The sequence below is a fragment of the Eleutherodactylus coqui genome, chromosome 7 (genome assembly GCF_035609145.1).
Source record: "Eleutherodactylus coqui strain aEleCoq1 chromosome 7, aEleCoq1.hap1, whole genome shotgun sequence".
In the NCBI taxonomy this organism is placed as follows: Eukaryota; Metazoa; Chordata; class Amphibia; order Anura; family Eleutherodactylidae; genus Eleutherodactylus; species Eleutherodactylus coqui.
The window spans coordinates 209,781,732-210,358,447 of NC_089843.1; the positions used below are offsets into that span (position 1 = coordinate 209,781,732).

Genomic DNA, 576,716 nt, shown 5'->3' on the forward strand with positions numbered 1-576,716 from the left:
GCACATGATTAAAAACAATGAGTACCTCTACACGGATCTCAGCATCATATGTGTGGCAAATAACTATATTCTACAATAAGACCCTAGGCGTTATGGTGTCTAATGTATTGATCCATCTCAATTCTTTCCGTTTAAGCAATAATGCCCTATCACCTCCTCTGTACAACTCCAGCACATGGTCAATGACCCTGTATCGCTGTTGATTCACAGCATGATTGAATTCCATAAAATGTCTAGGAACCGATTTTCTGCCTCCCCTGAGAAGGGTATCTCAATTGTGCTGTTGGTGTAACTTTCTGTTCCACTGGAATTGGCCCATAGCAAATGTGGGGCCAATATTCAAAGAGGAATCAAAAAGTGAACCCGGAAACTACAGGCCGGTAAGCCTGACTACTGTTGTGGGTAAAATTTTTAAAGGGTTTCTAAACGATGCTATCCTGGAGTACCTGAATGATAATAGCTCCATATGAACATGGGTTAATGAGGGGTCGCTCCTGTGAAACCAATCTGATCAGCTTTTACGAGTACATGGAGTTATATTCTAGACTTGGCTGGAGAAAGTCATTGGATCTCATATACCTTGATTTTTCAAAGCATTTGATATTGTGCCACATAAAAGGTTGGTAAATAAAATGAGAATGCTTGGTCTGGGTGAAAATGTACAAAAGTGCATAAGTAACTGGCTCAGTGACAGAGAATGGTTATTGATAGCACATACTCTGATTGGGTCACTATTAATAGTGTGGGTACCACAGAGGGCAGTATTGAGCTCTATTCTTTATAATATATTTATTAATGACCTGGTAGAATATTGCACAATAAAGTATCAACATTTACAGATGATACAAAACCATGTTAAAGGGGTTGTCTCGCGGAAGCAGTGAAATGTTTTTTTGCACAGTCCCCCTTATTAAGCATACATTACTAAGCCCCCCTGTAAATGACTTTTCTAGCTGGTTTGTACTTACAGTTCCAGCGTTTCAGCAACTTATAAAAAGTTTCCCCAAGATGGCCGCCGGCTCTTTTCCCGTCGCTTGCTGTAGCCCAGCGTGCGCGCTCCCGAGACGCTACCAGCTGTGTCTCCCTGACAACCAGACGCCCCGCTGACGCCCACCGGACACCAGGATTGAACGCGGCCGACCAGTCACCCACCGCCAGGCAGCAGGTAACCGGCGCTAGGCCCCGGCTTCCCCGCGCTAGCCCCGGCTTCCCCGCGCGTTTTCCCCCGGCTCCCCAGCGGTAGGCCTCGGCTCCCAGCGCTACGCCCCGGCTCCCCCGCGCTAGGCCCCGGCTCCCCCGCGCTAGTCCCGGCTTCCCCGCGCTATGCCCTGGCTCCCCAGCGGTAGGCCCCGGCTCCCCAGCGGTAGGCTCCGGGGCCACAGCGGTAGGCTCCGGGGCCCAGTGGTAGGCTCCAGGGCCCAGCGGTTAGGCTCCGGGCCACAGCGGTAGGTCCCGGGGCCCAGCGGTAGGCTCCGGGGCCACAGCGGTAGGCTCCGGGGCCACAGCGGCAGTCCGTCACGCGTCACCCCCGTCAGTCCGTCACCCATCACTTACCTGGGCGGCTGGGCAGGGCTGGGCTGGGCGGCTCTGCACCTTCCTCTAAGAGAGGATGCTAGCAGAATGGCCGCTCCAGCGCGCTCCCGAGAAGATACAGCTCTTCTGCGCATGCGCGTCTAAAGCTGCTGAAGCAGCTCGTGCTGAGAGCAGAAGACCGGACTGCGCAAGCGCGTCTAAGAAAGCAAGCCGCCAGCGAATTTAGACGGAACTATGGAGATGAGGACGCTAGCAACGGAGCAGGTAAGTGAATAACTTCTGTATGGCTCATATTTAATGCACGATGTAAATTACAAAGTGCATTAATATGGCCATACAGAAGTGTATGACCCCACTTGCTGCCGCGAGACAACCCCTTTAAGTAATTAACACAAGAGATTTTAATGTACAACTGCAAATAGATCTGGATATGCTGGAGGTTTGGGTAAAAATTAAGTTTACCATTGATAAATGTTATGTTATGTACATGGCAAGTGAAAATATATGTCCCTAAATGGGAACCCACTGGGTAAAACTGACATGGAAAAGGACTTAGGAATTTAGTTAACAGTAAACTTAACTGGAGCAACCAGTGTCAGGCAGCTGCTGCCAAGGCTAATAGGATCATGGGGTGCATCAAAATAGGTCATGGGGCACATGATGAGAACATTGTTCTTCCTCTTAACAAGTCACTGGTCAGACCACACAGTGAATATTGTGTACAGTTTTGGACACTGGTACTCAAGAAAGTCACATAGAATGGGTGAAATACAATACCCAGAGGGGTTATCAAAATTGGGATTATTTCATTTAGAGAAATAACTGTTACGTCTGCTGGGCACACCTCGCCGCAGCACGGATGCGGAAGTGATAACGCATTCCACAGAATGCAATAGCTGGAACACCAAAAGGACAGTGAACTGTATACTGGACTCATGGACAGACATAGCATAGGACAAACGAACAACACACTCATCAAACATCCCCGCACGCATAAGCAGATGGAATTGCTGTAATAAATATGATGAATCAGTTCGTGCATTGGCCAATGAACTTAAGCTGCGAGCCCAGCTTCAAGGGTCCTTGTGTCTCACGGCCCCTACTCTAACAAGACAACATGAACCAGAACCCTGCCTGCAGTTCGCACTCTAACCCACTAGGGCTTGCATGAAAGACAAAACAATCACAGAACAGGACTGTCCACACCTGATGTTGGCCACCTGCACAAACACTGGACAAGACACTGCTCACACACATATCAATATACAGGCATGCAGGACTAAGAAGCCCTAGAGTGAAGGGATACCAGCTTCCCCTTGCAGAGAGGCTGGTGTATATATATGCAGCAGATCTGTGGGGATTGGCTGACAGGAGGAACTCCACACCCAGCCAACTCAAGTATCCCTTACCTGTGAAAGTGTGCTCCTGGACCCCTGTAGAACAACAGATCCCAGCAGCACAACCTGAGAATAACTATGTATTATATATATATATATATATATATATATATATATATATATATATATATATATATATATATATATATTATATAAATATATCTGTGGGCAATACTTAGATCTCTCCTATCATCTCATCTATTTATACCCAAAACTGTGACAGTAACAAGAGAGCATCCTCTACACCTAGAGGAACGAAAGTTTCATCACCAACACAGAAGAGGGTTCTTTACTGTAAGAGCAGTGCGACTTTGGAACTCTCTGCCTGAAGATGTGGTGATGGTAAATTTGATAAAAAGTTTTTAAGAGGAGCCTAGAGGTCTTTCTTGAGTGTAACAATACTACATGTTATAGTCGCTGGTTACTCAGAAGGGTCGGCGATTCAGGGATTATTCTGATTACCAGATTCGAGGAAGGAATATTCCCCTAAAATGAGGGTAATTGGCTTCTACTTCATTGGTGTTCTTTGCCTTCCTCTTGATCAACCTTGGGGGGGTAATAGGCTAAACTGGATGGACTTGTGTTTTTTTTCAGCCTTACATACTATGTTACTCTGTTGCAAATGCTGGGAATAATGGTGTGCCTACAATATAGGCAGACCATGCAGTTACTACGGGGCCTATGATGCATGGCCCCACCTCCCCAATGATTTCTCTCACACAACATACCTTGCGGCAGCTCATCACAGTGTGGTGTATAGCCTGTTTCTTGTTTCATGTGCTGTACTAAGAGGGAGTGGGGCAGAATGGGCTGTGCACACCACGCTAAGCCTGTGATAAACCTGCAGCCTCTGACGTTTTTCCTGAAGCCATGATGGCCAGAGTTATCAAGGTGGGATTGTGGGGAAAAAGCCAGGGATGTGGAGCACAGGAAAAAAGTAATAGCAAAATAGTGATATTTGGGAGGCGATGGTGGTGGACATGTTTTAATTCTTGCTATGGAGTCCCATGATTTCTATGTACGCCCCTGGCCAGAAAGAAATGGACCCCTTGTCATACAGAGACCAAATTGGTCTCCGTTTGACTAATGAAAGCCAGAGTTCTAATTCCAAGTCGGGCCTTTGATCCAAGCCATATACAACACAGAAATTCTGTGTATACCCAGTCTAACGTTTAAGCATCAGGGTGGCTTCACACGAGCGTGTGTTTGTGTGTACATAGGTGCATACATATGTGCGCACCCCCGTACGCGCAAAAACACGCATGTATGCAGGTGCGCATTGCCTTCAATGGAGCCATGGCTGCTGCTGGCGGCTCCATTGAAGGCAATGGTCTGCCGGTATCCCATAATTGTTTTTCAGAGAAGAGCTTTAAATATAAGCCCTTCCCTGAAAAACAAGGCAAACTAGTGTAAAAAATAAAAAAAAACACATACTTACCTATCTTCAGCTGCAGCAGGCTCAGTCGCGTCCTCTCTGTGCTATCTCCAGCTCTGCAATGCAGTTCTTTAAGCAGGCAGGGAATTAAAATCCCCAGCTACTGAAAGAGCTGCTTCAGATTGGCTGAGGTGCTCAGCCAATCACAGGCAGCTCTAGCCTGTCATTCATTCAGCAAGAGCTGCCTGTGATTGGCTGAGCCCTTCCCTGAAAAACAATTACAGGATGCCAGCAGCTTGATCCGCTACCGCAGCTGTCATCTGTGACAGCTGCAGTAGGGAATTCTTTATTCCATGCAGTGATGAAGAATTCCTTTGCCGCATCTGTCACATCTGTGACAGGTGCAGCAGGGAATTCTTTATTCCCTGCGGGGCTGAAGAAAACATCTGCCGCATGTGGCAGATGTGTTCTTCATCCCTGCGGGGGGACACGGCAGCGGCGGACAGGTACGGTAAGTATATACTTTTTTTTTTTTTTTTTTTTAAACTAAAATGGTTGTTTTTCAGGGAAAGGCTTATATTTAAAGCTCTTTCCTGAAAAACAATTAAGGGGTGCCGGCAGACCATTGTCCTCAATAGAGCCGCCAGCAGCAGCTGCGGCTCCATTGAAGGTAATGCATGCATTCCGTATGGTGCACGCATGTCCTATCTTTACAGGCGCACGCCTGTAAAATACGGACATGTGCACACACCATAGGGAATGCATTGGTTATAATAGACGCATTTTTTTGTGCATGCATAAAAACACGCTCGTGTAAAGCCACCCTCAGGTAGATGTTCCTCTGCCTCATGAAAGATGCAATTTCAAAAACAAAATCTCATGTTTCATTTCTAAAAAAGTTTTCAATGCGCCATTCCTGACTGTGGCCAATGGTGCTGGGGGCCACTTACCCCCTATTGTACTTGTATAAGTATTTAGAAGCACAGTTCAATGTAAGATAGAGAAAGGGAATAGGATTAAACATGTTTTTCCGGCAGCTAAGAGGACAAGAGTCGTTATTCTTTGCAGTACAAGTGGATCTTTTTTTGAATGCGTTTTACCAAGTTATGTATTACATATGAAATAAATCTCTCTCTGGGGTGTGATAAGGGCCGTGATTTATTTCATAACTTGCATTGGCCACTTCTATTCCTTCTGCTAACATCTTGCTGCCTATGAATACATAACCTATATTATCCTTTCTATTATGCTATGAAGAACACATTATGAAATGTTATGTTATCTAAGCTGGAGCAACATTCCTATATACATATGCTGTATGAGAGGAGCCAGGATACGCAGAAGAAGAGGAAGGCGAATTCAATATATTCTTGCTTTATTATGATGACCTCTATGGGCAGAGGTAATACAATATATTTGTCATGTTTCAAATTAGCTGTAAATCTTGGAAGAGAATTTAACCCCTTTATAATAGCTCCGGCTCTTGGTCTAGTGGGACTAGATAGTCAATGTATGGCAATGGCCATTCAGCTGAAAGGTTTGGCTGCTCGCAGTATCCCTCCATAATAGCAGCTGATCACTGAGGTTTTTTGATAAGCCCGTCAAGCCAAGATGGCTTCATTCTGAAGAGTTGTTTACTTTAGAGAAAGAAAAGCCTTAATACATTGCCGTGTGCACCGCGCAGAATTAGTATGTACCATGGCATGGACACCCGTCGTGGGCAAAGCACGGGGTGAGAGAGGGGTCCACGTATGGACTTGAGCATAGATGCAGTGTTTACGCGCAGTGGCGCACATGTTAGGAGGTATGGCTAAGTTTTTTTTAAAAAGCAGACGCATTGGAATTACATAATCCGCTATCGCCGTCCGCACAGGTGGTCTGCGGTAATATGCAGGCATTGAGAGGCATGTAGTTTCGAAGTTCCCCTCACACCTGTGGGTATGAAGAAAAATCGCAGCATGCTCTATTCTACCGCGAATTCTGCATGGATGGGCTCCATTGATGTCTATGCATGCGTGCGACTCGCAGTTCATACGTAATTAACATTGCGTATGAGCGTGGAATCGCGTGCACGTTGTTGGGAGACAAGATAGGAAAGATGGAATTCTCAGCTGGGGAAGAGAGAGAGATATCATCTGGGTGGTCCACTGTGCGATGTTCTGATGTGATGCCGTGCTCGCGAGCTTTCTTCCTCATTTACGATACGCTGTCCATACAGGTACATATGTGCAGAAAACCGCATGCATAGGCGACCATTCGCAATTTGTTTCTGTCATCACTTGCAGGTCTTCCGCTGTGGATATCCGCAAGCAGAATCTGACCCGTTCGTGTGAGCCCAGCTTTACGTTTACCTACACTGATACATTGTAGCAAACTATCAGGGCAAGAGAAAGATTTAGGCCTCATGTCCACGGGCTTAAAATCCGCAGCGTTTCTCCCGCACGCGGATCCGCCCCCATAGGGATGCATTGGACACCCACCGGTAGTTAAATACCTGCGGATGTCATTTTTCCCATCAGGCGCGGATCCGCGTGCGGGAAAAAAAATGGACATGCTCTATTTTAGTGCGGGTTTCCCGCGGGGACGGCTCCCGCAGGCTTCTATTGAAGCCTATGGAAGCTGTCCGGATCCGCGGGAGGCCCGTACCAGAATTAAACTCACCTGCTCCAGACGAAGCGGTTCTTCCCTTCTTCACGGCCGGATCTTTTTTCTTCAGCCCCGCGGATGTGCCCGGCGCATGCGCGCGGCACGTCGAGCACATCCGCCGGACCGAAGAAAGAAGATCTGGCCGCGAAGGAAGGAAGATCCGCATCGTCCTGAGCAGGTGAGTTTATTCTGATTTTTAGGCCTCATGTCCGTGGGGCAGGAGGGACCCGCTACGGATTCTACATGAAGAATCCGCGGCGGGCCTGATTTTCCCCGTGGACATGAGGCCTTATAGTCCATCATAAAATGATGGCATAACCTAACAATATTCTGACAGTTAAACCTCCTACCAACATCTGCTGTAGAGGTACGACAGATGCCAGGTGTCAATGGACAGATGGGGTTTGGAAGCCAAGCCCACTATATACGGGCAACTCTTTGACAGCTGACACCCAGTCACAACAGCCGATATTGGAGAGCTCGAATCCAAGCCTTTAACCTTTTAGATACCATTGTCAATCGTGAAGTGCTGTTTGGTTTCCATGGCAGCATGTGGCCTTGTGAAGACCCCCAAGCCTGCCATGAATTTCCTCTATTAAGCCATTCCTTAAATGATGTCTAGAAAAGTATAATATACTGCAATACTTAAGTATTGCAATATACTGTATATGCAATCAGACAGTCGTTAGTTTAAATTCACTATGGAGGCTACAGAAAAAAAAAATAATGTTTTCTTTCAATTATTAGTAATTTTAAAAATATTAATGATTTAGGGGGTAGAGGGCAGGAGAGGAGGCACGGGGGAGCACAAAACAGTACGAAAATGACATATGGTATTTCATTATTAGGAAACAGATGATGAGGGGGTACAGAGGCAGAAGATGTATATGATAGGGGAAATGGAAGGTGAGGAGAGCCATAGGGCGGGTCCGGGGGCATGTTGGGGTGGGCAATTAGAACAGGAGATTTGGTATACATCCCTGAAGAGGTGCATTTTTAAGGCATGTCTGAAGTTTCGTGCATCAGGGATTGTCCGGATGTTTCGGGGTAGTGCATTCCAGAAGACCAGTGCTGCTCAAGGGAGGTCCTGGAGGTGAGCATGTGAGGAGCGAATTAGAAGGGCATTTAATCTCAATATGCTGGCTGATCGGAATGTGCGGGCTGGGTGGTGTATGGACAGGAGGGAGGCTTTGTGGGTGAGGGTAATGACTTTCAATTTAGTTCTGTAATGGATGGGTCGCCAGTGCAGTGACTGGCATAGTTTGGAGGCGTCTGAGAAGTGACTGGATAGGAAAATTAGTATGTGTAAGAATTTATATGTACATACAAAAAATTGTATGTACCCCAAAATAGTACCAGTAAAAACTAAAAGTCACTGCAAAAAATGAGCCCTGGCACAGCTCCATCATTGAAAAAATAATAAATTATGGTGATCAGAAGATGACAACAGAAAAAATATAAACTTGGTATCAGCATAACCATACTGACCTATAGAAAAAAGATAACATCATTGTGCTCCACACATGTTCAAAATGCGCGTGACCAAAGCTCCATGCTAATTGCTTTGAATAGGGTTGGCGCTACTGCCGCCCCATCGAAAGCAATGGGATGCAGGCAACCCCACAGTTATTTATGGGCAGCACTCAGCCATTCATTGAATTCAATGAATGGCTGAGTGCTCCCTCTGATTGGCTGAGCGCTGTAATCAATCACAGGCAGCGCTCAGCTGTTATTCAATGAATGGCTAAGCTCTGCCTGTAATTAGTGGAGCCAATCAGACCCGGCACTCTTAGGAGGCAGGGATTATTAAATGCCAGGAGAAAATGCTTCAGAACAGTCCTGGGGAGTGCACATTGGTGGCGCAAAAAAACACTTGTCTGACTTCGCCCTCAATGAAAAATATGTCAATATGAAAAAATGGAGCTATATATTTTTTTTAATGATGATCACACTCTGTTCTCAATGTGCTGCTGCTGGTGGTGGTGATACTGCTGCTGCTGCTCTACTTCTCCTGCTTCCGCTATGTTTCCTCCTCCTTCTTCTCCTCATTCTTCCAAAACGCTAATTTTGTAATGGACAAGAAACATCTGTAGCTCTCTTACTTTTCCTTGGAGAAGGCCCACGATTGAGTGTTTTGTTCATCTGGTAGAATTTGTCCTTTGCAAAATTTTTGACATTGCTTTTATAACAAGCACCAAGTCTGCTGTCTCCTTTGACATAATTTTTGGCAGCTCTACTTCTTTTTCTTGGAGAAGGAGTAGGAGGCTCATGCTTGGGTGTTCTGATCGGTACTGGTGTATCTTGTCTACACCGGATGTCAAGGTTTGGCAGTCATCAGTCAAAGGCAACGCCCCCAGCAGGTGACTGGCTGTCACAGACGTGCCCTCCTAAGCTCTGCAATGCCTCCAGCAGGTGATTGGCTGCTGCAGACGTGGCCTCCTGAGCTCTGCCTGCTGCCTCATACTCCCGGCACTAAAGCTGCGGCCTCAAATTCAGTGGGGCACCGAGGTCCACGATCTCCATTGGCTGACAGCCTGCTGTTTTGAGTGTTGCTTCGGCATTTCATATCCACGGCCCACCCCGCTGTCAGTGTGTCCTCAGTGGCCCCGGTGTCAGTGTAATAGTTGCTAATTGGGCCGCTGTCACAGTTCCCTGCCCCACTGAGATCTCCGCTCCCTGCCCCTTGTGTTTGCACTCTGGTCCCCGACCGCCCTAGAATGCATGGGACGGCACTAGCAGACAATGGGAAGAGTGGAGAAGAAGGACCCATGACAGTGGCGACCCGTTGATAAGCAAACAGCGTTTATCTTACAAAAACGTCGCTGAGCACAGCGGCCGGCACAAAAGCACAATCCCTAGACTGGGGCAAGGAAGCAGCAGAACACGACTCGTATATGTACTGAAACCCCAGGGATCCCAGGCAAAATCACTCAATCCACTGCTGGGGGCATAAGCAGGGCATTCCCTGTCACTGATCCTGGCCAACCCATGTCTCCATCCATACTTTCAGTGGAGACAAGATACACCAGTACCGTTCTGATCACCTTGTAGAGTTTGTCTTTTGCAAAATTTAGGACATTGCTTTTAAAACAAGCACCGTACTCGCTGTCTTCCTTGGCGTTAATTTTGGTAGGTCTACAGCTGTTCTTTGTGGAAGGTCTGTGCTGTTGTATTCAACTAGTAGAATTTCTCCTTTGCCAAATTGATGACATTGCTTTTAAGACAAGCAGGGCATCTGCTGTGTTACTTAGCCTAATTTTTCGTAGCTCTACAGCTGTTTCTTGGAGAAGGCTCGTGCTCGGCAGTGCTGTTCACCTGGTAGACGTTTTCCTTTAAAAATTTATGACATTCATTTCAAAAGAAGCACCACAGCTTCTGTCTTTCTTGGTGTAATTTTTGATCTAGGGGCCTTCTTTTGCTTTTATTGACACCCCTATGCTACGATTGACCCCCATACCACTGTACACTATTTTTAAAATTTTTTGGAAAGAACAGAGTGTTTCCCAAATGTATAGCTGTATTCCCATACACTTTGGTTTTACTAAATTGGGGAGCTTCTGGAGGGCAAGTTAGTGAACTTAATTTTTAATCACATCAACTTTAATGGGAGTCAGAATCAGCCGTCCCGATTCAAAAAGATTTTGGTGAAATTGGTCCGATCCCAATAAAAAATGATTATTCTACTAATCGCTCATCACTAGTAGGGAATGCTAACAGCTACTTGTGCGGCAACGCAAAGCAACATTTCAAGGGACATGCCACCCTCCTCATGCAATATGCTATCATTCTAATATTTTATAATGTAGAAATATCCTTTTAAGGATGTGTTAAAGGCCAAAGGCACATGGTCATGTGCAAGGTGTGCCCAAGAAACTCGAGTGCAGCTCACATTAGACAGCCCAAGGACGCATGTCTGTGTACTGTTCAATCTACACAGACACTGCACAATTCATGTCCTATTATCATCTGTGAAAACAGGCAAGAAAAAGACCCTCTACAATTTTTTGCACACAGACCACTGATCTGTGTGAAATTTCATGCATGTAATTAGCCTCATAGGTTATAATGGGACCGCACATAGCCCAAAAATATGGCTGTGTACCTTTTGGCCTAATGTATCTATTAGATCAAATGTATCTATTATGCCTAATTTTGATAATACTCCTATTTCAGGTACAGCTCTCTCTCCCTGCTATGGGTTAATCCCATATAGCCTGGCTCTCTCTCTGCTTGCTCTGGGGATCCCTGAGATATCCCCATAGCATAGAGAGAGGGAGCCAGGCTGTAGAGCTTCTTACAAAGATTCCCCATAGCAATGATGGCGCGGGCAAAGATTCCCCACAGCAATGATGGTGCGGGCCTAGAGGGTGGAGCAAGAGGGTGGATCCTTCTAGCCACACCCTCTCTTCCCACACTCTCAGGAAAGCCCTGTAACCCTACCCCTCTCTCTCTACCCACTAAAGGAAAATCCCTTGGGAAGAGAGATGGAGGGAGTCCCCTACCGCCCCCACTGCTCGGGAATTACCCAGCAGAGGGGCTAGAGGATTTCCCAGCTGCTTACAGTGGGACATTCAAAACATGCTGCCCAGAAGCACATTTTAAATGTCCCACTGTAAATTCCTGTTAGTCCCCGCGGGGATTAAGGGAACCCCCGGGGCTTCCCCTCACCCCCGATGGGACTAACAGGAGTTTACAGTGGGACATTTAAAATGTGCTTCAGGGTGTAGCAACACCACTGCAGTTGGGAATTGTCTCGGTCAGCAGAAATCCTCCTAAAATGACTTGTAATCTTCTTTTCTTGTGCAGGAGTTTCCATAGACTCCTGCTCTCATAAACTCCTGCACATCACGCACCAAAGATAGGTCCGGTCCTATCTTTTCACGCAGCACAGACCTTAGATGCGTGCATTGTAGCGATGCGAGTCCTATCTTTTGAAGATGTGATTTTTTGCGTGTCTAAAATTCCGGCAGTTGCCTTCTGTCTTCTGGTGGCTGGGAATTTAAAAATCCCGGCCCCCAGAAAGCGCTGGTCTCATTGGCTGAGCACTCAGACAATCGCAGGCAGCACTCAGCCATTAAATGACAGCTGAGCGCTGCCTGTGATTGGTCACAGCGCTTAGCTAATCACAGGCAGTGCTCAGCCATTCATCGAAGGAAACAGTAGGGGTTGCCTGCAACCATTCATTGCATGACTGAGCGCTGCCTTTGATTGGCTGAGTGCTCAGCCAATGAGACCAGCGCTTTCTGGGGGCAAAAGATGACTGCCGGGGCCGGAGAGAAGAGCTAGATGGTTCTTCTAGATGAGTATAATTTTTTTTTAAATTTTTTTACAGCTAGGGATGATTTTCAGTGAAGAGCTTATATTTCAAGCCCTTCCCCGAAAATCATTTCTGTGGGGGTTGCCTGCAACCCACTGTTTTCAATGGGGACGCAGCAGCTCTGACCCTATTGAAAGCAATGGGATAGCATCCGCGACATACTCCCTATATTTTCAATGGGGCTGGCGCTGCTGCTGCCAGCCCCATTGAAAGCATTTAGCGATATCACTCGCTCTCGCAGCGCAAGAAAAAAAATCGCTAGTGGGTAAGCACCCTTACTGGAAAAAAAAATGATATGGATCTTAGGGCTTATTCATATAAGCGTATACCGACCGGCATTTTCACGGCAAGCTGATATACGCTACCATGTGATGCACGGGCTCGGCGTATATGCCGTTGGGTGGGTAAAGACAGCTTAGCTCTGCTGAGCTGTCTCCCCCTTCCCTCCTACTCGCCGTATCACCTCCTCTCTCCTCCCCTCAGGCTGTTTGCAATGGGAGGGGGCAGAGCTAAGCTCCCACCTCTTGTCCATGGCTAGCCCTTTCCATTGCAAACAGCCAGAGGGGAGGAGAGAGGAGGAGAGAAGGGGGAGGGAGTTTAGCAGTCACGCTGCTAAACTCCCTCCCTCCTCCCTTCTCCAGCTGCTGTCATTGGCTCCCATAGAAGTCTATGGCAGTGGCTTGGCGCTTTTACACCGCGGGAATACTCCTGTGTGATTTGATGCATTGGAACCCAATGCATCAGATGGTAGCATATATATCGGCAGGCCATGAAAACGCCGGCCGATATACGCTTGTGTGAATAAGCCCTTAGAATGTGACGATGCAGATTCAAATGTTATTCTTCAAAAACATGTTTTTATCATGCAAAAGAAGTAAAAATTATATATATATATATATATATATATATATATATATATATATATATATATATAAACTTGGTATCACAGTGATCATGCTCATTAGAAGAAAAAAAATAAGCTATTATTTTTACTGAACACTACAAAAACAAAGCCCAAAAACAATTTTGGAATTTCTGGAGGTTCTCTTCTAACCCCCACCCCATAAAAGAAAAATTTAATAATAAGTCATGCAATCTATTATATGTACCCCAGAGTAGTGCTATTAAAACATGCAACTCCTCCCCCCCCCCCCCCCCCCCTATGGTATGTCAACCCTCTTGCAATGCTACAATAAAGATCGCTTGGTCTTTAAAGGCACAGAATAGGCTCGTCACTAAGGGGTTAAACAAAGCAGTATTCCTACCATATTTTAATACAGGAGAATCCTGACCCCCTGCCACTACAAGTTAATATTGAATTGCACCAGTACATTTGCAGGGATGATACACTGATGAGTGCTCAGCATCACATAGCAGCAGCTCAGAAGGAACTCTTGATATTCCATTAAGGTTGACAACACAAGAGATATAAAGCAGATCCTTTCCTCCTTTAGTGGTATTGTTGGTGTCAGGCTGAGCAATGCATTGTAGTGCATATTGTAGATCCTGTAGGCAATAGTAGAAGCGTGTGTCTAGCAGAGAGCACAGTGTTTGCATCTCTTGCTCAGCAGCAGGAGCTGTGTGTACCCTGCTGGCAGCAGACACCCTGGCATCAGAGGCAGCATGGCATTCTCCTCCATCCTGTGATGCTGCTGTGGACAGAGCTTGCCTCCCAACTTCACACTGACTCCATCCCTTCCTCCCTACAAAGCAGGATGTCTACACAGTGTCCCTGGCAGCAGAACTGAGGGCAATGTAGAGAGTCCTGGCACTGAGCTATCTGCTGGATGTTTCCTTCTTGCCATCCATTCCTCCTCTCCCTGCACATCTAGCTATTTCTCACACAAGTCTGCCCTCTACCACCTCAATGCTTGTCAGGATCTCCCTGCCTTATACTCCCTATCTGCCAGCCTTTAATGTGGACATCATTGCTAGTTGCAATCCCCCAGCCTTGTAAGATCTGCTTATCCCCCTCCCATTCACCTCACCTCCTCTTTTTCCTTCCCATCCTGACTTTTTGGTGAGGAAAAGAAAAGTGTGTGTGGGGGCTGCTCTTGTCACATCCCCCATCATCCTGCTCTTGTGAGCCTTCATCATCATCATCATCATCATCATCACACACGCGTCCACATCAAAGTGGAGAAGAGGAGGAGAGAAGAAGGAGGCACATCAGGGTTATTTGTAGGAGAGGAGGAAGGAGAGAAAGCCTTACACCTGATCACATCCCGAGAAGAGGGGAAGGGACAAGTTCTTCATCAGCTCCTGGATCTCCTGGATCTAGAAGGGCATCTAGGGAAGAGGTCTTCTGCTCCAGGATTGCCACTGGTGGGAGAAGATGCTTCGTGCCAGGTCTGCTGCTGGACTGTCCTGCTCTATCACTGGATGTTCCTGGGCTGTGGATTCTGGATTTGGCTCCCATTTAACTCTTTGGATATGGCTTATTACCTGCTGCTGCATCTCCAGGACCTTCTCCAGCCCAAGTAATGAAGGTAAATAAAGCGAACCTTATATTGCAGTCCAAGCAAACTGTGCGACATCCCGACATTAGTTACAGGGATGCTAGAGCAGAGGCATGTAAGACACAGGAGCTGACTATCACCATTAAAATACAGTGTACTGAATATATACAGCGCAGTATACAAGGATCACTGATTATATGAGCTCCACACTGAGATTCAGGGTTTGGTGTTTTATGCTGTAGTGATGGAGAAGACATTCAATGTTACTATGTATCAGGTGCAGCAGAAAATAACCAACTTTGATGTCTAATTTGCTTTAGCTTGATACATAGTATAGACAATAAGAATAAATATAGTAACATTATATTAAAACTGAATTACTAAGGCTGCTATGTTTACCTTTGAATGTGCTGTATATACTCGGTAGCTTCTTTATAGAAGCACCTCCTTCCTCAAAGAAGGGAAATGTCTTAAAGTCTAAGGAATGTATCCATCCAGGGTTTACCAACTTTTTTTTATTACCTTGTTTCAGTTTACCAGTAATACAGTTATATTGGTTAAGACATGGATTGCTTTTGCTATATATCAAGTAGCCCTCCAAGATCCTTTTTCTCTGCAACTGGAAATACTGTAGATATATTGCTACACAATCATGAAGACATGAATGTATACATGCATAAAGTCTATTTCATTATGTAATTGTGCATGTCTAGGATCCCCGAGGCTGCAAGTACTGATCTCATTCACCTATTATTATTACCTATCATCACTTATTTTGTGAATGAATATATATATATATATATATATATATATATATATATATATATATATATATATATATATATACATATATGTTTATTTATTTATTTATTTTTGAGGGAAATGATCATGATCTGAAAAGAAACAAGCCCTGCATGTCTAGCTTTGCTTGTACAGCCACTGTCCATGGTCAAGAACACCAAAGTAATCTCATGCTGTGCAGTCCTGATAATATTGTGGCGGAGATGAGGATGGAGTTGACTCTTGGGTCACAGCAGTGCTGCAGGGTTTATGCTGATGTCTTGTTAGGAAGTTGCTTCTTGAGCCTTGGAAATGAGTCAAGAGCTATCGAGGTCCCTGACTTTATTAGATTAGTATTTCTAGGGTGCTGTACATGGCATTACATTCATTTTCCTTTGACCATGCGCATCACAGTTGTGAGAAAAATGTGATGAAAGTTGAATTTTGGTTAGTAAAGATTAATAAATGAACTGCATTTTATAATGTATATCCTACTCACATTTGCATATATACTATTATCACTTCGCTGTTCTGTGCTTTACTGTATCAGTCTGTTCAGTATTCATCATCTGTAGGCCTAAAGCTTACGTGTCATTAAACATGGTTCCGATTGTCACAATGGTTACCATGAAATGTATTATATGACTTCTCTATTTCCAAGTCATATGGTGAAATCATGATATACAGTTACCTAACATTTACCCGCCTGGAGAACTCACATTAAAGCATGAGAGGGACTAAGAATATATACTGGCTATTGTGTTGTAACCAAAATATGGATGAGGTTCCACATAAAAGCCATTATGATGCTATTATATTGTTGTGTTTGGTATATTGGTGCTATATTATCATATCATATATTCTGTCCTTTTCACTGCTTTCCTTTTACTATTGCCTGATAGCATCAGACAATCCCTTTAAAGTTTATTCTAGCCCAATACGAAATGCCGTATATGTGAACTTTCCAATTTTCGATAGCAAAGAATACAACTTGATGTAAATGCGATATGAAGAATAAAAGCAAATGCTCTGAAGTTTTTAATAATCTGTTTTTCTGCACTTTTTGTAGGCCAAATCCATACAGGACATCAAAATTCATAAAATATTTGATTTTACTAATATATTTTATAAATACTATTCAGAATATTACAGTTCTAATCAACAATTATGTTGATGGAAACATTGGTCTTTGTAGGGAGCATCAGAGTTCATTGGAAACCAATGGGTATCAGAAATATAGTAGTTCATGGTGTATAATAATTTACGGCCTATAAGGATTTTTTCTCTTATGCACTGTAGAATGAACGGCCTTTCAGACCTGTTTAGTTGACTATACTAGGAAGTACTGTGGCTCTTAACACAGTGGGATAGATAGATAGATAGATAGATAGATAGATAGATAGATAGATATGAGATAGATAGATAGATAGATAGATAGATAGATATGAGATAGATAGGAGATAGATAGATATGAGATAGATAGATAGATAGATAGATAGATAGATAGATAGATAGATAGATAGATAGATAGATAGATAGGAGATAGATGTGGGCTATAATAATATACATATTGTACTGGCTAAGATTGATAATCTTCATACTTTGTAATTATCATCCGAAACTGGCAACTTGAAACACATTTTTATTAAAAAAAACATAGATTGTTGAAAAAAACCCAGTCTTCTATTCCGTCTAATATTATAATATCACGTTCGCATCTTCAGATAAATTCACAGTATATCTATATCTAATTTGGAAATTTGTCATCTATTGCTATAGCGGTTGAAAATAAGGACATGATTGCTGTGGTGTGACTTGTATGGAGAGACAATTTGTCATCCCAGACAACTAAAATAAATGTCTTCTGTTCCATTCTGAAGCAAGTAATTGTCTTCATAGAAAAGTTTCCTTGCTCGTGTAACTATGGGATTGACTTAATAGCAATGTCTTCAGGTTTGCAAAATACTTTTTTTTTGGCTGTATTTGGTTATTTTGAAAAAAGTATCATCTCAGGTAGTACCTCCGCCGTCAATGTCAGACCATTACTGTATGTTGTAAGTACTATAAAGACTTGGGAGAACCTTTAGAACTTGGGTTGTCTCACTATATAATTGCTTCACCAATAGTCGTAGAGTCATTGGATTGCATGGCATTTTGGTTGATGTCGAAGGACGGATATTACTAGTAGCTTAGAATAGAGGCATATGTTGGTAGAATTTATTACTCATATTTGCTATAGCTATCTATCTATCTCCTATCTATCTATCTATCTATCTATCTATCTATCTATCTCATATCTATCTATCTATCTATCTATCTATCTCATATCTATCTATCTATCTTCTATCTATCCATCTTATATCTGTATCTATCTATCCATCTAATATCTATCTATCTTCTATCTATCCATCTTATATCTATATCTATCTATCTATCCATCTAATATCTATCTATCTTCTATCTATCCATCTTATATCTATCTATCTCATATCTATTTATCTATCTATCTCATATCTATTTATCTATCTATCTCATATCTATTTATCTATCTATCTATCTATCTTATATCTATTTATCTATCTATCTATCTCATATCTATTTATCTATCTATCTATCTTCTATCTATTCATCTTATATCTATATCTATCTATCCATCTAATATCTATCTATCTTCTATCTATCCATCGTATATCTATCTATCTATCTATCTATCTATCTATCTATCTATCTATCTATCAATCTTATATCTATCTATCTCTATCTATCTATCTATCTATCTATCTCCTATCTATCTATCTATCTATCTATCTATCTATCTATCTATCTATCTATCTATCCATCTAATATCTATCTATCTCACTTAATGTTATAAATAGTCATATTTAGCATATGACATTTTTGTTGTTCATCACATTGCTGTATATTTGTAAATACTTTAGGCCTAGACAAGATATGCATCTGCGAGTCTTACCAGTTCTTGATTACTAACAAACATTAAACATAGCACTACTCTACATAGTGTGTATCTAAAAAAGGCAAAAACTTGGATTTGCAAGCCATAGATCCAAGGAGCAGATTTCCATTCATTGTACTAATTTCCTTGAGCTGGGACACAGGCTCCTTCACAACATACCCTGAAAAGAACTGTATACAGGTGCTTGTGTTCATTCATGTCCGCTCTTTGGCTTTTTTTTTAGAACAGGAAGATAACTGAAAAGTAACAATGGTAGACTGGAGTAAGTTTACCTCTGTATCAAACCACCTAACAATAGGAACTCTTACACTGGGTGAAAAGCAATTATTATCCTTTATACTTTTGGAAAACTAGAAGTGACCTACAAAGTCTCGGTTTGTGAAGACAGCTTGTTGAAACTCTTCAGGAAACGCATGTTTATTCATTATAGAAAACGGACATGTTTTAGTGTGAAGGTATTGTCCGTGTCGTTTTGTCATGTCGTTTCCTAAGAATTGCCCTGACACATGTCCACTTAGTTTAAAATGCTAATAGAGAATGAGTGAAAACGGGAACCATTCTTTGTAGTCTTTTATTTAATAACCACGCTGAGAAAAAAAATATATAATAATAATATTATATTATATATATTATATAATAAAATTTCCATGTAGATACATTCAATTGACAATAAAATCCTCACTATTTGTCAATATGCTGTAGATCAACTATATATCAAAGTAAATTGAAGGATTGAGTAGACTGTTGAACAGGGAGTAGTTTTGAAGAGGTTTGTGTGAATGTATAATAATTGCCATTCAACTACGAATGCCTTATAGGAAGTGCTCTAATATATAAAAATGAGATATATAAGTTGTTGACACTATTAAGGTCTTACATTAAACATGAAAACAGTACTGACCAATCATATGGTTAATATAGACATGCAATACTCCCTGTATTAGATAGATAATAACTTGTAAACTTTTTTTTATAGACAGATGGCAAAGATACATTCTGCAGGCTACATTAAAGTATTAATACTGCACTAAACGGTTAGTCCTGGTTTTAGCAGCATGACTTTGACGAGTTACTTTAGAATACTGTTTGACAAGTTTCAGACATACAAACAATGGGATGATAGACTAGAAGTCATAACATATGTGCGAGTTGGAGAAGAAGGCAGAAGTATAGAATTACTGGGTGGAACTGCATTTCGGGTTTCTCCATCCATCAAGATTTCAATGAGTATAGCTAAAGCGCACATAAATAAACATCCAGAAATGGTTTCCTGATACACAGCCAGTTATTTTGTAATATTAACCAATACTTACTATGGAGAGAATTGTCACTGTATTGGGGCCCATCTGGAACTAATGAGGTTAAGTAAAATCCCTATGTTACAAAACTCCCCTCTAAGCCTATTCTTTCTTCCCTAAACCACATAACACAAAGGCTGTCCTTTTTACTGCCAACGTCTCTGCCCTCCCTGACCCTTTCCTGCTAAAACCAGGAGAACATCACAAAGAGAAGAGGGTAGGCACATGAGGCCAGAAATTTCAGATATTGTTCGAGGTTTTTCAGCTGTTTTCAGAAATAAGTATGTGAAAGCTTTGTTATGGTAAATAGTTCATACATACTAATGAAAGAAATAGGCCTGCTATCATTTGACGACTTCCTCTGCGATGAAGGCAGTTGTAATAAAAGGCTTGGATTTCCTTCTTGATGTAGGACGTATTGTCAGCAGCATTGGACTTACAGATGTAAGTGTGTGTGTGGTTTGGAAGCTCCATAAAGACAACTATATAAAAACTAAGACGTTTCCTCTTTGAAAGTATATATTTTTACACAAATGCCGGACAGCAACATTTTCTGTATTCTTAGAGATTCCTGAGGCTATGTCCACAGTAGTGTTTTATCGATGGTGCAAATTTATTAAAAATAGAAAAGAAATGGAAAGTATCTGTAAGATTTCCACTCACATCTGGTTTTAGCGTTAAAAGAGGTTTTGACACTCGAAAAAAAATTCTATACTTACCTATTCCTCCCCAGGCAGCCTTCTTATCCGATCTTCTTCTCCCCGGTCTTCTCCTGCCTCCTCTAGTCCCCCGGGTCACCCCACCTCCAGATGGTCGGATCCTCTTCTTCCTGTTATGCAGCGTACATTCTCTGCATTATGTCACTAGCAGGGAATGCCGAATCCTACGCTGGGCTATCCCCGAGACTGCGCATGCGCAACGTTTCATGGCAATAGTATATGAACACTCCCAGCGAGACAGCGCGCACGCACAGTCTCGGCAATGGCCCGGCATAGGATTCAGCATTCCCTGCTAGGCAGTGAATGCTATGTCACTAGTGACTGGGTACACTGACCTGCAGGAAGCAGAATGCCATGAATTTACGTAACGTCATAGAAAGACCGGCCAGTTGGGGGTGACGTGACTCGGGGTACTGGAGGAGCCAGGAGAAGATCGGGGAGGAGAAGATCTAGTAAGAAGACTGATGGAGGAATAGGTAAGTATTGATTGTTTTTCTAATGACAGAACCCCTTTAAGTGCCGGTGGCTCAGTGGTTAGCACAGTTGCCTTGCATTGCGGGGGTTCTAGGTTCTATATCTCAACAAGGGCAACATTAACTTTGAAAAACTGCATACAGCAATCATCTGTGCTCAGATTTGAACCTACCACACCAACAATTCTAAGGAATGAACCACCAGGCTTGTTGCTTCTTCTCTGGAGGAGAACGGGAAACACAAAAAAGAAAAGGCAAAGTTTTGCAGATGTTACCTTTGGTGAAATTTGAACCTAGGAACCCAGCACAGCAAGGTAATAACTAAGCCAACATCTGACCAACGGTGATGTCTGTATTGGCTTTTATGTTCATTTTGTGGTTATTTTCCTTGCTCTTCTAGTTCTCTGACGTGGGGTGGCTCAGTCATTAGCACTACTACCTTGCAGTGTTGGAATTATAGGTTCAAATATGACCAAGAATGATGCCTGCATTGGGTTTTATGTTCTCTTTGTGTTAATTTTTGCTCTTCTAGTTCTCTGAAAATGAAAACACAAGTATGGTGGCTCAGTTATTAACGCTGCTGCCTTGCAGTACTGCAATTGTATCTTCAAGCCTGACTAAGGCCTCATGTCCACGGGCAGGTTGGATCCTGCATGCAGAAGCCTGTAGCAGAATCCAACCTTGCCTGCGGCTAAAGTCCCTGCGTTCCTGTCCGGGTCTTCTTTTTTTTGCAGATTTGTGTGGAAGTGCTGGCGTAATACAGTTTTTTTTTTTAACTTCTGCTGTTCCGCGGAATCCATGGGCCGCGGATCGTGCAGCTTCCATTGACTTCATAGGTGATGTCTGCCTGTGATCGGCTTTTTATGTGTCCTTTGTGTTTATTATGGTCGTATGGAATTTTTCAAAGTTGATGTCGCCCTTGATGATATTTGAACCAAGGATCCCAATATTGCAAGGCAATGGTGCTAACCACTGAGCCACATTCATTGAAGGTGCACCACCACCACCCCAGACTGAAAACTAAAAATGAGAAACGGATTGTCTTCAAGTTCCATCTGCCCCCCATTGAGTACAATGCAATAAGGAAAGGATCCATCTGTATTCTGTTTCCATAACTGGAAACCATAGCAGTCTGTGCCTTTTATCCAGTGTAGGAAACAGAATGGAGAATACAAATACAGAGATGGATTGAAGCTGAGGACCCTCTGCTTCAGTACATTTCTATGGGCTTGAAAACGGACACATTTCCTTCTCGTTTCGCTAATCCCATGATGGAACAGCAGAACGGAAATGAAAACATTAGTATGAATGAGCTTTAAAATAGCCATTATTAATGAGGTACAGGTAAAAAAATAAATACACATTTTTTTCCTTATAAGGCAATTGAATACTGGCTTGCAGCTTAATTAGATAGATATGAGATAGATAGATAGATAGATAGATAGATAGATAGATAGATAGATAGATAGATAGATAGATAGATAGATAGATAGATAGATAGATATGAGATAGAAATGAGATAGATAGATAGATATGAGATAGATAGATAGATAGATAGATAGATAGATAGATATGAGATAGATAGGAGATAGATAGATAATAGATGGATAGATAGATAGATAGATAGATAGATAGATAGATATGAGATAGATAGATAGATAGATAGATAGATATGAGATAGATAGATAGATAATAGATGGATAGATAGATAGATAGATAGATAGATAGATAGATAGATAGATAGATAGATAGATAGATATGAGATAGATATGAGATAGATAGATATGAGATAGATAGATAGATATGAGATAGATAGATAGATAGATAGATATGAGATAGATAGATAGATAGATAGATAAATAGATATGACAGAGATATATAGTAAGATAGATATATATGAGATAGACAGATATGAGATAGATAGATAGATAGATAGATAGATAGATAGATAGATAGATAGATAAATAGATATGACAGAGATATATGGTAAGATAGATATATATGAGATAGACAGATATGAGATAGATAGATAGATAGATAGATGAGATGCATAGATAGATAGATTGATATGAGATAGATAGATAGATATGAGATAGATAGATATGAGATAGATAGATAGATAGATAGATAGATAGATAGATAGATAGATAGATAGATAGATAGATGAGATGCATAGATAGATAGATAGATAGATGAGATGCATAGATAGATAGATTGATATGAGATAGATAGATATGAGATAGATAGATAGATATGAGATAGATCGATAGATAGATAGATAGATAGATAGATAGATGGAAGATAGATAGATAGATAGATATGAGATAGATAGATAGATAGATAGATAGATCGATAGATATAAGATAGATAAACAGATATGAGATGGATAGATATGAGACAGATAGATAGACGGATGTGAGATAGATAGATAGATAGATAGATAGATAGATAGATAGATAGATAGATAGATAGATAGATAGATAGATAGATATGAAATATATAGATAGAAAGATAGATATGAGAGAGAGATAGATGTGAGATAGATAGATATTACATAGATAGATAGATAGATAGATAGATAGATAGATATGAGATAGATAGATAGATAGATAGGAGATAGATATGAGATAGATAGATAGATAGATAGATATGAGATAGATAGATAGATAGATAGATAGATAGATAGATAGATAGATAGATAGATAGATAGATATATGTGGGATAGATAGATATTACATAGACAGATAGATAGATATGATATAGATAGATAGTAGATAGATAGATAGATAGATAGATAGATAGATAGATAGATAGATGTGGGATAGATAGATATGACATAGATAGATGGATAAGAACAAACAAATGAATGCAGCTCATGCACTTTATTAAACATGTACATTAGCTCCTATTGAAATAACTATTAACCCTTTCTTTATGTGACCCCCTCAATCAGCAGTGAGTTAAAATGATTGAACATAGGAGCGCATTTTTCATAACATACAGAGTTTGTAGTGCTTTCATTTCCCCGAGCCGTATGCAGTCGCAGTGGATTTTCTCAGTGGAGAACACCTATATTTCTCTGAAATTGTATTATAACAGCAGATAACACCAATTAAACAGTATGACATGTCTAGTAGATAAAATACAGCAATTACCTTCTCTGCTGCTTCATATATTAACAAAAAGTTTGGGGGAACTGCTGTCTGTAGATCATCACATGACTTTGGAATCAACAATCTATCTGTTTGGTTCTTCACTTCTGGTGTGACCCTCCGAGTACAAGATGCAACATTAGAGCTATATATTGTAGGTTTTGTTAGTTATTTCTTTTTATTAGTATCTGATATTTTTGCCACAAAAGTGCTAATTGCTAATTAATATGATTGCCACTCTACAACAACAAGCAGAGCTACTATTGATACAACGGGAGCTAACCCTATGACCAGCACTTCAGCATATATCTAGTCTTCTTCTTGATATTAGTACTACTACTACCGTGTTTCCCCGAAAATAAGACAGTGTCTTATAAATTTTTGTTCAAAAAGGTTTAACTTTTTTACATGTATAGCTGCCTGAACACTATTTAAATTGACTTTTTTAATTAACTGTTAGCAGGGCTTAATTTTGGAGTAGGGCTTATATTTCAAGCATCCTCAAAAAGCCTGAAAAATCATTTTGCATCCTCAAAAATTCTGGAAAAATCATGATATGTCTTATTTTCAGGGGATGTCTTATTTTCAGGGAAACAGGGTAATATAACAGTTTCAACAGACGGATTATTAGACGGGTTAGAAAAACTTTCTACAATGGCAGAGAACATTCAAGGACGAAATCCAACATAAACTGTTAATACAAGATTTGTTTATGTCGTCTTACATTTGGATCTCTCTGCATTATACTGCAGCTTATTGTTAAAGAGAAGAGACTGATTATAGACTTTCAATTCGCTACAACAAAGACTTCTGCTAATATAAAACCAGCCACAACTTGTAATATCAGATACATCCATTATTACTATTTCTACAAATACAGGTTACTGTAATATCACAAGGCTAATGCATACACTACATGATTATTGCTATTAGTCCTTCTAGCACAACAAAGACTGCAATTAAAGGGGTTGTCCCGCGAAAGCAAGTGGGGTTCAGCACTTCTGTATGGCCATATTAATGCACTTTGTAATGTACATTGTGCATTAAATATGAGCCATACAGAAGTTATTCACTTACCTGCTCCGTTGCTGGCGTCCCCGTCGCCATGGATCCGTCTAAATTCGCTGTCTTCTGGCGTTTTTAGACGCGCTTGCGCAGTCCGGTCTTCTCCCTGGTGAATGGGGCCGCTCGTGCCGGAGAGCTGGTCCTCGTAGCTCCGCCCCGTCACGTGTGCCGATTTCAGCCAATTAGGAGGCAGGAATCGGCAATGGACCGCACAGAGCCCACGGTGCACCATGGGAGAAGACCGGTGGTGCATCGTGGGTGAAGATCCCGGCGGCCATCTTGGTAAAGGAAGAAAGAAGTCGCCGCAGCGCGGGGATTCGGGTAAGTAATAAACTTTTTTTTTTTTAACCCATCCCTTGGGTTTGTCTCGTGCCGAACGGGGGGCCTATTGGATAAAAAAAAAAAACGTTTCGGCGTGAGACAACCCCTTTAACTCAGAACCACTACTAATGCTAAAATCGAAACTGATCAGCCGTAACGTAAAACCACCTGCCTGATATTATGTGGGATCCCTAGTGCCGCCATGACATATAATCCATTGAGGCATGAACTCCACCAGAACTCTGAAGCTGTCCTGTGGTACCTGGCACCAAGATGCTAACAGTAAGTCCTGTAAGTTGTGATATGGGGCTGCCATATCAGACTTGTTTGTACACCACGTACCACAAATGATTGTGATCTCAGGAACTTGGAGGCCAGGTCAACACCTTGAACTCTTTGTTATGTTCCTCAAACTATTCCTGAACACATTTTGCAATGTGATAGGGTGCCTCATTCTGCTGAAAGAGACCACTTCGGATTAGGGAATACCATTGTCATGAAGGGATATACTTGGTTTGCAACAATGGTTAGATAGGTGGAATGTGTCAAAGTAATATCCAAGACCCAAGATTTCCTAACCAAATATTGCCCAGAGCATCACATTGCCTCCACTGGCTTGCCTTCTTCCTGGTGCCATCTTTTTCCCAGGTAACCAACATGCACATGTCCTCCAAATTCATCAGAGCAGGCCACCTTCTTCCATTGTTCAGTGCTCCAGTTCTGATGCTCACTTGCCGATTGTAGGGACTTTTAGTTGTGGATCGGAGTCAGCATGGGCAATCTGACCTGTCTGTGGCTACCCATCCCCATATATAGTAAACTGTGATGCTTTATGTGTTTTGACATCTTTCTACCATAGCCAGCTTTAGCTTTTTCAGCAATTTGTGCTACAGTAGCCTTTCTGTGGGATTCATAACACATAGATTAGCCTTTGCTCCCCGGTGCATCAATGAGCCTTGGGTACTCATGACCCTGTCACTGATTCACCTGTTATTTTTTGGACCATTTTGATAAGTACTAAGCACTGCCCACTGAGTGCACACCAAAAAAACTGGTATTTTGTTGATGCTCTGTTGATGCAAGTCGTCTAGCATACGCAATTTGTCTCTTGTCAAAGATGTCCAGATACTTATGCATACCTGTTTTTCCTGGTTCTAATACATCAAATTCAACAACTGATTGTTCACTTGCTTCCCAACCTAACTCAGCCTTTGACAGGGGCTATTACTCATGTTGACACCTGTCCATCACCGGAAATGCCTACGATGGGCACATGGGCTTCTGAACTGAACCATGGAGCAATGGAAGAAAGTGGCATGCTCTTTTTGTTTTACATTATGTGGATAGCTGAGTGTAAGTGTGTTACTTATCTGGGGAAGAGGTGGCACGAAGCATGTAGTCAAACCAGGAGGCACAGTGTGATACTCTGGTAAACGTTCTGCTAAGAAAACTTGGGTCTTAGCATTCATGTTGGTGTGACTTTGAGACACATAACTTACTTAATGGGGTTATCCAACCTTACAAAAAAAAAAATTGATGGCCTGTCCTCAGGATAGACCATCAATATCTGATCAGTGGGGGTCCGCTGCTCTGGATCCTCACTGATCAGCCAATTGAAGGGGCCATGGCACTCGTAGGAGCACCACATCCTCTTCAATGTTTACATTACATCTGAGTGTGATTGTGCTTGCATTACAGAACAATGTTAAGTATGGCTAAGATCTGGAAAAACAAAGACATAAGCATCGCAAAAAATGGATAGATGGTCATTGCAATTGTCTTCCCAATCATAACTTGCTGTGCAAGTTGAACACTGAAGAAAACAGACGGGAGGAAGATTGATGGCTTTGAACTTTGGTGCTTGAAGAAGCTCCTGCGAATTCCTTGGACCGCCAAGATCACAAATACAACAGTCCTAGACCGCATCAAACCTGTTTTCATTGGAGGGCAATACCATGAAACAGAGACTCTCATACTTCGGACTCATAACGCAAGCTAATTCATTAGAAACATCGATAATGCTTGGAGTGGTCAGCGACAAAAGAAGACCTGGCCACCAAAATATGCGCTGGATTGATACGATCAAAGCCGACACCAATATGAAAATGATCGAACTGAAAGACGCCATACAAAACAGAAACGAGTGGAGAGGGCGAATCCATAAAGTGTCCGAGAGTCGGCCCCAACTAAACGGATAAAGATAGAATGATATTGCCTGAGCCATGCTCAATCAGGTTCTCCTATGGTATAATCACACATGGCAGTAATTGAATATTAGTTCCATTCATGTAATTTGGGTTGTTTTGGAGGCGAGTACATCAATTTCCGCAAGGCCTATTCAGATGAATGGGACAGTTGTAGAAATTTCTTCAACAAACCTACATCGTGTAAATATACCTCTATACTGAGAACCAGGGTACCTTATGTGCCTTATCTTTGTGATACTTTGAGATTCAGGCTCTGAATGTAGATATTAATGTCACATACTGAACATTCAATATATCTTTCATATTTATTAACTACACATAGCAAAAAAAAAGTGTTTGGGCCCATCTGGTGACCTCGCGTACCTGTCCACAGTCGCCTCCTCCATATTGAGGACGTGCCGGCCGGTGCGCCAGCGCACATGTGGAGTACAGAAAATGTTGTGCCATGATTGGGTGATGACGTGGAATCTGCCACCCTTTCGCAGTGTCATTGCAGAAGGGCCGCAGATCAGACAGCTTCCATTGACTTCAATGGAAGCCGCCTGCGCGGAATCCACACTGGAATAGTACATGCTGCGATATTCCCTCTGTGAATGGTAAATCGCAATTGGTTTCCGCTCGTGGACATGGAAAAGCAATTTTCCATAGGATGTCTATGAGCAGTGCTTGCTGCGGAATCCGGTGGCGGACGCCCACTCCGGATTCCGCACTGCAAATACACCCATGTGCATTGGGCCCTAATCTAAACTGGCATTGTTTAACTAAATGGATTCCTAGCAGTTTGAATCAGTTGTTTTTGTGCATTTTTTGCATTGTCCAAAGATGTGGAATAGCTATAACTCAATTTATAAGTCTTTTGCTAAGAAAAATAGATCTGTCAGTAGATTATATTAATCTATATTGGATTTAACCACCATGCAAAAGGCAGACACATGTGTACCCAGGGTATAGTAGCACAGTGGAACCCTATGACTCCATGCTACAGAGCTTCAAGAGCTAAGTAGCAAAAAATATTTTACTTAAGGAGATGAGATGGGATGTGTGGCCTATTAAGCAAGATGCATTTGAAGGTGCTTTGCCTATTAAATAATGGCACACAAAGCCAGTTTACCGACAAATTTGATCTTCCCAAGAAAGATTGGTTAGTGTGAACCATGTCTCAAAGAAAAAAAAGAACTTTCAGAAGATGTGTCAGAGGGTGCATAAAGATGGAAAGGGCTACAGAATCTTGCTAAAAACCAAAGATTATATCAATCCACAGGTAAAAAAATTATTTACAGGTAGAAAAAAATTTGGACTGTTGCTACTCTCCGTAGAATAGGTCTCCAAGAGCATAATAGGCAGTCCTGAAAGAGGTGAGAAAAAACTGAAGGGTAACAGCAAAAGACCAGCAGAAGACTCTACAGACTGCGAAAAACCTAAGTTCGTATGTCGACTAGTAGGAAAACACTGAATAAGTATGGTATTCATGAAAGGACGCCACAAAGGAAGTCACTGCTGTCAAAAAAAACTAAATGTGGTCTCTCTCAAGGTAACTCAAGACCACCTGGATGCACCACAATGCTTCTGGGAAACTATACTATGGAAAGATGAGACAACATAGGGCTTTTTAGCACAAATGGAAAACGTTTGGAGGAAAAAGAACACTGTAGACCAGACTTCATTCGAGCTGTGAATCAGGGTGGAGGGAGTATCATGGTTAGAGACTGCTTTGCTTCCCCAGGGCATGGCCACCATGCAGTTATTGAGGAAATAATGAATTCTGTGGTATATCAAAACATTTTACAGGAGAATGTAAGGCAGCAGTCCATGACCTCAAGATGAAGAGAAGTTGTGTGATGCAACAAGACTATATCCCGAAAGCAAACAATTACATAGATCTACTGGAGAATAGTTGAAAAAGATGATCTGTGCTTTGGAATGGCCAAGTCAGAGTAGCCGAAACGTATTTACATGGACCAATGGTCCAAAATTTCCCCTGTGAAAATCTAGAAGAAATGTAGGGTGGAAGTCTTTGTTGCTAGAGGGTGATCTACAATTTGAGAGGAACCGTAGATATGGAGGAGGGCTTCAACCCTTAAAAATAATAACTTTATTAATTAAAACGCATACATCGAACAGGTAGATGTATGTGTTTTAATCAATAAGGTTATTATTTTTAATGGTTGAAGACCTCCTCCATATCTACGGTTCCTCTCATGAAGTTTAGCCGATTGCCAACGGCCATCTGAGGATGGAGCTCCTGCTGGGAAACAGGTATTGTTTTTTCCCCTATACCGGAGGCACTGCTGGTGAGGTGAGCCCCTATTCATTTTGTTTCTGATCCACAGTTTATTCAATTCAAGGGTTCACTTACTTTTTCTTCTAACACTGTGGATTTTTACTAAACGTGCTAAGTGAAATACATGACGGATACAAATGTTTGTGTTATTAGTTTGGTAACAAATGTTTTTGTTTCTAATTGTGGCTTAGACCAGTGTTCCCCAACTCCAGTCCTCAGGGACCGCCAACAGGTCATGTTTGCAGGATTTCCTCCATGTTGCACAGGTGATGTAATTATTGTTGGTCCTCAGACATTGCCACAGGTGTTGTTACCATAGGATATCCTGAAAACATGACCTCTTGGTGGTCCCTGAGGACTGGAGTTGGGGACCCCTGGCTTAGATAATAGAGATGAGCGAGCATACTCAGTAAGGCGATATACTCGAGAGAGCATCGCCTTTTTCGAGTACCTGCTGGCTCGTCCCTGAAGATTCGGGGGGGCCGCGGGGCGAGCGGGGGGTTGCAGAGGGGATCGGGAGTGAGTGAGAGAGAGAGGGATCTCTCTCACTCTCCTCCCCGCTCCCCCTCGCTGCCCCTGCGCCGTCCCTAATCCCGGCGCCCCCCCCGAATCTTCAGGGACGAGCCAGCAGGTACTCGAAAAAGGCGATGCTCATCTCTATTAGATAACAATAAGATCAATTTCTTTTTGATAATCAATGAAAAAATTCAGGTAATTCCCAAAAATTCACTTAGTTTTTCTTGCAAATGTATCTTCTTTCAAACTACACAGGTTGCCAATGGAAATAGACAACAGCTAGCCTCCACTCTAATGTCAGACATGTGGCTTAACAGCTCGGATATACTGTTCTCTGGTAATAGTTCTAGTAAGATTAGTGACATCAGTAAAGTATTTCAAAAGCCAAAGAGTTTTCTTTCAAATAATGAATAAAAAAGGCTGTTAAAGAAATGGTATAATATTAAGCTGGCATGATCCAAGTAATATAAATGCTTGTCAAAAGAGGGTCAATTGATACTCTTTGTCAAAAAAATCAAGGACTTAGAAGGAGTTTTCTCTTTGCTGCGAAACTTGGAGTGCAGTTACATCTCAGGCACATATGCAAATTGGAGTTGTCCTGTGATTAGATGAATGGTACTATAAAAGTGGCTCTCTTATGGCTCCTTGTGTGTAGTGGACCTCTGTTTCTTCTTGTTAAGAGAGTTTGAAAGCGGGCGGATTATTGGAATATGAGCTTGATGGTCATATCTATGAATTGCTTACCACCTGGGCCAATCTGACCAGACTGTTGGAGGTATTGGAACCAGGGGTTGTGTGTGGGCATACACACAAAGATGGCCTCAACAGACCACCTGTAGAGAGGATCGTCTGATCACACAACAAGCACAAGCAGCTCCAACTGTTTCATTGTCCACCATCCAGAGACAAGTGGCGCCATTGTTGTAGGCCTCTGTGTTTGTGTTAATCATTTCCAAACGCTTGGCTTTTAAGAAATTGTGTTCATGTCTGGAAACCTAGGGGTGAGCACCTGAATCCTAACTTTGCTGTCGAGTGGTACAATGGCTTCACTGCTGGTGCGATGGTCTGGGGGGCCATCGCAGAGGACATTTGGTTACCCTTAGTAATGGTATAAGGGGCAATAACAGCTTAGCAATATGCTCAGGACATCCTGTAGCCAAATGTATGGCAGAGCTTCCAAGAGGCATTTTTCAGGAGGATAATGCTCTGCCGCACACTGCAAGGGTGACAAAGGCATGCCTCCACAACATTGCCACACTTCTGTATTGTGGCCAACACAACATGTATGGGACCATCTGGATTGCCAATTTCAACAGCCTATGAGTTTGCACAATCTAGAGGCTCATTTACAAAAAATGTGGAGCGATATGCCACAGGATACCACATAGAACCTGTTTGCTTCATGGCCGCCTGTATCACATCTTACATCCAAGCTAGAGGCAGTACAACAGGGTCCTAGAGCCTCCCTTCATGGGGTCAGTTTTCCACTATAAATTATCCTTTTGCTCTGATATTGTAATCACTTACTTATATTAATGGAAAAATTCAGGTATTTCCAAAAAGTTCACTACGTTTTTCTTCCAACTGTATTTTCTTTTCAATCACACATATAAAGTTTCATGTGATTCCAACAATTCCTTCTAGTTACTTGAATTTTTTTAATTAGAATATTAAAGATATTAGTTAGGCCTCTACACATCTGAGTTGAAGGCTCCATTCAGAGCCTCTGGCGTCGACTACATAGATTGACCAGGAAAAATAGTGCTACATGCTGTGCTAATCTTTCCTATCAAAACACCATGCCCAATAAGTGTGGTCCATCATGCTGTTGCCCGTTGTACAATGGATCCCCCATACTGTTGTGACTTCCATCGTCATAAACAGGAGGCAATATGTGGAATGTGAATACAGCCTTATTGATAGCAACTAAAACCACTAAACAGAAAAAAATGTGAACAAAGCCACTAGTGAAAGTTTAGCTCTACAGTCCTTGTAATTGATCTTAAGTTGGGCCCTTTTTGGGTATACCATTACCCTTTCCATTTTTTTCTGCCAGTCAGAAAGTATATTCAACTGTATGTAAGAACATGGAAGTTTATGGCAACCGACCTTAGGTGATCTATATAGTAAACTGCAAATGTATATGTAAGGTACACCATAACTGAAGGAGCAGGTGCATAGCAACTACCCTAACCGCAAGGTATAAAGCAGGACACAACAATGTCATAGCCCAGAAATGTCAGGTAAATGAAGCCGGTGATTGGCTTCTGCTTTTTGGTGGCATTTTATGCTATAAAAGACCACCATTGGGGATTGCTTTTTTTTGTAAAGTTTGTTATTGATAATGCCAATATAGTGTGAATCTTAGAAAACAAAGTTAAACCAACATTTTTATAACGTTGACAATCCCAATACAGGTCAGTGATTTGTACCTCTGGATCTCTTCTCTTATTGTAAAGTGTAAATGACCAACCTGCCGGGGTTTGTGAGTAAGCGCAACGTGGATGTTGTTGACATTGCTCTTCTGCATGCTACATGAAAAAAAGTTCTGAATCTCTAGATTACCCCTATCAGATGTGGGAGGTCATTGTAACAGGTACACGTTATTACTGAATGACATATTCTCTACAAACCCTTGAATGATTGGTGGGCTCTCATAGAGAATGGGTTAGTGAATTCCATAACAGTTGGAGGCCGCATCCTTTCTTTTAGAGGCATAATCCCATGAGTACACTGGTGTAGAGGGTAATGCAATTTATTTTATTTCCAAGGTTCATATCTGGTGATATCATTTTGAATAGTTAGTGGTCCGTGCTACCTGCATTAATTTTGTGTTTGGCATAAGCGGGGAGTATATGGGAGTATATACATCTCTTGCGGATCCTTTCTTTTAGTTTTGACGGAGGTTTTCCTGTTACTTTGTCACATATCTGGGCAGATTTCTACCCTTGGAGATGTAGGCATGATTGGCCTTTGTTTTGACCTATCATCTCTGGTTGCTGAGTGGAAAGTTTAGTTGCCATCTGGCAACAGTGGATCATTGGGTCCTGCATAGGACCCATGTGACCAGCACTGTGGATAAATGTGAGGCTTCAGGGGTGGATGGGGTGAGAATAGGGCTGATCTCTCTGCACGGTGACAGCCCTTTAGATATTTGTAGACAGCTATTAAGTCTCCTCTCAGCCTTCCTTTTTGCAAGCTAAACATTCCCAGATCCTTTAACCATTCCTCATAGGACATGATTTACAGACCGCTCCCCATCCTGGTAACCCTTCTCTGAACTTGCTTCAATTTGTCGGTCTTTTTTAAATTGGGGTGCCCAGAACTGGACACAGTATTCCATGTGATCTAGACTCTATGCTTCTCTTAATACATCCAAGAAATGTGTTTTTCTTTTTTGCTGCTGCATCACACTGTTGACTCATGTTCAGTCTGTGATCTATTAGTATACACAAGCCTTTTTTTACATGTGCTGTTGTTTGGTTCAGTTCCTCTAATTAAGTAAACTTTTTTTATTTTTCTTGCCCAGATGTAGGAATTTGTATTTCTCCTTGCTAAACACGATTCTGTTAGTTGCCACCCACTCTTCAAGCTGGTCTAGATCCTTTTAAATGTGCTCTGTTTTTCTAGTGTTGACTATACTTCCTAGCTTTGCGTTATCTGCAAATTTGATCAGTTTCTCCTCAATTCCCTCCTCCAGATCATTTATAAAAATATTGACCAACACTGGGCCTAGGACAGAGGCTTGTGGTACCCCACTTGAGACAATCTTGCAGTTGCGTGTGCAACCATTTATGACCACTCTTGGAGTACGATCACTCAGCCAGTTGTGAATCCGCCTATCTAAAAGTTATGGTGTTGAAATTTTGATTAACAGGTTGAGTTGGTCATTGTTAAACTCTGCTTGAATAAAGAAGGCTATGGCCGATTATCTTATCCACCACTCTTGGCTCCAGTGTCATTTATTCCTTTACGTATTAAGTCGTTAAAGTGTGTATGGTATGTACTATACTCCCATGAAAGCAGTATATGTTGGGAAAGCTTTGGAAACCTCATTGTAGACGTGTGTATTACCTCACATGTCACAAAGAGCTGGTGTGGGCTGCAAAGTGGCAACTCATGTAATCCTTGGCTATAACCCATTATGGTTTAAGCTACAACTGTTTAAAGGGACCGTGCCTCTTAAATACCAGCCTATTCACCAGGGAACCCAGCTGCTGATATATGCATGCCATGTATGGCTTAAATTGGGATGCATTGTTGAGTTAATGTCTTATTCAATTGCTCTCGATTCACTTATATTTTATGACTGTTATTCCAAAATCTGCAACACTTTTCCACGTTGAATCTATTCTTTGATTTATGCAGCAGAATTGTGACACCTTTTGCAGTTGCCTACCCTTTTGCCCCCTAAAAAATGATTGCCTTTGTATCCTTTATAGGTGAAAAATAAAACCTGTCAACTCAATGCCATGACATCTGCAGATGGTGATCCATTTCTGTTTTTACTAATTCTGCCTATGAATCATTGCTTCTGGGAAATAAAACTTCAGAGCAGCTGAGAGTGTATTGAGATACTGAATGTGTAGCGCCAATACTATTGGGAATGCATTGACATTCATGTGCAGTGAGATCTCATATTGGCTGCAGGTAAAAGATAAGTTTGATACAATGGATGGGGAGCGGGTTGCCTTGGTAACATACCATATCTAGGTAATAGGGAATGTTTTTAAGCATTTGGAAGGGAATGATTGGCCTGACTGTGAAATAATTAAAACAACCTACAGAGGGCAAGTGTAAATTTTCTTCCTTTTTTAAATACCGAAAAAGTTTTTTTGTAGTACTACCGTAGTAAGTAGCTGATTTAGAATATTAAAATACAAAATACACTGTGCTGTACAAGTCGTGGGGTAGAAGAGTTGTAACTTGATGTTCCTCAGCCTCAATGCAAAATACCTGTACATACGACCCTCATCCACTATGTAGCATTTATAATATTGGTATCTTCTAATCTGGCAGAAAGGTCTTTAGACTCCCCTGAGGGACCAATGCCTGGGGAAGAGGCTGATACTTTAAACCCCGCCTCTAGCTTTGCCCCCAATTAGCATTTTCCTAAACCATACAGAATGTTCTTCAAGGAGCAGATTGTGTAGCAATTAATTTCCTCTTTCTGGACTCTTTTTCCGCAACATTCATTTATGGACTACCCCTCCACGCATTAGTATATGTTCGAATGGCTCGAATTCTTAGCAAAATCTGCACCAAATTGTGTGGATTTGGCACATTTGTTGTGGATTCCATCCTTTGTAATACAGTGAAATGGCAGCAAACCATTGACATGCTGAATATTTTAAAATCCCCAGCAAATGCAATGTGGATGAGATTTGTTACAATCTCATCCACATATCTTGTACTTCAAAAGCTGTGAACAGTATGCAGCATTTGCTCTACTTGTGAACATATCTTGAAAGTGACCTTATGTTTTTGGGACAAAATTCGAGTCCAGGACCAAAGGGGGTGTGTATGGCCTGCAATTCTTCTTTGCCGTATCTCCAATCCACCAATTCAGGGTTTTATTTTCAACCATCCAAGATGGCCAACACAGTCTTCAAAATACTTAATCCCCGCCGTGCATTTTTAGACTACCAATACACTATATCGGCTCACTGATTGGCCAGAGCTGCTCATGTGATCCGCATTGGCCAATCAAAGAGGAATGTATACTGTTCATTAAGTTATTAGAAAATTCCTACAGCCATCTTGGACAGCCAAACATGGGGCACAGAAGTGCTAGATTGGAGGGGAAGCAGAGAAGAGCGGCTGCAGATAATGTTGCCACAGGACAGGACTTTGTCCCAAAACCAGGATGTCGCTTTAAATGTATTATTCTTTCACATGTGAGGTTGGTTTTCCTACAATGTATGAGCAATGGTTGCAATAGTAATTAAAATGTAATAGCATTTTCTGAAAAACATTGACATGTCATATGGACATGCCGAAAGTTTTGATCATTGGTGGTCTGGCTGTTGAGACCCGCACTAATCACTAGGGCAAGCTAGCTCAAGCCCTCATTTGAGGACTGTCACTGCTTGCTAGCTGAATATGCTTCCTGTGCTGTAAAATCTTGCACATTTTCTGCAATCAATTCGACTCAAATCAATTCCGCTCAATCAAATCTGCAGCCTTTCTGTGAAAAAAAAGTTACTTTGAAAACGGCTCATAAAACTGTAAAGTCATAAAAAAGACATACTCACCTCAACCAATTCCCCTCCACTCCAGTTCTGTAGGTGCCAACTGCAGCCAATCACCTGCTACAGCAGGAATTAGAAAGTGGCGGGAGGATCGGGCATCACATGAACAAAAGTGACTGGGGTGGATCACTTTTTTTTTTATACATCATTCTCTGCCTTTTTCAAAATATGTTTTTTCCCCATTGGTTAACCCCTTTAAATTATCATAGCATTCCATGATGATCCATATTCGATTCAGTAGAACCGTGATAGTTGCAAGTGGTACAGTTCTCATACAGATGATACAATGTGGCTGGGATGGGACCAAAAAGGGCTGGGACATTTTCCTCCAGAAACCCCATATGAGCCACATGGACTTAATATATGCCCCATATACCCGTGTACATCATAAACTGTACTTGGGATGTTTAACTGAATATAGCTATACCAGGCATTAACCAAAACAAGCAGAGCAAACCCTGTAAATCATAAGGCTTTGTAAATATATTGCACATACAAGCCTTAAATGGTTCTAGATTGATATGGCACAACTTATTATTTTGAAGCCAAGTATAATGTAATCGAGTCCGCGTTATTCAAGTCGATCTTTTTGTAAAATTCGAGAACTCTACTCAAGTAACGAACCCCATTGACTACAATGGGAGACTTGAGCATTTTTGGATGTGGGACGCCGGGTGACGGGCTTTTTTTTTCCCCCCTAGGTTCATTCTCTCTCTCTTTCTTTCTTTCTCTCTCTCTCTCGCCAGCCAGCCAGCCGAAAAATTTGCCAATGACGCACGCTGCGGCGGGGAGGGGCCAAAACAGGCACATCACAGGAGCCAAAAGCTGGGGCGGGGTCGAACACAGCTTGATGCTCATTCGAGTAACGAGCACCATCGAGTACGCTAATACTCGAACGAGCATCAAGCTCGGCAGAGTATGTTCAATCAACTCTAATTCATATCAAAGATAAGGCTCTGCACCTAGGACGTATGCCCAAAGCAAATACTGAGGAAGGTGCACTGGCGCCCCGAAACGTGTTTATATGCTGGATCACTACTATTAAAATGGAGAAGTTGAGCCAATATGCTATACAAGTTTGTGCTATTCTGCTAACTTGCTTAGTCTCAATAAACCCCTCCCATACATGCACACTTTGCAGGAAAAGGATTTTTTCCCTAAAATGGATCTACGAACCGTCCCTGAAGGTTGCGCCACTCCTTCCTCTTGTTTCTACTACTCTCTTAGTTTATCATAGATTGTAACTTTATTACCTTGAATATAATATATTGGTGATTATTGGAATTATTTACCATTTCTTTGTGTTTTATTTGGCTGACCATAGCATTCTGTTGTGTGCAGTTAGGCAACTCTCTTTTTAGTTAGTAAGACCTACTAGATGAAGACGTAGCAATACAATGGACATTAGCCCAAGGCAGCCTTCTGGGCCAGTAGTCAGGAATAGAAAGAGTTAGTATACAGTGCATTGTGCCCTTTGTACTACGGCTGTAACAAGTCTATTACAGCCAGTAGACTGAGAATTCACTGCTTAAGATCACAAGCTCCCCTTTATTAGAAGGTATCCAGGCAAAATCTCAACAAAGACATGGTTATGGCGGTTGATATTCTTTACAGAATACATATCATTGCAGGTTAATAGCTAAATATTTGTAACATTAACAGGAACGGTAATCACCGTACAGATCAGTGGATCCACCAAATATATCCATCAAGCTCAACCAGGGGAGGGGGGGGGGGGGGGAGATAAAGGGAAGAAAAGGCTTAATCTTAAAAATCTGCTTATTCTTTAGAGGTAGGCAAAAAAAAAAGCCATGAGCCAATCTGCTTTAAAAGAGCTAGACTGGTTCATGTCCTCACTTCACTATACAGGCTGAGAAAGAAAATGGACAAACTTGCATTGTAATGCGATTTCAAAATAAAATTAAGTTGTTGTGTAACAATTTTGTTGGGTTTTTCACATTTGCTTCTACTCTAAAGGATCGGATATAGAGTAATTGACTTTTTTTGGATCATTGCATTTATTCATTTGCTTAATAGAAATCTGTTGTCGCTGGATAAAAAAAAAAAACATAGTGGTTTGGGATATTAAAAAGGTTGATTTGTTTAGCTATTGTGGAATTAAAGCCATTCCTTATAATGCTGCATATATTTTCGCACCGAAATGGTATTCATTTGATCCAGCTAATTGACCGTGTCAGTGAAGAGACCTTCCTGGATGGAACTTAATATGGAAATATAGTAGCAGTTAACAAATAACTTTATGTGAATCCGTTAACACTCCCATCTTTCCTTTTTATATGGGGCTGCCCCTTTTGATCACATATTCTTTAAGTGTTTTGAATTCATTACTAGAACACATTGGTGGGGTCCAACTGCAGGGACCCCCACTGATTTTACTAATGAAGCGAGTCTTTGCAGTTGTTAAATTATCAGGACCCCTTTGCCACTGCTTACATTCCTCTGAGTACTGCTAGACACAGTGTCTACCACTAATTAACCGCATTCATTTACTGACAGAAACAAGTTCTGTTTCAGCAACTTAAAACAAAGCTTATATTCACCATTTTAAAGTTAACGTCTTTAAAGAATTAGAATTAAATTAGTTTTCTACCAAAATTTATATTTTGTTTTTGATGCTAAGGATCTGTGAGTGAGTCCAGAGATGCTCGTTCTATCCTGTTTTCATGCATCTTACATTTTATTTCTCACTCCCCCTTCCTTATTTTCCTCATGAGTGCCTGTCCCCCCTTTTTTTCTTCTTTTCCATTATGCTATGCTTTTTGCTTTTTATTATCAGCCTTACTGTTATACTGTTCTAATGGAGGCGGTCCTGTTGGACTACTTGTTCTTGTTTTGTTTGTTGACAGAGTGCAGGACTCTTCAATGACCTATGTTCTGACCTTGCACTCACTTTTCTATCCCGTATGTATTCAAAAATGCAAAAACAAAATTTATATATATATATATCTATATATCTATATATATATAGTAACAGGGTGAGAGGTTAGAGGTGAGAGGTTATTAGCCTCTGTGATGTAGACCGGCCCCCTTTTACTTGAGGCCAGATCTTACAACTTAACCAGCATGCTATTTAAGGAGACAGTTGGAAGTGAGAGGCAGGTGTGTGTGTCTGGGAGATCCAGACTCAGTTGAAACGTGACCTCTCTTGTGAGCAGAGAGGTGCTATGGACAAGGCGCTGCGTGATTCTGTCACGCTGGCTATGTAACCTGAAAACACTACACTACTGCACACCAAACAGTACAAAACTATAAAGACAACCGCATAAAGGAAACAAACTCTCCCTTATAAACTAAAACAGGGAAGGGACCTGCCCAACCCACAGATTACCTGTCCTGACAAGGACAAACCTGACCTTGTATCTTTGGCAATAGTTAAATCTTTGAAGGATAGAGGAATAATGCAGAAAACAAGAAATAAATATAAACTACTGTAGTCAGCATTGCATAGTCACAGGTAACAGAGGAAGCAGCTCCAAGCTTCTGGCTTCCTCCACAGCCAGCAGATGACTGAAAATAAACGGCACCCAAGCCAAGCCCCAGGTCTGCCTAAATAGCCCTGACAAAATACCCACAGGCGAGATCAAGCATGACTTACTTAATACCACTCCCACCAGAATCAGAAGACAGAAACACACACAAAATTAGTATCAGACTATCTAGCAGAGAAGCGATCCTAGAACCACTGCAACAATATAGTTATGAGACAGAGGTATGTTTTAAGTCTCAGTCAGCTGCTTTGCCCCTATATGCCCTCAGTTCAGTGCCCATTTACCTTTTCATAAAAAACTGAATAATGTGAGCTAAAATGATTGTTAGGAATGTCCTGCCGGACAAGCCCAGTAAAAGACTATGCTTGATAAAACTGGAGAATGCAACTTCTGGTGCCTAAGATGTCAGAACATTTTTTGGATATTTATGCATCGCAGATTCTGAAAATGGCATGTATTTTTGCCCAGTAGGTCTCCTTTTAGAAAACAAACTACAAACAAACGTTTCTTCATTGGGACACATAACTGAACCCTCGTTTCTGTGATTTCCTACAATGCAATGCTCCTGGACATTCGCAATGGATGCTCCAATAGTATTCTGCCATCATATGTGTAACCCATCATCCACGGTACCGTCCTTCCATGATCCTTATTTCTTGGTGAAATAGTTTGCCCTGTTTGTCGTTGTCATCAATGGAAATTGATCCAAATGACTGTACAGATAGTGCAACTTGCTACTCATGTTGCAACCATATGGAGTGAGCCCATTCTCCATGAGTGGGCTGTAGTTAGCGGCCCTGTTGTTTCCAAGAAAATTCTTTACAACCATAGACAACAATGACCATGCACGCGCCTCAATGTTGTTCATAGAATCTTGGTCTTTCATGAGTTCCCTCATTTGCGGTCCATCAAATTTACCTGCTTTTAGTTTCTCCATGTCCAGCCCAGGAAATTTTCTACATTTGTAGTCAAAACAGTGTCTGCTTCATTAAACCAAGTTTCTCTGTCTACCAAAGGTTCTGTGATGATATTTTGATCTCCAGGAACCATGTTTTTCTCAAAGGCTATTGTCTTCTCACCCAGTGTACTTCCATTGGTGTAAGGACTCGAACCCAGGAGTTCCTGTGCCCCAAGCAGCAGCTCTCCCTGCTGAGCTATCCAGCCTTCTGAACAATGCCATTGCTAGACCTTAGCCTGGTTCTCAAACCCCTAATTCAGTTCCCTGTTTTTGCTGTGCCCTGCTCCTGATTGGACATCCTATATAAGCCTAGCCCTTGCACTGCACCATTGCAAGATTATTGTGCCTCACAGCTCATATTCAAGTTCCACCACCTGCCTGCTCCTCTGAAACTGAACTGATACTAACTGTGTACCAACCTTGGGCTTCCCCTGACTACGCTACTTGCCTGCTCCTCTGTACTGCAATGTATACTAACCATGATCCAACCTCTGGCTTCTGCTGACCGTGCTTTTCCGCATAGGTTACAATACAAGGGGCTCCAACCCAGAACCATACTGTTACAACTGGTGGTTACAATACACTATCTTCTGTAGGACTGTGGTTATTGTTGCCTGATCTTCCCGCATACGGAGTGACCTGAATCTGTTTCCATTATGTAGAAGCATACATTTTAGCCTACGCTTGGTGTGTATTTGCTCACATTCAGTGTCATGAGTAACCCTTGCCCTTTGTTGCAGAAAACAAAATCTTTTGTGAAGAGTGGCAGAAACTCTTCTTTTCTGTTGCGGTATACTGTGATTTTAGTTCCCGGTGGCAGTAAACTTTTTTCTGCTAGCTGGAAAACTAGCAACTCAGACGCTTTCATTGGAAGGTCTGTTATGAGGTCGTTCAATTCTATTTGATTAAAACCTGATACAACTGATGAAGGTCCTTCGAAATCACTGTCATGTCCCACAGCATATCTTCTTTTCTCGCTAGCCGGTTCATCTGTTTCTTCGAAGAGCTCTGGGAGGTTACATGTTGCGGACAGGTATATCTTCTGAATGTGGTACAGGACATTTAGCTTTTCTCTATTTTGGGCTGCAGTACCCATTTAGATATAACACTCCTTTGAAGAGATTATGTCATGAAGACAACCCCTGTTCTTATGTCCCAGTTGATATTCCACTCGGAAACCACATCCTCTATGAGAAAAAAACTCACCGAGCCAAAGTGCCCCGTTTATGACCTAGAATTCTTCTGAATGGCCATCGTGTAATACTATATTTTACACCAGGTGTAAGGTCAGAAGAAGCATGGAATCATGAAGAATCGCTATTGCCTTCTTTTTGCACATGTTCTGCCAAGTAACTCGTCTGTTTAATTACATACACATTTTTTCTTCATCCCAATGAGTGTTGCGTTCTTCACAGCTATTTTTGCTCTATTTGTTACATTTTTGTACACCGCTGAGCATTTTAGAACACTCTTCCCTATTTTGTCCTTATGAAAGTGGATACTTGTTGTAACAGTGCCAACTGTTTTATAACTACATGAAAAAGTCTTTACAAAGTTACTTAACTTCTTAGGCCGGCTTCACACGTTTTTGGCAGAAAAACTCACGTGTGTGGGGAAATGGCACATTGGCAAGTTCGATATCGGGCTGTATTCCACGGACCGATATCACACTCGCCTGTGTGAAGTTCGCCTTATATAGATTTTTAAATAGATATTTAACCCCATAGTGACCAGCTTTATGTGTTTTTACAGTGGTCCCTAAGGGGCCTTGGAAAATACACTGCTGCAAAGTCTAAGTAAAAACTACAGCTTGGCTGTTTACTGACAACCATTCTTATGGCCTGGATTGGAAAAACATCCAAGGCAAGCTATTTAACCTCTTATATGCCGCAGTCAATAGGGATCACTGCATATAAGTGGTTCAGAGGAGAAGAGGAATCCACCGATCTGCCATACCAGCCAGTTTAATAGGATCACTGTCAAAAGCATACTACACTGCACTACATAACTGATTCAGTGTAGTATGTGAGTAATCTAATGATCGTACTTTATCTTCAAGTCCCCTTGACATAAGCATGATATTGGGCTGAGTTTCTTGGCCTGATATCATGGCCATCTGTATAAAGGTAGCCTTAGTCAATCTGCTGAAGGCATACCTTTAACAGGAAGGTTTTACCATTTCCCATGCTGCATGTAAATGCCCAGTGAGCAGGCCAATGAGCGGGCTGGACCGCCACCTCCTTAACATCGCCCCACTCTTATATACATTTGCTGGGAGCTTCGGATTTAGCACATACACAGTTGAATCTACTGAATCTGCACACAAAATGCAGCATGTCCTTTATTACACGCATTATAAGCTACGGGGGTTTAAAATACACTGCAAATATGCATGTGACATGCGTATTTAACAGTGTATCACAATCATAAAAAAAATGCGCATTTAAGGCCTCCTTCACACGGATGACACGGCATCGCATCGGGAAAATTGCAGTGATCTTGCATCACTGGTCAGTGCAATATCGTTGCGATTTCTCGCAGTGATACCACAATTTTGTAGCGCTACATGCGAGCATTTTTTTTGGGGGGGGGGGGGGGACTTGAAATATAAGCCCTACCCTGAAAATATGTCATAGCTGCAGAAAAAAAAGTTTACATCACCTTGAAGCGCAGTTCTGGGTTCCGCCGCAGCTTCTTCACGGTCCCCGTCAGTCTTCATTTTCATTTCTTCTGGCCTGGGAACTGAAAAATCCCCACCTCCTGGAAGCGGTGGCTGTGATTGGCTGACGCTTAACCAATCACAGTCAGTGCTCAATGAATGGCTGTGATTGGTTCATCGAGCACTGGCTGTGATTGGCTAAGCGTCAGCCAATCACAGCCAGCGCTTCCAGGAGGTGGGGAATTTTCAATCCCTGGCCAGAAGAGATGAAGAGAAACAGTGCCAGGGACCAAAAGGAAGCTGCAGCAGCATCAGACATCGCTTCTAAGGTGATGTATGTTTTGTTTTTTTTTTGTTTTTTTCCTGCAGCCAGGGCTTAGTTTTGGCTTTGACAGTAGGATTTGCTACTGTCATAGTTGCATCGCACTGCATGAAACTAATGTTTTCCTGCGATGCGATACAACAGAGAGGAAGGCTCCATGCGGAAACATGGGCTGCAAAACCTCACGAGCCAGCATATCGCCAGAACCGCAATATTTTTGTTCCGGGATGTCGCATGCTACAAAACATTGCATGTGTGAATTAACCCATAAGAAAGCATGGACTTCACATACATGCGGTTTGTAGCATTGTAGCAACATGACAAAATCACTCAACTTTGTCGCCCTTGTGAAAAAGGCCTAAGAGCGGCCTCATACGGGCGATAGTGAATGTATATGCGCTATGCAGTGATCACGATCGCGGGCTATTGCACCCAGAACGGTGCATTTTATTGTACATTATTGCACTGCTAGGTCCCAGCAGCGACATGTTTGAGTAGGTGGCTCAGCTGACTTGGTACCCGGGTTAACTGACCTAGTAGACCCAGGTGGCATCGTTTAACCCCGAAGTTCTGTGCCCAATTTTGTGCAGATGGGGACCTTCGGTGTGCACCCAAAAATAGAGCATGTCACATTTTTCTCCTTGCGTTTTAAATGCGCAGGTTAAAAAATATATATGAAGGGACACATTGAAGTCGCTAGCCCCATTGAAAAGATATGGAGAATATCGCGGACTTCTGCCACAGCTGTGACAGCTGTGGCAGAAGTGCAGCATGCTATCGGTCCCAATGAAAGCAGTGGTTTGTAGCAAACCCTGCAGTATGATTTTCGGGGAAGGGCTTGAAATATAAGCCCTTCCCTGAAAAGCATCAGTAAGTGGTAAGAAAATAATTTTAAAAAATTACTCACTAGAGATGAGCGGACTTACTCGTTTAGGGCGTTTTTGCACTCGAGCACCTCTTTTTCCGAGTAACCGACTACTCGGGCGAAAAGATTCGGGGGGGGGGCGCCGGGGGTGAGCGGGGGGCTGCAGAGGGGAGTGGGGGGGGGAGAGAGAGCTCCCCTCTGTTACCCCCCGCTCCACCATGCCCTCCGCCCCCCGGCGCCCCCAAATCTTTTTGTCCGAGTAGTCAGTTACTGTGCTGGAGTGCAAAAACGCCCTAAACGAGTAAGTTCGCTCATCTCTATTACTCACCTCTCCACCGCTCAGACACGTCCTCCGGCTGGCTCACTGACACTGCTGTCCAGCACTTTCAGCAGGCGGGGATTTAAAAATACTGTATTGTAAAACTTTTATTCACTTTTTTTGAAGGGCCGGAGAGAAAACACATCAAGTCTGCGTTTTTTTTTACAACGATACCAAAATTTTTTTTTTTTTTGCATGTTTTCCACTTTTGCACAATAATCCTCTCTTTTTTGGAAATTATTATTTCTGTACATCGTTGGAATGAAAGCCCTATAACTTTTTTATTTCTCCATGGACGGAGCTCTGTGAGGATTTGTTTTTTGTGTGACGAGCTGTAATTTTTTTTCTACTATTTTCGGGCTTTTTTGATCACTTTTATTGTGTTTTTTTTCAGGGCAAAAGGAACAAAATAAGCATTTTACCTCCATATTTTAGGATTTTGTTTACAGCTTTGGCCGTGCAGGATGCATAGTGTGTTCAGTTTATTATACAGGTCGTTACAGATATGATGATACCGAATATGTGAGGTTTTTTTTCATTTTTTCTTTCCTTTTTTTAAAACAGGAAAGTGCTCATAAAAGGGAGTTTTTTATTTTTTTAAAATGTGTTTTTTCACACTATTTTCATTTTTTCTTACATTTTTTTATGTCCTTGTAGGGGACTTGAACCATAAAAGCTTTGATTGCTATAATATAGCATTGTAGTGCTTCTGTGCTCCCTCTCTGAACCCTTTAAAATGCTGCAATGTACATTGATCGTGGCATGTAAGGGGTTAAGAGTGAGGCTCTATGTTCTCATGGATACCGCTGCTACAGTGGGAGGATGGCGCCGGCTCACTTCTGCGTACCATGTGCCCAGGATGTAAACTTGTATCCTGGGGTGTTAAGGGGTTAAAAATAACTATAGCATAACAGTCAATTATATATTCTCATTCTTCTAGCGCAACCGCAGAAAATGTAAAATGCCCTGCTGGCCTAGAATGCACCCTTGGTTAAAGGAAATAATCCTAATAGTACTACCGGTTTTCACTGATAATAAGACCTACCCAGATAACAAGCCCTACCCCGGTTTTCGGGGGAGGCTTATAATATAAGCCCTCCCCCAAAAATAAGCTCTCGCTAACCTACATTAAAAAAACCATCAATACTCCCCTGGTCTGCAGCATCCCGGTGGTTTGTGATGGCCTCCGGCAGTGCTGCGGCCAGCTGTAGTGTCCTCCGTGCTGACATATCAGCTTCTTTCTGGTAAACGGGGCTTTGAATACTCTGCCTCCAGCAAAGCAAGTGCTGTGATTGGATCGAGTGCCAGCCAATTACAGCCAGCTCTCGATCATTCACAGCCATTCAGTGAATGACATCACTGAATGGCTGTGATTGGCTCATCAAGCACCGGCTGTGATTGGCTGGTGCTTGATCCAATCACAGATGAGTATAAGCCCCCCACTCCCACCCAAAAAAAAGACACTGTGCCTCTTTTGGGGCAAAAATTAATATAAGACAGGGTCTTATTTTCAGGGAAACACAAAATATTTGGAGATTGTTTCTCCCAAGCAGTACACCATATTACACTAGTCACACCTTTCATCAATGTCATCAAAACACAAGAAAATGTCTTTTTAGTTTTCTTAGGGGGTCTCACACGAGCGGATTCTAATTGAGAAATCCACAATTGACTCCCTCTTGACGGATCCCTGGCAAACCGCAGGCATTGAAAGCCATGCAGTTTTGATTTTACCTTCACACTCACAGATACGAATTGCATATTCCGCGAGTTGAAGAAAAATCGCAGCATGCTCTATTTCGCCTGGACTTCGCTCGGACGGCCTCAATTGAAGTCAGTGGAAGCATCTGACCTGCAGCCCATCCGCAATTAACATTGTGTATGGGTTGCGGGTATGGTGTCCTCGCTAAGCAATGGCGCAGAAAATACAGACAAAGAGAAAGAAAACTGTACTGTGCATGACTGCTGGTTAACCCTCTGAGGTCATCTGTAATACAGTTCAAGCAGATACACAACGTCACAGTCGGAATCCACCGCAAGACTCCCACATATGGAATCCAACCCATTCGTCTGAGCCTGGCCTTAGTTTATGAATCAGACGGCACCATAATTGCAAAAATAAATGTTAAATATCCACTGGCACTGCAATACAAAAGAGCGACCAACAGAACAAGTGCAAGAGCTAAAAAGTAGCAAAGACAAAAATAATAAGGAGAACAGTAAAACACATACCCTTTAATTACATTCCCTTGAGGAGTCTGAAAGATATGATTTTATTTTTAATGCTAGGCTGCAATATAGATCAATACACATTGTGTATCCATTATAACCTACAAGAAAAATATACTGCTCCGCAGCACTTAATTACTGTAATTGCCACTCGGAGAATTCTGGGTGTGAATGCCACCTCCTTGCCAAGAATGTCTATATTACAACATGCAGTCAATGAAATGTGTCAAATTCTGAAAGTATGTGTGTATTTGGAGATATTTTAGGCAGTTTTCATGTTCTTTCTGAAAATTATCCCAGCTTCTGATACAAAGGGGGAAAAAAGCTACTGGGCATGACTTGTGTAAAGGAGAAGGGAGGTTGTGAAAGTACTGGGGCTTCTTATACCAGTCCAAAAATCACTTTGACCTTTTCTGAAATTGGGAGAAGACAAAGGAGGGCAGGGAAACACATGAGGGGAGGGTTAGGAGGTGGAGGGGAGGGGCTGAGCAATACTTTATATATGACCCCCATTCTTTTGAAAGGAGTCATACACATGATTGATGTGTTCCCGCATGGCACCGTGATGCGGGATGTAGATTGCGGCATGTTCTATCTCCCTGCATGCTCTCACATTGCAGTGGTCATTGTTGTCAATGGGGCCAGCGGCAGCATCGAACTGGGAGAATATGTGCTGTGTCTTACGAGGAGCCCCAGGATTGAAGAGGCTGAGTGATTACCTTGTGTGTGCCCTGGGCCCAATTAACCCAGGCCTTCCTGCTATTAACCTGGAGGACTAAGAGGGTGAAAGGAACCGCCATGCAGCGCTGAGTGCCCTTCCCTTAAATGCGAATTTTGACCAATAGAGAGCTGGAGAGAATGAAGGAGAGTGGCCCGGGAACAGAACCCTTCAGATAACTTGGACTGTGGACTCGTCTGTCATCCTGTGATTCCTCCCTGTCACATCATTAATTTTCCTGCACCAGTGTCCTGATGGCTTGTGTAAATTGTTTAGACTGTTAACCGTTGGTACAAGTCAATAAGCTTAACCCACCGTTCCCGGTGACAACAAAGACTAAAGGTAAACCTCATCTTGGGTTACCCTGTGAAACTCCCTCAGTAGTATTTTGGACGAGTCCCATGCTACCTCCAGGGGAGGAGATGGTAGAGCCCAGTGACAAGGCCTCAATCTATTTCCTGACTTTTTTCCCATTTTCTGTTTTAATGAGGATAAAAACCGAAAAAAATGATTTAAAAAAAAAATCATAGTTGTTTATTTTTAAAATCAGTATATTTACGCTAAAATAAAGTACAGAGTTGGGTTCCTCATTTTGTATTGAATGTTTTGATATATAATTTGTATAATTTTGGATTACAGGGAGCATATGATGATGGTCATTTTCTTTTTTATGTACCATAAATATTTTTATTTTATTATCTAAACTTTTTAATTTATTTTTGTGACTATTTTTTTTACATCAATGCCCTCATGATGTCATATAAGACCTCTGGGGGTCATTCATTTTGTCTTTTTTTTTTTACTTCACACTTTTTCACTGCAGCTGGGGCATCTATAGGAGCAGCATCCATAGGAGTCCCAGTTGCATTCGAAAACATCCCCCTAGTGAGACAATAGTCACTGGCTGAGCTGATCAAGGTCTGCTAGAACCCTGCAGTTTTACTGTGACAGGGAGTCACCCAATGGAAGTAACACTTCCACTTTCTCTCTGCACTACATAGCGCTCATAGAGCGCTATATACCCGGGAAAGGAGAAGGCAGAAATGATTAAAAACTGCTTCTGCCTTCTCCTTCAGGTCCTAAGCTGTGATTAATATCCGAGAACCAACCTGCCAAGGCCTTGTGTATAAAGTACAGTTCAGCATATTGGCCCTCAGGTCTTCACTGTTTTACTTTAGTCCTCCTCCTCTTTTAGACCCTTTTTGGTTGCCTCTATCTATTGCTATACTTTTTTGCTCTGTTTTCTTCTTTCTTCTTCCCTTTTCTTCCCTCTTTGTATTTTATCATTCGTTTCCACAGTAAATGTCTATTTAACATTAAACATCTTAAAGGGGTTGTCCCGCGCCGAAACGGGTTTTTTTTTTTTTTTAAACCCCCCCCCCCGTTCGGCGCGAGACAACCCCGATGCAGGGGTTAAAAAAACCACCCGCACAGCGCTTACCTGAATCCCGGCGGTCCGGCGTCTTCATACTCACCTGCTGAAGATGGCCGCCGGGATCCTCTGTCTTCATGGACCGCAGGGCTTCTGTGCGGTCCATTGCCGATTCCAGCCTCCTGATTGGCTGGAATCGGCACGTGACGGGGCGGAGCTACACGGAGCTACACGGAGCCCCATTCAGAAAAGAAGAAGACCCGGACTGCGCAAGCGCGGCTAATTTGGCCATCGGAGGGCGAAAATTAGTCGGCACCATGGAGACGAGGACGCCAGCAACGGAGCAGGTAAGTATAAAACTTTTTATAACTTCTGCATGGCTCATAATTAATGCACAATGTACATTACAAAGTGCATTATTATGGCCATGCAGAAGTGTATAGACCCACTTGCTGCCTCGGGACAACCCCTTTAAGGTCCTTTTCGGGGATTGGTTGTTTGCAGCATGTTTCCAAATCTGCAGGTTCAGAACTGCAGTTTATCGTCTCTATTCTCATCATTTGCGTTCTGTTTGGACAAATATATAATAGCCGTGTGACATTGTGTTTGCTTGGGGGCGTGGATATGTGTGAATAAAGCTGTAAGTATGTAGCACTTTTTACCACGCCCACAAAGTGCTCTACTATTGGCTATTACGCCATAATAGCGGCATTAAAGCCTTGAAGAGTCATTCGCTATTTCGATCACATGGGCAGTGCCGCTGATGCCTGTGAGATGGTTCTTTTTCTACTTCGATAGATACTTGACCTCTGCACAGCAGAACTTAGAGACAGGGCAGTTTGCGGAGACTGACTACCTGCCAAACGCCTAACCTCCGCTCATACATGACATTTTACTGCTCACTGTCTACTGTCATAGTTTAATTTAGTGGGTCAACCGCTGCCTTTTTATGTAACGGTTATCGCTATTGGCTATTTGCAATTCATTTTACTGATGTTTTCTTTAAAATCTACTACTATGATTTGTACCAGTTTAGCATATGATGTACACCAAATTGACTGCACACTTCCAAGCTTAGTTCATTCATTTCTCTTTTCTACATGGAATGACATACTAAAAGGACTGGAATTAAGATATCTCCAGCAAATCATTTTGGTGAATGGAATGGATATTTTCCAGATAAAAAAAAAAAACAAATCATCCAAAATATTGTTTATTGGTGTTAAAATTGATCAGTCATACTTAAAGTGCACCTGAGCTTTCATCAAGGTTTCTACAATACTCCAGGTTCTCCTTCACCATTCATTTCCTGCTGTTTTAATCCTGTTTCATGTCTGTAGGTTTTGCAGTTCTGTTGTTTGCAATCCACTTTCAGGGAGGGGGCATCTAGCAGCTTAGCATTCTGCCAGTAGTACACTGTCCTGTACTTCCACACTCTGACTTCCCATGCTGCATTGCACAGTCTGGGGTCCAATCAGCAGGGAGGCATTATCTGAATTTCCCACTATGATTCAGGCATTCAAAGTTATTCTTGCCATATGGTTAGTAAACCCCCTATAATGTGTATGTAACGTGCACACAGACACACATCCACATACTGTAACAGCAGGAAAGGCAGAGACTGTGGAGATTGTTATCACAGTGTCTGCAGATCTGTCAGCCTGCAGCCTCTGAGTGCATGGGAGTTGCCTGTAAAGATAGCCCCTCCCCTTGTTGTTATGGAAACATCCATGTGCCCTTGCTACTAAGAAAGCTATGTACCTAACAACAGAGTGGATTGTAGAGAAGCTGGAAGGGAGAACCCTTGTGGCAGCCGCTTGAAACATGATTTACAGTATTAAAGGAACAACATTTTTAATGCAAGTTTATTACGGAAATGATGAGCCTAAGACAAGCTAGTAGATGAGCCGAAGTTGTCTGAAGAATTAGTCCCCCTTTAAAAGGTTAAACAAGCTATCATCCAACAACTGGAATTTTTTCTTCCACTAGTTTGGTATAAAATGAAGCAGAATAGTGTCAATACCTGAAGGCCTCGCTAATCGCTATTTTGTATCAATAGTCCATGCTGTTAGCAACAATTTCAGTTCCTCTTATCGCATAACTAGTTTAAGTGCAGGATCATCATTGTGGCTGTTGGCAACTTGAGTGACAGCTAATGGTTGCACTTGTGATGGATCATGGTTGATTTCACAGAAGTACTTCTCGCCAGCTAGAAAATAATTATTGTTTTGCTATTGTTTTATGTTGGTAAGAGATACAGTCATAGTTGTGCCTTACTTCTTTCATAAAACCTCTTATTTTTTAAGTGTTTTTTTTAAATAAAATGTAAACATTACTTTATACCCAAAGCTTAAATTTAATGGCCTAAAAGGTACTTTAAATGCCACTTAAAAAGTTATTAAATGGCTTACATAGAGGCTTTAAAGTGAATATCCATACTTGAATACCGTATTCACAAATACACACAAGGTCATGGCTGGCATAGATTTTACGGCCAAAGATGTACCAAATTTAATAAGAAATGTGCGCCTCTTAACAGCTTAAGGACCAAGCACGGAAAATATACGGCACTCAGTCCTGGGCTTTAATCGCCGCTGATAGCAAAAATACAGTCAGGGATTCAAGGCTCTGCTCCTGCAATTAAGCTGTGACCAACAGCTGAGGACCCGGAGGAGAAGGGAAAAGCCGTTCTCCTCTCCCGGGTACATAGTTGCCACTTAAAAGTTATGAAATGGCTTACATAGAGGCTTTAAAGTGAATATCCATATTTGAATATCGTATTCACAAATACACACAAGCTCATGGCTGGCATAGATTTTATGGCCAAAGATGTACCAAATTTATTAAGCAGGAGCAGGTTGGGTCCTCAGCTGTTGGTCACAGCTGAGAACCCGGAGGAGAAGGGAGAAGCAGTTCTCCTCTCCTGGGTACATGGATGAGTGCTATGTACTAAGAAGTGAAAATGGAAGCATTTCATCCACTACACAACCCGGCAATAAAATGACTGCGAGGTTCCACTGTTACAGCAGAGCTGCAGGGTTGTAGCAGACCCTGATCAGCTCTATTAGGGACTATTGTCACTGAAGGCGGATGTTTTCACCTGTAATTGGGGCTTCTATGGATTCCCCAGCTACAGTGGAAAAGTGTGAAATAAAAAAAAAGACAATGTGAATAACTCCCAGAGTCTTATATAATGTCATGAAGGACAGAGTTGTTAAAAAAATTAGTTACAAAAATGAGTAAAAAAAATTACAGACTAAGGCCTTAGTCAGACGGGCGTTTTTTCGCGCGATTTGCGGATCGCATGACGGATGCGCATCCGCAAATCGCGTGACCGGTGCGCGCAAGTCGCCCGCAAATCTGCTCCTAGCCGCGTTTCATTAGAAACGGGCTGGAGCTGTACAGCGCATTGCATTCAATGGAGACGGCAATACAGCCGTCTCCATTGACAGCAATGCGCTGCGGGCGAGCCCGGGATGAATTGTCGGTAAGGGCTTAAATATATAAGCCCTTCCCTGCAATCCATCCTAAAATGTGTAAAAATAAAAAAAAATTGTATACTCACCTTCTGCCGGCAGCCGGAGCTCCGTGCGGCCGTCCTGCAGTGGGTGTGAAGGGGGTGTGAGTCAGACCTGCCCCCTGATTGGCTCAGCGCTGAGCCAATCAGAGGCATGCCTCACTCACACCCATTCATGAATTCATGAATGGATGTGAGTCAGACCTGCCCCTGATTGGCTCAGCGCCGAGAGGCAGCAGTCACTCACCCATTCATGAATTCATGAATGGGTGTGTGAGTGTTTTCAGCCTCTGATTGGTCAGGGCTGTGACCAATCAGAGGCAGATCATTCAGCAGGCGGGGATTTTAAAGCCCCGCCGGCTAAATAGTGCCAAGAAGCAGTTCAGGAGAACTGACAGCGGCCGCGGCTGGACTCCGGCTGCAGCGGAAAGGTGAGTATACAAATTTTTTTTATTTTAACACATTTTAGGATGAATTGCCGGGAAGGGCTTATATATTTAACCCCTTTCCGACAATTCACCCCGCGCACGCCGGCAGCCCATTGCTTTCAATGGAGCGGCTGTATTGCCGCTCCATTGAATTCAATGGGCAAACATCGTTCTTCTCTGCCACAGCTGTTACAGCTGTGGCAGAGAAGAATGATTTGTCTTCTATATGTTCTCAATGGGGTCGGCGCTGCTGCCGCCGGCCCCATTGAGCGCATATAGAGAAGAGAACAGGAATCGCAGATCGCAGATAGGTGCGATCTGCGATTTTTTGTTCTATAATTTATCGGACGAGCGCATAAAAAGCGCTCATGTGTCCGATACCATTGCAAAGCAATGGTTTTATAAAATCGCCGGACGCATGCGCAAATCGCGGCTAAAAACGCCCGTCTGACTAAGGCCTCAAATAAAAATATATACATAAAAAAGAAAATGGTCCAAACCCGATGCCAACCAAAATGGTCACCGTTTGCACCCTGTATTCCAAAACCATACATATTCTATATCAAAACGTCCAAAACAAAATGGGGAACCCGTTCCAATGCTTTATATTAGCATAAATATACTAATTTAAAAAAACAACTATAAATGTAAAAAAAAAAATTGCCTTTTTAACCCCTGGAAAAAAATATAGGACAATAAAACCACCCCATGGGTAAAATCCCTAAAAAGTGTCTGGTCCTTAAGGGGTTAATAAATTGATCACAACCTCCGCCAACTGCACTGCACTAAGACCAGCATATGAAACGCTAGCCATAGATAAGAACGCTGCTCTGACCACATATAGATATTCTAAGAAATAAATCAGTAAAGGATGCCGGACCAAAAACTGATATAAAAGATGCGGATTCACTCTTCTTACGCCCTATAGGGCAGACATGGATGATTTGCGTTTTAGGGTAATTTTTATATTAATGAGTTAAATATAGTGCTGGGTCAGAGAGACGGAAATGGTGAAATAGTTTGTGCAGTAATATTGCGTTCATTGACCCCTTCACTCCCTGGAGGCCACTTAGCAGACCGGTCAAGGAACATCCAGACTTTTATCTATTTGTGATTAATCCCTGATCTCATGTTTCCGTGGGTCTAAAATAAAGGACTGTAATCAATTAGTAGATTTCTTTTCTGACATATATAAAATCCAGGGTTTAATACCGAGCACAATTATCGTTCTCCGTAAAGCTACAGTTTGGGGCTATTTCAACATCAGCAACTATTTTTGCAGTATCAGCAATTTTTTTCTCTAATTGTGAAATCATTGTGTACTGTATTGTCTTTGACATCTTACTATGTCTATCTCCAAATGTACATGGACCTCAAGTAACATTAGGGATTATTATTGGTTTTATGTTATCTATTGGAAAGTTAACTGAACCCCCAACATATAATGGGATCAAATTCACAGGAAAAGAATAATTATTAATTAACCCTTTCCAATCCAATTTGTATCCTGGTTTTCCTAGGGGGCTTACTCTTTTTCTCCCGTCATACAACGGCACTATCTGCTGGCTAAAGCCAGTACTGAATGAGGTGACACGTTGGATAGGCTACGACAGCAGAGAGGCTGGCAATATGCAGTAAGAGAACCCCGACGGACGTCTTCCAACATTGGAGCTGTACAGCCTTAAATCATAATGTCTTCAGACATCAGACAGTGGATAGGAAAGGGTTAAATAATGTTAAAATATATAGACAGACTAAACATATAAAGAGACTGGCTGTAAGGGTGGATGGCTGGCTGATAAATATACACCCGTCAAATTCCACCCTACCAATGAAGAAATATTCAGAATAGGACTGCACTAATGCTGCCTTAAAGGGGTTGTCTCACGAAAGCCAGTGGGGGTATACACTTCTGTATGGCCATATTAATGCACTTTGTAATATACATCGTGCATTAAATATGAGCCATACAGAAGTTATTCACTTACCTGCTCCGTTGCTAGCGTCCCCGTCGCCATGGATCCGTCTAATTTCGCTTTCTTCTGGCGTTTTTAGACTGCTGTCCGGTCTTCTTCCTGGTGAATGGGGCCGCTCGTGCCGGAGAGCTGGTCATCGTAGCTCCGCCCCGTCACATGTGCCGATTCCAGCCAATCAGGAGGCTGGAATCGGCAATGGACCGCACAGAGCCCACGGTGCACCATGGGAAAGGACCCGCGGTACATCGTGGGTGAAGATCCCGGCGGCCATCTTGGTGAAGGAAGAAGTAGGAAGAAGGAAGACGTCGCAGAGCGGGGATTCGGGTAAGTAATATTTTTTTTTTTTAACACATCCATTGGGGTTGTCCTGCGCCGAACGGGGGGCCTATGGAAAAAAAAAAAAAAACGTTTCGGCGCGAGACAACCCCTTTAAGGGCTTGCAGGATACACAGGTTGGGTGACCAATATAAAGAGCCCTCCCACACTCTCCTGCTAAATCTGTATAACCTCCTTGCACATCCAAAAGAATGGACGTGCCGTCAATACAATGGCAAGGCAAGCCTCCATCCAATTAAGGGCCCTTCAATGTTTTCTGAGGCTTCCAAGGAAAGTGGCTTTCAAATATGTCCCTCTATAGATTCACTGCGGATAACGTGAAGAAGTACAATATATCCCAAGTTAGGAGTGTATATCCCTAAACCACTGCGCATATTAGTTACTGTGCTTGCCAGTAATGATACTACTTCTGGCTCCTGCCTCTCATGTGGAGCACGCTGAGTGAAAGCTGCGCTGATAGATAGCGATCCTGTTCCAAGGCCCTACCCTCCGCACAACATAACACTCAGGACTAAGATTCGATTTTACTAGACCTGCGTAATGCCAATATTATTGTACTATTGCCAATAGTATTGTGGGTGCAACAGATAGGCAACAGTACCTCCTCTGACATCAACACTGAATGGAACAGTGCTCTCGGTCATGGTCATTCTAGATCGGCGCTACGAACCCTCGTCGTCCAAGTGAGATAACATAACCCTCCGCATGGAGACATACAATGAGAGTAACTCGTCCAGACCAGTGATGTGCCGTATCGTGTGTGTGATATCGCCCCTTAATGTCTACAGTCTCTCACCAAGCGCTCACTCACACAATAAGCCTCCGTACACCCGACAGCTACAGTGAGGAAATCACTGAATGCAAGCTAATACTCTGTGACAAGCCCTAGCCGACATATCTATAACGATGAGAACGTTCTGCCTAGCTGCTGTGGCCACGTTGCAGACGCCCAGTGGATGGTACTGGACGCCCCACTACCTGACTAAGCTGTATGGTAAATTCAGAGACTAACTGTCTAGATGAGCATGTTGTACATCAACGCGTTTCTACTGTCGGACACTTAGTCTGGCCACTTCATCAGGATGTTGGAACTCTCAAGAGTAGCCCTGATAGTCGGCTGCTCTGTTAATGCAATATGCCACGTGCGCCAAAACAAATGGCTCATATATATTCATAGCTCCTCCTTTCCTGGAAAAAGGGCTCGTCCTCTCTCCACCAATGATATACCTGGTGGGTCACGATTGGGCAATCCCTTGCAACATCTCAAGATCCTGGTCCTCATATTGATATGATTCAATCATGGCCTGTTAGGGGGTTGGGTGTCAGGAGGAATGGAGTTTGGGAAACACTGCATTAAATGGCTACTACATTAGACACCTTCTGGTTTATGATTGTAGCTTACAGTTACATCATGGGGGTTCAGGATTTGTTTTGAGCAGGATCAGGAGCTGTATTTGATAGCTGGTGCCCGCCCACAACAGCCGTGATCAGAGTGAACGTTGATGGTGGCTGTTAACCATTTAGATGTTACTGTCATTTCTGACAGCAGCATTTAAATCCCCCGATTGGTATTCCAGGGTCCCAAATGGCCTCCCCGTGGTGAGAACATGAGGTGCTGTTTGGTAACCATGGCAGCCTGAGGCTTTCTAAAGGTCCCCAGGGCTGCCATGGCTGATTGCCTATTAAGCCATGCCTGTGGCATAGCTTAACAGACTGCCTGTCAAACCACAGTATAATGCAATACTATGGTATTACATTATACTCAATGAGCTATCAAACGATCGCAGGCTCAAGTTCCCTGTGGAGATGAAAATAAAATCTAAAAATCTGTTTAAAAAAGTTTTATTAATTAATAGAAAAAAATAAAAGTTATTGTAGTAAATAGAAAAAGTAAAAAACTTTTCATATGTATATTATAAAAAAAATCAAAGAAATAACACATTTGGTATCTCTGTGTCTATAAAAGTCTGATCTATCAAGGTAATGCATTATTTACCCCGCATGCAGGAAAAAAAAAAAACAATGTCAGAATTGTGCTTTTTGGGGTCAACCCGGCTCCAAAAAAGATTTAGTAAAAAGCAATTAAAATGTTGCATGTATTCCAAACAGTACTAATATAAACTGCAGCAAATCTTGCAAAAAATGAGCCCTCGCACAGCTTCGTTGACGAAAAGATAAAAAAAAAGGTATGGCGGAAGAAAATGGCATCCAGAAAATAGTTTTATTTTTTCCAAAGATATTTTATTTTTTAAATGTAATACAACAAAAAAATATATAAACTTTGTGTCATCATAATTAGAGATGAGCGAACCTACTCAGCCACGCCCCTTTTTCGCCTGAGCGCCGCGATTTTCGAGTACTTCCGTACTAGGGTGAAAAGATTCGGGGGGTGCCGTGGGTGAGTGGGGGGTTGCAGTGGGGAGTGGGGGGGAGAGAGAGAGAGAGTGTTCCCCCCTGTTCCCTGCTGCTACCCCCGCTCCGCCATACCTCCCCCCGCCCCCGAATCTTTTCACCCGAGTACAGAAGTACTCGAAAATCGCGGTGCTCGATCGAGTATTTGCTTGAAACGAGTACGTTCGCTCATCTCTAATCATACTCTCCCTTAAAATAAAGTTATCATGTCATTTTTGCCGCAGTGTGTACACCATAAAAACAAAACCACCACCCCCCAAAGATGATGGAATTTCGAGTGTCGCAGAAAAGATTTCAACTTTTGTTTCGGCCTGTTAATTATGCATACATTTACTGTTGAGCAGTGATGGGATTCTGAAAAGACAAAGCAAATGTAGCTGGGGAAGGAACTTAATGAAGTTAGTAAAATCAAATGAGTCATCTTGGAAGATGCCAGGATGTGATGCTGAGGCCAGATCCTGGACCCATGAGGGAAGCTGATCATCTTCCTGATATTGTAATTGGAGAACAATATCTTCTGCCTTGAGGAAAGTTGATGGACACTGGGTCAATGTGTTGTATTGAGGCATTCCCCTGTGAGTTAGTGGAATCAAGTGAGTCATCTTGGAAGATGCCAGGATATGATGCTGAGGCTAGATCCTGGACCCATGAGGGAAGCTGATGGACATCTGATCTGGAAACTGTGTTAAGGCCGTCTTTCTGATATTGTAACTGGAGAACGAGATCTTCTGCCTTGAGGAATGTTGATGGACACTGGGTCAATGTGTTGTATTGAGGCATTCCCCGGGAGTTAGTGGAATCAAGTGAGTCATCTTGGAAGATGCCAGGATATGATGCTAAGGTTAGATCCTGGACCCATGAGGGAGGCTGATGGACATCTGATTGGGAAACTATGTTGAGGCCATCTTCCTGATATTGTAAGCGGAGAACCAGAACTTCTGCCTTGAGGAACGTTGATGGACACAAGGTCAATGTGTTGTATTGAGGTATCACCTGTAAAATTGCTATGATTTTGGATTACAAATAAAAGAGGTGAGCGCCACCTGGATTGACTAGCTGCTGTAGGAAGGAACCCTCAAATAGGGCCCTATCATATCTATAACAGTACATGACCAGTTCCAGCTTCATAGTTGTCTGAGATAAACAGAAAGGCAATACTCCAGTGGGCAAAAGAGCAGAAAAACTGGATTGCTGAGAAATGGAAAAACATCTCCTGGTCAGATGAATGCAGACTTCTTTTGCACCGTGCCGATGGGGGGGGGGGGGGTCAGAATTTGGCACAAGCTGCATTAATTGATAAAAAATTCCTGTCAGGTGTCCAGAGCATGTCAGTATCTCCATTTAATTTGCACCATTGCAAGAAGCTATTCTGTCCACATGGGCCAGTACGTTTTTTTAACACCTAGTGAGATTCCAAAACAAGTTTCTGTGGTTCTGATGGCCAAAGGAGGTCCAATGCACTACTGAGTGGGTACACTGGTGTAACTATAGGGGGTGCAGTTGAACCCAGGCCCAGGCGCCTTAAAGGGGCCCATAAGACCTCTGTTCTCTATATAGGGTGCCCAGTACTACAAATAAAGCATTATAGTTGGGGCCCTGCAGTGACCGAGACACAAGGCCCACGCTGAGGAGCTAGTGGGGTAGAGATGGCACTTCTCACGTTGGCTATACCAAATTCCACCTCAGAGGGATGCGTGCAACCTCAGCCAAGACACCGCTAGGCCTCTTCCAGGCAACACTGGGACAGAGGTTACCTGTATATGTGTAATGGACTGAAGAAGTTGTCACTCGTGACGCCACCGTTCCTTCACACTGTTGATTCTCCGGCAGTAGAAATAATAGAGTCCACACACAGTTAACTTTGGAAACTCAATCACTGGGAATGGAAAGTGACTGAAAAACTTAACTTCTCGCTTATAGAAAACAGTTTTACATGCCAGTACAGAAAAGACAGTTTTAACAGACGGTCAAGGAGGAAGACACAGGATGAAACTGGGCCTACCGTTGCTCTCCGTATGACTCCACTCCTGGACACACACACTCCGGGATGCAGGATGATACCGGAGGGGGACACAACAATCCACAGAACCTCACGCTGCACCTAATTGCTGCACGGCGGACTCCTTCTCTTCTCTCCCTCCTCAAAGGGGGTTCCTGGAATTGAGAACGTCTGAATGCCTCTCCCCGGCTTCCATCCCTTCACCACATGAGGGTTGAAAGTACCCCCATGTGGCCGGCACACTCACTCCACTCTCAACCATTGAAGAAGATGCATCAACAGAGAACTCTCTCTATCACTCATATTTATCTCTTACAAGCATCACGTGACTAGACAAACTTGTTACATTTTCCAGACATATCCCAGTCACTTTCAGACATTAACCTCTTGCATGCTGCAGCTGTGCAATACACATAACAACAGACAAGACACTTTGCACAGTGCATCCACACTGAAACTGGAGATGTATGACAATTATGGAGGGGCCAGATAGCCAGATATAAGGATTTCGGGCCACTATAGCCCCGTTACAGGTTTTGCATTGGGGCCCAGGAGCTTCAAGTTAGGCCTCTGAGTGATTGTCTGTAATAAATTTAACATATACTAATTTCCCATTCATTAAATCAATAGTATATATTAGTTCAGCACAGAGAACTGCCCAAGACCTATGAGAAACAAATAGTTTTTGTTGTGTAACATACTGTACGTCTATCTGCTTATTTTCCCTTATGCAGTGGTACGCAGCTTTCTGGTCTAGTTCCGAGCGCGTGCCCCTCATTTGATGTCCTTATACCCTAATAGGGCTTATTGACAGGGGCTGTCCTGATCTACGCATTAAATAGTAGCAGTGCATTTTCAACTATTCCTTGCCATTCTGTTGTAAATGCTCATTTGTCTACATTCTATTTGTACGCTTTGTTCACATTAGACTTTTGGGTTCTCTTTCCATGCTTCATTATGAGAGTAGGAAAGCAGCACTTACAGGCAGAATGGATGTATACAGTACAGCTACATACAGCATTAGTGATATTAGTGAAGCAGTCTCCGAATGGAATAAGCCCTAAAATGCAGCCATAGGGCTCAGTCACACGGGCGTTTTGACGCACAAATTTTTGAACGCATAACTGATGCGTTCAAAAATTTGCGTGACCTAAGTGGGTGTCACGGCAGATAAAACGCTGCTAGCAATGTTTCTCCGCTCAAAAGTACTCGGTTACACTGGCGCTTCCCGCTTACTCCTGTTGTGGCTGTGACAGCTGTGGCAGAGGATTTCTTCATCTCCGCGGGGAGACCCATTGTCACTGTACACTGTGACAGCATTGTCACAGTGTCCAGTGACAATGGAACTCCCTGTGGAGATGAAGCAAACCTCTGAAACAGCTGTCACAGCTGTGGCAGAGGAGCGCGAACATATACTGAAGATCGCTCTCCTCTGCCACAGCTGTGACAGCATGATGTTCTCCCATTGAATTCAATGGAGCCAGCAATACAGCCGGCTCCTTTGAAAGCAATGGGCTGCCGGCAAGCGCTGCAGTGATTTTTGGGGAAGGGCTTTAAATATAAGCCCTTCCCTGAAAATCAATCCAAAAATGTGTAAAAAAAAATGAATTCATGAATGGGTGAGTGCTACCTCTGATTGGCTGAGCGCAGGGACCAATCATAGGCAACTCTCAGCTGCCATTCAATAGCTGAGAGCTGCCTCTGATTGGTCACAGTGCTCCGTCAATCAGAGGCAGCCCATTCAGCAGGCGGGGATTTTAAATCCCGGCCTCTGAATACTACTCAGAGCAGTGCAGAGTTACACATTTTTGGATTGATTTTCAGGGAAGGGCTTATATTTGAAACCCTTCCCCGAAAATCACTGCAGCGCTTGCCGGCAGCCCATTGCTTTCATTGTAGCCGGCTGTATTGCCGGCTCCATTAAATTTAATGGGAGAACATCATGCTGTCACAGCTGTGGCAGAGGAGAGCGATCTTCACTATATGTTCTCAATGGGGTTGGCGTTGCTGCCACCGGCCCCATTAACTGCAAGGGCAAACTGCGTTCTGCGAACCGGTGTCCTATAATTTTAGCCGCAGGCGTTTTTTCACATGTAAAATTTGACATGTGACCGCTGCTATTGAAAAGCATTGGTTCTATCTAGTGCAATTTTTTTTGACGTGTGGAAAACCGCCCGTGTGACTGGGCCCATTAATGGATTATCCTGATAACTGAGGGGTAGAATTCTGATCAAATTTCAGTTAAATTTCCTCCATTTTCGAGAACAATGTGGCATCACACTGGAAGTCATAGAGATGGCAAATATATCTCATTCTTGGCAACTGTGAAAGCTCAAGTTACACTTTGTCAAAAAAAAAATCAAGCAACTAGAAGGCCATGCAGTTACAACTCAGGCAAATATGAAAATTATTAGAGTTATGGCGTGACTAAGTGAACATCCTTGGCCTATAAGAGGCTCTCAGAGGCTCCTTGTGTGTAGTGACCTCTTCTTCCACTTGTAGAGCTTGTTGACCACTAGACGCCTCTATGACGCAGAGAAGAGATTTCACCCCGCTACCAGAACCTGAGAGGGGCGCATTATTGGGATGTGAGAAGCTGGATAGTCGTATCAATGAATTGCCGTCACCTGGGACCACACTGTTAAGAGGTGCTGGGACCAATGGATGTGTGAGGGCACACAAGGTGAGCGGGTTCAGGACATCCCTAACAGACCACCATTAAAGAAGATCATCCAACAAGCACAAGTAGCTCCTACTGTTTCGTTGTCCGTTATCTACAGACAGGTGGCGCCATCGTTACAGACACCTGTGTCTGTCAGAACCATTTCAAGGTGCTTGACTGAAGGACATTTGGTCTCACGACACCCATTACATGTACGGCCTTTTACACTCACTGTCATCATCTCCATTTACAGTGGTATCATGAATGATGAATTTGGACAGCTACAGACAATCGGTCCCCCCTAGCAGTGGTACAAGGAACAATGAGAGCTCAGCAATATGTTCAGGACATCCTGCAGCCACATGTGTTCCTCTGATGGTGGCTTCCAAGAGGCATTATCCAGCAGAAAAATGCTTGGCTACCCACACAAGGGGTTCACAGGAGCCACCACAACATTGCCACACTTTTTTGGCCTGCCCGGTTGCCAGATTTATTGTCAGTAGAACATGTATGAGACCTTCTTGGATTCCAACTGTGACAGCCCACAAGTTTACACAATCTAAAGGATCAGTTACAGCAAATGTCGAGCAATGTGCCGCAGGATACCATATGGAAACTGTATGCCTCCATGCCTACTCATATTATCCAAGCTAGAAGTGGTACAACAGGGTGCTAGAGCCTCCATGCCCCCCCCCCATCACATCTTGTATCCAAGCTAGAGGTGATACAACAGGGTACTAGAACCTCATTGCCCTCCATATCACATCTTGTATCCAAGCTAGAGGCAGTACAGCAGGGTACTAGAGCCGCCATGCCCTCCCTGTAACATCTTGTATCCAAGCTAGAGGTGGTACAACAGGATACCAGAGCATCCCTTCAAGGGGTCAGTTTTCCACAATGAATTCTCCTTTCCCTCTGATATATCACTTAGTTGTATCAGCGTTGCCATCACACAGAGAAAATTTCATCCCATTCCGACAACTTCTTCTAGGATTGGGATTCTTTTTGACAATAAGGCTGAGGTCACACGGGTCTTATTCCCGGCAGAAATCTCATGGTTTTGCTACAGCGGAAAACCGCAAGATTTCTGCCAGGAAAGCGCAGCTTCAAAACCCAAGGCACTTATCCGCGGGGTTCGGAGCAGCTTGGCCGCATGCTTTTCCGTTGCGGCCAGCGCTTCCATAGAGAGGAGCGAGGCCGTAGCAGAAAACAAGAAAAATAGACATGCTGTGGCCGGGGAATCGGCGTCACAGCGCCAGCTTCTGTCAGCTTTGCCGCGACGGATTGGCCATCCCATGTGGATGAGTTTTTTGACAAATCTCATCCATGTGGCTGACTAATCCCGGCCATTCCTTACAGAATTTCCGCAGCAAGTGCGCCCTGTGTGAACCCAGCCTTAAAGTATTTGTGACAATCTCAAGAATATCACAGTTGGCCTTTTTTGCTTACATAGAACGTGGCGTTATTTAAAGGGGTTGTCCCGCGCCGAAACGTTTTTTTTTTTCAACCCCCCCCCCCCCCCGTTCGCCGCGAGACAACCCCGATGCAGGGGTTAAAAAAGAACACAGGAGAGCGCTTACCTGAATCCCCGCGCTCCGGTGACTTCTTACTTACCTGATGAAGATGGCCGCGGGGATCTTCTCACTCTGTGGACCGCAGGGCTTCTGTGCGGTCCATTGCCGATTCCAGCCTCCGGATTGGCTGGAATCGGCACGTGACGGGGCGGAGCTACACGGAGCCGGCATCCAGCACGAGCGGCCCCATTCAGAAAAGAAGAAGACCGGGACTGTGCAAGCGCGGCTAATTTGGCCATTAGACGGCGAAAATTAGTCGGCTCCATGGAAACGAGGACGCTAGCAACGGAACAGGTAAGTGAAAAACTTCTTATAACTTCTGTATGGCTCATAATTAATGCACAATGTACATTACAAAGTGCATTAATATGGCCATACAGAAGTGTATAGACCCACTTGCTGCTGCGGGACAACCCCTTTAAGTCCTATTTTTCTCAGATGTGATGAAAGTAAACATTCCTTTCGTTCCGGTGACATGCAGGTCTTATCTTTTATTTCTAATACAATATATGCCATATGTCAAATATTATAAACCACAAGCATTTCTCTATCAGCTCATGAGCAATGTACGACTTCTATACATATTCTGATTGTGTTTTTAACAAGTTATGGGATACGACCATGGAAAACAATTGTAGTGAGTCACTTAGGGAAACTACTGGAAATATGACCCAAAGGGCGAAGTTATGATATAACCCTGATTGAGCTTTACAGTGTAAAATTAGACAAGCATCCCAGAAAATAGGTTGCAAACATGGCTATTCATGACTGAGTGCTGGGGAAGACTATTTTAGCAGTTATTTTCGAATATGTGTTTACTAAAATTGAACAAAACTAGTCTAATCTTCCATGTGAAAAGTAAAAAGAAAGCATATACCTCGTAGGCGTTCGATTGTGTTAAGCAGCAGAAATGCAGTCCTAAGCTCTCGCTCACGACCTGAAGGTTGTGAGTTCAATTCCCACAAGGTTCAGGTAGCCACCTCAAGGTTGACTCCTCCTTCTGATATTGGTACCTCGAAAGCTACCCTGTTTGGTGGGGGGGTAATAAATAAATTACCCCAAAGCGGTGCAGAATAAGTTGGCGCTATACAGATAATAAGATTTTTTATTTTTAATTAAGAATTTGGAAGGTAGACATTGGAGCACATGGAGGTCAACTGAATATTTGAAAAGTCTTTTGCCCGGAAGATCTAAAGTTATAGTGATTAGACTTATGTCTAGAGGGCCGGGCTGAGCTGAACGTCTTAGATATTAGGGAAGTCGAGTGGTGATAACTGTCGACCAGATTCTCTACTACTCTATCCTAAGGTTAGGGCCCTTTTACACAAAACAATTAACGTTCATTTAATCGTTGGACAGTGTGAAACCGGATGATAATCATTCAGTGTAAATATGGCCTACAAACAAACGATCATTCATTTCATACAGGCAGAAAAACCTGAAGACAATTGGCCCTTGTAAATCAACGCGAGCTGTGCCTGCAGTTACAAGTGCCGGCCACTACACTGAGGTTGGCGCGAAGACATCTGCTGCCTCAGCTCCGACCTCTGTGTATTTGCGGCGCTGACAGCATGCGCCCGCTCAGCTGATTAGTCGGGGTCCCGAGTGACCGACCCCAGCCGATCAACTATTGGATGACCTATTCTGAGGAGAGGTAATCAGTAGTATTCTCCCTGGAAAACCCCTTTGAAGGGGTTGTCTCGCGAAATCAAGTGGGGTTATACACTTCTGTATGGCCATATTAATGCACTTAGTAATATACATTGTGCATTAATTATGAGCCATACAGAAGTTATTCACTTACCTGTTCCGTTGCTGGCGTCCCCGTCTCCATGGTTCTGTCTAAATTCGCTGGCAGCTTGCTTTTTTAGACGCGCTTGCGCAGTCCGGTCTTCTGCTCTGAGCACGAGCCGCTTCAGCCTGCTAGCCGCTACAGCTCCTCTGCACATGCGCAGACGAGCTGTCACTTCTCGGGAGCGCGCTGGAGCGGCCATTCTGTACCATCCTCTCTTAGAGGAAGGTGCAGAGCCGCCCAGCTGTCCCGAGAAGCCGCCCAGCTGTCCCGCCGTCCTGCCGCCCAGGTAAGTGATGGGCCGGGGGGGCTGCCGCTGGGCCGGGGGGGCTGCCGCTGGGCCGGGGGGGGGGGGGGGGCTGCCGCTGGGCCGGGGGGGCTGCCGCTGGGCCGGGGGGGGGGGGCCTTCGTCTGTTGTCAGGGGTCTAGCGCCGGTTACCTGCTGCCTGGCGGTGGGTGACTGTGTGCCGTGGTTGGCCGCGTTCAATCCAGGGGTCCGGTCGGCAGCTGCGGGGCGTCTGGTTATCAGGGAGACACAGCTGGTAGCGTCGCGGGAGCGCGCACGTCGGGCTACAGCAAGCGACGGGAAAAAAGCCGGCGGCCATCTTGGGAAAATTTTTATAAGTTGCTGAAACGCTGGAACTGTAAGTACAAACCAGCTAGAAAAGTCATTTACAGGGGGGCTTAGTAATGTTTGCTTAATTAGGGGGACTGGGAAAAAAAAAATTCACTGCTTCCTCGAGACATCTCCTTTAAGTGCCTGACAGTCATCCCGTGTAAGACACACCTAAGTTGTGTGGAAACATCTGATATTGTATACAATTACCCCAGGCAAGCAGAAGCCTATATCAATGAAATTAAGCTGCATGTTCAGCTGTAAGGCTAGGTTGTAACATTGCATTCAGTTGTGCATATTATAGTTTTGGTGAACATTATTAGATGTTCGTGCTAGAATATCTATATAGTGTTTTTAATGCTCCAGTGATTCTTCCTTCTACTTCAGTCCTTTCTGACTTCCAGGTTGTGTGGTCAGGTCATACATGATCGCTGTGTCCAATTAGCCACAGCGTTCACATACCACATGACTGCAAGTCAAGCAGGACTGGACCAGGGGTAGAGGCGTAACTTGAAGCTCCTAGGCCCCAAATGCAAAACCTGGAACGGGGCCCCCAACTATAATGCTTTCTTCATAGTACTGGGCTTCCTATATGGAGAAGAGAGGCCTTATGGGCCCCCCAAGGCTCCTGGGCCCCGGGTGCAACCGCATCCCCTGCATCCTCTATAGTTACGCCCCTGACCAGGGGGAAAACTAAGGAGATGAGTATACTGTCTTTTTCTTTTTTTTTAATTTACAGCCTCACCTGGCCACCTTGTAAACTAAAGCTTAGTGGGATGCCTATAGCAGTCGTAACTGCACAGTAGTAATGGGCGGCCCAGGAGGTGAACGGCCCACTGGGATTTTTCCTGGTGGACTGAATAGCCAGTCCACTTCTGGTATTGCGGCACCCCTGGACAGGCTCTAACAGCACCCCAGTTGGGAATCACTGACCTAGCATCCGGTAAGGTTGTTTTCCGATTTCAGTTATTAAGTGAACAGCCCTTGGATAACTGATTGACGTTCATTAACATTCTAAATCTAAAAATTAAATAAATACCTAAACAATGTCTTATTTTTTCTATGTTTTTTTTTTTCAGTGAACTTACTAGATTCCCGGTCTGTCATGGGTGACCTCGGATGGATCGCATACCCAAAAAATGGGGTAAGGCATTTTATAATGTTCTCATGAAAAGTCAATTCCAAAAAATACCTGTATTTACCGTATTGGCCGTATGCTGGAGCATTTTACTTGGATTTTCTATGATGTGATTCCCATAATCTGCTGCGTTTATGTTGTACATGATGTATCTGTCAACGAGTGTCAGGCGCTTTTTCTTCTCCTTTTTTCTATGTTCTGAGACAAATTACTGGTTTGTTTCCTTGGAAGGAAAAATCAGCTTATGCTGCATTTGTTCCATGATGGAATTAACTTCTTGCTGTGAGGCAGAAAACAATATTAGACAAAGAGCGCACATTACATTTCTGTCCGCTGTAGAATTTGGGAAATGTGGCCACGGTTTAGGCCTACAATAGATGCTGATTATGGCAATAACCTTAAAGGGGTTTTCAAATGACTTAAAATTGCCTCACGACCACTTTGCACATTCTAGTGGCTGCTGACCAGGACATGTGACTGCTGCAGCCAATCATTAGCTAAAGAAGGTTACTGCTGTGGCCAGTGATTGGCTGCAGCAGTCACATGTGCTGGTCAGCAGCAACAAGGATGGACAGAGGGGTTGTGGAGCAATTTTAAGTAGTCGCAAAACCCCTTTAAAATATAGTTGAAGTGTATCTATAATGATTTGTGTATACCGCCGCCCCATTGAAAGCAATGAGATGAAGGCAACCTCTGCAGCAATGATTTTCTTGGGGTGGCTTGAAATATAAGCCCTATCCTGAAAATCAGCCCTAGCTGTTAAAAAAAATATATATATATATATATATATATATATATATATATATATATATATATATATATATATTTAAATTTAACTCACCTAGAAGCTCTGTCCAACTTTTCTCCATGTCCAGTCTTCATCTGTATTCTGGTGGCCGGAGATTGAAAAATCTCCGCCTCCAGAAAGCGCTACCTCTGATTGGCTGAGCACTATGACCAATCAGAGGCAGCAGTCAACCATTCATTGAATGACAGCTGAGAGCTGCGTCTGATTGGTCACAGCGCTCAGCCAATCACAGGCATTGCTTCAATACCCGGCCAGCAGAATACAGAAGAAGACTGCTGGGGACAGGGAGAAGAGCTGGACAGCATTTCTAGGTGAGTTAATTTTCTTTTCTTTTTTTAACAGCTAGGGATGATTTTCAGGGTAGCGCTTATATTTCATGCCCCCCCCTGAAAATCATCGCTGCAGGGGTTGCATTCACCCCATTGCTTTCAATGGGGTGGCAGCAGCACCGGCCCCATTGAAGCAATTGTATAGCATTGCGGTCCTCTGCCACAGCTGTGATAGCTCTGGCAGGGGATTCTTTAATGCCTGCGGGGAGTCCCATTATCACTGAACACTGTGACAGTGCTGCTCCAGCGAATGGTTGAAGACCTGCACACACTATTTTGAGCACATTTTAAAAAAGCACAGAGCTTCGGTCACCGGCATTTTGCACATCCGTGGAGCACTTTTTTTTTTTTGCACACGGCGGGCAAAAATTGCTTATCTTACCGAACCCTAAATCAAAGGGTTGACAAATGAAGGCTTCATTCATGTCTGCTTTGTTATTTCCATTGTTATAGTCCATCAGAGAAGAAGAGCAGTATGGAATTGCCAGAACCCTGATATGACAAACACCAACGACATCCAATGGCCTCTACTTACTATAATGGAGTCTATCTAGTTCCCACCTTGACATTGGACATCTTACCAGAAAAAAAGAGCTCAGCATGCTGTAATATTTTTTTTATACCATTTTTAACAGAATATTTGATGAAGGCCACTAATGGAGCCTCCAATACAGATATGAAACAAGCCTTATATCCAGGGGTTGATTGGATAAAGAATTATTCATCTTCCTACTCATTTAGTAGAATGAAGCCCCCCTCTAAATGTTACAATAAGAGCACATATTCTCTGTGATTGGTTGGGAGTGGGGGTGATGACATGTACAAAAGTTCCTGTATCGCCCCTCTGGTGACTGTGATCTTTCTTCTTAAAGTCATTTCCAGCTTCCCCTATACTGTCTTTTCCAGAGAAGCACAGAACCAGGGAGTAAAACTTTTCCTGGTGCTCCCTAATATCAATTGAATGTGATGCGCCAAATATGGCACCTAGAATCTTGGGTCTGGGATTCGAAAGCTAAGATTTTGCTCTTTGATGTAAAAGTCTGAGATAAGAGCCCTTATAAGCTACTCATAGAAAGTCATGAAATTTATGACATATTGCATATGCCCTTGGCAATGAGAGGTTTAGAGCGTAACTCCACCCCAAAAAATCCTAGTTTATCAAATTAACCCCTTAGTCACTGGTCTATTTTGTGTCTTAAATGGGTTGTTTGAATTAAGGGAAACCCCTTTCCCCAGGTCCTCCATGCATCAAAATATCACATGAGCAATTACTCACTTCTCTCCACATCCCCGTTCATCTTCCACTACCGGCTCCGACATCACTTGGCAGGCGGAGCCCGTCTACAAACAAGCTGCAGCAGCCAATGAGAGCAGCTGTCAGTGATCATTGGCTGCTACAGAAGGTTTATGGGTCATCACAACTACCTGTAAACATACAGCGAACCCCAGAGCCCGCGGTGGAGGGTGAACGGAGGAGTGGTTAGTTAGTAGCTACTGATTTGTTATTTTGTATCATCGGGGACCTGTTGACAGGGGTTCCCTTAACTCCGACAAACCTTTTAATGACCAAGCAATTTTTTCATTTTTACATCATCACGTTTAGAGATGAGCGAACGTACTCGGATAGGCACTACTCGTCCGAGTAATGTGCCTTATCCGAGTACCGCTGTGCTCGTGCTCAAAGATTCGGGGCGCTCCGCTGCTGACAGGTGAGTCGGAGCGGAGAGTGGGGCAGAGCGGCCGGGAGAGAAGGAGAGAAAGATCTCCCCTCCGTTCCTCCCCGCTCTCCCCTGCAGCTCCCCGCTCCGCAGCGCGTCCCGAATCTTTGAGCACGAGCACAGCGGTACTCGGATAAGGCACATTACTCGGACGAGTAGTGCCTATCCGAGTACGTTCGCTCATCTCTAATCACGTTCCAAGAACCATAATATTGGTATTTTTTCATAACCACATAGGGCCTTGTTTTTCAGTTTTTCTGGGCCAAGTAGTATTTTTTAATGGCACAACTTTGGGATACCTATAATGCATTGTTTAGCTTTTATTTAATACATTTTTTGGGGGTGGGAAAGAAAAAACAATCCGAAATTCCTTCATGTCTTCTTAGCTTTTCTATCCTTACTGGGCTCACTGTACGATATAAATGAAACATTAGCTTTATTCTGTGGTTGATTATGATCACCACGATACCACATTTATTTATCCATTTATTGCATATTTTAAACAAAAATATGACTATACTGGCATTGGTTTTTTTTCCTAGGGCAAGGAACATAATATTTTTTGGTATGGGTTATTACAAATGTGGCGATACCTAATATGCTTTTTTTACATAATAAAACAGTTTTGTTGGAAAAAATGTTGTTTTTTTATTAAACTTGTACTTTTTTCATATTTTATTTGGTCCTTCAAGAAGACTTGAAGATGTGATCCTTTGATTATACTTATGCAGTGTAGTAGTGTATACTTTTGACAGCCCACCTATCAGACCCTGCCGTGATTAGGTATATGATGACTGCATTAGAGACGCTGATGGTCAGCAGGTGAAGCCCCTCCCCCTGTCAACTGCTCAGTTGGAACAAATGCTATTGATCAAAACAAATAAAGGGTCAAGATTAGAGATGAGCGAACGTACTCGGATAAGCACTACTCGTCCGAGTAATGTGCTTTATCCGAGTACCTCCCCGCTCGTCCTGAAAGATTCGGGACGCGCTGCGGAGCGGGGAGCTGCAGGGGAGAGCGGGGAGGAACGGAGGGGAGATCTTTCTCTCCTTCTCTCCCGCCCGCTCTCAGCAGCGGAGCGCCCCGAATCTTTCAGGACGAGCGGCGAGATACTCGGATAAAGCAAATTACTCGGACAAGTAGTGCTTATCCGAGTACGTTCGCTCATCTCTAGTCAAGATCAGAGGTTTCTCCACATTAGAGAAGGAGCTCGGCTGTCAGTAGACAGCTGTGCTCAGGCTCTTTTCAGCATGGATTCCCATGTGGGACCTAGACTTGGCCGACATGTTTTTATGACCACCTAGCCTAAGTCCCCTCAATGACAGCTGTAAAAATATTCATGTTGGTCTCTAAGATGCTAACGAGCTTGTACCTCTATGTAGATTGCCTATTTTTTTTCTACTTAACTGTCCTAGTTAAAGCCACATTTGTCCAAATTATCCATGGACTGGAAGCTATCTCCCATAACTGTCTGCACTTGATGGTTGGAATCTACCTGTTCTATTCTTTCAGTCCACTGTTTGAATTATTGTCTATGACCGTGACGGAGGGGTCTGTTAGAAGATGAGAATCCGTGGTGACTGAGACACAGAGATGTCATTGGATTGATAGATGTAGATGAGATTATCTCACAGGATAATGACTGCACTCGTGTTACATGGCATGTTTTATCTGTCACATAAGTCAGATGTTGGTTTGTCACTGAACCTAAGTGTAAAAAGGGGTTGTCCAGGTATGCTACAGAAACTCATCCCAAGACTGGAAATTGCATGTGCAGACTGAAGAGGAAAGTGGTCAGGGGCGTGGGTGGGTGGGGAGTGTAGCCTTGTTCGGTACGCTGTAGTTTTAGCTTCCACCTCCTTTCCCCTCCGATCTGTACATGCATTCTCCCAACCTAGGACAGACTTCCATAGGTTGCATGGGTAGTAACTATTTTGTGGCATAGTTATCCAAACCCTTTCAACATAGTAACAGCCTACTTACATTCCTAGCAACAGTCTACCTTAAACTTTTCCGGTTTTCATCCCAAGTGGGAATTGGCTTTGAGGTAGTAGAAGGGACAAGGATTTTTGACTATACTTTTTTCTGTTTGTCTTTGCCATGTTCATAAGCTTTCTTTTAGAATACGTTTGGGTGAAGAAAGTACCGTAAATCAATACATTATGTGGGAACAGTCACTTCTTCATAGCAGCGTCGATAGATGATATACAATAGATAGATACTCCAAAGCCACGCGGCACATCCAAGTATAGCCAAATTAGTGTATGTATTCGCCCATAAATGCAATGTTTCAGCACTGTCACTGGGGGCTTATTCAGGAATATACTGGGATGTGCCACGTGGGTTTGAAGTATTTAAAGGACCTGGAACGTGGTTGTGATGATAGTGGTCCTTTAACTTGCTGCCTTTGTTTGCTGTAGATTAGCTGGATAGATATGAGATAGAAGGATCCATACTAGAGATGAGCGAGCGTACTCGGTTCGGGTGTTTTTGCACTCGAGCACCGCTTTTTCCGAGTAACTGACTATTCGGACAAAAAGATTCGGGGGGCGCCAGGGGTGAGCGGGGGGTTGCAGAGGGGAGTGGGGGGGAGAGAGAGCTCCCCCCCTGTTCCGCACTGCTACCCCCCGCTCCACGCGCCCCCCCCCCCCCCCCCCGGCGCCCCCCGAATCTTTTCGTCCGAGTAGTCAGTTACTCGGAAAAAGCGGTGCTCGAGTGCAAAATCACCCAAACCGAGTACGCTCGCTCATCTCTAATCCATACCAGTATTATAAATGTTAAAATAACTGTCTGTCTGTCTGTTACCTTTTCACTGCTAAACCCCTGAAGCTATTTTGATGACATTTGGCAGGGAGATGGCTTCTATATTGGGGAAGGAGATAGGCTAAGCTTTATCCCGCAAATGTATAGAGTTCTCTAGGGAGTGCACCAAGACAGATTAGTTTGGTGATGCTCAGGAGAACATTTGCTTTGCGGCCACGCTATGTGGGAAGGCGAAGGGGAAGGGGATGCACATCATAAGCTATGCCTACACAAATAGGCAGGCAGATGAGGGCAGACATAGATATGCAGCGTCCGAGGAGCAGGCCCACAGCCAAGGAGATAGCGGGGTAGATAAAGACCTCGTCACGGGGCTCCACCATTTCCTCCCCTGGGGGTAGCTCAGGACCCGACTAAGTTACTGCTGGGGGAGGTCACAGAGGAAAAGTAACTGGAGGTTACCTGCAGTCTCTTTGTCAAACGTGATGCCACCATTCCGTCCTCTGATGAGGAAATAAATTACTCCACACACAGGGAAAACGTTCTGGACAAACTGAGAATGGTAATGTCCGTTTACTGTAACTTGATAACTTCCAATTGCATCAACAGTCTGGCATGGATATAATAAGATAAGATAACGTGGTGCAACAGGGAGGATTCTTGGGGTAATCTGGACGATCCACAGTCCAAGTTATCTGTGTGATCCTGTTCCCGGCGATTCTCATTCTCTCACTCTCTACCGGTCCACACTCACATTACTTGTGCTTTCCTCTAGCCATGCTGCTGGCATTCTCTCTCACTCAGTGCTTAGTGGTAGCATCAGTATATCCTGGGCAGCTGGTCCCAGGCCAAGCAGAAGGGAATCGCTCAGCTTCCTCCATTCTCTCCACACACAGACCGATCAGTCTCTCCACACACAGGCTCTCTCACCGATTTCTCGCTCACTTGCCGACTAACTGTCTCTTGCAAGAAGAACCAGAAACAGACTACTCCTCTCTCTACACCTTGAAAACACATATATATATATATAAAACATAGTCACATGATTCACAACACAATACATTTTCCAAACATGACCAAGACATTAACTCATTCTATCTTGCAGAGGTGCAATACACATAACTCAAATGCACTCCACAAATACGACGCTGACAAGACAATGGCACGAGACAGACATATAACATCATGGAGGGGCCCCACTAACAGTGGGCAACGATAGATAGATAGATAGATAGATAGATAGATAGATAGATAGATAGATAGATAGATAGATAGATCTATATGAGATAGATAGATAGATAGATAGATAGATAGATAGATAGATAGATCGATCGATATGAGATAGATAGATATGAAATAAAAAGATAGAGAGAGAAATAGATATAAGATAGATAGATATGAGATAGATTGATTGATATGAGATAGATAGATATGAAATAAAAAGATAGAGAGAGATAGATATGAGATAGATAGATAGATAGAGAGATATGAGATAGATAGATAAATAGATAGATAGATATGGGATAGATAGATGGATAGATAGATATGAGATAGATAGATATGAGATAGATAGATAGATAGATATGAGATAGATAGATAGATAGATAGATAGATAGATAGATAGATAGATAGATAGATATGGGATAGATAGATATGAGATAGATAGATATGAGATAGATAGATAGATAGATAGATAGATAGATAGATAGATAGATAGATATGAGATAGATAGATATGAAATAAAAAGATAGAGAGAGAAATAGATATAAGATAGATAGATATGAGATAGATTGATTGATATGAGATAGATAGATAGATAGATATGAAATAAAAAGATAGAGAGAGATAGATATGAGATAGATGGATAGATAGATAGATAGATAGATAGATAGATATGAGATAGATAGATAGATATGAGATAGATAGATAAATAGATAGATAGATATGAGATAGATTGATAGATATGGCATAGATATGAGAGAGATAGATAGATAGATAGATATGAGATAGATAGATAGATAGATAGATATGAAATAAAAAGAACAATAGATATGAGATAGATAGATTGATAGATACATAGATCAAAATGAGATAGATAAATAGATAGATCGATATGAGATAGATAGATAGATATGAGATAGCTAGATAGATATGAGATAGATAGATAGATAGATAGATAGATAGATATGAGATAGATAGATCGATATGAGATAGATAGATATGAAATAAAAAGATAGAGCAACAGATATGAGATAGATAGATATGAGATAGATAGATATGAGATATATAGATAGATAGATAGATAGATAGATAGATAGATAGATGATAATACATATTTGATATCCACCATCATAGTATAATATCAATGCTGTATTGAGTAATAAAAAATTAGGTCTTAATGAAAGACATTTATATAAACATAAATTATTCATTTGCGTACTTCGAACACACGGACTTCAGTGGTATCGCAGTCTCCAATGCATAATTTACTTTATGAACTGCCAATAGCTGTTGTGTGGTACAACTTTTAATTAAGTCATCTGTAATAATGGAGCTATCAAGCAGTTTCCTTCTTTCTAAATCTCTCGGATGCTGCAGAGGGTGCAGACCGTTACGCCCATGTGCATAGACTGATTTAATCACTCTACAGCGAGCTCCCACCCTTATGACCCATTTACTGCGCTTTTCATGCTGATTTTATTTTCCACTATTTACATTTTCTGGAGTACAATTGCTTTCTTTAGGAAAATACACATCTGCTTACTGTAGGCAGTCAGACTCTTTAGAAGGATTCTGGGAGTTGTCTGCACAGTATGGAAGAAAACCCTCTTTAGTCTGCGGAGAACATAGAGTATGTGGTATGGCTGGCTGCACAACATGTTCCGCTTCTGTCTACTCAAACAACATGATAGGCATTCCTTTCAACAGCGGTGAGGGTGCGTTCACATAGGCGAGCGCGATACCGGCCCGAGAAACATGTTCCGATGTCACGCTTGTAAAATCATGATTCTGAAAGTGAGCGCGGTGCGGTTATGTACTCACGACTTTCATAAGTGCTTCCAATAGTTTTCAATGGCAAAAATCCCAATTGCATGGCATGTGAGCGCAGTGCGATTTTTTTTTTTCTAAAGATCTCATAGGAAATAATACATTAACCCTTTCCAATCCCCTATCTGACCTCTGAAGACATTATGATTTAAGGCTGTACAGCTCCGATGTTGGAAGACGTCCGTTGGGGTTCTCTTACTGTATATTGCCAGCCTCTCTGCTATCCAACGTGTCACCTCATGCAGTACTGGCTTTAGCCAGCAGATAGCGCCCCTGTATAACAGCAGAAAAAAAGTAAGCCCTTTAGGAAAACTAGGATTTGATTGGAAAGGGTTAATCCTTATGACATGGCTGGAAATTAAAGCTATAATAGGGAAAGTTCCTGGCAACCATTCATCCTCCGTAACCCTGTCAGGACCAGTAATGTATCACCGCCATTGTCCAAATGATGTGCTGCAAAAATAGCGTGGTACCGATTGTAGAAAATACTCCCTTCTTGATTTACATTCTGTGGGTTGCACTGAGCCAAGTTCTTCTATCTAGGGTTGAGAATCAGTTGGACCAGCTTCACATGAGCGTATGCGTATTTGCGCATGCATGAGTGTAGTGTTTTGCGGAATGTACTATGCTGTTTTGCACCCACATCGGCCTGTCTTACTGCACTCTCGGCACGTGCAAAGTACACGGCAAACAAGGAGGCACCAATTGAAATGACTGATTAGTCTTAATTCCAGATGCGTTCTTATGCAGTGTTTCACTCATCTCCTTGCGTACTGCATGCACATTTACGCACCCACATTAACTTCTATGGGGACCTTTGGTGCGCAAATACACAGAAAAATAAAACTTTTTATTTTTTTTTGTGCAACCCAAATGCGCGCGCAAAATACAGAAATGTGAATGGACCCATTGAAGTCGCATTATTTGCTTATGGCGCACACAAATTTTCATGTCCAGATACACCTGTGTAAAGTTGGTCTCAGGGTATGTTCACACGGGGCAGAAATGCTGCAGAATTCTGCAGCATTTCCACATCCAAAACAGCCTATAGCAAACCTCTCCGCGACCTCCATCGAGCACAGCGCCACTGGTCAGGTGATCCCACTTCCCCTGACCAGCAGCGGTGCCCTTGCTAGAGGCACCCAGCTGCCAGCTGATAGTGTGAAGAATTGGGAGGTGAGTGGTACTCTGTATCTGCTGAAAGCAGCCGCGGATACGCAGCTAATTTTGAGTCAAAATCCGCACCAATGGTACAGACTAGAGATGAGCGAGTATACTCGCTAAGGCACATTACTCGAGCAAGTAGTGCCTTAGCCGAGTATCTCCCCGCTCGTCTCTAAAGATTCGGGGGCCGGCGGGGAGCAGGGGAGAGCAGGGGGGGGGGGGGGGAAGCAGGGGAGAGTGGGGGGGGAGAGAGGGATCTCCCCTCCGTTCCTCCCCGCTCTCCCCGCCCCCCGACGGCCCCCGACGGAAGTTTGGTTATCCATTTGAAGAAATTGATGGTCTACCTTTGAGCATGTCAGTCATGTTATTTACTATAAGGGGCTAGTATTTATTGGGGATTGGGGAACATAACCATAAAAAGAACTTACTAAAACCAGTTCTAGAGACAGCAAAGAAGCAGCATAGGCAGCTGTAGTGACTGGCTGTATTTAGAGATGAGCGAGTATACTGGCTATGCCACATTACTCGAGCGAGTAGTGCCTTAGCCGAATATCTCCCCGCTCGTCTCTAAAGATTCGGGGGCCGGCGGGGGGGCGGAGCGGCGGGGAAGAGCGGGGAAGAACGGAGGGGAGATCTCCCTCTCTCCCGCCCGCTCCCCGCCGCAACTCACCTGTCACCCGCGCCGGCCCCCGAATCTTTAGAGACGAGCGGGGAGATACTCGGCTAAGGCACTACTCGCTCGAGTAATGTGCCTTAGCGAGTATACTCGCTCATCTCTAGTACAGACCTTGACTCGATTGCAGCCTTTTGGTCACGGAATGGTCTTTTTTGTTATCTTATCTGGTATGTTTCTTCATAGGTTAAATTGGGTACAGTTTGGTTTAGTCAGCATGCTTCCTGAGCACATCAGTGTTTGTGTGTTGGGCTCCCTTCAGCTAGCGATTGAGGACAATTGGCATAACCACTCAGCCAACGCAGTGTGGACTTTATGGAGTATGGGACCCTAGGGAGACAGGAACAAATGAAAAAAAAAAAAGAGGACTTTTTGGCACCCTGAAGTCATGTCACATTGCTGTCTCGGTAACTGGCATATCCAGGGCACCAGTGGTAAGAATGTGTGCCAACCAGCTTATAGCATTTAGATGTGAAATATCAAACGTGGTCGTTTCTGTATTGCAGACTACATATATTATGTACCAATTCTTAGTGAAACAAAAAATATCGAAGCTGGGCAAATATGGCATTTTTGTTAAAAACAGAAACAGTATAGTTTATGGCTGAGGGCATATATGATCTGCTGCTGCATATTGCTCTTTATTTTAATAGCGAATACAACTTGGAGTAATGTACTTAGAATTATACAGAAGCCAGAGGTGTAACTAGGTTTCCCTGCACCAGGGGCAGACTCAGATCGGTGCCCCACCCACCTCATCTGAAGGTTATGGTTAAGACCACATAGTCCGCCTGACCACATCCGGCCAAGCCACATCTACCTGTTACCAGCAAAATTGTGTGAGCATTAGCCTCTGCAAGCGGGCACAACTTGGCCGCATGCAACCAGCCGGACCATGTGGCCTTAGCCTAAGTCCATTTGTTGCACCCCTCACTTCACCAATCAATATGTTATTAAAGGCACAACTCCATTAATATCCCCGCCCCCCCCCCCCCCATCTAAAATCAGAGGTACAGCATTATATTTAACAGCTGGATGATTCCCTGGTTATAATAGCTATGTGGCAAACTTTTTTTATACTTTATTTTTCATATCAGTGTGCGGTCCGGTGGTTCGACCAGAGTTTTTGAAATTCCTGAACAGTATTAAATCAGTTATCAAAAAATTAACGGTTGTCTTCCTTCCGCACGATTGGAGATAAATGTCTGAGCAGTGGGGTTCTTGAACCCTACTGATCTGGAGAACGGGGTTACCATTTCTCTCAGTCCTCCTCACTGAGGGCTCACTGAATCCCCCTCACACAAATGGGGAGCTTTAATGGAGCAGAGCCAAACATGTGTAGTGCTGCTCAGGGGCGTAGCTATAGGGGGTGCAGAAGTATCAGTCGCTATCGGGCCCTGGAGCCTTAGAGGGTCCAAAGGTCCCTCCTTCACATAAGAAAACACAAGTATTCTAAGTGACACATGGTAGGGGTCCTGTTACAGATTTTGCCTTGGGGCTCAAGAGCCTTTAGTCAACCCTAGTTATATCCTATAGTTTAGTAAAATGAGAACATTCCTTTATACTATTAGCGACACATGCTATATACTGTATATACACATACACACATTACAAGTACACATTGCATACAATTATGTACACCATACTACCTATCTATACTCACAGAGAGTGCATGGAGGAAGCAAAGGAAAAAGCTCCTCTGCAGGCAGCTGAGATGTCCACCTCACCTCATGGTGAGTGCATCCTCATGTCATCTCCAGACTTACACTTTGTAGCAGCTGATACCTTCTCCTCCTGACCTAAAGCTACATGGGACGGCCATGCTGCGCTGCCCCTGTCCTCCGACACACACTAAAACTAGTGTTCTTGACAGGTGACAAGTAGCAGCCACTTAAAGCCCAACACAGCGCCTCCCTCTGTCACAGAAATAAACAGCTGAGTGATTGCTGCTGTCAAAGGCTTTGTGTTTTGTCATCAGCAATTATCTGTTTACTTCAGTGACTAAGAGAGGTGCTGTGTTGGGCTCTGGGTGTTGATGCTTGGAACACTGAGCTACTGATTTCTGTGTATGCAGAAGGATGGAGGTGGCACAGTACAACTCTCCTGTGTCATGTTTATGCCAGGCTCTGAGGCTACAGGTCAAGAAAGAGGCGGCTGCTGAGCAGAGGCAGTACATTAACTTTGTTTCTTTTCCCGGCTGTCGCCCTCCCTGCCTTCACTCGTTGTTGCACCCAGGGCACATGCCTCACCCGCCCCCCAACTACACCCATGCAGTATCTACTACCTAAGAGATTTGATGTTTGCGTTCCTTACCTGTACACTGTTAGGCTGGGTTAACATGGGGCGGATTTGCTTTCTGCACGGAAATTCCACCTGCAATCTTAAGCCTGAGTTTAAGCAGCAAGGTGGACGAGATTTGCAAAAAAAACTGTCCATCGCCTTTTCCACCGCCGTCTTTCACCTCCCTATGGGGAGAGATGGCCACAGGGGAACAAGCCGCTTTCAAAGCCAGTGGCAAAAACCATGGGACTTCAGTTGCAGAAATCTCACGGTATTTCCGCGCGGTCCCGCTGCGGATATTTGAATGGGTTTACACCCTATGTGAACCCAGCCTTGGAGTTTTCAGCTTCCTGAATTCATTGTTATTTATGATGTCTGCATTGTAGCATTATATGTTTCTTTTCTGCATGGAATATATTTTCCTGACAAATATATATGAAGTTCCAATCTTTCTTTTTGTGTCTGCACTGACTGGGAGAGCTCTAGAGAAGAAGATGTCAATGCCAAGTGCGTTTGCAAAGCCTACCTAGTGGTAAAATCATAGACAATCTAAACAAAATGGGATTCAAAAACTACATGTCTCAATAAATACCCCTTATTGTACATGTTATATTACACTATATGTCCACATTGGTGTGAAATAGTGCAGTAATTGGTAGGGCGCATTCACACAATATTTGTATGATGCGATGCACACAAAACTCGCGCAAATATGATATCCATTCTTCTGAATGGAATCATTCACACAAGCGAGTTTTTTCCGTGCAGCATGTTCTAGCTTTAGCCACTCCCATGGAACGACTCAAAGATATTGCATGGCACTCGCATGACGTCTGATGATCATGTGAGTCTGATGTGATGTTTCTGATTGAAGTCGATGGGAAACAGTTGTGATCCTTTTCTACGTGTTTCATGCATGTGTGGATTGCAATTTCACAGAAGTGATGTGAAAACCCGTTCATCGCTGTGAAAATGACACGTTGTCAAGCACAATATCAGCTGAGTTTATCGCACTCACCCGTGAGAAGTAGCCGTATACCGATTGACAGCATAAGGTGTGTACATATAAGGCCTCTTTTACACAGGCGACAGAATCGCAGCGATATCGTATCAGTGTTCTGTGTGACATTGCTGCATTTTCTCGTAACGATATTGCGATTTTGTATTGCCACACCAGGCCGCTACAATTACTGCAGTGACACATTTCCTTTCGTTAATATAGTTTCGCCATCCGTAAGGCTAGGAAGAGACATGGAATGCCTATATGTGGCTCTTCGAAGCCCACTGACCACGAGTGGTCACATAAGCCTCAGCCGTCCTGTGATGCTACATATGTCATTTTCAGTACATTAGACCTGGCTACATCTGTAGCTCTTTATAAGACGCATGGAATATACGATACAGAATGAAAAAAGGATGAGAGTCAAGTAGTGCCGGCTGTCCAGTGACTTAAAAGTAATTGTACAATTCTCTGTGGTCTGCACTATCTATGATATATTTTGAAGTGAGCGTTCAACTTGCTTATTCCCTTCTGTGAGAAAAATGGCAGAGCCGGATAAGTGTCCTTTGATGAAAGATTTCTCAAGTGTTTTCTGTCAAAATAGCTGACAACAAATGGACTCCGCACAGAATGGGAGATTTATTTTATGTGTATTGAGTGTGCATGGGGATCTTTAGCGCATACGTGTATATAGGTCTGTAGAAGAATGACATCATGTTGTCCCTACAGACATAAGAGTAAGTCTTATTGCAGGCCAGTCTGGTAAGGAAGAACCAGAAATACACAATGGAGACATACGCCATCCATTAACCCCTTAACGCTATGGGAGGTATGTTTACATTCGGGCTGGGGGGTACTTAATGCAACAGAACGTATACTTACACCCTGTGAATGGCGTGGGGGGTCAGAAGTGAACCCATGCCATCACACAGAGGGAGTCTTCTTGTTGTTATTTGTATAGCACCAACCCATTCCACAGCACTTACAGGTAATTATTATTTATTACCCCCCACCAAGATGGGTTCTCATTTTTCCAACCTCAGAAGGATGAGTCAACCTTGAATCATGGAGGGATTAAACTTGTAACCTTCAGGTCGTAGGCGAGAGCTTACACTCTGCACCATACAAGGCTCATGAGTCATTAGCTGACCTCCTGCTGCAACAGCAGGGATCGATAAGAACAGCGATCTCCACTGTTAACCCCCTACATGCCACATCTATGTACATAGTTCACAGAGGAAGCATGCTCTACATCACAGAGGGCCAATTGGTTGCAGTGGCAGTTGGAAGCCACACACTGGTGTTCGGGCCAGCCATGGCCTATGATCAGTATTGTAGGTGATATGGAACTGCAGTGCAGAAGTACTGAAAAACATTATCATAGCAATCAGAGCTTTTATGGTTTGAGTCCCCTACAGGGACATAAAAAAATGTGAGGAAAAAATAGTGTAAAAAAGCAATATGCCAAAAAAATGTTTGCACACGTTCCATTGTTTGCATGACAAAAAGTAAAAAATCACACATATTTGGTATTATCATATCCGTAGCGACTAGAGATGAGCGAGCATACTCGTCCGAGCTTGATACTCGTTTGAGTATTAGGGTGTTCGAGATGCTCGTTACTCGTAACGAGTACCACGCGGAGTTCGGGTTACTTTCATTTTCTTCCCTGAGAAATATGCGCGCTTTTCTGGCCAATAGAAAGACAGGGAAGGCATTACAACTTCCCCCTGCGACGTTCAAGCCCTATTACACCCCCCTGCAGTGAGTGGCTGGCGAGATTAGGTGTCACCCGAGTATTAAAATCTGCCCGCCCGCGGCTCGCCACAGATGCATTCTGACATTAGTTCAGGGAAAGTGGTATCTTGGTGGAGCTGCTATAGGGAGAGTGTTAGGAGTATTTTAGGTTTGAAGAACCCCAACGGTCCTTCTTAAGGCCATAAATCTTCTCTATATGCGCTCAATGGGGCCGGCGGCAGCAGCGCCGACCCCATTGAGAACATATAGAAGACAAATCCTTCTTCTCTGCCACAGCTGTAACAGCTGTGGCAGAGAAGAACGATGTTTGCCCATTGAATTCAATGGAGCCAGCAATACAGCAGGTTCCACTGAAAGCAATGGGCTGCCGGCGAGCGCAGGATGAATTGTCGGGAAGGGGTTAAATATATAAGCCCTTCCCTGCAATTCATCCAGAAATGTGTTACAATAATAATAATATATACCGGCGTATAAGGTGACGGGGCGTATAAGACGACCCCCCAACTGTCACCTTATACGCCGGCAATACAGTGGAGCAAAGAATTTTTATTGTAACACATTTCTGGATGAATTGCAGGGAAGGGATTATATATTTAACCCCTTCCCGACAATTCATCCTGCGATCGCCGGCAGCCCATTGCTTTCAGTGGAACCTGCTGTATTGCTGGCTCCATTGAATTCAATGGGCTAACATCATTCTTCTCTGCCACAGCTGTTACAGCTATGGCAGAGGAGAACGATCTTTACGCTGACAGTGCGGGAGGGGGGGCACTCTTGCCGCTATTGTGGCTTAATAGTGGGACCTGGGAACTTGAGATGCAGCCCAACATGTAGCTCCTCGCCTGCCGTATCCGTTGCTGTGTCGTTCCCATTACTTTCTTGAATTGCCCAGATTTTCACACAAGGAAACCTTAGCGAGCATCGGCGATATACAAAAATGCTCGGGTCGCCCATTGACTTCAATGGGGTTCGTTACTCGAAACGAACCCTCGAGCATTGCGAAAATTTCGTCCCGAGTAACGAGCACCCGAGCATTTTGGTGCTCACTCATCTCTAGTAGCGACCTATACAATAAATTGGAGACACTATTTATCCTGCATAGCAAAAAACATTTTTAAAAACCCTAAAAACAGAGGCAAAATACTTATTTTGTTCATTTTGCCTTCCATAAAATGCAATAAAAGTGATCAAAAGAATCCTACGTACCCCAAGATGGTGCCAATAAACAACAGCTCATCACACAAATAACAATCCCTCACAGAGCTGTTTAATGGAAAAATAAAAAAAGTTATGAGACTTCGAATGCAACGATGGTAAAGGAAAAATCCCCCAAAAAGCTTTTATTGTGGAAAAGTCGAGAAACCTAACAAAAAATTTGGTGTTGTCGTAATCATGCTGACTTGCAGAAAAAAAAGTATCATGTCATTTATGATGCATGATTAAGGGCTTATTTAGACGACCATATGTCGGCTCGGTTTTCACGCCCAGCCGATATACAGTGTCCTTGTCTGCAGGGGGGGGGGAGGATGGAAGAGTCAGGAGCAGGAACTGAGCTCCCGCCCCCTCCCCGCCACCTGCCACTATTTGCAATTGGAGGGGGCGAGACGGGGGTGGAGCTAAGTCCGGACGCTTAGCTAAATAAGCCCTTATGCTGTAAAAACTATGACTAGATTGATATGTTTTCTCTCCCTGCCCTAAAGAAAAAAAAATAATACAAGTTTTACAATACATAATAGGTTCCAAGAAAAACTACAGTTTGCCAAACAAAAAACAAGCCTCGTATGCCCATGTTGATGGAAAAATGAAAAAATGATGGCTTTTGAAAAGTGGAGATGAAAATAAAAAAAAAAAAGATTTGCATCCTTTGGGACAAAATAACCCGCATCCTTAAGGGGTTAAAGAGTAAATATGTTCATTATTACAATGTGTATAAGAATAATAAAAAAAAAAAAAAATCCAAATAAATTACAAAACGACACATATGCATATACAAACCCCAGGTCACCAATGAGTCGATAAAATTGATGCTTAATTACACACTAGTACATAGCTATCATAAGGGTGCGGGCAGACGAGCGTAGGCGTATTTACGTTCGCACGAGCGCAACGTATAATCGCCCGAGCGATCGTTTTTCACCGATCACGACCAGAGCTAGAAAGCGTATTTTCGTTTGTTCCTACTTTGCAAACGGTCTTTTCGGCGATCGAATATGCGTTGGCGCGTATTTCGGTCGAATATGTTCCGTTTTTTTTCGAATTGCCGTTTTTACGCGCCGTAAAATCGCCCATGTGAACGAATACATTCGAAACCATTGCCTCAGATGGTCACGTATATACGTTTGGTCGCAAAAACGCGCCGTTTATGCGCTCGTCTGCCCGCACCCTAAATGTGTCTATTGCATATAAGAGGCATCACTGTGTATCCCAAAAATTTGTTAGAAATGTTGAAGTAATCACTTAATTTAGGTGACAATCGGGGTTCAAAGCCGCACCATTCAGTGAAGCCAAATTATGGGTGGTGCCCCGGAGAAGTCAACACGGAAACAACACTTGTGTGTTTCTAGTAATTCAGTTTTTTTGCTCTAATGCAAGAGGTTATATAGTGTGACACCCACCACAAGGTTAACAATTCAGAGTCTACAGCATGTGTGATACTTCTCTCTAAGTAGTCGTTACAAAGGTTAATTATGACAAAGCTGCATAATAGCTTGTTAGTAAAACTTCACTATAATGCGTGTCTTTTGCACACATACTTCTTGCTATGCACTCGGCACAAATATTATGCATGCAACACTGCTGCAAAGAACAAGAAGCATGCATTTAGTGAACTGGTTCATATCCTGTAGTGCTATCTTCTTTATTCCGTACATTTTTTTGTTGTTGTTCTGCAGGGTTAATTGAACTAGCTGTGGGCTCTTTCACACATTTTCTCAGCTGCGTCGTAAAATTACATGAACGGATGTTTTTTTTGCACTCATGGCCAGCGTTTTCTCACCCATTCACACGACTGGGAGCAATGTTTTTAGCGAAAAAATATGTTGCACCCTGGAAAATCCTCGCTCTGCAAAAATCCTTACGATGCCTTCCAATGCCTATATAGAGACATCTATAACCTTTTCACAGCTTTGGACGCTGCTAAAATGCCTCCTTCTCCCTTTCTTTTCCCAGCTCCCATAGGAATCTATGGGAGCTGCCATCATATGTGGGGCAAAAGAACCATCTTTTTATCCACGGTATATACGCCAGTGAATTTCAGTCACTTATGTTCGATTTTTTTTACAGTCCAACGGTTTTACGCGCCATATATTCACCCGTGTGAACTGATGCATTGGAAACTAATGCCTCAGATTCTTGCGTATATTGGTCGGCCGTAAAAACGCACTGTTTAGACGCTCATGTGAATGCAGTCTGTATCTGTTGATGTGGTTGTATCCTTATAAGGGCAATGTGTTATAATGCCTCTACATAGTATGTAGATTATTGGGTTAATCGCCGCTACCCTGTTTCCCTAAAAATGAGACCTACCCCGAAAATAAGCCCTAGCATGATTTTTCAGAAGTTTTAAGGATGCTTAAAATATAAGCCCTACTCCAAAATTGAGCCCTAGTTACAGTTAATAAAAAAAAACTATGTAAATAGTGTTCAGGCAGCTGTATATGTAAAAAGGTAAAATATCTTGAAGCAAAAATTAATATAAGACCCTGTCTTATTTTTGGAGAAACAGTAGCAGACGGCACACATATGCAATGTGAGGTTTACTTGGATCTGATTGTTGGCATGCACTTATAGTCACCACTGCAGTGTACTAATCTATATTATATACACTTTGCCATGAGGTGAAAAGATAGAGGATATAAATCCTTTTGAGCTGTTTTGCTGGAGTGCATGCTGTGCCTCTACTTGCATGTGACAAGCATATTTATCATAGCTTTTTACTAATATCTAATGCTGCTAGCTTACCTGCATGCGGTGAGATCCATTCATGTGGGCAAGCTATGTGTATGTGTATACGGCTCGCATGGATCTGTCTGTGGGCATGCATATTCCGTGCTCTAGTGCAGTGATATATAATTATATCTTATACAATAGTGTCATGTGCATAATATTTGCACTGTGTGCATACTAAGACGTACATGTGAAAAAGACACGCATTGTAGTGACGTTTTACTAACAAGATATGACGCCTTAAGCATGCAGCTATGTCATAGACGGTAGATTTGGAAGGGACCTCCAGGGTCTTCTGGTCCAACCTCCTGCTCAGTGCAGGATTTACTAAATCATCCCAGACAGATGTCTGCAACCTAAACATTCCCACAGCCTTTAACTGTTCCTCATAGGACATGATTTGCAGACTGCTCACCATCTCATACCTTTTCTTCAAACATGCTCCAGTTTTTCGATGTCTTTTTAAAATCAGGGTGCCCAGAACTGGACACCGTATTCCAGATGAGGTCTGACCAAGAAAGTAGAGTAGAGGGGAATAATTACCTATAATTACTCTATGTTTCTCTTAATACGTCCCAGAATTGTGTTTGCCTTTTTTGCTGCTGCATCACACCGGTGACTCATGTTCAGTCTATGATCTATTAGTATACCCAAGTCTTTTTCACATGTGCTGCTGCTTAGCCCAATTCCTCCCATTCTGTATGTGCTTTTTTTTACTTTTCTTGCCCAGGTGTAGTGCTTTGCATTTCTCCTTGTTAAATACCATTCTGTTAGTCGCTGCCCACTGTTCATGTTTGTCTAGAGCTTTTTGAATCCCCTCCCTCTCTTCCCTAGTGTAAACTATCCCTCCTAGCTTTGTGTCGTTAGCAAATGTAATCAGTTCCCCTCAATTATTTCCTCCAGATCATTTATAAAAATGTTGAAAAACACTGGCCTAGGACAGAGCCTTGTGGTACCGCACTTTTCACATTCTTCTACTTGGACGTGCACCCATTTATGATTGACCACACTATGAGTAGATCACTCAGCCAGTTGTGAATCCACCTAACAGTTGCCTTGTCAATCCCAGATTTAGTTATTTTTTTCAATAAGTATGGTATGAGATACTTTGCCAAGTGCTTTACTAAAGTCAAGATATAGTATACTTACCGCATTTCCCTGATCAACCCAGTCGGTGATTCTGTCATAGAAGGAAATTAAATTCGTCTACAATAACTTGTTTGTTACAAACCCATGCTGGCTCTGGTTAATGACTTTATTTTTATCCAAGTACTTGCATACATGCTGTTTAATAATTTGTTCAAAGATCTTTCCCGGTATAGAAGTCAGGCTCACAGGCCTGTAGTTTCCTGCATCCACTTTCTTCCCTTTTTTTAAAATAGGGACAACATTTGCCATTTTCCTTTCTTCTGGGACTTATGTTCTCCAGGAATTTTAAAAGATTCTGGCAAGTAGTTCAGCAATTACCTCTGCTGCTTCCTTTAGTATCCTAGGATGTAATTTATCTGGACCTTAAGACTTGAATTCATTTAAGTTAACTAAGTGTTCCCTCACCATCTCTCTGCTTATAAATAGCCTGCATTCTTTTATTCCCTCAATAGCACAGGGAAGATCAGTTGATGTTCCATCTACTTTCTGAGAGAAAACAGATAGAAAATAGGAATTTAAAAGTTCATCCTTCTCAACATCATTTTTAACAAATTCACCATTTTCATCCTGTAAACATCCTACAGCATCCTTCACTTTTCTTTTGCTTTAGATATACCCCCAAATCTTTTTTTTATTGCTTTTGGCCTGTGTTGCAAGCCTCAATTCATTATCAGCTTTAGCTCTTCTGACACTTGCCTGACAGTTTCAGTAGACCACATTATATTCTTCTTTAGATATTTCCCCCTTTTTCCACTTGATAAACATATTTTTCTTCCTTTTTAACATGTGTGCAAGTTCTGTGTTCATCCATCCTGGTCTCTTTAAATGCTTTCCATTCTTCCTTCTTTTAGGGATTGTTAACGATTGTGCTTTGAGAATCTCATTTTGCAATATTTCCCAACCTTCTTAGACATTTCTGTCCTTAAGAACATCCAGCCATTGGATTCTTCCTACCCTCTTTCTGAGTTCAATAAAATCTGCCTTTCTGAAATCCAACCTTGAGGTCTGCGTTTCTCAGGTCTTCCTCCCCTTTTTATCCAAAATTCAATGATAACATGATCACTGCCTCCTAAGGACCCAGCCACCCTTACTTCCTGAACCATTCCCTCCCTGTTGGTAAGAGTTAGGTCCAAGATAGCAGATCCTCATGTTTTCTCTTCTACCTTTTGGAAGATAAATTTGTCAGCGGATAAGAATTTGTTGGATCCATTACTTTTACCTGAGAGATCCCAACAAATGTCTGGATAGGTAAAATCTCCCATGATCACAATGGCGTACTTTTTTCAGCTGGCGCCCCGTGAGCAGGAGCTGGCAGACGAATCTCCGCAGTCAGCCTATCTGACAAAAAAAAAGGCTGACCGGGGAGAATCGCGACAATTCGCAGCATGCTGCGAATTGCCGGCCGCGAGCATAGAACCGCAATGATTCTCTGCTCGTGGACACAGGGCCGGCGCATTCCATAGCAATGCTATGGAAAGCTTCAGACAGCGTGATTCGCCAGCGATTTACTGCCGGCGAAATCACTCCCGTAGACAGGGGGCCGTACAATCTCATGTTTTTGAGTCTGTTGGTAATAGTTTGGTAATGTGATTGTCCCTTGCATCTACTGATCACTTGCAAGCAGTGCCTTTTGCTTGTGTTTTTCGTATTTTTTAAAGGGCACTTCTGGTAGTACACATCAGAAGAATGCCCATCTGTTCTATAGCTGGCCCTCCTAACTGCCCACATAAAAATGCACATTAATTAACTGGTGTTAGAAGAACAAGTGGCTGCCAGGCATCTCTGGAAACAGCAGATCTCCTGGGGAGCAAAGGATGGAGCATATTGAAATCTGTACATACAGTTTGTCCTATTAGTTTTTCCCAGTAGTTTTCACTCTATGCCCAATATTATTGAACGTGTGGCCAGTTTGAACGATTATAGGGCCACTATGAACTAAAATCTGCATGGCTGCATCTATAGAATGATCATTCACCACACAAACGTTCATTCCACAGTTGTTCAACCATCCATAAAATTCTGTCTGACATATATGGCCCCCTTTACAAATAGCTGATCGTTTCTTTTCAGTCTGATTTTTATGGATATCTATCTATCTATCTATCTATCTATCTATCTATCTATCTATCTATCTATCTATTTATCCATCTCATATCTATCTATCTATCTATCTATCTATCTATCTATCTAATATCTATGTATCCATCTCATATCTATCTATCTATCTATCTATCTATCTATCTATCTATCTATCTATCTATCTATCTAATATCTATGTATCCATCTCATATCTATCTATCTATCTATCTCATATCTATCTATCTAATATCTATCTATCTAATATCTATGTATCCATCTCATATCTATCTATCTAATATCTATCTATCTAATATCTCATATCTATCTATCTTCTATCTTTGTATCTATTTATCTCATATTTTTCATCTATCTATCTATCTAATGTCTATCTAACTCATATCTATCTATCTATCTATCTATCTATCTATCTATCCAATGTCTATCTGTCTATCTTCTATCTTTGCATCTATCTATCTTTGTATCTATTTATCTATCTATCTCATATCTATCTATTTATCTATCTCTCATATCTATCTATCTCATATCTATCTATCTATCTATCTATCTATCTATCTATCTATCTATCTATCTATCTATCTATCTATCTCATATCTATCTATTTATCTATCTCTCATATCCATCTATCTATCTATCTATCTATCTATCTCATATCTATCTATCTATCTATCTATCTCATATCTATCTACCTAATATCTATCTTTTTATCTATCTATCTCATATCTATCTATCTATCTATCTATCTATCTATCTATCTATCTATCTATCTATCTATCTATCTATCTATCTATCTATCTATCTATCTATCTAATGTCTATCTCTTTTGATCCCTGCTATACTTTCCATCAGTCAGTTTATTTGTTTATGTGTAAAGAATATTTAGCTGACTAATAAGTCAATGTTAATAATGAGGCGTCATTGAAGCTCCCTGAGAGAATCTCCTACCTGTTTATGGTTTGACACGCTCGGTCCTTTTTGCCTATTCCATTATTGATTGAGATATTGACCTTTGAATAGTGTATCTTCTGCATTATTATAATAGTGCTGCCTCAGTGCTGTAGGAGTGCTGGAATAAATACAAATAACGCTTACTGCTTCCTCCAAACCTGCGCGGCCCGTACTTGCCAAAAACCAGGTTTTATCATCGTACTGATAGATCTACCTGAAGTTGTGCCTGCAATGTCTTATTACTGTCATCGTCACTGGTTCTATTATTTAGTGAACACAAGACCTGTCACCTGATGCCGTCACTTCCAAAAGCTTTCGTGTTTTCTGATTCCTCCTTTGTTTTACTGGATAACTTGATTTGTGATGCTTTTTTTGTTAATCTTTCATTTTTTGGACCTGAACTCTAAAGTCCAGATGACTTCACCAGGATAATACGGTAATGGATTCCCACGGCTCAGCTTGTAGCATCTGCGACTTTACTATGGGGGGGGAAATTAAATTAGTTGGAGAATTAAATAGGATGACCCCCCCAAAACTTCTATAAAATGTTAATTAGGAATGCCAAGCCAGATCCACAAACCTCGGAGCGAGATGGCCTCAGTCCTGGTCGTCAATGGAGGGATAGCCGTGCATTCCTGATCATGTGATAAATACGAGCACGGCACACAGGAACATCTGCTAATGTGAGCCCAGCCTCAGGCCTTATTCACACGACCGTATATACGCAGCTTTTTAGCTGCGTCCAAAAATCAGGCAAACACCGCGACAATCTGAAGCATTGGATTCCAATGTATTCATTCACATGAATGATTTTTGTAATTTAGAAAAAATTGCGCAGTCAAAATAGTGAATTTTTAAACTCCATCCAAAAATAGGTCTTACTCTTTCTTTTGCCGAGATACCCTGAAAGCTCCATTGACTTCTATGGGAGTTAATAAAACTGGGAGGGAGTTTTTCCTTTGTACAACGCTGGGAAAAGAAGACAGCTGCCTCTTTTTAAGTATTATTAGTCATTTGGAGGATTTCTGGATTAATAGATTTCCACGATGGAGCGTATTTTTTGGAGCAGCCACTCATGTGAATGGCATGAAATACGCTAATAAAGATTGGGACTTGATTGCGTCAATTCATCATTCATGCGAAAAATTGCTGGGTATGGCTGAACGTAAAAACACATACAGTTGTGGGAAAAAGGCCTAAAGCTGACTTCACACAGGCGTAAGCGCAACTTTTTTGCTCTATGAACGAGGTTTTATTGCGAGCATATTGGCATATTTTATCATACCTTTTCCATTATTCATGTGTGCGCGCCAAACAAATGCACCAATTGAAATGGCTAACAAGCTACAGATATGTTCTTTTACCGTCAGAATTAGGGCTTATTCAGAGGGTTTTCACGCCCGGCCGATATACACTGTCCCTCTCTGCAGGGGGAGGAGGCGGGATGGGCCGGACGCAGTGCTCTGAGCTCCTGCCCCCTCTCCGGCTCCTCTCTGGCCCTCGCCACTGTTTGCAATGAGAGGAACGGGCAGGGGACTAAGTTCCGCCCCTTTCCTATTGCAAACAGTGGCGGCGGCGGAGAGGAGGCGAAGAGGGGGCGGGAGCTCAGAGCACTGCTCCCGGCCTGCCTCCTTCCCTTGCAGAGAGGGACAGCGTATATCGCCCGGGCGTGAAAACCCGGCCGATATACATACGTCTAAATAAGCCTTTAGGGTGGACTCACACATACGTCTGCGCAAAAAGCACTATACGTTTTGTGCTTGCAGGCCATTTCACATAAGCGCGGGACATACCGGTGCCTTGATTTAAAAGGTTATTTAGCCTACTTAGTTCCAGATGTGCTCTTTTGCCCGGGTATTGAGTGCATGTTTGTGCACCTCCCATAGACTTCTATAAGCCCTTTGGTGCGCAAATGTGCACAAAATTAAAGCGTGCTGCGGTTTTTTTTTCCACGCGTGCAAAAACGAGTCACGACAATAAACCCATAGAAGTCAATGCATTCTATCCTCTGCGTATCGCGCTCACAAATACATGTGCAAATACGTCCGTCTGAAGGAGCCCATAATTGTGACAGTTGGTTTGGAAAATAGCATTTTGTATCGAAAACCGTGAAGGACAAGCAGCCCGTACTGCGGCAGAACCGCCCTTCACCGTCATCCCCCTCCCGGCATATCACATATGCAGTTACGAAAAATATATAAAACTCCAAAGAATCATCCAAAAACTTGTTAAATCTTAAAGCGGGATTGACGATGATGCCGAGCGATGCGCCCTTCACATCCCATCATTCAAAAACTGTAAGCAATTATCAAAAAGTGGCAGATCCATTAAAATAATGATAACGACCCAGTAATGATTGTTCCTTATAAGTGATAAATTCCCTATAAGAATCTCCGCACTTCAGCACAGGTGGCTCAATCAGCAGCACATTCATCTTCCATGACATACATGCTCAATCAGGGATATCCTGAACACCTGGCCTATTAGGGCATGTGACTGGCACTGATGTAGCATAGAAGAGGAGCGATTGGCATGAATAGTGATCCATACTTCTACAATGAAGGGCATGACTCGATGTGCTGAGAACCGGACTCGGGATTCTTAATGAGCTTCATTGGTTATATAGTGCAGGATTCAATTTAACGAGCAAATATCCTTTTAGGCCAGCTCGCCGCTCCTTTTGATGGCGCGATAATAGGATATTAACATTTTGTATCACAGATCCTTCTAGATGACACAATTAAAGTCATAACCACACAAAATAATCTTCTAAGTTGGAACGGGTTGATTGTACAGTGCGAGCTCCTTCTGGTGTGCTCTCAGCTTTATGCCCATGCCAAGCGAACAACTGGCACTCCTTGTGTGATTAACTTCATCGGTGTTGTGTCTGCTCTGTGCCTCCTGGCTGATTTGAGAGTACATTTTACTCTCTCAAAACATAACATTTGGGAAGAAGCTTCCCAAACAGAAGCCAATCAAATCACCATTAAAGTCATGTAGTCAGATTGGGGATTCTCTCTGCCAAGTTACATTTTATATCCAAATTATGGTATATTAGTTCTGTCAGTTAGATGAATTTACCTGAATGGCATGTAATGAAAACACACAATTCAGGGATGAAAGTTAAATCTGGGGAATTACACTGCATAATTCTCACACCGGGGCTTTAATGTGTCATTAGCATTATGGAGAGCGAGAGGAATAATAATGGATCAAATATATTGAATAAATAATAGGGCTGTAGCAGGCCCAGACTTATTGCATATCGCACAAGTGGAAATAAAGCTAGACTATTCTGTTTATTAGGCATTAAAGGGGTTTTGTCGTTGCAAACAAAATATCAATACCTACCTATTCCTCCCCAGGGAGTCTTTTGACTGTATGCCCCCCCTAACCGATGTTCTCCTGGCTCCTCCAGTCCCCCGGGTCACCTCACCTCCAGCCGGCTGGATCCTCTTCCTCCTGTTTTGGAGAGTCTATCAGCTGCAGTTCACTTCTTGCAGGGCAGTGAATGCTACAAGTGACATAGAGTTCACTGCCTAGCAGGGAATGCCGAATCCTCGGCAGCCGGCTTTAGCACGACTGCGTATGCGTGATATCTCACTGCTAGTATTTCATATAGTATATGAAACATTAGCGGCGAGACATCATGCATGCACAGTCATGCTAAAGCCGGCTGCTGAGAATTCGGCATTCCCTGCGAGGCAGTAAATGGTACGTCATTAGGGATGTACTGTAACTGCCCTGCAGGAAGCAGAATGCTGGCAACATATGCTTCTTCACAGGAAGAAGAAGATCTGGCCGTCTGGAGGTGACGTGAGGAGCCAGGAGAAGATAGGTGAGGTGAAGATCTAGTAAGAAGGCTGCCTGGGGAGGAATAGGTAAGTATAGAATTTATTTTTTTCTAATGATAAAAACCCCTTTAAAGCAAATCTCCGTTCCCCAGCTAAGGACTGCCTAAATTAAAAAAGGAGGGAATACTCACTTCTCTTGCGGCCCTGGGATGCAGCTGAGAGTTGGTGAGTAGACTGCAAAACTACTGGCAGCCAGGATATGAGCGCTGTTGCCAGGAGTGTCTACAGTGACACCGCACCCTCTGATTGGCCACAGTGGTCACAAGTAGAGATGAGTGAGCATGCTCGTTTAAGGCTGCTACTCGATCAAGTAGCAGTCTTATCGAGTAACTGTGCACTCGCCGAGCAGCATGCGGGGGTGGGGGGGGGGAAGAGAGAGATGTCTCTCAATCTCCCTCCACTCCCTCTTGCTCCCCCCCCCCCCCGCCCCTCCGCATGCTGCTACTCGATCGAGTAGCAGCCTTAAACGAGCTCATCTCTAGTCACAAGCTTTCCTTGGCCCATCTACCTGTAAGTCACTGTCGATGCCGGTGCCCGTTGTCAGCTGCGGCCCCAGGAGAGGTGAGTATACCCTCGTTTGTTATTTTAGGCAGGACCCAGCTGGGGGCTGAGGTTTTGTTATAATGATACAGCCCCTTAAAGGCTGGCTTCACACCTGCGAATTTGCGCAAGAAATATGCAGTGAATAGAACCTATTAATTTTAATGGCTTTGTTCACACGTGAGTATTTGGCGTGCACATTTTTGGCCACACAACAATAGATAGAACATGTTCTTTCTTTCTGCACATTTGCGCACCAAAGGTCCCCATAGAAGTCAATGGAAGGGGGGGGGGGGCACAGATGCATATGAAGTACACAAGGTGATGCGGAAACACTGAGTCATTGAGCTGGGAAAAGAACACATCTGCTAATTAGCCATTTCAACCAGTCTGCTTGATGCGTGCAAATGAACATGCCATGCCATGTCTGAATGCTAAGAATACGATAGTTAGGCCGGATGCACATTATTTCTCCCATTTGCCTGTTTTTTAACTCTTTTTTGATTTGGTGAAAAAACGGTGGATTTTCATACGTTTTTATGCCCTCTAAGCTCAATGGCTCACAGAATTGACAGCCCATGGACAAATCCCAGCCTCCCAATGGATTTGTTACTTGAGGTTAAAGGGCGAGATTGCTCCTAATTTCTAAGGCTCCGTTCACGCCTTCTTTCGGAGGTTCCGTCTGGTAGTTCTATCATGAATGTCGGAAAAAGTAGCGCAGAGTACAGTTATAACTTTTTGCAGTAAAATGACGGATATAACGATGGAAATCGGATGGAACCCATTATAGTCAGTCTGGCTCATAGGGCACCGTTGGCGGGGGTCATACAACGGATTCAGCACTTGGGTATTTTCTCCATTAATTTGTGCCCCAAAGGCAACCTTCTACATACTCAAACATTAAAGGGTATTTGAAGATACATTCTTATTATTTTTAGCTGCTCGTGTTAAAAAATAATACAAGAGCCTATACTCAGCCTTCCCACAGTTTCAGCCCCCCACCACCTCTCTGCGTACCCTGCCGACTCTGTTTGTGCAGAGTCTTGTGAACAGAATGTTAGAGGCTGCTGCAGCCAATCACAGCCCTCAGTGGTTAGCTGCTATGATGTATGATTGGCTGCAGCAGCCTGTGATGTCCCACCTGTAGTCTCTAAGCACAGCTTCGGCGAGAAGACGGAAGACGCAGTACTGGAGCTGTGAAGATCCAGGACAGGTGAGTTAAGGACCTGGTGTTATTTTTTCCATGGGCAGCTTTAAAAAAAATACATAAAAACTCTGTAAGAACCTATAAATACAGATAGGGCTCTGCATTACAGGCACTATAGAATTTTATGGGTCCATACTGTACCCCCATATACAGTACAAAACTTCAGTGAAAATTATAGAGAACAGAAATTGTAGCATATTCCATGACAGGAGGTATTACTTCAACAGAAGCCATTATATGATGGCACATACGAGTGCAGTAGGGACTATATTTGCTGCCATAGAGGGTCCATGCATGTGGCATTACTGTGAAAGGTGTTAAATGCCCATGTATACAGTATAGCTATGAATATTATTACTGCTAGTTATTTATGTTCTTGCCAGGACCTTCAGAGAGGTCACATGACTGTTTTTTTTTTACTGGCTGTTGTGAACTTACAGGACCTAAGGTGTCTGCTAATTGGCTGATGGGCAAGGTATACAATACAACACAGGCACTGCTGGTGACTCAGCAGTTTTTGCAGAGAGCCTTGTGAGGAGTGAGCTGCCTCAGTACTGCTGGAGAGCTGGGTTTTCCTGTAGAGTGCAACTCAGATTCCTGGAATGGCACTACCTAACTGTTGTAAAACAATGCCAGAGGGAGTAGCGATGTTACAAGTAGCTTGTTTGGTTATGAATTCGGTTTTGACAAGTAGATACATCGTTGGCTCATTCAAATGAAAATGGTTCAGGCTTGTTCAGTCTTTCACATTCACTCTATAAGAGAACAAGAGGGACCGAATGAGCTCTGCTTCAGCCTTATGCCTGCAGATAATGAACTACGAATGAAAAGTGAACAATTCATTCATTTGTTGGCTGCATTTAGACCGAATGATTATCATTCACTTTCACCAGTTTGAAAGTTTTTTGTTAGTAGTTTCAGAGGACACTCCTATTTTTAAACTGCATCTATGGAGCCATGTATCCCTGGCTAGGGTATACCATTCTTCGACTGTGCACAATATTAACGACACCTCATTCCCAGAGGGCAGACCAATTAGGGCCTCTTTACACAACCGTACTTGTGCATGTTTTTGCCAAATATATAAACACAAACCACAGAGAATAGAACCCATTGATTTTAATGGGTTTGTTCTCAATTATTATTTTTTCCCCCATTAATATGTTTTGCAATAGGACCTACTCTACTTTCCTGCATTTTGTAAAATTCCCATAGAAGTCTATGAGAGGTGCGTAAGGAGAAGCATGAAATACTACGCAAAATGCAGGGAAGAGAACACATCTGAACCTCATTAGGCTAATTAGTCTTTTACTCCATGGAAAGGGTGTATCCCGCACCCATGTGACCTGACTGCACATGCGCAAAAAGTACAGTAATAAGCGCAGACACGCACATAACTCTACCTGTACAAACCTTGTTCATGCGCGAGCATACGCGGTCGTGTCAAGCTGCCTTCATAGCATTAATTGAATGTTAGTAAACGGTTTCCATTGTATCCAAATAATACCGTTGAGTGTTATCGCCATATTATTCTTTCTCGAACATTCGGTATTGTTTGTTTAACTGAAGCCTCTCCATCACCGGCAATATATTCTGCACCTGCAACCCGCCCCAATTGTGTCTGTAAGCTCTAAGGGCTTTATGTACCGAGGACCTGGCTTGGAAGTTACAATATTGCAAGATATGAAACAACTTATTATACAAGGGCTTTCATGACCAACAGCAGCTTAGACCTCTTCCAAGACTAACTTCCAGTTAAAGAATATCTATTGCATGGGTAAAAAAATGAACGATAATATCATTTTCAACAGAATTGCAGTGAAAGCAAAGTTGGGATGACACTATTACCCTGTTTCCCTGAAAATAAGACATATCACGGTTTTCCAGAATTTTTGAGGATGCTAAATGATTTTTCAGGCTTTTTGAGGATGCTTGAAATATAAGCCCTACTCCAAAATTAAGCCCTGCTAACAGTTAATTTTAAAAGTCAATTTAAACAGTGTCCAGGCAGCTATACATGTAAAAAAGTTAAACCTTTTTGAACAAAAATTAATATAAGACACTGTGTTATTTTTGGGGGAAACACGGTAGTACAGGACGTCAGTGTATCTATTCCTATAGCGTTAGTTACATTATGAAAGCAGGTCACCGTGACATAACTGAAGACCAGATTTAAAAGTATAACTAAATCCCCATCACTAAATGGTTTATAGAGGTGCCAGTGGAAGACTAAATCCATCTCTGACCTGGAATATAGGAACTCAGTCATATAGGCTACTTCAATGAGTTTTTTTTAGTACTTTAGCATCCTTAACCCTTTACCACCCTCTGGCCATGTTAGATTGCATTTAACGAGACTCCAAAAAATGCACCATATGGCTAAATGCACATATTTTCTGCACGTCTAACGCTGCTATTTCATAGTCGCTGATGTGAAGGCTCAACGCATTTTACCCCTTCTGCACTTTCCAAGCCGATACATTGCAGACTATGATCATGCCTATCAAGGCAGAGCTTTCCAGATGCGATAACAGAATTTCCCATTTTGCCGTTTCCTCTGTGGCAGCTTATTGTTACATTTCGTATGACATTTCTTAGTACGTTTTAGTTCTTTTCGTGCCTAATAATTTAGGGATGAGCGCACGCATTATTAGAGAGCGTAACGCATTGTACGCCGCGCCGGCAATTATTCATTCTTTGAGTGACAGTTCTTCATGCACCCGATCCTTCGTCTTTTTAGAATGCAAATTAATTAAAATGAATTATTATGAATAGGAAGCAGTTTACGCTAATGATGTATTTTTCTCGGGGATAATTATGGGATATTGTTCAGAACGAGCTCTAAATATGTAGTATTTTTAATTGTGTTAACGGATTCCAGATAAAGTGGCTTTTATTTTGGAGCATCATTCACGTTTCGGTTTCAATCATTGCGGGTAATGCAACAACAATCCGGCCATAATTAATAAGAGGGGTTGATTTTAACATGAAGGCTTGTATCGCAGAAACGTATTTGCGCTGCATTTTGCGAGCGCAAAATTTGCGCGTGCAATAGGCAGTGAATGGAATATGTTGATTTCAATGGGTTCGATCACATGCAGGAATTCTCAGCGTTCTCTATTTTCGGTCTCATTCACATCAGCGTATTTACGCGGCTATTTAGCCGCATAAAACGTCATCCGAAAATTGCGACCATGTAAAGCATTGGGTTCCAATGCAGTCATTCGCATGAGCCATTTTCTAGGCACGTGAAAAAAATCGCACCATCTAAAGGTCAAATCGCCAACCATTTTCGGTCACCGATTTTTCACGCTGCGTCATAAGGGCTTATTTAGACGACCGTATATTGGCTGGGTATTCACGCCCGACCAATATACGGCTTCCCTCTCTGCAGGGGAAGGAGGCTGGAAGAGCCGGGAGCAGTGCACTGAGCTCCCGCCCCCCCCTTAGCACTATTTGCAATGGGAGGGGCGGGATGGGGCGGATCTAAGTCCCGTAACTTAGCTCCTCCCCCACCCCCTCTCATTCCAAATAGGGCAGAGGGGCAGAGAGGAGGCAGAGAGGGGGCAGGAGCTCAGTGCACTGCTCCCAGCTCTTTCAGCCTCCTCCCCCTGCAGAGAGGGACGCCGTATATCGTCCTGGCGTGAATACCCGGCGGATATACGGTCGTCTCAATAAGCCCTAAGATAGGTCTTGACCTATCTTTCGAAAAAAAATGCTGGATGATCCATAGACTTGTATGGGAGCTGAAAAAAAGGGAGGAGGAGGGAGGTTACCTGCGCTCGGGAAAGCAGACAGCTGCCGCTATTTAAGCTATTAGAATTTCGGCAATTCCGCGTATTTTTCCTGCAATACGCTCGTGTGAATGGACGAGAAAATGCTAATTAAGCTCAGGACTCGATCACGGCTGTTCTTCATTGATGCGATTTTACAGGGCATGTGGGCAGCCATAAAAATGCATACGCTTGTGTGAATGAGGCCTTAGGCTGGATTCACACGACCGTATATCGGGCGCCGCTTATACTATATACGCTACCATCTGATGCATTGGATTCCAATGCATCAGATCACACAGGCGTACTCCCATGGCATAAAAGCGCCTGGCCGACCAATATAGTGCCGGGCACTTTTACGCCGGGCAGCAATGATAGTCCTGGAACTATCTTTCCCAGCTGGAATACGGCGGCTGCCATAGACTCCTATAGGAGCCAATGACAGCCGCCAGAGATGGGAGGTGGGAGGGAGTTTAGCAGCATTACTGCTAAACTCCCTCCCCCTTCTCTCCTCCTCTCCACCCCTGCCGGCTGTTTGCAAGGAAGGTGGTGCGATGGGGGGTTGTAGCTAGTTGCTAAGCTCCCGCCCCATCCCGCCCTCTCCCATTGCTGGCTGCTGACAACGGGCAAGAGAGGGGGCAGGAGCTTGGCACACTAGCTCCCACCCCATCCCGCCTCCTGGAAAGGGGAAGACAGCTTAGCAGAGCTAAACGGTCTCCCCCCACCCGTTGGCAATGCCGGCTCGGCGTATGTGGCGGTACCATCTGAACGGATGCACAAACATTAGATTTGTGCGCCCGTTCACACATTTCTATGGCGTCGGCGGGCGCACGTAAAAACGCCTACTGCCGTGTGAATGAGCCTTTAGGTTTTGGAAGTCACTCTTTATGTTGATGCTTTGCTGTCCATCTAATGAGAGCTAAATTAGTAATTACTGGAGCAGCTTAGAAATAATTGAATATTTGACCTCCCTTGATTAAACCTCTTGTAAGCGGCCACCATAGTTCATTAACAGTGCCTGACACCACAATATGTATTCTGCATCCCCTTCCAACGCTATTTGCTTAGTTGCCTTATATTACTAATCCCCAGAGCACGAGGTTTTCAATGCTTACTTCTTGATATTTTTTTGTAGCTCTGAATTGATCCCCGTTTCCCGGACAATAATCAGTCGCAGTGGATTTCGGTCTCACAATCCATTCATGTTGAGCTTTTAATCCCTGTCCATTATAATAAATTAAAGAGGTATTCCAATCATCCCTAGCTATGGCCAAAGGATATACTGTAACTTGCTGATCATTCAGGGTCTCACCATCAGTTGTATGCAATCCCTTCCTACAGCTGGAATACCATCTTAAAGGGGTTGTCCCGCGAAAGCAAGTGGGGGTATACACTTCTGTATGGCCATATTAATGCACTTTGTAATGTACATTGTGCATTAATTATGAGCCATACAGAAGTTATTCACTTACCTGTTCCGTTGCTGGCGTCCTCGTCTCCATGGTGCCGTCTAATTTCAGCGTCTAATCGCCCGATTAGACACGCTTGCGCAGTCCGGTCTTCTCCCTTCTGAATGGGGCCGCTCGTGCTGGAGAGCTGCTCCTCGTAGCTCCGCCCCGTCACGTGTGCCGATTCCAGCCAATCAGGAGGCTAGAATCGGCAATGGAACGCACAGAGCCCACGGTGCACCGAGGGTGAAGATCCCGGCGGCCATCTTCGCAAGGTAAGTAAGAAGTCACCGGAGCGCGGGGATTCGGGTAAGTACTATCCGGTTTTTTTTTAAAGCCCTGCATCGGGTTTGTCTCGCGCCGAACGGGGGGGCTATTGAAAAAAAAAAAAACCCGTTTCGGCACGGGACAACCTCTTTAACTCCTTAAGGACCAGGGTGTTTCAATTCCAAAAAGACCAGACACTTTTTAGGGATTTTACCCATGCGGTGGCTTTACTGGCCTATTTTATTTTTCTTCATCTACCAAAATTCTTTTTGCAGAATTTTTTTTCCTTCCTGTGACGTATAGGGCTATTTTTAAATATATTTTTGCACTGATTTTTTTTTCCATTTTTATGAAAATTCAAACTAATAGGCTAAAAAAAACATTTTTTTTAAATTTAGGGTTGTTTATTTTTAAAATGAGTATATTTACGCTAAAATATAATACAAGAACGGGTTCCACATTTTGTTTCGGACGTTTTGATATATAATTTGTATAGTCTCGGATTACAGGGCTCATAGGGCGACGGTTTTGGTGGACATCAACAATAGGTCGTTTTCATTTATATATATATTATTATTTTTTTTATTTTTTTTTATTTTATTCTCAATTTTTTAAACTTATTTTGGTAACTATTTGTTTTACCATCTATGTCCTCTCCCATCACATCATATAAGACCTCTGGGGGTCATTCACATTTTTTTTAATTTCACACTTTTCCACTGTAACTGGGGGATCCATAGGAGCCCCAGTTATAGATTACTAATAGAGTTGAGCGAACATACTCTGCCGAACTTGATGCTCGTTCGAGTATTAGCGTATCAAGCCATGTTCGTCCCCGCCCCAGTTTTTGGCTCCTCCCCGCTGTGACGTGCCTGTTTTGGCCCCTCCCCGCCGTGACGCAGTGCTCGTCATTGGCAAATTTTTGGGCTGCCTGGCTGGCTGGCTGGAGAGAGAGAGAGAGAGAGAGAGAGAGAGAGAGAGAGAGAGAGAGAACGAACCTAGGAAAAAAAAAAAAAAGCTCGGCACCTGGCGTTCCACATACAAAAATGCTCGAGTCTCCCATTGTAGTCAATGGGGTTCGTTACTCGAGTAGAGCTCTTGAATTTTACGAAAAGCTCGACCTAAATAACGCGGACCCGAGCATTTGGGTGCTCGCTCATCTCTAATTACTAAACGCATACGTAAAATGAGTATGCAATGAATTTAAATATAACTTTAATAAAGTTATTCCAACTACAGCTATTCATGGCACATCCAAAGCCTATGCATTAAAGGGGTTGTCCCGCGAAAGCAAGTGGGGGTATACACTTCTGTATGGTCATATAAATGCACTTTGTAATGTACATTGTGCATTAATTATGAGCCATACAGAAGTTATTCACTTACCTGTTCCGTTGCTGGCGTCCCCGTCGCCATGGTGCCGTCTAATTTCAGCATCTAATCGCCCGATTAGACGCGCTTGCGCAGTCCGGTCTTCTCCCTGGTGAATTGGGCCGCTCGTGCCGGAAAGCGGCTCCTCGTAGCTCCGCCCCGTCACGTGTGCCGATTCCAGCCAATCAGGAGGCTGGAATTGGCAATGGACCGCACAGAGCCCACGGTGCACCATAGGAGAAGACCCGCGGTGCATCGTGGGTGAAGATCCCGGCGGCCATCTTAGTAAGGTAAGGAAGAAGTTGCCGCAGCGCGGGGATTCGGGTAAGTACTAAACGTTTTTTTTTTTTAACACATGCATTGGGTTTGTCTCGCGCCGAACGGGGGGCCTATTGAATAAAAAAAAAAACGTTTCGGCGCGGGACAACCCCTTTAAATCTCTCACAGGTGGGGATCCCACAATGCTTACTTGGCTCTTTCCATGAATCTGATAGTCAGTACTGGAAGACACAATGGCTACTGCCACCCGGATTCTAATAAAAATGGGTCATAGGGTCCCTGTTCTCTTGATAGCTGTGGACCCTTGCTGTCAGACCTTTATGGCATATCCTATATAAACGTCTGTGATCTTAATAACTTTTTAATCATTGTAACTAGAGATGAGCAAGCGTACTCGCTAAGGCAAACTACTCGAGCGAGTAGTGCCTTATGCGAGTACCTGCCCGCTTGTCTCTAAAGATTCGGGGGCCGGCGGGGGGCGGGGAGCGGGGGGGGGGGGGAGAGTGAGAGAGAGATCTCCCCCCATTCCTACCCGCTCTCCCCCGCCGCTCCCCGCCTCCCGCCGGCACCCGAATCTTTAGAGACGAGCGGGCAGGTACTCGCATAAGGCACTACTCTCTCTAATTGTAACACTATGTGGTCATACTTTGTATGAAATGACGGTCTTAGTCACTCCGCCAGCAATGGATAAAGCGTTCAGTATCTGGCATTTCTCAAGGATCCATTGAAGAGAGCAGATGACATCTGTTACGTAGTGAGAACAAGGCTGGTTTGTAAGTAGAGTAGCCTGGCTGCACGGCTCTGTACCAGCTGCAGACAGCATGGCATTATCTCCGCACACCTTGGCTGCAGAACATTGGTTGGCATTTGTGCGCGGTGTGTGCGGTGCTAATGAATACACAAATGCACTTTCCAATGATAGATAAATATTGTAATGGATCTTCTTGCCAGTCGAAAAAAAATAAATAAAAAAGTTGCATGCCGCACTAATAAAAACTGGAGTCTAAATTAATAATGCGACAGGAGGTAAATTTGCATATCCTTAGCAGAAGAATATTGGGACGTAGAAATATCTACTGTGCTATGATAGCGTCTGGGGATGAGAAGTGAAGGAGGTGCAATGATATAGTTCAGTAGAGCGAAGGGTTGCTCTGCTTGGGAACACAACAAATAATCTCGCCCTATGGCTCCTCCTGAAGCAGCTTCAACTCCTTTATGTTCTTAAAGGGGTTGTCCCGCGCCGAAATGGTTTTTTTTTTTTTCAATAGGCCCCCCGTTCGGTGCGAGACAAACCCAATGCATGGGTTAAAAAAAAAAAACGTTTAGTACTTACCCGAATCCCCGCGCTGCGGCGACTTCTTACTTACCTTACCAAGATGGCCGCTGGTATCTTCACCCACGATGCACCGCGGGTCTTCTCCCATGGTGCACCGTGGGCTCTGTGCGCTCCATTGCCGATTCCAGCCTCCTGATTGGCTGGAATCGGCACACGTGACGGGGCGGAGCTACGAGGACCAGCTCTCCGGCACGAGCGGCCCCATTCACCAGGGAGAAGACCGGACTGCGCAAGCGCATCTAATCGGGCGATTAGACGCTGAAATTAGACGGCACCATGGAGACGAGGACGCTAGCAACGGAGCAGGTAAGTGAATAACTTCTGTATGGCTCATAATTAATGCACGATGTACATTACAAAGTGCATTAATATGGCCATACAGAAGTGTATAACCCCACTTGCTTTCACGGGACAACCCCTTTAAGATCATTCTTTTGGGTATCTTCTTAATAAGTAGTAATGCCGAAAGTTCATCTTTTTTGCGGATGTTGGCATGTAGAGGTAGCAAGAATAGTGATCCTCAACTTATTTCTTGACCGGAAAACAAAAACAATTGGTGGGAGGGTTGAGCAATCTTTATAATATGAAAACAAATTGGCCTGATCATACTCATGCTACATCTTGGCCCCAAAAGACTGGCACACGGTGAGGAGGTGCCCATTTAAAAAAAATCTTAAGTCAACTGGAAGTAGAGGTCGGCCATTTACAGTATAGTCTGATGTTTTACTGCAATTGATTGGGATGAGAATCTTTCAAGATTGGCAAAAGATTAGGTAATGTTGGGGCCAGGGGCGTAACTATAGGGGATGCAGGGATTGCAGTTGCACCCAGGCCCAGGAGCCTTAGGGGGCCCATAAGGCCTCTCTTCTCCACATAGGGAGCCCAGTATTATGAGTAAAGCATTATAATTGGGTGACCTGTTACAGGTTTTGCATTGGGGCCCAGAAGCTTCAAGTTACGCCTCTGGTTGGGGCCCTCAGCATGCTTGGATAAAAATGGTCACAACCTGTCAAGACATAGAATACATTAAAATTAGTCCGACAGGCATCGGCAGAGCCAGCGGCACAAGCCTAGTAGTCAGCAGAAGTGGCAGTCTCAGAACTAGACTTTACCAACATAGAGGTCAAAACTTAGGAGGGTGCAGTAGGCAGGAGGCCCACTGTGACTCTGTTGTCCAAGGGTCCATTGAAATTGAAGAATACCCTGTAAACACACCTTGTATGGAGGATGATTGAGCACCATTGCCTCAACAAGTTCTGTATATAGTTAAAAGAATTGTCCGAGTTAAGGAAAGAGCTATCACTGGGTCCCCCATGCGGTAAAATAACAAATCCGTGGTTACTAACATCTCCTGCTCTGCCACTTGTCCCCCAGCAGTGGCTCCAGGTCTCCTGTAACGTCCATTTATAGGCTGCAGTAAGCCTGAGCCCATCTACAAACAAGCTGCAGCAGCCAATGACACTCAGCGATCATAACTGAGCGCTGTCATTGGCTGCTACAGCAGGTTTACAGGATGTGGAGAGAGGTGAGCAATCCCTGATATGTTATTTGAGTGCATAGGGAACCCGGTGACAAGGGTTTCCCTAACCTGGAAAACCCATTTAAGCCTGAAAAGCTCAAAGGTCTTCTACTCTTTGGGGCAAATTCCACCTGACAACACCTAGATAGCATAAATTCAGCTCGGATTATAACCTGACGTTTGCAAAGACTAGCAATACACTTAGGCTAACGTCACACGGGCAAGCACGATATCAGGCGGTGAATCATGGCCCGTTTTTGCGCTGCCATCATGTGAATCCCCCCATGGATGTGAGGATCGTGGAGTTTCTTCAATTGTTTTCAATGAAAGTCGCATTGACAATCGCGTTAAGAAACACAATGATATCGCAGCGTTAAAAGGACGCAAGTGTGGGGAAGCCCTTAGGCTTACTTCACATAGATTTTGGGGGGCTTTTTTTGTAGCTTGCATTATATGCATTTTTATCAGCTCCTTTTGCAACTTTTTGTGCAGACATTTTTGTCTTGCACTTTTTTTCGGCTATTGGAAAAAGTCTGAAAAAAAAAATCGGCATCTAGAACATTCTGCTTTTTGGAAAAAAAAATGCTGTGAACCCATAAAACGAACCAAAGGTGCCGAAAACTGGTGCATAGACGCTCTATGTGATGGGACATTTCATAACTCTCTGCTGACCTACAGCTGACATCTAGTCTGTGTTTATATGTACTTCATATACTTTACGGAAATGTCTCCTTTCTCATATTGTGTTTGGCCTGATATTGGAAAGTGGGCTGATCATTACTTTACCGAGTATTGAACGTGACCCCGAGGTCTACAACAGAATAACCACAATGTGGCTGTTCTGAAGAAAAAAGAGACACCCTCAACAGACTTCACCCCTCATTCACATGGCGGCATTGAGTTATGATGACTTACATTTAGTAGTCCGAGCTCCTGAGGGAACTTTCACACTGGACGAAGTTGTCCGCAGGATATAGTGCAGAAGCAGATTTTGTTAACTATTATGGAATTTGTTGCTTTTTGTAGAATTTCTTGCATTTTTGTATACAGACTTTAATTGCGGAATTACATCTGCTGCATGTTAGAAATCCGCAGTAACAATTCCGCAAGACGTCTTTAATTCCGCAGCAGAAAACGTTTCGCTGCAGAATTTAATCTCGCGGTTTGGAAATAAAAACACACTGATTGGTGCAAAGTTCAAGCAACATGGGCATCTAACTTTATAATGGGCGGTCTACTTAGCAGTGCCGCTCAATGCATTGAGCGTCAGCTTCCAGTGCTGGCATCGAGGGAACAACAGGGTAGGTAAGTATAAAACCCACATCCCGGACTCAACGGGTCGCCTACTTTTAGTCCATAAGCTTAGCGCATAGGAGTAAAAGTAGGTGACAGAGTCTTTTTAACTCCTTCCCACAGACAGTTATGTCCTGCAGCAGCGGGGCGATCTCTCTTCATACATCGTGGGCGCCAGCAGTTTCTTACAGCCGACACCTGGCTGCAACAGCTCCGATCATCCGATGAGATCGCAGGGGGCTGTGCGGGTGTCGTGGCAGCTGGGGCCTTCTGAAAGGGGTGGCTTGATAGACTGCCTGTCCAATCGCAGTATAATGTAATGCTATGGCATTACATCATACTGCAGGAGCGATCAAAGCATCGCAAGTTGCTGTCCCCTAGGGGGACTAAAAAAAGAAATGAAAAGAAGATCAATAAAGTTTTACTAATTCAAAAAAAAAAGTAATAAAAGTAAAAGAAAGAACCTTTTGCCATATTTATAATAAAAGAATCAAAATCCTAAAACAAAAATACATATTTGGTATCGCTGTGTCCGTAAAAGTCTGATCTATCAAAGTAATGCATTATTTAGCCCACATCATAAACTAGTTGATTATGTTCCTTCCATCATAAGGGGTTACTACGGACCTGGGTATCCATCGCCGTATCTGTTCTCTATGGTTTCTGCGGAATCCTCCGGTTTAGTTTTGCTCCATATATTATAAATATTCATCTTGAACTTTGTGTAATTGTAAAATAACCTTTTCACACCTGTTAGTTTAGGGCTGAGGATTTCAGCTCCGCATAGCCAATACTAGTAAATGCTACTGCCGGCAAGTCTAAAATGTCTGCTATTGTCAGGGGCGCACACGGCGGGCGCAGGCTGATCAGTAAAGCAAAGCTTCCTGAAGGTCACTGGCAGCCACGTTCTTCATGTATTGTATTTACGCTTTGCGCTTCATGAGCTCGCAATTCCTGGCCTTATTTGTGCTAATTAACACCTATCACAATGCTCAATAAGCACCAGGATAAGCAATGACCTTAAGGGGCCGGCAGTCATGTCACGTCCTGACAAAGATATCTCATTACGGAATTAATAGTCTTTCCAGGGGTATTGCTCCAATGGTGGCCGGGAACACACGGATTTCAAAGTATGGTCGTAAAAGCACGTAATTACCGCGAGCGTAATTTGTAATCACAGGGCTCCTAGTACTGGACGTGTTGGATGAGGACACAGAAATATATATATATATACACATGAACACACAGGCACAAACACAGCATACACATACAAGCTGATACGTGAACACTCAGGGCTCCCGGACGCGCCCGCATTTACGCGGGCACAACATCTGTACGGAATACGCAGCGAATAGAACCCATTGATTTAAGGGGGTCCTTCACACTATGCTGAGACAAAAACACAACTTGCTCTATTTTTGTGGACAGTGGCGCAACGAAGGTCTGCATGAAATCGAGCACTGAAATGCGCGATTTCATGCAAAAAGTCGAAAACATCTGGGACTAAGTCTGCTGGCCCTCATACTAAGTCATGTGGCTCGCCTACTCAAACATGGCACTGCCAGGACTGTGCCGATGTGAGCGTCATGCTATCACAAGCGTATATGCACTTACACCCGTGTGCGGCCACCCTTCAGACGTGCATATATGCAGATATACTTGCCTCAGCACAATGTATTTGCCCAGTGTATGAGGTTGATTTACATGCGTATCGACGCATAGTATTGTACTTGCTGCACACACAAGCCCTCCACACAAACACGCTCTACCACTGTGATTTAACCACTTAATGACGCGGTCCCCTTTTTTTCCCCATTTCCGTTTTTTCCTACTCCCTTTTGAAAAAATCGTAAGTCCTTTATTTATCCATTGCCGTCGCTGTATGAGGGCTTGTTTTTTGCGGGACGAGTTGTGTTTTTCAATGGTGCTATTTAAAGTACCAAATAATGTACTGAAAAACTTTTACACAATTTTAAGTGGAGTAAAATGAAAAAAAAAAACGACATTCCACCATCTTTCAGTGCGTCTTGTTTCTACGGCGCACAAACTGGAACAATAATGACATGATAACTTTATTCTATGGGTCAGTACGATTGCTACGATACCAAACTTGTAGAGTTTTTTAATTTTATTCAATTATTTTCTGCGGTCATCTTGTGAGCGCAATAACTTTTTTATTTTTCCATCGACGTGGTTGATTGAGGGCTCATTTTTTGCGGGATTTCCTGTAGTTTTCGTTTGTACTAATTTGGATTACATATGGCTTTTTGATCGCTTTTTTATTGCGTTTTTCCTGGGAGACAGGGTGAACTGAAACAGTGCATTTCTGGTGTTCTTTATTTCTTTTTTTCGGACGACGTTCACCGTGCGGGGAAATTAATGCACTACTTTGATAGATCGGACTTTTACGGACGCGGCAATAGCAAATAGGCATTTTTTTATGATTTAGATTTTTTAATTATAGATATGGCAAAAGGGGGTGATTTAAACTTTTATAACTTTTTTTTTTTTTTACAATTAAAAAAACTTTATTGATTTTTTTTTTTTTATTCTACTTCAAAGTCCCCCTGGGGGACTTTAACATGTGATGCTATGATCGCTCCCACAGTATGATCTAATGCTACAGCATTACGTCATACTGCAATTTGACAGGCAGCCTATCCCACGGGGATGGCTTGATAGGCAATCTCCTAAGGCAGCCCTGGGAGAAAGGCCCCCGGCTGCCATGACAACTGCACGGCTCCCTCGATCTCACTGCGGGGGGGGCTGTACGGACCCCCGAACATGGTTTGGGGGATTTAAATGCCGCTGTCAGAATTTACAGTGGCATTTTAAGGGTTAATAGTCGCGGTCAGCAACACGAGTAAACAGCTGACGCCCACGCTGGGGCGACCTCTCTTCATACATACCCCGACGTTTCAGAACGTAAATGTACGTCCTGGAGCGGGAAGGGGTTAAAAGGCTATTTAAGAGGTCCAGATGTGTACTTCTTCACTGAAACATTTGTGCACTTCCCACAGACTTCTATGGGACATTTACTGTGAATATGCAGAAAGATAGAGCAGGTCCTATCTTTTTGCACGCGCACGAAATGCAAACGCGTTCTATTCTCTACGTATTGTGCGTATATATTTTACGCGTGCAAAAATGCCCACCAATACGACTGTCCGAAGAAGCCCTTACAAATGGGATGAAGAAAAACAATTAAATACAAGCACTTCCACGTGCATCCTGTTTACCAGGGACCCATGGTAAATATTGGAGTCAAACACATACTAATGAATGTCTTTGAAGTTCAGCATGAGAGTTGTTAGATGGACTATCATTCATTCTTGGAATCTACCCCCCCCCCCCCCCCCACAGTCCCTAATAACAATCCATGACCACATTTCCCATTGTATATGTGTAAGGGGGGCTTCACACAAGCGTGTTTTTGTGCGTGCATACGCGCACACAAAAACATGCTTCTATTAGAACCAGTGCATTCCCTATGGTGTGTGCACATGTCCGTGTTTTCCAGGTAGATGCCTGTAAAGATAGGACATTCGTGCACCACAGGGAATGCACACATTGTCTCCAATGGAGCCGCGGCTGCTGCTGGTGGCTCTATTGAAGACAATGGTCTGCCCGCACCCCTGAATTGTTTTTTTAGGGAAGGGCTTTTAAATATAAGCTGTTCCCTGAAGAACAAGATTTTTAGTGTAAAAAAAACAAAACTTACCTGTCGGCCGCCGCGATGTCCCTGCGGGGATGAATAACACATCTGCCGCATGCGGCAGATGTTTACTTCATTCCCGCGAGGAAAAATAATTCCTGCTGCATCTGCCACATCTGTGATAGATGCAGCAAAGGAATTCTTCATACCTGCGGGACAGCTGCGGTAGAGGAACCAGCTGCCAGCCTCCTGTAATTGTTTTTCAGGGAAGGGCTTTAAATATAAGCCCTTCCCTGAAAAACAACAAAAAATGATGATTAAGAAAAATAAATAAAAATACTCACCTTTCTTCAGCTGCCGGGGCTCAGACATGTCCAACCGGCTCTTCTCCTGCATGGCACTGAGGAGCATTCAGCAGGCGGATATTTAAACTCCCCGCCTGCTGAATGGGCTGCCTCTGATTGGCTGAGCACTGTGACCGATCAGAGGCAGCTCTAAGCTATTGAATGACAGCTGAGAGCTGCCTCTCATTGGTCCCTGCGCTCAGCCAATCAGAGGCAGCACTCACCTATTCATGAATTCAGATGTGTTTTTCATCCCCGCGGGGACACGGCAGCGGCAGACAGGTAAGTTTTTATATTTTTTTTTACACTAAAATTCTTGTTTTTCAGAGAAAGGCTTATATGTAAAGCCCTTCCCTGAAAAACAATTCAGGGGTGTCGGCAGACCATTGTCTTCAATGGAGCCACCAGCAGCAGTGTGTTTTTGTGCGTACATATGCACCTATGTACGCACAAAAACACGCTCGTGTGAAGCCACCCTTAGCTGGCCACTGCACTGTCTGTTATAGCTGACCACTGCACAATCTGTTATAGCTGTCCACTGCACAGTCTGTTATAGCTGGCCACTGCACGGTCTGTTATAGCTGGCCACTGCACGGTCTGTTATAGCTAGCCACTGCACTGTCTGTTATAGCTGTCCACTGCACTGTCTGTTATAGCTGACCACTGCACAATCTGTTATAGCTGGCCACTGTACGGTCTGTTATAGCTAGCCACTGCACGGTCTGTTATAGCTGGCCACTGCACTGTCTGTTATAGCTGGCCACTGCACGGTCTGTTATAGCTGGCCACTGTACGGTCTGTTATAGCTAGCCACTGCACGGTCTGTTATAGCTGGCCACTGCACGGTCTGTTATAGCTGGCCACTGCACGGTCTGTTATAGCTGGCCACTGCACAATCTGTTATAGCTGTTCACTGCACAGTCTGTTATAGCTGGCCACTGTACGGTCTGTTATAGCTGGCCACTGCACGGTCTGTTATAGCTAGCCACTGCACGGTCTGTTATAGCTGGCCACTGCACGGTCTGTTATAGCTGGCCACTGCATGATTGTGTCATCCTGGAATGGTGCTTAAATTGTTTACCTGTTTTCTATTTATGTGTCATTAAAGTTTGTGACTAAAAGCATACACATTGGCTCCTGGACCCTATGTAAGCTATCCCCAGAAACTCTGTGCTACCAACACCATCCGCAATCACTCAGGGAACCCCAAGCCAGATCCCCGATTCTCTTCAAATATGTGTACTTCTCAGTGTAGGCCCAGCTGACCACCTCACCAGGTATCTACTGTAGGTTCCAACAGCTGCTATAGCTTTTCTGCCAGCCCCATCCCTCCCTTCTCTGGTTTATTATATATACCCTACCACCTGACACTCATTCTCTAAAGTCCAGTAAATTGGTAATAGGGGGAATCTCTCACACAACTAAATACTATTCCTACATTACTGGCAGTATATCCCCATCAATACACTAGGCAGATGCTCTCACCATTACCTGGGGCCACCTGTATACACAGGTATGATGGTGACTAGGTCGTTCCTGGCTCTCCAAGTAACTGAAGACAGGAGGCCTTACTCTTATAGCCAATATTTCATTGGTAGAGAAGCTACTTTGCTACTATGTCAGACCTCGGCCTCGACTCGATGAGTAGGTCTGAGTGACCATGCTGAGGGAGACATTACAATGCTATGTTCTTGCCCGTGGCTATAGGAGCAGAGCAGCTTACATAGAAATCAATGTGCAGAGCTCCATCCTCGTAGCCAATAGATTGGATGCTGCAACGTGCAATTCCAATGAACAGTCATTGCTCCCATCATCTGCCGCCCCAGCAGAAGGATGACATTGATGTGGTTGATGCTATGTAATGTCAGAACTACCTGTGCCAACTGTATAGCTCACTTTTTTGTATTATTGTAACACGCTTTCCTATAGGGAGCCTCAGGGCTCCTTCGGACGAGCGTATTATAGCGCAAATGTGTGCGTGAAAAAAATCCTGCTTGCAAAACGTGGAGAACAGAACTCATTCATTTCAATGGGTTCACTCTCAGTTCTTTTTTTTTTGCACATGCGGGCGCAAAAAAATAGGACCTGCTCTGTTTTGTGCACATTTGCGCACCAAAGAGCCACATAGAGATCTATGGGGAGATGCACAAATGTGCACCTATGCACGTGTGGGTATGCATTAAGCATAGCGCAAACCCATGCATACCAGACCCTTGATTGGCATGATAACCATTTAAATCAGGGTGGGGCGATTCCCCTCTCATGTGAATGCGCGGTATCCGTGTAAATACGCACAATATCTGCACAGGCATGAGCGCAAAATACACTTATTCTCAGCAGAAAAAAGTTGCACAGGAGCGTACGTATTTTGGAATACGCTTGTCTGAAGCTGCCCTTAGAGCAGGGACAGGTAAGCGTTTGCACGAATACGTTCACCGCAGCGTATTTGCGCATGAATGAGATTTGTAACACAACGTAATCAGTGTTTTGCCCGCATGTCTACACATGTCACTGTCATGAGGCCAGTTCAGACCCGTGTTTTGCGCAGTCTTTCACTCTTCCTCTTGCATATTTGCGCACCTTACATAGACTACTATGGCGGTTTTACTGTGCAAGTTGCAGTGTATTGGCGCAGTGAACGAAGTTGATATGTGTGCATGCCTGCATAGAACTGTACTTTTTGCGCACACAGGGCATGTTCACACTCAACACAGTCCGCCTCGATTTAAAAGGCCTAATGACGTCCAGATGGGTTCTGCTCCCCGGGGTTTGGTGCATGTTCTTGCAAGACATCTTTGGGGACTATTGGAGGCAAATTTGCAGGAAAATAGAGCAGGTCCTATTTTTTTCCGTGTGCAAGAAATGCTTGTGCTTGCAATTTTCGTGTGTGCAAATATGTCCGTCTGAAGGAGAAGACGTATTCGCGGGCAGAATACGCATGCAATACGCAGAGACTAGAACCTATTGATGTCAATGGGTTCTTTTACATGAAGGGTTTTTTTTTTTTGCACGCACTTCGGTTACAAGTTAAAAAAATTGAACCTGCTGTATTTCCCTGCATATTTGCCCACCAAGGTCCCCATAGAAGTCAATGGGATGTGCAGAATTGCGTGCATAACACGCAAGGGGATACGTGAAACACTGTACAGAACTACGAGGAGAAGAACACCGGCCCTGCGTGTGTAAATCAACCTCGCTCACTGCGCAAATAAATTGCGCTAAGGTGAGCATATTTGTACATACACTCATCTGACGCAGCCCTTACAAGCTCGCAGCAGTTCCCGGAGAGTAATGCTAAGCTATCAGATGCCAGACTAATGCTGCTCTCGCACATAGCCGCACAAAAAAACACACAGTTCGAATGAACGGAAAATGTGTGAACGGGCAAAAGTTTCATATGTGCTTGGAGAAGAGCAGCTGTGCTTGGAGAAGAGGTCCACGAAGGTCCCCTCAGCACTGAACACTGTGACAGTGCTGCCACAGTGTTCAGTGATGATGGGACTCCCCATAGGGATGAAAGAATTCCCTGCCATAGCTGTCACAGCTATCATTTAATGAATGGCTGATCGCTGCCTCTGATTGGTCGGGGTTGCCTTCATCCCATTGCTTTCAAAAGGGTGGCCCCATTGAAAGCAATGGGATAACATTGCGATCCTCTGCCACAGCTGTTGTAGTGGCCCAGTACAAGCTTTCTGGCCCCCTCCATAATGTCATACATGTATGTCTTATGTTGATGCACTGTGCAAAACTGTCTTGTCATTCTGTAATGTGTATTGCACAGCTGCAGCGTGTGATGGGTTAAGTGTCTGCAAAGCATGGAGACTGTCTGGTAAATGTAACAATTTAGGACCTGTCATGTGGTAGGAGAGAGGTTGTAAAAGTGAGTGCTTGAGAGTGGGAAAGGAGTTCTTGCATCTTCTGGAGTTGCGAGAGAAAAGCACAGAGGCACAAGGGGGCACCTTCAGCCCTCATGTGCTGAAGATGGAAGAGGAGGAGAGATTTCCCGGAGTGCTTGTCTTTCTGATGGAGATGGAGTGAGCCCCCTAAGAGAGAGAGTGAGCGAATTAGTGAGTAAAGCTTTCTCAAGGCCCAGTGCAGTGGTACTCTTTCTTCTTCTTCAACTGTTCACATCCGAGAATCCTGAGTGGAGGTACGCATTTACAGTTGTCACACATGCAGGCGGCCTGAAGTCTGGGCTCACAGTGTGCAGGTACTCATCGTCCAAGCTCTCTGTATATATCTTTCCCTGTGCCTGCACTTGGAATACTGCTGATTTTTGCCTTGTATTGATTGAAGTTATCACTCAGTAAAGTTATTCCGGGCCCTGACAGTTCCCAGGGACCTGAGGTATTATAACCTTGTCTGTGGCTCAGTTATTTCCCCGCCGATGTCCATGCTGGTGGGTGCCGGAATGGTGGCGTCACCCGTGACAACCCTTATACCTGTCCTAATGTTTATTATTGGGCATCCCCATGTCGGGGTGTCCGGAAGAGGCCCAGCACTGCCCTGGCCTTTGCTGCGTGCGTCCCTTCGGGAGGGAGTGTGGTAAGTGCCTCTGTGACAAGCCAGCATCTTACCCTCCCGACTCCTCAGCGTATGCCATGTGTCTGGGGTCACCCTATGGGATGCTGCACTGTCACAGCTGTTGCAGGGGATTCTTTCATCCCTGCTGCAGTCCACTCATCACTGAACACTGTAATAGTGCTGTCACCGTGTTCAGTGATGAGAGGACTCCCCGTGGGGATTAAAGGAACTCTCCGGGAGTCCCTTCATCCCCGCGCAGACTAAGGGGTTAACAGCTGGACATTTAAAAGGTGCTTCTGGCCAGAAGCAATGACTTGCTGTAAGCAGCGGGGGAGCTATTCCCTGCACAGGAGTTTCCATTAACTCCTGCTCCCATAGGAGTCAATGGGAACTCCTGCAGACCGCTCACTTGTGTCCCATCATTTTTGGGTGCACACCATTTCGCTCTTCTAATTCCGCGCATATGAGCGTTTCTATAGGAACCCATTGGTTTTTTTTTAGACGTGTGCATTATGCATGCGCAAAACCCACTCGTCTGAATGGGGCCTTAAGGAGAGCACCTGGATGCTGAGTGAGGAAATTTAAAAGGCCATTCATGCTCCTCTGGGTAATATGCAAATAAGGGAGATGGAACAATACCTCTACAGCGCCACCTATGGGAAGGCAGCATTCCTGCAAGTCAATGTCAGATTCTTTATACAAGCCTTGTAATATACTCAGTCAAAAAACGCAATCAAACACTGTAACATGCGTTCAAAAACGCTGCACGAAATCCCGGTAAAATGGCGCACGTGTGAGAGCGGCCTAAAGGAATTTTATTGGACATAGTAATTTTATACGCAGTTCACAATATTGATTTGTAAAACTTGTAAGGCTCCGCTGCATTGCCAACCGATGCTGGCACTTACTCAGGGCAAACTTCCAAGAAGAGTTACAAAGTAATTGGAGCCGGGCACAAGAATAATAAATACGACCAAACTTTAAAGGGTTTCCCTTCCAGAATGGTCTGACCCTTCTGCTTTGTGACTGGTGAGCACCAGTGATGGCTGGAGCTGGCAGAACAGTCATCCCATTCACCCTCGCTGCCACCAAGTGCAAACAATGCTGACTTTGCTCGCCCCCCGTTCCCGGATCACATTAATGCAGCTCACGGCATCCAGGCTGAAAAGGCTTCACTGTTTATTAGGGGAATATAATCGTTTAAGCCTGAATAAGCTTCAGAGGCCTAATGTGGCAGTTTGGTCAACAGAAATGAGATGTAAATTTGCAGTGAATAGCCCCTGATTGCAGAAAAATGATTAATGCAAGATTCTAAATTGATTTATGGGTGCAGTTGTCAAGGCGTAATTCCGGATGGTAATGTTATCTTCAGGAAATACTTTGGACAGATTACAGCCGAGGGAGCAGGAATGATGGCAGGCTCCGCTATATCGCATCCATTTACCATCTTGACCGGGTTATAGCTTGATTATTCGGTTCTTATATTTACTCTATTAGAAAAATAGTGATTGCAGAGCGATATATGTGCAAGACAGCGAAATAAGATGCCCGCAAATTGTTACCCAAACAGATGTTATACAGGACATCGGGGCGGCTATGTCAGGTTCAATGGGTTGGCTTCTTTTTGACGCTATCTTGAACGCAGGTTGAACCCCAAGTGAGCTTCACAGTTGTATATAATTTACAGAATTACCTGTTTTTAATTCTGCTGCACTGCCTCCACAGGGGAAATGAAGTATTACACAGTGCCCAACAAAATACTTTATTAGGGCTCAGTCAGGCGGGCGTTTATTTGCGCGTAAAAAAGAGACGTGTGACCACCTCCATTGCCACCCATATGTTGTATCTTTGTAGGTGCGAATTTTATGTGCATGTAAAATTCTGGCGTGTGACCGCCGCCATTCAAAAGCATTGGTTCTATATAGATGTGGATCGCAAACACACAAAACATGCGCACATAAATACGCCCGTCTGATTTTGTTTTGCTTTTAATACTCAGTGTGACTCAATGCTATCTATTGCATTTGAAAGAGGCTCCTAACCTACAAATGGTTGTGGTTCTACTGATTCTGAAGCAATATACTATCTATCTATCTATCTATCTATCTATCTATCTATCTATCTATCTATCTATCTATCTAACTACGGAATCTATCTGTCTATCTATCTAACTACGGAGTCTATCTATCTCATATCCATCTATCTATCTATCTATCTATCTATCTATCTATCTATCTATCTATCTATCTATCTATCTATCTATCTATCTATCTATCTATGTATTTATCTATCTATCTATCTATCTAACTACGGAATCTATCTGTCTATCTATCTAACTACGGAGTCTATCTATCTCATATCCATCTATCTATCTATCTATCTATCTATGTATTTATCTATCTATCTCATATTTATCTATCTATTTCATATCTATCTCCTATCTATCTATCTCATATTTATCTAGCATATCTATCTATCCATCTCCTATCTATCTATCTATCTATCTATCTATCTATCTATCTATCTATCTCATATCTATCTATCTCCTATCTATCTATCTATCTATCTATCTATCTATCTATCTCCTATCTATCTTCTATCTATCATCTATCTATCTCATATCTTATATCTATCTATCTATTCATCTCATATCTATTATCTATCTATCCCATATCTTATATCTATCTATCTCATATATATCTCTTTATGAAGCACTACAGATTCTGTATGTTATTCATAAGATATGAAAAATCTATCTATCTCATATCTCTCTGCATCTATATATCTATCTATCTCATATCTATCTCCTATCTATCTATCTATCTATCTATCTCCTATCTATCTATCTATCTATCTATCTATCTATCTATCTATCTATCTATCTATCTATCTATCTCCTATCTATCTTCTATCTATCATCTATCTATCTCATATCTTATATCTATCTATCTATTCATCTCATATCTATTATCTATCTATCCCATATCTTATATCTATCTATCTCATATATATCTCTTTATGAAGCACTACAGATTCTGTATGTTATTCATAAGATATGAAAAATCTATCTATCTCATATCTCTCTGCATCTATATATCTATCTATCTCATATCTATCTCCTATCTATCTATCTATCTATCTATCTATCTACCTCTATCTATCTATCTATCTATCTATCTATCTATCTATCTATCTACCTCTATCTATCTATCTATCTATCTATCTATCTATCTATCTATCTACCTCTATCTATCTATCTATCTATCTATCTATCTCCTATCTATCTATCTATCTATCTATCTATCTATCTATACCATATCTATCTATCTCCGATCTATCTATCTATCTATCTATCTATCTATCTATCTATCTCTGATCTATCTATCTCCTATCTCTCTGCATCTATCTATCTATCCATCTATCTCTCTGCATCTATACCATATCTATCTATCTATCTATCTATCTATCTATCTATCTATCTATCTATCTATCTATCTATCTATCTATACCATATCTATCTATCTATCTATCTCTGATCTATCTATCTCCTATCTCTCTGCATCTATCTATCTATCCATCTATCTCTCTGCATCTATACCATATCTATCTATCTATCTATCTATCTATCTCATATCTATCTATCTATCTATACCATATCTATCTATCTATCAATCTATACCATATTTATCAATCTCCGATCTATCTATCTTCCTATCTCTCTGCATCTATCTATCTATCTATCTACTACAGATTATGTATGCTATTCATAAGCTATGGTAAATTTGCACCCAAGTACAATCCTTTTGATTCACTTTTGATCGAGGAGGTCACATAAAATAGGTCTAATAGTCATTTCAATAGGAGTTAATGTGCATATTTAATAAAGTGCATAATTCATTCATTGTCAATATATTTGTCTATCTGTATATACCGATTGCTTTTATATATATATATATGTAGTATATATGTAGGAGTAAAAAAGGTTGTTTTTTTTTTTTGTGGATCTATATCTAGACCAAATTCCTTGCCTAATATTTGACTATGGGATTCAATCATTACGCACAGTAAATAGTACAAATAACTACTCAAGAGCAAAAAGTATCAGTTTTTTGTTGAACTTATTATCAAATATGCTGGAAAACTATTTTAGCAGATAGGAGACTCCATTGGTTTTCTATTTAAGTAATGGTTATTTAATACTTTTCCTACAGAGAGTAAAAAAAGTGAACTCTGTATTTAATGGCATAAATATGACGACCTCTAACATTCATGAATGTAACAAAAGGTGGTGCGGAGGTCTGAGTAACACTCTGGCCCTGGTGTCTGAGGGAGTCAAAGGCTCCCCTCCCACAGAACAACACACTTGTACTAGAACTGGCACATATTAGATGACTTTCGCATGACATTTTATCTCCAGCGCCGGTTCCACCACAGGTTTCTATCTCCTATGAATAGAACTGCATAGGGACAGAACTATAGTGTTTAATGTGTGAAATGGAGACCCCTTTGGTCTCCATTTCACATAGTTTCCATCCCTATCAGTCTATTTAGATAGAAAAGTGCCATATTCAGCATAGAAGATTGAAACCTGAGATGGAAGTCGCACTGGAGGTAAAAACATTATACCTCTGCTATGAAATATCTTCACTCCACTATCCAATAACCCAAAAAGTGTGATAATTTGGCTCCTGAATAGAGATGAGCGAGCATACTCACTAAGAACAATTACTCGATCGAGCATTGCCCTTAGCGAGTACCTGCCCGCTCGGAAGAAAAGGTTCGGCTGCCGTCATGGGTGAGATGTGAGTTGTGGCAGTGAGCGGGGGGGGGGGGGGGGGAGGAAGAGAGATCTCCCCTCCGTTCCTCCCCGCTCTCCCCCGCCGCTCCCCGCCCCCCGCCGTCAGCTGAACCTTTTCTTCCAAGCAGGCAGGTACTCGCTAAGAGCAATGCTCGCTCGAGTAATTGCCCTTAGCGAGTATGCTCGCTCATCTCTACTCCTGAATTAAGCACAGAACCGCAATTTAACTTTGAACTGCACAAAACTAGAAACAGAAGATTGGGCTGCGCTCATAAATTTGATAATTGTTCAGTTCCAGTTCCAAATATGGGGCTAATATTGTATTTTGTGCGCTTTTCCTGTACTTTATGATCCAGAATATCTGATCATTTGGCACATATACATCTTTGTATGGTTAATTTAGCTTCTTTTTACGGTTAATTTAACTTTCTTTCTATGTAGATGTGATTCATGACAAATCCTAAACTTGTGCAATAGATTATACGGTATGTATCGGGGACTTGGTAGATTCGTGTTAGCGTGTAGAATTCCTAGCAGCTTGCTACATTGTAATCATTGAATAATATCACTAAAAGGGTTACTTTTATATAACTAGCGTTAACTAAGATGTTACTCCCAATATTTTAATTACCGTCTGCATGCCGAAAACTTGGAACAACAATAAAACTGGGACCCTTCGCTTCTGAACCGCCTGGAGATGCTCTGGATTATTGTTGGACTTAATGAACCATGTAATCCACTTAGTTAAGAATGGTGATCGCTCGGAGTCTACTCTAATATTTTCATATCAACTGTGCAAATATAATAACTATGTAGCCAATGAATCCACGGGCAGCCACTTGATCCGCTAACTACATAATGAGTTCCCTTTACTCAGAGTCAATGACAACAATTCATAAGAGATGCCCTATAGGGTTGTCTGAAACCAAAACTTAGAGTGTATGCCCGCCTTTTGACACCATGTTACTTTTGGTTCCACCATTCTCTTCATAGTGATCATCAGTCCATATAAATAATCCCTTAAAGCTTACATAATAAAAAATAGATCAAGATAATAAAAAACAAGTGGCGCAACCCCAGCAAAATAGAAAAAGAATTCTTTTTGAAGAATACTAAACTGAAGTTTTTGAATCAAGGGAAAAATCCCTGTGTACAGTAGGTGGTGCCAACCTGAATGGGTAGATGTATATACCACAAATGCCAACATTTTTTGGCTTCATCTCATATCCATCTCATGCAATTATATACGTCTATAGTTCGGGCCTTATACCCAAAAAAGTTTTCTAACTATTTTGGTATTTGTCACGCATGAACATAAAAACACTTATCGCAGCTCCCATAAAAACATGGAAAGTTCTGTATAAGAGCTCATTCACATGGGCATAAATATTCCGCATATTACGCCCATAATACGCAGTAAATAGAACTGATTGGCCTATTCATTTATATGTGCGTATTTTCGACGCGACTGAAAAAAATACACGGCATGTCCTTCTTTGGTTTGTATTACTCACAGAAATGAGCCATAGAACTGAATGGGCCAGTGCAAATATGCATTGAATACGCAGGAAACCTGTTCATATTTGCACCTCAGAACAGTGGGCCCTTTTGCATATTTAAAAAACTTATATAAAGTATGTCAAAGTCTGCCATGCAATATAATAAATCTGTTTTTGGTCCAAAAGTGCGATACAAAGAGAGAAGAAAGTATGCATGTACTTACTGTGCAACGGCAGGGAGAGGCGTCTAATCCAAACAAAGTGCGTGATATTCCGTAAAGAACTATATACACTTTGTATGGGATACATATCACAGTATCGTAATGGAAGTAGTGGCTAAGTATAATACCTGTGTCTTCGTCAATGGGTCATGTCAGGCTGTCAATCAAGCCATTGAGACTGAACAGTGAGGACTGTCCACTTGACACATTGACAGCGCCGAGAATCGAACCTAGGAAGAACGGTCATAAAAAAAGCACTAATTAATCACAGCCCTGTTACAGCTGCCATTGACGTTGGCCCTATGTTCTTTACTCTCTTTGCTCATTGCAAACGCAACATTTTTTTAGTCCGATCACTTCCCTGCTAAATACCTCACATTCCCCCCCATCCCCCACCCCGAGTCTCACTAGATAATATTGACTTAAGGTTGTATTTGCTGCAAATGAAACACAAAGTTAACAAACAATTATGGGATTGAGGTTTTGGATGGAAGCCTCCCACGAGAGATGACTCAACCAAAGTGATGCATACTTTAGTGAAAAATTAAAAGAAAAGTCTATTCTCATTCTATACTTGTTATCCGCCAAAAGTATGTGTCAAGACAGATCTAGAGAAAACACTAGTGCTAAAACATTGCATGCAGAGATACAGTCTATATTCCCAGGTTACTTTGTGCCAATGGTGAGAAATGGTCTTCATGAATCGGGAAAGCTGTGGAGGGGCACACAAAGTCCCAACCGTTTCCTACTATAGAGTCATAGGTCGTTTGTATGCTTCTGTATGGGGCCTGCAAGGGCCAATGAAATAACATCAGTTCGAAAATTAATAGCATCAGTTGAGTCAGACATTGAAATATGAACCCGGTCTAATTATGGACTGATTATCATTCCTTTCTGAGGCGTCTCATTACCTCGTAGTTCTGAAATGTTGGCATTTAATTTCAAATTTTACATAAATTTTCAGATCAGCAAAAGTACTAAATCGCGTTACATACTTTCAGCTAAAGTCTAGTATGGACGACCTGGGCACCCGCACTGATCATATGGAGAATAACAGGAAGGAATATGCTTCAGACCAGAAGGAGCAAGTAGATAACTCCTTGGAAGATGAAGCGGCTTAAGGTCAAATTATTAGGTTAAGAGGACGGATCAAGAAGAAACACCCTCAAGCTTCGAGGCGTACCTGAAAATATTTCTCCCTCTGAGCTTAATAACTAGATCCGAGCAATGTTTACATTTTTAATCCCAACCCTGATGTCTTTGGATCTAACCATTGATAGAGCTCATAGGTTCCCTAAAGGTAAAATGGCTCTTGAATGGGCTGTTTTCATTAGGGTCTATTTTTAAGGCCTCACGTCCACGGGAAATATATGGCCTGCACTGATTTCTGTTGTGGATTTCCGCAGTGGATGCACTTTTAGGCCTTAGTCAGACGGGCGTTTTTAGCCGCGATTTGTGCATGCGTCCGGCGATTTTATAAAACCATTGCTTTGCAATGGTATCGGACACATGAGCGCTTTTTATGCGCTTGTCCGATAAATTATAGAACAAAAAATCGCAGATCGCACCTATCTGAGATCTGCGATTCCTGTTCTCTTATCTATATGCGCTCAATGGGGCCGGCGGCAGCAGCGCCGACCCCATTGAGAACATATAGAAGACAAATCATTCTTCTCTGCCACAGCTGTAACAGCTGTGACAGAGAAGAACGATGTTTGCCCATTGAATTCAATGGAGCCGGCAATACAGCCGCTCCATTGAAAGCAATGGGCTGCCGGCGTGCGCGGGGTTAATTGTCGGGAAGGGCTTAAATATATAAGCCCTTCCCTGCAATTCATCCTAAAATGTGTTAAAATTAAAAAAAATTGTATACTCACCTTTCCGCTGCAGCCGGAGTCCAGCCGCGGCCGCTGTCAGTTCTCCTGAACTGCTTCTCTGCACTATCAGCCGGCGGGGCTTTAAAATCCCCGCCTGCTGAATGATCTGCTTCTGATTGGTCACAGCCCTGACCAATCAGAGGCAGGTTTCACTCACACACCCATTCATGAATTCATGAATGGGTGAGTGACTGCTGCCTCTCAGCGCTGAGCCAATCAGGGGCAGGTCTGACTCACATACATTCATGAATTCATGAATGGGTGTGAGTGAGGCATGCCTCTGATTGGCTCAGCGCTGAGCCAATCAGGGGGCAGGTCTGACTCACACCCCCTTCACACCCACTGCAGGACGGCCGCGCGGAGCTCCGACTGCCGGGAGAAGGTGAGTATACAATTCTTTTTTATTTTAACACATTTTAGGATGAATTGCAGGGAAGGGCTTATATATTTAAGCCCTTACCGACAATTCATCCCGGGCTCGCCCGCAGCGCATTGCTTTAAATGGAGTCGGCTCTATTGCCGTCTCCATTGAATGCAATGCGCTGGACAGCTCCGGCCCGTTTCTAATGAAACGCGGCTAGGAGCAAATTTTCGGGCGATTTGCGGGCGACTTGCGCGCACCGGTCACGCGATTTGCGGATGCGCATCCGTCATGCGATCCGCAAATCGCGCGAAAAAACGCCCGTCTGACTAAGGCCTTAATTGTCTTTTCTTTGCATGCAGGAGATCAATTGAGATAGAGGACAATTGAGCCCGTCCAAGCGTGATCCGCGGTAAAATGGAGCATGCGTTTTTATTCCCACTTGCAAATCGCTTAAAAATACAATCCACGGCTATTTAATTAACCGCGGTTGGTCAATAATATCCTATGGGCAATTTTATATGCGGATTATGCATGCGGGAGACCTGCGCAGATTTAAAAAAAATCTATATTCCCCGTGGACATTGGGCCTCAAGATTTGATCTTCTTAGATTTCTGGATCCATCTCTTCATATCCAGGCCTCTGTGCCTCTACTCTTCAACTCCACAGACAGTTTCAACCTATCACTTCTATTCTCAGAGAGCGGCAGATTAAGTAAATGGGGCTTCCCAGTAAAAATTATTGTCGCTAAGGATGGCATCCACCGTATGATAGAAATACATTACTCCAAAAGTGGAATTTGATAACCCAGTCCCCTCAATCTCACTCTCCAGTCAAGAATAGGAAGAACGTAGATTCAGACTGGTCTGTAGCCGAAGGTAATACCTAATTTTCGTATTCTTTTTTACCAAACTTTTAATGCCAACTGTTACGCACTTTTGATATGCCTTATATCCCCCTGAAACGAGTTACAGCACATATCACTCACCATGATAGTTTTTCTTATTTCTTTGTTGTTACTTTACTGTTGTAACTATTGCAGTTACCTTCTTTACTAGAGATGAGCGAGCATACTCGTCCGAGCTTGATGCTCGTTCGAGTATTAGGGTGCTCGAGATGCTCGTTACTCAAGACGGGCACCACGCGGTACTCTTCTCGATTAAACGAGCACTGACCATTGAATTCAATGGAGCCAGCAATACAGCTGGCTCCATTGAAAGCAATGGGCTGCCGGCGATCTCAGGATGAATTTCCGGGAAGGGCTTAAAAATATAAGCCCTTACCTGAAAATCATCCTAAAATGTGTAAAAAATAAATAAATAAAAATATGTCAGCATAAAGATCGTTCTCCTCTGCCACAGCTGTAACAGCTGTGGCAGAGAAGAACGATCTTAGCCCATTGAATTCAATGGAGCCTGCAATACAGCCGGCTCCATTGAAAGCAATGGGCTGCCGGCGAGCGCGGGATGAATTTTCTGGAAGGGCTTAAAAATATAAGCCCTTACCTGAAAATCATCCTAAAATGTGTAAAAAAAAAAAAAAAAAATGTATACTCAATGGGTGTGATTGGTCAGGCTGTGAACAATCAGAGGCAGCTCATTCAGCAGGCGGGGATTTTAAATTCCCGGCTGCTGAATACTACAGAGAGCAGTTCAGAGAACTGCCGCCGGCCGCGGCTGAACTCCGTCTGCCGGGACGGGGTGAGTATATATATATTTTTTATTTTTACACATTTTAGGATGATTTTCAGGTAAGAGTTTATATATTTAAGCCCTTCCCGAAAATTCATCCCGCGATCGCCGGCAGCCCATTGCTTTCAGTGGAACCTGCTGTATTGCCGGCTCCATTGAATTCAATGGGCTAACATCGTTCTTCTCTGCCACAGCTGTTACAGCTGTGGCAGAAGAGAACGATCTTTATGCTGACAGTGCGGGGGGGCCCACTCTTGCCACTATTGTGGCTTAATAGTGGGACCTGGGAACTTGAGATGCAGCCCAACATGTAGCCCCTCGCCTGCCCTATCCGTTGCTGTGTCGTTCCCATCACTTTCGTGAATTTCCCAGATTTTCACAAATGAAAACCTTAGCGAGCATCGGCGATATACAAAAATGCTCGGGTCGCCCATTGACTTCAATGGGGTTCGTTACTCGAAACGAACCCTCGAGCATCGCGGGAAGTTCGACTCGAGTAACGAGCACCCGAGCATTTTGGTGCTCGCTCATCTCTATTCTTTACCTATGTTACTACCTGCTTTGTATCGTGTACACCTGGGTATTGATCATGCTCTGTTTTGGTTCTCACCCTGTGGAGACCTCCAGGCATTGTCTTGCTTTCTCATTATGCTACTTAATATAACCTCCATTAATTTAAGAGGGCTGGACAGCCCCTTTAAAAAAAACCATCTTTTAGGAAGAGGCTGTGCCCCTTAAACTCTAAATCCCCTATTTTAAAATTTGGCACAGCACCCTCTAAGTGCAAAGAAGTTCTTATTGCAATGCGTAACACCTTAGCTTTATTCCAGTTTGACCTTGAGGTGGACCCTCACAGTAGATATTTAATTATAGACTGCAAAATCAACAACCCTGGCTTCTCCAAGATAATGTTTATCTTCCCAATTCTCACCAACAAAGACTATTAAATGGAATACTGCATAAAGTTCAGAAAATCGCTAAGGGACTCCTTCTAATAGGTGTGGATTTTAATGATGTACTTCATACCGACATTGACATCTCCGATTCCTCTAGATCTCATTCATCCATAAACTCTTTAATCCATAATTGGGAGCTGCATGATGCCTGGCGTTGTCAGCATGGAACAAGCATGACTATACATACTCTTGAAACATAAGGTTTATTCTTGGTTTGGCTTCTTCCTGCTTATTCACGAAGCTTTGGGGTATCTCATAGAATCAAAAATCGGCACCATTACATGGTCAGACCATGCACCTATTTCTACCCCCTTATCTGACCACTGTGAAGTTCATTTATTCACTAATTGGAGACTTAACGATTCTATCCTGTATACTACTCCATATAGTGACCAAATCACCTCTCATTTAGAAACCTACATCGAAGTCAACTCTGCTTCAATTGCGAAAGCTTTGTCGATTGCTCATAATAAGGCATACATGAGGCTACTATGCATACAGGCCGCATCTCACCTACAATATTCTAGAGAGAAGGCTATTAAAGACTTGATGACTAGAGATGAGCGAGCACCCAAATGCTCGGGTCCGCATTATTCGAGTCGAGCTTTTCGTAAAATTTGAGAGCTCTACTCAAGTAACGAACCCCATTGACTACAATGGGAGACTCAAGCATTTTTGTACGTGGGATGCCGGGTGCCGAGCTTTTTTTTCTTTCTAGGTTCGTCCCTCTCTCTCTCTCTCTCCCCAGACAAAAAATTTGCAAAGGACAATTTGGCCCCTCCCGTCGTGGTGGGGAGGGGCCAAAACAGGCACGTCACAGCGGTAAGGAGCCAAAAACTGGGGCAGGGTCGAACACGACTTGATGCTCGCTCCAGTAACGAGCACCATCGAGTACGCTAAGACATCTATTTTCCTATGAATTTTCACATTCATAGTAATATATAAGGGGGTATACTTGATAAATAACTAATGAGCAGCCAAACAAGTCGTTGGCCAGTGAATCCCAATTCTCTTTTTCTGTTGTTCCCTTCCTTTCCAGGACTTTATGTTGTTGTGTTATCTGGACAGGATGAGCATTCTCATTCAAACTAGGCTACCTACCATCTAGCCTCTTATGCTCATCCTCTATATTTGTCCTATTCTTGTTCTTTTAGTATACCTAAAAAAACGAGTGATTCTTCTCATATTTCTGGAATGAGATGATGGTAGCAATTGAGACGATGAATGTGCTATACTATATGCTGTATATATAAGCTTTATTCTATAATACTCTTTAAAAACAGCCTTGGACAAGTGGAAAAAGTACTTGACCATGGAGGTAGACCAGTTGTATGAGCTCACCATATCAAAGCACATGGGCTAATTCAGTTCAATCAAAATGTGTGCTAAGTAACTGAAGTTTATAAGTGTAGTACAAATATAGGAGAATTCCAATTACAAATAACAAAAAAGAGGAAATAGTAATGGTAGGTCAGCTACAGTACAATAAAGCAGAGATGTAGCTTGGTGGAGATACCGGCAAGTCTTGGGCAAGGTATTTAGGCAAAGGGCTTGGATAGCAAACCAAATCGTTTGCACTTGGTGAAATTGAATGCCTACATACGGCTCTACAATGTTGTGAAATTCTTATTCTATATCACATGATAATCTAGGGTTAGAAATAATGCGCCTTTACAATTTAAAGGGGTTGTCCCGCGAAACACAGTTGGGGTATACACTTCTGTATGGCCATATTAATGCACTTTGTAATGTACATCGTGCATTAATTATGAGCCATACAGAAGTTATTCACTTACCTGTTCCGTTGCTGGCGTCCCCGTCTCCATGGTGCCGTCTAATTTTCAGCGTCTAATCGCCCGATTAGACGCGCTTGCGCAGTCCGGTCTTCTCCGTGTTGAATGGGGCTGCTCGTGCTGGAGAGCTGCTCCTCGTAGCTCCGCCCCGTCACGTGTGCCGATTCCAGCCAATCAGGAGGCTGGAATCGGCAATGGACCGCACAGAAGACCTGCGGTCCACCGAGGGTGAAGATCCCGGCGGCCATCTTCGCAAGGTAGGTAAGAAGTCACCGGAGCGCGGGGATTCGGGTAAGTACTATCCGTTTTTTTTTTTCAACACATGCATCGGGTTTGTCTCGCGCCGAACGGGGGGGCTATTGAAAAAAAAAAAAGCCGTTTCGGCACGGGACAACCCCTTTAATTTGCTGGCAACTTTGTTCGATGAGATTTTCCTGGACGAGCGGAATAATGTAGCATATCTATGGCCCGGTGAGTCTAAATACAGAAGCTTATTCTTCTCACGGAGCGTTTTGCCACACAAGGCTAACACAGCTATTATTAATATCTTCATTCTACTTCTACATGGCGTTACAGTTTTGCTTTAGTGGAAATGCACTGGCTTAAAAATAATGCTTCATAAATGATTGAGTACCACAAAGTCGAATCACATTTGTGTTTTGCTTGGTGTGGCTAACAGAAGCTCAGAGGAATTTTTAGCTCACACAATAAATGCAGAACAGCAAATTCCAGGGTAGCATTAGACTTGAAATATAGCACAAATTTCCATCGGAGGCCCGGCAAAATGGAGAAATATATGGCGCTGAAGGATTGTTTTCGCTAGATACTGTATTACTCTAATTGTTTTATATTTGTTATCTTAGCAGAGCGTTATTTTTCATGCCGCGCTGTTCTTTATTATTACTTGCTTATTAGCTTGAAAAAACTGTAGTTTGTCGTGGAGTATGCACCGCTGCCTGTACAGACCGGCCCAAATGGGACACAAAATAAGGAAAAGAGAGAGAAATGGATTAATAAACAGATAGGAGATAAACAGACAGATGGATAGATAGATATTAGATAAGATGTGAGATAAATAGATATGAGATAGATAGATAAATAGATCGATAGATAGTATGAGATAGATGGATAGATATGATATAGATAGCTAGATAGATAGGAAATAAATATGACATAGATAGATATGAGATAAGATGTGAGATAAATAGATATGAGATAGATAGATACATAGATAGATATGAGATAGATAGAAAGATAGATATGAAATAGATAGATAGATGGATAGATAATAGATGGATAGATAGATAGATGATAGATAGATAGATAGATAGATAGATAGATAATAGATGGATAGATAGATAGATAGATATTACATAAGATGTGAGAGAGAAAAATAAATATGAGATACATAGATAAATATGAGATATATATGAGATAGCTAGTTATGAGATAGATAGATATATAGATAGATAGATATTAGATAAGATGTGAGATAATTACATATGATATAGGCAGATAGATATGAGATATATAGATATCAGATAGATAGATATTACATAAGATGTGAGATAAATAGATATGAGATACAAAGATAGATAAGATGAGATCCGTATTATATACCGTAGATAGCTAGATACATAAACAGATTTGAGATAGATAGCTAGATAAATAGATATGAGATAGATATGAGATAGACAGATAAATAGATAATAACATAGATAAGAGATAGATAGATAGATAGTAGATAAGATGTGAGATAAATAGATATGAGATAGATATGAGAGACAGATAGATGATATAGATAGATATGAGAGATAGATAGATAGATGATATAGATAGATATGAGAGATAGATAGATAGATAGATAGATAGATAGATAGATAGATAGATAGATAGATAGATATGAGAGATAGATAGATATGAGATAGATAGATAGATAGATAGATAGATAGATAGATAGATAGATAGATAGATAGATAGATAGATAGATAGATGCTATAGATATGGTAAATTCCTTTTCATGCAGCGCTGTTCTTTATTATTACTTGCTTTTTAGCTTGGTAAAGCTGTTGTTTTCATGCAGGATTATTATTGTCTGTAATGTATATATCAAATGTGGTAAACATTTAGATCTCGCCTACATTTTGCAGCACTTATCTCACTTATCATCCGTGTGCACACCTAGAGGCTCACACCCCTATACTCCTGCCTGCTTCATCACCCCAGCCTGCACACAGCTGCAGCCGTCATACCAGGCGATGCACTGATTGATGATGAAGATTATGGCTGGCATACAGAGGATGAAGGGCATTGACAGGTCACAGCTGAAGTGGTGTGGGGTACGAGGGCATGGAGGTTATGTAATGGCACTAACAGCTTCTTTCCAGTGCCAACTGTACTGTATCCAGACACCAGGCTGTCACCCAGTTTAAGGCTTAATCTGGGCTGGTACAGGGTCTAAAGTGCATTGTGGAAGGGGCAGTGGAATAGCAGGGGCTGGCAGAGGTCCCAACTGCTAAAACGTTTTTTTTTGTTGAGGAGATGGTGCTAGCCAGCAGTGATTGAGTATATAGTTCTCTCACATTATCTGCACTACATTTTAGTCTTTTCCCATTATTGCCATTATTACATAGCCATATAGGTATAGTAGCCAAATCTGGACATCTTTAAAAGTCAGAGTCAAATATATTAGTGAAAGTTTGAGATAAATATCTCTCTTGGACACCTGACAACTGGCTTTCTTCACTGGTCAACATGAGTAACTCTTTAGTAACCTACCTACACTGTAAAAAGTAGCTAATTAAGTTGCAAACTCAAACGATGTCTGACTTTCCACCTATCTACTATCCGAGCCACATGTCAAAGTCAGATGTCAGCAGTGAAGACCATGGAACTCTCCGAAGAGGTGGTGATGGAGAAGACACTAAAATAATTTACGAGGGGCCTGGATGCCTTTCCTGAGCGTTACAATATTACATGTTATAGTCACTAACTACTTCAGAAGGGTCGGTGATTCGGAAGATTATTCCGCTTGTCAGATTGGAGTCAGGAAGGAACTTTTTTTCTTAAATGGGGGACATAGGATTCTACCTCTTTGGCTTTTTTGTCATCCTCTGGATCAACATGGGGGGTAATAGGCTGAGCTAGATGGACATGTCTGTTTCCAGCTTATGCTACTATGTGAATGTGTATGAAATCGATGTCAATGCTCAGATGGAAGCATCTATAGATGCTTACAAGAATACATTTATTTCTTTTTCCTTTCTCCTTCTTTATGGAGGAGGGGTAATCGCAGAAAATAATCTTTTTTCAATTCTTTTTTCTTTGTATCGTGCTTATTAGTTCAATATAGCATTGCAAAAATGTAATTTTAAAAAAAAGGAAAAAAGGTGTGATTTTTCTTTCCGTTTTTTGGTCAGCAAAAATGGCACAATTTTTATGTGATGTATTCCAAAGGATGCAGAAATCTGGCACAGCTCAGCTACAAATCACACTCCGAATATAGAAAGGATACCAAAATGTCAGCCTATATATATATATGGCACATAGTAAAACTAAAGAGAAATAATAGCTAAAAACCAAATTGCGCTCTAGCGTCAGACAATCACTCTTCTCACTCTCCGAATAACCAAATACCCCGTTTCCCTGAAAATAAGACATCCCCTGAAAATAAGACATAGCATGATTTTCCAGAATTTTTAAGGATGCAAAATGATTTTTCAGGCTTTTTGAGGATGCTTGAAATATAAGCCCTACTCCAAAATTAAGCCCTGCTAACAGTTAATTAACCCCTTAAGGACACGGCCTATTTTGACGTTGAGGACCAAGCGATTTTTTGGTATTTTTCCATCTCCATTTTTCAAAAGCCATAACTTTTTTATTTTTCCGTGGACGCGGCCGTATAAGGGCTTGTTTTTTGCGTGGCGATCTGTAGTTTTTATCGGTGCCACTTTTGGGTACATAGACAATATCGTAAATTTTTTTTTTTTTATGATAGCAGGGAGAGAAAACGCATCAATTCTGCCATAGATTTCTTTTTCTTTTTTTTACAGCGTTAATCATGCAGCATAAATGACACACAAAATTTTTTCTGCGGGTCGGTACGGTAACAACGATACCAAAATTGTTATTTTTTTTTAGGTTTTTACACTTTTTTGCAATAAAACCCCCTTTTTTTTGGAAATCTTTTATTTTTCTCTATAGCTGCATTCAAAGTCCTGTAACTTTTTAATTTTTCTATGTACGGAGCTCTATGAGGGCTTATTTTTTGCGAGACGAGCTGTAGTTTTTATTGGTACCATTTTGGCGAATGTACGGCTTTTTTGATCACTTTTATTGCATTTTTTGTGAGGCAAAATGCTAAAAATTAGCATTTTGCCTCTGTTTTTTAGTGGTTTTTTTAACGCTTTTTGTCGTACAAAATAAAAAGCATGTTTACCTTTTTGGACACGTCGTTACGGACGCGTCAATACCCAATATGTGGGGTTTTAATTTTTTTTCCCTTTTTTTATGCTAATATTAGAAAAAGCATAAAAAAGGGTTTTTTTACATTTTTTTTTTTACATTTTTCTTTTTTTTACACTTTTCTTTTCTTTTTTTACACTATTTGAGTCCCTCTGAGGGACTTGCAGCACTGTGCCTATGATCGCTGTCATAAGGCATGGCAGAGCTACTGCTCTGCCATGCCTTATCGCTTGTACAGCGATTATAGGCATAGGCAATACAGGACGCCAGTGTCTGGCGTCCTGTTACCATGGTGACAGGCTGGGCTCTCGCGATAACATCGCGAGAGCCGGCCGGAGACACAGAGGGAGCGCGATCCCTCTGTGAACTCTTTCCCTGCCACGATCTACTTAGATCGCGGTAGGGAAGGGGTTAACAGCGGGGGGCGCATCTCCGATCTTATGTGATCCCGCGCTATCTCCAGGACGTACCGGTACGTCCTGTTGCGGCAAGTACCAGGCTCCCAGGACGTACCGCTACGTCCTGTGGCGGGAAGGGGTTAAAAAAGTCAATTTAAATAGTGTCCAGGCATCTATACATATAAAATGGTTAAACCTTTTTGAGCAAAAATTAATATAAGACACTGTCTTATTTTCGGGGAAACACGGTAGTACACCTAGATAAATGCTTCTATATTTTTTTTTACAGTTTCCAATGGCGCTTTATGTTCTTTCCCGCATGTCCTGTTTATATGTGTGTGTGATGATTCTGTTTATCGTTAAATGAACAAATGAGTCTTGGCCCGTGGATAAAAGAACCCTCGAGAATTAAAGTAACCTCCAGGGTCTTCCAAGTCGGTTTGTGTTAATCACAAAATAAATAAGAGGTTGTTCTACAATTTCTGATACAGATCACAAAGATAAGATTAGGAGGCAGGACAGAGGTTTGTACAGAACGCACTAAGCATGTGCCAAGATATGATTGTCCTGTCCTTCCCTCGCGAATTTCCAGAGATAAGCAGCCTTAGCAAATGACTATTTAGCACATCTTTTTCTCCTGCTCTTTCAGCGCCTGCATTAATTTTAATGAAAGTATCTCATGATTTGTATTGGATTAGCCGGCTACTTTTCTTCTTCTTTTGTTTGCTTCTTCCATTGTGAAGAACGGCTGGAGCGTGATGGCATAATTTCATCACAAATAAGTATTGATACACAGAGTCCATTACATCAGAAATAGAAGCGAAGCGTAATAATGGCGAGGTCGCATTCTGGGCGACGCATAAATCAGTACAATGTTTTTTAGCTCCTTGTTGTCGGCACATCAAGTGTTGCCTTTTATTACCGGGGTTTTATTGTAAATAAAGGATGAGCGCGTCAAGTGGTCCTTCTCAATATTCGGCATCATTTCTAGATGCGTGCTTGGATGCTAGGATTTGATATGCCATCTGATTCATTCCTATCAGATCTACTCCAATTCGCTCTTTGGAAGTCATTGTCGTTGATGATAATTACTATAATTGGTATTGAAATTAAAGAGGACATCTTAGTTCTCCTGATTTGCCTGTTTTTAGTACTTCTATTCGCCATCAAATAATGCAGAACATAATCCATTTGGCAGAACGTTACCTTATATGCCTCCTTATTCCCCCTTTATTCCGATCCTATGAATAAATTGATAAGTATTTACTAATACGGCCTAAAAGTTACACAGGGAAAACTTAAAATGCACCAGATTTATCATAGTGGGGTTTTTTCAATGGTAAATCTGTCAAATTTGAAGACTATGAAAAGTTTAGACCACTTATTAGTTAGCTTTAGAGATCAGCGAATATACTCGCTAAGGCACAGAAGTACCTTAGCCGAGTATCTCCCCGCTTGTCTCTAAAGATTCGGGGGGCGGCGCGGGTGACAGGTGAGTTGCGGCGGGGAGCGGGGAGGGGGGGAGGGAGAGAGAGATCTCCCCTCCGTTCCTCCCCGCTCTCCCCCGCCACCCCCCGCCGGCCCCCGAATTTTTAGAGACGAGCGGGGAGATACTCGGCTAAGGCACTACTCACTCATCTCTAGTTGGCTTCGTTTATATCAGAAATTGCACCAAGATTTGGGAACAATTTGTAGCAATTTAGCACAATTTTTTGAGAAATTTAGACCATACCCAAGTTGGAAAAACTGTCCAAAATTGTAAAAAAAAAAAAAATGTCCAAAAGTGTAAAAAAACCCACAAAGTAATTGGAAAGCATGCAAAGTGATTTTCTGGCATAATTTGCTCCATACTTGTATCTTGAATAGTAAATTTGTGTTAATACTCCCTTTGGGAATAGGATATGTCCCTAACAGTCTGACATTGCAGGTTCTGATTGAACCTTGTCACAGTGTTTTTGGGACACACCCTGCTTAGAAGGGGACTGCGAGTACCTAATTTTTCAAATATTTCAAAGCGGAATAAATGGCCCAATGCAATGTTCTGTCCACCCCACTACTTTCATGGAGAATAATGGTATTTACCGAAAAAGACATGGTGGCTCCTCTTTCACCTGCTTTTAAGGCCTTAGTCTCTTCTCTATATACGCTCAATGGGGCCGGCGGCAGCAGCTCCGACCCCATTGAGAACATATAGAAGACAAATCATTCTTCTCTGCCACAGCTGTAACAACTGTGACAGAGAAGAACGATGTTTGCCCATTGAATTCAATGGAGCGGCAATACAGCCGCTCCATTGAAAGCAATGGGCTGCCGGCGTGCGCGGGGTGAATTGTCGGGAAGGGGTTAAATATATAACCCCTTCCCTGCAATTCATCCTAAAATGTGTTAAAATAAAAAAAAATTGTATACTCACCTTTCCGTTGCAGCCGGAGTCCAGCCGCGGCCGCTGTCAGTTCTCCTGAACTGCTTCTTGGCACTATTCAGCCGGCGGGGCTTTAAAATCCCCGCCTGCTGAATGATCTGCCTCTGATTGATCACAGCCCTGACCAATCAGAGGCTGAAAACACTCACACACCCATTCATGAATTCATGAATGGGTGAGTGACTGCTGCCTCTCAGCGCTGAGCCAATCAGGGGCAGGTCTGACTCAAATCCATTCATGAATTCATGAATGGGTGTGAGTGAGGCATGCCTCTGATTGGCTCAGCACTGAGCCAATCAGGGGGCAGGTCTGACTCACACCCCCTTCACACCCACTGCAGGACGGCCGCTCGGAGCTCCGGCTGCCGGCAGGTGAGTATACAATCTTTTTTAATTTTTACACATTTTAGGATGGATTGCAGGGAAGGGCTTATATATTTAAGCCCTTACCGACAATTCATCCCGGGCTCGCCCGCAGCGCATTGCTTTCAATGGAGACGGCTGTATTGCCGTCTCCATTGAATGCAATGCGCTGGACAGCTCCGGCCCGTTTCTAATGAAACGCGGCTAGGAGCAGATTTGCGGGCGATTTGCGGGCGACTTGCGCGCACCGGTCACGCGATTTGCGGATGCGCATCCGTCATGCGATCCGCAAATCGCGCGAAAAAACGCCCGTCTGACTGAGCCCTCACAGTCTGACATTGCAGCTTCTGATTGAACCTTGTCACAGTGTTTTTGGGACACACCCTGCTTAGAAGGGGACTGCGAGTACCTAATTTTTCAAATATTTCAAAGCGGAATAAATGGCACAATGCAATGTTCTGTCCACCCCACTACTTTCATGGAGAATAATGGTATTTACCGAAAAAGACATGGTGGCTCCTCTTTCACCTCCTTTTAAAAGAGCATTCTCGAGATTTGGATATTTCCCTAAAAGTGAGGAAACATTTCCATAATACTTACTATTAAAATTCTCCTGCTCTCCAGTGCGACTTCTCACCGCCAGTCGCTAATGATCTTGTGTACAAAGCAAATTTGTTGCTAGCTTGAAACCATGAACCAGCAACTATCTGAATTCTGTCAGTAGCACAAAGGAGATGTCCTAAATGTGTGTCAGATATCAGATATAATGTAGATAAAAATGGTCATGCTTACAGCATATGAACATGTAATATAACTACGGTACTTCTATCAACTTTTTCCGTCCACTTTAGACATGGACAAGACTATAATATTTGGACTATTATCCAGACTAATATTCAGGGGGTGACAGGATCAGTTTCTAAATTGTTGGATTATATGGTGCATAATGGATGTCAGTAAATGGAACTTCATCTTCAGATATAGACTACAATATATATATATAATGACTTCTTCTAGAGAGTCCAATAGTTACTTTAAGCCTTATGAGCTCCGCTTATGGGCTCAAAGAAAGTGAACCACTGAGACTGTGGGTGTAAGTTTTATACTTAGCTTCCCCATTAGAGTTGAGCGAACATACTCTGCTGAGCTTGATGCTCGTTCGAGGATTAGCGTACTCGATGGTGCTCGTTACTCAAACAAGCATCAACTCATGTTCGACCCTGCCCCAGTTTTTGGCTCCTCCCTGCTTTGACGTGCCTGTTTTTGCCCCTCCCCGCCACGACGCAGAGCGGGTCATTGGCAAATTATTTGTCTGGTAGGGGGAGAGAGAGAGAGAGCACGAGCCAAGAAGAAAAAAAAAGCTCGGGACCCTGCGTTCCACATACAAAAATGCTCAAGTCTCCCATTGTAGTCAATGGGGTTCGTTACTAGAGTAGAGCTCTCGAATTTTAGGAAAAGCTCGACTCGAATAACGCGGACCTGAGCATTTGGGTGCTCGCTCATCTCTATTTCCCATCATTCCCCCGATGTAAGCACTAAGTAGTCCTCTCATTCTAAACTTAATTTGGGAATACAACTCAACGCACCACTCAATGCACCTCAACAGCTGGTCTAAGTGCTGACTCCAGGTTAACAGGGAGGTAGGTATAAAACTTACATCCCCAGACTCAGCTACTTTGTGCCCATAAGCTTAGCTTATAGGGCTCAAAGTAGCAGACAGATTCCCTTTAAGGACTCCTGTACAAGGTCATAATACAACTCCCTTTTTGTTACAGAGCCATAAGAGAACTTCCATAGAAGTTCACAAGTCCTCTAATGACCTCCATATATCTCTGAATTCCTAGAGACAGCCTGTATGGCAGTGCACTGGGATCGCTGTGTTAATGACGTCCTACTACGCCAAAAATTGTAATTCTATACAAAATAGACAAACAATACATATTTTAATGACAAATAGATACCATGGGCTATGGGAAGTCTCTGTGAAGTATTTACATAGGTTGTTTCTCAAAGACTTTCCTACTGTTTTAATGTCCCCCAGTACAGCAATTTTCTCACAAAGTGAGTATATAATTTAATGAGTGCAAATAAAAGAGTCCTGTAATTACCCTTCCCCATAAAAGGTATATTGTTGGTTTCGAAATGATAATTGGCTTATTGTAGAAGGACCAATGGGGATTGATTACAAATGAGTGATGGCATCTGCGTTACTACACATCATTTTCCATTTTGCTACTTTTAACATTCCCAAGTGAAGTGAAATTACTTCTGTTTTTTGTGGCACCTTTTCAAGAATTTTCGGGTCCCACGGAGAAGATTAATTGCTCTATAAACAGACTTTCTATAGAGCCCACCTGTCCAGTACTGTTTGGGGGCTTTACAAGCTGACATATGAGTTTGCTTCTCACCAAAAATGGAGGTGCCATTCATGCATCACTGGAACCACAAAATTACCATTTCATGTTTATTTAACTTACAAGGTTTCTTTCAAGATTTCTAAGAATGTTTTTCATCCATTTTCTTTTCATTCTGTATATATAAGTAAAATTATAATGTGTCAGAACTGACATTGCCATTCCTGTTACTTGTAAGATCTCTCCAAGGTACTCACAAATCATGGATCCCGATCTGCTTCCATACCTCACTAATAATTGTTTAAGACCTAATATTGAAAAATCAGCTAAACATGACATCAGTCCCGATATAACAAAAATAATCTGTAATTCACAGTAACCATTTAGAAGACACTGGGGCAGAATTACTATTCAACATATGACCATTTTCTGGCACAAACTGTACTAAATTATGTCAAAGTGTACCAAAATTTTGGCACAATTTTTGGTCTAAACCAAGCCAACTAATAGGTGGTATAAACTTAGACTAAACAGACTTAACATTCCACAGATTTAGTATCCAGCTGTGATGAAACTGGTGTATTTTTAAGACTGTCTGTCTTAGTTTGTGCTGTCTAACTTTCAGACAGTATTAGTAAATGTGGCCCATTATCTTTGATTTGAACATTCTTTAGTTGGGTGGAAATAGGTGAAGATCTTATGTATACAGAAGCATCCAAACTCTCTCCTGAAAGCAGATGTCAAGGGAAATAAAGGTATTGGATGCCAACATGCCTGCTTACTTATTGCTGTGGGAGATAAGCTTCAGCCAGAGAGGTATTGCAATGGTTGAAATAAACATGCATGCTGGACCGAGTGTCCATGTTTATGGTTGAGTCATAAAAAATAACTCAGTATTGCCTTGGGTATGGCTGGTTTAATCGATCGTCCATGTTTATGTTGAAGTAGAATGAAATGAATGTTAGATGAAGAAGCATTGTCTCGTGTATATGCGATTTAAGTAGGTGTTGCTCATAGCATTTTAGCTGGTATATAATAACTGCAGCACCTGGTCAGTTCTACTGAAGTACTGGTAGAGCACAGTAATTCACTTCAGTAGAACCATGGTAGGTCCAGGTACTACGTTGGAGCAGCATGGTTGCCCAGGGGTTAGCCCTGCTACCTTGCAGTGCTGGGGTCCAATGTTCAAATTTCACCAGGGTCAACATCTGCATAAGGTTTGTACATTTTGCCCATATTTGTGTGGGTCTCCTCCCACACTCCAAAAAAATACAGGTAGGTAAATATAGATTGTGAGCACCAATGGGAACAGAAACCAATATCAAGCGATGTAAAGTGCTGTATTAATAAAGTTGGTTATTAAATGGCCTTTTTATGAATTGAAGGAGATATCATAGCTTTGTATTTGGCTGTGTGTAGTAATGTCTGTTATGTTTTTCCCGCAGTGGGAAGAAATTGGGGAGGTTGATGAGAACTACGCTCCGATACATACATATCAAGTATGCAAAGTGATGGAACAGAATCAGAACAATTGGCTTTTGACAAGTTGGATCTCAAATGAAGGGGCATCAAGAATCTTCATTGAGCTCAAATTTACTCTACGGGATTGCAACAGTCTTCCAGGAGGACTCGGAACTTGTAAAGAAACTTTCAATGTACATTATTTCGAATCCAATGAAGAAGATGGCAGGAATATAAGGGAAAATCAGTATATCAAAATTGATACTATTGCAGCTGATGAAAGCTTCACAGAGCTGGACTTGGGAGATAGAGTTATGAAGCTAAACACAGAGGTGAGAGATGTTGGGCCATTGACCAAGAAAGGTTTCTACCTTGCTTTTCAAGACGTGGGAGCATGTATTGCCCTAGTCTCTGTCCGTGTGTACTACAAGAAATGCCCCTCAGTGGTTCGTAACTTAGCCCTTTTCCAAGATACCATAACTGGAGCAGATTCATCGCAGCTTTTGGAAGTACCTGGAGTGTGTGTCAACAATTCCGTGACAGAAGAAGCTCCGAAAATGCATTGCAGTGCCGAAGGGGAATGGCTTGTTCCAATTGGAAAATGCATGTGTAAGGAAGGCTATGAGGAAAAGAACAATACCTGTCAAGGTAAGAGTTTAGCCTAAAGTGAAATAATGATACCACCAAAATCTGGAATACAGTCAGATGATGACCCAACAATTGCAAATCCAACAACCTACTAAAAGGGCGGTCCTTCCATTGTAAGAGCAGATATACTATACATAGGATCATAGGATTGAAATCTGTCACTCAGTATGTAGTGGAGATGTTTCACTATGATGGAAGGACCATTATTGTTGAAAATGTATATGCCTCTTTAAGAATGTATATATTAAAAAATGCATGAGGAAGTAATTTATATCTTGAGGTTGAATCGGCAATGACAATACGTAAAATGAGTTACAGTAAGTCACATTCTAAACAGAAACAGACTGTCCAAGTATATACCAAATACCGTATGAGTAGATCTCCATTTATTTGTGCATTTTGCTGCAACATCACATTTTGATGGAATTATAAAGCTTATTACATTTGCTTCCAGATCAGTGATTCTCGCCTTCACTCTTCATTGTTTGTAAACAGGTCAGATTTTAATTATGTCTGCTCCGGCAGAAGTCACTTAATCACCACGGCTGATCTCGCTATCCATTTGTTGAGCTTGAATTTATTTTGATTTAGTTTTGCTAATAAAATAAATCCCGCTCGCTAACACAGTGTAACAGAACTTAGCCAAACGATCGCCGTGTTTAACCTCTTTCCTGTTGACTTCATCATTCTGTTGATGAAACTGCTAATGAATATTCGCTCTTGGATTCTCTCACTACTAAAGCTAATGCAAAAAGAGGACGTAAAATTATGACTTGTCTATAGCAACACGTCTTTTAGTATTTCACAGTCTACTGTTACCAGGGGCGTAACTAGAGGCTCAGGGGCCCTGATGCAAAAGGTGAGCTGGGGCCCCCCTCTATCTGTATCTGTACCCGTACCCATACCTAAACCATGCTGCACAGAGGCGTAACTTGAAGCTTCTGGACCCCAATGCAAAACCTGTAACAGGGCCCCTAACTATAATGCTTTATTCATAGTACTGGGCTCCCTATATGGAGAAGAGAGGCCTTATGGGCCCCCTAAGGTTCCTCGGCCCAGGTGCAACCGCATCCCCTGCACCCTCTATAGTTACGCCCCTGACTGTTACTGTATGTGTGATATGTTAACTTACCACCAGGGTACTACAGGTGTGCAAAAACTTGTGGCAGCTCTGGGCTTAGAAGGAATTACCATCAGACTTCGGCCGCCTGTGCCTGGGGTAATAGAGTTGCAAATGTTGGTATAAAAATTGAGGACTACTTTTGTATTTCCACTATGGTGGTTAGTTTTTCAAAAGTCGTTCGGGCTTTCCGGCAGCTCCACGGCTCGATAGATATGTTTTCAATTAAGCCACAGATTATGGTGCAAATCTATCTCATTGCATGGACTGCCAAGAGATGTAGCAAGTTTATTAGGAGTCATGCATCTTATTCCAGTACACATTATAAGTAGACAGGCATAGGAAATACCTTTCTTATTAAAGGGGTTGTCTAGCCTTTAAAAATGGATAGCCAATAAGTGTGCCATCACAATCAGGGCTCAGTCACACTGGCTCATTGGCACCCGTACACCGGCGCCGATGCGCCCGTGTGACTGACAGTTAGAAGACGGGCGTACCTGAAAATGGCCGTCTCTCTCCAGCGCTGATGAAAGAACACATGACCGGCAATGAAGCTGGTCACATGTTCTTCCTCCCGGCGCTGCAGAGAGACGTCCGTCTTCAGGTACGGCCATCTGCTGGCTGTAGTAACACGGGCGCCGATGCGCGCATGTGACTGAGCCCTCAGAGTGGATCCTTCAATATCCTTTCCAGTGGCAGACAAGGTCCATTACATACCTTAGCATTCATATACTTAAATCAGATTGCAAACTTTACAAGATCAACATCAAACCCTATAATACACCATTGGAGCAAACCCTATGAAAGTAGAGAAAGCTTCCACTGTCCTACATAGGCAGGGGGTCATCTGATTACAATGGTGGAATTCCATTAATGGCATAAGGGAGGATTAATTAATACTAAATGCTTACTGAATGAAAACACCCATGAGATGCTATCTCTTTCAGACCTACAAAATAAATACCCCCAAGCTCTTATAACCTTTCCCCCTTATCTACAAGTAAAAAGCTATACAGATGGGGCCTTGTCCAACATGTCCTCACATGAAGGCTCTTCAAATAGTTGATCAGCAGGGATCTTGAGTAGCAAACCCACATTGTTCAGATGTTAATGCCCTGTCCTGAGGACAGGTCATCAATTTTAAGGCCCATTTAGACCCAACGATTCTGGCTGATAAATCGCTCAAAGGCGTCTTTTAAGTGAGAATAGTTGGGTCTAACTGCATGGACATCATGCAGTTTTCGTTAACGAGTTGCTCATTGTTGACTTTCAGCTAGCTGAAAGAGAATGATGAGCCTTATCAGTGCTGTTTGTTGAGTTCTCAGCGGGATACCGCTGATACCATTGTTTCAGCTGATATCCCGCTCAGAGAACACAGCTGGAGTAGGAAGAAGACAGTGCTCCAGCTGTGTTCTGCATACCCCGCTCATAGCGCTCAACTGTATACCAGCTGTGCACTCCGTGAACACAGCACTTGTATACAGAAGACAAGCGGTCCCGCTTGTCTTCTGTATACCCCGCTAAAAGCGCTCAGCTGTATACCAGCTGTACCCTCCAAGAACACAGAAGCTGAATACAGAAGACAAGCGGCCCAGCTTGTCTTCTGCATGCCCCGCTCGGAGTGCTCAGCTAAGTATACCAGCTAAGCGCTCCGAGAATACAACAGCTGTATGCAGAAGATGGCAGTCCCGCTTGTCTTCTGCATATAGCGTGAGCCTTCCTTTACACACTTATGCAAAGTGAATGCTCAAAACTGTCACTCGAACTGACGTTTGAGCGAGTTTTGAACGATCATCTTTCCGTGTAAATGTATACAACGATTATCTCTCAAAAGATGTCTTTTGAGCGAGAATCATTGTGTCTAAATGGGCCTTAAAGGGGTTCTGTCAGGAAAAAAAACAATCATACTCACCTGTGCCTTACGGGGCTGGTCACCGGAAAACCTGCTGGTCTTTTCCTCTCCCTCCAGCAGCCATCCGATCGCAGGGCAGAAGCTGGCAAAGTTCCTGCTTCCACCACTGCTCCGACCACTGCCGGACAGCAAGTCCTGCCGCTTGGGTCAGTGGTCGACACGTCACAAGTGACACATCGATCAATGATTGGCCTGGCTGCGTCTAACCTCTGCCGTCCTCGGAAAGTCGACGGCGAGTGCGCATGCGTACCCCTTCCCGGTGCGCTTGCCGTCAACTCTGCGTGGACGGCAGAGATTAGACACGGCCAGGTCGGTGGGAGTGGGCATGCGCACTCAGGAGCTGACCCCTCACGCGCCAGGTAAATAACGGAGGGACCAAGTACAACGGGATTAGGTGAGTTTTCTTTGTTTATTTAACTCTTCTTTTTCCACAGGTTAGACTGTAAAGGGATGCAGGGCAGGATGAAGGTGAGTATAATTTTTTTATTTTGCTGACAGAACCCCTTTAAGGCTACACCACATTTTCACCAAAAAACACCTTTTGACTTTTTCTATAGTTTGCTCCCATTCCGAACAGTGATGTCAGTAAGAATTTGAAAAAAAAAAAATCTGAATGATTAATTGCTGTTGTCCAAACAAATACATACATAATAAGTAATTAAAGGGGTTGTCCCGCGCCGAAACGGGTTTTTTTTTTTTTTAACCCCCCCCCCCCCTGTTCGGCGCGAGACAACCCCGATGCAGGGGTTAAAACAACAAACCGGAGAGTGCTTACCTGAATCCCGGCGGTCCGGCGTCTTCATACTCACCTGCTGAAGATGGCCGCCAGGGTCTGCTCCCTCCGTGGACCGCAGCTCTTCTGTGCGGTCCATTGCCGATTCCAGCCTCCTGATTGGCTGGAATCGGCACGTGACGGGGCGGAGCTACACGGAGCCGGCATTCTGCACGAGCGGCCCCATTGAAGACAGCAGAAGACCCGGACTGCGCAAGCGTGGCTAATTTGGCCATCGGAGGCCGAAAATTAGTCGGCACCATGGGAACGAGGACGCTAGCAACGGAGCAGGTAAGTATAAAACTTTTTATAACTTCTGTATGGCTCATATTTAATGCACGATGTACATTACAAAGTGCATTAATATGGCCATACAGAAGTGTATAGACCCACTTGCTGCCGCGGGACAACCCCTTTAACAACAGAAAATGACTTCCATTATAATTACAAGGCTCTATTATTCTTTGACATTGCCCTAGGTTTTGTGTGTGAATCAGTATTTGTGACCAGGTCATGTCTATGCTCCACTGCCCTCCACTATCTTATGATGCAAATTATTAGTAAGGCTAGTTACAAAAAGAATGCTACAAATATATTAAAAGTACGGTTTACTTTGATGGACCATGTCTTTGCTTCCTAAAATGTCTATGATATGTTTGTCTTGTATATACACGAGTGGTCCCTGAGAATTATTCACAATTGGATAATTTTGAAGTGACCGAACTTTTTGGCCGATACCTCTCCCTATGCCTTATTAGGATCCATGGAACCAGGGCTAGGTTCATACTGCATCTCAGTGGGCTCATGGTGGTGCCACTCCAGAGTTCTATCGGAATCACCCAAAATGGCTTTCAGAAGGAACATTGGACTGAACTAAAGGATTTCATTAGTCAAAAGAAGATCAAAGGTCCATGTTCTGGCCTACTTTTGAGCAGTTTCTACTGCTTTCCAACATTTTTGCCAAGCAGAATTCTGTAGTCAACTACTCTCTTCTGTCTGGCAAAAATCTCAGGAATCCTAGAGATTTGGTCTCCTTTTGACTAATAAAAGCCTATAGTTTCATCCAAGGTTCCATCTGTATGCTGTTTTCAACATTTCAGATGAAACCCTGGGATGGAAAGGCTGGGCGCCCATTAAGATGCCATGTAAACCCAGTCTAATAGAGGTGTTTATCTGACTGGGACCTAATCTATTAGCCAAAGTAAAGAGTTGCTTCTACAAGTGGCTCATGCACTCCACATAGTTTAAAGCTCTTCGCCATTAACACTTCTACCATGTTTCTTTTCTATTCCTAGCTGGGATAGAAAAAACTAGTGGACATAGACCAATCATGCAACTTTTTGCATTATGCTTTACAGACATCTGGGAACTAAGCCAGTAAACCACAGTGGAGATGTAGAAAGAATTTGGATTTATTAATGAAGCTATATTAACAATTAACTATAAACAAAAAGCACAAAAAAGGGGGTAACAGTTGTGGGGGTACAATGCATTTTGGAAGAAACTCTGCCTCCTTTTGCAATCTCATATTAAAATAATCAGCAGAGGGCCTTATAAATAGTTTTCAGGGGGTGGGGGAGTGTTGTAACTACCTACCATTACGTACATTTTTGCACACTGGATAGCCGCGACACATTAGGTCTGTAAAGTATTTCTATAGACCAGTCCTGATACGCCTAAGTAGCCACATTATAGCTGAAATAAATATGCTCAAACATTCCAAATAAACACACAGATTTCATACATATAAAGCTATCGAATCATGTAACTGAATGAAAAACAGGTACATGTCAACTGCATAATCAAATCATTACTAGAGATGAGCGAGCCTACTCGGCCACGCCCCTTTTTTGCCCGAGCACCGCGATTTCCGAGTACTTCCGTACTCGGACGAAAAGATTCGGGGGGCGCCGTGGGTGAGTGGGGAGTTGCAGCGGGGAGTGGGGGGGGGGGGGATGGAGAGAGGGCTCCCTCCTGTTCCCCGCCCCCAGGCGCCCCCCGAATCTTTTCACCCGAGTACTGAAGTACTCGAAAATCGCGGTGCTCGATCGAGTCAATACTGGAAACGAGCAGATTCACTCATCTCTAATCATTACTATGACGGGATGATTATTATTTCGACTCATTAGACAACATAAATCCGTATATACACTAGAAGAAGCCATTGGTGAAACTCTTGTGGTGAACTATCTTTAACTTGGTGTCATTTACACAGTGTAGCATTGTATTCATCTTTTACATAGTAACCTAGCATGTAAGGCTGGAAAAATACAAGTCCATCCAGTTCAGACTATTACCCCCCAATGTTGATCCAGAAGAAGGCAAACCCCCCAGTGAGGTAGAAGCCAATTTTCCCGAATTTAATGGAAAAAAATCCTTTCCGACTCCAATCCGGTAATCAGAATTATCCCCAGATCACCGACCCTTCTGAGTAATCAGTGATATAACATGTAATATTGTAACTAGAGATGCGCGAGCATACTCGCTAAGGACAATTACTCGATCGAGCGTTGTCCTTAGCGAGTACCTGCCCGCTCGGGAGCAAAGATTCAGCTGCCGGCGCAGGTGAGAGGTGAGTTGCTCTCCCCCGCCGCTCCCCGCCCACCGCCGGCACCCGAATCTTTTCTTCCGAGCGGGCAGGTACTCGCTAAGGACAATGCTCGATTGAGCAATTGCCCTTAGCGAGTATGCTCGCTCATCTCTAATTGTAACACTCAAGAAAGGCGTCCATTTTTATATATGCTCCTCCTTCTTTGAATGGTTCACCCATATTCTAAGTATAGAATATATCACAGGCTTGGAAATATATTCTTTATGTAGATTGTATTGATTCGGATTTAAAAATGTGTTGAGATTATGTGTTTAAATATAGGCTGAAGATATTTCATGATTGTCTACCTCAAGTACAACTGAAGTGTAAAGTTCTAAGCGTAGTTATACAGTATTAGCAAAAGGCAGGTGAGGGGGTGAAATAAAAAATAACACTAAAGGTTATCTCCACTCTCAGAGTCTGAGGATATTCTTGAAAAAAAATGAACTCAATGAAATTTTAAAAAAAATGTTGAATTTTCTACATTTTTTACACAAGTGCCCTTTTCTTTTATTCATTTAGAGTGTGGTAATGACCCTCATTTAAAAGACAGGTCTGTTATAGTAACTCCATTTATCAGATGATAATAGAAAGAATTTAGAGATTGGAAATGACCTGTCAGGATTATAAAAGTGTTTTATTAGGGTTCGGAAAATAAAGTCTAAGGCTTCTTTTACACGAGCGCATATTGGATAGCGTTTTCACGACTGGCCAATATACGCTTCCATCTGGAGCATAGAAGCTCGTGAACGGGCACACAAATCTAATGTGTGTGCGCCCGTTCACACGGCATAGGGCCTGGTGCATATGCCCCGAGCTCACCATGCCGTCGCCCATTTCCCCTCCCTCCCCATCGCAGGCTCACCTCTCGTCTTCTCCCGCTCGTTTTTTGCAATGGGAGGTGGTGCGGTGGGGTGGAGCTAAGTGGCAGCCCACACCGCCTCCTCCCATTGATGGCTATGGACAAGGGGCAGGAGAGGGCGGTAGCTTAGCTCTGCCCACGTCCCGACCCTTGTTTATAACCATCAATGGGAGGAGGCGGGACGAGTCAGCGCTTAGCTCCGCCCCCACCCCTTCCATTGTACAGAATAAGCGGGGAGGAGACGAGAAGTGAGCCTGCATGGGGGCAGATGGGAGCAGAGGGAGGGAGTTTAGCAGCCACGCTGCTAAACTCCCTCCCACCTACGGCTACTGCTGACGTATTTCGGCCCAAAAGATAGTTCCAGGACTATCTTTTGGGCCCGACATAAAAACGCCCTGCGCTATATTGGCCGGCCTGGGCGCTTTTACGTCTCAGTAATACGCCCATGTGATATGATCCAATGGAATCCAATGCATCAGATCACAAAACGCCAACCAATATGTGCTCGTGTGAAAGAAGCCTAAGTTTTAGATCAACCCAAACATATACTGTACAACATTTACCCTTAGGGCGGCCGCATACAGGCGTAAATGCATATATGCTCCCTATTGCGAGGTGTATATGCACTATGCAGGGCGCATGATCGCGGGTTGTTGTGACCGGATTGATGCATTTGCTATGTGAAATTCCGTAGCAAAAAGAACACATCTGGAACTCATTGCCTTTAAAATCACGGTGGGGGTATGTCCTCCCCCCTTGTGAACTGGCCAAAATGCAGCAAAAATTCATCGTGCATAGCGCAAATGCATTGCGCTTGCGCAAGACGTTTTGTGCATACGCTCGTGTGAAGGGGCCCTAAGACTCTACATGCTGCTTTGATTGGCAGATGCTGATCATGTGAACAGTACTGGCCAGTCAGAGCAGCATGTGCATCAGAGAAGTGGTGCGACAAACTTTGTCCAAGACTGGAGGATTGCTTTGGGTTATCATAACATGTTTAATGTCAGGTTAACATTTGCTACATTTGTATGATGTATGATGGATTGACATTCTCTTGAGTGGATATCTACATCAGATGAGGATTAGAGATGAGCGAGCACCAAAATGCTCGGGTGCTCGTTACTCGGGACGAAATTATCGCGATGCTCGAGGGTTCGTTTCGAGTAACGAACCCCATTGAAGTCAATGGGCGACCAGAGCATTTTTGTATATCGCCGATGCTCGCTAAGGTTTTCATTTGTGAAAATCTGGGAAATTCAAGAAAGTGATGGGAACGACACAGCAACAGATAGGGCAGGCAAAGGGCTACATGTTGGGCTGCATCTCAAGTTCACAGGTCCCACTATTAAGCCACAATACCGGCAAGAGTGGGCCCCCCCCCCCTCCCAACAACTTTTACTTCTGAAAAGCCCTCATTAGCATGGCATACCTTAGCTAAGCACCACACTACCTCCAACAAAGCACAATCACTGCCTGCATGACACTCCGCTGCCACTTCTCCTGGGTTAGATGCTTATAGCCGGTTCCACTGAAAGCAATGGGCTGCCAGCGTGCACGGGATGAATTGTTGGGAAGGGCTTCAATATAGAAGCCCTTCCCTGCAATTCATCCAGAAATGTGTAAAAATAAAAAAAATATATATACTTACCTTGTCCCGGCAGACGGAGTTCAGCGCGGCCTACAGTGGGTGTGAAGGGGGTGGGAGTCAGACCTGCCCCCTGATTGGCTCAGCCTGAGCCAATCAGAGGCAGGTCTGACTCACACCCCCTTCACACCCACTGCCGGTCGCACTGAACTCCGTCTGCCGGGACAAGGTGAGTATATATATTTTTTTTATTTTAACACATTTCTGGATGAATTGCAGGGAAGGGCTTCTATATTTAAGCCCTTCCCGACAATTCATCCCGTGCACGCTGGCAGCCCATTGCTTTCAGTGGAACCTGCTGTATTGCCGACTCCATTGAATTCAATGGGCAAACATCGTTCTTCTCTGCCACAGCTGTAACAGCTGTGGCAGAGAAGAATGATTTGTCTTCTGTATGTTCTCAATGGGGTTGGCGCTGCTGCTGCCGGCCCCATTGAGCGCATATAGAGAAGAGAACAGGAATCGCAGATCGCAGATAGGTGCGATCTGCGATTTCTGACTATGGCCTAAGAAGGACCGTTGGGGTTCTTGAAGCCTAAAATAACTCCTAACGCTCTCCCTATAGCAGCTCCGGCATCAGCAGCACTGTCCCTGATCTCTGTCAGAATGCATCTGTGGCGATCCGCGGGCGGGCAGATTTTAATACTCGGGTGACACCTGATCATCCCAGCCACTCACTGCAGGGGGGTGGTATAGGGCTGGAACATCACAGGAGGAAGTTGTAATGCCTTCCCTGTCTTTCTATTGTCCAGAAAAGCGCGCAAATTTCTCAGGGAAGAAAATGAAAGTGACTCGAACATCGCGTGGTACTCGTTAAGAGTAACGAGCATCTCGAACACCCTAATACTCGAACGAGTATCAAGCTCGGACGAGTACGCTAGCTCATCTCTAATGAGGATCCTTCTTCTACTTTTTGGGGTGCATACACAAAGCTTTCCAGGTGTTTAGGTGTCCACATTGTGGGGCGCTCCTACCACACCTAAGTGAGACTGCTCCTTTTTTCACCCTTCTTCAGGAGCGCTATCACATTTTTGGCACGTCTCACCGTGTAGGCTACAAAAAGATGATGACAGATTCTCTCTAACTATTACTCTAGGATTTGGATTGATGTTATTCCCCCCCTTCAGAGCATCAGGGATAAAAGCAAAAATTGTCCATGTCCTCTCTATTGTATGGGGAAAGGGCGAACATGGCTGTTGCATGATAGAATAGCATCTCTGCCAGCGTAGACCTGTGAAATAGGACACAACACGCAACGCTATGTCAGATGCATCAGGACTCCCAATCAGGTAGCATTTGGAGGACTAGGGGGTATAACACGCTGAGGAATATGTTTTAGTTTTCCAGCCATTATTAATACATGCGCTCTAAAGTGATTTCACCAGCGTCCCAATTCTCGAATGTCTCCTTTGAAAATATTCTCTGCAGCAAAACAGAGTTCAGAGCAGCCACTCTTTCTGTATGGCGGAATGCGATTCTCCGAGACAGCACTATTTTTGTCAGCTCGGATTTCCCACTTCACTTACTAGCTCATAAAGTCGAATTGCTCCATTAGAGTCAAATTTACCAGTGAGGTCTATTACCTAGGACACTAGCGTGCCCGCGCGGCTGTGCCATGGCAATATTCCATTCTGGAAGGTCTACCGGTGAATTACGGCATTATTTGTCAATAAGGGCCTTCCTCAAATTGATGAATGCGCTATATTTCACGGATATTATATTTTACCTGAATCTCACCCCAACGCAGCCTTTACGGAGATGTTTACGAAATAGCGCGGCTATCTGAAAAGGGAAGATGGAAGAACCTTCAGTAATAGTAATAAAAAGACATAAATAAGAAACTTTAGAGACTGCACTGGGGCTGACACTATAAACCACAGCTGCTGTACTACTTCTAAGGGCATCTTAAGGCGTCAATTACGCGAGCGTGCGCGATTTCACGCTGGACGCACACGGCAATAGAGGAGAATAGCCGTGATTTAATTGCGGTATTAGGGCGCCTACCCACTTGCGTTGCCAATTTTCGCGCGTGAAAAATGCGGCATTTTCGCGCGTTTTTTGCGCATTTTTCGCGGCGTTTTTTGCAGCCCTCCATTGACAATCATGGGTGCATTAAGAGAAAAATAAGGACACATATGCAACTGACAGTTCCTATGTGAAAAAAACCCACGAAACGGAAAAAAAACCCCAGATGGGCAAGAACACATTCTATACTAATTGCTCTTGAGAAAAAACGCAAAACATCGCAGGAAAAAAAATCGCAAGTGGGTAGGCACCCACCACGAAAAACGTCGCGGAAATGGCACGGAAAACGCACAAAAAACGCACGAAAACGCCGCGTTTCTCACGCGTGAAAATCGGCAACGCAAGCGGTTTTTTTACTGCGAAATTCGCAGGGTTTTTTTTTCCTGCAGGGGTCTTTGGGCTATGGGACATGTAAAGCTAAAATCGCGGTAAACCGCGATTTTGCGCGATCGCGATTTTAACATTTCAAGTCCCATAGACCCCTGCAGTAAAAAAAAATGCTGCGATTTTCGCAGTGAAAAAAAACGCTAGTGGGTAGGCACCCTTAATTAGCATTTTCTCGTCTATTCACATGAGCGTATTTCATGAAAAAAACGCTACAGATACGGAATTCCATTGGTCAGCAGAATGACTTCTCTTAGCTTAAATAGCTTAGTAGCGGCAGCTGTCTTTTTACCCGAGCGCCGGACTCATGTAAACTCCCTCCCTTTTTTTTAGCTCCCATAGAAGTCTATGAGAGCCTCCAGGATTTTTTTGTCAAAAGATAGGGCAAGCCTTATCTTTTGACGCAGTGAGGGAAATCGGCGACCAAAAGTGGTTGACAATTATACGGCGCATGAAAATCACCCATGTGAATGAATGCAGTGGAATCCAATGCTTTACATGGCATTGATTTTCGGCCAACGCTGCATAAAAACACTTCTGTGAATGAGGCCTAAGATGACCCTATGCGCAAATATGCAGGCCTTAGTGCAATGTATTTGCGCAGTGGCCAAAGTTGATTTGATTTGTGTGCGTCTTGGCGCACGTAGGCTTTTTTTTTTTTTATCACATGCACGTGAAAAAAGTGAGCAAAACACCCCCGCCCTGATGAGGTCCAGATGTGTTCTTTTTTTGCACATTTGCGCACCTCCTATAGACCTCTATGAGGGCCTTTGCTGTGCAATACGCAGAAAGATAAAGCAGCTCCTATTTTTTCGCGCGAGCACGATGGAGAATGAACCCATTGATATCAGTGGGTCCTATTCCCTGCGCATATATTTTACATGCAAAGACGCAAGCAAATATGGTCGTCTGAAGAAGGCGTTAACCCTTTCCAATCCACTGTCTGACGTCTAAAGACATTATGATTTAAGGCTGTACAGCTCCGATGTTGGAAGACGTCCATCGGGGTTCTCTTACTGTATATTGCCAGCCCCTCGGCTGTCGGAGCCTATCCAACGTGTCACCTCATGCAGTACTGGCTTTAGCCAGCAGATAGCGCTGTTGTATAATGGCAGAAAAAGAGTAAGCCCTCTAGGAAAACCAGTATACAAATTGGATTGGAAAGGGTTAATAATACTAAAAAAAGTAAAAAGTAATTTTGTAAATATTTTTTCTTCATTGGAGTAAACTGGGATGAAAGTATTAAAAATGTATGGATTAAAAAAAAAAAAAAAGCTATAGAAAAAAAAAATGAAAATATATACAATTCTTCAAACAAGCCTGTATGCTCTCCGTATTCATATATCATCTTCATGTTGCCCAACCTTAGAAAAGCTTTCATTTAAAATATCATGCTGATTCAATTACTGCTCTTTTCACATGAGGTTACGGGCTCGGAGTTTAGGTCGCTTTGTGGTGTCCATACCGTTCCTCGGGGACGAAGACTTTGACAAGTTTCTCAAAAAAAACCCATCAAGTAATAATAACGCTTTCTTCCCTGAGCTGAAGTACATTTAGAGGAATGATTAAAAGGTCACTTACTATTTAAGAAGTCAGTCTATTGAGCCCACACAGGCCTCCGTCTAGTATTTCAAGGGCCTGCACATTTTATTTTTCGCTTTCTATTCTGATTTACTGATTTGTTTTACCCTTTCAACCTGCTATGTTCATAGTGAAAATAACCTAGCCATATGCTTTTCATAAAGAGATCAGAGATCACCGAAATTAACTTGATGAGTCCTACAAAGCCGGGTTCTTCGAATAGAATGTGGGAACACTTTCTATGGTAATCAGATGGAAATGTGCAATTAGTGGTGTATAATTATGGTTTCACTTCTGACAGATGATTCCATTTTTGGCTAGGTCACAAAAAGTCAGATAGATTTTAATAATAGCAATCAAGGCGAGGCGTGTGATACAACATGGAACTCACACACATATGACTATATAATGGCATTGTACATAATATTGTCCCATTACACCTCAGCCCCTATGCTCAGTGGGACCACAGTCTCATTGGCCTGTCGAAGAGCAGGAAAGGGTGGAGCAATTATTAGGGATGTGAGCCAAATAGTAAACTAGTTTTTTGAGTTAGTAGGGCGCTGCCAGTCCAATTACCGCCACCGTGGGTAAGGGGGAGTGAAAAGTGCTAATCACGAAAGAAAGAAAATAGTGGACCGTAGGCGCAATCCTTATAATTTATTACGACAGCAATTAAATGTGCAAACAGGTGAAAGAAGCAAGTAGTAATCAACAGTAAAACTGCTAGTCCACAACTTAGAGGAATATAATAACATTCGTAGTATGTAAGGCCGAAAAACGACACATGTCCATCCAGTTCAGTAGATTACCCCCCAATGTTCATTCAGAGGAAGGCAAAAAAAAACCCAATGAGGTAGAAGCCAATTTTCTCCATTTAAGGGGAAAAAAAATTCTTCTCGACTCCAATCTGGCAATCAGAATAATTCCCAGATCACCGACCCTTCTGAAGTTATTAGTGATTATGTAATATGGTATGTTACATGTACGTAATATTAACATGTAATATGTATCACGCAAGGAAGGCATCCACGCCCCTCTTGTATTCTCTTATTAGGTTCACCATCCCCACGTCCTCAGGCAAAGAGTTCCATAGTCTCACTGCTCTTACCATAAAGAACCCCCTTCCAACTCTACCATTCTATGGTGCTATGTTGGTGTAGAAACCTAGATGTAGAGGATCCCCCTTGTTACAGTCACAGTCCTGGGTACAAATAGATAATGGGAGAGATCTCTGTACTAACCCATGAGATATTATACCTAGTTATTAGGTAGCCCCTCAGTCATCTTTTTTCTAAACTAAATAACCCCAATTCTGATAACCTCTCTTCAATAGGCATAAGCATCAATTATAATGATGCCAAGGTAGCGTAAATGCACAAAATGGTGCCCCAAGCTGGTAAAATACTAATAAAAGCAGTTAGAATAGTGCTAAAGAGGAGAGGTAAGATTCAAAGCAATAGTATCAATATGTATTATGTCACCACCGGTGATGAAGTGAAACCATGTGTGTTCATACGTGCGAGGGTGACTAGTGCCAGGTAAAAGTCTCCCATTATAAGGATAGATAGAAAGGCTATAGAAGTCAGCAGGAAAAATATAGTGAGAGGCGCTCTGGTGGATAGCGCCTAACTTACGTGTCTGCCTAACCCACGTGACGTCACACAGTAGCTACAGAAGCCACTGAAGCCCAAAACCCAACGTGTTTCAAAACAAACGTGTTTCTTCCTCAGGGATAGGCAACATGTGGCAACATTTATTGTTAATTACTTAACAGCCAGCACATATGATGTTCTTCGTGGACGGAGACCCTTCCTCAGAAATAGTTGGGTAGAGTACAGTAATATACCATACTGAGACAGAAAGAAGTGGCAGGTTGATCCTCTGCAGAAACAATCCTGGAAGAATCGGGGTTAATCCCTTTGTCTAAATGTGCCTTATGTTATAGGTGTTGCGACTATGGCCCATTATTATCTTTCTTCCATGATCAGCACTAATTTGCCTGCCTGGCACACACTAAGGCCACTTTTATAGGAAGCCATGTATCAGTAGGGGAGTGGGCTGGATAACATGATGACACCCATGCAAACTCCATGGAGATTCAGATTATATATTTGTTTTCTACACTGTGACAGTTACTGTACATCTTAGCAACGGGCCAAGTCCTATTGTTTCCTGCTTATAACAGCCATATTGGCTAATAATTTAGGATTTAGTCATATTTACTTTGGAGCTTTCTGCAAAAGATGAGGCTTATAGATCGTCTTCTGCACGGCAGAAATGTATGGAGGCCTAGATAGAGAGAAGTAGCTGCCCCAGGGTATCCTAAACCATTGATGGATAATGAGGCAATTTACATGGGTTAAAATAGTCAGGGGGGCACAGAAAGGACAAGAGAGGAAGCCGAACAGAATCAGCTGCCTGACTGGCTGCCCTGTACTTACAAGAAAAAGTAGGGGAACCATTTGGAATTACCTGGATTTTTACATTAATTGCTATTAAATTGTGTTTTGATTGTTATCTAAGTCCCAATTATGGACCAAGACAATCTAACTAAACTAGTAACACACAAACAGTTGTATCGTTCATGTATTTTATTGGGTCAGGAAGGGTATCATTCTCCTTAGGGAGAGCACCGAGAAGGTATGAGGAAACTTATAAGGCCATCCATACTCCTTTGGGAAATATGCAAATGAGGAGATGAAACAATACCTCTACAGTGCCACCTATTGGAATTGGAATTTTATCAGATTTTTTAACAAGCCTTGTAAGAATGACTGGGAAATATGAGCCAAAGCCAGAATCTTCTCCAGAAGGAAAATATAGCTATGCACAGACAGCTGTTTCAGGGTGATTGCCCCTCATCACCGACTATGTGTGGATTGGGTGCGTAAATGTGCATAAAAAAGTGCCCATGGGAAGAAGCCTTAAGTCAGTTTCCTCTTGCCTTGAATTCTCATATAGATCACAGGAGTATTAATTGGAATTCTCCATTTCCATGATCTTCCTTGTGTCTGGAGCCTCCCATCCCTGCATAGTATTTGGGCAGGAATGGGAATATCAAGGCCCCGTGAAACGTCATGAACGCAGGTGGAGCACATTGTGATCTCTGTCCCACTAGGCCTTCTTTAGTTGTCTGGAGCTGAATTTGTCATTTGAGCCCTAAAGACTGTATTATCTGTGTATTATAATAACCGTAGTTCTGTCAATAACACAAGTGAAAGTGACAATGTGTTAATTATAAAACACTTCTGTGCATTCGATGCTTAATAGATGAGAAGCAGATTAAACTTTGATATAACATATTATGACTTATAGTAAACAAAGTAGCAAAAGAGACAGATATTATAAAACGGAGTAAAGAGTGTAACCCAATAATTTAATATAAAAACACAGAATAGCTCCTAGCACTTACAATAATGGGTATTATGGAAAGCATACAATAAACACTAGAATGCAATAAGTTAATATATGGATGACACAAGCAGTAGTAAACACATAGTAACACATAGCAAATAAAGGAAATATAAAATATAATATAGATGATAAGCTTTCACATGTGCTCCAAAACCTAATCAAAGGTAACAAAACCCTATATTGGGTCCCCTATAAAATAACTTTTATTGAAAACTAATAACTTTTCACACTAACTATATGAACAGTTAAAGGGGTTGTCCCGCGCCAAAATGTTTTTTTTTTTTTTCAATAGCCCCCCCGTTCGGCGCGAGACAAACCCGATGCAGGGGTTTAAAAAAAACCCCACATAGTACTTACCCGAATCCCCGCGCTCCGGTGACTTCTTACTTACCTTGCGAAGATGGCCGCCGGGATCTTCACCCACGGTGGACCGCAGGTCTTCTCCCATGGTGCACCGTGGGCTCTGTGCGTTCCATTGCCGATTCCAGCCTCCTGATTGGCTGGAATCGGCACACGTGACGGGGCGGAGCTACGAGGAGCAGATCTCCAGCACGAGCGGCCCCATTCAGAAGGGAGAAGACCGGACTGCGCAAGCGCGTCTAATCGGGAGATTAGACGCTGAAATTAGACGGAGCCATGGAGACGAGGACGCCAGCAACGGAACAGGTAAGTGAATAACTTCTGTATGGCTCATATTTAATGCACAATGTACATTACAAAGTGCATTAATATGGCCATACGGAAGTGTATAACCCCACTTGCTTTCGAGGGACAACCCCTTTAAATGCCTCGGTATATAACACAGTATAGGCGAACAATGTCTTGTAGAACTGAACTCCCATAGATATATATAACTGTAGGGGAGATAGTGTTCCCTCCACTACAGCTATACCCTCTGACACCATAGGGTTAAACCATGGACAACCAAACAGGGCAGAAACACAGTACGGGGATCTAATTTAAAATATATAACAATCAGCCCTCATGACATCTTTCACCAGGTATCTGGGGAAAATGGGGCTATAGACAGTTCTTGGTAATGTCACTGTTGTGCCAAATGTAACCCACTTCTGGATGCCCATCTTCACTGTGTCCCATGGTACATGCAATGTCTTGGAGATGTTTTGGTCTCCTTCTTCTGACTGTTACCTTCCAACAATCAGATCCTTTTGATGCGCTGTTAGATCTTTATGGAGCAACTATGAAAATGTCAATTTTCCTGGTTCGTTCGGGGAGAATGAAAGGGGCCGAGCAGAAAGAATCTCATGGCCGAACAGATCTGTGTTATGACGGAACTCAACGGCACCAAACGGACCACATTGACTATAATGTGGTCCGTACTGTTTCCACCCAGCTGCCTGGAAGCGAAAGTGCTGCATGCAGCACAACGTCTTCCAGGATTTCGTGACAGATCTGCGACCAATCCTCCAAACTAACGTACCAATGCAGATGTGAAGGCAGCCTAAGGCCGCCTGCGCACGTACAGGTCTGCTTCCGGCTGCGAGATCCCACAGTGGAATCCAATCTTGTTCCCTGGCATTGACCCTTGCGTACCTGTCCGATGTGTTCGTGTACAGGCGGGTTCTGTACTGTGGATGTGCTGGCCATTGCACCAGTGCACATGTGCAGTACAGATTGTGCCGTGCCGTCGCTAGGCGAGGATGCGGATCCCTCGACCCTTCTGCAATGCTCATTGTGGAGGCCCGCACTAAAACAGAACATGCTGCGATTTTCCCCCCACAAGTGGAAAATTCCAGTTGGTTTCCGCTCATGCATAGCGAAAAACGATTTTCAATAGCATATCTATGAGCAGTATTTGGATCCAGAGGTGAATGCCCGCTCCAGATTCCACCGTGCAAATGTGCCCATGTACATTCGGCCTTAACCCCTTCCAATCCACTGTCTGACGTCTGAAGACATTCTGATTGAAGGCTGTACAGCTCTGATGTCGGAAGACATCCGACAGGGTATTCTTACTGTATATTACTGTCCGTTCTGTTGTTAGGGGCCTCTCCAGCATGTCCCATACAGCAGCACTGGCTCTAGCCAGCAGATAGCGCCATTGTATAATGGCAAAAAGGGAAAGCCCCCTAGGAAACCCTTAATCCAAAATTGAATTGCAAAGGGTTAACCCCTTGAGTGGCACGCCCGGAAATTTTCCGGGACGAGCTCCACTGCTCATAGCGATACTGCCCGGAAGATTTCCGGGCTATGTATCACTATGGGAGCTGCAGAGCACAATGCCACAAGCTGTGACATTGTGCTCTGCCTGCACAGTCCCACAGAGAGCAGTGCAAGGGCTTTGAAAAACCAGCAGAAGGTATTGCCGACATGTCGGCAATGTCCTGCTTTGTTTACAAGTTGCCATAGAGACCATCGGCTTGTCAGAAGCAAGCCGATGGTCTCTGTGGCAGGGAGAGCTGGTTGTTAGCTGTCAGAGGACAGCTAGGTACCTGCTCTTACAGCAGAGATCAGAGAAAACCTCCGATCTCTGCTGTGTTAACCCTTTACATGCTGCAGTCTATGTGACTGCAGCATGTAAAAGGGCTGTCACTGCAGCATGTAAAGGGCTGTCACCATCGGACCCCCGGAATGTGATCAGGGGTCCTGATGGGTCCCTGTGGAAGTCCCCTAAAGGGACAAAAAAAAATTTTTTTTTTAAAATTAAAAAAAAAAAAAGGAAAAAAATTATTAAAAAAATAAAAAAAACACTTGTCTCCCTTTACTTTGTAAAAAAATCAAAAATACAATCACACATGTGGTATCCGTGCGTCGTAATGACCCAGAGAAGGAAGTTAATACATTATTTAACCCCTTAATGACGGCCCCTTTTTTTCTTTTTTCCCCATTTCTTTTTTTCCTCCCCCCTGTTTAAAAAATCACAACTTGTCCCGCAAAAAACAAGCCCTCATATGGCCATGTCAATGGAAAAATGAAAAAGTTATGGCTCTTGAGACGCAACTGCAAAATTAGTTGAAATTCAATGATTAGACCATTTTTAAAAACCTGCCCTGGTGGGCACGACAGGGTGGTAGGAAACCTGCCACTCAAGGGGTTAAAACATAAAAACATTGTTATTCATTTACTTACCATATAACATAGGTATAGAGTAAATACATAGTAATACAAAGTAAGCATCATAAAGTATGTATATGATAAAAAATGATACATAATAAACACTACTGCACTATAACATAAAATATATGAAAGCACAATACCGCATAGTAAACCTTATAATACACAGCAACAGTTACTGCGCTATACACCAGAATAAAAGGCCATCCATGTGAGACAATACAAGATAACACAACAGTTCTGGAACTATGTCTACACTTCTCAGTAAATGAAACACGCAATGTCATATTTTAATAAAAATCTGAATATTCTATCCCATCATGAATATTCTACGAGGCGGTGGATACAACCTACACATGCGTTATATGTTCCCCAAACTGAAGCTTTCGCTACGCGCCATGAGCGGCTTTCTATAGAGCGCATTATTTATTTATTTTGCTGGTCTTCCTGAGTTGTCTCTACATTATTTTTGCTCTCAGAGTTCAAGCATGATTTAATATGTCACAACTCGTTTGCCTAACTGGGTTTGATTGTCTGACATACTTCCACTAAAACAGGGCAGCCGTCCTTTCAAGCATGCTGCTGCCCAGACAAATGAAGTGTCACAACAGTTAGAACTTGTTCTTGTATTGTGACAGCAGTAGCTTCCTCTGACAAAGCCAGCAGCAGGGAATTTAGACAGTAGTAATACCAACAGACACATCGCAGGTCATTGTAGTCTAAGGCCACACACACACAGCCTCGCTGACAAACCCAAGCATGAAAGAACTCATTGATCATTCATGTGAAAATTATCGTCAGTTTGGGAAAGGGTATTAGTGAAATGGGAAAAGTCCCTCCAGTTCGCTGCAGCGCAATACTTGCAATTAAGAAAACTTCTGACAGTTCTATAGCGCAGCACGGAGAAAGGTAGTTCCGAGAGGGCAACGCAGAATGGTCATATCTGATGAGATAGATACTAGGTACATTGACAATGCCTTCTGTATGAGATTGGTTCACTAAGCTAAGAGCTATCCACAAATATGAATCAAGAGGTAATGACTAGAGCTGTCCATATTCTATGGAGAGTTGTCAGACGGAAGATGTGTTGGCTTGAAATTGTCACCCTAATGTGCATTTTAGCCTTGAACCAGTCTTTCTGTAAATCCTACATATAGGCTATAATTGTACCTGCCAGTATAGAATCATAACCCCCTGTGTGAATTCCATTTGCTACCTTGTAAGAATGGTGATTGTATTCTGCGGATGTCATAAAAAAATTCCTTCATTCGTAAATTTGACACTCAAGGAACTCTGAAGTGTGACACTTATTCCTAAAGGCAAACATAAGTCTCGGTGGTGCAGGGGTTAAGGGCCCTAATCCCCCTTTTATTTTATTTTCGGTATCCCTTTTATATACTACTAGTAAAAAAAATGGTTCTCTACCCAATCAATGTGGACCGGACTCTTAAGAGATGGTGTCAACAATATGGCGTTTCTGGAGCAGGCTGTCACACCTAAATCCAAGGTAGCCCAACAAATCAATCAGCCAGATGAGTCAAATAGACCCTTCACCATTCAGGACATCCAACGCGTGAGAGCGTCAGCGGGACATCCGAAAAGGCATATATGTCGGTCACGTGTTGGCAAAGGGAAAAATAAGTCGTGGCACTGCAGGGGGTTAAAGGCACTAAAGAATAATGTTTAAAATAAATACACTTACTTTACAGGTCCCCAAGCAAGGGGTGCTCTTGCTTGGGGACCTGTAAAGTAAGTGCATTTATTTTGAGACACCTTGGATAAAAATCCCAAGTAATAGTTCTGTATTCACAAACTAATCCTGATGCTTCTCTGCCCTTACAAGTAGGTTGTTTGTACACCTATGTATTGGTTTGAATGCAGAGTAAACTTTAAGGTTTCCTTTAAACTAGATCAGGGGTGTAACAATACAGAGTGCAGAGGTAGCAGTTGAACCCAAACCTAAAGTCTGAGTAGGTCCAGTGGACCTTCCACCATATGGGAAGGCCCCGGTGTTATAAATGGTAGCTGTGGGCGCTTGTTACAGATTTTCCATATTTTGCATATGGAAATAGAAGCTGTCATCAATCTTGTATCATTTTGAAGTTAAATATTTTGTCACACATTTTCCTAAATTCTTCCCATTTTTCGTAGACGGTTGTCAAAAACACAAGGATGAGCACTTAGCATCTTCATAGAAACCTGACAGTTTAGTGTCAAACTGCTTTTATACCCTAGCAGCCAGAAGATTACAGTGGATGAGTGAATGGCAGAACCTGCACATCTCTCTATGTTTGACTCATGGCTTTTAAAATGTTTATAAAAATAGTAAAAAGTCTTCATACTTTGAGATTTGACAAAGCAAGTTACAAAGAAATGGCCAACCATTTACTCGTGGTTTTTATTTTCATGCTTGGAATAATGCGGTTCCTCCGAAGAGGCAGTGATGTAAAATACTTGAAAAGCTACGGAAAAAAAAAACACATTAATGACAAAGATCATGAAAAAGGACTAAGCTCTTCATACGGGCGTCGTTTTCACGCAGAATAGGCGCATCAAAAAATTGTGTCTATTAGAACCAATGGTTTCCTATAGAAACGTTCAGCTGAAGGAATTTTCGAGGCACAAAAAACTTGCACCTTTAAAAGATAGAACATGCGCTGTCCCCGGGTCTGTGGTCCTGTTCTTTGAGCAGGCGGGGATTTAAAATCCCCACCTGCTAAAAGAGCTGCCTGTGATTGGCTAAGCGCCTACTCAAAGAACAGGACCACAGAGCCGGGGACAGTGCAGAGAAGACGCGGCTGAGCCCCAGCAGCTGAGGGAAGGGGAGTATCTATTTTTTTTTATTTTTTACACAACTTATGTTTAAAGCCCTTTCCTGAAAAACAATGACGGGGTGCCGGCAGCAGGATCCTCTACAAAAGCTGACATGTGTGACAGCTGCGGTAGGGAGTTGAAGAATTTCTCTGCTGCATCTGTCACAGATGTGGCAGGTGCAGCAGCAGGGAATTCTTTTTACTTACTTTTTACATCAAAGTTTTTATGTTTAGTTTTTTTTTTTTTTACACTAAAATTATTGTTTTTCACGGAAGGGCTTATATGTAAAGCCCTTCCATGAAAAACAATTCAGGGGTGCCGGTAGACCATTGTCTTCAATGGAGCCGCTGGCAGCAGCCGCAGCTCTGTTGAAGACATGTGGGGAGGAGAGGGTGAAATTTTCGTGCTCGCTCGAGTAACGAGTAGTCTCGAGTATGCTAATGCTCAAACGAGCATGCTCGCTCATCTCTAGTTTTTAACATTAGAAAGTCCTATTGACAATCTCGTTAAAAAACGCAGCGATATTGCAGCGTTAAAGAAACGCAAGTGGGTAGGAGCCTTTACTATTAACGGGCGAGAATGCCGCTAATGATAACAAAACCATTGAAATCAATGGTTTCATTTTGTCCCGTTATGCAGCTGTGATTACTATGGCGGCATGATGGGATTGCATCACGCCCATCTGAAGAGGCCCTTACACTGCCTTCTATCTGCCCCTTGCATCTCTTCATTCCCCTTTTCAATCCAAATTATGGGATTGGTTTCAGATGACCTCTCTGACATGTATGAGGCATGGTGAACCCTGTCCTGGATGCATATATCTATATTACTCCCCAAATGTACACCATTCGCAACCTGATTGGTTGTTTGGATTTACTCATTCCCGGTGATTGGTTATTTGGGTTGGCTGATTCCCGGTGATTGGTTATTTGGTTTGGCTGGTTCACGGTGATTGCCTGTTTAGGGTGCCTCATGTAGAAGTATGGAGTAAGAGGCTAATATGCCTCCTGGATAGGTCATCAATAGTTTTTACTTGGAAAACCCATTAAATTGGGACATCAGATGTGGCTAATGTGATTTTTTTTGTAGATGTAATCTGAAAATAAAAATGTTAAAAATTGGAAGTGTTTCTTCTATGGTTGGACAAGGTATTAGTTGCAAATGAGACTTTGTACTCTGTCATCTTTTTTCATATGTGGCTACTTTTATATAGGCAACACTATGCATTGTCTGTATAGGAGGTTTAAGTAATAGCAGAAGGTAATAGGGTTGCTGTTAATTAGCATATTATGTATAGACTCACTAAATCTGAACTTAGGTTTTAGGTCTTATTTACACTGTACTGTTTTTAGCTAAAGCCAGAACTACTGTAGATCCAAAAAAGACCTTGTCATCATGCTTCCCCTATCTCCCAAATCCCAAAATTTACCAAAATTTTCTTATATTAACCTAGGGGATGAATGTGCTGCAGAATGTCCACTGCGGACATTCCACTGTAGATCCACAGCAGTAAATGTTGGCAAGGATTTTAACATGGATTTGGGTGCGGAATTCATACCCCTCATCGGACCATAACATGTTCTCCCACATGCTTTTGGCAGACGATGTAGGTTTTGGCAAAACACAGCTGAGCTTAGATGTTTTTCTTTATTAAAAAAGGCTTCTGTCTTGCCCCCTCCTCCCAGAGCCCAGACATATGAAGAATAAGGTAGATGGTTGTCGCATTCACTACACAACCAGTACTTGCTAGAAACTCCTGCAGCTCCTTTAATGTTACTGCTGGCCTCTTGGAGCCTCCTCCAGCATCAATCTTCTTCTGGTCTTTTCATCAATTTTCTTCATAACGTCACTGTTGTGCCAAATGTAATCCACTTTTTGATGATGCCTTCACTGTGTCCCATGGTATATGTAATGTCTTGGAGATGTTTTGGTCCTCTTCACCTGAATACCTTTCATTATTTTTAGTGGTGTAACTATAGAGAATGCGGTTGCACCCGGGCCCAAGAGCCTCGTGGGTCCATAAGGCCTCTCTATTCCATATAGGGAGCCCAGTACTATGAATAAAGCATTATAGTTGGGGGCCCTGTTACAGATTTTGCATTGGAGCCCAGAAGCTTCAAGTTATACCTCTGGGTATGGGTACAGGTAAAAATGATGGGGGGGAGGGGGGCGTGCTGAACTTTTGCACCAGGGCCCCTGAGCCTTTAATTACACCCCTTACTTAGAGCCCTTTGATGTGCTTTAAGCTATTTTCGGCTTTTGCTGAAAAATACAACTAAGAAAAAGTAAGGAAACCCTATTAGAAGAGCTGAACTGTATATGGGCGACCATTATTTATCATGAGTTTAAATGTGAGATTCTGAATAGAGATGAGCGAACCTACTCGGCCACGCCCCTTTTTCGCCCGAGCGCCGCGATTTTCGAGTACTTCCGTACTCGGGCGAAAAGATTCGGGGGGGGGCGCCGTGGGTGAGTGGAGGGGTTGCAGCGGGAAGTGGGGGGGGGGGGGGGAGAGAGAGGGCTCCCCCCTGTTCCCCGCTGCTACCCCCCCGCTCCGCCACACCTCCCCCCGCCCCCCCGGCTCCCCCCGAATCTTTTCACCCGAGTACGGAAGTACTCGAAAATCGCGGTGCTCGATCGAGTAATTACTCGAAACGGGTACATTCGCTCATCTCTAATTCTGAACACAACCACATCCCCAAATTTTAGAGGGTGTGCATACTTATGCAAACTCCTTATTTTAGTTTTGTTATTTTTTCCTTTTCACACTCTACACGATTTCAGTTTGTTTTTCAGTGGAATGGTACAGATAACGGGTCACATTGAAGGTGGATATAAATCGGAAATGATTCATCTTTGTCGGATTTTTTAACATAACAAAAACATGGCATTTTAACAGCGGTGTGTAGACTTTTTTTTTTTATATCCACTGTCGCCTAAGCCTTTTTAGTCCGGTCCTCATATACCTTGATTTTTTAACCAGTCTGATAGCATGCTGCTATTTGTCAAGAGCTAATATTAATTTCCTGGGCTTCTGGCAGTAACTGTCCTTGAATGTAATAGCAATTTAACAGTGGGAATTAGCTGATGATCCACATCGGAGCTTGATGAATAGATCTGTTCGTTTTGTTCTGGATGGTTGAGGAAGGCTGGGCTATGGTATGTTATTTGTATACTGGTGGCTTCACGCCTCACTCGGGTCATTAACGGGATATTTCTCGGGTTGAAACATGACAGACCTTCATTTATCTCGATGCTCTTCTTCATGGGGCCCATCCTTTCGTCTTTCTTGCATATGTTGCCCATTTGTACTGAACATATAGGATAAGACGTGGCTACAATGTACACCGTTATAGAATACGAGACCCACCAGAGATACTTGACTATATTCTATGACATTAATATTGTAGACATCAGATGCGAAGAAAGATGTAGAGTGGTTTTAGTCGAATAGTTTTTGTTTTATGAGATTCCAAACCTTTGTGAGTTTTGGTGCCTTGCACAGATGCTTATCAGGCTGCGGAACATGCTGGCAAAAGATTATACCAGTATTGTTTTAATCTCCATTTGCAGGCACATAGAACCACAGGAGATGGATTCTGGAAGCTGAGAACTTCAGCAAACAGATGATCCTGACATTTGTTGATAAATTTAACTCTCGGTTATTATGGAGATAATGCATTCAAGCACTGATGCTTTATAAAGTGCTCATTTATAAATTCTCCACCTTGGGATATCTTCTCATTATGAGTGGCCTCCACCCCATATGGCTGTCTGTGACTCCCACTGTTATCTTAAATGGACACCTTCTTCATGAATTCAAAACTTTGTTTGAACAGTGTTTCCTGTATATGGAAATGCACAAAGGCGAATGGTGGTGATTTATCACAACCAGGGAGAGTGAAAAGTGCAGATTCCAGCTGTCATCTTTTATTTTTCTAAGTGCCATTGGAAAATTGAAATTGTAATCTGATTGAGCCTTCCGGGCAGGCAATCGCTCCATTTTTTAATTTGCCCAGATATGTATATTAAGGCAAAGTATATATATATTGCCCTAATACACACACACACACACACACATATATATATATACCAGGTTTCACCAAAACTAAGATCTACCCCGAAAATAAGCCCTAGCATGATTTTTTCAGGATTTTCAGGAGGCTTGAAATATAAGCCATAGTTGCAATTCATATAAAAAAGCCAATAGGGATGCATTAGATGCATGAAAAGGGTCATGAAAATACAATTGCTACATTTTTACAGCGTTATTCCCACAGGTCAGCCCCGTTTCAGCCAATTCATGAATCAATCCTCCACAAAGCCACGGCTGTGATTGGTTCTTTGAGCTCTGCTCAGCCAATCAATGCAGCAATTGAAGAACCAATCACACTCATCGCTTCATGGAGATGGGATTTATGAATCGCATAACCAGCAAGTGATGCTTACCCTGTTTCCCTGAAAATAAGACATAGCATGATTTTCCTGAATTTTTGAGGATGCAAAATGATTTTTCAGGCTTTTTGAGGATGCTTGAAGTATAAGCCCTACTCCAAAAATTAAGCCCTGCTAACAGTCAATTAAATAAGTCAATTTGAATAGTGTCCAAGCAGCTATACATGTAAAAAAGTTAAACCTTTTTGAACAAAAATTAATATAAGACACTGTCTAATTTTCGGGGAAACACGGTAGTTGCTGGCTGAGGACTGTGGGAACTGCGCCAGGGCTCTGGAGAGCAGCTGGAGGGACCTGGCCCAAGCCTGCTGGATAAATGACTTGGCTGAACTGTGTCAAAATAAGACATCCCCTGAGTATAAGCCCTAACACATCTTTTGTGGCAAAAATTAATATCGGACCAAAAAATCTAAAAGATTGGTTAAAGGGAACAAACATATTGACATCAATGGCTTTTATTCTTTGCATATTGAGGGCTCAGTCAGACGAAAGTTTATTATGCATGCCTATGTGCACGGAAAAAAAATGCGCTCCACAGATGTGCAAAAGGAGCGTGACCCAAGCTTTTCTTTTACAAAATAGTGTGCACAGGCCTTCAACGGGGCAAAGTTTCAGATGCCCGCTCACTGGAGCAGCAGTGCTTGTAGAAGCACTGTTGGTCCACGAAGGTCCCCTTATTGCTGAACACTGGGACAGCACTGTCACAGTGATCAGTGATGATGGAACTCTCCACGGGCACGAAAAAATGCCCTGCCACAGTAGTCACAATTGTGGCAGAAGACTGAAATGCCATCCCATTACTTGCAATGGGGCAATTGCTCCTGCCACCCCATTGACAGCAATGGGATGAAGGCAACCCCTGCAGCGATCATTTTCAGGGGGTGGCTTGAAATATAAGCTAACTGTTAAAAAAATTAATTAATTTTTCTCACCTAGAAGCGCTGTCCGGCTCTTCTCCCTGGTCCTGTCAGTCTTCATCTGTATTCTGGTGGCTGGGGATTGTGCCACTGTCATTCAATGGCTGACATTCAATGGCTGGTCACAGCGCTCAGCCAATCAGAGGCAGTGCTTTCTGGAGGTGGGGATTTTTCAATCCTCAGCCACCAGAATACAGATGAAGACTGACGGGGACAGAGAGAAGAGCCGGACAGCGCTTCTAGGTGAGTTAAGTTTTGCCTTTTTTTCTCTACAGCTAGGGATCTTTTTCAGGGTGGGGCTTATATTTCAAGCCCCCCACGCCACCCATGCACAGCAGCGCTGGCCCCATTGGAAGCAATGGGATAGCATCGTGGTCCTCTGTGACAGTTGTGACAGGGGATTATTTCATCCCCACTGCAGACCCCCCCCATCACTGAACACTGTGAGAGTGCTGTCACAGTGTTCAGTGATCAGGGGACTCCCTCTGGGGATTAACGGACATGACATGAGAGTGTTAATTAGGCGTTCTCAATGCACGACACAAATATGTTTGTGTGAACCTGCTTTTAAAAAACTAATTACAAGTGTTTACTTTATGGGGGCTTCACATGGACTTATTTGCGTGTATATTTGCATGTTCGGTACGCAAAAAAAGAACCTATTGATTTCAATAGGTTTGCACACTTTTCTGTATTTTGCGTATTTCAGCCACTCAAAAAAAAAGTACAAATTTTCTGCGTATTTGCATGCCAAAGGCAGTCAATGGTGGATGTGCAATATGCAAGGAGATGCATGAAACACTGTAATTCCGCTGCAAAAAGAACACATCTGGACTCATTAGACGACATAGCCATTTTAATCTATGCGTCTCTGTGTACCGCGCCAAAAATGAACATGTCCTGCGAGCAGAAAAAGTACAGAAACATATGACGATATGCACTCAAAAAAGGCCTCATTCAGCGTACATTGTTCTTTGACACTGTAAGGCCTCCCTCACACAGGCACTGGAAAGTGGCGCGATTGAGCGGCTGTCTGAGAGGCTCCATTAAAAACACAATGGGAGTGTTAGGCCTTAGTCAGACGGGCGTTTTTTCGCGCAATTTGCGGATCGCATGACCGATGCGCATCCGCAAATCGTGTGACCGGTGCGCGCAAGTCGCCCGCAAATCGCCCGAAAATCTGCTCCTAGCCGCGTTTCATTAGAAACGGGCCGGAGCTGTCCAGCGCATTGCATTCAATGGAGACGGCAATAGAGCCGGCTCCATTGAAAGCAATGCGCTGCGGGCGAGCCCGGGATGAATTGTCGGGAAGGGCTTAAATATATAAGCCCTTCCCAGCAATTCATCCTAAAATGTGTAAAAATGAAAAATATATATGTACTCAGCTTCTCCCGGCAGCCGGAGCTCCGCGCGGCCGTCCTGCAGTGGGTGTGAAGGGGGTATGAGTCAGACCTGCCCCCTGATTGGCTCAGCGCTGAGCCAATCAGAGGCATGTCTCACTCACACCCATTCATGAATTCATGAATGGATGTGAGTCAGACCTGCCCCTGATTGGCTCAGCGCTGAGAGGCAGCAGTCACTCACCCATTCATGAATTCATGAATGGGTGTGTGAGTGTTTTCAGCCTCTGATTGGTCAGGGCTGTGACCAATCAGAGGCAGATCATTCAGCAGGCGGGGATTTTAAAGCCCCGCCGGCTGAATAGTGCCGAGAAGCAGTTCAGGAGAACTGACAGCGGCCGCGGCTGGACTCCGGCTGCAGCGGAAAGGTGAGTATACAATTTTTTTTTATTTTAACACATTTCTGGATGAATTGCAGGGAAGGGCTTATATATTTAACCCCTTCCTGACAATTCACCCCGCGCACGCCGGCAGCCCATTGCTTTCAATGGAGCGGCTGTATTGCCGGCTCCATCGAATTCAATGGGCAAACATCGTTCTTCTCTGTCACAGCTGTTACAGCTGTGGCAGAGAAGAATGATTTGTCTTCTATATGTTCTCAATGGGGTCGGCGCTGCTGCCGCTGGCCCCATTGAGCGCATACAGAGAAGAGAACAGGAATCGCAGATCGCAGATAGGTGCGATCTGCGATTTTTTGTTCTATAATTTATCGGACGAGCGCATAAAAAGCGCTCATCTGTCCGATACCATTGCAAAGCAATGGTTTTAAAAAATCGCCGGACGCATGCGCATGCGCAAATCGCGGCTAAAAACGCCCGTCTGACTAACGCCTTATACTGCAACCTCTGTGATGTAATCCCCAATCATAGTCGCCATTACTGTCTGATGGCAGTGTATATAGTGTAAGTAATGTGCGTTCTTCACGCTGGCAGTGTCATCCAATGCGCTCGGTGAACTTGTCTGCAAATACACTCAACAATAATTACAGATACTGATGACAGACCTGAAGACGGGATACGGATATATGAACACTATGAGTGACGTTGAGGACATCACGCCCATCAATGTATGCAAATACAAAGAAGAATGACCCAAGTAGAACAGTAGCTGTTGTGTTTGATATTATAATTTGGATTAACCCGTTTTCTCCATACTTTGTCAGTTTTCTAATATGTGAGTCATATAGATGGCGACAAGAACAAAACTCCCCACTAAGGCGCCATACTGACCAACAGTATAACAAAGTCAGGAGGCACACAAACAATGCAAAAAAATAACAGTGGGGGACTTACCTGGACCCAACCCCAATGGCCCCAACACCCACAGTCCTTGCATGTCTCCTAGGTGTTGCAGGTGGATACTCCACCCAATAGACATCCACTAAGGGAGAGCATGATGGGGAAGGTTCAAGAAACACCGCTGGAGTTTCGGAAGAAGAAATATACACAAAGGTAGTGAAGAAAAAACATTCTCCCGCACTCCAAGACTCCAAGACTATTACATCATGTTATTGTGAGCCTATATATGCAGACTCTCGTCTGCAGGAGCCCTTAGTTTAATATATGCAATGTTCGTGCCACTGATCTGTCCAAGCATTATAGATTTTTTTCTAGCGACTCTGCTTGCATTACATGGCCAAAATCTGTGAGTCTATGGAAAAGGGGTGGGATGTGGGCGAAGCTAAGTGCCCACCCTCTCCCCGCCCCTTGTCCATAGCCATCAATAGGAGGAGGCAGGGCAGGCCGGCGCTTAGCTTCACCCCCGCACCGCCCCCTCCCATTGCACAGAACGAGTGGGGGAGGAACGACAGGTGAGCCTGCGATGGGGAGGGGAAATGGGTGATGGCCAGGTGAGCTCGGAGCATTTGTGCCGGCCTCACCAGGTCATATGAACGGGTGCACAAATGTTTGATTAGTGCTTCCGTTCACCAGATTTTTCTTTCCCAACGTAGCGTATATCGGCCGGCCGTGAAATCGCTCGTGTGAAAGAAGCCTTATACAGCGAATATGAACAGCCAAATGATTTCTTGCATGACTGAGCCAACGATATATCTGCTGTATAAACAGACTGCCCGGGTGACTCTGACATCGTTGGCTCGTTGAAACGATAAGTCATTTGCTGTAAACGGACTCTTAACCCTTTCCAATCCACTGTCTGACCTCTGAAGACATTATGATTTAAGGCTGTACAGCTCCGATGTTGGAAGACATCCGTCGGGGTTCTCTTACTGTATATTGCCAGCCTCTCTGCTGTCGGAGCCTATCCAACGTGTCACCTCATGCAGTACTGGCTTTAGCCAGCAGATAGCGTCGTTGTATAACGGCAGAAAAAGAGTAAGCCCCCTAGGAAAACCAGGATACAAATTGGATTGGAAAGGGTTAAAGAAGAATTTTTTTTAACACATTCTTTGCATAGGAAATTGTAAAATTGGTAACATGGGTAGCGCCATGTTCCATCGCATTACTAGTGCTGAAGTAAGGTCTAAGATTAAAGGAAGATGATCTAAACAGGACCTGATGGATATGTCTTCCCTGACAGTTGAGTGGTTATCAGATAATATGTAATCAGACAACGGGGTTCGGATGTCAAGTAGTTGGAAACACTCTGGGATCTTCTGATCATCCTTGAAGCAATGACATGGTAGCAGCCTCTCGCACGAGGTGTTGTCTTCCTGAAGCCCTCGGTGAAGTGTTTGTCAATTTACAACGTCTGGATTTTGGTTTCCGAGCTGAAAAGGAATCCAAATATGTGTGGAGGAGCTCCTCGTGCCTAATAATTAGCGCTCTGTCACAGTGACTGCCCCCTGTTGAACGCATCTTTCATGTGCGCTACTAAGAGTCCAATGTTCACACAACTGACAGGACTTGGCATTACTAACTGGCAGATGTTTCCAGCCACTGAAGTGCTGCAGGGTTACGGACACCCAGCTTCACCGCTGTGAAGTAAATTGGCGTAGTGCTGAGCCGTCTCGAGGGATTTCACTCAAAGACAATTTTAACACCGAGTGAAGAACAGTTCAGCAATAGCCGACTCATCCACTCATTCTGGGCTTTGTAATGTCTTTCTAATTGTCTCCAAAATAACACCCAAAACCCAATTCTGTGAATTCTAAGGATTCGCCTGCATGCCTCGTTTTATATGTGGGAAATATATTGTTACATCTCAACTGTTTCCACCCAGTATCATCGAAAATCTGTAGCATTAACAGCAAAAATCATAACAAAATGGTTTAAAAATTAACATATTTATTATAGATTTAATGGAATTAATTATTGCATAATAAACCCAGGGAGATCTGAACCGAGCGCGGAGTGTGCGGACCTTATATTACAAATCGGTGCTGAGATGAGGTTTGGTGGGATTACGAATACAGATAGTCCCCTACTTGCGAACATTCGACTTACGAATTTCGTAAGATACGAACAATCTGTTCTGCACAGTATGATGTCATGCTATGGCATGACATCATACTGTGCAGGGACCGGGCAGGCTTCTATCAAGCCTGATAGAAGCCTGTCCGGTCAGATCGCGAGATGCTGTGCAGTTGCTAGGCAGCCGGGGGCCTTCTGAAAGGCCCTAGGGCTGTCTATGCTGAGCACCAATAGGCCGTGCGCTTGATAGGCGCTCTGCATAGGCAGCCCTGGGGCCTTTCAGAAGGCCCCCGGCTGCCTAGCAACTGCACAGCATCCCGCGATCTCATCGTGGGACACTCTACGGGCCCCCTGAACGTCGGGTGCAGGCTGTTTCTTACAGCGGGCACCCGGCGGCAGCAGTTCCGACGAGCCGCAACGCTTGTCAGAACTGTTAACACTTTAAATAACTGTTAACTACTTAAAGGGGTTGTCCCGCGCTGAAACAGCTTTTTTTTTTTCTTCAATAGGCCCCCCGTTCGGCGCGAGACAAACACAAGGGATGGGTTAAAAAAAAAAAAAGTTTAGTACTTACCCGAATCCCCGCTCTGCGGCGACTTCTTACTTACCTTACCAAGATGGCCGCCGGGATCTTCACCCACGATGCACCGCGGGTCTTCTCCCATGGTGCACCGTGGGCTCTGTGCGGTCCATTCCCGATTCCAGCCTCCTGATTGGCTGGAATCGGCACACGTGACGGGGCGGAGCTACGCAATGACGAGTAGAATGGGGCGGAGCCAGAACGCCACTTGTGCCAAGACCCAAGAGAAGGGAGAAGACCCTTCTGCGCAAGCGCGTCTAGACGCTGAAATTAGACGGCACCATGGAGACGGGTATGCTAGCAACGGAGCAGGTAAGTGAATAACTTCTGTATGGCTCATAATTAATGCACGATGTATATTACAAAGTGCATTAATATGGCCATACAGAAGTGTATAACCCCACTTGCTTTCTCAGGACAACCCCTTTAAATACCATGATTAATCGCGGTAAAATACAGATGTGTGGGAGTGGCCTTATACTGCCCAGATTTACGATATATCGTGTAAAGACATTGTACACTATGAGGAGAGTCTTATCAAACAGGACATTCACTTAGATGTCAAGCCTAATTGGGAATTGGGGTTGTTGCCTGATATATCAATGATGTTGCAATGGGCACACCTATCAAAGACAATGAAAACTAGGGTGTGATTAGTTGCCCTACTGGCTGTGGTCGTGACTCATAGAAAGAAAAACAGAATTTTATTTTGTTGCTCATTATTTGTAATTATTATTGAAATAATGAGAACAATTTTGTGCAATTAGGAAAACATATCTCATACTGTTACCTTCCCGTGCTGAAATTATATAACAAATAGCTGTGTAATTCTGGCAATTGGCTACATATTCCTGAAAGTTGTGTATGCAAATTATATATATGCACGGTCCATTGTGTCTTTACATAGCACCTTGTCAGTAGGTAATGAATATCACGGAACAGCAATTTAATTGTAGCATGGAACGTGCAAACCAAGACAATATATAGTGAACCAAATGCAATTATCACTTGTAGCATAATTATAAAACAATTATACAGTCGCAGAGTAATTATGGATCCATCCTTTAAAAGAGAGAGCTTTATGTTTTCTTTGAAATACTTGGAATGGTTTTGACTTGTGTTATACAGATGTTATCACAATCTATATATATAAAATTGAATGTATGTCTGTCTGCGTGCGTGCGTGTTTGTCCTTTATGTGCTACTACACCATTCATCCGATCGCCATGAAACTTTGGGAAGTTGTTGAGTACACTCCTGGGAAGATTATAGGCATAGTACAAATATCCTACGATAAATGGCGCGCGCGCGAGCGTCGAAAGTTACGCCCCCCCCCCCACGTAGATCGAATAAGTAAGCCACCTGCTATTGTGATGTCATCACTGATGTCATCAACATCGGACGCCCTTGAACATGCCCCAACATGTTCTATAAAGCTGCATTGTGAGACCTCCTGCTCATATATTAATATATTAAACAGACGACCTCCTCCTCATATACTAATATATTACACAGACGACCGCACCGCCTCCTCATATACTAATATATTACACAAGACGACCTCCTCCTCATATACTAATTCTATGCACAAAAGAATTAGCGTCCAAATTTTACGTACGGAACCGAATTCTCTCGCTTCGCGATGTAATAGAAACTTGAAATTTGGCACGAGCATTGAATATGTCATAAATAGGAAAAGCTAATCAGTCCCAACTCGATTATTCAATTCTAGGTGCAAAAGAATTGGCGTCCAAATTTTACGTACGGAATGTAATTTTCTCACATAGAAACTTGAAATTTGGCACGAGCATTGAATATGTCATAAATAGGAAACGCTAATGGGTCCCAACTCGATTATTCGAGATTCTATGCGCAAAAGAATTAGCCTCCAAATTTTACGTACGGAATGTAATTTTCTCACATAGAAACTTGAAATTTGGCACGGGCATTGATTATGTCATAAATAGGAAACGCTAATGGGTCCCAACTCGATTATTCAATTCTATGCGCAAAAGAATTAGCGTCCAACATGTTCTATAAAGCTGCATTGTGATGTCATTAAGGCTCTATTATGACACGTACAGCTTGGAACCACTAGAGCACGCCAGCCAATTACCATTGGAGTTGGAAGTGGGTAAACAAGTACTAGGATATCTTCCTAAGAAGCCACAGCAGCCGGATAAATTGTATGTTCCACCCAACGGCTATTTTATTCAGCCCGCAAGGGGGAAGCAGCGGCCTACAAAATCTAATTCTCTCATTTCCTGATGTCATAGATAGATAGATAGACTGTATGCAATAACCCTGATAGATAGATAGATAGATAGATAGATAGATAGATAGATAGATAGATAGATAGATAGATAGATAGACTGTATGCAATGACACGTACAGCTTGAAACCATAAATACTAGAGCACGCCAGCCATTTACAGTCAGTCTCCATTGGAGTTGGAAGTGGGCAAACAAGTACTAGGCTATCTTCCCAAGAAGCCACAGCAGCCGGATAAATTGGATGTTCCACACAACGGCTATTTTATTCAGCCTGCAAGGGGGAAGCAGCGGCCTACAAAATCTCAGTGGTCGCTGCTGCCGTCATCTAGATATATAAAAACGAAGTATGTATGTATGTCTGTCTTCGCAGCAACGCGCGACGGGTACGCTAGTATCTATATATAAAATCATGGAAAGAGCGCTCCAAAAATGCTCCGAAATGTTTTAGATAAGTTATAAACTCCAGAAGACGCGTGAAATCCTTCCCCTCCCCTCCCCCGATACCCTAGTCCGCCTTATAATAATGTTCCTCTGTTTTTCTCCACGATTATCATTAAAAAAAACTTTCAAACAAGTGAAAGTGAGCAACAATAGTTTGGCCCACAACAAATGAGAATCATTCACTTTTCATTCATCGTTCATTTTCTGCAGGCATAAAAATTATCGTTGGCCCATTCACTTATTGTTGAGTTTAAACAGCGCTTGTTCATTCCCTCTCATTCAATTATGCAGAGAATGCGAAAGACTGAACCATTCTGAATGATTCTTTTTTGAATGAGCCAACGATGTATCTGCTTGTCTAAAGAGGCTGCATAAGAGGCAAACGAGTTAGTGATGACGGAGATCATTGATGACTCATTGGATCGCCTAAAAGGACTCTTAGAAGGAATGATTATTTTTCAAAAACTTATTTAAATGAGCGAAAATGAACGATAATCATTCAGTGTAAACACAGGCAACGTTTGAATGCTAATTCGTTCACGTGAAAATCACTATTGGCTCATTTGCTAATCGTTCAGTTTAGGCTGCATTCCCACGAACGTATATCGGCTCGGTTTTCACGCCGAGCCGATATACGTCGTCCTCATCTGCAGGGGGGGGGGGGGGGGGGGGAAGAGCCAGGAGCAGGAACTGAGCTCCCGCCCCCTCTCCGCCTCCTCTCCGCTCCTCTGCACTATTTGCAATGAGAGGAGGCGGGACAGGGGCGGGGCTAAGTGCCGTGAATTAGCCCCGCCCCCGTTCCACCTCTCCCCATTGCAAATAGTGCAGAGGGGCAGAGAGGAGGCAGAGGGGGGGCGGGAGCTCAGTTCCTGCTCCTGGGCTCTTCCAGCCTCCCCCCCCCTGCATACGAGGACAACGTACATCGGCTCGGCGTGAAAACCGAGCCGAAATACGTTAGTGTGAATGCACCCTTAGTCATTCTCATTCACTAATACAGTTACCTGAGCGACTGATTGCTGTCAAAAAAATAAATCAACGACTTGTAGAGATGAGCGAGCGTACTCGCTAAGACAAACTACTCGAGCGAGTAGTGCCTTATGCGAGTACCTGCCCGCTCGTCTCTAAAGACTCAGGTGCCGGCGGGGGAGAGCGTTGAGTTGCGGGAGTGAGCAGGGTGGAGAGAGTGAGAGAGAGATCCCCCCCCCCCCCCGTTCCTCCCTGCTCTCCCCCGCATCTTTAGAGACGAGCGGGCAGGTACTCGCATAAGGCACTACTCGCTCGAGTAATTTGCCTTAGCGAGTACGCTCGCTCATCTCTAACGACTTGTCTTTTGTAAAAGAACACAAACAACATTTCCCATAATGGCGTGTCTAAACATTATATAAAGGAGTGTACCCGGATCACATCTATTGGGAAACTGTAGTTAGACCATTTGAGATTGTGAGCAGGATCCAAATCGGCCAATTTTTGAAGGACAAGACAGTTTCAAATGTGGTTGGGGCCTCCTGCCTTTTGCCCAACAGGTGATGTTGGGGGACAGAATTTTCCCCCAAATAGGCTTATTGGCTTCTGCCTCTTGGGATTTTTGCCTTCTTCTGGATCCACTAGAGGGTGGAAATAGGCTGAACTAGATGGACATTGTCTTCATTCAGCCTATCATACTATGTTACTATGACCACCAGAGATGTCTCCTCACTTCTTTCTCCACTGACTGGTTGACTGGTTGCCACCTGTACGAATAAGGATGGACAAGGAGAGCACTTAGCAGGCTCTGACCATTCTAATTTGAAGCACTGTCACTATGTAAAGTAAATGACTACTTGTTTACTTGTTCATGGGAGTTAGGGAGAAATAGTTGTGAACAGTTATTGAAGGACTATGGGCATCCAACGGCACAGGAAAATCGGCAGACTGTATTCTACATAGCAGTATGTTGTAAGCAAGGTGCAAATGTTGGCAAGGATGGGCGGAGAAGGGATGAAGGCAAAGGGACTTGTTATTAGTATAGCGCCAACTTATACCACGGTGCTTTCAGGTAGCTAGGTTCTCATTTTACCGACCTCGGCAGGATGGAGTGTTGGAAGGTAGCCAACTCAGTCAACCTTGAGCTGGCTACCTGAACCTTGCAGAGATTGAACTCACAACCTTCATATCATGTGCGAGAGCTTCGGACTGGATTCTGCTGCCATAACACTCTACGCCACAAGAGGCCCAATGACTGGTTGCCACTTGTACGACTAATGATGGACAAGGAGAGCACTCAGGAGACTCTGACCATCCTAATTTAGAGCAGATGTTTAAATAGTGATACATTGTAGACGTCAGATTCGGTGAATCGTACGGGCTTTAGATTGAAGTGCTACAAATATGGATATGGCAAGTGTCTTCATATTAAATACACGAACCAATGCATGCGTCATCTAACACCAAATGGACATTTCCTTGATAGAGGTCCTTTTTCTCATTTCCTTCCTGTGATTGTTATGCAACGTTCTAGATCAGATTTCGCAGAATCGGTATTAAGAGTTTTGTTCCTTCATAATTAAGAAAAAAAAGGTTTTCCTATTGAGAAAATTGCGTCGGGCCAGAATCTGTGATAAAAGTAAAATGCGACATTGATATTTGTGTTTCCATTCACATTTCTAAGATTCGCCTGAGGCAACTAGTTTCAAGGTTAGATATGTTCTAGCTGTGATTCAACATCCTGGGTGTCAGATTGAGAAGGGAAATTGTCAGCAGTTAGAAAATTGGTTCATAATTAGTATTTTGTAGCTGCGAGGTACGAATAAATTGAGATTAGAGCCAACTGAATCTACTCGGTGTTGGGTGTTTTGTATATATGAAGGTATATGATTTATTTCTCTTGTAGACGTAAAAGATACACAGTGAGGGGAAGGAATAACACAATGAGGCATAAGGGATGGGTGTTATTAGCCATCATTAATCTGATCACGTTTTCATAAATACTGACTATACTTGCTGGGAAACCTCTCAAGTTTACTGCTCTATTAACAATTATTTATTAGGTCATTTATGTAATAGAAGTGTTATTGTATCAATGGAAGTAGTATAGTTTATAATGAATGCATCTAATAACAAAGGTTTATTCTACACGTTTCCTTATGCACAGAACTCAGTTAGATGGTTGTCAAAAGTCTACATCCCACTGCTAGACCCGGGATACTTCACAAATGGATATACTTTCAAACATACAGGGGTGGACAAAAATATGGAAACACAATAGGAAATGCGTGCCTTAGGTTACATGGGATTCTAAATCATATTACAATAAGACATGTATAGAGTTGTAATATGATACAGATGCTGCCAGCCAGAAATAAACATCTGCGCGAGAATCAAGGTTCCATTAGTCGTGGGTTTGAGCCACTCAGCTGCTGTGACCAGCTGGCTCCCAAAAACAACCAGAGCAGGGCAAGAGGTGAAGTAAACATAAATTTGGTGGGAAGGCTCTCAGCCAAGCAGGAGTCAAAAAAGCAGCTCAGTGCTAATGAATAAAGTCCTGTGCATTTTGTACGGTGTTTTCATATTTTTGTCCACCCTCTGTAATGCAAACAATTCTAACATTAACTAAATCCACATCTCAGTGCTTGGAGTCAGTCGTAGTTTTACTCTTTTCAGGTCTGGAAGAGCCGAATGTCAATGGCCACCCTCTCCAATAAGATGATTATTGCATCTCCTCAGGAACATCAAAGGGGTTGCCCAACATAAATTTCTATTGTATAAACAGGTCCCCCCATGCTGGAAAATAGCAAATGAGTTAATACTCACCTCTCCGGGGACCCCGCACATCTCTTGTCAATAACTCTGGGTTTCTGCTGTAACATATTTTTTACAGGCTGCAGCAGTCTGTATGTGAAATGTTACAGACTGCTGCAGCCAATCATAGAGCTCAGAGCATCATAGTGACAGCAAGCAGCCCCAGATCATCCAGACCTACAGGACATACTGTAACTCAGTGGCCTTAGTGCTCAGCTTAGCTGCTCCTTTGAAAGTGACTATATGAACATGGCCTCATCTGATCTGTGACTTCATCTTTGGTGTGGTGTGAGAAGTGTAGCATCTTTGTGCTAGTGTAGCACAGATTGCCCAAGGAGTTGGGTAGGAGGGAGGCAGAACTGTCAGCTGCACAGTTCTATCAGGTTCTGGCAGATGGCTTTATGAACACTCCGTCAGATGACTAAGAAAGCGATCAGGGAAGTCTGGTGCTGCCAGACCTCTATGGATTGGGACTCAAACATGCAAGGACTTTTTATCAAGCTTTTTTTCCTGATAAAAAGTATGTCCTATAGCCTATAACATGCAGATATACATGTCTCGTAGACCTCCATGGGGCTCTTTGGTACGCAAATACAAAATAAAGCAGGCCCTATCTTTTTTGCACCCATAGGGGCAGAAGAAAGAAGTGAGAATGAACCCATTGAAATCAATGGGTTCTATTCTCCACGTTCTAACATGAAGGAGCCCTAAGAACTGTGAAACTGTGGCAATAAGGCACATTCACAGGAATGTATTGTTTACACAGGTAATAGTGGCAACTAGAATCCATTGTTTTCAAATGGGTTCATTCACAGCAGCATATTTTTCACATTTTTGGTTTTGTGAAAAAAAAACACAGTATGTCCTATTTTGGTGCGTATTATGTACCGAAATACCCCATTGAAACCAATAGGCTTGCTCACAGCAGTTCCTTTCATCGACATCTTTTTCCATCTTGATGCACTTGTCTTTTTACAACCATTTTAAAGGGGTTGTCCCGCGAAACAAAGTTGGGGTATACACTTCTGTATGGCCATATTAATGCACTTTGTAATATACATCGTGCATTAATTATGAGCCATACAGAAGTTATTCACTTACCTGTTCCGTTGCTGGCGTCCCCGTCTCCATGGTGCCGTCTAATTTTCAGCGTCTAATCGCCCGATTAGACGCGCTTGCGCAGTCCGGTCTTCTTCTTTTCTGAATGGGGCTGCTCGTGCTGGAGAGCTGCTCCTCGTAGCTCCGCCGCGTCACGTGTGCCGATTCCAGCCAATCAGGAGGCTGGAATCGGCAATGGACCGCACAGAAGACCTGCGGTCCACTGAGGGTGAAGATCCCGGCGGCCATCTTCGCAAGGTAAGTAAGAAGTCACCGGAGCGCGGGGATTCGGGTAAGTACTATCCGTTTTTTTTTTCAACACATGCATCGGGTTTGTCTCGCGCCGAACGGGGGGGCTATTGAAAAAAAAAAAAAAACGTTTCGGTGCGGGACAACCCCTTTAACTTTATAAATCCATGACTGTAAGAGCGCTATAAAGCTCTATATCTGTAAAGAACGTTACAATAAAGCACAATTTTATAAAGTACACTGGAATAATTTCAGCTACAATCTGATTCTAGGTGTGCTGCTGGGATCTGTTGTTCTATATGGGTTTCCAGCAATGCAGCCCCACAGGTGATGGTTGATTGAGCTGGCTGGTTGTGGACTTCCTCTGATAGAGACTGCTGGATTTTCCTCTGTTTGTTCAGTGTGAACAGTGTCATGTTCTTACATGTCTGTGCATGTGTCAGACATGTCGTGAGAACTGTCCTGTTCAGGGTGCTTGGGGTTCGGTGTCGTATGCAAATCTCTGGTATGTTGGTGTGAGTGGTGTTCAGTCTTGCTATGTTTTATTTGTCATCTAAGTCTAGATAGGTCCCTAGGTTCCAGCATGTGGGGCTGTCCCTGTTGGGACGATCGCCCCGCATGCAGGTTTCATGTGGAAGTTGTCTCATTAGAGTAGGGACCCACGAGACAACAAGGACCCTTGAAGTGGGCTTGCGGGCTTAAGTATCTTGGGCAAAATAAGAACCATTACCTTGCATCATATCTATCTACATTTGTTTATGCGTGTGGGTATGCTTGGTAGTATTTTGGGCATTTGTCAGTCAGTATGTTATGTCTGTCCATGAGTTATATCTGCTGTTTTCAAGTTCTGTTGGAGTTTCGCCAGTGTGTGAGTGTAAATGATGTAACACTGATCCTGAGAATTTCCACACATTGTGCAGATGATGCATGTAGCTTATTTTATGTTTGGTCTTTAAAGTAACTCTGTCACCTACTTTTAGCCATATAAGCTAAATATGTGGGCTAAAAGTAGGTGAGCTGCTGAGTCCAGGGATATGTTATACTTACCTACCCCGTCGTTCCCCCGGTGTCAGCACTGAAACTCGCTGCTGAATGAATTGAGCAGTGCTGCTAAGTAGTCCACCCATTATAAGGTTATAACGGGAGGACTGTTTAGCAGCACTGCAGGAACGATGGGGGGAGGTACATATAAGATTTACATCCACAGACTCAAAGGGTCACCTACTTTTAGCCCAAAAGCTTTGGACTTAGTGTTACAATTCCTGTGAGTTTCACACTGCATATTTCAATGTTAGTCATGGTATTTTGCAGAAATAAATGGGCCTGTATGACACCAATGAATTTTGATATTAGAGACGAGAGTCATTATATTATTAAGAAATTAAAGCAATTAAAGCAAAATATGGAACTTTACAATTGTAGCTGGATACAACTATAATGTAATTTAATGAGCGCTTCACTGTCCAGAATATTGAACATGAATGTCAGCAGTGTCACAGAAGGCAGATGGTCTCAATCACCAGAGAGTTCTTGGCACATGACACAATAGGTGCAGATTACTAAGGATTCACTTGCATATTAATCACATTTCAGGCAATCATCCTCTATTCAGAAATGAGCTAAAACCCATCATTATATGAACGGCAACTTATGTGAAAAGTACAATTTGTTAAACATCATCTTATCTGTGCTTATGAATAGAGAAATGGTCTCAAGAATCTGCCATGTAAAAGTACCTATCAGACCGAATGGAATGTTCTCTTATTGTAGCACATGGTACTTTATTGGGTTTTGTTCGAACAATGGGAAGATACATGGTCTAAAAAGGACATGTTCTGCGAACAAGTCTTAATTACATATATAGAAGATGAAGATTACCTTGGGGCGCATGTAAATACGTTGTGGTAGAAGCTTGTGTAATACTGTGTAAATATATTTGGTCACAACTAAAGGATTGTACATAGGTTAGCTGGATATTATGAAAAAAAGGTGGTCATAAATGGCTGCACATCCAAGTGGAAGAATGTATCAAGTGGGGTACGACAAGGCTCTGTCCTGGGCCCAGTGGTGGTCAACATTTTTATAAATTACCTAGATGAGGGAATTGAGGGGAAACTGATCAGATTTGCCGACAACACAAAGCCAGGAGGGATAGCTAACACGAGGGAAGAGAGAGAGAGTATTCAAAAAGGTCTAGAAAAGCTTGAATAGCGTGTGTCGACTAACAGAATGGTATTTAACAAGGAGAAACGCAAAGTCCTACATCTGGGTGAGAAAAATGAAGAAAGCACATACAGAATGAGGAATTGGGCTAAGCAGCAGAACATGTGAAAAAGACTTGGGTATACTAATAGATCATAGACTGAACATGAGTCAACAGTGTGATGCAGCAGCCAAAAAGGCAAACACAATTCTGGGATGTATTAAGAGAAGCATAGAGTCTAGAGGTAATTATTCCCCTCTACTCTTCCTTAGGCGCGAAAAAAGAAAATCGCACATCACGTGTAGAAAAAAATTGCATGACCGGGTACATTTGCACTCACATGTTCTATCTTTTGCAGGTAAAAAGTTTAAGTGCTTCTAAAAAACGGACATGTGACCACTTTCACTGGAAAGCTTTGGTTCTAATAGATCCGTTTTTTAAACACGCCTATACATGTGTGAAAAATTTGCTCGTCTGACTGAGCCCTTACACCTCATCTGGAATACTGTGTCCAGTTCTGGGCACCCCAATTTAAAAAAGACAAACAAACAGGAGCAAGTTCAGAGAAGAGTTACCAAGATGGTGAGCGGTCTGCAAATCATGTCCTATGAGGAACGGTTAAAGGATCTGGGAATGTTTAGCTTGCAAAAAAGAAGGCTGAGAGGAGAATTAATAGCTGTCTACAAATATCTGAAGGGCTGTCACAGTGCAGAGGGATCAGCCTTATTCTCATCTGCACAAGGAAAGACTAGAAGCAATGGGATGAAACTGAAAGGGAGGAGATACAGATTAGATATTAGACAGTGAGGGGGATCCATGAGTGGAACAGGTTGCCACGGGAGGTGGTGAGTTCTCCTTCAGTGGAAGTCTTCAAACAGATGCTGGATAAATATTTGTCTGAGATGATTTAGTGATCCTGCACTGAGCAGGGGGTTGGACCCGATGACCCCGGAGGTCCCTTCCAACTTTACCATTCTAGGATTCTATGAAAACAAGGGTTAATCAATGACAAATAAACATTACAAAATTAATTTTGCAGGACTATAGGGTTCAAAAATGATTGTAGTTGTTCATTTGTAAACTATTGATGGCCTGTCCATAGGTTAGTTGTAGGTTAGTAGGGGTCTGCTACTGGGCATCCCTGTTGATCACCCGTTTGTCAAGGTGGTGCACGTGTGCATTAACCCTTTCCAATCCACTGTCTGACGTCTGAAGACATTCTGATTAAAGGCTATACAGCTCCAATGTCAGAAGATGTCCGGCAGGGTATTCTTACTGCATATTACTGGCCGCTCTGTTGTCGGGGGCCTCACCAGCATGTCCCATACCGCAGTACTGGCTCTAGCCAGCAGATGGCACAATTGTAAAATTGTAAAACTGCCTCTGATTGGTCAGGCTGTGACCAATCAGAGGCAGCTCATTCAGCAGGCGGGGATTTTAAATCCCCGGCTGCTGAATACTACAGAGAGCAGTTCAGAGAACTGCCGCCGGCCGCCGCTGAACTCCGTCGGCCGGGACCGGGTGAGTATATATATATATTTTATTGTTACACATTTCAGGATGAATTGCAGGGAAGGGCTTATATATTTAAGCCCTTCCCAACAATTCATCCCGCGATCGCCCGCAGCGCATTGCTTTCAATGGAGCCGGCTGTATTGCCGGCTCCATTGAATTCAATGGGCTAACATTGTTCTTCTCTGCCACAGCTGTTACAGCTATGGTAGAGGAGAACGATCTTTATGCTGACATATTTTTATTTATTTTTTTTTTACACATTTTAGGATGATTTTCAGGTAAGGGCTTATATTTTTAAGCCCTTCCCGAAAATTCATCCTGAGATCGCTGGCAGCCCATTGCTTTCAATGGAGCCGGCTGTATTGCCGGCTCCATTGAATTCAATGGTCAGTGCTTGTTTAATCGAGACGAGTACCGCGTGGTGCTCGTCTCGAGTAACGTGCATCTCGAGCACCCTAATACTCGAACCAGCATCAAGCTCGGACGAGTATGCTCGCTCATCTCTACTTATTAATTGTTGCCTGGTATTTAGAAAAATACTCTGCCTAACCTGTCCAATCCGAGTTCAGTAGTAGATTCACTGCACCTAAGTGGTCCATTGAAGGAGTTATAATTTTTGAACAATATCTTTTTGTAAATAGGGCTCTTGATGATAAGAGGATCAGAGCTTGCCCCTTTGCCGAAATCCCAGTAATTAGCTATAAGCTATGGGGAGACCTGGCTGCAACTGTCCAAAAGTATTGCACTCCTGCAGGGGAAATTAAAGCGACCCTCTGGGCCTGGAGAAGCAAAGATGGCCACACCAGCCTCTCTGACTGCCTGATGCATACTGTGCATTAGTATGCATCATTAGTCTAAGACGCTACATCTGCTTTGATTGACCACTGTTGCCCATAAGAGCAACAAAGACCAGTCAGATCAGCATGTAGGGTCTTAGACTAACGATGCATACTAATACTCAGTGTGCATCTGGTAGACAGAGAAGCGGTGCAGCCCGGAGGGCTGCTTTAAGCAGTCCCCATTGAACCAAATGTACAGCCTGTATAATGGAAAGATATTATGAGTCCTTTAAGATGAGAAACCCTTTTTTCAGCCATTCCCCATTCTGGGTGATAGATGTAGGCTATAATATGATACTCAACTAGAGCGCATGGGTAATTTTGTGATGAGGTTTTCACACTAAAGAGCCATTTCAGTCTGTGGATGAGGAACGTACATGGCGTGAGCACGGGAATCACAGGTAAATCCAATCCCGTGACCAACAAATAGAGTTCTGCAGCAGCAATAAGTCAACTCAAAGGAGACACTTTTCTTGTTATTCGGGAAAATTAATTTACTGGAAAGCCCCTTGTTCCACGCCACAAACTGCAATGTGACGACCCGACCAAACGGCACCACCTCTGCCATCTTCCTAGATCTTCCTAGTGTGCTACGCGGTATAGGAAATTGGGGTTCACCACAGTCACACCAGAACATGATGTCATACATCTGCTGAATTTTGGCATAGATTGTTATTCAAAACATTTAATCTTATGTATTGGTATTAACTATCCTTAAAGGGGTTGTCCCGCGGCAGCAAGTGGGGTTATATACTTCTGTATGGCCATATTAATGCACTTTGTAATGTACATTGTGCATTAATTATGAGCCATACAGAAGTTATTCACTTACCTGTTCCGTTGCTGGCGTCCCCGTCTCCATGGTGCCGTCTAATTTTCAGCGTCTAATCGCCCGATTAGACGCGCTTGCGCAGTCCGGTCTTCTCCCTGGTGAATGGGGCCGCTCGTGCCGGAGAGCTGGTCCTCATAGCTCCGCCCCATCACGTGTGCCGATTCCAGCCAATCAGGAGGCTGGAATCAGCAATGGACCGCACAGAGCCCACGGTGCACCATGGGAGAAGACCCGCAGTGCATCGTGGGTGAAGATCCCGGCGGCCATCTTAGTATGGTAAGGAAGAAGTCGCCGCAGCGCGGGGATTCGGGTAAGTACTAAACTGTTTTTTTTTTTAACACATGCATTGGGTTTGTCTCGCGCCAAACGGGGGGCCTATTGAATAAAAAAAAAAAACGTTTGGCGTGGGACAACCCCTTTAATACATAAAGCTTTCTGATAAGTGTGTTTTAGGTCCCTATTTCGTCCGTTTTTGTGGACCATAATAAAGAGCTAATATAAATCTGTGTTTGTTCAAATTGCCGTATTTTTCACGGTCATTTAAAAAAAAAAAAAAAAAGCAGCATGGCATATTTTTCCCGTATTTGCCTCTGTATTGCTACAATTGTCTGTTGGGTAAATGGTAGGAAAAGGTAAAGTGCCCTGGTGCAAGCACCGAGACAGGATGGACCACTAGGGTGACGTCACATCGGCAGACTGCTTTTGTGGTGTGGTTTGCCATTGCCTTCCCCAGTCATCTTTTACCCCCACCCCCCCAGCAAGCTGGGTACTCATTTTACCAACCTCGAAGGCCGAGTCAACCTTGAGCCGGCTACCTGACCCAAGCAGGTCCAGTCAAAAAATAAAATATACAAAGGCCAATCCTGAATAAATTCTAACGGCATCGGATTGTAATGTCATCTATAACACATCCGTAGTACGGATCCGAATTATGGACGTGTTTCCATACACTAGTCTGAACCCGTCCCAATAAGGACCTTCAATCTGTATGGACTTTAAGTTGTTTTGATTTCTTTATTTCCCTATTGTATTTCCTTTTAACTCCTTGGTCCTTACAAGAAGGAGATTTTTCTGGGCAAAGGAATGATTAAGGAATAACAAAAACCCCAAGGTAACAAATGAGATATTTTATACGGTGTGGCATTTTGAAGGGAAGCCGTCCCATTTTATGGTAAGTATTGGTGGTATTATGTACTCTCTCAGGCAGTATCACTTATCACAGAGTGATTTATTCTGCAGAATTAGACGTAGACCTTGGTGCCAGAGCCGTATCATTTACCCTTCGTTATAAGTAAAAAGGCTAAAATCCAGGTCAGAGGGTCAAAAGGTAAAAAAGAAGTACTATGTTTTCTTTTTCTTATACTAATATTATGATTCCCGTGTAACACTTACGCTACAATAATATTGTATTAATATCCTGTGGATTGGCGTTGAGTTCAGTAAGACGATTTTCACCAAGCACCTGCAGATCCTTGACTAATGCTGCACGGGGAGACGAGAGCGAATCTTATAGTCAGAATACACGTTTTCATTACCTAAAGGGGTTGTCCCGCGCCAAAACGGGTTTTTTTTTCTTTCAATAGCCCCCCTGTTCGGCGCGAGGCAAACCCGATGCAGGGATAAAAAAAAAAAAACAGATAGTACTTACCCGAATCCCCGCGGTCCGGCGTCTTCATGCTTACCTTGTGAAGATGGCCACCAGGATCTTCACCCTCGGTGGACCGCAGGGCTTCTGTGCGGTCCATTGCCGATTCCAGCCTCCTGATTGGCTGGAATCGGCACACGTGACGGGGCGGAGCTACGAGGAGCCGCTCTCCGGCACAAGCGGCCCCATTCAGCAAAGGAGAAGACCGGACTGCGCAAGCGCGTCTAATCGGGCGATTAGACGCTGAAGATTAGACGGCACCATGGAGACGGGGACGCCAGCAACGGAGCAGGTAAGTGAATAACTTCTGTATGGCTCATAATTAATGCACAATGTACATTACAAAGTGCATTAATATGGCCATACAGAAGTGTATGACCCCACTTGCTTTCGCGGGACAACCCCTTTAAGGCTCCTTCACATATTTGCACGTGTTTTGGCGTGCGTAAAATTTACGCTTACAATACGCCTAGAATGAGATTCATTTTTTTAAAGATAATAGTTCCATCTAAAAACATCTTGACATTGGCTTTGTCAGATATGGGCTATCTGACATTATAGGTGTCAGGATGCTGGGGTCTGGGTAACTGGAAGTCCCTAGTCCTACCCACAACCCCTGTCCCTATCTACTTGCCCCCCTAGGCTAGGCCCTAGGGGGACAACTGGGTGACAGTCCCTAGGCTCGCTAGGGATGAGGGGCAGGAGTCAGACTCACAGACAAATACAGGTAAACACAAAGCCTGGTCAGGCAATCTGGGTCGGCAACAGGAGAGAACGAGGTACCAGGGGTCAGGCGAAGGCAAAGTCAGGTCCGAAGCAAGTGAGTCAAAATAGGAGTCAAACACAGGTAACGCGGATGTAGCTGGAGACCAAACATACACTGGCAAAGGTCAGGAGGAAACGGAGCAGTTTAAAGGCTGTTAGAACTCCCGACCCAGCAGCTGATTGGGGCGGGGAGCCTGACAGCAGCAGGACTCAACCACAGGATGCCAGGAGTGAGCAGCCCCGGCGCCTGCTAAAAACAGGCAGCGACAGAAGGAACGCGCCTGGGTGTCATGGCAATGGGGACGCAGCCCGGGGAGGTAATCTGCCGCGTCCCCGGCTACCCGGCTAACTAGGCGCACACTTCCTGCACACGGAAGCGCGCTCAGAGTCGTCATACCAGATCACGGGAGGTCACCAAAACCGGGGCTCCTCTGCGCCGCCTGGAGACCCCCAGAGCCGCCAGACATAACAATAGGATCTATGATATCCACAATTGTATCTGTTGTATCCATAATTGTAAAAAGAGTAGTAGGCGATATCCATTTCTGAAATTAGTCAACCCAATGGATATCATCTTGCCATAGGAAGCATGTTTAGACCGATTATCTCCTATGACTTACCACCACAATTGGTTTCATTGGTCAGTGTTGCTTGCTATTCCTATCTGTCCAAAGTCATAGCTGCCTATAATTCCCCATAGATCCCATAAGTCACAGTCATTCAGATGGGTCCAGTTGACCTTTACTGTAATTTAGTTCAGGTCTTTCATTTTTCATTAAACACATTTAATTCAATACTGTGACATGCCACCAAAACCCTTGGCAGGCAAAAGTCCTCATCCCAATCACATCACCACATGGACTCACATAGTATAAAAATCTCATGACAGAGTATCGGAAAATCAGGTTTTTCTCACGTTTTCTCAGGTTTTGGCCACGATCAACCATCAGCTCCCATAAAACCCCAAGGGGAGGGACTTTAGCAGAGTCTCACACTGCTAAACTCCCTTCCCCTCCCTCCTCTCCCTTTGCCAGCAGCTCCCATAGGCTTCTATGGGAGCTTCTATTGCCACAATCAGCCATCAAAGGTAGAGGGAGAGAGGCGGAGAGAGTTTGGCATCGCTAAACTCTTTTTTCCTAGCCAACAGAATTCCAGGTTGCGGCATATATATGCCACACCTGACCACCTAAATAGGAAATCTGAGATTTAGCCGCGACTTGGGTGCGGATTTCTCTCATTTGTGCGATTTTCGCCCGCAATGCGGGTGGACGAGGATCGCAACGCCCATGTGAAAGAGGCTTGGGATGTATATAGAATCCTTTGTATACTTTGTACGTATACTTTATTGCTATACTCCAACCACTGAGGCACTGAAGAATTATTCCATAAAGAAACACTGTCACTGGGAAAGTCCAAAAACTTAACTTTTGTTAATTATCATTAAAAAAAAGTGATATCACCATACTTCTAATGGCAATTTATACCCAAAAGGAATTTGATGTAATGTGACTGCAACCAGCAATAGTCACTCCGCTAAAAGTATATTCTTGGAGAAGAGGAGGTCTGTGTTAATAGAGGTGCTACCTACCAGCCAGGGAATCCCCCACCTGTGAGGTGTGAACTCCCTCACTACCATCAAGGCTACCATTTATCTATTATCTTTCTATACATCTGCTGATTGTAACTCCTGATGGTCCCTCTCACGGAAAAGACTCCGAAAACGCAGCCCTTATTACTTATAGATTAAACTCAAACCAAGTTTCAATTCTCCACAATCATTAAAACAAAGGATGTCTGTGATATCATCACATTCGTATTCACACCCTGCCCTACCAATTATTGGATAACAGATTGCCTAATTCCAAACACTACGGGAGCAGACCATTCAAATTACTCCCACTGTTCCGAAAGATTAAGCCCCCCCCCCCCAAAAAAAAAAAAAATAAATAAATAGGACTATCTACATAGTTTAATGCTAAGGACTGTCAAGATAATATGAAAAAGTTCCCTCTGCTTTTATGTATGGAGGGGGGTAACTCAGGATTCCGAGGACCAATGAGAGCCCAGGAAATAGTAAAGGAAGTGAATAGCTCAAAGTCTCCCAGGACTAAATTGTTTTAGCACAGTAGTCAGGGGCGTAACTATAGAGGGTGCAGGGAATGCGGTTGCACCCGGGCCTAGGACCCTTAGGGGCCCATAAGGCCTCTCTTCTCTATATAGGGAGCCCAGTACTATGAATAAAGCATTATAGTTGGGGGCCCTGTTACAGGTTTTGCATTGGGGCCCAGAAGCTTCAAGTTATGCCTCTGTGCAGCATGGTTTAGGTATGGGTACGGGTACAGATACAGATAGAGGGGGGGGGGGCAGCTCACCTTTTGCATCAGGGCCCCTGAGCCTTTATTTATGCCCCTGACAGTTGTAATAGATCACTCAGTTCTACAATTAGCATGCACAACAAGCACTCCACCAGGGAATTTAACCAGTTTGAGTCTGGAAAGTTAGTTTATAAGCCTTGGGCTATTTCTAGGCATTAGTAGCTATTTATTTGTATTCAGTGGCTCTTCTATGGGGCTCTGAGTTTATGGTGGAGTGTTTGATGTGGATGCTCATTGTAGAATTCAGATAGCAGGAACCAGTGCTATATGAGTCTATGTACCGTATATACTGGCGTATAAGACGACTTTTGAACCCCGAAAAATCTGCTCGTCTTATGCGCCGGTAATACAAAAAAAAAAAGTGTAAAAAAAAAAAATCATTACTCACCTCCCCCGGCGTTCTGTCGCGCTCCGGCAGGATGTCGCTCGCTCCTCGTCCCCGGCGCAGCATTGCTTTCTGAATGCGGGGCTTGAAATCCCCGCTTCCAGAAAGCTAATACACACGCCGTCAGCCAGTTACAGCCATTCAATGACAGCATTGAATGGCTGTGATTGGCTGAAGGCGCACGTGTGTTAGCAATCACACCCATTCAATGATGTCATTGAATAGTGTGATTGGCTGAAGCCACGTGTGTTTTAGCCAATCACAGCCATTCAATGATGTCATTGAATGGATGTAACTGGCTGACGGCGTGTGTATTAGCTTTCTGGAGGCGGGGATTTCAAGCCCCGCATTCAGAAAGCAATGCTGCGCTGGGGACGAGGAGCGAGCGACATCCTGCCGGAGCGCGACAGAACGACGGGGGAGGTGAGTAATGATTTTTTTTTTCTCCACTGTAATACCGGCGTATAAGGTGACAGTTGGGGGGTCGTCTTATACGCCCCGTCGCCTTATACGCCGGTATATACGGTAGTTAGTCCTATTTTGGGGGGAAGATGATCTTTCGAAATAATGGATGTAATTTGAACGATTCGCTCCCATAGAGCTTGGAATTAGGCAATCTGTTATCCATTAGTTGGGTAGGGTAGAATCAATGGCGTAACTTTAGGGGTTGCAGGCTCAGGAGCCTAAGGGGGTCCATAAGGTGTCTCTTCTCCATATAGGGGGCCCAGCACTATGAATAAAGCATTATAGTTGGGGGCCCTTTTATAGGTTTTGCATTGGGGCCCGGGAGCTTCAATTACTCCTCTGAGTATAGCGTTTTGCGGAATGAACAATGCTATTTTGCGAGCCCATTGGCCTACCCTACTGCAGTTCCACATGTGTTCTTTTGGCAGTGGAATTATGCAGTGTTCCATGGATATATATTTCAATGGAGGAGGTTCCATTTTTTTTTGCGTGACCCAAATACGTATATGTGAATGAACCCATCGAAATCGAGTGCTTCTGTTCTCTGCATATAGCGCACGCAAATTAGGCATGCCCAAATATGCCCATGTGAAGCCGGCCTCTACCTTTGCTTAGTCTGATTATGTAAGGGAGGGGATTGGCCAACGTACCGCAGGCCTTCTATATATTTGAGGTGCTAGATGCCATAAACAGAAGAGTGAGTAATATATCAGCTAGATGCCAAAAGTTAAAACGTATTAAAAGTCTTATTTTAACCGAATTAAATGGCCAGACCATTCTAAATGATTGAGTTATATTGTCTATCATGGCCCGGTTCTTTATCAGTTGTGACACAAATTCCAAAATTTCTAAAACCTACCCAACCATTGCATGGCTTGATCCGATGAATAAACTAAAAATAGCTGGCTTTTGTTGAATTCCAGAGTGGACTATATGTCATTGTTTCCCATGTCGTGCTTGACATTAGTATAATGAGCATGTGGATCAGAGAAAGCTGTGTTTGCAAGGGCAGATTCCCTTTACTCAAGCATAAAATGAGATCTGGCTATTGGCTTCTGGGGAAGTGGCTGATGCAGTGCGCCGGATCAGATGGACATCTCTGACTCGGGTTTATTCTTCTCTATTGCCCTTTCCCAATGACCTGTTAAGGTGAACTTTATAATTGCCAACTAAGCAGATGTCTTTTGGTTCTGGAACAAAGAGGCTTAAAAGACAATGATATTCAAAACGTAAACTTTATTTTATTTATGCTATATATGTAAAATATGGCGCGGCCGTACGCGAAAGACGCTTTCGTTAATATAATATAACTCATGCTGATCTTTAGAATTGGCTGAGTTGTGTTTTTTCGCTTGACACATTGCGGTAGGATATTACTACGGCTCATCGGTGGCTTTTTTCCATTGAATATACTTTGCCATAATAGCTACTGTATGTTCTGTTTGGTAGCGTGCTTCTTCAATTTAATCTTGGCGTGTTCCCAGTAACTTTTTATGCAAATAGCAGGAGGGACGGATCCCATTCAACATTTATTCCCTTAATTGAAACCAAATTATCACCTCTACTGTTGTGTGGGAAGCGGGATAAAGTAATAAAGTAAACAAAATAAATCCCCGGTTGATATGATATGAAATCAAGATAACTGTGAGCCGCTATGGCAGTTTAATGCAACAGAACAAGGCTTTATGGAAGCTTCTCTTATAAATTTCTTCATATAACTATAACTGTTGGAAGTGAGCATTGGTAGGATGATTTAGCTATGAATACGGGATGCTTCAAGGTACACCCATTGGACTAACACATAATAGGAATGATGGGCTGTAGCAAACTGAAGCTCGACATTTCAGTAACGTTGAGGAATCTCTTGCAGAATACTTAGCCCCGAAATCCGAGCTGCTAACTTGCCGATTTTGGTGAAAATAGTAAAAATTCTGCCAGTAACCAAATCCACATGTGGCAGAAGCATGGGGAGAGGCATGTAGAGCGTGAATGGCAGCAATGGTTGATGGCAGCCCATTAACAAGTGGTGTAAATGCGTAAAGATGTGAAGAATGTCAAAGCACTAATAATTCACACGTTTCAAAGTTGAAATTACAAAAACAGTCTAGAATTTTATTTTATTTCCTTTTTTTTTATTATTTACACGACCGAGGTATACTTTTTCCATTGCTGCTCTCCCTGTGTATGAAGGCATACTCAGTAGAGATGAGCGAGCGTACTCGCTAAGGCACATTACTCGAGCGAGTAGTGCCTTATTCGAGTAGCTTCGTTTCTAAAGATTCGGCTGTCGGCGCGGGTGAGAGGTGAGTTGCAGGGGTGAGCAGGGGGTAGCAGGGGGGGGGGAGAGTGGGAGAGAGAGATCTCCCCTCCATTCCTCCCCGCTCTCCCCCGCCCCCCGCCGGCAGCCGAATCTTTAGAGATGAGCGGGCAGGTACTCGAATAAGGCACTACTCGCTCGAGCTTGCCTTATCGAGTATGCTCGCTCATGTCTAATACTCAGGGATTTGGTGATCGGATAACCAACTTCACTTAAGGCCAACTTGGACAAGCGTTGTGGAAGCCTGTCACCCGATGGGGGGTATTCCACACTAGGTGAGTCCTCTTCTATATGCTTTGCCTTAGACTAATTCTTGGCTTGGAGCACCATCCACACATTTATTTCTACAGTTAGCAGTACTGATTTTGGGGCGGAAGTTGGGGGCGGTATATTGCACAATGCTGTTGCCGAATATTTTGTTCCATGTGAAAGGCACCTTAATGATTGAAGCTGAGCTATAATAGATAGGATAACCATGGACAACAAGGGAGTTTTTTTCTGGAAGATATTGATATACCTCTAGATAATTTAGTAACTATTTGCTGTCTCACGATTAATGCCAAAATCTATTTCATTAAATCTACTATGGTTTAATGTTTTTGCAGAAAAAATGGGAAACATGAGACATGATGGACACAACTCCAGATAGAGATAAGGAAGCAAGATTGAATTCAATTGGAGCTGCTCTGCAGTAACAACCAAGGCCGCTGCGCAGTGGTCAGCTCTTTCTGCTTCCTCCACTGTCCATAGTGATAGTTGCACCATGAATCAGCTGATTGGTGAGGATCCAAGTGGCAGATAATCTTTTGCTGATTTGTCAGTCATTAATAGCAAAAGTTAAAAATTAGAGATGAGCGAGCATACTCGCTAAGGGCAATAACTCGATCGAGCATTGCCCTTAGCGAGTACCTGCCCGCTCGGAAGAAAAGATTCGGCTGCCGCCGGGAGCTGCGGGGGAGAGCGGGGAGGAACGGAGGGGAGATCTCTCTCTCCCCCCAGCTCCCCCCGCTCACCGCCGCAACTCACCTGTCACCCGCACTGGCAGCCGAACCTTTTCTTCCGAGTGGGGAGATACTCGCTAAGGGCAATGTTCAATCGAGTAATTGTCCTTAGCGAGTATGCTCGCTCATCTCTATTAAAAATATAAAAGTGTCCCGGAATACCTCTCTGAGCATGTAATATACATTACATCCACCAACAAGCAAGCCATCTAAAAGATAGAAGTCTTCTATGGGGACTAAAGAAAAAGTAAATAAGTTTGATAAAGTTTTTTTTAGTTGTTAACCCTTTCCAATCCACTGTCTGACCTGTGAAGACATTATGATTTAAGGCTGTACAGCTCCGATGTTGGAAGACGTCTGTCAGGGTTCTCTTACTGTATATTGCCAGCCTCTCTGCTGTTGGAGCCTATCCAACGTGTCACCTCATGCAGTACTGGCTTTAGCCAGCAGATAGCGCCGTAGTATAATGGCACAAAAAGCGTAAGCCCCCCTAGGAAAACTAGGATACAAATTGGATTGGAAAGGGTTAAAAATGTAAAATGTAAAAAGTTCTAAAAACTTTCCCTCATTTTCTGGTTTCCATCTAAAAAAATTAACATAATAAAAAAAAAATTAATATACCTGTTACCGGCAAGTCCAATCAAAATATTGCATTATTTATTTATTGTGCAGTGAATATTGTCAGAAAAAATGCAATGTAAGTTTTTTTAGTCACCTTATTAAAGGAAATGAATAAAAAGGGATCAAAAAGTCATATTCACACCAAAATGATACCAATATAAACTACAGCTCACCACAAAGACAATCCCTGAATCGATAAAAAAATAAAAAAGTTATGGGTCTCGGAAAATGGCGACAAAATGTATTCAAACTAACCAACATTTAATTTTTATTTTTTAAAGTAGTACATCAAAAAAAAAACTGTACAAATTTGTTTTTGCTCTAACAATACTATACCATAAATTAAAGTCAGTGATCTCATTTTACCAAACCATGAACACAGTCAAAACAAAACTTTCCCAAAAATGGTGCAATCTAGAGGTGAGCGAGTAGTGCCTTAGCCGAGTATCTCCTCGCTCGTCTCTAAAGATTCGGGGGCCGGCAGGGGGGCGGGGAGCGGAGGGGGAGAGCGGGGAGGAACGGAGGGGAGATCTCTCTCTTCCTCTCTCTCCCCCCCTGCTTCCCACTGCTTACCGCCACAACTCACCTGTCACCCACCGAATCTTTATAGACAAGCGGGCAGGTACTTGACTAAGGCACTACTCACTCAAGTAGTTAGCCTTAGCGTGTATGCTCGCTCATCTCTAGTGCAATCACATTTTTTTTCACTTCACATAGAAATTTTTTGAACACTGGTGCATTACATAGTACTGTTAAAAAATACAACTAATCGTGCAAAAGTCATGTGGCTGAATGGATGGAAAAATAAAGGGGTTTAATTTTTCGAAATCAGGGAGGAAGAAATAAAAAAAACAACAAAAGAAAAATTCCGGTCTGAAAGCGTTAAATTACCAGACTAGAGTTTTCTTTGAATCTCTCTTCGATGTCTTACGGATACCACAAGTTGTGATCTTGCAATGCTGGCTTTTATTAAATACAGTAATAAAATTGAGATGTGACAGAATCTAGTGCATGTGTCAACATTTATATACAAGGCCTTAAACTTTGAATAGTTTCCTACGGCCCGGATCCTGACCTTTAGAAATGTACTTCGGTAAATAAAAGACCAGCGAGAAAAGGTTTCTTAGCTTGGTGCCTCCTTGAGGTGGCGGCATTGTTGGCTCTCCTATTGTCTGATGTAGTGGTTGGTTGTCAGCGTGATCGTTACACTATCTGTTCGGGCTTGGGGAAGAGGAAAGAGGAATGAATGAAGCAAGAAACAATTCTCCAGTTTCCCAGCATGGGGACTTCTCCTCTGTAGTGTTTCTCTTGTTCTATGATATACAGAGATTAAGAGCTCAGTCCTATAAGCTTTTCATTTGAAATCTTTCAACCATTATTTTTTTTTATGCAACAGAAATTGTAAAATGATTGTAACAACTTTTTTCTTTCGCGGCAAGACCATCTTGGCAATCTGAGATTCTGGCTGAGCGGCACTGTAAAGTTAATGATGAAAAGACTTTGTGATGGTTGGAGGATTAGAGATATTAATATCCTGGATTGGACAAAACCCTGATTGAAGAACTTTCTGGTTTTCATTTCCTTGCATCTATAATCTCCGAGATTTGTTTTTATTAGTTGTGATACTCACTCTCTCTCTCTCCTTCAATTTGATTGTTCTGTTATACAAATGATCCATAAAACAATAATAGGAAAGGATTCATGTGTTATCGCCGGTAAACAAAAATGGGGACAATGCCAGGACTCAATGTTTTTAAAAAAAAGATAAGGCGTAACGCTAGAATGATAATCGTATGTGATTATCTGATATGATGACAGCCAACAGTCTTGGTAAACACAGAAGTAGTCAGTCGTTTTAGGCTATCTTCAAACTAGTGACATGGCTTTCCTTCAGGCTGCTTTGAGATGAGGATGTTTTTGCTCCTTTTTGGGTTTGTATCGAAAGGACTGTAAGAAAGATCCCATGGAAATCTGTAGGGTTAATCCTTTCCAATCCAATTTGTATCCTGGTTTTCCTAGGGGGCTTACTCTTTTTCTGCTGTTATACAATGGCGCTATCTGCTGGCTAAAGCCAGTACTGCATGAGGTGACACGTTGGATAGGCTCCGACAGCAGAGAGGCTGGCAATATACAGTAAGAGAACCCCGACGGATGTCTTCCAACATCGGAGCTGTACAGCCTTAAATCATAATGTCTTCAGAGGTCAGACAGTGGATTGGAAAGGGTTAATCACATGACAATATTTTGTATGACCAATTTTCGAAAACATAGCATGATCTATTTTTTGAGTACTTCCCTTTGTATTTGTTTTCTTTACTATTGGGCATGTATGGATCAGGATTTGCCCAACAGAACATATGGAGGTCAATACGGATGAAAAATCGTTGACATACAGATGGAATGTCTTTTGAGACATGTCTGTAATATGAAGTTATGATTCCAGCCGTGATAGGGCTTCCGGCCATGTAATGGAATCCATGATTGTACGGGACTTATACATGGGGTGAATATTCTGTAACGGTGTTGCAGAATATCCGTTCCTGTGAAATATTCAGCACCAAAATCTTCACTGTTAACCCTTTCCAATCCACTGTCTGACCTCTAAAGACAATATGATTTAAGGCTTTGCAGCTCCGATGTTGGAAGACATCCATCGGGGTTCTCTTACTGTATATTGCCAGCCTCTCTGCTGTCGGAGCCTATCCAACGTGTCACCTCATGCAGTACTGGCTCTAGCCAGCAGATAGCACCGTTGTATAACGACAGAAAAAGAGTAAGCCCCCCTAGGAAAACCAGGATACAAATTGGATTAGAAAGGGTAATCAAAATCTGCAGTTAGCCACAGAGATTTAGATGCAGAATTCCGGGATGGCATATACCACAACGGTGTTGCGGACTATTCTGTCCCATGGGAACGGTGCCTCAGACAGATCTACCAAGGTATTTAAGTGAACATGTCATTGTGAATTGCTTGAGAAAAGCTCTTATACTTTGGTGCCTTGATTTACACATGACTCTCACTAGGCCATGTTGATGCTAGTCACTAGCCAAAAGAAACTACTCCTTGTTAGCTGGATTAATAATGGTGCCATTGGAGTACTGGCTCCAGGCCACATGTCTCCATATGTTCAGTGGGGTCCCCAGCTCTCTGCCCCTCAGCAGACTGTATCAGCCCCATAGAGTGATTCTCACCGGTTCGGCAGATCCATGAGAACATGTACGATTTGTAGCCGCGCAAAATACTCGCATCTGCAAAAGATAGGACATACGTGGCTACAAGGCACACATCTATGGTGTGTGCTGCGAGAAGAGATAGGATTAGCTCCTATGGGAGCTGGATTAACACGCAGCACGCCCCCACGGATCATGTGAACGAGCAAATTATGCGCAAATGTAGATCACGCCTTTTACTTGGTTCATGCGATTTTTCTACATGCGAGTGGCAATCTTTTTGAATCTGAACGAGGCCTCAACGGCAAGAATTTCGCTATTGGAAATTCCGCAACATTTACTAACCATGTGAAAGCAGCCTTAGCAGATGCCGATTAGTTAAGCACATAAGTATTAATAAACCCTTTTTTGACCCCAAAAATATCAGTGTGGGTGGAGCCTGATGTAAAAAGGTTCTAGATACTCTGTATATACTTAAAGCTGCTGGCCACAAGTGCTCACACAACATTGCGAGTTCTCATTTCGCTTTCTTGCCCTTCCAGGGTCGCCATAAATTGCTTAGTGTTCCAGACGGTATCCGCCCCATGATCTACCAAGTAATGCCTCGATAATACAATGCCAGGCACTATGCTGTAAGGCACTTTGATAACATTGCCAGCAAGTAACTAAATTAAACTGTTCTAATAGGCTAGGAAATGTAATTCTGTCCTGCGAGCTTTTAAATATATTTGGGCTCCAAGTCTGGGATTGAGTGTCCAAGGTCCAAATACCCAGACCATTAGCGCTAGTGGTGCCCCTTCACTCATGATAAGTAGAGATGAGCGAGCACCAAAATGCTCGGGTGCTCGTTACTCGAGTCGAACTTTCCGCGATGTTCGAGGGTTCGTTTCGAGTAACGAAGCCCATTGAAGTCAATGGGCGACCCGAGCATTTTTGTATGGGAACTATGCTCCGCTAAGGTTTTCATTTGTGAAAATCTGGGAAATTCAAGAAAGTGATGGGAACGACAGAGAAACGGATAGGGCAGGCGAGGGGCTACATGTTGGGCTGCATCTCAAGTACCCAGGTCCCACTATTAAGCCACAATACCGGCAAGAGTGGGGCCCCCCCCTCCCAACAACTTTTACTTCTGAAAAACCCTCATTAGCAATGCATACCTTAGCTAAGCACCACACTACCTCCAACAAAGCACAATCACTGCCTGCATGACACTCCGCTGCCACTTCTCCTGGGTTACATGCTGCCCAACCCCCCCGCACGACCCAGTGTCCACAGCGCACACCAAAGTGTCCCTGCGCAGCCTTCAGCTGCACTCATGCCACGCCACACTCATGTCTATTTATAAGTGCGTCTGCCATGAGGAGGAACCGCAGGCACACACTGCAGAGGGTTGGCAGGCACAGTGCAACCAGGAAAAATTATGCAAAGGCTGGGTATTAATGAGCGACTACTACCCCCAGCAGACACGCAGTAAACTAAAGACGGTCACAGGCAGCCCAAATACAGTATTTTTTTTTTCCAAATTTTTTTGAAAAAGCCCACTGCCTATATAGCCAGTATACCACTGTCCCTGCCTCACCAGTACTGCCCCTATACTCAGTAAAATGACTGCAGACTGAGGACGCTATGGTCTGCATGCCCGATATACAAAAATTTTTTTTTACAAGACTGCTAAAAGCAGCCTCAACAGTACTGCACACGGTCAGATGTGGCCCTAAGAAGGACCGTTGGGGTTCTTGAAGACGAAGATAACAGCCTAACACTCTCCCTATAGCAGCTACAGCAGGACGGCACTTTCCCTAATGTCTCTCAGCGTGCATCTGTGGCGAGCCGCTGGCGGGGCAGATTTAAATACTCGGGTGTCACCTGATCTCTCCAGCCACTCACTGCAGGGGGGTGGGATAGGGCTGAACTTCACAGGAGTTGTAATGCCTTTCCTGTCTTTCTATTGGCCAGAAAACGGCGCAAAATTTTCTGGGAAGAAAATGAAAGTGACTCGAACACCGCGTGGTACTCGTCTCGAGTAACGAGCATCTCGAGTACCCTAATACTCGAACGAGCATCAAGCTCGGACGAGTACGCTCGCTCATCTCTACTGATAAGTATTACGCCTAGTGCGACTGCACAGATCATACACCTCTGAAGCCAGCCATGTTCTTCCATCTTACTGTACCTCACTAAATGTTATAAAGCCTAATTAAACTGTTTGTCCTACTTACCTAGAACAGTACACCATACTTGCAAACACATTCATTTAAAGACTAACCCTGTTTACTCTTTAAAGGGGTTGTACCACTTCTAGCTGCTTTGCTGGAGGAAGCAGACAGCTCTGTACATTATGCAGTGGCCAGCTTTGGTATTGCAGGCCCATTTACTTCAATAGAACTCAGCCTGCAGTACCGAATTGAGCCACTATGCAATTTATGGAGCTGTCTGCTTCCTAGAGCAAAACATCTATAAGTGGGACAACCCCTTTAATCATATGCAAGCCAGCACTTGTTAAACAAGTTTTGTAGGCATTTTGTTATTCTGCTTTAAAAATTCAATACATGTGTTCTCCAAACACGCATCGAGAAAAATGCAGCAAATGTCTCTAGATTGCTTTGGATTTCTTACATCCCTCGGTTAGAAATTTTGTCATGAGGCCTTTATGTTGCTAAGGTAACAGCACGTTAGCAGAATAGATCAACAGTGAAAAATATGAAACTGACATTGTCTCCTTATTTAAGGCTCAAGGAGCTACTCAAAATACATTGTTCAATGGCAAAACCGAAAGTATAGAAGGATCACATGTAAGTGCCGTGGAACTGGCTGGTGAGATTCCGAAATGTATCCTGCATACTGGAGCTCAGTTTTAGGAAAGTCTTTCTATCATACATTTATATTGTTTTTGAGTCTCACTATCTGGCTGCCACAACCCGTGCTTCGACTAGCAGTCGTATAATTGCACAACTTGTTCTCATTACTAGAGATGAGCGAGCATACTCGCTAAGGACAATTGCTGGTGCGGGTGAGCGGTGAGTTGCGGGAGTGAGCAGGGCGGTGCGGGGGGGGGAGAGAGGGAGAGAGAGATCTCCCGTCCATTCCCCCCGCTCTCCCCCGTCGCTCCCTGCCCCCCGCCGGCACCCCAATCTTTTCTTCCGAGCGGGCAGGTACTCGCTAAGGACAATGCTGCCTTGAGTAATTGTCCTTAATGAGTATGCTCGCTCATCTCTAGTCATTACCATTTCAGGTCTGCTATTTCTTCTGCTGCCCCGGCTCTGTCGTGTCCTTACAACCTGTTTCTGATCACACTGGAGTGACACGGACCCCTTTATCTTGTGCTTGATAAAGGAGCATTTAAGCTCCGAAACGCGTTACACTGATTTCTGGAGCTCTGTTTTAATAGAGGGCTTTGTCACTATCTATCCACAAACTACATTAGTCCATACACTTATACGTGTCCGTATAGGCAGTCACACTTAGTACTACACGGGTCACCCTGAGCGCAGGAGTTATCCTCTTTCTTTCTTTACTTGGTACTACTTCTGGGGGCTACACTCCCCAGCCTTTCTCTATGCATACTCTTGTCTGATATCCCCTCCTTGGGACAGGGTCTCCCCCTACCTGTGACTACCATAATTTTTTCTGGACTTACCCACATGCTTTCCGCTGTAAACTGGAGTGACATGGACCCCATTATCTTGTGCTTGAGAAAGAAGCATTTAAGCTCCGAAACGCGTTGCACTGACTTCTGAAGCTCTGTTTTTATATAAATAAATATATATATATATATATATATATATATATATATATATATATATATATATATTTTAACACTGAGGGCTCCGTCACTATCTATTCACGGACTACATTAGTCCACACACTTATGTGTGTCCGTAGTCACACTTGGTACTACACTTGGCAGTCACACTTGGTACTACATGGGTCACCCTGAGCGCAGGAGTTATCCTCTTTCTTTCTTTACTTGGTATTGCTTCTGGAGGCTACACTCCCCAGCTTTTCTCCATGCATACTCTTGTCTGATATTGAGACCTCCTTGGGACAGAGTCTCCCCCTACCTGTGACTACCATATTTTTTTCTGGACTTGCCCACGTGCTTTCCGCTGTAAACTATCCCATACAGTTCACTGACTACCTACAAGAGGCGCTGTCCAGTTCTTCTATCCCTTTTGGCCTGTTTCTGATTAGTAAGGGTTAATTTTCCTACTAGTTTTAAGTCACTCAGCTGTTGACCTTTAACCTTTGGCCACATCCACCATATAGGTACAAAGGAGTACAGCATATGGAGTGGCCTTAGGAGCAGCACTTGCGCCATACATGTCTTTAAAAGATGATACCCGGCTGCAGTAGCCATAGTCAGAGATTCCTCAAATCGTAGCTAGTTCAAGTCCTCTTACGAACCTTTCACATTGGTGGAATTTTTCTGCATTCTGAACTGTAAACTTTGCACCAAAAACTGGATGGCTCTGTGCAAATTCTGATGAAAATGCCTTACTTCTGCCAGCAATTACGCATCAATATCTGCAATGAGATCCTGGTGCAGAATTCACAGTGGCAGATTAAGGTGTGGATTTGCGATGCAGTATGCAGAAAATTCCACCAGAGTGAAGAATTCCTTAAAGGGGTTGTCCCGCGGCAGCAAGTGGGGTTATACACTTCTGTATGGCCATATTAATGCACTTTGTAATGTACATTGTGCATTAATTATGAGCCATACAGAAGTTATTCACTTACCTGTTCCGTTGCTGGCGTCCTCGTCTCCATGGTGCCGTCTAATTTTCAGCGTCTAATCGCCCGAAAAACGCAGCGGAAAACGCGCGGAAAAAACGCGGGGAACGCGGCGAAAACGCTGCGTTTTTTTCACGCGGAAAACGCAAACGCCAGTGGGTGCTCGCCCTAAGAAGGAAAAAAAATACAAACTCCAGAAATGCACTTTTTTGGTCACCCTGTCTCCAAGAAAAAAAAGCAATCAAAAGTGGTATGTACCCCAAAATGTTACCGATAGAAACCAGAGGGCAATCCATAAGAAGCAAGACTTTACACAGCTGCATCGATGGGAAAACAAAAAAATTACGATGGTTGGAAGATGGCGACTGAAAATGTTTGTCAAAAATATTACGTTTTAAAGGTGGTACAACAAAAAGGGACCAATGAAATAAGGTTATGTAACTTTTACCACAGTGTGTACACTGTAAAAATAAGACCTCCCCTTAAAACGGTGCAATTGTGTTTTTTCCCATTTGCAGTAGACTTTAGAAATACATTTTGAAAAATTTCAGTGCATTGTATGATAAATTAAATATACCGGACAGCAACATCAATGGAAACATATAAAAGTTCTGCGGAGGAGAAAACAAAAATCAAAAATCAAAAAATGGCCATGTCCTCAAGGGATCAACTACTATCTGACTATATAACTCAGTTCCTCCAGACCTTCGCAGACGGTTAACATTGTTGCTAGTCAGTGTTCTCTGGTGTGATACCGAGCATTTTCTGATAGTCTTGTGTTTCTGACCGGCTTGTGTAGACTTTAATTTTTGACTGACTCTGAGTTACGTCTCCTGTGCTGTGTCATGTTGTTCTTCTGGTTCTGACCCACCTATGTACTTAGATTTGCCTTCTGTATATCCTTTGGCTTTGGCGTTTTTCTCTGACTTCTTGGTACAGACCTCTTGCTTGTTCTCTGACATCTGTGTCGTTTATGCTCTTCCCATCAGCTTGGTGGTCAATGGTTGCTCTGTGCATGCTACCAGGGGGATCCTTGCAGCCACATCCAACCTCCATTAAGAGGGTAAGGACAGGAACCCCAAAGAGTCTCTACAAAGCAAAATGCCTAGGCGGACCACTAAAGCCTTTTTTTGATGGACTTGCTAGGCCTTATATATTACAGATCAACTGGTCAAAGCTAAATGGACCATCTCCAACAGGAGCTACTCAATATGAACCTAATATGAATCTTCCTGATAAGTTCTCTGGTAACTGTAAGGCTACTACTTTTTGAGAAAATTGTAAACTTTACTTTAGGTTATGCAATTATTTTCTGGTTCTGAAGCTCATAAAGAAGCTCTCAGTATTTCACTTCTACAAGCCACAAGCTTGGGCCCATTCCTTTCTCCACAACTCTCAGAAGCTGACTTCAATGAATTCTTTTTTCTCTGTCCTGTGACTCCTGTATGATAGCCCTGACCATGTGGCTGTTGTAGAAAGCAATATCTTTACGTCAGGGTAAATATAAGCCAGAGGAATATTGCTCTGAATTCCAACAGTGGCCAAGGGACTTTGGTTGGAATAACCCTGCCCTCCACTGCTGGTTTCAGTTGAGATTATCTTATTCTATTAAAGGTATGATGATTCATCATCTCTGTACTTGATCAATTCTCTGGTATTTCATCTGGATCATTGTCTTCAAGAATGTAGGCAAGAACATGACCTTCTCTCTACAATTTGGAAGCCTCTAATTGTTTTTCTGAAGGAACCAATCAAGTTGGTTACCCAGTCTTGGTACTCAGAAAGGGTCAAGTGTCAGGAAAAAGGCCTTTGTATCTATTGAGGTGAATCTGGGGATTTGATCAGAACCTGTCCCAAACTTCCTCCATCTGAAAACCTCCAGTGTCTAAGTGAGGTCCTCGGTCCTCACCCAGGCACGCCGATACTTCCTACTGTATCTTTTAAGATTCTACTTCTCGTACTTCTGTCTTACCACAAAAAAATCTTCCTGGATTAAAGCCTTTGTTCACTGTGGTTCTGCTCTTAATTGTATTGACTCTATCCACTTCTGATTATTATTTATAAAACGTCTCTTTCCCAGGGTAAGATAAAATGTATCACTTGCCAAGTCTCTCTCTTAGTTGGAACTATGCATCTTGAATTGAGTAATATTAGCTCTCATGATTTTTCATTTTATATCAGCCATGTTCATACTGCACTCCAGGGACTAAGAGAGTCACCTCTTTGCCAAAACTGAGAAATGTTTATTTTGTGTGAGAGAGGTTAACTTCTTGGGTAATAACGGTTTCCATATGGATCCGTGACGGGGGAAGGGAGGAGACCTTGGCAAGGGAGGAGACTAGGAGCCCCAAGCAGGGCAAGTAGGCTGAACACCGTTGCCTATTTTTGACGGAAGAGCTGAACCTTATATGTTACACTATCTACCTCACCTATCAGTCTTCATCTGGATTGACCTCTCTAAGAAATTAAATTCACCGTTGACTCCAGCATTGGGGATACCAGTCCATGATTGAAGGCTTTTTATAATTAAAGAAAAGGCTGATCAAGCTATGCTTTCCTGTCTTGACTATTAATCAGAAACTGTTAATTAGTTTACTGTCCCGAAAAGAATTCTTGGACTAACGTAGTAAATTTACCAAAATCTTACGAGGAGAATCACTATGAGAGGTTTTGTGTTAGACCTGATTGATGAAAATACATCTATGTATTTGTATACTGTATATTATACTTACTATTGTATCTGACATACATGCTGGCTTTGAAAGCTTTTGCTTCAGGACAAGCTTTAGGCAAGTCTTCGGAGATCTGTTCTTGTTTTTGTCAAAATACGTATTACGGAAACACAGACCACACGGGTATAGAATGGCCATTAAATAGATACATAAAACAGTTAGACACTGGGGACACATTTTGGAGATGCGAATTATATCACAGCTCACTGATAACACAGGAGAAAAGAGTAACTCCTCTATTCTCTATACTTGGGCAACTACATGGTAATACAATATAAGATATTTGTGTGATTATACTGGGGAGGGCAGTTGCAACTTACGAATTTGCCTTTACATCAGACATATGAGGGCAACTAGTTGGACTCCCAATTTGTTCTATGGCAGGGACTCCTAATTTTTTTTCTACTTTGGTCTCACCATTTGTTGTTTTCCAAAACTGCAAAAAGTTTTAGAAATTACCTAAATTTATGATATTTTACAATCTTTTTTATGAACCCAGTAAACAATAAAAAACTAATGCAAATTTTAAGTTGATAATTTAGAGATATGGTGCACCCATGAATTCCTGTGTAGCATATACTCAGTTATGTCAAAACTGCCATCCCAACTTCATCTCACCACCAGCAACAGGGCTGACTCTTAGGCCGAATGCACATGGCATGTCCAGATTCTGGCTATGGAATCCAACACGGAATCCGGCCCTAACCACGGCCGATGATCTTACGTACCTGTCGTCTTCTTCGCTGGCGTCCATGTGGAGCTGTCTTATTCCTGCATCTCTGTACTGCAGATAGTCCTCACGGCTCCTGCTTCTCCCACGGAAAGCACGGCCATGCCATGGGTCGAAAGGCTTCCATTAATTTCAATAGAAGCTGTCCACACGGGAACCGCAGTACAACGGAGCATGCTATGATTTTTCATCTGCTAGTGGAAACCACAATTGGTTTCCACTCGTGGGCATGAAGAATCATTTTCCCATAGCATGCTATGGAGGGTTATTGCTGCGGAATCCGGAGGCAGATGCCCACTCACGATTCGACAGCAAAAATCTGCACGTGTGCATGAGGCCTTGGTTTGAAATGCAGTGCTCTATACTGTACATGTCCTTGGGTGTGATGTAACTTTATGGACTGTGTCCGCTCACCTTGTTGCCCGCAGGAAATACCAATAGAGATGCAAGGTGTATTTGTGTTAAAATGACTTCGCAGAATTTCAGTAATGTAGCGCTCCTCCGCCGTGGCTACAAGCAGAGTGCTTCCCATTGTTTTCAATGAGTGAACCTCGCATCACACTCGTGTGTAACTCGCCTGCTGCATGATGCTGTGCCGGCCCCATTGAAAACAATGGGTGATAGAATGCTAGGCATTCCAAGGGAATGCCCAAAGATAGAACATGATACAAAATCGCTCATGTGTATGACCCCAAAATAATGCGGTTTATGTTCATGCGAGATTTCTTTCTCAGCAGTGTGAAAACGGCCTAAAGTCACTTTTAGATGAGCGTATTGGTACCCTGTATTTAGTCCGTGTTTTGCAAACCTTAATACGGAGCTAATAGAAACCTATGTGCTTGTTTACATATCCATACTTTTCACAACGGTGTTTTAAAAACAACACATTTGCAGATTTTGATGCCATTTTTCGACCCAAAGTCAGAAGTGCATTAAAAAAGGATAACAACTCTAAACGAAGGACTTGTAATTCTTCCTGCATGGATCCACTTTTGGCTTTGGCTCTAAAGACTGCACCCAAATCTGCAAGTGTGTTTTCCAAAAAATGCTGCGTGTGAAGCCACCCTTACACATCCGAATTACAGACCAGTGACAGTTTGCTTGTCGGGAATTGGCCTTGGGGAAAATTTAATGACATACACAAAAAGTTTATCATGAGTATGAAAACATCAGTGGACTCTGCGGTAAGCAACATTGTTAGTAACGACAGAGGACATAGTAGTAAAGGGATTATCTGGGGACTAAAAAAATGTTCAAGATGGCTTAAAGTAATGAGAAAAGATGAAAGAAGCAATAGTACCCAGTCCAACACTGCTCTACATCTCCAGCTTCAGCGAACCGGCTATGGTCACTGCTATGGGACACATAAGCCAGTCATTGGCTCACTTCAGCCAGTGATTATCTGCTGCCATTGTTGGAAATTCTTTGTTCTGCAGCTGGTGAAGACCTCCAGAAGACCAGCCATGGAAAGAACACGGGAGCGGGGAAGTATGGGGAGTATGGTTTCTTTTTTTTTTTTTTCTACAGCACTCTGAGCAACTTTGACTTTTTTGTGTATCCAGATAATCCCCGTTAAAGTACCGCCGCAAAGTCTTTTATTTGTCGCAATAGTATCTCCATCTGTATATGCTGTAGACGGTCTTAATTACTGGAGATTTTTTTTCCAAAAAGTGGCTCAAAAATCTTATATTCCAAGAATAATATATTCTCCATTAAAATATAAATTGAGGCTCTTGATTATTAAAAGAAATGGCATACTGTGCAGTCCAAATGAGCGAATCTTAAAAAACACCGTAAATCATACGATGAATATTTTAGTTAATGTATGTTAATGTAATATTTAGTTGATGTATAAGTGCATGTATATTTTAGGGAAAGTTCTTTAGCATACAACATAAGTTGTATGCAAGAAGCCATTAACCCCTTTAGTGGCATGCCCGGAAAATCTCCGGGGCTTGCTGCACTGACCATGCAGTTAAACCCCGGAAGATTTCCGTGGACAGCTCTAGTGCTGAAATGCTGGCCAGGACACACAGTTATTGTGCCACTGTACACGTGTGCCACTTCAAATTACCTCAGGAAAATCTCTGCGCTGATATGGTAATAATAAACCTGCCACTGAAGGGGTTAAATGGCATCTACAACATACATTATTTTATCTGATTAATTCTAATATAGTGACAAAAAAATGGATCGCTACTCCTGTATAAGAGCGGTACTCAAAGGTCTATGGCTAAAAGGGGGTGCAGCTTCACAGGTAAATGCTGCGCTAGTAAATTTTAAGTACACAGTCTGATTAAATTCCACCCCACAAATGACAAAAAATGCCATGGTTTAACCCATCTCGTGTATTATAGTGCCAGATAGCGGTTGTTAATGAACTCAGCCATGACCACTGTTTCTCAGGGAGCCTAGACCACTCCGTCCTCCATTGATCATGCCTTGTTTAGCATATAGTCATGGCATATTTTAATGCTTTTATTTAAATTTGGTGGAAACTGATGTCACTTGTGACTCATAATTCCTTTAAAGGGGTTGTCCCGCGAAAGCAAGTGGGTCTATACACTTCTGTATGGCCATATTAATGCACTTTGCAATGTACATTGTGCATTAATTATGAGCCATACAGAAGTTATCAGAAGTTTTTCACTTACCTGCTCCGTTGCTAGCGTCCTCGTCTCCATGGTGCTGTCTAATTTTCAGCGTCTAATCGCCGGATTAGACGCGCTGGCGCAGTCCGGTCTTCTTGTTTTCTCAATGGGGCCGCTCGTGCCGGAGACCGGCTCCTGGTAGCTCCGCCCCGTCACGTGCCGATTCCAGCCAATCAGGAGGCTGGAATCGGCAATGGACCGCACAGAAGCCCTGCGGTCCACCGAGGGAGAAGATCCCGGCGGCCATCTTCAGCAGGTAAGTAAGAAGTCACCGGAGCGCGGGGATTCAGATAAGCGCTGTGCGGTGTTCTTTTTTAACCCCTGCATCGGGGTTGTCTCGCGCCGAACGGGGGGGGGGGGGGGGGGGTTGAAAAAAAAAAAACAGTTTCGGCGCGGGACAACCCCTTTAAGCTATATCATTTATTATTGCAATCGATTGCGATCCCGAGTGTGGTTCTGTTTGAAGCTAATGCAATGGAATCAAAAGGACGGCCGCAAATACAAAATCACGGCAATCCCCTTTAAGAAGGACACGTTGGCTCTCCTGACCTGCCAGATTGTACAAACTCTTGTATTCCCCGTGAAATAAAAATTTGTTAGAACTCTTTGATATGTGATTGCTCTGTTATTTCTTCTGGAACTGTAAAAAAATAAACTGACTATTGGTGGATACTATAGGTAGAGTCAGGCTGTAGGTACATACTTTTTATCAAAAGGGCGTGCATCTACAGTCTTACACTGTCAGTGCTAAGTAGACTGTGAAAGTGTATAGAGACCAGCCCCACCGACAAACGGAATCAGAGTTGCCGGCTTCTTCATGCATCTTCAGGAGGAATAACAGAGGATCTGGACAAAGAAAAAGTGTTCTCGAATTTGTTTTTGAATTGGGTTTGCAAGAATTTACTAAAACAGACATATCAGTAGAGCAGGCTGTCCAAAAACTTTGTTTCTGAGATGTTAATAGATATTTACTAGAGATGAGCAAGCATACTCGCTAAGGACAATTTCTCGATCGAGCATTGTCCTTAGCGTGTATCTCCCCGCTCGGAAGAAAAGGTTCGGCTGCCTTCGCGGGTGAGAGGTGAGTTGTGGCAGTCAGCAGGGGGGTGCGGGGGGAGAAAGGGAGGGAGAGAGCTCCCCTCCGTTCCTCCCCGCTCTTCCCCGCCGCTCCCCGACGGCAGCCGAATCTTTTCTTCCGAGCGGGCAGGTACTTGCTAAGGGCAATGCTCGATCGACAAATTTCCCTTAGCGAGTATGCTCGCTCATCTCGAATATCTACATTAAACATAGTTGTACCAGTATAGGCTCTATTTGGATGTTTCCGGCAGAAGAAGTGTGTGACTACATTTCAATCTAACAGTTTTGGAAGTAACCTGAATAGAAAAAAAGAATTAACCTTTGCCCAGTAGTTTTAGCATCACAGTAAATATTGGATTTCTTTCTTAACCCTATCTTGACATTCATGCGACAGACTGCCAGCTGAAATATGTACAAAGAAGACAATTCGTTACAAAATTGAATTTGTCCTAATCACTAAACCAGCTCCTGCATTGTTTATCAGACGTTAATTCCAGTCAATGACTGCTAGCCTATTAGTAATGTAAATCAGACCCCCCCCCCCCCCCCCATAGCAGCTCTGTTCATGCCAATGTTTGCTGTCATTGTAATGATATCTAGTCAGTGAGAATTTCCCTTGACCAAAACAATTATACAATGTTCATCAATGTCGGAATTAGAGATTCCTGATGCACTATGGTTTTCAAATCTAACCAATGTCAAAGAACGTTTAAAGGGTTTTGACAAGTCAGCATCCGTATCTTATATGCAGCTTGGTACATTATACAATGAATAGTCTAAAAATTATAATTGAAGACATACACTTTCCATTGAAAGCAGTGAAATGCTGGCAACCCCCGCAGTGATTTTTGGGGAAGGGCTTGAAATACAAGCCCTTCCCTGAAAATAAATCCTAGGTGAAAGAAAAATAAAGTGTATACATCACCTCGCGTCTTCTCTCTGTGAAACCTTACTGTACTAAAGCATTTTCTTCTGGCAGGGGATTTAAAAATCCCCGCCAGAAGAAAAGTCTGCCTCTGATTGGCTGAGTGCTGTGACCAATCAGCTGTCATTCAATGGTTGAACGCTGCCACTGATTAGTCACAGCGCTCAGCCAATCAGAGGCAGAGTTTTCTTCTGGCGGAGATTTTTAAGTCCCCTGCCAGAAGAAAATGTTTTAGTTCAGTGCTGGCTCAGATAGAAGACGCGCTGGACCCCGGACAGTGCTGCTAGGTGATGTATTAATTATTTTTTTCTTTCGCCTAGGGCATCTTTTCAGGGAAGGGCTTGTATTTCAAGCCCTTCCCCGAAAATCACTGCGTGGGTTGCCAGAATCTCACTGCTGTCAATGGAGGCAGGTGTAGTGCCGCCTTCATTGAATTCAATGGGATAGCATTGCTGTCCTCTGCCACAGCTGGTGACAGCTGTGGCAGGGGATTCTTTAAGCCCCGCGGGGAGTCCCCTGATCACTGAACACTGTGATAGCGCTGTTACAGTGTTCAGGGACCTTCCTGGAGCCGCCGTGCTTGTACAAGCACAGCCGCTCCATGGAACAGATCACATGCATGGACTTTCGGCCACGCGCATTTTGCTCATCCGTGTAGCGCAATTTTTTGCGCGCATAGGTGCATGCAAAAAAAAACCTCGTCTGGCTGAGCCCTAAAGGAAATATTGCATAGAAACCGCCACAGAAGAAAGCAAGAAATGATTTTGCCTTTGGAACTAATTTTGAGAATCTATTAAAATACTGAATTTCTAGAATCTTTACTATAAGATTTATTGCATTTCATTATTTGTTTATTTTACTAACTATATTTATTTGACTTTATTACCTCGCCGGTCCCCTGACATAAGTGTTTTATGAAAGTTTTATTCTCAGTCTCCTGACCCTTAACTTCCTGGTCATTCATATTTTATAGGAAATGTCTATTAATCATGATGGGACAAAAAGCTTATTCTACTATTATTGTTCCTTGTACAGAGCATTATTTAGAGCTCCTCTTAGCATCTGTTCTTAATAACCTGTTGTTTTCTTGCAGCAGACGGTTCATCAAAATATTAAGTACTGTTGGATGCTTTGCAGACCCTACGTTTGAGTTGACTCTGTAAATTGAGATTGTGCGTTTTATATGAGCGCAGCTGGATAACTCATCGCAGCATCTCTCTGCAAATGTTTAATGGACAATTTTGGGTTTGACGTACAAATAAAGCATTAAAACCTATTCTGAAATGAAATATCCTGAATTATCATTTTTTTCTCTTTTTTACTAGTTTCTATCCAGTGACTACAGTTTCCAATATTATGATAATATTCGTGGATCATGTACATGTTTTTCTACATTTCATTCTAATTAGTGAAAAGATTACAAAATGCAGATTTTACTCTTTCAGTCAGCTGCTATAAATTATCCATAAAATATTCTCAATAGTATCTAAAATATAATTAAAGAAGTATTTCAATCTTGGCTTTTCATAGCAATAAGGGCTTATTCACACGAGCGCATATTGGCTGTCATTTTCACGGACGGATGATATACGCTACTATTGGATTCCAATGCATCAGATCACACAGGCATATTCCGTGGCGTAAAAGCGCCCAGCCAGCAAATTTAGCGCTGGGCGCTTTTACGCTGGGCAGCAGAAATAGTTCTGGAACTATCCTTGTGCCCAAAATACATTGGCTGCTGGATAGGCTCCTGTTGGAACCAATGACAGCAGCCAGAGAAGGGAGGAGGGAGGGTGTTTATAAGCGTGACTGCTAAACTCCCTCCCCCTTCTCCCCTCTGGCTGTTTGCAATGGGAGAGGGCAGGACGGGGGTGGACATACGCTCCACCCCGCTCTGTTCCTCCCCCTATTGCTGGCTGCAGGCAAGGGGAGGGAATGGGGAATGTGCTTAGCCCCACCCCCTCCTATTGCAAACAACCGGTGGGAAGGAGAGAGGAGTTGAACCAGAGAGGAGGGGAGGGAAGAGGAGGCAACGGAATTGGGGCCTTGGCATATATGCGCCAGGCCCGTGCCATCTGAATGGGTGCACAAACGTTAGATTTGTGTGCCCATTCACAGGTTTTTACGATGCCGGCGGGTGCACAAAAAAATGCGTACGCTCGTGGAAAAGAGCCCTAACATTGATGACCCCGATAAGCTACTGCAATTGCCCTGTAGAGTTAAGTCTGGCAACTATATACATAAAATATGAATAAGATAGATATTTCTGTGCCTTATGTGCCTTGGCTGGTGGCAAATACTTGGAGATATGTGTGGAGATTAATCTGATTCCACACTGTATACATAGTGACATTACAGGGAATCTCATTATAAGGGCAGTGTCAGACAACTGTAGGCGTAACTACACTCACCGACACAGAGTGTAGTTGAGTCTGAACGAGGAAAATGTCTTCCCCTTCACCGGCTTTTCAAATTCCGTGCCTTACGGATGCAAAAAGGACAGTAAAGTACCATATATACTTGAGTATTAGCCAACCCGAGTATAAGCCGAGTCAATAAGTTTTATCACAAATAACTGGTAAAACTTATGGACTTGAGTATAAGCCGAGCTATACTCGAGTATATACTAGGTAAAGAAAAAAAGCAATACTCACCTCCCAGCTGGCATCTGTGTCCCCAGCATGATGGTCTTCTTGGCGGTGCAGCAAGCTGCTTGAGAATTCTCCCTGCTGTCATCTCCCTGCTCAGCTTTGAATTCCTCCGCCATCAGCACTGTGTAAGTAAGCGCTGTGATTGGATCAAGCGCCAGCCCTTCACAGCCAGCGCTCGATAAACCAATCACTGCCATTCAGTGATGTCATCCACTGAATGGCTGTAAAATGATTGAGCGACGGCTGTGATTGGCTGGAGCTCAGTCCAATCACAGCACTTACCTACACAGCACTGACGGCAGGGGAATTCAAAGCTGAGCACGGAGATGACAGCAGGGAGAATTCTCAAGCAAGCTTGCCACACCGCCAAGAAGACCATCGCGCCGGATACGCAGACGCAGACTGGGAGGTGAGTATTGCATTTTTTTTTTTTTTACCTGACTCGAGTATAAGCCGAGAGGGGCTTTTTCAGCATTAAAAAAGGTGCAGAAAAACTAGGATTATACGCGAGTATATATGTATGTTGATGCGCGCAAAAGAGCATTGTTCATTCAGCAAATATGCCGCACTCAGGCATGCGCAAACATGCATACGCTCATGTGAAGGGAACCTTAGGCTTTGGGCCTGTAGCCTCAAGTGACCTTGTCTAATTTGTAAATCTTTAGTTTACTCTAAAGAATCTTTAGTATATGAGAAATATTTGAGAGGTGCAGATAATTTCCTCCAGTTTCGGAATTAATTTTTATTCCGTTCGCTGTACGATGTTTTGCTGTAAACTGCACATAAATTAAAAGCGTTGTTCTAGATTAGAAAGCAAGGTCTACATTTTATCCAGAAATAGTCCACATTAGTCCACCATCTGTGCTGGTATTGCAAGTTATCGTCATTCAAGTGATGGGATGGAACTGCAATATTACGGTATATACAGCACATAGACAGTTGTGCCGCCATTACTGGAGGAAAAGGAGACCTTTTTTCCCCCTAATCCTGGATAAACTCTGTGGGGCAGGTTATATCTCCTCACTAGAGATGAGCGAGCATACTCGTCCGAGCTTGATACTCGTTCCAGTATTAGGGTGTTCGAGATGCTCGTTACTCGTGACGAGTACCACGCGATGTTCGAGTTACTTTCATTTTCTTCCCTGAGAAATTTGCGCGCTTTTCTGGCCAATAGAAAGACAGGGAAGGCATTACAACTTCCTCCTGCGACGTTCAAGCCCTATACCACCCCCCTGCAGTGAGTGGCTGGCGAGATTAGGTGTCACCCGAGTATTAAAATCTGCCCCTCCCGCGGCTCGCCACAGATGCATTCTGACATAGTTCAGGGAAAGTGCTGTTGGTGCCGGAGCTGCTATAGGGAGAGCGTTAGGAGTGATTTTAGGCTTCAAGAACCCCAACGGTCCTTCTTAGGCCATAGAAGAACATTTCTGCTCTCTTCTCTGTATGTGCTCAGTGGGGCCGGCGGCAGCAGCGCCGACCCCATTGAGAACATATAGAAGACAAATCATTCTTCTCTGCCACAGCTGCAACAAAAAATATATACCGGCGTATAAGGCGACGGGGCGTATAAGACGACCCCCCAACTGTCATCTTATACGCCGGGAATACAGCGGAGCAAAGAATAAAAATCATTACTCACTTCACCGGGCATTCTGCGGTGCTGCTGCAGGCTGTCGCTCCCTCCTGGTCCCCGGCAGAGCATTGCTTTCTGGACGCAGTGGTTGAAATCCCCGCCTCCAGAAACACACGTGCCTTCAGCCAATCACAGCCATTCAATGACATCATTGTCATTGGCTGTGATTGGCTGAAGGCACGTGCGTTTCTGGAGGCGGGGATTTAAAGCCCTTCGTAGAGAAAGCAATGCTCTGCCGGGGACCAGGAGGGAGCGACAGCCTGCAGGAGCACCGCAGAACGCCCGATGAAGTGAGTAATGATTTTTATTCTTTGCTCCGCTGTATTCCCGGCGTATAAGGTGACAGTTGGGGGGTCGTCTTATACGCCCCGTCGCCTTATACGCCGGTATATATTTTTATTGTAACACATTTCTGGATGAATTGCAGGGAAGGGCTAATATATTTAAGCCCTTCCCGACAATTCATCCCGACAATTCATCCTGGCAGCTCATTGCTTTCAGTGGAACCTGCTGTATTGCTGGCTCCATTGAATTCAATGGGCAAACATCGTTCTTCTCTGCCACAGCTGTTACAGCTATGGCAGAGGAGAACGATCTTTATGCTGACAGTGCGGGGGGGGGGGCCACTCTTGCCGCTATTGTGGCTTAATAGTGGGACCTGGGAACTTGAGATTTAGCCCAACATGTAGCCCCTCGCCTGCCCTATCTGTTGCTGTGTCGTTCCCATCACTTTCTTGAATTGCCCCGATTTTCACAAACGAAAACCTTAGCGAGCATCGGCGATATACAAAAATGCTCGGGTCGCCCATTGACTTCAATGGGGTTCGTTACTCGAAACGAACCCTCGAGCATTGCGAAAAGTTCGTCCCGAGTAACGAGCACCCGAGCATTTTGGTGCTCGCTCATCTCTACTCCTCACCTTTATATAGCAAGCTGTAGTATATTACAGATTTCGGCAAAAAGCAAGTAAGAAGAATAACTCATTTTTTTTCATTCAAGAATGGAAAGTTTGAATGATCCCTCATAGTTCTTCATCTTTAGCTTCTTGGTCTCTTCCTCAGCCTACAAGTCTTTCCTATCTTCTTTCCTCTTTCATTTTCAATGCTCTCCCAGTGTCACACCCTTTGGCTTCACATTGGATGAAGCGAGGCAAGTAGAGTTTGCATATATAAATGGAGAGACATTGGAATAGCTCAAGCTGGACAGGAATGGCCAACAAATGACCTCAAAATGCAACATTTCATCAAGAGTGATGGTCTATCCAGCGAGAATCTGAACGATTATGGTTTAGCAGCATAAATGTATGTGGTGACTTAGGGACGAACGAGAAGTTTTTATCTCATGGACATATTGTTCAGTGGAAACAGGCAGTCGTTCACATATGAACGACTGCCTACTTACTGTGAATGGAGGCGGGCAGAAGAGAACGATCCCCGGCCGCTCCACCTCCATTCATGACCAATGCTGTATAAAAGATCAGGAACGATTATCGCTTGGGTGGCCCATCGGGTATCTGTTGCCCAACAGATTGGCCCATGTAAAAGTAGCCTAAAAGACGGTGAGGAATTAGAGGACCGGAACATCTATTTGTTCTAACAGTTTCCTAATAGTCATACAAATAATGCTAAAATAGTCCCTTCATATTGGTATACCTTGTACTGTATATCATAATGTGTTGAGAGGTCAGCACAATGTCGTCTAGTAGAATCCCAATGAAGATCGTCTCTCAAGCATTGCAAAATCTAATCTCATCAACTAACAAAAAGGAGAAAACACAGCAGAAAATGATCAGATTTTCCGATTTCATGGCCAGAGATACCTTGGGAAGTTACAAAAGAAACGTTTAGGCTCTGTAGCTAAGGTGGCGGGCCAAACAAAACATTAATAACAGAGCAACTGCTTGGAAAAATATCGTTTTTACGATTTTACAGCTACAAAGTGTGAAAATTGCAGTTGAGCCGGATGGTGGAGAACACACCGCGATCAGATACAAGGAGTTTACCATTTCTTTTTATTAGATGGGAGCAAATTGTTTTGTCTCCTCAGTGTCAAGCTAATTTATCTAATCTTTATACACTATTTTAGTCCCAATAGATTTTTTTTTCCATATAGTATATCTGATAAACAGATTTCGAAAACTGGTTGTAGAGGCAATTTATTTTGTCCTGGCTAATGGTCTGATTTTTAGATTTTTTTTTTACTATGACTGGAACAATTTCCCTATTGTATTCACTTTTAGACTTTGTTCTATTAGAATGAGTTTATCTTTCCTATTATCAATTGCATGGTGCTATATAAGCTCTCAATAGGGTCATTAATCCCTTAGGGACCAAGCACAGTAAATTTATGGCGCTTGATCCCGGACTTTATTCCCGGATGATAGTAAAAATATGGCGCGGGATTAAAGCTCCTGTTCCTGCAATGTCGCAGGAGCAGGTCGGGTCCACCCGGAAGAGAAGGCAGAAGCGTTTTTTAAGCACTTCTGCCTTCTCCTTTACAGGCTACAGTGGAAGTGTTACTTCCGCTATTTGACCTGGCAATCACGTGACTACATGGTGCCCCCCTGCCACAGCAGGGCTGCAGGGTCCTAGCAGACCAAAGTCAGCTCTGTTAGTGACTACTGTCACACTAGGGGAATGAATTCCCTGTAGCTGGGGCTTCTATGCATGCTGCTGCTATAGATGCCCAAGGTAGGGTGACTACCCACTACAGTTTTTTTTCACCGTGAAATTCGCGTTTTGTTTTTTTTTGCAGGGGTCCATAAAATCGCGATTGCGCAAAATCGCGATTTCGCGGTAAATTGCGTTTTTGCGCAATTGCGATTTTAACATTACAAGTCCCATAGATCCCTGCAGAAAAAAACGCTACCAATTTTGCAGTGAAAAAAAACTGTAGTGGGTAGTCACCCTTAGGGCTCCCACCCACTAGTGATTGCGTTTTTTGTTAACGCGATTGTCAATGGGACTTTCTAATGTTAAAAACGCAACGCACCAAAAACGCGTTGCTTTTTTTTACAATAGAAAGTCCCATTGACAATCGTGTTAACAAAAAACGCAATCGCAAGTGGGTGGGAGCCCTTACAGTGAGAAAGTGTGAAATAAAAAACTAAAAACAATATAAATGACCACCAGAGGTTTGATATGATATAATGGGGGACATAGATGTTAAAAGAATAGTTATAAAAATAAGTTTAAAAAAAATTATAGAATAAAATAAAAAATATATATATATATATAAAAAAGACAATGAGCCAACCAAAACCGCCGCCATATGTGATCTGTAATTCGAGACTATACAAATGATATCTTAAAATGTTATTTTGGTGTAAATATACTAATTTTAAAAATAAACAACAATAAATTGTTTTACCCCTAATAAAACTAAAAAAAACTGAAAAAAAGGTGAGAGAGAAAAGGATATTAAAACATAGTCCTATATCATAGAATCATAGACTGGTAGAGTTGGAAGGGACCTCCAGGGCCACCGGGTCCAGCCCCCTGCTCAATGCAGGATTCACTAAATCATGCCAAACAGATGTCTGTCCAGCCTTTGTTTGAACACTTCCATTGAAGGAGAACTCCCCACCTCCTGTGGTAACCTGTTCCACTCATTGATCACCCTCACTGTCTACTATCTAATCTGTGTCTCCTCCCTTTCAGTTTCATCCCATTGCTTGTAGGCTTTTGCTTGTGCAGATGAGAATAGGGCTGATCCCTCTGCACTGTGACAGCCCTTCAGATATGTGTAGGCAGCTATTAAAAGTCTCCTCTCAGCCTTCTCTTCTGCAAGCTAAACATTCCCAGATCCTTTAACTGTTCCTCATAGGACATGATTTGCAGGCCGCTCACCATCTTAGTAACTCTTCTCTGAACTTGCTCCAGTTTGTGTATGTCTTTTTTAAAGTGTGGTGCCCAGAACTGGACACAGTATTCCAGATGAGGTCTGACTAAGGAAAAGTAGAGCGGGATAATGACCTCACGTGATCTAGACTCTATGCTTCTCTTAATACATCCCAGAATTGCCTTTGCCTTTTTGGCTGCTGCATCACACTGTTGACTCATGTTCAGTCTGTGATCTATTCGTATACCCAAGTCTTTTTCGAATGTGCTGCTGCTTAGCCCAATTCCTCCCATTCTGTATGTGCTTTTTTCATTTTTCTTTCCCAGATGCAGGACTTTGCATTTCTCCTTGTTAAATACCATTCTGTTAGTCGCTGCCCACTGTGCAAGCTTATCTAAATCTTTTTGAATACTCTCTCTCTCGTCACAGAAAAATGCAGCAAAAATAATTTTGATAAATATCTGGTCCTTTAGGCCTCATTCAGACGAGCATTTTTTTTTTTGCGCACAAATAGCCGCGCAAAAATATCGCATCTTGCATGTGGAAAAATTGCATTAATGAAGCTAAAGGCGCAATCTACATTCGCGCATAATTTACTCGTTTACACAATCCGTGGTGCAGGCTGCATGTTAACCAGCTTCCATAGGAGTTTAATGGGAACTCCTGCACAAAACGCAGGTCCTATCTTTTCTCGCATCATGCACCTTGGATGCGTGCATTGTAGCTACGCATGTCCTATCTTTTGCAAGTACAAGTTCTTGTGAACGCTTCAATAAGAAACCATTGGATCTAATAGATGCAATCTTTTTTGCGTGGCTATTTGCGCTCAAAAAAATCACTCGTCTGAACAAGGCCTTAGGATGAAAACACCCTGGTCCTTAAGGGGTTAAAAGAAGCTACACTCTATCTTGGACATATCTGAAAAACTAGGTTTAAACTTGTAAGAATGAACCTGTTTTTATTTGTATAAACTAATTTGTTCATATAGAGGAATGATTACATTTCAAATGTTGCAACGGTCGTATTAACCCTTTCCAATCCACTGTCTGACGTCTGAAGACATTCTGATTGAAGGCTGAACAGCTTCGATGTTGGAAGACGTACGGCAGGGTATTCTTACTGTATATTACTGGCCACTCCGTTGTCGAGGGGCCTCTCCAGCATGTCCCATACCGCAGTACTGGCTCTAGCCAGCAGATGGCGCCATTGTATAATGGCAAAAAGAAAGAGCCCCCTAGGAAACCCTGAATCTAAAATTGGATAGCAAAGGGTTAACTCATATAGCTGATTTGTATCAGTACATCAAGCATTCCCTACATAACCTCAATGTACTGACAGGCCAGCTTCATGATTGAAAACCTCCACTGGCCACTCATCCCTTTCCTACTATGGTCTGCAGACAGACAATTATAACAAACAGTAGTACCGGTAGCCCACTGGGATGCTGACCAGAGGCTACTATAACACTAGGCAGTCTCTAGCTGCCAAGGAAAGTCATCCATTGACATTTTTGAAATGCTGCAACTAGCTAGTTAGTAAATTACTGCGCCAAAAAGAAAAATGGTTTTATTCTGACTTCATCATGTAGGCACCATACAGTATACTCCTTATAGATTATCCTATTACATATCTTGGCTAAGCTACAATTATGCAAAGTTTGATAAGTTTGACAGAAAAATTAACCAAAGCTGTCCTACACATTCAGGCCTTAGTCACACGGGCGTTTTTTCACGCGATTTGCGGATCGCATGACGCATGCGCATCTGCAAATCGCGTGACCGGTGCGCGCAAGTCGCCCGCAAATCGCCCGAAAATCTGCTCCTAGCCGCGTTGCATTCAATGGAGACGGCAATAGAGCCGGCTCCATTTAAAGCAATGCGCTGCGGGCGAGCCCGGGATGAATTGTCGGTAAGGGCTTAAATATATAAGCGCTTCCCTGCAATTCATCCTAAAATGTGTAAAAATAAAAAATATATATATACTCACCTTCTCCCGGCAGCCGGAGCTCCGCGCGGCCGTCCTGCAGTGTGTGTGAAGGGGGTGTGAGTCAGACCTGCCCCCTGATTGGCTCAGCGCTGAGCCAATCAGAGGCATGTCTCACTCACACCCATTCATGAATTCATGAATGGATGTGAGTCAGACCTGCCCCTCATTGGCTTAGCGCTGAGAGGCAGCAGTCACTCACCCATTCATGAATTCATGAATGGGTGTGTGAGTGAAACCTGCTTCTGATTGGTCAGGGCTGTGACCAATCAGAGGCAGATCATTCAGCAGGCGGGGATTTTAAAGCCCCGCCGGCTGAATAGTGCCGAGAAGCAGTTCAGGAGAACTGACAGCGGCCGCGGCTGGACTCCGGCTGCAGCGGAAAGGTGAGTATACAATTTTTTTTAATTTTAACACATTTTAGGATGAATTGCAGGGAAGGGCTTATATATTTAAGCCCTTCCCGACAATTCACCCCGCGCACGCCGGCAGCCCATTGCTTTCAATGGAGCGGCTGTATTGCCGGCTCCATTGAATTCAATGGGCAAACATCATTCTTCGCTGCCACAGCTGTTACAGCTGTGGCAGAGAAGAATGATTTGTCTTCTATATGCGCTCAATGGGGTCGGCGCTGCTGCCGCCGGCCCGATTGAGCGCATATAGAGAAGAGAACAGGAATCGCAGATCGCAGATAGGTGCGATCTGCGATTTCTGTTCTATAATTTATCGGACGAGCGCATAAAAAGCGCTCATGTGTCCGATACCATTGCAAAGCAATGGTTTTATAAAATCGCCGGACACATGCGCAAATCGTGGCTAAAAACGCCTGTCTGACTAAGGCCTAACACTATAAGGAGAAACTGCTGCTATCTGAGGGAATGAGTTCGGTCATGTTGGATTTTCAAAGCTGATCCAAACTTCCTGTCGGAAAAAAGCTCTACCCAAGGCAGAAACCAGCTTTTCTTTCCAACTACGTAGAGATTAACGAGGTGTTAGGAGATGATAAAAAAATGGAATTATCAAAATAGCACTCCTCTTCTTGTTCATCTGGTATTAAAAAAAAGTCATCCCTATTCCCTTAATTGGGGTTGACCTGCAATACTACAAAGAGCCCATGGTTGGGAGTGATTCTAGAAAGCAACAAATTCCGATCCTCTTTCTGAACTTTACCAAACCCTTTATAGGAATTTTCTCAAATATGTTCAATGGAACATCCCATTAATAGTTGGGATATGATCATTTGAGCCTAAGTACAAGTTATACTGAAAACTCTGAAAATTAAAATGTGCTCTCAAGACCCTTTTACATTGGTCGATCATCGTTTGCCCGAATATGTACTCAATCGGTCAATGAATGGGTAAAGCCTTGTTCGTAGGCTGCTTATATTCATGCAGGCATACAACTGTTGGTTTGTTGGCAGCATAATTAGATATCAGATATGAGATATGCTGCCTATGAATGAGGATTATCTTAACGATCCTTCATTCCCATGCCAGCAATTATCAGCCACATGTGAGTGCCAAAAGACATACTATAATATTGATTACTGCTAGAGATGAGCGAGCGTACTCGCTAAGGCAAACTACGCCAGTAGTGCCTTATGCAAGTACCTCGTCTCTAAAAATTCGGGTGCCGGCGGGTGAGACTGGTGAGTTGCGGGAGTGAGCAGGGAGGAGCAGGGGGAGAGAGTGAGAGAGAGATCTCCCCCCCCCCCGTTCCTTCCCGCTCTCCTCCGCCGCTCCCCGCTCCCCGCCGGCACCCGAATCTTTAGAGACGAGCGGTCAACTACTCGCATAAAGCACTACTCGCTCGAGTAGTTTGCCTTAGCGAGTATGCTCGCTCATCTCTAATTACTGCTCATTAAAAACAGCAGAGACTCAACCCATGTAAAAGGACATTAAAGGGGTTGTCCCGCGAAACAAAGTGGGGGTATACACTTCTGTATGGCCATATTAATGCACTTTGTAATGTACATCGTGCATTAATTATGAGCCATACAGAAGTTATTCACTTACCTGCTCCGTTGCTGGCGTCCTCGTCTCCATGATGCTGTCTAATTTTCAGCGTCTAATCGCCGGATTAGATGTGCTTGCGCAGTCCGGTCTTCTTCTTTTCTGAATGGGGCCGCTCGTGCCGGAGAGCGGCTCCTCGTAGCTCCGCCCCATCACGTGCCGATTCCAGCCAATCAGGAGGCTGGAATCGGCAATGGACCGCACAGAAGACCTGCGGTCCACCGAGGGTGAAGATCCCGGCGGCCATCTTCACCAGGTAAGTAAGAAATCACCGGAGCGCGGGGATTCAGGTAAGCACTATCCGGTTTTCTTTTTTAACCCCTGCATTGGGTTTGTCTCGCGCCGAATGGGGGGGCTATTGAAAAAAAAAAAAAAACGTTTCGGCGCGGGACAACCCCTTTAACTTTACAAGTTCATCTTATTTCACTGACATACAATACGTATACAGCCTCCTTTCTATGGACAGCCGGGACCCAAAAAATTTCTCAACCTCTTCTTAGATTGAGATAAGTCATAAAACAATAGTAAGGGAAAATCCAATTTAGTATGCATAGTCTACGGCGAAGCATGTAACTAATGAGAATTCGGAAAAAATCTTTAGGGCAAAACTGGTTCAATGTGTATAAACAGCTTTGATTCAGTAAAATGTATTTGGCTCCCGGTAACGATAACAAATACATTTCTATTTGCATTGAAAAGCGAATAATGAATGATCTATAAAACACATTCGGAACAGGTAATGTTAAGCTTCTACTAAAAGAAACATAACCAAACCAAATAATCCTCCGTGGGCTGTTTGCAGTCGGTATGAGGCCGGTTCTTCAGGTTAATAAGAAGTCTACATCTTCCCTGTAAATATTCCATTTCAAAACCTGCGCAGTGGAAGAGCCTAAAAGAATGCTAAATATTTAATGCCGGTCCTACGAAGTGATAGCTATTTTTTAGCATAGTCATTAATTTTTTAAATAAAATTATTAGCTCCTTTTCTTTAATTCAGAAATATCCATGAAATTTATAGTTTCATAAAGCATTACTCATAACTTCAATTTCCAGCGCTCCTCTATTCAAGTGACCTCCATTAATCCTTGTTTCCCCAGCATTTCCTATGCGGAGGAGACTTTAATAGCAAAAAATATTGCAGTAAACGAGGAACAAATTAGTGGCAAGAAATAAAGTTTATATAATAATCCATTACATGGAAAATTCTTTTCTAAAAAGCGAAAATCTGAATAATTTATTAAATACAGATATGTAAATAAATTGCTCTCGTAGCAAATCCTCAGATACAAACTACTGAATCAGCCAATTATTCGGATTTGGAGAGCGGCTGAAGATGCTTACATTTTTATTTTTTACTAGAAATGTTTCATAGACTTAAACAATAGGAAGAGTCAGACCGGTGTTACCGATCCAGGATTTTAGCGCCACTAAATTTGGTAAACTTAAAGGGGTTGTCCCGCACCGAAACGTTTTTTTTTTTTTCAATAGCCCCCACGTTCGGCGCGAGACAAACCCGATGCATGGGTTTAAAAAAAAAAACGGATAGTACTTACCCGAATCCCCGCGCTCCGGTGACTTCTTACTTACCTTGCGAAGATGGCCGCCGGGATCTTCACCCTCGGTGGACCGCAGGTCTTCTCCCATGGTGCACCGTGGGCTCTGTGCATTCCATTGCCGATTCCAGCCTCCTGATTAGCTGGAATAGGCACACGTGGCGGGGCGGAGCTACGAGGAGCAGCTCTCCGGCACGAGCGGCCCCATTCAGAAGGGAGAAGACCGGACTGCGCAAGCGCGTCTAATCGGGAGATTAGACGCTGAAATTAGACAGCACCATGGAGACGAGGACGCCAGCAACGGAACAGGTAAGTGAATAACTTCTGTATGGCTCATAATTAATGCATGATGTACATTACAAAGTGCATTAATATGGCCATACAGAAGTGTATAACCCCACTTGCTTTCGCGGGACAACCCCTTTAATGGAAAAAATAAGAAATGTCTATAGAAGAGTTGAGCCAACATACTCTGCTGATCTTGATGCTCGTTCGAGTATTAGCGTACTCGATGGTGCTCGTTACTTGAACGAGCATCAAGCTGTGTTCGACCCCGCCCCAGTTTTTGGCTCCTCCCTGCTGTGACATGCCTGTTTTGGCCTCTTCCCACCGCGAGGCAGCGCACGTCATTGGCAAATTTTTTGTCTGGCAGGAGAGAGAGAGGGAAATGAACCTAGGATAAAAAAAATAAAAAAGCTCGACACCCGCCGTCCCACATACAAAAATGCTTGAGTCATCCATTGTAGTCAATGGGGTTCGTTACTCGAGTAGAGCTCTCGAATTTTACTCGACTCGAATAACGCGGACTCGAGCATTTGGGTGCTCGCTCATCTCTAGTCTATAGAAATGAAGAGAAAAAGTGGCTTTGTGATAATTACCTATTTATTATACATGGGACTAGAAGTGTAGGTACACCTGTGTCTTATGAGGGTATCTTACAAGTTGGAGTGATCCGATGATAAAAGAAGGGATTGTGGGGAACACATATTTTTGAACTTGGTCGTTAAATCAGTCAAAAACTAGAGGAAGTGTTGAAGAGGTTGCGTTATAAAGACTAGTGTGTTCTCGAAATTAGAAAAGGCAGTTTCCACACTTTACATTTGTGCTACATGTATTCAAATAGGAAGGATGTTATTACCTTCTAAGATACTACTAGAAGGGTTCTCCATGCTGGACAAACACTACTTCTCAGGAGGCATTTAGTAGATCACAAATTATAACCCTGTTTGGATGCCGAGCAATCATCCATAGGGAAAACCTCTGATTAAAGTACTTTGAGACTGACTGTATTCACGGCCCAATCTAATGAGCACAGATTGACACACGTCTTTATTGGCACTCATGGGGACAAACATTTGCTAATATTGTCGTTCATCCTCTTGGTCAGTTGTACACCCTTCTGATCCAGCAGATCAGCAAACATCTTTTATGTTATCGGAAACTGAATGATCAACCATTGAACAAGCTTTCAGTCATCCATTGGGTGATCATTGATTCTTTTATATGGTACGATATCGGGAAAATTTGGGCCCAATAAAAGGCCTGTGTAAAAGACTTTAAATTCAATTTGCCTGTAGCACCATCACGGGAAAAATGTTACCCAGTGCCCATTCCAATCAATAGGTTGTCTGTGTAATGCAGAATTGAGCCAGTGCAGTCACCATGTAAGAGTTAGTAGCTCTACACAGTGATAGCGTCCCCTCTCTGTGGCTGTAAAAGATAATACTATCCCCTCTGTGGCCACAGGAGGCACTAGTGCCCCCCCTTTCCCTGAATGTCCAGCCAGCAGCACAAACATTTTACTAACTTACAGCACTGACACTGGAGATGTTTCTCTCAGTCAGAGCAGAGGCTATTCCTCCTCCTTTCTTGAAGTACTACAGTGACAGGACAGGAAGGAGGGGAACGAGCTGCCTTTACCCTGTGAGTGCTGTCCCCAGAGCGAGATTGAAAGCTACTGAAATTCCTGTTTATAGTTGGACATTCCGGGTTATGGGGAGTTGGGTCAGCGGTGGGCCAGGGCTGGTAGCCTCAGAACCCCCTGTCCATGGCAGTTGTTTAGTCTGCCTACATGGGCAGCACACTACTGGAGAAAGGGCTTGCAGATGTCTACTATCAATTTGGATCACTGGATTAAAGAACACATAACCTCTGTTGTCATAATGCAAATGTTTAGCACTCCCATATGATCTGGCCACTTAATATGGAGGAAAGAGAGGAGTCAGAATAATGGCATGGCCATGTGGCTAAATCACATGGCCTATGACAATTGAAGAGTAGTAGGAATGTACTGAGGGGCTGAGAGGTGGGGCAGGGAGTGTTACAATTATGACAGGTCACATGTGTATCTTGAAACCATTGCACTAGAGTGAAGTAAAAAAAAAAACAGTCACATGACCAAATTAAAGACCACAGTGGACATTCAACATGGTAATGCGGAACCAGTGGTATAGAGCACAGTCGGGTTTGTTGCCATCGAATCTTAGAATGGGAGAATCTGTGTAATGTAAAAGAAGAAAGACCGTGGCAAGACATGGAGGCTGGCGTGATATATACAATGGCTAGAGAGAGTAAGGTAAGTAGACATTGTTTCAGTAACAGAGCAAGCTAGATAATGGTCTATGGAGAAAATATACAATACCAAATGTAGATAATGAATAATTCAGGGTGTGGGACATTGGAGAAAATGAAACATGGAAGCCTAATAGATAGGGGACCTAGATGTATCATCTAAAAGAGAAAGGAGAGAAGGCAAGTAAATATCATATGGCAACATGGGTGTGCTAAATGAAACCCTGTATTCAATATACTCAATTCATGCCTTTGGATTCCAGGACCCTCATTCTGTGACTCCAAAATGCTTCCCGTATTTTTAATTGTTTGATATGACGACCTCCTCTTCTCAAAACTGCAACCTTTTCCACTATCTGGAACCTCAATTGAGCAATACTGTGCTTGTGTTGGAGGAAATGTGCCGGTATGTGTAAGAAGATAGTGGTTTTATGATGACAGATATGGTCTTATATGTTCTGGTTAGTCTTCTCAATCTATGTAAAATCATACGACATTTAATGATATGAACAACAAAAGAGCCATCACATATAGAATAGACATATGTCATAGTTTGCCGGCCACTACATTGTCGTGACATAATGGCCAAGATGTGGAAACATACTGGCGTCACGTCAGTCCGAGCTACATGATGATGCTTTTGGGCACAGGCACCTTGTTGCTGCTGTAGGTACTTTTAGTGTTGTATGTATGAGGTCCCTCACGGTCCTCTTGTCTTTGCAGAGGGTTCCTTGGAAGTTGTATGTTGGGGATACCTTAGGTGTTTTATGTTTCCCCTGGTCAGTCAATCAACTATGATGGAAATTTATATATTTCAGACCCTTCTCTTGCAGAGTGCTAATTCATCTGATAATCTAATGTTGGTAAAGTTTGATCTGATCACATCCTCTTTGGTGCTGCCATCATGTCAGGCATTCCCTGTTTCCACCTAGGGACAATTTAGATTCGGGACTTGGAGGCACTCTTATTGGGGCAATCGCCTCACTATAGGCTGGGGGGTTTACTGTATCTAATGGATAGAGCAAGATTTCCCCTTTATTCCACCTTGGTTGTGTTTGGCGGTTATTGTGTTCTACATGTGACTTATAGTGTTTATTCATCCCATGTAGACACTGCCTTGTGTCCATTCTGAGTGTGGTGCATTAACACTTGGTGTGTACGCAACAATAGGTTTCTAAAGACAAACAATTCTTCAAAGTTAGCTAGGAACCATTTGACATTCCATATTGCACCCCGTTGTGGTCTCCTGTCTCTTTAGCTAAAGATTGGCCTAGAATATGGAAAAGCTCTCTATAAGGACCCATTCGAAGAGGTCCATGCAGAATGAAATCAAAGTGTTCAAGTTGGCAGAAGCTAGCAGTTTATGTTGAGGCTGTTTACATCAAACATTACCAACATTACATCACTTCTAATGTCACAAAACCATTAAGATACAGTATAAGGTTTGACAGGTGAAATACCTGAGACAAGGGGAGCCTTATATCTATATATATAAAGACGAAAGCCCTCACTGACTCACTGACTCACTGACTGAGTGACTCGCCAAAAGTTCTCCAACTTCCCGATGTCGTAGAAACATGAAATTTGGCGCGAGCATAGATTATCTCCAAAATAGGAAAAGAAATTGGGTCCCAACTCGATTATTCAATTCTAGCGCAAAAGAATTGGCGTCGAAATTTAACGTACATAATCTAAATCACTCACTTCCCAATGTCATAGAAACGGGAAATTTGGCACGAGCATTGATTGTGTCATAAATATGAAAAATTAATAGGTCCCAACTCGATTATTCAATTCTAAGCGCAAAAGAATTAGTGTCCAAATTTTATGTACGTGATCTAATTCTCTCACTTCCTGATGTCATTTTATATGAAGGAAACGTCGCATGGTTACCTCCACGTGGTGTTTCCTGGGTAACGCAGAGAACTATGCAAAATGGTGAACATATGTTTTTCCTCAGTATCTCTAAAGAAACCACGACTTCATAAGCTTTTCCGTGTGAACACCAGATAAACACCAGTACCAAATTAACTCGGGCGAAGCCGGGTATATCAGCTAGTTACTGTATATAATGTATGTATCATGTATTTTTCATCAGCTTGTATAACTGAGCTCCGAATGCCATGTGCCACAACCTATATATCCATGTGAGAACACACTTACATTGTAATTTGCATCATTTCATGTTTGTCGATGTAAGCATTCAGATCAAACCCATCTACCAGAAACTTTTCCAAGGTCAACTATCTTTTCCGCTTTCTTTAATTTGCTTCTGTTCGGTAAAGTATGTATCTAGTACAGCATTCACGGCGTTTCACCTTCCATGACCCGCATAGTACTTCAAAATTCCTTTTACATTTTACCTTGATATCTTACTATGACTGTGATGGTCTCATATACACCGTTCGGGGCTTTTTATTTCTGTCGACTTTTATCTAATCCTTCATTGAAACGTTTGATGCTTTCATCACTGTCTGCTTTTTTTTTTTTTTTCAGAAGAAACTTTGTACTGTCTATTATCATTTATTCTATTGTATGTCATCTTTATATATGTGTGTGCGTGTGGGTAATGTGCAGAGTTGGCGGAGCTGACTTTATCAGTTTATCTAAGTGTTCTAGAGTCAATAGGTAAATGTCCCGACCCAATGCAGGCAAGATTCTAGCTGTATGAAAACGTCTAGACACTTAGAACTGCATTTCTCATACTTCTTGGTGCAACTATAGAGTGTTCAACATGGAAAACTAGATTATCCTGTTTTAATTAAGAGTGGCAGATGCCGTAAAATGATAAAATTAATGTCTATGTGCAGTACAAGCTGAGCAAAGTAAAATGTGCTCAAAGGGTGATATAGTCTGACTCGATTGACTCTTCTGTTTACCATGGAATACTTGAAAGAAGATATTTTATGGATGGTTATAATTAGAGATGAGCAAACGTACTCGTTAAGGGCGATTTCGCAATCGAGCATCGCTATTTTCGAGTAACTGCCTACTCGGGCGAAAAGATTCAGGGGGCGAGGGGGTGAGCGAGGGGGGTTGCAGAAGGGAGTGGGGGGGGGGGGTAGAGAGAGAGAGAGCTCCCCCCTGTTCCCCACTGCTACCCCCCGCTCCACCACGCAGCCTCCCGGCGCACCCCGAATCTTTTCGCCCGAGTAGTCAGTTACTCGAGAAAAGCGATGCTCGATTGCGAAATTACCCTAAATGAGTACGTTCGCTCATCTCTAGTTATAATGTCTAGGGTAATATCACTAAGCTGCCTAGGTGCAATGTGTTTTCTTGGGGTAGGATGGCTGCTTAATGCATGGAATTCATATGCCCTCCCCATGTTAGGCTGGCTGAAAATTATGACCGTCTGAAGTATTGGTTTCCAATGCATTTGTTCAGATAAGCGATTTTCCAGTGCGTAAGATCGGCCAGATGGAAAACATCCCGGCCGGCTGCCTTTACGCTAGGGGGGGGGGGGGGGGAGATAGGTCTTGTCCTATCTTTTGCTAGAATATACTGGCCATTCCCATAGACTCCTATGGGAGCTTTCAGGAGAAGGAAGTAGGAGGGAGTTTAACAGTGGCTAGCATTGCCAAAGTCCCTTTCCTCCCCTTGCCGACACCTCCCATAGGCTAGGGAGGGAGTTTAGCACAACTAGCTCTGCTAAGCTCCCACCCCCTTGTCTTGCTGGCAGCTGGCAAGCAGCAGAGAGGGGGAGGGAGTTTAGCAGAGTCAAACTCTCTCCCCCTGGTCGATGGTATTCCAGGCTACAGAACACATACGCCACACCCAGCCATCTGAATAGGCAAGAAAACGGGCAATGCAGCCACGATTTGGTCATGACTGCCACTCGTTCATGGGATTTTTGATCGCGATTTGGGTGGCCGAAAATCGTAGCGCCTGTTTGAAAGAGCCCTTAGTGTGGAGTTCCTCTAGCTTCTATGGTTACCTCAAACAGTCCAAAACATATGTCAAGTTATGAAATCGGCATTGGTTTGTGTTTCAGAGATAGGGAAATTATATTGTGAGTCATATTGAGGGACTCATGTGAATGGTTAGAAGCTCTGTACAACATAGCAGAATATGTTGGTGCTAGATAAGCAATGGGCAAGAAAATAAGATGGGAATGCATTTATTATAATGTTATCCTAGTAAATTATCTTTCTTAATTAAACAAAAACAGTGATTTCTGCAGATATCTCACTGCTTACACACAGAGTGTAAGAATATGACTGATATGTGAATGTGAAAATGTATTAAAAATAGTTTTCTGGTTATTATTTTTTACTCTTATACATATTTTTCCTGTATCAATTATACTGATACATTGTTAATAGTGTGTTTCATCAATTAGCAGAAATGTATTGCTATATGCAGTCGGAAGTATATCTTACTTTTCAAATGGCTTTACAAAATAAGGTGCATTGTGTTTAAATGGGAAATAATACTATCACTAGTCATTATGTAAATCTAAGTTTCCATTTCCTGCATATAATTAATACAACGGAGGACAATGTGCGGCTGCAAACGGACCTGGACAAGCTGGGGGCTTGGGCAGAAAAATGGCAAATGAAGTTCAATGTTGAAAAATGTAAGACTATGCACATGGGCAGGAGAAACGGATGTCACCAATATTCACTTATTGGGGTACCACTAGGGAAAAGTGATATGGAAAAGGATCTGGGGGTATTAGTGGATAATAGACTAAACTGGAGTAATCAATGTCAGTCAGCTGCTGCAAAGGCAAATAAAGTCTTGGGGTGCATCAAAAGAGGTATAGGGGCGAAGGACGAGAACATTATCCTTCCATTATATAAGGCACTTGTCAGGCCTCACATGGAATACTGTGTACAATTCTGGACACCGGTGCTCAGGAGGGATGTTGCGGTATTGGAGGGGGTTCAAAGAAGGGCAACTGAACTAATACATTGAATGACGGGACTGGAATACCCAGAGAGGCTATCCAAATTGGGTCTATTTACTCTAGAAAAAAGAAGGTTAAGAGGGGACCAAATAACCATGTATAAGTACATGAGGGGACAACACATGGATCTCTCCCGCGATCTGTTTACACCCAGGACCATGACGGTAACAAGAGGACATCCGCTACGATTAGAGGAAAGTAGGTTTCATCACCAACATAGAAGGGGATTCTTTACTGTAAGAGCAGTGAGACTATGGAACTCTCTACCGGAGGAAGTGGTGATGGCAAAATCCACAGAGGAGTTTAAAAGGGGACTTGATGTCTTTCTGGAGAAGAAGGATATTACAGGATATAAATATTAGGTGAAGTGTCAATCCGGGTATATAGGCAGGTAGGAACTATTAGGGGTTGATCCAGGGAACAGTCTGGTTGCCATTAGGGAGTCGGGAAGGAATTTTTTCCCCAAAAGGGCTAATTGGTTTCTGGCCTTGGGTTTTTTTGCCTTCCTCTGGATCAACAAAGTAGGATAGACAGGCTGGACTAGATGGACAATGTCTTCATTCAGCCTTACATACTATGTTACTATGTATTGTCTCTGAGTTGTTGGGAGGAGTGTAGCTGTTGTGCTGTGTTCTTTACACTGTACACAGAGAAAACATCAGATTCTGCTCAATAACTGTCTATAGCACACACAAACATTTTATCACAGTTATGCAGTAGTGTAGATGTGATCTTAATAGCTGTAAATCACTTATTGTTAGCATCAGCATGTCTGTGTGAGTGTCTCTGCCTGTGTCTCCTTTCAGTAGCTCAACTGCTTCTCTCTTTTTTGCATAGTCTTCTATGGACAGCATGAGTTACCCTCCTCATTAACCTTCTGATATACATCTTGTTATCCCTGCTACTAGAGTCATGCATCACTTGATAACAAGCAGTGGGCAGCAAATTAGACGAAAGGGAGAACCCCAGTAACCAGTACTTCAGAGTGATTTTTCATCACAAAAAATGTCATTTTAGGTAAATAAAGTAAACACGTTGGCCATCAATGTACAATCAATTACAATTTAAGCCCATGATTTCATAGTTGTCATAGAATATGTAAATTATTAGGCTTTTCTTCAAGTGAGCACAAACATTCAATTCACTGTCTTGGCCTGATTCATGAATATCCAAGCTAAAGCAGAGAACCCAACATTAAGCCAATACCATACAGCCTCCCTTAGCTACCTTCTTGAAATGTTCACTTGATGCTTGTAATGTGAGGTATGCCATCTTCCCTTGTGAGGCTCCCCTCTAAAGAAAGACGGTTGCAGATAAAGTAACATACAAATAGTTCACCTCTACCGAAAACCAAAGCATTAGGGTGACTGTCACTTTAAGAGGGTCAATATGCTTAACAGTTGTAATGCTCACAAGAGGTATAGATTCTTGGCAGTCTTAGTAGGCACAAGTTGAAACAACTATTTAACACTGAAATACAACCAAACAGGTAAAACACCACACCTAGTGTACAGGTATATTATGGTACTTCACAGAGTATCACAACAGGATCCCATTATTCATTATGTATCTTGCAAATATATCTCTCACTCTCAGGCACTCCGCTTAAGGTTTCAGTCTCTTTGTCAACATCCCTGTGTCTCAAAGGCGCCATCTCTTTGTGAGAGTTCCCTGCAACTCAAGGGTTCTGTCTACCCCTTTCTTCTAAGAATGGTTGAGATCTCACTATGGACACTCAGATCAGTCTTATAGGGATATTCCAGTTATAGAAAGTTATTCCTAATCTCCAGGATATGGGACACCTATCAGATTGCGGGGGTCCCAACCAATGGGAGTCCCACCAATCATCACAACAAGGGTCCAGACTGACTGGCAATGAATATAATTGCAGTGAACAGGCTTGAACATCATGCCATGCATTTTAATGGGACAGCCAGAGATAAATACGTTCAAGTGCTCAATAATCTCTGGCAGTCTCATTGAAATGAATGGAGCAGTGGGCAAGAATGCAGGTTGCCACTCCATTCATTGCCAGTCACACAGGGGAATATGGAACCCCCATTCTGTCGATCATTGGGCGCCCCAGCAGTCAGAATTCTACCGATTAGATAATTATCCCCTATTATATGGATAGGTGATACCTTGATATTACTGGAATACCCCTTTAACCCCTTCCAATCCACTGTCTGACCTCTGAAGATATTATGATTTAAAGCTGTACACCTCCGATGTTAGAAGTCGTCCGTCGGGGTTCTCTTACTGTATATTGCCAGCCTCTCTGCTGTCGGAGCCTATCCAACGTGTCACCTCATGCAGTACTGGCTTTAGCCAGCATATAGCGCCGTTGTATAGCGGGCGAAAAAGAGCAAGCCCCCTAGGAAAACCAGAATACAAATTGGATTGGAAAGGGTTAAAGCCCACTTTAGATTCACTCACTCCAAAAGTAAGGCAATATTCTCACTTGCTCTGAGTCTCAAGGTCTCCTGCAACATCTCACTGTCTACTCTACTTACTCTTCCCTGGAAGAAACTGGTTCAAGGGAAAACTCTAGTCAGACGGCCGGCACCCCTGAATTGTTTTTCAGTGAAGGGCTTTACACATAAGTCCTTCCATGAAAAACAAGAATTTTAGTGTAAAAAAGAAAACTTACCTGTCTGCCGCTGCCATGTCCCCACAGGGATGAAGAACACATCTGCTGTATGCGGCAGATGTTTCCTTCATCCCTGTGAGGAAAAAGAATTCCCTGCTGCATCTGTCAAATCTGTGACAGATACAGCAAAGGAATTCTTCATCCCTGCGGGGAATAAAGAATTCCCTACCACAGCTGTCACAGATGACAGCTGCGGTAGAGGATCCAGCTGCCAGCATCCTGTAATTGTTTTTCAGGGAAGGGCTTATATGTAAAGCTCTTCAGGGGTGTCGGCAGACCATTGTCTTCAATGGAGCCGCTGGCAGCAGCCGCGGCTCCATTGGAGACAATGCGTGCATTCCCAATGGCGCACGCATTCCTATCTTTACCGGCACGCACCTGTACAACACGGACTTGTGCACACACCATAGGGAATGCATTGGTTTAAATAGAAGTTTGTTTTTGTGCGCACGTATGTACACGCAAAAACACGCTGATGTGAAGCCACCTTAGTTGCATAAATGCATTCCAAAATAAGCAGGTCATGTATTTTTTGCGTGCACCAAAGGGAAAGTAAGAATGAACCCATTGAAAACAATCGGTTCTGTTCTCTGCGCTCGTTTCATTAGGCCCTCAATATGTATTTTTCTTTCCGTTATCAAATTTACACTCCCTAAGGCCTCAATGAGATGAGTATTTTCTGCGCACACGAATAGGGTCCATTTACACCGCACACATGTGGAAAAATAGTTTGAATGAAGCTAAGTGTGCGATTTACTTTCGCACATAAATAGTCCGCTCACATGAACGGAGGTGCGTGCTGCGTGTTAAAAAAAACTCCATCTCCCATAGTTCAGGTCCTACCTTTATAACTCGCAGCACGGACCTCAGAGGCGCGCAGCCGTGCCACGCATGTCCTATCTTCTGCAAGTGCAAGTTTTTGGTGCATCTAAAAAACGTACATCTGAACTCTTCCATTGGTTCTAATATACGCAATCGTTTTGTGCAAAAAATGCTCGTCTGACCGAGGCCTAAGGGCTCCTTCACATGAGCATTTTTTTGCGCATGCTTCAGCGAAAAATATTTGCGCTTTGTAAGAGAATGATTGCACCTTTAACAGTATATTTTACTGAACTTTTTGTGCATGCAGCACATGCTCATTTGTGTGCGACAGACAAGCATGCCACAACTTAAATGGCTATTTACCCATATGTGTTCTTTTTTCCACAGAATTGCGCAGCATATTGTGCATCTGTGCGTGCATTGCGTGTGCAGTTGCGTCCCGCGCATAGACTTCTTTGGGGACCCAGGGTGTACAAATGGGCAAAAAAATAGAGCAGGTCCTATTTTTTTTTTTTGCACGGGTGAGAAATGCACATACAAAATTGAGAAATGAGGGGTAAAGTTTTACCTTTAAATTCTAACTGCAAGATGGCGCTCAAAACTGATGTATATTATGAGGAATGGCGCTTGCGCACAAGATTTCCAATCACACGAGCTACGGGATTAATATTAACAATTAGCTTTTGCGAAAGAACCGCTATACCTTACAACATGAAGTACTGACAACGGCCTTCACCCTGACAATCTACATGTTTCTGCTGTTCCTACAAAAATACCTCCAAATATATGAAAATAATTAGAGATGAGCGAACGTACTCGGATAAGCACTACTCGTCCGAGTAATGTGCCTTATCCGAGTACCGCTGTACTCGTGCTCAAAGATTCGGGGCGCTCCGCTGCTGACAGGTGAGTTGGAGCGGGGAGCGGGGCAGAGCGGCCGGGAGAGAAGGAGAGAAAGATCTCCCCTCCGTTCCTCCCCGCTCTCCCCTGCAGCTCCCCGCTCCGCAGCGCGTCCTGAATCTTTGAGCACGAGCACAGCGGTACTCGGATAAGGCACATTACTCGGACGAGTAGTGCTTATCCGAGTACGTTCGCTCATCTCTAAAAATAATCAAAATTAGAACCCAAATCCTTGTCAGTCGGCGCTTAAGGACCGGACAGCAGACGTCTTGGTCATCTGTGTTGGAACAGCCGTGAGATTTGCTTCCATGACTTGAAGCAACAGTTGTTTTTCTTCTTCTTCATTAGTAAAAAGTCTGCAAATTCCTGGTCTTTGAGCCCAACCTTGTCGTAGACGAAAGAACCTGAAACTGCCCCAAATAAAGGTTTGTTGAAAGGAAAGAAATAAGAGGGTGTCTTGCTTTGTAGTTGAAAGTTGAGTTTTTCGGGCCACCCTAGCAGGCAAATTCGGAGCCCCAACAATTCTTTTACCACTCAGTTTCAGTATAAATGTAGAATTTATATATATATATATATATATATATATATATATATATTTAGTTAAAGGAGATGTCCCGAGGCAGCAAGTGGGTCTATACACTTCTGTATGGCCATAATAATGCACTTTGTAATGTACATTGTGCATTAATTATGAGCCATACAGAAGTTATAAAAAGTTTTATACTTACCTGCTCCGTTGCTGGCGTCCTCGTCTCCATGGTGCCGACTAATTTTCGCCCTCCGATGGCCAAATTAGCCGCGCTTGCGCAGTCCGGGTCTTCTCCTCTTCTCTATGGGGCTCCGTGTAGCTCCATGTAGCTCCGCCCCGTCACGTGCCGATTCCAGCCAATCAGGAGGCTGGAATCGGCAATGGACCGCACAGAAGCCCTGCGGTCCATGAAGACAGAGGATCCCGGCGGCCATCTTCAGCAGGTGAGTATGAAGACGCCGGACCGCCGGGATTCAGGTAAGCGCTGTGCGGGTGGTTTTTTTAACCCCTGCATCGGGGTTGTCTCGCGCCGAACGGGGGGGGGGGTTTAAAAAAAAAAAAAACCGTTTCGGCGCGGGACATCTCCTTTAAGCACAACCAGGAAAACCATTTCTGGGAAAATCTTGATTTATTATTCCAGCGACGTTGAGTTGCATCCTACTATGACTCAGCGCTCTTGGACGATAACAGTTGGCCACTTTTTATTACTAATTCTATGGTTTTTCCACACAATATAAAAAGCAAAAAAAGGAAAAGTAAGACAATAAAACATGAAGCCATTGAAGCATATACACATGGATGGGGAGTAATGTGCTTTAGTGTGAGTGCACATCATCGGGATGAAGATATCTGGCGGCTCGGCTGACGCTGTTCACGCCGTTGTGAGGAACATATTCCAGTGTGAGATCATTCGGAGGTTTATGTCACTTGAATAGCCTTGGAAGAAAGTAAAAAATGATAAATACGTTACAGACATCCAGAACATGCAGCTATAAAACCGACGCAGCAATTCACTTCTCAATCCCATCCGTGTAACCGTTCAACATTTCTTTGGCACTTAGAAGAAAGTCCATATATCCTTCTTCCCTAAAAGTGATATTACTTTACCAGAAACTCTCCAATTACCTTTAGTCGTTTTATTTTATAATTACAAGTGGAATTTTTTGAGAAATGTTTCAAACATACAAAAAGTTGCTGTCAGAAAAAGTGCGAAATAGTAAGGAAATGTCACTTTGGTGGGTACTTTAAATAGACGGCGCTCTCTGCTATTTTTAAGTTCCGACTTCCTTTCATAGCATATTGCATGGCTTACTAAAAATGATGTACCGCCACACTGTGCAGTAAATGGTGAGATTCTTTATTAGAAAAAAAACCCTCAATCTGCTGTTAGAAGGGAGTTATTACTTTCGAAGGAAGCGTTGGAAGCAGGACTACAGGAAGATTTCGGTGGTGTTTTGAGAATATTTTTCTTCTTTCTAAAAACATTAGATCCCATTTTTGTTAAAGGTATTGTCCACTTTTTATATAGAATTGGGATATGCCAAAACATTAAAGTTAAAACATACACTTAAAAGTTGTGTTCATAAGTTGCCCCCACCACCACCACCCCCCCACCCCCCCACCACCACACATCATGCATGTAAACTATTTCAGTGCAGTAATGGTGGCAGCAATTATATGATGTATCGGGACATGTTGCACATCAGGTGAGGGAAGGAGAGCTTATGAACTCAACTTATATGTAAAAGGTTTAACTTTTAATTTCAAGCCATGCACTACTTACCGTATTTTATTTTCGGCAGGGGGGGGGGAAGGGCTTATACTCACCTGGTCCGCGGCGTCCTGATGCCTCCCGATGGTCTTCGGCAGCACTGCGATAAACTGCGTTCTGCTCGTCTTACAGCTGAGCTTCTTCCTGCTGACGGGGCTTTGAATACCCCACCTACAGCAAAGCAAGCGCTGTGATTGGCTAATCGAGCACCAGCAGCCAATCACAGCCAGCCGTCGATGAGCCATTCACAGCCATTCAGTGATGTCATTCACTGAATGGCTGTAATTGGCTCATCAAGCACCGGCTGTGATTGGCTGCTGCGCTCAATTAGCCAATCACAGCGTTCACTTTGCTGGAGGCAGGGTATTCAAAGCCCCATCACTAGCAGAAGCTGAGATAGCAGATGGGAAAGACTGTGCAGTTTGTCACCGCGCCGCCAGAGACCATAGGGATGCCGCGGACAGGTGAGGTTTTTTTTGGGGGGGGGAGGTGCATGTTACCTAGGTCCTGTTTTTGGGAGAGGCCTTATATGTCGAGCCTCCCTCAAAAGCCCAGTAGGTCTTACTATTGGGGTAGGCCCTATTTTCGGGGAAACACGGTATATTCAGAGGGTAAACAAAAAAATGTGGACAGGTTTATGAATGTGATTCAAAATAAACTTAAACAGTTGTAAAATGGTGCATAAAATCACATCAGGTTTTAGACCTATCTATAAAGCAAATGCACCAAAAAGAAAAACAACTTTGCCTTGCTCAACAAGAAAACGAGTGTTAATTTATAGGAAATGGCCATGGATTAAATGCTACAACATTGCACCAAAATTTTGGCACAAACTCAAGACCTTTTAGACAAAATGATTATCTTTCAAAAAAATCATGCAGTTTAAATGCAGCCAACGACGAATGATAAATTGTCCACTTTTCGTTCGTTGTTCATTTTATGCAAGCATAAAAATCATCATTGGCTCATTCACTAATCGTTCGGTTTAAATACAAATCATTCAGTCCCTCTCATTGATTATATAGCAAATGTGAACAATTGAACGATTCTTGTTTGAACGAGTCAACAATGTATCTGCTCGTCTAAACAGGCTGTACGAGAGCGAATGAGCTAAATCATTCCTTCATTCAAACAATACTCCTTTGGTGTAAACGGACCCTAAGCCTACCAGTAGGTGGCATAGGGTCATACATAAGTCTCCAAAGATCTACTAAATTGATTAGCCACTGTGATAAACATGGCACATTGTTAGACTTTCAGTCTAAATTCACATTAGTAGACAAGATTAGTAATTCTGCACCATTGTCTCCATAAGCCTAATATTTGCTGACCCTCCAAGCCAGGAGACTCTACAATGGTCAAAGACCATCACTGACCTCCCTTTGATATTGCTTAGGGAAGTATTTTGTCTTAGATTCTAACTGGAAGGCACATAAGTATTACACTTGGGAAAGCCAAGGGGTTTGGGGGGTGGGGGGGGGGTGGAGCTAATGCCAAATGCAGCCTGGTTACATACGTTGCTATGAATCTGATTGCTGCTTGGCTTCTCCTCTTGGGTCTCTTGTAATAGGCCACTGGGTATGTATTTGAAATCCAAGTTGTCCTTGTTTTGGGGTAAATAGTCCCCTGTGATAGTCATTGCCATTAAAGCAGTACTATAATTTTCAATAGATGACGATCAAAACTAGCGGCCTACTAAATAGGCTGTGACTTTTGTAATATACAGTACTTCAGATTACAGTTACAAAGTCTGGTCCTCTGGATTGTCATTTCCATTTACTTCCACAGAGATTGCCATCTGAATGTGACACGTTAATAGAGATCGCTGTATTGTTTGCAGGTTAATGTATTCCGATGTACCATTATTTCCTGACATCTTTTCATTCTGCTTTTACAGTCTATTATGTCATTGCGCGCCATTAAGTATTGTATTAGAATAAATATCGGCACCATTAGTGAAAACTTAGGTTTCTATAAGAATTTGCATAAAAATATCTCTCCAACTCCCTCTGGTAGTGTCATGACCTGGCGAAGAGCAATTCCCTGCTTAAAGGGGTTGTCCCGCGAAACAAAGTGGGGTTATACACTTCTGTATGGCCATATTAATGCACTTTGTAATGTACATCGTGCATTAATTATGAGCAATACAGAAGTTATTCACTTACCTGTTCTGTTGCTAGCGTCCTCGTCGCCATGGTGCCGTCTAATTTTCAGCGTCTAATCTCCCGATTAGACGCGCTTGCGCAATCCGGTCTTCTCTGTGTTGAATGGGGCGCTCGTGCTGGAGAGCTGCTCCTCGTAGCTCCGCCCCGTCACGTGTGCCGATTCCAGCCAATCAGGAGGCTGGAATCGGCAATGGACCGCACAGAAGACCTGCGGTCCACCGAGGGTGAAGATCCCGGCGGCCATCTTCACAAGGTAAGTAAGAAGTCACCGGAGCGCGGGGATTCGGGTAAGTACCGGACCGTTATTTTTTTTAACTCCTGCATCGGGTTTGTCTCGCGCCGAACGGGGGGGCTATTGAAAAAAAAAAAACCCCGTTTCGGCGTGGGACAACCCCTTTAACTTTTTATGAGTGCAAAAAACGCCCATACTTATATAAATACCAGACTGAGGTTCCGCCGCAGATCTGGCTGCATGCAGTGCTTTTTTCTGTCCAGCAGCTGCGGAGCTGAGCGGAAACCAAAGAGATCCCATTATAGTAAATGGGGTCTGTTCAACGCTGTTCAGTTCCGTCCAGAGACAGCCATTCGGCCATGGGGATTCCCCTTTCCTGCAACTCGAATGGACATTAAATCCTATGTAGATTTGAAACCACCCCAACTGGATTTTAAAGGCCACAGCAGTCAAATTCTGAACAAAATAAACAATTATACAAATTAAAAAGATGCTCCAGATATCCAAATCAGCTTGAAGTTCCTTAGTGAAGCACAGAAAGTAGTTGAGAGATCTTATGCTGGCCAAAGCTGCTGCTAAATACCATATTTCCCTGAAAATAGGACCTACCCTGATTATAAGACTTACCCCGGTTTTCAGGGGGAGGAGGGCTGTAATATGAATCCTCCCTCCAAAATAAGACCTAGCTAACCTGCATTAAAAAAAAAAAAATCTATACTCACCTGGTCCGCGGCGTCCTGATGCCTTTAGATGGTCTCCAGCGGCGCTACGGCAAACTACATCCTCCCCGTATGACAGCTGAGCTTCCTTCTGGTGATGGGGCTTTGAATACCCCACTTCCAGCAAAGCACGCGCTGTGATTGGCTCATCGAGCTCCAGCCAGCCAATTACAGCCAGCACTCGATGAACCAATCACAGCTACCCAGTGATGTCATTCACTGAGTGGCTGTTCCTCTTTTGGGGCAAAAATTAATATAAGACAGTGTCTTATTTTTGAGGAGACACGGTACCTAACAAAAAAGGGACCCTATCAGCACAATTTAACACGGAAAGTTTAATTTGACTGACAACAATTGCACAGTTCTCAAACAAACTTTTTGCAGACTTTTTTAAGCTGGTCACCACTGATTTTAGATTAGCCAACTTGTCCTGTGGCAACCTACACTAGTTGTGACTAAGTCAATTTCAATCCTAAGGAAACTTAGTACCATCAATGGACCTCTGTTCTTTCTGAGGCTAATGGCATTCTAAAAATCCAAACCACGTATTCAACCATTATCAACAACATTGGGCAAACCATTGATTAAAGGGAACCCATGCAGAATAAATCATCAAAGGAGTAAATTACTGATATTATGAAAGACATTTTCTTGACCACCCGTTCGACCAATGAGCTAAAAGTTTCAAAATAAGACCAGGAAATTAAGCAACCAATAGGCAGGCAACAATCCACAAAGTACTGCTCATCCCACATGCAGTCTAAGGGCTCATTCAGACGAGCGTGTTTATGTGCGTACATAGGTGCGCACAAAACCGCAGATCTATTTAGAACCATTGGTTTCCTATGATATGTTCATGTCCGTCTTTTACAGGTAGGCAAACGTGTGCACCTGCAAAAGATAGGACATGCATCCACCACATGCAGGTCCGTGGTGCATGTAAATATTCCCTGCAGGGAGTCTCCTTGTCACTGAACACTGTGACACCCCTGTCACGGTGTTCAGTAATGATGGCACTCCCCGCAGTGAGTAAAGAATCCCCTGCCACAGCAGAGAGACAATCCCCTGTGACAGCTGTAGCAGAGAATTGTGATGTTCTCCCATTGATTTTAATGGGGCCACTGGTGCTGCTGGCCCTGCCTACCGACATTCTGGCCAACATCGGTGATGACAAAGTGATTCTCTGCAACCTCGCTCAATGTGTATGCATAGAAATCTGCTGGAGGATTACTGCTTGTCTGCGACTCATGGCACCAAGCCCACACCCTAGGTGGCACAGCACTACCAGTAACAACTGCTCTGGTCCTTCTGCTGGTAGAACAAGGGGAGAGAGTCTGAGGCCGAAAAGCTTCCTCCCCAGGGGGCTGCATAGTAGCTGAGGGTTCCTCCTAGACGCTGAAGGTGACAGAGAGGAACAATGCCTTGATCCTCACCCTAAAAGACCCAACCTGGGGCTTCTAGAAGTGCTCTGCACCCCCTGCACCTGGTCTGGACTAAAGTTTTCCAAAGGACTTGACCTCTGAGACTGGGTATGAGTAGAGGAAACATGCTCACTGCCCTGGGCACTTGTATATGCTGCAAGGAGGTGTTCCTTTAGGAAAGCCTCCCCGTGTACCACTGCTGCTTGCCCTTCAAGGCCTTCAAGTCGGTGTGCTGTGCCATGCTGTTGATCCATCCTGCTGTATTGCCGGAAAGAGAGAGAGGGAACCTACCTGAGCCTTTTGTACTCCTGCGGATTCCTCTTACATTGACCAATCAGGTAAGACCTTCCAGGGCTATGGGTCTTTTCTTAAGAGAAACAATTGTTAAAAGGCTTTACATAAAGTAAAAAAACCCTACAAAAATGGTGTATAATGGGAATATTCATATCCTCTCTGTATTTAGCACACATACTGGGTTGCTCAACAAGTACTTAGGGAATGTAGAGGTCATATTTTATAGACTGCAAATAATGACAGATAATTAATTGCCTGCTATTAGTGAGCAAGTGTAGGATGCACAGCTTGACGGGGGATTTTTTCCCCGTCTTATTTCTAGAGCTGTAAGACCTTGGCTGAGCAATGATATTGCCACAAAATAGTCTCACAATCAAACCTCCATGAATCAATTGTTGACAGCTTTAAATCTGAATAGCACAGAGGGTGGTCAGTACAGCTGCTGCTAAACCTGCTCTAGACCTGTATCTGAGACATGTACAAGTCAAGTTTTGTGAAAATAATGTCAGGATACAAACAGTAGTCAGGTTACCAGGAATGGTGAAAGATAGAACTGGATTTTGTTTTTGTTCTTTAACGTTCACACATCTGCACTTGTTATACATAGAGCATAGGGCTCCATCAAGTTGAGAAAGACCTTTATATGAGATTCTAAAACTACTTATACAGTGTAGTGCCAACATTTTCCACAATACTGCATATAGATTATATATGCTTGTTTCCCAGTTACACACTAGGGACAATCCAGCAATCTCAGAAGAAAGTAATGCTCTATGAGGAGCTTCATGCAGATGTTCCCCCTGGTTGGATCCATAATCATGCTCAGGGGCGGGGCTCAGGAAGGCATGTTCCTCAGGGGCTGGTCCCCAAGCAAATGTTTTGGGATGCCTAGCCTGCCTTTCTGACATGCAACTGAGAGCTGTGCTGCAGAAGCCTTCCCAACTGTTAGATAGGAACCAGACAGGGAGGACTGGCTGTGAAATTTCACCAGTAGCAGCAAAGTGGATTAGAGTTTGAAAATCTCACCCCCAAGGTGGGGAAATAATCCACACAAACCATGGAAGAACACCCGTGGCAGCGTCTGAGGCGCTGATGATAATTACATGACCTGTGCAACACTGAGGAAATCTACAAAACATGACCTGTTGGGGTGCCTCGAGGACAAAAGTTGGGAAATAGAGATGAGCGAGCACGCTCGTTTAAGGCTGATGCTTGATCGAGCATTGGTCTTGTTGAATAACTGATTACTAGACCGAGCACCATCCCCCCTGCTGCCCCCCGCCGCCTCCCCAAATGGTGCTCGGTCGAGTAATCAGTTACTCGACAAGACCGATACTCGATCGAGCATCAGCCTTAAACGAGTGTGCCCGCTCATCTCTATTGGGAAACATTGTTCTAGACCCTTCATTTAGATGCATGAGAAAGACCATGCTTAAAAGTGAGTTTATATAAAATGTTGACATGTGATATGTACTGTGTATTATATGTATATATGTGTTCTTGTAATGTCCATATGCGTTTGTATGTAATGGACCTGTATGTATGTGTAAGGCCGTCTGCACACGGCAAAATCCGGATTCCACATGCGTTGAATATAAGTTCAACTCCAATTCCTTATCTCTTACATTAAAATATAAACAATAGATGATGTAATTGGTGTAATTGGTATCTTTACATCCAAAAATACTAATATAGTAATATAATATAGTGAACTAATATAGTGTTATTAATATGTCATGGTAAACATCATTGAAGAAATTCCAAAATGCCATAATTGCATGTTTTTACGTCACCTCTGATCCCCCCAAAATGGAATAAGAAACATTGTAACCATTCCACAATGATACCAATAAAACCTACAGCTCGTCCCGCCCAGCAAACACCCTGCCATAGTCCAACTGTCAATAAATGAGACACTGTTTGCATTACTTCTTCATTTATATATTTAAGATGGAATCATCAGAAGAATTATGAGCTGCATCTGATATTCATCAGAACGTCATTTCCTTGTATAGTTTATTCCAGATCTCAGCTGGAGGCAACCTAGTGGGAAAATTACATTAAGTCAGAGATTTAGAGTTGTAAGCATTGCAAATCTGTATAACGGAACATACCTCCATATATCGTGCTCATGTGAATGCACCCTTAGCATGGTTCTACATACAACCTGTAATTCTACCATCCCTCTTTTAAAGTTCAAGGGGTACTATAGTTTGAGGAAACCGATGTATAATGAAAAGATATAGCTTTCAAAGTCTCTGCTTGCCTTAATTAAGTAAGGATGTTGTTACGTCTAACATCAACTGGCAAACTCCGGTGGAACACGCTGACAGTGAACATAACTAACAGACGGGCGACCAAAACATGCACCATACATACCTACACACATAGCAAGTGGAATAGATAAAAAATGTACAAGGTATTCGTTCGTGGATTGGCCAAGTCACTTAAGCGTGCAAGCACACTTCAAGGGTACCTGTTGTCTAGCGGGTCCTTACTCTAATGAGACAACTACCTCAGGAAACCTGCCTGCAAGCAGGGTGATCGCCCTGATATAGACGGCCCTGCACTGGAACCTGAGGCCCTAACTCCCCCAGAGATGGTAAACAATCCAAGCAGCACAGGGCACAGTTCATACTAACACATACACAATGGAACAGGACTGTTCACACCACATGTCTAGCAACCAGCCCACACACACTGAACACATCGTAGCTCACACCCACAGAGCAACAAGCATGAATGCAAACCCAAGGGGGGATGAGGAACACCAGCTCCCTCAAGCCAGAGTGCTGATATTTATATGTAACAGATTGTTGATGATTGGCTGGAGAACACCACACCAAGCCAGCCCAATCATGCCCCACCTGTGTAAATGTGCTATTGGAAACCCTGAGGATACAGGTCCCAAAAGCACAAACTAACAGATGTTCAGTGTTAGTCTGAGTTAGGTCTCTTATAACAGTATTGTAATAAGTAGGACTCCTGCTGTTGGAAATTGCATATTTCAGAAATAGTCTGCAAGTGGCTAAAAGTATTTTGGGTACATTAGGAAGTGATGAGACCCCTAAAAAAGTTACTGTGACGTAGATCAAAATGTGAAAAGATCTGATCTACTCACCTGTTAAATTTTGCAGTGCTTCCATGCTACCCTTCACTAGGATTACTGCCTCCTCTTGTTGGGCAATGGCATATGGTCGGCACCAAGTGACTGGAGCAGCCAATCACTTCAACTTGAATTGATTCATCTCCCTTTCACATTTCCCTTTTACTTTCTTCATAGAAATTGTTTGACCACGATATATAAGTGAACAGATCAGGTAAAGCCATGATATACTAAGGATCTCCACTATCCACTAATGCACTGTGTGTCTCCAAATATGAGTAATCTTTAACATGCGCACATATTTTCAAGAGCATATGTGATTTATTTTCTACATGCACCCAGTTAATGATACCCTTATCTATGGCTCCTTGTTCTATACTACACATCAGCTGACTATATGTTAGTATGCTGATGAGTAAACCCTTGCAGTAAGGTACTGGCACTGCAGTAAATTATATCACAGTCAGAACATTTTTTATTCTTCTCACTTACATACATACTATAATAAACTCCAATTGTCTGGCAACAGAAAAAGATGTTAGCACTAGAGATGAGCGAACACCAAAATGTTCGGGTGTTCGTTATTCGTAACGAACTTCCCGTGATGCTCGAGGGTTCGTTTCGAACAACGAACCCCATTGAAGTCAATGGGCGACCAGAACATTTTTGTATTTCGCCGATGCTCGCTAAGGTTTTCATGTGTGAAAATCTGGGCAATTCAGGAAAGTGATGGGAATGACACAGTGACGGATAGGGCAGGCGAGGGGCTACATGGTGGGCTGCATCTCAAGTTCACAGGTCCCACTATTAAGCCACAATAGCGGCAAGAGTGCCCCCCCCCCCCCCCCCCACTGTCAGCATAAAGATCGTCCTCCTCTGGCACAGCTGTAACAGCTGTAGCAGAGAAGAACGATGTTTGCCCATTGAATTCAATGGAACCGGCAATACAGCCGACTCCACTGAATGCAATGGGCTGCCGGCGATCGCAGGATGAATGGTCGGAAAGGGGTTAAATATATAACCCCTTTCCTGCAATTCATCCAGAAATGTGTTACACTAAAAATATATACCGGCGTATAAGGCGACGGGGCGTATAAGACGACCCCCCAACTGTCACCTTATACGCCGGTAATACAGTGGAGCAAAGAATAAAAATCATTACTTACGTTTTTAGATGATCTGCGGCGCTCCTGCAGGCTGTCACTCCCTCCTAATCCACGGCAGACAAGCTTTCTCTATGAAAGACTTTAAATCCCTGCCTCCAGAAGCACACGTGCCTTCAGCCAATCACAGCCAATGACAATGATGTCATTGAATGGCTGTGATTGGCTGTGTTTCTGGAGGCGGGGATTTCAAGGCTTGAAATCCCCGCCTCCAGAAACACAGCCAATCACAGCCATTCAATGACATCATTGTCATTGGCTGTGATTGGCTGAAGGCACGTGTCTTTCTGGAGGCAGGGATTTAAAGTCTTTCGTGGAGAAAGCAATACTCTGCCGTGGACCAGGAGGGAGTGACAGCCTGCAGGAGCGCCGCAGATCATCTAAAAACGTAAGTAATGATTTTTATTCTTTGCTCCACTGTATTACCGGCGTATAAGGTGACAGTTGGGGGGTCGTCTTATACGCCCCGTCGCCTTATACGCCGGTATATATTTTTAGTGTAACACATTTCTGGATGAATTGCAGGAAAGGGGTTATATATTTAACCCCTTTCCGACCATTCATCCTGCGATCGCCGGCAGCCCATTGCATTCAGTGGAGTCGGCTGTATTGCCGGTTCCATTGAATTCAATGGGCAAACATCGTTCTTCTCTGCTACAGCTGTTACAGCTGTGCCAGAGAAGAAGGATTTGTCTTCTATATGTTCTCAATGGGGTCAGCGCTGCTGCCGCTGGCCCCATTGAGCGCATATAGAATGCATCCATAGCGAACCGCGGGAGGGGCAGACTTTCATATCAGGCGGACACCTTATCTCCCCAGCCACTCACAGCAGGGGGGTGGTATAGGGCTTAAACGTTGCAGGGGGAAGTTGTAATGCCTTCCCTGTCTTTATATTGGCCAAAAAAAAGCGCTAACGTCTCAGGGAAGAAAGTTTAATTTACCAGAACACCGCATGGTGTTCGTTACGAATAACGAACATCCCGAACACCCTAATATTCGCACGAATATCAAGCTCGGACGAACGCGTTCGCTCATCTCTAGTTAGCACATTACGCAACCACTCCTGCCACCATTAGCCAAAAAGTGCAGCTTGAAGTTTCTATGCCCTATTGCAAAAGCTACACATGGTTTATTACTCAATCATCAGTTTGGCCACTGTGGGTTTGCAATATATTTGCTAATTTTCCACTGCAGAAAGCGAATACAGAGTATATGAAGGCATCCTTAGGCCTTAGTCAGACGGGCGTTTTTTCGCGCGATTTGCGGATCACATGACGGATGCGCATCCGCAAATCGCGTGACCGATGCGCGCAAGTCGCCCGCAAATCACCCGAAAATCTGCTCCTAGCCGCGTTTCATTAGAAACGGGCCGGAGCTATCCAGCGCATTGCATTCAATGGAGACGGCAATAGAGCCGGCTCCATTTAAAGCAATGCGCTGCGGGCGAGCCCGGGATGAATTGTCGGGAAGGGCTTAAATATATAAGCCCTTCCCTGCAATTCATCCTAAAATGTGTAAAAATAAAAAATATATCTGTACTCACCTGCTCCCGGCAGCCGGAGCTTCGCGCGGCCGTCCTGCAGTGGGTGTGAAGGGGGTGTGAGTCAGACCTGCCCCCTGATTGGCTCAGCGCTGAGCCAATCAGAGGCATGTCTCACTCACACCCATTCATGAATTCATGAATGGATGTGAGTCAGACCTGCCCCTGATTGGCTCAGCGCTGAGAGGCAGAAGTCACTCACCCATTCATGAATTCATGAATGGGTGTGTGAGTGAAACCTGCCTCTGATTGGTCAGGGCTGTGACCAATCAGAGGCAGATCATTCAGCTGGCGGGGATTTTAAAGCCCCGCCGGCTGAATAGTGCCGAGAAGCAGTTCAGGAGAACTGACAGCGGCCGCGGCTGGACTCCGGCTGCAGCGGAAAGGTGAGTATACATTTTTTTTTTTTTTAACACATTTTAGGATGAATTGCAGGGAAGGGCTTATATATTTAAGCCCTTCCCGACAATTCACCCCGCGCACGCCGGCAGCCCATTGCTTTCAATGGAGCGGCTGTATTGCCGGCTCCATTGAATTCAATGGGCAAACATCGTTCTTCTCTGTCACAGCTGTTACAGCTGTGGCAGAGAAGAATGATTTGTCTTCTATATGTTCTCAATGGGGTCGGCGCTGCTGCCGCCGGCCCCATTGAGCGCATATACAGAAGAGAACAGGAATCGCAGATCGCAGATAGGTGCGATCTGCGATTTTTTGTTCTATAATTTATCGGACGAGCGCATAAAAAGCGCTCATGTGTCCGATACCATTGCAAAGCAATGGTTTTATAAAATCGCCGGACGCATGCGCATGCGCAAATCGCGGCTAAAAACGCCCGTCTGACTAAGGCCTTAAAGTACAGAATGATCTGTGGACCCCTTGGGAAGACATAAACAAGGAAAGGGTTGATGGATATTAAGGCCCATTTAGACACAACGATTATCTCTCAAAATTCACTCAAAAGTCGTCTTTTGAGCGATAATCGTGTGTAACTGCACTGACATCGTGCAGTTTTTGTTAAGCCGTCGCTCATCGTTGTCTTTTAGCGTGCTGACGATGAGCCTTATCAGGGATTCACAGTGGATACAACTGATACTATTTTTTCAGCTGTATCCCGTCCCTGATAACAGGCGGGGTATGAAGAACACAGGGGTCCAGGTGTGTTCTCCATACCCCGCAGAGAGCGCTCGGCTATATAATAGCTGGGCTCTCCGTGAAGTAAACATCTGGATGCAGAAGACAAGCGGGGACACGCTGCTTGTCTTCTGCATCCTCTCCTCCGAGCACCCTGCTTGTCTTCTGCGTCCTCTGCTCCAAGCGCTCGGCTGTATGACAGCCGGGCTCTGGAGCGGGGGAACAGCTGTATGCAGAAGACAAGCTGGGACATCCCACTTGTCTTCTGCATTCTCCGCTCCGAGCGCTCGCCTGTATGACAGCCGGGCTCTGGAGCGGGGGAACAGCTGTATGCAGAAGACAAGCGGGGACACCCTGCATGTCTTCTACATCCTCCCCTGGCAACTCAAGGTGATCACTCATCTTGGGCGATCATCTTGCGCTGTACATGACCCAACGATGATTGCTCAAAAGTCACTAGACCGACATCTTTTGAGCGATTGTATCCAAGGAAGCGGCAGCATCAACGGTGTAGAAATTGTAAAAAAAGGTTTTATTGCTCCATAAAATGGCAATGTTTTGACTTAATCTTATGGAGCAATAAAACCTTTTTTTACAATTTCTACACCATGAATGCTGCTGCCTCCTTGGACACCATTGCATTTACTTGGGGTTGGGTTCATGACCCCACAGGTGGCTTGGCATACACAGATTGGAACCTCTGCACTTAAGTGCATGTGTTAGGTGTGCTGCGGGACTTTCCTATTATCTTTTTAGCGATTATCGTTGTGTCTAAATAGGCCTTTAGGCTACAGTTTGATATAGAAGTAGTAAATTCTGAGTGTGGTTAGTATTATATGGGAGAATGTTGAGACTTCATTTTTGGGATCTCTGGATATTCCAGAAGAAGCAAGTGAAATGAGCGCTGGAGGGTGGATGCCATTTAGGTCGGTGAATATGGTCTAATATTACTATTTTCTATACCTTTAAGTCAGATGTACTGTACAAGCTTTTTTGAGTAGCACAAAAATTCGAACAACATTGAGGACTTTAGATGTAGTGGTCGACCAAAGAAATGTAGTGCAGCAGATGTCAGAAGATGTCCAGCAGTGCCTTCAGCTCAGAACTGGCAAAAACCAGTGAGACCCAGGTACACCCATCTAATGTTTGGAAAAGTTTGGCCAGAAGTGGTCTTTATGGAAGAATAGTGGCCAAAAAGCCATATCTTCCGAGTTGAAATAAGGCCAAGTGACTCAACTATACACAAAACATAGGAACTAAGGTGCAGAAAAATGGTAGCAAGTGCTCTGGACAGATGAGTCAAACTTTGAAATTCTTGACTGTAAGAAAAGGCAGTTTGCCACCGAAGGGCTTGAGAGCGGAACAATAATGAGTGTCTGGAGGCGGCAGTCAAGCATGGTGGAGGTTCTTTGCAAACTTGGGGCTGCATTTCAGCAAATGGAGATGGTGATTTGGCGAGGATTAATGGTGTCCTCAATGCTGAGAAATACAGGCAGACACTTATCCATCATGCAATACCCTCAGTGAGGTGTCTGATTGGCTCCAAATGTATTCTGTGGCAGGACAACAACCCCAAACATCCAGCCAATGTCACTAAGAACTATCTTCAGTGTAAAGAAGAACAGGGAGTCCTGGAGGTGCTGATACGGCCCCACAGAGCCTTGATCTCATCACCATCCAGTTTGTCTGGGATTACATGAAGAGACAGAAGGATTTGAGCAATCCAACATCCACAGAAGATCTGTGCTTAGTTCTCCAAGATGTACAACCTCCCTGGCATGTTCCTTTAAAAACTGTGTGTAAGTGTAGCTAGAAGAATTGATGCTCTTTTGAAGGCAAAGGTCAGTCACACCAAATATTAATTGGATACACATTTCTCTACTTTTTCATTTTTTTAGCATCCGAACTTTTACCACTTTTGTTAAAAAATAAAATTCGTCCACTTTTTGGGAAAAAAAATCCAGCCTGTAAAAGGTTAATATTTATAGATATTTAAAATTCTTCAGAGACGATACTTTTATTACATAGTTGTGATGTAGATTTATTTATATAAGTATTTATTTTGAATCGAGTATACGCCTGTTTGGTTATTTGACATTTTGGCGCCAAAATCTTTTCTTAGATGTGTAATTGCTTACAATACGGCATTCTAATAGTAAATCGGTTAGAATGGCGCGCTCCTTAAATATAGTAGCACCGTCTGCACTGCTGGTGCTTTCTGGATCTGTACTTATTTTTTCCATCATGCTTAGATGAAGACAAGAACATGAATTGCACTAATTAGTGTTATTTTCGACATCTTTACCATCCATTGGAATACATACATTGAAATCTCTAACAGTATATATGTATCTTTATGTATCTAATTTAGAGATGAGCGAACGTGCTCGGCCACGCCCCTTTTTCGCCCGAATACCGCGAATTCCGAGTACTTCCGTACTCGGGCGAAAAAATTCGGGGGCCGCCGTGGCGGCACGGGGGGTAGCAGTGGGGAGTGGGGGGGAGAGGGAGAGAGAGAGGGCTCCCCCCTGTTCCCCGCTGCTACCCCCCGCACCGCCACGCCTCTCCCCGCCCCACGAATATTTGCGCGCGAGTACTGAAGTACTCGAAAATGGCGGTACTCGGGTGCGTAAGTACTCGTAACGAGTACGTTCGCTCATCTCTAGTATCTATATATATATATATATATATATATATATATATATATATATATATATATATATATATATATATATATATATATATATATATAGGCAGATATATAGATAGATAAATAGATATGAGATAGATAGATAGATAAATACATAGATATGAGATAGATAGATAGATAGATAGATATGAGATAGATAGATAGATGTGGGATAGATAGATAGATAGATAGATATGTGATAGATAGATAGATAGATAGATAGATAGATAGATAGATAGATAGATAGATATGAGATAGACAGATAGATAGATATGAGATAGATAGATATGAGATAGATAGATATGAGATAGATAGATAAATAGATAGATAGATATGAGATAGATAGATAGATAGATAAATAGATGGATATGAGATAGATAGATAGATAGATAGATATGAAATAGATAGATAGATATGAGATAGATAGATATGAAATAGATAGATAGATAGATAGATATATGAGATAGATAGATATAAGATAGATAGATATATAGATAGATATGAGATAGATAGATAGATAGATAGATAGATAGATAGATATATAGATAGATATGAGATAGATAGATAGATAGATATGAGATAGATAGATAGATAGATAGATATGAGATAGATAGATAGATAGATATGAGATAGATAGATAGATATGAAATAGATAGATAGATATGAGATAGATAGATATATGAAATAGATAGATATAAGATAGATAGATATATAGATAGATATGAGATAGATAGATAGATAGATATGAGATAGATAGATAGATAGATAGATAGATAGATAGATGAGATAGATTGATAGATAGATGGAAGATAGATGAGATAGATAGATAGATAGATATGAGATAGATTGATATGAAATAGATAGATAGATATGAGATAGATAGATAGAAGATAGATAGATATGAAATAGATAGATAGATAGATATGTAATAGATAGATAGATAGGAGATAGATAAATAGATAGATATGAGATAGATAAATAGATAAATAGATATATATGAAATAGATAGATAGATATGATATAGATAGATAGATAGAAGATAGATAGATATGAAATAGATAGATATGAGATAGATAGATATGAAATAGATAGATAGATAGATAGATAGATATATGAGATAGATAGATATGAGATAGATAGATAGATATGAGATAGATAGATAGATAGATAGATAGATATATGAGATAGATAGATAGATAGATAGATAGATAGATATATGAGATAGATAGATAGATAGATAGATAGATAGATAGATAGATAGATAGATAGATATGAGATAGATAGATAGATATGAGATAGATAGATAGATAGATAGATAGATAGATAGATAGATAGATAGATAGATAGATAGATGATATACGAGTATGTGTGCATGCTAAATTCTCTGCATTTCTAAATGATCTTCTGAGTAATTGATGGCATTCAGTCCATCATGCCTAGTTTTTTTTAGATGTACATGACACAATCGATATCACAGGATCCATATAATTATATTTTCAAATTACATGAGGCTTTGACGGGGCTCGTCTTGTGCTTCAGTGTAAAGATTTTCTCTTTCTAGTCTTCGTAGATAGAGTTTTCAGCATATCAAATATAATCATGTTCTTTTTTCTCTCTGCTAATGGCATATCAGTGTGTTCACAAATGAATTCAATCCCCTAAATATGTAACCTAAGAGAAACGTATCACTGGTTGCACTTTTTGACATGTTAATGAATTCCCCTCTGAAATTTAATTGCTTGCAGTAAGCCGTGCTGGATGGTAAAGTTCGGGTAATTCCTGTTCCATAGTCCCATGAGGAGATAGAATGTTGGTCGCGTCAGCCTAGCACACATCTATTATAATGGTCCAAAGAGTCAAGATATTTATTGGTAGAGAACAGGATTCTTGTGTTTTTTTTCCCCTAATTTGCTTTATTTTTTTTTTTTTAAAGTCTTAACATTTTACGGAACATATTGAAGGAAACACTTTGTGTAATGCAAAAAGTATTTAGTAGCTAAAAGAAAAACTGATAAAGTGTTTTTGATAGAATGTTTTGAAGTCCTGACGAGTAGCAAATTAAATCACAATGGGGGAAAATTTAATATAAAAAATAAAATATAAAATTTAAAAAATTGGGGAAAATTTTTCATCAAGAAAAATTTTTGATGCCACTTTTTTAGCAGCTTTTTTCCTGTTCTTCATTTCAAAAGGCAAATTTATAGTAACATAGTATGTAAGGCCAAAAAAAATAAAACATGCCCATCTAGTTCAGCCTATTATCCCTTGATGTTGATCCAGAGGAAGGGAAAAAAAACAATAAGGTAGAAGCCAATTTTCTTCATTTAAGGGGAAAAAATTCCTTCCTAACTCCAATATGGTGTTCGGAATAATCCCCGGATTACTGACCCTTCCGAAGTTATTGATGATTATAACTAGTGATGAGCGAGCATACTCGCTAAGGGCAATTGCTTCGATCGAGCATTGCCCTTAGCGAGTACCTGCCCGCTCGAGAGAAAAGGTTCGGCTGCTGGCGGCGGGCGGGGAGCGGCGGGGGAGAGCGGGGAGGAACGGAGGGGAGATCTCTCTCTCCCCCCCCCCTGCTCCCCCTGCTCACTGCCGCAACTCACCTGTCACCTGCGCCGGCAGCCGAACCTTTTCTCTCGAGCGGGCAGGTACTCACTAAGGGCAATGCTCGCTCGAGCAATTGCCCTTAGTGAGTATGCTCGCTCATCTCTATTTATAACATGTGTCGCTCAAGGAAGGCGTCCCTTTTATGAAATGTTGCACAATGTTGATAAATGTGCTGCTTCATTAAACGTCTGTGGAAGTAGAGTCACTTTGTATGTCCCCCAGCTACGGATAGGACTGTGACAAATTTTGGTACTTATAAAGTTACACTTGTTAAATCTGTCTAAAATTCTCATTCCCTTCAAACCAAAATCCTATACTTAAAGGAGTCGTCCATGTTTGACAATGCTCTTTTGTTAAAATGGTAGTCAAAAGTATGTTAATCACATTATTTCCCAATGATAGGATCCTCAGTGATCAGCAAGTGTTCAGTTTCCCTGCAATGCCACCATTGGGCAAATTAACCCTTTCAGGGCACAATTTTTTTCTTCTATTTTTGCTATGGGCAGGTGTCAACTATGTCTGAATATTGTACTTGTGATTGTTCCCAGCAAGAGAAACCAAGTAATCTTGTAGATATGATACCTTTCAATGGCTAACAAAAATAGATGATGTAATTGCGAGCTTTTGAAGCTCTCAGGGTCCTTTCTCAGACATAATGAAAATTTCACTTGTCACGTATGGTGTGAGCACCGGCTTCATATAAATCTGACACATAGCCGCCGTATATATATATGGTGCATGCTGCGATTGGAAGTATGGAATGCTGCCATTGAAATCGGTGGGCCATCTGAGTAATACATAGAAGTACTAGACCCTCCAGTCAGATCGAGAGAGAGTCATTGCAGCCATACTCGACTTTGCTATTTGATGGAGGTTCTAGTTGAAGAACTCCCTTCAAATTAACCTTGAATTCCCCAATAGGGTAATTAAAATATTGGAGCAGATTTACTAATCCTGTAGTTAAATCGAGGCAGTCTAAAGAGGGTCCAAGTTATCACAGTGGCTGATGCTATATAATAAATTTGGTACATGTTTAAACACTTTTGTCCATTAGTTGGCTTACTGTGTGCCAAAACTTTGGAGTAATTCTAGAGCAAGTTCTTACATTTAAGCTATGCCCTTCACACTCAGCCATGCCTTCTTTCCCACTAATAAGTGTATAAGATAGAACAGTGCCTCTAAGTTAGAAAAAAGCAAGTGGGTGTACAGGAAGGAACTCGCCTGCTGCAGTGGGGTCAGCCCTATGCCTGGGGGAGCACCGCCTCACCTGGCAGCATGGATGGCCTTCTGTGTATAACCTTAGTAGGGGGAAGATGATCCTCGTCCAATATGGACATCGAACATTAAGAGCACCAGTCACAGCCGCCCGATCTAGTCCAATGGTTTGGTATGACAGGTAGTATGGGAGCGTAGGCCCATACGAACCTCTGTCAACTCCCTGTTTCCAGAAAGGCAGTAAACAAATGGCGTGGTTCGAAGTAAGTGGTAAAATCTTGACAACGTGTTTATTGGAGGGAACGCCTAAAAAAGACAACAAAATAATAAAATTAATAAAATAAATATAAAAGACTGCTTGCTAAAGGGAGATGGCGAAGCCCTAACCCCCTGACAAATGTTGCAGAAATACCCCTTGTTTTTGTCCATTTTTTATATTTATTTTATTAGTTTTAATATTATATTCTGCAGGATTATCCTTAAGCGGTACGTGCCTTTCTTTTTTCTTCATTCTTTCCCTCAAAGCTGTGCCTTCTTAGTGGGGAAGAATGTGGCTTCAAGGGGACTCCCTGCAGGGAGTAAAGAATCCCCTTCCACAGCTGTCACAGCTGTGGCAGAGGATCGCGAAGCTCTCCCATTGATTTGAAAGCGCTCAGACAATCACAGGCAGCGCTCTGCCATTCATTGAATTCAAGCTAGGGATGAATTTCAGGGAAGGGCTTATATCTAAAGCCGTTCCCCGAAAATCACTGCAGTGCTTGGCTGCATCCTATTGCTTTCAATGGGGCCGCCGGCAGCGGTGGCCCCATTGAAAGCAATGCTAGAACACTGCGATCCTCTGCTACAGCTGTGACAGTTGTAGCAGGAGATTCTTTACTCCCCGCAGGGAGTGCCATCATCACTGAACACTGTGACAGTGCTATCACAGTATACAGTGATGAAGGGACTCCCCGCAGGGAATATATACGCGCAGCACGAACCTTCCCAGTGCACGCACGTCCTACTTTTTGCTGGTGCACGCGTTTGCACGCCTGTAAAGCACAGACATGTGAATACCCCATAGGAAACCAATGGTTCTAATAGATGCATGGTTTTTGCATGCACATATGTACATGCAAATACACGCCCGTGCGAGTGAGGCCTTAGTAAACAAGGAACAACAAGTGTCAAAAGCACATACTACTGTAATGATACAAGGCACGTAAGCCATTTTTTGAGACAGAACTCTAAGCGCATTCATCTTAGTAAATCTCGCCCATTACTTTTTTTGTTAAGTGCTCAAACTTTTGTGCCTTAGTATTTTTGCAGAAAAAGCTAAAAAAAAGCCAAGCACAAATAGTTAAATGAAAATATTTGCCGAAAACGGAACTCTATCATCACTGATTAATAATTCTTGCTGCGTACTTTTCATATACAGACTAGTTCATGAACATTTCACAACAATTGGGAAGGTATGCAGCCTGTGAACGCATACAGAAAAGGTAGAAAAAAGTTGTTGGCAAGTTTACTGAAAAAATAAGCCTGGCTATATACAACATGGAGTTTTCTTGCCAGGACATAACATATTCTATCATTCTTAAGGATTTCCTTAAAAAATAGTTTGCAGAAAATGATATTAACACCAATAAATATGCAGTCATTTTGGGGCTGAGATGCCCTTTCTGACCGCATTTTCCCATTTGGAGCTAAGATGTCATCAGGAAACATCTGCTACTCTTGAGCTTTACCCAGCAGAGCAGTAAGTGATGCAGAACAATAAAGAATGCAATTTACACACTAGTAAAACATAAAACCTGTGCATAACGTAATTTCAGGCTTTGTGTTGCCTTTTAATATGATGCATTACAAAACGTATTGATTATGTGTTAGGTCAAGACAAGTCGTTTTTAGCGATGGCTGCATTTTCCATGACGATGATAGTTGTCTCATCCAATATTCGTTACCGTACAATACTCCCAATGGCTAATAGGACAGTTAAAGGTGTCTTGCAAACTTTGGGGAAAGTTCATGGATTGTTGAGCTGGGATATCCTCACTCTTCAAGTCTTTGCGTACGGAAGAGTAATCATAGGCTCTTACCACTGACATTCTTTCTTAAAGTCTTTCTGTAATAAAGTGATTTCCCAGTGGAACCGAAAGAACATTCCATCTCCAAGATGATTATATAGAACATTGAGGGATTTGGTGACTATATTGGCCCATAAAGTAACTTTTATAAGGTGTTAAATCTGCCCCATGTTATTAGATATAGAAAAGGCAAATGTCCATTGCATCATTATGAGTCCACAGTTCCTGACACTAAATCTGTGTTACCGCAGACTCACGTAGAACGTTTTTTTGAGCATCTGTTATTTTTTGCTCTTCCTCCGATGACCTGTGAAGAAAACATGAGATGAGACAATTAGCAGCTGTTAAATGCATTAGCCAGCTAAAATCACATGAGAGCTTTATTTAGAGGTAAATGAAAACAACCAAAAGATTTATCATCGGTGACCGAATTGTGCCGAAAACCATATATCAGACATGAATCTACGTAGCAAGGACAAGAAGATACAGCTAGGCCTGACCTCCGTATTGTGCATGCATTCCCGTAATACACTTCTATACCATATTGATGAAGGAACGGAAGATGTTGGGAGAGGCATGCTTTCAATCTTTCTTTGGGTCAAGAGCAGATACAAGTATTAGGAATGCTTCCATCTAGTAATGATACACCACATCGGACTTCAAGAGATGAAGACATCAATGCTTTATGGCTCTTTTAGACTCAACGAGAAAGGCATGATTCTCGTTTGCCCGAGCGAAGGACATGGTGACGTCATCACCAACTCATCTCAAAAGATGCTGGCGGGGGGTGAGCGGTGAGTTGCAGGAGGGAGCAGGGTGGAGCTGGCAGGTACTCGCAAAAGGCAATACTCGCTCGAGTATTTGCCCTTAGCGTGTACACTCGCTCATCTCTAACCTTAACATATGTGTACTCACATGGACTATCTGCTAGTTTTTGCTAGTCCTACGATGAATCCTAAAGTAAATATGAGACTTTTCTACAATAAATACAGGATTAGTTTTTGATTAATAGTTGATATCGGTTGATGTATTAACTAAACGAAAGGGAAGATCAAACAATATCCAGTCTATTCTGCCATCTGTATTATGAGTTGACCAGTATGATAAAGTTGAAGGAAGGCTTAGATGTGAGCCAAGAGGAGTATGGCTTCTTCTTAGAGAGAGCACCCAGAAGGTGAGAGTAGACTTATAAGGCCATGCAGGATTACCAGTCATCGTTACAAGGATTGTTAAAAGGTCTGACTTTGACTTGCAGGAATGCTGCCTTCCAGTTGGTGGTGCTGTAGAGTCATTGTTCCAGCTTCCTATTTGCATATTTCCAAGAGAAGCATGCATGGTCTTATAGGTTTATTGACACCTTCTAGGTTCTCTTTCTAAGGAGAAACCATACTCTTCTTGACTCACATCTAGGCCTTCCTTCAGCGTTACCTTCCAACCCACGTGTAGGCCTCTCACCCAGCCAAGCCAAAAAACTACTGCAGACTGATGAGGCCCCAAACCCTAAAACAGTCAGTCTATGCATGGTTAACTTTTCCTTCTGGAAAAGAGTCTGGCTTTTGCTTATATTCCCAGTCATTTTTCAAGGCCCATTAAAAGGTTTCACATTGACTTGCAGGAATGCTACCTTCCAATAGGTGGTGCTGTAGAGGCATTGTTTCCTATTCCCATTTGCCTAGTATCACACAGAGCACCAAACAGTGAATCCCTGTGCCATGCACAAGGCACACAACGGTATTGCTCATTTAACCAATATTATCACAATGCAAATCGAAAGCTATTGTCACGCTAATCTCTGTACTGCCGGATTAGTTTTTCAATGGACTTCCAGATTTTGCAGATTTTGTCTCAACAAAAGACTAAAACAAAACATACAGATAAACAAAAGATAAAGTGCAAACTATGAGAAAAATAGGAATGCCTGAAAGAAAATGGAGAAGAGGCAACATTCGAGATGAGAAATAAATGAATTTGTTAATTAATTCACAAGACCAGAAGAAATATCAGCCAAGACAAGAATATGCAAACAAAAACCAGACGCCAGCATTAATTTGTGGATAACATTGTACTCTCCATGGAGCCTGCTAAACTGCAGCTTTCAGCATCAATTTATAGGTAATTGTTTACCTGCAGCTTGGAGAAAATGCAGATGCTTCTGGCAGGAGCCTCCAGACTCAACAATCCCAAGCTATGTTTTATTATCACCGGGTAGCTGAAGCTGTGCTAACTACTAGACATTAGTATTTTATGACTCCTGGAGTCCTTCCTGCACCTCTACATTGCATGGAACGTATTTCTGTAGAGTCATAATACACATGTGGCAAATAAGTATGTGTACGCATACACAGGGCCATACGTGGGACTCATGGGGCCACATAGAAAACCTCAAAAATGGACCGTGCCATGCCTCTGCACCAATCCTGTCTCCTTTCAGTACAGAGATAAGGACACAGGGGGGAGAAATATGGCTGTCCTCTTCCCACAGCTGGAAGTAATGGGACTTATGATGATACTTCTGCTGCTGGACAAAGGGAAACCCAACAAGTCAACACTTGGATGGGGAAGCTGTGGCTCCATGAGCCAAATAGCAGCAGCTGTGTGGTTGTAGTATTGCACCACTAGTGGTATAGGTTTTACATCTGCAGAAAATTGAACACTTGAAGAGAGGCTCTAGTACCCTATTGGGCAGCTTTGATGCAAGATGTGATACAGGTGGGCACTGAGGTATACAGGTTCTGTATCGGGTGACATTTGTTGTAACTGAGCTTGTAGATCATGCAAACTCAATGGCTCTTACAGTTGGCATCCAGATGGTCCCATGCATGTTCTACTGGCAATAAATCTGGGGATCGGGCAAGCCATAGAAGTGTGACAATGTTGTCGAAGCATTCCTGTGACCCTCTTGTGTGTGCGGCCGAGCATTGTCCTGCTGGAAAATGCCTCTTGGAAGCCATCATGAGAGGAGCACATGTGGACAACAAAACAGTTGGGGATGGTCGAACTTGTCGCATGATAAAACAATCCTCTCTACTGGTGTTGTGTCAAGGTTGTCCTGAGCCCAATCATCTTGTGTGCCCTCAAGCATCCATTGGTCCCAACACCACCTAACAGTCTGGTCAGAATGGCCCAAGTCACAAGCATTTTGTCAATATGACCAACCAGCGTCTTGCATTCCTATAATACACCCTCTCTCAAACTCTTTCAACTGGCGAAATGTAAATGAATGTGTCGTAGAGGTTTCTAGTGGTCAACAAGCTCTACACAACTGGAAAGAGAGGTCCACTACACACAGGGAGCCTCTGAAAGCCTATACAGCTTTCCTGTGGCGGCACAGGTCTGCAGATCTGTCAGGTCCTATCCATGTAGACCAGTGCTAATACTTCTCCGCTCGGAATAGAGAACAAAAAAGGGATCAATCCGCATAGACTAATCATGGTTCGAGTGAGGTGTTGTAATTGTTTACAAATGCCAAGTTTGAGAAAATTTGTGGAAGATGTCAGATATATATAATTAATTGTATTGTTTGGATGGTGTAATTATATGCTTTATGTATATTATGCTCATGTACGTATAAATGTTTAGAAATTAAGGGGTAATTTAATACAAAATCTAGTTTTTATAAGAATGATCTGATTTTAAAAAATACGCCACTTGGCATGATTGAGTGACTGATTAATCTTGGAGATGGAGGAGTAACCATGATTGCTGAATTTATGCAAGTTTGTTTTCGACTTAAAGGGGTTGTCCCGCGCCGAAACGTTTTTTTTTTTTTTCAATAGGTTCCCCGTTCGGCGCGAGACAAACACAAGGGATGGGTTAAAAAAAAAAACAGTTTAGTACTTACCCGAATCCTCGCTCTGCGGCGACTTCTTTCTTACCTTAGCAAGATGGCCGCCGGGATCTTCACCCACGATGCACCGCGGGTCTTCTCCCATGGGCTCTGTGCGGTCCATTGCCGATTCCGTGGGCTCTGTGCGGTCCATTGCCGATTCCAGCCTCCTGATTGGCTGGAATCGGCACACGTGACGGGACGGAGCTACGAGGACTAGCTCTCCGGCACGAGCGGCCCCATTCACCAGGGAGAAGACCGGACTGCGCAAGCGCGTCTAATCGGGCGATTAGACGCTGAAATTAGACGGCACCATGGCGACGGGGACGCTAGCAACGGAACAGGTAAGTGAATAACTTCTGTATGGCTCATATTTAATGCACGATGTACAATACAAAGTGCATTAATATGGCCATACAGAAGTGCTGAACCCCACTTGCTTTCGCGGGACAACCCCTTTAAACCCTATGCCATTGGGCAATCTTGGATAAAGACTGGTGCGAGATTACTATAATTATGTTTATATGTATTGTGTATTATGTGTTGATTTGTGTCCAGTGGACATTTAGGGAATGGTATATGTATGTTCGCTATCTGAGTGAGGTTAAGGTCACACTTTATTGTTTCTGGATTCTCCCAATGAAGCAGCATAATTGAAGTTATGGATGTCCGCAGATTGTATTATTTACTCGTCCTGCATGTACAACTTTAACGACGTAGAGTAATAATAGTATGGTGCTTTATTAGCCAGAAAAATCTGTGATGTTAAAAGCTCTTGAATAAAAAAGACCCAAGTATAATGGAGGTGATATCTTTATGGGCCAATTAGAAAAATTTTGTTTGCACCTTTTCAAGGCTACTTAGGTCTCTTCATGAGGAACACATATATACTCAACAGAGCAGAGACATAGTGGGATTACTTTACATTAAACAAGGTAGGATAACAAATGGGAGAAAGAGGACAGCATTTAACTAATACTAAACGTGAGCCATAGAATTAAGGTTTGTGTATAAGATAAAAGAAGAAGAGGTGATGAGTTAGAAAGTTGTAGGCTGATGGGTGTGAAGTGTCCATATAATAAGACCTAAACCCAGCTGTATATTGAGCCTGTCTGTTGATTTCTGGAAGGTTCTCATCAGTTTAAACTCCCCATTTTTCTCTGCCTTTATCATTTTTGAGATGACCTTGGAGTATTAAGACTTTTAGATCCATTGATCTGGTCCATAGATATGGTTCCTCATGGGTGTATCCAGCGTCTTTATTAGGTGTCTGTGCTGATCCACCCGGACTGTAGTTCCTGTTTCCTCTGTTTTGTCCGATGTGTTTCCATCAGGGTATCTTGTATACTGACCGTATCATGGACACCACATTGGGGGAGGTACAGGAGAATATGTCAGTGAGTTTATAGTCCTGTTGGGTGTGTGGACGGTGTCCGTTGGTAGGATGTGGGGACCGGTCTCACATTCTCTGTTACAAGGGAAAGGACCGGTCTCTGATGGTGATGAGCGGGCACTACTGATGAGGAGATTCCTTAGGTTTGGTAGCTAATTATACAATAGGAGAGGTGACTGTGAATTTTTCCTAAAGTCTGTTGTCCTTGTAGAGTATAGGGTTTCCTCAAAATGTTTATTTTAACCAATTAGTTTCTGATGCAGTTACATGTGGACATTTACATGTCCTTTATAAATGGAGGTTGGGCCTACATAATCATTGACTTTGAAGGGACCATGTAATCTAATTTAACAATAAATTTTCTTTACAAGCTACATTACGGTCATTATCTTACTAGCATTATAACAGTCAGAGTATTTGTACAGTCTGCTCAACAATACCAGTGTTTAAACCCTTTGACCCTAGACCTTTGACCTAAAGGATATGTATGGAGAAGAAAGAGGATATTTTATTTTGGCACACGGTATGTTAGGGGTTTATTTTACTTATTTCTGGTTTAACAGTTATTGAGGTTTTTAACTTTCTCATCTACTTTGTATTACTTCAGTTAGAATTAGAGATGAGCGAACGTACTCGTCCGAGCTTGATGCTCGTTCGAGTATTAGCGTGTTCGAGATGCTCGTTACTCGTAACGAGTACCACGCGATGTTCGAGTTACTTTCACTTTCATCTCTGAGACTTTTGCGCGCTTTTCTGGCCAATAGAAAGACAGGGAAGGCATTACAACTTCCTCCTGTGATGTTCCAACCCTATACCACCCCCTGCAGTGAGTGGCTGGGGAGATCAGGTGTCACCCAAGTATTTAAATCTGCCCCGGCCGTGGCTCGCCACAGATGCATTCTGACAGAGATCAGGGACAGTGCTGCTTATGCTGCTGCTGCTATAGGGAGAGTGTTAGGTGTAATATTAGGCTTCAAGAACCCCAACGGTCCTTCTTAGGGCCACATCTGACCGTGTGCAGTACTGTTAAGGCTGCTGTGAGTAGTGTTACACATTTTTTTTTTTTTTTGTATATCGGGCGTGCAGAGCATTGCGTACTCAGTCTGCAGTCATTGTACATAGTATAGGGCCAGTACTGGTGAGGCAGGGACAGTGGGAAAGGTGAAAGAGATATACTGTCTATATAGGCAGTGGGCTTTTTCAAAAAAATTTGGGAAAAATACTATATTTGGGCTGCCTGTGACCGTCTTCAGTGTACTGCATGTCTGCTGGGGGTAGTAGTCCTAATTAATACGCAGCTAAGTGTTACAGCAGGCTTGCGCAAAATTGTTTCCTGGCTCTGCGTTGCCCGTTACATCACCGCTGTCATCCCGTCCAGAGGGAAACAGTATACATATACACGCTGCCTACAGTATCTGTCTGCTGTCTCAGCTCAGCCTTTAAAAAAATAGAAGCAAAACACTTAAGGCCTACTAGTGGCCTTTGAAAACTTGACTGCTTCTGCGCTGTGAATTCCACTAGCTCAGTTATACGCACCTACGTCTCACTACAGGCTTGCGCAAAATTCTTTCCTGGCTCTGCTGTGCGTTCCGTAAGCGAAGTCAGCCTCCAACCACAGGCCAATAAGCGGCACATTTAATTACAGCGTTTTGTTTCTGCACTACTGGTAATACACCATGCTGAGGGGTAGGGGTAGGCCTAGAGGACGTGGACGCGGGCGAGGACGCGGAGGCCCAAGTCAGGGTGTGGGCACAGGCCGAGCTCCTGATCCAGGTGTATCGCAGCCGACTGCTGCGGGATTAGGAGAGAGGCACGTTTCTGGCGTCCCCAGATTAATCTCACAATTAATGGGTACACGCGGTAGACCTTTATTAGAAAATGAGCAGTGTGAGCGGGTCCTGTCGTGGATGGCAGAAAGTGCATCAAGCAATCTATCGACCACCCAGAGTTCTACGCCGTCCACTGCTGCAACTCTGAATCCTCTGACTGCTGCTCCTCCTTCCTCCCAGCCTCCTCACTCCATTACAATGACACATTCTGAGGAGCAGGCAGACTCCCAGGAACTGTTCTCGGACCCCTGCCCAGAATGGGCAGCAATGGTTCCTCTCCCACCGGAGGAGTTTGTTGTGACCGATGCCCAACCTTTGGAAAGTTCCCGGGGTCCAGGGGATGAGGCTGGGTACTTCCGGCAAATGTCTCAAGGGCTTTCAGTGGGTGAGGAGGACGATGACGATGAGACACAGTTGTCTATCAGTGAGGTAGTAGTAAGGGCAGTAAGTCCGAGGGAGGAGCGCACAGAGGATTCGGAGGAAGAGCAGCAGGACGATGAGGTGACTGACCCCACCTGGTTTGCTAAGCCTACTGAGGACAGCAGCAGGGTAGGTTGAAAGAGGCAGTGCGGTGGCCGGGGGTAGAGGCAGGGCCAGACCGAATATTCCACCAACTGTTTCCCAAAGCGCCCCCTCGCGCCATGCCACCCTGCAGAGGCCGAGGTGCTCAAAGGTCTGGCAGTTTTTCACTGAGAGTGCAGACGACCGACGAACTGTGGTGTGCAACCTTTGTCGCGCCAAGATCAGCCGTGGAGCCACCACCACCAGCCTCACCACCACCAGCATGCGCAGACATATGATGGCCAAGCACCCCACAAGGTGGGATGAAGGCCGTTCACCGCCTCCGGTTTGCACCGCTGCCTCTCCCCCTGTGCCCCAACCTGCCACTGAGATCCAACCCCGCTCTCAGGACACAGGCACTACCGTCTCCTGGCCTGCACCCACACCCTCACCTCCGCTGTCCTCGGCCCCATCCAGCAATGTCTCGCAGCGCACCGTCCAGCCATCGCTAGCGCAAGTGTTTGAGCGCAAGCGCAAGTACGCAGCCACGCACCCGCACATTCAAGCGTTAAACGTGCACATAGCCAAATTGATCAGCCTGGAGATGCTGCCGTATAGGCTTGTGGAAAGGGAGGCTTTCAAAAACATGATGGCGGTGGCCCCACGCTACTCGGTTCCCAGTCGCCACTACTTTTCCCGATGTGCCGTCCCAGCCCTGCACGACCACGTCTCCCGCAACATTGTACGCGCCCTCACCAACGCGGTTACTGCCAAGGTCCACTTAACAACGGACACGTGGACAAGCACAGGCGGGAAGGGCCACTATATCTCCCTGACGGCACATTGGGTGAATTTAGTGGAGGCTGGGACAGAGTCAGTGCCTGGGACCGCTCACGTCCTACCCACCCCCAGAATTGCGGGCCCCAGCTCGGTGGTGGTATCTGCGGCGGTGTATGCTTCCTCCACTAAACCACCACCCTCCTCCTCCTATGCAACCTCTGTCTCGCAATCAAGATGTGTCAGCAGCAGCACGTCGCCAGCAGTCGGTGTCGCACGGCGTGGCAGCACAGCGGTGGGCAAGCGTCAGCAGGCCGTGCTGAAACTACTCAGCTTAGGAGAGCAGAGGCACACGGCCGACAAACTGCTGCAGGGTCTGACAAAGCAGATCGACCACTGGCTTTCGCCGCTGAGCCTCCAACCAGGCATGGTTGTGTGTGACAACGGCTGTAACCTGGTGGCGGCTCTGCAGCTCGGCAGCCTCACGCACGTGCCATGCCTGGCCCACGTCTTTAATTTGGTGGTTCAGCGCTTTCTGAAAAGCTACCCACGCTTGTCAGACCTGCTCGGAAAGGTGTGCCGGCTCTGCGCACATTTACGCAAGTCTAAGACGGACGCTGCCACGCTGCGCACCCTGCAACATTGGTTTAATCTGCCAGTGCACTGACTGCTGTGCGACGTGCCCACACAGTGGAACTCTACGCTCCACATGTTGGCCAGGCTCTATGAGCAGCATAGAGCTATAGTGGAATACCAACTCCAACATGCCGGCGTAGTGGGAGTCAGCCTCCTCAATTCTTTACAGAAGAGTGGGCCTGGTTGGCAGACATCTGCCAGGTCCTTGGGGACTTTGAGGAGTCTACCCAGATGGTGAGCGGCGATGCTGCAATCATTAGCGTCACCATTCCTCTGCTATGCCTCTTGAGAAGTTCCCTGCAAAGCATAAAGGCAGACGCTTTGTGCTCAGAAAGGGAGGCGGGGGAAGACAGTATGTCGCTGGATAGTCAGAGCACCCTCATGTCTATATCTCAGCGCGTTGAGGAGGAGGAGGAGGGGAGGAGCATGAGGAGGAGGGGGAAGAGACAGCTTCGCCCACTGCTGAGGGTACCCATGCTGCTTGCCTGTCATCCTTTCAGCATGTATGGCCTGAGGAGGAGGAGGATCCTGAAAGTGATCTTCCGAGTGAGGACAGCCATGTGTTGCGTACAGGTACCCTGGCACACATGGCTGACTTCATGTTAGGATGCCTTTCTCGTGACCCTCCCGTTCACGCATTCTGGCCACTACGGATTACTGGGTGTACACACTGCTCGACCCACGGTATAAGGAGAACCTTTCCACTCTCATACTCGAAGAGGAAAGGGGTTTGAGAGTGATGGTATACCACAGGACCCTGGCGGACAAACTGATGGTAACATTCCCATCCGACAGCGCTAGTGGCAGAAGGCGCAGTACCGAGGGCCAGGTAGCAGGGAAGGCGCGGAGATCAGGCAGCATGTACAGCACAGGCAGGGGAACACTATCCAAGGCCTTTGACAGCTTTATGGCTCCCCAGCAAGACTGTGTCACCGCTCCCCAGTCAAGGCTGAGTCGGTGGGAGCACTGTAAAAGGATGGTGAGGGAGTACATAGCCGATTGCACGACCATCCTCTGTGACGCCTCTGCCCCCTACAACTACTGGGTGTCGAAGCTGGACACGTGGCCTGAACTCGCGCTGTATGCCCTGGAGGTGCTCGCTTGTCCTGCGGCTAGCGCCTTGTCAGAGAGTGTGTTTAGTGCGGCTGGGAGAATCATCACGGATAAGCGTACCTGCCTGTCAACCGACAGTGCCGACAGGCTTACAATCATAAAGATGAACAAAGCCTGGATTTCCCCAGAGTTCTCTTCTCCACCAGTGGACAGCAGCGATACCTAAACAATACGTAGGGTGCACCCGCGATGGAAACATCGTTCTCTATCACCATAAAAAATGGGGACCTTTTAGCTTCATCAATCTGTGTATTATTTTCATCCTCCTCCTCCTGCTCCTCCTCCCGAAACCTCACGTAATTACGCCGAACGGCAATTTTTCTTAGGCCCACAAGGCTCAGTCATATAACTTTTGTAAACAATGTTTATCAATTTCAATTCTCAATTCAATAAAGAGTTGAAACTTGCATCTGAACCAATTTTTATTTTAACTGGGCTGCCTACAGGCCTAGTTACAAATTAAGCCACATTAACCAAAGCGATTAATGGGTTTCACCTGCCCTCTGACTGGGCCATGCAGTGTGGGCCAAAGCCCAACTGCATTAAACCTGACGTTACCTCAGCTGTGATGGGCAATGCAATGGGATTTATTTATGTACCTCCGGTGGGTTCCAGGGAGCCACCCATGCTGTGGGTCCACAGGGACTTCACATTAGGGATTTGTACCTGCCAGTGTCTATGTATTAAAAACCCCGGTCAGACTGGGGCATGCAGTGTGGGCCGAAGACCACCTGCATTTAATCGGACGTTACCTCAGCTGTGATGGGCAATGCAATGGGATATCTTTATGTACCGCCGGTGGCTTCCTGGGACCCACCCATGCTGTCGGTCCACACGGAGTTATAACTACATGTGTCCACTTCTAAAGAACCCCAGTCTAACTGGGGCATGCAGTGTGGGCCGAAGCCCACCTGCATTAAACCTGATGTTACCTCAGCTGTGCTGGGCACTGCAATGGGATATATTTATATACCGCCGGTGGCTTCCTGGGACCCACCCATGCTGTTGGTCCACACGGAGTTGTAACTGCATGTGTCCACTTCTAAAGAACACCAGTCTGACTGGGCCATGCAGTGTGGGCCGAAGCCCATCTTCATTAAACCTGATGTTACCTCAGCTGTGATGGGCAATGCAATGGGGTTAATTTATGTACCGCCGGTGGGTTCCAGGGAGCCACCCATGGTGTGGGTCCACAGGGACTTCACATTAGGGATTTGTACCTGCCAGTGTCTATGTATTAAAAACGCCGGTCAGGTTGGGGCATGCAGTGTGGGCCGAAGCCCACCTGCATTAAACCTGACATTACCTCAGCTGTGATGGGCAATGCAATGGGATATATTTATGTACCGCCGGTGGGTTCCAGGGAGCCACCCATGCTGTGGGTGCACACGGAATTCCCATTGCGGAGTTGTACCTGCCTGTGACTATTTATAAAAAACCCCGGTCTGACTGGGGCATGCAGACACCTTGACAGAATGAATAGTGTGTAGCACATGGGTTCCCCATTGCTATGCCCACGTGTGCAGCTCCTGATGGAGGTGGCACAGGATTGGATTTCTCATTGCTTCTGTACAGCATTATGGGCTATCGCCCCGTCCCTTTTAAAGAGGGTCGCTGCCTAGCCGTGCCAACCCTCTGCAGTGTGTGCCTGCGGTTCCTCCTCATGGCAGACGCACTTATAAATAGACATGAGGGTGGTGTGGCTATGAGGCCAGCGTGTGGCATGAGGGCAACTGAAGGCTGCGCAGGGACACTTTGGTGTGCGCTGTGGACACTGGGTCGTGCGGGGGGGGGGGGTTTGTGCAGCATGTAACCCAGGAGAAGTGGCAGCGGAGTGTCATGCAGGCAGTGATTGTGCTTTGTTGGAGGTAGTGTGGTGCTTAGCTAAGGTATGCATTGCTAATGAGGGTTTTTCAGAAGTAAAAATTGTTGGGAGGGGGGGCCACTCTTGCCGCTATTGTGGCTTAATAGTGGGACCTGGGAACTTGAGATGCAGCCCAACATGTAGCCCCTCACCTGCCCTATCCGTTTCTGTGTCGTTCCCATCACTTTCTTGAATTGCCCAGATTTTCACAAATGAAAACCTTAGCAAGTATTGGCGATATACAAAAATGCTCGAGTCGCCCATTGACTTCAATGGGGTTCGTTACTCGAAACGAATCCTCGAGCATCGCGGAAATTTCGTCTCGAGTAACGAGCACCTGAGCATTTTGGTGCTCGCTCATCTCTAGTTAGAATACACGAACAGTAGCATATTTGATAGTAGATCATTTGTATTAATATAATAAAGTTAGAATCACCCATTTATGAAGCCCTGTATGCCAGTATTCTGTTGTCCAAAATTTGGGACACACATCAAAGTTGTGACTTTTAGAACTTCTATGCCACATCTCACCATTTTCTCAAAAAGTGTGTGGAGTCTGGCTTTCAGGGGGCATGGCCACGTATGGCGTGTTACATTTACTATAATCTATGCCAAAAACTGTTTAAGATGATAGGAAAAGCATACTCTGGCTTGAGGATGGCGTAGGTTTCTACCTGTTACACGAAAGTGTCATCAAATGAAACAAAAGACTTGTGCTTCTTAATACATTTACATACATACATAGCAACATAGTTCATAAGGCCGAATGAATACAATGTCCATCTAGTCCAGCCTGTTTATCTCCTGTGTTGTTGATCCAGAGGAAGGCAAAAAAAAAACAAGAGCAGAAGCCAATTAGCCCTTTTGAGGAAAAAAATTCCTTCCCGACTCCCTAATGGCAATCAGACTGTTCCCTGGATCAACCCCTAATAGTTCCTACCTGCCTGTATACCCGGATTAACAATTAACCTTAGATTTATAACCTATATTATCCTTCCTCTCCAGAAAGACATCAAGTCCCCTTTTAAACTCCTCTATGGATTTTGCCATCACCACTTCCTCAGGCAGAACGTTCCACAGTCTCACTGCTCTTACAGTAAAGAACTCTTTTCTATGTTGGTGATGAAACCTGCTTTCCTCTAAACGTAGCGGATGCCCTCTTGTTACCGTCGTAGTCCATAGCTATGTACAGGCTTTACCTAGACCAGTATGTGATCGCCGGTCTAAGTAAATAAGCCCTGTAATGTTTGTCTGGTCTCATAAGTGCTCAAATCCTAGAATAATTACCTATAAACAAGCAGAGATTTCTAAATTAAACAATTGCCCTTGTTCAAAGAAAATATCGGAAACTCAAGAATTAATATTCGACTCTAAGCTCATTTCCTAGGATTCTGTATTCTTGGCACCTATTCCACTTTAATTCCGTTGTTCGAGGAAGTAGGTAGGAAATACAGAGTGAGGTTTAACAATCGGCCTTAAACATTGTACAGAAACACTACCATTTCCTCCGGAGTTCTTACTTCCTGTATGCAGTACATGCATGGACTTGCACGTGTTCCCTTCCACCAGTCACTAAACTAGTTGGATATTAGAAACCATTTGATACTAGCCTTGAAGTTTTATAGAAGAGTTATTACATAGCAGATGTATTTTGGCCATTCTTCACAGAGAAATCTAAGGAGGATGTTTTTATTGGTCTGAATCAATCATCCACTCGCACAAAGTGAAGGCAATCGTCCAGGTGAGCTACAAGCAGAGTATAAATAGACAACATAGAAGAAGTTACTAGTCAGTTGGCCTTAATTATAATAAATATAATAGTAATATTCATTTAGAATTTTAGTAAAATTATTATTATTTTAACCCCTTCCCAAAACAGTGTCACAGTCATTTTTTGTTGTTTTTGGGTTGTTTTTGTTTTTTTAACTTCACCTTTCAAGAGCCATTGTTTTTTTTTTTCTCAAATCAACATAGCCGTGTTAGACTTTGGGGGACAGGTTGTATTGTTCAATAGCACCATTTAATGTACAGATGTGTCCGTCCTAATGGCCCTTTTAGAAAAGCCTTTTCTCGTTAGAACGAGCGAGTGACGTCACGACTAACTCGTTCCAATCATTTACGCTCGAACAGCCTGTTTAAAAGGCAGATCATCATTGAGAATCATTCACTTCTCGTTCATTTCACATGTATGTTAAACACTGAGCGGGAAGTGTTTAAACGCAACAAGAAGTGAACAAGCCGACAATAATATGAAACTGATCCACGAATGAAAGGTGAACGAGTCTTGTTCTACAAATCGCATGTATGTGAAGCCCATGCTTTCCTATGGGTTACTTCACACATGCGATGTTTTGTAGCATGCGACATCCCAACACAAAAACCTTGTGGGTCCCACAATTTGCATGCAACCCGTGAGGTTTGGTAACCCATGTTTCCGTATGGAGCCTTCCTCTCTCTTGCATTGCATCGCACGAAAACGCGATTTTAGTGCGGTGCGATGCAACTTTGACAGTAGGAAATGTTACTGTCATAGCCATCACCTAAGCCCAAGCTGCAGGGAAAAATTTTAAAAAAGTATTTATCACCTTAGAAGCACTGTCAGCCCGGCCACATCTTCTCCCTGGCAGTATTTTCCTTCATCTCTTCTAGCCGGAGATTGAAAAATCCCCACCTCCTGAAAGCACTGCCTCTGATTGGCTGACACTTCGCTAATCACAGCCAGTGCTTGATGAACCAATCAAAGTCATTTATCGAGCACTGGCTCTGATTAACTAAGTGTCAGCCAATCACAGCCAGCACTTCCATGAGGCAGGGATTTTTCAGTCCCACGTTAGAAGAGATGAAAAATAGTGTCAGGGACCAGGGAGAAGATGCAGCGGAGCATCCAGGGGATGTATACTTATTTTTAGTTTTTTTCTGTAGTTAGGGCTTATTTTCGGTGTAGGGCTTATATTTTAAGCCCCACGCCGAAAATCTTTGCTTGTGATGCTACAAAGTCACGCAACTTTATAGCACCACATGCCACTTTGTAGCTCTACAAAATCATGTTATCACCGCGAGAAATCGCACGGAGCAGCGATGCGATATTGCTGCGATTTTCTCATGGTGATGTTGTGTTGTCTGTGTGAACGAGGCCTTAATAAGAAGTCCAGATATCACCCAGCAATTAGTAGTAATTCACATGTGGTCATAACAGATCATTCTCAGTGTCTATGGGCTCCGGGGGCGTAACTATAGAGGATGCAGGGGATGCGGTTGCACCCGGGTCCAGGAGCCTTAGGGGGCCCATAAGGCCTCTCTTCTCCATATAGGGAACCCAGTACTATAAGGAAAGCATTATAGTTGGGGGCCCTGTTACAAGTTTTGCAGAACGTCAAATGGCTTGTTGGGAAAGTCTCAAAGTTAGGCTACTTTCACACGGACGACAAAACTGTGTGATCATCTTGCAATGTGACAGTGCTACAAATCACATGTATGTGAAGCTCATGCTTTCCAGAGGGTTCCTTCTCTTTAGCGATGCTTTGTATGCTGCAAAAAAAATTAGGGCATGCTGAATATTGTCGCATTTTGTGATGTTTTGTAGCCCATGTATCCCTATGGGGCCTACCTTTGTGTTGTATCACGAAATCGCTGTTTCCGTGCAGTGTGATGCAACTTTAACAGTAGGAAGTCCTACTGTTTGACCTAAAATAAGCCCTAGCTGCATTTAAAGCAATACATTACCTAACAGGCGCTGTCCGTTATGCCGCACTTCTCGTCCTGAAGCTATGGCACACTTGTATGGAGTCTTCAGCTGCCGCTTCCTGGCTAGGGGGTTCATAAATCACGCCTCCAGGAGGCGCTGGCTCTGATTGTTTTTCGAGTGCCACGGCTCAGCCAATCAATGCAGCACTTGATGAACCAATCACAGGCATCGCATTGAGAGATGGCAATGAATTTGGATATACTTGCAACATTTGTCAACACCTATGACTTAAGTGGAATGTGAAGCAGGCCACTGGCAAAGCGATTCTGCAGCTTTGCCAAGAGTTTCCCGTATGCACTGTTAAATGTTTCCAATTGTGCAGTTACTGTCAGAGTAATTTGTTCATGAAAAAACATTTTAATCTAGATTCTCTGTTTATCGAATCTCCCGTGACTCTGGTTGGTACAAATGTAGATTTAAAATTTTCCCATAATATTAACGTCAATTTCTTAACATACGTATGTGACTTCTCATATCACAGACCCATTGGACATCTCTTACCATATGTATGTAACTTCTCATATCACTGACCCGTTGGACATCTCTTACCAAATGTATGTGACTTCTCATATCACAGACCCGTTGGACATCTCTTACCAAATGTATGTGACTTCTCATATCACAGACCCATTGGACATCTCTTACCATTTGTATGTTACTTCTCACATCACAGACCAGTTAGACATCTCTTACTATATGTATATTACTTCTCATATCACAGCCCCGTTGGACATCTCTTACCATATGTATGGTACTTCTCATATCACAGACCCGTTGGACATCTCTTACCATATGTATGTTACTTCTCATATCACAGGCCTGTTGGACATCTCTTACCATATGTATGTGACTTCTCATATCACAGACCAGTTAGACATCTCTTACTATATGTATATTACTTCTCATATCACAGCCCCGTTGGACATCTCTTACCATATGTATGGTACTTCTCATATCACAGACCCGTTGGACATCTCTTACCATATGTATGTTACTTCTCATATCACAGGCCTGTTGGACATCTCTTACCATATGTATGTGACTTCTCATATCACAGACCCGTTGGACATCTCTTACCATATGTATGTTACTTCTCATATCACAGGCCTGTTGGACATCTCTTACCATATGTGTTCTGTCCTCCCTATGAGTGGAGCATAAGTAGACAGGCAGATAACCTTCCCTGCAACACAATGACGATGGAGCAATGTCCGCTTTCAACTTTATTGCAAGGTAGAGGTAAAACTGTAGAACAAAGAAAATGATGCACTTAGCAATGTACACTAACATAGCAGTACATAGAATACATTACATACATGTGAGAAGACAGGAAGCATGTAATACAGCCATGAGGGATGATAAGTGTGCATGCGCATACACTAGGACACATGCTATGCTATCTGAATAACACACATAGGACTAGAAACTATAGAAGTGGTATAATCATGGAACTGGAAACATATATACACAGGATGCTAAGAGTAGGACATCAGGTAGAAGTTATCACATACCGACGATGCCACTGTGAGCCTGGATAATAAAGGTTTGCAGAGGGTCTCTAGAGCAGTCCAGACATGGAGGGAATGTGCCAGAAAATGGCTACTGTGGGCTGAGCTGATGACGTCACTGAGGTCATGGGTAAAAGGTACAGCATCCCTCAGAGGACAAAATACACTGAGGCTCAGTATGTGAATGCACACTAGATGGAGCCCTAACAGAAAGTCCATCTAATAATGCCAGAAATAAAGCAATATCATATACCTTATACAGTACAGACAATTTTACTGAACAGAGACTGCCAAAGGCATGACACTCCCCGTCTGGTAACCCAAGGTTACCACATTAAGACCTCTTCGTTGTGAGTAATAAAATTAGTTCTGTAACAGGTCTGAAGAAGAGTTTGGGCTCATTTTGTTTGCACAATTTGACTTCCACCTTTCTGACTTTCCCGTCTTCACTAGGAAAAACCTTGGTTATGAGTCCCATAGGCCATTCGTTTCTTTTTGACTGAGAGTCCTTGACAAGAACAACATTGCCAACTTCCATGTTGGGTTTACTGGAATGCCACTTATTCCTAGTCTGTAAAGTTGAGATGTATTGTTTCCTCCACTTTTCCCAAAACACATTTGCCAAGCTTTGTACCCGTCTCCATTGACACTTGTACAAGTCTTTAGAATCAAACTCACCAGCAGGAGCTGTAATTGCATCGAACTTTTGCGTGAGTAGAGTAGAAGGAGTTAGCAAAGGAGGGTCATCTGGATCTCTGGATATTGGCATTAATGGTCTCGCATTTATGATAGCTACTACTTCAGCCATAAGAGTTGTGAGGGTCTCATGGGTGAGTCTTGAAGTGCCCTCGTGGAGGAATATCGAATCAAGGATCCTACGTGCTATGCCGATCATACGCTCCCATGAGCCGCCCATGTGAGAAGAATGTGGAGGGTTAAATGACCATGTGCAAGCTTGGTTCGCAAGATATCTTCTTACATGGTCGCTGTCAATGTTTGAGGGAATATTCAACTCTTTACACGCTCCAATGAAATTGGTACCTCTATCAGAACGGATTTGCTTGACTGGACCTCTTATAGAAATGAAGCGTCTTAATGCATTTATGAAGCTGGATGTGTCCAAAGACTCAATAACTTCTATGTGCACTGCCCTGATGCTCATACAAGTGAATAGGACAGCCCAGCGTTTGCTGTTTGCTTCGCCTCCTCTAGTGCGCCGCGTGGTGACGGACCATGGGCCAAACACGTCGAGCCCAACATTTGTGAACGGTGGTTCAGTGCTGAGTCGGTCAGCAGGGAGGCTAGCCATTTTCTGCGACTGAAACGTACCACGGAGTTTCCGGCATGTAACACATCTGAAAATGACATTACTCACAAGTCTTTTGGCTCCAACTATCCAAAATCCAGCTGTACATAGAGCTCCCTCAGTGAACAAACGTCCCTGGTGTTTAGTCTGTTCATGGTAATGCCGCACAAGTAGAGACGCAACATGATCGTTAGGGAGTATTACAGGATGGCACTCGTTACTATCAAGCTGTGCATTTGAGACACGTCCTCCAACTCTCAACAGTCCATTAGCATCTATATATGGGTCAAGTTTCCTGAGGGAACTATCTTTAGGCACATTCTTTTGATTTTGGAGTGATTCTAGTTCTCTTGCGTAAATCTCTTGTTGCACACAATGGATGACAACGTCCTTGGCCTGTGTAAGTTCATCCACTGTATAGCCCTTTGGACAGCGGTGCCAACCTCTGCAATGACTTGATCTTGCTGGCGTGGCTCTGAAGGTTCTGGCGATATGAATTAAGCAACTTACAGCGCGGTTTAGTGACTTCCAAGTTGAGAACCTGTTAAAACGTTTAGATCCCAGCTGTTTGCTAGAAAGTGTCGTAATGAGCGTGGAAACTTGAGGGCGAACCTCTGCATCGGAATCTGGGTCTAGCAGTTCATAGGTGCTTTTCTTGTGAGTATCCAGTACTGGTTTATAAAGGAAAGTTGGCCCTGTGAGCCATGTGGTATCTTTAAGGAGTGGTGCTGGTACAGCTCTTGTAGCATGATCTGCTGGGTTGTGATCAGTCGGTACATAGCGCCACTGAGTAGGTTTTGATGACTTTCTAATCCTATGGACTCTGTTATGCACATACACATAGAATCTCCTAGACTCATTGTAAATGTAGCCCAGCACTACTTTGCTATCTGTATGAAATTCTGTGTCATCAAGTGTCATATCTATTTCTGTCACAATGAGTTCAGCTAGTTCTACTGCCAGAACGGCAGCACAAAGCTCCAGCCTCGGTATGGTAGGCTCAGGAGATGGTGCCAGTTTTGCCTTTCCAATCACAAACCCAATATGTGTCTGGCCCTTAATGTCAATCGTTTTGAGGTAGGCAACTGCAGCAATTGCTTTCACTGAGGCATCACAAAATACACACAGCTCTTTAGACTTGACCTCTGCAATAGGCACGTGTGCATACGGCCTAGGAACGTGTAGGTCGGATAATGCTACCAGGGAGTCTCTCCACTTTACCCACAATGTCTCCTTCTCTGGGGAAAGTGGGGAGTCCCAATCGCATGTATCTGCAGTCAAGTCTCTGAGCAGCATCTTACCTTGAATGGTCACGGGAGCTGCAAACCCAAGCGGGTCGTAGATGCTGTTGATCGTAGATAGGACACCGCGTCGTGTGAATGGTTTTGGCTTTTGATCCACCTGAAAGGTAAAGGTGTCGTTGGTGAGGTCCCAGTTGAGCCCTAGGCTGCGCTGCAAGGGTATTGTGGCCGTTGCCAAGTCTAGATCTTTCAGGTCATTGGCGTGATCTTGAGTGGGAAAGGCTTTCATGACAGCCTTGCTGTTTGAAGCTATCTTATGGAGTTTGAGGTTCGAACAAGCAAGCATACTTTGGGTTCTTTTGAGTAGGTCGATTGCTGCATCTGGTGATGGAAGTGATTTCAGGCCATCGTCCACATAAAAGTCTCTTTCTACAAACTGCCTGACATCTTGTCCATATTCTTCTTCACCTTCTCGGGCAGACCTTTTGAGTCCATAGATGGCGACTGCAGGAGATGGGCTGTTGCCAAAAACATGTACTTTCATTCGGTATTCCATTATGTCTTTGGTTTGGTCGTTGTCTTTAAACCAGAAGAATCTCAAGAAGTTCCTATGTTCTTCTTTCACTAGAAAACAATGAAACATCTGCTGTATGTCGGCAACAATGGAAATTAATCCTTTACGGAACCTAATGAGCACTCCTAATAGTGTGTTATTGAGGTCTGGTCCGGTCATGAGAGCATCATTGAGGGAGACTCCTTCATACTGTGAACTGGAGTCAAATACTACCCGGATCTGTCCTGGCTTCTTAGGGTGGTAGACACCAAAGATTGGCAGGTACCAGTGTTCCTCCTTTTCTCTTAGAGGTGGAGCAACTTCCGCATGACCGTTTCCAAATATCTTCCCCATGAATGTGAAGAAATGTTCACTCATATCTGGCCTTCTTAGAAGGTTGCGTCTGAGTGAGAAAAAGCGCTTCAGTGCTTGATCTCTGTTGTCGGGGAGATGGCGTCTCTGAGTTTTGAAAGGAAGTGGTGCCACCCAATTGTTTGCTTCATCTTTGAAAAAGCCTTGTTCCATTATGTCCAAGAAGGCTTCGTCTTCAATAGAGGGGGCGATTTTGTGGTCGTCCTTTGTCCTCTGGAACACTGTGCACCCTAAGTGGTCTCTGTCTTCGTCACAGAAATGGGTCCCGATTTCCGTAGAGTCAGAGTATGAAATACTGCTAGGTGTGTCTCTTATAAGGAACCTGTTAGGACAAGGCTGGAAGAAGGATGGACATCCATTTTCCAGTGTATTAGTGCAATAGGAATTTACCGTGGATGGTTTGTGGACATTTCCTAGGCAGACGTCACCTACAATGACCCATCCTAGGTCTAGTTTCTGTGCAAATGGAGAATTGTGAGGGCCATTTACCTGTTTTCTGACCTTGTGGACTCTTATGATGTCCCTTCCAAGCAGAAGCACTATTTGAGCCTTAGGATCTAAGGCAGGGATGAGATGGGCCATGGTCTTCAAGTGCTTATGTGGTAATGCTGCTTCAGGCGTTGGAATCTCCTCTCTGTTGTTTGGAATTTGATTACATTCTATCAGTTTAGGTAGAGGCAGGGATGTTTCACCATCCATGGATTCTATTTGAAAACCAGTAGCTCTTCTTCCGGCTTCTTCAGTCACACCTGTGCAAGTCTTAAGTGAATATGGAGAGCTATGTCCTTCAATGTCGAAGATGTCGAAGAAAGTAGAGCTGGCAAGGGACCTGTTGCTTTGATCGTCAAGAATGGTATACAACCTTACAGCCATTTCTTTGTGTCCAATTGGATAAACTTTAACAAGACAAATCTTAGAGCAGGATTTACCTCTGAGGCCCTCTCCACAGACTTGGGTACACTGGGGTGACACTTCAGGAAGTACTGTGACTTTCTCCTCCCCGCCATGCTCTGTAGCCTGGTCTGAAGGCGTGAGAGTCCATGGGGCGGGCTCAGGATGTAAGGCCGTGGTATGCTCCTTACTATGACATTCTGAACACTCGATGTTTGCTGTACAGTCCTTCGCCCTATGAGATGTTGAGGCACAACACTTGTAGCAAATTTGGTTTTCCTTGAGAAAGGCTTTCCGGTCCTTAAGAGGTTTTTCCCTGAATCCTCTACATTTCTGCAATGGGTGAGGCTTCTTATGTAGAGGGCAGTCTTTGCAAGGGTCTCTTGTTGAGGGATGCACAGCAGATATGCTGGTTTTGTGTACTGCAACAGGTGTAGCTTTCGGGTTACGAAGTGAAGCAGGTTTGTTAGTTCTGGTGTAAGCGGTTTCAAATGTTGAGAAGTCAAAGCTTGGGTCGTTCCTAGTCTTTGATTGTTGGCGTATGAAATCCACAAAAAAGGAGAATGGAGGGAATGAGACGTTGTGCTGTTGTTTGTACTTAGAGCCTTGAGTAATCCACTTTTCTTGTAGACTGTAAGGTAATTTCTGTACAATGGGGTTGACACCACGTGCTGTGTCTAAAAATGCGAGACCTTGCAAGTCTCCCTCACCTTTAGCAACTTCGAGTTCCATCAGCAGGTCATTTAATTCTCTCAGCTTCTGAAATCCTTTATTGGGAATCTTAGGAAAATCCTCAATCCTTTTGAAGAGTGCATTTTCTATCACTTCTGGTGAGCCATAACACTCCTCCAGTCTTTCCCATATCATTTTTAGTCCTCTGCTTGGGTAGTTAATGTTGATGTCTCTAATTCGCTTTGCATGTTCTGCTGACTCGTTGCCTAACCATTTGACTAGGAGGTCAACTTCTTCACTTACAGACAGGTCGAGATCTTTGATCATATTTCTGAATGACGAACGCCATGCTCTATAGCCTTCAGGTCTGTCATTAAACTTTGTGAGTCCTTTAGTTATTAGCTCACGTCGTGCAAAGAATTTGACGAGGTCTGTCATACCTTGATCTCTGCATGGTAGATCTGAAGGTAAGTTGCTTTGTGCAGGTCCTATTGAGTTACAGCGATTCTTTGACATGCTGCTATGATAATAGTCACAGTCTAAAGGTTCATTCTTATTGGTGGCGACCGTGGTACTCCAAACATTTGTTGGTTCAAGCTTAGGTTGTACTGAGGGCCGACTGAATATCAAACTGCTATCTAATTTGATGTTGGGCATTTGGTGTGCTGAGGTCACTTTCTGTGTTACCGGTTGCTGGCGGAGCTCTTTTTGGAGGTTTGACTCCTCTCCCGGATCTGAGCACAAGTCGTCACCCGACTTGGCATGTAGCTGAACATAGTCTGAAGTACGCTGGAGATTGTCTTGGTGACCAGAACTGCGCCTAGACATGTTGCTGAATCTCTCACTTGCGTAAATCGCTGCTTCTTCCAAAGCCTCTGCTTCGGCCACAGCAGCTGCAGCTTCTTTCTCTACTGATAGTTTTTCCAGTGCTGCTTCCATGCGTGCTTTCTCTACTTTTAATTGCCTTTCTTGCTCAGCATAATGCACTCGCATTTTGGCGGCTTCCGCTTTTGCACGAGCAATGGCTACTGTAGAGCTACTCACTGACCCTTTTGAGCTTCTGGAGCTAGCTGAGATGTGAGACCTTGTCTCATACAGTCCAGTCTCTAACGTTGACATGGTGACGCTCCGGACGAGCTTGCGTGCTTACCGCTGTAGTGGGCGTCCTGTAGCAGTATCTCTGCGTATAGCACAAAACGTGGTTTAGTATCCTGCTGTCTAGACTGCTGGTGCCCTGTGTCCAGCCTGTGAGGAGTCCCTGTTTCTCTATCCAGCCTGCGAAGGGGCCGTCGTTTTACTGTTCTGTCCTCCCTATGAGTGGAGCATAAGTAGACAGGCAGATAACCTTCCCTGCAACACAATGACGATGGAGCAATGTCCGCTTTCAACTTTATTGCAAGGTAGAGGTAAAACTGTAGAACAAAGAAAATGATGCACTTAGCAATGTACACTAACATAGCAGTACATAGAATACATTACATACATGTGAGAAGACAGGAAGCATGTAATACAGCCATGAGGGATGATAAGTGTGCATGCGCATACACTAGGACACATGCTATGCTATCTGAATAACACACATAGGACTAGAAACTATAGAAGTGGTATAATCATGGAACTGGAAACATATATACACAGGATGCTAAGAGTAGGACATCAGGTAGAAGTTATCACATACCGACGATGCCACTGTGAGCCTGGATAATAAAGGTTTGCAGAGGGTCTCTAGAGCAGTCCAGACATGGAGGGAATGTGCCAGAAAATGGCTACTGTGGGCTGAGCTGATGATGTCACTGAGGTCATGGGTAAAAGGTACAGCATCCCTCAGAGGACAAAATACACTGAGGCTCAGTATGTGAATGCACACTAGATGGAGCCCTAACAGAAAGTCCATCTAATAATGCCAGAAATAAAGCAATATCATATACCTTATACAGTACAGACAATTTTACTGAACAGAGACTGCCAAAGGCATGACAATATGTATGTGACTTCTCATATCACAGACCCGTTGGACATCTCTTACCATATGTATGGTACTTCTCATATCACAGACCCGTTGGACATCTCTTACCATATGTATGTTACTTCTCATATCACAGACCCGTTGGACATCTCTTACCATATGTATGGTACTTCTCATATCACAGACCCGTTGGACATCTCTTACCATATGTATGTGACTTCTCATATCACAGACCCGTTGGACATCTCTTACCATATGTATGGTACTTCTCATATCACAGACCCGTTGGATATCTCTTACCATCTGTATGTTACTTCTCATATCACAGACCCGTTTCACATCTCTTACCATATGTATGGTACTTCTCATATCTCAGACCCGTTGGACATCTCTTACCATATGTATGTGACTTCTCATATCACAGACCCGTCATACATCTCTTACCATTTGTATGTTACTTTTCATATCACAGGCCTGTTGGACATCTCTTACCATATGTATGTTACTTCTCATATCACAGACCCATCATACATCTCTTACTATCTGTATGTTACTTCTCATATCACAGACCCATTGGACATCTCTTACCATATGTATGTTACTTCTTATATCACAGACCCATTGGACATCTCTTACCATATGTATGTTACTTCTCATATCACAGACCTGTTGGACATCTCTTACCATCTGTATGTTACTTCTCATATCACAGACCCGTTGGACATCTCTTACCATATGTATGGTACTTCTCATATCACAGACCCGTTGGATATCTCTTACCATCTGTATGTTACTTCTCATATCACAGACCCGTTGGACATCTCTTACCATATGTATGGTACTTCTCATATCACAGACCCGTTGGATATCTCTTACCATATGTATGGTACTTCTCATATCACAGACCCGTTGGACATCTCTTACCATCTGTATGTTACTTCTCATATCACAGCCCTCTTGGACATCTTTTACCATATGTATGTTACTTCTCATATCACAGACCCGTTGGACATTTCCTACAATCTGCATGTTACTTCTCATATCACAGCCCCGTTGGACATCTCTTACCATATGTATGTCACTTCTCATATCACAGACCTGTTGGATATCTCTTACCATCTGTATGTTACTTCTCATATCACACCCGTTGGACATCTCTTACCATATGTATGTCACTTCTCATATCACAGACCAGTTGGACATCTCTTACCATATGTATGTTACTTCACATATCACAGACCCGTTGGACATCTCTTACCATATGTATGTTACTTCTCATATCACAGACCTGTTGGACATCTCTTACCATCTGTATGTTACTTCTCATATCACAGACCCGTTGGACATCTCTTACCATATGTATGTTACTTCTCATATCACAGCCCCATTGGACATCTCTTACCATATGTATGTTACTTCTCATATCACAGCCCCATTGGACATCTCTTACCATATGTATGTGACTTCTCATATCACAGACCCGTTGGACATCTCTTACCATATCTATGTTACTTCTCATATCACAGACCCGTTAGACATCTCTTACCATATGTATGTTACTTCTTATATCACAGACCAGTTGGATATCTCTTACCATATGTATGTTACTTCTCATATCACAGACCTGTTGGACATCTCCTATCATATGTATGTTACTTTTCATATCACAGACCCGTTGGACATCTCTTACTATATGTATGTTACTTCTCATATCACAGACCCGTTGGACATCTCTTACCATTAGAGATGAGCGAGCGTACTCGGAAAAGCACTACTCGCTCGAGTAATTTGCTTTATCCGAGTATCGCTGTGCTCGGGTCTGAAGATTCGGGTGCCAGCACGGAGCGGGGAGCTGCAGGGGAGAGCGGGGAGGAACGGAGGGGAGATCTTTCTCTCCCTCTCTCCCGCCCGCTCTCCCCTGCTCCCCGCTGCGACTCACCTGTCAGCCGCAGCGGCACCCGAATCTTCAGGGACGAGCACAGCGATACTCGGATAAAGCAAATTACTCGAGCGAGTAGTGCTTTTCCGAGTATGCTCGCTCATCTCTACTTACCATATGTATATTACCTGACATATCACTGACCCGTTGGACATCTCTTACCATATGTATGTGACTTCTCATATCACAGACCTGTTGGACATCTCTTACCATATGTATGTTACTTCTCATATCACAGACCCGTTGGACATCTCTTACCATGTGTATGTTACTTCTCATATCACAGACCCGTTGGACATCTCTTACCATATGTATGTTACTTCTCATATGACAGACCCGTTGGACATCTCTTACCATCTGTATGTTACTTCTCATATCACCGACCCGTTGTACATCTCTTACCATATGTATGTTACTTCTCATATCACAGACCTGTTGGACATCTCTTACCATATGTATGTTACTTCTCATATCACAGACCCGTTGTATATCTCTTACCATCTGTATGTTACTTCTCATATCACACACCCGTTGGACATCTCTTACCATATGTATGTAACTTCTCATATCACCGACCCGTTGTACATCTCTTACCATATGTATGTTACTTCTCATATCACAGGCCTGTTGGACATCTCTTACCATATGTATATTACTTCTTATATCACAGACCCGTTGGACATCTCTTACCATATATATGTTACTTCTCATATCACAGACCTGTTGGACATCTCTTACCATATGTATGTTACTTCTCATATCACCGACCCGTTGTACATCTCTTACCATATGTATGTTACTTCTCATATCACAGGCCTGTTGGACATCTCTTACCATATGTATATTACTTCTTATATCACAGACCCGTTGGACATCTCTTACCATATGTATGTTACTTCTCATATCACAGAGCCGTTGGACATCTCTTACCATATGTATGTTACTTCTCATATCACAGTCCCGTTGGACATCTCTTACCACCTGTATGTTACTTCCACTTTGTTTGGAAGATGTGGAATTTTGTTTAAAATTAAAAATAAAATAAAAAAATAAAATAGAATTTAGTGTTAAAAATGAGTGCTTTAGGGCTTAGTCAGACGAGCACATCGGCACCCGTACACGGGCGCCGATGCGGCCCCGTGTGACTGAGCCCTTACTGCAGGAGGAAGACGGCCGTACTTCAAGACTGACGACTCCCCGCAGCGCTGAAGAAAGAACACATGACTGGCAATGAAGCCGGTCACATGTTCTTTCTCCCGGTGCTGCAGAGAGACGTCCGTCTTGAAGTACGGCCGTTTTCTTCCTGCAGAAACACGGGCGCCTAAGCCCTTAAAGTGGTTTTTGTATTATGTGAAAATGTGTACAAACAAGAACAATTACCAAGCGAAAAAATATTTCAGAATTACAGCCTGTATCACCAATTTCTACTCACTAATATTTCTCTATAATGCTGACTTCTTATAGCTACAATCCGCGTGCATACAAACACCTCCATATATTTATGCGCTGATTCATTTCTTAATGTATTTAAATAGATATTGGAGCTCATATTTTCTGTTGCAGAGCTTTAAATCCCCAACAAAGACCTGTAAAAGGAACGTGCCATCAGAAAATGGCCCAATGGGTCAAGTTTTAATGTTAAAAATATTTTTAAAGATTTATGGGTGTTTTTTATTTTGAATGTCACAATGTATCTATATATATAAAGCTGAAAGCCCTCACTGACTCACTGACTCACTGACTCACTCACTCACTGACTGACTGACTCGCCAAAAGTTCTCCAACTTCCCGATGTCGTAGAAACATGAATTTTGGCACGAGCATAGATTATCTCCAAAATAGGAAAAGTAATTGGGTCCCAACTCGATTATTCAATTCTAGCGCAAAAGAATTGACGTCGAAATTTAACGTACATAATCTAAATCTCTCACTTCCCAATGTCATAGAAACTTAAAACTTGGCACGGGCATTGAATATGTCATAAATAGGAAAAGTTAATGGGTCCCAACTTGATTATTCAATTCTATGTGCAAAAGAATTAGCGTCCAAATTTTACGTGCGGAATCTAATTCTTTCACTTCCCGGTGTCATAGAAACTCGAAATTTGGCACGGGCATTGATTATGTCATAAATAGCAAAAGCTAATGGGTCCCAACTCGATTATTCAATTCTATGCGCAAAAGAATTAGCGTCCAAATTTTACGTACGGAATCCAATTTTCTCACATAGAAACTTAAAATTTGGCACGGGCATTGAATATGTCATAAATAGGAAAAGCTAATGGGTCCCAACTCGATTATTCAATTCTATGCGCAAAAGAATTAGCGTCAAAATTTTACGTACGGAATGTAATTTTCTCACTTTCCAGTGTCATAGAAACGTGAAATTTGGCACGAGCATTGATTGTGTCATAAATAGGAAAAGCTAATGGGTCCCAACTCGAATATTCAATTTTATGCGCAAAAGAATTAGCGTCAAAATTTTATGTACGGAATGTATTTTTCTCACTTTCCAGTGTCATAGAAACATGAAATTTGGCACGATCATTGATTATGTCACAAATAGGAAACACTAATGGGTCCCAACTCTATTCAATTCTATGCGCAAAGGAATTAGCGTCCAAATTTTACGTACGGAATGTAATTTTCTCACTTTCCGGTGTCATAGAAACGTGAAATTTGGCACGAGCATTGATTATGTCATAAATAGGAAAAGCTAATTGGTCCTAACTCGAATATTCAATTCTAGCGCAAAAGAATTAGCGTCCAAATTTTACGTACAGAATGTAATTTTCTCACTTTCCGGTGTCATAGAAATGTGAAATTTGGCACGAGCATTGATTATGTCATAAATAGGAAAAGCTAATGGGTCCCACCTCGATTGTTCAATTCTAAGTGCAAAAGAATTAGCGTCCACATTTTACGTATGGAATCTAATTCTCTCACTTCCTGATGTCATTTTATATAAAGGAAACGTCGCATGGTTACCTCCCGTGGTGTTTCCTGGGTAACGCAGAGAACTATGCAAAATGGGGAACATATGTTTTTCCGGTATCTCTAAAGTAACCACGACTTCATAAGATTTCCGTGTGAACACCAGATAAACACCAGTACCAAATTAACTCGGGCGAAGCCCGGTATATCAGCTAGTCTATATATAAAGACGAAAGCCCTCACTGACTGACTGACTGACTCGCCACTAATTCAATTGGTATCTTCACGTGTGTTTTTTTTGTACCCACTTTGTGTACAAAATTACTCACGGAACTGCACGATTTTGCAGGATTAAACGATGCCACCTGGGCTTACTAGGTCAGATGACCAGCCTACTCAAACATGGCGCTGCTCAGACCGCGCCGATGTAAGCAGTCCTGGCAATGCAATAAAGTACAGTAAAATGCCCCAAACTGGACACAATATCCTGCTATCATGTTTCCTGCGTAGCACATATAGGCCTCGCAATCTTTATGCGCTTACACCCATGTGTGGCCTCCCTTAAGTCTACTCTGGAGTTTGCTGCTTGAATTTCTGCAGCAAATCGGCAATGTGTAAACTCGCCCTCATACTGACACTAAGGGCGCCCACCCACTTGCGATTTTTTTTCCTTTGCGTTTTGCGTTTTTTCTGAAGAGCAATTAGGATAGAATGTGTTCTTGTCCATTTGCGTTTTTTTTTTCGGTCCGTTGCAATTTTTAACATAGGAACTGTCAGTTGCATATGTGTCCTTATTTTTCTCTTAATGCACCCATGAATGTCAATGGAAATTAACGGAAAAGGCGCGAAAAAGCCGCGAAAATCGCGCGGAAAATGCACGAAAATCGCAAACACAAGTGGGTAGGCGCCCTAAGGGTGACTTTAGATGGACGTATTTGCGCACGTTTGTGTACACAAAACAAAGAAAATGGAACCAATTGATTGGTTTTCATTTCTTTTTTGAACACACAAACAAGTAGGACCTGCTCTATTTTCATGCGTATTAGCGCACCAAGGCCCCATAGAAGTCTATGGGAGGTGCACAAATGGGAAGAACATGCCCAATACGCTGGGCAATTCTGTTAAAACGCGAACACGTCTCCGGCTCATTAGGCTAAATCGTCTTTTAAATCAGGGTGTGGCACGCATGTGAACATGCCTTGCATGCACGAAAAAGTACAATACAAGGCGCTGATACACGCGTAAATCAACCAGGGTTCACAGCGCAAGCCGTCTTAAGCTTAATAACGGTCCGGCACTCTTCAGGAGTCTCATTGCCATCACCGACAGGGTTACGGAATTACATTTTTTTAAAAATGCATGCGGTTTCTAAAAATCGTATACGGTTTTTGAAAACCACATGCATTTTTGGGATGTGTTCCTTTTTTGCAGCTCCCAAATGGAGCATCCGTCACTTTTTCTTCTCTTTTTGTTAATCAATTAGCCATTTTTCATCCGTATTTATGACAGACAGCGTTAGACTTTAGGCAGATAAGGAAAGGTTCAGATGCACATTTGCAACAAGACAATCTGCTCCTTCCAGCACAAAGAACGGCTTCCTGCTCAGGCTTACTGTGAAAAATTTACTGCATGTTTGCACAACTCTATTCCAATGTGAATATGTAATAAATTCTTCATGGCAGAGCTGTAGATATGTGTGAAACATTGAAGTTCCGCCATTCCCTAGTAGAAATGTGGATTTTTCAATTGAAGGGGGATTTTTTTATGGGAGATGTTTGGATCCACCTTCAGAATTACCGGCATTCAAAGAACAATTGGCAAGTCACCCCCTTTTATAACGGTGCCGTATGAGCTACATCTGGTAGAGGCAACTTTTTGAGTCCTCTAGGCTTCCAACGTGATTAGAGATGAGTGAGTATACTCGCTAAGGCACATTACTCGAGCGAGTAGTGCCTTAGCCGAGTATCTCCCCGCTCGTCTCTAAAGATTCGGGGGCCGGCGCGGGTGACAGGCGAGTTGCGGCGGGGAGCGGGGGGGGAGGAGAGGGAGAGAGATCTCCCCTCCGTTCCTCCCCGCTCTCCCCCGACGCTCCCCGCCCCCTGCCGGCCCCAGAATCTTTAGAGACGAGCAGGGAGATACTCATCTCTAAACGTGATGTATATTTAGGACCCCTGTCTTACCACAGGTGACATCACTGATGACTATCCATTTGTACGGTGAGATCGTTCAGTCTACTGAGGGTATGTCATTAAAGAGGACTTCTAGGAATGTTCATATTTTCTATTACATTGTAGCTTACATTTTTACAAAAGTGAGGACTTCATCCGCCTCTATATCAGTTGTCAGTTATGTAGAAGCTTCCAAAAAAATGCAAACTGTCACATTGTTATGAACAGTATATTCTAAGAAAGTGACAGTTAGGGCTCACGTGTAATCAATGGGACATGAGGTCCGTATACTAAAATATTGTTTCATGTGCTATAGTATGTGAGAGGGAGAAATACAGTATAGTTCCAAAAACTAAAAAGCGCCTTCTTTAACCCATTAATGACTAGAGATTTTAGGGTTTAAGTTCATTTGTGACTGCGGGTCAAAAAAAAAATGGCTGCCCCTCTTGTGATTTGCACAAAAGAAGAGCAGTGTGCAATGGTTCATTTTTGGGGGTCTGGGAGGCGTGTCTGGTGCTGATATTGATTTAGCAATGTGAGCCTAAGAGTAAATGGAAGAGTATGGAAAGGAACCATCCTCAATCAACAACAAAGACGAAGTTCAAACTCAACTATCAGCTGAAAATTTGATGCTTACAGTTTCCTGTGATTCTCAAGGGCCGATATTGGAACATTATCAGGAAAAAAGATCAACAATCAACAGTGCTCATTACAGTGAGTTTCTCACTAAAGCCTAAAATTCTATCAAAACACAGAGGACTGCTATCCAAGGGTGTTGTGTTGCATGACATTGCATGTCCACACAGTGCTGCCAATACTGTTGACACTCTAAAATAAAATGATTATAAGGTTTTAAAGCACCCTCCCTATAGTCCTGAGCTTGCCCCATTAGATCATCACTGTTTGGTCCCCTGAAAGAAGACCTAAGAGGATGAAAATTCATGTCTGATGAAGAGGTGAAAACATTGGTGAATTCCTGGCTCACAGCTCAACCTAAAACATTTTTTAATGAGCTTGCTAACAAACACAACAGAGAGATTAAGTCAAAAAATAACATATTTGTCTTTTTCTAAAAGTTGATTAAAATAAATTCTATAACCAGAGTGCAGATAATTTTTGATTCTCTCTCTCTTGTAGTCCAGAGAGCCATCAAGGTCAAGTTGAGGAGGCAATACCTATCAAATCCTGGTGATATTGTAGTTACGCATTGGAAACCAGCATAATAGAGGAGCAGAAAGCAAAAGGCTAATACCATTCGAGAGCTTATTTATAGGCCCTAGGACAGAGCTAATGCAAACCATTTTTTACATACAGTAAGTTATGTACTTGCGCAGCAATTCCGTAAAGGAACTCTGTCAGCACTTTCAGAGACACTAAACCATCAGCATGCCATCATAAAGCTGGGATTTAGCTTTCTAAAAATGCTCGTATGACAAATGGCTGTCATGGCATTATCTTACCAGAGAGAAGTCCAACTCTCTTCTCCAACAGCATCACATGCTGATGAAGCTAACTGGATTACACCATACTTCACCGGGCACACCAACGCCGTTGGAGGTGAGCCCTGGACTTATCCCAGGTAAGTTATAAGTATAACCCTTTTCTATATAACACTGAGATAGCCTCTCAACACAGGGGCATCTTTAGATCTTTATATTTTTAAGCCCTTCCCAAAAATTCATCCCGCGCTCGCCGGCAGCCCGTTGCTTTCAATGGAGCCTGCTGTATTGCCGGCTCCATTGAATTCAATGGGGTAACATCGTTCTTCTCTGCCACAGCTGTTACAGCTGTGGCAGAGGAGAACGATCGTTATGCTGACAGTGCAGGGGGGGGGGGGGTCTCACTTTTGCCACTATTGTGGCTTAATAGTGAGACCTCGGAGCCCGAAATGCAGCCCTGCATGTTGCTCCTCACCTGCCCTATCCATTTCTGTGTTTTTTACATGACTTTGGTGATTTGCTAAGATTTTCACAAATGAAAACCTTAGCGGAGCACCATTCATATACAAAAATGCTCGAGTCGCCCATTGACTTCAATGGGGTTCGTTACTCGAAATGAACTCTCGAGCATCACTGAAAGTTCGACTCGAGTAACGAGCACTCGAGCATTTTGGTGCTCGCTCATCTCTACAGGTCATGCAATTTTGTCCAGACTTTTAAAGATATTTGAGTTAGTGGAGAGAGGTGAGATGGTAAAGGCGAATGCCACAAGGGAACTATAAGTAAGGATTTGGTCAAGATGGAAGAAGCTAAATAATGTTGAATATGTTTTGGGTTTTCAGATCTTTACCGTGGCGCTAGTTAGACAACAAGTGTTGCTATTTAGTAATCTTGAATATCATGCAGACCTAGACCTCCTACCCATCTATAGTAAGTATGGTGTTGGTCAACCGAGGTTCATGTTGCGCCCAAACAAATTACGATGGGATTTTGTTCATGTTTGTGAAAAAAAAATTGTATTCCTTTAATTAAGGTATTTTCTCTGAGGACTTGGCTAATGGTTCTAAGGATTATATAAAGATCGGTGGGGAAAGAGGGCAACCATGTCACTGTTAGTGAAAACACGTGCCGAAGGGTTTGAATATAATATAGATATAGCTTTGAGAAAAGACAGCCAAAGATAATTTTTTTTTGTCTAGAGCTGCAAAAGCATAGGTCCAATTTGTAGGGCCAAATTCCCTTTCGGCCTCTAGAGGAAACATTGCAGATTAGGGAAAATGGTCACCCCTTAAGAGCACAAGGAAAAACAGTACTTTACTATCTCAACACTAGGAAGCGGTAATGTCATATGTATGCTTGGTGGGCGTTCCATAGGATGTGAGGGCTCACATTGAGGAATGTGTTATGAGTGAAGTAGTCCTTTAAATCTCTCTCCAAATTGTTTCTATGTTACACCTCCGATTTTAAAGAATCATTACTACGCTGGATATATGTTGGTGCTTGTCGTATTGTTTAGCTAAAGCCAATGAGATTGCAGTGTGATCGGACTGTTTCAATTATCGATTCTTGATAGAGCAGTGGTAGATTTCTATATAATCTGAATATATAAATCCTCAAGTAAGTATTATGGACATTTGAGTGGAAGTAGTAATCTTTCTCCGAGGTGTGCATTGTGCATCAAACATCGAAAAGCTCTTCCCTCTACCACATGACCTCAAAAAATTAGACCTGATTGCGTGACTTGGAGATGCTATCAATGATATCAGATATTCCATTGAAATCACCACAAATAAGTAATCTGCCTTGTTTACTTTTTGAAGGGATACGTAAAATTTTATGCCTTAAATTTCTTTGTTTTTTGTTAGGGGTATAGATTGAAGCTATTGTATATATTGTGCTATTTACAGAGCAGGCTATTATAACGTATCTGCCTTGGGGGTCTATTATCTTTTGAATAAGCTGGAATGCCTTTGAGTTTTTCTATCGTAATTAGAACACATCTTGATTTAGTAGTAAAGTGAGATTGAGAAAATGTGGGAAATCTAGGATGTTTTATGCAAAAGGCATCTTTCATGATTATGTGTGATTCCTCTGCACAAAATATATTTGGGGATTTTTTTTACATTTTTCCACATAAATGCATGTTTTTGGGGGCTATTAAGCTCCTTTATTAGGAATACCGTAATCACCATAATTAGCAATAAATAGAGGAAGCATATTTACATGGAGTCCTCTGCAGTAAAAGCAGTACAAGGATGTCAACATGGTAGCAGTTTTCATGTTCCGTGTTGGCCATTGTTTATACCTTGGGGCCTTGGGTGCACAAATGAGTTTTAACATGTTCTATTTTTTTTTTTTTTTTTGCGCAACCAAAATATGTCCGCAAAATTTCGAAAATGTGAATTAACCCATTGCAATCAATGAATAAACCCGTATGAAGCCAGCCTTACAGCACTGTTACTGATGTAGGCCTTTCAGGTCTTATACTTCATTATGAAGCACTTTAACCTTCAGAATCCATGTTCGAATCCTGTGATGAACCCATCTCTAGTCTAGGGGTGCAAGTTATTATTGCAGACAGCCATCACAAATTACTTCTCATGTGCACTTAATTAGTCCAATTAAATATACAGATACAGAGTGCATTGGAGAGGCCATCTGGATTAAAGGGGAAATCTTAATTGGGTGATGAGCAAAGATCCTATTCAAATCACAGAGAGACCTTTGTCTGGTCCAGAACAAAAGAAATCACAAGGTAGAGAGAGAGGACTTAGCCGAAATCTGTCCGAGCTATCATACGTATAAATTACAGCTGGAGGAAACATATTGAATAGAGGGCATGTCTGGTTCACAATGTACATTGAGAGAGCTGTCAGCTATCTCATACTCTCCACAGGTTCTTCTACAAAAGGCCTATGGGAAATAATAGTCACCAGTATGGCTGGAGGCTTTCAGCAGAAATTCCCATTATTAATATTGTAATTTAATGGAACATGCAGGACATGCTGAAGACTATAGCACTCTATACAGCACTCTAAGCGCTTCGTCCGTACAAGGCGTCTATAGAAGGTTTATTTAGCGGTACGTAGAATGCAAAGGTCATTAAAGACGAGGCTGCTTGTTAGCTGCGATATTGATATTCTTTATCTCTAGCTGAAGATGCACATTCGGCGCCCTATCAATATTCTTCCCATGGTTTCTGCCCTCCAGTACTTTATTAAACTACTAGAATGGTTTCTGCAAGAAGTCTCTTTTGTGCGCTTGTTTCAACTCATAAAGCTACTGATTGCTTTCTTGCAGTAATCTTTAGCACCACTGCCTTCATAATCCGGATTGAAGGTGAACTGTTAGTAAAGCCTAGGATAGTTAAACATGCTTTGCATCTACCCCTCGGCGAAGAACACACAAAGCCAAAGAAATACATTGAACAGCGCTTCGTTGTAGAAGACGAATAAATTAATTCAACGGGAGATTGTGGTAAATAAATAGAAGCTGCAGAGTCTGTGTGAATTGGATCTAACCCCTTAGAGACCGGCCTCGTCTATGCCTTAAGGACCAAGTGATTTTCATCATCGTATTGCAATAGACATAACTCGTTGACAGAGCCGTATGAGGGTTTGTGTTTAGCGAGAGGAGTATTTTTATGGCACCACTCTGGAGTGCGTATAATGTGTTCTATAAGTTTTATTACATTTTTTTGGGGGGGGGGAGGGAAGGGAGTGAAGAGGGAGGGGGGGGGGGACGTGTAGAAACTCCTCCATTGTTTCTTTCTTTTTTACAATATTCACCATTTGGTAAAAATAACAGCATGACCTTCCTATCTGGATCGGCACGATTACTGTGATACCAAGATTATAGAGATTTTTTTTTATTTTTTACTACCGTATATACCGGCGTATAAGACGACTTTTGAACCCCGAAAAATCTGCTCTGAAGTCGGGGGTCGTCTTATACGCCGGTAATACAAAAAAAAAGTGTAAAAAAAAAAAATCATTACTCACCTCCCCCGGCGTTCTGTCGCGCTCCGGCAGGATGTCGCTCGCTCCTGGTCTCCGGCAGAGCATTGCTTTCTGAATGCGGGGCTTGAAATCCCCGCCTCCAGAAAGCTAATACACACGCCGTCAGCCAGTTACAGCCATTCAATGACAGCATTGAATGGCTGTGATTGGCTGAAGGCGCATGTGTGTTAGCAATCACACCCATTCAATGATGTCATTGAATAGTGTGATTGGCTGAAGCCACGTGTGTTTTAGCCAATCACAGCCATTCAATGATGTCATTGAATCGCTGTAACTGGCTGACGGCGTGTGTATTAGCTTTCTGGAGGCGGGGATTTCAAGCCCCGCATTCAGAAAGCAATGCTGCGCCGGGGACGAGGAGCGAGCGACATCCTGCCGCAGCGCGACAGAACGCCGGGGGAGGTGAGTAATGATTTTTTTTTTTACACTGTATTACCGGCGTATAAGGTGAAAGTTGGGGGGTCGTCTTATACGCCCCGTCGCCTTATACGCCGGTATATACAGTACTTTTGCACAATAGAAACACATTTTTAAAGAAAAACACTTAATTCCACGTCGCTGCATTTTAAGACCCAGAACATTTTTATTTTTCCGGCAGCACAACTATGTGGGGATTAGTTTTTTGCAGGAGGATGCGTTGTGTTTATTGGTACCAGTTTGAGGGACATCTGACTTTTGGATTGTTTTTTTACTGTATTTTTGGAGAGGCAGAGAAAACAAAAATAATTCTGGCATAACTTTTTCAAACTATTTTTTCAACGTTCACCGTGAGAGATAAATAAAATATTGTCATTGTCTGTCGTTACGAATGCGGTAATCCTGATTGTGTTGCTTTTCACAGAAATGTTTTGGTATTTTATTATTTTAGAAAAAAAAAGGGAAATCTGTATTTTTTATGGATTTTTTTTCTATACATTTATTGATTTTTTTGGACACTATTTTTTAGTCCCGGAAGGAGCCTTGAAGATGGTCGATCGCTAGAATAGTACACTGCATCACTTAGGTAGTGCATTCTACTAGGCCCATGACAGCAGCCTATTAGACTCTGCAGGAGGCTGGGCCTAATAGGCTAAGTTACATGGCAGACATGAAGGCTTTTATCCGTCGGCCATGGGAGTCCATTAATATTTTGCGATTTCTTTGCAGGGTACCAATGGGTGACAGAGGGAGCACCCTTCCTCTGTAATCTGTTTAAATGCTGCAGTTACTCTTGATTGTAATGGGTTAAACTGCCAGGATCGGAGGCTTCTCCATTGTTTGCTGTTAGAACAGGAGCCTGGCTGTCAGTAGTCAGCTAAGCCACCATCTTAAAAATATCTATGTGCAGGTTTAAAGCCCATTAGTGAGGTGTATGGTGATCTCCAATGGGTTAATAGTTATTAGATATACATGGAGACGTGTCCGTGCCTCCGCTAACAGATGGCTGTGTGCAGCTCTTCATTGTACCTAGAGGATCTATAAATCACACAAGCTTCCAGTTCCCACGACTCTAGAGCGACGATAAAGAGGAAATGATTTTGTAGCGAAGACTCTGGAGGGTCCCGTATGTTCTCACCTTGCAGAGGAAGATTCGCTGTGCGTTTTGGCGCAGGTCAGCGCCAAAGTCCACAACGCAGGTCAATTCCCACTGCAGTGCATGGATGAGGTTTTACTGCTAGTACTATTCAGCTGGCATCACACAGGTCTAGGCGTATTTGCATGTGTATTACCGTAGCGTTTTCGTTTTTTTACGCGCACATCAACATATTACACTGTATTTTCTGCGCATTTACATCTGCACATAGCAAAAAAAACTTGCAGCGTTTGAGCTGGCTAATTAGTCTAACGAGTTGTGTTACTTTTCTTGTGTAATCACGCATCTCTTATGGGCTCGGTAAGATGAGCAATTAATAAGCGCATTGGCCGCGCTAAAAAAAAATCGCTTGTAGAAAAATTGCGTGAATGGATGAATTTGCGCTCGCATGTCCTTTTTGTAGGTGCGATTTTTTTTCAGCACTTCTACATGTGACGAGCTTTGGGTCTAATAGAGCCGCTTTTAAAGCGTGGCTGTTCAGGCGACCAATCTGTTATGTAGCCGTGGGATATCTACAGGGACTTCTGTATGTTCTGCACAGAATGGAGCAAGGAGTGCTATTGGTGGAAGCTGTGGAAGGGGTTAATATAAGAGCCTGTTATGACTATACGGTTATGCGGTAATTGTAGCACGTTGATCTATGGAACAATACACTAATATAATTTAATGTGCAGATTTTTGGCACCGTTCCTCAGCTTTCTGGCTTCAGTCCCGCGGCATTGTGGGTTATTGATGTGTTTTCTATAGTGGATATTTCCATTTACGATATACATGTTCATATGTGGAAGGGTCACCATAATATTCCGCATTTTAGAAACTACATGTGTCTATGCTTTTTAAATAGCTTATTAAATATCAGCTTCCTGGAGGACAGTCTTGGGTTGCAATATCTAGTAGAAGGGTTTTTTAACATACGTAATACTGCCAAGTTTGTACTAGAACCGATCCCGAGTTCTCCGAAAAAGAGACGTATGGAGTTTGTATATTCCTCATGTTTGCGTGGGATTCCTTCGTACTCCAATTTCTTCCCACTCTCCAAAAAACATACTGATAGGGTGTCTTTCTATGAAATTGGCCCTAGTATTTGTGTCTGAGAAAGTAGAGTGCCATCGCCATATGAGAAGTGGTCTGATGTGAATTACTACGATCTGGGTAGAGAGCCATGGAGTCTACTGTAAGCCAAATGCAATAAATAATGACATCATCCGATATGTGAAAACAACGCAATTCTTGGAGAACGCCAACAACCTGGGCAGAATCTTCAGATTTGTCTCTACCATTGGAGAACCTATCGTCGGATAGAGAAGTTTGGCAAAACTTTTGTTGTGCTTTTTTAAAGGGGTTGTCCCGCGAAAGCAAGTGGGGTTAAGCACTTCTGTATGGCCATATTAATGCACTTTGTAATATACATCGTGCATTAATTATGAGCCATACAGAAGTTATTCACTTACCTGTTCCATTGCTAGCGTCCCCGTCTCCATGGTGCCGTCTAATTTCAGCGTCTAATCGCCCGATTAGACGCGCTTGCGCAGTCCGGTCTTCTCCCTTCTGAATGGGGCCGCTCGTGCCGGAGAGCTGCTCCTCGTAGCTCCGCCCCGTCACGTGCCGATTCCAGCCAATCAGGAGGCTGGAATCGGCAATGGAACGCACAGAGCCCAAGGTGCACCATGGGAGAAGACCTGCGGTCCACCGTGGGTGAAGATCCCGGCGGCCATCTTCGCAAGGTAAGTAAGAAGTCACCGGAGTGCGGGGATTCGGGTAAGTACTATCCGTTTTTTTTTTTAAACCCCTGCATCGGGTTTGTCTCGCGCCGAACGGGGGGGCTATTGAAAAAAAAAAAAAAATGTTTCGGCGCGGGACAACCCCTTTAAGCCATAGCTGTATTTATAGATACTAAAAATTGCATAAAAAAACTCAAAAAAGTAGGTCCACTTCCCTTTTTGTACATGCATTTATTTTATAATTGCATTTTTGTATCACTGACCTAATTTGCATAAAAATGGCACCAAAACCGCCTTGTGCAGATGTTCTCAAAAATGAGTCAATTAAATATGATATATGGGCATTGGAGATGAGCGAGCACGCTCGTTTAAGGCTGATGCTCGATCGAGCATTGGTCTTGTCGAGTAACTGGTTACACGACCAAGCACCATGCAGGAGGGCGGCATGGGGGGGGGGTTAGAGAGAGATCTCTTTCACTCTTCCCCCCCCCCCCCCGCTCCTCCCCGCTGCACCCCCACATGGTGCTTGGTCAAGTAATCAGTTACTCGACAAGACCGATGCTCGATCGAGCATCATCCTTAAACGAGCAGGCTCGCTCATCTCTAATGGGCATCTTTTTGGCATCTTTCACCAGCACTGCCAAATCCAGGTCAAGGAAAATGCCTACATTTCTAAGAAATTCAATCAACGACTTTATTGATTGGTCCAGCAATGGTAAGGCGTTTCAAGGGTTACCCTTCATCTGATTGGGAGATGATGTAGGAAGGCAGAAATAATTATGAAATAGGAATAGTTAAAAGGGTGTCAAAAAGCAGATTCAAATAAAAGAGGTTGGACGGGGATGAGATTTAGTAACATCACAAATAGAATATATATACAAGTATCAGAAACATTAAAAAAAAAGCAGATATTCTAGAAAAGCTAGATAATCCATACATAACTGAAGATCTGACTTTCAAGGTGTTTTCCATGCATTTACTATTTATTACCTATCCTAAGGATACCCATCGTTGATTGGCTGGGGTCTGCTGCTTAGTATCCCTGCCAATCAGTTGATTCTCCAGTCCACTGTTAGTGCAGCAAGCCCAGATGTCCGCATTGGGGGTCAGGAAGAAGTGTAATAAACGACTTCGCACACACTGAAATCAAAGCATCAAGTCATTTCTCCCATTGGGGGCAATGCCTTCTATTACACTTCCGGCTCCGACCACAATGGAGAGCTAGAAGTGTAATAGGAAGCAACGCTCCCGTTGATATTAATGGGAGTAATGCCATCTATTACACTTCTGACTCCAATATAGACATTTGGCCCTGCTCTACTGACAGCAAGCCCAAGAATCAGCTGATCAGTTGATCATCGGGGATCCCGAGTGGTGGACTCCCGCCAATCAACTATTGTTGACCTACTTTATAGATAGATCATTAATGAAACATAACTCCTATAAGCTTGACAAAATAATACAATCAATACGTTTTGAGTAGTTCATTATAGAGAAAGGTATGCATTAGATCTATGCATGTAAAGTATAAATGTCATAACTAGAGATGAGCGAGCATACTCGCTAAGGGCAATTACTCGATCGAGCATTGCCCTTAGCGAGTACCTGTCCGCTCGGAAGAAAAGATTCGGCTGCCGGCGGCAGGGGAGAGCGGGGAGGAACCGAGGGGAGATCTCTCTCTCCCCCTCTCTCCCCCCGCTCCTCCCTGCTCAATGCCGCAACTCACCTCTCAACCGCGCCGGCAGCCGAACCTTTTCTCTCGAGCGGGAGGTACTCGCTAAGGACAATGCTCGATCGAGTAATGCATAGCAAAAATATACTAGCAAGTGGAATACAATGAACAATTTCTACAGTGTTACCAAAAATGAACCAGAAAGCCAATCTGTATAGAGACTTCACCATGTACTCAGATCTGGCCAATAAACTTTAATTAATGTGTCATCTGTTACTAAAGCTACAATTAATGGTCTATCGCACAATTTAAAATGGAATTTCCACCCATTGTTGGTTCACAACTTTTTTTGAAAAACTTTTTTGGTGAGGTATGTATTGAGGGTGGAGTCAGTGCACAACATCACACACCCTTGGGACAATTTGACTTGCTTGCCCCCCACTAACACAGGTCCCATTAAATTTCCATGGGCAGCCAATATAACACACATGCTCTGGGTTATATACTATTGTTGTTTTTCAGCAAATAACATAAGATATAGTAATATCAGCTATGTGATTATACAAACAGCAAACGTGTGTGCAACCAGAGCCAACCATAAATTAAATGCACAATTATGAAAAAGTCCAAAAATCTTTATTAGAAAACCACGTAAAGGCTAAAGCCACGACTGGTGGTGATGCTCATGGGTTTCTGCATTCACTCCACAAGAACCATGGATTACCAGCATGTATCAGTTGATTACTTTAACATATGCATCATCACCTTTGTTGGGGAATTTTGTATTGCTACTAATCTACACATTTGATTTAAAGGGGTTGTCCCGCGAAACAAAGTTGGGGTATACACTTCTGTATGGCCATATTAATGCACTTTGTAATGTACATTGTGCATTAATTATGAGCCATACAGAAGTTATTCACTTACCTGTTCCGTTGCTGGCGTCCTCGTCTCCATGGTGCCGTCTAATTTTCAGCGTCTAATCGCCCGATTAGACGCGCTTGCGCAGTCCGGTCTTCTCCGTGTTGAATGGGGCCGCTCGTGCTGGAGAGCTGCTCCTCGTAGCTCCGCCCCGTCACGTGTGCCGATTCCAGCCAATCAGGAGGCTGGAATCGGCAACGGACCGCACAGAAGACCTGCGGTCCACCGAGGGTGAAGATCCTGGCGGCCATCTTCGCAAGGTAAGTAAGAAGTCACCGGAGCGCGGGGATTCGGGTAAGTACTATCCGGTTTTTTTTTTTCAACACATGCATCGGGTTTGTCTCGCGCCGAACGGGGGGGCTATTGAAAAAAAAAAAAAACCGTTTCGGCGCGGGACAACCCCTTTAAGTCTTTTTGGGGATATGTCCCAGTGTGTATTGACAATTCTAGTTAACGCACAGTAATATTGTATTGGGAAACACATTTTAGTATATGTAAGGGTGGTTTCACACCTGTGTTGGGGCTTCCTCTTTTCCTTTCCATTCGGTAAGCTGGAAGGGGGAATTCCTGCGGCCGAATGACTCTGTCTCAGGATGGAACCGGACAGAACTGATCGGGCCCCATTGACTATAACGGAGTCCGCTTTGTTTCTGCTCAGCTGCTTGGCTTTTTCTTTTGGTATTTTGAGCCAGAACTGCGACAAAACCTTCAACCGGAGATTCCAACAGAGATGGGAAACTACTAGAGATGAGCGAACGTACTCGGTTCGGGTGTTTTTGGACCCAAGCACCGCTTTTTCCGAGTAACTGACTACTCGGACGAAAAGATTCGGGGGCGTCGGGGGTTGCAGAGGGAAGTGGGGGGGGGGGGAGAGAGAGAGCTCCCTGTTCCCTACTGCTACCCCCTGCTCCACCACACCGCCCCCTCCCCCCGAATCTTTTCGTCCGAGTAGTCAGTTACTCGGAAAAAGTGGTGCTCTGGTCCAAAAACACCCGAACCGAGTACGTTCGCTCATCTCTAGAAACTACCCTTATATTAGCGATTGCAAATGTATCTATTTGATGTGCATTCTTTTGTGCAAATATTTGTAATGCATTATATGCAACTAACATTGCTCGAGGGCTTATAGTGGATATGTGCGTTGGATCAAAGCACCAATGGTTGTTGTTATACTTTTTGGGCAGTTTTAGCCTATATGTGGTTTTCTAATAAAGATTTTTGGACTTTTATATTATTGTTCATGGTGTTCTTTATGGTTGGCTATTTTTGCACATTTTTTCCCCTTTGCATATTTTCATAGTCCAGTCTTAGTGTCCAGCCGCATAATACTATGAATAATGTAGCGCCTACCATTTCTTGCATAAATCGGATATATAATAATGTAACACTTTGTTATGTCTTGTTTTGTAGCATGTCGCCCAGGATTTTTCAAGTCTTCCCCTCAAAGTCAGACATGCAGTAAGTGCCCACCACACAGCTTTGCCCATGAGGAAGCATCAACGTCTTGTGTCTGTGAAGAACGCTACTATAGAAGAGATTCTGACCCTCATACAATGGCGTGCACAAGTAAGCATGTTCTATACATTCCTCCATTACTCTAGTCTACCGATGGTTGGTGGAAATAAAAGAATGCGTTGAATTGCTACAATTTAGGAATCTATGAATGCCATTAGGAACGTGTTAGATGATTATCTGATTGTGTGAGAATGCACATCAGGAAGTCCTATTTGTCCTACTAATACAAAGCCAAATTAGCGCTAATGCTTGTGCGTTTCAGTAAAGTGGTCTATTGTAGACTTTTTTCTAGCTCTTTTCCAGTCATTTATGGACATCGCAGATGCTCAGTTTTTCCAATTCTCTAGTAATGTGTCAATTTTATTTCTTCATTTGTCACATAGTTGAAACATAATTTACAGCTTTGTTACTAAAAAGCAAGACATCACTTTCTGAAAGAAAACATTGTGGAAATCGTAGGTCCGGCTGGCTGCACTTTTGCAAACATTTTTGTAATTGTGCCAAGAAAAAAAATTCTGTAACTTAAATAGTCTTGAAATACGTATCCTACTGTTTGTGTCAAGAACTTATTTTTAGACTTTTTGGTCTTTTAATAGCTACAGACTACAAACAAAGCTGGTGTGCTTTCAGATCCTGCAGTCATGTCCTAGGGCCCTTTTACATGGGACGACCTGTTGGGCGCAGATGGCCGACAGGTCTTCCCAGCACAGAAACAAGCATTGCTAGTGAATGGAGGCAAACTGTGGATCATCGAGCCTGTCTCCACTGCCAGTAATCAGGCAGTCATTTATAAATGAATGACTGCCTGTTTACATGGGCCGATCCATCGTTCAGTTCTAGACCTCCAGAAACTGAATGAGAAGCAAATGACTTCTCATTGGTCGTCCAGTTGGGGTGTGCATTTATACTGAACAAGCTGATATACCCGGCTTCGCCCGAATTAATTTGGTACTGGTGTTTATCTGGTGTTCACACAGAAAATCTTATGAAGTCGTGGTTAATTTAGAGATACCAAGGAAAAATACGTTCACTATTTTGCATGGTTCTTTGCATTACCCAGGAAACACCACGTGGAGGTAACCATGTGACGTTTCCTTATATAAAATGACATCGGGAAGTGAGAGAATTAGATTCCGTACGTAATATTTGGACGCTAATTCTTTTGCGCTTAGAATTGAATAATTGAGTTGAGACCCATTAGCTTTTCCTATTTAAGAAATAATCAATGCCTGAGCCAAATTTCAAGTTTCTATGACACCGGAAAGTGAGAGAATTAGATTCTGTATGTAAAATTTGGACGCTAATTCTTTTGCGCTTAGAATTAAATAATCGAGTTGGCACCCATTAGCTTTTCCTATTTATGACATAATCAATACTCATGCCAAATTTCATGTTTCTAAGACATCGGGAAGTGAGAGAATTAGATTACGTATGTAAAATTTGGACGCTAATTCTTTTGTGTTTAGAATTGAATAATCGAGTTGGGACCCCTTAACTTTTCCTATTTATGACATAAGCAATGCTTCTGCCAAATTTCAATTTTCTATGGCATCGGGAAGTGAGAGAATTAGATTCCGTATGTAAAATTTGGACGCTAGTTCTTTTGCGCTAGAATTGAATAATCGAGTTGGGACCCCATTACTTTTCCTATTTTGGACATAATTAATGCTCCTGCCAAATTTCATGTTTCTACGACATCGGGGAGTTGGAGAATTAGTGGCGAGTCAGTCAGTGAGGGAGGGCTTATATCTTTATAAATATAGATGATATACGTTCAGATTTCCGCTGGATTCATGGATCTGAACGATTTATCAGCCCATGTAAAAAGACCCTTACTCCCTTCCACGTACGCTTTCTTCTGCTGTGTATAGGTTAGCAAGAAAAGGCAACAGAGGGACTGAAAAAGCACATGGCAGTACGTTGAGACTATACATAAGGTTGTTGTGTAATACCATCGAGATGCATAGGTCTGCATAGCAGAAGTGCACACAAAAGGGTAAAAAAAATTCTTATGTTATTTGTAAAGTGCCTTCATAATGATGGCTGCAGAGCTATAGATCTCCTCTAAATGTAGCACAGCACTCTGCTCAATTTCCAACCGTGGATACCTTTTTTTAACAATAAATTGATACATTTCTTATTTTTTGTGTTGGTCTCTACTCTTTTTTTCTGCTAAAGAGCTCCAGATTCCATGTACAGATATAAATTAAAAAGACAAAATGCTGGCTACCTGTGGCTGCCACTAGGGGAGGCCAAGGAGCTTACTGCACATCGTTATCCATTGTAGTCAGAATGCAGCATGCAATAAGCCACTTGTAATGTGGGCTGAAGGGATCTGCAGCATTACCTTTTAAATAAGGGATTTGCAGCTCTGGATCATAAAAGTGGAGCTATGACCAATATAAAGAAATATTAAAAAATTAATAATGATAGAAATTTGTACCAAAAAGTGATATAATAAATAGTGGAGATTCGTTGTGTTTATGTATAGACAACATCAGACATTACATAGTAACAAACTAATAAATAACTCAAATTAGAGATGCAAAGGCCCCGGCAGCAAGAGCTCACAAGCTGCTAGGAGATACGGATAACACAAAAGGTAAAGGAGCGCTTGGCTTTGTACATACAGATGCACTAGCGAATCACCCAGTCAGTATCTTTGTGTGTGCAGACATAAAGTAATTAAGGTGCAAGGGGTGTGGGGGAAACTGTTGAGTGAAGTGGTCCAACTATGAAGAATAATGTCATAGCATGGTGTGACTAAAGGCTCAACAAGTCTGAAACTTGTAAGAATGTGTCTCTGTCTTCTGTTTGCATTTCTACTTTATCAGGATTCCGAATAAAGTCTTCAGAAGGTAGAAGTCTTCTATGTTGAATAGACACCAACACAGACTATTACTGTGGAGCTGAATAGTGTAATGACTGGAAGCTCAATAATAGATATAACACCCGTATCAACACAATAGAAACACAAAGGCAAAATGGTGGATTCACCATAAGATGATAGGAGCAGAAGGTGATGGTAACCAGATGATGAAGATAAAGATGATGATGATAGTAATGAAACTGTCAGTAGAGACTAGTGCAGATAGTATGAAACAGAAATAACAACCAGAGAAATCTTATCCTTGGTGCTAGCTCTTCCTACATCTTTCTCTAATCTCTCTCAGGTACTGACCCTAACACCAGACACCACTTCCCCTAAGTAGCCCTCAATTATCTTTACTAGCTACCCTCTCCAATATACTGTCCTTGAGAACAAGAGCGTACTAGTACATAGACAAAAAGCCAAGCAAGCAAGCTAACTAATGAACCAAGTCAAGCCAGATGCAAACAGGGAATAAGCACAGAAAAACAGTGCCTTGAAAATAAGACAGGATTAGATATAACTGTAGGAAGAAGACATTGACAAGAACAAACTAGACTAGAAGATTGTACTAGAACTTAAACAAGGAGTACTGAATTTAAATGCACATTGTTACTGCTATTACCAGCAACCACACTACAGAAGCCAAGGATAGAGATTGTTTGACTGTGAGGTCAGCTGACCCACTCCAATAGATCAAGTGTGGGAACAGTTGCATAGTAACTGTGCCAACAACAGGTTAGAAAGCAGGAGATAATGATCTAACAGCTGAACTTATGCTGACCGTAATACCCATCACTCTTCTCACCGCTTTCCTGCCGCTTAAACATAGTTTAAGCCACAACGTTTCTATCTCAACATCACTAACCTCACCCACATACTTCTATTGTCTTTCACGTATCGCCCAGGGAATATAATGATCCCATTGTCAGTGTATGGTCAGAAGTGTTTGAGTTTAGTAGTAGTCTACTTAGTCTTTTGGGTCATGAAAGTTGGGTATGATAACACTGAGCACTGTTGACATCACCCCGGATCACACAACCCAGAAATCACGGGGCTGTGACATAGAGATGGAGTCTGCAGGATACATGTCATAGAATAGTCAGAAATAGTGTTATTCCTTGTGTACATTCACCGGAAATTACAGGCACACCTTGAGTAAAATAATCTCCTTGGAAATACAAAATTACCTAGGAAGAAATGGATGATTTGGTCCTGTAACACAACTAGTTAATATCGCTATACAAGACCTGATTGCTAAGCCAAACAATAACCTATTGTGGTTCCTTGAATATCTGTGAGCTAATTAGACCTGAATTGTAGTCTGTGATTCCTCTTTTAATTTAACTATAAAGAACTTTATTGCTCAATACACATTTATTACCCTCATTCATTAGTCTTAATTTCTTCTCAGCAAGGCAATTCTTACACAAACACACTGAAGAGTAATAAGAAACCAAAACCTTTGCTTTATGAAAGATTCTATGATCATTTTAAGCACAAATATAACTGCACAGATACTATTAATAAATGCAGGGGAAACCAAAATGTGCTTTTCCTATTCATATGCTGTAAAAACCACAACTTAGAGGAAAATCCACCCAAAATTCACATTCGAACATGAGACACATATGAAGGTCTAACCAACCAATGGAGCTTAGAACACTGCTGATCACTAAAGCAACAATGTTTAAACCCATTAACATAGTAACAAAGTATGAAAGGTTAAAGAAAGACATATGTCCGCTCAGTTCAGCTCATTATTCTGCAATGTTGATCCAGAGGAAGAAAATAAAAACCCATGTAGAAGCCATTTTTCTCATTTTAGGGAAAAAAATTACCTCCTGACTCCAAATCTGGCAATCAAAATAATCCCTGGATCAACAATCCTTCTAAAGTAGCTAGCAACCATAGCATGCAATATTGTTGCACTTGCATCCAGGCCTCTCTTGAACTCCTTAGTGAGTCCTCCATCACCATGTCCTCAGGCAGAGAGTTCCATAGTATCATTGCTCTTACAGCAAAGAACCCCTTTCTAAGTTGGTGTAGAAAACTGCTTTCTGCTGCATATAGAGGATTTCCCCTTGTTACAGTCACAGTCCTGGGTACAAATAGATCATGGGTGTTATATTGTGCTGCTAGGACCTGTTGTACTATGAGGTTTCATGAGCACACCTTCTCAATTGTGGGATAATTGAGCTGGCTGGGTGTGAAATTTCTCCAGCCAGCCAATCCCCTATAGTCTGCTGCACATGAATGCCAGTTCCTCTGATTAGAGGATGCTGATCATTTTACGCATTCTGTGGTATTCCAACTCAGAGCTGAGTGTTATGCATGTTAGTCTGTAGTGTTGTAGTGTTTCTCTCACCTTCCCTGAGGACAGTCTGGACACTGTTGTCCCTGTCTACATCTTATGTGGACCCCCTTTCCCTTCCCCTTTGACAGATGTGGCCTCCAGACATTTGATAGCATGTATGGTCAGATGGGTGGCTTCTGACACTGTTCCTTTTATGTCAGCATGGTGGCTGACTTTCTTTCCCCTTAGTGTGAGGACACTTAGACTAGCAATTGTTTATTAGCTGTATGCATATGAGTTCTGAGTGGAGTTACTGTTCTATGTTGTATGCATTACGTGGTGTGTTGGTGTGAACAGCAACATGTTCTGTTGGGTCTATGCAGGTGACTGGACATGTGCTGTATGACCAGTCTTGTTCTGTGTGGTGTGCATTAACTGGTGAGTTGGTGTGAACAGTTATGTGTCCTGTGTTTGGTGCATCTCTCCGGGTTTCAAATCACTGATAGCCAGGTATGAGATGAAGATGGTGGAGCCGTCATTATTAGAGTGCCTACCCCGCTTTTAGGCAGGGGTGCCCCCCACTTCCCCTAATTAGTAAGGGACAGGTTTCCTTTTGTTTTTGCATAGATTGGTGTAATTTGCTCTTGAAAATACTATGTGAGTGTGTTTGCGGTTTTACTAGGACACCATCTTACGTCCGTGCGGAGGCGCGGTGCTTTAGTGCGCCACGTGGACATAACTATGGGAGAAATCTACGTATTGACTCATGATATATTTAAACATAGTTACTAGATCGACCCTCAACTGTCTTTTTTCTAAACTAAATAGCCCCAATTTTGATAGCCTCTCTGGGTATTATAGTCCACCCATTCCATTTATTACATTAGTTGCCCATCTTTTAACAAGCTCCGATACGTTCTTTTTAAGTACCTGTGCCCATAACTGTACACAATATTCCATGTGTGGTTTGACCAGTGATTTGTAAATTGGAAGAACAACGTTCTTATCAAGTGCCCCTGGATCTCTTTTAATGCATCCCATGATTCTATTTGCCTTGGCAGCAGCTGCCTGACACTGGTTGCTCCAGTGAAGTTTACAGTTAACTAAAATTACTAAGTTCTTTTCCATGTCAGTGTTCCCCAGTGGTTTCCCATTTAGTGTGTAATGATGACATGTATTTCCTTGCCCATGTACATAGCCTTACATTTATCAGTGTTAAACCTAATGTGCCATTTTTCTGCCCAAGCCCCCAACTTACTCAGATCCATTTTCAAATGTATATTGTCTTCTCCTGTGTTAATTACTTTACGAAGTTTTGTATTATCTGCAAATATTGATATTTTACTCTACAATCCTTCTACAAGGTCGTTAAGAAATATATTAAAAAGAATAGGGCCTAGTATTGCCCCCTGTGGTACTCCACTAGTAAAAGTGACCCAATCAGAGTATGTATCATTTATAACCACCTTCGGCTTCCTATCTCTGACCTAGTTTCTCATCCACATACACACATTCTCGCCCTACCAAGCATTCTCATTTTATGTGCAAATAAGAAAGATGGAACAATACCTCTGCAGCGCCACCTATTGCATGGCAGCATTCCTGCAAATCAATGCCAGACCCTTTATACAGATCTTTAGAACAATGATTAGGAATTAAAAACCAAGCCAGAATCCATACACAGACAACTGTTTCAGGGTTTTGCTCCTTATTAGAGTGTAGTAGGATCCTTGCTTGGCCGGTGTGAGGCCTATGATGTGAGTTGGGAAGGGTATTATTACTCCTTAAGGAGAGCACCTAGAAGGTGAGTGAGGAGACTTATAAGACCATGCATGCTCATCTGGGTAATATGCAAATAAAGAAGATGGAACAATACCTCTGCAGTGCCACCTATTGGATTATAGCATTCTTAGAAATCAATGTCCGACCCTTTATACAGGTCTTTAGAACAATGATTGAGACTTGAATACCAAGCCAGAATTCATACATAGACAACTGTTTCGGGGGTTTTGCCCCTGATCAGTGCTCAGTAGAATCCCAAAACAGCTGTCTGTGTATGGATTCTGGCTTGTTTTTCAATTCCCAATCAAAGACCTGTATAAAGGGTCGGAAATTGATTTGCAGGAATGCTGCCATCAAATAGGTGGTGCTGCAGAGTTATTGTTCCATCTTCCTTATTTGCATATTCTTTCCAGAGAAGTATGCATCACCTTATACTGTAAGGGCTTAGTCACACGGGCGCATCGGCACCCGTACATGGGCGCCGATGCGCCTGTGTGACTGAGCCCTTACTGAAGGAAGAAGACGGCCGTACTTCAGAATGGACGACTCTTCCGGTGCTGCAGAGAGATGTCCGCCCTGAAGCACAGTCGTCTCTTTCCTGCAGTAACACAGGTGCCGATGCGCCGGTGTGACTAAGCACTAAGTCTCCTCACTCACCTTCTAGTTGCTCTCCTTAAAGAGTAATGATACCCTTCCCAAACCTTTTATGTGACACACTATCAAACACTTTGGAAAAATCAAGATATATAAGATCCGATGAGTCTCCCTGGTCCAGTTTAGATCTTACCTCCTTATAGAAGCTGATAAGATAGGTGTAACATATGCTGTCCCTCATAAACCCATGCTGATACATAGTTATCTATTTTCATTGAGGCGTTTCAGGATATCATCTCTTAGAAACCATTTACTCACAATAGATGTTAGACTTACCAGCCTGTAGTTTCTGGGTTAACTTTTTGATCCCTTTTTGAACATAGGCACCACATTTGCTATGCGCTAATGCAATGTAACAGACCCCACACCGTCCATTTATATATAAGAAACAATGGTCTGCCTATCACATTACTTAAATCCCTTTAGTCATTGATGTGTTTCCTTTATAAGATTGGCAGATTTTCGTTTCCCAGTTTATATCCGGATAGTTCAAGTTCCTAATCATATTTACTAGAGATAAGCAAGCATACTCGTCCGAGCTTGATACTCGTTCGAGTATTAGGGTGTTCGAGATGCTCGTTACTCGTAACGAGTACCACGCGATGTTCGGGTTACTTTCATTTTCTTCCCTGAGAAATTTGCGCGCTTTTCTGGCCAATAGAAAGACAGGGAAGGCATTACAACTTCCCCCTGCAACTTTCAAGCCCTATACCACCCCCCTGCAGTGAGCGGCTGGCGAGATTAGGTGTCACCCAAGTATTAAAATCTGTCCTCCCGCGGCTCGCCACAGATGCCTTCTGACATAAATCAGGGAAAATGCTGCTGCTATAGGGAGACCGTTAGGAGTTATTTTAGGCTTCAAGAACCCCAACGGTCCTTCTTAGGCCATAGAAATCGCAGATCGCACCTATGTGCGATCTGCGATTCCTGTTCTCTTCTCTATATGCGCTGAATGGGGCCGGCGGCAGCAGCGCCGACCCCATTGAGAACATATAGAAGACAAATCATTCTTCTCTGCCACAGCTGTAACAGCTGTGGCAGAGAAGAACGATGTTTGCCCATTGAATTCAATGGAGCCGGCAATACAGCAGGTTCCACTGAAAGCAATGGGCTGCCGGCGATCGCGGGATGAATTGTCGGGAAGGGCTTAAATATATAAGCCCTTCCCTGCAATTCATCCAGAAATGTGTTACAATAAAAATATATACCGGCGTATAAGGCGACGGGGCGTATAAGACGACCCCCCAACTGTCACCTTATACGCCGGGAATACAGTGGAGCAAAGAATAAAAATCATTACTTACTTCTTCTGACGTTCTGCGGCGCTCCTGCAGGCTGTTGCTCCCTCCTGGTTCCCGGCAGAGCATTGATTTCTCTACGAAGGGCTTTAAATCCCCACCTCCAGAAACACACGTGCCTTCAGCCAATCACAGCCAACGACAATGATGTCATTGAATGGCTGTGATTGGCTGTGTTTCAGGTGGCCAGAAAGCAATACTCTGCCGTGGACCAGGAGGGAGCAACAGCCTGCAGGAGCGCCGCAGAACGTCAGAAGAAGTAAGTAATGATTTTTAATCTTTGCTCCACTGTATTGCCGGCGTATAAGGTGACAGTTGGGGGGTCGTCTTATACGCCCCGTCGCCTTATACGCCGGTATATATTTTTATTGTAACACATTTCTGGATGAATTGCAGGGAAGGGCTTCTATATTTAAGCCCTTCCCGACAATTCATCCTGCGATCGCCGGCAGCCCATTGCTTTCAGTGGAACCTGCTGTATTGCCGGCTCCATTGAATTCAATGGGCAAACATCGTTCTTCTCTGCCACAGCTGTTACAGCTATGGCAGAGGAGAGCGATCTTTACGCTGACAGTGCGGGGGGGGGCACTCTTGCCGCTATTGTTGCTTAATAGTGGGACCTGGGAACTCGAGATGCAGCCCAACATGTAGCCCCTCGCCTGCCCTATCCGTTGCTGTGTCGTTCCCATCACTTTGTAGAATTGCCCAGATTTTCACAAACGAAAACCTTAGCGAGCATCGGCGATATACAAAAATGCTCGGGTCGCCCATTGACTTCAATGGGGTTCGTTACTCGAAACGAACCCTCGAGCATTGCGAAAATTTCGTCCCGAGTAACGAGCACCCGAGCATTTTGGTGCTCGCTCATCTCTAGTTGTAATGTATGATTATGAGAACTATGGTAGATCCAGCTACCTGCTCCTCCTTGTAGCAGGATATTCCTATCTCTCCCTAATTTTGGTGTTTGGTCCACAAGATTTGTTGTCATGTGACTGGCTTATTAGATACTCACATTAGTGAGCAAGTACACAGGAGCAACATAAAGTGGCCATTTCATATGAAAGCTATTGTTGCTACTTCACATGTAAAGTTTGACTGAGCTGAAATTAGTCATATTTGCATTTTTTAAGTTTTACCTGTAGACTGTATATTTTTGAATAACTTTTTCCATTTTTGCTGTTATTTTACATAATAAGAGAAAATATATAATTCCCCATTTTTTATGGCTGTACTTTAATTATTAACAACATGCATTTCTCTTTCTATTCTTAGGGCCGCCATCAGCTCCACGCAATGCAATCTCCAACATCAATGAAACGAGTGTCTTCTTGGAATGGATGTTTCCAGCAGACACCGGAGGAAGGAAAGATGTCTGCTATAATATTGTATGCAAGAAATGTAACTCTATTGCTGGAGTGTGTGAGGAGTGTGGAATTCATGTTCGGTACATACCTCAGCAAAGTGGCCTCAGAAACTCAACTGTGATGGTCATAGATCTTCAGGCCCATACAAATTACACCTTCGAGATTGAGGCTGAAAATGGTGTGTCGGAGCTAAGCCTGGGATCTAGGCAATATGTCTCAGTGAATGTCACCACCAACCAGGCTGGTAAGTTGGATTTGAATCAATGTACATGGAAGTTATTATACTTTATTCCTATTATGTGCTAACTGACTTTTGAACTTATATGCACCGTAACATAATTGACAACTATAAGGTTGACAATTGTAGGGTTGAATGGAGCAGCAGTAAACTTTTTGATTGCCATATAAACTCTTTACACCAAAGTCTTACTGGTAGTGGTGAGGGAAATCCTAAATAAGGGCTAAATATTGACTGGAATACCTCTTTATATTCCTCTTTGCCTTGATGTTACATGGTGCTATCAGTGGTTTTGGTGATCCCCACTGGTCCTGAGACTGTAGGGGACACATTTCTCGATTAGTTTTTGAACCGTTTCAGAAGTTTTTCTTGGACAGTTCCTTGTATAGCCAGTTGACAAGAGTGACACTTTTCACAAAAAATCTCAGAGGTACCTAATTTTAAGATCAGTTAGGGTCTACAAGGACCACCACCAGTACTGGGCAGGATGTGGCTTCTGTGCTGTTTTAGTGCTTTGTTCTGTTCGCTGTTTTTCATTCTTAATTGCTTACTATACAGCTGGTGACCAAAAGCACTGATTAATGCTCTGAGTAGGATGGACCAGTAAAAGACCCTCCAGTCATAGCTGAAATTTTAACCATACATGGCAAATGTCTAGTCAACATAGCTAGTGTCCTCCTCAGGATCGATCCTGCCAGAGTTCATGTGTTCTTGTCCTTTATTTGCATCTTCACAAAATAGACTTCATAGTCGAAGACTTCCCTTTGCAGAGCATTCTTAGGAAGTATGAGAAGACCTCCCTTCTATTGCCCTCCGATAGACCGGCACCAATGTCATCTATGGTCTGTCCATACCTTCTGTGTCTTTCCCTGGTCATCTCCTCACAAGGATTTTGACTTCATCATCACAGACAGAACAGAGGGCAGTGGAGTTGGGTATGTCTCAGACTTCCGAAAAATTCTCTGCATTGAAAAGTCTAAAACTATCAGTCGCGCAAAAAAAAAGGAACATGTTCTATTTTTCTGCATATTTGCACACCAAACGTCCCCGTGGAAGTCAATGGGGGGTGCACAAATGTACGTGCAATATGCCGATATACATGCACAAAGGCCTCCCTCATAGCGGAAAAATGCTGTGCTAAGGCAATTGCTCACTGATCTGTTTGAAGCCAGCCTTAACCCTTTCCAATCCACTGTCTGACGTCCGAAGACATTATGATTGAAGACTGTACAGCTCTGATGTCGGAAGACGTCCAGCAGGATATTCTTACTGTAGATTACTGGCCACTCTGTTGTTGGGGGCTTTCCAGCATGTCCTATATTGCACTACTGGCTCTAGCCAGCAGATGGCGCCATTGTATAATGGGAGAAAAAGAAAGCCCCCTAGGAAACCCTGAATCCAAAATTGGATTGCAAAGGGTTAAGGTTAAAATACAATTTTATGTTGGCTTTACACCAGTGTATGCATATTTACTCACACCTGAGTGCTGCGTTTTTACGTAATGAACGATGCTTTTTGCGCCCCTATTAGCGTATATTACTATACTTTTTGTGCCTGCAAGGTATGTTCATTTGTGTGCTGCATTAGTAGTTAATGAGTTCCAGATGTGTTCTTCTTCCCATGGAATTACGCAGTATTTCACGCATCTCTTTGCATATTGTGTGCATTTGTGCATCCTCATTGACTTTTATGGGTATCTTTGGTACGCAAATGCGCGGAAAAATAGAGTATGCCCTATTTTTTTTTGCACAAGCAAAATGCGGCCGTAAAATATGGAAATGTGAACGAACCTATTGAAATCAATGACTTCTATTCTCTTCGTATTGCTCACACAAATATGTGCGCAGATACGCCCAAGTGTATCAGACAGTGATAGTATTATTGAATTGTCGTTTATTATGCTTGTCTATTAATATTACACTATTATAATTTTTTTGTATTTTGATTTATGAGGTTTCTTAATATCCACATACTTTATGGTACAGAAACAGAGACCGTCCATTTTTCATGTAAATGATTGACAGATTGTCACAGCTCCACTCATGAAATACTAGTAATTATTAGGAAATTATAGTACCAGTGCCACACTGCTGTGCTACATGATACACCCATCATGATCCCCACACATTAAACACATAGCTCTATTACATGGTACATCCATGCTGATATTCAGACATCACCAGCTCAGCAGACTCCTGGATGCAGTGATCATCCCTGGTCATGTGATCCCTGACACCACCCACACAGGTGATCACATGATGGTGACATCATCACAGGTCCTGGTGGCTGCTGTCAGCTGATCTAGTCATCAGTACTTTCTACCAAAATGCAGAATGGCTCCTCCCACAGCAGTGACATCACCGCAGGTCCTTCAGCCCACCAGATCTCTATGGTGGCAGTAGGTCAGGACCGCTGAGTTGTGTCTGAGATAATAATGGCTTAGTTGTATTCTCAATTTGTTATTTTTGTCCTCCCCTTCCAAGAGCCCTAACTTTGTTGTTCTTCTGTCGGTCAGGCTCTGTGTTTTATATATGTTGTAGGACCTGCGATGACATCACCAGGGGCAGAGCGATGATGTCACCAAGGGCGGAGCATGAGAAGCACCCACACACAAACATACACACTCACAGTCAAGTGATCGTTAGTAGTTTGCTTATCAGTTATGTTATCAGTTGCAGTTCTGTAATAAGTGGAAATTCGTGCAGGTTGAAGACCCTTGGTAGACAGCAATATGCAGGGTCAGACTGCAGCAGAGCAGCATTAATTTATTTTAGTAACTAGATAAAGTCAAATCACAAATTCAGTTCCGCTAATTCTGTATCATACATTTATCTATGTGTGTGTCGTTACATAAGTATTAACAAATTACACATTTTTTCCACCTCAGTTTTAGCAGCTTTGATGTCCCTTAGAATAGAAAAAAATCTTTACTCTTGAAGTCTAGCGCTGTGCCAAGTCTGGTTTGTTTTTGTGTTGCTACAAGACATTCTGAATGTGAGTACTGCTCTGAAGTACATTGCCAGCTCAATCCTTTGCCAGCTTTCCTGTTTTTGGATATCAAAGTTTTTGGCTTAGGTAGACGCGTTTGGACATGGGTTTTGTTCTCAAGTACATTTTTCCCATAATAATATAGTTATTCATTTTTTTTTTTCAATTTGCGGTTGAATTTAATGTTCTTAGAATTTACTTTCTTTAGACCATAAACAGCAGAAGAATTGAGTATGGGGCATTCTTGTTTTCCGGCCATGGGGTCCTTGTAGAGTTATTGAGCTTTATTACTGAAATGATCAAAAACCTGGAAGCAGAACAGCTACATCTAATTTCTTCGTAATATTAATTTTCATACAAACCTGCAGAATATTCCCCCGTATCGATGCCCACCATTTGTTAAATGCCCACTTACTCCAATGACTTGTCCTCATTCTTTATCCTCACTCTAAATGTTTCCAGAACTGTTTCTTATTAAACTAAAACATGCATACGATGTTGTACCTTGCATGTGATTTTCCATGTCAGATTTTTTTCCCATTGAGTTCAGCTGGGAAAAAAACATCAGAGCCAAACGAGCTGCGTGAATTAAAACGAGCTCAAAAGTGTATATTTAACTACTAAAAAATTTTAATACAGTTTGTAAATTCTCATTTCCTTAAAGGGGTTGTCCCGCGCCGAAACGGGTTTTTTTTTTTTTCAATAGCCCCCCCCGTTCGGCGCGAGACAAACCCGATGCAAGGGTTTAAAGAAAAAAAATGGATAGTACTTACCCGAATCCCCGCACTCCGGTAACTTCTTACTTACCTTGCGAAGATGGCCGCCGGGATCTTCACCCTCGGTGGACCGCAGGTCTTCTGTGCGGTCCATTGCCGATTCCAGCCTCCTGATTGGCTGGAATCGGCACGTGACGGGGCGGAGCTACGAGGAGCAGCTCTCTGGCACGAGCGGCCCCATTCAGAAGGGAGAAGACCGGACTGCGCAAGCGCGTCTAATCGGGCGATTAGACGCTGAAAATTAGACGGCACCATGGAGACGGGGACGCTAGCAACGGAACAGGTAAGTGAATAACTTCTGTATGGGTCATAATTAATGCACAATGTACATTACAAAGTGCATTAATATGGCCATACAGAAGTGTATACCCCAACTTTGTTTCGCGGGACAACCCCTTTAAATGAAGCCCCTGAGCAAAACTGATAGTGTAGTGCCCGAATGTAGGGCAAGAGGAGACAAAAACACCAACAAATACCAATAAAGAAATGCATCTGTCATATACTGTCACCTCAGGCTCTGTACTAGCTATTAGGGATGATTATTAGTGGAATAATCGGTTCATGTCGGGATCGGGCCAATTTCCCCCAAATCATCATGAATCGGGAAGGGACGATTCCGACTCTCATTAAAAGCCAATGGGAGTAAAAATCAGGTTCACTAATTTGCCTTCCAGATGGTCCCCAATGTAGCCAAAGCGCACCAAATTTTATACGAATACACTCACACATCTGTGCTCCACCCAGAATTGGTAAAAATAGTGTACAGTGGTATGGGGCTCACTAGTAGCACAGGGGTGTCACTGAAAACAAAAGAAGGTCCACGTAGGGTCTCCTAGATCAAAAATTATGTCAAGGGAGAGAGCAGGTATGCTGCTTGTTTTAAAAGCAGTGTCATAAATTTTCGAAGAACAAATTCTACCAGGTGAACAGAACACCCAAGCATGGGCCTTCTCCAAGGAACAGCTGTAGAGCTACCAAAAATTACACCAAGCAAGACAGTAAGTGTAAAAGTAGTTTTATAAGGACAATTTCTACCAGGTGAACAGAACACTCAAGCATGTGTCTGCTACATCTCCTCCACCAAGGAAAAGCAATAGGGTTACCCAAACTTACGCCAAGGGTGACAGCAGGTGTGGCACGTGTATTAAAAGCAATGTCATAAATTTAGGAAAGGACAAATTCTACGAGGTGAACAGAACAGCCAAGCGCGGGCCTTCTCTAAGGAGAAGCTGTAGAGCTACAGCTGTTTCTTATGCTTTAGAATTTTTGTTTTGGGAGAATATGGAGAAGGAGGATGAGAAAACATGACAGAAGCAGCAGAAGGAGAGCAGGCCTAAGACTGTTCTCTGAGTTTAATGATGGATGGTTGTTTCTGGACCTACATTACCCCTTTCAGCTTCCTATTCTTCTTCCTCCTGCTCTTCCTTCTCCATACTTTTCCCATGGGTGGTGTTGGAGAAAACACTCCCCTTTTTTGTCCAAAGCCACCCTCCTTGTGGTGTTCAGTAATGTCAGACTGACCAGACAGAAGGGAGATTGATATCCATCATCCTCCACCCTCTGTGAGAGACACACACAACATTGTCTGGCTTCAGATTGTGCAGGGTCAGACACATGTCAGTCTGGGCCTGCAGAGCATTCATGATCCTGAATGATCACACAACTCCTCAGACTGATTGATGTGGACTGCTTTGAAGTGTGTAAGGGATTCATTTTTCTTGCCCAGGTGTAGGACTTTGCATTTCTCCTTGTAAAATACCAATCTGTTAATCTCTGCCCACTGTGCAAACTTTTCTAGATCTTTTTGAATACTCTCTCTCTCTTCCATAGTATTAGCTATCCCTCATAGCTTTGTGTCGTCTGCAAATTTGATCAGTTTGCCATCAATTCCCTCCTCCACATCATTTATAAAAATGTTGAACAACACTGGGCCTAGTACAGAGCCTTTTGGTACTCCACTTGATACATTTTTTCACTTGGATGTGCAGCCATTTATGACTACTCTTTGAGTACGATCACTCAGCCGGTTGTAAATCCACCTAACAGTTGCCTTGTCAGTCCCATATTTGGTCCTTTTTTCAATAAGTATGGCATGAGATACTTTGTCAAATGCTTTACTAAGGTCAAGATAAACTATATCCACCACACTTCCCTGATCAACCAAGTCAGTGATACTGTCATAGAAGGAAATTAAGTTAGTCTGGCATGACTTGTTTGTAACAAACCCATGCTAGCTCTGGTTAATTACTCCATTTTCATCCAAGCACTTGCATACATGCTGTTTAATAATTTGTTCAAAGATCTTTCCCAGTATAGAAGTCAGGCTCACAGGCCTGTAGTTTCCTGGATCCACCTTCTTCCCTTTATTGAAGATAGGGACAACATTTGCCCTTTTCAAATCTTCTAGACTTCTCCTTCTCTCCAGGAATTTTCAAAGATTATAGCAAGTGGTTCAGCAATTACCTCTGTTGCTTCCTTTAGTATCCTATGATGTAATTCATCTGGACCTTGAGACTTGAATTCATTGAAGTTAGCTAAGTGTTCCCTTACCATCTCTCTGCTTACAGATAGCCTGCATTCTTTTATTCCCCCATTAGCACAGGGAAGATCAGCTGATGTTACATCTACTTTCTGAGAGAAAACAGATACAAAATAGGAATTTAACATTTCTGCCTTCTCAACATCAATCTTAACCAATTCACCATTTTCATCTCGTAAGCATCCAATAGCATTTTTGACTTTTCTTTTGCTTTTGACATACCCCCAAAAAATCCTTTTTATTGTTTTTGGCCTCTGTTGCAAGCCTCGATTCATTATCAGCTTTAGCTTTTCTGACACTTGCCCTACAGTTTCTGCTGACCACATATTCTTCTTTAGATATTCCCCCCTCTTTCAATTTGATAGATATATTTTTCTTTGTTTGTAACATGTGTTCTGTGTTCATCCATCCGGGTCTCTTTAAATGCTTCTCATTCTTCCTTCTTTTAGGGATTGTTAACGATTTTGCTTTGAGAATCTCATTGCGTAATATTTCCCAACCTTCTTTAACATTTCTGTCCTTAAGAACATCTAGCCATTGGATCCTTCCAACCCTCTTACTGAGTTCATTGAAATCTGCCTTTCTGAAATACAACCTTGAAGTCTGAGTTTTCTCAGATCTTCCTCCCCTTTTTATCCAAAATTCAAGGATAGCATGATCACTGCCTCCTTAGGTCCCAGCCACCCTTACTTCCTCAACCATTTCCTCCCTGTTGGTAAGAATTGGGTCCAAGATAGCAGATCCCCTTGTTTTCTCTTTGACCTTTTAGAAGATAACGTTGTCAGCAAGAGTGGATAATATTTTGTTGGATCCGGCTCTCGGCTCTGCCTCTCCCTCGGCCCTGGCTCTCCCAGAATAGGTGGTACACAGAACCAGGACAAGTACAGACAATCCAAATGCACAAACAGGAAACTGACAGATGATAAACACACTTACCACTCAACCTCGCACACTAATGCAGACGATAAAGCTGAATATAAAAATGAGGGATTAGTTTGTGCATTGGCCAAAGAATGTAAGCCGCAAGCCCAACGATCAAGGGTCCTCGTGTTTTTCGGTCCCTACTCTAGCAAGACACATAATCAGGCAGCACAGGACACAAAACACAGTGCAAGCTGCAAAGCAAGATGTCCAGACACTACACACACAGCAAGCTGCAGGGAGACATGCCACATACACAGGCAGACAAGACTGAGGAGATACAGCTTCCTCTTGCAGAGGGGCTGGAGTATATATCTACACCCACACCCAGGGGATTGGCTGACCTGAGCAACCACACCCAGCCAGCTCAATTAACCCCTCACCTGTGAAAGTGTGCACCAGGAAGCCTGTAACACAGATCCCAGATGCACAACTTAACATTTCAAAGTTTGCACAGTTCAAAAGCCTGCATCTCAGATATTGCCTATGGCATGGGCAGCATGCATTGGAAGGTATTATCAATCCTGAGCATAGAGGTGGTAGAACAAAAGCAGGCTGCTTTATAAATAATGTAAATAACTTGGAAAACCCCTTTAAGGGGTTAAATAATGGACTATGCTATTAAATATAGGATCCATATTCCCAATCATTCTGAAAAGATATCTCAGTGCTCCCTATATGTAAAGTATCTCCAATACATAACAGCATTGATAAAAAAAAATAGTTATTTGAACTGTATACATAATGATATTGGATTTAGCAAAATGTTATTTATTTGACCCAAAAATATTTAGAATGGAGAACTGATGTTAGTATTCCATTAGAAGGTATGAGCTGTGACATAACAACATATGGCCAGGTTTCTGTTGCTAAATGAGTTATGAATTAGCTGAATACTTTATAGCTTTATTTATAACTCCCCAGTTGGTAATTGCACTTAGCCGCAGTTTATTGGCCCTTGGAAATGGTTAGATTAATGAAAGGATGTAATGTATTGTGAAAACATCCTGAGAATTTTTTTGCGATGGCTATTTAGTCTATTGCTTTGATCGCACGGGCCTAGGCTTCATTTCTTTATCTATGCAAGCAAAAGCATAATAAATCAACGACATAAAAGAGATGTACATTTCGTATGTAAAAAAGAGTTTATTGTGCTGCAATGAAAGGTGATAGCAATATATTACGGAGCAGCAGATGCACACCAGCGTTAAACTGTAACAAAATAGCTTGTAAAACGCTCTAAATAATGCACAACCTCAATATCTCCAGCACTTCCTAGATTTACCGAAGGGTTGTAAAGACGCAAAGAGAGAACAAAGTGAAGAAAATGAAAATAAATTCAGTCCTTTTCTATTTATTTTTGCTTTGCTGATAAACATATTCTCGTATTCCGTTGCTTAAATGTTGAATCATTAAGTAACATAAATCGTGCAGTGAAAACTTATGCAGGTGACTGAACATAATGTGTATGAAATATAGTTTTATTCTGTAGAGAAAATCCATATATAAAGTTATTGCACCTGATTACATTCATACTTTAGAATAACTAAAATAAATATACCACTACTATTCGGAAGAAGAAAAATTGAGATTCACTATGGTTTTCCATGATATTGTAAAGGTAATCTGCAGCCGGAGTAATAATCTTGACCGCGCTCTTCCACCCTTTATGTGGAGTAACTGGAGCCTTTTACAGATGAGTTCAGCAATTTGTGTTCAGACATCTCCTGCCTTTAGTTCCTGGGCCATGAAATAACAGCTACCATTAAAGGCCATATTGGGTAACAAGGGACTGTCATGGGCCTATGTAGCAGGCACTAACAATATTGGCCTGGCATATTATGACATTAAGGCCTCTTTCACACGGGTGACAATGATATCGTCGTGATATCGCATCAATGTTATGTGCGATATAACTGCGTTTTGTTGCGTCGATATCGCGATTTTGTTGGGCGTGATAGTACGAATTTGCACGACTTTGTAGCACTCTTTTGCCAGGATTTTCAGGGGGAGGATAGGGGGGCTTGAAATTTAAGCCCTACCCAGAAAATAAGCCCTTGCTGGCTAAAGAAAAAAAACCTATCACTTAAGAGGTGCTGTTAGGCTCCACCGCACATTTCCTCAGGTCCCTGGCAGACTTGCTTATAGTTTTTCCTTAGCATTTCCCCACCTCCAGGCTGTGATTGGTTCTTGAGAGCCGCAACTCAGCCAATCAGAGCCAACGCTCAATGAACCAATCACAGCCATTCAATAAAAACTACAAGCAAGTCCGCAGAGGACCTGAGGAGACGTTCGGCAAAGCCAGACAGCACCTCTTAGGTGCTTTTTTTTTTATACAGTTAGGGCTTATTTTAAGGCTTTTACGGTAGGATTTCCTACTGTAAAAGTTGCACTGCACCGCACGAAAACCGTGCAACACATAAGAAGGCTCCATAAGGAAACATGGGCTACAAAACCTCGCAAATCGCTGCAATATTCAGCAACCTGTGATTTTTTTTCTCACAATCTAGCAGACTACAAAACATCACTAATGTGAGGGAACCCATTGAAAAGCCTGGGCTTCATATGCATGCGATTTGTAGCGCTGTCGCATCACGAGAAAATTATGCAACTATCATTTATTTAGTAGTAGAATGACCGCGTTACTTAAGGGTTAGCGTTCTGTGGCGTGCCACGTTAATTGCGCCGTGCACTGGCACAATGTTGATGCTGTTACGTTTTTACTGTTTTACTAATGTGCAAATCAGTTCTCCTCCAGAGGGAAGGAAACTGTCTCTCTACTGGGGTTTGTAAAGGTACTGGGGTGCTTATAACAGTTTAGTGCCATCTACTTGGAGGTACCTATTCTGTATGTCAATGTCCGACCCATTAGAGACCTTTGAGTCATTAACATACAGGAAGCTTTCTGCAATATAAGTGCCATTTTTTGCCTTCTAGAGAAGAACTAATTTGCATACTCCTTCCCAGGGAGCACTACCTGTAAGACTCCATGTGCTAGTCTGTGGTCTCCACAAGTGCATACTGAGACATACGTTGAGTATTTGTTGATCAAATTTCAAGAATTATGTTTTATGAAAGTATTCAGTATGTTGTAAGCAAATAAACAATTCAATAAAGCTAATTATAACAAAATAAAATCCAAATTTTGACAAAAAAAAGGTCTGCTACTACTGCAGGGAACTTAACCCCTTCCCTCCCCATGACGTAAGGGTACGTCATGGGAGCGGGGTACTTCCCGCAAAATGACATACCCTTACATCATAGGGATAGCGCGAGATCACATATGATTTCACGCTATCCCCCAGCGGGAGCCAGCTGTCAGTCACAGCCGGCCTCCAGCTGCAACAGCGGGGGTGCATCGGAGATGCGCCCCCGCTGTTAACCCCTTCCCTGCCGCGATCTATGTAGATCGCGGCATGGGAAGTGTTCACAGAGGGAACGCGCTCCCTCTGTGAAGTTGCCGGGCTCTCGTGGGATAATCGCAGAGAGCCCGGCCAATTGCCATGGCAACAGGACGCCAGACACTGGCGTCCTGTAGTGCTAGTGCCTGAGATCGCTGTGCCTTATCACAGCGATCATCAGGGCAGTGTTGTAAGTCCCTCAGAGGGACACAAGTTGTGTAAAAAAAAAAAAAAGATTTAAAAAATGAATTAAAAAAAATGTAAAAATAAGTAAAAAAAACCCCTTTCTTTATGCTTTTTCTCATATTAGCCTAAAAAATGGTTAAAAAAAATTAAACCCCCACATATTTGGTATTGTCACGTCCGTAACAATGCGTACAATAAGCTGCACATGCTTTTGACTGTGCACGGGAAAAAAAACTAAAAAACTGAGGCAAAATGCTAATTTTTAGAATTTTCCCTCCCTAAAAACGCAATAAAAGTGATCAAAAAAGCCGTATGTACCCCAAAATGGTACCAGTAAAAACTACAGCTCGTCTCACAAAAAATAAGCCCTCATAGAGCTCCGTACATAAAAAAATTAAAAACTTACAGGACTTTGAATGCAGCGATTTAGAAAAAAAAAAAAAGATTTCCAAAAAAGAGTTTTTATTGCAGAAAAGTGGAAAAACCTAAAAAAAAGTAAGAATTTTGGTATCGTTGTAATCGTACCGACTCGCAGAAAAAATGGAGTGTGTCATTTATGCTGCATGATTAGCGCTGTAAAAAAAAAAAATCTATGGCAGAATTCATGTGTTTTCTCTCCCTGGTATAATAATAATAAAAAAAAGTTTTACAATATAGTCTATGTACCCAAAAATGGCACCGATAAAAACTACAGTTCGCCACGCAAAAAAACAAGCCCTTATAAGGCCGCGTCGACGGAAAAATAAAAAAATTAAGGCTTTTGATGGATGGAGAAGAAAAAAAGCCAAAAATCGTTGCGTCCTTAAGCCCAAAATAGGCCGTGTCATTAAGGGGTTAATGATTTAGACGTTACAAACTACTGTTCACATCTTCATTCAAAGCTTTATTCAGAGCTTCCAGTTTATATCCGTTCACAAATTCTGGATGAAAATCCCGCATGCTGCACTTTTTTATCTGGGAAAATGTGGGAGAGCATAACGTAACCAAAGTGCACTCAATTATAGTCAATGAGGTCCATTCTGTGCTGTGTGGTCCCATTGTTCCTAATAGGGACTCTGTTTTCCTGCTTGCATGGCAAAACATTAAAATGGAAACCCTGAACACAGCTGTGAACAGAACCGTACTCATTTTTATTGGGGACTGCAGGAATTGATCATCAATATTCTAAAGCATTTGCAGGAATTGTGGTTTATTTAGCTGATGTTGGTATTTTGTTAATAAAAAAATTAAAAAAAAAGAAACCCAAAATGGGAAACAGCAAATACACACAGTACGTGTCAATGGCCTCAGAGGTCATTCAAATTTGCCAATCCGTCCACTATGAATTATTTGCAGGCCTTACACAGTGACATGCCACTTCTTCATGTGGAAAGCATGGAAACAATATTTACAGCGTCAAAATTGTGTATGTGAATCTTGCCCATTGACAGCTCAGTCATAGGGGCGTTTTTTTTCCGCACATCAAAAAATTTGCACTAGATAGAACCAATGCTTTTCAACAGCAGCGGTCACGTGTGAGAATTTTACATGCGGAAAAATGCCTGGGGCGCATATTATAGGACACCGGTTTGCAGAACGCATGTAACTGTGGCAAACCGGTGTTCTATATATGTGAAAGCCCTGAGTGCCTTAGCATCCAGGGGTTTCACCTTGCGCTCAGTGGGGCCGGCGGCAGCAGCGCCGACCCCATTGAGAACATATACTACAGCTGTGGCAGAAGAGCGCGGTGTCTCCCATTGAATTCAATGGAGCCGGCAATACAGCCGGCACCATTGAAAGCAATGGGATGCCGGCAAGCGCTGCAGTGATTTTCGGGGAAGGGCTTCAAATATAAGCCCTTCCCTGAAAATCAATCCAAAAATGTGTAAAAAAAGAATCTATACTCACCTCTCTAAAGCTGACAGAGCTCAGCTGTGTCCAGCTGGCTCTTCTCCTACACTGCTCTGAGTAGTATTCAGCAGGCGGGGATTTAAAATCCCCACCTGCTGAATGGACTGCCTCTGATTGGCTTAGCACTGTGATTAAGCAGAGTCAGCTCTCAGCTATTGAATGACAGCTGAGAGCTGCCTCTGATTGGTCCCTGCGCTCAGCCAATCAGAGACAACACTCACTAATTCATGAATTCATGTTTTCCTATAGGCCTTAGTCACACGGTCGTTTTTTCGCGCGATTTGCGGATCGCATGACGGATGCGCATCCGCAAATCGCGTGATCGGAGCCAAAAAGCCGCCCGAAAAATCTTCTCCTAGCCGCGTTTCATTAGAAATGGGCCGGAGCTGTCCAGCGCATTGAATTCAATGGGGCCAGCAATACAGCCGGTTCCATTAAAAGCAATGCGCTGCGGGCGAGCACGGGATGAATTGTCGGGAAGGGCTTAAATATATAAGCCCTTCCCTGCAATTCATCCAGAAATGTGTAAAAATAAAAAATATATATATACTCACCTTGTCCCGGCAGACGGAGTTCAGCGCGGCCGGCCTGCAGTGGGTGTGAAGGGGGTGTGAGTCAGACCTGCCTCTGATTGGCGCAGACGGAGTTCAGCGCGGCCGGCCTGCAGTAGGTGTGAAGGGGGTGTGAGTCAGACCTGCCCCTGATTGGCTCAGCACTGAGCCAATCAGAGGCAGGTCTGACTCACACCCCCTTCACACCCACTGCAGGCCGGCCGCGCTGAACTCCGTCTGCCGGGACAAGGTGAGTATATACTGTATATTTTTTTTATTTTTACACATTTCTGGATAAATTGCAGGGAAGGGCTTATATATTTAAGCCATTCCCGACAATTCATCCCGCGATCGCCGGCAGCCCATTGCTTTCAATGGACAAACATCGTTCTTCTCTGCCACAGCTGTAACAGCTGTGGCAGAGAAGAATGATTTGTCTTCTGTATGTTCTCAATGGGGTCGGTGCTGCTGCCGCCGGCCCCATTGAGCGCATATAGAGAAGAGAACAGGAATCGCAAATCGCAGATAGGTGCGATCTGCAATCTCTGTTCTATAATTTATCGGACGAGCGCATAAAAAGCGCTCATGTGTCCGATACCATTGCAAAGCAATGGTTTCAAAAAATCACCGGACGCATGCGCATGCGCAAATCGCGCGAAAAATCGCCCGTCTGACTAAGGCCTTAAGCTGTAGTATACTCCTCCAAGAGATTTTGTTTTAAAGAATGAATTTGGAATATTCTTGGTCAGAATTTGTTTTTTATAGATACAAATGTTTTTCATATGTATCTTCCATTTTTCTGCCATTACGTTCCATGATAATTATGCATCACTTATAATACTGTGGGAAACATGACATGGTTTGTAGGGAAAACAGAAAGGGGCTCCCATGTGTATGGTTGAGAAATTAAAAGTTGGCTTATTTCAGTAAGAAACTCATTATGCGAATTGAAATTGATAGATCATGTATAGAGATGAGCGAGCGTACTCGGATAAGCACTACTCGCTCGAGTAATTTGCTTTATCCGAGTATCGCTGTGCTCGGGTCTGAAGATTCGGGTGCCGGCACGGAGCGGGGAGCTGCAGGGGAGAGCGGGGAGGAACGGAGGTAAGATCTTTCTCTCCCTCTCTCCCGCCCGCTCTCCCCTGCTCCCCGCTGCGACTCACCTGTCAGCCGCAGCGGCACCCGAATCTTCAGGGACGAGCACAGCGATACTCGGATAAAGCAAATTACTCGAGCGAGTAGTGCTTTTCCGAGTACGCTCGCTCATCTAATCTTACCTACATCTAGCTCTAGGAGAGCTCGCCATCCTCTTATTTGCACACTAAGGTATTTTCATTATTTCTGGTGGACAAAATAACTATTTTTGAAGTGGGAAGATGGACAGAATTCCACCCCTTATATCAACAGTTATCATACATCACATTGTGTCTTAGAAGCTAGTTTGGCACTCAATGGTTACCGGTGTTCGTTGTTTGTTTTCTTGGCACCCGCTGCTTTGTTGAGTCTGGTGTCCATTGGATTGGTACCATAGCAATCTCTGGTGGGAGTCAGCTTATTGCCTTAGTCTGTGCTATTTAGTGGTTTATGTCCCTTACACTAATACCAAGTGTTTTGGTGGTGCAGTTCTTGTCTGCGTCCTCTTGCATGACTTATTTTGCTCTTTGAGTAACAGGAAATGTCTTATATTAGTTATCACCACAAGAAGGAAAGGCTAGAGTGTTATGTGACAGCCATTTCTTTGCGTTAGGTAGATGGATGTCGATGTCACTTGCTACACACTGTTTTTATTTTGGGCTATATCTGGAGGCAGCACTTGGGGAACCCTGGTTTTTACCCTTGACCCTTCCGACCAGGATTTGGTCTTCACCATGGAGTCCCCAAAATGTTACATGCAGCAATAGTCTCAGTAGTGTGTCTGGTAAAGCTATACAAGGCCAAGGCGTGGTACCTGAGGTTGTGTTAACCGGAAACAAGCTGAAATTGGAGCATACAGCATAAATTTCAACATGAGTATCAGGCATATGTCCAGGCAGGCGGCAAACAAATAGTAATGTAACTGAGGTCCAGAGATGTAACCAAGGTCAGGAGTACAGAGATCAAGATAATCAAGCATAGGTTTAAACCAGGAGAAAACACTAACTAGGGCTTTGTCACAATTAGAGCGGAACCAAATAGCTAAGTCATCCAACCTTGGGTGGATGCATAATATAGCAAGTGCTGGGAGAGGATTGGTGGAGGACAGATACTGGAGTGCCCACTAGCCCTTTAAGGCCGCCTGCACACGGGCGGAAATCCCGCGGTGGGATTTCCCGCGAGATTTCCGCCACTGAAAGTTTGCATAGGAGTGCATTACAATACGCACTCCTATGCAGACGGCCGCGGTTTGGCCGCGCGAAATCTCGCGCGGCAAACAAACCGCGACATGTCCTATTTTTATGCGGGGCACGCACTCACCCGGCCGCCGGCTCCGGTCTGCGCATGCGCCGGCTGCTCCGCAGCCGGCCCATGAAAGAGCTGGGGCCGCCAGGCGTGGGAGAGTACGCGCTCGTCCCTGCAGGCTCTCGGGTCGGGTCCCGCGGCGAGAATTCTCGCTGCCGGATCCGACCCGCTCGTGTGCAGGCGGCCTAAGTCTGGGGCTGGAGCTATGTGGGTAGAAGCTGGAAACCAGGGTGTAGGCAGGATGTGTCACGCTCTTTGGGCATGAAGACGGCGACTGACCGCAGCCTCGGCACCATGTCCAATCACATGAAGAGGGGAGTCTTATGATGAATGTTTTCCCCAAGCACCAGAAACAAGTCATCTGTGCCTACTAGAGATGAGCGAGTATACTCGCTAAGGCACATTACTTGAGCGAGTAGTGCCTTAGCCGAGTACCTCCCCGCTCGTCTCTAAAGATTCGGGGGCCGGCGCCGGTGACAGGTGAGTTGCGGCGGGGAGCGGGGGGGAGAGAGGGAGAGGGAGATCTCCCCTCCATTCCTCCCCACTCTCCCCCGCCGCTCCCCACCCCCCGCCGGCCCCCGAATCTTTAGAGGCGAGCGGGGAGATACTCGGCTAAAGCACAGTACTCGCTCAAGTAAAGTGCCTTAGCGAGTATACTCGCTCATCTCTACTGCCTACTGCCCAACTTGCCGCCACTCAATCTTAAAGCAAGCATTAGTGTTTTATTCTCTGTCCTTATCATTTGCACAATGTTCATTTTTTTATTATAAATCTATATTCTAGGAATATTTTTTCTAATGACTCCACAGTAATAATATTACCAGCTTGAACTCCCACATAATGACGTGTTAATTATAATTACTTTGAGTGCATTATAGTAATTAACTGCTAGGAAAGGATGAAAGTGACATGCTAAATTTAAAATATTAACATTTAAACAAAATCGACTTGACTGGTGCTTTAACCCTTTCATTTAGTCACTTGTTGGAAAATGTTGACTTTACTATCTTATCATTTCTTTCGACCAGTTCATTAGTCCATCTCTATCCGTCTTAGTCCATCTCAGGTTTATCTCTGTACACAGTGTACTTGGCCTGACAATGAAGAAGTAGTGATCTGGAATTACATAATGGTACCTTACAGCCCCATTAGAATAGAGTTAGTAAACGCGGAATCAATTTTAGAATTTAAAAAAAAATCTGCATCTACAGTAAATTGTTTTAAGATATAACAGACGTAAATAAATAGTGGGCGCTGCTTTATTAACTTGAACTAGAGAAAATATATGACTTCCCTTGTAGGGTAAATGTTTTTTACTCGGAGAAGTTGTTTTCCCTCATTCTCAATCAAACAGTTACAACAGCTCTGAATTCACATTTTTTTTCAACACATTATTATTTATCACATACAGTAGAGCCTCAACTAACGTCATTAATCCGTCCGGACTTTAGTAGAAATCAATGTTAGTTGAGGACATTATTTCAATAGAAATTAATGTAAATCCAATTAATTGGTTCTAGACATTCCAAATAACACACCATACCCCATTTTGGTCTTTAATACCAAAAACAATAACAATACTGAGTGACTATAAAACACAACTGTAAAGAATAAATTAACATTTAACAGCTTTTTGGACATTTAGCATACAGTGCTTTCACATAGGACTGCAGGGACATCATTATAGCAGTATGTATCACTGTGTTATCTGTGCTTTGACATTGGACTGCAGTATTTATTTGCAAACGTTTCTTTACTGTACTGTACTCATCTGCACAGTACTAACATTTTGCAGTACAGTGGGGATTCAGGAGGCAGGCAGCGTTCAGCCGGCACTTTGGGGATTCAGCTGCTGTACTGTTATCTGGATCTGTATTCACCAATAAAGGATGATATTTCAGCAATACCTTCTGTCTCTTGGCTGATCTCCCCTGGACCAGTGCTGCTTTCCAAAAACAACTTACTGTGTCAGGAGGCAGGCAGACACAGCAACGTTCAGCCGGCACTGTACACTGTGGAGAGGGGAGAGGGGGGAGTAGGCGCACGCTGATGCAGGAGAAACAGGAAGTGACCGGCATCAGCTGCTCGCCGGCTCACTGAGCGGCGCCCGGGGTCATGGAGCAGTCGGCGCCCTTATCTGAGGAATGCAACTTTATTAAGGGACCGCCGCAGCCCTGACACATCGACTTAAGTTGAAAACAGTTTTACTTAAGAGCAATGCTACTCAAGGGTTTACTGTATTACCCTTTCTGTAATGGGTGGTAAAAAAAACAAGGGTGCTGTGGCTTCTGTGAGCCCTATCTAGATGAAGAGCCCCAACATCATGGCCTTATGCCCCTTCCCCATGCATGATGAAAACCTGCAAAGAGTAACCCAAATTATTACAAGCATGGAGGTGAAATAGTCCAAGATGTATGGGGTGCTCTTCTACAATGGATGTGAAGGAGGAAGAGGCAAACCAATTTAATTCATATCATTGAACAACAATGGAAAAGGAGACTATTTGATGCTTGCTTTGAGCTATTAGGCTACCGTTACAATATCCCGATGGGCCTTTTTATGTGTGATTAATAATGTAATAATATTAGTAAGACTTAAAGGGGTTGTCCCGCCAAAGCAAGTGGGGTTATACACTTCTGTATGGCCATATTAATGCACTTTGTAGTATACATCGTGCATTAATTATGAGCCATACAGAAGTTATTCACTTACCTGTTCCGTTGCTGGCGTCCCCGTCTCCATGGTGCCGTCTAATTTCAGCGTCTAATCGCCCGATTAGACGCGCTTGCGCAGTCCGGTCTTCTCCCTTCTGAATGGGGCCGCTCGTGCTGGAGAGCTGCTCCTCGTAGCTCCGCCCCGTCACGTGTGCCGATTCCAGCCAATCAGGAGGCTGGAATCGGCAATGGAACGCACAGAGCCCACGGTGCACCATGGGAGAAGACCTGCGGTCCACCGTGGGTGAAGATCCCGGCGGCCATCTTCGCAAGGTAAGTAAGAAGTCACCGGAGCGCGGGGATTCGGGTTAGTACTATCCAGTTTTTTTTTTTTAACCCCTGCATCGGGTTTGTCTCGCGCCGAACGGGGGGGCTATTGAAAAAAAAAAAAAACGTTTCGGCGCGGGACAACCCCTTTAAATGGCAATAGTGATCGGTCGGTTCTGTATTGTTTCTATTGTTTAAACAAAAAACATTGCAATGTTTTTGAGATTTCAGATGTCGAATAGCAGAACAAAGAGGCCACAGTACTTGCTGGAACTCCTTTGGTTATGAGTCGAGATGAGCGAGCATACTCGCTAAGGGCAATTGCTCGAGCAAGCAAGGAAAGGTTCGGGTGCCGGCGTGGGGGAGCAGTCAATTGCGGCGTTTCTCCCCGCTCTCCCCCGCAGCTCCCTGCCCGCTGCCGGCAGCTGAACCTTTTCTCTCGAGCGGGCAGGTACTCGCTAAGGGCAATGCTCGCACAAGCAATTGCCCTTAGTGAATATGCTCGCTCATCACTAGTCATGAGTGTTCATTCTAACTGAATCGTGGACCCATACAAATCACATTGATGGTCTCTTCTAAACATTTTAGGCAATCGGTCTACACCCCAGATCTTTCCATATTTGGCTAGTTCTCCCATATGTCAATTGGCAGCATTATTTTTGGATAATTTGGCTCTCCATCAGCACCACCATAGTTAACTGTATACTTCTGGATTGCAGCCATTGTTTCAAAGAGTGCAATATTTCTTTTATACATGTACTGTGTGGATGTTGTAAACTAGAGATGGTACAATTCATTTGCAATGTTTGAGATTCTTATTGAATCGGAGAGATTGGCATTCTGAAGAATCAATGGAGAATAGAATTTGTTAAGATTGGCTCATCTCTGTTGTTGTCCTTGCGATCAGGCACATTATAGTAATAATGGAAGTACTGCCACTTGTTCTGTTTGTACATTATTCCTGCAATATATCCATTTCCTCCGATGTTATTATGTAGATGGATGATTTCTTTAATGGTTTACAAAGCACTTCAAATAAGTTTTATGTAGACATACATCTGCATTGTCATCTCTGATCCCTTTTTTAACATCTTTTCCATCGGGAGTGGATGGAGAGAATTTAGGCACCCTTCCCATCTGCCCCCATGGATTCCATTTCCCTATCCAACCATGGGAGCAGGAAAACAGAATCCAGGAAGGATACATTCTATGATGGAACCAAACAACATTGGGCAGACCTTATTGACATCAACGGGATCGGTACAGCTTTGGTCAGTCCCCCCAATATGCACCATATGAAATAGCACAACGTGCTATGCTATTTAGTCTGGGATTTTAGGACAGACCTGCCATTGAGGCTGCAAATGGAACCTCTGATAGAGATGTGAACAGAGCCTTAGCAGTCAACGCTTGGCTAAACAGATTGGCTACAAGCCCCATCGATATACTGTAAAGACATATGGATATCATAGAGTCATGGAGCACTGTATGTGCTGGCATGGAGAGTAAATTGTGGTTGGGTAGACATAGCATGTCCATGCTATGCCTTTTGATTCCGAAAACATTACCCAAGCTGTATACAGTACCATTGGCTGCATTGGGTTCCGTTGAATACTGGTTCGGAAGCAGGCATATTCGGTACAGAAAAGCTACAGGTACAGTAGCTTTAGGAAAACGACTGTTTATACCATTTCACATACTGGCATCAAACTTCATACTCAAGCCAAAGCAACTGTGAATATTGTATAAAGGATAAACACCATGGCAAGGTGAAAAATGTTAATGTCATCCTGACAGTGAAGCGCCACCTTGGAATAACGTGAACGAATATATTAGGAAAATGCTTAAATAGCAATCTTCTAATATAATACCATTATCAAGAATGTTCCCTGTAGCAAGGACATGGTTCTAATAATAACATGTAGGGCAATAGGTAATTTAGAATTTTCTGAGGTTTTCCTTCAGACACAGGCTCTAGTCTGAGTGGTTGCCTTTAGGGCAGCCATAAGGAAAATTTGAATTTCATTGCAGCCTTTAAGGTTGTCTGAACTTTCCTACAGTTAATGGGAAGATTTCTGGTAATATCATTTTATTAATATAAATTGGAGAAAATTCCCCAAACCTTTATTAACACTTTCAGGAATGGAAATTTTTCATTTTTTCATGATCCTTTTTTTCCTCCCTGCTTTCAAAAATATTATAATTGTCTTATTTTTCCATTGATTTAGCCATATAAGGTGGCTTTTTGTGGGGTTTTTTGCACTGATATTTTTTCATTGTACCACTAAAAGTATCATATAATATAGTGAAAAACCTTTAAAAATTTGTAAGTGGGGTGAAATGGAAAAAAAACCCCCAACAATTGCACCATTTTTAGAGGGGTGGGAATTGTTTTTTGGCATACAAGGTGTGTGGAAAGTGGCAGGCTGACTTTATTCTACGGGTGATGCCAAATGTATACAGTTTGTTTTTATTGTACTGTTTAAAAAAAAACAACTTTTTTTAAATTTTTGATAAACTGCTTTCTGCAACCATCTTCTGACCCCCGTAACGTTTAAATTTTTCCTTCAATAGGGCTGTAAGGGGGCTATTATTGTGGGGCAAACTGTAGTTTCTGATGGTGCTACTTTGCGATACGTACGACTTTTTGATCGCTTTTCATTTTTTTTTTTTTCTTGAAGATTGGCCGTCTAGTTTCACTAAACAATATAATTCTGGCATTGTGTATTTTTTTTCTGACGGCACTTACCATGCAAAACTACTAATGCATTATTTTAATATATCTGCATTTTATGGATGCGGTAATACCAAATAATTTCTTTCTTGTTTAGATTTTTTATGTTAAAAATGGGAAAAGAGAGGGTTAACCTTTCAATCTTTTTTTTTTGTTTTTTGTAATGGTTAAAGGGGTTGTCCCGCGCCGAAACGGGTTTTTTTTTTTTTTCAATAGCCCCCCCGTTCGGCGCGAGACAAACCCGATGCAGGGATAAAAAAAACAAACCGGGTAGTACTTACCCGAATCCCCACGCTCCGGTGACTTCTTACTTACCTTGTGAAGATGGCCGCCGGGATCTCCACCCTCGGTGGACCGCAGGTCTTCTGTGCGGTCCATTGCCGATTCCAGCCTCCTGATTGGCTGGAATCGGCACACGTGACGGGGCGGAGCTACGAGGAGCCGCTCTCTGGCACGAGCGGCCCCATTCAGAAGAGAGAAGACCGGACTGCGCAAGCGCGTCTAATCGGGCGATTAGACGCTGAAGATTAGACGGCACCATGGAGACGAGGACGCCAGCAACGGAACAGGTAAGTGAATAACTTCTGTATGGCTCATATTTAATGCACGATGTATATTACAAAGTGCATTAATATGGCCATACAGAAGTGTATACCCCCACTTGCTTTCGCGGGACAACCCCTTTAAATATAAATTTTAATTTATTTTTATCTTTTTCCTCTGCCCCATAGGGGACTTGAACTAGCGATTGTTTGAATGCTTATACTTTATAATGCAGTTCTTCATTATTGCACTATAATGTATTTCTGCTGGCTTTCTAGTAAGTTGTGCTTCATACACTGTTTAATAAGCAGAAATATATTGCAGTCCTTCAGTACAGTTTTTTTTTTTTCAAAACCCTGCTTTCCTGCAGAATCCTCAGCCCGTCCACAATGTCAATTATGGACGCGAATTGGACGGCTTCCATTGAGTTCAATGGAAGAGGTCTGCACAGAATCCGCACTAAAAAGGAGCATGCTGTGATTTGTTTTCCGCATCTGGAATCCAGTAAACAAATCCGCATGTGTAAATTCAAGTGCGGATGCCCATGGTAACCTATAGGTGGCTTGAACTGCGTAATTCAAGTCCGCCCGTGGACATTGGGCCTGAGGCTGGCTGCACATGACCAGATTTGCATTGCAGAATCCGGAGCGGGTGTCCGCAGCAAAAACCTTCCATAGCATGCTATGGAAAAACGCTTTTTTTGACACACAAGTAGAAATTAATTGCGATTTTCTGCCCACGGAGGAAAGATCGCAGCATGCTATATTTTTGAACGGATTCTGCGCGGACGGCTTCCATTGAAATCATTGCAGAAAGGTCATGGATTCCGCGTCAACGCTAAGCAATGACACGGGAGAAGCGGGGAGTTAAAAAAAAAAAATCTGTACTGCGCATGTCTGACGACAAGCGTGCGGGCAATCCGCAGTACAGAAGAGGTGGCCGAGATGACAGCTACAAGCGGACACTGGCCGTGCACAGTGTCGGATTTAGCTGTGGGCTCCCGCATGCGGAATCCAACCCAGTCGTGTGCACTTGGCCCTGTAGCAGCTCTCAGGGCCTAGTCAAACAAAGATGGTTGCACAGCTTCTCTGACTATCTGCTTCACGCTGTATATTAGTATGCATCAATATTCTAAGACACTACACCTGCTTTGATTGAACAGTGCTGCCCCCATGAGATGTATTGGCCAGTCAGATCAGCATAGAGTGTCTTAAACTGCCAATGCATTCTAGTATGCATCAGGTAGTCAAAGAAGCAGTGTGGCTATCTTTATTTGTTCAGGCCTGGATCACTTTAAAGGGGTTGTCCAAGATGCAAGCTTGCATTTTTTCAAATTTATATTAATTGAACAAATTTCCAATTTACTCAGTGCCCTGCTTTCTCACTCGGGACTGCAAAAATATTAAGTATTCTGTGTAATACATTTGTTATTCAAGGGGTTAATATAAATTAGTTTGATGCACGTAGAAGCAGCATTTCCTAGAAACCATATTTAGTCATTGTACCTGCATTCCTTTACTCACTAAAATCTTGTAATGATTTGCACATTCTACTGTGACTAGACCCTATACCTTTCTTTGTTCTATTTGTGATCTATAAATAAACTTAACACTGGTTTGGTCCCCTCAGAAAGAGCACAGTGGAGACTTACACAGTATGCTGAAAAAAGAAAAATGTCCATTCACTTCAGCCTGTTTCCACCACCTCTTGTTGATCCAGGTGAAGCAAAAAATACCCCAATGAGATAAGCCATTTTTTTTCACCCACCCTGGGTGAAAAAAATCCTTCCCAACTTCATAATGGGAGTTAGAATCACACAGTTGATTTCTCTCATTCTTTCTCTGATGAATGATTGTTAATCAATTTGTGAGAACTCAGATCATGGAAGCTTAATTGCCGATTCTAAATTTAAATGAGTGCTCCAACAGGTCTATGGGCACATAATGCTGCTGTGATAGCCAAGGAAGTTCTGCTTTTGCAGCTGCTGTGGGTTTTTCGTTAAAAATCAGTGTCGGATTTGTCTATGGCATATATGTGCTATGTGAACTTGGCGTAAGAAAAGTTAGGATGTACTTTGGTAAAAAATCATATTATTAAAGGGTATTTCCACAACTTTGAGGGCTCAGTCACACGGGCCTGAGCCTCTACAATGTCACATGACTGATATTAAGAACTCGGTATGCACTTTGGTGCTAAGTAAAATAAATAATGTGTATATATCATGTTGATGTACAGACCATTCCTAGTCAACCTAAAGGTGTGCGAGGTGTAAATAAATTCTATCAGTTGGCTTTTTCCACAATGTGTCAGGCTCGTCACTTGTTCTACAAATCTGAGTTTTGTACATATAAGTAATTATTTATGGTAAGTGGTTAAAATTTAGTAACATGAATCTCACATTATCTCTCCATCAAGACTGGAAAGGTGTTCTTAACAGATTTATTGGTTAATTTGGGATGGCATGCAGGTGGTTGCAATATTTATGAGACCTGTAATTACTTTTTGTAAAATGAGTTCCATAGAGAAATCAACTCACAGTGATGAAATGTGATGAGTTGCTTCTGCATATCCAAAGTCTCGCCGTCACACAAACTGAATGTCATAATGCAATATCCAGAGCTCCTTTCACCCGGCCAATACTTTTATTAGCTGAAAACACCATCTATTTACTATTGCAGCCATTCTTCGCCTTGGGCGCTGAGAGTGAATACTCCCTAAATTAGTAATTAAACACTCTGAGTTTATGTCTCATACAGCAACAACCCCTTTCTCATTATTTTAGGGCTATGAGTTGGTACTAAATCATATCCTAGCAGCATATAAAAAGTTTTCATGGAACTAGAAAGCTTGAAATAATGAGTGACCAGGTTTAATGTATTTGTAATATATGTACTAAAATATAAAAAAAAGTAAACCTGCTGCATCTTGTGTGACTTTGAGGGAAGTCTCATGGAAATCGGGATAATGCATTTTGTTACACCTTTTTCTCCCTCTTTTACTTAATCCCTGCTTGGAAAGTCCTAATACAATGTCTATTTTTTTCATTAATGAGGACATTGGTGTCCATTTAATATGTCAGCGCCTAGTCTGATAGACTGAGCTCTCACGATCACATTGCAGTGTGCCGATAGGTGACCAGGGAGCCCTCTCCCCAGAGGCGTAACTTGAGGCTTCTGGGCCCCAGTGCAAAACCTGTAACAGGGCCCCCAGCTATAATGCTGTATTCATAGTACTGGGCTCCCTATATGGAGAAGAGAGGCCTTATGGGCCCCCTAAGGCTCCTGGGCCCGGGTGCAACTGCATCCCCTGCATCCTCTATCGTTACGCCAGTGCCTCTCCCACTGACACACGCATGCATGCTGCGGTCACTATTGATTGCGTCATGGAAGATGTTAAACAGTCAGGAACGTTTTCTCTACTTTTTCCTCTGTCTGCTTAAAGAGATTTTATCATGAGTATAAAAACTTTTCCAGCTGCTTGTGCTGTTTTAAAATAAAAGAAATAGACCCTAATCGCCTCTCCTTGGATCCCAGAAGCGGAGCTGAGCGGATCATAGTGCCCTGGCGCTAGCTTTTGGGTAGATGGCTGAGCGGAAGCATGTGACCTCTACAGCCAATCAGAGGCCGCAGCATCACATCCTCAAACTACTGTCATCATGGCACCTAGGATATGAGTGCTTATGCCAGAATTGCCAACGGTGACATTGGGACCATCTACCCAGAAAACCGGCATGGGGGCAATGTGAGCTCCGTTTCGGGGGTCTGAGGAGAAGTGAATATAATCTATTTTTTTCATGTGCCCAGCTGCTAAAAAAATTTTATTCTCATGATAAAACCCCTTTAAACCTCCACCGCAGTAAAAAGGCAATTGTGTGGGTTTAAAGCCCCTTAGTGACCGCCATTAAAAGGCGTATGGGAGGTCGCTAACGGGTTGAATATGGTTCTTTTATTTTCTTTGTATTTCTTTTATTTCTTGATATCCAGTCTATGGTGTTTTTTGTACGTTTTGCTTTGTTTCAATAAAAACGATTCTGAATTTTAAAAAAAGAACCTCAAATTTATACACATAGTAAATATAACAGTAATGCAGTTCAAAATTCATATATTCAATGTTCGCATATATCTTGGCATTTGCTGTTTTACTTTATCTTAATGTAACTGCAGTCTACATTGTTTTATATTGGAACTTACAGCTCTATAATGTTCAGCAATATATCCCTGCTTACGATCCTGGAGTCATCCCATTCCTTTTTCACTATGCAAGGTTTTCCAGTGAGTAAAACATTTGAACAAACTGTAGTACCTTGTGCTTCCCCAGCTGACCAATCAGGCTTTATTTTAGTATATAAATTAAGTTCCGTCCCCTCCTCTCAGAGGGCGCTGGTTATTCCTTTTGTGGTGAGGTTCTTGTCCGGTTCATGTTCTTCGGTTACCATCCCTGTCTCACATAAGTCCCTGGTGTTTTTCTTATCATCTGGTCTGGTTCATCTGTTACTTGATGCTGTCATTATTATTGATATCTACATCTGTCAATATTTGCCCCTTTACTATCTAGGAATAGTCTAGGTAGCCCTAGCTACTGGATTTGGAGCCGCCCTCGTCAGGGCGATTGCCCCACTTTCAGGAAGGGTTTTTCCAATCTCAGCACGATAGGGTGGGATTTCCCTTTCCCCCTTTTTTTGTTACATTATATCTCATATTGTTCTCTGAGCTTTTACTATTAGACGATTATTACATCTGATCTTTAAGTGGTGTTTTGGTGTCCAGCTCAGACATAAAAGATGTGTTCACATGTAGCAGATTTGGTCCAGATTTTCTGCAACAGAAAATTATACACCAAAATAGGCATTGGGTAATAAAGGCAACAACATCCGTAAAACTGAAGGCTTTATTAGGGATCCAGATAAAACAAATGTAAACAGGAGACAGAGTCACATTCTTACATGTTTCAGTCTGCTTGAGCTCTTCGTCACAGCACGTGGATAATAAAAAAAAAAGAAAAAGGTGGAGGATCCCCGTAGTGGTTTTCCTGGTCGGCAAAGGACAAGTGATAAGTTAGTGGTAGACTTGCACATGTGGAGGTGCTGCCCGCCAGTCTAAATCTGTGGATAGCAGGTCATACAGCATAGTCGATAGTTAAAAATTTTGTGCTGGGCGCCACTTTCCAAAAAGAAGTAAGAGTAAAAGTATAACTGGTATTCTTTACCGAAAACCAGCAAGAAAACACATTTCGAGGCACAGCCTCTTCTTCAGTTGAGCTGGGGCAGAACACTATTGACTATGGACAAAATATTTGATAGTATCTATTGGCCGACATAGTTGAACGCCGCCGGTGCCGGGAGAGAGGAAGGGAAAGTCCAGAATTGCAGCCACTTGTAACTCCTTCAATTGAAGATGTGAAGCTGCTGTCGATCCATGTCAGAATGGTTCAGTTTTTTCCACTGCTGAAAATCCATACCAAATCCATTACATGTGAACAGATCCTAAATCAAGATTTGTCCCTTTTTTTTTTATGAAGAAGTCTAAAACACTGCAGTGAGATATTTGCTGAGAGTCTATTATAAATTTTAAGAAGGTTTCTAACTAGAGATGAGCGAGCGTACTCGGTTCGGGTGTTTTTGCACTCGAGCATTGCTTTTTCCGAGTAACTGACTACTCGGACGAAAAGATTCGGGGGGCGCCAGGGGTGAGCGGGGTGGTTGCAGAGGGGAGTGGGAGGGGGAAGAGAGAGGGAGCTCCCCCCTGTTCCACACTGCTACCCCGCGCTCCACCACGCCGCCCCCTGGCACCCCCCGAATCTTTTCGTCCGAGTAGTCATTTACTCGAAAAAAGTGGTGCTCGAGTGCAAAAACACCCGAACCAAGTATGCTCGCTCATCTCTATTTCTAACTCATTTTTTTTCTTTGGAAGGTCCTTGTTAGTAGTGGTTTTTTTTACATTTATTTTATATAAACATGCAGCATGCTTAAAATATTGATGCGGAATGTCATGATCAGAAAGAACCAATTAGGAAATTACTCAGATTATAAACAGTGCATTTTGTGTTAGCCTTTCAATTTTTGGGCTTCTACTTTTTCGATGTCTGTCCAGTAGGACAAAAAATTTGTCTTGCGGGAAAGCCAAACTTTCTTCAATATTTTTTGAAACTTTTTGTATGGTTCCCTAAAAAAGTTGATATGTTTTTACCTTGTTTGTTTCAAAGCAAGGCCTGGTTACAACAGATGGCGGAAGTGCTCCCCCGAGTATCCCAGAACTTTTGTCTGTAAGTCTACATATTGCCGACGATATCAGTTAATGTAACATTGATAATGGCAGCCGCCATATTGCCTCTTTGAGGGCATCCCTTATGGTTGTATACACGGCCCTTCAATAAACCCTACAAAAAGAAATCAGGTGGCATCAGGTCTGGTGGTCTTGTAACAATATTGGATAGACAGTAGCACACACACTAATCTCAGACATGAGGGAGGTTTGGACTTGACAAAGACCGCTGTTCATGTGGTTGAAACGTTGGCGCTTTTGGGCACAATAAAGACGACCTTCACTGGATGGTGTGAGTGACTCTATTTGCAAACACCCCTGGATGCTGCTTTTGCACTTTTTTTGTGGACTTTATAGGTCTGCTGGTCTTGGTGGCCACAGATATGCGCGCAATACGCAGAGAATAGAACCCATTGATTTCAGAGGGTTCATTCGCATTTTTCGAATGAGCAAAAATATACAGCATACTCTATTTTGTGTATATTAGCATACCAAAGAGTCCCATAGAAGTGACATAGTATGTAAAGACAAAAAAAGACTTATGGCCATCCAGTTCAGCCTACTAACCCCAATGTTGATCCAGAGGAAGGCAAAAAAAACCCCTCAATGAGATAGAAGCCTTCCTGACTCCAATCGGGCATTCGGAATAATTCCTGGATCACGGCCCTTCTGACGTTATTAGCGACCATAACTATAGATGAGGGGAGTATACTCGCTAAAGGCAATTGCTCGAGCGAGCATTGCCTTTAGCGAGTATCTCCCCCGCTCGAGACTGCAGGTTCGGGTGCCGGCAGCGGGCACGGAGCTGCGGGGGAGAGCAGGGCGGAACGGAGGGGAGATCTCTCTCTCCCTCTCTCCCCCCGCTCCCTCCTGCTGACAGCCGCTACTCACCGCTCCCCCGCGCCGGCACCCGAACCTTCTGTCTCGAGCGGGCAGATACTCTCTAAAGGCAATGTTCGCTCGAGCAATTGCCTTTAGCGAGTATACTCGCTCATCTCCAACCATAACATGTAATATTGTATTGCTCAAGAAAGGCATCCAGGCCCCTCTTGTACTCTTATCAAGTTCTCCATCCCCACATTCTCAGGCAGAGAGAGTTCCATAGTCTCACTGCTCTTACAGTAAAGAACCCTCTTCTATGTCAATGTAGAAACCTTCTTTCCTCTAGATGTAGATAGCGCCCCCTTGTTACATTCACAATCCTGGGTATAAATAGATCATAAGTCTATGGAGATGTGTAAATGCTCACGCAATACACAAGGGAGGCGCAAAAAACTGTGCAAAAGCATGGGTATAAGAACACATCTGAACCTCATTAAGCTAAATAGTCTTTTTTAAAAGGCTGGCCGGATAGGGGGTAGGGTGTTGTGCGCATATATGACCATGCCCTAAATGTGCAAAAAAGTACAGTACAATGCGCAGACATGAAAGCAAATCAACCTTGTTCATAGCGCAAATACGTATCGCTGAATCGTGCGCATTTGCGCCTGCGATTGTGTGAAGGAGCCCTTAATGATTACTGCCTGCACGCATTGTAATCTGTCAGGTAGCAGTGAGTATGCATGGGCCAAAACAGCAAGCAGATAACATTGTATACATTTATGTATACTACCCTGTTTCCCTGAAAATAAGACAGTGTCTTATATTAATTTTTGCTCCAATAGATTGAACTTTTTTACATGTACAGCTGCCTGGACACTATTTATATTGTCCTTTTTTATTAACTGTAAATAGGGCTCAATTTTGGAGTAGGGCTTATACTTCAAGCATTCTCAAAAATACTGAAAAATCTTTCTGCATCCTCAAAAATCCAGAAAAATCCTGCTAGGTCTTATTTTCAGAGTATGTCTTATTTTCAGGGAAACAGGGTATATGCATGTTCCCAATCCGTGTCTTCCCCATGTGCATTACTGCCGGGGTTGGAACTCTGCCTTGTTCGAAGCTTTTTTCTTTTATAACTATGGAAAGTGGAGCACATTTTAATTGATGTTTTTAATTTCTGGTAATAATGATTGCAAATGTAAAACCATCTGCATGTATTATCGAGATGGAATGACAATGTTTAAAAGAGAACTTTGGAACGCTGTCGTATCATTTATGCTATATGGAAAAAACAGCCTCTCCTCCAGCGGGATTTTATTGCATTTACAGTAATATATCAATTAAACAGTTTTCAGCATACAGAAAAGAGACTGAAACACATGATTACAATTAGAGGAGCGCCATCAGTCAGCGCAGTGTAGGGCTGAAGGCTTCACTGTGACCAAACATGACCGATGATGCCATTGAGTGCGATTCACTATGTTTTCCCACATATCCCACATCATGTCCTATGCAATGCTCCGAAAACATGTCAGCTTTAGGGCAAGAGGTTCAGACTACAGATGCAGCAATGTTTAACTTAAAGGGGCTGTCCCGCGCCGAAACGTTTTGTTTTTTTTTCAATAGCCCCCCCGTTCGGCGCGAGACAAACCTGATGCAGGGATAAAAAAAAAAAACCAGATAGTACTTACCCGAATCCCCGCGGTCCGGCGTCTTCATACTTACCTTGTGAAGATGGCCGCCGGGATCTTCACCCTCGGTGGACCGCAGGGCTTCTGTGCGGTCCATTGCCGATTCCAGCCTCCTGATTGGCTGGAATCGGCACACGTGACGGGGCGGAGCTACGAGGAGCCGCTCTCCGGCACGAGCAGCCCCATTCAGAAGGGAGAAGACCGGACTGCGCAAGCGCGTCTAATCGGGAGATTAGACGCTGAAGATTAGATGGAGCCATGGAGACGAGGACGCTAGCAACGGAGCAGGTAAGTGAATAACTTCTGTATGGCTCATATTTAATGCGCGATGTACATTACAAAGTGCATTAATATGGCCATACAGAAGTGTATAACCCCACTTTGTTTCGCGGGACAACCCCTTTAAAATGACCCTCCGATCCTGGAGAATCAAAGATGGCCGCACCGCTTCTCTGACCACCCGATGCACACTGTGTTTTAGTATGCATCATTAGTCTAAGGTACTACATGCTGCTTTAATTAGAGAGTCCTACCCACGTGAATAGGACTGGCCAGTTAGGGCCGCATGTAGTGTCTTAGACTACCAAATGGAAGATGGAACAATACCTCTGCAGCGCCACCTATTGCAAGGCAACATCCCTGCAAGTCAATGTTAGACCTTTTAACAAGTCTTGTAACAATGACTGGGAATTGTGCGCCAAAGTCAACCATGCACAGACAGCTGTTTTGGGGGGACTGCTCCTCATCAATGGGCAGTAGGCTTCTGGCTTGGCTAGTGAATGGCCTGTAGACGTGAGTTGGGAAGGATATCATTTCTCCATAGGCAGAGCACCTGGAAGGTGGTAGGAGGCATATAACACTATGCATGCTCCTCTGGGAAATATGCAAATGGAAAGATGAAACAATGCCTCTACAGCGCCACCTATTGGAAGCCTTCCTGCAAGTCAGTGTCGGACTTTTTAACAAGCCTTATAACAATGACTGGGAATGATGAGCCAAAGCCAAACATGCACAGATGGTCCTCATACCTTCTAGGTTTTCCCCCTAAGAAGAAACTATACCATTTTCGACCCACCTTAGATTACCAATGCATACTAATGCAGAACGTGTATTAGGTAATCAGAGAAGTGGTGCAGCCATCTTTCTTTGTCCATGACTCGCTGGTTCCTCTAAGGAACTGTGGCACAGAACGTTTGCCTGCCTTTTTAATAGCTTTTTAATGGTGATGGGTTGAGTTTTGCTACATATGTACATAGCTATATTGTTATGGCCGTAATACATAGATAGGCTACTGCACCCTTCCTAACCGTCTATTAACAGCTGTTCTAGAGGATGTCCTAGAAGATGTTGAAGCAAACATAGCCAGACTCATGTTACATTGAGTAGTTTAGACTACCGGGCTACACAACCAGACTGATAGGTGGTAGCCTAGACTACATAGCCAAACTATGTAGAGGTGATTTAGAGGATAGAGCCGGGATGAGGCACTCTGGTGCTGTAGGCACTAAGGAAAATTGCACCGAAACCAGAAAATCAATTTCAAATAACTATTATTGGGTCATTGGTAGAACAGATGCTAATAGAAACATCACTGGTGGTCTAGGTACATGAAAAAGTTATTGGGCCCATTTCTGAGTCAATTACGCAATGTCCAGCTGTTGACTCCAACGCTCTATGTCCATCAATCACTGGTCTACAACTTGACTGGTAAGATCTGACTATGCAGAGCCAGGTCTGAGTGGTTACATCTGGTTCCAAGAGTATGAGAAGCAGTGTGATGATGAGCATTGCCCAAAGATATTTTAACCCCTTAAGGATACACGATGTACAGTTACATCCTGTGCATTTGGAGTTTGTATGTTAAGGGACCGGGAGCCAATCCCGCTCCATACAATATAAAGGCTGGCTGTTTCTTACACCTGACACCCACCCACAACAACCACGATCAGTATGAACATTGATCACGGCTGTTAACCCATTAAATGCTGCCGTCAGTTCTGACAGCGATATTTAAATCCACCGATCAAAGTTTGGGGGTTCCGAACCACCCCTCGCAATGCAATTGCGAGCTGCCATTCAGTTTTCATGTCAGCCTGAGACCTTCTTAAGGCCCCCAGTTCTGACATGGCTGATTGACTATCAAGCCATGCCTGTGGCTTGATAGAATGCCTGTCCGATTGTAGTATTATGTAATACTATAGTACATGAGCAATCAAACGATCGCAAAATCAACTAAAAAAAATACCTTTTCCCATATTTATAATTAAAAACTTGGCATCATCGTAATTGTACTGACCCACAGAATAAAGTTATCTTTAAAAAAAGTAATTTTGCCGCAGTATGTACACTGTAAAAACAAGACCTGCCCAGAAATGGCTGAATTGCATTTTTTTTGCATTTCACTCCATTTAGAATTTTTTTTAAAAATTTTCCAGTATAGTAGCATTGAAAAAAACAACTCGTCCTGAAAAAAAACGAGCCCACAGACAGCTATGTCAATAAAAAATAAAAGTTTAGGATTTTTTTGAAATTGCAAGGAAAAAATAAAAATAAAAAATGGTCCAAGGCCTTAAAGGGGTTGTCCCGCGGCAGCAAGTGGGTCTATACACTTCTGTATGGCCATATTAATGCACTTTGTAATGTACATTGTGCATTAATTATGAGCCATACAGAAGTTATAAAAAGTTTTTCACTTACCTGCTCCGTTGCTAGCGTCCTCGTTTCCATGGAGCCGACTAATTTTCGCCGTCTAATGGCCAAATTAGCCGCGCTTGCGCAGTCCCGGTCTTCTTCTTTTTTCAATGGGGCTGCTCGTGCTGGATGCCGACTCCGTGTAGCTCCGCCCCGTCACGTGCCGATTCCAGCCAATCAGGAGGCTGGAATCGGCAATGGACCGCACAGAAGCCCTGCGGTCCACCGAGGTAAGTAAGAAGTCACCGGAGCGCGGGGATTCAGGTAAGCGCTCTCCGGTGTTCTTTTTTAACCCCTGCATCGGGGTTGTCTCGTGGCGAACGGGGGGGGGGGGGGGTTGAAAAAAAAACAACTCGTTTCGGCGCGGGACAACCCCTTTAAGGGGATAACATATCCTTGTCATTTACATGGGTCATGCCCCCAAGCAATGCTAGCCTACTACATTCCGGTAGCTAGTAGTTCATCTATTCTTCAGCACACCCTGAACCTCATAACAACCTTAGATCAAATGCCAAAATAAATAAGTACAGTCCCCCAAATGAATTGAGGCCCCAGAATAACCCCCGAATGAACCCCAAAATTTAGACCCAGACTAGGCCGCCAAAAAAATTAAATATAGACCCCAAAGCTTCTGAATGACTACAAACACAAGACCACTGTGTAAATATATACCTTAGTCCCCAATATGGACCCCCACCTGAGACAATAATAAAAGCTGATCCCAGAATAAATAGTGACGCCTAAACGAATAAAAACTACCTAAATAAATTCAAAAAAATCGAAAATGGTGCAGACAACACAGCCAAGCAGAAGTGATGGGGTCTGGTCTATACATATACAGTTAGGACTTAGAAGTTATGCTACAAATGTTTTGGGTTATTTTCTACCAGTGGTTAAAAAAATAACACAGCATTCTGGGAGTTGTAGTTTAATCACCGGATGACTTTCATAGTTGGCTTCGTCAAGCCATCCACTGTCAATCACGGCCGGTTTGGCTAATGTGCGTTGTGTGCAGGTTCGGAGAAGCGCTGGTTATTGTTAGCAGAAAATCGAACAATGCTATTCTGTCTGCTGTGGACGGAGATTAATCTGCCTCCCGAAGCCCATAGACTGGCCTGAATGATTAGTTAATCCAAGCAAAAGCATGATCACCTGATAGGAGAGGAATACAAAGGCCATAAATGTGTCTCAACTGCCGGGTGATTCATGCTTGAATCAAGAATGTTAGCGTCCACGGATCACAAGCTAGCGGTGTGCTTCTGTCGTTAGTCTGACATTGTCTCCACCGCATGGCACAATAATTACAGCTGGCAAGGCTTGAAAGAGAGCTGCTGTAGCACATCTCAGCACTTGCTTCTCTTGCTCATATTTTCACATTTCCTGTATCGTTAGATTGCTTTCTATTATGATTGCTATCATTATTAGTAGTATCAAGGGTGGATCATTGATATGTGATCGGTCGGTGCCACAAAAAGGCATTTATGATATAATGCAAGGCATTGGAAGTTCATGTTGTTTGAAAGACAACATTCAATCCAGGAAGGCAGATTTCATCCCACTTTGGGCAAAAAATAGGGACGTTTCGAGCAGAGCCCTGAACCTGAACGAATACCAAAGGCAATGTTATGTCCATCACATTTTTGCCAATCAATACTTCTATTTATAAATAGGACTACTTGGGATCGGTAGAGAAAAGTGCAACGGGAGACCATTGTGATTTCACATCCAATAGTGTTTATATGTAGTGTGTTGGTGGAAGGGGCGGTGGGGTGGGTGGTGGGGTGGTGGCATTCGAAGCTGGCTTTAGAATTTTCTGCCCAAACATACAGGAGGAGATTTATTAAGGCCGGCTTTTCATACGTTAGTCTTAATATTATCCGTGTTGATGCATGATGTACCTAATATATGAAGGGGTGCACGCCTCTTCATATATTAGGTGGATCTCAAATGCTTTGTGCGCCTACACAGAACTCTACGCCAGCTAGAAGATGGAGTAGATATCTAATATGATTTTAGATCAGTTTCTGGTGTAAATGAAACATAAATGTGTCAATCTGGGGCAGCTACACCCCCTACTGTCAAGTTATGTCTTCTCTTCACAAAGTAACGCAACTTTCAAAAAGTTCCAAAACTTTAGCACAAGCTAGTTTTGTGCCAAATTTTAATGCCAATGAAGGATGATAAATTTCCCAACGGCCCCTAAAGTTCAGCATGATAGGTCCGTGCACCAGCTGAGATTGTCCCACCCCTGATGTCAACTGTTGGTATGACCTTGGTTATACAGGCCTATTTATGCTATCACTATGATGTTGTAAATACGCTTTAAGTTAGGGCCTCAAAGAAAAGTCATGGTGAGATTACGGCAACGGACACTCAATCTCAATGTTTCCCTATAGAAAAAAAAGACCCTATGAGCCAGAATGGAGAGCTGCTGGCAAGCTGTGGCTCTTGCAGATTTGAGTTGTCCTTGTATGACCTGGCTTGGTCCTTCATCTGTAGGGAAAATGAAGAGCTGATGGCAGCTTTCCCGAGCAACATCACTTGGGGGATGCAGAAGCAGGAACTGAAGCTGATCCCTTTGACATCTTCCCTAATAAAGGGGTTTTATTTAAGGAGACAATCTCTTTAAATGCCCTTTGAAGGGAATATAAATGTGCTAACATTCTTTTGGCAGACCATAAGAGGGTGCAATGAAGTTACAAAGTATCTCAGTCCGATTGGGAAACCTCTTGTTCATGCATTGCATGTTTTACATTCCAGGCTTTATTTCGGAAGGTATAGTAAAAACATTCCCTTTTCTCTTACGTTTTGTTGGTTGTGAATGAACATGGCCTACCGGATTCCCATGGCCTACCTGGTTCCCATGCCCTACCTGATTCCCATGCCCTACCTGATTCCCATGGCTTACCTGATTCCCATGGCCTACCTGATTCCCATGGCTTACCTGATTCCCATGCCCTACCTGGTTCCCATGCCCTACCTGATTCCCATGGCTTACCTGATTCCCATGGCCTACCTGATTCCCATGCTCTACCTGATCACCATGGCCTACCTGATTCCCATGGCCTACCTGATTCCCAGGCCTTACCTGATTCCCATGGCCTACCTGATTCCAATGCCCTACCTGATTCCAATGCCCTACCTGATTCCCATGGCCTACCTGATTCCCAGGCCCTACCTGATTCCCATGGCCTACCTGATTCCCATGCCCTACCTGATTCCCATGCCCTTAGAGAATGGTAGAATGTTCAGGAACTGGATTGTACATTTTTCTTCTTCAGAATAAGCTGTTGGCTCGGATGTCACATTTGTCCCAGCATATTAGAATGGCAGATTGGATATTATGTCACAAGCTGTATGTGTTATGACTATATGTACTCAGGCAGACAGGACCAATATTTTGCAAAAAAAAATCTATGAGCTACATGTATTTTCTACCAGTATGCAGCAACAGATGTAATTACTAGATAACCTCTATCGAAAGCCTGTTACAGCTACTTTTATGATTTTCCAACAAGACCGTTATAAAGAGAAAAATGTTCTATGTTGATGACTACACAGAGCATACAAAGCAAAATCACACACGGCATAGAAACCACAATCTTGTTTCTTGGCTGGAATGTTAAAAGCAGTTTTCTTGGACTTTGATATTGAAGCTCTGTTCTTTAGAATAAGCCATCAATAAATACACAGTTTCCCTGAAAATAAGGCCTACCCTGAAAATAAGCCCTACACTGATTTTTGGGGAGACTTGAAATATAAGCCCTACCTTGAAAATAAGAGCTAGCTTTGTGGAGGCAGTATTTATGGATTGGTCAAACAATGCCGTAGCTCAGCTAATTCATAAATCCCGCCTCCACAACGCGATGGCTGTAATTGGTTCCGGTTCTGATTAAGCAGTTATTTTAACCCTATACTCATGGTTACTTTACATTGATAAATACACAGGTAACAATCTTTTATAATAGAAACACTCTGGGACATCTACTATTCCTGACCTATCCTCATGATAGGTCATCAAAAGTTGATTGGTGGTGTTCCACCAGGGATACCCAATGATCAGCTGATCGTCTGGCCCACTGTCAGTGCAGCAGGCCAAACATCATTATCGGTGGTTAGAGCAGGAAGCATAATGGATGACTTCACTCTCACTGAAATCAATGGGAGCGATGCCTCCTATTACACTTCTGGCTTCTCACTGCAATCAGAGACAAAAGTGTAATAGGAGGCATCGCTCCTATTGATTTCAATGGGAGTGAGGCGGTGTATTACACTTCTGGTCCTGACCATCGATGACAACGTATAGCTCATTGCACTGCCAGCAGACTGAATGATCAGCTGATCAGCAAGGATCCTAAGCAGCAGACCCACAAATCAACTATTGATGACCTATCCTACCCATACAGACAGTATGATCAACGGGCGGCAACGCGTTTCAGTGTTACGACAACACCTTTCTCAAGAGAACATCATTTGGCTTGAGAATACAATATAGCACAATATCACGAAGCGCAGTGACATCTTTTTCTAATAGAATACACACAGATTTATAGTCTATAAGCATGAAAAAATATAGGCCAGAGGACAGTACAGAGATCTCTCCCAGGATCTATTTGTACCCAGGACTGTGACTGTAACAAGGTGGCGCCTCCAGGTCTAGAGAAAAAAAGGTTTCTAAGCATACATAGAAGGGGGTTCTTTACTGTAAAAGCAGTGAGACTATGGAACTCTCTGCCTGAGGATGGTGATGGCCAACTGGATAAATGAGTTTATGAGGAGCCTGTATGCCTTTCTTGAGCGTTACAATTACATGTTATAGTCACTAATTAGTACAGAAGGGTTGATGATCTGGGGATTATTCCAATTGCCAGATTGGAGTTGGCGGGGGGGGGGGGGGATTTTTTCAATTAAATGGGGGAAAATAGATTCTATCTCATTGGGGTTTTTTTGCTTTCCTCTAGTTTAACATTGAGGGGGTAATAGGCTGAACTGGATGGACATATGTGTTTTTTTGGCCTAACATACTATGTTACTATACACAAATGTAGGGATAGCAACAAATATCCTTAAAGGGGTTGTCCCGCGAAACAAAGTGGGGTTATACACTTCTGTATGGCCATATTAATGCACTTTGTAATGTACATCGTGCATTAATTATGAGCCATACAGAAGTTATTCACTTACCTGTTCCGTTGCTAGCGTCCTCGTCTCCATGGTGCCATCTAATTTTCAGCGTCTAATCGCCCGATTAGACGCGCTTGCGAAGTCCGGTCTTCTTCTTTTCTGAATGGGGCCGCTCGTGCCGGAGAGCGGCTCCTCGTAGCTCCGCCCTGTCACGTGCCGATTCCAGCCAATCAGGAGGCTGGAATCGGCAATGGACCGCACAGAAGACCTGCGGTCCACCGAGGGTGAAGATCCCGGCGGCCATCTTCTCAAGGTAAGCAAGAAGTCACCGGAGCGCAGGGATTCAGGTAAGCACTATCCGTTTTTTTTTTTAACCCCTGCATCGGGTTTGTCTCGCGCCGAACGGGGGGGCTATTGAAAAAAAAAAAACCCGTTTCGGCGCGGGACAACCCCTTTAATTTTTCATTTCAGATGCATTTGAGCAATACAATAAATTTGTTAGGTATGTAATATTGTAGCTCCTTGCAAGACGCTAAAGGTGAACATCTTGTAAAATTCTCTTGTAGCAAAAGTATTTATCCATCGGCTATTGTGACATATTTTTGGGCCTTGGAATAGTGGTGCGGGGATGACAAATGACTTATTTCTTGCACTGTCCCATTACGCTGTTATCTGCTTCAACAGGCTTGAGACAGAAGCTACCAGAGGAAATAATGTTTATTTCTTTATCTGTCAGCCCTGGTAAGAATGACTTACACACATTCTGTATCAGATAACCCAGTGTGTGTAGACACATTGCACGGCTCGCCCTTTGTACCCACCTAAACTGTCTGCTAGCAGCACTACATTCAGTTTGCTTTACAACCAGAAACATCTCAAAGCGTTGTTCAAGAAATAAATCATATCAGGCAATTGGGTTTTGAACACAGAAATATGTGTTTTCACTGTTCGCTCATTATTTGCTTCCATAAGGTCCCCAGTGTGTATTCGGGAAAATTCTATTACCTATTAATTTTAAACACCGAGCCAATCTAAAAAGTAATGATTCATACTGCAGAGGTTGGAAATGTAGCTGTCACTTGAAACCACCAAAGTTATGAATTACATTTTTTTTTCAGCATTTGGCTTATAAGAAGGGGTTTGTTCACGAAGGATCTTAAAGAAATCCCTGCTAAGTTTACAGGGGCTCCTTTTTAGAAGTTTGGATGGCATTCTAGCTCCGTAGGATTATAGGCAGCGCGAACTTATATTCTGATGAGTTATGCACTTAGTGGCTCTGTAACACTGGTACATGCAGGATATATATTCAGCAACTATAACTTTTAGGCCCCCTTCACACGGGCGGATTTGTGCGCCAAAAATTAGCACGTGCAATACGAAGAGAATAGAGCCTATTGAAATGGGTTTGGATTTTCCTTTATATTTCGGTCGCGCAAAGAAAATGCAGCATGTTTTGTGCATTTGCTCACCTACAGTCCCCATAGAAGTCAATGCGGATGTGCAAATGTGCGCAGAGTACACTAGGAGATGCATAATTGCGCAGGAAAAACACATCTGGAACTCATTAGGCTAATTAGACCTTTCAATCGTATTTTTTTGCAGGTAATTCTGCACTTAGGCACGCTTAAATAGACATACACTGTGTGAATGTAATAGGGGTGACCTGAGTGGGAGACCCGCTGTGATGGGGAAGACCACGGGGAAACCAAGATGGATGTCATGAGTGGCTTTATGATCATCCTGCTAGCAGCACCAGCTTGGCCTTGCTCAGCCGCCAGCAGTGCATAAAGCTAACAGTGAGGAATGTAAATGTCACGTGACGCCAACACCCCTTCAAGGCCGCTATTCTCATAGCGTGAAATAAAGAGTCCACAGTCCAATAAGGATTTTTGCAACTGCAGGTGCATGGTTGTACTTTTTACTCATAACTGGGCTGCTTCCAACGTTCATCAAGTAGTTACTGGTGGGAAAACAACAATTTTTGGTACAGATGAATTTCTTCACTTCCACACCTTCACTGTTACACTCTTACTAGGAGACACTCTTCCCTCTGAACTCAGAATGTCTTCAGTCCCAGTTATCGGATAGACCGTCTGTGGGGCATATGCTCCTGACTTCTTAGCAGCATTCACTCAAGATTCTTGCTCTTGTTCTCAGACGTCTTGCAATGACTTTCCTTCTCTTTCCCTGGCAGAAGGACCATTACTCAATGCTCACCTTAGCGCAGGCATGTCCACCTCCTCTGGCTACATTTTCTCAACCTCTTTTTTTCCTAAACTCTGTCTCCCAGCTATTCACGTCTCTCAACTACGTCACTTACGCAGTTAAAGGGATACACATAAGAGCTCACTTACAGCAACCATCCACATATATACACACCACAGCTTCGGGCCATTACATGAAGAGGGCCTTAGGGCTCAGTCATACGTTTTGTGTTGTGCATGTTTTTTGCATTTGTGATTCGCATCTATTAGAACCAACATGTTTAATGGCAGCGGTCAAATGTCTGATTTTTACCTGTGCAAATTTTTTTTTACCGGTAACAAATAGGACAGCGAATTGCAAAACGCAACTAACTGCAGCATGAGGATTCTTTGGATGTGAAACCCTTGGATGCTGTGACATCCAAGGGTTTTACCTTGTGGTCAGCGGGCTAGCGGCAGCAGTGGCGGCCCCATTGACAACACACAGAGAAGATCGCGATCCTCTGGCACAGCTGTGACAGCTGTGGCAGAGGATTTCTTCATCTCCGCGGGAGTCCCATCGTCACTGAGCACTGTGACAGCACTGTCACAGTGTTCAGTGGCAAGAGGGACTCCCCGCATGGATGAAGAATTTCCCTGCCACAGCTGTGGCTCAGGAGCACGATGTTCTCCCATTGCTTTCAATAGGGCCAGTGCTTCTGCAGTCTAATTGAAAGCAATGGGCTGCCAGGAACCCCTGAAGTGATTTTCAGGGAAGGGCTTTAAATATAAGCCCTTCCCTGAGAATCATCCTTAGAATGTGTAAAAAAATGTAAAAAATATATACTCACCTCTCTGCCAATCACAGTCAGTGCTAAGCCATTCATTGAATGACAGCTGAGTGCTGCCTGTGATTGGTCCCTCCGCTCAGCCAATCAGAGACAGCACTCAGCCATTCGTAGAATTCAGCCATTCATTGAATTTAATGAATGGCTGAGCACTGCCTCTGATTGGCTGAGTGCAGGGACCAATCACAGCCAGTGCTCAGCTGTCATTCAATGAATGGCTGAGCGCTGCCCATGATTGGCTGAGTGCTCAGCCAATCAAAGACAGCACTTTCAGCAGGCAGGGATTTTAAATCCCCACTTGCTGAAAGAACTTCAGAGCAGTGCAGGAGGACCAAGCGGCTAGATGCGCCTGATCCCCGACAGCGGCGGAGAGGTGAGTATATATTTTTAAATTTTTTTACAAAATATAAGGATGATTTTCAGGGAAGGGCTTATATTTAAAGCCTTTCCCCGGAAATCACTGCAGTAGTTGCCGGCAGCCCATTGCTTTTAATGGGGCTGCAGACGCACCGGCCCAATTGAAAGCAATGCAAGAACATCGTGCTCCTGTGCCACAGCTGTGCCAGCTGTGGCAGGGGAATTCTTCCTCCCTGCAGGATGTGACAGAATCTAGGGATTTCACATCCGAGGAATCCCCTGCTGCAGTTGTCATAGCGGCAGCTGGGGATAGCGATGGCACCGCACTTTATGTGTGAATTTTGAACGCACCCCAGTGCGATTTTTTTTAACCATGACGCCCACTTTGGTAACGCAAATTTTTGCCACTTCCATTTTGCTTGCGTTTCACTCTAGTAAATGTGCAGCAAAAAAATCGCTCGTCTGACTGAGCCCTTAATGTCAGAACAACTTTCTCTGTAATTAGATTAGCAAATTCAGTTTGATCCTGAAATTGTCCAAAAGTGCCTAAAACACATCATACATGTGGTAAAATGTATTTAGGACAGTTTTCTAGCACAGTTTACGCCTGGAAATGTGAATTTTCAGCAGTACATCTGCCCCATTATGTCAGAGGCCGCCTTCCATACAACCAATCAAAAAGTACACATATATTAATTTCTCTACCATATATCTTCTGGGTTCATTACTGTTCGTGCTTTTCCTATAGGCTCTGTTGGCTCGTATACAGTCAGGCGTTTACTATTATAATTACGGAATATTTTCTCTGGTGGCTAGTGAAAATATACTGATGTGATAATGCTATTTTAATGGTACTGTAGCTAATTAACAATGCCCCAGATAACAAGTCTGGTGGCTAATGAACAGCATACAGTAGATGATACAACCTTTGGTTGTAGCTGTTGGTATTACATTTGGACTGCCTCCATGTAATGCACTTTTTGTTCCCAGAGTGTAACCCTTCGTTTCTGATGTCTTATGTCACAAACATTTCGAGAATAACTTTCAGTAGCTTTAAACTTTGGTTTTCTGGTTGGAAAAATGATTTATTCAAAAAATTCCTTTTTCAGTAAAGCCTATGATTTTTCCTTATTCTTGTCTGCATATCTGTAAACCTAATTCAAATCAAGTACCATTAAAGGGGTTTTTCCATTAGCTATAATTGCTTACTTCCCGTTTTTTTGCTGACGTGTTGGTCACATGTTGTAGACGAACTTGTATGTCATTGATAATAACTTGAACTGGATTCTCTGGGTAATAGGCAGCCAGTGAAGGGATTGGCAGAGGGGAGAGACAGGAGAGTAATGGGGAGAGAGGTAGATAAGCCGAGCAGCAGAGTTGAGGATGGATTAGTGGGGAGCAAGGGCATTGGAAGGAAGGACCACAGAGGACAATGCTTCCATAGTCTAGATGGGAGATGATGAGGCCATGCATTAACATTTTTTTAACTCAGGGTTGAGGAAAGATCATATCCAAGAGATGTTTTTGAGCTGAAGGTGGCAGGAGGTGTCGGGGTTCAGATATCAATCATTTTTGTACTAGCTACATATAAAGTAATTTGCACATGGGGATTTACCAATCAGTTTTCTAAATTAATGTTAAGGCTGTGTTCATATCTGCATTGGAAGGTCCATTTGCAAATATAGCATGAAATCCTTGACGAAATAGCTGTATTGCCTGGGAATTTTTTTAGCAACAGGCCGGCATCCTGAAAGACCCCATTGTAGTCAGAGACATCAGTCCAGTGCTGTCTGGGTCCAACATATCCAATTTAATTGTTCAGCTCCTAGAATGGAGTCCATAAAAGTTACATAGTAACGTAGTATGATAGGCTGAAAAAGACAAATATCCATCCAGTTCAGCCTGCCCCCTCATCACTCACCCCCCCATTGTTGATCCAGAGAAAGGCAAAAAAACCACCCAGTCCAATTTACGCTCATTTGGGTGTGAAAAATTCCTTCCCGACTCCATAATGGCAGTCAGAATAATCCCTGGATCAACATTTGAGATCAACAACCCCGCTGGTTATTTATTGTCTTTATCCTGTAATATCATAGCACTCTAGAAAGGCGTCTATTCCCCTTTTTAATTCCTCTATTGATTTTGCCATCACCACATCCTGAGGCAGAGAGTTCCACAGTCTCACTGCTCTTACAGTAAGGGACCCCCTTCTATGTTGGTGAACCAAGAAACTTTGGTTTCTCTAGACATAGAGGATGCTCTCTTGTTACCATCGCAGTCCTGGGTATAAACAGATCATGGGAGAGATTCTTGTATTGTCCCCTCATGTATTTATACATAGTTGTGTGGTCGCCCCTTAACCGTCTTTTTTCTAGGGTAAATAATCCCAATTTTGAGAGCCTCACTGGACATTCCAGTCCACTCATTCCATTTATTAATTTAGTTGCCCTTCCTTGAACCCCCTCCAGCACTGCAATGTCTTTCCTGAGTACTGGTGTCCAGAAGTGTACACACTGTTACATGTGAGGCCTGACAAGAGCCTTATGTAGAAGAAGAAGAATGTTCTCATTTCTCGTCCCTACACCTCTTTTAATGCACTCCAAAACTTCATTTGCCTTTGCAGCAGCTGACTGGCATTGATTGCTCCAGTTGAGTCGGTATTAGTGTATCTTGATGCCACCACAAGCTAGGGGTTTGACCGGGCTTCCATAGAGGAATGCCCCTGTCACACCCCTAGCTCCCGATTGGCTCAATACCGCTGCTACTGGCTGTCCTCCCCTGCGTTCCCTGCTGCTTCAGGCTGCTTTGCTGCCCTCCTTCTGCAGCAGACGCAGAATACGTCGCCATTTTCACTCTTCTGCCACTGTCTGACTGGGCGCCAGAGCTCCGGCCAGTAACTCCTCCGCTGGGCCTTGCTGTGGTGCCGTTACAGGCGCTCCCGCCGCTGTGTCTCGCTGTTGTGAGACTGAGCACCGGAGTTCAGGTCACTGACTCCTGTGCTGGGGCTTCTGGCTGTGCTGCTTCTGACAATCCTCACCGATGATCAGTGACTCCTCTTCTGGGCCTTGTGCTGGTTGGCGCTGCTGACACTCACCGGAGCTGTGTCCCACTGCTCCTGCTGTGCCACTTGCATGCCCTCAGCTGTCAGTGTGGCCGCCGCTCTGCCTTCACTCCGCCATGCTCCACCACTGTATCGTTGCTGGCCTCCAATAATGGCACAGCAAACAGTAACAACGCAGGAGCCGCCGACGGAACAATGCCGAGCGGCGGAGGGCTATTTCAGAGGAGCCAACAAAGGAGATAATGGCCACGGGAGATGATGGCCACCCATTATCCTGGGCAGCCAATCCTGGTGGTGGTGATGGCTCAGGGCATGTATCCTATCTCTACCCATTCTGTTGGTGGCATCAAGATATAGTAATACCAGTTGTGTCTACAGTCAACTAGTACCCTCAAGTCTTTTTCCATCTCAGTGTATATTGGTGACATTCTTTTCTCCTGCCCATGTGCATAACCTTACATTTATCGATGTTGAAGTTCATTTTCCCTTTTTCTACCCAAGCCCCCAATTTATCTAGGTCCATTTGCAGCTGTACATTGTCCTCCGTTGTATTAAGTATCTTATGTAATTTTGTATTCTCTGCAGTTATCGATATTTTACTGTGCAGCCCCTCTATCAGGTCGTTGATAAATATATTGAACAGAATAGCGCCCAATACTGAACCCTGTGGCACCCCACTAAAGACCATGGCCAAATCAGAGTACAAACCATTTATTACCACCCTCTGCTTTCTATCTCGAAGCCAGTTCTTTGCCCAGCTACACACATTTTCTTCCAGACTAAGCTGCCTCATTTTATATATTAACTAGAGATGAGCGAACGTGTTCGTCCGAGCTTGATATTCGTGCGAATATTAGGGTGTTCGGGATGTTCGTTATTCGTAACGAACACCATGCGGTGTTCTGGTAAATTAAACTTTCTTCCCTGAGACGTTAGCGCTTTTTTTTGGCCAATATAAAGACAGGGAAGGCATTACAACTTCCCCCTGCAACGTTTAAGCCCTATACCACCCCCCTGCTGTGAGTGGTTGGGGAGATAAGGTGTCACCCGAGTATTGAAATCTGCCCCTCCCGCTGCTCGCTATGGATGCATTCTATATGCGCTCAATGGGGCCAGCGGCAGCAGCGCTGACCCCATTGAGAACATATAGAAGACAAATCCTTCTTCTCTGGCACAGCTGTAACAGCTGTAGCAGAGAAGAACGATGTTTGCCCATTGAATTCAATGGAGCGGCAATACAGCATGTTCCACTGAATGCAATGGGCTGCCGGCGATCGCAGGATGAATGGTCGGAAAGGGGTTAAATATATAACCCCTTTCCTGCAATTCATCCAGAAATGTGTTACACTAAAAATATATACCGGCGTATAAGGCGACAGGGCGTATAAGACGACCCCCCAACTGTCACCTTATACGCCGGTAATACAGTGGAGCAAAGAATAAAAATCATTACTTACGTTTTTAGATGATCTGCGGCGCTCCTGCAGGCTGTCACTCCCTCCTGGTCCCTCCTGTCAAGGCTTGAAATCCCCACCTCCAGAAACACAGCCTATCACAGCCATTCAATGACATCATTGTCATTGGCTGTGATTGGCTGAAGGCACGTGTCTTCCTGGAGGCAGGGATTTAAAGCCTTTCATAGAGAAAGCTTGTCTGCCGTGGATTAGGAGGGAGTGACAGCCTGCAGGAGCGCCGCAGATCATCTAAAAACGTAAGTAATGATTTTTATTCTTTGCTCCACTGTATTACCGGCGTATAAGGTGACAGTTGGGGGGTCGTCTTATACGCCCGGTCGCCTTATACGCCGGTATATATTTTTAGTGTAACACATTTCTGGATGAATTGCAGGAAAGGGGTTATATATTTAACCCCTTTCCGACCATTCATCCTGCGATCGCCGGCAGCCCATTGCATTCAGTGGAACATGCTGTATTGCCGCTCCATTGAATTCAATGGGCAAACATCGTTCTTCTCTGCTACAGCTGTTACAGCTGTGCCAGAGGAGGACGATCTTTATGCTGACAGTGGGGGGGGGGGGGCACTCTTGCCGCTATTGTGGCTTAATAGTGGGACCTGTGAACTTGAGATGCAGCCCACCATGTAGCCCCTCGCCTGCCCTATCCGTCACTGTGTCATTCCCATCACTTTCCTGAATTGCCCAGATTTTCACACATGAAAACCTTAGCGAGCATCGGCGAAATACAAAAATGTTCTGGTCGCCCATTGACTTCAATGGGGTTCGTTGTTCGAAACGAACCCTCGAGCATCGCGGGAAGTTCGTTCCGAATAACGAACACCCGAACATTTTGGTGTTCGCTCATCTCTAATATTAACCTATTATGCACCACAGTGTCAGATACTTAAGAAAAATCCAGATACACAAAATCAATAGCCTCTCCCAGGTGCATCCTAGAACTTACTTCATCATAGAAGCTGATCAGATTGGTCTGACATGATCGACCCCTCATGATCCCATGCTGATGAGGAGTTATACTGTTGTTTTCTTTGAGGTATTCCAGGATGGCATCTCTCAAAAACCCCTAGAAGGTAGTTACCAGGCTCTCTTTTTGACCCCTTTTTGTTTATTGGAACCACATTGGCAATGCGATGCGCCAATCCAGTGGTACAACCCCGGTCTCAATAGAGTCCCTAAATATAAGATCAGTGTCTATCACATCACTTGCTTCCCTTAGGACCCTTGGATGTATTCCATCTGGGCCTGGTGATTTGTAGTTTTTAATATTTTGTAACCAACTTTGCACTTCTTCCTGAGTTAGGCAGGTGATATTTAGTTGGGGGTTCGTTTTATTCCCCTGCATCTCATGTGACATTTCTTATTCTCTCGTGAATATGCTTGAGAAAAAAACTATTTAATAGATTTGCCTTCCCCCCATCATCTTCTATGATTTCTCTTACATTATTTGTTAAAGGGCCAGTGCTTTCAGTGCACATCCTTTTACCGTTTACATAATTGAAGAATATTTTAGGGTTATTTTTGCTCTCTTTGGCAATCAGTCTCTCTGCCTCCTCCTGGGCAGTTTTTATCTTTTCCTTTTATATATATATATATATATATATATATATATATATATATATATATATATATATATATATACACACACACACATTTTTTCATATACAGTATTTATGTACCATTTACTTAACCTTTTTTTCTTCTGTTGCTTAACCAGTTTTTGATCGATATAGACATTGTACATTCTCCTCTGACTACTGGTCTGCTGTGAGAAACCCTTTTTTACAGAATCCATATCTGTGTTAAATTAGTTGCCCATCATCCAGACAGTCACTTATGGCCATAATTTGGATACATTTTAAAACTGATTAATTATTATAATGGATTGTGTCGGCTAGACTGTGACACAAAGCCTATCTGTTTGGCTAAATCTTTTCTTTATATCATATAGGTGAAAATAAAGACCATTCTTGAATTCGTACATTAGTGTCAAAGGAAACGTAGCCCACCCATTTTCTTTTCTAATCTCCAATTCAGTATTTTCCTTCAACAGGAACCATTGCATCCTTCCCTGGACTGCTATTAAATTCAAAGAAAAATAAGTACACCAATCACCCAGACCTGTTTGGACTGTGTGGGAAATGTCCTTTGGTGCCAAGCCTGCCAGTCTACATGATACAGCAATCAGTCTTCTTGATGAATGCCCTAATACTGCAGCCAATTTTAACATAGTAGCTGAATCATGGCCCACAGAGTAAATGGTTCTAGCTAGTTCGAAGAAAAACTGGTTCTCAAAGTAGATTTCAATATTTATGCAACAATAATCATGAAATCTAGAGAAATTACTGTTATTTTAAGAAGATTATATAGGCTGATTCAATATGTAATTTACATTTCTACAAGCTCAAAATCTATAATCTATGATGCAATGATATGACGAATATAAAGCAGGATTATTGGGAGCTGCGGACTTAGAATGATAAATGAAGTGAATTTCAGGGGTTCTATAATCATTGCTGACCGTTCTCGCATGAAAATTAGGAAAAGACGAATAAGTATTAATACAGTGTTTTCCCGAAAATAAGACAGTGTCTTATATTAATTTTTGTTCAAAAAGGTTTAACTTTTTTACATTGTGAGGGATTAGCATTTAGGATCGGTAGCAACCTGGGCATAAGCAGTCAGAGACAGTGACACATAGGATAAAGTCTTTAGTCCAGGCTTTGCCTGGGTTTATTTCCAAGCAAACAAAAGCAAAATACAGGCCTTAACATCAGGCAAACACAAAGTAAATCCTGCTCGTCTGAGCACTTACTATACAGGTAGCCTCCCTGTCTACACACTGGTAACAAATAGCTCCTGCACACAGCCAGCCAGGACTCTCAGACCTGCAAAGGTCTCAGCTCTCCTCCTGGCCCTGTAGGCCCAGGCTTTATAATGCCTGGTACCAGCCCCACCTGGTACGTGGGAGTGACCATCCCACCCTTCACTTTGGTCACTCCAGGAAAAGCCGGCCCGGATTATGCGGCTTGGAGCCACCTACTCACTACAACGTGTTAGTGGCTTAATGCCACCAACACTAAACTGCCGGCTTCCTCCACCGAGCCCAGGCCACTCGGTGGCACGCATCTGCCCAAGCGCTCCCCAACGCCTCATAGGAGAGCATCCTAGGCGAAATGTAACGGCCCTCCAGCACTTTGCCGGTCACTGTCTCACAACATGTATAGCTGCCTGGACACTATTTAAATTGACTTTTTTTAAATTAACTGTTAGCAGGGCTTAATTTTGGAGTAGGGCTTATATTTCAAGCATCCTCAAAAAGCCTGAAAAATCATTTTGCATCCTCAAAAATTCTGGAAAATCATGCTATGTCTTATTTTAAGGGTATGTCTTATTTTCAGGGAAACAGGGTAAGTACAAAATAAACTGCATAAAAAGTAAATAACGAAGTCAGGAAGCTTCTGAAAGTGCAGCATGCAGGGGTTCCACAAAGCGCAGTCATATTACATCGTACGTTATACTGGTTTATGAGCTCCGCTAACATACTAGCCTCACAGTACTTAAAGTCTACATTTCTATTTCTCATTTGCAGATGAGATCCTTACATCTAGCTACAGGAAAGTGGTAAATAAAACCTTAAAAGGTGCAATTAATTATAAACTTCCAAGGTTTGCTTTGCAATCTCATCATCAAGATGCAGATTTCTTTTTATGGCAGTCTGCATTATGTCAGTGCCTAAAATATTGTGCTAAGCAAAATAGAGGGGATCAATAGGCAGCGTGATAGTCAGGAGGCATAATTATATGTTTTCTGGGTTATATGGGTATTTAAATATGCTGTATGGGTTATAAGGATGGCCTCACACGAGCGTGTTTTTGTGTGTACATAGGTGCGTACATAAGTGCGCACCCATGTATATGCAAAAACACATGTGAATGCCGGTCCGTGCATTGTTTTCAATGGAGCCGCGGCAATGGTCTGCTGGCACCACTGCATTCTTTTTCAGGGAAGGGCTTTACATAGAAGCCCTTCCCTGAAAAAGAAAGATTTTAGTCTAAAAAAAAAAATATATATATATATATATAAACTTCTCCGCAGCTGCCATGACCCCTGTGGGGATGAAGAACACATCTGCCGCATGCGGCAGATGTTTCCTTCTCCCCCGCTAGTTAAAAGAATTCCCTGCTGCTACATCTGCCACATCTGTGACAGATGCAGCAGAGGAATTCTTCAATTCTCTACAGCAGCTGTCACATATGTCACACAGGATCCTGTTGCCGGCACCCGTCAATGGATTTCAGGGAAGGGCTTTAAATATAAGCCCTTCCCTGAAAATCAAGTAAAAGTGCTGTAAAAAACAAAAAAATACATACCTCCCTTCAGCTGCCGGAGCTCAGCCGTGTCTTCTCCGCGTCATTCATTCGGCAAGAGCTGCCTGTGATTGGTGGAGCACATCAGCCAATCACAAACAGCTCTTTCAGCAGGTGGGTATTTTAAATCCCCGGCTGCTGATAGATCAGCACTAGAGAGCCGGGGACAGCCAGGAGAAGACGTGGTTGAGCCCCGGCAGCTGAAGGGGGGTAAGTATGTATTTTTTTTTGTTTTTTGGAGCACTTTTACTTGAGTTTTAGAAAGCACTAATATTTAAAGCCCTTCTCTGAAATCAGTTGCCGGCAGCAGGATCCTCTACCGCAGCTGACATGTGTGACAGCTGCTGTAGAGAATTGAAGAATTGTGCACACACCATAGGGAATGCAATGTTGGAAATTGAAGCGTTTTTGTGTGTGCGTACGCACGCACAAACACACGCTTGTGTGGAGCCGCCCTAAATGTTTATTCATTATTTATCTAACTACCGTGTTTTGCCGAGAACAGAACCCTGTCTTATATTAATTTTCCCCCCAAAAGAGACACTAGGTCTTATTTTCAGTGGATGTCTACTTACCTAGCAGGCTCGGTCTAGGTCCCTCCCGCTGTTCTCCACAACGTGATGGCTGTGATTGGTTCATCCACTGCTGCTCAGTCAATCAGTGCAGCATTCGATGAACCAATCGCAGCCAACGCATAAGTTCATCGAGAGCCGCATTGATTTACTGAGCAGTGCTCGAGAACCACCTGGAGGTGGGATTGAGGAGTCCCGTAACCAGGAAGTGATCTTCTCTGGGCCTCTGAGGACTGCAAGAAGCACGTTGCAGCTCTAGAGAGCAGCATGAGGGACCTGGACCGAGCCTCCTAGGTAATATGTTCCTTTTTTTTCTGTAGTGAAGCTAGGTCTTATTTTCAGAGTAGAGCTTATATTTCAAGCCTCTCCAAAAATCCTGGAAAAATCAGTATAGAGCTTATTTTCAGGGAAACAGGGTATCTAGTATTTGTATTTTCATCTTTTTATCTATCTATCTATCGAACTATCTCATCATCTGTATCATATCTATCTATTGATCTATCTCTCCATCTATATCTATTAATCTATCTCATATCTATCTTTCCATCTATCTACCCCATATCTTTCTATCTATCTATCTCTTCATCTATATCATATCTACTTATCTATCTCTCCATCTATCTGATATCTCTCTATCTTCCTCATATCTATCTCATATCTATCTATCTATCTATCTATCTATCTATCTATCTATCTATCTCATATTTATCTATCAACTATCCAACTAGCTATCTATTTATCTCTCATAACTATCTATCTAATATCTATCTCTTCATCTATATCATATCATATCTATCTATCTATCTATCTATCTATCTCATATCTATCTATCTAACTATCTATGTCATATCTATCTATCTATCTATCTATTGATCTATCTCTCCATCTATATCTATTAATCTATCTATCTTATATCTATCTTTCCATCTATCTATCTCATATCTATCTATCTCATATCTTTCTATCTATCTCATATCTATCTCTTCATCTATATCATATCTATTTATCTATCTCTCCATCTATCTGATATCTCTCGATCTTTCTCATATCTATCTCATATCTATCTATCTATCTATCTATCTATCTATCTATCTATCTATCTATCTATCTATCTATCTATTTATCTATCTATCTATCTATCTATCTATCTATCTCATATTTATCTATCTACTATCCAACTAGCTATCTATTTATCTCTCATAACTATCTATCTGATATCTATCTCTTCATCTATATCATATCTATCTATCTCATATCTATCTATCTATCTATCTATCTATCTATCTATCTATCTATCTATCTATCTATCTATCTAACTCATATCTATCTATCTATAGATCTATTTCTCCATCTATATCTATTAATCTATCTATCTTATATCTATCTTTCCATCTAGCTATCTCATATCTATCTATCTCATATCTTTCTATCTATCTGATATCTATCTCTTCATCTATATCATATCTATTTATCTATCTCTCCATCTATCTGATATCTCTCGATCTTCCTCATATCTATCTATCTATCTATCTATCTATCTATCTATCTATCTATCTATCTATCTCATATTTATCTATCTACTATTCAACTAGCTATCTATTTATCTCTCACAACTATCTATCTGATATCTATCTCTTCATCTATATCTATCTATCTATCTATCTATCTCTCCATCTATATCTATTAATCTAGTTATCTTATATCTATCCATCCATCTATATATCTCATATCTATCTATCTATCTATCTATCTATCTATCTATCTATCTATCTATCTATCTATCTATCTCCTATCTATCTCCTATCTATCTATCTATCTATCTATCTATCTATCTATCTATCTATCTGTCTATCTATCCCCAACCCACAGCAACACTAAAGTGAAGCTAGGTGTAGCCTATGGTTGCAGTAAAAGCACGGTATGATTTTAGCGTCGTACTAATAACACGGCTTTCAGCCAGAATTGGACAGTTTTCGTTGTTTTGTTCTCCGCAATGTGTTAAAGCATAGTTTAGTGTGAATGTGACACGGTCCTCTGATATTCTGGGAAATCTGCCCTTGCAGAATTAGTGACCTTTAAAAACAGGTTCCTGTGCAATTGCACTCTTCCTTCTAAATCATACGGTGCCGTATCCAGTTGCCGACTCTTAAGATGGGATGATTGCAGGCTTTGTGTGGATGCTGAGATTAAATTACATTTTGTTTGAGAAAGAAAACTCCAGAATACTTCTACCTTTCTACTCCGGCGCAGCGCATTGTAACGCAGATGTGCTCCGGATACAAAGACACTATCATCGGAATACCTTGGGGATCGATTTGATATACTTAATTGGTCTTTATCGCACAGTTACACTTTAACACTTCTATTAAAGAAAGCTCAAAGGGGTAAAATTACCAGCTTTATCATTTACTTTCTGGATCGTGTTTCTTCTTTTCTTCAGTGCCTGAGCCGGTCTGCAGGAACATTGGGAAGAGGGAATGGTTCTAGTGGGTACCTAGCCATATGGTCATTCCTTGCTTAGCTTCATTATAACTATTAATGGGACGTGCCCATGCATGGTGGATTTTAATGCACTTTTAAGTTAAATATCACAGCAGCCAGATATTGACTATAACTTATGGAAAATTAGAAATGAGCTTTTTCTGCCATTTTCATTGCGGCCGTGTCTTTTTTTTTTTTTTTTTAAACTCAAAGTTTTTTTATTGAATTTTTCAGGTTAACATACGCAATATCCACATTACTCATGAAATACAAAAGTGAATTATTGGCTTTGTCTATGTAGCACAACTGTTTTAGAAAGATAAATTCCTTCCTTCCTTCCTCAGGTTCCCCCCCCCCCCCCCCTCCGATGCCGGGGGCGTAACCGAGGGAGGGAATCAACAAAAAACACTATGAAAGATCCCTTTCGGGAGCAGGATGCGGGGAGCGCAGTCCTGTGCCTGTGGCTCAAACTCGTAGAATTATGGCTATAGCAGAAAAGGGGAGGGGAGGGTAGGTCAACTGAATAAGAGGAGAAATTGGGGAAGGAGAGGATGGGTCGGGTTCAGGGGGCTGGGAAGGAGTCCATCTGACTTGCTTCAGGATCCTCTCTCTCTTACCTTCCACTCGGCGGAGCCCCATGTCTCAAGGTGCAGGTGCGTCACCGCTCAACGCCCGAGGCCAACCTCCTCGCCTCGAGATAACGTGTTGTCGCCCGTCTCCTCCGCGTCCGGCAGGCGCAGGGGTGGGGAAGTCGCCCCGTCGCCCCTGTCCAGACCCGAGGCGAGGTGATGATGTTCAGTGGCTTTCCTTCTCAGGTCTCTCCAGGGGTACCAGGTGGTAATAAAGTCCTCCTGGTTGCCCTTTGACCAACTCGTGATCTCCTCAAGGTTACATATTAGATCGGCCTTTTCTCTCCACTTGTTTACAGAGGGCGGGGTTTGCTGAAGCCAGTTTAGGGGTATTAGTGCTTTGGCTGCATCAATCAATTGTGCGATTAACTTATTTTTGCGCGGGTGAAAATGGGTCGATGGTTTCCACAGGAAAACCATATCTGGTGTTAGAGTGAGATCCGGGGACAGAGCTCTCAAGTCTCTCTCTACCTCCGTCCAGTATCCTGAGATACCTGAGCATTCCCACCAGATGGTACTCCTCCTGCACTCCTGCATAAGAACGCAGGGGGACAGGCCGTATGCCAGGCTCAGGATTAGTTTGGTGTCAGCTGCGGAGAGCGAAATCCCCAGTTCTTTCTCCCAAGTAATTAAGAAGGTGGGTTTAGCATGTAGAGGGGGCGCTATGAAGCTCTTTCTTAGGATAGAGATTTTCTTTGAGCCCGATGAATTTGTTTTCAAGGCGTTTTCAAATTGTGTCTTGGGTCTAGTTGATTTGAACTTAGCCTGGAAGTCACTAAATACTTTTTTCACGTGCGCCCTGTCTTTTTCAAAGTATACTGTTATTATTGCTTGCAAGTGCTTGATATGTGTTAAAGTTCATGCAGGCCTAGTAGGGGTTAAACTTATTATGTGTTTTTTGTCAGGGAGATACTGTATATTATTGTTTTGGGTTTGGAATTTACATAGAGTACTCTTAACCCCTTAGTGACGGCGAATACACTTTTTTTTATTGACCTTACTAATGGGCTTTAAACTTGCACATATGTCTCTTTAACCCCTTAACGACCAATGACGTACCGGGTACGTCATGGAGCGTCGGGGTATGTATGAAGAGAGGTTGCGTGGCAACCTCTCTTCATACAGCGCGGGCATCAGCTGTTTATAACAGCTGAGATCCGCGGGCAATAGCCGCGAGCGGCCGCGCGGCCGATCGCGGCTATTAACCATTTAAATGCCGCTGTCAATTCTGACAGCGGCATTTAAATCCCCCGAACGTCCCGCACGGCCCCCCCGCGGTGAGATCGGGAGAGCCATGCATGTGTCATGGCAGCCGGGGGCCTAATGAAAGGCCCCAGGGCTGCCTTAGCAGACTGCCTATCAAGCCGTCCCCGTGGGGTGGCTTCATAGGCTGCCTGTCAAAAAGCAGTATGACGTAATGCTATAGCATTACGTCATACTGCAGGAGCGATCAAAGCATCGCATCTTAAAGTCCCCCAGGGGGACTTCAAAGTAAAGTAAAAAAAAGAATCAATAAAGTTTTTTTTTATTGAAAAAAAAAAAAAAGTTGTAAAAGTTTAAATCACCCCCCTTTTGCCATATCTATTATTAAAAAATCTAAATAATAAATTAAAAATATGTATTTGGTATCACCGCGTCCATAAAAGTCCGAACTATCAAAGTACCACATAATTTTTCCCGCATGGTGAACATCGTCCGAAAAAAAAAATGAAGAACGCCAGAAATGCATTTCTTTAGTTACCCTGTCTCCCAGAAAAAACGCAATAAAAAGCGATCAAAAAGTCATATGTATTCCAAAATGATACTATCAGAAACTACAGGACATCCCGCAAAAAATGAAACCTTGCTCAACTACGTCGACGGAAAAATAAAAAAGTTATTGCGCGCACAAAATGACCGCAGAAAATAATTGAAAAAAATTTTGTCTTTAAAAAAAAAAAAGAGGAGTATAGTAAAAAAAAACCTATACAAGTTTGGCATCGTAGTAATCGTACCGACCCATAGAATATAGTTATCATGTCCTTTTTGTTGCCATTTGTGCGCCGTAGAAGCAAGACGCACTAAAAGATGGCAAAATGTCGTTTTTTTTTCATTTTACTCCACTTAGAATTTTTTAAAAGTTTTTCAGTACATTATATGGTACTTTAAATAGCACCATTGAAAAATACAACTCGTCCCGCAAAAAACAAGCCCTCATACAGCGACGTGGATGGATAAATAAAAGAGTTATGATTTTTTTAAAGGGGGGAGGAAAAAACGAAAATGGAAAAAGAAAAATGCCCGCGTCATTAAGGGGTTAAGGCCTTGTTCAGACAAGCGTTTTTGGTTTTTTTTTGCATACAAGTAGCCACGCAAAACGATTCCCGCTCGCATGTGGAAAAATCTCGTAAACAAAAATGAAGGTGCGATTTACATTGGCGCATAATTTGCTCGTTTACACGATCCGTGGTGCGTGCTGCATCATAATCCAGCACAATGCGAACTCCTACGCAACACACTTCAAAGATAGGTCAGGTCTTATCTTTTCAAGCAGCACGGACCTTAGATGCGAGCATTGTAGCCACGCATGTCCTATCTTTTTGCAGGTGCACGTATTTTGCGCGTCTAAAAATCGTTCATGCGAATGCTTCAATAGGAAACCATTGGTTCTAATAGATGCGTTCTTTTTGCACGACTATTTTTGCGCAAAAAATCGCTCGTCTGAACGAGGCCTAAAGCAGTGGCTTGGCTGACTACTGACAGCCAGGCTCCTGCTCTAACTGCCAGGAGAGGGAAAACCTCAGATCCTGGCAGTGTAACCCCTTACATGCCACAATCAGTAGCAACTGTAGATGACATGGGGAGGGGGCTCTATCTGTCACATATCAGTCCCATGGCAGCCAGAAGCCTGACAAAAACCTCAATTTCAGCCCTGAAACTCAACCTATTAAACCCTGCCTCTGGCAGAGTCTAACATGCTGCTGTCATAGGCTTAGTAGAATGCACCACATAAGTAATACAGTGTACTATCCCAGCGATCGAATGATCATATCTTCAAGTTCACTAAAAAATACTATCAAAAATGTTCAATAAAGTTTAGTTTAAAAGTGAAAAAATCTAGTTAAAAAATACATATTCACCCCCCCCCCAAAAAAAAAACATTTTAAATAGTTCAAAAAAGTTTTTTAAAAAGCAACTCCAAATAGGTATTACCACATTCATAATGACACAGACAAAAATATTTAGATATTTGTCTCATCTGAACACATAATTTTAAAAAGTAATGGCAGAATTGCTTTTTTTCTTTTGTTCACCGCCTAAAAAATGTAATAAAAAGCAATCCAGAAGTCACATGTACCTCAAAATGGTACCGATAAAAACTACAAGTCTGCTTACAAGAAATCCAGATCTCACATAGCTCCATTGCCCAAAAATAGAAATGCCATGGGTCTTAGAATGTAGTGTTGCGGGTTCAGTTGTTTGTCCTTAAACATGTTTTCACTGGATAAAAGTAATAACAAATAAAAAAAAAACATTAATAAATTTGGTATCACCGTCATTTTGCTGATCCAGATGAAAAAAAATTGTTATTTTTGCTGAATGGTGGATGGCGTAAAAACAACCCAAAAGTTCTACAACACATTATATGTATCCCAGAGTGGGGCCATTAAAATATACAACTCCTCCCCCCAAAAAATCAAGCCATAATACTCCTATGTCAATGAGTTATGGTTCTTGCAATGCAATAATGAAAATCCTTTGGTCCTTAAGACACAAGCTAGACTTATCACTAAGGGCTTAAGAATGATGTCAAGTATCTTGGCATTTAGGTTGCATTGTAATAAGGAATGTGCTTAAATGGGTGGTACTATCTCAATAAGCTCTTCCCATATGCCTTATTTATACATTTGGATTTCAAAAAATGGGGTCTCCTGCTCTGGACTCCCCTCTATAAGGCCTCCTTCCCACGAACGGATTTATGCCGCGTAATTCGCGGCGAAAATCCGCTGCGTTGCCCGCTGCTATTAGGTTCTATTGAACCTAATAGCACAATGCTCACGACGCAGAATTCCGCACCGTGAAATCTCCCGTCCTCACCCGCAGCATGCTCTATTTGCCGCGGGTGTACGCGCTGACGGCTTCCATTGCAGTCAATGGAAGCCGTCCGTTCACGCTATCTCCCGCTGTAACACAGCGGAAGATAGCGTGAAAACGCTTTCCCGCCTACCGCCACCGCGTCATATGACGCGTCCGGCGCGTCACTTGACACGGCCGGCCGCGTCATGTGACGCGGTGGGCGTGTCACATGATGCGGCGGCGGTGGGCGGGGAAGCGTCTTCTCGCTATCTTCCGCTGGTAAGTATGGGGTCCCTGGGGGGCGCCGTGACGGGCTTCGCCGCGGAATATTCCGCGGCGGAGCCCGTCACGCTCGTGTGAAGCCGGCCTAAGCCAGAGCAGAGAACCAGTACAAAAGAAAAACTCTAGCTCTGGTTGACCAGGCCAATCCATTTATTGCTTGACCAACCTTGATTTTAAATGACATAGAAAAAAGCCAAAAATACAATACCTGAAGGTCTGCAAAGCAGACACGGTCGCCATAGGCACGATCGCCATAAGGCAGGCACAATCGCCGTAGGGCAGGCACAATGGCCGTAAGCCCTGGAGATATGCAGTCAGACAGACATGTCTTTGTTTTTTTTTCCCTCACCTCTGTGGTTTTATTGATTTTAAATGACCATCATGTAATACTACAAATATATTGCCGGTGGCAGCTTCCATTGACAATAACACCTGATGGCCTTAGGTTTCTGAAGCTGGACCTTCGGCGATCAGCTGAGCACTAGACCATTTGCAACTGAATGCTGAGACATCACCTTTAAAGAAAACTGCAGAAACAATATTTACAATACTGTCATGCACAGCAGCTTATATTATGGTAGGGTTGAAAGGGACCTCTAGGGCCATCAGGTCCAACCCCCTGACCAGTGCAGGATTTAATAAATCATCCCAGACAGATATTTGTCCAGCCTTTGTTTGAACACTTCCATTGAAGGAGAACTCATCACCTCCCGTGGCAACCTGTTCCACTCATTGATCACCCTCACTTTCTAATATCTAATCTGTGTCTCCTCCCTTTCAGTTTCATCCCATTGCTTCTAGTCTTTCCTTGTGTGGATGAGAATAGGGCTGAGCCCTCTGCACTGTGACAGCCCTTCAGATATTTGTAGACAGCTATTAAGTCTCCTCTCAGACTTCTTTTTGCAAGCTAAACATTCCCAGATCCTTTAACCGTTCCTCATAGGACATGATTTGTAGATCGCTCACCATCTTAGTAACTCTTCTCTAAACTTGCTCTAGTTTGTCTCTGTCTTTTTTAAAGTGGGGTGCCCAGAACAGGACACAGTATTCTAGATGAGGTCAGACTAAGGAAGAGTAGAGGGGGATAGTAACCTCACGTGATCTAGACTCTATGCTTCTCTTAATACATCCCAGAATTGTGTTTGCCCTTTTTGCTGCTGCATCACATTGTTGATTCACGTTCAGTCTATGATCTATTAGTCTACCCAAGTCTTTTTTTACATGTGCTGCTGATTAGCCCAATTCCTCCCATTCTGTAAGTGTTATTGAAGTTTGTTGACATGGAGTCCTGTGAACTGTGTTGGAGTCCTGCTTTGGCTAAAAGAGGGATGTGGAACAGGCTTATCAAATAAAATAGCCTTTAAGTTACCTTAAACTGCCAACAGAAGGTCATGCTTATTCAATTAGTATGCAACAGGACACATAGATAGATAGAAAGATAGATAGATAGATAGATAGATATGAGATAAATAGATAGATATGAGACAGATAGGTAGATAGATAGATAGATAGATAGATAGATAGATAGATAGATAGATAGATATGAGATAGATAGATAGATATGAGAGATAGGAGATAGATAGATATGAGATAGACAGATAGATAGGAGATAGATAGATAGATAGATAATGAGATAGATAGATAGATAGATAGATAGGAGATAGATAGATAGATAGATAGATAATGAGATAGATAGATAGATAATGAGATAGATATGAGAGATAGGAGATAGATAGATATGAGATAGATAGATAGATAGATAGATAGATAGATAGGAGATAGATAGATAGATAGATAGATAGATAGATAGATAATGAGATAGATAGATAGATAGATAGGAGATAGATAGATAGATAGATAGATAGATAATGAGATAGATATGAGAGATAGGAGATAGATAGATATGAGATAGATAGATAGATAGATAGATAGATAGGAGATAGATAGATAGATATAGACAGATAGATAGATATGAGATAGATAGATATGAGATAGATATGAGATAGATAGATAAATAGATAGATAGGAGATAGATATGAGATAGATAGATAGGTAGATATGAGATAGATAGGAGATAGATAGATAGATAGATAGATAGATAGATAGATAGATAGATAGATAGATAATGTGTTTATGAAGCACTGAGCTGATGCACACTACCCTTGAAGGAAATGTTGTTGCAGCCACGATCACGCTTCACTATGAACTCTTTATACTATTTGTCATTTTGCTATAAGAAAAAGCAAGAAAGGAAAACACTATCAGCTACTAATGATTTTGTTCTTTGTCTCCGCAGCCCCGTCTCCAGTCACTCATGTGAAGAAAGGAAAAATTTCCAGAAATAGCATTTCCTTGTCTTGGCAGGAACCAGAGCAGCCCAACGGTATCATCCTGGAATATGAGATCAAATACTTTGAAAAGGTCTGACCTTCTGTAACGTACAATTATATCTTTGTGTTATTTGCTCTCACTAACTCTTCTTGGTTGGGGAGCCATCAACTACATAGGGAAATTGATCACTAATTGATTGTGTCTGCAGTAAATTACCAGGGTGACTTCTAGTGTGTGTTTTTCATTAGTGTGGCACATCAGCTTGGGAAAACACATTAAAAGTTCAGGTCGGTGATATTGGCAGACTTCGCTCATCTGAATAAAGGTCACTCCGATGAACTAATATAAAAGCTATGAAACTGTTAATGTGTATGAGAACTTTTTACGACACGTCGGTATATTGCATTGGGACGGGCCTCATACAGTCGGTGCAGGAAGGCATGCGGCATGTAAATAATTGACTTCAAATGCCGGCTGCAAGTCGTTGATTATTTTGATAAAGCTTGCAAACAAAGCGCAGGAAATGAAGGCATGTCTGAAATATTCAACTTGCTAACAGCGCGTGCGTCTGTAATTTTTCTTTCCTAGTCCTGTACTGTGCCAGAGGCAAAAGCAATTATGTGATGCGATAAGAGAGAGCCTTACTAAGAATGAAGGGATATAAACTGATACAGTGAAAGTGAGCAAAGAAAGAGAAGAAAACGCCATGGAAATGAGCAGTTTAGGGAGAGGGCTTGACAAATATACAGGGCTTTGTGGCGAGCGCCTTAAAGGGGTTGTCCCGCGCCAAAACGGTTTTTTTTTTTTTTTCAATAGCCCCCCCGTTCGGCGTGAGACAAACCCGATGCAGGGGTTAAAAAAAAAAAACGGACAGTGCTTACCTGAATCCCCGCGCTCCGGCGACTTCTTACTTACCTTGTGAAGATGGCCGCCGGGATCTTCTCCTTCGGTGGACCGCAGATCTTCTGTGCGGTCCATTGCCGATTCCAGCCTCCTGATTGGCTGGAATCGGCACGTGACGGGGCGGAGCTACGTGGAGCCGCTCTCCGGCACGAGCGGCCCCATTCAGAAAAGAAGAAGACCGGACTGCGCAAGCGCGTCTAATCGGGCGATTAGACGCTGAAAATTAGACGGCACCATGGAGACGAGGACGCTAGCAACGGAGCAGGTAAGTGAATAACTTCTGTATGGCTCATAATTAATGCACGATGTACATTACAAAGTGCATTAATATGGCCATACAGAAGTGTATAACCCCACTTTGTTTCGTGGGACAACCCCTTTGTGGTGATTTTAGGCGGAGCCATTGACGTTCAAAAAATGGTGCAAACGACAAAAAGGGAATGAGAGTTGAACGATGATTGGGAATCGTGCGCTTCCTGTTCGTTGTTCAGTTCCTGCAGGTCTAGTAATCTTTGTTGGCTCATTCACCTGTCGTTTCCTTTAAACGCTATATAGAGACATCTATAGGGTGGGTGAGGAGACTTAGAAGGCCATGCATGTTCGTCCGGGAAATGTATGCAAATAAGGAAGATGGAACAGGAGCTCTGCAGCGCCACCTATTGGATGGCAGCATTCCTGCAAATCAATGTCAGACTATTTATACAAGTCTTTATAAGAATGATTAGGAATTGACCACAAGCCAGAAATCCATACACAGACAGCTGTTTCAGGGTTTTTGCCCCTCATCAGTGTGCGGTAGGTTTCTGGTTTGGCTAGTGAGAGGCTTATGATGTGGGCCCTCAAGGTAGGGCACCTAGATTGTGTATCAAGTAGAGATATGCGAGCACCAAAATGCTCTGGTCCTCGTTATTCGAGTCGAGCTTTTAATAAAATTCGAGAGCTCTATTCGAGTAACGAACCCCATTGACTTCAATGGGAAACTCAAGCATTTTTGTATGGGACCCGCCGGTTGCCAAGCTTTTTTTTTCTTTCCTGTATTCATTCTCTCTCTCTCTTCCGCCAAGCCTGCCACAAACAACCGTTGACATGCACAGCGGGGAGGGGTCAAATCTGACACATCAGCGGCGGGGAGGGGCCAAAACTGGGGAGGGGCCAAAACTGGGGTAGAGTCAAACACGGCGTGATGCTCGCTAGAGTATCGAGCACCATCGTGTATGCTAATACTCCAATGAGCATCAAGCTCGGAAGAGTACGTTCCCTCAACTCTAGTGTCAAGGCCATGAATGATCCTCTGGGGAATATATGCAACAATACCTCTGCAGCGCCACCTATTGGATAGCAGCATTCCTGCGAATCAATGTGAGACCCTTTAAACAAGTCTTTATAACATTGGTTGGGAATTGACCACAAGCTAGAAAACCATTCATGTTTACATAGAAATGTGAAATGCTGAACGAGAAGTGACTGATTCTTAACGATGGGTCTGCCTGTCTAAACAGACTGCATGAGCGCAAACTAGCTGGTGATGACGTCATCATCTCGTGCACTCATGTAAATGAGAAATGTGCAGTTCTTGCTCTGTGTAAAAGGAGCCTTCAGAGGAGTGTATGTGGAAAAACACTCACCTACGCACAACGCATTTACACCATTAATGATGTGCTTGTGTGCGTTTTGGCACATATTTCTGTATTTTTTGCCCTTGCAGATCCAGTTCACATGAGCGCAGGACACATCCCAGCCATGATTTTAAGGGCTATTTACCTTGATGAGTGTCAGAAATTTTTTTTTCTTCCCACTGAATTGAGTGTGCATTTGCAAACTTCCCATAGACTTCTATGGAGAGCTTTGTTGCATAAATGTGCACAAAAAATAGTGCCAAGAATAAATTCACTGAAATCAATGGGTTCTATTCCCAGCATATGTCTCTTGTCTCTAAAGATTCGGGGGGCGGCGGGGGTGAGCGGTGAGTTGCGGGAGTGAGCAGGGGGGGGGCAAGAGAGAGAGATCTCCCCCCCCCCCCCCGTTCCTCCCCGCTCGGGGCAGGTACTCGCAAAAGGCAATACTCGCTCGAGTAATTTACCTTAGCGAGTACGCTCGCTCATCCCTAAGCAGGACCGATTTTCTCGCTTTTTTTTTTTTTTTTTAAACTTGCTCGCAATAGTACAGAGTTTGAATGGTCCCGAAAATAGAATTTAAAAACCCCACGGTCCATGCACAACTATGCTTTGTAGTGGTAAGTGTAGTTGAGCAAATGCCCCTGCCCTCAGTATTGTAACATACCATACTGTCTTATATTATTTTTTGCCCCAAAAGAGGTTCTGGGGCTTATTTCCTCGGAATATCTTATTTTACTAACCTATCAGGTTCGGTCTAGGTTCCTCCCCCCCTGTTCTCCAAAGCTCTGGTGTGGTTCCTGCAGTCCTCAGCCGACCACACAGGATTACTTCCTGGTTATGGGATTCATAAATCCCGCCTCCAAGAAGCGATGGCTGTGATTGGTTTTTCAAGCACTGCATTGATTGGCTGAACCATGGTGATCAAAGAACCAATCACAGCCATCACATCATGTAAGCGGGTCTTATTAATTGGCTGAGCCATAGCTCAGCTAATTAATATTTTCTGCTTCCACAATGCGATGCCTGTGATTGGTTCTTCCAGCGCTGCTCAGCCGAACAATGCAGTGCTCAATGAACCAATGTGATGGCTGTGATTGGTTCTTCGAGCGCTGCTTAACCAATCAATGCAGTGCTCGATGACCCAATCACAGCTATCACTTCGTGAAGAGTGGATTTATGAATTTGCTGAGCCAAGGCTTAGCCTCCATGACGTGTTTATCTGTTAGATAATGTGTTCCTTTTTTTCATGTAATGTAACTAGGGCTTATTTTGGGGTAGGGTTTATATTTCAAGCCTCGATGAAAATCCTGAAAAATCAGGCTAAGGGCTTATTCAGACATGCGTATATCAGCCAGGTTTTCATGCCCAGACGCAATATATGCTGTCCTTCCCACTCACCGGCTCTCTGCTTCTCTCCTCCCCTCTGAGCAGAGCTTAGCTTCGCCCCCTCCCCTTTGCAAACGAAGGAGTGGAGGAGAGAGGCAGAGAGCTGGTGAGTGGGAGGGAAGGGGGGACTGCTTGGATGGAAGTGTATATCACCCGGCCATGAAACCGTCGGCAGATATACACTTGTGGAAATAAGCCCTGAGGCTTATTTTTGGCGAAACATTGAAGTATTTTACCAATCCACGTGCACAGCTCAAGCAAAAGAATAAGCGAGAGAAAGAAAACTTCGAGGCTCAAACATTTCGTCTCATGCATGTGTAAGGTCATATTACAGACTCGTTGACAGATAACATGCTGCTACATGGTGCATCCGTGTAACAACATATTTTCCCCTAGAAGCAATGCTGCACAACATAAAACATAATACAATATAAAATCAAATAATGGCATGTAGCAGACTAATAATACTGTCATATTCCATATCTGTACATTATGGGCCCATAATACAGCCCCACACACGAGCCCTAATAGTCAGCAGTTTGCGTAGGTCACAATTTGGATTAATGCTGCTCAAAGGTAATTATCCCCATCGGTGTCCTTTACAGTCACCAAACAAAAGTAACAGTCATCGCTGTGGTTGCTCTACTCATGCCATACCATGCACTTCCTTTGCCCGTTCCACCACAATGTGACTTGTCTTGGTCCTCCTCTATCACTGTGAAGTCAGCTAAATAAGCTCTTTCCAGAAAGTCTGTAATAGTCCATCTCTGCTGATGGAATGTGTATGCCCTGCCAATGAAACATCAGGACGATGGATACATTTTCTTCTTAAAGAGGTTGTCCTGCGAAAGCAAGTGGGTCTATACACTTCTGTATGGCCATATTAATGTACTTTGTAATGTACATTGTGCATTAATTATGAGCCATACAGAAGTTATTCACTTACCTGTTCCGTTGCTGGCGTCCCCGTCTCCATGGTGCCGTCTAATTTCAGCGTCTAATCGCCCGATTAGACGCGCTTGTGCAGTCTGGTCTTCTCCCTTCTGAATGGGGCCGCTCGTGCCGGAGAGCTGCTCCTCGTAGCTCCGCCCCGTCACGTGTGCCGATTCCAGCCAATTAGGAGGCTGGAATTGGCAATGGAACGCACAGAGCCCACGGTGCACCATGGGAGAAGACCTGCGGACCACCGTGGGTGAAGATCCCGGCGGCCATCTTCGCAAGGTAAGTAAGAAGTCACCGGAGCGCGGGGATTCGGGTAAGTACTATCCGGTTTTTTTTTTAAACCCCTGCATCGGGTTTGTCTCGCGCCGAACGGGGGGGCTATTGAAAAAAAAAAAAAACCGTTTCGGCGCGGGACAACCCCTTTAATGTAGCCATATTTATCTCTGTAATGGAAACAAAACACATATGAACATCAGCAAAAACCAGGATACAACGAACAGTAAACAAAGTCTGCTGATAGTAAACAAAGTGAGAATAAGTAATAATATCAACAATATGTCAGAAACAAAGAAAATAATAGCATTCCTGGGATCGGCGGCACAAAAATACCCAGAATCAGGTTAAAAATTCCAAGGACCGGGAGGAAAATGTTTTTTTTGTTCCCCGATGTAATCAGCAATTGCCAAAACTAAACTGAGACTTGGTAGCAATTTTATTAAAGCGGACAGAAATGTCTTGTACGTTTTTTTACTTGTGGAGGGTTTTTTTTCTATAGAAGTAATAGGAAATCAGCCTGAAAATGAATGTTGGACTGATACGTTTTGTGCATTACTTCAACATTCCGGCGTCTGTTGACCAGAACATGAAAACAGATCTGTCATTTGCTTCTTCCTTGGCTGCACAGCTTGAAGTAGGTTCTGTATTGCGAAAAGAAAAAGACGTTTTCAAGCCACATTCAGATGTGGAGGATTTGATACAAACTCCACTCACACATAACAGATTTTTCCTGAGTTATTTTTTATAAAACCGCACAAAAGAGCATAAAATAATGAATTGATTCAGGCTAGTTTCATCGGTAATGGTGATCCCTTTATGGGTGCAATGACCTGGCATCGGGTAGCTCAACCGAGCTGAACTTGAATGGCCGCTAACTTTTTAAACAACTTCCGCTTAAATGACAGCCAAGGTGATAACTATTAAGGTCTCATGTCCACTCGAAAAATACAATCCGCGCAGAATCTGCCGCGGATTTCCGTGGCGGATTCCGCGCGGATTTGCTTTAAATGGTATTTTTTTTTGCCTGCAGATATCCGCACACATTACTGTCAATGTGATAGCAATGTTGCCGATCAGCGCGGCATCCACGGCAAATGGAGCAGCCTCGTTTTTTCTCCCGCGCGCGAAAAACGCAATTCCGCGGCTGCAAAAATCAATTTAATGGACCGCGGACGGCCAATGATTCCCTATGGGCAAAATCCGCTGCGGATTCCGTAATTCCATTTAGCTAGTGGACATGAGGCCTAAAGGTGCTAATTAGAGATGAGCGAGCACCAAAATGCTCAGGTGCTCGTTACTCGAGTCGAACTTTCAGTGATGCTCGAGAGTTCGTTTCGAGTAACGAACCCCATTGAAGTCAATGGGCAACCCGAGCATTTTTGTATATCGCCGATGCTCGCTAAGGTTTTCATTTGTGAAAACCTGGGAAATTCAAGAAAGTGATGGGAACGACACAGAAACGGATAGGGCAGGCGAGGGGCTACATGTTGGGCTGCATCTCAAGTTCCCAGGTCCCACTATTAAGTCACAATAGTGGCAAGAGTGAGACCCCCCCCCCCCCCACACACACACTGTCAGCATAAAGATCGTTCTGCTCTGCCACAGCTGTAACAGCTGTGGCAGAGAAGAACGATGTTAGCCCATTGAATTCAATGGAGCCGGCAATACAGCTGGCTCCATTGAAAGCAATGGGCTGCCGGCGATCGCGGGATGAATTGTCGGGAAGGGCTTAAATATATAAGCCCTTCCCTGCAATTCATCCAGAAATGTGTAAAAATGTAAAAAAAATATACTCACCTTGTCCCGGCAGAACGATGTTAGCCCATTGAATTCAATGGAGCCGGCAATACAGCTGGCTCCATTGAAAGCAATGGGCTGCCGGCGATCGCGGGATGAATTGTCGGGAAGGGGTTAAATATATAAGCCCTTCCCTGCAATTCATCCAGAAATGTGTACAAATAAAAAATATATATATACTCACCTGGTCCTGGCAGACGGAGTTCAGCGCGGCCAGCGGCAGTCCTCCTGAACTGCTCTGAACAGCTGTGAGTAGTATTCAGCAGCCGGGGATATAAAATCCCCGCCTGCTAAATGAGCTGCCTCTAATTGGTCACAGCCTGACCAATCAGAGGCAGATTCCACTCACACACCCATTCATGAATTTATGAATGGGTGAGTGACTGCTGCCTCTCATCTGTTTGGTCCCGCTGAGCCAATCAGAGGCAGCTCATTCAGCAGGCGGGGATTTTAAATCCCCAGCTGCTGAATACTACTCACAGCTGTTCAGAGCAGTTCAGGAGGACTGCCGCTGGCCGCGCTGAACTCCGTCTGCCGGGACCAGGTGAGTATGTATATATTTTTTATTTTTACACATTTCTGGATGAATTGCAGGGAAGGGCTTATATATTTAACCCCTTTCCGACAATTCATCCCGCGATCGCCAGCAGCCCATTGCTTTTAATGGAGCCGGCTGTATTGCCGGCTCCATTGAATTCAATGGGCTAACATCGTTCTGCCGGGACAAGGTGAGTATATATATTTTTTTTTTACACATTTCTGGATGAATTGCAGGGAAGGGCTTATATATTTAAGCCCTTCCCGACAATTCATCCCGCGCTCGCCGGCAGGCCATTGCTTTCAATGGAGCCAGCTGTATTGCCGGCTCCATTGAATTCAATGGTCAGTGCTCGTTTCATCGAGACGAGTACCGCGTGGTGCTCGTCTCGAGTAACGAGCATCTCGAGCACCCTAATACTCGAACGAGCATCAAGCTCGGACGAGTATGCTCGCTCATCTCTAGTGCTAATCACTTTATTTACAAATATTGTCTTTTTGTGTTTAAACAATCACGTTAAGTCCTTATGTACACGGGCAATGCGTTTTTATGTCGGCTGCATCAAGGCTGGAAATTCGCGTCAGAAGATTGGCTCTGTTTACCGGACGCTGTTATTGGCTGCTGCCTGTCCTGACCTTTTACCTGGACCTTGTTTCTGCACCTCTCCTGCCAGCCCTGACTGCAGCTAGTCTTTTGGATGTGCATCTGTTCACAGCATTATGTACTGCGCCTCGACCCAGTGCATCAGCAGCAGCCACATTACTGGGATTATTTGGAAGAGCAATGGTTTGGGGGCCCCCGCAGCAAAGACTGCATCCAGTTAGGAGAAGACAGGGGTTAAAACCAAGGTTTCCCAGGTGCTGCCTCCCCAGATAACCCAAAGTCCAATTAGTGTTGGTCACAGCAGATCAACATCCATATGCCTAACACTTGTATACTGTAGTTTTCACCAGTTTTACATATCTAATTTTCAGTTCTCTCTGAGCTGCTGGGTGGAGACTGCTGCTATGTTTTCTTCTATGTACTGCACATAGAGAAAGCAGTAGATTCTTCTCTCAGTAACAAACGCACATAAACAGCTGCATTAGAGCGGACATTGCACATAAATACCAAGCAGTCTAGATATAATTCCAGCATGTGTGGGGCAGTAAATCACCCACAATTAGTTACAGCAGTACATCTGTGTGAGTCTCTGCAGTAGCAGCTTCCTCCTCCTGCTCTCTACAAACCATTATTGGGCAGCATGAGCAATCAACTTCCCTCACTATGTGTGATCCCTTTTGTTATCTCTGTTACTAGAGAAAGACTTCACTTGAAAATAGACAGCGAGCAACAAATTAAAAGGAACTGAGAAACCTAATGGCAAGCAATTTTGAAGGGTTTTTCAGCACAAAAACAGGATGCTAGTGTATGCCGTTATCATCTCCCACCTAGATTACAGCAACATCCTTCTGGGAAACCTTCCATTTAAAGCTCATGCCTCCCCTCCAATCCATCCTCAACCCTGCTACCCAATTAATCCAACTCTTCCCCCTGTTACACCCCTGCCTTTCCCCTCTTCCAATCCCTTCACTGGCTACCTGTCACCGAGAGAATCCAATTCAAGATATTATCAATGACACACAAAGCTCTCCATAACATGTCCCCGCCATACATCTCTTACCTAATATCCTAATACCTCACGCACATAATCTCTGATACTAGCAAGATTCCTTCTCTACTCTCCCCGGTTGTGTTCCTCACATAATCATCTCCAAGATTTCTCCAATAGGGCACCTAGACTCTGGAAGCCACTACTCCAACACATCACACTCTTCATCACCTTGGAAAGCTTCAAAAAGAACCTGAAAACTCACCTCTTCAGAAAGGCCTACAACCTTCAGTATCTTCTACCCTTATCTACTGTCACCTTCCCCCTCCCGTTGTAGACGATAAGTCCTCACACACAGGGTCCTTTATCCCTCTGTATCAGTTTAAGTCATTTAAAGGCTTTTTTTTTTTTTTTAGAAAATAAGTGTTTATTTGGACGGACAAGCATGTTACAATAATCAAGCCATAGTAGCATCACATACAATGGTACAGTCGATACGTATACATACTTATTGATGCGCCCATTCTCCCACTCCACCACCTCTCCTCCGTGGAGTTTGTTTCTGGCTTGCCTCCGCCCAGTCTTTTTCTTTTAATTAACAGAAGTCAGTCCCACCTCGGGGTAGGGGACCGCGAGGTGGAACAGAACAAAACAAAGAGACATACAATGAAAGCAAAAAGTTAAACAAGGGTAAGGCTCCTAGAAGCCCATAGGGGGATTGGGGGGGGGGGGGAGGGAGATGGGGTGTGGGTGGTCCGGGTAGTGGATTATGCTCGCCTGTTGGGTACCTATTTGCGCAAGCCTTATAGTCTGGTTAGGCAACTCCATTAGTGGGTGGGCTCCGGTATCATCATATCTGAGGTCCCCTGCGCCAGAGGAAGGGCTGCATGGCCCGTTCAGCTCGCGCGGGGGGGGGGGGCCGTCAGGGCACTGGGTGTTTACGACGCATTTGTTGTCCTGGAGATCCAGTCCCCCAGGCCAGGTGACAACCTAAAGTCCAACCATGGCCTCCATGTTGCATAAAACTTCTCCACCGTAGCATCCTCCTCAGCCCTCATCTCCTCGAATCTGGCCAACATGTTCACTGCCTCGACCCAGTGGGTCTTAGTGGGGCTCGTGGTGTCCCGCCAGAGCCTTGGAATTATCTGCCTCACCGCCAGTATGAAAAATTTCAATAAACCCTTTCTCACCTGGGCTATAGATCCCCGGAACATGGACAGTAGGGCCAGCTCAGGCGAGAACACCACGCCTGCCCCAGATAAGTTATTGTATAACTCCTCTACTTCCTTCCATAATGCCGCCACCGGGGGGCAAGCCCACCAAATATGCACCATATTTCCCTGTCCGCTCAGACATCTCCAACAATGGGGGGAGGACTGGGGAAACATTTTGTGTATTCTGACCGGCGTGGTATACCAGTGGGTCAGGATCTTATAATTTAGCTCATGCAGCCTGGAATGCACCGTTGCCTTGTGCGTGAGAATGAAAGACCTCTGCCATTGTTCCGCAGAGAAGGTTTTCCCCAGTTCGCCCTCCCACGTTCCCGCAAACGTCGGGGGCTCGTCCCCCATCTCACGATCCAGCATCAACCTGTATAGTAATGAAATAAGATGCCCAGTAGATTCAGGTGACATGCATAATGCCTCAAAGGGTGTGAGGGCTTTAGATAGGTTCGAGCCGGGTGTCAGGGAGTCCAGCGAGCCCCTCAGTTGTAAGTAAACCATCCAAGCCCCCGGCGGAATCCTGGACTCCGCGAAGAACTCCGCCAACGGCTTTATCCCGCTTTGGCTTATCACATCTCTAAGACGTGGAACCTGTACTGCTGGGGTCAGCAGCAAGGTTCTATTCGTCACAAAAGCCTTGAATTGGGGGTTGGCCAGAATAGGGGTGAGGGGACCCGGGATCGAGACCAGCCCATCTCTTCCGGCAAAGCCCGACCAAGCCTCCCCCAGAAGCCTCAATAGGGGTGACACTCCCGGGTAATCTCTGATCAGGCCGCCCGGGACCCAAAATATCCCCTGGGTCAGGCCTGGATCCGAGTCGAGTTCCATTTTGACCCAAAGTTTGGACTCGCTGTGTTTGAGGAGATCGAGGACGCACCTCGCTATATTAGCCTTGTAGTATAGGGTGAAGTCCGGTAACCCCAGACCCCCCCTATCCCTGGTCCTAGCCAGCGTACTATGCTTTAGTCGGGGCCTGCGTCCTCGCCAGACAAATTTGGTAATTAGGGAGCGTAGGTGCAGCAGATATTGTCTGTGCAGTCGGATGGGGAGGGCCTGGCATAGGTAAAGGAACCTTGGAAGCGACACCATCTTAACAGAGTTGATTCTACCGCTCCAGGACAAGAACAGGGGGTTCCAGATGTTCAAGTCCTTTTCCAGGTTCTCTAGGAATGGTTTGTAGTTTAAGTTAAATGTGTGCGAGGGGTCTACTGGGAGCTGAATACCCAAGTATTTGATGGCTTTGCTTTGCCATTTGAATGGGAACTGTTTTTTCAACCTGAGCTCCTCAGCCTGGGGAATTGAAACATTCAGTATCTCTGTCTTCTGGAGGTTAATTTTAAAGTTACTTATATCACTGAATCCATCAAATTCCCTTAAAAGGACCGGGATACCAACACTTGGGCAGGAAAGGTATATCAGGAGGTCATCGGCGAACAGGGACAGTTTATATTCCTCGTGCCCGACCCTGATGCCCTTAATGGATTCGTTCCCCCTAATAGCGTTTGCCAACGACTCCATTGTTAAAATATAAAGGAAGGGTGACAGCGGGCACCCCTGCCTGGTTCCGTTGTGAATGGGGAAGGGGTCTGATAGTGCCCCGTTAACCCTTACCCTGGCCGTTGGATCCTTATACAGGGCCATTATCCTCTCTCTCATTCGGGGTCCCAGGCCCACGTGTCGCAGAGTGGCCTCTAGAAAGCTCCATCTTACTCTGTCGAAGGCCTTTTCGGCATCGACGGCCATGAGACAGAGCGGGGTCCCCGCCTCCCGGGCCCTCGACATTAGGGACGTGGATTTAATTACGTTATCTCTACCCTCCCTCCCCGGGACAAACCCCACCTGGTCTCTATGGATTAACTTCGGGATGAAGGGTTGCAGCCGAGTCGCTAACAACTTGGCAAATACTTTAATGTCGGTATTAATGAGTGAGATGGGCCTATAGTTGCTGCACACTGTCGAGTCCTTTCCCGGCTTGGGTAAGACCACAATGTGAGCTTGCAGGGCCTGGGCTGGAAAGGGACAACCCCTGTTTACCGCGTTGAAAGCTCCCAGCATCAGCGGGGAAATTTCTTCTTTAAAGATTTTGTAAAATTTAGAGGTGAACCCATCAGGGCCTGGGCTCTTGCCCGTTTTGAGTTCTTTAATTAGGCCGGAGAGTTCCGGCAACGAGAAATCCTCCTCTAGATCGTCAAACACAGCTGAGTCCGTGGCCTTTGGTGCAAAGCTGTTAAGGTATTCCCGTATATCTTCCTCCCCTGTGTTATGCGTGGTCTCGGAGCCCTGTTTCAGGTCATATAGATTATTATAGTATGACCGAAATACCTCCAAGATCTTGGAAGTGGCGTGAGCTACTCCTCCCGATGCCTGTATTTTGGGAATGTGAGTCATAGGGGGTCTCGGGTGTAGCGTCCTGGAGAGCCACCTCCCGCACTTATCGCCGAATTCGAAGGCGCTTCTGCGCATTCTATCTCTAGCTCCTAGGGATTTCTGGTCTAGAATTTGGAGGATTTGGTGCCGAATCACAGAAATTTCTGCTTTTATCACGTCCGAGGGGTGCCCCTTGTTGAGGGTTTCCTTAATGGCCAGATCACCCAGGAGTTTTTGCAACCTGGCGGATCGATCTTTCTTAAGGCGGGCGCCGTGGGAAATGAAAACCCCTCTTAGGACGCACTTAAGGGCCTCCCACTTAACCGGGAGGCTTGTTGTGTCGTTTCTGTGGTTCGCCTCAAAGTCTGATATTGTTTTCTTAATTTCCCCGACGCAAAGCGAGTCGTTAAGAAGATTCTCGTTAAGTCTCCACCTATTCGAGTGTGGCCGTCTACCCATATCTGTTAATTCCCCGTATATTGGGGCGTGATCTGACCAGAGGAAATGGCCCATTGAGCACGCCGGAGCGTAGTCAAGGAGGCTGTGCGAAATAAGGAAATAGTCAATGCGACTGTAGCTATTGTGGACCGCCGAGTGAAAGCTGTAGTCCCTGACACCCGGGTGCAAGATCCTCCACAAATCTATCAGGTGCATCCTCTCCAGCTCCCGTTTTAATGCCCTCCGTGCCATATGTGAGATGGGGGACTTACCCGCCGATGAGTCCGTCTCCGGGTCCAACACCAGATTGAGGTCTCCCCCTAGTATCACTCTGGAACCAGCGGCGAAGGCATCCAATTTTCTCAACGTGGAGATCCCGTAGGAAATCTGACCCTGGTTGGGAAGATATATGTTAGCAAATGATAGTGCAATACCCATAACCTCCAACTTTACAAATACATAGCGGCCCATTGGATCTGTCTCGTGGTCAAGGACAGTGTGTTGGAGCGATTTGTGCAACGCTACTGACACCCCTCCTGCCTTCTTCGTGGGATGAGGGCTATGGAACCACGTGGTGTAATATTTAGAGGAAAGACGCGGGACACACTCCACCTTAAAGTGTGTTTCCTGCAACATTGCTACCATGATCCCCTTCCTGTGTAGGTGGTAGAGAATTTGGTTCCTCTTTTCAGGGGTGTTGAATCCTTTTACATTGTAGGAGCACATGGAGACGTTAGCCATCTACACTGGGGATAGACAAATGCTTTTTGTGTCCCGAGACCCACACCCCATGGGGGTTATGACGGGGGGGGGGGAGAGAGGGGGGGGGGGAACATACAAAACATGAGGCTTGAAGCCTCTCAAACTAAACAAACGTAGATTATGCAATAGCATTTCAATATAGCGCTCAGGCTATAGCCCCTATGGGGGGTGCGGGGAAACCAACGGCGAGGCTAAACTCGCTAGCGGCTCTGGCCAGATGACATTAATATTGCGAGGGATTTAAGCATTACCGGCATGAAACGTGTAAACCTTGAACAGGAGAATCTTGTCGTTATGGAACCTGCAACAAAAGGTTAATAATAACTAGCAGACAGGAGAATGTTATGACTTATTAATGAGAAGCATTTGATCTCAGCGTTTGTCTTTGGCCCTGACTTTCTGCCAAGGGGAACCCAGGGCAGGAGCCAGCGCCCCTCCCTGGCGGGGCCAGTCTGGGAGGGCTAACATTGGAAGTCCGAGAGAGCCTAAGAATCCCGGCAAGTCCCCCAGTGATCTGAAGGACACCCTTTTATTTCCTTTCCGCGCCAGCAATTGAAAAGGGTACCCCCACTGGTACTGGATATCATTCTCTCTCAGAGCTATCAGCAACGGTTTCAGCGCTCTTCTGAGTTGCAGTGTCCTGCGTGATAAATCTTGGAGAAGGAGGATGGGGGAGCCCTGAAAAGTCAACTCCCCTGCCTCCCTGGCTTTGCGCATAATCATATCCTTTTCTTGGAAAAAGTGTATCCTGCACAGGACGTCGCGCGGTCTCGCTGGGTCTAGTGATCTCGGGCCCAATGTACGATGGATCCTGTCTATTTCAATGTATTTATCCGCCGGCCTCTGTAAGATATCATTGAAAAATTTCTGGGCCCACGCCTCCAGCTGCCTATTTTCCACCTTTTCGCTTAGACCTCTGATGCGCACGTTGTTCCTCCTGTGTCTGTTCTCTAGATCGTCCATGTGCGCAAAGAGCTCCTCTATCTGGGCGGCCTGGGTCTGGATAGCTTTTCTGTGGGACTCAGCGGTTTCTATTATTTTGTCTTGGAGGTCTTCTACCTCTGACAGGCGCTGGCCCACGTGCACTATGTCCTTCTGTAAAGCTGAAATGTCTCTCTTATGGGAGGCCTCCAACTTGAGCAGAGCTCCGTCCAGGTCCCCTTTAGTGGGGAGAGAACGCAGATGTGCCCTCCAGTCCCACTCCTCTCCTGCATCGCTGGAATTTGTGGGGCTGCGCTGGGAGTTGTGCCTGGGAGCATGTGGGGGTCTCATCGGGGTATCAGATGGGCTGAGGCTGGGGGACCCACTCCTACCCCCCCTCTGGCTGTCTGGAGTGTTTGCATTCTCAGCCTGGGTTGGGGCTGCTGCATATGGAGACTGGGACTGGGCTGTGTTGCCTGTGTCCTGGGGCTGGCTGCTGCTCTCTCCTCTCCCTGCTGTGTGGGGGGGGGGACAGGGGCTGACCTGCATCTCTTGTGTCCTGGGGCTGGCTGCTGCACTCTCCTCTCCATGCTGTGTGGGGGGACCTGGACTGACCTGTACCGCTCGTGCTCTGCAGCTGGCTGCTGCTCTCCCCTCTCCCTGCTGTGTGGAGCTTCAGCTGCGGTGAGTGCCTCTCGGTCTCTGCCCCCTCCGTCTCCTGGCCGGTGGATGTGTCCTCGGAGCTCCTTTCAGAGGTCGCCCCCGCCGCTCCTCTCCCTCCTGCAGCGCTGCCGCTCTTCCCGCTCTCCTCCCCGGCCGGCGCCATCTTGGATCCGGCGCTACGGCCGGTCTCCTCTCTCTGCGGCCGCAAATAATAGTCTAGGCCGCCCCTCTCGCTCCCAATCGGCTGCCCTGGCGTGCTCTGGGCTCTCCTGCGCCCCATTCTGCCTGTCTGGATCTTTTAGTGTGCCGGTATGCAGGGAAATATGGCCGTTGCCGCGGGAGCCCTCTTACAACCCGACTTGCCTCTCCATTGGCTAGCTCCGCCCCCCTCATTTAAAGGCTTTTTACATGGGTGGATAACTAGTTTTGATTTCCCGGGATCCAGCGAGAAGCTAAACAATTAGGCCAAATTCAAACGAGCATATGCACAATTGCGCGCTTCAGCCAAGCGTTTTTGCAGACCAAGTTGTGCTTTTTGTTTGCGAGTATTTTTCTGGCATGAGAGAGAGAGAGAGAAAGAGAGAGAGAGAGAGAACCTTCCCTATGCAGAGCATGGGTCATCTTGAAAAGTGCTCGAGTCTCCTATTGACTTCAATGGGGTTCGTTACTCGAACCGAGCTCTTGAGCATTACGAAAAGCTCGGCTCGAGTAACGAGCACCCGAGCATTTTGGTGCTCGCTCCTCTCTAGTGTAAATACATACCCCGACTGAATGACAAACGAGAATTTGTCCGCCTCTCGTTCGTCGTTAAGTTTCTGCATGCAGAAAACTAAACAACGGATCGGCCCGTGTAAACAGGCAGTCAATCACCTATGAAGACTGCCTGTTCCCTGTGAATGGAGGCAGGCATTCTGGAACGGTCCCTGGCCCCATCTGTCTCTGTTCACTAGCAATTATCGTTTCTCTGTAAAAGCACAGGAATGATTATCGCTTGGACAACCTCCCGGGCATCTGCGCCCAACAGGCTGCCCCATGTAAAAGCACCCTTGGTCCATAATTATAGTTCTTGTTGTTTTATGTATGCAATGTATTTAAATGCTTGTTTTATGTATGCAACACCCTGAAATTAACAACACTTAAAATAGCTGAGAGCTGTCCCTGATTGGTCCCTGCGCTGAGCCAATCAGAGGCAGCAGTCACTCACCCATTCATAAATTCATGAATGGGTGAGTGAGACCTTCCTCTGATTGGTGACGGCTGTGACAAATCAGAGGCAGCCCATTCAGCAGGCGGCGATTTAAAATCCCCGCCTGCTGAATACTACACAGAGCAGTTCAGGAGAACTGCCGGCCGGCCGCGGCTGAACCCCGGCTGCAGGAAAAAGGTGAGTATACTTTTCTTTTTAACTTTTACACATTTTAGGATGCTTTTCAGGGAAGGGCTTATATTTTAAGCCCTTCCCCGAAAATTCATACAGCGCTTGCCGGCAGCCCATTGCTTGCAATGGAGCCGGCTGTATTGCCGGCCCCTTTGACTTCAATGGTAGAACATTGTTCTCCTCTGCCACAGTTGTGGCACAGCTGTGGCAGAGGAGAACAATCTTTAGTATATGCTCTCAACGGGGTCGGCGCTGCTGCCGCCGGCCCCATTGAGCGCATATATAGAACACAACGATTCGCAGAATGCAGATAGGCACGTTCTGCGAATCGTTGTGTCCTATAATTTATCGCACATCCGCATAAAAAACGGACATGTGTCTGCTCCCAATGGGATGCATTGGGTCTATATATCTGCAGATCGGACCAAAAAACGCCCGTGTGACCGAGCCCTGAACCTGCAACCTTCAGGTCGTGAGCGAGAGCTTAGGAATAATAATAATAATGGGCTTGTGCTACAGCTGTCTGAAGCCAGTCTAAGTAATAGTAGCTTCAGTTCTATACATAAAGAAAATTGTGCCAATTATATGTATATTTGGGAAATGGTTAACAGGAGGGGGGGGGGGGGGGGAGGGCCTGCTGCTCTATTAGTCCTTTCTCTGTTTCCTTCCATCATTGTAAGAAATGTCATACTTCTGTTTTCTCTCTGCATTTAAATCAAGGACCAGGAGACTAGCTACACAATTATCAAGTCCAAGGAAACAGAAATCACAGCAGAGGGACTGAAGCCTGCGTCGTCCTACATATTCCAGATCCGAGCACGCACGGCCGCAGGCTACGGCGCCTTCAGTCGCAGATTTGAGTTTGAAACCAGCCCAGTGTGTAAGTCATTTTAATTACTGTCAGCTCATGTCCATGTAATAGTTAGCGGACAGAGTCAGCCGATCAATACCGTAACAGGGAACTGTCATTCTTACACTGCTCCAGATTTCCTCTCCCAGGCCCCATGTATTAAGTGAAAAGGCCTCATTCGTGTCATTCACTTGGATACGGTAACATGCTGTCTCATCCCGTTTCATCTGAGGGTGCGGGTATAAATGTCAGTCTCTTCTTTAAGTGGAATATTTAGAGAAAACTGCAACTTCAATGACATTGTTTGTACTTTGTTTGTTTCTGACCTTTTGTTACATTTTGAATATTGAAGTTTTTGCAACTATGTTGCCCTAAATTACAATTCCATTGGTTTACAGTTAGTTCAACCCAAAAAACCAAATGTAGGGAAGTCCTAATTGTCTCTCTAGTTTATTTTGTATGGAAATATAAAAGTGGCATCTCCTCTATTGGAGCCATATTATATATTCTAAGCCAATTCTCCTAGAACAATGTGTAATATTAACCCTTTCAAATCCAATTTGCATCATGGTTTTCCTAGGGGGCTTACTCTTTTTCTGCCGTTATACAACAGTGCTATCTGCTGGCTAAAGCCAGTACTGCATGAGGTGACACGTTGGATAGGCTCCAACAGCAGAGAGGCTGGCAATATACAGTAAGAGAACCCCGACGGACGTCTTCCAACATGGGAGCTGTACAGCCTTAAATCATAATGTCTTCAGACGTCAGAGAGTGGATTGGAATGGGTTAAAGCGTTGCAGACAAGATATCCAACCTGCATATTTGTGCTTCCCGCCCGAATAAAAGAACTTTTTGTCAGCGCACATTTACGCACAGACTTCTTCATTATAAGCAAATCTACAATTGCAATCCAAATTAGCTTTACTGTGCCGAATGCGCAGTAAATCCAATCCATTGATCTCAATGGATTCCTTCATATGTGTTATTTTTCTGCGTCAATTTCGAGCGTTCGTGCGTCCTATCTCGCGATAGTGAGTGTATATGCGCTCACACCTGTCTTTGGCCGCCATTAGCCAGTTATTTCTCACACACCATGCCAAAATCGACTGATTTTTTAGGTGGTAGTTGCTCTATTTAGAAATGGGGGTCACTTTTAGCACCCACTTGCAAGTAGAAAAAAGCTAGTTACTTCTTCCCTCAACTACAATGGCATGTGATAAAATGCCTGGAAATCTTATAGACTATATATTAACCCATTAGGGTACAGCCCTTCCTGTTTTTTATGATGGTCACTAAGGGACCTAAGCTTAGTCCATTGTAAAAATGCGACAACTTGGCTTGAGGCTGGTAGAAGACCCCCATGCTGGGAAGAGTCGGAGTTCAACTGGCTATAGACAGCCGGGTTCCTAGTCTAACGGCTCTTGTGAAAAATGCAACAGTATGGATGAAAAAGTTTCATGTACTGGAAAATGGTACGAATGGAAATTACAAATCATCCTGCCAAAAAAAAAAAAAATTTGCACAGTTCCATTAGCAAAAAACTAAAAATGTCATGGGTCTGGTAATCCAATGGTGTCAATAAAGTAGCAACACCTAAAAAAATGATATACATTTGGTATCACTGTAAAAGTAGTAATCAGACGAAGTTAATATGGCATTTATGCCATAAGATGAACCCCGTAAAAAAAAAAAATGGTGGAATTTCAGTTCCACCTCCCCCCCCCCATAATTAATAAAAGTCAAACAACACACTAAATGTCCCCCAAAGTTATACCATTACCAAATATAGCTCCTCCCACATCAAACAAGGTGTCACATGACTATGGCCAAAAAAATGGAATGCTATGGTTCTTCGGATGCAGCAAGGAAAAAAATGGAAAAAAAAATGGCCTGGTCATTAAAGCACAAAGTACGTCAATCACTAAAAGGTCAATGCTTTGGTTTAACTTTATATATAGAGCAGAATAAACGGTGCCACAGGCTTCTTGGATGGTTATGCAAGTGAAGTATTTTCTTTATTGGACAAATACGTGCCATGGTTCCAAAACGGGGAATTACCATGAAACTCAGCAAGCTTTCAGAAGTTTCACGATAATTCACTGTGCATGAAGCATGAAGAGACCCGAAGGCAGTCGAGGCCTTAAACTTACACACAGCAAATCCATTATGGGAATCAATAAGATTGGTGTAACCACTGGAGAAGTTGTTTTGGTTGAATTGACACGTGATTGACCATAGGGCTCCTGCAGCCGAGCATAAGCACATGTACGCTCGCCCCTACACAACGCATTTGCGCATATATTTGTCTGCTTTTTAAGTTCACAATAGCTGCGCTTTTACGCTTGCATAAAACCCAAAGAAGAACCAGACACAAGGCCGCGTGTACTTGGCCGTTTTCCCAGAAGCGCCATATCAAGATGTTCAACTATGCATCTGAACTTTCACTGTCTCAGGCCGGAAATCCGGACTTCCCATATATGGTTATGCTGTGAATTTTAGCCAATGAGCCCATCACCCATTTCTAGTGATGAGACCAAAGGGTATAAGATCCCATGTAATCTGTAATAAAGCGCAGCGCAGTCATGTCCCCATGTGAGGAATGATACCAGACCTCCGTGTGGTGTTTTCTTCTTTACCGCCAGCAGCGGGGCAAGTGGGGTGGGCCTGATTGGTGCTGTACTTAGAGAATTACCCTGACATTCTGATGACGAGGATCTTCTTTTGCCTTGGTAGCTGCCATGCAGATGTGGCAGGCAGGTGAGATGGCGGAATTTGTTTCAAAAAGGAGAAGGAGGAGGAAACTCGGCGATTCATTCTCTGGGGTCCCAGAGTGCCGGCCTCTGATCTATGAAATTTATCAGCAATTCCATCTCTACTCAATAGAAAAGGCTTCCAAAAGGAGACCCTACTAAGCACTCTCCAAATGTCTGCGTCCTGACAGGTGGCTGCGTAATTTAGCCATTTTTCACGCACATCTGTTCTTAGTTTGTGCGCATTTCCACATCCATATAGGCACCTATTGGGCCTTTGGTGCACAAATCCAAACAAAAATAGAGCATGTCGCGTATTTTCTGGGCACGGAGAAACGAGCAAACAGCCATTCAATGACATCATTGTCATTGGCTGTGATTGGCTGAAGGCATGTGTGTTTTCTGGAGGCGGGGATTTCAAGCTCTGCGTCCAGAAAGCAATGCTCTGCCGGGGACCAGGAGGGAGCGACAGCCTGCAGCAGCGCCGCAGAACGCCAGGGGAAGTGAGTAATGATTTTTATTCTTTGCTCCGCTGTATTCCCGGCGTATAAGGTGACAGTTGGGGGTCGTCTTATACGCCCCGTCGCCTTATACGCCGGTATATACGGTATATATTTTTATTGTAACACATTTCTGGATGAATTGCAGGGAAGGGCTTATATATTTAAGCCCTTCCCGACAATTCATCCAGCGCTGTCTGGCAGCCCATTGCTTTCAGTGGAACCTGCTGTATTGCTGGCTCCATTGAATTCAATGGGCTAACATCGTTCTTCTCTGCCACAGCTGTTACAGCTATGGCAGAGGAGAACGATCTTTATGCTGACAGTGCGGGGGGGGGGGCACTCTTGCCGCTATTGTGGCTTAATAGTGGGACCAGGGAACTTGAGATGCAGCCCAACATGTAGCCCCTCGCCTGCCCTATCCGTTGCTGTGTCGTTCCCATCACTTTCTTGAATTTCCCAGATTTTCACAAATGAAAACCTTAGCGAGCATCGGCGATATACAAAAATGCTCGGGTCGCCCATTGATTTTAATGGGGTTCGTTACTCGAAACGAACCCTCGAGCATCACGAAAAGTTCGTCCCGAGTAACGAGCACCCGAGCATTTTGGTGCTCGCTCATCTCTAGTAGGGAGTAATTAAAAGCAAGACCAGATAAAAAGAGACGAATGACCAGACTGCAAAAAAGAAGCCCCATCAGAGTTGGTTATAGTAGACGTCAATTAGTTACCTTTTGACTCGAATACCGAAAGCAGATGAGTCTGGAGGCCAAGTAGATAAGAGAAATACTTCACACACTTATTATACAGATTCCATTCATTATTAGATGGAGGGATATTTTGATCTACAGAAAGTGAGGAGAAAAGAAAAATTCTGATTTTCATTTGACCAGTTTTCTAAAAAATTGCGTGTTCGCTGTGTGTTGCTCATAACCAAAACTGTAATCTCTCTTTTCTGTCTTTCTACTTAGCATTTGCAGCAACTGGGGATCAGAGTCAGATTCCTATTATAGCCGTGTCGGTCACTGTGGGGATTATTCTTCTGGCTGGAATCGTTGGTTTTCTTCTCAGTGGAAGGTATGTGGGATTGTACTGAAGCCTCACAGATATAGCGTTTGCACTTTCTGAACCCTCCGTTCCGATATATGCTACAGCTATTGTAATGTTTGCTTCTTCATGTTTATGTTCAACAAAAGTAAAACTGGGCTGAAAGAATATCCGAGACAGATTTCATATAGAAAAGCACGAAAATCCAGAAAAGTTGGCCACTAAAAATATATAAAATGAGACAAATCAGAGAATTTCTTTAGAATATTGAACCCTTTGCAATCCAATTTTGGATTCAGGGTTTCCTAGGGGGCTTTCTCTTTCTGCCATTATACAATGGCACCATCTGCTGGCTAGAGCCAGTACTGCGGTAAGGGACATGCTGAAGAGGCTCCCCGACAACAGAGCGGCCAGTAATATACAGTAAGAATACCCTGTCGGATGTCTTCTGACATCGAAGCTGTACAGCCTTCAATCAGAATGTCTGAAAAAGTCAGACAGTGGATTGGAAAGGGTTAACCAAGAACCTATAGTGAACCTAAAGAGCCCTTGTACTCTTAGGGCCGAGTCACATGGGCGTATTTACGTAGCTTGTTATAGCTTCTTCTGATGGCGTGCTTTAGTCCAATTATGCGTCTGTGATAATCACGGCCGCATAACGGGATGAAATTAAACCATTGGTTTTGTTTTAATTAGCGGTATTCTTGTCCGTTAATAGTACGGGCGAGGATAAGACTTGCCCTATTTTCCCGCACGTAGTTAATACTACTTATGGGAAAGATAGGGCCGGACCTATTGTCCTGCTGAGGTTTTTTTTTTTTTTCAAACTTGGCGACTATGACTGCGCATAGTACTGTACTTTTTGCGCACACAAGGCCAGTTCGCACGTGACACATAGCTCATGTAAAGAAGGCCTTAATTGCTAGACACGCCCCTTCCGCGAATTTCGTGGCTATTTAAAGCCTAATCAGCTCCAGATGTCCAACCCTTCCCCTTCCGTATTTTCTTACTTCTCATGGACTTCTATGGGACTTTTGCTGTACAAAACACAGGAAAATAAAGCAGATCCTACTTTCCCCGCCCACGCAAAACGCCGTTATGAGAACGAGCCAATTAAAATCAATCAATTCTCTGTGTTTCGTTTTTGCATGCACAAATACCAGCGCAAACACGGTCATGTAAATAGGCCCTCGCTGTGAATTTGGGCATCTAAACCGTGGACCCATCTATATTTTTGTGGGCGTAAATACGCCCCAAAATAAGAAGGGAATATGCGATTTTCTGTCGCATAAATACGTTGTGAATTACGTTAACGAGATACTCAGATGCCTGTTGGAATGACCCTAAGAGTCCCCTTATTTAGTCCCTATTCCGCAGTCAATATGTGGGGCAGCTCTCATTTTTCACACTAGCGGTTTACTTGTTTAATATCAATTATTGCGCGATCCTTGGTGTAATATCAATCAGATTACATTCACTGGATTTGTGCCAGGGCACAGCTGCCAACATGAAAGTAGAAAAGCTTTAGTAAAGTATAGAGAAAAAGTAAAAAGTAGCAGCCTGAGGCTTTGATAACAGTGTGAGTCATTACCATCCGCTACACAGTGTGGTTGCCCTTATGTAGTCAAAATGCAGCCAAGCAGCCAAGACTCCAGTAAATAAAGCGCAGGTAAGCAGTAGCAAGTAGATCATTTTTAAAACTGCCCTCCTGCTTTTAACCCAATAACAAACATATGCCATAATGTACATGTGCATTGCCTGGTGGTGGGCTTTAATCTCATACTGTTGTACATGTACATCGTGGGATTAACCCATTGCAATCCAATTTTGGATTCAGGGTTTCCTAGGGGGCTTTCTCTTTCTGCCGTTATACAATGGCACCATCTGCTGGCTAAAGCCAGTACTGCGGTACGTGACATGCTGGAGAGGCCCCCAACAACAGAGCGACCAGTAATCTACAGTAAGAATACTCTGCTGCATGTCTTCCGACATCGGAGCTGTACAGCCTTCAATCAGAATGTCTTTAGACGTCAGACAGTGGATTGGAAAGGGTTAAAGCTACAATCTAGCCGCAGCAGGTTGGGTGCATGAATTCCCTAAAGAGTAGATGGAATAGTCTATAACTGCTTTTACAGTATCTTCTCATTTCCAGCATACATACTGCTCAATGTAGCGAATGTTTTGACATGGCGATCACGTGATTAACAGGCTCAGATCACCTCTGCAGCTGTTGCAATGGAAGACTACAAAAAAAGAAATAAAATATATATATATATATATAAAGAGTAGTGTTGAGCGTACTGAACAAGAAGGACCCTGCTTCAGGTCAAACATTGGCTTGGCAGGATCCCAAACTGAGCTTTTACCAAAGTTCTTCCCGAAACAGGGGTCTACTGGTTTGGATCGTTCATCACTAACCATGAACACTGATGTATATCATTGTCTAAGGGCCATAAAAGTCCTGTATAACAACTTCGGAGTGGTATACAGGGTTTTTATGGCTGTTAGACAGTGTTCTACAACAGTTTTAGAGGTTTTGGTGAACTTCTGGTTTGGTTCAAACTAAAACAAAAAAAGGTTTGGTACGGTGTTAGTCAGTAGAGCAAAGTGTGATTGAAACCAAGTAATCATGTAGATAGGATACGTTTTAATGGCTAACAAAAAAACGTGATGTTATAGTAAGCTTTTTGATCTTCTATCGTTCCTTCATCGGGCTAGAATGGAACTGGTTTGGATGGGGTACATATATAATATACAAATACAGAGAGGACACCCCTCTTGATTAAAATACAAATGTTCACACAGAATTTTGAGACAGTTTTGCGCTCAAAACTTAAAACAACAGACAAACTGAACTGAGAGATAAATACTTAATAAGTCCACTGAGCTCAGGAATGTGACAGTTTTATGATATATCACTGGAGGAGAAGATGGCCTGACTAAGGCTAATGTATTTTGTCCATGTATTGCAAGCAGAGTCGCTGGAAAAACCTATAATGCTTGAACAGATTAGTGGCAAAAGAAGACCCGGCAGCCAAAGAACACGGTGGCTGATACTGTCAGAGCTGATACTAGTATGGTTATAACACAAGTGAAAGAAGTAGTGTAAAACCAAAAAACATAGAGGGAGCTTGCCTTTAGGGTCGCCGAGGGTCGTGAACAACTAAACGGCTAACAACAACAATGTATGAACAACACTGTTATGACACTATATGTTGAGTGTATATATCTGTATATATTTGATATCTACAATGTTAACTTGGCATATTTGGTAAGCTGTTGCACTGGCTAAGATGTTTCATGGCAGGAAAAGAGCTTTGTTGGGGTGCTCTCATATCTGGAGAGCAGTACCATATTTGACGCCTAAAGCTGGGCATGAAGACTGGCAAACTTCAGAGGAGAGAACAGGCAAACAGACCTTTTTTTGCTCAAGGTGAACATCCTCATTCTAGTAAGGGGGAATACAGGACAATGGGCTGTTTAATATCTCACTGTCCACTCCTAACTCAGGGATTTGCTTAACAAACTAATAGGCAGTTCTGCAAACTGAGTCATGGACATTAAAAGATATGTGGGGCAATAGAACAGTGTTACATTTGATTAGGGGAGCTCAATAGTTGGAGTGTGCGCCATTCTTTCCACACTCAGGAACAGAGACTTTAAAAACTTTTACGTTTCAGGCATCTATAATTCTCTATTTAGTTTTCTAAATTAAAATTTAACAGAGGCAGTGAAGTCCAACTAGTTTGGAAAGAACTGACTATGTGGACCCTTGACCAAAAAATATAATAAAATATAACTTTTATTAAAGAAATAACTAAAAGGAAGAACAAACACACATAAATCTAGATCCAGGAAAACCCGTGGAACCGATAAAAATGTATTGATACCACTGTCCATAAACAGTAATGGACCGATCAGTCTGAGTATCGTTATGACTCAGCCATTTAGTGTATTCGGTCTCTATGCAGAATCTGACAGGATTATCAGAATCTATTGCATACACGTCAACCTAATCAAAGGATGAAAAAGTGACATAAGTCCGACAATTGGATGTTACAGGACGTGACCTAGACTCCAGTGATCAGGTTCAGTGATGTATACGTCGTTCACATCAGGAAAATAGTCTATGCCGGACCACTAACAATTATAAGCGTAACCCAACGCGTTTCTCCCACAACGTGGGTTCATCAGGGGTTTCAATGCGCAAAAGATGGTAGTTTACTGGTTTAATGACACCCAGTCAGAAATCGGATAGTGGTACAAAAATAAAAAATTGATGAAGCCTCAAAATGTCCAGCACTGTCAAATAAATGACACACTGGATATAGAGGGATCAATCAGAGTAGAACTGTCATTTCCACTGGTGACAATTATATTACTAGATAGATCGTTGTCACCATATAAGATAAATGAACTGACAGGACTACGGAAACCCTACTACTACAATGGTAGAAATAAGAGTAGGGTACAGGTAAGAAAAATTTCTACCCTTTAGGCGAGAAAAAATTATACTTTCTCAGGGATAATAGTCCCGAGTACAGAAAGATAGAAGAATTTTAGCCGTTAAGTCAAAGAGTATCCCGAGGGCAAAATTTTTTGCAATCGGGTCCCTGGATACTCAAATGGCATATTCACAGCAGCCCAGACTAGCCGCCTTTTGGATAGCCATCCGATAAATTTTAGCTCTAGACCTACAAGGAAAATTCCTAAGACCTATAATAGTCCCTCAATAGAGTGGTAAGAGAATCCTAAAACCTATATTAGTCCCTCAATAAGGTGGTCACTAAGTCAGAGCCTTAATAAGCAAAAACTGAAATCAAACAAATGAACAAAACGGCGGCATGTCAGCCCTAGTGGTGGACTGACATGCTGTCAGTCCACCACTAGGGCTGACATGCTGCCGTTTTGTTCATTTGTTTGATTTCAGTTTTTGCTTATTAAGGCTCTGACTTAGTGTCAGTCCACCACTAGGGCTGACATGCCGCCGTTTTGTTCATTTGTTTGATTTCAGTTTTTGCTTATTAAGGCTCTGACTTAGTGACCACCTTATTGAGGGACTAATATAGGTTTTAGGATTCTCTTACCACTCTATTGAGGGACTATTATAGGTCTTAGGAATTTTCCTTGTAGGTCTAGAGCTAAAATTTATCGGATGGCTATCCAAAAGGCGGCTAGTCTGGGCTGCTGTGAATATGCCATTTGAGTATCCAGGGACCCGATTGCAAAAAATTTTGCCCTCGGGATACTCTTTGACTTAACGGCTAAAATTCTTCTATCTTTCTGTACTCGGGACTATTATCCCTGAGAAAGTATAATTTTTTCTCGCCTAAAGGGTAGAAATTTTTCTTACCTGTACCCTACTCTTATTTCTACCATTGTAGTAGTAGGGTTTCCGTAGTCCTGTCAGTTCATTTATCTTATATGGTGACAACGATCTATCTAGTAATATAATTGTCACCAGTGGAAATGACAGTTCTACTCTGATTGATCCCTCTATATCCAGTGTGTCATTTATTTGAGTACTGGACATTTTGAGGCTTTATCAATTTTTTATTTTTGTACCACTATCCGATTTCTGACTGGGTGTCATTAAACCAGTAAACTACCATCTTTTGCGCATTGAAACCCCTGATGAACCCACGTTGTGGGAGAAACGCGTTGGGTTACGCTTATAATTGTTAGTGGTCCGGCATAGACTATTTTCCTGATGTGAACGACGTATACATCACTGAACCTGATCACTGGAGTCTAGGTCACGTCCTGTAACATCCAACTGTCGGACTTATGTCACTTTTTCATCCTTTGATTAGGTTGACGTGTATGCAATAGATTCTGATAATCCTGTCAGATTCTGCATAGAGACCGAATACACTAAATGGCTGAGTCATAACGATACTCAGACTGATCATCGGTCCATTACTGTTTATGGACAGTGGTATCAATACATTTTTATCGGTTCCATGGGTTTTCCTGGATCTAGATTTATGTGTGTTTGTTCTTCCTTTTAGTTATTTCTTTAATAAAAGTTATATTTTATTATATTTTTTGGTCAAGGGTCCACATAGTCAGTTCTATTTAGTTTTCAAAACATTGTTTGCATTTCTTATATGTCTTTATTTTATCTTCTCTTTATCTTTTTTTTTTGTAATCACTGCATTGTTTTGTATTAAAGTCTAAAAGCCCATTAAGACTCAACGATTCTCGCTCGAAATTCGCTTAAGGCCGTCTTTTGAGCGAGAATCGTTGAGTCTAAATACGTGACCATCGTGCAGCTTTTTGTTAACAATTCGCTTATTGTTGTCTCTCAGCAAGCTGAAAGACAACGATGAGCCTTATCAGTGCCTCGGGTTGAGTTCTCAGCGGAATATCGCTGATACTATTGTTTAAGCTGGTATCCCCCTCAGAGACCATAACAGAAGTATGAAGAAGACAGCACTCCAGCTGTGTTTTGCATACCCCGCTCGAGCGTTCAGCTGTATAACAGCTGAGTGCTCTATGAACACAGCATAAGTATGCAGAAGACAGCGCTCCAGCTGTGTTCTGCATACCTCACTCGGAGCGCTCAGCTGTATAGCAGCTGAGCGCTCCAAGAAGACAATTGTATGCAGAAAATAGCTGTCCCGCTTGTCTTCTGCATACAGTGTGAGCCTTCATTTACACACTTATGCAAAGTAAATGCTCAAAACCGTCACTCAAACTGCCGTTTGAGCAAATTTTGAGCAATCATCCTGCCGTGTAAATGCACTCAACAATTATTGTTCAAAAGATAACTTTTGAGCAAATTTTGAGCAATAATCGTTGTGTCTAAATGGGCCTTAAGAACTTGTGACTCTGATTCTAAGCCTTTGGAGGTGTTAACCCTTTGATTGCTGGAGATGAGTGTAGGTCCCTTGACCTTCTCCAGGGGTGGTGGCAGTAAGAGTTTATATTATACAATATTCAACAAATAGCTACAGTGGATATAATAAGTCTACACACCCCTCTTAGAATTATTGCAGCTTTATTTCCACATCCAGTGTGACCCGTTATTTGTACTATTTCATTGAAAAACCAACTGAATCTTTTTTGGAGTGCAAAAGCACTCCAAATCTGTCAGATTGCAAGGTTGCCTCATGTGTAGTGCCCTCTTTAGGTCAACCCACAGATTTTCAATAAGATTCAGGTCTGGGGTCTGACTGGGCCTTTCCAAAATTTGACCTTCTTGTGGCTAAACCATTCTTTTGTTGATAAGGAGGTCTACTTTGGGTCATTGTTGTTCTGAAAGGTGGAATTCCTCTTCATCTTTTATAGCAGAGGCCTGAAGGTTTTATGCCAAAATGGACTGATATTTGGAACTATTCATAATTCCTTACACCTTGACTAAAGCCCCAGTTCCATCAGCAGAAAAGCATGCCCAAAGCATAATGCAGCCTCCACCATCTTCATGGTGGAGGCATATTTTGGTGATGGCAGTGTTGGCTTTACACCAAACATACCTTTTGGAATTATGGCCAAAATAGTTTAACCTTGGTCTCATCAGACCAGAACACATTCTCCCACCAATTTTTTGCAGACTTGATGTAGGTTTTGGCAAAATGTAGCCATCTGGGATGATTTTCTTTACCCCCATACCCCACAACCTGGACATATGAAGAATAAGGTAGATGGTTTATCACATGCACTACAAAACCAGTACTTGTTAGAAACTCCTGCAGCTCCTTCAATGTTGCTGTCGGCCTCTTGGCCGCCTTCTGGATCAATTTCTTCTTGTCTTTTCATTAATTTTTGAGGAACGTCCAATTCTTGGTAATGCCACTGTTGTGCCAAATTTAATCCACTTCTTGATGCCCATCTTCACTGTGTCCCATGGAATATGTAATGTCTTGGAGATGTTTTGTTCCCCTCTCCTGACTGACACCTTTCAACAATCGGAACCCTTTTGATGTGCTGTAAGATCTTTACGGACCAACTAAGATAATGTCAAGAAAATCCTCCTAGAAGAGCCAAACTTTATATGGAGGAACTCAGAATCCATGTAGATAATGGCAGCGCAGTACTGACTACTATGTAACATGTGATTGGCTAATTCTGAACCCAACAGCATCCTTAAGTATAAGAGGGTGTTCTCACTTACGCAACCACATTATTTCAGTTTTGTTATTTTTATGTTTCCACCCTAGAAGATTTGTTTGTGCTTCAGTGGAAAGGTCGCATCGAAGACGGAAATACATCTGAAACTATTCCTTTTGTCTGGGGGGGGGGAGGAGGGGGGGGTTAGACGTATTATATCCACTGTGTTTACATTATACTTTCAGCAATAGTTTTTGTTTAGATCTACACATAAAACCTATACTATAATGATTTTCATGATTCCTTGCACGCCCAACTCTTATTTTAAACAGAACATAATTCCCCATCCCATCGGGATATTGTAAAGCTTGAGACTTCCAGTGAACTAAATCCCATCAGCCCAACACAAATATCCATTATTATGCTATTTTATTTTCTAAATTATTTTTATTTTCCAATCAACTCCATATTAAGTTTAGGTTTCCCATTAAATTTCAGCCACTTAGTTTTTCCACCAAAATAATAGGATTATTTATTAACCTCGTCCTTGCCAGTTTTGCCTTTAGAAGGGTCAAGTTGGCTGTATTGACAGTCATAGGTGGTTAATTTGTCTTTCCAGTGAGTCTCCAGTAAATTATCTGGATAATTGGGGCCAAAACAAGACAAAATAGAAATGTATTTGCATAAATTGTAACTATTAGGTCTTGACTTGCAGAAAATCACAGACATTAATGATTGAAATCTAATTGTATATTCACAGTTCGAAAATGAGTTTGTCTATTTCTCGGGTTCACTTCCTTCCGTAGCATTGTTTAGTTTACATTTTGTTTAGAGAGTCTGTAATTGCGGAAAATTAAATAATTTCAATTCAATTAGTAATGAGAAGCAGGAAATGCTATATATCTAAATAATTTGAATGGGGTTATTTCTATGGCAAGCTCATGTTTTTTTGCAAGTCTGTTCATAATAAGTGGGCCAATCACAGAAATGTCGGCAACCAATCTCCTGTGTGTACATTTGGCCTAATAATTGGTTGATCAAACCAATAAACAAGGCCATGCCTCCTGTTGAGGCAGTCAAGGCATTTCTATGGGGCCCTTGTCGAAGAGAGCCCAGTCAAGGTTGGCCCTGCACTTAGGTGTTTAGAACCTGTAAAAGACTTGGTTATGTTACAGATGGGGAAATGAACACATTGGTCATAAAAAGTGAATAGGGGAGGCAAGCAATATTCTGAGGGGGTCTAAGGACCTTCCATACTAGTTCCTCTTCTACTAATGTATTGCAAGCCATCATAAGGTGAAACTCTATCTACATGTGATAAATACTGTCTCACCCATACTTTCTTCTAAGGACACACATAGCACATGACTTCCAATGCTACCTGTTTTCGCACTTTCTCTCTTTCTTGATTCATCTATATTCTGTAGCCATGTTGTATTGTGCTTCTTTACGTTCCCAGTTGGTGGGGACTGAAGAAAAGTCTACGGAATATGAAGAAGTCTTCTCTTGTACAGTACTTAGAACTTAAGACTACATCATTTAGCTGAAGTTAAAATGGGAACGCCCAAACAAAACATCTGTCGGTACTAGGCACCAAAACATAGAACGTCTAAAACACACTGCTGAAAAGAAGTAGATAGATAAAGCTGATATATAAAAAATATATAGAGTAGGTCATAAGCTGGTTCTATGATCCCTTTGATATTTGCATTTACCCTGTTTCCCCCAAAATAAGACCTATCCTGAAAATAAGCCCTACCCTGATTTTTTTTCAGGTAGGCTTGAAATATAAGCCCTACTCTGAAAATAAACCCTAGCTGCTGTGCAGAACTTTGCAATATGTCCTGCAGTCCTCGTTCGCCCACAGAAGATCACTTCCTGGTAACAGGATTCATAAATTCCACCTCCAGGAAGCGATGGCTCCGATTGGTTCTCTCACACTGTTCAGCCGATCAATACAGAATTTGATAAACAAATGTGATGGCTGTAATTGATTGATTGTGCACTGCATTCATGGGCTGGACAGCAGTCAAAGAACCAATCACAGCCATCGCATTGTGGAGGTGGGACTTATGAATTGGCCAATCAATGGCATGGCTCAGTATGTCAAATCTCCGGAGAGCAGCAGGAGGGTCCCGGACCGAGCCTGCTAATAAGACATTGTAAGTGTAATAAGGCATTCTCCAAAAATAAGACCCAGTGCCTCTTTTGGGGCAAAAATTAATATAAGACAGTGTCTTATTTTCAGGGAAACACAGTAAATTGACTTTAAAACTGTCTAGCTTATACAATTAAGGTGCCTTTACATGGGGCAATTATTCCCCAAACTATCACTGGAAACAGCAAATTCCCATCTCGTATTAAGAGAAAAAAATGCCCTTATTTCACTGGTCAGGCAGAAACATCATTTGACCCTCCATTAGACTGGATTTCAGGACTAAAGCCACTGACTGTAGCTCAAACCACAGCACATCTGTTTTCCTGCAATCCAGCATTTACATGCCAGACGTTACGGGGCATAATTTGTTAAGCAAGTGACAAATTTATAGCCTGTTTATCTGATCAGTAAATTTAGTACATCTGGAAGCTCTATGGTAGATAATGTTTCATGGACAGGTTTCCTGCCATGCATTATTAGTGAAGCTGAACTATTGCTGCGATGCCAACATAAACCTGCAATAACCTCATCGTATTATGCAATGCATCATGTTGAGACATGTTTTTATGACACATTGGGGGTTTTCACGACTTCATTTGGTATGTTAATATGACATGCTGTTGTATATATTTATAGACCTCCAGAGAAATGCACAATGAAAAATAAGCTGCCTTCATTGCCTTTTTAATCTCTCTTTAGATAATATACTAGGAACCATTTAGCAGTGACAAAGCCCTTTTTATACCCTTGGCAGTGCCTGGCTTACATAAGAGTTTATGAAGTTAAAGCATACTGGGGCAGATTTACTAAGCCTGTCTAGAGAGAGTACATTTAGGGAAGGTAAATTAAAGATTCCCCCAATTTATTGAGTGGCTTATGGTGCATGATGGCCTTCATGCATCTTTAGACACTTGAGTTGGACTTTACACCACCTACCGATGGTTGACTCACTTTGTGGCAAATACTTAAAGGGGTTCTGTCACTAAAAAAGAAAAATGCTCTACTTATCTATTCCTCCCCCATCGGTCTACTTACCAGATCTTCACCTCCCCTATCTTCTCCTGTCTCCTGCAGTCCAGGGGCTCACTTCACCTCCAGCTGCCTGATTCTGCTCCTTCCTGTGAGGTTACTGTACATTAGGTTGTCAGTCTGCCAATGTACGGTATGTCACAGCTCACAGGTCAGCAGGAGGACTGCCTATCTTCTTCAGAGATTGCTCATGTGAGCTATCTCTGAAATAGATTACAATTCCTTCCTAGGCAGTGAAGCTACAGCACAGGGATGTGACCTTCACTGACCCAGCCGGAAGGAATTTGTGATAAGCAGCCCTCATAACAAGCTGGGCCCAGCCTGCAGTGAGCTGACCTGGGGCACTGGAGAAGCTCAACCAGGAGAAGATGTGATAAGGAGACAGACAGGGAAGGGATAGGTGAGTTTAGATAATTTTTCTTTTAATGACAAAACCCCTTTAACTAAAACGTTTGGGGCAATTTGGCAATTTTGCATCTTAACCCATGTCTCCTTATTGAGCGCCAGAATTCTAGCACACTTTAATTAGTAAATAATCCCCTTGTATTTTACATTATTGAAGATTGGGAGAATTTCCAGTGATTCACTCCCATATTTATATTTATTATTATTTGCCCCCTCCAAGTTTTTTCTGTTTTTTCCATATTTGTCACACTTGAATGTCTCACATCATCAAACTACTTTAAGGCCTCCTTCCCACGAACGGATTTCCGCCGCGTAATTCGCGGCGAAAATCCGCTGCGTTGCACGCAGCTATTAGGTTCTATTGAACCTAATAGCTCCATGCTCACGATGCGTAATTCCACCGCGGAATTACGCACCGCGATTTCTCCCGTCCTCACCCGCAGCATGCTCTATTTTCTGCGGGTGAGGACGGGCTGTACGCACTGACGGCTTCCATTGCAGTCAATGGAAGCCGTCCATTCACGCTATCTCCCGCTGTAACCAGCGGGAGATAGCGTGAAAAAACGCTTTCCCGCCCACCGCCGAGCGTCATATGACGCCAAATGACGCGGTCCGGCCGCGTCACGTGACACGGCTGGTGACGCGAGAGCGGTGGGCGGTGACGAGCGGTGACGAGCGGTGACGCGGCGGTGGTGGGCGGGGAAGCGATTTCACGCTATCTCCCGCAGGTAAGTATAGGGGCTCTGGGGGGCGCCGTGACGGGCTTCACAGCGGAATATTACGCTGCGGAGCCCGTCACGCTCGTGGGAAGGAGGCCTTAATATTAGCCAAAAATAACCCAAGTAAACACAAAACTCTCTTTTTAAATCATGACAATATTAACTGCCCAATTAGTTACTAAATCAACCAATTAGTCAAATCCAATTCATAATTGGGTTCAATACCGTTAGCGGCGCCCAGGCATGTTTACGGCAAGACCTGTTGAATCTAAACATCATATGTGAAGCATACTATGAGGTCTCAAAAAGCAGCATGTGCTGCTATGTTCTAAGGAGATTCAAACACAGATGGAAAACAAAGTTATTGACAAGTTCCAGTCTGGAAAGGATTATAAAGCCATTGGGAAGGCTCTGAGACTTCACAGTGAGATTCTTCATCCCCAACTGGAGGAAACTTGGAACAGTGTTGAAGCTTCCCAGGAGTGGCTGACTTACCAAAATTTCACCAAAAGCACATTGTTGACTCATACAGAAGTATGAACATCTAAAGAACTGCTGGTCTAATTAGCTTCAACTAAGATCAATCTCCACGTTTCTACAATAAGAACTACAATGGACAAAAATGGCATCCAGTGGAAAATTGGGAGGTGTAGACCAGATGTTCTGTGGGATATTGCTGTGTTTTCTAGTAGCGATATCATAGTTTTGTGGTGCTACAGAGTCACTCGTGGCACTACAAAGTCGTAACTCTCTTTTTCTAGGATTTTTTTTTTTTTGGGGGGGGGGGTTGAAATATAAACCCTACCCTGAAAATAAGCTCCAACTACATTTTCAAAAACCCCAAAACAATGCATTACCTAACAGGCGCTCTACGCTCTGTAGCACTTCTCTTCTGACACTTCCGCGGCACTTGTTTGTAGTCTTCAGCCTGGTCAGGGGGTTCAGAAATCCCGCCTCCCAGAAGTGCAGACTCTGATTGGTTCTCAAGCGCCGCGGCTCAGCCAATCACTGCAGCGCTGAATGAACCAATCACATTCATTCACTGCTATGGGAAATGTGTTTCCCAACTCCAGTCCTCAAGGAACCCGATTAGGTATGTTTTCAGGAAATCCTATAGTTGAACACCAGTTGCAATGTCTAACAATAATTACATCGCCTGTGGAAATATACTGAGGAAATCCGGAAAACACGACCTATTGGGGCGCCTTGAGAATTGGAGTTAGGGAAATACAGCTCTAGCAGAACTCGGACAGCTCCAACACATCAGACATTGGCAACCTAAAAAGAGACAAGTCAATAAAAGAGAGGATTGCTTCGGTCTACCATTATGAAGTGCAAATATTAGTTATTTTCACTATTTCCTTTCCTCCAATATGACATAATAGCAATGGAACTATCTCTCTTGTAGGAGATGTGGCTACAGCAAAGCTAAACAAGATCCAGAAGAGGAAAAGATGCATTTTCACAACGGACACAGTAAGTATCATAAGATTACTGGTTTATGATTTGAAATGTAGAATAATCCTCGACTCGCCCTCTTAACGAGCACACAGGTTTATGTGCAGTAGTAGAGATGAGCGAGCGTACTCGCTAAGACAAACTACTGGAGCGAGTAGTGCCTTATTCGAGTACCTGCCCGCTCGTCTCTAAAGATTCGGCTGCTGGTGCGGGTGAGAGGTGAGTTGCGGTGGTGAGCAGGGGGAAGCAGGCGGGAGAGATCTCCCCTCTGTTCCTCCCCGCTCTCCCCCGCTGCTCCCCGCTGGCAGCCGAATCTTTAGAGACAAGCGGGCAGGTACTCGAATAAGGCACTACTCGCTCGAGTAGTTTGCCTTAGCGAGTATGCTCTCTCATCTCTATACAGTAGTTTAAGAAAAAATGATATTCATATTCAGCAGGTTATACGAGGCTGGTGGTGTCAGAGATAAGCACCTACTTACAGTACGTCGCTGTACACATCGGTACAGTATTTTCCAGCCATATCAGTAACCCCATTACAGATTTTGCCACAGAACCTCAATGTTGGTTGTGTCCCAGCCATACCATGCTCCCTTCCTGCTTCCAGCTGTTCAGTCTACTCATATATATCTCCCCCTTTGGTACTGAGTGGCAGGATGTCATCGAAGCAAGGTACCCTTGTACAATGGAATTGATATGTGGGACACTTGTGAAATATATGTCACTCTTCATACTATACTAATAATGTAGGTGCTTACAGTTAGTTATATTGACACAAGTGTTATCTTCTATTTCATTATCTACTAATAAGAAGTTAGTCTTCTGTTCCACTACAGTTAAACTTCCAGGAATAAAGACGTACATTGACCCTCATACCTACGAGGACCCAAGCCAGGCAGTGCATGAATTTGCCAAAGAAATTGACGCTTCCTGCATAACTATTGAACGAGTCATTGGAGCCGGTATGTCATTTCAGACTCTTTAGACAATAAACTGTAATCCAGCTTAATTGTACTGACTCTAAATAAGCATTAAAGGAGTTGTCCAGCTGTAAACTATTGATGGCCTATTCACAATACAGGTTATCAATAGTAGATCAGTAGGCGCCTGCCACATGGGACCCCTGCTGATCAGCTGCTTACCAGGTATTCTTGTGCATTGAGCTTTTTTCTGTAGTAAGTAGATAACTCTGTTTCCACTGTAGTGGCCAGACTTGGTATTACAGGCAGAATTCCCATTGAAGTAAATAGGAAAGAGATGCAATACCAAGTCTGACCACTGCAGAAAGAATAGAGCTGTGTGCTTCCAGCAAAAAGCAAGTCAGTGCATGAACACACGGGTCTGGAGAAAAGCTGATCAGTGAGGATCCCATGCAGTAGATCCCTGCTGTCCTGAGGATAGGCCATTAGTAATTTCTAACTGGACCTTTAAAAGGTGTTTGACTTTTTTAATGTTTAAATAAAACACACGCTGTGTGCGGCTGGAATGATTATTTGAGAAACATCCTGCTTTATGCTGTGTATTTATAGCTTTTTTTGACTCATGATAACTTGGAGGGAAATCAATTACACCCTTTTTGCGAAAACAAATTTTGCATTATTTAACCCTTTCCAATCCAATTTGTATCCTGGTTTTCCTAGGGAGCTTACTCTTTTTCTGCCGTTATACAATGGCGCTATCTGTTGGCTAAAGCCAGTACTGCATGAAGTGACACGTCGGATAGGCTCCGACATCAGTGAGGCTGGCAATATACAGTAAGAGAACCCTGACGGCAGTACAGAGCTAAATCATAATATCTTCAGAGGTCAGACAGTGGATTGGAAAGGGTTAATCCTATTTGTTGATTTACCTAAAGTGAAACTTTGTCTATTTGTTTCGAAGCCACTTTGAGTCTCACTTCACAACATGAAGGTCCCTTTGCATGTTGCCCCATTGGCCTACGTTTGTAGACGCTGGCGGAAGTATTCAAAACCTCCATAGGCTTTTCTTTTATTCTTAGCGCATCTAATAGCATAGTTTATTAGGCTGAAGGGAGACAATTTCCATCTAGTTCAGCCTGTTTCCACCCCCCATTGTTGATCCAGAGGAAGGAAACAAAAATCTTGGTTTTTGACAGCTTTCATAAGTGTGCTGCCAGGCTACTTTTCTGTGACATACCCTGTAGATGCTATGGTGATGATGAGTGAGTGTGAGGCATAGCATGTAGTTACATAATGCATCCACACGGGGCAGAGTTGTTTTGGTAACAGTCCGCACCACATAAGGCTAATATTTATGTATAGTAGCTAGAGATGAGCGAACGCGTTCGTCCGAGCTTGATATTCGTGCGAATATTAGGGTGTTCGGGATGTTCGTTATTCGTAACGAACACCATGCGGTGTTCTGGTTACTTTCACTTCCTTCCCTGAGACGTTAGCGCGCTTTTCTGGCCAATTGAAAGACAGGGAAGGCATTACAACTTCCCCCTGCAACGTTTAAGCCCTATACCACCCCCCTGCTGTGAGTGGCTGGCGAGATCAGGTGTTCGCCTAATATAAAAGTCGGCCCCTCCCGCGGCTCGCCTCAGATGCGGTGTGAGTTAGATGAGGGACAGTGCTGTTTATACCGGAGCTGCTGTAGGGAAAGAATTGGTAGTTAGTGTAGGCTTCAAGACCCCCCAAAGGTCCTTATTAGGGCCACTGATAGCTGTGTGTTGGCTGCTGTTAGCAGTGGCATTTTTTTTTTTCTCAAAATCGCCTCTGCAGACCGTTGCACCTGGCATTAGGGACAGAAGTGCTGCATAGGCAGGGAGAGTGTTAGGAGTGAGTGTAGCCTTCAAGAACCTCAACGGTCCTTTCTAGGGCCATATTTATCCGTGTGCAGTACTGTCCAGGCTGCTGTTGGCTGTGCTGCATTTTTTTTGGGCTTCTCAAAATCGCCTCTGCAGAGCATTCCACCCTCCATTGATACTGCAGGGAAAGAATTGTATAGGCAGGGCCACAACACAGTTATTATTCATAGAATATACGCAGTGCTGCCTTTTGGTGGGAAAAAACTGAAAACAAATCTATTTGTCCAGCCTCTGTCCGTCCTAACGCCTGTGGACACGTGTGAGCTGCGTGAAAAACATTGCTAAATCATACGCACCCAGCTACGCTTTACTGCTGGCTTGGCCATTTGCTTTCCTTAATTGGGAAAAAAAATTCCTGCTCTGCCAGAGTTATAATAACTCTGCTACCCTCACGTTCTGTGACACATAAGCAGGGACACAGCACAGTTATTAAACTTCTCATGTTCATTGAATATACGCAGTGCTGCCTTTTGGTGGGAAAAAACTGAAAACAAATCTATTTGTCCAGCCTCTGTCCGTCCTTACGGGCGGTGGAGACGTGTGAGCTGCGTGAAGAACAGTGCTAAATCATACGCACCCAGCTACGCTTTACTGCTGGCTTGGCCATTTGCTTTCCTTAATTGGGAAAAAAAATTCCTGCTCTGCCAGAGTTATAATAACTCTGCTACCCTCACGTTCTGTGACACATAAGCAGGGACACAGCACAGTTATTAAACTTCTCATGTTCATTGAATATACGCAGTGCTGCCTTTTGGTGGGAAAAAACTGAAAACAAATCTATTTGTCCAGCCTCTGTCCGTCCTTACGGGCGGTGGAGACGTGTGAGCTGCGTGAAGAACAGTGCTAAATCATACGCACCCAGCTACGCTTTACTGCTGGCTTCGCCATTTGCTTTCCTTAATTGGGAAAAAAAATACCTGCTCTGCCAGAGTTATAATAACTCTGCTACCCTCACGTTCTGTGACACATAAGCAGGGACACAGCACAGTTATTAAACTTCTCATGTTCATTGAATATACGCAGTGCTGCCTTTTGGTGGGAAAAAACTGAAAACAAATCTATTTGTCCAGCCTCTGTCCGTCCTTACGGGCGGTGGAGACGTGTGAGCTGCGTGAAGAACAGTGCTAAATCATACGCACCCAGCTACGCTTTACTGCTGGCTTGGCCATTTGCTTTCCTTAATTGGGAAAAAAAATTCCTGCTCTGCCAGAGTTATAATAACTCTGCTACCCTCACGTTCTGTGACACATAAGCAGGGACACAGCACAGTTATTAAACTTCTCATGTTCATTGAATATACGCAGTGCTGCCTTTTGGTGGGAAAAAACTGAAAACAAATCTATTTGTCCAGCCTCTGTCCGTCCTTACGGGCGGTGGAGACGTGTGAGCTGCGTGAAGAACAGTGCTAAATCATACGCACCCAGCTACGCTTTACTGCTGGCTTCGCCATTTGCTTTCCTTAATTGGGAAAAAAAATACCTGCTCTGCCAGAGTTATAATAACTCTGCTACCCTCACGTTCTGTGACACATAAGCAGGGACACAGCACAGTTATTAAACTTAGATTATTCATTCACTAGAGGCAGTGGGGCCTTTCGTTTTCCAAAAAGGGCAAAAATTATATTTGGCCTGCAGTCTTGCGCCAATTTATTTCCTGCCTGTGAAATCAAATCACTGGTAATACAGCATGCTGAGGGGTAGGGGTAGGCCTAGAGGACGTGGACGCGGCCGAGGACGCGGAGGGCCAAGTCAGGGTGTGGGCACAGGCCGAGCTCCTGATCCCGGTGTGTCGCAGCCGACTGCTGCGCGATTAGGAGAGAGGCACGTTTCTGGCGTCCCCACATTCATCGCCCAATTAATGGGTCCACGCGGGAGACGGTTATTAGAAAATGAGCAGTGTGAGCAGGTCCTGTCCTGGATGGCAGAAAGTGCTTCGAGCAACCTATCGTCAACACGCAGTTCTGCGCCGTCCACTGCTGCAAATCCGAATCCTCTGTCTGCTGCTCCTCCTTCCTCCCAGCCTCCTCACTCCACTACAATGACACCTGCTCAGGAGCGGGAACACTCCCAGGAACTGTTCTCGGGCCCCTGCTCAGATTGGGCAGCAGCGGTTCCTCTCCCACCAGAGGAGTTTATAGTCACTGATGCCCAACCATTCGAAAGTTCCCGGGGTCCGGGGGATGAGGCTGGGGACTTCCGCCAACTGTCTCAACAACTTTCTGTGGGTGAGGAGGACGATGACGATCATACACAGTTGTCTTGCAGTGAGGTAGTAGTAAGGGCAGTAAGTCCGAGGGAGCAGCGCACAGAGAATTCGGAGGAAGAGCAGCAGGACGATGAGGTGACTGACCCCACCTGGTGTGCAACGCTTACTCAGGAGGACAGGTCTTCAGAGGGGGAGTCAAGGGCATCAGCAGGGCAGGTTGCAAGAGGCAGTGCGGTGGCCAGGGGTAGAGGCAGGGGTAGAGGCAGGGCCAGACCGAATAATCCACCAAGTGTTTCCCAAAGCGCCCCCTCGCGCCATGCCACCCTGCAGAGGCCGAGGTGCTCTAAGGTCTGGCAGTTTTTCACAGAGACGCCTGACGACCGACGAACAGTGGTGTGCAACCTTTGTTGCGCAAAGCTCAGCCGGGGAGCCAACACCAACAGCCTCACCACCACCACCATGCGCAGACATATGATGGCCAAGCACCCCACAAGGTGGGACGAAGGCCGTTCAGCGCCTCCGGTTTGCACCCCTGCCTCTCCCCCTGTGCCCCAACCTGCCACTGAGATGCAACCCCCCTCTCAGGACACAGGCCCTACCGCCTCATGGCCTGCACCCACACCCTCATCTCCGCTGTCCTCGGCCCCATCCAGCAGTGTAGTTCAGCGCACCGTCCAGCCGTCGCTTGCGCAAGTGTTCGAGCGCAAGCGCAAGTACGCCGCCACGCACCCGCACGCTCAAACGTTAACCGTCCGCATCGCAAAATTCATCAGCCTTGAGATGCTGCCGTATAGGGTTGTGGAAACGGAGTCCTTCAAAAGTATCATGGAGGCGGCGGCCCCGCGCTACTCAGTTCCCAGTCGCCACTACTTTTCCCGATGTGCCGTCCCAGCCCTGCACGACCACGTCTCCCGCAACATTGTGCGCGCCCTCACCAACGCGGTTACTGCCACGGTCCACTTAACTACGGACACGTGGACAAGCACAGGCGGGCAGGGCCACTACATCTCCCTGACGGCACATTGGGTGAATTTAGTGGAGGCTGGGACAGAGTCAGAGCCTGGGACCGCTCACGTCCTACCCACCCCCAGAATTGCGGGCCCCAGCTCGGTGCTGGTATCTGTGGAGGTGTATGCTTCCTCCACTAAAGCACCCTCCTCCTCCTCCTCTGTCTCGCAATCAAGATGTGTTAGCAGCAGCATGTCGCCAGCAGTCGGTGTCGCGCGGTGTGGCAGCACAGCGGTGGGCAAGCGTCAGCAGGCCGTGCTGAAACTACTCAGCTTAGGCGATAAGAGGCACACGGCCCACGAACTGCTGCAGGGTCTGACACAGCAGACCGACCGCTGGCTTGCGCCGCTGAGCCTCCAACCGGGCATGGTCGTGTGTGACAACGGCCGTAACCTGGTGGCGGCTCTGCAGCTCGGCAGCCTCACGCACGTGCCATGCCTGGCCCACGTCTTTAATTTGGTGGTTCAGCGCTTTCTGAAAAGCTACCCACGCTTGTCAGACCTGCTCGTAAAGGCGCGCCGGCTCTGCGCACATTTCCGCAAGTCCCACACGGACGCTGCCACCCTGCGCACCCTGCAACATCACTTTAAGCTGCCAGTGCACCGACTGCTGTGCGACGTGCCCACACGGTGGAACTCTACGCTCCACATGTTGGCCAGGCTCTATGAACAACGGAGAGCTATAGTCGAATACCAACTCCAACATGGGCGGCGCAGTGGGAGTCAGCCTCCTCAATTCCTTTCAGAAGAGTGGGCCTGGTTGGCAGACATCTGCCATGTCCTTGGTAATTTTGAGGAGTCTACCCAGGTGGTGAGCGGCGATGCTACAATCATTAGCGTCACCATTCCTCTGCTATGCATCTTGAGAAATTCCCTGCAAACCATAAAGGCAGCTGCTTTGCGCTCGGAAACGGGGGCGGGGGAAGACAGTATGCCGCTGGATAGTCAGGGCACCCTCCTGTCTATTTCTCAGCGCGTACAGGAGGAGGAGGAGGAGCATGAGGAGGATGAGGAGGAGGGGGAAGAGACAGCTTGGGCCGCTGCTGACGGTACACCGGCTGATTGCCTGTCATCCTTTCAGCGTGTATGGCCTGAGGAGGAGGAGGAGGAGGAGGAGGAGGAGGATCCTGAAAGTGATCTTCCTAGTGAGGACAGCCATGTGTTGCGTACAGGTACCCTGGCACACATGGCTGACTTCATGTTAGGATGCCTTTCTCGTGACCCTCGCGTTGCACGCATTCTGGCCACGACGGATTACTGGGTGTACACACTGCTCGATCCACGGTATAAGGAGAACCTGCCCACTCTGATTCCCGAAGAGGAAAGGGGTTCGAGAGTGTTGCTATACCACAGGACCCTTGCGGACAAGCTGATGGTAAAATTCCCAGCCGACAGCGCTAGTGGCAGAAGGCGCAGTACCGAGGGCAAGGTAGCAGGGGAGGTGCGTAGATCGAGCAGCATGTACATCCCAGGCAGTGCAACAGTCTTTAAGGGCCTGGGCAGCTTTATGGCTCCCCACCAAGACTGTGTCACCGCTCCCCAGTCACGGCTGAGTCGGCGGGAGCACTGTAAAAGGATGGTGAGGGAGTACGTAGCGGATCGCACGACCATCCTTGGTGACGCCTCTGCCCCCTACAACTACTGGGTGTCGAAGCTGGACACGTGGCCTGAACTCGCGCTGCATGCCCTGGAGGTGCTTGCTTGTCCTGCGGCTAGCGTCTTGTCGGAGAGGGTGTTTAGTGCGGCTGGGGGAATCATCACAGATAAGCGTAGCCGCTTGTCAACCGACAGTGCCGACAGGCTTACACTCATCAAGATGAACAAAGCCTGGATTTCCCCAGACTTCTGTTCTCCACCAGCGGACAGCAGCGATACGTAAGCAATACGTAGGCTGCACCCGCGGATGGAAGCTACGTTCTCTCTCACCATCCAAAACGGGGACATTTCTGCTTCATCAATCTGTGTCTAATATTCCTCCTCCTCCTCCTCCTGCTCCTCCTCCTGAAACCTCACGTAATCACGCTGAACGGGCAATTTTTCTTAGGGCCACAAGGCTCACTCAAATAATTTTTCAGAACAATTTTTAAAAGTTTCAATGCGCTTAAAAGCATTGGAACTTTAACTTGAACCAATTTTTCGTTACACTGGGCTGCCTCCAGGCCTAGTTACCACTTAAGCCACATTAACCAAAGCGATTAATGGGTTTCACCTGCCCTCTTGGCTGGCCATGGCCAATTTTTGGGATGTACATTAGTACTGTTGATACAGCAATTTTTGTGGGCCCTCGCCTACAGTGTAATCAAATTAATTTTTAGCCCACCTGCATTACAGCTGACGTAACCTCAGCTGTGTTGGGCAATGCAATGGGATATTTTTATGTACCGCCGGTGGGTTCCAGGGAGCCACCCATGCTGTAGGTGCACACGGAGTTTTTAATACATCTGTACACTTCTAAAGAACCCCAGTCTGACTGGGGCATGCAGTGTGGGCCGAAGCCCACCTGTATTACGCACAACATTACTACCTCAGCTGTGTTGGGCAATGCAATGGGATATTTCTATGTACCGCCGGTGGCTTCCTGGCACCCACCCAGGCAGTGGGTCCACAGGGAATTATAAATGCATCTGTTTCCACTTATAAAGAAACCCAGTCTGACTGGGGCATGCAGTGTGGGCCGAAACCCACCTGCATTAACCCTTTCCAGTCCACTGTGTGACCTGTGAAGACATTAGGGTTTAAGGCTGTACAGCTCCGTTGTTGGTAGACGTCCGTCGGGGTTCTCTTACTGTATATTGCCAGCCTCTCTGCTGTCGGAGCCTATCCTACGTGTCAGCTCATGCAGTACTGGCTTTAGCCAGCATATAGCGCCGTTGTATAACGGCAGAAAAAGAGTAAGCCCCCTAGGAAAACCATATACAAATTGGATTGGAAAGGGTTAAGCACAACATTACTACCTCAGCTGTGTTGGGCAATGCAATGGGATATTTCTATGTACCGCCGGTGGCTTCCTGGCACCCACCCATGCTGTAGGTGCACACGGAGTTTTTACTACATCTGTACACTTCTAAAGAACCCCAGTCAGACTGGGGCATGCAGTGTGGGCCGAAGCCCACCTGCATTAAGCACGACATTACTACCTCAGCTGTGTTGGGCAATGCAATGGGATATTTCTGTGTACCGCCGGTGGGTTCCAGGGAGCCACCCATGCTGTGGGTCGACAGGGACTTCACAATAGGGAGTTGTACCTGCCTGTGTCTATGAATTAAAAAGCCCGGTCTAACTGGGGCATGCAGACACCTTGACAGAATGAATAGTGTGTGGCACATAGGTTCCCCATTGCTATGCCCACGTGTGCAGCTCCTGATGGCGGTGGCACAGGATTCTATTTCTCATTGCTTCTGTACAGCATTGTGGGCTATCGCTCCGCCACTTTTAAAGAGGGTCGCTGCCTAGCCGTGCCAACCTCTGCAGTGTGTGCCTGCGGTCCCTCGTCATGGCAGACGCAATTCTAAATAGACATGAGCGTGGTGTGGCATGAGGGCAGCTGAAGGCTGCCCAGGGACACTTTGGTGTGCGCTGTGGGGGGGAGGGGGGGCGGTTGGGCAGCATGTAACCCAGGAGAAGTGTCAGTGGAGTGTCATGCAGGCAGTGATTGTGCTTTGTTGGAGGTAGTGTGGTGCTTAGTAAAGGTATGCCATGCTAATGAGGGCTTTTCAGAAGTAAAAGTTGTTGGGAGGGGGGGGGGCCCACTCTTGCCGCTATTGTGGCTTAATAGTGGGACCTGTGAACTTGAGATGCAGCCCAACATGTAGCCCCTCGCCTGCCCTATCCGTCACTGTGTCATTCCCATCACTTTCTTGAATTGCCCAGATTTTCACACATGAAAACCTTAGCGAGCATCGGCGAAATACAAAAATGTTCTGGTCGCCCATTGACTTCAATGGGGTTCGTTGTTCGAAACGAACCCTCGAGCATCACGGGAAGTTCGTTACGAATAACGAACACCCGAACATTTTGGTGTTCGCTCATCTCTAATAGTAGCCTAAAAATGGTGATTTCCTAAATTAGACAGAAATGTTCTTATGTGGTTAGCTAGTTTTCTTAAAGGAATGAAAAACAATCCATAAAACTTTGAGGGATCAGAGGACTGGAGTGGAAGTCTCTTCTCCGCCCCCCGTGTAGCTTCCGGATCTTATAATTTCAAGTACAGCTCTTACTGAAATCAGCGGCAGCTGTGCTTGTAATTACAGGCTGGGGTCCTATTGATTTCAATGAGACCCAAACTTGCAATTACAAGCACCGACCACTACACAGGAGTCGGAGCAAAGACATCCGCTCTGACTCTGGTGTACCCTGACGGGCACTGGCTGGATAGCCCGTTTAAAGAGATATTATGGGTTCACATATATGTTATACAGTCTACAAAAATACAATTTGCATTAAGCAACATATAAAGAAAAACTATATGCAAAGTTCCCTGTGAATGATTAAATGAAACAATGTAGAGCAAACTCCTGTGGTGGTGGAAGGGAAAGACCCAATGAGGGTGATTTGCTATGTATAGGCTACAGGGGGAGCAGAGTTGGGAATCCTGGATGATTGATTGGGCAACCTGAACCTAGAACATATTGCCTTAGTTCTCAACTTGCTCCTCTATTCCATTCATTGTATCCATTTGATCAAAAAGTATTCTTTCAATGTAACCTTTACAATAGGTCTGAGTAGGTGATACATTCTGCTGAATTTCATGATGACTTTTGTAACTTCGTAGATTCTTGTCTTTATTTTCCGTGCAGCTAAAAGTCACAGCAATGAAAACGTTATGTTAAGTTTAGTGGAGAACTGGGAATACCGAACCGTTCTACATGAGTCGCTAGTAATGCGTTCGCCAAATGGATTTCTACACCGCCATTAATTGTTTTGTCCAAGGCAGAATATTACTGTTGGAAGGCATTAAGTAGTAATCCTAAAGTGTAACATTACAGTTATTAGACTGCAGGCATGCTATATAGCATATTATTGTGTTTATATATAATCGTCATAAAGGTATCCGCGCCAATACATCACTTACCCTACTGCTGCAGCTGAATTATGGCTTCTACCCAGCCATTAGCATGTGAAAAACGGATTGCAACTTACAAGAATCTATTACAACAGCAATTCAGAGTGCAAAAAGGTGAAACAAGCGAGTAGTAATCAACAGTAAGGCCTTAGTCAGACGGGCATTTTTTTGCGCGATTTGCGCATGCGCATGCGTCCGGCGATTTTTTAAAACCATTGCTTTGCAATGGTATCGGACACATGAGCGCTTTTTATGCGCTCGTCCGCTAAATTATAGAACAGAAATCGCAGATCGCACCTATCTGCGATTCCTGTTCTCTTCTCTACATGCGCTCAATGGGGCCGGCGGCAGCAGCGCCGACCCCATTGAGAACATATAGAAGACAAATCATTCTTCTCTGACACAGCTGTAACAGCTGTGGCAGAGAAGAACGATGTTTGCCCATTGAATTCAATGGAGCCGGCAATACAGTGGCTCCATTGAAAGCAATGCGCTGCGGGCGAGTGTGGGATGAATTGTCGGGAAGGGGTTAAATATATAAGCCCTTCCCTGCAATTCATCCAGAAAAGTGTTAAAATAAAAAATATATATATACTCACCTGCTCCCGGCAGTCGGAGTTCCCCGCGGCCGGCCTGCAGTGGGTGTGAAGGGGGTGTGAGTCAGACCTGCCCCCTGATTGGCTCAGCGCTGAGCCAATCAGAGGTGACATACAAAGCAACAGTCTCAATATATAATATCAATCAGGGGCGTAACTAAAGGCTCAGGGGCCCTGATGCAAAACATGAGCTGGGGCCCCCCCTCTATCTGTTTCTGTACCCGTACCCATACCTAAACCATTCTGCACAGAGGCATAACTTGAAGCTTCTGGGCCCCAATGCAAAACCTGTAACAGGGCCCCAACTATAATGCTTTATTCATAGTACTGGGCTCCCTATATGGAGAAGAGAGGCCTTATGGGCCCCCTAAGGCTCCTGGGCCCGGGTGCAACCGCATCCCCTGCACCCTCTATAGTTACGTCCCTGATCTCAATATATAGTTAATAAAAGGTAGCAAAGAGATAAATATTCACACAAATTAGCAAATCTCCAGCACATCAAGAAACCCCACACTACAATACACAGCTAATACAAAAATATACAAAAAAAATCAATAAAAACACCCTTCAATCAAAAATCACTTAGAAACATGTCAAAAAACATGAGGATTCCTTAGGGCTCGGTCAGACGAGCAAATTTTAAACGCATGTATAGTTGCGTATTAAATTCGCATCTATTAGAACCAATGCTTTCCAGTCACAGTGGTCACATGTCCGTTTTTTACATGCAAATAAAAATGTAAAATAAAGGACAGCGTTTCCCAATTCGCACATCACTTTCAATGGCCAGCGCTACTGCCGTCCCATTGAAAGCAATGGGAGCGGATCACTATCCCCTGCTGTGGCTGTGACAGCTGCAGCAGGGGATTCCTTGGATGTGAAACCCCTGGATGCTGTCACACCCAGGGGTTTAACCTTGTAGTCAATGGCCCCATTAAAAACATAGGGAGTACATCGCGCTCCCCTGACACAGCTGTGACCGTTATGGCAGGGAATTCCTTCATCCCCGCGGGGACCGTGGGGATGAAGGAATCTCCTACTACAGCTGTCACTGCTGTGACAGAGGCCTGCGATGCTATCCCATTGCTTTCAATGGGGCTGGCGCTGCTGCCGCCCCATTGAAAGCAATGGGTTGCAGGCAACCCCCGCAGTGATGATTTTTGAGCAAGGCCTTGAAATATAAGCCCTTCCCTGAAAATTACCCCTAGCTGGTGAATTCATTGAATTCAATGAATGGCTGAGCACTGCCTGTGATTGGCTGAATGCTCAGCCAATCAGAACCAGCACTTTCACAGCTGTCATAGAGGATTGCATTTTAAAAAAATGCTCATCTGACCGAGCCCATAAAGGGTCATTTTTGCTATTGAGAAACTATATCCTAGCACAAGGGTTGGTGATTTTATTATGAAAATGTCACAGGCGGAATCCAAATAAATATTTTACTTGGCTATGTTGGCCCAAAAGGGTTTAAATTGGGGTATTAGATGATTTGACTTTAATAAGGGATTTTTGATTTAAAGGTATTTTTTAATTGTTGTATTTTTTTTATTGTATATTTTTTGTATTATAGTGTGTTGTTTCTCCATAGGCTGGAGATTTGTACATTTGTACGGCTATTCATCTCTTTGCTATCTTTTCTCTTGTGTTAATTCTCTGTTGGTATGGAGGGCTGCTATGGCTGGGCTTCATTAAGGGTTAAAGGGGTTGTCCCGCGCCAAAATGTTTTGTTTTTTTTCAATAGCCCCCCCGTTCGGCGCGAGACAAACCCAATGCAGGGGTTTAAAAAAAAAAAAACGGATAGTACTTACCCGAATCCCCGCGCTCCGGTGACTTCTTACTTACCTTGCGAAGATGGCCGCCAGGATCTTCACCCTCGGTGGACCGCAGGTCTTCTGTGCGGTCCATTGCCGATTCCAGCCTCCTGATTGGCTGGAATCGGCACACGTGACGGGGCGGAGCTACGTGGAGCAGCTCTCCAGCACGAGCGGCCCCATTCAGAAGGGAGAAGACCGGACTGCGCAAGCGCGTCTAATCGGGAGATTAGACGCTGAAATTAGACGGCACCATGGAGACGAGGACGCAGGCAACGGAGCAGGTAAGTGAATAACTTCTGTATGGCTCATAATTAATGCACGATGTACATTACAAAGTGCATTAATATGGCCATACAGAAGTGTATAACCCCACTTGCTTTCGCGGGACAACCCCTTTAAGGGTTAATTGCACTGATTGGAAGGGGTCTTTCTTGTGAGGGGTCTACTGCTATATGGAGAACTATTTTAGAGCCATATGTTGTCCATTCCTGAGGAAGGTCCCAGCCTCTGTATCGCGGACACATGCGTTAGACGCTACCGGCCGGAGCTCCTCCCACAATATTGTTCCTGCTGTCTTCTATTACGCAGTTCATTCTTGTAACGGTAGACTTTTAGCTGGCCCTGGCCACTCTCGCACGTATGAACACCGCATCCCTCATGGTTTTCACTTCATCACTGGTGAGATAGTATTGATACTATTGCTTTGAATGTCACCTCTACTCCTTAGTTCTGTTATAATTGCTTTTATTATTATTTTACCAGCTCCGGGCACCTTTTGTGCTTTTACGCTACTATGGAGCCGTTATAATGGATGCTTATGCATATTGGATGTGGCATTTATCATATTCTCCTAAGTTTTGGACTAGCAGTGTTACTGCTGATCACTACTTGCTTCTTTCACCTGTTTGAGCAATGAATTGCTGGTGTAATATGTTATTGTGTTTGTCTGATCTTGTTTTATGTTCGCTCATCTCTTATAGCTGTCATATAATTGCAATCTATTTACATAACATAGTCTATTTAGTAAACTAGATATGATACCTGTTTATAAATAAGCTTATACTTACAAATCGATACAGATCTCAAGGTTAACTCTTGCTTGTTCATTTGGAAAATAAGAAAGCATTAGCAAAACTGGAAGTGAATCCCTATTTTGAGTTCTCCCCTCTTTCAGATTCTTTCCTGTTTTGTTTTAAAAAGAAGAACATAGTAACATAGTATGTAAGGCCGAATGAAGACAATGTCCATCTAGTCCAGCCTGTCTATCCTACTGTGTTGATCCAGAGGAAGGCAAAAAACCCCAAGGGCAGAAGCCAATTAGCCCTTTTGGGTGAAAAATTCCTTCCCGACTCCCTAATGGCAATCAGACTGTTCCCTGGATCAACGAAAGTCCTCTTTCAGACTTCCATAATATGGCCTGTGTTGGAGATGGACTGCATTTTTTTTTTGTGGTAAGAACAGGATTGGATCCCATAAGAACAAAGTAGGGAAAAGTTGTACAAAAGTTATGTTTGGGAAAAGTTTCTCTTTATTTTCTGATGAAACTTCAATCAAAACATACATCTCCCATACAGAGGTGCGTCACAGCCTGAAACGGCACTGTGACGCAGCCTTGAAGTGGTCTTAATGAATAAGAGCCAAACAACAGATGACTAAGCGTATGGTTCATAACTTTTCCCTTCCTTTTTACTCTTGCAGGTGAATTTGGAGAAGTTTGTAGCGGCCGCATTAAACTTCCAGGGAAAAGGGAGTTTCCTGTTGCTATCAAGACACTCAAAGTTGGATACACTGACAAGCAGAGAAGAGACTTCTTGGGTGAAGCCAGTATAATGGGACAGTTTGACCATCCAAACATCATCCACTTAGAGGGTGTCGTTACAAAAAGTAGGTCCTTGTAAGGAGGAAGTCAATGAGTAAATCATGAAAAATGCTTCTCTATCATGAAGATTCAAATGCTTCATTATATAAAACTTATAAAATGTTTTGGGCATTTTCCATTTGTATACTAGATTAAAAAAAGTATTTAATCATATATGATGGGAGGTTTGTTAATCTATTGACCTTTAACCATGAATGATCCGCATGCAGATAAGGACAGCAATTGGCCATTCAAATTCCCCTCACTTTACTGTCATGGCTTCTGTTCTTTATGGAGTTATGACTGGTCTGACAAATAGCTTCCACCATATTCCTTGACTTGGAGTGAAGTCGTTCAGGTTTCTATCATGACTCTAGTGTTATAAACCTTAGGCTTCTTTCACACGAGGGCATAAACCACGACGGCGTTTTTACGTTTCCACGCCTGCTCCGTATAAGCACCTGAAAGGGCGTTTTTCTCCACGATCACGGCCAGCGTTTTCTCGTCCATTCACATGACCGTAAGTGTCGTTTTTAGCGAAACAATACGCCGCACTCCTGAAATCCCTCACTCTGCCAAAATCCTTGAGATGCCTTCCAGTGCCTATATAGAGGCACTTGTAAACCCTTCCCTGCGTTGGACGCTGCAAAAATGCCTCCCCCTCCCTTCTCTTTCCCTGCTCCCATAGAAGTCTATGGGACCAGCCAGCGTATATTGGCCAAAAGATAGTTCCAGAACTATCTTTTGGCTGAGCGTATGTGCACTGGCCACACATATGTTCTATTTTTCACACTTCCGGCGTATTTACACGCCGTATATTCGCCCCTGTGAGAACGAGTGCATTGAAAATCAATGCCTCTCATGCGTGTGTATATACGCCTGGGCGTCAGAACGCGCCGTTTATGCGCTCGTGTGAAAGAAGCTTTTAAGAACAGACCTGTAAACTGCGCTATACTTGAGAAATAAACTGGCTCCTATTCGAAAGTAAAATTAAAAAAACAGCATATTCTTATCCTTAAAATCTCCTCAATGACAGCCAACTATAGGCTGCTGTGTGATGCACAGCGTAGCTTATCGAAACTTAGAGAAAACAGACTATAGGGATATGAAATTCCCCACAGCTAGTGCTGTATGTCCAGAGATAGCTACATTTAGATGAACTGTGAAAACTTGCTGCAACAAGTTATCTTAACACAACAAAAGCCATTGGAAAGCTCTTGAAAAGGCAAATAAACTGCAGCAAAGAACTTTTTCTTAATGCACTCTTAGGGCTCAGTCAGACGGGCGTTTTTTCGCGCGATTTGCAGATCGCATGATGGATGCGCATCCGCAAATCGCGTGACCGGTGCGCGCAAGTCGCCCGCAAATCGCCCGAAAATCTGCTCCTAGCCGCGTTTCATTAGAAACGGGCCGGAGCTGTCCAGCGCATTGCATTCAATGGAGACGGCAATACAGCCGTCTCCATTGAAAGCAATGCGCTGCGGGCGAGCCCGGGATGAATTGTCGGTAAGGGCTTAAATATATAAGCCCTTCCCTGCAATTCATCCTAAAATGTGTAAAAATTAAAAAAAATTGTAGACTCACCTTCTGCCTGCAGCCGGAGCTCCGTGCGGCCATCCTGCAGTGGGTGTGAAGGGGGTGTGAGTCAGACCTGCCCTCTGATTGGCTCAGCGCTGAGCCAAGCAGAGGCATGCCTCACTCACACCCATTCATGAATTCATGAATGGATGTGAGTCAGACCTGCCCCTGATTGGCTCAGCGCTGAGAGGCAGCAGTCACTCACCCATTCATGAATGGGTGTGTGAGTGTTTTCAGCCTCTGATTGGTCAGGGCTGTGACCAATCAGAGGCAGATCATTCAGCAGGCGGGGATTTTAAAGCCCCGCCGGCTGAATAGTGCCGAGAAGCAGTTCAGAAGAACTGACAGCGGCCGCGGCTGGACTCCGGCTGCAGCGGAAAGGTGAGTAAACAATTTTTTTTAATTTTAACACATTTTAGGATGAATTGCCGGGAAGGGTTTATATATTTAACCCCTTCCCGACAATTCACCCCGCGCACGCCGGCAGCCCATTGCTTTCAATGGAGCGGCTGTATTGCCGCTCCATTGAATTCAATGGGCAAACATCGTTCTTCTCTGCCACAGCTGTTACAGCTGTGGCAGAGAAGAATGATTTGTCTTCTATATGTTCTCAATGGGGTCGGCGCTGCTGCCGCCGGCCCCATTGAGCGCATATACAGAAGAGAACAGGAATCGCAGATCGCAGATAGGTGCGATCTGCGATTTTTTGTTCTATAATTTATCGGACGAGCGCATAAAAAGCGCTCATGTGTCCGATACCAATGCAAAGCAATGGTTTTAAAAAATCGCCGGACGCATGCGCATGCGCAAATCGCGGCTAAAAACGCCCGTCTGACTAAGGCCTTAAATGTTGTTCCATCTGTACATTCTTATGTTTGCCGGTGCAAGGATGGAGTTTCATGTAAAAAAGTTTTCAGTTAAACTACAGTTGTTGAATATCTTTAATGAAAGACTAAGGCCTCATGTCCACGGGCAAAATAAGAATTAAAATCCGCAGCAGATTTTAACTCTTCTCCTGCCCGTGGATCCGCACCCCATAGGGATGCATTGACCACCCGCGGGGTAGATAAATACCCGCGGATGGTCAATAAAAGGGATTTAAAAAAAAAATGGAGCATGAAAAAATCCGGACCATGCTCCATTTTCGTGCGGGTCTCCCACGGGGACGGCTCCCGCGGGCTTCTATTGAAACCTATGGAAGCCGTCCGGATCCGCGGGAGACAAAAATCAGATTTTACTCACCCGCTCCGGTTCTTCTCTTCGCCGCGGCGTCATCTTCTCTCAGTCGCGGCCGGATCATTTTGCTTCGGGACGGCGCATGCGCGGGGCACGTCACCGACGTCATCCTGCACATCCGCCGAGCCGAAGAAAGAAGATCCGGCCGCGACGCAGAGAAGATGACGCCGCAGCGAAGGAAGTATCCGGAGCGTGCGAGAGGTGAGTTAATTCTGATTTATTCCTATTTTCAGCCCTCATGTCTGCGGGGCAGGAGGGACCCGCTGCAGATTCTCCATGGAGAATCCGGAGCGGGCCTGATTTTCCCCGTGGACATGAGGCCTAAGGCTGCCTGTCCACGGCCGTGATGGAATATCGCTGGCTAATAAACATTAAATAACTTACCTTAAACATTATAATAAAACAGAAAAAAACTAAGATAACGTGAATAAATGTACATAAATGCAAAAAAAGTCCTCTAGCATAAAACATTCTTTAAACAGTTATATACATGATTCTCTCCATGAGATTTGGTTACATATTGTATATATTTTTTTAATTTTCAATGATTTTAAAGAATATTATATTCCTTTTAGGTCTTATTCAGACGACCGTATATCGGTCGGGTTTTCATGTCCGGTTGATATACAGCGTCCCTCTCTGCAGAGGGAGGAGGCTGGAAGAGCCGGGAGCAGTGCACTGAGCTCCCGCCCCCTCTCCGCCCCTAGCCACTATTTGCAATGGCAGGGGCGGGGCCAAGTAATGGAACTTAGCTCCGCCCTGCCCTGCCCCCTCCCATTGCAAATAGTGGCGAGGGGCAGAGAGGTGGGGGGGGGGAGCTCATTGCACTTTTCCTGGCTCTTCCCGCCCCCTCCCCCTGCAAAGAAGGACATCGTATATTGGCCGGGCGTAAAAAAGAGGGCGATCATTGTGATCTTGTAAGGACAGTCACTAAGCTTCTAATGTTCCGCTGCCACCCGAGAGGCTAAAATGCAATCATTCATAATGGTAGGGGGCCTAGCTGTTATAATATAACTTGAAGAGGACTATATCACCACTTTTTTGTATTACGCAAAACTATGAAGAAAAACATTTTTCTAATCTGTTTTTATTTTCTGATTATACAACTTTTTATTCTGCTGTCTATACATGACTGAGGGGGAGGTAGGGGGGGGGGAGGGGGTCAATGGCATCTTTCCTGAACTACATTTAACAGCATTTAGAGGTATGCTTTACAGCAGCTTCATGGGCCATTCCTACAATGGACAAGACGGGACCTATGGCCTTGTATGGGAGACTGTTCTAGACATGTCATGTGACCTGTGCAGGGGTGAAGGAGAAGGAGTAGAAGGAGAAGGAGTAGAAAGTCACAGCCAATACCTCTTGTGGATGGTGGATCCTGCATTATCTACATATAGGTGTCACCTCTCAGTGTAATCCTGCCTGTGATATTAGTGAGATGACTACTGCAACGCTTTCTCTACAGATCAGGAAGTTATAGACTAATATTCAGCTCTGTGGCCAGTGTGAGAAATGCAGAATTTTAGGATTATTTTAAAATATAGATTGTGACTAAAAGTTTAAAAAAATCACCCGAAAATTCTTTGAAAATAAATCACACAACATGTGATCTATATAATGAGTCATTTTCTGGTGACTAGAGATGAGCGAACGTGTCCGTAACGGACACATCCGCACCCGGACACCGGCTTTAGCGAACACTGGAGTGTTCGCGCGTAAGTGTCCGGGTGCCGCCGGGGGGCGGGGAGATGCGCGGCGGCGCGGGCGGCAGTAGCGGGGAACAGGGGGGAGCCCTCTCTCTCTCCCTCTCCCCCCCGCTCCCCGCCGCACCCCCCCGCGCTGCCACGGCGGCCCCCGAACTTTTTCGCCCGAACACCGAGGTGTTCGCAAAGTTCGGTGTTCGGGCGAAAAAGGGGCGGGGCCGAACGTGTTCGCTCATCTCTACTGGTGACACATTCACCTTAAAGGGGTTCTGACACAAATAATGTTTTTATGCTTTAGCAGCCATTGTTCCCTGGTCTGCCTAATGGACCCAGGGAACCCATGGTTTAATGGCTGCTAAAGCATAAAAAGATAATACTTACCTGTTCTTCTGTTGTTGTTGACATCGGGGGGTCATCTCCCAGCAGGCGCTGTTCCTCCTCTTCTGTCTGCATGAGCCGCGCCACTCCGGGATCGCGCGCATGCGCAGTGGAGAGGTGCCCTCTGACAGGAGTCAGGACGGGCTGCGTCTCCACTGCGCATGCGCAGCACTCAGGAGTTCAGCAGGACGGACGGGCCGCCCACAGCAAGCACTGTGCGGTCCGTCCGTTCACCTCGGAAGTGCCTGACGGACGGACCAGAGCAGGAAGCGGTCTTTTTGACCGCTCCTGCTCTGCTTTAAAGGCACAGAAGAAGATGCCGGCTGGAGGGGACATGCCTGGCGATCGGGCCAGGCCAGGCAAGGTGAGTACAATTTTTTTTTTTTGATGTCAGAACCCCTTTAATCATTTATGAAGCACCAGTTTATTAGTACAGTATAGGATGCATTTTACTGGTTCGGTTTGCATGAAAATAGAAGGCAGCCATCAGAATATAATACATGAGTTCAGCTCAATATCATATATTAGATGTCTACATACAGTATAAAAGCCAAAATCAAGCAGTGGTGATTAACCTAGTTTATTCCATATTATCTACTGTTTATATTCAAAATATTTGATAACTGACTATAATTTTTAATCTGTTGTTTGTTGATTGTTTGTTGCAGGCAAACCTGTAATGATTGTAACAGAATACATGGAAAATGGCTCTCTAGATACCTTCCTAAAGGTGGGTCTATGCAGTGATTAAAATAGTTAAACTAACTGTTATATTTTGTAATATACAGTATTACCCAGTTGGTCCCTATGTATCCTGTACCCAAACTAAATGCTGGGTACATCATACATAGATACAATATGACGACTGATAAGTATCAGACAGGAGGCTGCACTGCATGGAAGTGTCTGCAATATGCTTAGGAGAGGGGTGTGGGCATGAAAAAAATGTGTTTTCACCAGAGTGATTATTCAATTTGTAACAATTGAGATATAATTTACAATAGTGTATACAACAAAACCTAGTGGAGACAACCAATCGGCTTTGAGGGATGATCCTCTTGAAAGGCCAATATACATAGGAAAGAGAGAATTTTAAATCCTTCACAGGAACATCTAGTCTAGTACTCCAGAAGAGGTGGCTGTTTGAGGAGTTTTCACTGTATTTTGAGGCACCTGTGACTGGTTATTCAATTCCTCAGGTTCGTATAAATGATACAGGAAAGCTTAAAGGGGTTTGTCATAAAAAAATAAAAATCAATACTTACCTATTCCTCCACATGCAGTCTACTTACCGCACCTTCTCCCCGCCGATCTCCTGGCTCCTGTAGATCCCTGGGTCACCTCACCTCCAGCTGGCTGATTCTTCATCTTCCGGTGATACAGTGTCCATTAGTTGCAGGTTTCCTCCCGCAGGTCAGTGTACCCGGTCACAAGTGACATAACGTTCACTACCCAGCAGGAAGCACCGGTTGCTATGTCAAGGTAATGCCAAGACTGCGCATGCGCGCAGTCTCATCGCGAAAGCTCCTATACTAACGCCGCGAGACAGCGCACATGCACTGTCTTGGCAATAGCCCAGTATAGCATCCTACGCTTCCTGCTAGACACTGACCTGCCGGAAGCTGTAGCATAACGAGAGAAGAGGATCCGGCCGGCTTGCGATGAGATGACCCGGGGGACTGCAGGAGCCAGGAGAAGCTCGATGAGAAGATGTGGTAAGTAGACTGCCCGGGGAGGAACAGGTAAGTATTGATTGTTTTTTTTAATAACAAAACCCCTTTAACCCCTTCCCTCCATATGACGGAAGGATACATCCTGGAAGAGGGGTACTTACCACAACTGGACGTACCCTTACGTCATGTGGATAGCGCAAGATCATAAGAGAGCAGGCTGTCACTGATAGCCGGGCTCCTGCTGAAACAGCATGGGTGCATTGGGGAATCACTCCTTCCTTGCCACGGTCTATGTAGATCGTGGTATAGGAAGGGTTTACAGAGGGAATGCGCTCCCTATGTGACATCATCTGGCTCCCACGATATAATCACAGAGAGCCCGGCAGGTTGCCATGGTAACAGGATGCCACCTATAGGCGTTCTGTGTTACCATTGCCTTTGATCGCTGTAATAAGCGATAAGGCATTGCAAGAGAGAAGTCCTGCAATGCCTTATCATAGCGATTATTAGTGGTTTGGTGTAAGTCCCCCAGAGGGACACAAATGGTGTAAAAAAAAAGATAATAAAAATGTACAAGAAATAAAAATGTAAAAAAAAAACCTTTTTGGGGTCTTTTTCTCATATCAGTATAAAAAAAATCACACATATTTGGTTTTGTTGTGTCTGTAATGACACGTACAATAAGTTGAACATGCTTTTTATCCTGCACGGCAAAAAACGTTCAAAAAATTCAAAAAAACTGAGCCAAAATGCTTAATTTTAACATTTTGCCTCCCAAAAACGCAATAAAAGTGATCAAAAAGCCTTATGTACCCCAAAAGGTACCAATAAAAACTACAGCTCGTCTCACAAAAAATAAGCCCTCACAGAGCTCCGCCCATGAAAAAATAAAAAAGTTACAGGACTTTGAATGCAGCGAATTAGAAAAAAAAAATTCCAAAAAAAAGGTTTTTATTGCAGAAAAGTGGAAAAACCTAAAAAACATATAACAATTTTGATATCGTTGTAACCGTACCGACCCGCAGAAAAAATGGATTGTGTCATTTATGCTGCATGATTAACGCTTTAAAAAAAAAAAACCTAAAATCTATGGCGGAATTGATGCGTTTTCTCTCCTTGCGATCATAAAAAAATAATAAAAGTTTTACAATATAGTCAAATGTACCCAAAAGTGGCACCGATAAAAACTACAGTTCACCACGCAAAAAAACAAGCCCTTACACGGCCGCATCGACGGAAAAATAAAAAAAATATGACTTTTGAAAAATGGAGATAAAAATCCGCCAAAAATCATTGCGTCCTTAACCCCAAAATAGGCCGTGTTGTCCTTAAGGGGTTAAGCAACTTTTAGATATTTTTGAAGATAAGGGGCAGAGCAACCAATCATTGGAAAATAAAGAGTGGACCGAAATCCAATCAGATTCCAGCTTTTATTTCTCATTGACTCGGCTTTCACTGCCCTTCCCTAATTTATCCCCGCATGCATAGGACCCACCATGTCTCTACAGTCATGTGACTCATGAGAATAATAGTGCCGAAATCCCCAATGCGCTGCATCACCTCTGATTGCAGTAAAGGGTTCTTTTCATCTCTTTTTGGATAAACAGCCGCTTGTGTTATTTCCAGGGTAATTTTGTAACATTTGATTGCAATGTACAAATCTGATGCACAGAAACAATGTCTGCGGCCCCCTTCCAGTCCACGGCTGGCAAGCATTGCTTCTGCTAGATTTATTGCTCTAGACATTGTCCCAGATTAACCTCTCCTTAAAAATCCTTAAGAGTCTCATGAAGGAAAACATGTTTTATTTAATATTCCTCTTAACCGCTGGTAACTATATGGTCTTGCTCAGCGGGAGACGGGAATTCTCTGGATAATTGAGTTTCTGCTTAGATTTCAATTAGCCTCGGCTTTCAGATAACATAGTATGAATTTTGTAGCACTTTTGTATCATCAATGGTTATCTCTTCCATTCTGTACTGTAATTCTGTAATTGCTACAATGTGGCAAGCATGAAGGGTCTGTCATGTGTCTCCCAGGAAGCCTTCATCAATGGCATCTACTAGGGCCTAGTTGGAGTTCACTGTAAATATTATTGCACTTACTTTAATGACGGCCATTATGGACTATTCTTCTGGAGCAAATGATATCCTCAGTCTTTTTAGATGTAATAGAATTTTAAAAGCAGGGCTATTTTTTTTGGGGGGGGGGGGGGGGCTGTGAGTTTATATCCAGCAAGGGATAATGCATGGAAATCCAAGATTTTTCTGCTTGAAAACTGAAATTCTAGCAATGATAATTTAGCATTTTACCATCATTACAATTGTAGTAGGACTGAAAAATGTTCAGAAATGAGTAGCGCTGTGCGGCTCTGAAGCCCCACCCCTTTTTTCAACAGAACTCGACCTGGATGGTATATTTTTAGTTGCAGCTTCGGTAGATGTGTTGAATAATAGTATACATATGCCATACATTTACAATGGCTTGGCTAAAAAAAAAAAAAAATCTCCCTCTATAGATAGATAGGCCTAGTGCATCAAACACAAAACAAAGTCTGTTACCTTTGTAGCCAGTCGGGGTGCCAGTCTAAGGGACGTCCACCCTTGTCAGACTCTTGGTTCTCCCATGTAGCAGCAGTTCTGCACCAGACCAGTGCTTGGTCGTTAATGGACATCTCTCTCTCTCTCTCTCTCTCTCTCTCTCTCTCTCTCTCTCTCTCTCTCTCTCTCTCTCTCTCTCTCCATTATTTATTTAATGAGAACACACATATAGATAGATAGATAGATAAAGAGATAGATAGATATGAGATAGATAGATAGATATGAGATAGATATTAGATAGCTAGATATGAGATAAATAGATATGAAATAAATACATATGAGATATATAGACATGAGATAGATAGATATGAGATAGATAGATAGATATGAGATAGATAGATAGACAGATAGGAGATAGATAGATAGATAGATAGATAGATAGATAGATAGATAGATAGATAGATAGATAGATATGAGATAGATGGATAGATAGATATATAGATATGAGATAGATAGATAGATATGAGATAGATAGATAGACAGATAGGAGATAGATAGAAGATATGAGATAGATAGATAGATAGATAGATAGATAGATAGATAGATAGATAGATAGATAGATATGAAATAAATAGATATGAGATAAACAGATATGAGATAGATAGATATGCGATAGATAGATATGAGTTAGATAGATATGAGATAGATAGATATGTGGCTAGACCCTTTTTATGCTGTACACTCCTTTGGAAAGTCTACTCTCAAGCGCCCCCACTGGTCACTTTTGGCGCTGCACTTCTACATTATTTATTTAATGAGAACACACATATAGATAGATATGAGATAGATAGATAGATAGATAGATAGATAGATAGATAGATAGATAGATAGATAGATAGATATGAGATAGATAGATATGAGATAGATAGATATGAGATAGATAGATAGATAGATAGATAGATAGATAGATAGATAGATAGATAGATAGATAGATATGAGATAAACAGATATGAGATAAACAGATATGAGATAGATAGATATGAGATAGATAGATAGATAGATAAATTGATATGAGATAGATAGATAGATAGATATGAGATAGATAGATAGATAGATAGATAGATAGATATGAGATAGATAGACAGATAGATAGATAGATAGATAGATAGATAGATAGATAGATATGAGATAGATAGATATTAGATAGCTAGATATGAGATAGACAGATAGATATGAGATAGATAGTAGATAGCTACATATGAGATAGACAGATAGATATGAGATAGATAGATATGATATAGACAGATAGATATATAGATAGATATGAGATAAATAGATATGAAATAAATACATATGAGATAGATAGATATGCGATAGACAGAAATGAGTTAGATAGATATGAGTTAGATAGATATGAGATAGATAGATATGCGATATATAGATATGAGATAGATAGATATGAGATAGATAGATATGAGATAGATAGATGATAGATAGATAGATAGATAGATAGATAGATAGACAGAAAGGAGGTAGATAGATATGAGATAGATAGATATGCGATAGATAGATAGATATGAGATAGATAGATATGCGATAGTTAGATATGAGATAGATAGATAGATATGATATAGATAGATAGATAGATAGGAGATAGATAGATAGATATGCGATAGGTAGATAGATATGAGATAGATAGATATGAGATAGATAGATATGAGATAGATAGATAGATAGATAGATAGATAGATAGATAGATATGAGATAAATAGATATGAGATAAACAGATATGAGATAGATAGATATGCGATAGATAGATATAAGTTAGATAGATATGAGATAGATAGATATGAGATAGATAGATCGATAGATTGGAGATAGATGGATATATATGAGAAAGATAGATATGAGAGAGATAGATAGATAGATAGATAGATAGATAGATAGATAGATAGATAGATAGATATGAGATAGATAGGAGATAGATAGATAGATAGATAGATAGATAGATAGATATGAGAGAGAGAGATGGATAGATATGAGATAGATAGATATGAGATAGATAGATAGATAGATATGAGATAGATAGATAGATAGATAGATAGATAGATAGATATGAGATAGATAGATAGATATGAAATCTCAAATAGAAAAAGGTTTTTTCCTCCCCAAAAAAGGTATTCTTGATTTATTGCATATGAGCCTATGGTAATAGAGCATAATTTTGGCATACTGTAAGTTCATTGCATAGACAATTATGGGTCTCTTCGAGGAAGCTTTGATGTATTTTTGGCAATAATTTTTTTTAAGTACCTAGAAAGAAATACAGACCTTAAAGCAATCCTCCAGTCCTTGACAAACAAGGGTGGCAGAACTGTGCATAGTATTGACCAGCAGTCTGAGACACTATACCTGCTCTGACTGCCAGCTCATGTGGGCAGCAATGGTTAATTAAAGCAGATGTGGTGAGTTAGACTAATGATGCATACTAATGCTCAATGTGTATCAAGTACTCAGAGAAGCTTGTGCAGCCATCTTTGTCAGTCCGGGACTGGAGGGTCGCTGTAATCTGCATCAGACTGAGATATTGCATATGAATATGAACTCTGTTTCCTTCTTTGTCTCTGCAGAAAAATGATGGCCAATTCACAGTCATTCAGCTAGTGGGTATGCTGAGGGGCATTGCATCTGGCATGAAGTACCTGTCAGACATGGGCTATGTACACAGAGACCTCGCAGCACGGAATATACTCATTAACAGCAATCTAGTCTGCAAGGTTTCAGACTTTGGTCTATCCCGGGTTCTTGAAGATGATCCTGAAGCGGCATATACAACAAGAGTAAGCTATCTTCTATATATCTAGCTGTAAGGGTATGTCACCATAAGGATGCAAGTCAATGTCAGACTTTTTGAACAAGCCTTAGAACAATGACTGGGAATTATAAGCCAAAGCCAGTATAACCATACACAGACAGCTGTTTCGGGGGAATGCCCCTCATTAGTGTGCAGCAGGTTTCTGGCTTGGCTAGTGAGAGGCCGATAGATGTGGGTCAAGAAGGGTATTATTTCTCCTTAAGCTTTGGCTTACAATTCTCAGTCATTGTTATAAGGCTTTTTTCGTTCAAAAGGTTTTTATTAGAACAAAATCTAATACATACAAATAATGTCTGGCTGTGTCGCAGCAGACACCAGATTATTTAAAACATGACACGTCATATCAACTACTCTCTTCTATTCTTTACGATCTCTGGCGTCCTACTGCATTGTTATGTTGCCCTGGAGTATTCCTAAACTAAACCTATTAGTCTAACCAGAGAATTAACACTAAGACTTAAGAGAAGGAAAGGGAAAGAGAATTAGAAGCTAGAAAGAGTTTAACTACAGCAGAGAATAAGTAGAGGGGGAAAGCATGGGGGAGGAGGGGGTGGGACTGTGGTGGGGGGTGGGAGTTGGGTCGACATCATGCCTCTGTGGTCCTGATTTCATTTCCGCAAGTTGAGCTTTACCAGGATTACGCTGACCTATCCAGGAGCCAATTGTGGGTTGTTTCTGGCATGTTGGTTTCTGGTGTCTCTTCTTTCCCGATCTCACGGAGTTGATTGCATAACTAAGTTAAGACCAGACCGTGTGCTATCCATTCCGCCGCCCTGGGGAATGACCTACAGTCTAGCCATGGCCTGCAAATCGCATAAAACTTCTCAGTGGTCATGTCTTCGTCGGCCCTCATTTCCTCAAACCTTGCCAGCTCGTTGACCGCCTCGACCCATTGACTTCTGGAGGGGTGAGCAGAAGACCACCAGAACCTTGGAATGACTTGCCTTACTGCCTTTACAAAAAAAAGCAAAGCAGTCCCTTTTTGGTGGTTGAGACAGATCTCGGATACATGGATAGCACCGCTATCTCTAGTGTGAGGCGCTCTTTCCTTCGGCATAGATTATTGTGCAACCCTGATACATCCTCACATAGTGCTGCTATTGGCGGACATTCCCACCAGATATGTGACATGTTACCCCTTACGTCCGGGCATCTCCAACATGTGGGTGAAGCCTGTGGGAACATTCTGTGCATTCTCTCTGGGGTGCTGTACCAGCGTGACACAATCTTGAGGTTTAATTCCTGTAATCTGGTGGAGACTGACCCTTTGTGTGCCAAAGCAAACGACTTCTCCCAAGCCTCCAGGGGGAAGCATCTGCCTAATTCCTTCTCCCAAGCCACAATGTACCCCGGCGGCGTGTCCCCCATCTCCCACGCCAGCAACATCTTATAGAGCAGTGAGATCAAGTGACCAGGAGAGCCAGTAGACATGCTTATTTTTTCAAAGGCAGTGAGATCCTTTGCTAGGTTCGATCCAGGTGTCAGGGAGTCCAGTGAGCCCCTCAGCTGGAAGTATTCCATCCAGGCCCCTGGAGGTACATGACTCTCTAAACAAAGTTCCGTCAGGGGCCTCAGCCCTGACTCCCCCAGTACGTCTCTCAGACGCGGTGTTGTATTCGCGGGGACATTCAGCAAGGATTTCCGCTGTTCAAAAGCTTTAGCTATAAGGCTTTTTTAAAGAGTCTGACATTGACTTACAGGAATGCTGCAGAGGTATTGTTCTATCTTCCCATTTACATATTTCCCAGAGGAGCATGCATAGCCTTATAAGTCTTCTCCCACCTTCTAGGTGCTCTCCTTAATGAGAAGCAATACCCTTCCTGACAAGAATCTTTTTGTTCCTGATTTCTTGGCAGAAATGCGACAGATTTGCCCCATATTTCACCCTTTGCATTGCTGAGGCTGAAATCCAGGCTGAAAATCTGCAGAAATTCAAAACTACATGTTAATTTAAACACATACTTGAGACAGATTTTTTCCATGGGATGTAGATTAAATTTGTGTAAGGGCGGCTTCACGCGAGCGTGTTTGTGCTCGCATTTGCGCACGTATAATCTGCGAACATAATGCAATGGGTTTTTTGTCACTTTTGCTCGAGCAAAAAAAAACCAAAACGCTGCACGCTATCTTTTAGTGCGCATTTCCGCACCAAAGACACTCATATGGGGGACGCAAACGTGCCCCTGCCACCCGTGTAATTGTACGAGACGCTGCACAATTTCATGGGGAATCGAAAACACCAATGACTAACTAGGCTGCTCAGCCTTTGAAATTGCAGCGCTGGTATGTCCCGCGCCGATATGAACGAGTCCTGGGAGTGCAAACCGTACAGAAAAATATGCACACGATAGCACAACAGTCACTACGCAAATAGTCACATGATTGCATGCAATTTTGCGCTTTTGCTCGTGTGAAGCCACCCTAAGACCATTTTCACACTTGCACTCAGCAAAATGCCGCAATTTTACTTTCGTTTTTGGACACGGGTTATTGCCTATGACAGCGGGTTTTAGCACACTAAATCGTTGTGATGGGTGATGAGATGCTCTAAACACAGCAGAATAGAGCAGACAACGCTCGAAAATCGTGGCACTAGAAAGCACCGTGATCGAGCGCTTGTCTGCGGGGCCCTATTGAAAGGAATAGAAGTGTTACACCGTGGTAATCACGGTAAAAATGGATGTATGAGAGCCGCCTAAGTCTCATCTGCTTCACTTCCAGTTCCATTTGTAAATCGGTAGCAGGCCTGCCATGTGGGACATACCCTAAAACTTGTTGGTCGTATCGATAGCAGGCCTGCCATGTGGGACATACCCTAAAACTTGTTGGCCGTATCGGTAGCAGGCCTGCTATGTGGGGACATACCCTAAAACTTGTTGGCCGTATTTTGTAATGCTCAGTAGAAGGTCTACAATAGTTACTGAATATTATGCGTTTAGCCTGTAAAGGAGGTAAGTTGGTATCTTGTAAGCCTTGACTTCTGTGTTCATCTACACTGAGACATATCATTGTATAATAAAGTTCTCCACTCAATGGATACAATGAATCCCCGGTGCCGACTCTCCAGCTATTGATCGTATGTAGCAGTGCATTAAACAGTCCCTGCAATGACAATAGGCATTTTGATATTGCATCAGCTGCCAAACAATTTATTGACTAGAAGATGTAATGTACATATTCATTACAGAAAACATGAAAGAGGAGGACCTGATAGCTCGTACATGATGTGACTGTTACAAGGATGACAGAGCCATTTACTATATACCAATAGTATTGTATATCCAATCGTATTCTGCTCCAAAAATGTACAAAGTTACATCTGGCCATAACCATTGATCATTTTGTAGATATATTCGTTTATTTACTGTCCCCCTCCTTTAGCCTGACTTCGTAATTCTCCTGGTTAATATTTGACATGGCCAACAAGCTTGCCATTAGCAGAGCCTTGATAAGGCATTGTTCTGTGCTGCACAGTATTCTGGGACAGTTTTTTTTTCCCTCTAGGTTACTGTATAGTAAAGACGACAATTCCGAAAATGTGGATATTAATGGGTTATTCAGATAGGATGAAGCTTCCAACTATTCTTGGGATAGGAGATAAGTAGCTGTTGGGTAAGGGTCCGACCACTGGGACCTTCATTGATCCTGAAAATGGGGTTCTTGTCGGCCTTCAAAAGAAAGGAGCGGAGATCATGTATGAGCCACACTGCTTCATTCATTTCAGTGACATTGCCGGAATTGACTAGTCCAAGCACTCAGCAATCTCAGGTGTTCTTGTCGAAATAAATGAAGCGGAGGCGCACATGCATGACCTTCACTAATGACCAGACTACCAATCTTAGGATTGGTGGGAATCCCAGTGGTCAGACCCCCACGATCAGCTAGTTATCATCTGTCTCGTGGATAACAGATAACTTCATCCTACTAGAATACCTTTTTAACACCTTCCCAATTGCATAACCTAAAATATGTCCTGTGATGATGAAGGGTGCATGGAGTGGGCTTGAGAGCCAAGTCCACTTCATACCCGACAGCTATCAACTGTTTTTGACAGCTGACAGCCGACGCCAATTGCCCCAATTAGAATTAGCTCTGATCATGGCAGTGAACTGTTTAGATGCTGCAGTCAAAGCAGATCACATATCTAAACAGTCAATGGGAAGAGGGGACCTCTTAAAGTGCCCTATTGACGCCTCCCGCAACATGATCGGTGGGTGTTGATGGGCTAGCATAGTAGTCCGGAGCCTAGTGAAGGCTCCCAGAGCTGCCATGAATAGATGCCTATCAATCATTGCCTGAGACAGTGCTTCATAGGGAACAAAGAATGTTATATATTGCAATACTGAAGTATTGCAGTACATAATATAAGCCATCAAAAGATAGCAAGTTCAAGTTCCCTATGGGGACTAAATAAAATTATTAAAAGATTTTATAAAGTTTCTTAATAGGTAAAAAGGTTAAATAATATTAAAAGTTTAAAAAAAGTAGTAGTCTCACTACTCTTACAGTAATGAACTCTCAACTATGTTGATGTAGAACCCTTCTTTCCACTAGATGTAGAAGATGACCTCTTGTTACAGCCACAGTCCTGGAAATAAATGAATGAGATCTCTGTATTTTCCCCCAGTATATAAATCCATAGTTATTAGGTCGCCCCTCTGCCATCTTTTTTCCAAACTAAATAAACCTAATTTTGATAACCTCTCTGGGTATTGTAGTCCGCCCATTCCATTTATTACTTTAGTTGCACCCTTTGTACCCGCTCAAGCTCTGATATGTCCTTCTTGAGTACCGGTGCCCCAAACTGTCCACAATATTCCATATGTGGTCTGACCAGTGACTTATAAAGAGGAAGAACAATGTCCTCATCATATGCCCCTAGACCTGATGCCCCCATGATTGTATGTGCCTTGGCAGCAGCTGCCTGACACTGGTTACTCCAGTTAAGTTTACAGTTATTAGGTACGTTATCAGTGTTAAACCTCATTTGCCACTTTTCTACCCAAGCCCCCAACTCATCCAGCTCCATTTGCACATTCCGTGCTCTTGTGTTAATTACTTTACATAGTTTTGTGTCATCTGCAAATATTCATATTTCACTGCACAATTCTTCTACTAGGTCAATACTAAATATACTAAAAAGAATAGAGCCCAGTACTGCCCCCTATAGTACCCCAGTATGTACCATTAATAACCCTCCTCTGCTTTCTATCACTGACCAGTTACCTACCCACTTACACACATTCTAACCCAGACATAGCATTCTCACTTTGACAGAATGTAACAGTGTATTTAACCCCATTGTGTTCCAATCTATATATGAAATCTTATGATTATAATATGAAGTACCGTATATACTCGAGTATTAGCCGACCCGAGTATAAGCCGAGAGAATAAGTTTCACTACAAAAAACTGGGAAAACTGCTTGGCTCTGTCAGTGCTGTGTAAGTAAGCGCTGTGATTGGATTGAGCGCCAGCCAATCACAGCTGGTGCTCGATCCAATCACAGCGCTTACTTACACAGCACTGACGGCAGGGGATTTGAAAGCCAACCAGGGAGATGACAGCGGGGAGAATTCTAAAGCAGCCTGATTGGCTGTGAATAATCGAGCAACGGCTGTGATTGGCTAACGCTCGATCCAATCACAGCTCTTACTTACACAGCACTGACGGTGGAGGATGACAGAGCCATGCAAAGAGGATGGTGGGGGATGACAGCGGAGAGAATTTAAGCAGCCTGCTGCACCGCCGCCGGAGACACAGACACCAGCTGGGAGGTGAGTATGGAGGTTTTTTTTTAAAGCTTTGCCTGACTTGAGTATAAGCCGAGGGGGGCTTTTTCAGCACAAAAAATTGTGATGAAAAACTAGGCTTATACTTGAGTATATACAGTATGTTGTTTCAACAGTTGTCTTATGTGGTCACTTTTCTTCCAACCCAAGTGCCAAGTTTAACTACTTTTCATTGCAGCAAAGGAAATGTAGCTAACCCTGTTACATCTGTAGACCAGACCTTGTGTGTTTTACTCTTTGGCTTAGCATTGAGCCAGTACACTTGACACACCGGGATTCCGGAGGTCAGATTTGATCTTCCCATGCAGGATATGTATTGTTCTTGACATTCAGGACCATAGCCTCCTTCTGCTGGTACTATTGTACCGGTTATTACTTTCATGCAGGACTGTAATAACTGTTCAGGAAGGAAGATTACAACACTGCTCTTGAATTATCTGTAAATGGAGTTCAATTCATTGTTTGGAAATACATCATGTGACTCATGACTTTTATTTTACTCCAGAGACAAAATCATTACCAGTTGTTGGAAGTGAACATTTTATTTTCGGTATTACGCTGTCTGAGCGTCGGTGATATGTGTGTTCATGGTTGTGAGGCTTGTTTCACCTTATTTGCTTCATCTCATTTATCACTTCTTGAACAGAAAGGGCATTCACATTAGCACTTAACCACCATATGATATGATGTTCACAGGGAGGAAAAATACCAATCCGATGGACTGCCCCTGAAGCCATTGCTTTCCGTAAGTTCACCTCTGCAAGTGATGTGTGGAGCTATGGGATTGTGATGTGGGAAGTCATGTCGTATGGAGAGAGACCCTACTGGGAAATGACAAACCAAGATGTAAGTACGGAAACAAGTAATACTCGGCTTTCTTGCTTTGGGGTTAATATAAAACAAGTAGTAGAATGTTTTAAAGAATAATCCTGTTTTCTAACATAGGATCATAGAATAGGCTCGTCACTGACGGGGTTAAAGGGGTTGTCCCGCGCCGAAACGGTTTGTTTTTTTCTCAATAGCCCCCCCGTTCGGCGCGAGACAAACCCGATGCATGTGTTGAAAAAAAAAAACGGATAGTACTTACCCGAATCCCCGCGCTCCGGTGACTTCTTACTTACCTTGCGAAGATGGCCGCCGGGATCTTCACCCTCGGTGGACCGCAGGTCTTCTGTGCGGTCCATTGCCGATTCCAGCCTCCTGATTGGCTGGAATCGGCACACGTGACGGGGCGGAGCTACGAGGAGCAGCTCTCTGGCACGAGCAGCCCCATTCAGAAGGGAGAAGACCGGACTGCGCAAGCGCGTCTAATCGGGCGATTAGACGCTGAAAATTAGACGGCACCATGGAGACGGGGACGCCAGCAACGGAGCAGGTAAGTGAATAACTTCTGTATGGCTCATAATTAATGCACGATGTATATTACAAAGTGCATACAGAAGTGTATACCCCAACTTTGTTTCGCGGGACAACCCCTTTAAGAATCATTTTAAGTATCTAGGAATTTACCGTATGTTGCATTGTATTGGGGAATATGCTGAAACGGGTTGTACTATCTCGATAAGCTCTTGCCATAAGCCTTACTTACTCATATGGATTTCTTAAAGGGGGTCCTCACCTTTGGACTCTATTCAACAAGCCAGAGCAGACATCCAGTACAAAACACCAGGCCTATGCATGCATTACTTGATCAACCTTGATTTTAAATGACCATCATGTAATACTACAAATATATTGCTGGGGGCAGCTTCTATTGAGAGTAACACCTAATGGCCTTGGGTTTCTGAAGCTGGAGCCATGGCAATCAGCTGAGCACTAGACCAGTTGCAATTGAATGCTGAGACATCACCTTTAAAGAAAACTGCAGAGACAATAATGTCATGCACAGCAGCTTATAGAACGGTAGAGTTGGAAGGGACCTCCAGGGTCATTGGGTCCAACCCCCTGCTCAATGCAGGATCACTAAATCATCCCAGACAGATGTCTGTCCAGCCTCTGTTTGAAGACTTCAATTGAAGGAGAACTCACCACTTTCTGTGGCAACCGGTTCCACTCATACACTAATACAATCAAGACAAAACAATGCATGATGCTCTGTTCACATATAATGACTGGATTCATTATAATGGATTCATTTTTGAAGAAACTCAATGAATCCTCATGGTTTCCATGGACTTATGGGGCTCCTATATTTTTGACAGCAAGGCTATGCCAATATTGCCCTCCATAATACTAGGACCCCTGATGGATTTACACCAGGTAAAGTTGCTCCACCAGTTTTCTAAATAGAATTCCACCATCTGTTTTTCAAACCTCCACATAATTGTACTCCCAAACCTTGAAGGGTTCTACTGATATTTTATATCATTGGTGGCAATTGGTGGGGGTGTAAAATATAAAAACACACATTCATTTCCCATCGCACTCTGTTCCCCCACTACTGCTGGCCACCACTCTGGAAACATTAATGGAAGACGAAGACCGAGTCCAGCATACTGGTCACATAGCTACCCTATTTGAGCTCACAGTTTTGGGGATTCCCCAACCCCACAAGCTTCAGCAGCATGTATATGAATTCCCTCAGCTTAGCTTAAATATAATTTTCTGTGCATGGCTAATAATGGTGACAATGACCATAGGATGAGTCATTATGTCAATCAAACCACTAACATAGCAGCATAGTATGTAGGGCGGAGAGAAGACGTGTGTCCATCCAGTTCAGCCTATTATCCTCCAATGTTTCCTGTAACAAAGACATTGTAATTATATGGTAATCTATAAAATTTAGGTACCGTTCTCTTTCTCCTTTTCGCTTCCTGGATAGGTGAATTGCTGTGGTTTTGGGGAGTAAGCTGTATTGATGTGAATAATTGGTTGTTTTGCTTTTTGTTGGTTGGTAGAGATGAACGAGTAGTGCCTTAGCCGAGTATCCTCCCGCTCGTCTGTAAAGATTCGGCTGCCGGCGCGGGTGACAGGTGGGTTGCGGCGGTGAGCAGGGGGGAGCGGGGGTAGAGAGGGAGAGAGAGATCTCCCCTCCGTTCCTCCCCGCTCTCCCCCGCCGCTCCCCGCTGGCCCCCGAATCTTCAAAGACGAGCGGGGAGATACTCGGCTAAGGCACTACTCGCTCGAGTAATGTGCCTTAGCGAGTATACTCGCTCATCTCTATTGGTTGGTTTAAAATTTCGAGTAAAGATAAAACAAAGGTTTGGGTTCTGTTCACACTTGTGTCACACTTTCTGCAATGCCTAGCTAAACCCAGTGCATGAAGGATACATCTGGCGCAAGATGGACCCTAGTGGCTTAACACTGGGATCTGCTGGGTTCCACTGCAGTATCTGACATTGTGATTGAAAAAATAGTAGTGCTTGCCAAATATAATCTAGGATGGAGCTTCCAAACCGAGACTCTGATGCAGATGTGGACATAGCCATCCTGCTAAGGGATTGTCTACAGTGATATAATTAAACATTGATATCTTTTACATGGCAGCATTAGGCTATGTTGACACCAGGGTTGAATTCTGATGGAAGCCATTGACTTATAATAGTTCCTGAATGTTTATTTATGTGTTCTGGTATATTTGATGACTAGAACAGTACTGAAGATTGGAAATACTGTAAATCGCAGGCTGGCCAGCGTGAATATAGCCTGAATTGTTATGTATCAAAATTGTAACAATTTTGTAACAATGATGCTCAGAGGTCATAAGAATGTTCCACCGTCCATAAAACAATTGTAATATCTTGCATAGTGAGGGGGGGGGGGGGGGACTTGTTATTTGTATAGCACCAACGTATTCCACAACGCTTTCAGGTAATTCGTTTATAACTCCCCCCCCCCCCCCCCCACACACACACACACACACACACCTCCACCAAGCTGGGTACTTATTTTACTGACCTCGGAAGGATGGAAGGTTGAGTCATCCTTGTGCCACTTACCTGAACCAAGCGGGGATTGAACTCACAACCTGCATTCTGCTGCCTTAAAGGGGTTGTCCCGCGAAACAAAGTGGGTCTATACACTTCTGTATGGCCATATTAATGCACTTTGTAATGTACATTGTGCATTAATTATGAGCCATACAGAAGTTATAAGAAATTTTTCACTTACCTGCTCCGTTGCTAGCGTCCTCGTTTCCATGGAGCCGCCTAATTTTCAGCGTCTAATGGCCAAATTAGACGCGCTTGCGCAGTCCGGGTCTTCTTCTTTTCTCAATGGGGCTCCGTGTAGCTCCGCCCCGTCACGTGCCGATTCCAGCCAATCAGGAGGCTGGAATCGGCAATGGACCGCACAGAAGCCCTGCGTTCCACCGAGGGAGAAGATCCCGGCGGCCATCTTCAGCAGGTAAGTAAGAAGTCACCGGAGCGCGGGGATTCAGGTAAGCGCTGTCCGGTGTTCTTGTTTAACCCCTGCATCGGGGTTGTCTCGTGCCGAACGGGGGGGCTGTTGAAAAAAAAAAAACCTGTTTCGGCGCGGGACAACCCCTTTAACACTCTGCACCACACAATAAAAAACGCACATACACATGGATCACCCCATTCGTTATAATGACTTTAAAAGTTTTGATCAGTGGAAGTCCGGTTGCTAAAATGTACGCTGATCGCTCAACTAAAAGGGGCTGCATCGCCCATCCAAGTGCTGTCCCCCTTCTGCTGTCTGTCGGCTTCTCTTGGCAGCTGAGGACAGACACATAGACTTCTTCAGGCATCTTTGCATCTGTCTAGTTTTTAAAAAGTGCCGTTGCTCTTTAAACATATGATTATGGACAATAGCTGGCTTAACGGCGGGTGCAGAACATGGCCTAATCTTATTTTATGGCAGGCTATAACATGGCACATCAATCAGGACAACACTTTATTACATGCTGTGTGATCTCAGAATGAAAAATCAAACTGCAATTAAAAATGCCGAAACATGTTCCTAGCTATAATTAGCTGATCTAGGAAAGGAACGCACCTTTATGTTTCAGTGATAGTCAAACCGATCATCTAATCAGAGGCTAAAACTGATTGCAAGTGCATTTCAGAATCAATTGAGAAAACTGTTTATGCACAGCAGAATTCCCAGAAACCACAGTGATAATGCTTTATGTTTTCCTCCCATTCTCTATGGAATGGTGTAAAATAGCTATTCATGATGTTTGGCAACGGCACAATATAAGATTTCGCAGCTGTATTGATTGTCACAAGTATAACTCCATTCACTGCCCTGTAGCAAAAGGATTATTCACGCTGACTTCTCAATGATCTCCTGGACATTGTGGTTTTCCCTAAGATCAGTTTCCACATGGAGGTAACACATGGGAAAACAGCAGTGCATCTTGTTCTAGTTAACATATGCTCTTGATTTGCATTTATATAGCCTACATGTACAGTTCTTTACTATGATACACCATAGCAGAATCCTTCATGTATCACCATAACACTGTAGTGGGCCGAGAGCACCAAGAAGGTGAGAGAGAAGACTTATAAGGCTATGCATGCTCCTCTGGGTAATATGCAAATCAGGGAGATGAATGAATATTTCTGCAGCGCCACCTAATGGATATATCAGCCTTCCTTCAAATCAATGCCTGACCCTTTAGACAGGTCTTTAGGGCTCATGTCCACGGGCAAAAGAAGAATTAAAATCCGCAGCAGATTTTAACTCTTCTCCTGCCCGCGGATCCGCACCCCATAGGGATGCATTGACCACCCGCGGGGTGGATAAATACCCGCGGATGGTCAATAAAAGTGATTTTAAAAAAAATGTAGCATGAAAAAATCTGGACCATACTCCATTTTCGTGCGGGTCTCCCGCGGGGACGGCTCCCGCGGGCTTCTATTGAAGCCTATGGAAGCCGTCCGGATCCGCGGGAGACCTAAAATAGGAATTTAAAAGAATTTACTCATCCGGAGCGGACCGGGAAGGTCTTCTCTTCCTCACGGCCGGATCTTTCTTGCTTCGGCTCGGCGGATGTGCCCGGCGCATGCGCGCGGCACGTCGGCGACGTGCCGCCGGCGTGACGAGTTCATCCGCCAGCCGAAAAAGAAGATCCGGCTGTGAGGAAGAGAAGACTTTCCCCGCCCGCTCCGGATGGGTAAATTCTTTTAAATTCCTATTTTCAGCGCCCATGTCCGCGGGGCAGGAGGGACCCGCTGCAGATTCTCCATGTAGAATCCGTAGTGGGCCTGATTTTCCCCGTGGACATGAGGCCTTAGAGCAATCATTGGGAATTGACAACCAGAATCGATACGCAGACAGCTGTTTCAGGGTTTTTGCCCCTCATCAGTGTGCAGTAGGATTCTGGCGTGGCTAGTGAGAGGCCTATGTGGGTTAGTAGGGGTAACATCACTCCTTAGGGAGAGCAGCGACAAGGTGTGTGAGGAGACTTATAGGGCCATCCATGCTCCTCTGGGTAATATGCAAATAAGAGAGATTGAAACAAATTGGTTTTCAATTCCCAATCATTGCTCTAAAGGCTCGTCCAAAGGGTCAGGCATTGATTTGAAGGAATGATGCCATCCAATAGGTGGCTCTGCAGAGGTATTGTTCCATCTCCCTTATTCTCAAAACAATATTACACTAAGTTGTGTCTGGAAATGCAACCAAGTCCTCCAACATACCTGTCCATATGCTGTCTGATACATGCACTCCCCATACATTGACATGTATTTGCATGTACTAATTTTTAGTCTGTTGGATGCCCAAGCCCCATTTTCTCTAATGTCACACACCCTTTTAATTCTTTTAGCTGAGATATTATTTGGAAATGGCCTATAAGGCCTTACACACAAGCCAGATCTGTGTGAAAAGTCAGTGAAAAAGATATTTAAAAAATAGTCCTATATGTCACGAAGAGAAAAATGCAGCAAAAATAATTTTGGTAGCTGAAGGAAAAAAAAATAGGGCAGTTAAACCATCACATGGGTAAAATCGCTAAAAAGTGTCAGGTCCTTAAAGGGGTCTTGTCATTAAAAGAAAAATGATCTAAACCTACCTATTCCTTCCTTGTCTGTCTCCTTATCACATCTTCTCCTGGTTGAGCTTCTCCAGTGCCCCAGGTCAGCTAACTGCAGGCTGGGACCAGCTTGTTATGAAGGCTGCTTATCACAAACTACTTCCTGCTGGGTCAGTGAAGGTCACATCCCTGTGCTGTAGCTTCACTGCCTAGGAAGGAATTGTAATCTATTTCAGAGATAGCTTGCATGAGCAATCTCTAAAGAAGATAGGCAGTCCTCCTGCTGGCCTGTGAGCTGTGACATAACGTAAGTTGGCAGACTGCCAACCTAATATACATAACCTCACAGAAAGGAGAAGAATCAGGCAGCTGGAGGTGAAGTGAGCCCCTGGACTGCAGGAGACAGGAGAAGATAAGGGAGGTGAAGATCTGGTAGGTAGACTGATGGGGGAGGAATAGATAAGTAGAGCATTTTTCTTCTTTAGTGACAGAACCCCTTTATGGTTCATAACAGCCTGGTCCTTAAGGGGTTAAAATGATTTTCACCCAAAAAGTTAGATTGGCCATATATCACTAAAGTTGGAGTTGAAAACAAAATGTAATAATCAGGTTTTATTATAGTAATGGGCAACAGGAAGTTTAGTCGTATACATTGTCACCTTAAAATCCGTTTTCTCGCATCTCTTCGTAAAACTGTAACTTTGTTTCTGATAGAACACAAACAAAATGATACTTTAGCTAATCTAATTCAAAAGTGACAATCAATATGGCTAGACTTCCAGTAAGTGGCCAATATCTCTGTAAGTAAATGTAACCTAATTACCAACCATTGTCTGCTGCTCTACCTTATGGTTTAATGGTGTATAGACATGTTTATTGGAAAACCTGAATTATCAATTCCTATTAATACTAGGGATGAATTGGGCTATTATGCAGGACAGCTGCAGGGAATTGGCTTTCCCTGGGGATGCCCTCCGCATGCACCAGCCTTGCTGATGACTTTCGTAGTAGATGATCTGCTATCTCCTTTCACAAAATCCAGGCACCATTAATAGTATTCTGTTAAATGCACTAGCGGGGCACTAGCGGGGGGAATTTATAATCCCTAATGTTACCACGAGCTATTACCCAAATCGTTCCCTCTCCAAAGGATGTCATTCTTTTAACAAATGCATACTTGACAATGACTCATAATGTGGTTGCCTAATAGAATGTTTCAAGTAATGCCTAATATAATGATGAAAGCCCTTAAACTGGAGCTTCCCCCCAAAAAATGGTTCTCGAATGAATATGCAAATATTTTAACAATGCGTTTTAAGTCATTTACAGTAGCTGTAAATAAACAATAGTAATCCCAAATTTGGCCGAAAGTACATATGTTATTTGAAATGTGAACAACTACAACAAATCAATTTGTCTTTGTTAGGTAATTAAAGCTGTTGAGGAAGGTTACCGGTTGCCAAGTCCCATGGATTGCCCGGCTGCTCTTTATCAGCTCATGCTGGATTGCTGGCAGAAAGACCGCAACAGCAGGCCCAAGTTTGAAGAGATTGTCAGTATGTTGGACAAGTTGATCCGTAACCCAAGCAGCTTGAAGACACTTGTTAATTCATCTAACAGGTAAACATATATTTGAAGAATTAACTCAATGGACTAAATCGCCAATATTTAGACAAGCGCTTTGGTAATTATATTAGCATTTGTAAAGGGGTCACTAGTAATATTATATGGTCCTTTATGGGATTCGTATAAAGGAGAAAACGCCAAAATGTGAAACTAGGATTGGCAACAGGAAGCCACATGTATACAACATGGTCATGTAGATTACCATAAAGTCATTGATATTATGTCTATACTAATTAACTTAATGTAATGTACTTCATGAAATGATTTACATAGCAGCTAATAAGACTGTTACATTCCTGCGCAACCATAAAGTGTTTTTTTTTTTCATTTCACTTCCTGTTACATTGAAGCCTGCAATCAAATGATTTCATATCTATCCATGCCTATCTGTCTATGCATCCACTTACTAGTTAGTAGCTTATCAAGGGAATTCTAGCACTAAATGCGGACTGTATATGCCAAAAATGTCTGATCGGCAGTAGACCAACTTATGAAATCCTCACCAATAACAAAAAAAAAAACTGTAGCTGGTCCCCTTTACTGGCTACTAACTCAACTTCTTTGGTATATCCCAGTTATTATAATAGATAGTCCATTCATGACCACCGATTCTCAGCCAACTGGGACTGGACACCACATACTCAGGATTGGTGGGAGTCCTATCAGTTGGACCCCCCAAAGTTAGTTATTTGTGGCATATACAGTTAGTATCCTACAGCTGTCCTTTCACATAGGGCAGAATATTTAGGCATTCTGCAGCTGAAAACGGATTTCCACTCCCATTACCCATATGTACACATTCAGATTTTGGTGCGGAACTTTCATTGTTTCTACCTGCGGAATGCATAAATGTTCCATTTATGTGAAAGGGCCCTAACCAGATGGGAAGAAGCTCCAGAATAAACCTTGTTCAATGTTGTTGTAATAGGGCAAATTTGGCAAAACCAATAGCTGCCATTCATTATATTAACATTAACGATCAAAATGAAAACTATAGCATGGGAGATCATTAAAAAGTGATATTAAATGTACATAATCATTATAAAGAAAACATAATAATAGTCTCAATTGTATTTTCCCTTCTCTAGTCCATAGGGTAGGTCCGTCAAGGCCTTCACGGCACGTAAGGGAGAAGTTTCCCCCATTTAGATGAGCCAGGGGATAGTATTCCGAAATAAGAGATTAATAAACATATAACTCATGGGTGAGATCCAGCAGCAATGCTCAGCAATATAAATAGGAGGACTTGATGAGCAGGGAACTGTAATAAGATAATAATGATGGCTTTGGCTGACACTCAAGGTCACATCCAGAAATTGAATTACATTAATTATGAAAAATTGCACTGCTACCTGTAAATTACTAGGGAGATACAAATATCTGCTGACTGCAACTTCAGTTATTACATGCAAATTACCACAACGGCTTTCTTTAGTGAGAATAAATAGTTGCTTTAAGCCAAAATGACTGTATAGTAAGTAAACCTCCTAAACTCTCTTCTCATGCCTTCGAAATCATGACTTATGGAAGAGATTTAGCATGAAGTTTGCGTTGGATACATGCAGTGTTTCGTAGAGGGTTAGTATAGCTTTTTTGTATGTTTTTCTACTTATTATATATATGCATTTCAGGGTATCAAATTTACTGGTTGAACAAAATACAGTTGGAAGTGCTGCATACAGATCAGTAAATGAGTGGCTAGAGGCCATAAAGATGGGAAGGTATGCTGATACGTTTGTGGAGAATGGATACACTTCAATGGATGCAGTAACCCAAATGACTTTGGAGTAAGTAACAAGGTGATTTAATGTGGAAACAATGTATTCTTAGCTAGAGTTTGCCTAACTCCACTGAAAACTTCATGCTGAATATTTTTCATCTAAAGACAGAAGGGAAGGAACTACTTTGGGCGCTGAGATGTGCCCATGGTCCTCAGGTCCAATATCACATATTCTGTATATTGTGGGACTGTACTATTTTTGTTCCACTTTCCAGAAACCTTGACTGTTGGGGAGTGTCTAGGGGCCCAACGAGCACCCAGGTCCGATTCGAACACTACAGATGATGGGGCTCAGTGGTGGATCCACCCTTGGTCCTGTAAGTGGATCGGATTGCTTTAATTAGTGATTGCTTTCGATTCTCAGCTAAGGAATCGACTGAGCATCTAATATTATGAGATATGGACCCAGTGGACTTTCATTCCAACACCAAATAAGTGGTCAATCCAGTATTTTACAGCCATCGGAAATGTGGTTCCTTGCAGTGCATTTAGCTCTGTTATCACTTATCACCAAACTATAGCAACCAATCATTCAGTTCTGTTCAGTATCTGACTAAATAGGGAAAGACTAGCTGCTGACTAGTTAGTATGGTTCATTGCATATATTAGTATAACACAGTTCATACCCCAGTCTAACATGAAAGAGTCATATTTTCCTCCAGCACCTATAAAATAGACCGCCATTTCCACATCATGCCATAGACCTTCTATCAATATCATTGCTTTTTATTTTTTTACTCACAAATTAAATTTATGGCTTAGCTAATCAAATGTAATACGGGACTGTAAACTTAGTTATGTTTGCACAATTCAAAGCAGATTTACATATTAATGAAACTGACTATTTCAATTTCATAAATCAAAGAACTATTCCGGATAGCACTCATACCTGGCTTTGCTTGTTGGTTTTCCCATCAAATACTTCTCTGGCATATTGCTTGGACATGTTCAGTAAAGTTTCATTGCTGCATCCTCACAGGTATTACAGATCTCTGGACCATGTGGGAGCGGGCGACTCAACTAATTCCAGTAGTGTGCAAGAGTTTTAGGCAGGTGTGGTAAAAATGCTGCAAAGTAAGAATTTCTTTCAAAAATAGAAGCGATAATAGTTTATTTTTTTTTTGTCGATTAACTAAATGTAAAGCGAATGAACAAAAAAAGAAATCCGAATCAATATTTGGTCTGACCACGCTTTGCCTTCAAAAATGCATCAATTCTTCTAGGTACACTTGCACACAGTAGGATTGTGCAGGATTATAGTTAGATGTAGGATTAATCAGTTACACCAAACAGCTGATAATGATCATCATTTTCATATGAAGGTTCAAATACTGTCATTACCTAAAAAAAAAAGCAGCTGTGTAGGAGGCTTAAAATCAGGTGAGGAACAGCCAAACGCTGCTAAAAAAGGTGAGGTTGTGGAAGACAGTTTCATGTCACTAGCCATACACCATGGCAAGACTGAGCACAGTAACAAGACACAAGGTAGTTATACTGAAAATGTAAGGTCTTTCCAAGGCAAAGATTTTAAAGCAAACTGGGATTTCAGGATGTGCTGTTCAACCTCTTTTGACAAAGCACAAAGAAACAGGCAATATTGAAAACTTTAGACACAGTGGTCTACCAAGGAAATTTAGTGCAGCAGATGAAAGACAAATTGTGCTTACTTCCCTTCAAAATCAGAAGAGGTCCAGCAGTGCCATCAGCTCAGAACTGGCAGAAACCAGTGCAACTCAGGTACATTCAACTGGTGTTTGAAGAAGTCTGGCCAGAAGTGGTCTCCAGGGAAGAATTCTGTCCAAAACAATCATGCCTTTGATGAAAAAACAAAGCCAAACGACTCAACTATGAACAAAGACATAGAAACTGCAGTGCAGAAAAATGGCAATATTTAGCTGTAACAGAAGGCAGTTTGTTTGCTAAAGGTCGCAAGAGTAATACAATAATGAGTGTCTGCAGGCAGCAGTGAAGCATGATGGAGAGCGGTACAATAATGAGTGTCTGCAGGCAGCAGTCAAGCATGGTAAAATGCCGTACAATATTAAGTGTCTGCAGACAACAGTAAAGCATGGTGGAGATCAGTACAATAATGAGTGTCTACAGGCAGCAGTGAAGCATGGTGGAGAGCGGTACAATTATGAGTGTCTGCACGTAACAGTGAAGCATGGTGGAGAGCAGCACAACAATGAGTGTCTGTAAGCAACAGTAAAGCACGATGGAGAGCAGTACAAAATTGAGTGTCTGCAGGCAGCAGTGAAGCCTGGTGGAGAGTGGTACAATAATGAGTGTCTGCAGGTAACAGTGAATCATGGTGGAGAGCAGGGCAATAATGAGTGTCTGCAGGCAGCAGTGAAGCGTGGTGGAGAGCGGTACAATAATGAGTGTCTGCAGACAACAGTGAAGCATGGTGGAGAGCGGTACAATAATGAGTGTCTGCAGGCAGCAGTGAAGCATGGTGGAGAGCAGTACAATAATGAGTTCCTGCAGTTGGCAGTGAAGCATGGTGGAGAGCAGTACAATAATGAGTGTCTGCAGGCAGCAGTGAAGCATGGTGGAGAGTGGTAAAATAATGAGTGTCTGCAGGCAGCAGTGAAGCATGGTGAAGAGCGGTAGAGTAATGAGTGTCTGCAGGCAGAAGTGAAACATAGTGGAAAGCGGTACAATAACGAGTATCTGCTGGCAGCAGTGAAACATGGAGGAGAGCAGTACAATAATGTCTTCAGACAACAGCAAAGCATGGTGGAGGTTCCTTGCACATTTGGAGCTGCTTTTCAGCAAGTAGGGTTGGGCATTTGGTCAAAATTAATGGTTAATCTTCAATACTTAGTCATACAGGCAGATATCCATCATGCAATACCATCAGGGAGGAATCTTATTGACTCCAAAGTTATTCGGAAGCAGAACAATTACACCAAACATACAACCAATGTCATTAAGAACTATCCTCAGCAGTACTAAAATAAGGAACCCTGGAAGTGATGTTATGGCCCCCACAGAGCCCTGATTTCAAAATCATCAAGTCTGTCTACGATTACATGAAAAGACAGAAGGATTTGAGCAAGCTTACATCCGTAGCAGATTAATCGATTAATGAGCCTTGTTATTGGCTGTAGCCCATGTGACATCCCGTAAAACGGGTGGGACTGCAGCTTTCAATAGAGACAAGAGCAGGGCACCAAGCACTGATGCGAGACACAGCAGGAGCAGGGAGAGGTGAGTATGTGACAGTTTGTTATGTTAGTGAATGGGGAAGCCATTGTCCAAAGATGATACAACTCAGACAACACCTTTAGGGCTTAGTCAGACGGGCGTTTTTTGCCGCGATTTGCGCATGCGCATGCGTCCGGCGATTTTTTAAAACCATTGCTTCGCAATGGTATCGGACACATGAGCGCTTTTTATGCGCTCGTCCGAAAAATTATAGAACAAAAAATCGCAGATCGCACCTATCTGCGATCTGCGATTCCTGTTCGCTTCTGTATATGCGCTCAATGGGGCCGGCGGCAGCAGCGCCGACCCCATTGAGAACATATAGAAGACAAATCATTCTTCTCTGCCACAGCTGTAACAGCTGTGGCAGAGAAGAACGATGTTTGCCCATTGAATTCAATGGAGCGGCAATACAGCCGCTCCATTGAAAGCAATGGGCTGCCGGCGTGCGCGGGGTTAATTGTCGGGAAGGGGTTAAATATATAAACCCTTCCCTGCAATTCATCCTAAAATGTGTTAAAATAAAAAAAAATTGTATACTCACCTTTCCACTGCAGCCGGAGTCCAGCCGCGGCCGCTGTCAGTTCTCCTGAACTGCTTCTCGGCACTATTCAGCCGGCGGGGCTTTAAAATCCCCGCCTGCTGAATGATCTGCTCTGATTGGTCACAGCCTGACCAATCAGAGGCCGGTTTCACTCACACACCCATTCATGAATTCATGAATGGGTGAGTGACTGCTGCCTCTCAGCGCTGAGCCAATCAGGGGCAGGTCTGACTCACATCCATTCATGAATTCATGAATGGGTGTGAGTGAGGCATGCCTCTGATTGGCTCAGCGCTGAGCCAATCAGGGGGCAGGTCTGACTCACACCCCCTTCACACCCACTGTAGGACGGCTGCCCGGAGCTGCAGGCAGAAGGTGAGAATGCAATTTTTTTTTATTTTAACACATTTTAGGATGGATTGCAGGTAAGGGCTTATATATTTAAGCCCTTACCGACAATTCATCCCGGGCTCGCCCGCAGCGCATTGCTTTCAATGGAGACGGCTGTATTGCCGTCTCCATTGAATGCAATGCGCTGGACAGCTCCGGCCCGTTTCTAATGAAACGCGGCTAGGAGCAGATTTTCGGGCGATTTGCGGGCGACTTGCGCGCACCGGTCACGCGATTTGCGGATGCGCATCCGTCATGCGATCCGCAAATCGCGGCAAAAAACGCCCGTCTGACTAAGGCCTTAAGGTGAATTGAGCTGGATCACCTCCGGTAGAGTCGACAGAGAAGGGATTTGTAAAATTGATTCTCTCTTTGCTTTATAAAGAGCATTTCTAAGATGCACTTTGGGGGTGCCATCCAAAGTCTGTGTGTTGTTGTTATTATAGGACCTTCTTGCCTGATATACCGTGAAAGTAGTCACAGCATGACAATGTAGTGCCCCATGGTCTACCAAGTCGGAACGTGCCATAATAATCATGCAATGCCTGCTCTTAAGGGGCACCATAAATCAGAGTATAGGGTGCAATGTAACCCTTTCCAATCCACGTCTTCCAACATTCTGATTGAAGCCTGTACAGCTCCAATGTCTGAAAACGTCCGGCAGGGTATTCTTACTATATATTACTAACCGCTCTGTTGTCAGGGGCCTCTTTGGCATGTCACATACTGCAGTACAAGCTCTAGCCAGCAGATGGCGCCATTGTAAAATGGCAGAAAGAGAAAGTTAAAATCTAACTTTTAAAATTAGGTTAAAATAAGTCAAAACAGTACTTACCCATCCTTAGCCACGGCGATTCAGTGCTGTAGCACCACAATTCTCCCAGACTTTTGACAGTGTAAGTCAGGTGACTGCTGCCTGCCAATAAGAGGCCGTAGCATCATCGTTATGAACTCCTGATATCATAGCACCCAGGATGTAGGTGGTGATGCAGGGAGAATGGTCAGTAACCCTGCAGCATCTGATTGGCAGGCAGCAGTCACCTGATTTGCACTGTCAACAGAGACCAAGAGAATGCAGGGCTAGAGCACTGGATCATCGGGGATGAGGATGTACCACATGTTTTATTGTTTTCACTCAATTGAATATGATATTAAAAGTTAGTTTTTTACTGGATAACCCCTTTAATTACAGCACCCAATGAGTCGCAGCATAACGAGGTCTGTTGGGTGACAGAGTCAATTTAAATAAAACCATCTGAATTCCCTGTTTAATCATAACTAGAGATGAGCGAGCAAACTCGCTAAAGGCAATTACTCGATCGAGCATTGCCCTTAGCGAGTACCTGCCCGCTTGAGAGAAAAGGTTCGGGTGCCGGCGGGGGAGCGGTGAGTTGCGGCAGTCAACAGGGGGAGCGGGGGGAAGAGAGGGAGAGAGAGATCTCCCCTCCGTTCCTCCCCGCTCTCCCCGCCATCTCCCCGCCCATCGCCGGCACCCGAACCTTTTCTTCCGAGCGGGCAGGTACTCGCTAAGGACAATGCTCGCTCCAGTAATTGCCCTTAGCGAGTATGCTCGCTCATCACTACTCATAACAATTGTTCTTTAGATGAGTATGCCGAATGTAATATTTCACTTACATAATTGTAGGTAAAGCTGAGACTGCGCCATATTAACTTCTGTACAGTATATTGTCTGACTGGTGGAGAATCACTTGTATTTTCTCAGCTAGTAAATGCCCTCTGTGTGTTTTCCACTTTAGAGATCTGAGAAGGTTCGGAGTGACTCTGGCGGGTCATCAGAAGAAGATAATGAATAGCATCCAAGAAATGAGAGCCCAGTTATTGAACGGAATGGTGCCGCTGTAATTGCGCCATTCCACAACCAAGCAAGTCTGCACTTTGTAACCTGCCCAGAGATTTATAGACAAAGAGAAACCTGAAATGAAAAAGGGAAGTATACTGCTATAGGAAACGGAAAAACGATAAGTGAACATACAACGGATAACTGAAAAATCAGTATTTGACTCAAACTTCCATTTATTTTTTATTCTGTTTGTGTCATCGTTCGCCATGAGTAATTGCAACATGCATGGGACCAGGAGCCGGACGTAGAGGTATAAAGCAAGGTTAGCCTGTTCTTTGGCTTCTGTAACAAAGGACTTCCCATGATGCTTTGTACATGAATTGTATATAGCATCTTGATAGTGCTTTTATTGTAGCAGCACGCTAAATACTTCCAAGGACTTACTTGAATGGATCATTTAAAACAACGTTTTTGTAGCCCTGTATGGCCTAGGAAAAAAAAAAAAAAAAAGCTGCAGTTTACTGACGTTTACTAAGTCTCCATCGTCTACAAAGGTGTATTGAAGAGCAATATGTCTAGATTTTCTCGCTAGTTATCTTTTTTTTTTGTAAATTGAAAAAAAAATGCTGTTACACAGCATTACGGTATGGAAGCGTATGTACAAAAAATTGCTTGATCAATGGCAAATACAATATATTTATTTTTTGTGTTCGGAGTTTTCCTATTAGTTTGCTCTCTAGTAAGGTTAATGCATTCAATAATGAATATGTAAATATTGTACAGTTTGCTACACTCCCAGGTACATTTTTTTGTGCTGCCACTTACGTCCGTGTGTTCGTTGTTCTTTTCCTATGACGCTCATGCTGATTTTTCGAGATTTGAAACAAATGAATTAAAAAAGATATTAAAATATCTTTTTTTCGGCAAGCATCAGCTACATACTGTCATGTCTAAGGCCATTGTGCTTTATTAAAAAAAATGTAATAATAACAACAACAGGGTATATGTATAAAGAAAAAGAATACAAGAAAAACACTTCATCATTTTTGTGGTTTTGTAATAAAAAAAATGTGAAACATTACGTATTGTCATACTAGGCCTCATGTAGCAAAATGGTCTTGGGGACAGATGAAGAATTTCTCCGTAGTAGTCAGTCGGAAGCCATAGGCTATCGTGGGCAACATGGATACTCGATTCCCCAGTTTTGATACGTGAAGCCCAAAGGAGATTACGATTTTGTAACCAATCAAGGCTTTGGATGATATTACAATAAGTATTTTTGTTTGTATTGCATATATGGTGTTACATATCTAATGGTGACGCATCAGTTAAGAGTTGCTGTAATGAGCGCCATCACCCGTGACTACAGTCTTCAAGAACAATGGGCCCATGCCTCAGATTTAATGTCAGTCTTCATCCAGTTGTGTAATGTTTGACTTGTAAACCGCCCCTTCTGTTCTTTTCTGCTGACATTTTTGATTGTAAAATAGCACTTTCACCAATGATCTTCAGAAAGAGATTTTTTTTAAATTATTATTGTTATCTCATGCATAAGGATTAACAGAGTAACATAGTATGTTAGGACGAAAACAGACCCCTGCCCATCCAATTCAGCCTATTACCCCCATCCTAATGTTGATCCAGAGGGAGAAAAAAAATCACAATGAGGTAAAAGCCAATTTAATGGTAAAAATTCCTTCCCAACTCCAATCTGGCAACCGGAGTAATCCTTGGATCAACAAGCCTTCTGAAATAATTAGTGACTAGAGATGAGCGAGTATACTCGCTAAGGCACATTACTCGAGCGAGTAGTGCCTTAGCCGAGTATCTCCCTGCTCGTCTCTAAAGATTCAGGGGCCGGTGACAGGTGAGTTGCGTCGGGGAGTGGGGGGGAGAGAGAGATCTCCCCTACGTTCCTCCCCACTCTCCCCCGCCGCTCCCCGCCCCCCGCCGGCCCCAGAATCTCTAGAGACGAGCGGGGAGATACTCGGCTAAGGCACTACTCGCTTGAGTAATGTGCCCTAGCGAGTATACTCGCTCATCTCTATTAGTGACTATAGTATGTAACGTTGTGACGCTCAAGAAAGGCATCCAAGCCCCTTAAGGCAAAGGAAAATTTGTACTTCCATAGGAACCCATAAATGATAACAATAAATGAGTGATGTGCAAAAACAGCAGGAATTGGATTGTTTTTCTCAAATTTACTTACCCTTCATTCTCCATAGATTGTTGGTAGTGTAGGGAGCCACAGGTTCCTTCACATAGCTTTACCATGTACATGAGGTCTAAGTTGCATAAATTCCATTAACTTTGGAATGAGCTGGTTCTTCAATATTCTCAATAACTCTGCAAGAATATATTCGCAAACAGTAGATTTGTTGTAAAAATTGAGTGAAAATCAATTCCATTCATCTGAGATGGGTTGTTTCTGCAGTGTAGGGATTTTTGTAATCCCTATTCATGGGATAGTCTCAGAAATGTTTGCAAAAAATCTGATGTGGTATGAAGTCACCTGTATGCAGTAGTTTGGTATGGAATCAACCTATAAAAATAACAACCCACTCTCACAACTTCTAATAAGCACTATGCAAAACTCTCTTTGCAATGTCTCTCAGCACTGCCCAACAAAATTCTTGTAAGGCTAGTAGATAAAGGTAAAGCCCCCTTGTGCAAGCACCGAGTCATGACTGACTACCATGGCAGACTGTTTTACTGGATGGTTTACCATTGCCTTCCCCAGTCATCTTTTACCCCCCCCCCCCCCCCACCAAGCTGGGTACTCATTTTACAGACCTCAGAAGGATGGAAGGCTGAGTCAAACTTGAGCCGGCTACCTGAACCATGAGGGGATTGAAAGAGAGTGAGAGCTTAGGACTGCATTTCTACTGCCCCAACACTGAGTCTCATTGTAAGAGCTAGTACCAATGGCTAAAACAATGTTAAGGACGATGTCTCAATAGTTAAAATTATAATTAGAAAATTGATTCAGATGTTCTATTCAGTCCACTTCCTTTTCCATTTAAAACCACATGCGGTGACTAAAAGTTGCCTGAACCAATAGAATTAAAGGGATTTTCATACTAATGATATCTATGCTATGTTGATAGGCTATATCAGTAACTCTCATATATTTTATGGAGAATGACCACACATACCACACATATGATCAGTGGAATTTCCATTGGTTGGACCTTCACAATCTGACATTTATGGCATATCTTACTGACGTTCTCTAAATGTCTATTTGGAAAACCCCATTAACATATATTTATGAAGTCTTCCTAAATACTAAAGTGTCTGTTACTGGCAGTTATTAGATATTTTATTATCTAATCATGCTGGCATTGTAAAGCACAAATAAAAATGTACATTACAATATCTTCCATGTTTTTGCCCTACAGATAATATATATTGGTTAGAAATTGTGTAGAATTGGGTTGAATCGAGAAGGTATGTGGTGGTGTGTTTGATTGAAGAATTTGTACCTACAAAACAGTTGTACTGAGTTTTTCTAATTGTGTAAATTAGACATTGGCCTAGGTACCTTCTCTAGAGTAGCTTTCCATATTCAGTATGTGCCGGTGTCCACCCGGTAGTCTTGCATAGAGCAGCATTCCTGGTATTGTCTCATTACAGCGATGAAGACCAGGTCAATATGTCCTTCACAACCGTCCAAGATTCCTTCAAATGACACTCAATTAACTCCGAAGAGGAGATTAGACTCATGTTGGTCTTCAAAACTAGAGTGTTAATTCACAGAGTATCCATTGGTCCACCATAATGGTCTTTATCAAGCAACGAGTCATGTCTCCTCTTCTGGATTGATTGCTAGTCCTTCCATCATAGGAATGGTACTGTAACAAAGTCCTCAACTTATCTTAGGCCTGGTGGACCCTAAAATAGTAAATGTACAGTATAAAAGAGAACATTTTGCTGTATTTTTATACTATAAAATACATATGCCAGAAGCATAGATAGAAAATGTACTTCTCTAATACTCCCCACCCCAACACTAGACGCTAGAAGCCATCTCCCCCCCCCCCCCCCAAAATGCAGTGTATATATTGACAGTATTGATCATTGGGAGTTTTATGATTCAAGTTACATAAAAGTGTAATTTAGTAATTCTGTACTAGTTAGAAAATGACCTTGGAGCAATTTAATATACAATGCATTTAACCGATAGTAATTGACTAAAAAGTAAATAAAAGAGATGGTGTATATAAGTATTGAGTTCTTCTATTACAACGGCAGTGTTTCTTTAATGTGATGTCATGATAGCCCTTTCAATAAAAACAATGCACAATGGTTGAATGTACAGTGAAAACCTAGGGAAATACTCCTTTATTGCTGATTTATACAGACTTTATCGGAATACATAAATTATTATTGCATTAGTAATACGGAGTAGAGATGAGCGAGCACGCTCAGATAAGGCAGTTACTCGAGCGAGTATCGCTCTTCTGGAGTAGCTGCATTCTCGTCCGAGCAGGCTCGGGGGAGTGGTGGGGGTGAGCGGGGGTGAGAGTGAGAGAGCTCTCCCTCCCTCCGCTACCCCCTGCCGCCCCTCGCTCCCCCCCACCGCTCCCCCGAGCCTGCTCGGACGAGAATGCAGTTACTCGAGAAGAGCGATGCTCGCTCGAATAACTGCCTTATCTGAGCGTGCTCGCTCATCTCTATACTGGAGCTTTCATGACCTATGATATATGTTTATATTCAAAGCATTCTGGAAGACCCTCATCTCATATTTATTTTTTTACAGATTTCTATTCCAGCCAGTCATGCCTTATGTTCATGCTGCAGTACAATGAAGAGTAAATGTAGCGAATATTTAGCAGTCCTTCTCTTGTTACTTTTTCAGATCTGCACTCAATATATATATAGGGTCATTATCACCAATGCACACAACCCTCTACTGTCATCGGTGTCATTTTTTAAGAGCCGCCTACATCTAGCGTATATCTTTATGGCCATTGAAAAATAAGCATGGCTAATGACAAGAATCAATATTCTGCGGTTGATCGATCTTTTATTATTTATTGCCTGTGAGTCTGCCAATGGTACCCGAACACCTAAATACCCCATGCTGCTCTGCTCATTAGTACATATATGTTCACATTAGTGCGCTGAGCTGCGAGGGGCAATAAGGGGCACCAGCTATAATTGAAATAAAAGTATGGCCAAAATATTGGCATATTGGCTTATTGACTAGAAGCAACGGGACACTTTTTTTTGCAGAGTAGAGAATCAAAGATAGTAAGGATGATAAACACAATACAGTAATGCTTTACTTTGAGAAAAGAATGGGCGTGCATAGCAGTAAAGGGAAAAAAAAAAGGTAAAAAGTTTCTGTGCACAGACTCATGTCTGATGTATTTAAAGAGACTCTGTCAACATGTTTACACTGAATACAGTGATAAATCCGTTGTGTAGATCTGTGCAGTAGTTTTGGAGAAACTTGAATTTAATTCGGCAGACACAGAAGTAGTCCTGCATATTCATAAGCTACAAGCTAGCCACACCTACCCGGCCTCCAGCCAATGATTGGCAGCTTTCTCTATGAACAGTAATAAGCAGACGGTTGTCAATCATTGGACGAAAGGCTGGGTTGGTATAGTTAGCCTGCAGCTCATGAATATCTAGGACTACTTTAAGTAGTCCTCTATGCATGTGCAGATAAAAGACAGGTTTCTCCAAAACTACTGCAAAGACTTATACACTAGACATATCACTGTAATCAGTGTGACAGGCGCTACCTTAGAGAGGGGTGGAAAAAGATGGTGATGGAGTCTCTTTAGGTCGTTTATATTTTCGATAGCTATATAAGCCCATGGATAGGTAAGGAAAGCCCTCTTTGAATAAGAAAATAAGGCCCATTTCAAATATTCTTGATACGGCTTCATTTTAGTTTTTCCATTATGGCTGCAATACTCTGATTGCGGTTCTTAGTTACCCATAGTGGATGTCTAATGATGTTCAGAGGTAAAAATCAAAGGTGTCTGGGTGTTGCACACATAATAGGATGCTGAAATGCAATGCATCTATGTGAAACCAGGCTTAAGGGTTTGAACAAGATTTGAAGAAGGTAGATTTTAGGGCTAGTTCACATGGGTGTGATTTTGTCCCATTATGCGGCTGTGATAATTACGGATGAAACGAAACCATTGATTTCAATGGTTTTGTATTCATTAGTTGTATTCTCGCCCGTTAATAGTACGGACAAAAAAAGATAGGACAGGACCTATCTTCCCGCTAAACCTGTACATGCGTAACTACGGCCATGTGTTTTTTTTTACCCATAGACAGAAGTGGTGCCACTGATGTTAAAGTATGTCCATGACTTTATCTGAATTTGCAGCTCCGCCCACCGGCATAGTGATAGGGGATGCGGTTGCTCCCAGGCCCAGGAGCCTTAAGGGGCCCATAAGGCCTCTCTTCTCCATATAGGGAGCCCAGTACTATGTATAAAGCATCATAGTTGGGGGCCCTGTAACAGGAGCTTCAAGTTACGCCTGTACGTTAAGGGGTTAAAAGAAGTTGGGGGGCCCCAAGATAAACTTTTGCACCCAAGTCCATGAGCCTTTAGCTCCGACCTATTAAAATGAACGGGGATGAGCTGCATTACTAAATACCCCCAATAGCTGGACCTTGATCACATTGGATTTTACATAACTACTACAAAAATAACATTTATTACAACATTTTCAACTTTCCATAGCCAATTTGGCTATATTTCTTTTTTTTTTCTACCCCATGATAAATGATGTAAATTGTAGTGAACAGTTCAGATCAACCACATATAAAATGACTGTGATACCTCCTTGCCGACTTTGACAGTGACCGAGGCTCGAACCACAAACACATTGGCCATTCCCATTAAAAGACTGGTATTCTTCCACGGTGTGTGGACCAAAATCAAGTAAAACCGTTTTACCATTTACTGTTACTCATTGCTATAGTAACTAAAGAAATGGCGCACTGCATCTCTTTGATTGTACTGAGTATCATGGGTAGTATCATTAGGAAATGCTCGGCATGTCAAGAATGGCTTTAACCATTTACACCATGTGTTAAAACGTAATGTGAATGAACTTCTGCTGTCATGGTGCTGAAGAATGAACCGGTTCTTATTCATTGCTGTCCAGGTACTGTGCTCTGTGGAGTTATTGGCATGCGAAAAGACAAATGTAAATACTTCGAAATGAATGGCTTCAGAATCAAACACATATAAAGAATTACACTACAACGTTCATTGACTCCGTACTGCATTGTATTTGGTATTATGAGCTTCATTCACTCCATACTACAGTGTATAGGGTATGGCGATGTTTACTCCCTCCGAGGCTTATTCAATCCACATGTGTATAGGTGGCATTAAATGGTTCATTCCATTTATGGTGACATATATACTAGAATGATGATGGTTTTATTAGGTTCATTCGCTCCATACTACAATATATATGGTATTATGAGATCCATCAACAGTTATATGGGAGTTCCCCTGAAATCATCGGTAATGCATCAGGTACTTTTCATTCTCATTCATTTGTGTGAAAATGAATTACCACTACTTCCTTGTAACTATTGCCCAGCTTCAGAATGGATATATGTTTCCGTAGGGTATTAAGGCATTTGTCCTTATGGCTGTCCAGTCAATATCCTTTAATGTTGTTCTTAGTCTCCATATTTTTGATATTCCATTGATACGTTGATTCATTTACACATCAGGTAGCTTTCTTGCGTTTTACATCGAATCTAATCTCTTGAACTGTATTGAAATCTTCAGCTATTTAGGAGACAGAATGATCAATACATTTAAAGGGGTTGTCCAATTGTAAACTATTGATGCCCTCTGTGAAGGATAGGTCATCGATAGTAGATTAGAGAGGGTCTGCCACCAGGAATCCCCATAGATCAGCTATTTTCTGGGTCGTGTGCTCATGTATTGAGCTGATTTCTACAGGAAGCCAACAACTCTGTTCCCACTGCAGTGGCTAGGCTTGGTATTGCAGATGAAATTCCCATTAAAGTGAATGGGAACTTTGCATGTAATGCCAAGCTTGCCCACTGCATTAGGAATGGAGCTGTCTATTTCCTGCAGAAATCAGCTTAGTGCATGAATGGACTGGCCTGGAAACAGCTAATTGGCAGGGGACCATGGTGACAGACTCCCAATCGATCCACTATTGATGGCCTAACCTAAGGATAGGCTATAAGTAGTTTACAACTGGACGACCCATTTAACAGTCATAATAACACAATAGGTTTAACCATCATCAATACAGGCTTCAAATGTATGATGGCCATGCTTGGCACCATGATGTATTCTATGTTATCCATTCATAACCACCATTGAACTATTTGGGAGTATAGCAGAACCAACATCTTCTCATTTGTGAACAAGGTTGTGTCTCATTAATGCCCCTAGATGAAGAGTTGACTGTCATCATCCAGCATATGTAGATTAGAATTGCAGTGATTATCCCCTCCAGTTTCCCTCAACCTCCTGTATGTGCATTTTGGTTGTGTACATTTTTTGTAGTGTAAGATACAAAATTTTATATTTTTACAAAAAATAAAAACTTTCAATAACAGACCATGTGGACGTGTTATTATTATTTATCCGATATTATGTATCATGCTTCGGTATGGTATACGTCAATGGATTGTGTCAAGTAACAACAAAGGGATCTAAATACTCCTGTATGTTTGCAGGTGCTTAGGGATGCCTACAGAAGGTCATGGTGTCTCCACTAGAACACATTAACCCCACTATATATATTGCTGTTGTTTAATATAAAACAGGAATAAATAACAACAAATGTATAAAAAAATAACAAATTCTCCCCTGGTTAACAAACCACAAGATTTCATATGTGTTACCATTACTATGAACCAGGGGCGGAGCTAATGGCTCATGCGCCTGGGTGCAAAAGTTCAGTCCCCCCCATCATTCATGGCTGCTGGATATGATAGACCAAGACCAAGCTTTCTATATACAATAACAGATGATGATAATAAAACGACTGCCAGAACTGCCAAAATGACAGAGCCCGGCAGTGCCTGATGGAGCCCTTTGAGTACGATGGGTTCTGTTTAGAGATAAGCGAATATACTCGTTTCGAGTAATTACTCGATCGAGCACCGCGATTTTCGAGTACTTCCGTACTCGGGTGAAAAGATTCGGGGGGCGCCGGGGGGCGGGGGGAGGCGTGGCAGAGCGGGGGGGGGGGAGCAGCGGGGAACAGAGGGGAGCCCTCTCTCTCTCCCTCTCCCCCCCACTCCCCGCTGTAACCCCCACTCACCCACGGTGCCCCTCGAATCTTTACCCCCGAGTACGGAAGTACTCGAAAATCACGGCACTCAGGCGAAAAAGGGGCGTGTCCGAGTAGGTTTGCTCATCTCTAGTTCTGTTCAGTTCCATCCAGGGGTTCCTTCATCTTACCTGGAGAACAAGTGCAGCATGCACTATTTGTTCCGTTGCTTATGATGGAGCCCCTGGAAGGAATAGGCTGATACTGTACAGTATGTGGAGCTGTTGTCTAGGACGGGTGAATTATAATACCCATTATTCCCCTCTGTATAACAGCATGCAGCACTGACTGTGCCCTAAGCACTTGCTACCTTCTGGGCTGCCAATCGTCTCTTTAGTTATGTCTGGGTACATGAGAAAAAAAGACTGACTGTATTTTTTACTGACATATGCCCAGCCCTTCATATAGGGGAGGTGATCACACGACTATATTCAATGTATGGGGTGACATATCACTGTATACAGTAAATAAGGACCCCCCCGTCCTTTACACTGTATGCAGTGATGTGTGTTCCCATGTACACTGTATATAGTGATATCTCTCTGTACAGTGTATATATTGATGTGTGATCCCCTCCTGTACAGTGTATATAGTGATGTGGGACCTTCCCGCAGTGCACTGTATTATACGGTGTACGTGTATATGAGTGTGAGGTCACATATTACTATATACACTGTACACACACACAGTGTACCAAGAGAGGGGGGGTGGAAGGAAATCACAGTACTCTATACAGTGTGTAAGAAAGATGCACACACATCATTATCTACAATAGGTGGGGCACACTTTCATCAGGACCCTGGTCAGTTTCTTCCATCCTGGTTTGTACCAGCTCAGTGGCTTGCTCTGTCATTCCCTTCCTCACTTCGGCTCTCCTCCCCCTTACATAATACAGGCCAAAAGAGTGAACCCATAGAGTCTAAACCCCTACAGTGATACCCCAGCATAACATGCTTCCCTGGACCCTGAGAGACTGGAGAAAGTCAAAGAAGCCCAACAGGAATCACAGCAGAGCGGTTTTATATGGATATTAACTTGGGACAGAGGTTCGGGAGCACTTGAGGGGCAGGGCAGGCAGTTGACAACAGTTACTGTGGTGAGGGGGGCCTCTGGGCCCCCCTAGCACATGGACCCGGTCACAGTTGCGACCCCTGCAACCCCTATAGCTATGTCACTGCTAAGAAAGTACGGCAATTTAAAGTACATAGCAGCTTCATATGGTAGCAACAAAGGATGCTTGTTTCCACTCTGAAGTCAGGTCCAATTACTGATCAATGAGAATGGTGGAGGGAAGACAATGATAACGGAGAGATAAAAAAAGTTGGGAAAAGAAAGACACAAGGAAATAGTGGAAAGCAAAATAATTATACACTCTCATAGGCTGAGCTAATTTGTGGTTGAAAATAAAACTCCATTCAAAGTTTTTGATACTTGTTGACCCTCTTGGCCAATACATCCATGAGTGCACACCATCAATATTCCACTCGGGCTGCTTGATCTTTTGATCTTTTCTCATCCATTGCACTTCCACATTTTGAAATATACATTTTTGGGAAAGTAGCAACTGATTATTACGTAGAGATGAGCGAACCTACTTGGCCACGCCCCTCTTTCACCCGAGCGCCACGATTTTCGAGTACTTCCGTACTGGGGTGAAAAGATTCGGGGGGCGCCGTGGGTGAGTTGGGGGTTGCAGCGGGGAGTGGGGGGGAGAGGGAGAGAGGGCTCCCCCCTGTTCCCCGCTGCTACCCCCCGCTCCACCACGCATCCCCCCACCCCCCGACACCCCCCGAATCTTTTCACCCGAGTACGGAAGTACTCGAAAATCGCAGTGCTCGATTGAGTAATTACTAGAGATGAGCGAGCACCAAAATGCTCGGGTGCTCGTTACTCGGGACGAAATTATCGCGATGCTCGAGGGTTCGTTTTGAGTAACGAACCCCATTGAAGTCAATGGGCGACCCGAGCATTTTTGTATATCACCGATGCTCGCTAAGGTTTTCATTTGTGAAAATCTGGGCAATTCAAGAAAGTGATGGGAACGACACAGCAACGGATAGGGCAGGCGAGGGGCTACATGTTGGGCTGCATCTCAAGTTCCCAGGTCCCACTATTAAGCTACAATAGCGGCAAGAGTGGGCCCCCCCCTCCCAACAACTTTTACTTCTGAAAAGCCCTCATTAGCAATGCATACCTTAGCTAAGCACCACACTACCTCCAACAAAGCACAATCACTGCCTGCATGACACTCCGCTGCCACTTCTCCTGGGTTACATGCTGCCCAACCCCCCCCCCCCCCCCCGCACAACCCAGTGTCCACAGCGCACACCAAAGTGTCCCTGCGCAGCCTTCAACTGCACTCATGCCACAGCACCCTCATGTCTATTTATAAGTGCGTCTGCCATGAGGAGGAACTGCAGGCACACACTGCAGAGGGTTGGCACGGCTAGGCAGCGACCCTCTTTAAAAGGGGCGGGGCAATAGCCCACAATGCTGTACAGAAGCAATGAGAAATATAATCCTGTGCCACCGCCATCAGGAGCTGCACACGTGGGCATAGCAATGGGGAACCTATGTGCCACACACTATTCATTCTGTCAAGGTGTCTGCATGCCCCAGTCAGACCGCGGTTTTTTATAAATAGTCACAGGCAGGTACAACTCCGCAATGGGAATTCCGTGTGCACCCACAGCATGGGTGGCTCCCTGGAACCCACCGGCTGTACATAAATGTATCCCATTGCAGTGCCCTGGACAGCAGAGCTAACGTCCGATTAAATGCAGGTGGGCTTTGGCCCACACTGCATGCTCCAGTCAGACTGGGGTTCTTTAGAAGTGGACACATGCAGTTACAACTCCCTGTGGACCCACAGCATGGGTGGGTGCCAGGAAGCCACCGGTGGTACATAAATATATCCCATTGTAATGTCAGCTTTAATGCAGGTGGGCAAAAAATTAATTGGATTACACTGTAGGTGAGAGCCCCCAAAAATTGGTGTACCAGCAGTACTAATGTACCTCAGAAAAATTGCCCATGCCCAACCAAGAGGGCGAGTGAAACCCATTAATCGCTTTGGTTAATGTGGCTTAATTGGTAACTAGGCCTGGAGGCAGCCCAGTTAAAATAAAAATTGGTTGAGGTGAAAGTTTCAACGCTTTAATGAGCATTGAAACGTATAAAAATTGTTTACAAAAATTATATGACTGAGCCTTGTGGGCCTAAGAAAAATTGCCCGTTTGGCGTGATTACGTGAGGTTTCAGGAGGAGGAGCAGGAGGATGAATAGAATACACAGATTGCTGAAGCAAAAAGGTCCCCGTTTTTGATGGTGATAGAGAACGATGCTTCCATCCGCGGGTGCAGCCTACGTATTGCTTAGGTATCGCTGCTGTCCGCTGGTGGAGAAGAGAAGTCTGGGGAAATCCAGGCTTTGTTCATCTTGATGAGTGTTAGCCTCTCGGCACTGTCAGTTGACAGGCGGGTACGCTTATCTGTGATGATTCCCCCAGCCGCACTAAACACCCTCTCTGACAAGACGCTAGCCGCAGGACAAGCAAGCACCTCCAGGGCATACAGCGCGAGTTCAGGCCACATGTCCAGCTTCGACACCCAGTAGTTGTAGGTGGCAGAGGCGTCACCGAGGACGGTCGTGCGATCGGCTACGTACTCCCTCACCATCCTTTTACAGTGCTCCCGCCAACTCAGCCTTGACTGGGGAGCGGTGACACAGTCTTGCTGGGGAGCCATAAAGCTGGCAAAGGCCTTGGAGAATATTCCCCTGTCTGCACTGTACATGCTGCCTGATCTCTGCGCCTCCCCTGCTACCTGGCCCTCGGAACTGCACCTTCTGCCACTAGCGCTGTCGGATGGGAATGTTACCATCAGTTTGTCCGCCAGGGTCCTGTGGTATAGCATCATTCTCGAACCCCTTTCCTCTTCGGGTATGAGAGTGGAAAGGTTCTCCTTATACCGTGGGTCGAGCAGTGTGTACACCCAGTAATCCGTAGTGGCCAGAATGTGTGTAACGCGAGGGTCTCGAAAAAGGCATCCTAACATGAAGTCAGCCATGTGTGCCAGGGTACCTGTACGCAACACATGGCTGTCCTCACTAGGAAGATCACTTTCAGGATCCTCCTCCTCCTCCGCCCATACACGCTGAAAGGATGACAGGCAAGCAGCATGGGTACCCTCAGCAGTGGGCCAAGCTGTCTCTTCCCCCTCCTCCTCATGCTCCTCCCCCTCCTCCTCAACGCGCTGAGATATAGACATGAGGGTACACTGACTATCCAGCGACATACTGTCTTCCCCCGCCTCCGTTTCCAAGCGCAAATCATCTGCCTTTATGCTTTGCAGGGAACTTCTCAAGAGGCATAGCAGAGGAATGGTGACGCTAATGATTGCAGCATCCCCGCTCACCATCTGGGAAGACTCCTCAAAGTTTCCAAGGACCTGGCAGATGTCTGCCAACCAGGCCCACTCTTCTGTAAAGAATTGAGGAGGCTGACTCCCACTACACCGCCCATGTTGGAGTTGGTATTCCACTATAGCTCTACGCTGCTCATAGAGTCTGGCCAACATGTGGAGCGTAGAGTTCCACCGTGTGGGCACGTCGCACAGCAGTCGGTGTACTGGCAGATTAAACCGATGTTGCAGGGTGCACAGGATGGCAGCGTCCATTTTGGACTTGCGGAAATGTGCGCTGACCCGACGCACCTTTCCGAGCAGGTATGACAAGTGTGGGTAGCTTTTCAGAAAGCGCCGAACCACCAAATTAAAGACATGGGCCAGGCATGGCACGTGCGTGAGGCTGTCGAGCTGCAGAGCCGCCACCAGGTTACGGCCGTTGTCACACACGACCATGCCCGGTTGGAGGCTCAGCGCCGAAAGCCAGCGATTGATCTGCTCTGTCAGACCCTGCAGCAGTTCGTGGGCCATGTGCCTCTTCTCTCCTAAGCTGAGTAGTTTCAGCATGGCCTGCTGACGCTTGCCCACCGCTGTGCTGCCACGCCGTGGACACCGACTGCTGGCGACGTGTTGCTGCTGCTGACACATCTTGATTGCGAGACAGAGGTTGCGTTGGAGGAGGGTGGTTTAGTGGAGGAAGCATACACTGCCGCAGATACCAGCACCGAGCTGGGGCCCGCAATTCTGGGCGTGGGTAGGACATGAGCGGTCCCAGGCTCTGACTCTGTCCCAGCCTCCACTAAATTCACCCAATGTGCCGTCAGGGAGATATAGTGGCCCTGCCCGCCTGTGCTTGTCCACGTGTCCGTTGTTAAGTGGACCTTGGCAGTAACCGCGTTGGTGAGGGCGCGTACAATGTTGCGGGAGACGTGGTCGTGCAGGGCTGGGACGGCACATCGGGAAAAGTAGTGGCGACTGGGAACCGAGTAGCGCGGGGCTGCCGCCGCCATCATGCTTTTGAAAGCCTCCGTTTCCACAAGCCTATACAGCAGCATCTCCAGGCTTATCAATTTGGCTATGTGCATGTTTAACGCTTGAGCGTGCGGGTGCGTGGCGGCGTACTTGCGCTTGCGCTCAAACAGTTGCGCTAGCGACGTCTGGACGCTGCGCTGAGAGACATTGCTGGATGGGGCCGAGGACAGCGGAGGTGAGGGTGTGGGTGCAGGCCGGTAGGCACTCGTGCCTGTGTCCTCAGAGGGGGGTTGGATCTCAGTGGCAGGTTGGGGCACAGGGGGAGAGGCAGCGGTGCAAACCGGAGGCGGTGAACGGCCTTCGTCCCACCTTGTGGGGTGCTTGGCCATCATGTGCCTGCGCATGCTGGTGGTGGTGCCTCCCCAGCTGATCTTGGCGCGACAAAGGTTGCACACCACTGTTCGTTGGTCATCAGGCGTCTCTGTGAAAACTGCCACACCGTAGAGCACCTTGGCCTCTGCAGGGTGGCATGGCACGAGGGGGCGCTTTGGGAAACAGTTGGTGGATTATTCGGTCTGGCCCTGCCTCTACCCCTGGCCACCACACTGGCTCGGACTGTGCCCACACCCTGACTTGGGCCTCCGCATTCTCGCCCGCATCCACGTCCTCTAGGCCTACCCCTACCCCTCAGCATGCTGTATTACCAGTAGTGCAGAAACAGAACGCTGTAATTAAATGTTGCGCTTATTGGCCTGTGGTTGGAGGCTGACTTCGCTTACGGAACGCACAGCAGAGGCTGGAAAGAATTTTGCGCAGGCCTGCTGTAACACTTAGCTGGCTGCGTATGAATTACGACAACTACCACCAGCAGAGACCCAGTACACTTGTGGACAGGAATACAGCGGTGATGTAAGAGGCAACACAGAGGCAGGAAAGAATTTTACGCAAGCCTGCTGTAACACTTAGCTGGCTGCGTATGAATTAGGACAACTACCCCCAGCAGAGACCCAGTACACTTGTGGACAGGAATACAGCGGTGATGTAAGAGGCAACACAGAGGCCGGAAAGAATTTTGCGCAAGCCTGCTGTAACACTTAGCTGGCTGCGTATGAATTAGGACAACTACCCCCAGCAGAGACCCAGTGCACTTGTGGACAGGAGTACAGCGGTGATGTAAGAGGCAACACAGAGGCTGGAAAGAATTTTGCGCAAGCCTGCTGTAACACTTAGCTGGCTGCGTATGAATTAGGACAACTACCCCCAGCAGAGACCCAGTACACTTGTGGACAGGAATACAGCGGTGATGTAAGAGGCAACACAGAGGCCGGAAAGAATTTTGCGCAAGCCTGCTGTAACACTTAGCTGGCTGCGTATGAATTAGGACAACTACCCCCAGCAGAGACCCAGTACACGGTCACAGGCAGCCCAAATTGGTTTTTTTATTCCCAAATGTTTTTGGAAAGGCCCACTGCCTATATACACTAAATATGTCTTCTGTCCCTGCCTCACCACTACTGGCCCTGGACAATGTAAAATTACTGCAGGACGCAATGCTCTGCACGGCCGATATACAAAAAAAAAAAAAATGTGCAACACTGCAAAAAGCAGCCTCCACACTACTGCACACGGTTAGTTGTGGCCCTAAGAAGGACCGTTGGGGTTCTTGAAGCCTAAAAGAACACCTAACACTCTCCCTATAGCAGCAGCAGCATCAGCAGCACTGTCCCTGATCTCTGTCAGAATGCATCTGTGGCGAGCCGCGGGAGGGGCCGATTTATATACTCGGGTGACACCTGATCTCGCCAGCCACTCACTGCAGGGGGGTGGTATAGGGCTTGAACGTCGCAGGGGGAAGGTGTAATGCCTTCCCTGTCTTTCTATTGGCCAGAAAAGCGCGCTAACGTCTCAGAGATGAAAGTGAAAGTAACTCGAACATCGCGTGGTACTCGTCTCGAGTAACGAGCATCTCGAACACGCTAATACTTGAACGAGTATCAAGCTCAAACGAGTAGGTTCGCTCATCTCTATTATTACGTCATCCCCAGCAAACTGTAGACAAAGATATAAAAAGAGGCAAGAAGTAGACGAGGTCTGAGTCTGCTGAATTATTTCCCAGGCCTAGAGATGGCATAATATTGATGTACAAATAATTCTCCGGCTTGTGTAAAATGATTTGGAACATGTGTTCGTCCCACTTTATAGTCATCTGTATTTTTATTCCGGTAATAAGTCTTTCATTTCTTTCATTGCTTCACACACTGTTTTATGAATGTTTTATACGCCATTATCATTAAAATCAGACAAAACATTTTGATTAAGCTATATTCCTGATTGAGATAATCACTTTGGAACAAACTGTTTCAGCATGATAACTACTTTATATGCGCTATTATTTATGAATCCAAACTCGGTCTGGTAGGCTCAGGTATGCGCTTCCTGTTGTGTATCATCATTTTTCCTTTACAAGACTGATCATTAAAAAAAAATACCAGTACCAGTCTTCTTGTTTTGGAGCTTAACACTGCTAAACAATTCTCAGAAAACGCGTTTATCCTATTATATAGCATTATCTTCGTTATCTACCATTTACAGCAAATGGGAAGAATTAAATCCCTAAAACATTTTCCCTAAAATAAGGAAAATTGGCCTTCACCTTGCAGGTCTTTTTGCCTTCTTCTGGATCAACATTGCAGGATATTAGACTGAGCTGATGGACATATATCTTTTTTCAGCCTAACATGGAATATTGTGGACAGTTTTGGGCTGTGGTTCTCAAGAAGGACATATCAGAGCTTGAGTGGGTTCAACGGCAGGCAACTAGAGTAATAAATGGAATGGGCGGACTACAATACCCTGAGAGGTTACATAAATTAGTGGTATTTACTTTAGAAAAAATACAGCTGACGGGGTGGGCTAATAACTATGTATAAATATATCAGGGGACAATACGGAGCTCTCTCCCATCATCTACTTATACCCAGGACTTGAAGAAGGCCATTTTGGCCGAAACGTTGTTTCTGTGGTGATGGGGCAATAAAGTTTTCACTAGATCAGTTACTTTTCTATTGGAGGACTTGTACCCAGGACTGTGACTGTAACAAGGGAGCGCCCTCTAAATCTAGAGGAAAGAAGGTTTCTACACCGGCATAGAAGGAGGTTCTTTACAGTAAGAGCAGTGAAACTGTGGAACTCTTTGCCTGAGGACGTGGTGATGGTGAACTCGATAATAGAGTTTAAGAGGAGCCTGGATGCCTTTTATTGAGCGATACAATATTACATGTCATAGTCATTGATTACTTCAGAAGAGTTAGTGATACAGGAATTACTCAGATTGCCAGACTGGAGTTGGGAAGCAATTTTTTCCCTTAACCCCTTGAGTGGCAGGTTTCCTACCACCCTGTCGTGCCCACCAGAGTAGGTTTTTTAAAATGGTCTAATCATTGAATTTCAACTAATTTTGCAGTTGCGTCTCAAGAGCCATAACTTTTTCATTTTTCCATTGACATGGCCATATGAGGGCTTGTTTTTTGCGGGACAAGTTGTGATTTTTTAAACAGGGGGGAGGAAAAAAAGTAATGGGGAAAAAAGAAAAAAAGGGGCCATGTCATTAAGGGGTTAAATAATGTATTAACTTCCTTCTCTGGGTCATTACGACGCACACGGATACCACATGTGTGATTGTATTTTTGATTTTTTACAAAGTAAAGGGAGACAAGTGTTTTTTTAATAATTTTTTTACTTTTTTTTTTAATTTTCTTTAAAAATTTTTTTTTTTTTGTCCCTTTAGGGGACTTCCACAGGGACCCATCAGGACCCCTAATCACATTCCGGGGGTCCGATGGTGACAGCCCTTTACATGCTGCAGTCACATAGACTGCCGCATGTAAAGGGTTAACACAGCAGAGATCGGAGGTTTTCTCTGATCTCTGCTGTAAGAGCTAGTACCTAGCTGTCCTCTGATAGCCAAGCACCAAGCTCTCCCTGCCACAGAGACCATCGGCTTGCTTCTGACAAGCCGATGGTCTCTATGGCAACCTGTAAACAAAGCAGGACATTGCCGACATGTCGGCAATATCTTCTGCTGGTTTTTCAAAGCCCTTGCTTTGTTCTCTGTGGGTCTGTGCAGGCAGAGCACAATGTCGCAGCTTGTGGCATTGTGCTCTGCAGCTCCCATAGTGATACATAGCCCGGAAATCTTGATACATAGCCCGGGAACTATGAGCAGTGGAGCTCGTCCCGGAAATTTTCCGGGCGTGCCACTCAAGGGGTTAAATGGGGAAAATTGGCTTCTACCTCATTGGGTTATTTTGTTAGCGCAATTGTGCTGTTAGATATTTTCATGGCATCTGAAACCATCTATGATGATATCTGAAACCGTCTGCGAACATCTGTACTTGTGAACTTATCAATGGGAGTTTCAACAACATTTTCAAAACTTTGAGTTTCACTTTCAAGTTAAAGGGGTTGTCCCGCGAAAGCAAGTGGGGTTCAGCACTTCTGTATGGCCATATTAATGCACTTTGTAATGTACATTGTGCATTAATTATGAGCCATACAGAAGTTATTCACTTACCTGCTCCGTTGCTAGCGTCCTCGTCTCCATGGAGCCGTCTAATTTCAGCGTCTAATCGCCCGATTAGACGCGCTTGCGCAGTCCGGTCTTCTCCCTTCTGAATGGGGCCGCTCGTGCCGGAGAGCTGCTCCTCGTAGCTCCGCCCCGTCACATGTGCCGATTCCAGCCAATCAGGAGGCTGGAATCGGCAATGGAACGCACAGAGCCCACGGTGCACCATGGGAGAAGACCTGCGGTCCACCGTGGGTGAAGATCCTGGCGGCCATCTTCGCAAGGTAAGTAAGAAGTCACCGGAGCGCGGGGATTCGGGTAAGTACTATCCGGTTTTTTTTTAAACCCCTGCATCGGGTTTGTCTCGCGCCGAACGGGGGGGCTATTGAAAAAAAAAAAAACCCGTTTCGGCGCGGGACAACCCCTTTAACTTCAAACAATAATGCGCTTGGGATTAAGTGTCATAGTCTTCCCCTGCTGCCCTAACCTTCCCTTTTTCCAAATTCAGCAGAAATAATGAAGCTGTATTTAGATCTATACACACCTTCATTGTGATATGTGAGAGTGCTAGTAGGGTGGTCTAATACTTAGTGAGTCTGGCAACTGAAAGAGGTTTAGCTTGCGCTCTATGTAATATTTCCATAACTACATGAGGAACCATGAAAGTAAGAGTGCCCACAACACCACTGGTACCTTCGCAAAAACTTGTTGCAAATAGGCAGAAGAATTTTCACTACAGTCTGCAACCATAAGAAATTCATGAATGGTGATTAAATTCTGGTTCATTAAGGGACTAGTAACCATAATACAGCGATACAAAGAACAATTGAATATACCGCAAACAGTAAGCATGTCTGCAGGTCTCTGACATCAAATATCCACCCACATTTTAAATGTAACACACTTTAAATAAATCCTTGTTATTAATTTGACTCTGTTTGTATTGTACTTACCAGGCCTGACAAGTACATAATTATCTCATTTTAACATCATAATTCAGTACTTGAGTTGTGTATGCATCAAGAATATATATATATATTATATATATATATATATATATATATATATATATATATATATATATATATATATATATATATACATACACAATTCAGTCAAATGGAGATACACTTATCTGCTAAGATCATATTCTTCTTCTTCTCTCTTTCTTCTTACATCACCTAGCTCCACCCCTTGTGGTCTGGCTAATTGCAACATCTATATATATAAAGACGAAAGCCCTCACTCACTCACTCACTCACTCACTGACAACTTCCCGATGTCGTAGAAACATGAAATTTGGCACGAGCATTGATTATGTTATAAATAGGAAAAGTGAATGGGTCCCAACTCGATAATTAAATTCTAGCGCAAAAGAACTAGTGTCCAAATTTTATGTAAGGAATCTCATTCTCCAACTTTCCAATGTCGTAGAAACATGAAATTTGGCACGAGCATTGATTATGTCATATATAGCAAAAGCTAATGGGTCCCAACTCGATTATTCAATTCTAAGCACAAAAGAATTAGCGTCCAAAGTTTACATACAGAATCTAATTCTCTCACTTCCCGATGTCATAGAAACTTGAAATTTGGCACGATCATAAATAGGAAAGGTTAATGGGTTCCAACTCGATTATTCAATTCTAAGCGCAAAAGAATTAGCGTCCAAATTTTACGTACGGAATCTAATTCTCTAATTTCCAAATGTCATAGAAACTGGAATTTTGGCACGATCATTGATTATGTCATATATAGGAAAAGCTAATAAGTCCCAACTCGATTATTCAATTCTAAGCGTAAAAGAATTAGCATCCAAATTTTACATACGTAATCTAATTCTCTCACTTCCTGATGTCGTAGAAAATTGAAATTTGGCACGAGCATTGATTATGTCTAGAGATGAGTGAGTATACTCGCTAAGGCACTACTCGCTCGAGTAATGTGCCTTAGCCGAGTATCTGCCTGCTCGTCCCTAAAGATTCGAGGGCCGGCGCGGGGCGGGGAGCTGCGGGGGAGAGCTGGGAGGAATGGAGGGGAGATCTCTCTCTCCCTCTCTCCCGCCCGCTCTCCCCTGCTCCCTGCCGCAACTCACCTGTCAGCTGTGGTGGCCCCCGAATCTTTAGGGATGAGCAGGGAGATACTCGGCTAAGGCACATTACTCGAGCGAGTAGTGCCTTAGCGAGTTTACTCGCTCATCCCTAATTATGTCATAAATAGGAAAAGTTAATGGGTCCCAACTCGATTATTGAATTCAAACGGCAAAAGAATTAGCGTCCAAATTTTACGTACATAATCTAATTCTCTCACTTGAAATTTGGCACGAGCATAGATTATTATGTCATAAATAGGAAAAGCTAATGGGTCCCAACTCGATTATTCAATTCTAAGCGCAAAAGAATTAGTGTCCAAATTTTACGTACGTAATCTAACTCTCCAACTTCCCGATGTCATAGAAACTTGAAATTTGGCACGAGCATTAATTATGTCATAAATAGGAAAAGTTAATGGGTCCCAACTAGATTATTCAATTCTAAGTGCAAAAGAATTAGTGTCCAAATTTTACGTACGTCATCTAATTCTCTCAGTTCCCGATGTCATTTTACCTCAGAGTTTGCACTGACTATATCTACTGTCATCAGAGAAGCAGTCTTTTTATTTGCAATTTTATTATCTGTAGTCCCAGTGGAATTTTGGTTGCTACTAGAAACTACCTCAGTTTCACAGGAAACTACACTGGCAACACCTCTCTCTAGTTTGCCTTTATTTTTGTACTACAAGCAGTCTTTGCATTATTTCTACTCTCTACCGCTAGAGGCACATTTGAACGAATTCCCACCCGGGTGGTGGCTGAACTCCCTGTTACAGCCTGTTCACACTCCGCATTCACCTGTGCAGATTGGGGAATACTTTTACAAATTCTAGACATTTCATAATCCTCTTCACATGAGGCTTCTGTGTCAAGAGAAAAATTTTTTGACAACATATTTTTAGCAATAAACTTTTTAGACACGTTTTCATTGGATGCTAATGCTCTCTGCGCAGCTTCCACTGCAACATCCTACAGACTCTACAGACACGTCTCTCCTAGATACCATTGCACACTGTACAGTTTTCATCGCACCAACCTGCAAAGCAACATAATTATCACCTTTCAGTTCTGTGGCATTCTTTGCACAAACATTTGCAATAGACACATTCTGCAAAATATGTTTAACACTGAGTCCATCAGATCTTGCAAGTCCATTCTGCATTTGTATACCAGTTGCTAGGACGGTTTCACCACCGCTCAAACTTGTGGAACTGCAGCTTATGAAGACACACTGATGAAGTTCTTTGAACAGTTATCATGATCTATTCAGAGACTTTTCTTGGCCTCCTGCTGCTTGTCTCTGTTAGCAACAGTGTTTTGGTTCCTTTCATCCCCCAGGCAGAACAGTAACGTGGACCTCTGTCCATTGGCAAGGACACCTCCTATTGTGCCCCCTTAAATCTCTACAATTTTCATTAGGAAACATTTCACACATTCAGCCTTCCTGGCTCTTTAACTGCAACTCTGTGCCCCATTCCCTGCCAGTGCGTCCTCCACCAATTGTGGTACTTGGGGGTTACTCACTTCTGGACCACCATCTTTCTCCACAAGATAGATGGCAAATACATCAAGAACTTCACCTCAAGACCGCATCTTTTGTAAAATATCTGGACTCACCAGCCTTTTATTTCAATTTCACTGAAATCCCAATGTTATAACATCAACGAATTTCTTTATCCGTACCGCACCGGGGTGTGAGTCTAGGGGCATCCTCCCTGTCAGACGTATGGCAATTACTGGTCCGCACCGGACCTTGGGCTTGCAGTCCTTTCAGCTTTCCTGAGCTGTCTGTTTTTTCTTCCCTTTGCAGAAGTGTGTCTGGAAGTTTCATTTCCTCCAAAAACACCCCTCCAGATGTCCCAGCTAATTTACCACACAGAATTTCTGACTTCACACCCACTGCAGACCATTCTGTGTACTGATGTACCACCATGTGTATAGTACAAAGAAGGGGCACACCCTTATGTTATCTGTTTGCTGCTGTTGATGGAGCTGTGTTTTTTTCCACATAAACATACTAGGTTAGAGCTACATGATGACATTTGGCCGCAGCAGGGGTCATGCAACAACAAAAAAAATCACTGTGTAGCCCTTGTAAGTCGCATTATGACCCCTCTGACTCTAAAGAGAGTGCAAGATTGCTGGGCTTCGCAGCAATATTTGGTCGTGCGACTCCTGTTGTGCTTAAAAGTCACTATATAGCCCTAGCCTAAAGCTTACAGTGGGGAACATAAGCTTATTTATTGTACCCGGTATCCATATAGTAAGTTTGGTTCTGGTACCGTATCTATGTAATAAGCTTGGTTTTGTTCTATCTATGTAGTAAACTCAGTTCTGGTATCATTAATATGGAGACAATGTCAGATTATTTTAGACCTTTAGCGTCGTTGGAGCCCACAATTTTCATACAGGTCATCAATACGAAAATTCCTAAACGTTCCAGAAATCCCTTTAAACACCCATAAAGCATACGACAGAGGTACTGGGACAAGGTGCCAGAAAAAAAAAATATATATAATTTACGAGGGGTGTCAATTGGCAGGGCGGGGTTACAGCCTACAGGTAGACTGGAAAGTCCAATAGAATTCTGACAAAGCTTGATACAATTCTATGTGTGCTCAATCATCAGATCAGGATAACACTATACAAGTTAGTAACAAAGTTACAGAGGATACATGGCTTTAGGTAGTCAGAAATCTGGTCCATGGAGACTGGAAACAGTCAGAGGCCTGACCATGAGGCAAAATCCCTACTGCCGAGGTAGGGATCATAAGGCGATTGAATGATGGCCGGTAGAGCAGAGTGGTTTAGACTGATGACTTCAGTGTAGCCTCAGCTAATGTTTCTAATGGCAGCATTACTTTAGTACAAAATAGAAGGATATATTTTGAAGCTGATCCACTGTCGTTAGAGATGAGCGAACTTACTCGTTTAGGGCATTTTTGCACTCGAGCACAGCTTTTTCCGAGTAACCGACTACTTGGGCGAAAAGACTCGGGGGGCGCCGGGGGTGAGGGGTTGCAGAGGGGAGTGGGGGGGGGGGAGAGAGAGAGAGCTCCCCCGTGTTCCCTCTGCTACCCCCGCTCCACCACGCCACCCCCCGGCCCCGGGGCCCCCCCGAATCTTTTCGTCCGAGTAGTCAGTTACTCGGAAAAAGCGATGCTCGAGTGCAAAAACGCCCTAAACAAGTAAGTTCGCTCATCTCTAACTGTCGTCAATCAGGTGGGTAAGTGGTTGTCCAGAGTTATCTGGAAGTCGGTAAAAGTCAGTGCCACACTTCATTTTAACAGCATTTTAATGGCTTTTCTGCAGAGGTTTTGTCACATTGTGCCCCTGGGACCTGTTATTCTGTGGGTTTCCAGGAGCATACTTCTACAAGTGTGGTTGGTTTGGCTGGTGAATGGTTCTCCAGCCAGCCAATCACCAAGGGTCTGCTGCATATAAATACCAGCCATAATTACTAGATGGTACTGGTCTATTGTTCATTTGTCATATATCTCATTCCCCCTCAAAACCCTGGTGCTTGGTGTCATGTATGTTCTGCTTTGGTTTGATACATAAGGTTCTGAGTGGAATTCTCTGTTTGTTGGTTTGAACTGTTACCTGTTCAAGGTGTATGTCTCTTGTCTGTTTGTGCATGTGAACCGTGTCTTGTTCATATATGTTGTATTCCATCTATGAAGAGCCAGTCCCCTAGGTTCCAGCGTGGCGCCATCCCTAATGGGGACGATCGCACCGCTTGTGGGCAAGACTTAAGTTGTCTTGTTAGAGTAGCTACTCATGAGACAACAAGGATGCTTGTTGTGGGCTCATGAGCTAATGTATTTTGGCCAAATTACTAACTAATACCTCATATTTCTTAGTTATTCCATCTGCTGATGCATGCTGGTATTATTGGTAAGTGTTTTGACGTCTGTCTGTTGTTGTTGGTCATTTGCCTCCACATCCAGTTTATCTGTCATAGCATTTCAGTACAGATTGTTGTTGGTGTCACTTGCATACACGTTCTCTCTCCCCACGTGAAGCCAGCCTTATGTTGGTTGTGGGCATGGTGTGTATTGTGCTCAGGGTATACGTAATGGTATTTCCAGCCCTTGTTTGGGTTGCGTCCGTGTAGGATGTTTTCCCACAGCCTGCACAGACGCAACATAATGACCAGCCTTCTATATGCTCAGGGCGAACGTGACAGGTTTTTGTTTTGCACCTAGAAGTAACATTAAAGACTATAGTAAAAAAAATAATAATAATTATATACAAAGAACTTTGATTTGTGGCATCTTTGATGTTTCTGGCTTTCTTTCAAAAACTCAGCTCTAGGAATGGTTTTTCTTATGCATTTTTTCATAGCCTTATCTATCGGACTTGAAACTCTCATAGACATTGCATGGTTTAAATACTGCAAAATAAAAAACACCATAAAAATGTTTGTAAAATACAAAATGAAAAGTGCTTAGAAATGCTGTACAAGTGGTTGAAAAATAATGTGTGTGAAGGAGCACTGCAGAAGATATCCGCCAGTGGAAACATTAAACCTTTCTTATTATGAGGCACCGTAGTGCACTACATGGAGAGCCTATGACTCTGTGCTAGGGAATCCGTAAAGACCCTCTGCTTATACAGTACAAGGCTCTCTGGGCAAGAAGTCCAGAGTAATCCATCCAAAAGCATATGATATTAACATTCACAGGTTGTCCAGATCAGATTCAGATGCAACGTAGAAAATGTGATTTTGAGCTTTCTTCCATTAATATATTTTTTGACTTAATTTATCATTTAACCCTTTCCAATCCACTGTCTGACGTCTGAAGACATTATGATTTAAGGCTATACAGCTCCGATATTGGAAGACGTCCGCTGGGGTTCTCTTACTGTATATTGCCAGTCTCTTTGCTGTCGGAGCCTATCCAACCTGTCACCTCATGCAGTACTGGCTTTAGCCAGCAGATAGTGCTGTTGTACAATGGCAGAAAAAGAGTAAGCCCCCTAGGAAAACCAGCATACAAATTGGATTGGAAAGGGTTAAAAGCTGAATTTAAAATGTAATTCTACTAAGGACTCTCACCGCTTATTCATAATTATCTTATACATTCATGTCTATTTTCTATACGGAAAGCGGCAAGCTGCTCTGCATAATGAGTTAGTCATTGCTATGCTGCTGTGTTTACTTACATTATTACATATGGCAGGGCTCTTAAATTGAGCAGCTGTAGCATTGGTAAGTATGCATCCATCAGGCACAGTTTTTCCTTTTAAAGCATCTAACTTCAAATCTGAAAACGGAGTAATGATATCTGAATACATTCTTACTTTCTTATTGTATTTCCATGGAATATTTCTGTTTCGGTGTTTTTTTAATTAATCTGGGCTCAGTGCTTTAAGTTTTATCAGACATACTAAAGAATAGAGATGAGCGAACCTACTCGGCCACGCCCCTTTTTCACCCGAGCGCCGCAATTTTCGAGTACTTCCGTACTCGGGCGAAAAGATTCGGGGGGCGCCGTGGGTGAGTGGGGGGTTGCAGCGGGGAGTGGGGGGAGGGAGAGGGAGTGAGAGGGCTTCCTCCTGTTCCCCGCTGCTACCCCCAACTCTGCCACACCTCCCCCCGCCCCCCCGAATCTTTTCACCCGAGTACGGAAGTACTCGAAAATCGCGGTGCTCGAGTAACTACTCGAAACAAGTATATTCGCTCATCTCTACTAAAGAACATTTTACAAACTGCCATTTGATGTTTGTTGATTGGATTATATTTTGGAAAAATACTTAAAGGGGTTGTCCCGCGCCGAAACGGGTTTTTTTTTTTTTTTTAACCCCCCCCCCGGTTCGGCGCAAGACAACCCCGATGCAGGGGTTAAAAAAACAAACCGGAGAGCGCTTACCTGAATCCCGGCGGTCCGGCGTCTTCATACTCACCTGCTGAAGATGGCCGCCGGGATCCTCTGTCTCCGTGGACCGCAGGGCTTCTGTGCGGTCCATTGCCGATTCCAGCCTCCTGATTGGCTGGAATCGGCACGTGACGGGGCGGAGCTACACGGAGCCGGCATTCTGCACGAGCGGCCCCATAGAAGACAGCAGAAGACCCGGACTGCGCAAGCGCGGCTAATTTGGCCATCGGAGGCCGAAAATTAGTCCGCACCATGGGAACGAGGACGCTAGCAACGGAGCAGGTAAGTATAAAACTTTTTATAACTTCTGTATGGCTCATAATTAATGCACAATGTACATTACAAAGTGCATTAATATGGCCATACAGAAGTGTATAGACCCACTTGCTGCCGCGGGACAACCCCTTTAAGTTGCAAAAACTTATCTCTGGATTACTCTATAGCATTGCTGCACTTACAATATGGGTACATTTCGGGCCATTTCCATTGATATCATTGGTGCCATCATATCCAGATTCTAAAAAGTTGCAATATTCTATAATTAAACCCGATCACTAGCAACAGAAGAGTCTGTAGATATAGGTGGCAATGGAGCTTCAGGATATGGTGGCCATCAAAAAAATGCAGTCTCTATAACTGAACAGGCAGTTGCCACTAGTAACAGGGTAATCTATATCATCAGCAGGTCACAGAACAATCACAGCAAGAGGTTGCAGTGCTTAACAGGCAAGCTGGGCCACAGACACCTGTCAATAAATCCAGGGTATCTGGTTTGGGCCTATCCACATTACAGTCTCCAGAATGGGATTAGTTTGGAACCAACTGCAATATCCAGGATGGTCTTTACTCCTATAGCAAGCACTCATTCCAATAGTCCCAGTCACCCTCAGCAGTCCAGAGCAGGTAGAACTCCCAAATCACCCCAATTGATCTCAGTGTCACTACTTTCAGCAGGCTCAGTTCCAACCATGGACCCTCCTCACTTCTGACTAACTTATAGCCATAGTCTGCCCTTGCACTCTCTAAATGATTGACAAAGAAGTGTTCTGAGATTCTCTTGTTGTAGGAGTGTACTATTAGCCAACATCTTAGGCCTGCCATGCAACCAGTCCTCACTGCAGCTATCTATCTGGCAAACAAAGACAGGGATTTCCCACCGTTCTCTCAACAGGACATAACTAAAGCCCTCTCCTGGTTTCAGTTCAGTACCAATTACTAGAGATGAGCGAGCACCAAAATGCTCGGGTGCTCGTTACTCGGGACGAAATTATCGCGATGCTCGAGGGTTCGTTTCGAGTAACGAACCCCATTGAAGTCAATGGGCGACCCGAGCATTTTTGTATTTCGCCGATGCTCGCTAAGGTTTTCATGTGTGAAAATCTGGGCAATTCAAGAAAGTGATGGGAACGACACAGCAACGGATATTAAGCCACAATACCGGCAAGAGTGGGCCCCCCCCCCCCTCCCAACAACTTTTACTTCTGAAAAGCCCTCATTAGCATGGCATACCTTAGCTAAGCACCACACTACCTCCAACAAAGCACAATCACTGCCTGCATGACACTTGGCTGCCACTTCTCCTGGGTTACATGCTGCCCAACCCCCCCCCCCGCACGACAGTGTCCACAGCGTACACCAAATTTCCCTGCCCAGCCTTCAGCTGCCCTCATGCCACGCCACCCTCATGTCTATTTATAAGTGCGTCTGCCAGAGGAAAAGCAGGCACACACTGCAGAGCGTTGGCATGGCTAGGCAGCGACCCTCTTTAAAAGGGGCGGGGCGATAGCCCACAATGCTGTACAGAAGCAATGAGAAATCCAATCCTGTGCCACCTCCATCTGGAGCTGCACACGTGGGCATAGCAATGGGGAACCTATGTGCCACACACTATTCATTCTGTCAAGGTGTCTGCATGCCCCAGTCAGACCGCGTTTTTTTATAAATAGTCACAGCCAGGTCCAACTCCGCAATGGGAATTATGTGTGCACCCACAGCATGGGTGGCTCCCTGGAACCCACCGGCGGTACATAAATATATCCCATTGCAGTGCCCTACTCAGCAGAGCTAACGTCAGATACAATACAGGTGGGCTTTGGCCCACACTGCATGCCCCAGTCAGACTGGTAATATGTACCTTAACAGTAACCTCGTTGGTGGTAATGTGGTGGTGACTGCGGACGTGGTAGCGCGGTTTTATGTAGTTGGTTTTCGGAATGTGGCCAGGATTAAGTGGGCCGTGGCGGGGGGATGGTGGTGGTGCTCTCTTGTTGTGTCGTTAAAGGTGAAATTCTTGGACTGCCACCAGACGGACCAATGCAAAGGTATTTGCCAAGAATGTTTTCATTGTTGGAGGAGGAGGGGGATGTTTTGGAGGCACTATGTGTCCTCTACACGTGTCCGTGGTTATATGCACCTTAACAGTAACAGCGTTGGTGGGAAATGGCCTCGCCGCCATCATGTCTTTGTCAAGCCTCTGTTTCCACACCCCAGTGACATACCATTAGCAGCGGTATAGGCAGAGCCCAGAATTATTAACATTTCAGCGGTAGCATTAGGGACAGGCCCCACTAACATATCACTAGCAGCAGTATAGGGGGAGCGCAGTCTTAGTTCCATTTCAGTAATAGTAGCACTCAAGACAGGCCCCAGTAACATTCCCATTGCAGCAGTTTAGGGAGATAACAGTCTCTTTCACATTTCAGTAGCTGCAGTATAGACAAGGCCCCAGTTACATTTATGTAGCTAAAGTGTAGGCCAACCCCACACACCTTTCTGTACCATGAGTGCAGGCGAAGAACATAGAAATTACTATGATTACACTGTAGGTGAGGGCCCAAAAAAATTGGTGTACCAACAGTAGTAATGTACCTCAGAAAAAATTGGCCATGCCCAACCAAGATGGCAGGTGAAACCCATTAATCGCTTTGGTTAATGTGGCTTAAGTGGTAACTTGGCCTGGAGGCAGCCCAGTTTAACGAAAAATTGGTTCAAGTTAAAGTTTCAACGCTTTTAAGAGCATTGAAACGTATAAAAATTGTTTAGAAAAATTATATGAGCGAGCTTTGTGGCCCTAAGAAAAATTGCCCGTTCGGGCGTGATTACGTGAGGTTTCAGGAGGAGGAGCAGGAGGAGGAATATTATACACAGATTGATGAAGCAGAAATGTCCCCGTTTTGGATGGTGAGAGAGAACGATGCTTCCATCCGCGGGTGCAGCCTACGTATTGCTTAGGTATCGCTGCTGTCCGCTGGTGGAGAAGAGAAGTCTGGGGAAATCCAGGCTTTGTTCATCTTGATGAGTGTAAGCCTGTCGGCACTGTCGGTTGACAGGCGGGTACGCTTATCTGTGATGATTCCCCCAGCCGCACTAAACACCCTCTCTGACAAGACGCTAGCCGCAGGACAAGCAAGCACCTCCAGGGCATACAGCGCGAGTTCAGGCCACGTGTCCAGCTTCGACACCCAGTAGTTGTAGGTGGCAGAGGCGTCACGGAGGACGGTCGTGCGATCGGCTACGTACTCCCTCACCATCCTTTTACAGTGCTCCCGCCGACTCAGCCTTGACTGGGGAGCGGTGACACAGTCTTGCTGGGGAGCCATTAAGCTGTCCAGGGCCTTAAAGACTGTTGCACTGCCTGTGCTGTACATGCTGCTCGATCTCCGCACCTCCCCTGCTACCTGGCCCTTGGAACTGCGCCTTCTGCCACTAGCGCTGTCGGATGGGAATTTTACCATCAGCTTGTCCGCCAGGGTCCTGTGGTATAGCAACACTCTCGAACCCCTTTCCTCTTCGGGAATGAGAGTGGAAAGGTTCTCCTTATACCGTGGGTCGAACAGTGTGTACACCCAGTAATCCGTAGTGGCCAGAATGCGTGTAACGAGGGTCACGAGAAAGGCATCCTAACATGAAGTCAGCCATGTGTGCCAGGGTACCTGTACGCAACACATGGCTATCTTCACTAGGAAGATCACTTTAAGGATCCTCCTCCTCCTCCTCCTCAGGCCATACACGCTGAAAGGATGACAGGCAAGCAGCATGGGTACCGTCAGCAGTGGGCCAAGCTGTCTCTTCCCCCTCCTCCTCATCCTCCTCATGCTCCTCCTCCTCCTCCTGAACGCGCTGAGATATAGACAGGAGGGTGCTCTGACTATCCAGCGACATACTGTCTTCCCCCGCCTCCGTTTTCGAGCGCAAAGCATCTGCTTTTATGCTTTGCAGGAAACTTTTCAAGATGCATAGCAGAGGAATGGTGACGCTAATGATTGCAGCATCGCCGCTCACCACCTGGGTAGACTCCTCAAAGTTTCGAAGGACTTGGCAGATGTCTGCCAACCAGGCCCACTCTTCTGAAAATAATTGAGGAGGCTGACTCCCACTGCGCCGCCCATGTTGGAGTTGGTATTCCACTATAGCTCTACGCTGCTCATAGAGCCTGGCCAACATGTGGAGCGTAGAGTTCCACCGTGTGGGCACGTCGCACAGCAGTCGGTGCACTGGCAGATTAAACCGATGTTGCAGGGTGCGCAGGGTGGCAGCGTCCGTGTGGGACTTGCGGAAATGTGCGCAGAGCCGGCGCACCTTTACGAGCAGGTCTGACAAGCGTGGGTAGCTTTTCAGAAAGCGCTGAACCACCAAATTAAAGATGTGGGCCAGGCATGGCACGTGCGTGAGGCTGCCGAGCTGCAGAGCCGCCACCAGGTTACGCCCGTTGTCACACACGACCATGCCCGGTTGGAGGCTCAGTGGCGCAAGCCAGCGGTCGGTCTGCTCTGTCAGACCCTGCAGCAGTTCGTGGGCCGTGTGCCTCTTATCTCCTAAGCTGAGTAGTTTCAGCACGGCCTGCTGACGCTTGCCCACCGCTGTGCTGCCACGCCGCGCGACACCAACTGCTGGCGACGTGCTGCTGCTGCTGACACATCTTGATTGCGAGACAGAGGTTGCGTTGGAGGAGGAGGAGGAGGGTGGTTTAGTGGAGGAAGCATACACCGCCGCAGATACCACCACCGAGCTGGGGCCCGCAATTCTGGGGGTGGGTAGGACGTGAGCGGTCCCAGGCTCTGACTCTGTCCCAGCCTCCACTAAATTCACCCAATGTGCCGTCAGGGAGATGTAGTGGCCCTGCCCGCCTGTGCTTGTCCACGTGTCCGTTGTTAAGTGGACCTTGGCAGTAACCGCGTTGGTGAGGGCGCGTACAATGTTGCGGGAGACGTGGTCGTGCAGGGCTGGGACGGCACATCGGGAAAAGTAGTGGCGGCTGGGAACTGAGTAGCGCGGGGCTGCCGCCGCCATCATACTTTTGAAGGACTCCGTTTCCACAACCCTATACGGCAGCATCTCAAGGCTGATAAATTTGGCTATGTGGACGGTTAACGCTTGAGCGTGCGGGTGCGCGGCGGCGTACTTGCGCTTGCGCTCAAACACTTGCGCTTGCGACGGCTGGACGGTGCGGTGCGAGACATTGGTGGATTGGGCCGAGGGCAGCGGAGGTGAGGGTGTGGGTGCAGGCCAGGAGACGGTAGTGCCTGTGTCCTCAGAGCGGGGTTGGATCTCAGTGGCAGGTTGGGGCACAGGGGGAGAGGCAGCGGTGCAAACCGGAGGCGGTGAACGGCCTTCGTCCCACCTTGTGGGGTGCTTGGCCATCATATGTCTGCGCATGCTGGTGGTGGTGAGGCTGTTGGTGGTGGCTCCCCGGCTGATCTTGGCGCGACAAAGGTTGCACACCACTGTTCGTCGGTCGTCAGGCGTCTCTGTGAAAAACTGCCAGACCTTAGAGCACCTTGGCCTCTGCAGGGTGGCATGGCGCGAGGGTGCGCTTTGGGAAACAGTTGGTGGATTATTCGGTCTGGTCCTGCCTCTACCCCTGGCCACCGCACTGCCTCTTGCAACCTGCCCTGCTGCTGCCCTTGCCTCCCCCTCTGAAGACCTGTCCTGAGTAGGCGTTGCAAACCAGGTGGGGTCAGTCACCTCATCGTCCTGCTGCTCTTCCTCAGAATCCTCTGTGCGCTCCTCCCTCGGACTTACTGCCCTTACTACTACCTCATTAATAGACAACTGTGTCTCATCGTCATCGGCCTCCTCACCCACTGAAAGGTCTTGAGACAGTTGCCGGAAGTCCCCAGCCTCATCCCCCGGACCCCGGGAACTTTCCAATGGTTGGGCATCAGTGACGATAAACTCCTCTGGTGGGAGAGGAACCACTGCTGCCCAATCTGAGCAGGGGCCCGAGAACAGTTCCTGGGAGTCTTCCCGCTCCTGAGCATGTGTCATTGTAGTGGAGTGAGGAGGCTGGGAGGAAGGAGGAGCAGCAGACAGAGGATTCGGATTTGCAGCAGTGGACGGCGCAGAACTGTGGGTGGACGATAGGTTGCTCGAAGCACTTTCTGCCATCCACGACAGGACCTGCTCACACTGCTCATTTTCTAATAAAGGTCTCCCGCGTGGACCCATTAATTGTGCAATGAATGTGGGGATGCCAGAAACGTGCCTCTCTCCTAATCGCGCAGCAGTCGGCTGCGTTACACCTGGATCAGGAGTTCGGCCTGTGCCCACACCCTCACTTGGGCCTCCGCGTCCTCGGCCGCGTCCACGTCCTCTAGGCCTACCCCTACCCCTCAGCATGCTGTATTACCATTGATTTGATTTCCCAGCCAGGAAATAAATTGGCGCAAGCCTGCAGGTCAAATAGAATTTTTTCCCTTTTGTTTTAAAGGAAAGGCCCACTGCCTATATTCAATCAATAATAAATGTGTTGTGGCCCTGCAGTGTGTCACAGAACTGCAGTCTTGCACTGTTATTAACTGCAGCAGAGCGGTGATTTCCCAGCCAGGAAATAAATTGGCGCAAGCCTGCTGTTAAACTTAGCTGGCTGCGTATGATTTTTTTTACCTTCTCCAACCAGCACACACGTACCCAGAACGCTAAGGACTGTCAGAGGCTGGCCAAATTGAATTTTTTGGCCCTTTTTTTTTTTTAAAAGGAAAGGCCCACTGACTATATTCAATCAATAATGTGTTGTGGCCCTGCTGTGTGTCACAGAACTGCAGTGCTATTAACTGCAGCAGAGCGGTGATTTCCCAGCCAGGAAATAAATTGGCGCAAGCCTGCTGTTAAACTTAGCTGGCTGCGTATGATTTTTGTTTAAGTTCTCCACCCAGCACACACGTACCCAGAACGCTGAGGACTGTCAGAGGCAGGCCAAATAGAATTTTTGGCCCTTTTTTTTAAAAGGAAAGGCCCACTGACTATATTCAATCAATTAATAAATGTGTTGTGTGGCCCTGCAGTGTGTCACAGAACTGCAGTGTTATTAACTGCAGCAGAGCGGTGATTTCCCAGCCAGGAAATAAATTGGCGCAAGCCTGCAGGCCAAATAGAATTTTTGCCGTTTTTTTTTAAAGGAAAGGCCCACTGCGTATATTCAATCAATAAAATATGTCTTCTGGCCCTGCCTACACAATTCTGTCCCTGGAGTATTACTGCAGGGCGCAATGCTCTGCACGGCCGATTTGGAAAAAAAAAATGTGCAACACTGCTAACAGCAGCCTCCACACTACTGCACACTGTTAGATGTGGCCCTAAGAAGGACCGTTGGGGTTCTTGAAGCCTACACTAACTCCTAACACTCTCCCTGCCTAACCACCACTTCTGTCCCTGTAGTATTACTGCAGGGCGCAATGCTCTGCACGGCCGATTTGGAAAAAAAAAAAAAAGTGCAACACTGCTAACAGCAGCCTCCACACTACTGCACACTGTTAGATGTGGCCCTAAGAAGGACCGTTGGGGTTCTTGAAGCCTACACTAACTCCTAACGCTCTCCCTACAGCAGCTCCAACACTATAGCACTGTCCCTCAGCTATCTCACAAGGCATCTGAGGCGAGCCGCGGGAGGGGCCGACTTTTATACTTGGGTGACATCTGATCTCCCCAGCCACTCACAGCAGGGGGGTGGTATAGGGCTGGAACATCACAGGGGGCAGTTGTAATGCCTTCCCTGTCTTTCAATTGGCCAGAAAAGCGCGCTAACGTCTCAGAGATGAAAGTGAAAGTAACCCGAACATCGCGTGGTACTCGTTACGAGTAACGAGCATCCCGAACACGCTAATATTCGCCCGAGCATCAAGCTTGGACGAGTGCGTTCGCTCATCTCTACCAATTACCCCTCCATTGCTTCCACAATTGGGCTAGCTATTCGAGCAGACTGAGTAGACTCTACAAAGCTAACTACTTGGGCCAACAATATATTTCAGACATCATCGCTTAGGCTGTCGTTTGCATGGTACTCTGGCAGGTACATCTCCCTTCATAGTCCAACTCAGTCCTCAGACCTTTCTAGCTCACTGTCCGCTCCATGACCCATGCTCCAGATCCCACTTGCTAAAGTAGCTGAATTGCTTCCCTATATGTAGTCATTCACTATCTGCAGGCAATCTCATTTTCATTTTTGCACAGCCCTTCTTCATATATCTTGACCACTGATTTGTCACCGTCACAGCCTCCATTCTTCCTCTCCTTTCTGCAGAGGGACAAACTTTCTGCTATTGGTGACCAGATCCCAGTCTACTTACGACACAGGCCCTCACTAATCTTGTCTAGCACCTCACGTGGATGATTTGCACTCTTACCAATAGTGCTGAACCTCATCCTTTAATTGGCATTACTCTACCTCCTCCTATCAGTTATGAGAAAGTAGTATGCCCATGTAATTATGAATGTACAAAGAAGCAAGAATCTTCTGGATTATAGTTACAGGAGAAGTATTGAGGATTGAGTAGGTTTAGGAAGAGCCTGGTGGTAACTGGATGGAGGGTGGTGACGCTAAAACACTGTGCCACCACACTAAAAGGAGCATTTAGCTATGCAGATGGCAACATCCCTCTAGACATCTTCCATCCACCTGTTGAAAAGATGCCACGTTTAGTTATTGCACATTGCAAGGCTAGAGGGGGACAATTTTAGTTCCTATCTAGAGATAAGCGAACGTGCTCCTTTAGAGCAATTACTCGATCGAGCATCGCTTTCTTCGAGTAACTGCCTAATCGGGCGAAAAAAGATTCAGGGAGCGTCGGAGGTGAGCGAGGGATTGCGGGGGAGGGGTGGGGGGGGGGAGAGAGAGCTTCCCACTATTCCCCCCTGCTAACCCCCACTCCACCCCGGCGCCCCCCAATCTTTTTGCCCGAGTAGGCAGTTACTCGAAAAAAGCGATGCTCGATTGAGTAATTGTCCTAAACGAGCACGTTCGCTCATCTCTATTCCTATCCCATGACTTTTGGCATGTCAGTGTACAAGACATATACCAACTAATATTAAGCTTCCAAAACAGTGGATCAAAACATATTCTATTTACAACAGTAGACACAGTTGTCACAAGGTTGTGTTACAGTGGGCTTCCCTAGGCCAACCAAAGAAAATGATTCTGAGGGCCTACCATCCAAACTTTGCTGTTATTATGTTACATGCAAAACATCTCAACAGTAGTAGATGTAATAGGTTTATGACTCAGCCCCTTATAAGTAGACCCTAGTAGTGTATGATTGCTCCATCTACAAATGGGGTTGTCTTCTACAGGACATAATGACCTATTATTAAGTCAAAGCCTCAAAGCCATCTGTCAAAGACCTCTGGTTGGTCAATCAGACTCTAGGTCCAGTTATGGACACCTTTATATGTATATTTAGTAAAAAAAAAAGTATCTGTTTACACAAGTGCTTAGTCAAGAACCAAGGATGCTAAGGATGTTGCTACAGTTTCAAATCCTATAAAACACATTTTTTTGCATTTAAGTGCAAAACCAGACTGTTTTCTTCCTTAAATACAGTCACCGATCATCACAGATTGTTATATCTTTGTTTCTAAATGCAATTCAAAGTAAAAAAAAAATGTATTTTATGTCTTAAAAGCTTGAAATAGCATCAATTCCACTGCTAATGTAACTTTCCTGGAATTGCCTGTGGGCTCTATGCAATTAGAAAAGATGTTAGACTTCTATTTCTCTTACTCTTAATGGGAAAAACTAACATGGCAAATATGTCCTGTTATTTATATTCTAGAATATTCTACTTGGGATGAAAAACTTTCTTATATTGGTGTCAAAGCATTACGGAAAAATATATATTTCTTATTTGCATTTTTATATACTTTAGGGTAAAATCTCACAACTCACTTTATGTACAGTACTTTATACCTGATTCGCACTGTATTGGCACTCTTTCGTCGTGTCATTGTGTGCTGTGGTTGACAGTTTTAGGATTTCCTTTGCCAGCTCTCATGTCACTCAGTACATAATTGCACCATTGTCATGGTCAGCTCAGGCTTCTCCTGTAGCCTTGCAAAGAACAGGATATCTCCACAAAGACCTCATTCAGGTAAAAGAAGCTTTGAGGACAATAGTACATCAATGGAGATCCCTGTCCAGTTGTAAACTCTTCATGGTGTATCCATAGGCCGCCCCGGACAGCCATCGATCAGTTTTCTTCTCCCTGCACTGACCAGCCTTCTATTACAGGCAAAGTTCCCATTGACATGAATGGGAATTTTGCCTGTTATACCAAGCCAGCCCATTCAAGTGGGAAATGGAGATGTCTACTTTCTACAACTCAATGTACTAGACCCTTGCTCAGCAAACAGCAAATTGATGAGGGCCCGGGCAGCAGACCCCACTGATTTACTATTAGGCCACCAAAAGTTTACAATTAGACAATCCCCTAAAGGCGGCCAAAAACTAAATTTTCAGTTTGAACTTACATTTCGACTTAATGGTAAGTTTTTTTTGGTAAAATAGAATCTCTGAAACACTTTTGTGTATCAGCTATATTTTTTATATTTGCAAAATCCCACCAAAGCATCAATCTTCACATCAATCGATTGCTCAAATTTGGTTTCAATGTATATATTGCCATTCCATTAAAATCTTAAAGACTGTTGCCGAATCAAACAGGTTTCATCTCAATAGCCACATAACAACAAGACCATATGAGATGAATTATAGATGCTATGACATTACCTTGACATTAAAAGAGTCAAACTCATTCTGTACCCTTTCCTTTGATAAATGAAAGTAGTTTGTAACACTGACTGTTTTGCACTTTGAAGTGTAAGTTAGACATTTTTATATTAGCTGTTGAACTAGCTTAATAAAAAATGTCGACCAGCCTTGAGTTTCCACTTGGATTAGTCTATAAACCGAAACTCTTCCAGCAGCCTCTTTACAGATACTGTACCTGCAACTGAGATCCTATTGCCATTCCCTAATGTTCTAGCCTTCCCTAATCCCTATGCATCAGGATAGTTAACAAGTTTGTTAGTCCCTGTGTCCAACTACATAAAGCTATGCTCTCCTCTTGGCTTGTTTTTTGTGATCGGCCGGTGGGTAAAATTTGGAAAATTTTCACAGAATCGGATTAGGTCAGACTGACCCAAGTTTTGGATGAAATCGGCTTTCCCATAATGGATGCTAAACGACAGTGATGGTGGCTCTTCAATGAATGTGAGGATGGGACTAAAAAAAAACTGGTGATTTGGTGCAACACTCTAAATATAGAAGAAATATTAAAGATAATACAGTGAGAAACCTCTCCTTTATTAAATGACATGTGTAGCCAGCATGGTAAACTACATTTCAGGGCTAAGCCCTAGTTCCGCAGGTTGAACTATACAGATAGTTGGAGACCAAAGGATGTTGAGGTCCCAAATGTCAAGGGTAATCCACACTTTGACCCCGTTGCGTGACCTTTGGTGGATGATTTTGGTGTCATTAGATTTGTAACATCCTCACCACCGCCGTAAAATCATAAAATTTAAGTCTGATACATTGAGTGACCTGTCAGGCAAGGCCAAAGTTCCTATGTTAACTCTAGTTGCACTGTTGTGCTTCAGCCACCAGTGACACTTGGGAGAGTCAGGGCTCCTCCACACTGGTGAGGGCGCTATCAGGCCATTATTCACAGCCCGATATCACTCTCACAATCCATGTGAAAATCCCTGGATGCGAGGCATTTTCACACAGACACAGCCTCGCATCCCTTCGGGGCTGAAGGAATCCCCTGGCTGTGACAGCCACGGCAGGATATGGTGATGTTCTCACATTGAGAACAATGGGCAATATTGCAAAAAGAAATCTATGTGGAAACCACTGGATGCGAGGCGTTTTCACATGGGAACAGTCTTGAATCCCTGCGGGGCTGTAAGGGATCCCCTGGTGCAGCTGTCACAGCTGTGGCAGGAGATCGCAATGTTCTCCCATTGCTTTCAATGTGGCAAGCTCTGCGGCCGCTGGCCCCATTGAAGATAATGGGCGATATTGCAAAAAGAAAGGAGATGCTGCAATGTTTTCCCTGCATGGCACCCACTTTATGTACGCGTAGCAAACATCGCGTTAATCTAGTAGTGCAAACTACAGTACAAATAAAGGGTTAAAGTGACCCTGCACTTTTGGACAAAGACTGGCGCACTGATTCTTTGGCTACCTGATGAACAATTTATATTAGCATGTGTCATTAGTCTAAGACACTACACCTGCTTTGATTGAGCAGTGCTGGTCAGTCAGATCAACATGCAGTGTCTTAGACTAATGATGCATACTAATACATAGTGTGCATCTGGTAGTCAGAAAAGCGGTGTAGCCCTCTTTTCTTCTCCAGACCCAAAGGGTCGTTGTTACTCTTTAAAAAAAAAAAAAAAACTTTATTTTTTTGGTCTCAGCACGGGACTTGAACATACAATTGTTACTTTTATTCAGGGTTATTATTACAGATGTTTTTCATTTAGCAACATTGTCTAACAGTAAGACGGTCCTTGTTGCGCATAGTGACCAATCACAGCGCAGCTTTCATTTCTCAAGCTGCTGGTAAATTGAAAGCTGCACTGTGATTGGTTGCTTTAGGCAACATGGACAGTCTTACTGTTAGACATCTTTGCTAAGTAACGTTCAAAAACTTTTATTCTGCAGAAGTCATCGCCAAGGGGATATGAGACAAAGTGGTGGCCAACAAAAACAGGAGGGCATTTTGTGGCTTTGACTTTCAGGTGTGCCAGTCTGTTATTAGTGTGTAACTTTATTTTCGAACAAAGTTTGGTGAAGATCTCACCAGTGGGCCACAATTCATAAGTGGTGATCCAATTTTAATTTAATATAATTTAATTTTAAAGCTTGCAACTGTAATCGAAAATCAACCAGCCAGCCCCCAGTAATCATGGAAACAGTTAAAGGGGTTGTCCCGCGCCGAAACGTTTTTTTTTTTTCAATAGCCCCCCCGTTCGGCGCGAGACAAACCCGATGCAGGGGTTAAAAAAAAAACCGGATAGTGCTTACCTGAATCCCCGCGCTCCGGTGACTTCTTACTTACCTTGTGAAGATGGCCGCCGGGATCTTCACACTCGGTGGACCGCAGGTCTTCTGTGCGGTCCATTGCCGATTCCAGCCTCCTGATTGGCTGGAATCGGCACGTGACGGGGCGGAGCTACGAGGAGCCGCTCTCCGGCACGAGCGGCCCCATTCAGAAAAGAAGAAGACCGGACTGCGCAAGCGCGTCTAATCAGGCGATTAGACGCTGAAAATTAGACGGCACCATGGAGACGAGGACGCTAGCAACGGAACAGGTAAGTGAATAACTTCTGTATGGCTCATAATTAATGCACAATGTACATTACAAAGTGCATTAATATGGCCATACAGAAGTGTATACCCCAACTTTGTTTCGCGGGACAACCCCTTTAAGTGCGTCCGCGCAAGTTTCACACGGAGTCCTCAAAAATTCACCATCAGAGCGAGCAGAGAATTGGATGTCCTGCTGCCGATTGTGTGGAAGATTCTGCGCAAATGTTTGTGATGTTATTCCTACTGACTGTATTTAACGCAGGCTCTGAAACTGGACGATAAATTGCTAAGATATTCTTTCCCAGAGAGTATGCAAACTCTAATGAAAAGCAATAGTTTCATGGAGTCTTTAGAGTTTAATGATGAAGCCGCCTTCCATCCTTCAGGCAGTTAACAAATGCAATGTCAGAATCTGATGAACTGTCTACGTGGAGCATATGTGCAACTTCCCCAAGGTGAATGTATGTTGAGCTATAACCTGTAAGGAAGTGTACAGCCCCTTCTATTTCCATGAAGAAACAATTCCGGGGATTTCGAACCTGAACATGGCTTCGACTGCAGCCGTAACAACTCTGATCGAGTGACAGAGGGAGCACCCTCCCTCGCTCAAGCAACTCAGATGCCCATGTTAGTATTAACTGTGGCATCTATGTGGCTAGGATTGAAGTTATTACAATAGAATATCACCCGGTAGTTCCAGCAGACATGAACAGGAGATGGGCAGAGCCTCTGTGCCCATACCATCACCAAGATATAATAGGAAAAATGAAGAATAAACTCCATTTTTTAGAGGTTTCTGATAGAAATAGTGCTTTCTGATTTAACCCATTAAGGATCAGGCACAGTAAATTTACGGCATCTGGTCCTGGGCTTAAAACCCTGCCGATATTAAAATTACGGCAACGCTTTAAGCCTCGTGCCTCTGCAATCAATTAGAGGCAGGACGGGTTATCAGCTGTTACTGACAGCTGATAACCCGGAGGAGAAGGCAGGAGAGGGTTTTAACCCTTTCTGCCTTTTCCTTTGCCGAGTACAAAGCACTCAATGAGCGCTGTGTACTGGAAAGTAAAAGTGTTTCTTCCACTACGGAAGAATAGGGGACATAGATAGTAAAAAACATAATTACATACACAAGTAAAACACAATTACAGAATAAAACAACAATACATACATAAGAAAGAAAACGACCCAAAACCGATGCCAACCAAATCCGTCGCCGTATGCGCCCAATAATCCAAAACCATACATATTATATATCAAAACGTCCGAAACAAATAGAGGAATCCATTCCTGTACTTTACTTTAGCATAAATATACTAATTTAAAAAAGAAACTATAAATGTTTAAAAAAAACATTTTCTTAGCTTTTTATCCTCAATAAAACTAAAAAACGGGGAAAAAAAAGTCAGTGAAAAAGATATTAAAAAATCACCCTATATGTCACAAAAAAAACGCAGCAAAAATAATTTTGGTAGCTAAAGGAAACAAAATAGGGGAGTAAAACCGCCACATGGGTAAAATCCCTAAAAAGTGTCTGGTCCTTAGGCCTCGGTCAGACGGGCGATTTTTAGTGCGATCTGCGCATGCCCACGCGATCGCCGTTTTTATAGAACCATTGCTTTGCAATGGTATCGGACACATGAGCGCTTTTTATGCGCTCGTACAATTTATTATAGAACAGAAATCGCAGATCGCACCTATCTGCGATCTGCGATTCCTGTTCTTCTCTATATGCACTCAATGGGGCCGGCGGCAGCAGCGCCGACCCCATTGAGAACATATAGAAGACAAATCATTCTTCTCTGCCACAGCTGTAACAGCTGTGGCAGCGAAGAATGATGATTGCCCATTGAATTCAATGGAGCCGGCAATACAGCCAGCTCCATTGAAAGCAATGGGCTGCCGGCGATCGCAGGATGAAAAATATAAGCCCTTCCCTGAAAATCATCCAGAAATGTGTAAAAAGTTAAAAAAAATGACAGCTGAGAGCTGCCCCTGATTGGTCCCTGCGCTGAGCCAATCAGAGGCAGCACTCACTCACCCAATCATGAATTCATGAATGGGTGAGTGAGAGCTGCCTCTGATTGGTGAGGGCTGTTACCAATTAGAGGCAGCTCATTCAGCAGGCGGGGATACTACTCACAGCAGTTCAGGAGAACTGCCGGCCGGCCGCGGCTGAATTCCGTCTGCCGGGACAAGGTGAGTATATATTTTTTTTTACTTTTTACACAGTTTTGGATGATTTTCAGGGAAGGGCTTATATTTTTAAGCCCTTCCCGAAAATTCATCCTGAGATCGCCCACAGCCCATTGCTTTCAATGGAGCCGGCTGTATTGCCGGCTCCATTGAATTCAATGCGCTGGAGAGCGCTGCACTGCTCCGGCCCGTTTCTAATGAAACGCGGCTAGGAGCAGATTTTTCGGGCGATTTTTTGGCCCTGGTCATGCGATTTGCGGATACGCATCCGTCATGCGATCCGCAAATCGCGGCAAAAAACGCCCGTGTGACCGAGGCCTTAGGCCTTAGTCAGACGGGCGTTTTTTCGCGCGATTTGCGCATGCGCATGCGATTCGTGCATATATAGAACCAATGGTTCGCTATGGTATCGGTCACATGTCCGCTTTTTATGCGGATATGCGATAAATTATAGGACACGACGATTTGCAGATCGCGCCTATCTGCGTTCGGCGTTTTATGTGCGCACCAAAATCATTTTTTTCGCTGGTCAGTCTAAGTTTCATGCGCATTTTGATGCGCACGGTGATTTTTCTCCGGTCAGACGGGCGTTTTGCTGCGACAATTAACGCGGCTAGGTGCAGATTTTTCCCGCGATTTTTCGCCTCCGGTCACGCGATTTGCGGATGTGCATCCGTCATGCGATCCGCAAATCGCGGCAAAAAAACGCCCGTGTGACCGAGGCCTTAAGGTGCAAAACAGCCTGGTCCTTAAGGGGTTAAGAGCTAAATGTTCAATGACTATAAAAAAGTGCTCTATTTACTAAGTAAATTACATAAAAAAATATCACTTCTGTTGCCAGTAAAAATAAAAGAACATGTCTATACTAATAATAAGTATTAATTCTCTGAATACAATTTTTTTAACACTCACAACAATGACTATTTTTCTTAAATCCCAAATTTTCAGTCTTTACAATAGACTTTCTGGTTGCTTGTCGAGTTGTTAGATATTTTACTGAAAATCTTCTGGAAGTTCTATCTAAAGGGAATGCTTTGTGTTCACTAACAAGAGCGCTATTTGCATATAAATGATGGTGGAGGAATCTTCGAGATTTCACTATAGAAGGATATGAAAAGTCAATCTTCTGTTATATGAAAAAAAAAACCCTTTTCTTGGGATTGATAGGATTTCATTTTCTTCTTACAACGACCACCTGCACCATTCCAAGGAATAGATGTATTTCAGACAACACAGCAGAAGAAAAAAAAATAATGGATATCCCAGCAGGCGGGGGTGAAAAAACGGTTATTTGTAAATGTTATTTGGTACCAGTTTACTGATCAGATTGGAAGCCGTCTTAATTTAAATGATAAAAGATTTTTTTCTCTCCATACAGTTCAATATTTATGTCATTTCTGTAGAAAACCTAGATTTCCCACAAGAAAAATCTTGCTTCTCCTACCCTGTGAGACTCTTAGTACTAATGATCTTTAGAAAGAAATCCTATTCCAAGTGTGAAATGTAGCAGTAATGGTTAATACGGTAAGGTTGGAAATGAAGTGCGGTTTAAAGCACAGGTAAGTGTTTTACCATTTTATCACTTCTAATATCTGGTCAGATTTCTACAAAGTATATTTTACAACTAAAGAAGGAATTGATGATTAAAAATAGGAATTCTGTTCAGTTTCTGTGACATGGACTTGCTTCCCTAGTTATAATCATAAGCAGGGGCGTAACTAAAGGCTCAGGGGCCCTGATGCAAAACGTCAGCTGGGCCCTCCCCTCTATCTGTATCTGTACCCGTACCCATACCTAAACCATGCTGCACAGAGAAATAACTTGAAGCTTCTGGGCCTCCAATGCAAAACCTGTAACAGATCCCCAACTATAATGCTTTATTCATAGTACTGGGCTCCCTATATGGAGAAGAGAGGCCTTATGGGCCCCCTAAGGCTCCTGGGCCCGGGTGCAACTGCATCCCCTGCACCCTCTATAGTTACACCCCTGATCATAAGAACAATATGGCTGCATGTGGGTTACGTTTAAAAGGGTATTTCGGTGAGTCCAAATGAAAGTTATACTGTATGCTTCATAATGTTCTAACTTGTTTTACAAAGTTGCAGATAGTCCTTTCCCTGCAGTCTCCCATCACCTGCTTAGTTCTCCGTTGGTAACCAATGGTTACGTCCTGTACGCTCCGCTCTTTTACTGTGATTTCAAATTCTGTAAATGACAACACAGTTTGTACAGTTGTGAATGTCCACTCGTCAGTAACTGGCAGTGGGGCATTGTGGGAGATGTAGTTTTTATAGTGCTCAATGCCTATTTTAAATAACAAAGTGGAAATCTGAAGCTTGCTGGAGCATAGTGAGGGCACAGTTCGGCAAAGATACTGGAGTTCAGTTTGACAATTTAGATGGACATTTGGAACAATGGCAATAAGTGGAAATATTAAGGAAATTTTGGCCAGTTTACAGGAAACCCCTTTAACCCAGTGCTGCTCTATGATGTACAGTTACGTCATTAAGGTTAGTGGTTTGTATGAAGGGGGATAGCAAGTCAATCCCGCTCCATACAACCCAGTAGCCCACTGTTTCTTACAGCCAACAGACGCCCACAACTGTAAACGCTTTAAATGACAGCTGAATTTAAATGCTCCATGAACAGCCCCCCATGATGAGATCATGGAGTGTTGAGTGGTTGCCATGGCAGAAGGGAGCTTTCGGATAGCCACCAAGGCTGGCAGATTGCCATTGCTGTAGGCAAGTTAGCTCCTTAGGTTCCAATGCGGGGATATCCTTGTGAGTTTGATCGCCCTGCTTGCAGGCAGGTTTTCCTGGCGGTAGTTTTCTCATTAGAGTAGGGACCCGCGTAACAACGAGGACCCTTGATATGGGCTTGCGGGCTTAAGTGACTTGGTCAATCCATGAACTAATACCTGGAACTTATTATAGCGATTCCATCTGGCTATGAAGTTCATGAGTGTGAAAGACGTAAGAGCAGTAGCTTGGATATGGTTGGATATGCAATTGTGAATGATTATTCATCATATATATATACAATGTATATCAACAAGTTAAGCTTTACTCCTTTACTCTTGTTTACTTTCAGAGTCCTATTTTATTCTGACAACAGTAAAAAAGAGATTTTAGAGATTCTGAGGAACACAATCATTACTACCTCCTACAACTGTCACACCGTCTTCCATAATTACCTCTTGGAGGGTAAGGCTAAGTAAAACATTTGTGCAATCTGTCTAATTTTGACAGAATTTCAATGAAAAACTTGCAGTGTACAATGTACAGCTATTTACTTAGTAACTTTCAGATAAAAGCTTTGCATGGAGACAAAACTACCGTATTCTAGAAATTTGAAAACAAGAAATCAAGATCAATTGTTAAGTATTCAGCAACAATACAACTTATTGTATTTTAATGAGGATACTTTGCATTGGGAAACTTTTATCCCTTGCAGTGTGATCACATAGGGCAAAGTGATATTCTATGTGCAGCCTTCATTAGTTATTTTAAGATTTTTTATGTTCACTCATCAACTTCATCTAAATTCATGGGGGTATTAATTTGGGTATGTCTGAATAGGAATATTTTTATCATCACTTCTTTACACTGGAGATAGTTCATAATGATATTGGCTGTATGTTTGGGGTCAAAGTCCTGCTGCAGGATTAATGTGGAGTCAAATTCATGTGTTAAAAATATGAATAAACCAAAGGAATTATTATTTTATATACAAAACAATGTGTTGTAGAAAATAGTAATTCAACAGTTTTATATCTTAATATTTAAAATACAATCATAGAATCCTAGAATGGTAGAGTTGGAAGGGACCTCCAGGGTCATCGGGTCCAACCCCCTGCTCAGTGCTCACAGATGTCTGTCCAGCCTCTGTTTGAACACTTCCATTGAAGGAGAACTCACCACCTGCCATGGTAACCTGTTCCACTTGTTGATCCCTCTCACTGTCTAATATCTAATCTGTGCCTGCTCCCTTTCAGTTTCAGCCCAATACTTCTAGTCTTTCCTTGTGCAGATGAGAATAGGGCTGATCCCTCTGCACTGTGACAGCCCTTCAGATATTTGTAGACAGCTATTAAGTCTCCTCTCAGACTTCTTTTTCTAAGCTAAACATTATCATGATTTGCAGACCACTCACCATCTTGGTAACTCTTCTCTGAACCTGCTCCAGTTTGTCTATGTCTTCTTAAATTGGAGTGCCCAGAACTGGACACAGTATTCCAGATGAGGTCAGACTAAGGAAGAGTAGAGGGGGATAATTACCTCACATTATCTAGACTCTATGCTTCGCTTAATACATCCCAGAATTGTGTTTGCCTTTTTTGCTGCTGCATCACACTGTTGACTCATGTTCAGTCTATGATCTGTTAGTATACCCAAGTCTTTTTCACATGTGCTGCTGCTTAGCCCTATTCCTCCCTTTCTGTAGGTGCTTTTTTTCATTTTCCTTGCCCAAATGTAGGCCATTGCATTTCTTCTCACATAACCCTCGCATGAAGCTCACATGTACATGTAACAGTGTAGTGTTATTTCTCACCCATAGCAGATAATGGGGGAGTTTTTTGCGACATTGCAGAAAAATAGGGCATGCTGCATTTTTTGTGTCTTGCGGTAGTGCTGTGAGAGAACAAACAAGTGTAAAAAAACCCATTGAAAACAGTGGATTCTATTTGCATGCAAGTTTTGTGTGTCTTGCACAGAAACCTGACATTCTGAATCCAGCCTCACTATGCATCTCTTATTAGAAGAGACACTGGAGCCTGCAAAGCAGTCGCACGCCACAGAGTTCCCTCCAGCTGTGCTATTGAGCAACAATGAGCAGGTGCAACCACCTTAGCAGATTTACTGAGCTAGGCACAATGAAATGAGCATAAGGAGCTATACTAACCTTAGTCCAGGAAGAGAAATATTATGCGCTGGATTTTATCTTAAGGCCGCTTCCATCGGTGGTCCGTCCAATATCGCTGTGTTTTCCTGCAGCGATAACACAATTTTGTGTCGCTACAAAGTCGCACGTGGTGCTACAAAGTCACGCTACTTTGTAGTACCACGTGCGAGGCTTTGGAGGGGGGGCTTGAAATATAATCCCTCCCCCAAAAATAAGCCCCAGCTGCATAAAAAGAACACATACATCACCTAAAGACCGCTGTTAGCTCTGCCGTGTTTTCTCTCATGTCCCCAGCAATTGTCTTCAGGATTCTCTTCCTGGTTAGGGATTTAGAAAATCTCCGCCTCCAGGAAGTGCTGCCTCTGAATGGCTGAGCACCACGGCACTCAACCAATCAGAGCCAGCATTCGATGAACCAATCACAGCCATTCATTGAATCAGAGGCAGCGCTTCCTGGAGGCTGGGATATTCCAATCCCTGATTAGAAGAGATGTCTGAAGACAACTGCAGGGGATGGGGAGGAAGATGCGGTGGAGCTGGTAGCGCTTCTTAGGGGATGTATGAGGGGTTGTTTGGTTTTGTTTGGATGAAGCTAGGGTTTATTTTAAGGCTTTTATAGTAGGATTTCCTACTGTAAAAGTTGCATCGCACTGCACAAAAAACGCGTTTTCCTGTGATGCAACACATAGGAAGGGTCCATAGGAAAACATGGGCCACAAAACCTCGTAAATAACTGACAAAATTACGCCCATGTGTTGAATACGACTCGACATAACTGCTCTGCCATCACTGCTGCTTCCAATTTCTAGATCGAAGAATGGCCTTATAGTCCTCTTCACACAAGCATAAATGTAATGGCACACATCTTAGCATCCTCTATTGTTTTTTTTCTTTCCCCCTTCTTTTTCTCTGCACGTGACTTTCAAAAACAGATTACTTTATTTTTAGAGATGAGCGAACGTACTCGTTTCGAGTAATTACTCGATCGAGTACCGCCATTTTCGAGTACTTCAGTACTTGGGTGAAAAGTTTCGGGGGGCGCCAGGGGGCGGGGAGAGGCGTGGCGGCGCGGGGGGTAGCAGCGGGGAACAGGGGGGAGCCCTCTCTCTCTCCCTCTCCCCCCCCCCACTCCCCGCTGCTACCCCCCACTCCGTCACGGCGCCCCCCGAATTTTTTCGCCCGAGTACGGAAGTACTCGAAAATCGCGGTATTCGGACGAAAAAGGGGCGTGACCGAGCACGTTCGCTCATCTCTATTTATTTTCCTTTATATGATATGTACCAATCTATCTCTTCTGCCGGGGTGATTTAGTTGTAAGGTTAACTTTGAAGTGTTATAATTTAGAAACTGTTAATTAAATTTTTGAAACAAAAAGTTGGGACATTAAAGTTGATCAGAGGAGCTTTACGAGTTGTTTAGATATCTGTTTTAGCTCTTTGCACTCGGTGGTTGAAAACCTCTTTAAATCTAAAAGATAATGGAATGGAATGGAGGTCTGTGCGGAATCTTCTTCTAGATAACTCAGCGGCTCAACCATATTAATTAGATTTCATCAAAGAAACGTCTACAAACCACAAAGCCTTTTGGGTGCTTTCCAATGCTTTTCACTGGTGTACTATTTAGTCCCTACAGTTCTAAATCCTCCATATCATCTCGAAAGGGATATGCTGTGTTAATCTACTCTTCCCTTAGCAGACATGAGCTATCAGATGCTTTCTTTGTTACACGCTGAGGTGAAATATGGTGAATATAATTAATATTCAGGTGCTGTGCTTACCATAATTAGAAGGCCAAAAGGCTGACAATGATAGCTGCAAAGCCAGGTCCTAGGTCGTAAATGTAATGGAGAAATAAATTAAGGGACCAGAACACATTGAAATCCAGAATTCAGTCACAGCTGGTATTAGCAATAGAGTCCTTTCTTCCGCTATTTTATCATTCACACTTCACTGATCTTTATGGAAATGACCAATACAGCGGGTAAGGCTACAAATAGGCCCACTGAGGTAATGTTAATACCTATTCTTATCAAATAGAATCACCATGGAGCTAATCTTCTGCAAATTATTTCAGGGAATTGACATTTCATGTGCATATTAACGTCTCCTTGAGAAAAGGTCCATCAATCAGGATGGTGGTACAGCTGATCTGTAGCCAAGATTGACTTGGCGTTTATTAAGCTAAAACAACGTACATCCTTTTGGAACAAAATGAGCATAAATGTCCTGGAAATCAGACTCAATAAGAGCAAGAGAAGAGAATGAAGGCTAATTAAAACGGGAAAAAAAAATCACAAAAACATACAAGGAATCGTGTCATGCCGTATAAAAGGTCACATCAAAGTTGTAAATTCAATTTGCTTTCTTCTGTCAATCTGTATGAGATGGGTTTGAGCAGATTAGTAAATAAATAGAAAGACGTTTGGGATCTTAGAAGGTAATTTTTGAAAAAAAAAAAGTTGGTAAAGTTTTCATGTGTTTTACAAAAAAAACCCGAAATGTGATTGTTCTCAGCAAGAGAAACCAAGGAGTGTTGTAGATATGATAGCTTTTAATGGCTAACAAAAATACATGATGTTATAGAGAGCTTTCGAACCTTCTTCCTCAAGCATAATTGAATAGATCCAAAGAGGTATATATACTGTACATACATATTCACATGAAAAGGCACAGACATGGTGTGATTAATTTGTACTTAAAACAATAACAGAACGGGATGAGTGGAGGAGTAAATACTTAGTCCACTGGTAAGGCATGTGGGAGTTTTATGGTCCCTAAATTAGTGTTAGGGGGTCACCAGTCCAGCTTGTTATCTCTGCTATAGATTTGTCATAATAATCTCCAATGATGCATGAAGCCACTTGCAATGTATTCTGGGCCTTGAGGGTGTCAAAGATGATTATAGACTTGTATTCCCAAAGTTTTCTATGGTATTGAGATGTGAAGTTGCCTTTCAATATAGTAACTTTCATAAGTTCTATGTTGTGTCCGTGACTAGAGAAATGCTCGGCCACAGGTAATTCGGTAAAAAAGAAACAAAGACCGCTGTGTCCAGATATTAGCATAGAGCCAAAAGGAAAGTATTAAAAACACTGTGTCTTTTTGTTGTGTCTTTCTATACTTTTCGTGTAGTTTTTGAGTCTGTGGCATGTTTTTAAATACAGTGTGTCCTAGGCATGACAATTATTACCCAAAGTCCTCTCTATAGGAAAAAAAAAACACATAAAAATGTCTGTATAAAAAAGAGAGAGCAGAAAGCTGAGATGAAAAAGTTTAATAAGCAAGGAAGGTGTTGGTTTGGTTTTGAAATGTATTGTAACCCAACGTGCTTCCCTGATACTAACCTTACCCCGATAATAAGCCCAAACTGATTTTTGAGGTTGGGAGATGGGGATGGGGGGGGCTTGACATATAAGCCCTCCCCCGCAAATAAGCCCTAGCTACACTACATGTTATAATAAAAAAAAACAATACACACCTAGCAGCTGGTGTTCGGGTCCCTCACACTGGGCTGCAGGCTTCCTTGTCCTCCTGCAAGCTGACAGAGCAGTTCCTCCTGATAGCAGGGTTTCAATACCCTGCTTCCAGCAAGCTAATGCTCTGATTGTTTAATCGAGCGCCCTGTCAGCCAATGAAAGCCGGCGCTCGATTAAAGGGGTTCTGACACGAATCGGATATTTATGCTTTAGCAGCCATTGTTTTCTGGTCTGCCTAATGGACACAGGGAACCCACGATTAATGGCATGCTAAAGCATAAAATCTTATACTTACCTTTTTTCCTATTGTTGTTGTGTAGCGGGGTCATCTCCCAGCAGGCTCTTCTTCTTCCTTCGACAAGCCACCCCCCTCCAGGAATCCCCGCATGCGCAGAAGACAGGTGTCCTCTGACAGGACAGGACGGGCCATCTCTCCACTGCGCATGCGCAGCACTCGGGATGTCAGCCAGGACGGACAGGCCGCCCACAGCAAGCACTTCTTGTGAGGTGCTTACTGTGGGCGGCCTGTCCGTTCACCTCGGAAGTGGCTGACGGACGGAGCAGAACAGGAAGCGCTCCAGCTCTGCTTCTAGAAGCCACAGAAGAAGATGCCCGGCAGAGGGGACATGCCTGGCGACCGGTCCTGGCCAGGCAAGGTAAGTAAAAAATTTTTTTTTCATGTCAGAATCCCTTTAACCCATCACAGCCATTCAATGATGTCATTCAATGAATGGCTGTGATTAGTTAATCGAGTGTTGACTCTCATTGGCTGATGTGGCGTTCGATTAGCCAATCAGAGCGTTAACCAATCCCTAGCTGGTGTAAAAAATATATACATCACCCTCAGCCGCTGTTGGGGCATGGGCGCGTCTTCTCTCTTTCATGCCAGGACTGCTGTGAAGCACTTTCTGATGACTGGGGGATTTAAAAATCCCTGCCTCCAGAAAGTGCTGGTCTGATTGGCTGAGTGCTCAGCCAATCGGAGGCAGCGCTCAGCCATCCATTGAATTTTACCATGCATAGAGCGGGGTTTTTTTGCGCAGAAAAAAAAAAAAGCTTGTCTGACTGAACCCTTAAAAGACAAATTGCTTCCCGGCTCCAACCTGGCAATCAGAATGATCCCGGATCACCGAGCCTTCAGAAGTTAGTAATGATTATAACAAATGTGTCTATTTCTGTAAAAGGGTTGTCCAGACAGTGAATATCTCTTTAGTGAGGGGCCGCCACTTGGGATCCCCGCCAGTCAGCGCCACTGCCTCTTCGATCTGAGTAGTTGTGCTTGTACTCAGAATGCCATATTCTTTACAGCGACTATTAGGAGTGCTACAGGCTTGTCCCATTCACTTCTGTGAGAAAAGCCTTTACTACTCAGAACAGTCGCTAAAACTAATCAGGGATTCTGAGATAGTACAGACATAATCGTGTGCAGATGTAAAGATTGAAGAGGCTGCGGCATTCGCTGGAGCAATGCAACACTTTGAATCAGATGATCAGCGGGAATCCTGAGCGGCAGACCCTCACCCATCAGATATTTAAAGGCTGGATGAGTCCGTAGTGACTGGCCTATTTTGTGCCTAGGGTCGGCTTCACATGGGCATAAGAACATTTATGGGTGCATTTGTCCTGCGCATTTGTCCGATAAGAATTGCGGTTTTGCGCATGCCCGTGCACGTACTTTTTACATGCACATGTCCTGCATATTCACATATGCAAAAAAATCACGCACCCATTGATTTCATTGGGAAAGTACCATATATACTGGAATATAAGCCTAGTTTTTCAGCACGTTATTTAATGCTGAACCCCCCCCACCCCCCGCCCCTCACCTTATACTCGAGTGAGGTAAAAAAAAAACAACAAAAAAAACCCCACAATACTCACCTCCCAGCTGCCGTCTGTGTCCCCGGCTCATGATCTCCCCGGCGGTGTGGCAAGCTGCTTGAGAATTCTTCCCGCTGTCATTTCCCTGCTCGGCTTTGAATTCCTCTGCCGTCAGCGCTGTCTAGGTAAGCGCTGTGATTGGATCTAGTGCCAGCCAATCACAGCCGGAGCTCGATCATTCACAGCCATTCAGTGAATGACATCAGTGAATGGCTGTGATTGGCTTATTGAGCGCCGGCTGTGATTGGCTGGCGCTTGATCCAATCACAGTGCTTACTTACACAGTGCTGAAATTGAGCGGGGAGAAGTCTGAAGCAGCTTGCCGCACCGTCAGGGAGACCATCACGCCAGGGACACAGACGGCGGCTGGGAGGTGAGTATTGCGTTTTTTTACCTAGTATATACTTGAGTCTAGGTAGGCTTATACTCGAGTCAATATGTTTTAACAGTTTTTTTGTGGTAAAACCTATTAACCCGGCTAATACTTCAGTAAATAAAGTAAGTTAAATTAGTTTAATCTGTGCTTTGTTTGTGCGAAATAAACACAAAAATAGAACCTGCTGCATTTTTTTGCGCAAACGAAATGTACGTGTAAAATAGGCTCAGGCGAGCTTTTTTTTTACACAAATAGCCGCACGAAAAGAACGCCTCTCGCGTGTTTAAAAAAATGTGCGAACGAAGCTAAGTGCGCGATCTACATTCGCACATAATTTGGTGTTCACACAAGGGAATTATGCGTGGCTAGCAGCAAAGATGGGGCAGGTCCTGTCTTTTTCACGCAGCGTACATTGTTGCCACGCATGTCCTTTCTTTTGCAGATGCGAGTATTCTGCATGTCTAAAAATCCTTCATGTGAACGCTTCTATAGGAGGTCATTGGATCTAACGGACGCGATCTTTTTGCGCACCTATAATGCGCAAAAAAACCTGCAATCTGAACGAGGCCCTATGTGAACGAACCTATTGAAATCAATGAGTTCTATTCACTGTGTCGTGTTATATACTGCACGAATGTGTTCTCATGAATAAGCCCTTGGGGCAATCGCACAAGGATGTAAGCGCAAAAAACGCTAGCTCTGCACAACGTATATGTGCAGTGAAAACGTGTTTTCTGCACCACTGAGAGTATTTGTACCGGCTTGTGGAATCACCTCCGTCCTGATGTAAAAATCTTACGAAGTTCCAGTGTTCACAGGCAGGGGCGTAACTGTAGAGGATGCAGGGGATGCGGTTGCTCCCGAGTCCAGGAGCCTTAGGGGGCCCATAAGGCCTTGTTCTCCATATAGGGAGCCCAGTACTATGAATACAGCATTATAGCTGGGGGCCTTGTTACAGGTTTTGCATTGGGGCCCAGGAGCTTCAAGTTACACCTCTGTTCACAGGTATGTGCAGTGTACATATGTTCCCCATAAACATGACATGCAAACAAAAAATAGAGCATGCCCCAGTTCTTTTTCCCGAAAGCAAAAAAGAATAGTGAGAATGAGCAAATTGAAATCAATGGGTTCTATTCACTGCGTATATGTGTATAAATACGCCCGTGTGCCGCTGCCCTTAACGTCAAATTCACATTGTAAAAACCCAACTAAGATCTGACCCATAGTTTGGCATACCTGGTTGATAAGGCTACGATACCCTTTGAGTATTACCGAAATTAAGAAAGCACCTGAATACTTTGACAAAGGTAATACTAGCCAACATACATATACTTTGGGGCTAGTTATAAAATACCAGAGCGGCTCTTTAAATTTATAAGGGTGTTTACAAACATCCTGAAAACATGCTGTTAGATGTCAAGAGTCTCCTCTTGCGCTGCAGGAACATCCTTCACATTCATATGCTTGGTTCAGCAAAACTTTAGCAGTTTGGCGGCCAGGTATAGGGGTGATACAAATCATAAGAGCCGGCACAGCTATTGGGATCCATCAAAATGATCTACTTCTGCAGTTACCTCTCACTCTCGCACAACACTTCTAAAGCGTCACTGCTGACTTCAGAGCAAAGTTATGAGCGCTCAGCACTGGTACTTGTGTTGGCAATTTCTACTTTCTGTATCAATGAAATACTCCTTACATTTAAAATATAGTTTATTGTAAATTATAGAGGTTCTCCATCTAGATTTAGGTTGCTAGGGATACGCGACCTGACAATCCTATTAAAAGACTGTGGTTGTTATGGAAAAGAATCCCTAGCAACCAGTCTTCCTGTCATGACCCAACTTTTACTGATGAGGGCTCAGTCACACGAGCGATTTTTTTATTGCATGAATAGGCGCTAAAAAAAAAATTGCACGACTCGTGTTTAAAAAAAAAACACGCATGACCAAAGCTAGAACATTTGCACATAAATAGTGCGTCCCCATTGAAAGCAATGGGAGAGGATCGCTATCCCCTGCTATGGCTGTGACAGCTGCAGCAGGGGATTCCTTGGATGTGAAACCCCTAGATGCTGTCACATCCAGGGGTTTCATCTTGTTGTCAATGGGGCTGGTGGCAGCAGCGCTGGCCCCCTTGAAAACATAGGGAGAAGATCACGTTCCTCTGCCACTGCTGTGACAGCAGTGGCAGGGGATTCCTTCATTCCCGAAGGGAGTCCCCTCATCACTGAACACTGTGAAAGCAGCAGCAGGGTGTTCAGTGATGAAGGGACACCCCATGGGGATGAAGGAATCTCATGCGGCTGCTGTCACAGCAGTGGCAGAGGATTGTGATCTGTGACAGCTGTGGCAGGGGATTCCTTCTTCTCTGCAGGAAGCCCTCTCATCACTGACCAACTCCCTTCCCTCCCTCTTTTTTTAGCTCCAACAGGAGTCTATGGGAGCTTTTAGTATTTTTCAGCAAAAGATAGGGTAAGATCTATCTTTTCACACAGCGAGAAAAATCGGTAACCCAAAATGGTCTCTGATTTCTTGTTTTGACAGCGTGTTTTTTCATGCGATCAAAAATCGCTCATGTGAATGACTGCATTGGAATCCAATGCTTTACATGGTTACGATTTTTTAATGCAGCTCCAATAGTTGCGTAAAAGCGCATGAGGGGGGGGGGGGATGAACAGAATGACTATAGGATGAATAATAGCTCAAAATATTGAATACAAACAATAACAGGAAGAAAATCCTATGCTCTGGGTGCGTGGTAAAAGAAACAGGGCGAAAGAGAGAACTTCCTTTGTTGAGGGGTTCGTTGCCACAGCCAACCTCCTCACAGATTCGAGGTGACCTTTCACAATCAAGTAAGCAATGTTTCTGGTATCTTTCTCATCCAGTCTTTATGCCATTCTTGCTGGTACAATAGGACAGGATACAAATGGTAAAGTCAGTGCAACGCGTTTCGGAGGTCTTTACAACACATTTGCAGCCTTTTTTCAATGCTATATGTAAGGACTGGTTGCCAGAAAAGGGGTTCTTATATACACAAAATGGCCACCAGAAAGGAAGTGTGCTGGCTGCTTAAAGAAGATGGCCGCCGAACCAGAAGTAGTGATTGTCCATGTGTGTGCGGTCTAATAAAGTTTCTTTCGGTGAAAAAAAAAAGTATGATGTGTTAAAGTATAAATTCTACAATTAGTTTTACATGTCGACAAGGATGGTATCGAGTATGATGATTATCAAGAGGGCAGTTTTATAACAAAATACCAAAAAATACATTGCCGTGAAAGTAGATTAGAATATAACAAATTCTAATAGTATGGTGTATAGCATTAAAGATAGGATTAACAATACAAAGGGAGAAAAAGTGATAAGAATGATATTCTTTTATATAATAGTAAATCAATCATGAAAAGAGTTATTTTATATATGTGTATATACGGCACAATGAAAAATATCAAATAATATGAATAAAAATGATTGAAAACATAAGATGAATTGAATAAAACAAAACTGAAAGGATGTATATTTGTTGAAAACAATAATAGTAATTGTTTAAAAAAAGTCATAATAGTTTCTGTAAAAAAATCTAGGCAGAAATCACAGTGGTATTCCAAATCTATATGGTCATAGAAACGCCCTTCACAGATATAGATTAAAATTAAAATTAATAACTTTTATTAACAACTGATTAAAATTAGGGCCACATAAATCATATAACAAACAAAAATGAACGTGGACTAACAACATGGATCATACTACGTTACCCAGTGACCGGATGGTATGAGGGTATCGATTCCCCTCCAGTAGCCAGTCAGGTTAACCCCTATTAACAGTATTAGGGGACTGGGTCACTGGTTTGTAGCGGCACGTCACAATGCGAAAAATGGTCAGAAGGTATCAGGTTTCCAGTCTAGGATAACAAAGTACCTCGATTTATGATTCAGAGCTGGAAACCAGCTGACCATTTTTGTCGTCGCTTTCAATACATCTTAATACAGTAGGGATTCATATAATTGATCAGATGTATATGTTACACCATACGAAGTCAGTAATCACTCAGAGTTTGTGTATTTCAACGTTGACAGTAGAGGAATTGTTTCGCACAGTAAGCAATCACTCAAGTGTTATTGTACGTATTTCAATGTTGACAATAGAGTAATTACTCAGCAATCGCTCAGGCGTTTTTACGTCTTTCAACGTTTAGGGGTAAGGTAATTACTCCAATAGTGGGCGATTGCTTCAAGTGTCTTTTCGTGTTTCAACTTTTTAGGAATATGATATTTGCTCAACGCGTTTCTCCGTCCCTGTCTGGGGCGGTTCCTCAGGAGCAGGGCCGAGGGTCGCCCTAGGATTTACGTGATTATCCCTATTAGTCCTATTGTGGTGAATAAGACCCTTGTTTGTAGTCCTTTTTTATTAAAAGGGAATAAGACTATGTCATTGATTAAAGCGAAGTTCTCCTACTACTACTTCCCCCGTATCGGCTCAGAAACCTGGTGTAGGGGGTCACTTTGCTGGAGGGATTAGCAAAGAGACCAATTATAGCCTATAAGTATTCATCTGAGACCATCTCTAGTCGCAGCGAGACCAGTTAGCATTAATAAGTCTCAAAGCGAGTAGGTGGGAGTTGGATGTCCCAGCTCACTCTCCCCAGGAGGAATCTCAGGAGACAATTCACTCCTATGGCGCAATATGTATCATGTCCAGAAGTAATAAAGGGCTAGTCGGATAGACCCATTGGTCCAAACCCACAAATACTGGACCAATGTCCTATTACAGCCTGTAGCCTGTAAAGGATAGTCTGGTTCTTGGTCCCTGTAGCAGGGATGGATCAAGTATCCAGTGCGCCTATATGGGTTAGCAGCAATGCCCCAGATGCAGGACAGAGCTGCGCAGCCCCACTAGTAAGGGGAGGTAAATTGCGGGTGGAAGAAAGGAGAAAAGGTATAGCGCCTGCGGCTCTGATGGTGAGCGGCTGGCAATGGCTGTAAAAAAATCTATGACTAATGTGTGTGTATAAAAATGAATTCTCTATCTAAAAATATATGAATAAAAATATATATTGCTAAAAAGTAACATAAAAAATCAGATTAAAAAAGGACATGTAAAAAATGAATAAAAGATAACATAAAAAAATTTTACATTAAAAAAATCAATATGTAAAAAAGTAAGAGTGAAAAAATGTTCACATGTAAACAAGACCACCCACAGGGTGACAAGTAGTAATTTGTTAACTAGTTGCTAGTGGTTTCATTTTGGTTCACCTTAAAACTAGTGGCTGGTTGACCATATGCTGCCTGGTGTAAAGTAACAACTGGGCGGTGACGAGCGGTGACGAGCGGTGACGCGGCGGTGGTGGGCGGGGAAGCGATTTCACGCTATCTCCCGCAGGTAAGTATAGGGGCTCTGGGGGGCGCCGTGACGGGCTTCACAGCGGAATATTACGCTGCGGAGCCCGTCACGCTCGTGGGAAGGAGGCCTTATACAGGTGTGTGCTTTTTTAAAGTTGACACTTGAGGTGATGCCACTTTACATACTGCTATCCCATGACTTCAGGCATGTTAGTATATTTATGGAACAAAGAATTAGAGCCAATCCTGAAATAGGATCAGAGTGCCATGTGATAATAAATCAATATGAATTTTTTGCATATTTGCAGCTCCTCACTGTGTAATTCAAGGAGGTCTAACACTAGTGTCAGGAGTATTTGGGCTTTAATCCAGGCCAATAGCAAAAATACAGGATGGGATTTAAGCCTCTGTTCCTGCAATCAATCAGAAGCAGGTAGGCTGTCAGCTGTTAGTCACATCTGAGAATCCGGAAGGGAAGGGAGAAGTAGTTTTTAACCCTTTCTGCTGTCTCCTTTCTCAGGTACATAGCGTTCAGTGAGCACTTTGTACTAAGAAATTAAAGTGGAAGTTTTTTTTACACCATGAGACCTGGGGATCACGTAACCGCTTGGTTCCCCCTGTTACAGCAGAGCTGCAGGGTCCTAACAGACCCTGATCAGCTCTGCCAGTGACTAACTTCACTACAGGGGGATGTTTTCCCTGTAACTGGGGCTCCTATGGATAAGAAAACCTTTTTTTTAGCTTTTTATCCCCAATAAAGGAAAAAAAAAGAGAAAAAGTCAGTGCAAAAGATATTTTAAAAATAGCCCTATACGCACGGAAAAAAAAACGCAGCTAAAATAATTTTGGTAGCTGAAGGAAAAAAATAGGGCACATGGGTAAAATGCCTAAAAAGTGCCTGGTCCTTAAGGTACAAAACACCCTGGTCCTTAAGGGGTTAAAGGAGTTTTGCAAAGAACACAACCCCTGTTTGGAGTACAGGAAGCATCATAGATGAAGGCACAGTGACAACAAGGTTTTCAGCTGGTGGTGGCTGTATTTTCTTCTGCTGTAAAGGTTGTTTTTGTGGCCGGTAGGTTTCTTTAGGCGGGTACAATTACCATTTTCTCTCTAGGCTCACACTGCAGTTTGGACCTGATACATTTCTTTCTCATTTAAAATTACATATTATTATTTCCCAAATTGTGGAAAATGAGGAACAAATGGCGCGGATCCATATGGTACGGTCATGTCTGCATATCAGAAATTACTGGAATGATGTATTAATGATGAAGTAAAAATGCATTGTAATGTCCCTCTAAGCCCAGTCATCTATGTATAGGGTGATACTAACCCGGGGGCTGCCCTAACACCATAATACACGAAATTAATAGAAAAATTTATTTTTCTTGCCAAAATTTCATTTTTAGAAAATGGGTTCCTGATCAGCATGCAATGGCTTAAACTGGTAAAATAATTTTTCACATTTAGGGCCAAGTCTAATGCTAGTTCCCACCCAATACTGTTCGTTTCTGTACTAGACAATTTGTATGATTTGTTTTGCTCTTTCTCTGCCTCCTCCCCTCAGGTTGGCTGGGTTTGGGTCATCTTCCTTTATGGATTTGCTGTGTATTTTGAAAAATTTGAAATACAATAATAAAAGTAGGGAAAAAAACTGAACCGCATTTATAAAACAAAATGGTGTTCAAGGGTGGAAATTCACTTTCTGAAACATTTATATATTTTTGGTCTTGACATTTCTTGTTTTTATTGCATTTTTCAAACATCATTTTGGGTTGACTACTTTTCTTTTTCTGAATCAATATTTATTGTATGTGAATTTTCATACATTTACTGGTTTGATGAAATATTTGTCAAAACAGAACATGACATTACACAAAATCACGATTATTATCACAGTTGGTTGCCTCCAATAAAGAATGTACAGAAAAAGTCTGTTTGGGGAAAAAAATGTTCTTTTTTTTTATGTTTACCTTGAAAAAAGGCATTTACAACTGGCTATTACAGAACATGCAGAAATGATTCATACCCTTTATTTTTCTAACATTTTGATACATTGCAGCCTTATTCTAAAATTGTTAATATTCCTGTTCTTTCTCACCAATACTTCATAAAATAGAAATGAAGTTTGCAGAAATATGTGCACATTTATTAAACATATAAAACTCAAATATCACATTTACATAATGTAAGTATGCTAATTTTTTGCTACGATACTCAAGCTGGGTTCACACATCGCAGCCGCAGTACAGCTGAGGCCAAAAACCATGCCACAAATCAGTACTGATTGCAAATCGATTGCTAACGGTCAAATGGCTTTGCAGGACAAACAGCCTTAAAGTTGAACAAAGATGTATCCAGTTTCCATTGAAACTCCTTGAGCTCTTTCACATTTTGACCAAATACGAACTGTGGTAAATTCAATTGATTTAAAGATTATTTGGATATGTGCAGGATTATGTTGTTGCTTATGTTGTTTTTCTCATAGATGACCACTAGTAGCTGCAGTTTCACCACGAAGAATTGATGCTGCACTTCTGCACTTGACCACTTGAAGCTGTTCTTTTGCCCTTATGCTTTGCCCATACAGTAGTGTTCAACTATGGAGATGGGTGAACCTTCAAGATGGACAACCATTTTTGATGTGCTTCTATAACTGAACCTTTTTGGCAAAGTGGCCAGAAAGAAGTCACTCCTTGGTAGAAGATCAATAACAGCCTGCTTGGTGCTTGCTGACCAATCTCTGGTCTGATGAAACACAAATTGAACTCTTTGGCCCAAATGCCATAATTGTGACATTTTTCTGTCCACCATTATGTATTAGGACAGTTTTTTTGCAGAATGGCATGGCAGGCATTTACTTATGATAATCTATTAGCAATCTCCTATCACTCCATATCACATACAAAGTATGTGTTTGCTATTGACCATGTCGTGGTTCAGGTAGCCAGCTCAAGGTTGACTAAGCCTACCATCCTTCCGAGGTTGGTAAAATGAGTACCCAGCTTACTGGGGGGTAAAAGATGAGTGGGGAAGGCAAAGGCAAACCACCCTGCAAAAACACTGTGCCAAGAAAATGTCACAATGTGACATTCATGCCATCATGACTTGGTGCTTGCACCAGGGAACTTTGCCTTTACCTATTGACCATGAGCATCTAGAGGTTTAAATGGCCAGGATTGGAGTTATTGCTGAACCCAGCCATTAGAGCAGAATGTCAGTTTGATCACTAGTGATGATGTGGGCCACAACATGAATGCACTGTAACAGTATGGTGCTTCACTGTAATAACCCATGCACTTGCTGCAATGCGCTGTTACAGCATATGGAAGGAAAAGGCTGGAAAAGGACGAAAGTGGATCTTGAGTTACAGTAGAATATAACATGGTCTGATCAAACATCTAAAACATACAGCCAGAGCTTACGCTGCAGAAAGATACAGCAAAACCTTAAGTGATACAGTCTAAGAATACAAACTGTTCAAAAGATGTATTGTACAATACTAGTGGAACAAAACTGTCTGATATATCAGCCAGGGATGATGAAAGGGTGGAAATGAACAAGGACTGAATGGCAATACTTGTGTGAACTATTGTAGAAGGAAGCCATTAGAGGAAACTTGGAACGGATTCACAAAAACTCTTTGCCTCAGTTTTGATCTGTTAAAGTGAAGGGAAACCAAGGCTAACTAGATGTGCACCTCTACTCCACATTGTGTGCTACCTTTTCAGAGTACAATGACCTCACTTTAGAACTTGCATATAATTTCCAAATTACAGTCATCATGTCCTTGTTTGAAAATTGAAATTGAAGACCAATGTGACCACTAAGGTGTCATTAGCAACTTTACAGAAGCTTCTATACCTCAAGAATAGTCCTAAGAGTATGCTGCTGCCTTGTTATAGAATAATATAAAGTTCTTCAATCATGCCCAAAGTGATAGTTCCCAAGTTTCTACTAGTTTATAAAATATAGAAGTTGAAGCATTTGACATAGGTCAAAGCTCCTTACATGACACATATGTGGTTCTTCTGCAGAATTAGACTGGCCCACAGGAGTACCCGAATACCCAATATTGATACCCATAGAACCAGCAAAATACAACCCCATTTGGAGCTGACTTTGGGGAAAATCAGTTGCCCCTAGTGTCTATTTCCTATGAATGAATTCCCCAATAACCTAGAGGAACGTATTGATGGTATGTGCTGTATACAATGATAACTATAACGGTTATGATGTAATTAAAAGTGAGTTTACTGGGCCTACAGATACATTTGCTCTTCTGAGCCCAAGGGGCTCCACTCTAATAAAATTCTATTTCTCCTCTGTATCATTGGGGGACACAGCAAAGACCTTAGGTATAGCTTCTGCCACTAGGAGGCGACACTAAGCATAAAAAGTGTTCTCCTCCCACTAGCTATACCCCCACTGCAGGCAGCTAACTCAGTTTTTGCTTAGTGTCTGAAGGAGGCAGATGTCTTCAATCAAGGTCCCTAAGGATTACATGGATGTGAGACAGGGCAGGCAGGACTCTCCTTGTTCCCCACGAGGAGGGAAGATGGCAAGTGTCTGTCCTCCTCCAAGAAGAAAAGGAGGCACATCAACTCTGCAGAGTTGTTAGTGACCCACCAGCCAAAGTGTCTCCATCCTGGAGCATTCCCATCCTCTCCAAAGGACACCGAGATGATGGGGGTCACTGCTAGAGATGAGGGAGCATTACCAGCATCAGGAAGGGCAAGAATAGGTAAGTAACTAGGTTAGTATTTTCCCTTTGCTGCCCTGTAACAGGAGCCCCCTCCTGTGTCTCTGGCCTGCAATTGTTGGTCTCTTTTGCTGTATGTACATTTTGTCGCTTTGCAGCGTGTGCAGTACATTTTGCCACTTTGCAGTGTGTGCAGTACATTTTGCGGCTTTGCAGCATTGCAGTGCATTTTGTCACTTTGCAGTGTGTGCATTTTACCGCTTTGCTGCGTGTGCATTTTGAAGCGTCTGCATTTTGGCAGCATGTGCATTTTTCTGCGTAGCAGCCATGCTGTTTTTGCTGCCATGCGGCAGCTGTGATTGTTTTTTGTTACCATTCGGTGGCCGTGTGTGTTTTTTGCCGCCATGCTGCACCCAAATGTGTATTTTTGCTGCCATGCGGCTCCCATGTGTGGTTTTTGCCATCATGCGGCTCCCATGTGTGGTTTTTGCCATCATGCGACACCCATGTGTGGTTTTCGCCACCATGCAGCACCCATGTGTGGTTTTTGCTGCCATGCGGCACCCTTGTGTGGTTTTTGCCGCCATGCAGCGCCCATGTGCATTTTGCTGCAATGCGGCACCTATGTGTGTTTTTTTGGCCATCATGCCCCCCATGTGTGTTTTTTTGCCGCCATGTGGCCCGCAGTGTGCTGTTTGCCACCTGTAGTGGCCATGACTGACTTTGCTGCTGGTGACATACTGGAATGGCCAGCGCTGGGGATTATGCAGGGCTGCCGCTCCGCTGGACTGGCTGCAGACGGTACTGTGCGCCCTGGTGTTTGTTGGGCTACCCCATCCTTTTGTCAGCCCATGGTGGTCAGGGACCTCCACAGGCACAGCAGACTCCATAGCGCCTCGGCCGCCAGTGATTGGTCGGCGAGGCTGTAACTTTAGCCCGTGGCTTACATACCTACTCCATCTGTTGCTACTGCAACAGGCTGCCGAGCTGCCGCGGCTGGCCTATGGCCTACGCGGGCCTCGTAAAGGTTCAGAAGTGCTCCCTCCACCCCCTGGAGTAAGGGGGTCTGCTAATTGGGTCCCGATTATGGGTCTACTAGGCAGTAGCTGTGATCTGTTTCCACAGGCTGCATGCCTTAAGTTATCTCCAGGAGCGCCACCAGCAGACAACATGGCTATATTGCTGCCGCGCGCAGCATATGCTGCAGACGCATGGTATATATAATGCAGCTGCGTTGCACCATATTCATTTAGGAGCATGTATATGTAACCGCCAAGGGGCCTGTAATTTCTGCTGCTGTGTGTTGTGGCATGTGTTATTCTGCGACTGTGTGCCATTTTCATTCGGTGCGCCCAATGCTTTTTGTCAAACGGCCAGTGACGAGCAATGCTCCCTGGGGGGGGTAGTGTTGATTAAGCCCCAGCCTGGGTCTAAGCTACGGACGTCTGTACAGCTCATCCTTCTCCCACCCCCAAACGCTATGGCCCCTACTCCTAGCCACCATAGTCTCACCTACTGCAATCCAACCAATGACTCCTGTAGTACCTCCCATACCAGAAGGAGTACCAGGACAGGGATTCTGTGGACTCATCTCCCCTCATGTCTGCTCCGCACTGGGTTGAGCCTGGGCTGTCGGTAGCTCCCCGGTTGCCCTTCCTGCAGTTCCCTGTAGCCAGCCATACCGCAGTGTCAGAGTCAGGATGACATGCAGTCAGGGGCGGCCAGAGCCATGTACTAAGTGCGCTCTCGCCACAGTACGAGATTACACCCAGCTAGAGGTTATCTCCTCTTACGAACAACAGTGTTTAAACTAATTGCAAGCATGGCTCCGGCCTTGTTGAGACCTGTGGTACCTTCCATACAGACAGAGTACTTGCACAGGGATCATCTGGACTCATCGCCCGTGTCTGCTCCGCACCGGGTTGAGCCTTGTCTGTCGGTAGCTCCCTCGCTGCCCCTCCTATAGTCAGCTGTACCACTGTCTCGGAGTCCAGGATGACACATGGACAGGGGCGGCCAGAGCCACATACTATGTACGCTCTCGCTACAGTATGAGATTACATCCAGCCGAGGATATCTTGTCTTATGAATAATATTATTTTAATTAATTGTCAGTATTATTTCAGGCTTGCTGGATCCTGTGGTACCTTCCTTGGACTTATCTCGTCTTAAGCACTGATTTGCTCTAAGTATAGTGATAGGCCAGGCCTCTGCCCTCCAACATGGGCTCTGGGGGCTGTAGGTCTTTCTACTAGCTTCCCTCCGGTCAGCTGTATAGCACACTGAACCTCTATGGGTACAATCCATCTGGAGACTGTCCCCAGACCTGTTTGAGTCTTGACTATCAGTAGCTCCGCTGTTGCCCCTCCTGCAGTTTCCTGCAGCCACCCTTCGCAAACATCTGAGTCCAGGATGACACACGGATGGGGGCGGCCAGAGCCACATACCAGTGTGCTCTCACTATAGTAAGAGATTTACATCCCATAGAGAATATCTCGTCTTACAGATGGTCATTTCTAATTGTCAGCATTTCTCTGGGCTGGCTGAGACCTGTAGTACTTTCTATACGGAAGGAGTACTTGTCACGCAAATTCTACGAACACATTGCTTCTTATCTCCACTCCAGAACGAGCAAACCTTACCTAAGGGCTAGCTCCCTATGGTGGCTCACCTGCAGTTTCCTTGTAGGCAGCTGTAGCATGATCTCAGATTACAGGATGTGACGCAGGCTGGCGGCCGGACCAGAGTCACATACTATGTGGGCCCCCACCACACTACGAGATTGACGCCCAGCCACTCAAAGAGTATCTAGTGTTTTCCAGGAAGACTGGAGTGCAGCCGTGTCCATACGGACGTGGGTCACTGAGGTCATCTGCAATGCATATATGAGTCGTTTGACATGGAGTCAGCTGCTGACCCTAATTGGGAAAATTGGGCCACAAGTCTCCGCTATGTGGATGGCTGCATGGTTGCTGTAAGGCATACTCTGTAATCAGAATAGTCTCTACGGAGCCTTCCTGTGCAGGTACAAGGAGTCACATCTGTCCAACAAATGATTCGCTAATCGGAACTGTTAGGATATCAAGCATTCCTCTAGTGGCTTGTTTTTTGACAAAAGTCAATTCGCCCGATGGCTGACGCGCCCCCATGGATTTGTGTCAACAGAGTATTAGCTGGGGTTCCTTGGCAATTACGCAAATGCCATTCTTAAAGGGGTTGTCTCGAGGAAGCAGTGAAATTTTTTTTTTGCCCAGTCCCCCTAATTAAGCATACATTACTAAGCCCCCCTGTAAATGACTTTTCTAGCTGGTTTGTACTTACAGTTCCAGCGTTTCAGCAACTTATAAAAAGTTTCCCCAAGATGGCCGCCGGCTCTTTTCCCGTCGCTTGCTGTAGCCCGACGTGCGTGCTCCCGAGACGCTACCAGCTGTGTCTCCCTGACAACCAGACGCCCCGCAGCCGCCGACCGGACCCACCGCGGCCGCCGACCACGGCACACGCCAGGCAGCAGGTAACCGGCGCTAGGCCCCGGCTCCCCCGCGCTAGCCCCGGCTCCCCTGGGCTACGCCCCGGCTCCCCAGCGGTAGGCCCCGGGGCCCAGCGGTAGGCTCTGGGGCCACAGCGGTAGGCTCCGGGGCCACAGCGGTAGGCTCCGGGGCCACAGCGGCAGTCAGTCACACGTCACCCCCGTCAGTCCGTCACCCATCACTTACCTGGGCGGCTGGGCTGGGCGGCTCTGCTGGGCGGCTGGGCGGCTTCTCGGCACGGCTGGGCGGCTCTGCACCTTCCTCTAAGAGAGGATGGTAGCAGAATGGCCGCTCCAGTGCGCTCCCGAGAAGATACAGCTTGTCTGCGCAGAAGAGCTGTAGCGGCGAGCACACTGAAGCGGATCGTGCTCAGAGCAGAAGACCGGACTGCGCAAGCGCGTCTAAAAAAGCAAGCCGCCAGCGAATTTAGACGGAACCATGGAGACGAGGACGCCAGCAACGGAACAGGTAAGTGAATAACTTCTGTATGGCTCATAATTAATGCACAATGTACATTACAAAGTGCATTAATATGGCCATACAGAAGTGTATACCCCCACTTGATTTCGCGAGACAACCCCTTTAAGGGTCCTCTTGTTTGCACAGGTAAACTGAAACCAGTTTGGCTGAGAGCCACTGGTGGTAAGTTGCCTTTTCACATGTATGGTTCAGTTTTGGACTATGCCTTATGGAGTGTCGTCCGGTAGACAAAGTGTTATACACCAGACGGAGTTGGTGCGCTGCGAGTCTCCTGTGCCATTTCCTCTTGCAGGATTGCCTGCAGGAGACCCTGTAACAGTTTACACTGATACTGATTGAAAATCTGAGTGCTCATCCCTCCCGACTCTGGATGTTTCCATATAAGGGCCAGCGAGATTCACGTGTTTGTGCAATCTTGAATTAACGCAGTTACTGTGACTTATTGGTAAGGGCTCCTACCCGCCTGCGTTTTTTTTTAATGCTGCAATACCACTGCGTTTTTTAACGCGATTGTCAATGGGACTTTCTAATGTTAAAAACGCATCACACAAAAATCGCAAAGCACCAACTTGCGATGCGCTTTTAACATTAGAAAGTCCCATTGACAATCACGTTAAAAAAATGCAGCGTTATCGCAGTGTTAAAAAAGAACACAAGTGGGTAGGAGCCCTAAGGAGCCAACTCTAGTGGATAACCAGAGAGATCTATTTCCAAGACTAGACTTCTTCAAAGACCATAGGCTTTATGCAGAAGGTGAAGGTATTGGCCGTTGTCTCAGAGGGCTGATACTAATGTATTTTTACCCAGGTGTCTCCATCTCACATTCCCTCTGGTAGCGGTAGCTCCCATGCATCGCCTGGGATTCGTCATACTAACCCTTCAACAGCAGTGCTGTCATTAACACCAGCCTGCCTAACGGGGTGCTGCAATTGGGATGTCAATGGACGCTCCCGCCTCTCTAGGTCGACATCTGAAGGCTCCCAGCTACATTAGTGATGATCTCATTATCGACTTGTTGCATGTAATACCAGCTAGGGAGCAGTAGTACTCGACTTATGAACTTTTGAGCTTAAAGGGGTTTTCCAGGCAAAAACTAATGATGGCCTATCCTCAGAATAGGTCATCAATAGTTAATCACTGGGGACCCTCTGCCTGGGATCCCCAATGATGGGGATGATCGCCCGCCCCCTTTTACTACAATGGGCTGGATGTGCGTAATAGTGGACGGGAGAGGCAGTGCCTTAGCTGACTTCTGGCTTCTGCGATTCCCAGCAATAAACTATTAATGACCTATCCTGAGGATAGGTCATCAACGCTTTTTGCCTGGAAAACCCCTGTAAATATTTGTACATAGCATCCTGGTCAGTAATATATTTGTGAGGTTTAAATAAAAATTAGAAATTGGGTAATACTCAATTTTTTTCAAAGACATCGTCTATATGGCTCTTCTGATTTCTTATGGTTTTTCATATAGCAACATTGCATCTTATCCAAGTTAACGGCAGTATGGTATACTAGCTGATATACCCGGCTTCGCCCGAGTTAATTTGGTACTGGTGTTTATCTGGTGTTCACACGGAAAAGCTTATGAAGTCGTGGTTACTTTAGAGATACAGAGGAAAAAATATGTTCACCATTTTGCATGGTTCTTTGTGTTACCCAGGAAACACCACGCAGAGGTAACCATGTGACGTTTCCTTTATATAAAATGACATCAGGAAGTGAGAGAATTAGATTCCGTACGTAAAATTTGGACGCTAATTCTTTTGCACTTAGGATTGAATAATCGAGTTGGGACTCATTAGCTTTTCCTATTTATGACATAATCTATGCTCGTGCCAAAGTTCATGTTTCTACGACATCGGGAAGTGAGAGATTTAGATTCCGCACATAAAATTTGGACGCTAATTCTTTTGCGCTTAGGATGGAATAATCGAGTTGGGACTCATTAGCTTTTCCTATTTATGACATTTTCCTATTTTGGACATAATCTATGCTTGTGCCAAATTTCAAGTTTCTATGACATCGGGAAGTGAGAGAATTAGTGGCGAGTCAGTAAGTCAGTCAGTCAGTCAGTGAGTGAGTCAGTCAGTCAGGGCTTTCGTCTTTATATATATAGATTTAATGGCCTGTGAGAATTGGCTACAGAAGATTCAAGGTATGCAGCACTGTGTTTATATTTTCTTTCAAAAATCCATGCTCTCGAATACTGCCTCCTCCCATTATAACAGTCACTGTCTATCCTCATTAAAAGTGTATAAGACATATGTCTTACCTAATAAATAGTGCCATAGAATACTCCCATTCACAGTGCCACAGGCAGACTCCACCCCATCAAATCAATGCACTAGTTAGAGAGTACTCCCATACTCCTACCCTCAGCCAAGGAGTGCCCACCTACATAACCCATAAATTACAAAGTAAAAAGTGATGCCAATGACTACAGCAAATGACCACTACAGATATATAGCCATATGGTGGCAACGATGCAAGAATATGTGTACAATGCGCTATAAATTTTTTACAGCTGCAAAATAGACCATTCTACAATTTTTCTTCCACTGGCAAAATATGCAATTCGTATCCGCGAGTGTGAAGGAAACATCAAACATGCATGGCTTTTGTGTGTAAGTGGATAAGTAATTGGCTCTATGATAGGATAGAAAGCAGAGGGTGGTTATAAGTGGGGCATACTGTGATTGGGTCACTGTTACTAGTGGGGTACCACGGGGGGCAGTACTGAGCCTTATTATTTTTAATATATTTAATTGTACAGTAAAATATCTATATTTGCAGATAATACTAAACTATTTAAAGAAATTAACACAAGAGAGGAGGCAAGGAGATTGCAAGAGGATCTGGATAAATTGGGGGCAGATAAGTGGTAAATGAGGTGCAACACTGATAAATGTAAGGTTATGCACATGAGCCGAGGAAATACATGTCACCATTACACACTAAATGGGTAACACTGACTTGGAAAAGGACTTAGGGGTTTTAGTTAACTGTAAGCTTAACTGGAGCAACCAGTGTCAGGCAGCTGCTGCCAAGGCAAATCGGATCATGGGGCGCATCAAAAGAGATCTGGGGGTGCATGGTGAGAACATTGTTCTTCCTCTTTGTAAGTCACTGGTCAGACCACACATTGAATATTGTGGACAGTTTGGGGCATCGGTACTCAAGAAGGACATATCAGAGCTTGAGTAACTAAAGTAATAAATGGAATGGGTGGACTACACTCCTAGAGAGGCTATCAAAATTAGGATAATTTAGTTTAGAAAAAAGAAGGCTGAGGGGTGACCTAATAACTATGTATAAATATATCAGGGGGCCATACAGAGATCTCTCCCATCATCTATTTATACCCAGGACTGTAACAAGGGGGCGCCTTTTATGTCTAAAGGAAAGAAGGTTTCTACACTAACATAGAAGTGGGTTCTTTACTGTAAGAGCAGTGAGACTATGGAACTGTCTATGACAGAATCACCGACTGGGTTGATCAGGTAAATGCGGTGGATATAGTTTATCTTAGCTTTAGTAAAACATTTGACAAAGTATCTCATACCATACTTATTGAAAAAATGACAAAATATGGGATTGAAAAGGCAACTAGGTGGATTCACAAAGCTAGGAGGGATAGCTGACAATAGGAAAGAAAGAGTATTTAAAAAGATCTAGAAAAGCTTGCACAGTGGGCAGCAACTAACAGAATGGTAATGAACAAGGAGAAATGCAAAGTCCTACATCTGGGCAAGAAAAATGAAAAAAAGCACATACAGAATGGGTGGAATTGGGCTAAGCAGCAGCACATGTGAAAAAGACTTGGGTATACGAATAGATCACAGACTGAACATGAGTCAACAATGTGATGCAGCAGCCAAAAAGGCAAACACAATTCTGGGATGTATTAAGAGAAGCATAGAGTCTATATCACATGAGGTAATTATCGCCCTCTACTCTTCCTTAGTCAGACCTCATCTGGAATACTGTGTCCAGTTCTGGGCACCCCACTTTAAAAAAGAAACATAGACAAACTGGAACAAGTTCAGAGAAGAGTTACCAAGATGGTGAGCAGTCTGCAAATCATGTCCTATGAGAAACGGTTAAAGGATCTGGGAATGTTTAGCTTGCAAAAAGGAAGGCTGAGAGGAGACTTAATAGCTGTCTACAAATATCTGAAGGGCTGTCACAGTGCAGAGGGATCAGCCCTATTCTCATCTGCACAAGGAAAGACTAGAACCAATGGGATGAAACTGAAAGGGAGGAGACACAGATTAGATATTAGACAGTGAGGGGGATCAATGAGTGGAACAGGTTACCATGGGAGGTGGGGAGTTCTCCTTCAATGGAAGTCTTCAAACAGAGGCTGGGATGATTTAGTGATCCTGCACTGAGCAGGGGGTTGGACTCGATGACCCTGGGGGTCCCTTCCAACTCTACCATTCTATGAGTGTATGATTCTACCGTATGAACTCTATGCCTGAGGATGTGGTGATGGTGAACTCACTAAATAAGTTCATGAGGGGCCTGGATGCCTTTCTTGAGCGTTACAATATTATATGTTATAGTCATTGATTACTTCAGGACCGTCGGTGATCCGGGGATTATTCTGATTGCCAAATTGGAGTGAGGAAGGAATTTTTTTCCCCTAAATGACAAAACTTGGCTTCTAGCTCATTGTTTGTTTTTTGCCTTGCTCTGGATCAGTATTGGGGTGTAATAGGCTGAACTGGATGGACTTTTTTTTTCACTCTTACATACCATGTTACTATATTCAATGCCCGTGTTTTAATATGGAAAGTCTGCACGGACATCGATTTCAGAATCTGCAATACAAATGAGCCCGGCCTTACGTGCAGAATTGAAAATGGCAGAATTCTTCTACAATTCCATGTCAAAATCCTCAATTACATCTGCAGATTTTAACAGCAGACTTTTCTGCGCAGTGTGAATGCTCCCTTATCATGCTAATGCAATAATTAGACCTGGACCAGCAATAATAGTGAATACTGGAAGGGTGATTACAAAACAGCTGAACTACATAAAGCCCTATAAAGCTGAGCTTCGAGTAACATCACACCTTCTAATTCCCATCTCCAGCTAAAGAATATTCCAATAAGAATCATTTCTCTACGGAGAATCCAACGTTCTATCGTTCCTCACTTTTTCTAATCAGCACCATCTGCTGGTAACAGAGAGGTATTTCCAATTCTTCATATTTCCTTCTTCCACTATAGGCATCTTATTGTATAAGGCTCATAAACACATCACATGCCCAGATTCACTTACTTGATGTCATTTTTTTTTTTTCTTGGCCGACAATTTTTTTAATTCCATTGACTTCTTTCCTATTCTATAGTAGTCCGTGGTCTGAAGGTTAAAGTTTTAGATTTTGCCCTTTTTGACTGTTTTTAACAATGTTATAATAATTCCAGCCTGAGGTCCTTAACATTCAATTAAGATACTCTATACCTCATTATAAACTGACCTGTGAAAGTGCAGCCATCGGGTTTCCAGCATTTGTGATTCCACGAAGTGCAGCCTGCAGTGCTATGCTTGCCATCAAAATTACTGAATACCTGACAGACCCCATTACAAGTTAATGGCTTTTTTTAGGATTTGTTGGTATGCATTCTAAATGGATCTGATATAGCTGACGTGACTAAGTACTAGCCGAGATGTTAGTGCCTCATTTAGGATTTTTTAACCCCTTGAGGACACATTCAGTTTTCATTTATTCTTTTTTGTTTTGTCCATCCTCGTCTTCTAAAAACTATAAGGGCTCATGTCCACGGGCAAAATAAGAATTAAAATCCGCAGCGGATTTTAACTCTTCTCCTGCCCGCGGATCCGCACCCCATAGGGATGCATTGACCACCCGCGGGGTAGATAAATACCCGCGGATGGTCAATAAAAGGGATTTTAAAAAAAATGGAGCATGAAAAAATCTGGACCATGCTCCATTTTCATGCGGGTCTCCCGTGGGGACGGCTCCCGCGGGCTTCTATTGAAGCCTATGGAAGCCGTCCGGATCCGCGGGAGACAAAAATCTGATTTTACTCACACGCTACGGTTCTTCTCTTCGCCGCGGCGCCATCTTCTCTGATCATTTTGCTTCGGGACGGCGCATGCGCGGGGCACGTCACCGACGTCATCCTGCACATCCGCCGAGCCGAAGAAAGAAGATCCGGCCGCGACGCAGAGAACATGACGCCGCAGCGAAGAGAAGAAACGGAGCGGGTGGGAGGTGAGTTTATTCTTATTTATTCCTATTTTCAGCGCTCATGTCCGCGGGGCAGGAGGGAACCGCTGCAGATTCTCCATGGAGAATCCGGAGCGGGCCTGATTTTCCCCGTGGACATGAGACCTAAGGCCTCATGTCCACGGGCAAAAGAAGAATTAAAATCCGCAGCGGATTTTAACTCTTCTCCTGCCTGCGGATCCGCATCCCATAGGGATGCATTGACCACCCGCGGGGTAGATAAATACCCGCGGATGGTCAATAAAAGTGATTTTTTTTAAAAAATGGAGCATGAAAAAATCTGGACCATGCTCCATTTTCGTGCAGGAATTTACTCACCTGCTCCGGTTCTTCCCTTCGCCGTGGCTCCATCTTCTCTCCGTTGCGGCTGGATCTTTTTTCTTCGGGCCGGCGCATGCGCGGGGCACGTCACCGATGTCACCGAAGTGCCCTGCGCATCCGCCGGGCCGAAGAAAGAAGATCCGGCCGCGACGCAGAGAAGATGACGCCGCGACGAAGGGAAGAGAGGTGAGTTTATTCTTATTTTTATGCATCATGTCCGCGGGGCAGGAGGGACCCGATACGGATTCTACATGGAGAATCCGTAGCGGGCCTGATTTTCCCTGTGGACATGAGGCCTAACTTTTTTTTATATTATGCGACTTCTGAGTTGTATTGTTTTTTATGAACTGCCAGGCTACCTACACATGGGTGAGTGCTGTATTGGACCAAGAAACTCTTCCTAATATTACGCTCGCCAACATGTATTTTCACGGTGATTTAAGGTTTTTTTATGGCAAATGGGCCTCTCAATACATCAGTAATGTAGCGATCCTCTGGCATGGCTTTCTGCCACATTGGAGGAGCGGCAAGTGTTTCTCATTGTTTCCAATGGGAAACTACATACTCGCGTGCACATCGCAAGCTGTGCAATGTGTTTTAGAGCTCATTCTGACGAGCGCGTATTAGGGCGCTCATACGTGCGCACAAAATCACGCGTCCACAGACGTGCCAAAATAAGTGTGAATGAAGGTCCGTGCTCATTGCTTTCCATGGGGCTGCCGCTGCTGCTGGTGGCCCCATTAAAAGCAATGGGCTGCCGGCAACCCCTGCAGTGATTTTCGGGGAAGGGCTTTAAATATAAGCCCTTCCTTGAAAAAGCATCCCTAGCATGTGTAAAAAATAAAAAAATATATATATACTCACCTCTCTGCGTCCAGCCGCTTGTCTCCCTGCACTGCTCTGAACTTCTTTCAGCAGGCAGGGATTTAAAATCCCTGCCTGCTGAAAGGGCTGTATCTGATTGGTGACAGCGCTCAGCCAATCACAGGCAGTGCTCAGCCATTCATTGAATTTGCGATCCTCTGCCACAGCTGGCAGGGGATTCTTTACTCCCCACTGGGAGTGCCATCAGTGCAGTCACAGTGTTCAGTAATGAGGGAGACTCCTCGTGGGGAATATTTACATGCACCACGGACCTATGGTGCACATATGTCCTATCTTTTGCAGGTGCCCGCATTTGCATGCCTGTAAAACACAGACATGTGAACACATCATAGGAAACCAATTGTTTTAATAGACATGTGGTTATGTGCGCACCTATGTATGCACATAAACACGCTCGTCTGAATGAGCTCTTACTGTCCCAATTGAAAATAATGGGCAATGCGTTCCAAGGAATGAGAAAAGATAGGACATGCAGCTTATGTATACGACTCAATTCAAAAGAATGGGGTTCGTATTCATGTCTTGCATCGCACAAATCTCGTGTGAAACCGGCCTCAGACCCTGTCACTGTGATTTGTAGCACACTACAGGATTTATATGCACAGGGTTACTGTCCTATAGGGCATGAAGTGTGCTGCATCTAACGTCGCACTCACTTGGGTATATTGTCATTGCGTGTCATGCTCACAATTGTCCCACGCGCAATACGCAATGCCAATAGCCCATTGATCTCCATTGGGCCACTCGAACTTGCATTACTCGGACGGAAAAAATTGCAGTATGCTTCATTTTGGAGCGTATTGTACACTCATACATGCCAAGATAGCACATAGGGATTGGCATATCATTGTGTACTTACTGCTTTGTCTCACAGACGGCACACCGACATACACGGTTGTGTGAGCTCAGCCTAATATGGCAAGAAATACTTGTGCCGGCTACCTGAACCAAGCAGGGATTGAACTTGCAACCTTCAGATTGTGAGCAAGAGATTAGAACTGCATTTCAGCTGCCTTAGCTCTCTCTGCCACACGATTACTTACTTCCCTTCCGGGAGGGGAGTGATGATGACCTAACACTGGGTCACGTGATTGCCCCAGCTGTTCACCGGCTGAAGAGAGCTGCTGATTAGCTGCAGCAGTCACATGACTTGTGGTCGGGGACATTATCGCTGGCTCCCTGCACCTGGTAATGAAGATCAGCAGGGATCGGAGAGCAGGTGAGATGGCAGTGGCGGGGGAGCATGGGTGAGTATGTACTTTGCTATTTTAATACTGAGTTTTGCAGAATATTATATTCCTGGATAACCAGGTTTAATATATTTGCAGGAGATATATTTGATGGCCTATCCTTAGGACCAAGAGGCATTATTTGAAACTCCTGAGTCTCAATGCAAAATGTGTATTGGGACCCCCTCACTTAAAGGGGTTGTCCCGCGCCGAAACGGTTTTTTTTTTTTTTCAATAGCCCCCCCCCGTTCGGCGCGAGACAAACCCGATGCAGGGGTTTAAAAAAAAAATGGATAGTACTTACCCGAATCCCCGCGCTCCGGTGACTTCTTACTTACCTTGCGAAGATGGCAGCCGGGATCTTCACCCTCGGTGGACCGCAGATCTTCTGTGCGGTCCATTGCCGATTCCAGCCTCCTGATTGGCTGGAATCGGCACACGTGACGGGGCGGAGCTACGAGGAGCAGCTCTCCAGCACGAGCGGCCCCATTCAGAAGGGAGAAGACCGGACTGCGCAAGCGCGTCTAATCGGGGGATTAGACGCTGAAAATTAGACTGCACCATGGAGACGAGGACGCTAGCAACGGAACAGGTAAGTGAATAACTTCTGTATGGCTCATAATTAATGCACAATGTACATTACAAAGTGCATTAATATGGCCATACAGAAGTGTATAACCCCACTTTGTTTCGCGGGACAACCCCTTTAACACATGCCATTTACTGTATAATGAGAGTGTCTTCTTATGTGGCAGGGGTGCTTTAGTTTCCCAGCAGGTATCAGGGTTCAGGTGCAACTGCTACCTCTGCGCCCCATATAGTTGTGTCTGTTGGCAGTATGAAGGCGCCACAATACTCCAGTATGTCTCACCTGTATGTGCGGTTCATAAATTGGAGCTGAGCTGCTGTACCAGGCACAGAAGCATCAACAAGCCGCAATGCCAGCCTAAGGCCGGTTTCACACGGGTGACAAAATCACACAAGATTTGTGGGTTCCGAGATGCACAAATATGAACTCCATTAATTTAAATGGGGTCATACACATGAGCAATGTTTTTTCTGCATGGCACAGCGATGCTATACGAGAAACACACCCAGCATGTTGTATTTTCTCTCATCCCCGCGGGAAGTCCCTTCAGAGACGGCAGGGGTGAAGGGATTCCCCACAGGGATGAAGGAATCCCCTGCCGTGGCTGTCAGAGAGGATCAAAGAATTCTGCCATTGCTTTCAAGAGGGCCGATGCTGCTGCCGTCCCATTGAAAGCAAAAAGATGATGGCATTTCACTGCCGGGGTTGCAAGGCTATTTTCACATGAGAACGCCTTGCATCCATGGGGATTTCACATGGTGGGGAGTGCGATATCGTGCCATAAATCATATGTATAGTTTTGGATTTAAGGGGCGCTTATGGTGATGGTTTTGGTCGGTGTCAGCGGTGGGTGTTTTCTTTTTTATGGATATATTTTTATTTTATTCTGTAAGTTTTTGAAATTTACTTTTGTAACTATTTTTGAACACCCATGTCCCTTATGAAAATAGAGCATGCTGTGTTTTTTTTTTGCACGACCGAGATGTGCAGGAAAAATACACACGTGAAGGAATCCATTGAGATGAATGATTAATTTGTTCTTAAAACAGAACCAGAACAGGATGAGAAGAGGAGTTCACTGATAAGGGATGTGTGTATATATATGTATGCCTCTTCGGATCTATTCCATTATGCCTGAGGAAGGACCCTAAGTAAGTTGGAAAGCTCGCTGTAACAGCATGTATTTTTGTTAGCCATTAAAAGGTATCATATCTACAAGATTACTTGGTTTCTCTTGCTGGGATAATCCTACTTCTGGTTCTACTGGCTAACACGGTACCAAACCTTCTTCTTTTTATAAAGTAAGCCCAATACAAGCTGTTGATTACCAAAGTTCTTATAAAGCTCTTCTTTGGAAATTTGTTCTTGTTTTTTCTCACTTCCTATGAAAGTGCAGCTTTGGTTCGAGCTCTGTCAGTGCGGTAAGGTCATGACAACTCAATTTTCCAAAATTAGGGCACATTGGAGACTTCATTAAAAACTAATTAGTATAATTTTATAGAACAATTCTCTGAGAAGGAGCGGTGGGACGGGGAAGCAAATCTCTGTAAAACTTGTCGATTAACTATTTAATGATTTTCATGAACTGATTAAGAGATTTCTATTTAGTTCTGGGAAACAGATAATTCTCCGAAAAAGAAGGAAAAGTGAAAAGATTAATAACATTCTGTAAATTGTAAAAGGGTAACTCAAGAACAAGCCCTTTAGGGTACGTGCACAGGGGCGAATAAAGAACTGAGCTGGAGAACTTGCATTGGTCAGCACATCCTGTCTGCGTGCCGTCCGATGTGTGGGAGACCATGCGTTCACACCTGCTATTCTCAACCGAAAATCGGGTATATTTGCTGATATTTGTCTTAGGGTGGTCTCACATATGCGCAGAATCACTCGCAATAGTGCAACTTTTTTCCGGTTTGATAGTCGCGTTATCATGCGCATTTCAGTGTTGCTTAACTGTACTCTGTGAGCTGATGGCGACTGCACACATTAGCGCAGAATACACCTGTGCCATGATTTAAAAGGCTGTGCAGCCCAATTAGCCCCTGGTCAAAAAAAGAGCACATCTAGACCTTATTAGGGAAATAGCCATTTAATCCACGGAAGTGATGTGTCGCACCCACGTGTAAACTGGCCCTGTGTGTGCAAAAAGTACAGTATTAGGGCTTATTCACCGCCATTTACATGACCGGCCAATATATGCTACCATCTGAGCTGTCTCCCCCCTTCCCTCCCCCTCGCCGGCTCTCTGCCTCTCTCCTCCTTTTCAGCTGTTTGCAATGAGAGGGGGTGGGGCGAAGCTAAGCACCGGCCCCCTCCTCGCCTGTTGTCCACAGTCAGCAATGGGAGTGGTTGGAGGGGGTGGAGCTTAGCTCTGCCCCACCCCTCCCATTGCTAACAGCCAGAGGGGAGCAAAGAGGTAGAGAGCCGGCGAGGGGCAGGGAAAGAGGAAGACAGCTCAGGTGGTAGCATATATCGGTTGGCCGAGAAAACAGTGGCCAATATATGCTCATGTAAATAAGCCCTCAGAGAATAGAATCCATTGATTTCAATGGGTTTGTTTACATATTTTTACATATTTTGTGCGCGTAATTTGGTAGATATGGATTCATCCGCAGGATTTCACTGATTATGTTGAAAAAAATGAAACTTCCAGAGAATTTTCTGCAACAAATTTGAAAATTGGAAAATTTCTGCAACAAATTTGAAAATTGGAAAATTTCTGCAACAAATTTGAAAACCTACGACACGACCCGAATCGGAAGCTGATTTTTTCTGCTGTTACTGTTTGTTAAAACCACATTTGCTAACATTGTAGTGTACATAGGTGCGGAAAATTGTCACAACTAGTATGTTATACGTGAAAGCGGACTTATGATGGGAGGGTAACTATCGGTGAGACATGCGGGACTCTAGCTATAGGCTTTGCCTTTGACATTTCCTACAATCCAGTGTAAACGCGCAAATTTACATCAAGATAAGCTAATCAGACCAAGAACAAAGTCTCCTGTCTGCCGCCCTGATTGCAATCACATCCTACAGTGGAAAAGTCATATGCAAAATCTTTAAGCTGCGTAGAAGTTAATTAATTTCCATGATTATTTTAAAGGGAGACGGACACCATATTTATTAATGACTAAGGCTCCGGGTCACGTATGGATTTAGCAGCTCGATGTTATTAATCTGTGAATGGAGCGCTATCATGTTTTCTTGCGAGCGTATCCACACTGCTTACTGTACTGTTTTGCGCTGCTGGGCCTGTCCCACGCCATTTTTGAAACAGCTGAGCAGCCCAATTAGTCCCCGGTGTCATCAATTATCAACGCAAAATAGTGCAGTTCCGTGCGCAATTTTCTGCAGTTGGGGTGTGCACCCCTATAGATTCCTTTGGTTACTTGAGCAAAGTAGAGCATGTAGCATATATTTTCGCACATGCAAAAATATAACGCAAAAACTTTCAATGTGAGGGAACTCATTGAAATCAATGGCTTCCATTGTCTGTACAAGACATTTTGCGCGCTAAAAACGCATGCAAAACTGCCCGTATGAAGGAGCCCTCCGAGTACTTTTACAAGAGCCAACTATCAGGCTGGTGTCACACAGGCGTAAGCACATTTACCCGCATTTGCACTGCGTATTGATGCAATGGGCGTTATGTATTGTAGTGGAAACCCAATATATCTATATTCTGGACTGTGGGCCTTTGGTAATGGACAATGAACCTGTTTTTATTCTGTATACTAAATGCCAGTACTTTTCCATTACTGTTACAAATATAGATATGCCTTCTTTCATGTATCCGATGTATCTACTTCCTCTTATGAAACTTCTGTTCTCAAAACGCTGACAAGCTATATATAGTATAAACACGTTACATTTTCCATCAGTTTTTGTGCATTTAGAAGAAGCAAAGAGTAGACAGTTAACCGCATTTGAGACAAGGTACTGCTTTTAGATACCGCAAAATCCCCCCAGCAATTTTACTGGAAACAGACGCGAACAACATGGGAGGTCTATGCTATTATTAACTCATGATGTAACATCCAATCATATCGAAGGAACCACACGTGGGTCCAAGACAACCCACTCATCTAATCCACCACCTGATGGCCAATCATAGATGACCGGAGGATGGAAGAATTGCAAGATGCTTATCCAATAATTAAACAATACGCTGTATCTATGTAATCTTTGACCTGCCCAGATGGGCGGATATGTTAAACTCTTTTAAAACAGGCTACGCGCCCAACAATAAAGTAGAATTGAGGAAGCTATACATGCTGAACCTGTGTCAGTGTGAAAACTTCTTATGCGCATATAATCAATTCAGAATTAATATGGAAGGGTGTAAACATTCCAAATTGAGTAAGCCACAAAGGAATGCCACGACAGTATTTCTGCATGCATTTGTGTGATTTACTGTAATTTTTGCACATGCAAATCGGGCACATTTGTGCACAAAAAACACACAACCATGCTCCTATTAATTGAAATGGGCAGTTAGCTCAATATGTATTCAACCTGGATAGCTCCCCTCCTAAACCTGGCCCAGTGCCTTGTTCCTGCAACCCAGCTCCTGATTAGCTCCACCTCGCACTGATTTGACTTCTTATTTAAACCTGACCCTGTCCTCCCCTCATTGCATGTTTATTGTGCTCTGATCCTCAGCCTTTAAACATGCTTCTTCGTATACCTGCTCCCTACAACAGAAGATTGCTCTTCGTGTACCAGACCTCGGCTATCTCCTGACTACTCTACTGCTTGAACCCTCTGTGTTGCACCGTCAAGATCTTTGCTAAACTGGACCTCAGTGGAGCATATAATCTCATATGAATCTGCCCCGAGAATGAATGGAAAATGGCTTTCAGAACAAGATATAGACACTTTGAATATCTAGTCATGCCATTCGGTATTTGCAATGCTCCTGCCACCTTCCAACATTTTATTAACAATGTTTTTCAAGATCTATTGGATCAATTTGTGGTGGCCTACCTTGATGACATCCTTATTTTCTCTGCCAATTTGGAAGAACATCGTATCCACGTCCAGTTGGTCTTGGAACGACTCCGAATGAATCACTTCTATATCAAACTAGAGAAATATGAATTTGAACAGACCTGGATACAGTTTATGGGGTATATAATTTCTCCAAATGGTCTGAGTATGGACCCTATCGAGAATAAGACTGTTGTGGATTGGCCTGTTCCCAAGAACTTAAAAAAAAGGTCAATGCTTTTTCGGGTTTGATAATTTTTACAGGAAATTCATAAAGGACTATTCAAAAAATATTCTTCCTATTGCTACTCTCATGAAGAAAACATAAGCGTTTTCATGGCTCCCAGCGGGAACCCTCTTTACGTCAGCACTGGTACTAGTCCACCTAAATCCAGAATTGCTTTTTGTCATCGAAGTTGAGGCCTCTGATTCAGCAGTGGGTGCTTTCCTGTTACAATGAGTCGGAGGCAAAATGCAGCTGCGTCCATGTGCATTACTATCATACATCTTATCACCCATGGAAAGAAACTATGACATTGGGAATAAGAAGCTTCTAACCATTAATGTAGCTTTCTCTGAATGGAGATACCTTCTGGAGGAAGCTCATGATCAGGTGACTGTTCTCAAAAGCCTAGGAATTTAGAGTTTCTTCGTACAGCCAAAAGACTATCAGCGAGACAAGCATGACGGGCCTTATTGTTTTCAAGATTCAACTTTATTGTCTCCTACTGACTGGGTTCCAGAAGTAAGGCCAATGCTTTGTAGAGGATTCTTGGTGAATTTGGGGTGGAGGCTGAGATGGAAAGTACTATTCTGGTCCCAAAAAATGTTGGGGGAATTCTTAATCCTAAAGAATTGCTAACAAGGGTTAAAGAAGGGTATGAAAGTGACCCCTTCCTCAAGCAACCTTCTAAGGAAGCAAATCTTTCTTACAAAGAGGGGTTCTGAATGCAAATAAACTGTACATTCCAGACGTGTACCGACCCGAAGTCCTACATAAAAAAAAATTATACTCACCTATCCATAAAATCTCCATCCTCTTCATAAAATTCAATGAATGGACAAGCACTACCTGTGATTGGCTCAGTGCTGTGACCAATCACAGACAGCACTCTTCTGTCATTCAATGAATGGCTGAGAGCTACCTGTGATTGGTTGAGCGCCCAGCCAATCAGATACAGCCCTTTCAGCAGGCGGGGATTTTAAATCCCCACCTGCTGAAAGAATTTCAGAGCAGTGCAGGGAGAAGACACATTCTAGGGATGATTTTCAGGGAAGGGCTTATATTTAAAGCCCTTCCCTGAAAATCCCTGCAGGGCTTGCCAGCAACCCATTGCTTTCAATGCCACTGCAGAAATGCCGTTCCCATTGAAAGCAATGGGAGAACATCGCGATCCTCTACCACAGCTGTCACTGTGACAGCTGTGGCAGGGGATTCTTTACTCTCCACGAAGAGTCCTCTCGGCACTGATTACTGTGACAGTGCTGTCACAGTGTTCAGTGACAAAGGGTCTGCCCGCTGGGGAATATTGACACGTACCACGAACCTGTGGTACACGCTTGTCCTACATTTTGCAGGTACGTACGTTTGCACGTTTATAGTTTTCATAGAGGACTTGAACTTGCAATGGTTTGATTGTTTCTGTAGTATGATGTAATACCATAGTATTTGGAAAAAGTTTGGTACCGTGTTAGCCAGTAGAGCAAAAATGTGATTGGTATCAGCAAGACAAACCAAGTAATCTTAGTAGATATGATATCTGTAAAGGGCCAACAAAAATACATAATGTTATAGTAAGCTTTCCAGCCTACTCGAGGTTTTTCCTCATAAGCTTGAGGAAGAACCCTAAGTAGGTTTGAAAGCTTGTTATAACATTATGTCTTTGTTGGCCATTAAAAGGTGTCATATCTACAAGATTACTTGTTTTCTCTTGCTGAGAACAATCACATTTTACCAGAGTACTACATTATACTCCAATCTATCAAGCCATGCCTCAGGTACGGCATGATAGACAATCTGCAATGCAGAATCAGCTCCTTATCCTCCTCCATACAAACCCTGCATGTCCTGTACATCCTTGAGAGTCAAGGGGTTAAAAAGGCTATCCCAACAATATATTCACTTCTAGCTAAATCCCATGACAATTAGCAGTTATGCTTGGGGAAGTTGCAAATGGCTATGTATATCCACTTTTGCAGCCCTAATACTTATTAATGGTCTGTTCTCTCAATACTAGAACATTGGACCCCCAGATTGATGTCTATATGATTTAAACAGGCGATCAATATGACCTACTCTTAGCTTTGACTTAGAAAACTGGTCCTTAAAGGAGTTGTCCCACTTCAAGCTGTTTTACTTCAGCTCTGTACACTGTGCTGTGGCCCAGGTCGGTACTGCAGGTTGAGTCCTTTTGAAGTGAATGAGATTTAGTCTGCAGTACCGACCCAGGCCACTGCACAATGTACAGAGCTGAAGCAAAATAGCTCAAAGTGGGACAACCCCTTTAAATTGCAACAAAAATTGGATGCGTGAATCAAGTTAAATTATATGTTTCTACTTTTGAAGAAAATGTTGTTTTCACAACCTAACAATCTATGTTTCCATTCATCTCACTTCTTTAGCCTCGACACTGCATAAATACCATAAAGCTTTGTTAACAAGATCTACTCAGACATTTCTTCCATCTGGGAATATGAGAATAAGTTTGGCCAAAGCCTAAACACTGGCAGGTTATAAATGTTGTGGATATTGGAATATGTAATAGAATCAGATCAGCAGAGCAACTAGTTTGAGTCGAGTATCTATAATAAGGAACCAGGTTCTACCTGATGGCCATTTGGACTCCATCCCAATGTGGTTGAGGACCTTCAAATGATGGCTTTAAAGTGCTCTCAGGAACATACACCTTATTTGTGAATAGCTGTAGTCAACTTCAGCTGCCCGGGATGCAAATATTTATTTAGAGTTGCAAATGAAAATGAGAACTAAAAACATAAATTTGTGCTGAATGTCATATTTTCCCCATGAATCTAACTGTGCCTTGTATATCAAGATATATACCTTTAAATATGTCACCTCACGGACACTTCTTTTCCAATTAAGTCAACTTGTTCCAAATGTAGCAGCCTTCCAAATCATAAATCTTAATAGTGTCCTCACTGGGAAGATGCATTAGTCGAACATATCATGACCCTGACTACGTTTGGATGATATATTAGTATAATCCATCAAGAGAAGAAGTTCCTGATCTAGTGCTCACAGGGTGGTACTGCCCAGGGAGAAATCAATGATGAACTACATTTAGATCAATCATCCAAAAAACATCAGGAAAGACGAGCATTTTAAAGTTCCAACTGTTTTCATTCTTTAGCACCTTTATTTCCTGAGGCTAGCAGAAAGGGAAGACTAAATATAGTTAGAATGTTTTCTTATGTTAACTATTGCTGCATGCTTGTAATACTTGTCATATCAAGTTAGGTGTAGTGATCACTCACAATGAAAACCTGTTCTTGAGCCATCATGGTAGAGCGAAATACCATTATGAGAGACCTTAATCCAAAGTTATTGATTTGATAGGACCCACAATGAAGTACTTTACATTATTATAACAGATGATAAGAGCCTGGGTTGTGTTATGAGCTGAGCTACAATAATGGCAGTTCATAAACTAGGCTCTAAAGTAAAATAAAGCCCACTACGTATAAAGGCCCAGGCAATTTTTCCAAGAGCCTTTCAACACCTTTTCCACCATGTAAAAGATTATCTGATACACCTCTGCTGTCAAGATGAAGAGTTGCATTACTAATGAGCATAACACTGATTGGCTGTTTGTTCTCCAATCATCTTCAACTTCTTGAAGGAACCAATAGAATGAGTTCATTGAGAAGTTGAGTATATCCTCCTTTTGAGCTCTATGCACATCACACTTTAAAGCTTCTTTCACACGAGCGCATATTGGCCGGTGTTTTCACGGCCGGCCAATATACGTTTCCATCTGGGGCATAGAAGCTCATGAACAGGCGCACAAATCTAACGTTTTTGTGCCCGTTCACATGGTATGGGGCCCAGTGCCCATTTCCCCTCCCTCCCCATCGCAGGCTCACTTCTTGTCTCCTCCCAGCTCGTTCTTTGCAATGGGAGGGGCGGGGCGGAGACGAGGGGTGAGCCTGCACGGGGGGGAGAAGAGCAGAGGGAGAGAATTTAGCAGCCACACTGCTAAACTCCCTCCCACCTTCGTCCACTTCCATGGACTCCCATAGGAGCCTATGCAGCGGCAGATGTATTCCAGCCCAAAAGATAGTATCAGGAATATTTTTTGGGCCCAACGTAAAAACGCCCGGCGCTATATTGGCCTTGCCGGGAGCTTTTACGTCTCAGTAAAACGCCCATGTGATCTGATGCATTGGAATTCAATGCATCAAATCACAATGCATATTGGCCGGCCGTGAAAAAGGCCGGCCGATATGTGCTCATGTGAAAGAAGCCCTAGTTTGGTGCATACATCGACATGATTAGAATAATCTCTCTTTATATAGTACCAATAAATTAATCAGCACCTTACAAATCAGACTAGTTTAGCATGCACATGTTAAAGAGACATTCGCTATGTGGTACAGTTGCAAGAAAAAGTAAGTGAACACTTTGCAATTATCTAGATTTCTTTGTTGATTGGTAATAAATTGTAGTCTGATTGTTATCTAAGTCACAATTATAGACAAGTACTATCTAACTAAAGTATGGACACACAAACAAACAGTTGTACTGTTTGTTGTGTTCATATGTACTTTTACTGTTGCATCATCCTCTCTTGCCTTCTAGTTTGTTGTTAGGGCAGTTGTTATGCAAACATCTAACAGCTATACTGTTAAGGTAGGTCAGCTGGCCACATTGCTCAGCCGAGCCTCATTATAAAGAGGAGTGTCTTATTGGTTAGATTCTCTTTAAATCTTTTTGGCTTCTGCAGTGTGGTTGCTGGTGACAGTGGAAGCAATGTGCATTTAATCCCAGCATTCCTTGTTATAGCACCTTGTTCTAGTATAGTTTCTCCTCCTCAATGTGGTCTTTTTCCTATAGTTATCTAGGTCTGTCTTGTTTCTTTGCTTCTGTTTTTTGTCTCTATTCCTTGCTTTCACCTGTCTTACACTGGTTCATTATTCACCTTGCTCCTTGGCTTTTGTCTGGGCCTTAGTGCTTTCTTGTTCTCAAGGATAGTATTTTAGTTAGGGTCACCTGTTGGAAAACTGAGGACGACTGAGGGATAGTGTGTCTGGTGTTAGGAGAGGCAGAGAGTTATTAGGGAAAGATGTAGGGAGCACTAGCATCAAGAATAGGATTCCCTGGTTGCTATTTATGTTCCATACTGTCTGTTACTTTTGGCACCTTCATCATCATCATGATAATACTTATCCTCATCATATGGTCACCATCACCTGGTTATCATCTACCCCTGTCATCTGAGGTGAGTGCCTCAAGTTTTCTTCTGCGTTAATATGTGCTTCATATCTATTATCCTTGTGACCACTGGCGTAACTATAGGGGATGCAGTTGCACACAGGCCCAGGAGCCTTAGGGGGCCCATAAGGCCTCTCTTTTCCATATAGGGAGCCCAGTACTATGAATAAAGCATTATAGTAGGGGGTCCTGTTACAGGTTTTGCGTTGGGGCCCAGGAGCTTCAAGTTACACCTCTGTGTTAAGGGGTTAAGAGAAGTTAGGGGGCCCCAAGATAAACTTTTGCACTCGAGCCTATGAGCCTTTAACTTGGCCCCTGCTTGTGACAATATGGTAATTACACTATTCAGCACTACTGTAAGGCCGCCTGCAGACGGGCGGGTCGGATCTGGCGGCGAGAATTCTCGCCATGGGACCTGAGCGCCTGCATGGACCAGCGCGTACTCACCCGTGCCCGCCGGCTCCGGCTGTTTGATGTGCCGGCTTGCCGGGCAGCCGGAGCATGCGCAGACCGGAGCCGGCGGCGGGTGAGTGACATTTCTATGCGGCGCTCTGCGAGCCCCGCATAGAAATGGAGCATGCCGTGATTTGTTTGCAACGCGATATTTCGTGCGGCCAAATCGCGGCCGTCTGCATAGGATTGCATTTGTTAACGTAATTCTATGCAGGCTTCCAGCAGCGGAAATTCCGGAGGAAATCCCACCGCGGAATTTCCGCTTGTGTGTAGGCGGCCTTAATCTAGGGGGTAACTGAGAACTGGGAGACAAGGTTAGTACTCAGCAAAGGGGACTGCTGTAGGTGAAATCAAGTTCTGTAGCTTAGTGTGCAGCTAGCATTGTTACACAGTTTATATCTTTCAGTACACAGAGTAAATATCCAAAGTATGGGGAGAAAAAGTAAGGCAACCTTTTCATGTAATAACCTGTAGATCTCTCCTGAGCAGCAATTACCTGAAGGAAATGTTTGCTGTAGCTGTAAAAATGATTTGCATAAAGTTGAGAAGTAATTTGAGCCATTCCTATTTGTAAATGTTTCAGTTCATAAATATTTCTGGGATGCTTTACGTGCATAATCTTCTTCAGATCAAGCCAGAGCATTCCGATAGATCTAAGGTAAGGGCTCTGTCTTGTTGCATTGTAAAACTATTTTTTATCTTCAAGCCATGAACTACTGCCTTTACATTCTTCTGTAAAAAGTTTTGATACACCTCAGAATGCATTGGCCCTCATTGATCACAAGGCGTCCAGGCCATGGGACAGCGAAATAGCCCCAAACCATAATATTCTCTCTGTCATGTTTCACAGTCGGGATGAGGTTTTGGTGCTGGTGCTTTTTATTGGTGCTCTTTTTCCACCAAACATTTTACATTTGTCTTATCTGTCCATAGAACATTCTCCCACAAGCCCTGTGATGGTCTCGAGTAAACTTGAGATGGACCGCAATGTTTTTTTTGGACAGCAGTAACTTCCTTGGTTCTGTCCTTCACATGATTGCCGTTCTTGTTCAGTTTTTCTCTAATAGTGGACACAGGAACACAAGCTTTTGCAGCTTGTAGAGTCTTCTGTAGACGTTTGTTGTTTAACCTCTTTCAGGATTGTTGGTGTGCTCTTGGAGGGATATTACCAGGATATCCACTCCTAAAGAAAGTAGCCACAGTTCAGATGTTTTTTTCATTTATAGATCATTTATCTAACAATTGTTTCCTGCACACCCAAGATTTTAGAAATGCGTTTTGTGGCCCTATATAGCTTGAAGTACTTCTACAAGATGTCTTCTGAAAACTGTTTGCATGTGGGCATGGTTCACACGGACCAGTTGATCTAGCAAGAAACAGATTTGTCATTAACCAAGCTATATGTGCTTTTGGTTATTGAGCAAAGCACTTGTGAAGTCCACACTTTCAATCTCATCTCCTTCATGGAAACACCTTTTGCCAATTAGCTCTTGGACAAGTCAACAATGAGACCACATTTTATTAGTAATCCATGCAGAAATCCAGGCAATTCCAAAAGGTTCACTTACTCTTGAAACTGTATTTGTTTCTTTGCAGAATATCTCTGTAATGAAAAACTTAGATGACTAATTAAATTAGAAAAATAATTACGCTGCTACGCACACATTCCCCCATACACATTTACTCTTGCAGCTCAAACACTCCACACAGCTAAGCGTTTGTTAGAAGTTTATAGTCTAGGGCTAGGCAATCATCTCTGTGTTAAACATATCAGTATCACATATCATTTTCACAGTATTAGTATCACATATCCTTTCCTGATAGTTTGCTGCGATGTAGGAACTCATGCAGAGGACCATATATTTGTATTAAATAGGAAAAGTGGGAAATCATTGCATTATATGCCTTAGTCCAGTTATTCTCCTTAGGGCGCGGTCACACGAGCGTAGGCGTATTTACGTTCGCACGTGCGCAGCGTTTAATCGCCGGAAAGAACATTTTTCGGCGATCACGACCAGAGCTAGAAAGCGTATTATCGTTTGTTCCTACTTTGCAAACTATCTTTTCGGCCATCGAATATGCGTTGGCGCGTATTTCGGTCGCATATGTTCCGTTTTTTTCGGGTTGCCGTTTTTACGCGCCGTAAAATCGCCCGTGCGAATGAATACATTGGAAACCAATGCCTCAGATGGTCACGTTTATACGATTGGGCGCAAAAACGCGCCGTTTATGTGCTCGTGTGAACGCACCCTAAGGGTGCATTCACGCGAACGTATATCGGCTCGGTTATCACGCCGAGCCGATATATGTCCTCCTCGTGTGCAGAGGGGAGGATGGAAGAGCCCAGGAGCAGGAACTGAGCTCCCGCCCCCTCTCTGCCTCCTCTCCGCCCCTTTGCACTATTTGCAATGGGGAGAGGCGGGACAGGGGTGGGGCTAATTCGCGGACCTTAGCCCCGCCCCTGTCCCACCTCCTCTCATTGAAAATAGTGCAGAGGGGTGGACAGGAGGCAGAGAGGGGGCGGGAGCCTCAGTTCCTGCCCCTGGCTCTTCCATCCTCCCCCCCCCCCCCTGCACACGAGGAGGACGTATATTGGCTCAGCATGAAAACCAAGCCGATATACGTTCGTGTGAACGCACCCTTAAAGAGGTATTCCCGTCTTGGCTTTTCATGACTGAGATGGGAAAACCCAGAATCTCTGTTCCAACCACCTGTAGGGAAGAACTGAGCAGTTAGCGCAACGCTGTTTCCATATCTCTCACTGAAGTGAATTGGAGCTATGAAAACAGCGTAGTGCAGTGCGCTATGCTGTTCCCGTAAGTTTGGGAGTTACGGAAACATCATAGAGTTCAGTGAAGTACTACTAAGGCCGCCTTCACAGTGGGGAGAAAATTGTGCGAGATTTGTGTGTTGCAAGATACCCAAATCTTGCATGAATATGAACCCCATTCTTTTGAATGGAACAGACACATGAACAGGGCCTCGCATGTATAAAATAAACATTTTATAGTGCTCTATACTAGTAGAGATGCAGTACTCACCTGGTGCACAGTGGGAAAACCCGTGGAAGGTAAAACCCACCAGCACTTAGTGTCCAAGTTTGCTTATCACAATAAACCCGTCTGAATCCAGACCAACTGGAGAGATGTCTGGGAGAAACAAGCCTGCTGGGTCACGGAGGGCTTGGACTGAAAAATCTGGTAACCAGTGCTGGATGAAAAAATCTTCGCACTCCATGGGTTGGGGTGGGGAATGGAATAAGCTCCAATAGTTGGATGGTTATGTTAACCATCTTTTATTCATATACATACAACGCGTTTCGGCGCTGGGAAGTGCCTTTTACAAGCATAAAGTACAGACAACTTGTTCAGATATATATAGGTACCCTTAGGGTGTATTCAGATGAGCGTGTTTATGTGCATACATACGTGCACACATAACCACGCATCTTTTAGAACCATTGGTTCCGTATGGTGTGTTCACATGTCCGTGTTTTGCAGGCTTGCAAACGCGGGCACCTGTAAAAGATAGGAAATGTGTGCACCGCATAGGTCCATGGTGCATTCAATGATTGGCTGAACTCTGCCTGTGATTGGCTAAGCGCTCAGCCAATCGGACGCAGCCCTTTCAGCAGGCAGTGATTTTAAAGCCCTTCCCTGAAAATTACTGCAGGGGTTGCCAGCTTTCATTGGGGCCACTGGCAGCAGCACGGGCCTGCATTCACACTTGTGTTTGTGCACGTACGTGGACATGCCGGTTTTGTGCACACCTATGTACACACCAGCACACGCTCGTGTGAATGCACCATTACTCTAATTGATGCGCGTCAGACGCCGGGTCAGTTGCCGTGACGTCATCTATGGGAAGGGTTTCCAACTATGTGTGACGTAAATCACGTGATGATCTATGAGGAACGCAACGTGCGTTCCGAATCAATAAAGCTTCATGACTCATTGGAGCGCTACGGGCGTTCCATTGGAGCATGATGGCATCACTGCACAGTATGAGCCGGGCTTGCAGCAGAATATTCAATTCAACTATACAAAAACATTACAATTTCTAGTACATCATAATCCTTAGGCCGCCTGCACACGGGCGGAAATCCCGCGGCGGGATCTCCCGCGGGATTTCCGCTACTGAAAGCCTGCATAGGAGTGCATTACAATACGCACTCCTATGCAGACGGCCGTGGTTTACCCGCGCGAAATCTCGCACTGCAAACAAATCGCGGCATGTCCTATTTTTGTGCGGGGCTCGCAGAGAAACGTCACTCACCCGGCCGCCGGCTCCGGTTTGCGCATGTGTTTCTTTCCTTCTTTGTGTTATGTAGGTACAGCACTTGCATTTAGTTTTACCGCATGTATATGCTCCTGGAACAAATAGTCCAGATGAACTTGTTCCCGTATTTTTATTACCCTTTTTCTTTTTACCTGGGCAAGAAGGAGCTAAGATATTCTGTAATGTCTTTGATGCGATGCGGGAAACAAATTGCAACATGTTCTATCTTTGTGGGTGCTCTTAGATAGCCCATTGTTTTCAATGGGGCTGCCAGCAAAGCAGAGTATTGCTACTTCACCAAAGTGATGCGAGGCGGTTTTGTTAGGCAAATATGCTGAAGAATAGACCATTCCTGATGACATCAATGGTTTCTATTCTCTGTGCGTTGAGTGCCAATATGGGAGTCTGAAGAAGTTCTTAATTCCGCCTCTGAAATCTTTTTCATGCAGTTTTTCAAACGTAACCGCATGTTGATTTTGCCCTGTCCAAGGGTTAAATCTGTATGTGGAATTTTGAAGTAGAAACAACATAGAAACTAAAAAAGAAATGAGATTATGTGTGGCAAAATTCCGCATACGGTTTTTGCCCCTTGACGGAGCAAATTCCACATGCGGATCACTGCGAAAAAACATGTAAAAATGATGCGGATTGTGCCGCAAGTTTTAGAGACAGAATTTAAGTGAAGTTTAGATTGAAATCCACAGCAAATCAGCACAAAATGATGCTTATTTAAGTGCAGATTTGCTGAGGATGTTTTGTTGAGAAAAATCGGCAGCAAATCAACTACGTGTGAATACACCATAATGTTAACGGGGAACCGGCAAAAGCATCTAAAAAACAGAAATGGCACGGCACCAAAGGACCAGTGTAGTGGCCCAGAGTTAGGGTATCTCTAGGTCGGTGTTTGTGCCTTGGTGTGTGTAGTTGTGTTACTCTATGTCTTGTGTTCGTGTTGGTGTCACCATTCTTGGTGGTGTCAGCATGTCTGTCTCCTTAGCCTGCTCTGTGAGATATGATTGGCCTTTGGAGAGGTTAGGGGCGGAGTTAGTAGTGTATAGAGAGAGTAGAGTTGTAGCTGGTGAAGGAGGACGTGTGAGCAGGATGCTGAGGCTCTGCTGCTCTTGCCGGGGCAGAGCCCCAATCGTATCTCATCTTCCATGGGTTGTATCCCTGCCAGGGATTAGAGCTCAAAGGGATCCTGTAGAACAAGTTTGCGGATATGGTCACACACTCCCCTGCTTAACTATGTAATCGAGGGACAGGACTGACTCTGCTAATGCAGGTCGGTGGACAAGTGTGGCGTAGACAACTACTCCACAAAATGCTGTTAGAGGAGCAAGAAAAGGAACGTAGCAAGTGATGAAAGAATGGCATGTGTTTCCCCTCTGGGTCAGGAGAGTTCTCCAAAGAGTTCTTCCATCAGATAACTGAGACAGATGATGTTTGTACTTCAGGGGAAGAGTGACTTCTAATTGAAAGTGTGTCAGAAGTTGTGCAGAAGATAAATGTGCCAAGAGTGTTGTATCTAAGACTATTTGCAGTATTTTGTTCTTGAAAACTTAGAGTTGGGAAATTGTGCCTCTGGTTTGAAAGTACTTCTCGATTGTGGACTCTTTTATTCGACTCAGGTGATTTATCACTCGGAAGAGGCACTGGCGTCACATTGACAGATGAGTACTGAAAGTTCATAGCACCATTGCTAACTTTATCGCCTGCATGCACCTGGGCCAGGCCGCATTTTGGATGTACTGGGTGGAGACTCTGTACCCCACTGTCTCCCCGGCCAAAGGTCTAACCCCGGCCACTGCACCAGCAGGAATAAGAGTGATAAAGGCTCTACATCTCTTCCTGCCACCATACTTTTAGATAGAATTGTAGAGTTGGAAGGGACCTCCAGGGTCATCAGATCCAAACCCTTCCTGCTCAGTGCACTTTCACTAAATAATCCCAGACAGATGTCTGTCCAGCCTCTGTTTGCAGAAACATTTTCATAAAATGCAAGTTTAAGATAAAAAAAAAACTAAAATGTACTTGTATAAGGCCATGCTGCAGTTGAATAGAAGTGCTGAGGTGTAGATAAAAACTGTGCTGGGTGCACAGCGATAAAGTAGTACCCCTTTATTGCTGCTGCTTCTCCATCCTCAGGATCCTGGGCATTCCAGCAGTTGCCCCACCCCCACTTATCTGAAAGTGATGGCATATCCTAGCAATCTGCTATCACTCATATGCGATGGGAATAGCACTTTAAATGTACAGTAAATTTAATTAAAATGTTATATTAAATACAAATCAACCTGAAAACAAATGACTTGAGTTTTGTCAAAACAAAGAAAAAAAACACCCAGCCTATAAGAGCAATGAAGTAGATGTCTGTAACAGATGACGCACAACCAAGTAATAACATTTGCTTAGTTTACAATTGACATGAGACTCCTGTCAGCCAACACAGTTTGGTTTATTGCTAATTTCCTCCACATATAAAAATTTCAAAGAATGGGAAGGCTGTAGCTATGGTCTGACAGAAGAGCTGGATACCCTTCTCTACATTGTTGACTTAGTAATCAAAAACATATTGTATCTGCGGCATTAATACTTATATTTCTACTCTAGGAGTCTGAACACAACTTTTTCTATGGATCTAAATGTAACGAATAGAGATGAGCGAGCACCAAAATGCTCGGGTGCTCGTTACTCGGGACGAAATTATCGCGATGCTTGAGGGTTCGTTTCGAGTAACGAACCCCATTGAAGTCAATGGGCAACTCGAGCATTTTTGTATTTCGCCGATGCTCGCTAAGGTTTTCATTTGTGAAAATCGGGACAATTCAAGAAAGTGATGGGAACGACACAGAAACGGATAGGGCAGGCGAGGGGCTACATGTTGGGCTGCATCTCAAGTTCCCAGGTCCCACTATTAAGCCACAATAGCGGCAAGAGTGCCCCCCCCTCCCAACAATTTTTACTTCTGAAAAACCCTCATTAACAAGCACACTACCTCCAACAAAGCACAATCACTGCCTTCATGACACTCCGCTGCCACTTCTCCTGGGTTACATGCTGCCCAACACCCCCCCCCCCCCCCCGAACGACCCAGTGTCCACAGCGCACACCAAAGTGTCCCTGCGCAGCCTTCAGCTGCACTCATGCCACACGCTGGCCTCATAGCCACACCACCCTCATGTCTATTTATAAGTGCGTCTGCCATGAGGAGGAACCGCAGGCACACACTGCAGAGGGTTGGCACGGCCAGGCAGCGACCCTCTTTAAAAGGGGCGGGGCGATAGCCCATAATGCTGTACAGAAGCAATGAGAAATCCAATCCTGTGCCACCTCCATCAGGAGCTGCAAACGTGGGCATAGCAATGGGGAACCCATGTGCCACACACTATTCATTCTGTCAAGGTGTCTGCATGCCCCAGTCAGACCGGGGTTTTTTTTATAAATAGTCACAGGCAGGTACAACTCCGCAATGGGAATTCCGTGTGCACCCACAGCATGGGTGGCTCCCTGGAACCCACCGGCTGTACATAAATGTATCCCATTGCAGTGCCCAGCACAGCTGAGGTAACGTCAGGTTTAATGCAGGTGGGCTTCGGCCCACACTGCATGCCCCAGTCAGACTGGGGTTCTTTAGAAGTGGACACATGGAGTTACAACTCCGTGTGGACCGACAGCATGGGTGGGTCCCAGGAAGCCACGGGCTGTACATAAATATATCCCATTGCAGTGCCCAGCGCAGCTGAGGTAACGTCAGCTTTAATGCAGGTGGGCTAAAAATTACAAGGATTACAATGTAGGCGAGGGCCCCAAAAAATTGGTGTACCAACAGTACAAATGTACTTCAGAAAAATTGCCCATGCCCAACCAAGAGGGCAGGTGAAACCCATTAATCGCTTTGGTTAATGTGGCTTAATTTGTAACTAGGCCTGGAGGCAGCCCAGTTAAAATAAAAATTGGTTCAGGTACATGTTTAAACGCTTTATTGAATTGAGAATTGAAATGTATAAACATTGTTTACAAAAGTTATATGACTGAGCCTTGTGGGCCTAAGAAAAATTGCCCGTTCGGCGTGATTACGTGAGGTTTCAGGAGGAGGAGCAGGAGGAGGAGGATTAATATAATACACAGATTGATGAAGCTAAAAGGTCCCCATTTTTTATGGTGATAGAGAACGATGCTTCCATCCGCGGATGCAGCCTATGTATAGTTTAGGTACCGCTGCTGTCCGCTGGTGGAGAAGAGAAGTCTGGGGAAATCCAGGCTTTGTTCATCTTGATGAGTGTAAGCCTGTCGGCACTGTCGGTTGACAGGCGGGTACGCTTATCCGTGATGATTCCCCCAGCCGCACTAAACACCCTCTCTGACAAGACGCTAGCCGCAGGACAAGCAAGCGCCTCCAGGGCATACAGCGCGAGTTCAGGCCACGTGTCCAGCTTCGACACCCAGTAGTTGTAGGGGGCAGAGGCGTCACGGAGGACGGTCGTGCGATCGGCTACGTACTCCCTCACCATCCTTTTACAGTGCTCCCGCCGACTCAGCCTTGACTGCGGAGCGGTGACACAGTCTTGCTGGGGAGCCATAAAGCTGTCAAAGGCCTTGGATAGTGTTCCCCTGCCTGTGCTGTACATGCTGCCTGATCTCCGCGCCTCCCCTGCGACCTGGCCCTCGGAACTGCGCCTTCGGCCACTACCACTGTCGGATGGGAATTTTACCATCAGTTTGTCCGCCAGGGTCCTGGGTATAGCATCACTCTCAAACCCCTTTCCTCTTCGGGTATGAGAATGGAAAGGTTCTCCTTATACCGTGGGTCGAGCAGTGTGTACACCCAGTAATCCGTAGTGGCCAGAATGCATGTAACGCGAGGGTCACGAGAAAGGCATCCTAACATGAAGTCAGCCATGTGTGCCAGGGTACCTGTATGCAACACGTGGCTGTCCTCACTCGGAAGATCACTTTCAGGATCCTCCTCCTCCTCCTCAGGCCATACACGCTGAAAGGATGACAGGCAAGTAGCATGGGTACCCTCAGCAGTGGGCCAAGCTGTCTCTTCCCCCTCCTCCTCATGCTCCTCCCCCTCCTCCCCCTCCTCCTCAACGCGCTGAGATATAGACATGAGGGTGCTTTGACTATCCAGCGATATACTGTCTTCCCCAGCCTCCGTTTCCGAGCGCAAAGTGTCTGCCTTTGTGCTTTGCAGGGAACTTCTCAAGAGACATATCAGAGGAATGGTGACACTAATGATTGCAGCATCGCCGCTCACCATCTGGGTAGACTCCTCAAAGTTTCCAAGGACCTGGCAGATGTCTGCCAACCAGGCCCACTCTTCTGTAAAGAATTGAGGAGGCTGACTCCCACTGCGCCGCCCATGTTGGAGTTGGTATTCCACTATAGCTCTACGCTGCTCATAGAGCCTGGCCAACATGTGGAGCGTAGAGTTCCACCGCGTGGGCACGTTGCACAGCAGTCGGTGCACTGGCAGATTAAACCGATGTTGCAGGGTGCACAGGGTGGCAGCATCCGTCTTGGACTTACAGAAATGTGCGCTGAGCCGGTGCACCTTTCCGAGCAGGTCTGACAAGCGTGGGTAGCTTTTCAGAAAGCGCTAAACCACCAAATTAAAGACATGGGCCAGACATGGCACGTGCGTGAGGCAGCCGAGCTGCAGATCCGTCACCAGGTTACGGCCGTTGTCACACATGACCATGCCCAGTTGGAGGCTCAGCGGCGAAAGCCAGCGGTCGGTCTGCAGCAGTTCGTGGGCCGAGTGCCTCTTCTCTCCTAAGCTGAGTAGTTTCAGCACGGCCTGCTGACGCTTGCCCACCGCTGTGCTGCCATGCCGCGCGACACCGACTGCTGGCGACGTGCTGCTGCTGACACATCTTGATTGCGAGACAGAGGTTGCGTAGGAGGAGGAGGGTGGTTTAGTGGAGGAAGCATACACCGCCGCAGATACCAGCACCGAGCTGGGGCCCGCAATTCTGGGGGTGGGTAGGACTTGAGCGGTCCCAGGCTCTGACTCGGTCCCAGCCTCCACTAAATTCACCCAATGTGCCGTCAGGGAGATATAGTGGCCCTGCCCGCCTGTGCTTGTCCACGTGTCCGTTGTTAAGTGGACCTTGGCAGTAACCGCGTTGGTGAGGGCACGTACAATGTTGCGGGAGACGTGGTCGTGCAGGGCTGGGACGGCACATCGGGAAAAGTAGTGGCGACTGGGAACCGAGTAGCGCGGGGCCGCCGCCGCCATCATGTTTTTGAAAGCCTCCGTTTCCACAAGCCTATACAGCAGCATCTCCAGGCTGATCAATTTGGCTATGTGCACATTTAACGCTTGAGCGTACGGGTGCGTGGCTGCGTTCTTGCGCTTGCGCTCAAACACTTGCGCTAGCGATGGCTGGACGGTGCGCTGAGAGACATTGCTGGATGGGGCCGAGGACAGCAGAGGTGAGGGTGTGGGTGCAGGCCGGGAGACGGTAGTGCCTGTGTCCTGAGAGGGGGGTTGGATCTCAGTGGCAGGTTGGGGCACAGGGGGAGAGGCAGTGGTGCAAACCGGAGGCGGTGAACGGCCTTCGTCCCACCTTGTGGGGTGCTTGGCCATCATATGTCTGCACATGCTGGTGGTGGTGGCTCCACGGCTGATCTTGGCGCAACAAACCTTGCACACCACAGTTCATCGGTCGTCTGCACTCTCAGTGAAAAACTGCCGCACCTTTGAGCACCTCGGTCTCTGCAGAGTGGCATGGCGCGAGGGGGCGCTTTGGGAAACATTTGGTGGATTATTTGGTCTGGCCCTGCCTCTACCCCTGGCCATGGCACTGCCTCTTCCAACCTGTCCTGCTGCTGCACTTGCCTCCCCCTCTGAAGACCTGTCCTCAGTAGGCTTAGCAAACCAGGTGGGGTCAGTCACCTCATCGTCCTGTTGCTCTTCCTCCGAATCCTCTGTACACTCCTCCCTCGGACTTACTGCAATTACTACTACCTGAGTGATAGACAACTGTGTCTCATCGTCGTCGTCCTCCTCACCCACTGAAAGCTCTTGAGACAGTTGCCGGAAGTCCCCAGCCTCATCCCCCGGACCCCGGGAACTTTCCAAAGGTTGGGCATCGGTCACGACAAACTCCTCCGGTGGGAGAGGAACCATTGCTGCCCATTCTGGGCAGGGGCCCGAGAACAGTTCCTGGGAGTCTGCCTGCTCCTTAGAATGTGTCATTGTAATGGAGTGAGGAGGCTGGGAGGAAGGAGAAGCAGCAGCCAGAGGATTCAGAGTTGCAGCAGTGGACGGCGTAGAACTCTGGGTGGTCGATAGATTGCTGGATGCACTTTCTGCCATCCACGACAGGACCTGCTCACACTGCTCATTTTCTAATAAAGGTCTACCGCGTGGACCCATTAATTGTGAGATTAATCTGGGGACGCCAGAAACGTGCCTCTCTCCTAATCCCGCAGCAGTCGGCTGCGATACACCTGGATCAGGAGCTTGGCCTGTGCCCACACCCTGACTTGGGCCTCCGCGTCCTCGCCCACGTCCATGTCCTCTAGGCCTACCCCTACCCCTCAGCATGGTGTATTACCAGTAGTGCAGAAACAGAACGCTCTATTAAATGTGCCGCTTATTGGCCTGTGGTAGGAGGCTGACTTCGCTTACGGAACACACAGCAAAGCCAGGAAAAAATTGTGCGCAACCCTGTAGTGAGACGTAGGTGCATATGACTGAGCTAGTTGAATTCACAGCGCAGAAGCAGTCAAGTGTCCAAAGGCCACTAGTAGGCCTTAAGTATTTTGCTTCTATTTTTTTAAAGGCTGAGCTGAGACAGCAGACAGATACTGTAGGCAGCGTATATATGTATACTGTTTCCCTCTGGACGGGATGACGGCGGTGATGTAACGGGCAACGCAGAGCCAGGAAACAATTTTGCGCAAGCCTGCTGTAACACTTAGCTGTGTAATAATTAGGACTACTACCCCCAGCAGAGACGCTGTATACTCAAGACGGTCACAGGAAGCCCAAGTATAGTATTTTTCCCAAATTTGTTTGAAAAAGCCCACTGCCAATATAGACAGTATATCTCTTTCACCTTTCCCACTGTCCCTGCCTCAACAGTACTGGCCCTATACTATGTAAAATTACTGCAGACTGTTTCCTTCTGGACGGGATGACGGCGGTGATGTAACGGGCAACGCAGAGCCAGGAAACAATTTTGCGCAAGTCTGCTGTAACACTTAGCTGGCTGCGTATGAATTTGGAGGACTACTACATCCAGCAGAGACCCAGAACACTGGGGACAGTCACAGGCAGCCCAAATAGATTTTTTTCCCCAAATGTTTTTGCAAAGGCCCACTGCCTATATTCAATCAATATGTCTTCTGTCCCTGCCTAACCGCTTCTGGCCCTGGAGTATGTCAAAGAACTGCAGAGTGTTGCACTGTGGACTGCAATACAGCGGTGATTTAACAGCCCAGACAGAGCCAGGAAATAATTTTGCGCAAGCCTGCTGTAACACTTAGCTGCGTAATAATTAGGACTACTACCCCCAGCAGAGATGCAGTACACTCAAGACGGTCACAGGCAGCCCAAAGATAGTATTTTTCCCAAATTTGTTTGAAAAAGCCCACTGCCTATATAGACAGTATATCTCTTTCACCTTTCCCACTGTCCCTGCCTCACCACTACTGGCCCTATACTATGTAAAATTACTGCAGACTGTTTCCCTCTGGACGGGATGACGGCGGTGATGTAACGGGAAACGCAGAGCCAGGAAACAATTTTGCGCAAGCCTGCTGTAACACTTAGCTGCGTAATAATTAGAACTACTACCCCCAGCAGAGACGCAGTACACTCAAGACGGTCACAGGCAGCCCAAAGATAGTATTTTTCCCAAATTTGTTTGAAAAAGCCCACTGCCTATATAGACAGTATATCTCTTTCACCTTTCCCACTGTCCCTGCCTCACCAGTACTGGCCCTATACTCTGTACAATGACTGCAGACTGAGGACGCAATGCTCTGCACGCCCGATATACAAAAGAAAAAATTGTGCAACACTGCTAAAAGCAGCCTCAACAGTACTACACACGGTCAGATGTGGCCCTAAGAAGGACCGTTGGGGTTCTTCAAGCCTAAAATAACTCCTAACGCTCTCCCTATAGCAGCAGCAGCATCAGCAGCGCTGTCCCTGATCTATGTCAGAATGCATCTGTGGCGAGCCGCGGAAGGGGCAGATTTAAATACTCGGGTGTCACTTGATCTCCCCAGCCACTCACTGCAGGGGGGTGGTATAGGGCTGGAAAGTCACAGGAGGAAGTTGTAATGCCTTCCATGTCTTTCTATTGGCCAGAAAAGCGCGCTAATGTCTCAGAGATGAAAGTGAAAGTAACTCGAACATCGTGTGGTGCTCGTCTCGAGTAACGAGCATCTCGAACACCCTAATACTCGAACGAGCATCAAGCTCGGACGAGTACGTTCGCTCATCTCTAGTAACGAACCATGCTAGTCTTGTTTAAACTCTTTAAAATTGCAAACACAGATTCCTCTCCCATTATCTACAATTACACCTCCGAATCAATAGGTGACAGCTAGGATATTACATCGAGGACTAAACTTTCAATTAGGCTATCAATGTATGATTTTGTTGGCTTCACCATACTCATCTGAAGAGCCTCCTGATATTGCTCCTCGGTGTCCTGATCAGTAATACAGAAGTGTCCACCCTTTTCTTGAACGTGTTAAAAATATTTCAGGCTACAAAATCTATACAATCGGACCATCCAGTAAAAATGTATACACTAAACACATATACTTTTTAGTTTCAAGGTATGTTCAGATGCCAAAATAACACACATTTCAAGATACAGTATGTAGATTTAAAGGAGAAGAATAGGGAAGACACATCTGTAATTCCAATTTGGTCCCCCACTGATGATACATTGACAGATTATCCTAAAGATAAGAAATGAATGTAATACGCCAGAAACCGTCTTTAATACTACAGCTCCACAAGGACAGTGTCACCTGTGAGCTATGGTAAAATCACCAGAGACCTCTGTGTAGCAGCTCCAGATGTTATCAGCACTGTCTGTGTGCTGATTTCTATGGCTAATGAACCTCTGTTTGTGGCATTAAAGGTGAACAGCATAATAAACTATTAATTTTAGCTGTAAAGTGGTGTTCCCTCATTCTGGATGCCGTAGGCACCTGACCGTAAGTGCCTCGTTATAAATGTTGTCCTTGATATGTGGGTCATAACCACTGTACCTAATTGGGTGTAATCAGACTTAGTGAATAGGGCAGTGTGAGCATTAAATAATGCCCTGGTCTTTCTTATAAGACGACACATTATTATTATTGACACATGGTAGGTGTGGGTTCCCGTTACAGATTTAGCACTGGGGCCCAGGAGATTGAGGCCGCTTTCTCATGGGCTACAAATTTTTCCCATGATGCGACAGTGCTACAAAACGCATGTATGTGAAGCCCATGCTTTCCTATGGATTCCTTCACATTAGCGATGTTTTGTCTGATGATATCATGCTTCATATTGCCGAGATTTGTGATGGTTTGTAGCCCATGTTTCCCTATGAAGCCTTCGTTTTTGTTGCATCGCACGAAATCGCGTTTTTTGTGCGATGCAATGCAATTTTGACATTGGAAAGTCCTATTCTGTTCCTTGAGCAAAAATCGCTGCAAAATCAGGCTAGAAAGTCGCGTAAGAAAATTATGATGTTTTCACGAGGAAACGCACCGATATCACACAAAAACTGCAGGAATACAGGTGCGATTATCGCCGCAATATTCAGCGTTATTGCTGTCGCCCATGTGAAAAAGGCCTTAGAAGGAATTTTTTACCAGGCTTATTGGGCAATATCTTAGGAAAGCATAGAGTAGTGACAAAAACCCTGATTCCAGTGCTGCACTACTTTTTTTTTTTGATCCAGTTCTTTCCATAAAAACAGTGTTTATCAGCTGTAATACGAGGCCACATTGGAGTCCTCTTAATGATCTGCCGACTCCCCCCGCCCACCCACTACTGATTGACAGCTCTTTCCCTATGTGCAGTATAAGGAGCAAGCTATCAATCAGCCTTAGGGAGGCAGGAGAAGTCCACCTCTCATAAATTGAGGTTGCAGCACACGTCTCTAACTACATTATTAGTAATGCAACAAAAAGCAGCCCAAGTGATGCATTGTGGGAATTAGTGTCTTCAACAATATTTTATACAGCTGTCAGATAATACAATATAAGGCTTCCTGTCCATGGGCAAGGCAGAATATCGCTAGGGATATTCCACTGCAGTGGAGCAGGGGGGAGAACTGACAGGTGTCAGCTATGAGCCTGATAGATAAGCTCACAGTGGAGAATAATGCCGCGATTTGAATCCTGCAAGCAGAGAATCGCTATGATTCTCCACTTGTGGAAGTTCGGATGGGCTTTCAAGGATTAAGTCTATGGAAAGCATTCACTGCGTTACCTGCGGCCACGGATAATGCAGGGACATATTGGACAGGAGGCCTAAAGCTGCTGATTGATTCCTTTTAACCCTATGCAATCCAATTTTGGATTCAGGGTCTCCTAGAGGGCTTTCTCTTTCTGCCATTATACACTGGCACCATCTGCTGGCTAGAGCCAGTACTGCGGTATAGGATATGCTGGAGAGGCCCCAGACAGCAGAGCGGCCAGTAATATACAGTAAGAATACCCTGCCGGGCATCTTCCGACATTGGAGCTGTAAGCCTTCAATCACAATGTCTTCAGACGTCAGACAGTGGATTGTAAAGGGTTAAAATATATTTTGGGTTATGAATAGGTTGGGGAGCCTTTCTTCTTACCAAGAGGGCTTGTAATGTACTATATTCTCATGTACTTGAGGGATAGCAAACACAATGTTGGGTTTTTAGAAAAGGGAGGAAGGTACCCTATCTCTGTAAAAGTTTTACCTTATGTGTGTGATTCCAAGGTGTGATACACTATCTAACATTTTACTCAGATATAGATCAAAAGCAAATTAATGTTCCAGGGTTATTTCTTTAGTAGCACTCTTGGGGTGTAAAGCATATACAGGGTTAATGTTAGAAAATGTGGTAATCTAGGGCAGAGTAGGGCTTAATATCTGGTTCCCTGGCTGCCTGGGACAGAGAAGGGGCCACTTTCATAACTCGTCATCAGTGGGAACTCACATCTCCTCACCCTAGTGTTGGCCTTGGAACAGGAAGCTGAACACCTATCCGCTTCCTGTCCCCTTTCTGTAGCGATAGAGTATTCATGAAACACTTTGTTTGATCATAGAGCAAACTGTGTGGCTGTTCAATTACAGCTCGGTATCTGTCTGATCTGTATGGGGACAGCTCAGGGACTCTATGCTGGAGCAGACATGCATTAAGCTGTGCAGCCATGCAGCCTGAAGTGAATAATATATACTGTGTAAAGTGCATTTTACGGAATATCAGTAAGTTGTAGGTGCAAGGTGAAATCAGTGTTGGGATGAGGGGTAGGCAAGCCAGAGTGCAATCTTGCAATAGGATTTGGGGCAATTATATTCTTTTCAAAAGTAATAATGTTATGCCAGTACTTTCTCCAGAAGAACTATCTAACCACGGAGCCAGCTCTACAACTCATCAAGTTTATACTTCTTGACAATTACTTCTCATTTGGAAAATACATATATCTACAGTGTATGGATAGGACCATGGGGAGCAGAATTTCGCCACAATATACTAACCCTTTTTTGGTCAAACTAGTGGAAGAATTTTGTCTAGTTGTGTAGTTAAACCTCTAGCATTCATCTGTTACATTGATGATCTACTAATAATCTGGACTTCCTGTGAAGATTTGCTGTGGACCTTTTACAAGTACTTCAATAAGTTCCATCCAACCATCAGACTCGCTTTAACCACTCACAATCTCAGATACATTTCCTTGATACAGCCATGTACATAAAAACAGCACCATACAAACATCAATTCACCAGAAACCTACAGGCCATCCAGCATATATAAGGTGGAACGGCTTCCATCCATGACACAAAAAAGTCCATCATCTACAGTTAAGCTCTGCGATACATCCAGATCTGCTCAGACCATGAAGACAGGAAACATCTGTCATCTCTGAGGATAGAAGATATGGTATAAAAAAAGTAGAGGAGCTACTCCAGTGAAGGTCAAGTGCAGTTGTGATGGAAAGGTCCTTGTCTTAATTTAGGCATCCTGAGGTATATGAGTGGAGAACTCGGTAAATCCAAACCAGTAACTGGGCAACCAATGAGTTGACGTGTGATTAATGAAGTGAAAAAGCCGAAAACTGGTAATCAGGCGTAACCCTTAATTGATGTGCAAATACTCAGGTATTTGTCAAAGCAAACATCAGTTTTATTTAATAAAACCAGCTAAAATCTATTTAGATGATGTGCAGACCTACAATCATGAAGAAGCTAGCTACTCAAAGGACTTTTTAAAATTGAGAAAGACAGAAAAACATGGGAATTTAAACTGCTGAGGACTTTCCAGAATTTAACATGGTCTCAACATTGCCCCGGGCTATATGTCTGTATATGGGTACTTCATATCCATCAGCCTAATTGGTGAAGTTCTCACCTCCCCCATTAGAGCTGTATACCTCTATTTTATCATTATTTGTGTAATGGCCTGAAAAAGGGCCCTACAGAGCGCTGTTTAGCTGTAAGGACCGGTACTATAGTACCCTGCCCTAGGGGTTTAATCTGAGTCATTTTGCACAAGTGATGCAGGTAACCTAGCAACCAGTTTGGTCATTTTTATTCAACTGCACAGGAGAGAAAAAATGCCTAGAGACGCAAATGATGGTGGTTGCCTAGCAACCAAATAGGTTGTGATTGGTTGCAGAGAGACTGGTCAGGTGACAGAGGCAATATAGAGCTGGACACAACGGCCGCAGGAGGCAGAAATAGCAGAAGGAAAGTGAGAAGCAGGTGAAGGAAAAGCAGAAGCAGGAGAGAAGGAGGTAAACAAGAGAGAAGCAGGAGAAAAAGAGAGAAACAGAGGTGCAGAGAAACAGAGAAGGAGAGTCAGCTGTGACAGTGAGTAGAGGAGAGATAAGAGAGAGAGCTGAGATGAAGAGATGGAAATATGAAGAGGGATGGAGAAAAGAAATTCCTCCCAGGATATAAATATGTTAGACACAAGTATCTTCATTGTTGCTAATTGTATATCATTTGTTACTCCCCGTAGGTGTTAAAGAGAATTACCTCACCTCCCTGTCTGACTGAATAATAACACCGTGTTTACTACAGGTTAAGCAGAATATGTGGCTCCATGTGTTATTCAGCACCTCACTACTTACTACTACAAATCCTGCCCAAGGGCACTGGCATCTCCCATTTGTCATCCTTTGTTAATGTAAATTAATTACATTGTCTCGGATCTGTTGTGTATCAATATGTTTCCTCAATTATAACCTGACAAAATCCGATAAAGTGCCATTAAGTGGCCTCGAAAGTTTGCATATATAGTTTTTCTGGTTAGTCAATAAAGGTATTACCACTATAATACGTTAGACTTTTTTCTATAGGAGTATTTATTATACAAGGATTAGTCTGAGGGGCTCTGGTCGGAGGTCTGGATTTATTTCGGATTCCAAATTTATTTGGAAGCCTGTAGTTGTTTAGGATATTTGATATCTGAATTTGTTTGGTGGGTCTTATTTGGGGGCCTGTATATAGAGGATCGGCTCTGTGGTCAGCATTTATATTGAGTGTCTGGTCTTGGGACTGTAAAGACTTGTCCATCCTTACCTTTCATCTTGGTAAATGTGTCCAAGATGACCAGCTGTGAAAAAGCATCATTTCATGTTGCTTTTTAGGAGTTTCTATGTGTTTCTATATGGCCACCCAGTGATTGTGATGTGAATTGCAGCCTGCCAAGGGTATTGCAAGAATGAATTGAATGTGTAATCGAAGAAATTGGAGCCCATAATGAAACTGATGGAAAGCTAAGGGCGGACGCATGTGTATTTCTTAATGGGCTCTAGTCTGAAGCTCATATTTTTTCCAGTGTCCGTGCCTATTTAGAGGTCTTTATTAGAGATGAGCGAACGTACTCGTTTCGAGTACTTACGCACCCGAGTACCGCCATTTTCGAGTACTTCAGTACTCGGGTGAAAAGATTCGGGGGGCGCCGGGGGGCGGGGAGAGGCGTGGCGGTGCGGGGGGTAGCAGCGGGGAACAGGGGGGAGCCCTCTCTCTCTCCCTCTCCCCCCACTCCCCACTGCTACCCCCCGTGCCGCCATGGCGCCCCCCAAATTTTTTTGCCCGAGTATGGAAGTACTCGGAAATCGCGGTATTCGGGCGAAAAAGGGGCGTGGCCGAGCACGTTCGCTCATCTCTAGTCTTTATTTGTTTTAGGGCATCTGGGCCGGGATTTGTATTTATTGTGAGATCAAGTCTGGGGTGTATGGAATTATATTTAGGGTCTTTCTTAATTTGGAGGTGTGATGTAGAGTATTTGCACTAATTGTGATTGAAACTCAGTAAGTATCTTCATTTTTTTTCTTCGAAGCAGGGATTTTGTGCGTGAAACTATTTAACTTTGTTTCACTTTTTTTTCATTAGCTGCACCAGAGGACCTCAAGCTGTTGACCAATAATTTTAAAAAGTATTCTATATTTACTGTAATATTCATTGCCTTCCAATCAATATTTAACATGGCTCTGATCCAAAATCCAAGACAAAATGGAACAGTGTAAGGAGTACCCAGGGCCAGCAGAAGAAAGAGCTGACTGGTTTAGGGTAGGCACAAGTGTGTGTGTGTGGCGGGGTCCATAGCTGCAGACCTGGTGCCTTGACCTCAATTCTGATAACAGTCACTGGTCGCCCATAGTAGCAGTACTGTCGGGCATAATAAGAATGGTCACATACCACTTGTCAGGGGACCCGCTGCAAGACATACCCAGCCACTGCATGCTTGGAACCGTGAGAATAGTCTTTGAAGACCAAGGCTGTACAGTAAGGTAGGAGTCTGTTTCTTGAAACACCAGTTACCCAGAGATTGGGTTAGTGCTGCAGTCTGTCATCTCGGTGTTCTATACTCAGGAATCAGCTAGTTGCGTTGCAAGGGGCTATGGTCTAGCAATAAATAGTCCAATTGAAGCACTGTCTAACAGAACCAACTGGCATCTCTACTGTGACCCCCGTCTCCTGCCTTTTATATCTAAACTCCATGTATATTCTCTTTTGAGAGATGGCAATGTCACCTCGCACCCATCTGACGTGTCTTAAAGAGACATCACAAAATACAATGTTCAGTAGTTCCAGGGCACGATGCACTGTTTTTGTTCAGGCAGCATGTCGGAAACCTGATGGAGCCATTATAGTCAATGGGATTCATTGGGTAATATTTGTGTCTGTGATGCATTGGATCTAATGCTCACATTACTTTCATTGGTCCGCTCATACTGTATGACAGAGCTGAAACAATGAAATGCTAAGTGCAGATGTGAACAAAACCTAAAATGTATTATATTTATTGATTTATATAAAGGGACAATACAAAGATCTCTCCCAAGATCTATTTATACCCAGGACTGTGATTGTAACAAGAGGGCATCCTCTATGTCTAGAGGAACGATGGTTTGTACACCGACATAGATGGGGGTTCTTTACTGTAAGGCTGGGCTCACACAGGGCGGATTTGCCGCGGAAATTCCGTCCGGAATTTCCACGCGGTAAAATCCGCCCGCGGCCGCTAATCTCGGGGTTAGCCAGCCATGTGGACGAGATTTCTCAGAAATCTCGTCCACACGGGACGGCCAATCCGCTGCGGTAAATCAGGCAGAAAACGCGGCTGTGCCGAATGCAGCATGTCTATTTATTTTTTATTTCCGCTGCGGCCACGCTCTCCTCTATGGGAGCGCCGGCCGCAGCGGAAGAGCGCCGCGGGTTTTTCCGTGGCGGTTCTCCCGGCGGAAATCTCGCGGTTTTTGCTGCGGCCAAACCGCGAGATTTCCGGCGGGAATCCGCCCCATGTTACCCCAGCCTAAGAGCAGTGAGACTATGGAACTCTCTGCCTGAGGACGTGGTGATGGTGAACTCAGTATAAGAGGAGCCTGGATTCCTTTCTTGAGGACAACAATATTAAATGTTATAGTCACTGATAACTTCAGAAGGGTCGGTGATCCAGGAATTATTCCGACTGCCAGACTTGGATTCAAGGAGAATTTTATCCTCTAAAATGTGGAAAATTTGCTTCTACCTCATTGGAGTTTTTTGCCTTCTTCTGGATCAATATTTGAGCGTAATAGGCTGAACGGGATGGACATATGTTTGTTTTTCAGCCTTACATACTGTTTTACTATGTATAAAGTATAACATAAATATTAGAGATGAGCGAACGTGTTCTTCCGAGCTTGATATTCGTGCGAATATTAGGGTGTTCGGGATGTTCGTTATTCGTAACGAACACCACGCGGTGTTCGGGTTACTTTCACTTCCTTCCCTGAGACGTTAGCGCGCTTTTCTGGCCAATTGAAAGACAGGGAAGGCATTACAACTTCCCCCTGTGACGTTCAAGCCCTATACCACCCCCCTGCTGTGAGTGGCTGGGAAGATCAGATGTCACCCGAACATAAAAGTCGGCCCCTCCCGCGGCTCGCCTCAGATGCCTTGTGAGTTAGATGAGGGACAGTGCTGTTTGTACCGGAGCTGCTGTAGGGAGAGAAATAGCAGTTAGTGTAGGCTTCAAGAACCCCAAAGGTCCTTATTAGGGCCAGTAATACCTGTGTGTTGGCTGCTGTTAGCAGTGCCTTTTTTTTTTCTTTCTCAAAATCGCCTCTGCAGAGCGTTGCACCCGGCATTAGGGACAGAAGTGTTGGATAGGCAGGGAGAGTGTTAGGAGTGAGTGTAGCCTTCAAGAACCTCAACGGTCCTTTCTAGGGCCATATTTATCCGTGTGCAGTACTGTGCTGCTGCTGTTAGCTGTGCTGCATATTTTTTTTTTCTCAAAATCGCCTCTGCAGAGCATTGCACCCTCCATTGATACTACAGGGAAAGAATTGTGTAGGCAGGGCCACAACACAGTTATTATTCATTGAATATACGCAGTGGGTCCTTTTGGTGTAAAAAAAGGGAAACAAAATCTAATTGTCCTGCCTCTGTCCGTCCTAAGGGCTGTGGACACGTGTGAGCTGCGTGTACAACGTTAAAAAATCAGACGCACCCAGCTACGGTTTACTGCTGGCTTCGCCATTTGCTTTCCTTAATTGGGAAAAAAATTCCTGCTCTGCCAGAGTTAATAACTCTGCTACCCTCAAGTTCTGTGACACATTAGCAGGGACACAGCACATTTATTAAACTTAGATTATTCATTCAATAGAGGCAGTGGGGCCTTTCGTTTTCAAAAAAGGGAAAAAATTATATTTGGCCTGCAGTCTTGCACCAATTTATTTCCTGCCTGTGAAATCAAATCACTGGTAATACAGCATGCTGAGGGGTAGGGGTAGGCCTAGAGGACGTGGACGCGGCCGAGGACGCGGAGGGCCAAGTCAGGGTGTGGGCACAGGCCGAGCTCCTGATCCAGGTGTGTCGCAGCCGACTGCTGCGCGATTAGGAGAGAGGCACGTTTCTGGCGTCCCCACATTCATCGCCCAATTAATGGGTCCACGCGGGAGACGGTTATTAGAAAATGAGCAGTGTGAGCAGGTCCTGTCCTGGATGGCAGAAAGTGCTTTGAGCAACCTATCGTCCACCCGCAGTTCTGCGCCGTCCACTGCTGCAAATCCGAATCCTCTGTCTGCTACTCCTCCTTCCTCCCAGCCTCCTCACTCCACTACAATGACACCTGCTCAGGAGCGGGAACACTCCCAGGAACTGTTCTCGGGCCCCTGCTTAGATTGGGCAGCAGCGGTTCCTCTCCCACCAGAGGAGTTTATCGTCACTGATGCCCAACCATTCGAAAGTTCCCGGGGTCCGGGGGAAGAGGCTGGGGACTTCCGCCAACTGTCTCAAGAACTTTCTGTGTGTGAGGAGGACGAAGACGATGAGACACAGTTGTCTTGCAGTGAGGTAGTAGTAAGGGCAGTAAGTCCGAGGGAGCAGCGCACAGAGGATTCGGAGGAAGAGCAGCAGGACGATGAGGTGACTGACCCCACCTGGTGTGCAACGCCTACACAGGACAGGTCTTCAGAGGGGGAGGCACGGGCAGCAGCAGGGCAGGTTGCAAGAGGCAGTGCGGTGGCCAGGGGTAGAGGCAGGGCCAGACCGAATAATCCACCAACTGTTTCCCAAAGCGCACCCTCGCGCCATACCACCCTGCAGAGGCCGAGGTGCTCTAAGGTCTGGCAGTTTTTCACAGAGACGCCTGACGACCGACGAACAGTGGTGTGCAACCTTTGTCGCGCAAAGCTCAGCCGGGGAGCCAACACCAACAGCCTCACCACCACCACCATGCGCAGACATATGATGGCCAAGCACCCCACAAGGTGGGACGAAGGCCGTTCCCCGCCTCCGGTTTGCACCCCTGCCTCTCCCCCTGTGCCCCAACCTGCCACTGAGATGCAACCCCCCTCTCAGGACACAGGCACTACCGTCTCCTGGCCTGCACCCACACCCTCACCTCCGCTGTCCTCGGCCCCATCCACCAGTGTAGTTCAGCGCACCGTCCAGCCGTCGCTTGCGCAACTGTTGGAGCGCAAGCGCAAGTACGCCGCCACGCACCCGCACGCTCAAACGTTAACCGTCCGCATAGCAAAATTCATCAGCCTTGAGATGCTGCCGTATAGGGTTGTGGAAACGGAGTCCTTCAAAAGTATCATGGAGGCGGCGGCCCCGCGCTACTCAGTTCCCAGTCGCCACTACATTTCCCGATGTGCCGTCCCAGCCCTGCACGACCACGTCTCCCGCAACATTGTGCGCGCCCTCACCAACGCGGTTACTGCCACGGTCCACTTAACAACGGACACGTGGACAAGCACAGGCGGGCAGGGCCACTACATCTCCCTGACGGCACATTGGGTGAATTTAGTGGAGGCTGGGACAGAGTCAGAGCCTGGGACCGCTCACGTCCTACCCACCCCCAGAATTGCGGGCCCCAGCTCGGTGGTGGTATCTGCGGAGGTGTATGCTTCCTCCACTAAAGCACCCTCCTCCTCCTCCGCAACCTCTGTCTCGCAATCAAGATGTGTTAGCAGCAGCATGTCGCCAGCAGTCGGTGTCGCGCGGTGTGGCAGCACAGTGGTGGGCAAGCGTCAGCAGGCCGTGCTGAAACTACTCAGCTTAGGAGATAAGAGGCACACGGCCCACGAACTGCTGCAGGGTCTGACACAGCAGACCGACCGCTGGCTTGCGCCGCTGAGCCTCCAACCGGGCATGGTCGTGTGTGACAACGGCCGTAACCTGGTGGCGGCTCGGCAGCTCGGCAGCCTCACGCACGTGCCATGCCTGGCCCACGTCTTTAATTTGGTGGTTCAGCGCTTTCTGAAAAGCTACCCACGCTTGTCAGACCTGCTCGTAAAGGCGCGCCGGCTCTGCCCACATTTCCGCAAGTCCCACACGGACGCTGCCACCCTGCGCACCCTGCAACATCGCTTTAAGCTGCCAGTGCACCGACTGCTGTGCGACGTGCCCACACGGTGGAACTCTACGCTCCACATGTTGGCCAGGCTCTATGAACAGCGTAGAGCTATAGTCGAATTCCAACTCCAACATGGGCGGCGCAGTGGGAGTCAGCCTCCTCAATTCTTTTCAGAAGAGTGGGCCTGGTTGGCAGACATCTGCCATGTCCTTGGTAATTTTGAGGAGTCTACCCAGGTGGTGAGCGGCGATGCTGCAATCATTAGCGTCACCATTCCTCTGCTATGCATCTTGAGAAATTCCCTGCAAAGCATAAAGGCAGCTGCTTTGCGCTCGGAAACGGGGGCGGTGGAAGACAGTATGTCGCTGGATAGTCAGAGCACCCTCCTGTCTATTTCTCAGCGCGTAGAGGAGGAGGAGGAGGAGCATGAGGAGGATGAGGAGGAGGGGGAAGAGACAGCTTGGCCCGCTGCTGACGGTACACCGGCTGATTGCCTGTCATCCTTTCAGCGTGTATGGCCTGAGGAGGAGGAGGAGGAGGAGGAGGAGGAGGAGGAGGAGGAGGATCCT

General features: G+C 43.8%; 1 protein-coding gene across 3 annotated transcripts; it reads left to right on the forward strand.

The window, feature by feature from the left end:
* Window positions 1-14,518: 14,518 nt before the first annotated feature.
* On the forward strand, window positions 14,519-465,239 carry EPHA5 (EPH receptor A5). 3 transcript variants are annotated; one of them, XM_066574297.1, is made up of 17 exons: window positions 14,519-14,757; window positions 68,107-68,171; window positions 141,896-142,559; window positions 306,461-306,616; window positions 316,737-317,072; window positions 378,216-378,340; window positions 395,772-395,931; window positions 400,122-400,227; window positions 413,969-414,036; window positions 414,834-414,977; window positions 429,228-429,413; window positions 434,951-435,012; window positions 441,126-441,335; window positions 447,860-448,009; window positions 455,533-455,726; window positions 457,364-457,519; window positions 463,414-465,239. In XM_066574297.1, exons 1-17 carry the CDS (start codon window positions 14,604-14,606, stop codon window positions 463,517-463,519), a joined length of 3,042 nt encoding a protein of 1,013 aa, XP_066430394.1. In that variant the 5' UTR covers window positions 14,519-14,603; the 3' UTR covers window positions 463,520-465,239. The 3 variants fall into 3 exon arrangements, with proteins under 3 accessions (XP_066430394.1, XP_066430395.1, XP_066430396.1); XM_066574298.1 differs by having other exon boundaries at window positions 414,852-414,977; XM_066574299.1 differs by lacking the exon at window positions 463,414-465,239 and having other exon boundaries at window positions 457,364-457,538.
* Window positions 465,240-576,716: the final 111,477 nt, after the last annotated feature.

What these genes read in the sequence shown, in the direction of transcription:
- EPHA5 (XM_066574297.1), top strand. Translation starts at nt 14,604, where the DNA reads ATGCTTCGTGCCAGGTCTGCTGCTGGACTGTCCTGCTCTATCACTGGA. An exon ending in TCGCATACCCAAAAAATGGG is followed by an intron (nt 68,172 to 141,895) that starts GTAAGGCATTTT and finishes TTTTTCCCGCAG; the next exon opens with TGGGAAGAAATTGGGGAGGT. An exon ending in GTAACCCAAATGACTTTGGA is followed by an intron (nt 457,520 to 463,413) that starts GTAAGTAACAAG and finishes TTTCCACTTTAG; the next exon opens with AGATCTGAGAAGGTTCGGAG.